Source organism: Mustela nivalis (genome assembly GCF_964662115.1).
Source record: "Mustela nivalis genome assembly, chromosome: 12".
In the NCBI taxonomy this organism is placed as follows: Eukaryota; Metazoa; Chordata; class Mammalia; order Carnivora; family Mustelidae; genus Mustela; species Mustela nivalis.
Window position 1 is genome coordinate 58,321,213 of NC_139031.1, and position 576,716 is coordinate 58,897,928.

The window sequence follows — 576,716 nt, forward strand, 5'->3', positions numbered from 1 at the left end:
GTAGCACAAGCCACCGGGATCCACAACGTTGACAACTGTTTGTGGATAACTGTGTAATTTTTGTTTTATATTTTTGGGGGGATGGAGGCTGGGGTCTCCTAATCAGCCATCTTGATATTATCACTCTCCACTGGCTATTCAATCATCCATTCTGTAGTGACACTTTCATTGGCTGAAACAAATTATATGATGGCACTAAACTTTAAAGGAGACAAGGAATTACAATCTTATTGTGTGTTTAAAAAGAAGAAAGTCAGAATATATTTGGATACATCTTAATGTTCACCATATCTTTATTATCCTGAAAATACTGGTAGTCTGAGAGATTAGAAAACTCACCAAAAACATATTCCCTGATATTTTTCTGCTGATCCTACCACTACATGGACTTTTATCCCCTAATTATAGATTAGAAGTATGGCTTGATTCATTTTGGGGTTTAAAAAACAATACAACTAATTACCACCTAGGGTTTTTGTTTGTTTAATAAATGACTTGTAATCAAAAGCTTGAAATTAACAAAGAAAAAATCCAGTATACAGGAAGTTTTATTATATTATCCCTTTTGATCTTTATTCTGACTGTGATTATTTCAAGATTCCCCTCTAATTTCTCTGTAAATTCTTACAAGCATGAATCTGAGACTTACCAATTTTAACTCTTAAAAATTTTATATCTTGATCACCCTTAGTTGCAAAGAATAATATAAGTAAACTAAAAGGCCATTGAGGCTCCTGGGTGGCTTAGTCAGTTGAGCATATAACTGTTTCAGCTTGATGTGATTTCAGAGTTGTGAGATCAAGCTCCATATCAGACTCTGTGCTCAATGGGGAATCTACTCGAGATTTTCTTTCTTTCTCCCTCTGCTCCTCCTAAAATAAATAGGTTTTTAAAAGAATATAGTTATTGATAAGCTTAAATAAGTAACACCTAAAAGAATTTGTAAAGCCAGTTAGAGTTAAGAAGTTAAATTATTGTGACAAAAGTCCCAAAACTGACAAGCAAAGCATGTTGTTGTTTTGCATTTAAGCAAAAATCATGACCTTCTCATCTGGATCTGGGCTGCTGAAGGTTTCTAACCTCCAGGAAAAACGTCTTCCTCACATAACTTATACAACTCATGTTTTGGCAAGACAAACAAAGGTCAAGGGAAATTTTACCAGATAACAGAATTTTGAGAAACCCAATTAACTAACTTACTCATTGTCAGGGTAGAGAGTCATTGTTCTCCCCCTTCCTAAAATATAGCGCAAGATTTGGACTTTTAATTATACTTTCCTGTGTCCCTTTCCTAGATGAGTGTTATCAAAGATACTGTTTACCCTCCATCATGGTGTATGGATTATACTGAGGGTAGTTAAATTAATTATTTCCCGTGGGTTGTTTATTAGATATCAGGATGTAATAACTGGACAATTTTCTGGTTATAGATGTAGGCAGTTGTATCATATACAGCCAGAGATTTTAAGTGTTTTTTTTTTAGAAGAGTAATATGCATAGCTTCTGATGACCATGGAGCAGAACATAAAAACAACAACAACAACAAGAACAACAAGAACAACATATTTTTAATTTGGTCTGTGGCCCAGAATACCTGTGGGGAAAACCCCTTCCTTCTTCTTACTCCACATGATTTAGGTAGACTGGCAATCCCCTTCCTTCCCCTCCAGTTCCAAGTATGAGCAAAAGACCTTGGCTTGTCCAGCGAGCGTGCCATATTCTGACATTGCAGCTGTTTCAAGGATAGGTATTAATACCCAAACAAAATGGCTAGACTCATCTCTGGAAAATCAGAGGGAACTCTGGGGAAAGCACCCTCATTTCTATGAAATTGCCAGCAGTAAGGACAATATATGGCTAGAGATTTGGTGGCCTTTACACTTTCATCCTATTTATTAACCTCTCTGGAAAAAAAATGTTGTTCTTACCCTGTGAGTGTTATGAAGAGTAAAAGAAATGATGTAACATAGACATCAACCCATGGCTTTGTCTAATTTAGGAAAGATATATATTAAATGTTAAATAAAGCTAAAGTATAAAGGGGGAAGAAACAGAAGGATTTCAGATATAGGAAGAATTATAACTCTACAAATATATTGTCTATATTGGAGTAATAGACTGATCTATTTTTTCCAATTGTGGCTATATTACAATGATTCAGCACTGACCTAATCAAAGAATCACAGAAAAAATATCCTTTTTATGACAAATAAAGGATATGACAAATGCAGTAAATTTTGTCCATCACTAGAGTGGTGTATGTATGCTCATGATGAATTTGTGATGAGCAAGTTTTAGAAGATGTTCAATATAGCTTTAATGCTAATACATTTTATTTCATCCAGATACTTTGATGTCAATTCATCATTAATGGAATACTTGCCCTGGTAAATTTGATATTTGCATAATGAACAAACCCTATCCCCTTGTTTGGTGTCAGTATTTTAATACATTTTAAAATTTGACTAATGGGAGTCATCAGAACAGTGTTAACATGCTCTGTCCAGAGGCCCATTTTAAAAGAATAATTAATCTCTATACTGTCTCTCTTAATCACCTTGGGCTGTTATAAGAAAATATCATTGGTTGGGTGGCCGAATGAACAGTTATTTATCCCTCAGTTATTTTCCACAGTTCTAAAGGCTGGGAAGTCCATTAGCAGGATACCAGCATTGTTAGGTTCTGGTGAGAGCCCTCTTCCCGGCTTTTGCTAGTTGCCCTCTTGTGTCATCAACATGACTGAGTGAGAAGATTGTGGTTCTTGCCTGTTTGCGTAAGGGATCCACCCTCAGGACTTTACCAAAACTTAATTACTTCCCAATGATCCCATCTCTGAATACCATCACACTGGGCATTACGGCTTCAATATATAAGTTTGAGGGACAGTGACATAACCCTTCCATCCATAAGGAAGGACCCTTATTCCCATATATTAAAAAGGCTAGGCTGCAGGTTAGAGGCTAATAATAATGATCAAATGCAAAATACCTGTGGTTAAACCAAATTGCTATCTCAAGTACATGGGCAATATTTCTGGTAGATAGCTGCTATTCTTTGTCATCCTCCAAGATGTCAAGAGAGAAAAGTCTCAAGTCAAGGAGTGACCATTTTACATGAGAGTCATTATTTAAACTGTGATCTTAAGGTACAATGGCTACCAGTACTAGGGGCACAATATTAGATATTACTTAATTTTTTTCAGGAAACATAGGTGAATGGTGTTGGAAAACAGAAATTTTGTCAAGTGTATCATCATTGATATTTTTTTCTGTAATCTACACACCATGACTAAGAGAAAAAGAGAAAACACGCTGTTTTTGAGAGTCTCTTCTTTTTTGTTTTCTTTTACGAACCCCACAAATTCCATACAAACATTCAAATCAAGAATCTTTCATGTCTAATTGGGGAGGGTATGTGTTGTAGTGAGTGCTGTGAAGTGTGTAAACCTGGAGATTCACAGACCTGTACCCCTGGTGATAAAAATACATTATATGTTTATAAAAAATAAAAATTAAAAAAAAAAAAGAATCTTTCATGTCTATACTGACTGTTCTCTATCTAATTCAGTGCCATTGTGACTAAGGACAGGGTTCAAGTTTCCTTTGGTCTCTGCATTTTGCCAAGTTAAAAAAGAAAACAGAAAAGAGCAATGGACATCCTCAATCCCAGGCACCTAGTTCTCAAATATCTCAAGCAGAAAACTTTATTTTCCAAATGTGAAAAAAGTAGGTTTCTATAAAAAAGTGTGGTTGAGGGGAATGCTTTCATGAGGCCTGATTTTGTATCAGGCTGTGTAAAACTGGATGACTCAGCTCAGAAAGAGGGCACAGGGAGAGGAGAGAGAGAGAGAGAGAGAGAGAGAGAGAAGAAAATAAAAGACAGATATTTGTAATGGATAATTCTTTTAAGATAATGTTTTTTTCTTTCCTTTCAGTTTTGTCATTAATGGACCCAAATAATGACAGTAGAATTCCCTTGAGAATGGTCCACTTTGAATTACCAGAGCTATTGGATTCATGAAATCTTAACTAGAAAGGCCTGAGTTTTGCCAAAGTAAGCATTTCCCAAACCCTTTGACTTGAAAAAAATCCCACAATGGGATGTGTAATTCCATAAAGTCTGTATGGCTTTAATTTGTAGAATAATTTTTGAATGCCATAAAATGAATACACACAGACACACACACCCAAAAATATAGAATATCTTAATGAAGAAGTAATTCACAAGAATATAAATTCTAACTTTTTCCATTAAAGTTATTTCATTTCATTTTATGTTTTGTTTTTATTACGGTTTTAATTTTAATTCCAGTGTAGTTAACATACAGTGTTATATTAGTTTCAAGTGTACAATCCCCTGCCCCTGTTTCACTCATGTGCCCACTCACCTCCCCTCTGATACGCTTTGTTTAAAATGAGTATCCTCAGTAAAAATTTTTTATTTTTTTCAACAAGAGCATTTTTTAAAGCATACTTCAGAATACATGGGTCTAAAAGATATATATAAAACATCCAAGAAAAATAGGATACACATTTTCTTCAGGTACACATGGAAGAATCCCCTGGTTATATCACATAAAAAGAGATGTAACAAACATTACAAATTTAAGAAGACTAAAATCATACCAAGTATATCTTCTAACCACAGTGGCATAAAATAAAGATCAACAATAAAACAAAGGTGGAAAAATGTAAAATGTAAATATTAAATATTTAATATGTAAGTATTAAGTAACACACTACTACACAAAGCAGTGGGCCAAATAAGAAAGCAAATGGCAAATTAAAGTATGTCTGAAACAAACCAAAAAAGGAAACACAATATTTCAAAACAAACCTATGGGATGTTAAGAGTCTGAAATTTATGCTGTAAATGTTTGTATTAAGAAAAAAGTTCACCTGGTGATTCACAGACCTGTACCCCTGGGGCTAATAATACATTATATGTTTATTAAAAATTAAAAAAGAAAAAAGTTCAAATAAACAATATCACACCACAAGGAACCAGAAAAAGAAATTGACTTGCAATTTAGTAGAGGAAGGAAATAAAGAAAAATCATAAATAAATAAAATAGAGACCAGAATAAACAATAACATAATTTGAAAGTAATGACCAGTTTTTTAAAAAAATAAACAAAATTGACAATGTTTTAAGTATATTAACTAAGAAATAAAACACTCAAAATTGAAAATGAGAAATGGAAAACAATACAACAGAAAAGCACAGAAATAGTGTGATAACAGATTTCTACAAACAATTATCTATTAACAAACCCGATAATTTAGAAGAAAAATCCAGATAATTCCTAAAAATGCACAAATTACTAAGATTGAATCATGAATCTTGAATCCAAGAAAAAGAAAATCTTCTTAAGCCAATAAGTAGAAAGAAAGTGAGTTAGAGATAAAAAATCTTCAGGCACAGAAAAGCCCAAGAACACATGGCCTCTCTGAATTCCACCAAACTTAAAAAAAAAAAAATAATGACAATCTTTATAAAAATCTTAGATATAATATAACAGAGGAAACATTCAATAATTATTCGATAAGGCCAGCACTACTCTGATTCCAAAGTAGGAACAATACAAGAACAAAAAAGTTTAGTCTGTTTCAGAGAATTAGTATTACTGTGACTTTCTTTTTACATCCGTTTGCACTTATAACTGTTTCTCCATCCCCTCCCTTTCAATCTGCAAGTGTCTTTAGGTCTGAAATGAGTCTCTTGTGGGCTTAATTTCATTTTAAAGGCAATAATTTGTTGAAAAATAAATTTAATAATCTAAAAGTTATCATATTTGGATTTATGAGTAAGTATCAAAATAAAGATTTAAAATGCATGTTATAATATGAGAAAAAGTGTCATTGTGACCAAGTTTGTAGAATTCTTGCCCTTTACTTTAAAAATAAATTGATGTTTTAAAATAATTGTTTTTTTTTCATTTTTGTTTCTAACTGAATAGATAAGGGAGGGTCTTCAAGATGTTATCTGAAAAGTCTGCAAATAACCTTGTGGGCAATGTAATTTTAAAAATTTCCCATAATCCTTAGCATATTTAATAATCATTACATTCATTTATGCTTTTCAAATTGATTTTTGAAGTACTAAACATACACACGAATTTTGATTTGATGAAGGGAAAATTGAACAAAATTTGCAGAATTATATCATTATGCTCCTAGTTTCCTTATTGCATTTCAACATCAGTGTTCTTTGTGCTTCCTGCCTTTAACAAATGGTCAATTATGGATATAAATTAAACAATATTTGACTGAGAATACTAAAAAAAAAAAAAAAAGCAGTGGGCTGTTTAAAACTAGCGCACTAACTAGGATTATCAGCTCAGTCAGAAATGAGGTGACTCATGAACCAGCTCATCTAACATCCTCAAGCACCAATATGTTCACTTGAGGATACATGGAGAGTCTTAAAGTATTCCTTTCTCAAGGAAGCATTTCTTAAATTATTTTATTTTTGATCCAAGTGATAGAAATTACAATAGAGATCAGTATTATGTTTACTCATGGGAATTATAAGACCCGTGAGCCAATGGTGGGGAAAAGCAATTCTATGCCATATACTACAGTTTCCTCATGAGAAAACCGAGGTCCTAAAAGTTGATGCCTTTGCCAAAGGTTTAAAGGTAGTTAGATGTTTAGCACAAAAAGCTACTCACAGATATTTGTTGTATGTCATTGTTACATTTGGCACTGGTGGTTTTTTTTTTTTTTTAAAGATTTTATGTATTTATTTGACAGACAGAGAGGAGAGGGGGAAGAGCAGAGCAGCAGGCAGAGAGAGAGGAGGAAGCAGGCTCCCCGCTGAGCAGAAAGCCTGATGCTGGGGCCCCATCCCAGGACCCTGAGACCATGACCGGAACTGAAGGCAGAGGCTCAACCCACTGAACCACCCGGCACCTGGCATTGGTGGTTTTAAATCATTATCTATCATTATTGGTACTAATACTACATTTTTGTTTTATATTATCTCCATTATTGTTGTTAAATTCAGATAATAAAAAATGCAGTTCCTTTTCTTAGGGTAATTAGTTATTATTAATATCAAAAGTATAGCAAATTATGAAATTAGAAGGGAAATTACTAGCATTTTCCATGTATTAGGATTAGAATATTGTTTATTTCCTGCTGTGGTACTGTGCTAGGTTTTGTGAATAGCCTTTGACTCATTGATTAACCTGTGCCATCTCATATTTTTAAAAATTTCAGAATTTCTGGCATTGATTTTTCAAAAAATATTTTAGTAATTTGGACTCAAGGGCTGATCTTAAAGTATAACAGAATGAAATAAATGAGATAGTAGTAACCTTCCTGAGTACTCAATTCTTCACCCAGAGACAATCCCAGATTTGGAGAGAAAAGTTCACATTTTCCATTTTTAGTTTGGTTTGTTTTGCATTATGTGTTACCAGTCAAAATCCAAAAGGAAATTAGAAATCACAAAGCATTTAAAACAGAGGGAATTAAATGCATGGAATGGGTTTTACAGTTGTTGGAAGGGCTAAGAAGCCAAACAGAAGAGGTAAGGCAACCCCCAGAAATTAGTACAAGCAGGAAGCTACTACCATCTGTGGCATGGATGTCAGGATGTCAGAGGACATGGAATTCAGAAAACATGGCAGGACTGCTTGGCCTGTGCTGAGCTATGGAGGAGACATAGCCACTATTGAAGAGCTCATCCAAGGCAGTGAGAGAAGGCCTTCTATCTTCCTTCTGCTGTGCAGTCTCCCATTCATACCTCACCTTATCCCAGCTCAGATGGAAGCACCAGCCATTTCCTCTCTCTCTTCCTCTCTCTTCTGCTCTGGAAAATGTTGCTAGTGATACAATACAGAAATGAGGAAAGTTCATGAAACTCGAGTTTATTTTCTTCTTTAATGATCAAGGGAGACAGGATTAGTTATTTCTTGTACTGAGATTGCAGTGTCCATTCTGCCAAACTTTCAAAAAAACATTTTGTCATAGGTGCTTACTTGAAGATGTGCTTCCCTCAATAGGTTCTAAACTTCTTGAGGAAAGAAGCCATCTTTTAATGTCCAATTCCTACAAGATCAACTCATATATATCATGTGCCATGCAAACACACAGAGGTATGGAAAATTAACCTGTCAGTTCCTATACTTACATGACATCTGAATGACAAAGTCTAGGAATAGAAGAGTGAAGTGACCATGGCAGCAATGCCTTTGTGGCATAGCTGTATACCTCCAGAGTCTCCATTTCCTTAGAGAGTTTTTTTTTTTAAATTAACATATAATGTATTATTAGCCCCAGAGGTACAGGTCTGTGAATCGCCAGGTTTACACACTTCACAGCACTCACCATAGCACATACCCTCCCCAGTGTTCATAACCCCGCCACCCTCTCCCTACCCCCTCACCCTGGCAACCCTCAGTTTGTTTTGTGAGATTAAGAGTCTCTTATGGTTTGTCTCCCTCCTGATCCCATCTTGTTTCATTTATTCTTTTCTTACCCCTCAAACCCCCCATGTTGCTTCTCAACTTCCTCACATCAGGGAGATCATATGATAGTTGACTTTCTCTGCTTGACTTATTTCGCTAAGCATAATACCCTCTAGTTCCAGCCATGTCATCGCAAATGGCAAGATTTCATTTCTTTTGATGGCTGCATAGTATTCCATTGTATATATGTACCATATCTTCTTTATCCATTCATCTGTTGATGGACATCTAGGTTCTTTCCACAGTTTGGCTATTGTGTACATTGCTGCTATAAACTCTCAGTTGCACATGCCCCTTCGGATCACTACATTCATATCTTTAGGGTAAATACCCAGTAGTGCAATTACTGGGTCATAGGGTAGCTCTATTTTCAACTTTTTGAGGAACCTCCATGCTCTTTTCCAGAGTGGTTGGACCAGCTTGCGTTCCTACCAACAGGAGGTTCCCCTTTCCCTTGGAGATTTTTTTGCTAATGTCACTGATGCTTTCCTGTAAGGAAGACTCCTGCATCCCTTAGTAAACTCAAGCCTCTACATCTGAAGATTGGGACTACACAGAAAAATCTCCATAGGGAACATAGTATAACTACTTCTTTACACACACACACACACACACACACACACACGTGTGCACACGTACACACACTTCTCCATTTGCTAATTTCAGTAGATTTAGTTTGATCTTACTACCTGAGCCAAGAGTCACTAACTGCCTGCTCAACTAATATGGCCTAAGAAAGAAAGAACAAATATTGCCCCACATCGCCGAATGATTTGTTAGACTCAAGGCCTTTACCAAGCATAACTAGATTATAAGCCAAAATATATTGAGCTTTCTTCTCTGCCTTGGTGTCAGGAAATATTTGTAAAGTGTTAGGAACAAAGGGAGCTGTCCTTGCTGGCTTGCCTAGATTTAACAGGTAGAATGATGACATTAAGGTCATTATTGAAATATGTGTTCTGTTGACTCTGGCTCCTGATTTGGAAGAGCTACAATCACTTTCAAGTCCTCTTTTCAACAGAAGTTTCCCGAGTAAGCTCTGTAAATGTACCCTGGAACATACAGTTTTCCTCCCTTGTGTGTGTTATTCCACAAAAGTTTATTCAGTGCCTGCCCTTTCCCTGTATTACCTGCTGAGAATGTGAAGCAGAAATAAATGCCTTATATCTGGTCCTCAAGAAGCAGAGGGAATTCAGAGTCTAGTGGAGAGTGACACCCAAGTGTGAACATAGATCATATACCAGCTGCTCTAATATACATGGACATGAAAGGTATATTAGTGGGTTGCTGTACAGAAGGTTGAATTCGAGTCTATAAGATGAGAAATGCATTCTAGGCAAGTAAAAGATTTACTAAGACATGGATTTACAAAGCATGAGACAGCATGGGGTTTTCAAGGATCTCCAATGATTACTTTTATTGGACAAGGGTTAGGAGAGGAAGTTGAGGAGATGAGACTGAAGGGGTACGCTGAAGCCAGAATGGGGTTCCTTGTCTGCCCCTAAGGAATTGAGATTTTTATCCTGTAAGTCATGAGAAGCCACTGAGAATTTTTGAGTGTGGTGAAGATATTTCAAAGATCTCTCGGTTAGGACTGCAGGGAATGGCTTGAAGTGGAGATAAGCTTAAAAATAAGAAACCTAGAAATAAATTTTAATAATTAGGAGGACTCTTCCACTCGAAGCTCACTAAATAGATATTCTATTAAAAGCAAACTAGAACACGACGGGTCCCTGGGCGTACATGGCAGAAAAAAAAAAATTGGTCATGGGCCTCACTTGTGGAATCCCAGTTCAGTGGTGATGAAACAGGACCCTGGAAAGGCAGTACAGGAGCTGGAGAGAGAGGCGTAAACACAGAAGAAAACCGAAGGTCGGTGAAACTGGACTTTTGAGACAACTGTATATTGAAAGAGACATATAGGGTGTTGTTTGGTTCGAATTATACCCACCCATTAATAGGTTGCAATTCTAACTCACAGTTAGCTCAGAATGTTTAGGGTGGGGTCATACTGGTGAAAGGAGACACCTATTTCAAGATAATTGGTGTCCTTACAAAAAGGAGAAATTTAGACACATGCACATAGGAAGAATGATGCTCTGTGTACACGAAGGCAGGGATCTAGGTGACAGGTCTCTAAGTCATGGACACCAAAGACTGGCAGCAAAATGCTGCAAGCTGCCAGGGAGGCCTGTGCTAGCTCCTCCCTAACAGCGCTCAGAAGGAACCGACCTTGCCCACACTTTGATCTTGGACCTCTAGCCTTCAGAAATGAGAGAATAAATTTCTGGGTAGCTTAAACAACCTAGTTTGTGGTACTTTGTGACAGCAGTCCTGGGAAACTCATGCAGATGGCTCTCGGGTTCCCAGCTTGAGCTGTTTCATTTTGTAGTAAGAAACATATGAACTTGATTTCTTCCTATTTTGTGTTCTATTTTTTTTTTCTTGCCTTCCTCATAAGTTTTCAGACTGTTGATTTTATTAGTGTACTTTTATTATGCTTACCAATTGTATTTTTGAAGTTGAAAAAGGGTAAAATCATGATTTCTGGTGCCAGCATCGAATCCTGTTTTAGACATTATTGGTTTGCTGCAGTGCAGTGTTAAATCCCTTGCAGAACTCTGCTAAAAATTTGGAAAAAATGTAATATGACATTGCATGTCAACTAGACTTCAATAATAAATATATGAAAAAACAAAGCAGTAAAATTTTTTTGAAAAAAAACTAAGAAAATCCTTTCAGATTGTTCTTTTGGCTGGGCCACATGGCTCTGGAATTAATAAAAATAAAGTATATTTCCTGCTAATATAGTTATATGCATACAATTTGTCAAGCAATTTGATGGTTTATTGCTTTATAGGGCTTTAAACTCCACCTTTAAAACAAAACAAAACAAAACTACCAGAGCCTGTTAGCACTTTTGTTTGATCTTTGCAGAATGGTATGAAAATAATAATAAACCTCTAGGTAGAATAAACAATCTGCCTGTGACAATTGCCCAAGTGCCTGCTGGCAAGTCTAGTCCTTTCTGCTCTCTTTAAAGTTGCAAAGTGCAAATTGCTTTGCAGCAGTAATATATTCTGGTTAAAGTGAAGCAAAAAGTATGAGTTTCACTTAAAGCTGAGGTTGGAAGACCGAATCATCGGAAACTTCATCAGTGGCCTTGTGAAATTGGGTCTTTTCTAAGGAAGCAGTTTTGCCTATGAATCAGAGTTTAAACGCTCACTGTCTTCTATTCCTCCTAAATAAAAAGTAGAGAATGAGGAAAATATGGTGATTCATGATGTGTGGTCACATTTTAGAGGACACACATTTGCTCAGAATATAATGTGACTTGCTAACTTTTGCCCTTTCCCTTCAGAATGGTATATATCCCCAAAGGAAGCAGTGTGCTGTCCTTCATCTAGTATATAAACATGAAGCACTTCCTACTAGAGTGAAAGGTGGACAGAAATTGGCCCTCTGTGAGAATGTCCTCATGAAGGAGTGCTCTCAAAGGACTCAACAATTACAGTATTCCACTATGTTTATTTTTCCTTTTCATTTCTATTCTTCTTAGGTGCCATGTATATTACACAGCAATGTCATCCGCCTCATAATGTGATCTCTCGCTTTCAAAATTCATTTTCTTGCCATTGAATTTGCATAAAGGACAGAGAGACTTGGAAAAATAATATTATAATACCTAGTCTTTAGGTAGAAATGGTATTGTTTTTACCCTCTTTTTTCTTTCTTTCTCTCTCTCTCTCTTTTTTTAAACTAAAGATCTGCTTATTTTGCCTGACCATAAATAATATGCCCCATTCACCTTCTGTTTAGTCCTTGATCCATTATGGTATAGCTTCCAATTGTTCCTAATTGCTAACTGTGATCTTTCCTACTAATTATTTTTCGGCCCTATCTGCTGAATTTGCCATTGTCGATCCCTCTACTGCCCATTCTTGAAGCTTTTGTGATCAGGTGTTCTGACTGCTTCTACTCCGCCTTCTACTTTGTCCCTTTGTCCTCTCCTCTTCTATCTCAGTTTTTCATGCTCCTTGGAGTATCTCATCTAGCCACATAGTTTCATCTTCCAAACTGAAATCTAGAGTTCAAATCTCTCTCTAGACCAATATATCTCACAGAGTACTGCGCATGGCCAAATGACCCATCCCATAGGAGCCTGACCTGTAAAATGTCAAAAAGTGAATCTCTCTTCCCTACCAGATTTCTTTCAGCATCTTGAATATTGTAGGTCCATTGATGGAATCAGGTTTAGAAAACTTGGATAGAAATTTGTAAGTAATTCACTTGTCCCTCTTACCTACGATTCATATGTAGTTAATTAGAGAATACCGCTGATTTTTAAATCCCAGTCCACCCTTTCTAATCCATCCCGGTGGCGATCACCTTGGTTCACGACCTCATTATTTTTCATCCGGCTGTTTTCTCTTTATTAGTTTTTTAATTGATCTCCTCTCTCCATTCTTGTACTGGTCAAATCTGTTTTCAACCCAGTTGTTAGAATGATCCTTCAGAAATACACAGTTAAATATTAAACTCTCTATTTAAGACCTTTCACCATCTTCTTATACCTTAGGAGATACAGCTCACGCTTCTTAACTCAGTGCAAAAGCTCTCTCAGCTAGTCCTTTCCTTCATCTCCAGTTATACCTGCAGCCGCCCATTGTCTTGCACTTTTTCCTTCCGCAAAGCCAGACCGCATGCACTTTTGTCAGACAACATTGAGTTGTTTTGCTCTGTGTCTTTGCTCTCATTGTTAAGAAGATTTTCTCCTTCTCCACCCTTGACCTAGCTAATTCTCAAGAACTCACTTACGTGTCACTTTCTTCCAGAATCTTTTCATTGCAAACTATCTCCTATTCTCCTCAGGGTATAACAAGTATTCAGTAAATGTTTGTTGAATGAATTACTCCACTTCGTTTTGTTGATCTAAGTATTGGGCAATCTGAAAACATATCAACATAATGTTAGAACTACTATGTGGGTCAGTGTAAAATGCATGTTCCAGTGCTGATTTATTCCATGGGGGCCTATAAAAGTGAGACTGAGCTCTTTTCTCCCTTTGGAATAATTGTTTTCCCAACTTCTGTGTAATCTGTCCCTCTTTATAGTGTCAGAAGTTAGCCTCTTGGGCTATTACTTGAGTAAATGGAAAATGTTTATATAAAATTTCTAGAAGAGGTATAAGTTAAATACATACATCTGTTTAATTTGGACAAAGATTAAATTCCTGCTGAAAGCTATAATCTAAAGTGTGTTTTTAGTCTTGCTAGGCCAGTTAATAGCATTTTTAGTAGGCTCCGTCTTGGAATGAAATTATGTATTACTGAGGTCGTGCTGTAAAGTCACGGAGACACCAGTAACTCTTCTCATTTATTCCCAATTACATTGATTGGTTCAGCTATTTATTTTCTTACTATATAAGGCAATATTGATGAGGCATTTGAGTTATGATTTACCTTATTTTGAAGTTTGCTGTTTAGATTATACCTTTGAAAGTCGAGTCTCACAGACTAAAGGGTTTGTAGGCTGTGATTGTCCTAAGAAGAAAACCCTCCCTCTTTATAGATACTATGTCCCCTGCAGCAAGGACAGTGATGCTGAAGACATTCTCTCAGATTTGTTTCTGTCATTTTAATTAAGTCAGTGCGTTAAAAGAGTCCAGTCATTGCCTTTCAAAGTATATATTTTAACACTTGTTTTTTCTTGCTTTTATTGTAAAATATTTGATACTCAAAAGAAGATATGTCATATATGGAAGCGGGTCACAGGCCATATTACTAAAGTGTTTATGCATGACAGCGTGATTCACGATGGCAGCAAAACGTCCTCGGTACCAGTCCTAATTCCACAGAGACAGGGAGTGAGCCACTTAGATTTTTACTGGACCTGCTGAAAAAGCGAAAAAGCTCAAAGAGACAAGGAGGTTTCTATTTCTTCACTGATCTTCGATATTCTTGTTATTTAACATGAGTTAATGCGGAACTGACAGAGGGAAATGACGCAGTTATTATTTTGAAATTTTTTCTCTGTCCTACTATGTCAAAAGGTTTTCTGTAGTATGAAATTGTTTTCAGTATTTCCAACTAGTCACCCGTCTGCCTATCATGATCTTTTTCTTCGGGAGGAGAGTGTCTTTGGCATTGTGGGGAAGATTGGTTGTTGGCCCGAAGATCGAAGATCGTTTTCCCATTATCAGTGTGATACTGCAAACGCACAGTAAGAAAAGGCATCCCTGTGTCTCACGGTCATCCCTTTAGCTGATACTGATTTAAAACATAAAAAGGTAAAGTGCTGACCTGCTTCAGAATGATGCACGAAGTGGCAGATGGTGGGATTGTATCGGAACCAGATTGTTCATACCCAATCTCATGCCCTTGTGCATTTCAGCTGCTATTTTTCATTTGTTATAAAAATGCCATTATCTTGACCAGTAATGCAGTTTCTCAGATATTTTGAAATCCTTAAAGGCTTATTTTTCGGAGAGCCTGGGCTGGAACACCACCGACTATGCCTCGTGTGCCTCGTATTAGGCTAATGTAGGGTGGAAATAGCAAATTGACTTTGATAACGGATTTTCAAGTGTGCTCTTTGTGGATGAAATGCTGTTTCACTTATTATGATTTTTTCAGGCAGTAATTTATTTGTAAATGTCTTGACTGCACTTTAATGCCACTCTGTCTCTGGGGGTGAGTCTGTGTTACAACCAGTTACAGAGATAACAAGGTTAGGAGGACATCCTCAACGTGGTATTTGTCTCGGGCCTCAAACTTTTTTTTGCTGTTGTGACAGCCTTGCAGGAACAAATGATTCAACAAGATTTAGCAGCATAAGGGTAGAGAGGCTACAAATTAGCATATAGTTGCCCAAAGGCATTACATATAGAAGTTCTTTTTATAAGGAAGTTGGAAGGTGACATTGGACAATTCAAGCTTAGAGAGGCCAACTTAGTATCTGTTCTGCAAATGCTGATTACAACTCCTAGTGGGGGGTGGGTGGGTGCTGGGTGGGGGAGTCAGAGATACAGTATGGCTTCCAAATGACAGGGATTTACATCTATGGGAACTGATTTCTTTTTTCAAGGTGAAGAAAGTGAGTTAAGTATGTAGGATACACTTATTGTAGAGGTTTTCATGGGTTTCTTGGTTTGGGTGGAAGTTTATGTTCATATGTAAATCGTAAGAGGGAATTACGTTTTACACTAGGGCTCAGCAAACTTCTCTGCAGAGGGTCAGTTAGTAAATATTTCAGGCTTTGTGGGTCATGCATGTTGTAACTATTCCTTTCTGCCGATGTTGTGCAAAAGCAGTCATAGACAATGAACAAATAAATGAGCAGAGCTATGTTCCAATAAAACTTTAATTAAAAAAAAAAAAAGCCAAAAACCAAAACCAAAAAAACAATAGGCCGTGGGCCAAATTTGGTGCACAGATCCTAACTTGCAAATTCTCTTCTGGGTTAAGCAGAGACGGGTCGGCAGATGCTGGCCCCACTGTGCTTGCTATCTTTTTAAAAGAGCAGTGAGGATAACTTAACCCACAAAATTCAAATTATTCTGTCTTAGGCCCGTTCTCCATAGTTTTGAGAAAGTTACAAATTTAACATACTTGTCAGTATCCTCCTCTACCATTGTCCCTTAACGGTGATTAGAACTTAAGGCATTTCTTTTTTCTTTTTTTAAAGATTTTTATTTATTTATTTGACAGAGAGAGAGAGAGAGAGAGAGAGAGAGATCACAAGTATGCAAGAGGCAGGCAGAGAGAGAAGGGGAAGCAGGCTCCCTGCTGAGGTTGGGGTGGAGGTTGGTAGTGTTTTCAAATACTAGCCTTCAAGGGTTGAAGGTTTTATTTTCCTAGTAGGATGACTTATTTTGCTCTCTTTCTTTGTCTCCCCCCGCCCTTTAATTTCTAGCTCTCCTCCTTCTCCTTTCCCCCCTCGACTGTATCATACTGGGTTACTGGTTGCTGAGGTGCTGCGTCACCTTCTGTAATGCTGCTTGATCTTTGATTTCCTGTGAAGCACAATGAATCTTACATTAGACTATTCTGAGTCAGGTGGTGAACCATCTGCTCCAGGCCTGAAAAACAGGGGCAACAGAAAGCAACAGCTACCCTAGTTTTCAGCAGAATATTCATATTCACCCAGTGAGAGAGAGAGGCTGACAATTCTGATTTTAGACCGGGTAAAATTTTATATTCCTCCCAATCACCTAATCAATTTGATATAAAAGCTTTATTAAAATCATTTGACACATTAGTGCACTCCTGGAATGGGATAGATTTGAACCTATTTGCCTTTGTTGTTCTGGGATAATGTTAGGTTTAAGTGGTTGGGAATGGTTGTATAATTGTACATAATAGCTGCGTTGCCTGATGCTCTACAGAATATGTGAGAGCAGCTGGCAAACCTGGATATCGAAGCTGATAGCAGGTAGCATATAACAAATTGAAAGAATAGAGGCCAACCAGAGATCTCCTGGCTGCCAACTTTTGATAGCATTTAAAAGCCTGATCTAACCTTCTGTTAAGAAGATGAGAAACCCATTTACCACACAGCTTTAAATCCCTCAGCTAAATAATTAACTATAGATAAAACTCTTCTAACTGTACGTTGCTCTTGTAGTAATGTATTCAAATTAAAAGCAAATTGCTTTTATAATACACCCATCAGTTTAAAGGCACAGTGTGTAGGAAAGTTGCTAAGCCCTATGTCTGTAACGCATTAAAGGTCCACTGCCATTAAAATACAGATACCTTCAAAATGCTAGAACAACTTTCCTAAATACCACATAGATTACAGAAGAAGAAGAAAAAAAGAATTGGACATTTTTTGAAACTACTTCATTGATCTTCCTGTACTTTTTTCATTTTTACCAGGTATTTTTGAGAATTGGCATTCACTAAAAATCTAAAACACTGCCAAAAAACCCAAAAAAATAAACCCTCCAAAAACAAACAAAAAACAACCAAAAAGCCCTGCTGAAAGTGAAGAACTTATAAAAATAAATGAGACAGAGAGCTACTTGGGCTAACTCTATAAACTGCTAGCGATCTCCCTCAAATTCTTGGTGAACACATTAGAAAGTTCTGGTATATTCAGTTGCTGGAGGATCTTCCTTTCTCTATTGACCCCGGCACGTCTGATGTCCTAGTTTAATACCAGATTCAACAGTTTCAGTTCCTATTTGAGAGGGGGTTGGGCAATGATGGCTCATCCAATTGCAGGAGATTATGATAAGGTGGACTCTGTTTTAAATATAGATAAATAGGCATCTGGTCATCAGAAACAGTCTTGCAAAAATTTTCTTGGCCATGAGAAGAGATATTTTGAGGCAAAAATTGGACCGTTCAAGGCCGTGTGGGGAGAAGGTGTGATGTCACATTAGGGAAAAGGAGCATGGAGTAGGTAATGCAGGGTTGCTACCTTAAAAAAATATTTTAGTAGCACAGATCAAAGCTTACCATATTTTTCTACTTTATCTTTTCATAACCGGAATTGAAGCAGAGGCGGTCCCACCCCAGGAAAAAAAAAAAAAATGTCTGATAATGAGATCAGTTCTGTTTCTGGAGCCCCAAATGTAATCTTGACACATTTATAATCACCTTCAGAAAATACAGAACAACAACTCACTGTTACTATAAACAGCATGTTGTTTATTTTCAGAAGCAAAAATTTGTGTGGAATCTATTCTGCTTGCATTAATGGTATTTTTAGATTTCCAAAATTCATGTTATAATTTTATGTGATTTTTTTTTTTTTTTAAATCTGAGAACTTTCATTTCCATCTATTCACTAGTATGTGATCCTTGCGAGGAACTTCTGAACTGAAAGCCTTTCACTTCTCTCTATGCAGCCTTTATGTCAAAATCTATGTGGTTCTTGGACCAGGAAATTTTTCACAACATTAAAATAAAAATAGGCATTCCAACCTTTGATCTACACCCTGGTCTACCCAGCTGCGTTTTACACAGATCCAAGATCCACACGACCAATTGGGGCAGCCTGTCAGGCAATTCCAAACCATTCCAGAGAACACACCACAGTTTTCTCTTCCTGATTTCATTCCTGTTTCCATTTACTTGTCAGTAGTGGAATTCAAGGGCTCTAAAATGTATATAAAACTCACAAAGATTATGTGTATATATTCAAAAATGAAGAACTAAAGCAATTATACAAGCAGGTCTAACAGTGAGATCACTGTGGTCTCAAAATTTTTTCTCTGGCACAACCCACAATTATTTTTATGTTCCTTCTTATAGGTCTCCACTGGTTTCTGAATTTCTTTTAATCTGCGTTAGGGCTGAGATGAACACACCACTATTTATTCCTAATAAGTACCAAAACATACTGTACAACTAGTAATACCTAACAGTCTGCATCCCAGTCCATTTTCTCAGGATTCACTTTAAGCACCACTGCATTGCATTCTGGGACCATGCATATATATATCTACATGGGATAACCCCAATTTTTTCTCCTGTGCAAAATGATCTTTAATGTCCTTTATGCATTCTCCTAGGGATTTATTTCTATGACATTTAATTTATTCAACTTGGATAACTTCCCAATTAGAATAATTGGACTACTCGAATAGTAGATAGGAAATCTCTAAAGCTACCTGGTCAGTGGCTCCAACCTAGTGACGCTTCTGTCCCTCCATACTTGTAACCCCACCCTTTCTTCATTAACTCTTGGTTGGCTTTGGATACTATACTATGGTTTACTATTTCAATAACTCTCTCACTAGTGACCTGAATTCTCTTGCACCTTTGCCATTTCATTAAATCCAGCCAAATCATCAACTCTGTTTGAGCTTAACTGACCTCTTTTTTTTTTTTTTTTGTGCTAGTACCTGTGTAATATAGGATAGATAAATACAGTAATACAATACAGCAGATGGGTATGGTGTTGTTAAACCTCATTATATTCTTCATGACATCCATCCATGCACATGTCCCATCAGTTTAACATGGCAATTATCTCTTCGATCTATTTATATTCACTTGTGTATACTCCCATTATTCTAGTTCAAACTACCAAAATTTCCTTCTAGATTCCTATAATTATCACTTGAATGGCATTCCAGTAGCTACTCTTGACCATCTCTGGTTCTTTTTCTCCAAGGATCTTTTAGAAATGTATTTCTAATTAAGTCCCTCCCGTGCACAAAAACTTTGAAAGCTGCTGATTGCTCTAAGGACAAAAACCAACATGTCCTATATGATTCTGTATAATTGATGGCCTGCCTGTTTCTCTGCATCATACTGTCATAATCTTCTTATGATACCTGCTAATCACTGATCTCTTTCACTACTGTGAACATCCTTGGTCCTTTTATTTTCCAAGGTAAATAGCATACAACCTTCAGATCTCAACTTGGATTATCATTCCAAAAGAATGATAATCACCCCCACTGTATCTGGCAGCCCTTACCTAGTGCCAGACCAGTGTTACAAAGAACATGCTTCATTGCCTTAATGTAAGATCAACTCTGGAAAAATTCATGCATCAGAGATCCCTGTGCGGTAAGTTCAAGCTAGTCTTCAGCTTAGCTCACATTCTTGCTTCATGTTCTTCACTGCTTTTCCTGCTACCCTTAATCCAGTTTTCCAGAGAACCCTCTCTCAGTACTCACTTGAACAAGACTCCTGATCACGGGCTCGTCTCTAGGGAACTCATCACATGACAACACTTTATGTTTTTCTTTTATTACACTATTCAAGCCTTTCTTTGAGTACTTGGGTCTTTGATTATTGTTTGCCTTTGTCACTAGATCATAAGCTCTTATGGGCAGGGATCATGTGTTTTTGCCTTCCATTTTTATTTACTTCCCTGAAAAGTAGTAGGCACATCATGGACGTTTAATAAATAATTGTTGAGTTAAAGTTAAATGAATCTAAGTATCATTATTCCATCTCAGTGAACCGTAGGCTTCTGACCAGTTCCTGGTCTTGATCAATACTTTCCGCCACAAGGATGCTCACTCCAAGAAGGAAATAAGATCAGAGGTCACATGTTCATTCTTTGATCTTTTGACCACTGAAACCTATCTGTCAGCATGAACGGACTGAATCATATGATTATCTCCTATTTTGGCTGACTAATTCTTGTCTAACTGTATTATTATATATGCCCAGTTCCTCTGTCTTTGTCACATCAAGGCACTTGCCCATTCTCATTTCTCAATCCATAACCCAAATGTATTTCTAGATGTGGAAGTGAAGGCAAAGTTTTATATCGCTAAAATTTGGGAAGTGGAGGTAATATAGATTACTAGAAACATACTTATTTCTATGAAAAGTTCATCTTGCCTGTACCTTTTTTCCCCAATTTTTCCAATTCTGTTAATGTTACTATTTCAAATTTAAAAAGAAAATGCATGCAAGCATGTTTTTTCCTTTTCTTTTTTTTGTAGTAAGTGAAAATGATTTTTTAAAAAGATTTTTATTTATTTATTTGACAGAGATCATAAATAGGCAGAGAGACAGGCAGAGAGAGTAGGAAGCAGGCTCCCTGCTGAGCAGAGAGCCTGATGCGGGGCTCGATCCCAGGACCCTGAGATCATGACCTAAGCCTAAGGCAGAGGCTTTAACCCACGGAGCCACCCAGGCGCCCCGAAAATGATGTTTTTCAAGAATTTTTTCCCCGTTTTCTTTTATTTCTTTTCAGTGTTCCAAGATTCATTGTTTATGCACCATACCCAGTCCTCCATGCAAAACATGCCATATTGCATGGAGCAAGCATGTTTTTCTATTAAATTTTTATAAAACAATACTAAATAATTGTGACCCAAGATTACTCTCTGTGTAGTCCTAATTAGTTTCTTAAATTTGACAATCAGCATTTGAAAATGAAGTTTTGTGGTTTTCTAAAGTCGTATTCCTTCAATATCATCATATTTGACTTGCTATTTATCATTTCACATGTAAAGGTAAGCACACCAAAGTTAGCCCTTCATTAATATAAAATTCTCTCAATAAGACCTACTTCCTTCCTCCTTCCCTTCTTTTTTTCTTTCGGAGAGATAGTGCCGGGAGGAAGGGACAGCGGGAGAGGGAGAGAGAGGATCTTTTTTTTTTTTTTTTTAAGATTTTATTTATTTATTTGACAGAGAGAGATCACAAGTAGATGGAGAGGCAGGCAGAGAGAGAGAGAGAAAGGGAAGCAGGCTCCCTGCCAAACAGAGAGCCCGATGCGGGACTCAACCCCAGGACCCTGAGATCATGACCTGAGTCGAAGGCAGCGGTGTAACCCACTGAGCCACCCAGGCGCCCGGAGAGAGAGGACCTAAAGTGAGCTTCACACTGGCCGTGTTTCATGCTCTGCAACCCTGAGATCATGACCCGAGCTGAAATCACGAGTCCCACCCAGGCCCCACCAAGGACTTTTTTTTCTGAAGCACTAAATAAAGAGCTGTGAGTGGAGTGTTATGTATTTTTTCTTTTGGTAAATTAGAGTTCCTGGGCTACCATTTATACTTCCCCTGGTTAAGTTTCTTTTAGCTGTAATTTCTCATTAGATTGATTATTAGGCTTTGATGGAAGGATTTGTCAGAAATCACAATCACGTAGGTATGAGAAAAATTTACATGACCAAATGTTTATAACAATTATATGAGAAATGTCTTCTCTTAAATGTGTTTTCAAGCTTTGTTATGGGCTTGATTATGCCCGTGTAAAGAAAACTGAAGTTTCCGAAGGACGGGAGAATTTAGTAAATAAAATCGAGTAAGTTTTAGATTCTGAAGCATATGCATTACATTCAACCCATGCCTCACCTCACTTAAGTCACTTTTAAAGGCTAATTATGCATGGTTTTGGAAGGAGAAATGCACTCTGACTGAATCTGTTTTTTAGAGGCTCTTAATTGCAGTTATCCTTATAGGATGGGTGCCACAGTGTGATAATTGATCTTTACTCTGCCCTCACTCATGTCGCGATCAATTAGCAGTCAAAGGTGGAAGCTGCTGCTTAATCTCAGGGAAAAAAGAAGGTCTTATGAATTTCTGGATTTTAATTATTAGGAGGTGGTGAGGACTGGTATAAATTTCCACTATCCCAGTATTATTTGGAACAGCATTTACAAAATTAAATATATATTGTTAAAAGGGAAAAGTAAATAGAATACAGGTATTAAAAATTAGTGATATTTATAAAAAGTATCTGAAAGCTCCATTTGATTCAGCTTCAACTTTGAATAATTCCTAACTGTGTTTGAGTAATCATTAAGTGAGCTGAATCTTAAAAATATTCTCAGTAAATAAGTTGGTGGCTATCACAGCCATTGTCTCATACAAAATGAAGAATAAAAAAAACTGATTTTAGTTATTAGGAGGAAAATGTATTTTTAACATTTTATAGCTAAAAATGAGCCACAAAAAAGTTTCAAACAGAAGTTTTAATTAACATAATGCTAGGGAAGGAAGAAGAGCTCTATTGTGGAAAAAGGACAAAACTGACTTAACTTACATCATGTTATTTGCATTTTTACATCTAGTATTTTATTAGGAAAAGCCTTATATAAATAAAATGCTCACTTTTCTTGGTTAAATACACAACTCATGTCTAGGAGCTGGTAGAACCATGGACTTGTCCTATCTATACTTTGTAATTTAATGTGTTTTTTTTCCACCAACTGGTAGTAAAATTTCATTGCATTTGTTTCCTTTCCTACATTCCTTTCCTATTCTTTGTATTGGTGTCTGTTATAAAATATTTTGATTTCATTCTTTTTATAAATTACTAGATATAGCATTCATAACTTTCAAACCATTAAACCTGAGGTTTTGAGGCACAGTCATGAAACATATTTCTAAAAATAAGCATGACTAAAGGAGAAGAGTTACAGGAAATGGCTGAAAATAATTGAAAACAATTCCTTAAATAAGAACCTGAATTAATTTTAGATTAGTGCTGTTTTTACAAATCATTTTCACTACTTGACTTTTTTTTCACTAAGAATTCAAAGCAGAACTGTTTGTCCCTAAAGATGTATTACGTGTCTTTTCATACTGACCATCCCATTTTATAGTCCAAAAAGATACTTTCTATTGCCATAAGAAATAAAGATAACTTTTACTTCAAATAAGATATTTTAGAAAGTGAATCAACTTTATTTAATTATTTATTTATTTAAAAAAAAGATTTTATTTATTTATTTGACAGACAGAGATCACAAGTAGGCAGAGAGGCAGGCAGAGAGAGAGGGAAGCAGGCTCCCTGCTGAGCAGACCCTGATATCATGACCTGCACCGAAGGCAACAGCTTAACCCACTGAGCCACCCAGGCACCCGAAAGTGAATTAACTTTAAAATACAAATCAAAACCATAGTGAGATATCACTGAAATTAACAAGTGGGAATGCAAGCTGGTACAGCCACTCTGGAAACTAGCATAGAGCTTCCTCAAAAATTTGAAAATAGAGCTACCCAATGACCCAGTAATCGCTCTAATGGATATTTACCCTAAAGATACAAACATAGTGATCTGAAGGGGCACGTGCACCTGAATGTTTATAGTGGCAATGTCCACAATAACCAGACTACGGAAAGAACCTAGATGTTCATCAATAGATGAATGGATAAAGAAGATGTGATACACACACACACACACACACACAATGGAATACTATGCATCCATCAAAACCCCTGAAATCTTGCCATTTGAAATAATGTGGATGGGACTAGAGGGTATTATGCTTAGAGAAAGACAATTATCATATGATCTCTCTGATACAAGGAATTTGAGAGGCAAGGTGGGAGGACGCGGGGGATAGGGAGGGGAAAAAAATGAAACAAGGTCGGACTGGGGAGGGAGACAACCATAGGATACTCTTAATCTCAGGAAGCAAACTGAGGGCTGCTCTGGGGGATGACGGAGAGAGGGATAAGGTGGCTGGGTTATGGACATTGGGGATGGTATGTGCTATGGTGAGTGCTGTGAAGTGTGTAAGAGCGATGATTCACAGACCTGTACTCCTGAAACAAGTAATACATGTTAATAAAAAAAAAAAATCATGCCATGTATAGACAGTACTGAAATAGTCACTATTGATTACATTTTTGGTGAGGTATTTTCTTCAGTACACTGAGATTTTACTTTGCCACTGGGGTCTTCAAGGCACACATTTTCTTAAATGATTATACTTGGGACATAAGAGTCAACATGGTTCTGTTTCAGAAAAGTAACTAGAATTGTCTAACCTATGTCTTAAATAGTAGCAAAAGTCATATCATGTGATCATTTTATTTTTATTTTTATTTTTTTTAAAGATTTTATTTATTTATCAGAGAGAGAGAGGGGGAGAGAGCAAGCACAGGCAGACAGAATGGTAGGCAGAGGCAGAGGGAGAAGCAGGCTCCCTGCTGAGCAAGGAGCCTGATGTGGGACTCGATCCCAGGACGCTGGGATCATGACCTGAGCCGAAGGCAGCTGCTTAACCAACTGAGCCACCCAGGCGTCCCCACGTGATCATTTTAAAGAGAACAACCACTTTTTATAATTTTAATCTATAATGAGGGATAAGGCTTTGGTATTTAACTGGGAAACAAGCGTAACATTTGTAGCAAATTCAGTTGGTGAATCACCAACAAAAAAATTAAAACTATAAACCTTTAAAAACTATTTGGGGTAGAGGTTCCTGGGTGGTTCAGTTGTCTTAGCATGTGACTCTTGATTTTGGCTCAGGTCATGATCTCAGGATCCTGAGAACAAACCTCATATCAGGTTGCCTGCTGGCATGGAGTTTGCTTGGGATTCTCTTCCTCTCCCTCTGCCCTTCCCTTTCCCCAGCTCATCCATGCATGCATGTGTGCTATCTCTAAAAAACAAACAAACAACCCCCCCCCAAAACAAAACAACAACAACAAGAAACTATATGGGATTATTTGACATATTTTTTATTTTCTATTTTTAGGTCTTTCTTTCCAATGATGAAAGCAGTCTCTGCTCTCTACCATTAGTCAAATGGTGAGATTCAGGAAATAGTTCCCCAAAATATGGTACTTTCACGTATTGGATATGAAAGAGTTTGAGAAAATGGCAGAAGCAGGACGGTCACTGTATTCTGAACTGTCCCTGTCCTTTTACCCTCAACAAGTCATAAAATCCTCCTGTAAGAGGTGCCCTTCCTATACCCAGAGGACAGGGGCATCCTTATTTCCAAAGGCAGGAAATGCCAAAAAGAATGCTAAGAGGCCTTAGTGTTTCCCCCGAATTTATGATCTTACCTCATACTCCTTAACCTATCTTATTTCTGCACAGCTGCCCACTCACCATCACACCTAGCATAAATAGACACAGGTCTAACTGCTGCTTTGGGTCCTCATTGCCTTAAAAAGGCTCCTATCTCACATAAAAATAATATAAAGTAATAAATTTACATGCCTTCTTTTGTCAATCTTTTTGTCCCAGTGAGGGAAACTGAGAGTGTCAAGAGAAATTTTTTCTTCCTGTTCCCAAACAAAGGATGTATTAGAATCAAAGACCAAGAAACTCCTCTTAACTCAATTCTATTTGCCCTGCCCTGCCATACCCCAGGAGCTAATGAGACTTTTTTTTTTTTTAAAGATTTTATTTATTTATTTGACAGAGAGAGATCACAAGTAGGCAGAGAGGCAGGCAGAGAGAGAGAGGGGGAAGCAGGCTCCCTGCTGAGCAGAGAGCCCGATGCGGGACTTGATCCCAAGACCCTGAGATCATGACCTGAGCCGAAGGCAGCGGCTTAACCCACTGAGCCACCCAGGTGCCCTGAGACTTTTCTAAGTTAGTCTTCCCACATTTTGATTGAGGCTCATATGCACTTTCATGAGCAAATATCTAAATATATCTGTTCCCTTCTTTTATTTTTTAATGCAATTATACTGCATTGTCTTCCCACTTAACCCCAAATATATTTATTTATCACTATATGTAAATCTAAGTAATTCTTTAGATAGCAAAGGAAACCAAAATATGTCACCCACAAGTCACTTTGTCATATTTATCAATTTTGAAAAAAAGGCATTTAGAAAATAGCAAGTACACGCAGGACACTTTGACTCTCTTTCCTTCCTGAAAGCAGAAGCTCATGCTCCCATGTGAATAAATGGGAAAGGAGCTCTATGAAAGGAGCCATGTGAAAGGCACTCTGCCTGCCAGGAGTAAGGCATTCTCATCACCGGAGGCAGGGAATGTGGGACTGGGGAATCCGTGCAAACAAACGTTGCTAAACTAACCCTTCTCTTCTTAGTTACTTCTTCACCATTTACTACCACTAGCCCCAAACCTCTTTGTCTTGATTATTCCACATTCTTTCTTTCTTTCTTTTTATTTTTTTTAAGATTTTATTTATGTATTTGAGAAAGAAGGGTGGGGAACCCAAGCAGGGGAAGAGGCAGAAGGAGAGGGAGAAGCAGGCTCTTCTCTGAGCAGAGAACCCGATACAGGGCTCTATCCCAGGACCCTGAGATCATGACCTGAGCCAAAAGCAGACACTCAACGGACTGAACCACCCAGGTGCCCCATTTATTGTTTCTTTGTCTTATAGGAATTAAAAGTCCCTACTCTGTTCACTTCTTTGGATCTTAATTTTGTTGTGAAAGCTCCCATGTACATATAAAAAATTGGTAAAAATTTGTGTGCTTTCCTTCTCTTTATATGTCTTATGTTGGTTTAATACTTTGGCCCAGAGACCCAAAGATGGTAGAGGAGAATCTTTCTTCTCCTGCAACAGTTCTCTGATATTCTATAGAATAAACGTACCAGAATGTGGTCTGCTGTTCACTGTCTGATGACTGCCCTGTTTATGTTTCTGTTATTTTAAAATGGTAAGGAAAATGAAATAAATAATATACCACAAATATATGATATTACTAAAAACAAAAGTAAAAATCATTTATTAACTGGCACATTTACATCTGTGTGATAAATCCTTCAAAGGAGATGTGTTTGTTAAACGTGTCTATCTTTATAACTTAGCAGACTTTCAAAAAGTTGTGGAAATTTATAATTTTACCCCTAATCTACAAGTGCCTAGTTCTACAGGTAGCCCGTGGTGTTTGTTTCTGTTACTGTAAATTTTATGTGTGCCAAGTGGTAGGTCATTGCTTTGACAACTAGCTACAGTAAGCATCTTTTCATATTCATTGGTCATTTGCCATTCCTCCTTTGTGAAACAAGTGCTCATATCCTGTGTTTATTTTTCTCTTGGGTAATTTGTCTTTTCCTCATCTTATTATGAAAATTATTTTTTTTGTTTTCATATGCTTTACAGAGCAATTTTCTTCCTGTCTTTCTCTTGTCTTTTGATTTTAGTAGTTGTCTTTTTTAATATAATTTTTTAAAAGTTGTCAAATATATATTTTGTATAAATATATATATATTTATATATATTTGGTTTTGAGTTTGAGGTCTGGTTTGCCAACACCTGAAGTTTACAGAAATATTTCCCAAAAGTGTCTTTATTTTTCAATTAAATTTTTTTTCAATGCTTATGACTTTGTTTTGTCTACACTGTATTAGCATACATTGTGAGGAAGTGATCCGTATGGTTTATTTTGGGGTGGATAGCTAGGGTGCATAAACCATTTAGCACATTAAAGATCTTTTCCTTATTCAAATAAAATACCACATTTATAATATATTAATCTCCCCAGTATACTTAAATCTAGACTGACTTCTAGACTCTTGAGTTTATTTACTAGCTTAGCTATTTTTTCTTGGGTCAGTTTCATACAGATTTGAATAAAGAATTATAATAAACTTTATCTTACTTTAGAGTTAATCTGTCATTGTTTTTTTTCCGAAACTTTGAAAGCAAGTTTATAGATATACTTACTTATAAGAATCTTAAAATCAGTTTTAACAATCCTCCCTCCCCACAAAATCCCATAAATTTTGATGGTAAGTACATTAGGTTTATGTAATAATTAGGAAAGAACATTTTAATTACTGTACGTGGTCACACCTAAGTCTCTTTGATATCCTATTTTATAAGTTTCTCTCTGGAAAAAAAAAAAGTTTCTCCATGTATTGTAACCAGATTATTAAATTTAGTCTTCAAACCTTCCAGTTTTGGTCTTGAGACACAAAACCATTAATAGCCACAGATTAACAGGGTTAGGAATAACATGCTACATCAAGGTGACTTTACTGTTTGGTTATCTGCATTAACAGAACATTAATATTCTAGGAAATTTTTGTCCAGGATAATAACATTGGACATAATTGCAATGTTTGTTTCAGTAAGTTTTTAAAAATTTCATGTACTTAAAGGAAGACTACTCAACTTGCTTTTATTAGGATAAAGAGCCCCTTCTTAGAAAAATTAGTTTGGTTATTTGAGATTTCCTCTTTAAGACATGCTTTAAAATACTTAACAGTCTTAAACTATTATATTATCATTTTTTTCCATTTCAGTCAGAACTTCCTTCTACCTGCATAGGAAGGTCCACCTTAAATCAAAATCCTCAAACTTTATAAATACCCCTCCTTTGAGTTTCCTCCTGCCAAGATTCTACGAGGAGTCTATGGAGGTGGTGTTTTCCCTTTATGCAAAACAATTAATTTGGCTTTACTTAATAAACAGATTATTTTGATTGCCCCTTTAGGGAGTTGGTAGTCAGCAGTTATTGTGATTTTCCTTTCTTTTTCTATTTTTGACTGCCCAGTGAAATTATAAAGAAAAACTATAGAGTCTTGCAAATTTATTCAGCTACAGTATAAATTTCTTTTACTCAGTTTAAAATTTTTCAGAAGAAACTTTGGGATTTTCTTTTCCAAAAGTAGTCATGTAACCAAAAAGTAAAAATATTCATTTCTCTCAATTTCATATATTTGTGCTACTTTAAAAAAAAAATCCATTTCCCCTTATTTTATTAAAAGCAAGTCAAGGGGCGCCTGGGTGGCTCAGTGGGTTAAAGCCTCTGCCTTCGGCTCACGTCATGATCTCAGGGTCCTGGGATAGAGCCTCACATCAGGGTCTCTGCTCAGTGGGGAGCCTGCTTCCCTCCTCTCTCTGCCTGCCTCTCTGCCTACTTGTGATTTCTCTGTGTCAAATAAATAAATAAATTCTTACAAAAAAAAAAAAAAAAAAAAGCAAGTCGAATAGGGGCTCCTGGGAGCCTGGGTGTTTCAGCTGGTTAAGTGTCTGCCTCTGGTTCAGGTCCTGATTTCAGGGTCCTGAGATCAAGCCACATGTCCATCTCCCTGCTCAGTGGGGAGCCTGTTTCTCCCACTGCCCATCTCCCCCCTTCATGCTTGCACACACATACTCTCTCTCTCAAATAAATAAGATCTAAAAAAAAAAAAGCAAATTAAATGAATGTTGTGATAGTTGTCATCTTTATATATTTCTGATTTTCTTTGGACTGTGTTTAAATAGTTTAATAAATATTTGTTATCAAAATTTATAAGTATTTTTTAATCTGAGTGTTTTTCCCTGGTCCTTTTTTTCTTAGAAGTTTTTTTAGAAATGGTTGATGAATTTTCACAAATGTATTTTGACATTATTAATATAATTTTATGGGTTTCTCTAATGATATTGAATATTTTCCAATATTGAATAATTTTTGCTTTACTAGAACTCTAATGCAGTGATGTGTGTGTGTGTTTGTGTAACTTCCTTTTTCAAGATTCTTGATAGTTACATCGACATTTTTGAAATTGCCAATAATGAACTACCTTGGACCTAAAAATGATAATTTTATTGGTTTAATCTAAATAGCATGTACAGTAACTATTAGGTATGATTAATCTCTTCTCCTGCTTTTGTCCTTGAATTGCTCTCTATCTCATATTAATATAGCCACTCTTTCTTTTTGTTTGTAATTCCATGTTTTGCTCATTTCTGTATTTGTAACCTGTCTTAGATACTTTGTTTAATAATATGCATTATTTGGAAATGGCATGTCTCTGGATTTCCTTATTTTATTCGATCTGATAGTATTTGCCTTTGAATAAATAAACTCAACCCTTCATATTTATTGTGATTAATGATATTTTAGAATATTTTACCACTTTTTATGTTAACATTGAGTACATTTTTTTCCTTTCCTCCCAGTTCCACCTTGTTTCTCTTTTGATGTAAGTTTCTTTCTGATTCTCTTCTGCTCTCTAGCTTAAATAGGAAATACTATTGTATTTCTTGTTCTATTACTGCTTATATTCCCATTGTAACCATCTTTGTAGACATATAGCTACCATCAGAGCAATGTTAAATCATGACTAAAACTGTATAAGACATTTCACGTGAATAATTTCTCCAAATCTCTACTGAGGAAGATGTTAAGATTGCATTTACTTTTCTTACTCCTGGGTTTAAGTAGTTCGGAATTTTTATTTTTGAACTATTGTAATATCTGTGTTTTGAGAATCGTTACTCAATTCTTTTATTACAGTTCCTAGTCACAGAAGTTCAAGTAAATGCATCTATACATATGTTAAAAAAAATGATTGTTTACCTCTCATTGAATTTTGTTTCTCCTTATTTTGTGAGTGTGTTGTCATTAAATTGTCTTTTGGTAGGACCATGCTTGGTATTTTCCTCAAAGAGGATATAGATTATTACAGGAGGTGTAAACATTATTTGATGCATGTCATAAAAAGTCTTTCTTTGGCTTTCATGAGGTACTGGGTAAAAGGAACTGCTATAAATAGGCTTTCAGTGTTGTGATGGTGAGGTGTAGGGGAAGGGGAAGTGTTCTATAGTTTTATGATTGGGTATCATTCTGTGAGCCCATGTTCTTTAGCTGTGAACTTCAGTGCTTTTCTGTTTTATTTTCATTTTTGTTTTTCTCTCATTTGGTGGGATAGAGTGTCAAGAGTGGGTTGGATTTGGGTATTTCCCTTCTGCCATCTGGAAGTCCAAAGGAGTCTGGCATTGGATATTACCTTCTCCTGGGTCATTTAGGGTCCTTACACCCCAGCAGGTCAGGCTCTGGTTAACTAGTTTCACCTGAGGGCTGACTTTGTTAAGAACAGCATGCTCTGGCCTATTTAAAAGTGGTTTCTTGCCACCCCACCCCCTCACTCTCAGGAAGCTGTAGGAAGGTTTTCTCCACTATTTAGTGTAGGGACATGTTCAAGTTTCTGGAGGTAAGTTTCACAATATTGGGGGCCCACCTGGAGTTTTTAACTCTCTGATCTGTCCACACTGAGCCTCCAGCATTTCCTCACAGTTTAGGATTTTCTTCCCTGGCACTGGTTCACAGGGCAATGTTTACTCATGAGTTTCAGGCCCCTAAGCAAGGGACTCCCAGTGTTTCCCTGTCTTTACAAACTGGGGGCGGGAGGTAAGGAGGTAGATCACTTTGTCTTGTGATCTCACCTCTATAACAAATTTAGTAAGAGCTCTTGATTCTTCTAGTTTGTTCTGGCTTTTACTTGTTAGAACGGAGTGGCATCTTCCATGCTCCTTATTTGTGGAGCAGAAAACCAAAAGTCCTTTTGCTTTCATTTAAGAATTATATCTTTGCTAAGAGTAGTATTTTGAAATCACAGTTTTTTCCTCACAATAGAGTATGAAGTTGAAGTTTAGAAATCTGTTTCTAGTCTGTCTCTTTTGTTTGTTTGTTTTACTCTACTTTTTGGAAAGCTTTAAAATTTTGTATTTACCTTTAGGATTCAGTTATTTCTTCATTTATATCTAGATAATCTTTTTATACTTTAAGTGGGGTTTTGTGATTTTCTTCCAAAATACCATTTGAGTTCTTATTCAGCTAACCTATTGTCTTGCATGTCCTTCTTGCATTAAATAAGATTTTAAGCATATAGAAATACAGAAAAAAAAATCAAACATCTATGAATTCACAAATGAAATAATAATTCTGCCTTATTTTCTTTTCCTTTTTATGGTTTGTTTTATAAATAAACATTAGATTCAGTAGTGAAATCTCTGAATTCACTAAGTTTTCTCATGTTTTCTTCTCTCCTTTTTCAGAAGTAATCAACCCTTAATTTGTTGTTATTCCTATGCAGATTCTAAAATCTCTGTATCTGCATAAATTTAGTATTTTATGGTTTATAAAACTTATGTATATAGTATCATAATGTATAAACCATGTACTTGTACTTTTTCTCATGTAATATTAGGTGTTTGGATTGAGTCATGTGTTTCTATTTAAATCACTATAATTCAGTATTTACATGAAAAAAGCTATTTCAAAAAAGGGTTCTCCTTTTTCCTTTAATTCTGAAATGCATATTTCTGTATACATTTACAAGAGTTTTCCCTGGATGCTTCTGTATTGCTTTTTCATATTCCTTGACACAGTTTTCTTTTGGGTAATTTAACTTTTTTTTTTTGGCTTTGCAAATGTTCTTTATGTATTTTAGATACTAGACTTATGTTACTCACATGGGATGTAAATATAGTCTTTCACTGAATATCTTTATGGTGTCTGTATTGATGGTTTGTAGTTTTCTTTGCTCATAGATATCAGTAATTTGAGTACATCACAGAGAGATCTTGGAACCTGTCATTCTGTGACCATACTGGAGAACCATCTACAGGTGGGTCAAGCAGAAACAACTGTTGAGTATTCTACTGGGAAACAGGGAGAAAGTCGTGTTAACTCGGGCCTCGTTAGGACCAAGCAGGAGTAAAATGACCCCTTTTGACTAATGGACCATAAATGAGTCCATGTAAGAGTATATCTTCTACATTTCTTTTATTGGCTAAAAAGGCCACTTCCAGAAGAACGCTAAAAGCAGACACCCCCGTTCTTATCCCCAAAACAGAGTCTACCAGTATACTACCAAACTTCTCTGTAGCCTTAACCCTAAACTATGTTGGTCCATTGATCCTCTCCTGGGCATTAGCAACAATGATATATTTAACTTGATTTTCCTCAGAAGTTTTTACCATGAAGGTTAATTATTTAAGCCTCTTCAATAAGTAACTGAGAGGAGTTCAAGGGACGAGGAATGTTAGCTCAGGCAGCCATTTTCCCAGAATCTTCTTTCCATTGCAGATACTGATTATAACTTCTTAAGAAATAGGTATTAAAGATGCTTACAAATATATTATATAATTATCTTCAAGCTCATTATCTGCTTTTCTCTGACTTCCTAGCTTTTCCAATTTGCAGTAATGAGATGGAAATCAATCCCAAACTAGCCATTTTTGTTTTTTCTTCTCCCCAACCCCAACCATTAAAAAGTTAGAACTTTAATAAGACAGTCACACTTGACATATTAATGCTTATGATTCACCTGTAGATTCCTGTTACTTATAGTGATACTTAATCCCTTTGCTATGCAGATTAAAAATGATGAACTCTATAGAGATGTTTCTTAGAGAATGAGAGTAGATCTTAGATTATTTCCATGCCTCTCCAGTTTTGATGTACATAGGAGTCCTTAGAATTAAAAAAAAAAAAAGGCAGAATTTTGAATATAGTACCAGAGACTGATTTTTTTTTTATAAGGATAAGAAAACTACAGTTCTTTAAAGGAATATCCCAAGAGTTTTAATACAAGTGTCCTGAATAGTAAAGTTTGAGAATCACTGGTATAGGGAGTAACATTGAGCTTTACCTGAGGAGTTGAAAAGGATTTCCTAAAGGTAAAATAAACATCTGAGTGGTGGAAAAAGCAAGTCATGTAATTGCTATTCATTTTGTACATAAGCACACTTAAATTTACTAATCAAAGTATATCTGTATAGAATACATTCTGGAGAATAAAAGTATAAAAACTTGGGTTGGTATAAAAAATAGATATTTATTTCTCCTATAGTATCTTTGTGTCCCCCTGGTTCCCTTGTGCATATGGTCTGCATTGTTTGATCTTGTACTTGCTTATTAGTTGTCTCTGAATTGCTTTTGAATTAGTCAGGGATGCTGGCAGAATGGGAGATCATGCAATGATGTATTTCTCAGGTCTTTTATTCCTCACCCAGACTGAGAACATTGATTCTTTCTGCAAAACTTTACTTTCTTAAGTTTAAGAAGTGTCTGGTCACTGACGGTGTAAACAGCTAACCTCTTTAAGGAGGAAAGGGGGGGGGGGAATCATTGGAAGACAATGTAGATGTTCCATATTCCTGCAAACTCACAATGACTGTTATAGCATATTCAAGGCACTGATATCTTGAAGTAGAATATATGATCCTGGGTGTTGATATTATAATGAATAGCATACTTTATTTCTAAGCTATTGATTTAATTTAAAAATGAAGTTTTAGGAAATGTTTTTATTTAATGTTCTTAAAATTTACTAAAGTGAGTTTTGGTGATAGTAAGAAGAATGCAGACTGTCTAGGGTCAGATTTTGCCATACTTTTCTTTGTCTCCTCAGTTTTCAGTTCAGTATTTAATACAAAGTAATCAGATAAAAACTTTTCCCCTCCAACAACCATTTGTTCAAATAATGGATTCATTTGTGTGGTGGATGTACCATTATACTGTAAAGGTGTAGAATACTTTGGTGACAGGAACAAAGCATCATTTAACTCTGACATGGAATTGTCCAGCATTTTCTTGAACACTTTAGTGAACAGGCATTCTGTTAATATGTAAATGTCTTTTTTTGACTAAGCTTAATCATCATATTACAACAGAGTGAAAATTCATGCAAAAAATGAATTATTATTTACCAGTGGGATTGTTTTTCACTGGGTAACCATTGACAACCTAGTGTCCAAGTCTGAAACCTTGAAAATACCAAAAAGCAGGATAATTCTGAACTATAGAATTGATGTATGAGGATGACATCATCCTTGGTCAAGTTCTCAAATGGGTTAATAAACAATCACTTCGTGAATCCTTACAAAAGAATGCAGTGATCATATAATAAGTTTTTTAAGAACAAATACCAGACCAGAGTCCTTTCCTTTTTAGGTAATGTTTGTTGGATTAGAAAATCTCAGGAATGCTCTATTACAGACATACTATAGTCGGATTGTGGAGTGAAAAGGCATATGACAGTTTCTTATCTTTATGTTTAAAGACAAGATGAAAGTAGGATTATGAGAGGATGGTGACTTGTTAGCACTTTGGTAGAGATCTGTGAATTGAGAGGGCACTGGAATACAAAGTTTTTAAATCTTTTCCATTTCTGATGGTCTCATGGCACTTTACTATTTCTACAGTTATAACTTAAACAAGCTCTTCCATCTCTGCCTCCTTCTCTTTTCATCTCTCCTTTCATTCCCTTGTTCCTCTTCAAATTATTCTACTCAAAGTCCCATGCAACCTGTATGGAATTATTTCTCTTCAGATCTTCTCCATTGGCTCACTTTGGTTAAATATGGACTAGGAAGACTAGGATTCCTTCTTTTGTACATTGGAAATTAGAGCCTGTCAAAGGCATTCTAAAAAAGAAGTTCTGTTGTTTTTTTTTTTAAAAAAAAAAAGTTTAACTGTTGCATTCAATCGCTGTTAAATTAGCACACACACACAAACCTTTTGGGGGTTTTTCATGATAGTTAACCATTAAACTAATTCAACTAAAGTAAGTACATAAAAATATATCAGGATATTAATTTCCATGAAATATATTTGCACACAGAATTCTTGTTTTCTATAAGCAGAGTTAATTACACATATGTGATTTATAGTTCAAGAAAGCCTAATTTACCAGAAAGCTGGAGATTGCTGATGTGGGAGTTCTATTCTTATACTACTAATGCATCTGAATTTCCATTTTTAATTTTTCTCTTTTGTGTATAAACTTTCAAAAATATTTTAACTTTCTGTTGTAAGAAAGATACTTCATATCATTATCTTTTTATTGAAGTATAATTGATATATAAGTGTATATTAGTGTCATATTAGTTTCAGGTGTACAGTATAATGGTTTTAAAGTCTATACATTTGTCAGTGCTCATCAAAGTAATTGTACTCTTAATCCCTTTTATTTTCCATTCCCCAACTCACTTCCCTTCTGGCAACCACCAGTTCTCTAAATTTAAGAGTCTCTTTGTCTCTTTCTTGTTTGTTCATTTGTTTTGTTTCTTAAATTCGACATATGAGTGAAATCATACAGTATTTGTCTTTCTCTGACAGGTTTATTTCACAGTATTATATCTACTGGGTCTATGCATGTTACTGAAAATGCTGAGATTTCATTCTTTTTTATGACTCAGTAATATTCCATTATGTGTATATGTGTGTGCAGATCACATCTTTATTCATTCATCTATCAATGGATACTTGAGTTTCTCCCATTTCTTCGCTATTGTAAATAATGCTGCAATAAACATATGGCTTCATGTAATTCTTTGAATTAGTCTTTTTGTTTTCCTTGGGTAAATACTCAGTAGTGGAATTATTCCATTGTATGGTACTTGCTTTTTTCCTTTGTTTTTGTTTTTGTTTTTGTTTTGAGGAACCTCTATACTCCACGGTGGCTATACCACTGTACATTCCCTCCAATAGTCCAAAGAGCTCCTTCCTTGTGTTCTTGCTTTTAGCCATTAGCCATTCTGACAGGAATGAAGTACTATCCCATTGTGGTTTTGTGTTTTCCTGGTGCTTAGTGATGCGGAGCAGCTTATCATGTATCTGTTGGCCACTTGTATGTCTTCTTGGAAAAAAATGACTATTGAGTGAGGTCCTGCCCACTTTTTAATTGGATTGTTTGTGGGGTTGTTTTGTTTTGGTTTTAAGTTATGTAAGTCCTTTATATATCCTGGGTATTAATCCCTTATTGTATATATCCTTTGCAAATAATCTTTTCCCATTCAGCAGGCTGTCTTTTTATTTAATTGATGGTTTCCTTTGTTATGCAACACTTTTCATTTTAATGTAGTCTTTCTTTTAAGAAAGATACTTGATATCATTTAGAAAAGATAGTTAACAATCACTAGAACTAAAATTAAAATGGTTGTTGAATTCATTCTTTCCTATCTTGTCACTTCTCAGTGATTATATGACCTTAACCGATGAGACTGTGGACAGAGTTAGGTAGCTTCCGTTGTAGTTATATAGATGTGTTTGTTCCCATCACAGTCCTGCTAACCTTTCCTCTGGTCCCCAGTAATTCTACCCCATCCCGAGGTAGCATAACACACTGGTTAGCACTCACACTAGAAACCAACAGCTCTGGAGTCATGCCTCATCTATGTCACTTGATATTTATTTGATTTGATGAAGATAATTCTTCAGTTTTATCATCTGTAAATACCTCGGACATCACCCAGAATCTGACTAGCACTCTGCTGACGCTTTAGGACTAAATTTTTCTCATGCCCCAGCTGCCAGGTATGTTGGAGCTGATGACTCAGAGCTAAAAACACCTCTGGAGTTTGCCCTCTGCCATCACCCAAGGCTTTATCACTCCCAGGAACAGCCCACATCCAGTGTCTGGTCACTGACGGTGTAAACACCTAACCTCTTTGCCTCAGTTCATGGAACTCTACAGGGCTGTCTGTGTTCCAGAAGCCCTGGGGGGGAACGGTGAGACTTAAGTTGTGGCTGCATCACAGCCTAGCTCCTCCTGTGCCTAATCTCCCTTCCTTTCCTTTGCTTCGGATGTCAGTCCTGGGGTACATTACCCAATAAACTTCCGGCTTTATAATCTCTATCTCAGTCTCTTTCCCAGCGAAACTGAAGCAGTGATAGCACCTCCCTTAGAGGCATAGTTGGGAGGTTTAAATGAAGTAATTTCTTAATAAATGTTAGCTATTACTATCCCTTTGAATAAGGACGTACTGAACCATACTTGACAGCCTAAATGATTTTATAGTTACAGTCAGATATCAGATCCTGGCAAGAGAATGGTGGGATTTGAAATCTTCCTCCACCTTACTATTTCTACAGTTTATTGACCATGTGACAAATCACATAGCTCCCCTGTGTCTCAGTTTCCTTTTTTGGAAATGAGTAAAAATGGTCCCACATAAGGTTATTTTGTAGATTAAAATGAGATAAAAATGAATCATAATAAGCTCAATACATGTTAATATTTTTTAAAATTATAACTGATCATTATTCTCCACTTAACGTCAATGATGTGAGATCTATTTCACAGTGCTTGTTTCAGGACACCTAGAATTTGAGACAACCAGAAACTACTCTTGATAAGTGATTCCTGATTGAAGATACAATTCAATCTATGAGGACAGATGTGACTAGGCAAGAAAAGTGAGAATTTGAGAAAAATAGAATTATATAGATATTCCTTAATCCACAAATTTTTAAAAAAATTAGCCATTCATTTGCTAATTTTAAGCAAGTAATTTAACCTTTATTCTACATAAATTTGACTTTAATTGAATGAATAATATGAGTAGGACAGGCAAGTTCAGTCTGAATGGATTATGAAACAAGACAAAACTGTGTCCTGGGGTTGGGGGGTAAATAAGGAGATAGAACTAGAAGATGTGGTTCTAAAGGGAACTCTGTCAGGCCCCCTATGTGCCTTGTGGGGTGTGTGTGCATATGCATAAACATACATATATCTAGGATCGTATATAAATACATATAAGTTATATGTTTAATTTCCCTAAACCTATTCCATGTGAGAGTTCACTACTTGCTGCATACTAGAAGAAAGAGAAAAATAGAAGGCACTCGTTAGTTGTGACCTTATAAGCAAACACTATTGACTTGCTCTTGGTTTGCAAATGAGTGGAGCTCATTTGTAATACGCAAACTGTACTTCAGTATGTAGCATCTAATATAATGATGCTTTACATTGGGGCTAGCATTCATATTCTTTCTGCTGGAGTAGATAAAAGCAAACACTCAATATTAAAAAGCTATGTATGTGGTATGTAAGACTTAAAAGACTTTTTTTTTTTTTTTTTAACAGGAAGGGGAAGGGATTTTTTTTTTTCTTATATTAATAAACACAGTGTTTTGTGAGACATAGTGCTTTGTAAAAATGCGACCTTGGTCCTGCTATTGTGTAACCCTAGGTTGGTTCCTCTTTCAAAAGGAAATGTGCTTACAGTAGGACCTACAAGTAGGTGACAGTGATTGTTGAATAAATACTGACTGAATCAAAAAAGGTAAAGAACAGATATTAAAACCTTTCTCAGCCTACGGAGCTAAGATACCATTGTTTTCCAAGTTCTCAGGGCATGTTGAGAAGAAAAAACCCCAGCTCAGGTGGATAGAGAAAGGAATTTGGATTCATTCTCTGTCATTGCCACTCACAGGAACTTGAAGAAATGACCTTCTCTGGGTCTTGGCTTAATGATTTTAATGCAGTTGAACAAGATCAGTGATTTTCACATTTTCATTGAAAATTTTCAGGTGGGCCCTTTTTATAAAATAAAAATTTATCTGAAATGAGTTTAACACATATGTGGTCCATTAGAAGCAGAGCAAACTGTTGGCCTTTATTAAAGACAGGCTTCAAAGCTTTTCCTGAAACCAGGACACCCCCAAACGAGTTTTTAAATCACTGAAATTAAAATTTACGTACAGGACATTCAGTTACAGAATTGGATCATCTGTCAACCAGGCCAGCAGTTCTCCACCAGGGGGTTATGATTCTCTGTTGTGCTGGGTCATTTGGGTTACTGCCTATATTCATCAGCAAAAAACTTAGCTGTTGAATCGGCTTCACAATCTCAGTTGGATAACTGCAATGTATCTGTTCTTACTTGGGGCTCATTCAGCTATCCTAAAACTCTCTGGCTTACATACACACTTGTTATTTCTCATAGTTCTTTGGGTCAGATATGCAGTTAATCTGGTCTGGAAAAACAGGGCTGATTTCTGCAGTGAGTTGCGTACAAAGGTCAAAAACAGGGTCATCTATAAAGAGGACAAGACAAGAGAATAGCTATTAACTTCAGCATTCCTTGCAAGTTATTGGCGGACAATTGTTTGCCCTTTGTCCTAATGTCAGATTTAGGCATTCAGGCCTTCCCTAGCATTCCATCTCCTGTTTGTATTATTATTATTATTATTATTATTATTTTAACTTCTGCTCTTCTCCATACCCTCTTTGCTTCTCTTTTCATTATATTTGAAGGCTTTTGGCTAGAGAAATGAACTAGCACTCCCCTAGGAAATTTTGAACTGCGTTGTTGAGTTTAATCTTTGGGCTTTGTTTTAAGAGGTATGAAATTAACTCTGAAAAACTGATACCATTTTTAAGTTAAACAAAGTACAAATCAAATTGGATCTCCTTGACTGTGAGATCTAATTCTGGAAGTAGATAGGATTATCCAGAAGATACTGCAATATAGTTATAATTGAGATAGTTGTCCTATGACATTGTATCAGTTTAAGGCTGATTGGTTTAGTATATTTACTGAGATCTGATCACCACTGTGGCATTAGCTAACCCCTCTATTATGTCACATATTCTCCCCCCCGCCCCGTTTTTTTTTGTAGTGACAAAAATAATTAAGACCTAGTCTCTTAGCACCTTGGAAGTTTATAAAAAGTATTGTTGACTATAATCACCTGTGCTATACATTACATCTCCTGAATGTATTTATCTGTTGCAAATTTGTATGCTTAAACAACATCTTCCAAACTCCTGCATCCTCCAGCATCTGATAGCCACTATTCTACACTGTTTCTAGGAGTCTGACCTTTTTAGAGTCCACATAAAAGTGTTAACTTCACAGTACTTGTCTTTCTCTCTCTAATTTATCTCACTTAGTGTAATGCCCTCAAGGCCCATCCCTGCTGTTGTAAATGGCATTTGTGTGTCTTCTTTGGAAAAAATGTCAGGTCCAATACACTTAATTTTAAATTGGATTGTTAGTTTTTGTTTTTGTTTTTAGTGTTAGAGTTGTATGAATTTTTTATTTCTAATATTAATTGTTTATCTGGTGTATGGTTTTCAAATATTTCACCCTGATCTGGGTTACATTTTCATTTTATTGATAGTTCCGTTTATTGAGTAGAAGCTTTTCAGTCTTATGTAATCCTACTTACTGATTTTGCTTTTGGTTATATATACAAAGCATTGCCAAGACTATTGTCAAGGAATTTTTACCCTATCCTATTTTTTTTTCCCCTAGGAGTTTCATGGTTGCAGGTTTTATGTTTAAGTCTACTCCATCTCAAGTTAATTTTTGTGAGTGGTAGAAGATAGGGTTGCAGTTCCAGTTTTCTGCATGTGGTTATCCAGTTTTCCCAGCATGATTTATTAAAGAGACTCTCCTTTCCCTATTGTATTGTCTTGGCTACCGAGTCAGATAATAGTCGACCATAGGGCAGGGGTTTATTTCTGGACTCTGTATTCTGTTTTTTAGTTTATGTGTCTATTTTAATGCTAAAATTATGCTGTATTAATTGATATCTCTTTGTAGTATAGTTTGAAATCAGGAAGGCTGACACCTTTCGCTTGCTCTGTCTTTCCCAGTGTTGTTTTAACTCTTTGGGGTAAGTTGTGGTTCCCTACAAACTTAAAGAAAATTTTCTTTCTTTCTGTGAATCTCATGAATCTTCATAAGGATTACATTGGATCTACAGAATCTGGCTTTGAGTACTATGCAAATTACAATAATACTAATTCTTCTAATTTATGAATGTGGGATATCTTTCCATTTGTATCTTCTTAACCTCTTAGATAGGAGTTGTAGTATGCACTGTACAGATGTTTCCTTGGTTAAACTTATTCCTAAGTATCTTCCTGATCCTGATGTTACCTGTTTTGATCTTCCTGATATTGATGCTTTTTTTTTTGTTTGTTTTTCAGATATTTTATTGTTGATGGATACAAACACAACTGATTTTTGTATGTTGAATTGATAACCTGCAACTTCACTGAATTTGTTGATTAGTTCCAACAATTTTTTTGTTTGACTTTATGGTTTTCTTTACATAAGATTATATAATCTATAAATAGTTAAAGCTTTATGTCTTTTATAGTCTGGATGCATTTATTTCTTTTGCTTGCCTAATTGATCCAGCTAGGACTTGTAGATCTAAGTTGAAAGAAGAGTGTTGAAGAGTGGGCAACCTTGTCTTAGTCTTTAGTCAGAGGAAAATATTTCAATCTTTTTTTTTTCTTTAAAGATTTTATTTATTTATCAGAGAGAAAGCATGCATGCACAAGTAGACAGAGTGGCAGGCAGAGGTGGAGAGAGAAGCAGGCTTCCTCCTGAGTAAGGAGCCCAATGCAGGACTTGATCCCAGGACCTTGGAATCATGACCTGAGCTGAAGGTAGTGGTTTAACCGACTGGCCTCCCAGGTGTCCCAAAAATGTTTAAATCTTACACTATTGATATCTTATTATCTGTGGGTCTGGTGTATATGGTCTTTATTATACTGATGTGTGTTCATTTTATACCCAGTTTGTTGAGGGTTGTTATGAAAAGGTATTTTATTTTGCCAAATGCTTTTTCTACATCTACTGAGAGATTGACATGACTTTAATTTTTCATCCTTTGAATGTGGTGTATCACATGTATTAATTTGCATATGTTGAACTATCTTTGTATTCCAGAAATAAATCATAGTTGATCAAGTGATCCTTTTAATGTGGTGTTGAATTAGGTTTGCTAGTATTTTGTTGAAAATTTTTTCTTCTATCCTGACCAGGGATTTTGGTCTGGAATTTTTCTTTGGTATCAGGATAATGCTGGCCTTGAAAAATACTTTGGGAGTCTTCTATCCTCTGAATTTTTTTTTTTTTTTTTTTTTTTTTGGAAGAGTTTGAGAAAGATTGGTGTGAATTCTTCATTTCAAGTTTAGTGAAATTTGCTGTTGGAAAGCTCATCTGATTCTGACTTTCTCTGTGTTGACATGTTTTTATTACTGATTTAATCTCCTTACTCATTGGCTTGTTCAGAATTTCTATTGCTTCAGGTTCAGTCTTGGTAGTTTGTATGTTTCGAGGCATTTACCCATTTCTTCTACATTGTCCAGTTTGTCAACATATTCATAGAAGTGTCTCCGGATCATTAATATTTCTGTGGTAACAGTTAAAATGTTTTCTTTAATTTCTGATTTTCAGTTTTCTTAGTTTAGCTAAAATTTTATCAGTTTTATCTTTTAAAACACTAGTTACTAACTGATCTTTTCTGTTAGAATACCATTTCTGATCTCTGGTTTACTTACATTTCATTTATTCTTTACTACCTTCTTTTTGCTCACTTTTGGCTATGTTCTTTTTCTAGTCCTCAGAGGCATAATGTTAGGTTGCTTATTTTAGAACTAGTTTCTTGAAAGAGATGGTTAAAGCTATGAACTTCACTCTCACTGCTTTTTGTTTTGAGATACTTTGATTTTTTTTTCCTTTTGATTTCTTTGAGAATAAAAGAAAAGGACATTTCATAATGTGTTTAATTTCTACAGGCTTGTACCTTTCCAACTTTTCCCTTGTTGAATTCTAGTTTCATACTATTGGGGTAAAGAAGATACTTGTTATGATTTCAGTCTTCTTAAATTTGCAAGGATTGTTTTTTGGCCAGTCATATGATACTTCCTGGATTATGTTCTATGGGCATGTGAGAAGAATGTGTGCTCTGCCATTGGATGGAATGTTCAGTAAATTTCTGTTAAGTCCATTTGGGTTAATGTGCAGTTTAAGTCCAGTATTTTCTTAATGATTTTGGTTTGGATCTATCCATTGTTAAAAGTAGGGTATTGAAGTCTGCTGCTATTCTTGTATTGTTTTCTATTTCTTTCTTCAGCCCTGTTAGTATTTTCTTACTATATTCATATAGTCGAATAGTGGGTGCCTATATATTTATGATTTATCTTCTTGATAAAGTGACCCCTTTATTATGGGGTTCTTCTCTTTATGATGACCTTCTTTGTCTCTTTACCATTTTTGTCTTAGTATATTTTGCCTGATGTAAATATAACGAACCCTGCCTTTTAGCTTTCCTGTTGCATGGAGACTTCTTTCATCCTTTTCCTTTTGAGCTGTGAGTGTTAATAAAGCTGAAATGAGTCTCTAGTAGACAGTGTATAGTTGAGAATCTTTTTTTTTTTAAATCCATCCAGTCATTCTGTGACTTTGGTGGGTGAATTCAATCCATTTACATTTTGGGTGATTACTAATACATAGGGACTTACTAATGCCATTTTATTCTTGTTTTCTGCTTTTGTTTTCAGTGTTTGTCTTTTCTTACTCTCTTCCTACTCTTGTGAACTGATGATTTTCTATGAGTGTCTGTGCTAATTCCTTTGTTTTATTTTTTTGTGAATCTAATCTAGGTTTTGCCTTGTGGTTACTATGAGGTTTAAAGAAAACATCTTGTAGATAAAACTGTACATTTTAAGCTGATAGTAACTTTAATTGTTTGCAGAATCTTTCTTCTTTTATTTCCCCCTTCAATGTATTTGTTGTCACAACTTATTTTTATTTTATGTCCTCATTAACAAATGATAGTGGGTCTGGTTTAAATCTTTTTCATGAATTATTATACAAGAGTTAATGTTTAACATACCTTCTTATTACAGAATGAGAATTTTCTAAACCTGTAGGTTGACTTTTAACAGTTTGTTATATTTTCATTATTTATGGTAATAAATAGCCTCTTTACATTTCTACTTGAACTCCTTTAGCTTTTCTAAAAAGGCAGGGTTAGTGGTAATGACTCTACTCAGCTTTTGTTTGCCTAGGATATTCATTATTTCTTCATCATATCTGAAGGATGACTTTGCTAGGTAGAATATTCTTGGCTGATAATGATTTTTTTCTTCTTCTACCATGAGAAATTACTCATAAACTAATGGGTGTTTCTATGTAGGTTACATTTCTTTTTTTGTTTTTTCTTTGAATATTTTTTTCTTTTTGTCATTGATTTCTTATAGTCCATTTATAATATGTCTTAGAGAAGGTGTTTGTCTTGAGATGAGAGGATAATCTATTAGCTTTGTAAACTTAGATCTTCAAGTCTCTCCTCAGGTGAAGGATGTTCTCAGTTGTTACTTCTTTTTTTTTTTTTTTTTTTTTTAAAGATTTTATTTATTTATCTGAGAGAGATCACAAGCAGGCAGAGAGGCAGGCAGAGAGAGAGGAGGAAGCAGGCTCCCTGCTGAGCAGAGAGCCCGATGTGGGGCTCGATCCCAGGACTCCGAGTTCATGACCTGAGCTGAAGGCAGCGGCTTAACCCGCTGAGCCACCCAGGCGCCCCAGTTGTTATTCTTTAAACAAACTTTGTGTCTTCTTCTCCTTTTCTCCTTCTGGAACTCCAGTTAATATAATATCTGTACATTTGATGGTGTCCCATAGATTACACAGGCTGTCTGCTCCTGTTCATTCTTTGAGTTCTTCTGAGTCCTGTCCTCTGATCATTCATTTTGTCTTCTGTGTGATCTCTTGTGCTACAAATGCTCTCTTCTGCATTTTTCATTTTATTGATTGAATTCTCTAGGAATTTCTGTTGGTTCTTTTTATGATTTCTATCTGTTAAATTTTTCATTTTGTTGATAAGTTATTTTCATGACTTGCCTGAGTTGTCTTTCTGTGTTTTCTTGTAGATGGGTTTCTTCAAGATAGATGCTTGGATTCTTTATTACCGAAATCCTAAAATTGCCTGCTTTTCAATTTAATTATTGGATGATTATTGTTAACTTTTGATGATGATGTGTTTCCTTGACTCTTCATGTTCTATGGAACTTTGCTTTGATGTTTACACATATGAAACTGCAGGTACCATCTCCAATCTTGTCTCCCGGTGGGTGATACTTTTTTTTTTAAGTCCTATATCTATGTAGTACTTTTTCTAAATCTGTATGTCCCTGCTTCTTGCTCCTTGTTATGTCAGATTTCTTATTTTAACCTTTGTAGGTTTTCTCTGGTTCTTACAACTTAACAATTTGGGCTAATATAAACTCTCTTTGCTTTCCAGAAGGTAGCACTATAAATAAAGGTGGTTGTTTCTCCCTTGCCCACAGTCTCCAGACTTTTTTTTTTTAATGGGAACACTGTTACCTGGAGCTTGACCTTGTGGCTCACTCAAGATTACACATAAGGAGTCAGCTGCTGAGTGAGAAGAAGTATGAGTCTAGTACTTGGTGCCTTGGGGGTACCCAAGGGGTAGCCATGGTGATCTTTGGTGAGGTTTCTTAGTGGCTCAGTGAATAAGATTCCTTCTGGAGTCCTCAATACAGTCAGCAGGAACTATATCTTCTTAATATTCTTTGATATTACTTGCCTCCTTCCCAGCTCTTCCATCTGGCCATTAAAGGACGTCCTGCCTCTATACAATGGGTACTGCGGTTAGAAAAGGGCTTGTGCAGCAGTGTCTTGTGCAGTTTAGGTAACTGGGCACTCACAGTTCTCTTTGCACTGCAGAAATGGTCTCCAAGAGCCTGTTCAACCCTCTGCTTGCCATCTCAAGTTGGGTGCTGCTGGAAAATTTCCTCTTACCTTCTCCAATACATCTAGACTTTTTTTTTTCCCCCTGAAAAAGTGTGTTAGGATCTCTCCTTGGGAAGGGTGAATTCTTTGTACATGAGTGTCAATGTCTTTATTCTTGTAGTTTTCCCTGACTGATGATAAGAGAGGCTGTGATAGGTATGTAAGCTTCTGCCAGTTCCACTGCCTATATTATGCTCTGTCAATTACTCAATGCTCCTCCTGTTGGGTTCCTCCTGATTCTGTTGGTATATGACGCTAGATCCAATGACTCCTGACAGATACTTTGTAAATAAATAGATGCCAACTTAGTTATAACAAGGAACGACAATAAGGGGGAATGTCTTATGTCATCATGATGTGACTTCAGTCCCTAAATCCATTAAATATGTACTATATGTGCATGTATATGCATGTACCTGTGTATATCTAGTGTAAAGTAGTGTTAACTTTAATTTTTATAAGGTAATATTACAAGGTTTTCTTAATATTATAAGGATTTCTGTCTTTTCAGTGAAATCTTAGACATACACACATGAATGCACTAAATATATACTATACCATGCATATCTGTAACTTTTTAGTACATGTGTTAAGTAATACAGGAATAATACAATGAATATATATGTATATATCTCTCTATGCACACACATTTCTAGTAATTTCATTGAAAAGATGAAGGCATTCATTGGTTATATTGTGGAATAAAAGTTGACTCCTTCCCATATGGAGAAACTTGAACCATTATATTTACCTTCTTTCTAAAAAGTAGCTATGTAAGTTATACTTTTAACTAGCTAAATTCTTTACCAATAGAGACCATAAATGAATAGTATATATTTTTAAGGCTCTTTTTTTCCATAACATGTCCAGCATTTCACATGAAATCAGACCATTGGGATTTCACTATCACTGAATAGGTTTTAAGAGGGGAACCACATACCTGACTATGGCTCTTCATGAATTCTGAAATAGGAAAAATAAAACCAAAGTACTTTTTAAAAATTTTTTTTTGGCTATTTTGTTCTGTTAGAATTGGGCAAGACAAAATTATCAAATTTTATGACTTCTCAAATGATAAATTCTCGTTTCAGAAGGGTAAAGGAAACTACTCTGAAAGGGTTCTTTCCCCATTCACTGAAAGAAAATTCAAAAGCTGAGATCCAAAATCCTAGTGATAAGCAAAATGCACAGGCTCATTTGATAGCCTTAATTAGTGATCTTGTAATTGGGTATCTTGTCAGTTGTCATGTAGCTGGCTGCATTCACTGAGAACACATCTAAATCCCTATTCTTTAACTCCCTCTCAAACGTTGTCATTCATTTGGGTGACAATTCATGCATAATATAATAGCCCTGGGGTGCAATTAATTTTAGCAGTTGCACAACTTAGTAAGGGGAAAAAAAAGCATCACTGGTATCATGTGTGCCATGAAGGTCAGCTGATGCTGCAATTTGCACCTTTGTTGCAAGACATGAAAATTAGCAATTAACATAAATATATTGATTAACATATGGATAGTTTAGCCTGATGTACTAATGAAGCTAATCATATTTTAGCAGCTGTAAGCATTCTATCTTCTACAATGATATATAGCATAAGGATTTAAAAATAAGGGTTGAGATAAACTTCGGGTTAAAGATATTTGTTGCTCAAGTGTATATAAGAGAAAAATTACATGGGTCCCTGCTCCAGAAAGTTTAAAAAAATTGATACAGTTTATTTGGTACTGCTCATTTCATCAGTGCTTGTGTATAATCTCTTTCATATACCTCCTGTCTCTCCTCTGTTTTATATAATAACTATCATTCCCTGCATTTAGGTCCTGAAATTTTTTTCTTTTGACTATAGACATGATTTTCTGTCTGGACCTATTTCAGTTCTTCCTTCTGATACTGCCAGAGTGATGAGACACCCATTAGAGTTCTGAACCTCTATTGCAACTTAAGGACACAGGCTAAAACATGGTGCTTAGTTAAGGTGGTTCTAATGACTAAGTTGTTGCTAAACACCAGTGATTTAATAAGTTACTCTTCTCTTACCCATGGGATAGATTGGCTAGGGATATCTCTAGGCAATTGCAGTACATGAAGTTTTTAAAGTAGTATTATTGAAGTTATTAACCAACATGCATTGAGCACTTACTATATCCCAATCACTGTTTAAAGGGCATTACATATTATTATTTGGTTCTCTCTATGTATTAATGGTTCTCTCAAGAAATTACCATAGTTGTTGTTCCCTTTTTATAGATAAAGAATCTGACGGGAAAAAACTATTTTGCCAAAGACTAAGAAATTATTAAGTAATGGAGCTAAGTAATTTATACTTATATATACCAGTTAAAAAGATTTATTACTTTTCCCGCTAAGTAGGAAAGAAGGAAAACAAGTAATAGAAAAATCTCAAAGCCACCATTTGGTGCCTCGTTCTGTGTAAACATACATAATGCTGGACATTTGTGGACTAACTCTTGCTTTGGTGTTTGGCTAATCTGGAAAATTTGGATTTTCCTTGTTGAATCAGGGTATGTTTATTTTTCAGTGTTAGTTGAAAACTGAAGGGTGTTATCTGATATAAACCAACTTAAGTAAGTACAGGTCACTTTGCAGTCAAAGTGAATGACAAAGGTAATTTATGGGCTAACGTCAGTCACTGTTGTGTACTGTGTAACAGAGATGTTTATATGCACCATTTAACTTCTCTAAGCAAATAGATACTGTAGCTTTTTTTCTTTTTCAAGGTTATTTGTAAGAATATTGTCTCTGACAGTGAAATATGAAGCTTAAGTGAATAGATAGGGAAAGATTCCTTTTAAAAACAGGATTGTCGAGTAGTATTCAGTAGTTACATGCTTTTTTTTTTTTTTTTTTTTTAAGATTTTATTTATTTATTTGAGAGCATGAGAGAGCACAAGCCAAGGCAGGGGCAGAGTGAGAGGGAGAAGAAGACTCCTCATGGAGCAGGATTCCCAATGTGAGACTCGATTCCAGGACCCCAGGAACATGACCTGAGCTGAAGGTAGACACTTGACTGAGTGAGCCATCCCGGTGCCCCTAGTTATGTTTTTTTAAAATTAGTGTTAGGGTGCACCTGGGGGCTGAGTGGGTTAAGCCTCTGCCTTCAGGTCATGATCTCAGGGTCCTGGAATCAAGTCCCACATCGGGCTCCGTGCTGGGCAGGGAGCCTGCTTCCCCCTCTCCCTCTGCTGCTCCCCCCTGCATGTGCTCTCTCTTCTTCTCTCTCTGTCAAATAAATAAATTCTTTAAAAAATAAATAAATAAAATTAGTGTTAGTTTCCAGTTGTTAACCTTGCTAATTGAAAGTTGCTTGAAGTTCTCTAGGCCATGAGTTTGGGTCATATTTGTTGTTTTCATTTGATCTGTCCAGTGGTAATGTCAAATAAAGCATCTGACTATTTAGATAACTAATTGGAAGAGATAAAAATTGCATAACTTCTGTTAATAAGGCAAAACTGCCAGCCAGGGTTGGACTGTGCCAGAAGGAATAAGACAGCAACCCATGTATTAGTCTGTGTATTTTTGTTACTCTTCTGGAGGTAGAGGGGGAAGGGAAAAGTTGGGGAGAAGAGTGGGAAACGAGAATAATAAAGGTGGAATAGACATGTTGATAATGAGTAGAACGTGGGAAGTCATGTGTTGTTGGTTGTCCATCTTACTGAGCACTGTTATAAGTGCCGTTACTCCTTAGGTCACATGCCTAATAAAGAATGGAGCAAGAATCTGGGCCACACAATGAAAACCAAGGCTTGAGGTGTTCTCTGTATTCCCTCCTTTGTAGTTTCCAAGATAGATGCTAGGTGCTTAACATGTATGGTGTCATTTAAGTCTTGTAACTGCATTTCAATTTTATTATCATAATATAGATGACAGAATGAAAATGATAAAAACCCTGAGGACTTAATAAATTTGGTAACTTGCCCAATTTGTTGCAACCATGAATTTTCAAAGCCAAAAATATCATTTCAAAACTTTATCAAGGCTTTGTCCTTACACTACCACTAGCAGGAGTGTTTGAAAGACTTCTATTTTAGGTGATCGATGTGGTGCAAGTTCTGACTCCAGAGACCTCTATGGAAATCAGCCCAACTCCTGTGTTTTAATTAGTTCAACTCTGGCCATTCTTTTTGACTGTTAAAATCTTTTACCATTGTGTACTCCCTCTGTCTAGATTATTATAAAATGGAGAAGCAAAACAAAACTTAAGACCAAGAGCAAATAGCTTTTAGGTAAGCCTGAATTATTTAAATTATTTGGTTAGTCATTGAGTAGCCAACACAAATTTTGATGATGTAAGAAATTTTTTTTTCTTTTTTACTTTTTTATTAACTGTCTGCAAGCATTTGGAACATTATTGTCATTCTTCTACTTGTAACTGCTTGGTTGATTCTATTAGAAAATACAACAGATCATACTTATTCACTTCTTTAACTGTGTTATAAATAGTAAACTGCTTTTACTATATTTTAGCTTGACCTTATCTATCAACAATAAAAAGACCCCATATAGGATGGCAGTTACCCGAACAGAATGAATGTCCATAAAGCCCAGGTGTTTCCCATCAGCATATATGGCCTTAGATCCTTCTGAAGCAATATGCATGTTGGAAGCCACTTTAATTTACATGCACTATATATTTTTTCTAACTAGTTCCAGAAGTGCTTAGGCCATAAATGTGCCCCTATAAAGAACACTAAGGTGAAATATTAACAGGGAGGATGGTAATTATGGCATGAAATACTTAAGTAAATATTGAAAACATTATGTACCCATTCAAGCATTTGGATAACCCCTTTGACAGTGTACCTATGGTGGCAGCTTTACAGGGAGGTTAGATTAGCATAAACAGTTGGGTAATTGGGAAAATAGATCTTTGGCTTTGAATCAAACCTAGTTGAAATATTCCGTTAGTTTTTAAAATGTTTGTTATTTTTTTTTTTACTCTGCATATATGTGTAATGTTTTCATCATGCTTTGTATGATACTTTAATGATCAATGTATTAATGGAAGAACTTCTTTGTATTATACATTGAGTAAATGGATGATGATGTGTTTAACAACATGAGTTCTGGAGTCAAAATGTCCATAATGAATCCTGGCACCACACGTTAAGAGATGTATAATCTTAGGTGATTTATTTTACCTAAGTGCCCTAGCTTATTGGCCAGTCTGTAGAATGGGATAATAATAGTTACATAAAGAATTGCTGTGAGGATTATATTATTATCTGTAAAACGTATATTATCTACTTAATAAATATTAACTTTAATAATAAAAATGAATTCTACTATTTTGAGCAGTGAGAAACAAAGAGAATAAGTGGGCTGAGTTTGAACATTAGATACTAAAAATATCTTCAGCTTTAGATACACCTCTAAGAAATATATTAAACATGACTTAAAATCACATGAAATTAATATGTTAAGGGGGAGGGAGCAAAGGCATGGTAGGAACAGAAAGAGAGTACCTTGATATTGGGTAAGGTAGTAAAGTTTTGCTCATATTTTGGATCATGTTAACATGTGAATTGCCCTGGGTTAGGAAGGCTATGCTCACCCTTGCAGATGATAGAATCATGCTTGTAACAACCTCCTTCATGGGTCCAGAGCAGTGTCTAGCACTGTATTAAGCACTGAAAGAGTAAAGAGTGAAACTGTCCTCAAGATTGGGCATGACTAATTGGATTATGACCAAATGGGCCAATTTCAAAACATGGATATCTTGAGGATTTTCACAATAATGTAGAAGACACATTAGAAACAAAAGGAAAGATCACTGGAAATGAGAAGATGTAAGGTCAGCCAAAGTAATGTCTGCAGTTGCTGTTACATTGTTTGGGTACCAGTGAAAACAGTGTTTTTCTTTTATTAAGGAAAACAGGTGAAATCAAGGGAAAATTTAGATGAAACGGAAGGAGAATCCATGTAACTTTAAGCCTAATGCCATGTGTTATCAGTGTAGCCTGTTTTCCTGTTAGCTTTGACATTATAATAGAAATTGGGATATATATTGGTATACAATTGACTCTCACTTCTAAAATTTGCAACTTACTGCTAACGTCTGTTTCATGTCAGTCAATAAATCTAATCTTTTAAACTTAATCAATAAATCTTAATTTTCAGTTTCTCCTTCCTTCTTTCCCCATTAGAACCCCCCTCTCTCTCTCTCCAATAAATACACCTCCAGATTATCTTCCCCAGTAGGTAGTGGGCAGTCATGGGCTTGGCTTTAGGCAACCGGGGTTTGAATATAGACTCTTACTTCCTACTTGAACAACCTTGGATATATTATGTGACTTTTGGGGACTGATCCTTCAACTTTAAATAGATCTTCATAGGATTATTAGGATTAAATAACTAAATTCATGTGCAGGGTATCTAAATGTGTCTATAACAGAGTGAAGTCCTTCATAGGTGTTAGTTATTGTGAAACCTATCTTTCTGAGGCCCATGAAAAAACAATGTTTTCATTCTGATTCTGAGGTATGTATTGAGACCTACAGTTGATTGGGGAGTCTGAATTAGCTGTTTTGGGGGGAGCTATATGTTTTCCGCTTGGTTGAGGATTGAAAGACTTGCCCAGCAGTCCTTGACACAGAGTAAGCACTCAATAGCACTGGCAATTAACTATGGTCCTAAGCCCAAAAGGTGCTGGAAATTTATGTAAAAAATTTTTCCCTGCAAGATATGTTGCCTACATCTCTGTTAGTTTGTATTTTTTCTTTTCAGTACCTTGTTTATGTGTCAGGAAGATTTCTGTGATCATTTCTATGCTCTCCATTGCCAATATGATTACACACTCATTCTATGAATTTGGTATCTTTTTGACTTTCGGATTTGTAAACTTCTGAAGGGAGGGTCAACTATTCTGGGTACATTTCATTTTCCCTTTGTAGCACTTGAATGGGAGAGTTGAGGAAATAATTAGAGTTCAATAAAGATGGACTATCTGCATAAACCTAGACCAAAATACATATACTTTGTTAAAATAAATTCTCCCTGGTCACATTTTAAATGTTTTAATTTACACAGGAAGACACCTGTTTATATTTATAATATTTAATTAGTACTATCAATTTCTTTTCACTATTATGCAGAAGAAATAGTTGGCCTTGAAAATTAAAGGTGATGGGTTGCCTGGGTGCCTCAGTGGTTAAGCAACAGCCTTCCACTCAGGTCATGATCCTGGAGTCCTGGGATGGAGTCCTGCACTAGGCTCCCTGCTCAGCAGGGAGTCTGCTTCGCCCTCTGACCCTCCCCCATCTCATGCTTCTCTCTCATTCTCTCTCTTTCAAATAAATAAAATCTGTAAAAAAAAAAAATTAAAGGTGATAATAGATTTCGTGGTATATAACATAAAACCAATACCATAACACAACAGGCCATTTTTTGGTCTTTCAGTATCCTTATACTTAATTTTTTCTTACATATCCATGCCCAGTATCGTTAAAGCAATTAATGGAAGAAACTAGGAAAAAAATTACAATAAAGTCTGGAATTATGAACAATGTCCCAGGGACACTTGTGGCTCTGTTGGTTGAGTGTCAAACTATTGATTGCAGTTCAGGTTGTGATCTCACGGTCCTGGGATAGAGCCCCAAATGGGGCTTTGCACTGGGCATGGAGACTTCTTCAGATTCTCTCTCTCCCTGTGCCTTCCCCACTCCTTTCTCTCTCTTAAAAAAGGGAGAGTGGTGTAATATACCAGTGTTGTTTCTTAGTTTTGATGAATGAAACATGGCAGTGTAATATAATAATATTAGAAGAAACTAAAGTTTGTGATGAGGGATAAATGGGAGCTTTCTGTACTATTTCTGTAATTTTTTTTTAAATCTAAAATTATAGCCAATGTTTATTTTAAAAAAATGAGCAAGGAACAAACCAGTTATTTACAAATATGTCATTGAAAGTGAACAACTAGAAACAAGCTAAATGTTTAAAAGGAAGAAAAAATTATTTGTTAATATCCCATAGCATATTCATTTAATGGCCTACAATGAAGTCATTAAAATCTTGTGCTGCAAAAAGAGCTAAATGCAAAATGTTTTTGATATTATATTAAGTAGAAAAAGAGGTATAAACAGTATGTATGTAGTGTGCTTAACAATAATAAATAATATGTTCATGAAAGCAAGTATGTAGAAGTAGCCACGCTGAGACAATAACCCTGGAAGGTGAAAGAGAACCTTTAAATAATGGACTTTCTTTACTAGGGATGTGAATTAAGCCATGTTGAAGGAAATAACATATTTGACCATAATTTCCTGAATTTTAATGAAAGTTTTTGTGAAACAGTTTTGATTAATAATTTGGGGGGAAATGTACAAAATGGGTGAAGGTAGTCTGAAGATACAAACTTCCAGCTATAAAATAAATGAGACTTGGGATGTAATGTATAGTATGATGACAATAGGTAATAAAATTATACTGTGTATTTGAAGGTTGTGTATTTTTGATTGGCAAGAGAGTAATTCTTAAAGGATCTCATCACAAGAAAAGATTTTTAATTGTGATTGATGTTGACTGGATATGTCATAGGGATAATTCCACAATATATACAAATATCAAATTTCTATGTTCTATACATGAAATATATGTAATAATGATATTTTTATATGAAATATTTGTAACAAGTGTTTTATCTTAATAGGTTATTCATGCAATACCTTATTCTTTAGGATGCTGGATTTGTGTGATTTTTTTTTTCTTTGCAATTGCAAATATGGCCAGCTTCCAAATAGCCCTCATACAGAACTGCCTAATTTTTTAATTAACTCTGAAAGCCTGTAGAAAACTTACGACCTGAACATATTCACATAGGAAGAAGTAGGGCCAGAAGGAACTTGGGCAAATTTAAAGTATCACTGTGTCAGAAGAAGGCAGAGGCCAAATTGTTGCCAACAAAGGGCAATCAAATAAATAAAATGGTGTGGTTCTGGAAATGACCTTGAAAGAACACGATGGCTTTACTTTGTCCTTGAGCTTATGTATCCGGACCTCATTTTAACAGCAATTTTGGGCCCAACTGAAGCCTGATTTCTATCTTGACAATTCAAGACCCACAATAGGAGGTACCATCTCAAAATACTACCCTAAGTTTAACTTCTTACTCTGGTGTTGCCTTCTTTGATAAATTTCATTTAGAATAGGAAGAAGTAACTAAAAACTTTAAAAAAAGGTATAAAGATGATAACAGGTTATTGATAATGACTTATATATGAATAAACACTATATAATTTTCTTTATCATGCATTTAAAAATGCTTTAGCCTACTTGAAACTTAAACCTACTTCAAAATAAAAACAATGTATTTGGGGGTTACTTTTCAATGGCAAAACTTGTTCACACCTTTAAAGATCCTGGTTGAAATTAATTCCATAGTAAAAAGATGATACATTTATAATATATGCATAAGTATGAGGATGTTTTTGACTCAAACAGACCTTGGAATACTTTAATTCCTTAGGGCTGAAGGAACATACATATTTAGAAGGAAATAGAGAATCCACTGGACAATTTCAGTACTACCAAACCATAGGCAAGACATGTCCTTGGAATCATGGTGATGATTCTTCCTTGGAAGTATTCCATCCTTAAAAATCGGATGAGATATATTGAACTTTCTATCAGTGCTTGGATAGGAGTTGGATGAGATTCAGAAAATGGAAATCATTCCAGAAGCTCCTCTCAACCCTTTCAGTGGAGACAATCTTTGATCGAAACTCACCACTTAAAAAGGGTGTGTGTGAAGAGATCCTTGGAAGATTTTCAACTTTTGATGAGATAGCTCCTTGGATGATTTTCAAGAGCTGGAGGGGTCCATAATGAAGAATCATGCTGCTTCCATTAGTGTATTTTTCCTCTGCATGTTTGCAGACATAGCTGAGAATCTGTCCAATTTCTTCTTTGGCTAAGGTAGTCTTTATTTTAATAGAAAGGCTAGTCAAGTTGGCACATTTGCAAATGAGAAGAGCAAATGAAGGCAAGTAGCATTTAGATAATTCTCATAGCCAATGGGAGGTAACTTTGTGTTTGCAACAGCTGCACTTTTTTCCCCCCATATTAATTTACCAAATGGAGTAATGTATTTGGAAAAAGATGAAAAAATTACATCTAGCTGTTAACCACCATGTGATCTTATGGTTCATGTTGTGAAAGAAATTTAGTTGGGTATTTGTGCATCAAAAAGAATTATGCCTTTGTATGCTTCATATGACTTAAGTAATATGTTGCCTGTCTAAGTCCTGTAGTATATTTAATAACTGATGGGTTGATGGGAGAGGTATTGGTTTTAGGAGTTTTACCAACAATCATTGTGTTGGCTCTGAGTTTAAAAACCAGAGTTTTCCATGAATTTTAATATTGACTTCATTTTCCCTTTAACTTATACAAGTAGTATTAAAACAGGTACCAAGTATATTTAGTTAAAATTATTTCAACAGGTAAGGTACTATTTTACTTACTGTAAAACTCTTTATTCTCAATGTGATAAACTTGTTTTACCTACACTTTGTTGCTATGTTTATAATAAAGATCATTTTTCCTCATTAGTAACAGTAACAATAAAAAAAAGTGTAAATAAAAATACAAATGAAGGTCACATGTAAGACTATATATGAGGGGTGGTGATATAAAATTATAGTACTGATTGGTACTCTGTGACCCCACAGGTCTAAAAGGCTTTAATTTACTTTCTACTTTAAATGTTTAAATAAAAATTTTTAAAGGGGTCTCATCATTAACAATGATGAGAGAATATGCTAATGATCTCTTATAATAATTTAGACGAAATAGTTCTTTTTCACACCCAGTGAAATTGGATATAATTTTAAATGGCATAATTTGACTCATACTTGAGGCAAATATGAATTTGAACAGCACAAATTTTAAGATAAAATTGTTTTTGGGTCTAATTAAAACAATTATTTCTGAAATTGATATTCTCCTCCAACCGTCCATTATCACCCAAGATCAAAACATTGAGCTTCACCAGCATGATCAGAATTAAAACTCATCACACATGAATGATTTACTGTGATATCAATGAAAGATTGCTTTGGTAGGTGTTAAGAAGTTCTAAATTGAAGGGAGACCGGAACCTAAAATACAGAAGTTCCTAATTTCCATTCCTTTAGGGAATACCCGTCTTATGTTCTAGTCAAAGCCAGAGAGTATGTGAATAACCTCTTTAATACTACGGTTGGTGAACATCTTTGAATGCGTGGGTAAGTTCTATGCAGGATCTTCAATTATCACTGTTGATAAAATTCTGCTTAGTAGGGAGGACAGTTCTAGTGAAACTCTTTATTCTCAATGTGAAATGAGTTTCTATAGTTTCCAAGAAGGGGAAAAAATACCTTCAAAATCATTAAGGCAGAAAGAATCTCTCAAGTTCTATTTAACAAAAATTATATGCTGGCTTCCACAACATGGTTTTCTTATTTAGATAAGCCATGCAGTCAAAAAATAAAATGGGCCACAATAGCATTTTTGATGTTTGAATTTCATTTTAATGGCTCCTGTCCTAGTTCCCAGGGGAATATGAATTCTTAAATCCAAAAGCCAAGAGCCAAGAACAAAACAAAAAACAAAACAAAACAAAAAAAAAAAAACAAAAAACACACAAAACCCCCCAAACAAAACAAAAACATCACCAAAAACCCAACAAAATTATTATAAAGCTTTAGAACTTGCTGTTTTAAGTGATCTGGCTTGGAGGCAGAGTTGAAATAGAATATTCCTTTAGCCAGTGGCACAGACGGACATTTCTGGATGAGATTCTGCCCCCTTGTAGTGAAACGTGATGTACATTTTGATTCCCTGGCATGCCTACACTAACACCCATCTGTTAAGATGGCATCATTCCTATTTAAAAAAAAAAAAAAAGTGTTTTGTCAGGTTCCAGAAGTCCTAGGTGTCTGGCATATGTATACATTTCTAAAGGTATTTTCCAGAATTAAAAAAAAAAAAGGGGAGTTTAGCTTAGGGTGTGTTTCTCTAGAGTATAGCTTCACTGGTGGACCATTACAGGCAATTCTACCACTAGTATGTAATTTTAAGTCTAAAAATCTTTGACATTAAGCAATTTGCATGTGGAAAAAATTCATTGGAAATGAACAAACATTAACTTGTATATAAACAATCCTCATTCATTGAAGTTGCTCACTTTCATAGATACCTGGTATTTATGCTATTTTTTTTATCACTTTTACCAAGTTTTCCAAAAGATGGCATGTGAGAAAGTAGTACGTCTAAGAGGACTGTTGTGACCAATTTTGAGATGGAAATCCCTACCCGCAAACTTGACCAAGATAGTGTTGATTGCCTGAGGTGAAAAAGCTCAGAAAGGGCTTAAGTTAAAGTCAAATGATGGAAATGCCTAGAGCTCTGGAGCCCACAGGGGATGTCTGGGTAATTTGGTTACTAAAGAAAAGACATCCCATGGTTGCTTAGTGACGGGATTCTGGGTGGCAGCTCCTTTCCCTCACATTTCCTGGTGTTTTGTTTTTGTAAATGTAGTTTCTTGCAAATGAGAGTGTCTGCATGCAGATGTCCACATTGCAATTGTTTTGATTTGTAAAATGAAGGCCTATTAGATGAGGAAAAAGAGCTGGGAGATGGAAAATTTGGAGAGTAATTTCCTTCTTGAGCTTCATTGCTTAAGTAGATTAAATCAAATAATAAAACATAGTAGACACCTATGGTTTCGGTATGTTTTGCAAGATGCAGCAATTTGATTAATAGCACCAGAATTTATGTCGTGGCTTTAAGATGAATGGGTACATACTGAAAACCCAAACACCTGTTACATAAAAATGTATTGAAAACCATTGATATCCAATTTAGTTGAAGGAGGGTATTAAAAAAACAAATAAACAAAACTTCACATGTTCTATATGCTCACTTACATATTTGTGTATTTCATCTTTGACCACATTTAAGTTAAATTCTTGATCACTTTAGAACTAAGGTATACTAGAAGTTGCAAATAATATCCTGTAATTATGAAACCATAGTGTACAAAGATCATCATCCTAATTACATTAATCATTTTTTTTGATAATGTAAAAAGGTGGATAAGTTATTCAGCTTAAAATGACAAGAGATTTTAATATAGTTCCTTGGAAAAGATAGTTAATTAGGCTTAGAAATTCATTGCTAAGAAAGTTGTGAAAGTAATTGAAAAATTGGTAAAAAAACAAAACAAAAAAAGCCTTCAAATTCCATAGCCTCTGAAGGGAAGTGTCAAAAGAATAATTAGGCTGCTGTACCATTCAAATTTTCCTTATTTTGGGACAGACTAAAAACTCAATGTCTTTGGAAATGTTCTTTTCCTACTGTTAATTACATAAGGCCCTGGATAAAGAACATTTAAACAACAGTGAAAGAAACTACTGTGGGTCTAAGAAAGCCAGGCAGACTTTGCATGATAGATCTAAACTTGGAAATAAAGATGTAGTTACTTCCCTGTAAAACCAGGGAAGATGAACTTCACAATTGCTTTGGCCATGGAAAAAAAGAAGAAGAAAAACAACTTCACAAACTCAATTTTGCGAGTAGTAATTAGTCATTCTCAGGGCAAATAGACCTTGGTTGTGAGATAAGAAAGGATGAAATGAATTGGGGACTTAGAGAAGAACCTGGAAATTGGCATGCTGACATCACCAGTGTGCTTACCTGGTGATGGAAGATGCTAGCTGGCTAGAAAGGTATCATAGGTAGCTAGGAAATACTAAAAGAAAGGTTTAATTGAAGGTGTTAAATCTTGTCAGCACTAGAATTAAGGCTTAGACAGAATGCTAAGATTTGTGAAGGTGGACTCTTCTTAAGAAAAATAGTAGAAATAACAAGAATAAGCACTGAGTGTAATATTCAACTAATGAAAACATTACATCAGAAACTAATGATGTACCATATGTTGGCTAATTGAATTAAAAAAAAGAATTACTGAATAAATGCTCTGCGGTTTAAATTTTCTTTTGAATCATTAAAATATGCAACAGTTTCATTAGGGGATAAAGTTATTGAACACAGTAAATGTAAGCCACTAAGAAACTAATAGGTTTTGTTTTGTTTTTCTTTGTTTTGGATTCATGGAGACAAGTAGATAGTATGAAAATAAATGTAATTGTGATTTATGTTTTATCAAGAATGATCTTATGAAGGATTTTTTTTCTATAAATTCTTTAAAATAAAGAGTAAAGCATGTCTTCTGACAATTTTTTGACTTGATTTTTTTTTTTGGGGGGGGGGTGTTGAGTTTGTATGCAGCATATAGATGGGTTTTGTTTTTTTATCCATTTTGATATCCTGTGTCTTTTGATTGGGGCATTTAGCCCATTTACATTCAGGGTAACTATTGGGAGATATGAATTTAGTACCATTGTATTGCCTGTAAGGTGACTGTTACTGTATATTGTACCTGTTCCTTTCTGATCTACTACTTTTAGGGTCTCTCTTTGCTTAGAGGACCCCTTTCAATATTTCCTATAGAACTGGTTTGGTGTTTGCAAATTCTTTCAGTTTTTTGTTTGTCCTGGAAGCTTTTTATCTCTCCTTCTATTTTCAGTGATAGCCTAGCTGGATATAGTATTCTTGGCTGCATGTTTTTCTCGTTTAGCGTTCTGAATATATCATGCCAGTTCTTTCTGGCCTACCAGGTCTCTGTGGATAATTCTGCTGCCAATCTAATATTTTTACCATTGTATATTACAGACTTCTTTTCCCAGGCTGCTTTCAGGATTTTCTCTTTGTCACTGAGACTTGTAAATTTTACTATTAGGTGATGGGGTGTAGACCTATTCTTATTGATTTTGAGGGGGATTCTCTGCATCTCCTGGATTTTGATGCTTGTTCCTTTTGCCATATTAGGAAAATTCTCTACAATAATTCTCTCCAATATACCTTCTGCTCCCCTCTCTTTCTTCTTCTTTCAGAATCCTAATTATTCTAATGTTGTTTTGTCTTATGGTCTCACTTATCTCTCAAATTCTCCCCTTGTGGTCCAGTATGTGTTTGTCTCTCTTTTGCTTAGCTTCTTTATTATCTGTCATTTGGTTTTCTATATCACTAATTCTTTCTTCTGCCTCCTTTATCCTAGCAGTAAGAGCCTCCATTTTTTATTGCACCACATTAATAGCTTTTTTGATTTCAACTTGGTTAGATTTTAGTTCTTTTATTTCTCCAGAAAGGGCTTTTATCTCTCTGGAGAAGGTTTCTCTAATATCTTCCATTCCTTTTTTGAGCCTGGCTAGCACCTTGAGAATTGTCATTCTGAACCCTAGATCTGACATATTACCAATGTCCATATTGATTGGGTCCCTAGCCTTCGGTACTGCCTCTTGTTCTTTTTTTGTGGTGAGTTTTTCCCACCTTGTCATTTTGTAACAGATAAGAATATATGAAGAAGCAGATAAAATAACTAAAAGGGTGGCAAAGACCCCAGGAAAATGTGCTTTAACCAAATCAGAAGAGACCCCAAATCATGGGGGCGGGGTAGAAAGGGGATAAAAAGAAGTTCAGAGAAAAAAAAATTAAAAAAGAAAACAAAAAATATAAAAAGGAATATATATATATATATATATATATATATATATATATATATATATATATATATATGTATTAGACTGGTAACTAGAACAGGGTCACCCACTTAATTTGGGGAGTATTTTGGTCTCTTAGAAGAAACTACCTCCCAAAATTTTAAAGAATAAAAAACATATATAAGGGTAAACACAATGAAGGGATGGAATATGTCTATAAAGATGAAAAAAAAATTTAAATTTTAAAAAAGGAGTTGATAAAGTAAGTTGGTTGGGAGAATAAAGAAAAAGAAAGTGGAGAGAATTTGCTCAGGCTAGAGACTAGAACAAGCCCAGAGCTAGATATAGGGTATATTTTGATCTATTAGAAGAAGTTGTACCTCAAAGTTTTTAGAAGAAAAAACCCTATGTGTGTACAAAAAATAAAGTTAGATACAATGAAGGATAAAATATGACTATAATAATGAAGGTTCAAAAAGATTATTTTTTTAATGAAAGGTATTATTAAGATAAACTAGTTAATGTTAAAAGAAAAAAGGGTAAAAGTTAAAAAAAATTAAGCAAAAGAAAAAAAGTAAAATAAAAAAAATTAATTAACTGCAAGACTAAAGAATCATTGGGAGAAAGCCATGAATTCCATGCTTTGCTTTCTCCTTCTCTGGAATTCCACTGTTCTCCTTGGTAAGTGAACTTGGTCTTGACTGGATTTCTTGTTGATCTTCTGGGGGAGGGGCCTGTTGTAGTGATTTTCAAGTGTCTTTACCTGAGGCAGAATTGCACTGCCCTTACCAAAGGCAAAGCTAAGTAACACGCTGGGGTTCGCTTTCTGGAGCTTTTGCTCCCTGTATGCTTTCCATAGAGTTCTGGAGGACGGGAATGAAAATGGCAGCCTCACAGTCTCTGGCCTGGAGGAGCTGAGAGCTCAGGGCCCCACTCTTCAGTGAGCCCTCAGAGTAAAGCATTCAATCACTCCCGTCTCCCTGGCATCCAGCCACGCTCTGAGCTCACCCAGCCTGTGACCAAGCATCTCTCTCTCTGGCACACAGCTCCACCTGGAGTCTCTGAACCTCACAGACCCCTGAGCTCTTCTAGGGGGTGTCTCCCCAGATCTTGTGGGGACCCCACTCACAGAGCTGTGGCCTGTGCCACGGATTATGGCTCAAGGTAACCCCGAGTTGAAAGCTCACTCCTCTGCTCTGTCTCTGTAGCTGGCTTCCCCACTCTAATGCCTGCGAGCTCTGTGACACTCAGATACCCCCGATTCTTCTGTGACCTGGCGGGACCTGGGGTCATGCTGATCCCGCATGGACTTCACCCTGGCTTAGCCTCTGGAACAATGTCCCTCAGTGGAGCAGACTTTTAAAACTCCTGATTCTGTGCTCCGTTGTTCCGCCACTTGCCGGAAGCTGGCCACCCCTCCCCCGCGGTCTATTTTCCCATCACTTTGGATTCACTTCTCCACTGGTCCTACCTTTCAGAAAGTGGTTGATTTCTCATTTCTAGAATGTTGCTCTTCTTCTCTTTGCTCTGCTGTTGGATTTGTAGGTGTTCACAATGGTTTTATAAGCTATCTAGGTGATCTCCTGCCACCTGATGTCGTCTCAGCCTGCTACTTCTCTGCCATCTTGACTCCTCCCCCCTGGGTGTTGAGTTTGAAAAGTTCTTTAGAGATCTTGGACACCAGCCCTTTATCTGTAGTGTCATGTGCAAATGTCTTCTCCCAGTTTGTGGGGTGCCTCTGTGTTTTGTTGACTGTTTCCTTTATTGTGCAGAAGATTTTTATCTTGATGAAGTCCCAGAAGTTCATTTTTGCTTTTGTTTCCCTTGCCTTTGGAGACCTGTCTTGAAAGAAGTTGCGTGGCCAATGTCCAAGAAGTTACTGCCTATGATTTCCTTTAGGATTTTGATGGATTCTTGTCTCACATTGACTTCTTTCATCCATTTAGAGTTTATCTTTGTGTATGATGTAAAAGAATGGTTGAGTTTCATTTTTTTCTGTATATAGCTCTCCAAGTTCTCCAATACCATTTATTGAAGAGAATGCCTTTTTTCCCATTGGATATTCTTTCCTGCTTTGTCAAAGATTAGTTGACTGTAGAGTTGAGGGTCCATATCTGGACTCCCTATTCTGTTCCATTGATCTATGTGTCTATTTTTGTGCCAGTACCATACTATCTTGGTGTTCATAGCTTTGTAATATAGCTTGAAATCAGCCAACGTGATGCCCCCCATTTTGTTTTTCTTTTTCAACATTTCTTCAGCAATTCAGGGTCTTTTCTGATTCCATGCAAATTTTAGGATTCTTTGTTCTAGCACTTATAAAAATGTCACTGGTATTTTGATTGGGATGGTGTTGAAAGTATAGATTGCTCTGCACAACTTAGACATTTTAACAATGTATAGTCTTCCAATTCATGAGCATGGAATATTTTTCCATCTTTTTGTGTCTTCAGTTTCTTTCAAAAGTGTTCTGTAGTTTCTAGAGCATAGGTCCTTTACCTCCTTGGTTAGGTTTATTCCAAGATATCTTGTGTTTTTTTGTGTTATTATAAATGGAACTTCTTCAAAGAAGACCTACAAATGGCTAACAGACACAAGAGAAAATGTTCAACATCATTATCAATCAGGGAAATTCAAATCAAAACCACATTGAGATACCACCTTATACCAGTTAGAATACCAAAAATTGACAAGGCAAGGAACAACAAATGTTAGAGAGGTTGTAGAGAAAGAGTAACCCTCTTACTTGGTGAGAATGGAGGTTGGTATAGCCACTTTGGTAAACAGTGTGGAGGTTCCTCAAAAAGTTAAAAATAGAGCTATCATATGACCCAACAATTGCACTACTGGGTATTTACTGCAAAGATACAGTTGTGAAAAGAAGAGCCACATGCACCCCAATATTTATAGCAGCAATGTCTTCTATAGCCAAACTTTGAAAGGAGCCAAGATGCTCTTCAACAGATTAATGGATAAAGAAGATGTGGTCCATATATACAATGGAATATTACTCATCCATCAGAAAGGGTGAGTACCCAATGTATGTGTCAACACAGATGGAACTGGAGGAGATAATGCTAAGTGAAATAAGTAGAAAAAGAAAATTATCGTATGGTTTCACTTATTTGTGGAACATAAGGAATAACATGGAGGACATTAGGAGAAGGAAGGGGAAAATGGGGGGGTAATTGGAGGGGGAGATGAATCATGAGAGACCATGGACTCCAAGAAACAAACTGAGAGTTTTAGAGGGAGGGGATGGGTTGGCTTGGTGATAGGTATTAAGGAGGGCACATATTGCATAGAGCACTGGGTGTTATACACAAACAATGAATCATGGAACACTAAAGCAAAAACTAATGATATACTTATGGTTACTAACATAAAAAAAATAAAAACTAAAACAATACATGCTAAAATCTTAGTAACTTATTTATGGATGGAGAGTCTATGGAACATTCTTTTTCTCTATGGGACATACTTATAGTGCACTATTGGGAAAAACCCCAAACATGTAATGATAAATACTCCCACCTTTTAAATTTGAAAAGTAGTTTTTCTTTATATAAAAGTAGTATTTGCATATTTTGGGGCACTTAGAAAATATAGTTAACCACAAGAATAGTTTTATTTCAAAATAAAAGAAGTAAATCACTCAGAGAAAGGGAAATTTTAAAAAAAGTCATTTTTATCACAGTGAAATTTATAGTAAGACTTATAAACTGAGCTCACTAATGGGGGACTTGTTTCTGTATGTCATGCTTATCTTGGTAGAAACTGAAGAGTCAGTGTTACAGAAGCTGAGAGAAAGTAAGAAACTAATTTGCCAAGGAAGTAATTTCCCCTGAAATTAACTGTGAAGGAAAAGGACAATAATTTGGAGAAAATAATTTGACATTGCTTGGCTTTAGCAGTATGTATAGTATGACAAAGGCCCTCTTTTTAAGTGAAAATATTTTGATTACGTAAGTTACATATTTATGTATATGTTTATATATTTATATATATATATGTGTGTGTATATATAAATATGGATGCAGGTGTACTAGGGATTTGGAAAAAATAATAAAAACACACAAAAATTTTCCATTGATTCGCCATCCATACTTAACTGCTATTAAGATTTTAGTTTAGATTCTTCTAGTCTTTGCTTTTTTAGTGTGCATTCTTTTAAAAATAAGTAAAAATCACTGTGTTTTCACTTAATATACTTTATGTATTTCCCTTGTCAGTTAATACTCTAATAATGGTCCAAATCTTCTTAAGAAGGCCAATTATTTCTACCTAACTGAGTCCAGTGGCAGTAGAAATCTAAATATCCTCAGTGTCTTGTACTTTTTTTACTTTTGCCTTTAATGTCATTATGTTTGTTTAGGCTCATGAAGGCAGTGTCAGCAGGATCTGTATTTTGTTAGAAAATAGCTGCCTTTCAATTTCCTTGTGATTAAGAAATATAGAGGTCTAAAAATTTTCTTAAAGCTATGGGTCATATTAAAAACATATTTAACGAAAGCTTTTTCTTATTCATTTAATTGGTTAAATTTGCATAACTAATGAGAGACCTACTGTTTGCAACACAACTCCCTATACTCTAGCTATTTCTACAAATATCTTTGGGGCTGTTTATGTTGAATATTGTTTTTGAATTATGAATGTGTTTTCCCTCCCTTTCTTCCTCTCTCTACCCATCACTTACACTGCAGGCACTGTTCAAATAGTCTGCATACCCAATAAATGGCATTGTGCAACAACTTAGTAGAAAAGAACCAAGCCTGGTGGGGGAGATGACAGATGTTTTATTCCAGTTGCTTCCTCTAAACAGGAATAGTAGGTACAAGGTTCCTTCCAGGGTGTCTCTGTGGAGAGCCCAGCTTTTTATGTTAACTTACGAGTTACTTTGATAGTACCAAAAAGATACTGCAGAAACAGAAACATTTTCTACATTATAAGTTGGATATCTTTTTCATCAATAAGCTAAAAAATAATTCTACTTTATAAGTTTTGAAATTTATCAAGTGTTTGAAAATTGCATGTGTGATGAAAAATCTAGAAAAGTTTAATGTTGGATGGTAACTGCTTTCGTTTTATAATCACAAAAGATTTTATTTAGGAATCATTCATTACTGTAACATTTAAAAAATCAAGTTTATGGCATTACACATAAAAATGAGAATCTCTTAAACTAATTCTTCTATATATAGGCTATAATTAATATGAACCAAAACACAGTGAATCTATATTTTTTTAAAAAAAGCAATAAGATTTAAAGAGTAAGGGCAAAGTAGCCTTTGTATTGAGAGGAAAAGGCTTTTTATATTTCCTGGTTCCCGACATAAAGAACCTTTAGCAGATGGAGGGATAATGAATAAACGCTCTCTTTTTTTTTTTTTTTTATTTCATTTTTGTTGTTGTTGTTGGAAGGTATACATATTGTAGTCCCTGGAACTTTTCCATTCTTTAAAAATAACAAATATATATTTTCACTAACATGTTGCATCTTTTAAAAGTAAAAATGTTCATTGTAAAAAAGCTTTTTCTAAAAAAACTTTATTTTAAAGATGAAGACCCAGTGAAGAGGCTATAGCTTTTCAGGCTGGACCAGCCAGATGGAGCAGACACCACTTTGGTGGTGACTCAGTTGAGCCCCACTCTTTGACTGGAGCACAATACCAATTAAGAGGTTTTAATCAACATGGAGAAGCACCCTCCCCCCAAATCCAAACAGCTGGTCTGAATAATTTATTCACTCTTTATTTAAACAATCTGCTTTCATTTTTTCTCCTCATGTATTGTTTCTATTCTAGAAAGTACAATGCCCTACCTCCAGGTTGGGAAACAAGAATCTTAACTCCCTAGTAGATCCAAGTGTGACATGAGATGAATATCATTTATACGTAACAAATAAGAGGGACTTCAAGTTTAAGGTTAAAATTTAATGTCCACTGAGAATATCAGCACTACTGTACTATTCAGATCACACACACACACAGTAAAAGGACTAAAAGCTTGTTTTGTTCATGTATCAAGATGAGGTGAGGTATTTGGTAGGTAAGGTGAGGAACAAAAAGAGAAAGACCCAGTGACATGAAGATCAATGCTTTACTCTGAGTTTGCCCAGGGGGGGAAAAAAATTCTATAGCTATTTCCATGACAGGTTGGGAAGGAGCACAGACACCATGTTGAATACAGCTTCCTCATACATCTGTTGATTTTTAAGTACCTGTTAGAATGGAGTAACAGTCTACTGTTATGACAGACTATCTACTCAAGTGAATCGTTCTGCCTCCCACACTATTATTTCAAGTGGGTAATTCATTTGTCACTTCCCATCTGAAAATATTGATTAAGTGTTGGACAGGCAGAGAATAGCAATGAGGCTGCTTTTTAATGAATTCAGGGCTCTTCCAATAAGGACAATGTGGGGCAAAATGCAATGAGATTTCTTCTTCTAAGACTGATAAACTGGTGTGGGGTCACTTGCCTCTCCAAAGCATAATTATCCTTGCAGAAATAAGTATGGAGACTGCCATGACAATGATTTTTGTAGGCTGTCATTAGTTGGATGAAGATATTCTGGTATCTACTTTTTCCTACTCTCCCTCTTCCCCTCTCCAAGTTTATAATGTCATAATCGAATGTGTCATGCAGCCTAACTTAGAGGTAAGGTAGGATGGTCATGGAGAAGAGCACAGAGTTTGAATCAGACCACTTTGGTTTGAATCTGGGATCCAGAACTTCTTAGCTGTGGGATCTTGGGCAAGTTAGTTACTTTCCTTAAGCCTCAATCTCCTCTTTAACAAAATAGTTTAGTAATAGTGCCCAGAACAGAGTTCAATGAAATAAGTATGTATTGCTTGATCTTGTACCTGCTGCAGAACAAGCACTTAATTTTATTTTACCAAGATTTTTTTTGACAAATCAACTTCAGAACCTACAAGGACTCTCCTGTAGAATGCCATGAGTAGTTTTTCTCCAGTTTAAGATCCAAATTTAGCCTGTTCTAGACTAGTATACTTACGTGTATATATATATATACAAATCATAATTATACAGATACACACAGTTTCTGTCTCTTGCTATGTATTTGCATACATACCTACACATAGGTAAGTGTAGTCTATGAGAGTTTGCGTGTCCATTAGTAGTTTTTGACTGCTAAAGGAAATTGTGTAACTTCACCAAACTTGGATTTATGAGACTGTTAAAGGAACCACAGGAATAATATTGAGCTGGGAGTGAAATGGAGACTGGGGGAAAGTCGACATACCATATAATCACAACAGTGGCAATGCAATGATGAAATACGTTTATGCAACTTGTTCTGTCTTCTTGGAAAATGGTACTTTTCCTATACAAACTTAAATATCACCTAGGAAAATATTCTTCCTCAGTCTCCCTTGTTAAATACTCCCTCGTTGCACACATAGAGGTACAATAGTTGAATAAAACAAAGAGTGACTTCATGTCCAGCACTCTCTTGTTTGTGTTCACCTGTGACATTTACAAGTGAAGACAAACAGAGCCTTCTTTTGTTTCCTGGATAATCACTCAGGTGTTAAAGAAGTTGATTCAGTTTTAAATGGCATGGCTTTCCCAAGCCTCAGGAAAATAACTGATGGCTTTCTTTTTCTTTTTCCATAGTTCAAATATACACACTGCAAAGTCATGTCTAACTGTTTAATTTTACAAGACTGAAAATATTGGATTTAAGGCTTAGGTTTTAGTTTAGGTTTATTCTTGGTGTCCAACCCTGTCTAAACTTTCACAGGCAAATCGGAAATGAAACACAATTGAAACTAAACCGAGCTTTTTCTGCCTGCAAAAGGGCCTTAATATTTCACTTTGTATTTTCAGACGGAATCTAATGAAAACGTGATTTTATACAGATTCCTTGTGTCAATTATTCCCTGTATCCCTTCTAAACTGATCTGTGCATTCAACGTGAAGCTTCATTAAGGATCAAGCCAAGTAGTCTTTAAAAAGTACAGGGTTTTGGTGATAGACAGATGGTGGCTTTCATGATGTCAGGAAGTGTCAGATATTATGGTTGGCTGCGGAATGGTGGCTACTATCCAAACAGATTGGGAAACAGACAGAAAGAGCAAGAACACCATTTGTTTTATTTAGATACATTGTGAACAGAAGGAAGCAAGACAGAGCATACTTTTACACATCTTTTTTCCACTCCTTGTGAAAACAGTTTAGGATTTGTTATGTTATATTAGCCCTTTCATTATGCAAAAACATGTGAAAGCCAGAGATGCTGGTGAAAGAATTTGTCTCATTGTGATTTTCTATGAAGTTTGTTTATTCTTATTCGTACCGAATGTGATTTCTAAAAAACATTTCTTCTCATTGGAAGTATCGAATGCTTACAAGTGAGATGAGGCCCTTCAGCAGTGCTGTACGGTTAGGAGATTAGGAAGACAGTATTGTCTTCCAGACCCAGATGAGCAACTCTCCGAGAATATGATAAAAAATTTCGGTTCCTAAGCTGGTGGTGGTTCTTTGTGAAGAGCTGTAGGTCTGTGTAGATCCTGAAGGGATTTAACTCAAACTGGCAGCCAGAGGGCAGTGTAAGTTCCAGACAGAAACCTGGGGTCCAGTTACAGGATTAAAGTTTTCATCGTGTCCTTGACCTAGGTATCATGTGTGCCATCATATATTGATGGAGGTCTTCTTAATCCTTATAGAACAGAAAATATAAATTTGCTGGTATATTGAACAGAAAAAATACTTTTAAACTTCTTTGTTCTGCTCTTTACTTATATCCATCTATTATCTTTTTTTTTTTTTTAAGATTTTATTTATTTATTTGACAGACAGAGATCACAAGCAGGCAGAGAGAGAGGAAGGGAAGCAGGCTCCCTGCTGAGCAGAGCACCCGATGTGGGGCTCGATTCCAGGACCCTGGGATCATGACCCGAGCCGAAGGCAGAGGCTTTAACCCACTGAGCCACCCAGGCGCCCCTATCCATCTATTATCTTAATCTATCATGATCTTTTACGCCATCCCTTGAAAGTTCTGGCATTTTGGATGGATTAGAGATCCAGTGCCACAGTCTACTTTACAGTTGTCCCCAAATCATGGAGAATGTTTTGGAAATATGGTTCCTAATGTGACCCCTCACATATTTGAATATCATGGATGATAATAAATGACTAAATGACTAACTCCTAAATGACTAAGAAGGCATATAACATTACCTAAAGAATTTGATAGTCTTAGGTTATACAGAATCCAAGGATTTGGGATGCAGAACGTCCCTGATAGACCACTGAAGATCAGGGGTTTTCACACTGTGCTTTATACAGCCCAGAAATTTCAAGAGGTTCTTTAGGGGATAGAGTGCAGGGTAAGTGAGAGGTCAGGACTCTGGTCTGCTCTCTCCACTTTATCTAAACAGTAGGGTAAATGAAAAGCCTTTCCAGCCTAGAAACAAACAGAAGCTGGAATTTTGGCTTAAGAAATAAACATTTCTTTAATGGAAAAGTGAAAGGCATTTTAACCAGAGCTGAGAGTTGGGCACGATTGCTTTTTCATTGCTCCCTAAATTCAAACAGGAGTCTAATTCCAGAGAAAGGTAGGGAATAACTATGGTAAGGTAGAAGGGCCCACTCCCTCTCCGCTTCACTCCCTCTGCCCACCCTCACTACCATGATTTGAGGCTTGATGTGACCAAAATAAACAGAGGCTTTAAAAATGTAGGAGATCCTGAAAATAAGATATTTTGGCTAACTTCCCAACGTCCCTCTTTTGACTTCCCCTCCCCCGCCCCAAACAAAACCAAAAACAAAAAATCATAAAAGCTGTGAGACAACAAAACAATATCTAAAGCAGTAGAGGGACCTCTTTTGGATATCAACTAATCCACAGTCGAATGAGACCTACTGTGAATTCTTTACTCTTCATTGGGGACTTTTGAACTCATAATATACATGCTGAAAACAGTCAATCTTTGTTAGTCACCTATTCACTTATAAGCAAAACAAAGCTCTCATATGTTTTATTTTGTTTGTTAAGACAAGCACAGCCATCAGCAAGAGAAAATACTGAGATACCTACCTGGTGGAAAGCATAACTGTGTATTGTTGGTAGGGACTGGAATAGACAGAAAGGAAGGTAATGCAGACTTTTTATGCTAAGGGTTTATGCTAAGGACTGACTCAAGAGTTAAAGAGTGAATCTCATAATTTCTACAAAATTTTGGTTTATGCAGTAAATTTTATTGCCTTAAATAAAATTAATTCTTATTCTATCATGGAAAGGATCTGAACCACTTGACAGGTTAAAATTATGTTTCTCTAGAGCATGATTTTAATATCAGCACTGGTTAGGACTCATCAACTGTTGAAAGAATTGTTGTAAGGAGAAAGGTAACATTAGAATATTTGCTGAAGCCCTTAATTTATATCATGGAATTAAAATACGTGGGTGTCATCTTAAATCTCACTTGGACTTTCAAAGGAATGGTACACATGGAATCTATATTAAGATGTGGGTTATCAGAGGAGAAAGCATTTGATATTTATTGCTCAAATGTCATTTCATTAAGTTCCACACAACTACATAGAGAGTTGTATGTAAAATACGATGCCAGAACTTGGCAATTTAACTTCTTATTTGGAAAAGAAGATGAGGCTTTGTTTCAATGTAATTTGCTATGAATTTTTTTAATAGAATATAATTTGTAAAAAAAAAAAAAACCCTCTCATTAGAACATTAGAAATATACACATTTTTAAAGATTTTTACTTACTTCAGAGAGAGCAAGTGAGAGACAAAGCACACAAGCAAGAGCCAGGGGTAGGGTAGAGATACACAGAGATTCTCTGCTGAGCAGAGAGCCCAATGCAGGGCTTGATTCCGGGACCCTGGGATCATGACCTATGCTGAAGGCAGCAGCTTAACTGACTGAGCCACCCAGGTGCCCCATCATTAGAAATACTAAATGCTTGAAACAGAGTGAACTCATTCTGCAAAAATCAGTTCTTTTTTTTTTTTTTTTTCCCCTCTGATGTTGACAACAAGAAAAACAAACCCAAAACCTCCTTACTTTATAATTAGTGGACAAAATTTTTTTGCCCAAGTTGGTTGGTGTTAGATTGACTGGTTAAACCCAGAGCTATAAACTTGTGATTGAGTATAATTTTAAGATGATATGGCTATATATGTATACTACCATGCAAACTTTGATTAATTTAGACATAGTAACTGGTTTAAATCAATTACACAATCTAGAATTATCCTTAACTGTTTTTGGATATTTCCAAATCCCACATGCCTAACTGGTAATGGCATAAAACTAATCAGTTTTATGCCTTATACATATAAAGTATATTTGTTTTATTTTTATGACACAAACCTCTTCTTAAAGGTCTTATGATTTCACTCATAGAATTTGTGCCTCTTTGGGGAGAAAGGAGAATGACAGATGCTGATTGTCTCATTTCTGGATCCTTTTAATCTCTGATAAGGAAAGCTTAGCCATAGTAAATTGGGAAGGAAGAAAATCTGAAATTCCTTAATAATGAGGTAATACACAGAGATGAAGAGTTCACTCTCATAGGGAAATGAAGAAAATTCATTAACAGTCTTGCCATTCAGAATAGCCTAAATTGACATTTTAACACCTTTCCTTATGGTCTATTTCTGTTTTGGGCTGAACTTTAGTTAAATACATTTTTAAAATCCTATTTCATATCAGAATTTTAACAGTTAATACCTTTGAATAGTAGGATTAGTGCTTAATTCAATGCTCTTTTTTGTAATTTCTCCAATATTCAATTTCCCCATGATTTTATATTTCTTTTACAGTCAAAAGAATATATTTAAAATAATGAAAACAAGTTAGTCTGCAGCATTTGTCCTGGTAGATTTATGAGTCAGAAGTTGGGGAAACATGGGACTATTTCAGACAGAGACTTTTGGTAGGAAAATGGGGAGACTAAAGTTCAAAGTGTAACTGGCTTCTGAGTTTAGTGGATGTTAGTAGGATCCCCATACCTTGACTGCCTTTTGATTGGTTCCCTTCCCAGACTCTGTGGATTAAGGTTACATGGTTTAGCCTCACACAATCACTAAACCCATTCAACAGAAGAATCTATTTCTCCAAATCTTATGGTTCAGTTATATTGATACTGACTTGATTTGCGGTGTGTGGCCATCCTTGGATCATTTTTGGCAGAAAGAGGATAGTCTGATAAGTTCTGCTTTTTTCATTCATTCACCCTCTGGATCCTAGGAATGAAATCTGAAGAACATGACTGAGAATGGAATGAAGAGTTTACCCAAATCAGAGCTAAGGTAGCTTTACAGTAAGAGGATAGTATAGATGTTGGGAATAAAATAAACAAATTTCACTGGAGATTTTTTGACAGCACATACTGCTTAATGTTTTCGTGCCTCATGGACTTACTTCTTTGCCTGTTTCTTCATGTATTTTTCTATCACTTGCCATCACCCAAGTGATTTCAAATACTTTGGCTCCTCTGGTCATCTCTCTTCTTGTCTATTCTTACTATACCCCTTAGGCAATTTGATCCACTTTGAATGTTTTCATCAGCATAACCATATGCTGGTACTTACTAAGTCTTTACTTCTGTCCCAGCTTTCTCTCCTCTGGACAAAGTCTTCCTGTCTGCCTATCTAAAAGACTTCTCTCCATGGATGTTCTACCCTCAACCTTCACTAATCTCATAGTGAAAATCTCACATACCCTTGTGAATCTGGTTTTCCATTTCACCTTAGAGAATGCCACCTGCTCTCCTATTAAATATTAAGCCAGTTTTCAGTCCTATTTTGTCCTTATTCTTTGAAAATATCACTGTGCCTCTATTTTTCTTGCCGCTGTCATTCCTTGCCTGCGTTGCAGGAGTGGTTTTCCATTCAATTCTGCTGACGCTGAGCTCACCCCTGATCCTCCATTCCCGCCTGCTAAAGTTACTTTCTGAAATAGGACCACGCCACTCCTTCACTCAAAACCCACACATGAATTTTCCATTGCATTTGGGGTAAGATCTTAATGTTGTTTATGAGGGACCTTTATGTTCTAGTCTCCCCTTAATTGTCTAGCCTCATCTTTCATCACCCAGGCCCTGAATTAGTGGGTCACACAGGACAGCTTGTACTGGCTTGAATCCTCTTGAATCATGTCAAATGATCTCCAGGTATGTGGAGATACTATCACCCCTATTTGAGAGATCAACATTTTAGCTAATTATTTTCGGTGTGATGGTTCTTTGCAATGGACCAGTCACCTTTGATGCCTATTCTAAACTGAGATATATGCCTCTCCTACCCATTACAGAGTTTAAAACTCTGGATTAAAGTTCCTTTTTTCCTTGACTTTCTTGCTCAGTGGACTGAATAACCCTTGAAGACAAGGACTTTGTCTTGATCACAATTTATTTCTAGCCTCTAAGACAGTGCTGTGTGCTTAATTGTCTCCCAAAATAATGTTTATTGAGTGTGTGAAAGCAATTGTTACCTCACAGTTACAAAGAATCCTCACAGCCATAAAGAAGTTGTGGCTTCTTAAGGTTATACAATGACTGACTTAATGTGAATGTGGCTATGGGCAAGTATTTTAGCTTTACAGTCACATTGTTAAATTTCTCTGCAGGTTTTTGGGGCAAAGTCAATCAGAGTGGTCTTGCTGAAGAGGATCATGTTCCTTTATCTTCAGGAGTTTATTGGCATCAAATGAGATAGTTCTTTTTTTTTTTTTTTTTTCTTGAAGTACCTATATAACATCTCAATAATGACAGATTGATTAGGTTTCATCTCTGAAGAGAGTTGATAGCCTAACATGAGGGTAGGAATCATTACCTTCAGCTGGTCATTAATCCCCAAGAAATATCCTTCCCCCTCAGCAGTAATTGCTCTTATAAATTGAAAAGTAGAAATATATTTATGCAAGCCTGAAAATTTCTGTTTTCTCCCATTTCAGTTGTATGTACAAGGCATTTCTAGAGGCTTAATGTTCTGTACTTAGGCTTCTCAGATTGCTTAATACAGTTTTCCACACTCAGATTATATAGTGGATAAGATTTCCTCCATCACTTCTAACCCAATGATCAAAGCAACAATCAAAACCCATTTCATGTGAATACTATTCTGAAGAACATTTGTGCATTTTCCAACAGCCAATCTGCCTTATTATAGCATAACTCAGTTGATACTTCTGCTTGCCTGTTATATATCATAAGGTTTTCTTAAAAGAGGATTCTTTATTCTTATGGAGGTAAAGCTATATAGTGAGAAAGAAAAAAAAAACTGATTTAAAACTAAGCGTCTATCTACTTGTTTGAAGGGTGTGTATGTGTGCTTTAAAACTGTTGTTTTTATTTTTTATGAAAGCTGAAGGTGATTTATTTCTATGATCATATATAATGAAATTGATAGATGTTTAAGAGACTGTCCTGTAATCAATAAAGGTTTCTATAGATGTATTACTAGGTTTTCTTCTGTGTAATGGCACAAAACTGGAGGCTGTAATATTTTAACTTATGTTTGTGGCCGATTGGACTCTCATATCTGATCTCACTTGTGGTCAGTAGCAAACGCTGGTGCTCTTTCTGTCTGTGTTTTATGCTGTGCAAGACAAAGCAGTCCCTGGCTGAATGATTGTATAATTAGTCACATATGCAGTAAGCTTTGAGCAACTAAACCAGCATTCTTAGATTATATAACTTGAATCATGTTATATAACTATGATGATGATTTGTGGACAAGACCTAGTCTTTCTTTGGAAGTGGCCTCCATTTAACAGGGAAGCACATTTCCTACAGGTTCCTTTTTCTTCCTTCATACTTGAGTAGAAGAGTGAATGGATTGATGAATCTGGTACAAAGACAAATATGGTCACTTAGGAAAACAAGGTAACTGGAGTTAGTCCGTTTCTGTTTCATGGTTGATAGGTTATCGTACTTGGGAACAATATACAGATTGTGAGGTTTCTTTCTTTTTTTTTTTCTGCTTTGAAAATTATTTAAAATACATTTAAATTCAAATTGTACAGAAATACTTTTGCCCATTTCCATGGCCATTAAGACAATTCCCCTGTTTTAGGAGCAAGATGAACTATTGCTCCCTTGCTCTTAAGCCAGCTATGATTCATGACTCAGTCACTCATTTGTTCTTATTTTGCACTAAAAATCACTCTATGCACTAACGTTTTTCCTTGTTTTGCTTTAATGTGGTTTCTGATTGGTTTCATGAGTGTACAAAATGTCGAAGATTGCAGCCTTTGAAGGCAATTGTTTTAGATTTTTATAATTTTGAAAGAGTTGCTTGGAGAAATGATACACATTTTTACAAAATGTTTGTGATGATGATACGAGCACTTAAAATGGTACTAGGTGTGGAGTCTGTCATGTTGGGTTTTAATTTTGGTTTTCCCTGAGTTGAGGTACTTAAGTTAATACAGATCACTTAATTATTTGAAGGAATAACCTCAGAAGTCTACAGTAAGTAATAAGTCTATGCTAAAGTCCTTATCCTTCTTTCTGGCTATTGGTGGGTAGGCAAGAAATCAATGTTTGTTTGTTTGTTTTTTTAAAGATTTATTTGTTTATTTTAGAAAGAGAGCAGAAGCATGGGAATAGGGGGAGGGTCAGAAGGAGAAAGTCAAGCCAATTCCTCTCTGAGCCAGAGCTGGACAGAGAGCTCCATCCTACAACCCGTGAGATCATGACTTGAGCTGAAACCAAGATTTGGACGCTTGGTTTCCAACCAAGTCAGACACCTGACTAAGACACCCAAGTCCCGCAGAAATCAATGGCTTTAAATTAATAATACCTAATTTAGGTGTTAACAGACCAAACAAAACATGTATTCAGGATTGAACTACAGTTGAAGTTAGTGTAAATTAATCTGAAATAGTGAAGTTATAGAGAGTCTAGATTCAAAATAAGTACAAATTAGATTAAACTCAAAAGTTTTTATCCACCTCCTTCTCCTAGATTAATGTTTGCCTGCATAAGTTTTTGAATCACATCAAGGAAACGATCAGACTTTTAAATCCTCTTGAGAAGTTGGACATATAAACTGCAAGAAATAATAAGCTGAATTTTCAACAGCTAACTTTTTTTGTAAATCACATTTGCCATAGAGAGATCTAAGTAATAATAATACAAAAAAGGCTGGAGATTATAGTATTTTTTCTGTAAATTAGCAATGTAATTATAATGGCTTCAAAATGCTATGGGGGTATTGCAGAAAATAGAAAATATAAAGCTATGAAGATATGAAGTAAAAGATGAATTTATGAGGGCTTATATTATAAATCACCAGTTAATGCATCATGTTTATGCATTAATTCATTTCACAAACACTGAGAACTCACAGTGTGTCAGACACTAAGCTAGGTTCTGTGAAAACAAAAACCTAGAAAGCAGTTCCTGCCCTTACAGGGCTATGATCCACTGAAAGATAAGGCTATTAAAAACATTTTATATATGGAGAAAATTGTATAAAAAGCAGATAGAAAGAATTAACAGCATGGGTCAAGGGCTCCTGAGAAGTTTCCTTGTAGTTTGACCCCTAATGAAAGAGTAGGAGTTCCAATATTAGTGGGTGTGCATGTGTATTTGTATATGTGTATGAGGATGGAGGGAGGAAGAGTAGGTTGCATGCAGAGAGGAAACTTACACTCCGAGGCCTGGAAATGAGAGCAGATACATGTGGTCTGTAGTGAAGAGGAAAACAGTGAGGGTTGGAGAGGAGATCAAGCTGAAAGAGTGGCTGGAGGCAGATCTTAGAGTCTCTTTTAAGCCTTCAAAAGCATTAAAGATTTTGTTAAGAAGAAGCCACTAAAGCATTTTAAGCAGGAAATGATGTGGTCAGATTCTGTTGTAGTTGTTGGTAAACTCAGTTTTGATAACTTTTCGGTTTATTGAAGTAATACTTAATTTGTGACCACACAAATAACAAATGGAATGAAGCATCAAGAGAAGATACAGAGTATTGCTAACTATTTAACAAGTTAAAAAAGGTTCTTCTCTTTCTCTTTCTTCTTTTCCTCCACCTCCCTCTCCCTTTCCCCCTCCTTGTCCTTGTCCTTCTCCTTGTCCTCCTCCTCCTCTTCCTTCTTCTTCCTCTTCCCCTGCTTCTTCTTCTTCCCCTTTTTCTTCTTCTCCTTCTTCCTCCTCTTCCTCCTCCTCCTTCTTCAAGAAAATGTGTAATAGGGGACAGTGCTTCTCGAACTATCTGTGGTGGAATACTAGTTTTCTTTTCGTTACCTGTCACAGACCGATAGTTTTATTGTATTTATTTATTTATTTAAAAAAGATTTTATTTATTTATTTGACAGAGAGAGATCACAAGTAGATGGAGAGGCAGGCAGAGAGAGAGAGAGAGAGAGAGAGGAGGAAGCAGGTTCCCTGCTGAGCAGAGAGCCTGATGCGGGACTCGATCCCAGGACCCTGAGATCATGACCTGAGCCGAAGGCAGCAGCTTAACCCACTGAGCCACCCAGGCACCCGACTGATAGCTTTATTAAATGCAATAAGAATGAATTATTTGGAAAACAAACTTTATAAAAACATACATATAAAATGTAAGCTTCCATTTATTATTATTTTTATTATTAGATTCAGTAGGCATAATATTGCATTTCCATGAATATAATGAGAATAAACATAGGGAAAGAGGAAGGAATCTTTGAGACTATTCACCTTGCTCATTGCAAGTGTGTGGGTGATTAACATTTCTGTCCTTATCTCATGGCAGACCGTTAAAAATATAGTTCACAAATCACATTTTGAGAGCGTTCTACATTAGCAATTACTCTATATACTGATGATATAAAAAATTGTACTTTGGAGTTGTTTTGTTTTGTTTTTTGTACTTTGGAGTTTTTTAAGGGTGAGAAAAATGAAACAAAATTGAGTTCAGCAAGAGGCAGTTGGATATCATGTAGAGAGACATGAAACTTAAAGATTGTAAAGTCTTTCTAAATAGCTTCAGAATAATCAAGGAATATTACAGTCTTCTTTCTCTGGATTAAAAAAAGTGGCTTTGGGTGTCATTTTGCCTGTCGTACTACCTACATCCAACCTGAAGAGCATTACATTAACCTTGCAGGCAGTGAGAACCAAGGACTTTGACTTTAGTTATTTTCTAGAACATTGTTACAGTGGTCGTGTTGAAAGTCTAAGATCTCTCTGTGGACAGCTACTTTCTAAGAAACATGGTATGGAGAGAGTGGGATTGAACTGTTGAGGTAATACTTGAGTTTCATATGTTAGATACTAGAAAGCAGGAGTGAAGTCTACCAAGGAGCAGCTACATGGATATATGGATGCCGATGGAAATGGAGAAAATTAACTTCGTATTCCTATGTCTATTTAAAACATTAATGTCAACAAATTTCATTAATTTGAAAAATTTGTTTTTTCTTAGGCATTTATTAATTCACTTGTTAACTTAACCTATCCTTGCTGAGCATCGATTATAAGCCTATAACTATGTTGGGAGCTAGAATTATAGAAAATATGATTATACGTGTAAAAATTGCTCATCTAGGAAAAGGTGGACAGAAATATAAAGAACCACAATTTGATGGTTTAGCTGTTAAAGTAGTATCCATGGCAGAAGTTTAGTTTTGGGAAAGACTTAAAGCCTTCCACATCTCCCAGGAGTGGAGATATATCATTGTGTAAGTCTGTAATACAAAATGATCAAAACATGTACTTTAGGATATAATACAGCTCATATCATTTTCCCTGGCCAGTGTTCATATATTTTTTGTTTCTGGCCTCTCAATTTTGACTTACTCATTTTTTTTTTTCCTATTGGGACTATATCCTATCATTAGAATATAGTAATAATCAACTAGTTACAATCAACTAGTAATAATTACAATGAAATTAATAAATAGAAAGTAGCTCATTTATTAGCTCTTACAAGCCAGTCACTTTACGATTTTTATTTAATCCTACCAACAGCTGAGAGATATGCCCATTTTATGGATGAGGAAATTAAGGTAATTTGCCCAAGATGATACAGCAATTATGTAACTACTTGAGAATTCAAGCCCAGACAATACTGCTATACTGTTTTCTAGCATTAGCCATTATTATGATTTTTCCAGACTTTTTCCCTGATGCCCAGATCCTTTGTATCAGTGCCTATCTGCATTCCAACCCTATGCCTCTGAAGAACAATCTAAGTCCACGACTTTTTCAGATTTTTATTTCTCTGGGTTGTCCACTTCTCTTAAAGAATTGGTCTATTCACTTTGGTTATAGAGCAGATGAGCTAAACTTCTTGGTCTGAAAGTATATTTTTTAAGATTGCAACCCATCTCAAATCTATTTTTGAAAGAAGTTAACATCTAAATCTTGAGTGTATCAGTTTTATTTAATCGTTGAAAGAGCATCATAAATAAAATGGATCTGGTTCTATAGCTAAGTATTAAAGAAAAAGACCTAAAAACTGTTAGTTAAGCCCTATTTTGCTTACTATCATAAATTAGCATGAATACTTGCATTCTCTACCTTATGTCTGGCAAGCATTGGGCATTTTAAATTAATGAATTTCTCAACCACTTAGGGAGGAGATTTAAAACAAAGTTTACTCTCAAGATGTAACTTGAGACTGAGTTATACCACTGTTTTATTATTCCTAATGGCACCGAGTCAATCCACAGATATTTCATCCTGCAATTTTCTGCTGTTATGAAAATGCATAATGTTAATCATTGTAATACTTCATAATCTGACCATAAACCAATGTTTATAGTCAGTTAATCATTGTATTACTTTGCTTTAGGTAATTTAGTACATTACCATAATGTAGCAATCTACTTAATATAAATTTTAAAGTGAACACAATAAAAGTTGTATAGCATTAATATATTATGCATGCTAACCTGAAATTTTAAAATACAACTGAAGTTTGGACAGAGTTCAGATGTTCTATGACTTTGGTTTCTTCTGTCTTTCCTGGGAAAAGAGGGAAGACTTAAAAGCAGAGAAGTACACTCTTACTCTGCTTCCAATTATTTATGCATCTGTCACAACCTGCTTCAGGTAAGTATAGCTTTGACTATCTGCAGGCTGCCACTTAGGAATCTACAACTACTCATTTTTTTTATTTTTTTTTACAACTACTCATTTTTTGAAAGACTGAACTTTAAGGACAACATATCTCAAATTAAAAAAAAAAATCAGTAAGCTTGGGAATAGTTGGCAGTAATTTAAATAACGTGAAATAGCGCTTTGCTTACAATGGACCTCAAGGAATTTTTTTATGAACACTTCGAATAAACACTAAGATTTCAAGACAATGAAATTGGGTATAATCTTGGTTCTGAAAATGCATTTACTGAGTGGCTGCTAGTTTCCAGGCACAGGGTTAAGTGCTTTCTTTGTGCATTATCACCTTTAGCCCTCATCCTAAACCTGAGGTAGAGATTGCAATCTTGGCATGTACAACTTGAAAATCTGGTAATGCCACACTGTGATGTTGGTTGAGATTTTTAAAACAGCAAAGGACTCTGTACTCATAAGGGCCTTCCCTCCATTCTTTGTATGAGGATGAAGAATATGGGTACTGGGGACATGTTTTTGGCTCCCAGCCACCAAAGTCTCCGCATCAGCATCTGGCACACCCACACTGATGGGACTAGGTGGTAGATTCAAGGAAGAGACAGACTATTGTTATAAGTCAGAAAAAGGCTGTATATACGTAGCTCCCATGTGAATGAAAATCAGTTGCGTATAGTCTAGCTATCAGCCTCCATGTTAACAAAACTTCAGTAACGTTTGCCAAAGGAAAATTTGGTGCATATTTAAAAAGTCACCTGGGAATTCTTCTAGTAAGTTTTGTGGTTCCCTTGGATTTTAAAAATATTTACACTGTCTTCAAATGATGAAGTCCTTTCAGGACTATTATTCCTGACAAGACATTCAGAATGACAATATCTTTATGTGGATTTGTTCTATCAGGTGAACTATACTTAAAAAACTTGAAAAGCTAAGCTATGTTCCGTACTTGTTCTTCTTCTTTCAACCCTACCAGAGTGTGGTGAATAATGAGACACATTAATTTGATTGAATGATTGAAAAATGCTTTTTAGTTTGTTTGTTTTGTTTTACAAAATAAAGTTTTCTCTGCTAGATGCTTTGGACTTAAAGAAAGATCAATGAAACAGCTAGAAACTGCTTTAGCAGTGATTAGAAGCATGATAAGACTAGCGCAGAGGTGCCTAAACTTGCTGCCCACTAGAATCACCAGGTGGTCTTCAAAAAACTTCAAAGCCAAGGCCACACCCCAGGCAACTGAATGATAATCTAACAGGTGGATGGGTAGTGAGATACAGGTACCAGTACTTTTGCAAGTTTCCCAGTGATAGTAATAAGCTAAAAAAGTTAAGGAACCATTGACCTATTTTATCTTGCATAATGGGCATTGCTTTCAAACTTGGCTTTATTCTGTTTGAGATAAGTCTATCTCAGATTAAAATTTTCATTATACTTTTGTCTGAACATAAACATAACAATGCGTAGAGATTATGTAATATATTGTGTGCTTCATGAATGAATATCACTAGTGTAGACTGAGATGGTGAAATTCTTTTCACCATATTTTTTAAGAAAATTTTTTATTTTTCAGTGTTCCAAGATTCATTATTTACACACACCCAGTGCTCCATGCAATACTTGCCCTCCTTAATACCCACCACCAGGCTCACCCAATCCTCTACCCCCCTCCCCTCCAAAACCCTCAGTTTGTTTCTCATTGTTCATAGTCTCTCGTGGTTTGTCTCTCCCTCTGATTTCCCCCAACTCACTTCTTCTCTCCGTATTTTAGAAAATAAGACAAATGGACTGTTTAGAGAAATACCTTGGTTTAAATAAAATTCACTGGGAAAAATAAAATCACAACAGAATATTTATGTGTTTATAGTAATGGCAATACTGTTAAACTTCACTATATTTTCCAGCTATTAGATCTGATTGTTAGTATCTGTACAAGAAGCTTATAATGAATACTTAGAAAAATTTGTTAATAAGAAATCAAACTTTTTTCTTTCTCATATGTTTTCATTGCTTTTGTGAATGAAACTATATGCACACTTAATTCTGACCTTAAAAATGTCTATAGGCACAGCAACATCTGACATTTACTGACCATGTCTTTTAGGTTCTTTTCTTTTTTCTTTTTAAGTTATTTTCATATATTATCTCCATTCTTGAAATTAACTTTTGTATTCCCCCACTTGTATTGAAAAGGAAATGGAGTTCAATAAGGTCTTTATAGATCTTGGATACTAGCCCTTTATCTGATAAGACATATGCAAGTATCTTCTCCCATTCTGTCCATTTTCATTTGGTTCTGTCCACCATTTCCTATGCTGTGCAAAAGCTTTTTATCTTGATAAAGTGCCAGTAGTTCATTTTTGCTTTTGTATCCCTTGCCTTTAGTGATGTGTCTAGCAAGAAGTTGTACCAAGATTATAGAGGTTTCTGCCTGTGTTCTCCTCTAGGATTTTAATAGATTCCTGTCTCACATTTAGATCTTTAATCCATTTTGAGTTTATCTTTCTGTATGATATAAAAGAATGGTCCAGTTTAATTCTTTTGCCTTTGGCTGTCCAATTTTCCCAGTACCATTTATTGAAGAAAGTGTCCCTCCTCCCCCCGACTGGATATTCTTTCCTGCTTTGTCAAAGATTAGTTGACCATAGAGTTGAGAGTCTATTTCAGGGTTCTCCATTCTGTTGCATTGATCTATGTGTTTGTTTTTGTGCCAATACCATATTGTCTTAATGATTACAGCTTTGTAATATACTTTGAAGACAAGCATTGTATGCCACCAGCTTTGTTTTTCTTTTTCAAGATTCTAAGATCTATAAAGAACTTATGAAATGAAACATCCAAAACAAACAAACAAAAAACAAACAAACAAAAAAACCCAAATAAACCAGTCAAGAAATGGGCAGAAGACATGAACAGACATTTTTCCAAAGAAGACATACAAATAGCCAACAAATACATGAAAAAATGCAAAAAATGCTTCAGATCACTTGGTATCAGTGAAGTAAAAATTAAAACCACAATGAGATACCACCTCATACCAATCAGAATGGCTAAAATGAACAAATCAAAAAATTACAAATGTTGGTGAGGATGTAGAGAAAGGGGAACCCTCTTGCCCTGTTGGTGGGAATGCAAGCTGGTGCATCCACTCTCGGAAACAGTGTGGAAGTTCCCCATTAAGTTAAAAAGAGCTACTTTTCCAGTCCCATCCATATTGCTACAAAAATTGGGTATTCATCCTTTCTTATGGAGGCATAATACTCCATATTGTATATGGACCACATCTTCCTTATCCATTCATCCATTGAAGGGCATCTTGGTTCTTTCCACAGTTAGGCAACCGTGGCCACTGCTGCTATAAACATTGGGGTACAGATGGCCCTTCTTTTCACTGTATCTTTGAGGTAAATACCCAGGAGTGCAATTGCAGGGTCATAGGGAAGTTCTATTTTTAATTTCTTGAGGAATCTCTACACTGTTCTCCAAAGAGGCTGCACCAACTTGCATTCCCACCAACAGTGTAAGAGGGTACCCCTTTCTCCACATCCCCTCCAACACACGTTGTTTCCTGTCTTGCTAATTTTGGCCATTCTCACTGGTGTAAGGTGATATCTCAATGTGGTTTTAATTTGAATCTCCCTGAGGGCTAGTGATGATGAACATTTTTTCATGTGTCTGATAGCCATTTGTATGTCTTCATTGGAGAAATGCCTGTTCATATCTTCTGCCTATTTTTTGATATGATTATCTGTTTTGTGTGTGTTGAGTTTGAGGAGTTCTTTATAGATCCTGGATATCAACCTTTTGTCTGTACTGGGACTGGAAGGGGTTATGCTGAGTGAAATAAGTCAATTATCATATGGTTTCACTTATTTGTGGAGCATAACAAATAGCATGGAGGACATGGGGAATTAGAGAGGAGAAGGGAGTTGGGGGAAATTGGAAGGGGAGGTGAACCATGAGAGACTATGGACTCTGAAAAACAATCTGAGGGGTTTGAAGTGGCGGAGGGGTGGGAGGTTGGGGGAACCAGGTAGTGGGTATTAGAGGGCACAGATTACATGGAGCACTGGGTGTGGTGCAAAAATAATGAATACTGTTATGCTGAAAATAAATAATAAATTTTTAAAAAAAGAGCTACTTTATGACCTGGCAATTGCACTACTAGATATTTACCCAAAGGATAGAAATGTTGTGATCCAAAGGAGCACCTATACCCCAATGTTTATAGAAGCAGTGTCCACAATAGCCAAACTATAGAAAGAGCCCAGATGTCCATCAACAGATGCATGGATAAAGAAGATGTGGTATTCATATGCAGTGAAGTATTACTCAGCCATCAAAATGATGAATTCTTACCATGTTCAATGACATGGTTGAAACTGGAGGGTATTGTGTTAAATGAAATAAGCCAATCAGAGAAAGCTAATCATCATATGGTTTCACTCATATGTGGAATTTAAGAAAAAAGAATCATAGGGGAAGGGAAGGAAAAATAAAAAAGACAAAATCAGAGAGACAAACCATAAGAGACACCTAAGTCGAGGAAACAAACTGAGGGTTTTTGGAGGTGGGTAGGGGATGGGGTAATTGGGTGATGGGCATTAAGGAGGACACCTTAATGATGCCCATTACTTAATGATGTAATGAGCACTAGGTGTTCTATGCAATGGATGAATAACTGAGCTCTACATTTGAAACTTATGATATGCTATGTGTTAACTAATTGAATTTCAATCAAATAATTTATAAAAATAAAAAGAATGGACATTGAGAGACTCACCTACTTTCATAACCAATAAAGCGGCAAAGCTGGGATGTTAAGTTAGCATGGTCCAGTTTGAAAGCATAAGTTTTTTTTTTGGTTTATTTCATCTTATTTCTCTAGTCCCAAGAATTAAATTTGTCCTGATTTCATTGAAATGTACAATCTTCCTTCCACTATGTCTGCCATTTAACAATCGATTATGAGGAGAGAGTTCAAAGAATTACTTCCTGGCCTGAACACAGTCAAAATCAGGAAGGGGTGTGTGTATATTTCCTTAAGTGTGTAAATTTTGAATCTGGCTTTACACATATAAGGGTGAGATAAAAACAAAAATTACATGCTGGTGGGGATTAAAACTGTTGAGCTTTTGGAAATTGGCTCCTTCCTGTGTTTGCCGCAACCAGTCTGGTGCTTTGTGTCACACTTCCCTGCCATATGCAGGCACATTGGCTCTTTTCCTAGGGAAATTGTTTATTTTAAAACACGCTCAGAAGACACTATTGGCTAAACAGTGGTTATCCCTGTTTTCTGCCATACGGAACCTAATATTTTGTGATTATAGCTCTAATGGCTTCTTGTGTTCAAGTGATAAAAATCCAACTCACACTAGCTCAAGCCAAAACAAACAACAAAACAAAAACAATGAAAACAAAACTCAACAAACAGTGACCACACACTTATTGGAAGGATTCTGGGGGTAGCACCGCTTCTGAAGGAACTTATGTAAGAATGAACTGCTTTAGTGCTTTTAGGCACAGATAGGCAGGATGTGTCTTTGCTAGGCTTTCTGCTTTTCCTTATTTCATGTATTTCTTTGTGCATTCACCTTATTCTGTTCTACTCTTTCACGTACTTGAGAGTATGTAGGAGAGATGACAAGGGGCTTGGGGCTGAAGTACAGCTTCATGCTTTTATCTTCTGAATTTAGGCATCTGATAGGTAGGAGTTCTTATCCTTATTCCCAGACCAAAGGTAAGAACCACCCAAGGGAATGGCTCTGCCTGTTCTGGTTTAGTTGTCCTGCTCTTTCCTGGATGTGTCACCGTGGTGACACCTGGATTCCATGTCTAATCCTCAGCGTACCAGGGTTAGCACCCTCCCCCACACTCCAGAGTTGGGGGAGAGAGACAAGTGAGCCTAAATGGAAAGGAAAGAGTTTGTTCCAGAAGAGGATGAAGAAAGAAGACCTGATGGCTAAAATGGTAGGAGACAATCGCCCAGACATTCCTTTGAGTTCTTTGTATGAATTCATTTCCCACATCACTTGGTGGATAAGTAAAAGATGAGGTTTATAAGTTGGTGTCTTACCTATTACCAAAGCTAACTTAGGACAGAGTTATGTTTTTGAAAACATAGTGAAACTACTAGAAATTAGGGTGTCTAGCTGTCATTGTGGTTTTGAATAATAGATAAAAAATGTAGAATTGAGGTGAAACCAAGGCCATTCACTCTTAGTACAATTTTGTTATTTCTCTGAGCCTCATATGCCTCCTTACTTCAGTGGGAGGGGAAGAGTACTTGTGAGGTAGTATTGTGCATGTGTTCAAGGAGATCACTTAAAAAAGCTTTCAGTCAAGAACTTGTTATATAGTAAATACTCAATGTATATTAACTAATAGTAAAAACAACAAAGTCTACTAAGAACAACAGAAACAACTCTATAGTTTAATAATGAGATAGAGATCAGAATGAAAATGTCAGGTAATCACAATAGACTTCATTTTAAAAAAATATGTATATATATATATATATATAATATGTACATGTGTATATATGCTCAGTATACTAGTTTGTAAGGTGAACAGCTTATTTAAAATATGTATGAGCCAGGCATGGAGAATTTCAACCTCTTCCATTAATGTCAGCTTTGTTCTGATGTTTTCCTTAGCACTGGTCAAACCTTGAACCTCTGTCATTTTTACATTTGAATCTTTCCTTTTTAAATTCTATTCTACATCTGTATATCTTCATGGAATCCGAGACCTAGTTCCCAAAGCTTCATCTTTATGAGGAATATTCTATAAAAATCACTTTTGCTTTAAGAAGTATTGAAACTTGCATATAATAAAGCTTTTAACAATATCTTTGTATTTTTTACAACTCCTTGCATAATTTTTGGCACTTCTCTGTAAATATGTGAAATGTGTAGAAAAAATAGTCTATCTGATCTTTATAACAAAATAGTGACAGGTCCAATGAAAAGAGTACTTGAAAAGTTAGTTTCATAATGAGAATCCATATGGAGATGGAGAATTAGTACCTGCATTAAAGTGCTTCTATTGGAAAAAAAAATTACCAAATTTAAAAATAGAACAACACTTTATTTTGCAAGACACACAAAAATTGTTTTTATGAAAAATGTAATTGTTGACCACCAGATGGCTCTCATATTTTTAAAAATTCAGCAGAAAGAGTAGAAATTATATTCAAAACAAACAGATTTAAAAAGGATTGATTTAAAGAAAGTGACATAAACTTAAGCACATGAAAATATTGAAGTCCTATAATATCTGGAATTTTCTTTTTAAAAATGTATGAAGTATACATGAACAGCATGATACAATGTACCTTTTAAGTTTTTACTCCAGTCTTTGAAAATATCATGCTGTTGGCACTTCAAGATGGAAGACTAAATATTAGAAAAAAAATATGTCAGAGGATAGAGTGGTTTTAGTATTTTAATAGGATGTTTTAAAAAAACAAACATCATGTCTTGTAATTAATGTAAGGAGGAATCCATATTTTGTGCTTCTAGATTTTTCCCTGGTACGATGTATTATTGATTATACATCTTCCTCAATGACATGGCTTCTTTATTATAAGTATCATTCCACAGGGATTCTAACAATAATGCCACATTAGAAATCAAGGTTCTCCATAAAAATGGAACTAATTTTGATCTGTGTTAACCGTGGAGCCAGTTTATAATATGGGATGCATTCTGCATCGCAGCTCGAGCCTGGACATTGCTGGTATCACAATGTTTCGAAGGATGTCTTCTACCAGTTTTAATATGTAAGCTATTAAGATAAAAGACCCTACACTTGTTGCTCTGACAGCTTTTTTAAAGGCTGAGCTGCCCAATTTGTCTTTCATTAAAAGCTCTAGTGCAGTTTTATGATTTGTAGTCACTGAGCCGTTGAGCTTTCAGAGTGTACAATTCTATTTTGAGAACTTTTTCTTGTCAATAAAAAAGGCATATGCCTCCATGAGTCATCTAAAGCGAGCAAACTCCCAAGGAGGAGTTGACCTGCACTTCCGCCCTGCTACTGCATTTCCCCTACCTTTTCTTGTCAGCACAGAGCTTGCCCCTCTGCCTCCTACTACAGAGAAACCAGTAATGTGGAGACAAGGTCTCCTTAGCCCATATGGTTTTATTTGTGTTCCGCTGGCACAGTTATAGTCATACAGTAACCAACATAAATTTTTAGTTTTATTATCACCTCTAAAAAGAGACAGAAATGTGAAAATTGAAGCCAGAAGGTTTGTATCACAGGATTAATTAGGCAGGGCCAACTGGAGTCTCACTCCTCCTGGCAGCCAGTGCCTCAAGAAGGTGCCTGCCTTCAATTACGGAGCGCACAAAGCAATTAAAAACCCTGTTTCTTTTTCCTGAGGTGTTACTTGTTACTTGATAAATCTCTTTTTTAAAATTCTCTGGGGATCTGAACTGGCTTGAGGTGCAATCTACTGGGGTAGATATTCATGAAAAATTGATTTAGCTCTAGCCTAAGTGCAATAGGTTTAAAATAAACCTGAAAGGAATGAACAGTGTGTTTCTTGGCTGACATTTTATTGGCCATTTTTTTAATGCACAAAAGACTAGATAATTAAGAATTGAGACGTTATGGATCTCCACCAGCAGATATGAATCGAATCGGTCAGCCATCCAAGGCATTTTATCCTAAGTCACGCTACACATTTGATTAACCTTTTCCACAGGGTGATTTGTACAGTTCTATGGACAACAATGTGGTGTGCATAAGTCAGAATTAAGTGCATGCCTCCCAGAACCCACATCCCCTTTCTAATCGAGAACTGGCTCTCTCTGAAATTATATCTTTCTACCTGATTTATGTTCTAGTCCACCGGGATTCGAAACAGGTCTGTTGTTCTGTTTCTCCAAAAGGAACTTCTGTTACTTTTCACTATTTTTGAGAAGTAGATTATTATCCTAATTCTGGAGCTATCTAAATATTTAGAAGTGATTTTCAGTTGTGTTCTGTGCAGTTAGTTTTGTGGACTGGGGTTTTACCACTACTACGTAAATCACCTAGCTAACCCTTTCCTCTGAAATATAAATAATTTAAAATATGCAATAAGTACTGAGTATAACTGGTACAAAGAATAGTGCTCTATCAAGACATATGGGCTTAAGCTTTATCCGTGATCTCATACTTCCTGTTGAAAAGAGAAGCAAAATATCTTTTAAATCAATAGGCTAAAAACCATCATTGTAAATACAAGAATGAGGCTATACTTTCACTTAAAAAGCATGTTATGTGCAATTTAATGAAACAAAGGCAATAATGGACTCCATCCATGTTATTACCTAAGGTTCATGTTTCTGAATTAAAAACATTTACTTAAAGTTAATTATAAAATATTTTATCTCATCCCCACTTCTTCTATTTTTTAAGTTTGAATATAATATAAAGGTTAAGCATATTATTATAGAATAATTATTTAACAAATGCTGATGGTAAAAATGTTCTATATTGTGACTGTGATCAGAAAAACTAACCTTTAGTGAAGATAAATTTTGACGAAACAACTCTTGATATCTAGATTTTTAGTCACTAAAAATTCTCCCATTCCATTGAGCATTTTGCTTATTATGGATTATTTATTTAGTATGTATAGTTTCATCCTTACAAAAGCTGATAATTGCTTTGGTTATCGGCCACTCTTGACAATATGTTTTTCCTCCTTTGTGTTGTGACTTAATGGGTCTAAATGTTTAGGAGAAGAAAATACCAGAATGACACTATCTTAGAAATTCAGAAAGGTGCCAGGGGGTTTTATAGGTACAATTAAAGTTTCTAATCTGTTGATTTAAATTAATCAAAAGGGAAATGATTCTGGGTGGGCTCAAACTGATCTTTAAAGGAGGGATTAGAAGTCAGAGATTGAAAGGATAGCAGATTCCCTCTCTCCTACTAGCTGTGAAGACGTAAGCCACTGACACGAAAGTGAATCATGTCAACAACCACCTACACTTGAAAGAAGATCCTGAGCTTCAGATATGCCCCAAGTCTGAGTCTTGGGGCGTATCTTAATCGCAGCCTTAGGGGACCCTGAACAGTAAACCCAGCTAAGCTGTTCCTTGACCCTTGAGCCATGGAAACTAGGATATAATTGTTTGTTACATAGCAATGCATAACATATCCTCAGACAGTCTTACTCACATTCTAGACTTCTATTTCCCAAATTTCACTTAGGACGTGAACGGCAAAGTGTATTAGTTGGTGTTACCACACTGGGTAACTGAACAAAAAATCTATAACCTGCTAGAGACTGGTAACTAGGTTTATCAAAAGATTTGTTCCCCTAATACACAGTGTGAATCCCTAAGAAGAATTAACATAAGCAGTATATCCCACATTTCTTAAGAATCAGTTTCTTTTTTTCAGGTGGCAACATAGAAAGTAGTGTTCAAAGGAATCCCCTTTAGGAAAATAACTTTTGGGTCAATTAATCATCTTAGTTTTAAAATCAGGACCTTTCCCCCTTTAAGTTAGGAACCTCCTGCTAGATAAATAAACTAACTCACATTAACTTTTCAGTAGTTGTTAGAACGAGTGCTAAACATTCTGGAGTACTTTTACTTTAATGTTGAAAATAATAGAGCTTTGAACAAAAGTAATGTATTTCTATTCATGGAGATAATAGTGAATTCCAAAACAATGGCTCCATCTTCTATAGAGCTGTTAAAATCCAAAATTATAAAGACAATTGGCATTTTATAATCTCATTACATTCTTGCTAAAGACCTATATGGATTAACCTATCATTTGTATTCCTAAAGTAGATGTCCGCATATGATAAAACACATAGGTCATAGACTATGTTTCCAAGATTTTAAGCATGGCATTTCCTTTAAACTAAATTGTTGGAAAGTGAAGAATGCTGCCAGGGAAGATTTTCCTTCTCTTCAGTGACAGAGCCATTTTTCAAGTCTCTATGTTTTACCTGATAAATTTCCTGGAGAGTCAATTTACTTTCTTTACCTCCTTAAATTTGCTTGTTCCCACTGGGCCTTTTGATATCATTGGCACAGAATCAATGCGAAGAATTTCTACAACCTTTTTTCTAGTTAGCTGTCTCTGAAAACTAGTATGCAACTCCCAATGACTGGAAAAATGTATTCAATGTGATGGGTACCAATTAATAACATTTCATTGAATTAATTTAAGTAGTACATCTTTTATTTTAATCTCCCTTATTTTCATGAGAGCATTAAGTAATTGTTGTAGTATTAGACTCATTTATAGAAATCTGAAGTCACTTTGCCTTGAAGTACCTTAGGGTCTTGCTTGGCATTTCCATGACAAAAGTAAAAGCTTAAAATATTTTAGAAAGTTTATTGTGAACTCAGAATATTGGAGTGTTTATCCATATTTAAAAGCACTGTTGAACTTCCAATTACCTAAAAGTCCAACTTACACAAAGATTCCACAGTTTGGACACTCTCTTCTGTTAAAATCTTAATGACCTGGTCTTGTTTTCATATGTAGCAATAGTAATTTTCTTCTTCATTTCCTGAAAAACAATGGATTGGAAGATCTATTTCTTCCTACATTCCTGTGCTATGACTTTTTAAAAATTTTTATTAATATATAATGTATTATTTGTTTCAAGGGCATGGGTCTGTGAATCATTAGTCTTACACATTTCACAGCACTCACCATAGCACATATCCCCCACAATGTCCATAAAAAGCCACCCTATCCCTACCCCCCACCCCCAGCAACACTGAGTTTGTTTTGTGAGAATAAGAGTCTTATGGTTTATCTCCCTCCTGATCCCATCTTGTTTCATTTTTTCTTTCCCTTCCCCCCACAATCTCCCCACCCTGCCTCTCAAATTCCTCATATCAGAGACATCATATGATAATTGTCTTTCTCTGACTGACTTATTTCACTCAGCATTATACCTTCTAGTTCCATTCATGTCATTGCAAATAGCAAGATTTCAGGGTTTTTTGATGGCTGCATAGTATAGATAGATAAATAGGTTGGCTACTGTGGACATGGCTATAAGCATTTGGGTACATGTGCCCCTTTGGATCCCTACATTTGTATCTTTAGGGTAAATACCCAATAGTGCAATTGCTGGGTCATAGGGTAGCTCTATTTTCAACTTTTTGAGAAACCTCCATGCTGTTTTCCAGAGTGGTTGCACCAGCTTGCATTCCCACCAACAGTGTAGGAGGGCTCCCCTTTTTCTGCATCCTCACCAGCATCTGTTGTTTCCTGACTTGTTAATTTTAGTCATTCTGACTGGTCTAAGGTGGTATCTCATTGTGGTTTTGATTTGTATTTCCCTGATGCTAAGTGATGTGAAGTGTGCAATGATTTTATTGTTACAAACCGGAGGGGGCTTCCTAAATAAAGGAAAAGAAATCTGACTTCGTAAATCTAACTCAGGGATTTCTCAAATCAGGCACCATTGATGTTTGGGGCCAATAATATTTTCTTGAAGGGATTGGCCTGTGTATTAGAGAGTGTTTAGCAGCATCCCCAGTCTCTATCCATTAGAGACATTCCGGTTGTGATCGACAAAAATGTCTTCATACATCATCTAGTATCACATGGGAGGCAAAACCCTCCCATTGGAGAACCACTAATTAGACACTTTTATTATTTGGAAATTGATTAGATTCATTTTAACTTGGGGGTACTGGTTAATATTTAGAAACATTCTCTCATTATTGGTTATTTGATGCTAAGTAAGCTGGGCAGCATTTTGGTATTACAACTGTGTTTTTATTTGTTGTGTTTGATCCATGTTACCAATTTGGACACAAAGCTAAAATCCTTCAGCACTTAGTGAAAGTGTTCATGTATAGCTATCTGGTACATATTTTTGATGCACATATTTTAACTTTGAAAGCACAGTTATTGTCAAAATATTGAGGATGCTTAGTGAGTACGGTAATTGGCAGGAGTTGAGCCAACACAAAGGCGTATTTTGGAGACTCTTGGAGTTTATGGAAAACTTCCTGATTTGCTGTCCTTGGGCTACAAAACAATGAACGGAGGCTTGGTTGAAAGAACTGTCTTGTCCATGTTCCCTTTGTTTACTTTCTTCAAGTGCAGCAGGTGGAGCTGAGCAGATATTGCTTATGAACTACCAAAAATTCTGCTGTGGTTTGTGTTTATGTCTCAGAAGATTATCTTGGGAACAAATTATCTTATATGTTCTTATTAACTAATCTGTAAATTTCCCTCATTTTTATGGTTTTCTGAAAATTGAAAGTTTCAAGTTCAGGGAGAGGGAGGACACTGGGATAGAAAGCCTGTGTTTTGCTACTTTACTATAACACTAACTTAAATAAGACAACGAGGGCACCTGGGTGGTGCAGTCAGTTAAGCATGGACTCTTGATTTTTGCTCAGTGAGATCAAACCCCATGTCAGGCTGTATGCTGAGCATGGAACCTGTTTAAGATTCTTGCTCTTCCTCTCCCTCTGCCCACCCTCCATATCCCTTGCCTGCATGAATGCTCAACCTCTCATTTTCTCTTTCTTTATCTCTCTCTCTCTCTCAGATGACAAAGACAATGATGATGAAGAAAGAAGATTAGCAAAGTAAATTCTGGCCAAGGGAAGTGAAAATCAGGTAGTCAGAACAGGAGAGGGATATAGGGGAAAAAGCAGTTGGGCCAATAGACTGACTCACCCGAGTTCAAGCAGAGTGATTTTCTCAGACTGTAAGGACTTTCCAGGAGCAGGGGAGGACGAATCTCTTTTATGAGGATTTCTCTAGGAAAATTGCCTTCATCCTGAAGAATGATTTACTGGTCTTTACTTTAAATATTTTTCTCTTGATCCTCTTGCAGCACTTTCCCCAGGGTGCCTCCCTACAATACCTGCATGTCTGGATTAAGAGGGGTTTTTGTTTGTTTGTTTTTTGTTTTGTTTTGTTTTTGCTACTCCTTGATTTTAGCTGAGTACAGCAACTCAGTCTATTAGACATGCTCTCCCATCCTAGAAACACCCACAGAAAGATCCAAGGTACACGCATTCTGCTACCAGGGGCTCATCTGCCTGTATGTCAATTCATGGATGAATAGACACACACTGGGAAGGGCAACATCTCACTTTACCCAAAATCTTACATTCCCATAATCTTCCTCAGAAGCTTATATAGCAAAAATTTTGTATACATTCTTTCATACCAGTAAGTAGTTATTTTTCATGCTTCTGAATGTTATTCTAGCAATTCTTCCTGGAATAGGTGCGGTCTACTCAAAAGATAAATTTCATTGTTCACCTTAGAAAGGAAGAGTTCGCCCCAAATTGAAAAAGATAGTCTTTTGAGCTAGAAAGTCTTGAGATTAAAATCCTAGACTCTATTACATGCATTTTTTTTAAGATTTTATTTATTTATTTGACAGAGAGAAATCACAAGTAGATGGAGAGGCAGGCAGAGAGAGAGAGAGAGGGAAGCAGGCTCCCTGCTGAGCAGAGAGCCCGATGTGGGCCTCGATCCCAGGACCCTGAGATCATGACCCGAGCCGAAGGCAGCGGCTTAACCCACCGAGCCACCCAGGCGCCCTCTATTACATGCATTTTAACAAGGTCATTTTGATGTATCAGTAAATAATTTCTTTTGGATCCATGATTGAGCTAGGTTATTACAAAGTCTGCTTTGTAGCCAATGTTCTCTTGAGGTTATTGTGTGTTTGGACAGTGGACAATGATAGTACCTAAATGGATGTTCTGTGGTTTGAGGATCTCTTCTGGAAATAGTAAAATATTACTCATAGTTTTCCTCTTACCCCAATTTCTATATTTTTTTCCTACTCACCATCTTCTAAAGGTGATTTAAGTCTTTCCAGATTTATCTCTATCTCCTCCGTCCCTCTGCCTAGTTGTCCTTGTCTCTGTCTCTTTCTCTCCCTTTCTCTCTCTCTCTCTGTCACACACACACACACACACACACACACACACACACACACCTTCTTCTTGTCATCCTCCAGGCTCTTGAACAATCTTTACTTTGTCTCTCTCTACTCATTTGTTGTTCATTCTTCAACTATGTCTGACAAACAACAACCTCTGACAATCTGACTTCTAACATGTCAGTGTGTAAATCTATTTTTAAGGCCACCTTTCACATCCATGTCATTAAATGTAACAGGAAATTATTAGCTATGTCTTATTTAATCTCATTAGCAATCACCTCTGCAGCCCCTCCCTCTTCCATTGGCTTACAGGTCACTGAAAATCTCCTAGATTTCCTTCTTCCTATATATTTCACAGACTTTGTTGTTGGCATCTGGTCTTTTATATTGTGTTTCTGGAGTTCCCAGGAAGTTCTAAGCCTTTTCTTCATTCATGTCACATACTTGCCTACCAAGTTTCATCTATTCTCATGGCTTCATTACATCCTGTACATAGAACATTCCTATTTCAGCAACTATTGTTGCATAACAAACCACTCCAAACTTTAGTGGCTTAAAACAGTAATGACTTTATTTCTCAGTAGTCTCATTGACTTGGTGAAGCAGCATTGTTTTCATACTTCATGTAGCTTCAGCTACATCATCTGTGGGCTAAGTTGTCCTGAACAGCCAAGATGGCCTATTTACATGGCTGGCTTTGATGCAGGCTTGCGTCCAGGAGTTCACCTAAGACTGTTAAATGGAACATTAGTACATGTCCCATACATGTGACTTGTACTTTCTACGATATGATGGCTGAGTTCCAAAGGAAGTGTTTCAAAAGAAGTCCTAGAAGGAGGAAATAGATGCTGTTATTTCTCTTAAAAAAAAAAGTACCTTTGTGATTTGGACATGGTCACTTCCACTACAGCCTATTTCTTAAACTATCAGAGGAGCAACCCAGTTTGGGGGAAGGGGGGATAAATGCCATCAGTTATGGGAAGAGTAATAAAAAGTGCTTGGCTATCCACAAAGTACATAAATTTATCCTACATGCAAAAATACCCTCACTTTCCCCAGGACCCCCAACATCTCATCTTATTACTGCATTAGGCTTGAAGTCCAACATCTCTTTTGTCTAGATCAGGTCCAGATATGGATAGGTTCCTCTTGATATAAAGAGTTATATATGAACTAGAAGACAACCTATCTGACTCCTACAAAGTCATTATGCAACACTGGAATGAGGATAGTAGAACATAATGATAGATATCCTCATTCAAAAATCAGAGAGGCAAATAGCAGTGACTCATTCACAGAAATATTGAAATTTAACTGAGCCCATGTCAGCTCCTTGATGAAGGCTTCTAACTCTCTTGGATTGATCCGATGCTTCTTAGTTATACCCTTTGGGCTCCTGGTTCTCCTAAATAGGTAATCCTTATCCCTATAAGATATCCCATGTGGCGGCTGGGTAGTTTTCTCAGGCTGTGTTTGCTTCTTAGAAGTTGGGGAGTCTCAAAGATCTTTTTTTTTTTTTTTTTAAGATTTTATTTATTTATTTGACAGACAGCAAGTACAAGTAGGCAGAGAGGCAGGCAGACAGAGAGGAAGGGAAGCAGTCTTCCCGCTGAGCAGAGAGCCCGATGTGGGACTCGATCCTAGAACCCTGAGATCATGACTTGAGCCGAAGGCAGCAGCTTCACCCACTGAACTGCCCAGGCGCCCCTCAAAGATCTCTTTTACTGTTGAATTATTACTGTTCCTTCTAGTACAAGTGATATAATCCCTTAGAGACTTTATGATTATCAGAATATAGTCCATCCTATTAAGCCAAAGGGACACAGATTTTTTTTTTTTTAAGAAGTCCCCTCTCTATGTTGAACTGAGTATTAGAAACCTTGTTGTTCAAAAGAAAAGCTGAAAGAGGTATATTCTTAAGTCTTTCTCAGTTGTTAATAAAGTTTTTATAACCACACACTTGAAGTCTTGATTCCAAGACAGCGTTTTTTCTCCCCATGACAGTGTCTTGGAGTGTTGTGTGGAATAAACCAATTTGGAAGATCATGTTAATAATAACTAGTCTGTTTTTTTTTTTTTTTCTTTTGGCAAACAGGGAAAGCTTTGACATGGGCAACCCAATTTAATCTGCAGTAACCTAGTAACAACAGATTTCTTAGAAAAAAAAGCAGAAGTACAGAATTAGACTAATATATTTCTGTGGGTGGATTTTTGAGAGAATACACAGTATAGCATTCTATTTAGGGGTTTCACATTAAAGGTACCCTGCCCCAGTCTCACAGCACGTAGTAACAAATTGATGGGTGAAGTTAGAAATATCATGACTTCCTGAAGTATGAAGAGCTTTTAAAAATTTCTTCACATAAGCTCTTTTGAAAGGATAGAGATAAATAAAATGATTTTCTATTTCACCAATTGCTAGATAAAGTATTAAACTAAAGGTATATTTTAAGACAGTTATCATAGACAAACTTATGTACAAGATATTACCTATTTCATCAAAATTCAATGCACAAAGTATTGACAAAATAATGTTAAGAAAGGTGACATTGCTAATCATGTTTCATAGCACTGAGATTCTAAATGCTTTGTTCAACTGAGTAACGTCAATGAAAAATTAAGTAGGTTAAATGGAAATTAGAGTGTATTTTATGTAAAGAACTTTTGTGGTTACAAATAAGATAGACCTATGGTAAAGGGAAGATAAAAGTATATTCAAAACTATTATGATACATGGCTTTAGAGAATATAACTTACCTTCTGGAGTAAAAAATCTTCATTACATTAAGACTCAAATTCTATGAAAAGTATTAAATAATTGATCTGAGGTCTAATATTATTTTTATATGTAACAGCTTCAACCTTTTCTTTTAAGGTTTTAAAGTTTGGTTTTATGATAGGCCAGTAGTTTGGTGAGTAGCAATAAGGTGCTAGAGTTGGCTCCTTGGATCAAACACAAGCATATCTTTGCAACATTTTGTACAATACACAGGCCATGATTAAAGTATTTACAACATGGAAATCAGCAAATGCTACATATAAGGGTTTCTTGTCTCCCCAGAGAGCTGATTGTAGTACTTTTACAGCATTTTGGTTAGTAGGTACAGTGAATGCATAGTCCATCATTGAAAGTAAACAAAATATTTGTTATACTTACTATCTTTCAGTCAACGTAAACTCAACTTGAATTTATTCAGTAGTATGACTATGAAAAGGGTGAACGTAGTAGATTAAAACTCTTAAAAAAGCTTTAAACCAAACTATGGACTTGTATCATGATTTAACCTCAAAATCTTTGATAGCTCTCTAGTTCTTCCCCTGCAAATGAAAATAATTCCATATTTCAAAGTTTATAGATGAGAAATTATATGTTTGTTAACTGTTCACACTGTAAAATGGAGATCAGGTTAGCTTAAAATCTTAAGACACCTTAGTATGGAAGTAGTTTCCAATAAAAACTTGGCATATATAGTAGAAATAAAGGTTTAACACAGGAGATCTATTAGTAACTATCCAGTACTGAAACTATGCTTTCTTTGTTCAAAAAGCGCTTGAAATTTTCCTTAAATTAGTTTTTAAAATATTAATAGCAATTATATTTACTTAGTTTTATGACCACATGTACACTTCAGTCTTTGTATGTTATGTTTAGATGCTTATGTGAACTCACTTTTTTATGTGTGAATGTGTTTGCATTTGTGTCTGTTTCAGATCAAAGATTTTTCTCTAGGAGTAGCCTTGTATAGTGCATTGATGACATAGGCAAATATTTTGTCTTCATGCTTACCTGAAAAACATATTAATGCCTCCATGCCAAATGGCTAGAGATAAATTGCTCACAGAAAATGGTGTAGTCTTGTGTGATGATTAATCTTTCTTTTGATTTATGATTATAAAACTATGATTTAAAAAGTATACTACAAAATTTTTATTAAGTTTTATCTGTTAAAACTATTATAAATTTTAAAAATGAGATATAATTAACATGAGTTTAAAGTCCTATCTTGTCATAGGACTACCAGCACAGTCTTAGCTACCACCTTTATCATATCACATAATTAGGATTTCTTTTTTGTTGTGGGAACATTTAAGATCAACTCTCATCAACTTTGAAGTTTCAGCACATTATTGTTTTCTATAATCATTATGCCGTGCATTAGATCTTATTTATGCACTGGTTGCAAGTTTGTACTCTTAAACATTTCCCCAATTCCCCCACCCCTCAGCTGCTAGTAACCATCATTCTACTGTCCATGGTGTTTTGGATTTTCTAGATTCCACATGTAAGTGATATTGTACAGTATTTATCTTCCTTTTTCTAACTTACCTCACTTAGCATAATACATTTGAGGTCCATCCAGAGTGCTGAAAACACTGGATTGTCTTCTTTTCTCATGGCCAAGAAATATTCCATCATACATGTATGCATAACATCTTTTTTTTAAACTTTCACCTGAAGTATGGTTGACATATTAGTTTCAGATGTACAACATAGTGATTCGATAATTATATATTTTATGATTTGCCCACCATAAGTATACTTATCATCTGTCATTGCATAAAATTATCACAATACTATTGATTATATTTCCATACTATGCTTTTCATCCCCATGACATTTATTCTACAACTAGAAGATAGTACCTTTTAATCCTCTTACCTTCTTTGCTCATCGCTCTATCCCCCTCTGTGCCGACAACCAACATTTTTGTTCTCTGTATTCATGATACTGTATTTTTTTTTAGATTCCTTATATAAGTGAGATCATAAGATATCTGTCTTTATTGGTCTCATGTATTTCACTTAGCATAGACTCTCTAGGTCCATCCATGTTGTCTTGAATAGCAGGATTTCATGCTTTTTAATGACTAAGTAATATTTCATTGTGTACATATACATCTTTATCCATTCATTTATTTGATGGACACATAGCTTGTTTCCAAATCTTACTTGTAAAAAATGCTGTAGTAAATATAAGGGTGCATATCTTTTTTTTTTTTTTTAAATAAGTGTTTCTGTTTTCTTGGGTCAGTAGTGGGATGACTGAATTATATGTTAATAACCATTCTTAACCTTTGAAGAACCTCCGCATCGTTGCCCAGAGTGCCTGCACTGATTTACATTCCTTTCAATAGTGCACTAGAACTCCCTTTATTGTACATTCTCAGCAATACTTTGTTGTTTCTTGTCTTTTTGATACTAAGCAGACTGACTGTGTGAGGTGTTATCTCCTTGTATTTTTGATTTGCATTTTTCTGATTAGTGATGTTGAGCATCTTTTTATGTGTCTATTGACCATCTTAAGTCTTCTTTGGAAAAATACACAGTCAGGTCCTCTGCTCCTTTTTAATTGGATTATTAGGTTTTTTGACATTGAATTATATGAGTACTTTGTGTATTTTGATATTAACCCCTTATCAAATATATCATTTGTAAATATCTTCTCTCATTCAGTAGGTTGCCTTTTAACTTTGTTGATTGTTTCTTTTGTTGTCAGAAACTCTTTATTTTGGTATACTCCCAACAGTTTATTTTTGCTTTTGTTTCCCTTGCCTAAAGAAGCATATCTAGAAAAAATGTTACTAAGGCCAATGTCAAAAACAAAAACAAAAACCTGTCTATATTCTCTTCTAGGATTTTTACGGTTTTATGTTTCACATTTAGGGCTTTAATCTATTTTGAGTTTATCATTGTATATGGTGTAAGAAAGACGTCCATTTTTGGTTTTTTGCATGTAGCTGCCCACTGTTCCCAACATGATTTATTGAAGAGAACATTTTCCCCCCCATAGTATGTTCTTATTTCCCTTGTTGTAGATTAATTTACCATGCAAGCATGGATTTTTTTCTTGGTTTTCTATTCTGCTCTATTGATCTAGATCTCTATTTTTGTGCCAGTATTATATTGTTTTGGTTATTATAGCTGTGTAATATAGTTTGAAATATGGAGATGTGTTGACCTTTCTCAAGATTGGTTTGGCTATTTGGGGTCTTTAGTCATTCAATATAAATTTTAGGATTATCTTTTCTATTTCTGTGAAAAATACTATGGGTATTGTGATAGAGATTGCAGTGAAATATGCACATTGCTTTCAATAGTAGGGACTTTAAAAAATATATTTTATTTATTTATTTAATATATAGAGAGAGATCACAAGTAGGAGAGGCAGGCAGAGATGGGGGGGGAAGCAGGCTCCCTGCTTAGCAGAGAGCCCAATGTGGGGCTTCATCCCAAGACCCTGAGATCATGACCTGAGCCAAAGGCAGAGGCTTTAATCCACTGAGCCACTCAGGTGCCCTGATAGTATGGACATTTTAACAGTACTTTTTAGAAATATTTTATTTATTTATTTGAGAGGGAGAGAGTGTGAGTGAGTTGGGGATGGGGAGAAAGGAGAGGGAGAAGCAGACTCTGCTGAGCGAGGAGTCTGATGCATGGCTTGATATCAGAACCCTGGGATCATGACTTGAGTTGAGGCAGACACTCAACTGACTGAGCCACCTTGGCACCCCATCTGTCTTAGAACAGCTTTAGCTGCATCCTAAAGATTTTTTTTTTTTAAGATTTTATTTATTTGAGAGAGAGTGTGTGTGAGAGAGAGCAAGTGAGCATGAACAGGGGAGAGGAGCAGAGGGAGAGGGACAGGCAGACTTCCCATGGAGCAGGGATCCTGACACAGGGCTCAGTCCCAGGACATCGAGATCATGGCCTGCACTGAAGGCAGACACCTAACTGACTGAGCCACCCAGGAACCCCAACATCCCAAAGACTTTTGATCAATCTACTTCCATTTTCATTTGTCTTCATTTGATTTTCTTTGATTTCTTCATTGACTCATTGATTGCTTAGTAGAATGTTGTTTACTCTGCATGTGTTGATGGTTTTTTCCCCAGTTTTTTCCCTGTGATTTCTTACTTCTTTTACACTGTATCAGAAAAGATGCTTGATATGACTTCAATATTGATTTTTTTTTAAAAAGGTTTTAATTACTTGAGAGAGTGAGTGAGTGAGTGAACGAATTGGGGGAGGGAGAGGGACAAGCAGACTCTGCACCGGGTACAGAGCCGATGCAGGGCTCGATCTCAGGACCCTGAGATCACAACTGGAGTTGAGTCAGACACTTAACAAACTGTGCCACCCTGGTGCCCCTCAATCTTCTTAATTTTACTGAGATTTATTCTGTGACCTAACATGTAATCTATTCTGGCCAATGTTCCATGTGAACTTGAAAGAATGTGTATTTTGCTGTATTTTCATGGTATGTTCTGTATTTATCTGTTAAGTCCATCTGGGCTAATGTGTTGTTTGAAGATTTTATATGTTTTATTTGACAGAGAGATAGATCATAAGTAGGCAGAGAGAGAGGGAGAAGCAGGCTCCCCATTGAGCAGAGAGCCCACTGAGCTCAGGACTCTGAGATCATGACCTGAGCTGAAGGCAGAGCTTTAACCCACTGAGCCACCCAGGCATCCCCAAACACATTCTAAAGGGATTGCCTTTTTACACCTCCACTGCATGTTTTATGTATATAATGCCACATTTTTCAACTTTCTGTTTTTGTGTCTCAGCTAGTTTTTGTAGATATAATTCGTTTAAACATTTTTAAAATAGCTTCAAACTAGCTTAGTAAGTGATTGTTCTACTACCTTTATTTTACATTTGTTTTTTCCAGTGAAACCTTTTACATTCATAATTTCCTTCGTTTCACTCAGGGCTTTTCTTTTCTGTTTAAAAAACTCCTTTTAACATTTCTCTTAAGGCCAGTTTAGGGGTGATAGACTCCTTAAATTTTGTTTGGGAAGTTCTTCATCTCCTCTTCAGTTGTGAATCATAACCTTGCTGTGTAGAGTGTTCTTAATTGGGAGTTTGCTCCTTTCATCACGTTCAATATATCATGCCAGTCTTCCAGCCTCCAGAGTTTTTCCTGAAATATCAGCTGGTAGCCTTATGGGGGTTTCCCTTGCACATAACTATTTCCTGTTCTCTTGCTCCTTTCTAAGATTCTCTATCTTTAATTCTTGACATTTTAATTATTCTGTATCTTGATGTGGAACTCCTTGGGTTCATATTTTTGGGAGATGTCTGTGATTCCCAAACCTTGATGTCTGTTTCCTTTTACATACTAGGGAATTTATCTGCTATTATTTTGTCCACTAAGTTTTCTGCCCTCTTCTTTCTTTCTCTTCTCCTTTTGGCCCATACAAAGTGAGTGTTAGTACACTTGATATCCCATTAGTCCTTTAACATATCCTCATTTTTTAAAATTCTTTTTTTTTCTAAAAAAAAACCAAAAACAAAAAAATGAACTTTTTTTCTTTTTTATATTCAGCTTGGATACTTTTCATTACCTACCTTGTCTTCCAGATTACTTACCCATTTTTCATCTTCTAATCTGCTGTCTTTTTCATATTAGTTATTGTAGAACCAGCTCTGATTGGTTCTTTTAAAAACTTTGTTTCTCTTTGTTGAAATTCAGATTTCATCCAGTCTTTTCTCAAATCTGTTGTACATCTTTATGACCATTACTTTGAATTCTTTACCAGGTAGTCTCCATTTTGTTCAACTCTTTTTTCTGAAATTTTATCTTCTTATTTCACCGGAATATATTCCTTGTCTCTTCATTTTGTGTGGCTCTTGTTTCTATGTATTAGGTCAGGTAGGTCTCCTTGTCTTGAAAGTACAGGCCTTATGTAGAAAGCATCCTGTGGAGCCCAGTAGTTCAAGGCCTCCACTCACCACAATCAGGCTCTCTAGATGTTTGAACTGTGTGATTTACTTTACCCTTCTTTTGTGACTGGATTGCAACTGTTGTAGGCATGCTGGTCGGTAGTTGTCACTTTTGGAGGATGCCAGTTCCCACCAAGTCTGCCTGGTAGGTGTGCTTGTGCTGGAGGTGCTTAGGAGGGGTGTCTGTTAGAGCAGGACGGTTGGTTTTAGTGGGTCTTCAGGGGAAAGCTGGGGCAACGAAGTGGTGCTAACAAGGTAGATGGAGAGTGTCAGAACTGGCTCCTGCAAACATCAGGTCAGCTAGGCTGAAGGAAGCAAAAATATAAGGTGCCTGCCAGTACATATCTTTCCAGAGAAAGCTCCTACATGTCTCTTCCCATACGGCATTTACCCTAAAATTAATCAAATCTCCTTCACATATAACACAGGTGCTTTTCAAATGGCTCTGTGTGGCTTGGTCTTCTATAGCTCTCCAGCTTTTCTGGAGTTAAGCTCTACTGATTTTCAAAACCTGACATAGACTTGTCTTTCTGTGCACGTTGCCAGAACCAGGGGACCCCCATATGAGGCTTGATCTCTTCAACTCCTTGGGGAAGATCTTTATGCCTATGATATCCCTCCTGCTTGTGTGCTGTTGTGCCAGGAATTTGATTCCAGACCACATCTCTGCCCCTCTTACCCTTCTTTATATGTCTTCACCTTTATGTCATTAATGGTGTAAGATCCATTCTGCATATCTTCAGGTCATTTTCAGAATGAGTTCTTGTTGTGCATGTGGGAGGTGAGCTCAGGATCCTCCTACTTTGCCTTCTTCATAGAACTCTTAGGATGTCTTCCTTATCCATTTATGTGTTGATGAACACACATTGTTTTCATATATTGGCTTTTGTGAATAATGTTGCAATGAACATGTAAGTGCATATATCTCTTAGATATTCTGTTTTCATATCATTGGGATATTTATACATGTGTGGGATCACTGGAATATGTGGTAGTTGTATTTTTAATTTCTGAGAATCTTTTGTACTCTTTTCCACAATGGCTGAACCAATTTACAATCTCACTAACAGAGCACAGGGGTTCCTTTTCTTCATATCCCCACCTACTGTTGGTCTCCTACTTAATTGATGACAGCCATTCTAGCAGTCATTAGGTGATGTCTCATGGCTTTGACATGTATTTCCCCAATGATTAGTAATGTTGAGCACCTTTTCATGTACCTTTTGGCCTTTTGGATGACTTCTTTGGCAAAATAACTAGTTCCTTTGCCCATGTTTTTATTGGACTTTTTTGTTACTGAGTTGTATGAATTCATTATGTATTTGGATATTAGTCCCTATCTGATAGATGGCTTGAAAATATTTTATCCCATCCTATAGATTGCCGTTTTATTTTCTTGATACTTTCTTTTGTTGTGCAGAAGCTTTTCAGTTTGTTTTAATGCCATTTGTTGATTTTTGCTTTTGTATCACATGCTTTTGGTGTCATATCTGAAAAATCATTTCCAAAACCATTGTCAAAGAGCTTCTTTCCTATGTTTTCTTTGTTTTCTATGATTTCCTATGTTTTCTATGTTTCTTTTTCCTATGTTTTCCTATGTTTTCTTTTGTTATAATAGGAGCTCTTATGTTGAAGTATTTAATCCACGGGCTTAATTTTTGTGAATGGTGTGTGAAAGGGATCCAGTTTCATTTTTCTGCATGTGGTTAACCAGATTGCCCAACACCATTTGCTGAAGAGTTCTTCCCATCCCTGTTCAGTATTCTTGGTTCCCTTGTCAAATATTAGTTGACTATAAATATGGGAGTTTATTTCTGTGACCATTGTGGAGAGTTTATTTTTTATGCCAGTACCATACTATTTCAATTACTATAGCTTTGCAGTGCAATTGGAAATCAACAATGTGCTGATTTTACCTAATGTTCTTTCTCAGGATTACTTTGACTGTTTGTTTTTATTTGTCTGTCTTGTGGTTTCATAAAAATATTAAGTTTGTTTTTCTTTGTGAAAAACATGAATAGAATTTAGATAGGGATGTGTTGAATCTATAGATAACATTGGGTAGTATAGCCATTTTCACAAAATTGTGATCCATAAACATGGTATATTTTTCTGTGAGTCTGTCTTCTTAAATTCCTTTAATGTTTTTGTAGTTTTCATTATATAGATCTTTCACTTTCTTGCTTAAATATATTCCATGTGTATTATTGAATTTTGTTATTCTGAATGAGATATTTTCTTTACACATTTTGAGTTAGTGCATAGAAATGCAGTTGATTTTTCTGCATGTTGATTTTATATCCTGCAACTTCACTGAATTTGTTGGTTAGTTTGAACAGTTTTTTGGTTGAGTCAATAAAGTTTTCTATATATAAAAAGCATATCACATGCAAATAACTATTTTACTTCTTTCTTTCCAATTTGGATGCCTTTTATTTCTTTGGTTTGCCTAATTGCTCTAGCTAATACTTGCAGTATTATGTTGAATAAAAGCAGTGGGAGTGGGCTTCCTTATCTTTCCTCTCAGAGCAAGAACAAGGCATCAGTTTTTACTATTAAGTATAATGCTGTTAGTCTGTGCTTTATTATGTTGAGGAATGTTCTTTCTACACCTATGTTTTTCAGGCTATCATAAAAGTTGCTTTAATGAAGAGTTAATGGCAGCCCCATATTTTGTAGTTAACAAAGATTCTAAAAAAATTTTTAAAAAAGCTGCATTTTGTCAAATGCTTTTTCTGTATCTCCTGAAAGAATCATAAGATTTTTCTCCACTTTTATTGAGATATAATTGCTATATACAACTGTACAAGCTTAGGGTATACATCATAATGATGAATTTAAATACATAATGAAATGATTAACACAACTAGTTAAGTTAACATCCATGATATATACACAGTACTATTTTCCATCATGATAAGAACATTTAGGATTTACACTATTCATGGTAAACATATATGATGTCTATGCCATATATACGTGTATATTATGCCATATATGTGCATATATATGCTATATATGTATATATATGCCATATATATCATATATATGTATGATTATATGTATATGTATATCCACATATACACACGTGTATATATATACATATATATACATCATATAGATACAGACATATATACACAAATATATATCACACAGCAGTGTTAAGTATAGTCATCAAGTTTTATATTGCATCCCTAGTGCATATTTATCTTAATACTGGAAGTTTGTACCATTTGAACACAATTATCCAATTATTCCGACTCCTGATCCCCACAACTGGCAAACACAAATCTAATCTCTCTTTTTGTTTTGTGTTTTTAGATTACACATGTAACTGAGATTATACAGTATTTGCTTTTCTCTTATTTCACTTATGGCGCTCAAGATTCATTCATGTTTTTGCAAGTGGCACAGGTTACTTGTTTTTATATTGTTTTGTTATGCTTTGTTTTATGCCTAGAAGATATTCCAGTGTGTGTGTGTATTTATGGTTTACAAATATTTTTTCCCATTCTTCAGGTTGTATTTTCATTTTGTTGATTGATTCTTTGGCTATGCACAAGCTTTTTAGTTTGATGTCAGTTCACTTATTTATTTATGTAGTTGCTTGTGCTTTTGGTTCACATTCAAAAAGATCATGCCAAGACTCATGTTGAAGAAATTTTTCCTAGGTTTTCTTTAAGTTGTTTTCTATTTTATACCTTATATTAAGGTTTTTAATTCATTTTGTGAGGTATATAATCGAGGTCTAGTTTCATTCTTTAACATGTAAATATCCAGTTTTCCCAGCACCATTTACTGATGAGACTGCCTTTTCTCCATAGAGTATTCTTGATTCTTTTGTCATATACTAGTTGACCATATATGCTTGGGTTTATTTCTGGGCTCTTGATTATGTTATATCGGTTTATATGTCTGTTTTTATGCTCATAATATATTATTTTGATTATGTATCTTGATAATAGAGCTTGAAGTCAAGAAGTGTTCTTTCTCAGGATTCCTTGGCTATTTAGAGTTGTGTTTCCATATACATTTTTAGGATATTTCTATTTCTGTAAAACAATGGTTTTTGAATCTGGATAGGATCAAATTGAATGGATAGATGTTTTTGGATAGTATAGACACTTTAATAATATTAATTCTTAAAATCCATGCAGGTGGGATCTCTTTACATTTATTTGGGTCTCCACATTTTCTTTCAAAAATGTCTAACAGTTTTCAAAGTAAAGATCTTCTTTCTAGGTTAAGTTTATTCCCAAGAATTTTATTTTTGATACTATCATAAATGGGATCATTTTTTTCATTTGAAAATATATAAAGAACTTATGTATCTAAATACAACCACATCTTTGTTCCTTCACCTATGGGTGGACACTTGAGTGGCTTCTGTAACCTGGCTATTATAAATAATGCTGCAGTTAATATTGGGGTATTTATCTTTTTTATTAGTGTTTTCCTTTTTCTTGGGTAAATACTCAGTATTGCAATTACTGAATTATTGAATCATATGGTATTTCTATTTTTAAAAAATATTTTATTTATTTATTTGACAGAGATCACAAGTAGGCAGAGGGGCAGGCAGAGGGAGAGAGGGGGAAGCAGGCTCCCTGCTGAGCAGAGAGCCAGATGCAGGGCTGGATCCCAGGATCCTGAGATCATGACCTGAGCCGAAGGCAGAGGCTTAACCCACTGAGCCACCCAGGTGCCCAGTATTTCTATTTTTAATTTTTTGAGGGACCGCCCTATTATTTTCCACAGTTGGTGCACCAGTTTACATTTCCACCAATTTACATTTGCAAAGGTTTGATATCCTCCACATCTTTGCCAACACTTGCTCTTTTTGGAGCTAGCCATTCTTACAAATGTTAAGTGATACCTCATTGTGGTTTTGATTTGCATTTCCCTAAGGATTAGTGATGTTCAGCATCTTTACATGTGTCTGTAGACCATCTGTATGACTTCTTTGAAAAACATAACTATTCTGATTCTCTGGCCATTTGTAAGTCAGATTTTTTTTTTTTTTTTGGTGTTGGTTTATGTAAGTTCTTTATATATTTTGAATTATTAACTCTTTATCAAATATGTCATTTTTTCAATGTATTTTCCCATTCACTAGGTTGCTTTTTCATTTTCTTGATGGTATTTCTGTGCAAAAGCTTTTCATTTTGGTGTAATTTTGGTTTATTTTTGCTACTGTTGCCCTTTACTGAGAAGACATATCTAGAAAAATGTTGCTAAGATCAATGTCAAAAACACCGCCTCTTTTCTTCTAGGAATTTTATGGTTTCAAGTCATATGTTTAGGGTTTTAATTCCTTTTGAGTTTATTTGGTGTATTGTGTATGACAGCAGTTCAATTTTATACTTGTGCATGCAGCTGTTCAGTGAAAAGACTGTATATCCCCCCATTGCATATTCTTACCATCTCTGTCAAAGATTAGTTGACCATATAAGTGTGACTTTATTTCTGGTCTCTTTATTCTGATCCAGTGATCTTTCTATTTTTTTTTTTCGCCAGTAGCATACTGTTATGATTACTAAAGCTTTATAATATAATTTAAAATCTGAGATTGTGGTACCTCCAACTTTGTTGTTCTTAAGATTTCTTTGGCTATTCTAGGTCTTTTATGGTTCCCTACAAATTTTAGGCTTGTTTGTTTTAGTTGTATGAAAAATGTTATTGGTGTTTTCTTAAGGATTACATTGGCTGATATGAACCTATGAATATGAATACTATTCATGAATACTAATTTTTCCAATCCATGTACATGAAGTATCTTTCTTTTTATTTTTTTAATTTTTTTTAAGTTCTTTTCAGCGTAACAGAATTCATGCACCACACCCAGTGCTCCATGCCATATGTGCCTTCCATAATACCCACCACTTGGCTCCCTCAACCTCCCAACCCCCCACCCCTTCAAAACCCTCAGATTGTTTTTCAGAGTCCATAGTCTCTCATGGTTCATCTCCCCTTCCAATTTCCCTCAACTCCCTTCTCCTCTCCATCTCCTTATGTCCTCCATGTTATTTGTTATGCTCCACAGATAAGTGAAACCGTATGGTAATTGACTCTCTCTGCTTGACTTATTTCACTCAGCATAATCTCTTCCAGTCCCCTCCATGTTGCTACAAAAGTTGGGTATTCATCCTTTCTGATGGAGGCATAATACTCCATAGTGTATATGGACCACATCTTCCTTATCCATTCCTCTGTTGAAGGGCATCTTGGTTCTTTCCATAGTTTGGCGACTGTGGCCATTGCTGCTATAAACATTGGGGTACAGATGGCCCTTCTTTTCACTACATCTGTATCTTTGGGGTAAATCCCCAGTAGTGCAATTGCAGGGTCATAGGGAAGCTCAATTTTTAATTTCTTGAGGAATTGCCACACTGTTCTCTAAAGTGGCTGCACCAACTTGCATTCCCACCAACAGTGTAAGAGGGTTCCCTTTTCTCCACATCCTCTCCAACACACGTTGTTTCCTGTCTTGCTAAATTTGTTGTTGTTGTTCATTTGTTTTCTGTTGCCTTGTTGGCTTTGGATGGATTTTGGAGGTTTAGAGGAAAGAAAACTGCACCCAGACCTTTCTCTCAGAGAGAAGCCTCTGTCTGTTCCCTCTGGGTGCTCCAGAGCACATAAATTCCCCCTTGGCCATGGGTAGAGCATATTCCCAGTCGCGGTCCCTGGGGACACAGGAATTCCTTCTTGTATGTACCCACAACCACAACAGCAACGGCTATCTGGGCAGCTCCAGACTGCCAGAGAGGTCCTAAGCAGCGATAGTGCACTGAGATTTTCCCATTGGCCTGGGCTGGGAGTGCTCAGACTCTCTGGATCCAAGAGAGCCAGGCTGGTGCCTGCATGCACCTCTCTCAGGGGAGGGTGTGGAGCACGACTCAGACTCTGGTTGCACAGCCTGCCCGAGTGGATAGTGCTAAGGGCTGTGGTTCTGCCAGCTGGCGAGGCTCCTGGCTCTGCATGGGAGCCGCCTCCCAGGTGCACCCAGGTGCTCCCAGGCACTCTTAGGTGGCGCGCTTGGGGCTCAGGGACCAAGACCTGGTTTCTCCACTGCACTCTCTCTGGCTCAGCACCAGGGGTGGCTGTCCTGGGTCCAGGGACTTAAGCCCCTGTCCCTAACTGCCCCGATTCCCACAATTTCCCCCCACAATCCTTTGCTCTTTTTGAGTTCTTTCAACCAGACTCCAAGTTAATGTTGGTCCCCAGTCTCAGGTTACTCTCGTATTGGGGTCTTAGTTTCCAATGGGTCGCTTCTGGTGGCTCCCTCCCCCTTTTGTTTATCTTCCTATATCAGTCTGATGTTCCCACTCTGCTTTCCCTTCCCATTGGGTTCTTCTGCCCCCTTAGAGATCCAGAAGTGTATAATGCTAATCTCCGGCTGATTTCATGGGTGATCAGAGTTCCTTGGTAGGTAATAATCTCACTTTAGGGTACAGGTTGAAACGGTGCCTCCTCCTAGTTCCCTGCCATCTTGTCTTCCCCAACATACATAGAAAGATACATGGAGTATCTTTCTATTTGTGTCATCTTCATTTGCTCTTATCAATGCTTCACAGTTTTCACAAAACAGTCTTTTATCTCTTTAAGATTATTCCTATGTATTTTCTTCTTTTTGGTGACATTGTAAATATAAATTTTTTCTTAATTTCTCTTTCTGTTATTTTGTTTTTACTGAAACACAACTGGTTTCTTTGTATTAATTTTTATCCTGCAATTTTATTGAATTCATATATTCTAATATCTTTTTGGTAGAGTATTTACAGTTTTCTATATATAGTATCATGTCATCTGCAAACAACCACAGTTTCTCTTTCTTCTTACCAGTTCAGATGCTTTTTATTTCTTGTCTGATTTCTGGCTAGGACATCCAGTATAATGCTGAGTAATATTGATGAGAATATACCTCTTTGCCTTATTTCTAAACTTAGAGGAAAAGCTCTTAGGTTTTCACCATTGAGTAGGATGTCAGCTATAGATTTTTCATAGATGACCTTTGTTATGTACTTTGTTGAGAGTATTTATTATGAAAAGATACTGAATTTTGTTCAATGATTTTTCTTTATCTTTTGAGGTAAACATATGATTTGATTCCTCATTTTGTTGATGAGGTATGTCACATTGATTAGTGAATATTAAACCATCCTTGCATCCCTGGAGTAAATCCTACTTGATCATTGTGAATGATCCTTTCAATGTGTTGTTGAATGTGGTTTGCTAATATCTTGTTAGAAATTTTGAATCTAGGGCACCTAGGTAGCTCAGTTGGTTAAGCATCTGCCTTCAGCTCAAGTCATGATCCTGGAGTCCCAGGATGGAGCCCTGCCTCAGGCTCCCTGGTCAGCAACGAGTCTTTTTCTCCCTCTGCCCCTCACCCCAATCATGCTCTCTCTCTTTCTCTCTCTCTTGCTCACTCTCAAATAAATAAATAATCTAAAAAAAAAAAGAAAAGAAAAAGGCATCTATATTCATCAGGCATGTTGGCCTGCAGTTTTCTTCTTGGTAATGTCTTTATCTGTTTTTTTTTTCACATCAGGTAATGGTAGTCTTGTCGAATATATTTGGAAGCTTTCTTTCCTCTTCTAGTTTTTGGAACAGTTTGAGAATAGATATTAACTCTTCTATAAATGTTCGGTAGATTGACCTGTGAATCCATATAGTACTGGGCTTTGGTTTCTTGAGAGCTTTTTGGTTACCATTTGAATTTTGTTACTAGTAGTTGGTCTCTTCAGATTTTCTATTCCTTCTTAAGTCAGGTTTGAAAGATTGTATGTTTCTCAGAATTTATCCATTTTTCTACTTTGTTCAATTTGTTAACATACAGGTTTTTGTAGTCATCTTTTATAATCCTTTGTAGTTCTCTGGTTTTCAGTTTCTTGTTTTTCTTTTCTGACTTTGTGTCTTCTTTTTTTTCTCAAATAGTCTGGGCTTTGTGTTTTCATCATCAGGAAATACCCTCCCCTATCTTTGTTACAATTTTTTCTCTTTCTTCCATTTGTGTTGAATATTATTTTCATCCTTTCACTTTGAATCTGTATGTGTCAGATATCCGAAGTGAGTCTCTTTTGGGCAGTAAATATATAGGTTGTGTTGTATCTGTTCTGTCACCTTATATCTTCTGATTGGAGCCTTTAGACCATTTGCATTTAAAGTAATAATTGAGGGACACCTGGTTGGTTCAGTCAGTTAGGCACCCAACTCTTGGTTGTGGTTCAGGTCATGATCTCATGGGTCATGCAGTTGAGCACTGCTTGGCATTCTTTGCTCTGTGGGGAGTCTGCTTGAAGATTCTCTCTGCCCCTTCCTCACTCTCTCAACTCTTAAAAAATATAAATAAATAATTGATAGGTATTTATTGCCAATTGTTACATATTTTCCAGTTGTTTGATAGTTCTGTTTCTTTCATGACCTCTTCATGACTGATGACTTTCTTTAGTACTATATGTGGCTTTCTTTTTATTTTTTGTGTTAGGTTTTTAGTTGGTGTTACAGTAAGAGTCACATAGTGTATTGTAAGTCTATTACAATCTACATTAATTGATGGTCACATAAAAGACTCTAAAATAACTTTTTTCCTCCCTAGTCTTCCCCATTTTATGCATATGTTGTAATAGTTTCACTTTTTATTCATAATTTTCTTATGTTTGATTGTGCTTTGTTCACTTTAAAAAGTCCCTTTAACATGTCCTATAAAACTAGTTAACAGGTGATAAACTTCCTTAAATCTTTTTTTTTTTTTTAAGATTTTATTTTTCTATTTGACACAGAGAGAGAGGGATCACAAGTAGGTAAAGTGGCAGGCCGAAGGGGAGGGAGAAGCAGGCTCCCTGGTGAGCAGAGAGCCCAATGCAGGGCTGATCCCAGGACCTCAGGGACACTGAGCGAAAGGCAGACACCCAACTGACTAAGACATCCAGGCACCCTGTACTTTTTTAACTTTTGCCAGAGGAAATTCATCATTTCTCCTCCAATTCTGAATGATGAACTTCTCCAATTCGAGTATGCTTGGTATAGGCATTTCCTATTCAGCTTTTTGCATATATCAAGCCACTCCTTTCTTTCCTGCAAAGTTACTACTGAAAAAATCAGCTAATAGCCCTTTGGTGCTAGCTTTCTAAATAACTTTTTGCTTCTCTTTATCTTTAACCTTTGACATTTTAACCTTAAGTTTATCTGTGTGGAGCTCTTTGTGATTCTTGAGCTTAGATGTCTGTTTTCCTGCCCAGGTTAGGGAACTTTTCTGCCCCTTTCTGTTTTTCTAAAACTGCAAATATCTGTTAACTTAATGTTGTTCAGGAGATCCTCAAGCTATCCTTATTTTTTCAAATCTTTTTTTCTTTCTGATGTTCAGTGTGGATGATGTTTATGCCCAGACTTGCAGACTGTTCTCTTCTTCAGCATCCACCCATATCCCATATGTTGATTCCCTTATTCAGTTGCTTTATCTTCATTTTTGATTGGTTACTTTTTATATTTTGTATTTCTTGATTTTAGTTCTCAGTGAGTTCTCCTACTCTTTTCTCCATCCTGGTTTACATGTTTATGATCATTAATTTATACTTTCTCTGACACCTATTTCTTATCTTACTTTCATTTAGTTCTTTTTTTTTTTTTTTTTTTTTTGAGGTTTATCTTGTTCTTTCATTTGGAACATACTCTTCTTTCTTCCCAATTCCTTGTCTTCCTGTGTTTGTTACTATGAATTAGGGAAAGCACCTACCTTTCCTAATATTAAAGGAATGGTTTTGTGTCTGGTCATTTCCTGTGTTGACTGTATGTGCCTGGGGACTTGGCTAACTGGCTGGAACTGTGTCTCATAAGGGCGGGAGGTCCCACTTCTTTCCATACTTGAACTGCTCCAGTGAATGGCTGGAGCTGAAGTGGGTGTGGGCCTGAGGAGTCCCAGGGCTCTTCACACAGAGGGAACTGTGGCAGGAAAGCTGAAGCTGAAGTAGGTGCAGGCCAGTATGTCCCATTCTTTTCAGCACAAGGGGAATGTAAGTGTGGTGACTAGAGACAAGGTATGGTGAATGGTAGGGTGTCTCAAGGTGCTCCACACAGAGGGTCTTCAGCAGAATGGCAGGACTATAGCCAAAATATACTCAAATCAGGCATAGGTCAAGAGGTCCTGGAGTGTTCTGTGCTAGGAGTGCCCTAGCAAACTGTCTTCAGCTGAAATGGTATGGATCTGGAAAAGTTCTATGTCTCCAGGTACAATAACTGAAGCCATAGTGAGCACTGACCAGGAGTGTCCTTGTGTTTACTGCCCTGGGGCCATTTTGGTTGGACAGCTGGGGCTTGTAGTGGTCTAGGGCAGTAGGGGTCACTGAGGTGGTAGGTCAACTAAAGTGCATGCTTGCATTTCACCCCCCTTCTATGATATCAAGGTGAAGGGTAAATGTAAATTATGCTGCTCAACAACTCCTCCATTCCAGAGAGTGCCAGCAGCTTTCTTGTCATTTGGCAAGGTTCTAGGGCTAGATCTTATATTCTCATTGTTCTTTTTTTTTTTTTTAAATTGTGTTAGTCACGGTAAAATTGATTGCTCTTTTAAACTGTGGATTTTTCGCTGTGCCCTGGGACATCCAGGCTGGTGTAGTATAGAGGTTTGGTTTTGGCTGAGGCAACAGACAATGTTATCTAAAACTCCACTGTGGTCTGCACTGTCAAGGTTTGGAGGTTAGGGAGTATAAAACATTGCACTTACCAGCCGCTCTGACCTGGAGAGACTTCCAGCAGCTCCCCTGCCATTTTGTGGAGTTTTAGGGCTGGATCATCTATACACAGGTTGCTCTTCTAAAATGTTTTTGTTTTTGCTTTTTTTTTTTCCCTGTCCTTCAGAGCAGATTAATCTGCTCACTTTTCTTTTGTACTCTTCTTCCCACTGTAGTTCACAGTGTTGGGTGTTGGTGGTTTCTCTTTATTACTATGGGTTTGTCTCTCTTGCTGTTCTCTATTGGTCTTTTATTCTGAAGAAGCTGTTCAGTAAACGTTCAATTCTTCAGGAGCAATTTCTCTGTAAATAGGTATAGATTTGATGTGTTCATGGAGGCCATGTGTTGTTGGTCTTTCTATGCCATTGTGTCAGACCGTAGCTATCAGATGCATTTCTTCTGTGCCTACTTTGTTAAGAGTTTAATTTTGAACAGATGTTTGTTAAGGAGTTTTTTTCCTTTCATTCTATTACTGTGTGTATATTTTGCATATCTAGCATATGTTGCATCTGTTGAAACATCCTTATAGTCAGGATTATTTTCACTTGCTCATGGAGTATGATAATTTTTTTAAAAAGATGATTTATTTATTTATTTATTTGAGAGAGAGCACATGAGAAAGAGAGCAGAAGCAGGGGGAGCAGCAGAGGGAGAGGGAGAAGCAGACCCCCAGTTGAGCAGGGAGCCTGATGTGGGGCTTGAACCCAGGATCCTGGAATCATGACCCAAGCTAAAGGCAGCCATTTAACTGACTGAGTCACCCACACATCCCAATGTATGATCTTTTTAATGTGCTGTTGAATTTGGTTTGCTAGTACTCTATTGAGAGGATCTACATCTCTATTTATTAGGGATTTTAGCCTGAAGTTTGTGTTTGGTGGTGTGATAGTTTTTTTTTTCTGGCTTTCTGGTATCCGTGTAATTCTGGCCTTGTGGAATAAGCTGGAAAGTCTTGCCTTTTTTCTTTTTGGGAAGAGTTTGAGACAAATTGGTGTTAATTACTCTTTAAATGTTTGATAAAATTCACCAGTAAAACTATCCGGTCCTGGGTTTCTCTTAGTTGGGAGATTTCTGATTATTGATTCAATCTTAGCACTAATGGTTCTCTTCAGGTTTTTTATTTCTTCCCAATTCAGATTTATTAAGTTGTATTGTTTCTAAGATTTCTCCATTTCCTCATGGTTGTTGAATATGTTGGTATATAGCTGTTCATAATAGCTTCTTACTGATATTTTGTAAATCCAGTAACAGTTATAATGTCCCATTTTTCATTTATGATTTGTTTATTTGAATCTTTTCTCTTTTACTTAGTATACCTAAGGTTTTGTCAATTTTGATAGTTTTGCAAAGAAGCATCACTCAGTTTTTTAAAAATCTTTTGTTTTTCTGTTCTGTCATTTAATTTTGCTCTAATCTTTGTTTCCCTTCATCTGAAACTCTGGGCTTAGTTTCTTTTACTAGTTCTTTTATGTGGAAATGTAGGATTTTTATTTGAGATTTTTTTTTTCTTAATGTTGGCATCTGTTTCTGTGAATTTCCCTTTTAAATCTTCATTTGCTGTATCCTATAATTTTGGTTTGTTGTGTTTCCATTTTTGTTTGTCTATAGATACTTGTATTTATTTAATTTCTTCTTTGATACATTGTTCTGAGAGTGTTGTTCAATTCCCATATATTCATGAATTTAAACACTTCCTTGTTATTGATATCTAGTTCATATTGTTGTGATCAGAGAATATACTTTAATCTTCTTGAATTTGACATGATTTGTTTTGTTGCCTAACATACAGTGTATTCTACAAAATGCTCCATATGCACTTGAAAAGAATGTGTATTCTGTTGCTGTCTGATAGAACATTCTTTTTATATCTGTTAGATCTCTTTGATTTACAGTGCTGTTCAAATGCATTTTTTCCTTATCGATTTTTCAGTGTTTTCAGTGTTGGATGATCCCAACATTGTTGAGAATAGGGTATTGAAATCTCCAACTATTACTGTATTGTTTTTATAATTTTTCTTTTTGGCTTTCTTTTTGCTTTATGTATGCAGGTGCTTCAATATTAAGCACATTAATACTTACAATTATTTTATCTTTTTTATTATTTAATGACCATTATCCCTTTTTCCCTTTCTAAAGTTTATTTTTCAGACTTAAGTATATCTAGCCAGTGTTTTGTTTTGTACTTTTTTTTTAAATTTATTTATTTGACAGACAGAAATCACAAGTAGGCAGAGAGGCAGGCAGAGAGAGAGGGGGAGGCAGGCTCCCCGCTGAGCAGAGAGCCCGATGCGGGGCTCGATCCCAGGACCCTGAGATCATGACCTGAGCTGAAGGCAGAGGCTTTAACCCACTGAGCCACCCAGGTGCCCCTGTTTTGTACTTTTCTTACTAATTGTTTGAAATCTTTGCTCTCAGTCTATGTATCTCTTGTAGGTGAGTCTCTTTTAGACAGTGTGTTAAAGAAATATGGTTTTTATCCATTCAGCCATTGATTACATGCCTTTTGATTAGAGAATTAAAAGTAATTATTAAGAAGGACTATTGCCATTTTGTATGTTGTTTTCTATTGTTCCACTGTTGTTTCTTTTCTTGCTCTTGTTTTTTGTGCTTTGATTTCTGTTGGTATAAGTATACTTTGATTCTTTTTATTACCTTTTGTGTAATTATTATGCATTTTTTTCTTATAGGCACCATAAGGATTACACAAAATATAAGATTATAACACCCTGTATTAAACTGGTATCTCCAATTAAATCCCTAAATTTTTTTTCCTTAAAAATTTATTTATTTATTTATTTGACAGGCAGAGATCCCAAGTAGGCAGAGAGGCAGGCAGAGAGAGAGAGGTGGAAGCAGGCTCCCTGCTGAGCAGAAAGCCTGACTCGGGGCTCGATCCAAGGACCCTGGGATCATGACCTGAGCTGAAGGCAGAAGCTTTAACCCACTGAGCCACCCAGGCGTCCCACCACTATCAGTAAGTTTTAATCTACCCTATGTTTTTAAGATGTTGTTGTGTTGATTAGCATCCTATTACTGCTATACTAAGAACTCCCTTTAGCATTTTGTAAGATAGGACTGGTAGTGATGAACACCCTCAGCTTTTGTTTCTGAGGCAAGTCTTCATCTTTCCTTCATTTTGGAAGGGCAACTTTGCCATGTGTAATATTCTTGGTTGATAGTTTTATTTTTTGAATACTCTGGGTATATTATCCCATTCTCTCCAGACCTGAAGAGTTTCTGTAGTCTTATGCAAATTCTCTTCCATGCAACTTCTGTTTTTTCTTTTGCTGCTTTCAACTTTGTTTTGTATTTGACTTTTGACATAATTATACCGTCTCAGTTTAGTCCCATTTGAATTTGACTATCTGAGGTCTTTTAAGCTACATATACCTGATTTCCATTTATTTCCCCCAAAACTTGGGGGAAGTTTTTAGGTAGTGTTGTTTTTAATATATTTTCTATCCCTTTGTCTTTCTCTTCTCCTCAGATTCTCATAATGCAGATAGTGTTTTTGTCCCATCTATTCCACAGGCTTTCTTACTCTTTTTCATTCTTTTTCTGGATATCTGATTTCATATATTTTGTCTTTTAGGTCCTTAAGTCTTTCTTATATATGATCATGTCCACTTTTGAAGCTTGCTATTGAATTCTTCAGTTCAGTCTTTGTGTGTGTTTTGTGTTTGAAGGTTTCTATTTCTTACTGAACTGATTTTTATTTTTGTTCATGCATTTTGTTTAGTTGTCTGTATGTGTGCTCTTGTACTTTACCAAACTTCTCAGAGTATTTTTCTGAATTCCTAGTCTAACTGTTCATAGATATCTATTTCCTGAGGGTCATTTATTAGAGTTTTACTAGTTTCCTTTGGTGGTATAACCTTATTTTCATCATCCTTTCTCCCTACACTGCTATCTATACAACTTGAGTAAGTGTTCTCCTCTTGAAGACTTTTCAAGCTTGCTTTGGCAGAGACTGTTCTTTACCAGTGATCTCAGTTTGGATTAATGGATGTGTCTGCTGGTAATGTCCTTGGGGAGGTGGGGTTTGTATAGGTTGTATTTTGAGGTGAGGCCACTGCCTCATGTCTGAAGTACTGGCTGGGAGGGGTGGAGTTGGGGAGCTGCTGGTTGAGAATAGATGGATAGAGTTGCTAACCTGGTTTCTTGCTCAACCGAAGCTGTAGGTTGCTTTCTATGGTTTCCTGAGTTCTCTGACCAGTTTTCCTAGAGGTCCAGGACTGGGTACTTGACTCAGCAGTGGGTGGGCCTATGAATTATCTTCCCTGTCCTGGTGAGGCAGTAAGAAGGGGCCTAAGGCCTGAACATCTTGTTTAGGGACGTAAATAGGACAGGAGAATGCACTGAATTCTCTGGCCACCTGAGGCCTCAGATTTTGCTCTGCAAATGGGGAAAACTATGGATTGTGCTCTCTGTTCAAGTAGCACTGTGACAGTGCTATTGAATGGGTTATGCAGTTTCCTGTGTGCCTTCTTTAGGCACACACTTGTTGGACTGGCTGAAGCCTATCAATGTGTTGAGCTAAAAACTAGTTTCCCAAGTGAAAAACAAGTGAATCAGCACCAAGGTCACTAAGGCTCTTTGTTTGCAGTCTTCATTCAAGCTAACTTTGCCCCAAGTTCCTTGGCTGAAAATTGCCACTGGCTTTGCTGTGCAGACTATTAGCTCTGCTTACCAGAGTCTTTTCCAAAAAGTTTTTAGTTGCAGAACTTTCCAGATGTTCTCACCTTCTGACTGGGCAAGGCTGAGAGACTCACTTTGCAGTGTTAGTGACAGGTAGTGTTATGGCTCAGCTTCCCTGCCTGGGCAGGATGGGAGAGCCAGAGCCACACATCTCTAAACTTGCTAACTCACGCTTTTTAGTTGGGAGGGGCAGGAAGCTACACTCAGCAATAAGTGGACTATGATTTAGGCACAGGTTTTTGTATTTGTATTCTATATTTTAAAATATATTCATTGTAGGGGCGCCTGGGTGGCTCAGTGGGTTAAAACCTCTGCCTTCAGCTCAGGTCATGATCCCAGGGTCCTGGGATGGAGCCTCACATCAGGCTCTCTGCTCGGCGGGGAGCCTGCTTCCCCCTCTCTCTCTGCCTGCCTCTCTGCCTACTTGTATCTCTGTCTGTTGGATAAATAAATAAAATCTTTAAAAAATATATATTCATTGTAATTTATGCATTTATCATGATAAATTTAATAACAATAATCTTCTAATTTTTACTTTTGCAACATCACATAAGTTTTGGTATGCTGTGCTTTTACTTTTGTCTTGGTTCCAGTATTTTTTGATAAGTCTCTTTTTGACCCTGCGGTTGTTTTGGACTTTGCTGGAAAATCTACAAATACATGAAAATTGAACCAGATTTTATGTTGTTGTTTCTATCTAGTTTCACATCATCGTGGTTGAAAAAGGATTCTGGATAAGATTTTAATGTTCTTAAACTTATGAAAACCTGTTTTTTGTCCTATCATAGGGTCTATCCAAAAGTTACTTAGGGTACTTCAGAAGGAATGCATATTCTTCTATTGGGTAGAATGTTCTAAAATGATTTTAGGTCGATTTATCTAACCTATGGTACCCGTCCAACGTTTCCTTATTGATTTTCTGTCTGGGTAATATATCCATTAATGAAAGTATTGAACCTTCTTCCTATCATTTTATTGGTTTCTATTTCTCTTTTAGATATGTTCTATTTACTATGTTTAGGTACTTTGGCAGATATGATTGTTACATCTCAATAAACTGACTTCTTATTTTATAATCTTGTTCCCTATTACTATATTTGGGTTAAAGTCTATTTTGCTTTTTGTAAGTATAGGTATCCTACTAGGATGGAATATCCTTTTCCTTTCCTTCTTTATGAGTCTATGTGTCCTAAAGTTGAATGAGTCTCTTATAGGCAGAATATAGTTGTATCATGTTTATTTTTTAAAACCCATGTCTTTTGATGGGTGAATTTATCCATTTACATTTAGAATTATTGTTGCTAGGTAAATACTTGCTAATGCCATCTAACAGTTTTCTGTTTGTATTTCTATTCTTTTACTCTCTGTTTCTGTCTACTACTGTAAAGTGTTCATTTCCTCCAGTAGTATGGTCTGTTTACCATTTTTTTGCCCCTACTGTAGATTTCTGCTCTTTGGTTTCCATGAGGTTTGCATAAGATATCTCATAGGTAGAACAATACATTTAAAGCTGGTAACACCTTAACTGTACGTGTTCACAGAAGTTTCATCTTTTACTCTCTACCTTGTATATATTTGATGTCATTATCTACTTTTTAAAATATGACTTACTAGTTAAAAAAAAAACTACTTTAACTTTTTCATTAACTTTTATATTATAGTTAGGTGGTTAACATATCATCACATTATAGATTTAGTTTTCTAAATCTTACTACATATTTACGCTTAGCAGCATGTTGTATACTCTTCCATGTTTTCGTGTCCCTGATTCGTTTTTTTGCTTTCAGCTACAAGAGCTCCTTTGAGCCCTTCTTGTACATCTAGTGATGAACTCTTCAGCTTTTGTTTGTCTTTGTGACTTTTATGTATAGAGTGTACTTGGCTGATATTTTTCCCCCCTAGAATGTGTCGTTTATTTTTCTCCTGCCCTATGGAGTTTCTGTTGAGATACACACTGGTAAGCCAATGGGGGCTCCTATGTATGCTGTGATCTTTTCTGTAGCTGCTCTTAGAAATCTCCCTCTGTCCTTCATAATCTCTAACTCATTACAATGTGTCCTTAAGAAAGACTTTTTGTATTGAGGTAACAAGGTGCTCTATTAGCTTTGTGAACCTTGATGTCCAAGCCTTTCTTCAGGTTTGGGATATTCTCAGCTACTATTTCTTTAAACTTTATGTCCCTTTCTCCCCTCTCCTCCTTCTGGAACTTCAGTTATTCTAATATCTGTACCTTTGATGGTGTCTTATAGATCCCATAGGAATTTACTTTTTCATTATTTTTCTTTGTTCTTCTCTGACTGGGTTATTTCAAAGTTCCTATTCTAATTACTAAATCTGTCTTTTGTTCTACTGTGCTGTACATGGTTTCTATTATAGTTTTCATCTTCTTTATTAAATTCTTTAGCTCCAGAATTCATTTGATTTTTTTGATTGCTAGGTCATTGTTAAATTTCTCATTTTGTTTGTGAATTATGTATCTGGTTTTGTTGATTTGTCTTTCTGTATTTTCTTATAGCTCACTGAGTTTCCTCAAAACAAGTATTTTACATTCTTTATTAGCTAAAACACAAAATAGCATGCTTTTGAAATGAGTTATTTAAGTAGTAGTATTAACTTTTGATGAGGACATGTTTCCTTGATTTATCATGTTCCTTGGAGTTTTGCATCGGTATTTTTGCATTTGAAAGCAGTATACTCCTCAAATCTTTACTTACTGTAAAATCTTTTGTATTGTCCTGTTTATGTCTGGTATTTTTCCAAACTTGTGTGGATACATACATATTCTCCATACTTCTTATGGCAGGGTGCTTAAAGTTTTATGTCTTCCCTGGTTCTTAAAACTCACGTCCTTTTTTTCCAGAAGGTGGCATTATAGTAGTTCAAGTCTGTGGTTTCTCACTTGCCAACTGACCCTTGCCCCTTTTGTGAGCTACCTTGCTGTCTACCAGAGTTTGCCCTCACAGCAGTACGTGCAAGTACACACAAGGAGCTTACCGCAGAGTTAGGACAGATATAGGGTTAGCATTAGGATTGAAGGGAGATTCCTAGATGTGCTACTATTAGATGCTGATGTGTGGACTTCCTGCTTAGTGGAATCAGCAGGAGTTGTGTTCCTCTAATACCCTTTAATACACTTATCTGTTCCTTTCCAGATCTCCTTCCTCTTCCCAGTCATGGAGGTCCTGCATGAGTACTCCTAGTGCTCCTAGAGAGAAATGAGTTTCTGGTACCATGGAGGTAGCTGGGTACTTAATCACTGTTCTTTTTTTTCTGTGGGAAAGGTTGTGGCCTCATACGGTGCTATCCTGCAGCAATGGCTCTAGCCATGTTCTTTTGTGTCCAAATTTGTGTACATGAATGTATTTTTCTGCAGTGGTTTGCTTGAATTCCCGTTTGGGAAAGCTGGACTTTCATTACTCCTCTGTGTATGGTTTTCTTCCGTGATCAGCCTCTACATTTTTTTCCTCAACTCTGGCAAGAAGAATTTGGGCAATTTTGCACCTCTGCTTGTTCCACAGCCCAGCCAAGGTCTGTCTGCCTTTACAAGATGCATGAAAAGGCAAGATTGTTTCTGCTTTCCTTGATGTGTGGTGCTAGATCCCGCAAGTCTCACATAGATTATTATTTTTTGTGGATAGATATCTAATTCTTTGTTGAAAAGGGAGAATAAAAAACACCAACATCTTAGGCCACATGATACTGATTCTCTGTTCAAAATATTGCTAATCTGAATAAACAGGCACAAGTTTTCAGGAGTCTGTATCATGCAGAAATTTTTTATTATGTTCAATTAGCCAATATATAATACATTATTAGTCTTAGATGTAGTGTTCATCAAATCATTAGTTGTGTATAACACCCAGTGCTCATCACAACACGTGCCCTTCCTAATACCCATCATCCAATTTCTCACCCCCCTCCCTTCTGTAACCCTCAGTTTGGTTCCTGGAGTCTACTCTTTGATTTATTCCCCTTCAGTTTTCCCTCCTTTCCCCTATGGTCCTCCCCACTATTTCTTGTGTCCACATATGAGTGAAACCATATGATACTTGTCTTTCTCTGATTGACTTATTTCACTTAGCATAATCCCCTCCAGTTTCATCCACGTCAATGCAGATGGTAGCTATTCATCCTTTCTGATGACTAAGTAATATTCTGTTGTATAATTGAAGTATATCTTCTTTATCCATTCATCTGTTGAAGGGCATCTCAGCTCCTTCTGCAGTTTAGCTACTGTGGAGATTGGGGTGCAGGTGTCCCCTTCAAATCACTACTTTTGTATCTACAGGGTAAATATCTAGTAATGAAATTGCTGGGTCATAGAATAGGTCTATTTTTAACATCTTGGGGAACCTCCATACTGTTTTCCAGAGTGGTTGTAACAGCTTCATGCAGAATTTTAAATATAAACCCTGTTATGGAAGTACAAATTGTTGATTATATATTAACTCAAAATAAATGGACACTGTAGAAATTCATTCTCAATAACTCTTCAAATAATTTATGCATAAAATGTTTACAAATATATTTCAATTATCCCCTAATGATTTTATAGGAGAGCTACATCTCCAAAGTCAAAACTTACCAAATATAATAGATCTATGATGTGGGAAATTGTGGAGAAATTTTTTTTTGAAGTGAAGGAAATAGCTTAAGAATTTGAAGACAAATCTAGGTTTGAATTCCAATGCTATTATCTGATGCTTTGATTTTCAGTAAGTCAACTGAACACTCAAAGCATTAGATCCCTTACTACACAGATTATTCATATACAGAAATCATAAAAAATACATCAAGCTTTTCATGTGGCTCCTCTCACTTGAGCACTCAGTGAACAAATGTTATAATACTAAGATACATAATTAATTTAATTGTAAATATAAAGAATGATATAAAATTAGTTTATTAGGAATTAACTTCTATATCCAATTTTAATTGTGTGCCTATGATTTATTTCTGATATATAGTATTGTTTCTATAACATATTTGCAAGAATTTAATAGGATGATTAAAATTTTTCTATATGCAATTTTGTTGAAAAAGTAAATGTTTTCTATAATGAGAAAACAGAAATTTAGAAAAAAACTTCTTGGTAGATTTTCAGGAGGAGAATACGATTTGGATATATAAGCAAAAAGCTTAGTACAAGCAACTTGAAAATATACGAAACATTTGTCAAATTCTTAAAATGGGAATTTTAAGGGCCTCTAAATCATAGAAACTTTATGAAAAAACTGATATATTTAAACAGGTATTAGCTTGACTAAAATTGCAAATCCTATTTGTCTCATGTTTTATACAGTTTTCCTTTTTATAAAGATTTTTCATTTTGTTTTATGAGTTCTTGTTACATTCACTCTTCCCAATCTAAACTGCAATGTTGGAGAAAGGAATTGCATAAGACAAGAGAGAAAGCGTAATTGTGTGTCCACTAATGGTTTACAGGTTTGAGCAATTTGTTTACTGCAGTCAGATTTGCCTTCATCAAGTGAAGGTTTAACATTAGATGAAAATGATTTCATAAATCTTGAAGGACAATTTCCTTCTTATTTCAGTTACCATGAAACCTGGAAAACACCATTTACTCTGCACATTTTAAATGTGAAATATTAGAAAAGGATTTCTGAAGAGTGGTTTTCAGAATAGTGTACATGTTTTTATTTTAATGGTAGAGGAACATTTTTCATAGTGACAACTCCGTTACAATCCTCTGAGTCACAGAATTTTATAACTGGAACCATATTAGCAATTAAATCCAAATGTTTCAATTTACAGATGAATAAGTGGGACCAACAGTGATGAAGTAACTTGTCCAGAGATACACAGCTCATGGTAGAGTCCTGGCAAAGACCTGGGGCTACTTAGAAGCTTAGGCCTGCTTTGTCTCCGCCACCCAAGAATGTCACACACTGCCCTAAATAAATGTTCATAAAGTCCAGGTGTCTTCTAAAAAATTACATGGATCTCAAGGACATTTAAACTAGAGACTTCAGAATTTTGGCACATATAATCTTAAATACCAGTGCAAAACAGAGATGTATTTATACTTGCACTGACTTCATTTGGCTTAACTCCTGTGAGTTAATTTTGCACATGTAGATCCTTGGTTCTCATGCAAACACCAGACTCCTCAAATGTTAGCTATCTGTTTTTTTTTTTTTTTTTTTTTAACTAAAGATCATATTTAACACTTATTAGCATTTATAACTGCCTAATAATAGTTTTGGATCCTGGCTACCACTAGATGTCCTGTTATCTAACTTGAATCAATTTATTTTTGATGCAAACATTTATCAATAATTACATATTCTTTGGACATTTCATTCCATTAAGCCCAAGTTATAAATGAGTGACATTTTGGGTAGGTGGGTGACTCAGTCAGTTGAGCATCTGACTCAAGTGATCCCTGGCTCATGAGACTGAGCCCTGCATTGGGCTCTACGCTCACTGGGGAATCTCATTGGGGAATCTCCTTGGGATTTTCTCCCTCCCCAGCTCTCTCTCCCACTCTCTCTCTAAAATAAATAGTGTTAAAAGTAATAAATTGGGACACTTCATAACATTAATGACAAACTTCACGAAGAGTCAAGTCTTACATCTGCCACTTGCGGTTTTGATATGTTAACTAATATTTTTTTTAAAGTCCTTGGTGAACATTGAAAAAACTTACATGAATTTAAATATAACCCATTTTGTTATGTTTATGTCCTGCATAGGACATTTAGAAAAGATATTCCTGTTTAACAGTCTTGAAATAATTGCAGTGATAAGTATCTTAAAACCTATATATTTTCTATGTATGTATAGATTTGCATACTGTATTTATATAATACATGTAAATCATACTTCTGTACATTTAGTAGATAAATTATGAGTATTATTTTATAGTATTGTATTTTCTTCACTTAAGTCTTTAGAAATTTTTGCTGTTGGTTTAAAATGTCCCACTTTTTTCTAAATAGTCCAATTTATTTCTACAATTTAACTTTTAGACCTCTTTTGTTAATTTTTACAGTCTTTAAATTTTTGTGTGTTTCTGACAATGAAGACTACTCTTTCCAGTACTGTATTTTCTAACCACCTTGTACAAGTTTTATAGGGTAGCTCTGAACTATGTGAGGGCCAACTCTGTAAACATGATAACTGAATAAGAGAGCCATGCTCTGTCAATGTGTTTGTTCATATATCCTTTATCTATGGTAAGCCTTTTTCCTTAGTTTTTATTTTATGTATTTAAAAATAAGTATATTTATCACATTTGTGCTAAATATTAAAAGCCAGCTTTTTAAAATTGATAAAAACTGAGAACTCATGAATGGATCACTTGTAAAATGGAATGGTCTCAATACCTGTGTTATAAATAATGGTATTATAATGTTATAAATAAGGGTAATAAACATAGCTCAAAGTCTCTATAGAAGAAGGCCAAAAAATACTATAAAAAATAATGTTTTATTAACTTCAGGTGTATAACTTTAATTCAGTGACTCTAAACATTACTCAATGCTCACCCTCATAAATAGTCACCATCTGTCACCGCACAATATTAATACCCTATTACTAACTATACTTCTTATGCTGTATGTTTCACCTTGAAAATTTGTACCTGTTAATACTCTTTATTTTGCCCATTTGCCTACCTTTCCTCTGGCTACCATCCCATTAATATGTGTTTGAGTCTGTGTTTAAGTTCAACATATAAGTGAAATCATACGTATTTGTTTTTCTCTGACTTACTTCACTTTGCATAGCACATTCTGGGTCCATCCATGATGTCACAAATGGCATTATCTCATTTTTTGTGGCTATGTAATATTCCATTGTATGTATATGTAAACACACATACTCCACATCTTCTATTTTTACATAGCAATGACCATTTAGGTTGTTTCTATATCTTGACTACTCCAAATAATTTTGCAGTGAACATAGGGGTGCATGTATCTTTTTGAATTAGTGTTTTTGATTTTGGGGGGGTAACTGTTTAATAGCAGACTTGCTAGATCACATGGTATTTCTATAATTTTTGAGAAACCCCCATACCATTTTTCATAGTGGTTACACCAATTTACATTTCCACCAACAGTGTATGAGGATTTCCTTTTCTCCACCTCCTTGCCATCACTTGTAGTTTGTTTTTTTGATACAAGCCAGTCTTATTGGTGTAAAGTTATAGCTCATTGTGGTTTTGATTTGCATTTTTCTGATGATTAGTGATGTCAATCAGTTTTACATGTGCTCTTAGGTCATCTGCAGGTCTTCTTTGGAAAAAAGGTGTGTTCAGGTCCTCTGCCTTTTTAATTATTATTATTATTATTATTTTTGGTGTTGAGCTATGCACATTCATTATATATTTTGTATATTAATTTGCAAATATTTAATCACATTTCCTAGGTGACCTTTTTGTTTGCTGTGCAAAAGATTTTGTTTTGTTGTTGTCCTGATAGTTTACTTTTGGTTTTGTTTCCCTTGCTTAAGAAGACCTATCAATGACTATGATGCGAAGGGTGATGTCTAAGAGATTACTGCCTATGCTTTCTTTTAGGTCTTACATTTAAGAGATTACTGCCTATGCTTTCTTTTAGGTCTCACATTTAAGTCTTTATTCCATTTTGAGTTTGGTTTTGTTAATGGGATTCAGTTTCATTCTTTTGCATGTAGTTGTTCAGTTTTTGCAGTCCTTTTTTTCCCCATTGTAGATTCTTGCCTCCTTTGTCATAGATTAATTGACCATATAGATGTGGGTTTATTTCTGGGCTTCCTATCTAATTCCATTGATCTATATATCTCTCTTCATGCCAGTATAATACTGTTTTCATTACTATAGGTTTGTCATGTATCTTGAAATCTTGAAATGTTTTATCATCAGCTTTGTTCTTTCTCAGGATTTCTTTGGCTATTCATGGTCTTTTGTGGTTCCATACCAATTTTAGTATTGTTTGTTCTAGTTCTGTGAAGAAAGCGCCTTTTATTTTGATAGGAATTAACACTGAATCTGTAGATTGCTTTGGATAGTATGAAAAAAAATCTTTAATGGAAGTATCTATCATATTCGTTAGAGCCCACTCTTGTAAACAAAAGGGCTAAATCACTTTTGGAGATGTAGGAAAGGTGCATTTGTTTTGAAAAAAGAACTGCAATTTTAATGAAACATACTCAGGCTCTTTTGAAAAAGTAATTCCTGTTTTAAACCTTTACTTATAACTTAGGTGGTAATCTCTACTAAAAAAAAACCTCCCTGATATTTTTGTGTTTAGTTAGCAAACAATGTGTTTCTTCAAATAGTCTCATTTAATTCTTGCTACAAGGAAAAGAGTAAATTGCTAGTTAATGTAATAAAAGATTAGATCATGTTAAAGATGAGTTCAAAGAACAGAAAGACTGTAATATACTTAATTTATTTAAGATATTCCCATCCTATTGAAAAGGTTGTTCAAGTTGTACAACTTAGTTATTTTGGGGGAGAACACATTAACTCCTATATACAGTTTGTGTTCTATTAAAAAAAAAATGACCTATTACTTTTCACATACTCCAATGCCATGACTGATATTTTTCTTTTTCTTACTAAGAAATTCTACTTCTGTAAGTAGCTTAGAATACATTTATACACAGCTGCTTTTCTTTCAATATTATACTTTGCTATTTTCTTATTCTTTCATTATTCATCAAAAGTGCATCAATAAAATTTTGTCAGGAGATTGCTATATGTAAGAAGGCATGAATAGCAAGATAAACATTTAAGACCCCTTCTCCCAATAAGTATGCATTTCAGTAGTGAAGATGGGATATGTAGTCAACACACATTTTTTTGATAAGTGTAAAAAAAAAAATCAAGAGAATTTTCAAAAAATTTTTACCCTAAAATGACTAACCCAGGTCACTCCTATTAACTTATTCTACCAGTAGAAACACTTAGTTTAATGATTACCTTTTTGAAGCCTTCTACGTTTTGTTCTTTCCTAATAGTAGCATGGGTTTTTTCATTTTCCTTACCTTTATAAAGAACTTGACAAAACAAACAAAAAAACCCCACCACACTTACAGAGAAAGGAATGAAACTCAGTGAATAGAAAAGGGCCAGGGGACGCCTGAGTAGCACAGAGGGTTAAGCCTCTGCCTTCAGATCAGGTCATGATCTCAGGGTCCTGGGATCGAGTCCCACATCAGGCTCTCTGCTCGGAAGCAGGGAGCCTGCTTTCCCCTCTGTCTCTCTGCCTGCCTCTCTGCCTACTTGTCATCCCTCTCTCTCTCTGTCAAAAAAAAAAAAAAAAAAAAATCTTGAAAAGGGCCAGATCCACACCACCATCATAACTCACAAGAATTACATTAATGTATTGTTTCACAAAGAATAGTGAGCCTATTGGTGGTGATGTGAGATAGATGTAGATCTAGCATCCAAGAAAAAAAGAAAGTTTTACTGGAACACAAGGATGTCTATTTGCATGATGTCTATGGCTGCAATTGCACTGAAATAGAAACATTTGCGTATTTTCAATGAGAACTGTAAGTCCTGAAAAACTTTGTTACCTGGATCTTTACAGAAAAGGTTTGTTGATTCTTTGCCTAAATGTCACCTATGTATGGTTATGTATTAATTTTGATACAATGTTGATAGAATGTGTATAGCTTTACAAATCTATATTAATCGGGTTTTAATTTATTGTTTGGTATGAGGCTAAATTAAGTAATGAGTTGAAAACACTGATAGAGGTGATACATAGATAGGACAATTATGAATAAAATTAAATTCAGTAATCTAAAAAATAAACAGTGCAGTGAAAATTCTATTTTATATTTGTTTAAAAGCTTGGTAGTAGGCAACAGTAAAAACAGAATGAATACAAAACAGATGTGTTTGTGGCTACAGGAAATCTGGTGGTCAAATACACACATACAAATATGAGTGAATAGGCCCCAAAATACATGCCTATAAAGACTGAAGGACACAGAGTCATAGAATTAAACAGTATACTTGTCACACATATAGGAAAATTATTCTGTGTAAGAAAATGCTTCTCCTTAATACATAAAATTTTAACATTGATATTTTAATATGCTTTATTCTCAACCCCATTCTTTATGCAATGTAACTTTTTAAAGATATTGCTTAATGAAGAAGAGCTTTCAAGGTAAAAGTAAAATATATCCAAAGTTTTGGTTAAACTGTCTATATTTAACTATATAGACTATGTACGTGTCAGACTTAGTCTTACTTTTACCCCATGAAAACACTCAGAAAGGCATCAGAAGAAGTTTGGGAATATTTTGAGTTCAATAAGCTTGGTCTCTGAACACTGTCATTGTCCTTTGAATAAGCAGACCTGAGGAAAGGGACTGTATCTTATTCAGTTCTCCCAGCACATAATACAGTGCCTGGCATACAGTAGCATTTAGAACACTTACTGAATGGATGCATTAGGAAGCATACATTTTTCTTGCCTTAATTTCCCTCCCTCCCCCTTCCCCCAAACTCAGTTTATTATGAGCAAATTAGTTAATGGCAATTCAAAGATTCTTTGGAAACATAGGGTGATATTTCATGGAATATTAATGTTTAAGCTCTTTGGAAATAAAAACTATAGATATAAATAGTTAAAAAAAGAAAAAGAAGTGTTTGACCTACAAAACTGTATAATTTGAGGGTTGGCTGATTGGGTAACATCATTGTATAGCTTCCCAACTGGTTCAGCCCTCTCTGGTCTTCCAGGTTGTTAGAGCCAAAGCATCCTTGACCCAAAATGAAATGTTTCATCTACTAGTTTAAAGGCTATTTAAAAAATAACGACTTTGCTTTTAGCAGTCAATGCTCTCCTCTGAAATACTCTGCTGATTCACAAAGCTGTCTGAGAAATTCATGATGTCGCTGCAATATCAGCCTGAATGAGAATAAAGTATCCATTTGGAGATCAGAAAATTTACTTTATTGGCTAAAGGGCTAGTCCCCTTTGATATAAAGAAAGGCATTAGAAAATCTATTAAGACTGAGTTATACTCTGCAGCCACCATCTTTTCTTGATACAATTAGTATTTCATTTTAATTGTGCTGCTATATAATTTCTGATGAAAAGATACTCAGTGTGAACTCTGAATAAGAATATTTTTTACTACAATAGACCATTTGTTCACGGAATATTTCCCTAATCTTCTCTGGGTTATTAAAGGAGGTACAGAAATTTTTACATGGTCCATATGTTCAGTGTTTTCCTCTTACATCTACCTTGTTTGTTGTCCTTATTGGTATAAAGACAAGCTGCACTCATTAAAATATGAATAAAACATTATCTGACCTAACAAGCTCAGAGTCTTTTGGGAAGGACAGAGAAGTAAGTAATTAATGTATGTCCAAAGAATTTTGGGTGTGATCGCTTTTTGAGAAGACTGGCTTTACTGAAGCTCTGAGATTTAGAAGTGAGCCTGGATGATGAGAATATTTGAGGCTGAGGAAACAATGCCAGTAGAGGCATAGTATCATTAAAAGAGGAAAAAAGGGGGGACGCAAAAAGGTAGCCATGAGTAGCCCTCTTTGTCTGAAGGATAAAGTGATTGATGAGAGAGAGAATACATGATGGAGCCAGGTTTTTGAGAGCTGAATGAATAGTTAAAATGTTAGATTTTTTTTTATTCTTTAGGCAATGGGAAGTCATTGAGGATTTTTAAAGAGTAATAAAGATCTGACTTTAGGAAGGTAACTCTTGGCTATATTGAAGACAGGTTGGCAAGTCAGCAACAAAAAATATGTGAGAAATGCTAATTCACTCTTTCAGTAATTGGAAAATAGACATTCGTTTTAAAGTGTTTCTTTAACAGAGAAATATTTTTATTAATTCAAAATTATCTTTTAACCGATGCCCTGGGTGTTAGGTAAGAGCAACTGTCATCACTCTTTAGTCATTGCATGCCTTTAGTGATGTCTGGTTGTGTTGTATCCCCACAAAATTTATGTTGAAGCCTGGAGATAGTTTTTTTTTTTTTAAGGAGGTAATTAACATTAAATGAGGTCATAAGGGTGGAACCATAATCCAGTAGGGCTGTTGTTCCTGTAAGAAGGGTTAGACACACCATAGATCTTTATCTATCTTACCTCACAGAGGAAAGTCCATGCGATGCCACAGCAAAAAGCAGTGGTCTACAATCAAGGAAGAGAGGTCTCTCTAGAAACCAACCCTAATGGTAGTGTGATCTTGGAGACTCCAGCACTGGGAGAAAATAAATTTCTGCTATTTTAAGATAGTCTGAAGTGTTTTATTATGACAGCTAGAGATGACTAATATAGGCCTGGAGTAAAACCTTCAAGTTCCATCTTGCTTCTTTCTCTGTCTGTAGGAAGATGGGTCTCTAGGCTGAGACATCAGAAACCAGGAAACATTGATTATAGCATCACCTACCTCATGGTCCCAAGGTAATTGAGGGGAAAGAGGGAGTAGATCAAAATGATATTGGTTTAGCAAGTTGATTGGATTTGGAGAGGAAGGAGAGAGACAAGAAGTTAAGACAACATCCTTTATGACACCTGAAGTTCTTAACCTTTCTTGATAATTATTCTGCCAAAAACAAACTCTTGGCTACAAAGAAACACATCTTTATCTTTCAGTGAGTCAAAAAAAAAAGTTATGTGAGTTATGTGGTTTTTCAGTCATGGACCTGACTGAAAAGGTCCATGACTGCCCTGTCCTATTTCTTTTCCTTTATATCATGGATGCTGCCTTACTTTTCAACTGATTTCTTTTTCTTTCTTGTGATTTTTCCCATGATTCTAATATGCTGTCTTTGGCTTCTTTTCTTTTCCCCTCCATTTTGGCTAGGAAAAGTACACTGTTGGTGAGATTTCCAGTTAAATTCTTAAGCTTTGTAACTGAAATTTGGAAACACAGAGTTTTGTACCCTTGAGCTCCATGTACATGAATATTCATGAATGCCCTCTGGATATTTCCAGTTAAATATCTTAACAGCAATATAATTCATATGTGTAACTTTGGATAGTTGACAAGGCACTTTCACATATACTTAGGTATGTACTGGTTTTTCCTCTTATAAATACTGTAAGGCACATATTACTAAGTCTATTTTATATTTCAGAGGCTGACTCTCAAAGAATTTAATTTTCCAAGTCACAAAATAAGTTAGAACAGCTAAGAATATTCAGATGTCAAACACAGAGATGCTGAAGCAATTACAAACCTGGTCAAAGCACTTCTAAAATGGAGCTTCCAATGTTACCATTACTTCCAAAGGGCCTTCCTTTCTCAAATGCCTTAGTTAACAGCACTGTTATTTCTTTAACCTTTAATCATTTCTTTAATCAGGCTGTCAACAAGTCCAGTACCTGGAACTCAATCAGTGCTTGTAGAAGGTTCAGGGAAGGGACGCCTGCATGGGTCTGCCTTTGACTCAGGTCATGATGCTAGAGTTCTGAGATAGAGTTCCCTATGGGGATCTTTGCTCAGCAGGGAGCCTGCTTTTCTCTCTGCCCCTCCCCCTTCTTTTCCTCCCTCTCTATATCTAATTAATTAAATCTCAAAAAGAAGAAAGGACAGAGAAATGATGAAATAAATGGTTTTTAAGTTTATTCTCACTGTAATGTCTAAAGGAAGTCACTTAAAGTTGTTAATTACTCTATATTCTCTATTCCCCCTGCATTTACTCAGAATATTGGAAAAAAACAAACAAGACAATGAGTATGGGGAAACGTGGAATTTTGTAACCATGTTTAGTAAGAAATACCTTATTTTTCTTAAAGATAGTGGGAAATTGTCATAACTATGGAAAGATAAATTTATCTTCATAGATGGTAAAAATATATCTTTGATTTTTAGTTTTATAGCTTCCTATTTACAAACTACATAATTACTACAAAGAATAGGAATATTATTGGTAATGTCGTCTCTCAGATTATTATTGGTCTTTCTACCAATTAAACTTTGATTTAACAAACAGTGGCATAAACTATTATAATATATTGCTTCATGGAGTCTTAAAAATTTAGGAAGTAATATTGGTGACTAGTGATAATAATAGGAAGACTAAACATTTCTTAATCAAAATAAATGTTTATTCTGGTCTGGAGACTATTTCTTATTTGATCATCCTTGGAGAATATAAAATGTCAGAGCCATTATTTTTTATTAACTGGATCTGGCATGGGCAGAAATAGCAAATTGATCTTTTTTTTTTTTTTTTTTTTTGGTGGCAGTGGGCATTAAGGAAAATTGGTTGAAAAAACATTCAGACTTAAAAAATACATTACTGATAGGTTGTTATAGCTAGGTGATATTAAGTGTTAGTGTAACTTTTATATATAAATACCTCTAATAATTTTGGTAAAATAAAAATAACCTAGCTTGTCATACAAGGAATAGTTTGTATGTCTGGCTCATCACAATTTTAATTGTAAATCTCAGGAAATGCAGAATATGACAATTAAGTTAGGAAGTGCTCAATGGATTGCAGAGTAGTAAATTTTATTAAATTTCTTCATAAAATAACATTGACAAATAATCTAATACAGAGCTGCTTGTGTATTACTAGGTATTGCTGAAGGAACAAATAGGCAGCTCCAAATTCAGAGTTTACAGTTCACTAATTTACAGTTGTTTTGTGATAAAATTTTATGTTATTTGGTTCTAGCTACAAGGAAGCAGGACTTTAAAAGAAACAACAGATCTATTTTATGGAGTACACTGTAGAAAATAAAATAAATCCATGTACAAAGACTATTAGCTTAAATTTGAATGGAGGATTATCAATAGGAAACATGGTAATAATTTGATAGAAGCTGGAAGATCTGGGGAAAATGTAAGTGAATTTTTGGGGATTCTCTCCTTTTTCTTTGGGTGACTTGATATTTGAGGCTCAAATACCAACTATTCTGAATGATACACTATGGCACATATACTTGTCCATTCACATGAGTCATCAATGACCAACCTCACCTGCACTAAAAACAGGTGTAGTATCATATGTTATAGTCAATAATTCCATTGCAATAACATAAGTATTATGCTAAAAGTTTATTTTAAAAAATAAATTCACAATAGAAATTAGCATTTCTAAAAGTTGAACCAAAAATGAGTATGAGCGCTCTTTAAAATCACCTCTCATCAAATATCCATGAAGTAGGAAAAACCACTTTGATATGGTGATTCTAGTACTACGACAGCAATAATGCACTGGGTTTTCTTAGACTCACTGGGTTTTCTTTTTTTTTTTTAAAGGTTTTATTTATTTGACAGACAGAGATCACAAGTAGGCAGAGAGAGAGGCTGAGAGAGAAGAGGCAGCAGGTTCCCTGCTGAGCAGAGAGCCCAATGTGGGGCTTGATCCCAGGACCCTGGGATCATGAACTGAGCCAAAGGAAGAGGCTTTAACCCACTGAACCACCCAGGCGCCCCATCTCACTGCGTTTTCTTAGACTCAACTATCTACGATAGCTTTGAGAATGTTGTGGTACCGACTTGCTCCATGAGCCTAAAGGCTGGAAAGAATAAATGTAAATCTAAAATACAGCTGCATATCTGCCATTTGCCTCAGACTCATTTTTCTTAATATTTAAATGGGCATAGATAGGATTGTGTATTTTCTCACAGAAAGCATATAGGCTGTGGTTCTGAGTTTTGGATCACTACCCCCAATTAGCCAAAACTAAAACCATATTTGAGTCATATTTTTTCCTTGAAATCACCTTAAAAGTGTAAACATTTAAGTGTCATCAGAATGCCTCTTGAGGATTTCTATAGTACTATAGTATGGTAAAATATTATAATGTACTAAATGTTTATATTCCTCAAATTCACATATTGAATTTCTAACCCCCCAATATGAGGATGTGTGGAAATGGGGCTTAAGGGTAGAAGAATGTGACACCCTGGCATATTAATTATTTTGAACTAGAGGCACTTGGAAAAAAGCGGATGTAGGGAAACACTTTCTCTGAACTCTCCACCCGAGGACAGATCCTCCAAAAGGAATCCATTTGTTTTAAATGTAGCAGGGAGCTTAATCAACTAGGGAAGATTGATACTTATCCCAGGAGAGGAAATTAGAAGTCCAGACCACACCCTGACAAATTATGATCACAATCATATCTCCAATCATCATTCTAAAAACCCTCTACTCTGCCCTAGAAGGCTATCTCTTCCCTCCTCTGTACAGATTACTGATGTTTTTGAGTCTGAATTTTAAGTCACCTTGGGGAGTTACTCATTTTTCTTCTGGGTATCTTCCATATATACATGAGGTGAACATGTTAATGGTATTTTTTTTTTTAATTTTTCCTCTTATAGATAGGCCTTACTGAAGAACTCAAAGTTAGAAGGGAGAGTACATTTTTCTTCCTTTACAGGGTCTTTGGGGGTAATTAGGTTAACAGGAGGTCATGAAGTTGGGAATGGTGTTTATAAGTTCCCTTACAAGAAGAGACATCAGAAAGTTTGCTTCTTCCCTCTCTTTCCAATATCTGAAGATAAAGCCAGAAGGCAGCTGCCTGCAAGCCAGAATGAGAGCCCTCGTTTGGGAACTGAATTGGCCAGCACCTTAATCTTGAACTTCTCAAACTCCTGAAATATGAGACATAAATTCCCTTTATTTAAGCCTCCTAATGTATGTTATTTTGTTATGGCAGCTTGTGCTAAGACAACCACAAAATTTACCAATCATCTTAATCACAGCTTTGGGTTATTTATAATCCTTCTTTGTTCTTGACACAGGGCCATGCATATAGTAGTTTTCAGTAAATAGTTACTTTCTCTAAATATTTTATTTAAAAAAGTTATAAACTGCCTTATCAGTTTTCCCTTCTTCCTTGCCTAAAAGGCACAAAATAAAAGTAATAATAGTACCCCCAAGGGGAAGAGAGAGAGTAAAATTAGGAATAAGAGAAGCAAAATCAGGTAGTTAGAAAAGAGCAGAGAAGACTTAAAGCGGATAATGTCTTCTTTAGAAGTACTTACAGTATCAGCTATATTTTTGACTTTGCATAGACATAGTTAAAATAGACTTCATATGTTTTTCTTCCTATTCATCAATCACAGCAAAAATATTTTTGTGGTCTTTATGAAACATTTTAGTTATGTATGCACAGCAATTTATGAAGAATACTTTACAGTTTTGGTCTTGCCAATTAATTTCCCCTTGGCTGAATAGCTCTAAAGAATATTTAGTTACTTCCTTGTGTCTACAAGCTTTCCTCACCTCTTGATATTACTCCCATTACCTCACATTCTTTGATCTTTTATCTTGTAGGACCATTTAGTTCCTACATAATTGAAATCCAGAAGGACCAGCCATCTTCAGGTATCAGAAAGCACCCCAGGTACAAGCAGCTTCTTCAGATTTATTAATCTTTCTCTGTTAACTCGTTTTTACCCCAGTCAACTGTCCACCCTACATACAGGACAGCAGTTGTTTTTAGTATGTGGTCTCCTCCTGACTAACCCTCATAGGAGCAGTGGGGCCTTTCCCAAGTGCATCTCACATTATTTAACATTTCCAGAGGGATGCTAAGTGGGATCATTTTAGATAAATCTCAATCATCCAGACCAAAAGTAGATTTGAACTAATACCTCTGAGTATGTAAAATGCCATTTCTTTTTCCATCATTCATGAAAAGCTGGGAATATGAAACGAGAAGGTAGAGAGCACCCTTAGAGCTTCCAGAGTGGTTTTCAGTAATGTGTTCAGGGTACCAGTGGATTAGAAGGAGAAAAATTGTTGAGACAAGTACGCTATTGGTTAACTCTGATTAGTTTCCATTTACCTGCTAAGTAGCATTTTTGTAGCATAAAATCTAAGGTCTTTACAGTCCATTAGGTCGGACTTTTACTTCTAGATTATCTCATCAGCAAGTCATTTAAACTCTATAAGATTTTGGTTGGCATATCAATAAATTTGGGTAAATTCTAAAATTGTCAAAGGATCAGGATTTGGTTAATAATTATTTAGCACCTGACATTTGTCTGGTAGCTGTTAGGTAAACTTAATGGACTTTAAGCAAAATTTAGTTTTCTACTTCCTATACGTGGTGATTTTTTTTTTTTTTTTAAATCATTGGGTTATGGGTGTAGAGGGATGATCATCTAGATCAGAATACTCTGGTGCTAAATTTATTAATTTAGTTCCAAGGGGAAAAAGCCCTAAAGTCTTCAACTTAAATCCTGGAACTTATCAGATCATTTTCTTGATGGCCAACACTTAACTACTCCCAACTCAGTTTTTCTAACTCTAAAAGGGTATTTACCATCCTTTTAGGCAGGATATAAAGATTAATTTGTTAAGATTGCAAAGTGCTTTGAGCATGAAATGCTGTATGAGATAATAGGATAAATATTAATAATATCCTGTTAGAAGTACACAGACAGCCGTAGTAAGGTAACTAAGAAAAATAAATTGCAGTGCTTGGTATGAAATTGAAAATCACTAATGGAATGAAAGTTTGTTCATACTGGGAGCAGTGTTGGATCATGTATAATGTAATACCAGGTCATTTTCAATCGTTTTAATTGCCATGAGCGACAACTGATCTTTAGAGCTGTTCCTGACGTGCTCTTGCATAGCCCTAATGATCGTAAAATGGTGCCAAAGACCAGCATTATCCCCTATTGAACATTAAATGGTATCGACCCCTTCACTAGGTCCATCACTCAACAGACTCCTTAAAGTAATTCATGACACAATTAACATTAATTAACTTTATAAAAACCCCTCAAAACTCTGCTGTTTTAGGACTTCAGACTGTGAAGAAAGTAAAGAGCAACTAACAAAAAGTTATGAATCCTCCTGTGAAAGCCATCAATTAAGGTAAGTAAAAGATTCCTAAATTTTTATAACCCTCATTTATCACTTGCCACTCCTGATAATTTTATCCTGTGTAAAGATATCTAAAGCCATTCAGTACTAAAAGTACCATTCATCTGTGTACTTCACATCCACTTTACAACTGAGAGTGGCAGCTTCCAAATTCATGTCATAGTAAACCTGAATCACAAGTCATTACTGGGTCCTCCAGTAATATGACCAAAATATCTTTCAGGTATGCAAGAGAAGAACTTGCTCTTTTCATCTCCATTTCTAGGGAACTCTTCTATAGGAATTGTATCTTCCATAGGAATTGTATCTGTGCTCTAAGGTCCAAGTGTTTGACACAAGCCTTCTCTAGAGTATCAAAAATAGTAAGTATTTATTTATAATGTGCGTGATTTTTTACATATATTAACCACTTAACCACCTTTGTAAGTTTAAAATTATTGGATGTTTAGTCAGTAGACTTACAAACAATGTATTTGCTTTTATTCCAACCACCTGAAAATAATTGCTCAATAGTGATACAACTGGTGCTCAAATCCTTCTAAACCTGAACTTACGCTGTTTTCATTAAACAGGTTACAAAAATTAATGTCCATGGTATGCAAAGCATCGTAGTAACATCTGGTGGGAGGTTAGCTGAAGTTTATCACAGAGCACTAACCCTCAAAGAGAAAACCTTTTGCTCTGTTGTAAGAGCCTGAGGGGATAGGGGTCAGAGAGAATGGATACATCTATCTAATGAGTACAGGTTTACTGCCAGGCAGCAGGTAACCTAAAAGTGTCCCTCTAAGGAAGACAAGAAAGGATCAGAGAAAAATCTTCAGATACAACCACAAAACAATAAAATGGCAAAAATATGTACATACCAAAAATTACTTTGAAGGTCAATAGACTACATGCTCCACTCAAAGACACAAGGTAACAAAATGGTTAAAAAAAAACAAGACCTGGGACACCTGGGTGGCTCAGTGGGTTAAAGCCTCTGCCTTTGGCTTGGGTCATGATCTCAGGGTCCTGGGCTCGAGCCCCGCATTGTGCTCTCTGCTCAGTGGGAAGCCTGCTTCCCCTGTCTCTCTCTGCCTGCCTCTCTGTCTACTTGTGATCTCTGTCTGTCAAATAAAAAATAAAATCTTAAAAAAAAAAAAAGATCCATCTATATGTTTCCTATAAAACACCCCTTTTCATCCTAAAAACACCTGCAGATTAAAATATGATGGCAAGACACCTATCATGCAGATATATGTCAAAAGAAAGCTGCAGTAGCAATATTTATATAAGAGAAAATAGATTTTAAAACACAGACTGTAGCAAGAGAAATAGAAGGGCCCCATAAGTTAATAAGGGGGACAAGCTAATAAGAATATAAATTTTAAATATTTATTCACCCAACATAAGAACACCCACATACTCAAACATAAAGGAACTAATTGATACTAACCAAGTAATAGTAGAGACCTTTAACACCCCACCTACATCCATGGAGGGATTATATAAGTAGAACATCACAAGGACACAATGACTTTGAAAGACATACTAGCAGATGGATAGAACAGATATATTCAGAATATCACATCCTAGAACAGAATACACATTCTTTTCAAGTGCACAGGGAACACTCTTCAGAATAGATCACATATTGGCCAACAAAATATCTCAACAAATTTAAGACTGAAAACAGACAATGCATATTTTCTTTTTTTAAAAAAATTTTATTTATTTATTTGACAGAGATCCCAAGTAGGCAGAGAGGCAGGCAGAGAGAGAGAGGAAGGGAAGCAGACTCCTTGCCAAGCAGAGAGCCTGATATGGGGCTCGATCCCAGGACCCTGGGATCATGACCTGAGCTGAAAGCAGAGGCTTTAACTCACTGAGCCATCCAGCCACCCCCAATGCATATTTTCTGATCACAACACTATGAAACTAAATGTCAACCACAAAAAAAAAAAAAAAAAATCTGCAAAGCCAACAAATGCATGGAGGTTAAATAACATGTTACTAAACAATGAAAGATCAAGAAATCAAAGTAAAGTATTTACAAAGTACATGAAAACCATGAAAAACGAACACACAATGGTCTAAAATCTCTGGGATACAGCAAGAGTGGTTTTAAAGTGTAAGTTCATAGAAATACAGGCCCACTTCAGGAGCAAGAAAAGTCTCAAACAACCTAACCTTCCATTTAGAAGACCTAGAAAAAGAATAGCAAAACTTAAAACCTGGAGGGAAGGAAAAAAATAAAGATTAGAGCAGAAAACAAATGATACAGAAACTAAAGAAATTATAGGAAAAAAATCTTCGAAAGAAGAACCAATAAAATTGATAAACCTATAGTCAGACTTATGAAGAAACAAAGAGAAATGATGCAAATCGAATTACAAATGAGAGAAATAACAACCAACACCACAGAAATATACCCATTATTAGAGAGTATTATGAAAATAATCTATATTAATATATTGGACACTCTAAAAGAAATGGATAGATTCCTAGAAACTACCACAATTGAAACAGGAAGAAACAGTTTTAACAGACCTATAACCAGCAAAGAAATTGAATCAGTAAACCAAAAATCTTCCAAAAAACAGAAGTCCAGGATCAGATAGGTTCACTGGGAAATTCTATCAAACATTTAAAGAAGAGTTACCTATTAGTCTCAGACTGTTCCAGATAATGCAAAAGGAAGTCTTCCAAAGTCATTATATGAAATGAGCATTAACCTGATACTAAAGTTAGAGGCACTAAAAAAGAGAACTACAGGCCAATATCCTTGACGTGGATGCAAAAATTCTCAATAAAATACTAGCAAATAAAAAAATAATAATATATTAAAACAGTCATTCATAAATTCATAATCAAATGGGATTTATTCCTGAGTTGTAAGCATTGTTCAACATTCACAAATCAATGTGAAACATCACAAGAAAAGAAGATAATATGATCATTCCAATAGACATAGAAAAAGAGTCTGACAAAATTTAACATCCATTCATGATACAGAGAGAAAGTACCTCAATATAATAAAGGCCATCTATGGAAAAACCCACAGCAACCACCTCAATGGTAAAACAACAACAACAGAGCTTTTCCTTTCAGATCAGGAACTAGATAGAGAAGATTGTTCATTCTCACCACTTTTATTTAACATAGTAATGGAAGTCCAAGGCACAACAATCAGACAATAAAAATAATCCAAATTGGTAAGGAAAAAGTAAAATTTCACTATTTGCAGATGACAGGATACTGTATATAGAAAACGAGCAAGACTCCACTGAAAAACTGTTAGAACTAATCAATGAATTCTGTAAAGTTGCAGTATACAAAATCAATGTACAAAAATCTGTTATATTTCTATACACTAATAATAAAGAAAATAGTCCCATTATAATTGCACCCAAAATATCTAGGAATAAATATAACCAAAGAGGTAAAAGACCTATATTCTGAAAACTAAAACAGTGATGTAAGAAATTAAAGAAAATGCCAAGAAATGGAAAGAGATTCATGCTCATACATTTGAAAAACAAATATTGTTAAAATATCTGTACTACCCAAAGCAATCTATGGATTTAATGCAATCCCTAACAGAATAACAACAGCCTTTGCCCACAGAATTAACCACCACAACAAAAAATCTACAATATGGAACCACAAAAGACCCCTGAAGAGCAAAGCAACCTTGAGAAAGGAAAGCAAAGGTGGGGTCATCACAATTCCAGATTTGAAGTCATATTACAAAAGAGTATGCTGCTGTCACAAAATAAATACATAGGTCAATAAAGAACAAAATTCAGAAATGGACCTACAATTATGCAGTCAATTACAACAAATCAGGAAAGACTATCCAGAGGGAAAAAGACCATTTCTTCAACAAATGGTGTTGGGAAAACCAGATAGCAACATGCAAAAGGATGAAACTGACCACTGGACCACTTTCTTACACCATACTCAAATTCAAAATCATTTAAAGACCTCAGTGTGGGACCTGAAACCATAAACAACCTAGAAGAGAATACAGGCAGTAACTTCTTTGACATTGGCCATATCAGCTTCTTTCTGGATAAGTTTCCTGAGGTCAAGTAAACTAAAAATTAACTACTTGGACTACATCAAAATAAAAAGCTTCTGCACAGGGAAGGAGAGAATCAACAAAACTAAAAGGCACCAGGGGCACCAGGTTGGGCATTTGCCTTTGACTCAAGTCATGATCCTGGAGTCCTGGGATTGAGCCCCATGTTGGGCTCTCTGCTCAGTGGGGAGTCTCCTTCTCCCTCTCCTATATGTGCTCTCTCTCTCTCTCAAATAAAAAATCTTCTAAAAAATACATTTAAAACCCATAAAAGGCAACATATGAAATGGGAGAAGATATTTATAAATGACATATCTGATAAAGGGCTAGTATCCAAAATATATGAAGACCTTCTATAAGTCAACACCCCTAAAATGAATAATCCAGTTAAAAATGGGCAGAAGATATGAACAGACATTCTCCAAAGAAAACATCCAGATGGCCAAAGGACACATGAAAAGATGCTCAACATCACTCATCATCAGGGAAATGTAAATCAAAACTACAATAAGCTATCACCTCACACCTGTAAGAATGACTCAACTCAACTACACAAGAAACAACAGGTGTTGGTGAGGATGTGGTGGGATACACTGTTGGTGGGAAGGCAAACCGATGCAGCCACTGTGGAAGGCAGTATGGAAGTTTCTCAGAAAGGTAAAAACAAAACTACCTTATGATCCATCAATCACACTAATATGTGTTTACCAAAATTATAGTACACTAATATAGTACTGTATTATACTTTATTAAATAGTATATTGTATATAGTATATAATATATATAGTAAAGTATATTATATACTTTATTATATAGTACTATATTATACTATATTATAGTACACTAATTCAAAAGGATATATGCACCCTGATGTTTATAGCAACATTACTTACAATAGCAAAGATATTAAAGCAGCCCAAGTGTCCATCAATTGATGAATGGATCAAAAAAGAAGTGGTATATGTATATAATGGAATATTATTCAGCCATAAAAAAGAATGAAATCTTGCCCCTTGCAACAGTATGGATGAAGCTAGAGAGTATAATACTAAGCAGAGAAAGATAAACAGCATATGATTTCACTTATATGTGGAATTTAAGAAAACAATGGGTGTAGGGAAAAAATAATAAGACAAAGCAAGAAACGGACTCTTAATTATAGAGAACCACCTGGTGGTTGCCAGAGGGGAGGTAGGGGTTAAATAGGTGATGGGAATTAAGAATGGCATTTCTCATGATGAGCAGGGTCATGCATGTAACTTTTGAGTCACTGTCGTATACACTTGAAACTAACATACGGTATGTTAACTATGCTGGAATTAAAATGAAAACTTGAAAAAAAAAAAAAAAGGAATCCCTTTCAATCCCAGATTTGAAAGTTTTAAAGAAGGCAGCTCTTCATCCTGTATATCCCAGTAATAAGCTACCAAGAACTTTACAAGAATGCGATTTAGTTTTTGTATTTCTCACAATATTTCTATGGTGTTATGCTAACAGCTTGGGATTCTAGATTCTTACTTACTTAGCATCTTTCAACAGGATTATGCCAAAAGAAAATTCCTTCATTAATGTTTTGAGTCTATGTAAAAGAATTCTATTAAATCCATGGTTATTTTGTTCTTTAAGGATACTTAAGATTAAAAAATGTATTTCTAAGTGTCATTCATAGAAACTGCTTATCTATTTTAAGATTGTTTTTCTCAAAGTAATTTTAGCCTCTCTGTTGTAGCAAAATTTCTCTATACACTCCAAATGTAGTATATGAACAGCTCCCAAAGATTATTCTAGTTGTCACAGAAAAGTGTAAGGAAAAAGAACCCTTAAAAATAAAAATAGAAAGTAAAATAGGCATCAAATATTCAAATAAAGATGTAACAAGCTTTAAAAATATTTCTGCATTGGATACTTTGTGTCAGGTTTGGAAGAGAGTGTGTTTTATGCAGTGTTGTTTTTTTGTTTTGTTTTGTTTTGTTTGTTTCTTTCCATGCATTGTTATTTTGAATATTTTCTTTACTAATCACAGCATATTTTAACTTTCTTTAATCACTCTAACCAATGCATGCAGGCAATAAATAACTGGCTTATATAGGGTTGAAAGTAGATATTTTAACTATCCCCTTTAGGAATTCTTATTTTTAAATGCTCCCCCCCCCCTAGATTTCCTAGATTTCCATGAAGATTTCATCAACTAGGTAGATTTTATAATCCTTGGTCTGTGAACTTAAATTGTATAGTACTAAGTAATGCTTTAATCTAACACATATTAATGAATCCTAATATTGCCTGGAGCTATGTTATGAAGTAGGAATAAATGATGACTAAGCCCCATCTTCTTTGGAGAAATTCACAACACTGAAGTACAATAATTTCAATGTGGACAGAATATGATTATGTAGTGATACAAGATCACTTAACTCAGCCCAGAGTGTGCAAACAAAGCTCTCCCTTGGGTTTCTATCACAATTTGGTTAAGGACAAACAGCCCATTATAATTTCTCCTGCTCCAAGAATAAGGGGATTATGGGAATACTTGAGAACAGATTCTTCTACATATCTTGTTCAGACAGTATTCATAATCTTGCCTAGCTTTAATAATTCACTAGAAAAGCCTACTTCCAAAGAATTGCTTCCCTCCAAACTGAAAAATATCTGGATGTTTAGGAAGTCATGGTCTGATGTCAACCATTTTCCATCTTTCTATTATAACTTCTATGTTCCTGAGTTGACAAGTACTCTGTGTTACATAAAGCTTCTCCCAGGTGGGTAGTGGGCCTCAGGTCATTTCTGTTCTTTTACCTCATGGAGTTATAATGAAGTGAGAAGCTAGGCCATACTTTCTTTCTTTCTTTCTTTCTTTTTTTTTTTAAGATTTTATTTATTTGACAGACAGATCACAAGTAGGCAGAGAGAGAGAGGGAAGCAGGCAACCTGCTGAGCAGAGTCTGATGTGGGGCTCGATTCTAGGACCCTGGGATCATGACCTGAGCCGAAAGCAGAGGCCTTAAGCTACTGAGCCACCCAGGCGCCCCGACCCATAGTTTCTTCTTATACTTCAAAGTCATCTATTAAGCATGCTTGAGTGATTACACAAAAGATAATGAATCACACTTTAAGACATCAGAGCCTAGTGGAACAGACAGAAACAGAAACAGATAATGCATTACAAATTATTGCTTGGTGCAGACATTTACAAAAGTCTATGGTTGATAGACTTTTTAAGAGATTGTGGAGGACTGCTTTGAGGACAGAATATTCTAAATGGGCATTTAAGGAAGGTAAAATATTGAAAATGAAGGATGGGTAGAGAATTTTAACTACATGAAACAGCCAGTGAAAAAGCCAAAACTTGGATTATAATGTACATAGGAGGTTTGGAGTGGGAGATAAGCTGTTAAGATTTTCTGTGGTTAAGTTTTAAATGCTCTTTTATGCCTTCACAAAAGTATCAGACATTATCTCAAGGGGATGAAGAGATTTTAAAGAAGTGATATTATCAGTTTTTTTTTTTTTTTTAATTCTGTGGAAAGAGTATACAGGTCGGGGGGCAGGCCACTATAAATTCTATTGCACTGGAGTTTTACATATTGTAAAATTCTAATTAAGCACTAGGACTTCCCACCTGTAAGGAGCTTAGAAGTTGATACTCCGTCTTAAAAGACAAAAAGAAAAAAAAAAAAAAAGAAGAACAAAATGAAAATTAACAACTCTTCTATATACCCTTCTTGGGTCCATAAGAAAGGGGAGGGGGAAATAGGGCAAACCACTGCCATAATTCACAAGAATCACCAAGAGAGACAGACAAGTGAATATCAGCAGTGGTGGCTTAGAGAACAGAAACTGATATTGAAAACCTCCCTGGGAACCAGTACCAGTGTAGGAAAACCTGAATGGTAATTGAACTGTTGGATGCTCAGTGCAGATAAGTCTGAGAGTTAAAAACTCTAGGGGACATACCTATAGGAGCTCAACCTGATTCTTATAGAAAATTCTCATGAAAACAATCTCTTCCTGCTTTTAGCAGTGGGAAAGGAAAAGGAACCACTTTGAAATATATCAGAGAAGTCTCTTCTTTTATTAAGGCCTGACCCCAGAGGAAACTTGTTAACTAAAGCCTAACCTGATGGGGTATTTCAGACTCTAACTGGCTGGGAAAAGAAAATAATCCAACTCTAGTAAGCTCTAGCCTTCCATATGGGAGAAGGGAGATGCCCAAGTCCAGCCCACTATAGCTATCATATCCCATCAAAGGGGGGTAAACAACTGAGAAATTCTTGTACAGTTCACAGTCCAGAGACATAGGTTCAATGAAAAAAACTAATCATAGGAATGTAAATAGTTTTTCTTCCCTCAACAGTCTATCACTTTAAGGCCTACTTATAGCAGTTCCTTTTACCAAGTACATCATATTTGGCTACTGAGAAACAATTATGAGGCATACCAAAAGGAAAAACCACAATAAAATTTTGAAAGAAGTGCCAGTATCAGAATCAGACATGGCCAGATGTTAGAAATATGGATTAAAAAGAATAACAATGTGCTAAGGTCTGTAATGGGTAAAGTAGGCAGCATGCAAGGATATATGGGTGGGCAACATAAGTAGAGAGATTGAAATTCTAAAACAGTATGCAAAATAAAATGCTACATATTTAAAACACCATAACCAAAATTTAGAATGCCTTTGGTAGACATATTAGCAGCCTGGACAAAACTAAGCCAAGATTCTCTGAGACTGAAGATATATCAATAAAAATTTCCAAAACTGAAAAACAAAGATAACTGACAATGAAGGGAAAAAAATAAACATATCGGAATATCCAGGAATTGTGAGATAACTATAAAACACACATGTAGAGAGAGTGAAGACAGAGAAGGAAAAGGAAACAAATTTGATAGAATAACAAGGAATTTCTCTAAATTAATGTCAGGCATTTAACTACAGCACAGAGAACACTAAGACAGCTAAGTCATACATGAGAAAAAAAAAAAAAAAAAAAAAGCCCTAACTTACATATCCAGCCATATCAATTTAACATTGGAGAAAACCAAAGGTCAAAAGTGCTGAAAAAGCTAGTGTTGAAAGGGGGAAGCACCTTTGCTACAGAGAACAAAAATAAGAATTATATCAGACTTCTCAGAAACCATGAAAGCAAAAAGAAAGTAGACCGAAATATTTAACTAGTTCAGGGGGAAAAAAAAAATCAACCTGGAATTCTGTACCCTGTGAAATTATCCTTCAAAAGTGGAGGAGAATACACTTTCTCAAACCAAAATTGAGGGAATTTGTTGACAGTAGATCTGCCTTGTAAAAAATGTTAAAACTGAGGGTTGCTGGAGGGAAGAGGGTGGGAGGGCATGGGGTAACTGGGTGATGGATATTAAGGAGGGTGTGTGGTATAATGAAAACTGGGTATTATGTGCAATTGATGAATCAATGACCTCCATCTCTGAAACTAATAATATACTATATGTTAATTGAATTTAATAAATAAAAAAAGAAAAAAGAAAAAAAACCCAAATGACTGGAAGAAAATATTTGCAAGTGACACATCTGCTAAATAAATGTAATTCAAAATACAAACTAAGGTTTTTATAGGGGAGAGGGTGGAGGAATGGATGAGCATGGTAGTGGGTATTAAGGAGGATATATATTGCATGGAGCACTGGGTGTTGTACATAAAAATCAATCTTGGAACACTGTCTCAAAAACTAATGATGTATTTTATGGTGACTGACATAACACAATAAAAAAAAGAAATAAAGAAAAACAAAATACCTAGATGACCCTTAAAACTCAGTAAGAAAATAACTCAATTTAAAAATAAGCAAAAACCTCACCAATGACATACAGATGACGAGCATATGAAGAGCTACTCCATATCCTATGTCATCAAAGAAATGTAAATTCAAACAATGAAATATGTCCAAACACATATTATAATGGGCCAAAATCCAGAATACTGACACCACTAAGTGCTGACAAGAATATGGTGCAACAGGAAATCTCATTCATTGCTAGTGGGACAACGAAATTATATAGCCACTTTGAAAAACAGTTTTCTGTTACTGTTCTTACAAAACTAAACATACTATTACAATATCACCTAGAAATTTTCCTTTTTAGTATAGACAGTAAAGAATTTAAAGTATGTCCACACAAATACTGCTTATGAGCAGCAGCTTTAGTTTTAATTGCCGTAAACTGGGAGCAACCAAGTTGTCCTAGGTAAGTGAATGGACATATAAACTGTAGTACATTCAGATAATTTAATATTACTCATTGCTAAACAGTTTATCTAAAAGGCCTGAAAAGACATGAATAAACTTTAAGTGCATATTACTAGGTGAAAATATTCAGTATGGAGAGTGTACATACTTATATGCTGAAAAAGCTTAACTTTGGACTGAAAAGACATGAATAAACTTTAAGTGCATATAACTAGGTGAAAATATTCAGTATGGAGAGTGTACATACTTATATGCTGGAAAAGCTTAACTTTGGACTGAACAGGATGATCAATGGTTGGTTGAGACTAAATAAGTAGAGCACAGAGAAATTTTTAGGCACTGAAAACCTCTGTATGATACTATAATGGTGAAAACACATCATTATTCATTTATCTAAAACCACAGAATGCATAACACCAAGAGGGAACCCTAATTTAAACTATGGACTTAAGTGCTTATGCTATACAATATGCAAGTGGGAGTTTTACCTTTACTGAAAAGAAACCAATTAAAAATGTAATTAAATTTGTAGAGTAAAGGAAGCCAACAACAAAATGTAAAAGCATCCTACTGAATGGGAGAAGGTATTTGCAAGTGATATATCCAGTAAAAGGTTAATATCAGAATATATAAAGAATCTCTATAACTCAACACTGAAAAACCCAATAATCTGATAAAAAATGGCCAGAGGACCTGAAGACATACAGATAGTTAAGAGACACATGAAATGTGTTTAATATCATTGATTGTCAGGTAAATCAGTCATGATGAGATATCATCTTACACAAGTCGAAATGGCTAGTATCAAAAAGACAAGAAACAAAAAGTATTGATGAGTATATGGAGAAAAAGAACCTCTCTTGCACTGTGGGTGGGAGTGTAAATTGTTATAGTCACTGTGGAAAACAATAAAGAGGTTCCTTAAAAAATTAAAATAGAAATACCATATGGTCCAATAATTCTAATATGTCAATGTAACACATATTAACAAGAGAAAGATAAAGTTCATATAATCATTTTAATAGATGCAGAAAAAGCATTGAAAAAATACAAGATCCATTGATGATAAAAACCCTCAACGAAGTAGGTTTAGAGGGAACTTACCTCAACACAATAAAGGCCTTATATGAAAAACTCACAGCTAACATCATACCAATGTGGAAAAACTGAGAGCTTTTAGTCTAAGGTCAGGACACTACAAAGATGTCTACTTCCCCACTTTTATTCAACATAATACTACTGGAAGTCCTAGCCACAGCAAACAGAAAAGAAAAAGAAAGAAAAGTGTTCCAAACTGGTAAGGAAGACGTAAAATTTGTACTATTTCCAGATGACAGGACACTTCATATAGAAAATCCTAAGCACCCCACCAAAATGCTACTAGAATTAATAAATGAATTCAGTAAGATCACAAGATACAAAATCAATGTACATAAATTCAATATATTTCTATACACTAATAATGAAGAGAAAGACAAATTAAGAAAACAGTAACATTTACAATTGTACCAAAAATACTAAAATACCCAGTAATAGGGACGCCTGGGTGGCTCAGTTGGTTGGACGATGGCCTTGGGCTCAGGTCATGATCCTGGAGTCCTGGGATAGAGTCCCACATCGGCTCCCAGCTCCACCAGGAGTCTGCTTCTCTCTCAGACCTTCTCTTCGCTCATGCTCTCTCTCACTGTTGCTCTCTCAAATAAATAAATAAAATCTTTAAAAAAAATAAAATACCCAGGAATATACTTTACCACAGAGGTGAAGGACCTGTACTTAGAAAACTATAAAATACTGATAAAAGTTATTAAGGGTGGCACAAGAAAGTGGAGAGATATTCTATGTTCCTGGATTAGAATAACAAATATTAAAATGTCCCTACAACCCAAGCAACCTACAATTTGATACAACCTATCAAATACCAACAGCGTTTTTTGGAGAAGTAGAACAAATAATCCTAAAATTTGTATGGAACTGCAAAAGATCTTCTATAACCAAAGCACTCTTGAGAAAGAGGAACAAAACTGGAGGTATCATAATTGCAGCTAAAAAGATATACTACCAAGCTGCAGTAACCAGAACAGTATGATAAACAAAAATGGGCACACAGTTCAATGAAAAATATAGTGTGCAGAAATGAAACCATAATTATATGGCACATTGATCTTCAACAAAGAGGCAAGATTATGCAATGGGAAAAAGCGAGTCTCTTCCCCAAATGATGTTGGGAAACCTGGACAACAAGAATGGAAAGGAATGAAGCCAGACCACTTTCTATCACCACCACAAAAAAAAACTCAAAATGAATTAAAGACTTAAATATGAGACCTGACACCATAAAAATCCTAAAAGAGAACACAGGTAATCATTTTGCTGACCCACACATACCATTTTTCTAGATATATATATGTAGGCAAGGGAGACAAAAGCAAAAATAAATGATTGGGACTACAGCAAAATAAACAGCTTCTGCATAACAAAGGAAAGAATGAACAAAACAAAACCAGAATCTACTGAATGGGAAAAGATATTTGGCAATCATATATACAATAAAGCGGCAGTTCAAAATATATAATGGGCAGAAGACATGAACAGACATTCTCCAAAAAAGACATAGAGATGTTTGGCACATGAAAAGATGATTAACATCATTCATCATTGTGGAAATGAAAATCAAAACCACAATGAGATATACTCTCACATTTGTTAGAATGGCTAATCTCCTAAACACAAACAAGTGTTGGCAAGGAAAGTAGAGTAAAAGGAATCTTCATGCACTGTTGGTGGGAATGCAAACTGGTGTGACCACTATGGAAAACATTGTGGAGATTCCTCAAAAAGTTAAAAGTAGAATTACCATATTATCCAGTAATTCCAGTACTAAGTATTTACCTACCAAATTGGAAAAGATTTACCCACCCCTATGTTTACTGCAGCACTATTTACCATCACCAAATTATGGAATCATCTCACATGTCCATTGATAGATGAATGGATAAAGAAGATGTGGTGTGTGTGTTTGTGTGTGTATGTATGTATATTTTATTTGTATATGTATAACTATGTATACATATATGTATATAATATATGTGTGTAATAATATATGTATATATGTATAAAATATACATGCATACAGACACAATGGAGTTTTACTCAGCCATAAAAAGGAATAAAATCCTGCTATTTGGGGGCTTCTAGGTGGCTCAGTGGGTTAAGCCTCTGCCTTTGGCTCAGGTCATGATCTCAGAGTTCTGGGATTGAGTCCCGCATCAGGCTCTCTTCTTCCTCCCCTCTCTCTCTCTCTCTGTGCCTACTTGTGATCTCTAATAAATAAAATCTTAAAAAAAAAATCTTGCCATTTGCAATAACATGTCTGGACCTTGAGGGTATAATGCTAAGTAAAATAATCCAGGGAAAGACAAAAACCATAACATGTTACTCATGTTAAACTGAAGAAACAAAACAAATGGATAAACTGATGCTTACCAGAGGGGAGTTGGGGAGGGAGGTTTGGCAGTTAAAATATGTGAAGTGGATTAAAAGTACACTTATCATGATAAGCAATGAGAAATGTATAGAATTTTCAATCAGTATATGGTACACTTGAAACTAATATGACACTGTATGCTAACCAAAAAAAAAAAGTAAAAAAAAAGAAAGAAGGAAGGAAGGAGGAAGGAGGAAGAAAAATTCTATAATTTATTTGGACCCACAAAAGACCTGGAATAATTAAAGCAATCCTGAGGAAAGATGAACAAACCAGAAAGAATCATACTTCCTGATTTGAAGCTATGTTATAAAGCTATAGCAATCAAATAGTATGGAATGAATATAGAAATGGAAATATAGTCCAGTGGAACAGAACCGAGAGCCCAGAAATAAAACCATGAATCTAAATCAACAAATATTTGAAAAAGAGTCATAAAAGAGGGTCTTTTTAATACATCACGCTAGGAAAATAGGATATTCACACATGGAAGAAGGAAATTAGATGTATATCTCACACCAGTCACATTAACACTAAATGGATTGAAGATTTAATGCAATACTGGAAACCATACAACTCTTAGAAGAAAACATAGGAAGAAAGCCCTCTGACATAGTTCTTGGCTATTTTACTTTTGGATATAACACCTGCTCAAGCAACAGAACGAAATATAAATAAGTGGAACTCTATCCAACTTACTAGCTTCTGCACAGAAAGAGAAACAGAAAGAGAAACAAAATCAAAAGGCAACCTAGAGAATGGGAAAAATATTGGCAAAGCATGTTTCTGGTAAGGGGCTAATATCCAAAATACATAGAAAACTGTTGCAACTCAATAGCAAAAACAAATGAAAACCAAAAATACAAATAAAAAATAATTAAAAAGCACACCAAATCACCAGAACAAAACAAAAACAAAAAACAAAACAATCCAATTAAAAAATTGGCAAAAGACCTTAATAGACATTTTTTCCAGAGAACATATCCTAAAGGTTAACAGATGTATGAAAATGTGCTTAATCTCACTAATTATTAGGGAAATGTAAATCAAACAGCAACAAGATATCACCTTCTGCCTCATAGAATGGCTGCCATCAGAAAGCAGAGAGACAATAAAGAGACAATAAATGCTATGGAGGATGTTGAGAAAAGGAAATCCTCTTGCCCTGTTGGTAGGATTGTAAATTGGTACAACTGCTATAAAGAAAACTGCAGTTTCTTTAGTTTTGTGGTTCCCCACCAAACTAAAATATAAAACTGCCATCTGATCCAGTAATTTCACTTCTAGGTATGTATTAAAAAATACTATGTCAGAAAGATATGGGTACCCCCATGTTCACTGCAGCATTATTTACAATAGCCAAGAGGTGGAAAAATTTTAAGTTCATCAATAGAGAAAGGGTTAAAAAAAAAAGTTGTGGAACAGGTATACAATGGAGTATTACTCAGCCATAAAAAGAAAACCTGATAATGTGCAACACATTAAATCTTGAGGGCATTATGCTAAGTGAAATAAGTTGAACAGAGAAAGGCAAATGATTGTGTGATCTCCTTCCATCTGGACTCTAAAAAATTTTTAAGAATAAATTAAACCGGGGCACCTGGGTGCCTCAGTGGGTTAAGCCGCTGCCTTCAGCTCAGATCATGATCTCAGGGTCCTGGGATCGAGTTCCGTGTCTGGCTCTCTGCTCAGCAGGGCGCCTGCTTCCCTTCCTTTCTCTCTGCCTGCCTCTCTGCCTACTTGTGATCTCTCTCTGTCAAATAAATAAATAAAATCTTAAAAAAAAAAAGAAGAAATTAAACCAAACTCACAGAGCTCAGATTTATGATTAGCAAGAAATTGCAGGCAGTGTTAAAAATGTATAAACTTTCAGTAATAAATAAAAATTAGAGATGTAATGTAATTTACAATGTGACTACTAGAGTTCACAGTGCTATATGGTATACTTGAAAGTTACTTAGGGAAGATCTTAAAAGTTCTTGTTCACAAGAAATAAGCCCATTATTTTTTTAAAGTATGTAAGGTGGCAGATGTTATAACTTATTGTGGTATTCATTTCAACCTATATTTAAGTCATTGTGCTGTTTATCTTTAATTTATATAATGATGTGTCAGTTACATCTAAATAAAACTAAGAGAAAAAACAGTCATAAAGAATATCTCCAACTTTATGACTAACTTTAGAACATGTAAATATTTCATGCAAATTTTTAGAGAAGAAAAGAGCAGTAACAGTATAAAAATGGACAAAGTCTAGTTGCTGCTTTTTTTTGTTTGTAGCAGATCCGTTCTCTGCCTTTCTCCTGCAAAGTATGCTTCCCATGCTCCCTCATATCAGGCCTATGGGTACATTGGCTAGTCAGAGGCACTGAAGAAGTGCAGAAGGGAGGACCCAAGGTGTTTTTCCTTTTGACCTGTTACCATGAGTGGGTGTGTTTCCTCTCCTCACTTCAGGCAGTCTCTACCATGCATCAAGCTCCTGCTGTGTAGCTATGGTTTCTTTGTACTACTAATGCACATACTCAACGTGGACCATCACAAGCAGATATATTCAACCTCAGTAACAATCAGGGAAATGCAAATAAAACTTTCAAATCAGTTGTTACACATGTATATTATTAAATGTTATTTGGCATAGGATTAAATACGGTTTGCTTCATTTTCTGGGTAGGGTACTCTGTTCCTCTAAAATCTCTAAGAAACAGATGTCATAATGAAATAAGCACATAAGGATGGTACGAGGGGAAATGAACTGTGTGAGATAAATGAAGCAGGGCCTGAGTAAGACTGAGAAAGTTGTCTAACGACTATAGATATTTGACTGTGAATCATGTAGAGAAGAAAGGAAGCTTAGGTACTAAACTAGTTTCCTAGAGATACCATAACTCATTATCACAAACCACACACTTAAACAGAAATTTATTCTCTCACAAGTCTGGAGGCTTTAAGTCTGAAATGAAGTTTTGGCAGAGTCATGGTTTCTCTGAAGGCTGTAAGGGAGAATCCTTCCTTCCTCTTCCTAGCTTCTGGCAGTTGCTGGTGATCTTTGGCATTCTTTGGTTGGTAGCTATACTACTCTAATTTCTGATTCTGTCTTCACATGTTCATCTTTCCTTTGTGTCTTAAAAACCCCACACTTCTTAAAGGATACTGCTCATTACATTAGGGCTTATTCTAAATATGACCTCATTTTAAATCAGGTACAATTCAAAGACCCTGTTTCTAAAGAAAATCATATTCACAGGTATTAGAAATTAGGACTTTAACATGTGTTTTGGAGGACATGATTCTACCAACGTAGGTGTTAGGGCTTCTGTATATTCTATGAGCCAAAGCCAGCAATTGAAGTATTGGGTCTCCCAAGCACAGATCTGCCTTAGTATCCCTCTTCCTTTTAGTCATTGACAGTGAGCAATCTGTGGAAACTGCCAAGCTATTGATGAATTTCAAACCATGGCAGCCAAGCCCTTCATCAGTTGTACTCCCTGTGGTTGGCCACATTCTCATGGACATATATATCTCTCTGTATAATTGTGAACTTTCAAATATCTACAACAGATTATTTTCAAGAACTTTCTTTTATGGTATCTGCAAACTTAATTGTTGCCTCAATTGGCAGGTGCAAGTTAATTATATGGGTACTTAATTGCTAATTTCCCATGCAAATCAATATTTGAACTTTTAATTCTCAATTGAGCATGCATCAAAATGGGATTTAATGGCTCAAAGAAACTGCAAAAATTTTAAGTGTATTTTTGCACCTTCTATATAAGGTTGCTCTGATACTGTCAATATGGTCTCTGGTTTGAAAGTTTAACACTAGTAACACCATTTAACAGATACATCTGTTAAAAAGAGATTCTTCTATGAAAACATGAACCTCTAGAGAGGGTTCATAAATATGTTTACTTCTTAATAATTATAATAATGTCCATTATGTAAAAATTCCCAAACTTATAACTATGTGAACATTAGAAACACAATTAAAAATCTTTTATATGTATAAGTTGCTGACAGTGTTGTATCTCTCTTTATAGAAAGCATACATATATGTAATAATTTATAATCATTCCTTCACTTACAGATAAATGAGGGTAATAATACATTCCATTTTGGATTTGTGGTAGGCTGATTTCTTGGACAGCCTTCAAGAGTTCTGTCACTGATACTCATACCTCTCAGTTACTCAATCAAATGCTAATCTATCTATTGCTATGAAGGAATCTTACTTAAGTAATTAGGATCCTAAATCAATTGATTGAGCACTTTATTTTTTTATTTAATTTTTTAGAAAAGATTTTATTTATTTGAATGAGAGAGAGAGAGAGAGAGCTTGAGCAGAGGGGAGGGGCAGAGGGAGATGCAGACTCCCCACTGGGCAGGGAGATTGATGCAGGACTCAATCCCAAGATCCTGGGATCATGACCTGAGCCAAAAGCAGATACATAACCAAATGAGCTACCCAGGCACTCGAACCCTTTAGATCTAAATCTTGAAGTGAGAAATCAGAAGTGAGAAATCAGAAATCCAAAGCTAAGAAGGATTTGATATGTCATTGCTGGCTAGATGGTGGAGGGGATGCCTTCTGAGAACTGAGAACATACACCACTCCTTAACTGACAGACAGTAGGAAAGAGGAGACTTTAAGTACTACTGCCACAGAGAACTGAATTCTGCTTAAAAAAAAAAAAAAAAAAAAAAAAGAGCTTGGAAGTAGCTATTTCCCTAGAGCCTCCAGCAAATGCTTTGATAGCCAACTTGTGATAACCTTGAACAGAGAATCAAGTCCTGCCACACCAGACTTTTGATGTACAGATATATGAGCTAATAAATGGATGTTTTTAAGGTGCTAAATTTTTGGTATTTCTTACATAGGAATAGAAAACTAAAATAGTATCTTATTTTTTTAACAGTATTTTGTATTTTTTTACTTAATATCTTTTTGGTATTTGGCATGGCTACTCATTTTTAAGTATAGTTAAAAAACAATCTTACATTAGTTTCAGGTATACAAACAATACAGTGATTCCACAACTCAATTCCTTATGCTATGTTCACCTCAACTATAGCTACCATCTATTACCATACAATGCTATTATGATACCATTGACTATATTCCTTATGCTGTACCTTTTATTCCCATTACTTATTACATGATTGGGACCTGGGAGCCTCTATCTCACACACCTCTTACCCATTTTACCCAGTCCCACACTTGTGTGCACTCTGGCAACCCTCAGTTAGTTTTTTCTCTGTATTTAGTGGCCCAATTCTGTTTTTTGTTGTTGCTGTTGTTGTTGTTGTTGTTAATTTAATCATTTATTTACGTTGCACACATAGGTGGAATTATATATTCCTGCTAGGTTATTGTTAATGGTTTCATATCACCTTTTATATGTTCCAATGAGGATTTTTTGTTTTGATCATTTTAAGTAAAATTATTTGCATAAACATTTTAAGGCTTTACATTCAAATGTCCACAACTGGCCAAAAATTTTTAAGTTTATATCTCTCTCAAGAGAATTTGAAGAATTTGAAATTTGAACATGTTTCTTTCTATTTTCTACCGGTCAGTAGTAATATGAAACATAATTTTGTCAAACTGATAGCTGAAAAATGGTGTTTCTTTTCTTTGGCTTGTATTTCTTATATTTCATAAATTTATTAGCTCGTATTTTGTGTCTTACTGATTTCAGCTGCTCATTTTTCCACTCATGTGATTAATTTATAAAATGTATTTGTAAAACTGTTTATCCCTTAGGAGTAATATTTACCCTTGCTCTGTCACAAATCCTGGAAATATTCCAGTGTGTAATTTGCCTTTGACATTTGTTCCTTTTTTTTTTTTTAATCACATGAATGTTTTAAACTATTTCTAGTGAAAAATTGTATATAAGCCTTTCCTACAAGGTTTCTGTTTGTTAGTTTGTTTTTGGAGCTCTTCCTATTATAATTTAGCTTTAAAAATTTGTATACTGGGGCGCCTGGGTGGCTCAGTGGGTTAAACCCTCTGCCTTCGGCTCAGGTCATGGTCTCATGGTCCTGGGATTGAGCCCCACGTGGGGCTCTCTGCTCCGTGGGGAGCCTGATTCCTCCTCTCTCTCTGCCTGCCTCTCTGCCTACTTGTGATCTTTATCTGTCAAATAAGTAAATAAAATCTTTAAAAAAAATTGTATACCTAATTTCTTGAAAAAAAATCTTACAAAAATCTTACCCTGTATTAAGTTTCAGTATTTTAATGTACTTAGTTTCATGAACTACAGATGACAGTAAATGAGTCCAAGAATTAAAACAACATTTATAATCTTAGTAAGACATCTATCTCACCAACTTAACTATCTACCTATCAAGAGAGATAGGTATAGAACTATATCTGTGTCTATGTTTAATTCATAGGATTTTTCTTTTTTCTTTTTTATTGTTTTTAAAAACAAATTATTTATTTGAGACAAAGATGGAGAGAGCACAAACAGGGGGAGAGGCAGAGGGAGAGGGAGATACAATTTCCTGTGAGCTGGGAGCCTGACACAGGGCTGGATCCCAAGACCCGGAGATCATGACCTGAGCCAAAGGAAGATGCTTACTGGATTGAGCCACCCAGGTGCCCCAGAGTTATCCTTTTTATAACCTTGCTATGTATGCAGGAATAACTTTGGTGTTCTTTTCTTTATGTTCTTTTAAGACAGCATCTTACCATGGAAGCAAACCAATTGACTGATAATGCTGTTTACGGGATCAAGAAAAGTTATAAAGATATATATTCAGTGTTAAACTTGTTTGCTATTAAAAAAAAAAAGTGCAGTGTTTGACAATTTCTCTCATGATGCCCTCTTGTGAAATAATTATTTGAATCCAGGAATACATGAAAGGGTTAATACATAACAGATTAGGACTATTAGAGGAATATAAGGTTGGTTTAACATATGAAAATAAATCAAGGTAACTCAAAACATTTACAGAACAAAGGAGAAAAATCATATGGTAAGTATGAAGAGAAAATTGGTAAAATTCAGCTCCTATTCATGGTAAGAATTCTTAGCAAGCTAGAGGTAAAAGGAAATACTTTTAGTCTGAAAAAACAATTCTGCAAAAATCCTATAGAAAATATCATACCTAACAGTGAACTTTCAAAAGTATCTCCCTCCCCCAAATGAGGATGCCTTTTTTCTGCCAGTACTATTCAGCAATGTACTGGTGGCCATGGTTAGTTCTAGGAAAGAAAAATATGATGGAGGGGAAAAATAAATACAGTCATCATTATTCACAGGAGAATGTGACTGGAAGTTGAAAGTCTTAAAAAAAAAACTATGCAAAATCTATTAAAACTAAATTTAACAGATTAATACAAATCAATTTTATATTTATATTCACCTACAGGTAGAAAGTAAAATTTAAAAATAACATTTATAATAAAAAATAGTAAATACCCCCAATAAAATTTAAAAGGTTCACAAGAACTTTATAAAATACATTGAAAGAAATGAAAGATTATACAAATAAATATTAGAATATCTCCTTTTCATGAGATGCTAGCTCAATATTGAAAGGATGTCAGTAATTTCTAAGTTGATCCATCACTTCAACACAATCCCAATACAAATATTAGAAGGTTTTCTTCTTGAAGTTAAAAAGAAATAAAATGTAAAGACAAAATTAAGAAGAAAGAAAAGCAAGGGGAGTTTTGGTCCAAGATGGGTACATAGGAGGACTTTGATTTCACCTCCACAGACTCACCAAATCTATACCTACTTATAGAAAATCTGTCTTTAACAACAGCTGAGGGCTGAGCAAAGAGCTTCTGCACAAAAAAAAGACACAGATACCACATGGAGAATGGCAAAAGAGATGGAGACACTAAAAAAGGGAATTCCCATCCCTGATGCTGCAAAGTGCAGTGGGAAGGATTAGTATTGAGGGACCATCAGCAGATTCATCTGCCCCAGGGCAGAGAAAAAAGTCACAGTTTGAAAGAGCCACTGATATATAAAATATAAAGACCCAAACTCCACCAACCCTCAAGGGAGCTGCTGGAACTCACTCTAGGTTAGAGACTGGCAATCATCCCTTTATATCCCTCTCTATCTTGATTGAATGGATGGAACAAGGACCAGGTGCCTAGTTGGCCAACCACCTCATGGAATTCTGGACCCTAGCTTACACCAGCCCCAGCCATTCCACCAAGAGAGCCCCAGTGTGGTACATACTGGGACACCCCTGTTCAGTGCTTACTATAGCTCCCAGCTGTCCAACCAAGGTGACACAGATGCAAAGCATTCTGGAACATACCAGGTCCATACCACTTCAGCTTTAGATGGCTTAGTGGGGTTTGGGGGAGGAACAGACCCAAACCCAGACACCCCAGGCACAGGGAACCTACATAGGAAGATGACTCCCCCATAATATTTGGCTTTGAAAGTAAGTGGGGCTGAATTTCACAAGTTCTTACAATTAGTAGAGCTTAATACCTGGAACTTTAAAAATTGGCAGCTTAGGCTCCTGAAAGAAATAGCTTAATAAACAGCCCTGTAGAGATACAGCACAGAAGGAGTAGTTTGAAAAACATTGGGGGCAGAAAGGAGGGGGATTTTTTTTTTTTTATTAATCTCAGAGCAGGTACAGGAGGAGCAGTAATTATTAGGACATTTCTCCAGGAATGGAGGACCTGGCAGCACCATTTCTCTCTCCCATCCCCCAATCTAGACACAGAGACACCTGTGGAACCAGCAATCTACCAACACTGGATACCAAACCTGTTAATAGCACATCTAGCTCCTGTGTTCTCAGGACATACACATGGGAGCCTTAGTTTCAGGTCCCCTCCCACAACAGACCTGAGAAATCCTTGATAATACCAGGTACAAACACCTGCATGCTTATGCAGACCTGTCCCCTCAAATCCAGCCTGCCTCAGTTCCAGGTGGCTGCAGGTCCCCTCCAGTGAAGGCCAGATCCAATTTTACTGACACTATGTCCCCAGTCTCTGCATTGTCCTGCAGACTTGCCCCTCCAATATTCCTTTGGCCAGATTTGCCCCCTCCAATATTCCCTTGGCCAGATTTGATCCTGGCACTGTGCAAGCAGCCACAAAGGGGGCCAGCACATTCTGAGGTAAATCCTGCATCTGGGAGAGTGAAGATAACCACACATACCAGTCTGATTATGGCCCCACTAGTGGGATGGGGGAAGACATCTTGTCTGAATGCAGGCCCACCAATGAGATCTCAAAGGACAACACAGGGGACGTGTCCTGAAGTTTAGTGTTACTGTAAATCTGGTGAGCACCTGGTCTGACTCAAGTCAAATCCAAAGTGGCCCCAAAATGACCCACTAACAGCACAGGGACCAAATTCTGCCCCCAACAGATAGGGGGCCATTGCAGACAACTGGACTGAGGCAAAAGTGGGTTGGCCACAAAAGCAGGGTGTGTGCAACACAAACATGAGACCTCTTTGAGTGCCAGGTTCTGGTGAATGGGGTACACTGGGAACTATGGGACCTATTCTTCCTAAGACCACTACTTTCAAAAGCAGGAGATGTAGCTGACTTTCCTAACATATAGAAACAGAGAGAATTAGACAAAATGAGGAAATGAAGGAATATGTCCCAAATAAAAGAATAAGACAAAAACACAGCAGCAGCAGAGCTAAATAAAATGGAGATAATCAATATGTATGATAGAGAACTTAAAGCAATGACCATAAAGATACATACTGAACTTGAGAAGAGAGTGGAATACCACAGCAAGACCCTCAACAAAGGATAGAAAGAATAAAAAAGGAACCAATCAGTGGTGAAGAACTCAATAATTGAAATTAAAAATACACTAGATAGAACAAATAATAAACTAGAGGAAGCAGAAGAACCTGTGGACACAGTAAAAGACCTGGAGGACACAGTAATAGAAAGCCATCAAGCTGAAGAAAGAGAAAGAGAAAGTAGATTTAGGACACTCAGCCAGCATAGTGATATGTGCAACATGAGGATCTCAGAAGAAAAAGAGAGAGAAAAATGAGGCAGAAAATGCATTGAAGAAGTAATAGCTGAAAAATTCCAGAATATGTCAGAGGAAACAAACATTTAGATTCAGGAGGCATAGAAAGCCACCACCAAAATCAACCTGGAGAGGTCCATGCCAAGATACATAGAAATTAAGATGGCAAAAAGTAGTGATAAAGACTTTAAAAGCAGCAAGAGAGAAGTAAACAATTACATGCAAGGGACACAGCACAAGGTGATCAGCTGATTTTTCAGGACAACATTTGCAGGCCAGAAAGGAGTGGTATGATATATTACAAGTGCTGAAAGAAAAGAACCTCCAGCCAAGAATATTCTACCCAGCAGATAATCACTAAGAATACAACAACAGATAAAGAATTTTCCAGAAAGATATAAGTTAAAGGAATTCATGACCACTAAACCAGTCTTGTAAGAAATGTTAAAGGGGATTCCTTGAGCAGAAAGTAAAGACCATAGGTAGGAGTAAGAAAAGTAGGAAGTGTAAAAGCAGTCAAGTAGTTTACCTTAAAAAACCAGCCAACCTGTACCCTTTAAACAAATAATACATTATATGTTAAATTTTAAAAAAGGATCTATGCGACTGTTTAAAAAAAATCCGTCAGGGGATTCATAAAATAAAAGGATGTAAAGTATGACACTATATACATAAATCATAAAGGTGGGAGAAGAGTCAAGAATGGATTCAAACTTAAGCAACCATCAACTTAACTAAGATTGTGATATGCCTAAGATATTATAGACAAATCTAATGTAGGTGAAAATTAAAAACCAGCATTAGATATGCAAAAAAAAAAAAAAAAAAAGAGAAGGGAATCAAAGTGTATCACTAAAGAAAGCCAATAAATCTTGTAAGAGAATAAGAGAAGAAAGGAAAAGAAAAGAACTACCAAAACAAAACAAACAAAAAAAACCCAAAAAACAAAAAACAAAAAAACCCACCACAACAAAAGCAAAACAAACAAATATATAAATAAATAAAACAAATAAAATAGCAGTAAGTACATACCTATCAGTAATTACTTTAAATGTATGTGGACTCTATGCTCCAATCAAAAGACATAAGGTGATGGAATAGATAAAAGAGCTAGGCCCTTCTATATGCTGCCTACAGAAGACTCATTTCAGACCTAAAGAGACATGCAATTTTAAAGTGAAGTTACAGAAAACCATTTATCATGTAAATGGAAACAGAAAGAAAGGTGAAGTAGCAATACTTACATCTGAAAAAAATAGAGTTTTAAAAAGGACTATAACAAGAGACAAAGAAGGACAGTACATAATCATAAAGGGAACAATCCAACAAAGAGATATAAAATTGTAAATATATATGCGCCCAATGTAGGAGCATCTAAATATATAAAACAGTTAAACAGAAAAGAAGTAATTAGTAGTAAAACAACAACAGACAGGAATTTAACACCCCACTTACATCAATAGATATATAATCCAAACAGAAAATCAATAAGAAAAGTGTGGCTTTAAGTGACCCTTTGGATCAGATGTGATTTCACAAATATGTGGAATTTAAGAAACAAAACAAACAAGATTGAAAAGAGACAAACCAAAAAACAAACTTTTACTATAGAGAACAAACTGATGGTTACCAGAGGGGATGTGGGTAGGGGGATGGGTGAAATAGTTGATGGGGATTACGAGTACACTTATCATGATGAGCACTGAGAAATGTATAGAACTACTGAATCATTATACTATACCCCTGAAACTAATATAACACTGGAATTACACACACACACACACTGATATATTATGCCATTCTTGTCAGTGCACAGTTAGAATGTAATTTGGTGCAGCCACTATGGAAAACAGCATGAAGTTTCCTTAAAAAAGTTAAAAATAGAAGCACCACATAATCCAGTAATTTCAGGACTGGGTGTTTTCCTAAAGAAAATGAAAACACTAATTTGAAAAGGTATATGCAATTTTATGTTTATTTTCAATATGATTTACAATAGCTCAGATGTAGAAGCAACTCAGATGTCCATCTTGGATGAATAGACAAGGACGTGGTATACATGTACAATGGAGTGTTACTCAGCTATAAAAAATGAGATACTACCAGTTGTGACAAAACAGATTGATCTAGAGGGTATTATGCTAAGTGAAATAAGTCATATAGAGGAAGATCAAAGCTACATATTTTCACTTATATATGGAAACAAAGCAAATGAATAAACAAATAAAAAAGTAGAAACAGAGCCATAGATACATAGAACAAACTTATGGTTGCCAGAGGGGAAGGTGGTATAGGGGTGGCCAAAGGGTAAAGGAGAGAAAGTCTTCCAGTCATGGAATGAATAAGTCCTGGGGATAAAAGTTGCAGCATAGGAAATAATGTCAGTGATATTGTAATAGCATTATATGGTCATAAATGATAGTTACCCTTGTAAAGAGCATAGAAGACCTAATAGATTTGCTGAATTACTCCCTTGTATACCTGAAAGTAATGTAACATCAAATAAATGTCAATTATACTTAAATTAAAAATATTATTGATATACAAGACATTCATATATTGCTAAATTAAGTTTAAAATGGGAGGACATGGAGAAAGGAGAACCCTCCTACATTGCAGGTGGGAATGCAAGCTGGTGCAGCAACTCTGGAAAACAGTGTATGGAGGGTCCTCAAAAAGTGTAAAACAGAGCTACCCTATGACCCAGCAATTGCACTAGTGGGTATTAATCCCTAAGATACACATGTAGTGATCTTAAGGGGCATGTGCACCCAAATGTTTAGAGCAGGAATGTCCACAATAGCAAACTATGGAAAGAGCCTAGACGTCCATCAACAGATGAATGGATAAAGAAGAGGTGGTATATATACACAATAGAATACTATGTAGCCATTAAAAAGGTGAAATCTTGCCATTTGCAATGATGTGGATGGAACTAGAGGGTATTATACTAAGTGAGACATTTATCATAAGATCTTGCTGATAAGGAATTTGAAAAACAAGACAGAGGATCATAGGAGAAGGGAGGGAAAAATGAATCAAGGTGAAACCATAGAGGGAGACAAATTATAAGAGACTCTTAATCTCAGGAAACAAACTGAGGGTTGCTGGAGGAGAGGGGATTAGGAAGGATAGGTGATTGGGTGATGGACATTGGGGAGGGTATATGTTATGGTGAGTTCTATGAATTGTGTAAGACTGATGAATCACAGACCTGTACCCCTGAAACAGATAATACATGTTAATAAAAAAAAAATTAAAAAAAAGTTTAACTTGGTGCATACACTTGGAAAACTAATACTGTTTATAAAACCAAGCACACACAAGCCCCATGGCCCAGTAATTCTGATCCTAGCCATATAACCAACAGAAGAGCATTATTTACTATAGTCAAAGCTGGAAAAAATTCACATGTTTATCAACAGTCAAATGAATACACTGTGGCATATGTTTATGATGAAATACTATATAGCAAATAAGTTTCACAAAGATAACATTTTGTGGAAAAAGCCACCAACAAAAGAGTGCCCAGGATATAAATCTATTTATGTAAAGTAACAAGAAAAGGCAAGTTAATAAGTGGTGTTAAAATTCAAGATATTGATAACAATATCTCCCAATTGGTAACAATTGGGAGAGGGTAGGAGGAATCTTTTTAGACTGCTGATAATATTCTATTTCTTAAGGTAGGTTTGGGTTTTCAGATGCGTTCACTTGGTGAAAATTTGCTGAAATAAACACTTCTAATATATGTACCTTTCTTTATGTCTGTTATTTTTCAGCACAAAAAGGACTTAAAAATTCAGTTCTCAAGGACATTTGTCCAAGAAATAAAGTAGCACCATAATATGCTGCATGCTTCAACTTTAAGCAATACTGATATAGACACAATAAAAAGAATTTTCCATTTTTATTCAAGCAAAAATTCCAAGTCTTCTAAGAGTGTGGCAGGGTGGGAAAGAATGCTGTGTGTGTGTGCGTGTGTGTGTGTGTGTGTGTGTCTGTGCGTGCACGTTGGAGTTGTAGTAATATAACTCAATGATCTTCACAGTGGGATACTCACACCTTGTGGATATGTGAACACTCAATGACCTTTATGTGATACCCCAGGGACTCCTAGAAATAATTGAGATTTTAGAGTAAGTGAAATTCTGATGTTATAGATACCTCCTCTGGAAAGGCCTAAACATATTCTGAGCTATATATGATTACCTATCAATCAAGTAGATAATTTTGTTTTTAAACTGCAAACCAAATTAAGAAGATGAAATACTCCATAGAGATGGAATATAAGAAGAGAAAGAAGTATGGTTTATTGGAAATAGCATTGGATTTTGAGATTTGGCTTCTAGCTAAAGTTAGAGGGGAGCAGAGCTTATCTACATGTCAAATGAGTAATTTCTAATTAAATTATCTGTGGGTCCATTCCAGTACTAATGTGCTGTGACTGAGATATACAGGGAAACCACTCTTTAACAAGGGTGATATATTTTAATAGAGACTTACATTTAACTATTCACGTGGGAGATAATGCCAAAATAATTAATACTCATTTAACTGATTATAATATGATAATTATATAGGAAAAACTCTTTAGTTGACATATATTACTTTAAATAAATAAATCAATTCATAATTTTCATTTGATTGATAGTTTTAAAGCTAAACTAAAGATAATATAATAGAGCCCTCTCTATATTTAGATGCAATCTGTTCCTGGTTATGTAGCCTTAAAATAGAATACCATAAGGTGAAATTCCAAATGTGCAGACACACACACTTACGAATGTTCAGAAGGGGAAAAACCTCAAAAGAAATGGGGAATCATGTCAGGAAATTAAGTTCTATTCATATTAGTTTATTTCTGCTTTGTTCCAAATGGTTTAAAGTCTTTATTAGGAAAAGGTAAATTTTAAATGGACTAAATGTAAACCTGCAGAAAGTTTATCTCCTGTATTATTTATACATTTTTATTGACCTTAACATCCATTTTTTAAATTAAGATTTCTTTTTATAAATAGCAGATGAACAAATTATCTGAATGCTTTAGAGCCTGATGGCAATAGATATAAGTCAGCATATTTGGGAGTATATATTTATACTTTGGAATGCAAACAACTCTACAAAATTTCTTATTTTTATACTCAAGCAGAATGTTGGGCTAAACAGCATTTTATTTTTATATTATTATTTGTTCTTAAAATTGCTAGATTTATGTTTTTCTACAATTCCTTCTGCATTTTGATCATACATGCCTAATGCTTTTATAGACACGTATGTGATCAAAGATCAAATGTGAGATTTCTAGGTTAAGGGTGGTTGGGCTCATTGAGGCTTCCCTTCTCCATAGTATTTCCACTCAATCTCTGAAATAATTTGCAGGGTTTTTTTTTTTAAATGAGGGAAGCCTTTCCTATACTGTTATGTTTTTAATCATGATTTTCTTTAAAATATTTGACCTACACAAGTCTCTAATGCCCCACACCCCATGCATTTCTGATGATGCTTCTCTCTCTCTCCCCCTGGCTTGTAGGGCATGTGTGGCCAAAGACTCTGCCAGATGAAACATTACACTGTCCTGGCCTCAAGAAACTAGATCAATCCCCAATCATAGCAAATCCTGGGTCTTTTGAGCATCATGAAGGAAATGTTTTCTTTTTCACAGTGGAATGGTATCTGGGAAGTTGTGAAGGCCACTGCAGTTCCAAACAATGAAAAACAGAGAAGGAGAATCAAGACACTGACGCAATAAGAGACTGGTGATAGGTTTTCAAGTCCTCCCTAAGCTAACATGAAGAGAGGCCTACTTTGGATTTTTCAGCCATATGAGCAAATGTATCCCCACTTTCTTTCAACATTCTATATAGGATTTTCTTCTGTTTTTATCAGAAAATGTCTGATTTTAATACACATTTTGCTTCTTTTTTCACCTTAACTTACTAATATATATTTATTGAATTTTGCTATGTTAAAGGGACTTTGTAGTTTCTTGGATTATTCAGTGAATACACAGATGAAATTCCTTGTCCTGGTAGTGTTTATAGTATAGTGAGGTAAGCAGGCAATAAACCATAAACATGATACTAAGTAAATCTTCTAACACAATAGAAAGTAGTCATACTATGGCAAAAAGAGAAGCTGGGAGAGGATTCGGAATACTGGATCAGATGGGAGGGCAGTGTGTGAGCAAGTTGTAATTATGTATGATGATCAGTGGAATTACTTTTTCCTACTTAGAGGTTTTTCTCCCCCAATAATGTCTATACATATCTCTCCTTGTATTTTATTCCTTCCCTCAATATACTGTTAATTTTTCATTTTATATTTTCATGAAAATTCTACATATGGCCTTGTAGCAATGTTACCTAGGATAAGCTACCTTCTTGCAGTCAACAGAGAGGAGGTATTGATCGTTGTTAGAGAAATTCCTTGAGAGACATCACTGTCTTCATGAAGGAGATCATACACTACAAGATTCTGCCTGCTGCAGCAGTTGCTGATAGCTAGGTCATGAACTTATTGGGTCTTGTCTCTAGCCTTAATACTTTCCTGTTGTATCAAATTGCAGCCTTTGGTAGGCTAGCCGTGTTACTGTCTTACTGCCACCTGCACTTTTATGATACACAGCAGAGAAGATGGCACTGCTTCTCTCAGGAGATGTTACATCCATATGCCAAAGGGGCCAAGTAACAGTGGAAAAGTGTAGGGGAGTTAATAGTCCTGTTATGACTTCAACCAATGAAAGAACAGTAATGAGAATGTGCCTGAAACAAATATTCCCATCTTCCTTCTGTAACAGAATGTTCTGAGACACAGCTCTTACATACCACCTCACCACAGACATCAATAAGATGGAGCAACCAACAATGTTTTCTATAGGAACTATGCTGAGTTTCATAAAGGTTCACTCTGCTTTTGCTTTAGCTCAATTGCCCTTTTCCTCTTTGTGTTCCTGAGATTACACCCTCCCAATAAAATGTTAGCATGTGCCTATTGTCTCAAACTCAGTTTTTTGGAGAATGTGGGCTAATACACTATTATATATATTTTGGAGACAAGAACGGTCACATCCAAAGTGTGTCTTAAATTTCTTTAGCTCATATTTTGCAGTTTCAAGCATGTTCAAATACATAAATAATAACTCTGGGAGTTAAAATTACCTTAGGTACAAAATATTTCTCTGGTAGAGGAGCTAAGATGGCAGTGGTAGGAGGACTCTTGGCTTGTTTTGTCCCTTTAATACAACTAGATAACTATCAAATCATTCTGAATACCCAATTAGTCACTCTAATGGTTGACAGGAATAACCCCACAACTAGAGTGAGAGAAGAGGCCACAATGAGGAAGGTAGGAAGTGGGGAGACATGGTTTGGGAGAGAAATGGACTATGGGTACCTTGGAGGGGAGGGAGCCCTGGTTGTGGAGAAAAGTGACAGAGAGAGGAACACATAGGGGAATGCACACAGGAAGCAGTTCCCAAAGTCATTGTCTGGAAAAATGAGAGGGGCTGAAATTTTGAGTTTTGGCAACCAGCAGGGCTCAAAGACTGGAGTTTTAGAGGTTGGTGGGCTTGGCTGGGATAGAGCCCTGAGTGTGCTTCCCTACTCCTGGAGGGAAGATACAAGCAATCCCAGGGCAGATGGCATGATCTGAGAATTGCTTAAAGCACAAGGGGGAAGCCTGTTCTCTCTTCCTGGAGCATATCTGTGGGAGTTGGCATTCACAGTGATGCCTTTCCAGGAATGAAAGAGCTGGTGGGTACCATTTCCCTCCCCAGCCTCTCAGTATAGGCACAGAGACACCTGCTGAGGGCAGATAACCTGGACACTGGCTGCCTAGTCTTCTTAGATCCAAATCCCACACACTTATGCTCTGGCATGAGTGCTCTTCTTGGTCAAATCAAACCTGTACCATCCCAACATGATGAGACCCTCTCCTAGAAGACCAGCACAGGCCACCCATGACAGCATGTCCCTAAAGTTTGGAGTTTTAAAAGTTAACAGGCCTGGATAGGGTAGAGCCCAAAGTACATTGCATTGCTAAAGAAGGACAAGCAACCCAGAGACACAGAACATGAAAACAGCAATCTGAAAAATACCTTGACACAGAGTGGGGTGATTATTCACTCTTCTGGGAGTACTTCTCTGAGAACAGCAAGCACAGAGCCCCCTTACCAGGGACAAAGTACCTGAATGGAGCCATTCCCTCACCCACCCTTCAGCATAAACCAAATTTAGTAAATAGCAAAGCACCAACACTGGATGCCTAATTCATCCCAAATGAAACAAGATAATGTCACAAATGGAGATCTAATAAAAATAGATAATAAGTAATATGCATGATGGAGAATTTAAAGCAATAATCAAAAGGGTATTTTCTGGGCTTGAGAAAAGAATGGAAAAATTCAGTGAGAGCCTTACTCCAGAGATAAATCAGTTAGAAATAAAAAAAATACAATCACTGAGATTCAAAATAGACTACAATGAACACAAGGATGGAAGAAGCAGAGGAGGGAGTAAGTGATATAAAAGAGAAAATAATGAACCTCACAAAAGAGAAAGAAGAACTAGCAAAAACAAGAATAGACTTAGGGAATTCAGTGACTCCATCAAACATGGTAACATTCATAGAAAGGATCCCCAGAGGAAGAAGAGAGAGAGAAAAGAGGGTAGAGGATTTATTTGAGGAAAAAATAGCTGAAAACTTCTTTAATCTGGGAAAGGAAACAGATACCCAAACCCAGGAGGCACAGAGAACTCCCACTAAAAATCAACAAAATAAAGCTAACAACAAGATATATTGTATTTAATTTGGCAAAACATAATGATAAAACAAATTTTATAAGCATCAAGACAAAAGTCAATAACTTACAAGGGAAAAGCCATAAGGCTCGCAGAATATTTTTCAGCAGAAACTTTGGAAGCCAGAGTGGTCTGATATATTTAGCATGCTGAATGGGAAAAATCTGCACCCAAGAATACTTTATCCAGGAAGGCTATCATTCAGAAAAGGAGAGATAAAGAGTTTCCCAGACAAGCAAAAACTAAATGAGCTCATGACCACTAAACCAGTCCTCGAAGTGTTAAAGAGGACTCTATGAGAGGAAAGACCAAAAATGACACAGACAACAAAGGAACAGAGAAAATCTCCAGCATGACAAAACAACAAAATGACACTAAATACATAATCTATCAATAATTACTTTGAATGTAAACGAACTAAATGCCCTAATCAAAACACACAGAGTGTGAGAATGGACTAAAAAACAAGACCCATCCATAATGCTGCCTACCAGAGACTCATTTTAGACCTAAGGACACCAGCAGATTAAAAATAAGAGGATAGAGAAATATTTATCATACAAATGAATGTCAAAACAAAGTTGAAGTAGCAGTACTTATTTCAGACAAACTAGATTCTAAATGAAGGACTTTAACAGGAGAAGAAGAGAAGAAGGGCACTATATCAATATAGGGGTCTACCCAACAAGAAGATCTAACAATTTAAAATGATTATGCCTCAGCACGGGAGCACCCAACTTCCCAAAATAATTAATAACAAGCATAAAGAAACTCATTGAGAATAATCCAGTAATAATAGAGTACTTTAATACCCCACTTACAACAATGGACAGATCATTTAAGCAGAAAGTCAATAAGGAAACAATGGCTTTGAATGACACACTGGCCAGATGGACTTAACAGATGTATTCAGAGCATGTCAACCTAAAGTAGCAGAATATACATTCTTTTCAAGTGCACTTTCTCCATTCAAGGGACATTCTCTAGTACAGATCACATACTAGATCACAAAGCAGGCCTCAACAAGTACAAAAAGATTGAGGTCATACTGTGCATATTTTCTGACCACAACACTATATGAAACTTGAAATCAACCACAAGAAAAAATTCAGAAAGACCACAAATGGTCTTTCTGCAGATTAAACAGATTAAATTTCTGCAGATTAAATCTTTCATGCAGATTAAACAATATACTACTAAAGAATGAATGGGTCCAACAGGAAATCAAATAATAATGATAATAAAAAAAAACCCCATGAAAATGAAGACATGATGGCCCAAAACCTTGGGGATGAGGCAAAAGTGGTGCTAAGTGAGAAATATATCACAGTATGGGCCTCCCTCAAGAAGCAAGAAGAATTTCAAACAACTTAAACTTACACTTAAAAGGAGTTGGAAAAAGAACAAAAAACGAAGCCAAAAATCAGAAGAAGGGAAATAACAAAGATTAGAGCACAAAAAATGATGTAGTAAAAACAACGACCAACCAACAAACCAAACAAAAAAAAACAATGGTACAGAACAATGAAACAAGGAGTTGGTTCTTTGAAAAAATTAAAACTGATACACCGCCCAGCCAGATGTATCAATAAGAAAAAAATAAGGATGCAAATAAATCACAAAAGAGAGAGGAGAAATGACAACCAGCTCCACAGAAATACAATTAAAGAGAATATTATCAAAACAAACAAACAACTATATGCCAACAAATTGGACATCCCAGAAGAAATGGAAAATTCCTAGATACATATAAGTTACTAAAGCTGAAATAGGAAGAAACAGAAAACTTGAACACACCAATAACCAGCAGAGATATTGAATCAGTAATCAAAAATGTCCCAACAAACCTAAGTCCAAGGCCATATAGGCTTCACAGAGGAATTCTATCAAACATTAAAAAAAAAAAAAGGTAATTATCTGTTCTTCTCAAACAATTCCAGAAAATAGAAGTGAAAGGAAAACTTCTAAGTTCATTCCATGAAACCAACATTATCCTGATAACAAAACCAAACAAAGACTCCACCATAGGTCAATAACGCTGATGAACACAGATGTAAAAATTTTCCATAAAAGATTCACAAATTGAATCCAACAGTATGTTAAAAGAGTCATTCACTATGATAAAGTCATATTTATTCTTTGGTGCAGGGGTGGTTCAGTATTTGCAAATCAATCAACATGATATAGTACATCAATAAGAGGATAAGAACCATATGATTCTATTAATAGATGGAGAAAAATCTCTTGACAAAATACAGCATCCATTCTTGATGAAAACCCTCAATAAAATAGGGTTAGAGGGAACATACCTCAACATAATAAAGGCCATATCTTTATAGCCTACAGCTAAGATTGTCCCACAGCTAAGTTCATCCTCAATGCAGAAAACTGAGAGCTTTTTTCCTATGGTTAGGAACATAACAGGCATGTCCACTCTCAGCACTGTTATTTAACATAATACTAGAACTCCTAGTCTCACCAATCAGATAACAAAAAGAAATAAAAGACATCTAAAACATCAAGGAAGGAATCAATTTTTTACCATTTGCAGATGACATGATACTCTATATAGAAAAACCCAAAAGACTCCACCCAAAAACTGCTGGACATGATACACAAATTCAGTAAAGTTGCAGCATACAAAATCAATGTATAGAAATCTGTTGCATTTCTATACAGCAATTATGAAGCAGCAGAAAAAGAAATTTAAAAATTGATCCTATTTAAAACTGCACCTAAAACCATAAGATACCTAGGAACACACCTATCCAAAGAGGCAAATTATCTGTACTCTGAAGAATGCTGATGAAAGAAATTGAAGATGACACAAAGAAATGGAAAAACATTCCATGCTCATGGATTAGAAGAACAAGTATTGCTAAAATGTCTATATTACCCAAAGCAATATATACATTTAAAGTAATCCCTATCAAAATACATGAGCATTTTTCACAGACCTACTACAAACAATCCTAAAATTTGTATGAAACCACAAAGACCCCAAATATCCACAGTAACCTTGGAAAAGAAAAGCAAAGCTGGAGGTATCACAATTCCAGACTTCAAGTTACATTACAAAGCTATAGTGATTAAGACACTATAGCACTGGCACAAAAATAGATATCTATTCACTATACAATCAATTAATCTTTGACAAAGCAGGTAAAAATAGTCAAAGGAAAAAAGTCTCTTCAATAGTTAGGGTTGGGAAAACTGGATAGCAGCATGCAAAAGAATGAACTGGACCACTTTCTTACACCATACACAAAATAAATTAAAAATGGACGAAAGACCTAGATGTGAGACAGGGAAACCATCAAAATCCTAGAGAACACAGGAACTAACCTCTTTGAGATTAGCCACAGCAACTTACTAGATATGTCTCCAGAGGCAAGGGAAGCAAAGGAAAAATAAACTGCTGGAACTTCATGAAGATTAAAAAGTTCTGCACAGTGAAGGAAACAATCAACAAACTAAAAGGTAACCTTTAGAATGGGAGAAGATATTTACAAATGACCTGATAAAGGGTTGGTATCCAAAACATTTTAAACACAACACCCCAAAACCAAATAATCCAATTCAGGAATGACATGAACAGACATTTTTCCAAAGAAGACATCCAGATGGCTTCAGACACATGAAAAGATGCTCAACATCACTCCTCATAGGGAAATGCAAATCAAAAGTACAATGAGGTATCATCTCACACCTGTTTGAATGACTAAAATTAGCAACACGGGAAACAACAGATGTTGGCGAGGATGCAGAGAAAGGGGAACACTTTACACTACTGGTGGAATGGATATTGGTACAGCCACTCTGGAAACAGTTTAGAAGTTTCTCAGAAAGTTAAAAATGGAACTACCCTATGATCCAGTAATTGCAGTACTAGGTATTTACCCAAACGATAAAAAAAAAAAATACTGATCCAAAGGGATACATGCATCTCGAACATTATCACAATAGCAAAATTATGAATAAAGCCCAAATGCCGATGAATGGTTAAAAAAAGACGTGGTATGTGTGTGTTTGGATCTTCATGTAAACAAAGACAAATACCAAATACCATACGGTTTCACCCATACGTGGGATTTAAGAAACAAAACAATGAGAGACACCTGGGTTTCTCAGTTTGTTAAGCCTCTGCTTAACATCATGCTCAGCATGATCCCAGGGGCCTTGGATCAAGCCATATAGGGCTCCCTGCTCAGTAGGGAATCTGCTTTTCCCTCTGTCCCTCCACCTACTTGTGTACTCTCTTTCTCTCAAATAAATAAATAATCTGTAAAAAGAAACAAAACAAATGAATGGAGGGGAGGGAGGAAGAGAGGCAAACCAAGAAATAGAATCTTAACCATAGAAAATGAACTGATGGTTACCAGAGGGGTGGTGCATGGGGGCATGGGTTACATAGATGATGGGTATTAAGGAGGGAGATTGTGATGAGTACTGTGTGTTGTATGGAAATAACTAATCACCAAATTCTTCAACTGAAATCATTACTGTATGTTAAGTAACTAGAGTTTAAGCAAAAACGTGGGGAAAAAAGTATTTTTCTGAGGTGTCACTCTTCACAAAGATATAAGGAAACAAATAAAATTTCAATAGCATTATTCTTTCCCCAGGATTTTGGACAGGCACTTTAAAATTCCAGAAGTGGAAGCCGAAGGTAGCTACTGGAATAAAGTTAAACCTGGAGATATCGATAACCATATTCCTTTTCACACATACAGTGGGGTGGCCGAGGGGGCATTGACAGTGTGGTCCCATGGAGTACAGAAATGCAGAGGAACTAAGGAACACTGAGATGACAGTTCCAGTTAGCTTAAGTTAGCACTCCTAATTGTAGAAGAGGAGTTGTAAAAACAACAAGGGCCCAAAAGCAAAGAAAAACAAAATACTTCAGTGTCATGGGATTTAAGATGCTTAAATTTGTATGTGAAATTATCATTTGAGCAAGAAAGTAGGAGTATGATATGAGCAAATATAGAAAACTGGGTTTGCTGCTTTTATGAGCTAGATTAGAGCCTTTTACATCTATAAACCAGGAAACATCCTTCCTTACTATTTATGGGTAAGTTATTATAAATTCTCCTATTTTCTCATGTGTACATGAGAAAACTTGCAGTGCTGGATTATTTTTATACATATCTTTTTTTAATTTCAAACTTATCTTTAACTCTTTCCCTTCTCTCCCCTGATTTTCTCTTGCCTACTGTGTCTTCATTAAAAATTGCTATTCTTGTATAGTGTTACTTCATGAAGAACAGAAGGATGATGGTGATGGGGTTTCAAATGAACAGTTGCCTCTAGTTGCTGGAGAAGGGGCAGGGAGAGGTGGCTGGGTGTTGGACACTGGGGAGAGTATGTGCTATGGCAAGTGCTGTGAATTGTGTGCAACTGATGATTCACAGACCTGCACCCCTGAAACAATTAATACATTATATGTTAATTTTTTAAAAAAAAAGTTGCTTCTAGTATTCAACCTAATTTTATGAATGAATGATCTCGTAATTTTTGGATGCACTTTTTAGGGTTACCTTTGCCATTTTGTTATTAGAATCTACAAAAATGAAATGTTAAGGGTTCCATGGAATTTTAAGAAAAATATTTTTGGCCTATGTAGATGCCTAATCAAGCTGACACCATCAGTTGGTTATTATCCAGGGATTAAAATCATTCTGTAGTCACCACAAAACACTTTTTTTCTTGTCATGCAGAATTTAGCAGTTAACATGCAATTAGGGATGTTCCAAAGAGGCAGACTATTGGAATCTAAGCTCAAATTAGCTGTAGTAAATGTAGGAATTATTGAGCATTTTGCGTTTAATATTTCAAGTTGAGCTTGAATCTTTTGTTACTTTGGGCTCAGAATAATGACCTTCTCTTTTTCAAGAACAATATCTTAATAGCTTATTAAAAGACAATTTCCAAAGTCTATTTGAAGGCTTTTTGACTGAGAACCTCAAGTAGCTCTTTTAAAACATAATTTGATGAATAAAGTCTGATGGACAATTAGTCACACATGGACTAAGTTCTCCTCAAAATACACAAAGGATTAAAGTCTCAAAGGAAAAAAAGAAAAGAAAAGCAAACTATGTCATTTCCATTGTCTTTAAAATTCATGTTGAGATTTAGACTATATCCAAAGCATACTAGGTTTAGGTCTTTAAAATTTGTACAGTGAAAAATTGCTTTGTGGAATGGGTCATTGAAGTGAGAAATCTGCAAGCAATTGATACTTGGTTAGTAGGATTTTACCAATTGCTCAACAATGTTCAATGACTTTTTTTTTTTTTTTCAAATGACAAATCAGATTTCCAACTGAGCTTAATTTTCTAAGAAAAAATATTTTCACCTTGAAAACAAATATCCTCAAACCCAAGGGAGAGTTCCACATTTGGAAGGTATGTACATAAGTGGGAAGGCTTGGATGATATCGAAGTTTTAATGATTAAAATATAAATAAAATTAATTCAGTTTCTTTCTTTATATTTCTTCTCTCAGTATCCATTATACCACATTGCTATTTTGGGTGACATTAGAATCAGGGATGCAATATTTATAGAAAGATGTTACTCTAGTGATAACATATTACAAAAAGCCTTGGCAACAATCTAAGACACAGCAGGAGAACTGTACAAGAGCTATTTTTGTAATGTTTAAAATTATACTAAATTAAAAAAAATCCCTTTTGGGGTTTTAAGCTTTAAATAGCATAGTGTAGTGTAACTGATCAGAGCATTAGATTCTGATAATTTATTACATAAAATGAAGCACATCTTGACAATATTTATGTATGAAAAGCATTTAGGTCATTTTGACAAAATTCAACATCTAAAGTCATTTCTCAATGGATTCTCTTCTAAAAATAGAGGACTAAAAATGGAAAGTATATTAAAACAATTCAAAGTATTAGATTTCTAGAAAGCATTAACAACTACTAAAGTAAACACACACACACATACAATGTCTAGGGACATTCCTATAAATGAGACTTGGATTAACCTGTTACAAGGTAAATTTCTCTTTTTCTATTTCTATTTTTATTGTGTAGTAGCTTTAGTGAGGCGAAACTCACACAATATGCAATTCACCTTTTTAAAATGTTTAAATGATTTTTACCCTAATTAAAGATATGTACAGTTGTACTATAGCCAATTACAGAATATGTTTATCTTAAAAAGAAATCTCATTTACTGTAGTTCTCATTCCTTACTCTCTAGCACCTAGCACTAAGTAACCACTAATCTACTTTGTTTGTATAGATTTCCCTTTTCTCAGCTTTCATATTAATCGAATACGTGTCTTTTGTGGCTCGCTTCTTTCACACAGCACAATGTATTCAAGGTTCATCTGTGTATGTATCAGCACTTCAATTCTTTTTATGGCCAAATAATGTGCCACTTTATGGGTATACCATACTGTGGATTATCTATTCACCATTTGATGGATACTTGTTTTTTTTCCCTTACTTTGGACTGTTAATGAATATTACTGCTATGAGCATTAGGGTACAACTTTTTGTGTGCATGTATGTTTGTTACCTCTCTTAGGTCTCATTTTCTTTTTAGAGTTATGTTTTGTGAGAATAAATAGCCTCACATTCTGTCTGAAACTTTTTAAAGTGAAAATCAAGGATGTGTCTTGTTACATAATAGCCTACTCGAAGACTATTACCAATGGGAAGATATTTAAACCTTATTTGGTAGAGTTTTAAGGTATTTGTTGTTACCATTGTCCTTGACACTCAAGATGGTTTGCTAAGATTCCCAACAAGGGGGTCATCTTCGTTTGCTGAACCCTTTCTATCCTTCTGTTTGTGGGAATCATCTCTTATTCTTTTTAAAGGACTCTTAAGACATGAAGAAAAGGTATAAGCGTTCTCAAATCAGAAGTTTCTACACTTATGATATTTAGTTTTTTTTTTTTTATAAGTACATCTCCCATTCGTCTTTCATTTTTAGTATTGAGAGTTCAATGTAAAATAGAAAGGTTGTCGTGGAAGACTTTTGGTGACACCTAATGCCCAGTTCAAATCATACTTAACTAAATATTTTTAGTCCCTAGACAGCTATATCATTATGTGTGTGTGTATATATACCTCAGTATCAAAGGCTTTTTGTAATAAATGTCTTAGATGTTCAGGCTTAATTGAAGTGTAAATTCTTTGTTTAAATTCAAGACCAGCATTTGGCCCTTAATATGTAATTGGTATTTATTTAACATACTCAAAGATGTAATTAAAACCCTTACTGGAGTGGGATAATCTTAAATTTAACTAGTGACTTTGACCACAGCAGCAGAACAAATTTACAACAGAGCAAAACAAAACTCAATGCTTTAAATAGGCAATAAAATCAAATTTTAATAGGGTCTAGTGGAGCAGAGGAGTGATATATTTGATTCTCTACTTGTTTTATATTTCATACCTTTCAGGACTTCTATTTTGTTATTTAATGGAAACAAAGCACTGAACAGTATTTTTTCCATGTCCTTGTACCAATAAAGTGATAATAAAGTCATTAAAAAGCAACCATATGTCAAAGTAGTGAGATTTATAACCTTTGAAATCTGAGTAGATATAATTTCAGGAGGTTCTTTAAGTTAGTTTGTTTTACATTTGAGTTCATAATATATAACTTTTTAAGCCTCCTTTGCTTAATTTATAAGATAATGACTATATATAAAGTGATATATATATATATATATATATACGTGTGTATATATATATTAATACAAATACTTGTATATAGTAATGACTGCACTTACCATGGATATGTATGTTAAACATAACATTTAAATTTCTTTTTTCCTATGCATACTTTTCAGAATTATTGATATTTTTGACTACTAATACAAAGTGCAGAGTAGGATGAAGTAAACATTTTCAGGACCTTCCACAATAGAAACAACACAAAATCTGGCTCCTCTTGTAAGAAATTATACTGATTCACTTTGGAAAGTAATCTTCTTGACACACACACATGCACACACACACACACACAACTTGGAATATTTCTTAGTGAAAACCGTGTTTCTAAGTTCATGGAATAGAAAAAGGAATTCTTATTGAAGAAATTGTAATTATTTCACAAATTCAATTCAAATATGGTAGAGAAAGATTAAATTTTACCTTATTCTTTCTAAGTTGTAGGTAGCAGTTATATATATTTTCTATCTACTGAGCTAACAGTATCCATACATATGTATACACATCTCTTTACCAAATATCATTTAATATTGACAACCATCTTATTTTTCCTTTTTGCAGATGTTTTGTGAATCAAAACTTTCAAACAAAGGGCGCCTGGGTGGCTCAGTGGGTTGAGCCTCTGCCTTCTGCTCAAGTCATGATCCCAGGGTCCTGGGATCAAGTCCCACATCAGGCTCTCTGCTCAGCAGGGAGTCTGCTTTCCTTCCTCTCTCTCTGCCTGCCTCTCTGCCTACTTGTGATCTCTCTCTGTTGAATCAATAAATAAAACCTTTAAAAAAAAAACTTTCAAACAAGAATGATAAAATTGAATGGATTATGCTAATGGCTGCACCCACTCGGCACAGTTACTAAAATCATTGACTCATATACTTGAAATGGGTGAATTTTATATGCATAAAATAAACCTTGTTTGAGATGCGTTAAAAAAAATCATATTGGAGGCAATTGTAATACCTCCTAATTCTATTCTGTTTACCATTTTCTAGTGACTGTGGTGAACACTTCATGGATTTTTTTTTTTTAAAGATTTTATCTATTTGACAGACAGAGATCACAAGCAGGCAGAGAGGCAGGCAGAGAGAGGAGGAAGCAGGCTCCCTGCCGAGCAGAGAGCCCGATGTGGGGCTCCATCCCAGGACCCCGAGATCACGACCTGAGCCGAAGGCAGAGGCTTAACCCACTGAGCCACCCAGGTGCCCCATGGATTTTTTTTTTTATTAATTACTCACAATAATCCATAAAGTATGTACCACTCATGTTTATAAATGAGAAACTAAGGGCATAAAGTTTATTCTAATTGTCCAATTAAAATAGTCATATAGATAAGAATGTATATCCTTCCTGTATACCTGTATGAATAGTGAATACACATTATTCAAATTATTCTTCCAATCTATCAGCATGGAATGCTTGTCCATCTTTTTGTGTCTTCTTCAAATTAAATTATAACATTTCTGTTCAGGTCAAGCAAAAATAATTTGCTGCTTTTTTTTTTTTTTAAGATTTTATTTATTTATTTGATAGAGATCACAAGTAGGCAGAGAGGCAGCCAGAGAGAGAGGAGGAAGCAGACTCCCTGCTGAGCAGAGAGCCCCATGCGGGGTTCGATCCCAGGACCCTGAGATCATGACCTGAGCTGAAAGCAGAGGCTTTAACCCACTGACCCACCCAGATGCCCTGCTGCTTATTTTTAATAACATTTTAGAGTAGCTGATTATATGAGTAATGACTTCATCACCACACTAACCTCTGGCCATTCTGGTATGTGATAGAAAATTTCTCTACATTTAAAAAGGTAATCTGTAGGGTATTACGCTAAACAAAATAAGTCAGAGAAAGATAATTGTCACATAGTTTCACTCTTATGTAGAGTATAAGAAACAGCACAGAGGATCATAGAAGAGAAGGACAACTAAAAGGGAAGTCATCAGAGAGGGAGAAAAAACATGAAAGACTCTCAACTATAGGAAAGAACCTGAGGGTTGCTGGAGGGACAGTGGGAGGGATGGGGTAACTGGGTGACAGACATTAAGGAGGACACATGATGTGATGAGCACTGGGAGTTATATGCAACTGATAAGATGTTGAACACCACATCTGAAACTAAATATGCACTATATGTTGGCTAATTGAATTTAAGTAATTATAAAAAAGTAATCTGCATTGGTAAGGCTGTGAATTGCTACTGAAAGTATGCTAAACTGTACTACACAATTTATAATAATGGTAGAAATGCCTACTTGAGTTTAATGCAAAAAATGTTATGGTATTTTTGTTTAATTTATGTTTAGCTTTTAGTTGACCTGATAAAAATTTAGTTAGCAGTATTTACAGCAAGCATTAATTAAATGATTTTATTATCTAAAGATCAATTACCCCATACACATTTCTTTGGACAACAGACTTTGTCACTTCTTTTTCAGGAAAAGAAGAAGGAAAACAAACAAACATACTCCTGAGAGCAAAGCTTTGATCTCTCTCCTCTAATGGAGCTAGTAGACATCAGTATTCTGATTTTACCTTTTGCTTTAAATTATCTTGCCTCACTAGTTTTCATATAAGATGAAATCACAAATTCTTGAGGTTGGTGTGATGAACTTATGAAAAATACAAATCTGGGTTGGAATTGTTGACATTAGCCCTTGGGACCCATGGTCCTCACCTACAAAGTAGAACTGCAAATAACTACATGGCATATTTTTTTTTGCAAGGCTAAGTATACAATAACAATTACCAAAAACAGTGCTAGGACCATAGTAGGTGCTCATAGGTGCTTATTAACGATGTGGTAAGTTGGAATATATTTGAACTCCCCTTTTAGGAATGTGTGCATGTGTGTGTGTGTGTGTGTGTGTGTGTATGTTTAAGTGAGATTATCTGCCTTTCAAACTTCAGATAATCCTTAAAAAATGGGGGTTTTCATTTCTAAAATACTTTTGCAATTGTATTAATTTCATTTCAGTATGAGAATTTCAGGTTTTTATTGATGATGCATCTCTAAGGAAAGACTAATATAAAACCTTTGTTTTCATATATTTGAAATTCTTTACACATTGGGGAAGCATATGCTTGGAAATCAAAATAGAGATATTACATAAATGAGTGAATCTCTATGGATAAGGAGAAAGAATCAGAAAGATATTCTTCCCAAAACAGGAACACCAACTGATGCTAATCATTGGAAATTAAGCCCCAAAAAATGTGCTTATTGTCTTTTTCCTCAGTGTAGGGTGAGTTCATCTGCCAGTTTCCATTTGCTCACTTATTAAATAATATACACTGTCTGTAAAAAAGCAATAAACAGAAAGGGAGAGCAAGGTGAAAGTCACTGGCATTCTTCTGGAGTTGTCTGATATAATATAACCTGAAGTTACATGAAATGGTGAAGTGATGCAGGAAGAAGATTCCAAAACAATGTCAACCTTCAGAAGGTCATTTGGTCTATTTCCATTTATAAAGAATAGGAAATTACAGAAAAAACATGTTGCTGGATTAAGCTGGGTTCTGCTCTTGAATAGGTCTAACCTTTGGCAAGTTATTTAGCCTATTTAAGTCTCACTCATTTTTTTTCATCTTTGCAACAGGCAAACCTCTCTTTTATAGGGTGGTTGTAGGTCTCATTCACTCACTCAGCAGATATTTATTGGTCATCTCTCAAGTATGAGTCTCTGTGTTAAATTCTAAGAATAATTTAGTGAATAGGAAATAAAGAGGCTCTGTGCTTTTATGAGCTTTTATTATGTATGTAAGCATACAATATTCAAGTAAATAAATCAACATTGAAAATAATCATAAATGTGCTAAATTCCAAGAAGAAAATATGAGAAGGAAAGATCAGCTGCAGACAGCATTCTCAGGATCAACCACTAAGTGAAATTCAATTCTGATCCAAAGCTAGGAGGATAGGAACAATTCACATCAAAATCTTAAGATAGGGGTGCCTGGGTGGCTCAGTGGGTTAAAGCCTCTGCCTTTGGTTCAGGTCATGATCCCAGGTCCTGGGATCGAGCCCTGCATCGGGCTCTCTGCTCAGCAGGGAGCCTGCTTCCCTTCCTCTCTCTGCCTGCCTCTGCCTACTTGTGATCTGTCAAATAAATAAAAAAATCTTAAAAAAAAAAAATCTTAAGATAGAGTTCTACAGGCTCAGGGACTTAGACATGGAGTATCCTAGTGGCTGGAAAAGGCTTCTTGGGTAAGAGGAAAAGAAAATCTGGGCTTTGAAATATAGAAAACATGTGGTTATATAGATGTAAGAATTGCTACGGCTCTTTGGTTGCCATGTGCTCCTTACTTTTTCCTCTTTACAACACTGTGTTACAGAGGTTATCTTCTCTTTGTCTCTCATAAAACGTTGGGTGTGTGAGGGGCAGAAAACTTTCTTTCAACTTCACAAGTCTCCAGATCAGGAGGACTCATACTGAGGAAATGTACTTAAGGATCCTTACCCATATTCAGGCCTGGGTCAAAACATGTGACCCAGGCCTGAATATGGGGAGTCTAATGTCATAATTGGATAAAAAGTGATTAGAGACAGTGTACTAGAAGGAGAGAGTATATTTTGCAAGTGTGAAGGTGCAAGCTGGTGTGCTCAAAAGGCAGACCTTGGTAGGTTTTCACTTGATCTTAGCCAAAAAGTCAAGAAGTGATAACGACCTTGGTAGATTTTCAGAGATGGCTGTAATAATTCCTACCATGCTGCTTTGCAAAATTACTATTCTTACCAAGAGTTAGAGCCTATTTTTCCTCCTTTCAAATTGGGGCTGGACTTGAGATTACTCTAATGAAATGAATGTTGCAGAAGTGATAGGGACTGCTTTGAGATGTCAGTCTCTTTGATGAGAAGATGACACATGGCAAAAAAGACCGGGAGGATGAGAGTGAAGAAAAGAGAGAGGATACAGAAAATGTGTCTACCTCCTGCCAGTTCAGAAATCCTCCTCACAGCACCAGATACGTAAGTGAGGTCCTATGGAATCCACCTAGTATGGTTAGGCTGTCACATGACCACAATTTCATGATGATTCCAGATATAATTGCCCAGATGGTAAGCACATTGAAACATGAGAAATAACATTTTTTTGGTTTGTTTTAAGCCCTTCAGTTTTGAAGTTTGTTACTAAGCAATAGATAACAGAAACAGTAAGTAAAGAATTGCCCAAATAAATTGTGAGAAATACTGTATTTGCATTTAGGTGATGACAGGATTCAGTAGAGGACCAAGAAATTATACTTCTGTATGGGTTAGAACCAACATTATAATTTCAAAGAAAAATTTTCTTCGGTATACAGAAATGTCTAGAAACACAGATAAAATGCTGATTATATAAACTCCAAATTATAAAACTAAAGCTGTTTTAATTTAGGATCATGACAAATGAGTTTTACAGCTATTTCATAGAAATTGCATTGAGAAGAAGTATTAATTTTCGGAAGAAATAATATCTTATTGAACATTTAGCATTATTGTAGCATTACTATATGGCTAGTATAGTTTTAAGTGCATTATGTGGATTAATTTATTTAATCCAATAAAACTCTGTAATTATGTACTACATAATAAAATGCCTATAAAGAAACTAAGTTAACTGGGAGGCTAAGAAACATGTCCAAGTTTACACAACTAGTAAGTGAAGGAGCCGAGCTTCTAACCCAGAGAGCCTAATACCAGAATCTTCTTATCCCCTACACTATGCTAATGTTACCAGATTTTATTACCTGTACTATTAAGGGCAGCAAAAGCTCGGGATAAAAGCCAGGTCAGTTGGTATCACTACTTTCACTCAATTCCATGAACCTGAACTTGGTCTTTACAAAAATCAGAGTATCTAGTAGGACATATACTCTCATCATGCATTATTTGAGGCTTTTGACAATGACAGTACAAATTGCTTTGACAGACTCACAGCAAAGGTTCACTTTGCTGATAGTCTACTTAAATATTTAAACTATAAGATTATCATGGCCTGGATTAAAATATGAACTAAGAATTTTGAAGAAGGGATTTTGGTGTTTATAAAAGAGAAATAGAGGATTTAGCAACAGTTGAAGTTACAAGAAAGACTGTGTACATGGCTCTCCTTTGTTACAAGCTGGGAATTTCAATTGAAACTTGACCAATCTCCTCAACCACTTAACCACTAGAATCATATTAGATTATCACTAGAATCATTACTAGAATCCCTGGTCTTAAAAATTAATTTGCCTATTTTCTCAACTCTGCTAATCTTAAGTGATTCCTACCTTGTTGGGAATAGAAAGATTTGTATGATTCAGTCCAGTGGTTAATTTTTTGATACTTCAGTAAAGTGACAGTGTCCTTATATGGAAGCAGAGTTTATATTCTGCTATGCTGTGCAAAACTTTGGTTTATTACAATTGAGCCCACAATAATTTTTTTAATTTACTTGGTTCAAAAAGTCAACAGTAGTTCATAGATAGAGTTCATCGATACTGGGGGAAAAAGTTGCAACTCAACTGAATATGAATCAATTTGAAATTGAGAAATTCAAACTTAGTAACCTGGAGATGGTTCTTATTTACTATGCCTGGGAAATTTTTACTTTTTTTTTTTTTTTAAAAAGAGTTATTTATTTATTTGACAGGGGTGGGGGACACAACGAAGGGGAATAAGAATGGGAGAAACAGGCTCCCTGGTGAGGAGGGAGCCTGATGTGGGATTCGATTCCAGGACCCTGGGATCATGACCTGAGCTGAAGGCTGATGCTTAATGACTGAGCTACCCAGGCACCTGGGAATTTTTACTCTTAGGGATACTGTATCAATTTTGTGAAAATGGTAGTAAATACAAAGTAATATATATGGCACCATAGGTAACAAATAAAGTAGCCCATTTATTTCTAAAATATCTCACCTAAAAATTTTCTTTTGAAAAATTAAGGACCTCACCAGTTTTGAATGTACCAAGACAGTTAGTGTTATTTATTTGGGAGATAAATGAATACTTCTGGGGTTTTTATAAAGTAAAATATATATCATATTTTTATGTAATTTTATAGTCCAATTCAGCAGCATGTACATTGTTTCTCCTTGCATTCAAGATCTTTAAACACCCTTAATCAATGCCCTTTCAGTTTCTTTAAAATTTTTCTATTTCCCCAGCATCAATTCCGATCTGCAGAACTATAATTTTACTAAGGGAAGATAACAAATATGATAATGAATATATGTATATAGTTTAATATCTGTTATCACTTCCCTCGATGTTTTTACCTTAATGAAGGAAATAAATCAACATGGAACCAATGGATAACTTAAGGTGATATTCCACAACTATCCAATAGAAATTGTTGATGCTCATTGAGTGTATGCTTGCCATTATATGTGAAACTTAGCAATCATTTATTGAATCTGTATTGAACAGCTATTATGCCAGACGCTAAGATTAACAGAAAAAAAAAAAAAGGCACAACTGTAAAGATATTCCCAGTCCTCTGTCTTGTGCCTCTTCATCTCTTCCTTTTGACCCCCGGCAACCATTGATCTTTTTGTCTTCATACCTTAGCCTTTTCTAGCACGTCATATAGATTGGTTTATTTCATTTAGAGATATGTTTTTCATTTTCTTCCTTGTCTTTTCATGGCTTGATAGCACTGAATAGTGCTGTATTTCTTGAATGTATTCCAGTTTATTTATCCATTCACCTAGTGAACAGGATCTTTGTCGTATACAAGTTTTGGCAATTATGAATAAAGATGCTATAAACATCAGTGTGCAGGTTTTTGTGTGGACATAAGTTTTCAACTCCTTTGGGTGGAGATTTTCTTTTAAAACAAGCAATTATTAAATTCATATATTTATTTCTTTTACATCAATTTTCTACTCCTGATTTTAAGTATAAAAGCTTGAACTATTCAGAGAATATCATTTGTTCTCTAATATCTATGTCAGAATCAAAGCAAGGATATAGGAGATGTTCTGAAATTAGCCTTATGTGGGTTTATTTTTATAAAAATGTATATTTACCACAGCAAATTACTTTAAGCATTTGTATCTCTTCATCTTCAATTTATTTTAAACCCTTTTTAAACTTGGTATCTAGGCATCCGTCTGGTTTTCTTCAACTTTGAGACCAAATTCTAACTTAAAAAAATTGATTTCCATTTGTTTTATTGAGAGACCATATAGAGATCAGTAAGGGATTGTCAAAGCCTTTTGACTTACAATAAATGGAATCTTTCAGATTATTGTTTTTATTTACTAAACTGTTCTAGGCATTTTAGGAACAGGATGCTCTGATGATACTTGTCTGGAGGGATTTCCTGTTTATTCTGGCACACTGATATCTGAGCAAGTCAGACTGTGGTGGGGAAACATCACAGGCTGTGTGCTCTAACAGCTTCTTCCACATTCTCATACTCTTGCCAATAGTGAAACCGATGCCATGTTTACCACTCAGAATTTGAGTTGTGACACAATGCACAAACTGTGGCATCAGATTGGCCATCTGAGTTTCTTCATGTGAATTGCAATGATCTTTTTTAGTGCCATTTAATCATATTGAATATGCTAGCAACTCTGGTTTCTGTTTATGAAAATGAGTTGCTTTTCTTGTCCCAGCACTTTTATTGTTCTTTTCAAAAATATTTTATGGTAGAGAATTGATCATATATCATGAAATAACTAAGTTTACCAAGGGAAAATTGCAACCATTCAGAACAAAATTACCATGTTGGTTAAGAAAGTATGGCCTTAGGGGCAAAAGAAAAAAAAAATATTTTATAAAGTTTTGTGCTTATGAGTTTTTCTTTCCTTTTTTTTTTTTTTTAAAGATTTTATTTATTTATTTGATAGGTGGATATCACAAGTAGGCAGAGAAGCAGGCAGAGAGAGAGAGAGGAGGAAGCAGGCTCCTTGCTGAGCAGAAAGCCCGATGCGGGGCTTGATCCCAGCACCCTGGGACCATGACTGGAGCCGAAGGCAGAGGCTTTAACCCATTGAGCCACCTAGGCACCCATTGACTTTTTCTTGAATGTAAAAAATAAAACTATCGGTATGTGCATATTGATAAAATTATCTGAATATATGTTATTTTAAATTACAGAGTTTTGCCAAGAGGCACGCCAAAGTATTTATTAGCCATGATTTTAGACAAGCTCCTACTCTTATCACTAATCTTTAAATAGCTTTTATTCCCAATAGAAAAAAGCAAAAGAAAACAAAAGTCCTAAAATTCTGCAATCAAAGTTTTAGAACACTGGGTACTGTCTGGCCCCTGTGCTAATGAGCAATTGCCACAAAGACACCTAAGGCCCTGAATCTTATTGGTAATTTACTCTCCAGGGTAAATTGGGTTAAAATATATTTTATGAGGGCAGATTTTAGTAGAAAGGGAAATTGGAGAGACCATGGGAAACCTGAGTGCCTATCAAAAGGGAAAGGATGCCAAAAGGAGGAGGGCATAGGAAGAAATCCTAGAAAGGGAGAGAAATGAAGAAAAGGGAATTTTTTAAAAAGTATTTTATTTGAGTTTCCCTAGAAACAGAGACTGATACAAAGATTTGTAAGAAAATAGATGATTTGATAGACAATAATTTGGGAGACACTGGAAAGAAAGCAAAGAGTGAGAGGGAAGAAAAGTTACCTAAGACATGGAGCCTGAGACTAGGGTTTCCTTGAAGTTGCTTTGAGAAGTAATCACAAGCAACAAGAAAGAAGGACAGTGGGGTGAAACTGGAAGGAGGAAATAACAGGAGAAGATAGATGGTTGACTGGGACTCAGTATCTTAGGAACTTTAGAGAAGACTTCTCAGATCCTTTTCAGAATTGTTCCTCTGTCTATGTGAAAAAACAAAGGGAAAACATTGATACATTTACCTAACATACAACATAGTATGGTGGCAAAATAAATCTCAGTTTTGAAGTCATGGTTCCTGAGTTTACATCACAGTACTCCCTGTTTGCTAGCTATGTGGAATAGTTGTAAAACCTTCCTAAGAATTTTAATTGTGTAAAATAGGGGATAATATTATCTATATTTTGCAGGTAAAATCCCAGATAACTACTTCAGAGTTTTTTGAAAATAAAAGACTCTTCCAAAATGTCTATCTCAAATTACTTTTACCTAAAAATAACAATGACAATTTTTTTCACTTTGAAATTCAAATTTTGGGGGCATCTGGGTGGCTCAGTGGGTTAAAGCCTCTGCCTTCAGCTCAGGTCATAATTCCAGGGTCCTGGGATTGAGCCCCACATCTGGCTCTCTGCTCAGCAGGGAGCCTGCTTCCTCCTCTCTCTCTGCCTGCTTGTGATCTATATCTGTCAAATAAATAAATGAAAATCTTAAAAAATAACCCTGAAATTCAAATTTTTCTCTTGTAACACAAAACTTAAACTACTCAGCAAAGCCACTCATCTTGCATCTTTTTGATGGACGTGGGAATGTAAAAGACAGAATTGAAAAAAATAACCTTAAATAATTATGCTTAATTAATTGCAACAGTGGGAAATGGATTTAGGAAAATTTTAACATTTTCTCCACATACACAGATTGGGAAATATAAACTTAAATAGAATCTTATTAACTCTCTCTGTATATTTGAATGACTTAATTTCAGGAAAAGTCAAACCCAATACTAAGTACAGATAATACATTTACACATTTTATAAAGGAAATATAGTAAAAAGATCAAAGTACTTTAAAAGCTTTACAATATGCTCTTCATCTATTCTTGATGCTTTCATTCAAGATAAATAAAACCATCTACTTTTTTCAGCAGGCTGAAGCATGAGGAATCACTTTGGGGTTGTAAAATATTTTCCCTTGGTTCTACCACTTTCTGGAATGATAGACTCTAAATCTGGCCCAAACTATAATATATTCACAGTCTGGATATAAGCTTAAGAAATCAGAAATCAACTTTGATATTTAAACATTGCTATTTAATCACTAAATTATAATGAAAGAGACTTTCACCAACAGAATTTTTAAAACTTCATAGTCTCTCTCTTTTAAATAAGAAAGATTTTAGTTATATGTAAATGGATGTTAATCCATTTTGTAAGAACTTAGTGGCAAAGGTGACAAAAAGAGTATGAACAAAATTCTGTGAATATAAAGTCTTAGATGGTAATTATTACTTTTCCTCATGCCATACCAGGGAGGAAAAGTCCACTCCCAAAGGACACATCACCTTCACTCCACTGTCTCACTCACTGGGGAGATTTTGTACTATCACAAAGACCTTAGCTTCAGGGTAAAGCAGCTGTTCTGGGTCCTTGCCAACTGAAGTGATGGTCTAACAAAATCTGTCAACAGAGGAAACACACCACAACCTCATATTCATGTTGTGGTTGCTTTCTCTTTTCCCTTTCAACATACCCCTTGGGACACTGCCTTATACAGAAGGCCAAGAAGGTTGACATACGTGTGAACATATGGCCCTGTCCTCCTGGGGTAATGTACATGAAAGCATATGGAGCTGCCCTCTTACTTGTCAGCAAACACAGGAAAGCCTTTGCCATACCTTGTTACCTTGTTGATTTTCCATATGGTTCTGAATTGTTTCTGAAAGTAAATAATTTGTATTACTTTTCTTCCAAAATTCCTTCTTGATAGGAAGAAGTGTCTTGGATCTCTAAAATTCAATAGATAGTCATCTAAATATATGTATTTCTAAAGAAGATGACTACTCTAATTACATATATGTATATTTCTGTGTATATGTGTGTATATATGATTATATGTCTATTTGTAGATATATATGATACATATATTGCACATACTCATATCCCTAAGTGAATAATTACTGTTTAAATATCTTTTAAGTACTTTTTGAAACTCTTTTATTCTGACATACATTCTTAAAGAATTTAGGTTTTTTGTGTGTTTTTTTTGCTTGTTTGTTTTACATTTTACATTTTCATTGCCTCTGCCTAATTTATTCTTACCCTATCCTTTGATATTAGTTTAAAACCAGATCTTCCAAGAAGCTGTATATCTTAAGCTTAGAATAGATGACTTTTCTAGGGACTTTGATATACCTCTCTTCTTCCTCATAATTGTACTTATCAGTTAAAAACTTGACATTATTAACCCCAACACATGAACATCATGAGGAATAGATATATCAACGTTTTTCAACAAGGTACCTCTCCCATGATTAGCATGAGACCAAGAAAGAAGTAGGTGATTAATAAATATTGGGTTAGTGAATGAAGAAATACGCTTATATAGGTAAGAAATTCAAAAGACCTGGACAAGGACAAAGGTAAGGTTAATAAATGTAGAGAGGAAATTCTGCAGTAGCAAATTCAGTATCTATTAACTAAATGGGTTTGGGAATAAAGAACAAAGCAGAAACAAGAAGTAATCTGTTGCCTAGTTTATTATGATGAAGAAAGAGAACACAGGGGAACTGAGAAAGGAGTTTTGTAGGGCTGGAGAGAACCTTCATTGGCCAAATCGGGTCAGTCCCCCCCCCCCAACAATTTGGTATAAGTGACATAATACCCCTATAGGAAGAAGCAATTATTTTGTGTTCTATCCTCCCATTCCCCATAGATCTAATGATGTATGGTTCCTTGTTTGACCTGACCTAATCTTAAGGATAATCTGATATTGACAAACCAAGCGTTCATCATCAACACTCTAAAGACCACATATTTGAGACTCTCCACAGAGGCATATAAACTTTTCTGCCTCTAAAATATGACATTGTTCTTTCAACATCATGGTTGTGCTCTAGAAAGTTACTCAGTATAATGTTTTGATCAATAAGAAGCTCTCTTCTTTGGTCCCTGCTTTGATTCTGCTTTTCTCACAGATCACTTATTTTTTGTTGATTTCTCAACAGAAAGTCTTCTGACCAGGAGACAAAGGGATGATATATATTCACAATATTGGCAGGGTTGGGGAAAAAACCTGTCAACCAAGAATATTATACCTGGCAAAGATATCCTTCATAAATAGAAACATAAAGCCTTCTACAAACAAAAGCTGAGGGAGTCATCATCATTATATCTGCTTTGCAAGAAATGCTACAGAGAGTTCATCAAATGGAAATAAGTGGGTGCTAATTAACATTGTAAAAACACATGAATTTAGGTATAAAACTCCCTGGCAATGGTACATTGATAGTCAGATTCACTAATATTGTAATGGTGGTCCATAACTAACTTATAGTTCTAGTTTAAAAATTAAAACAATGTATTAACAATAACCATAATAATTTGTAATTAAATATACCATATAGAAATATATAAGTTATAATATCAATAACCTGAAATATAAAAAGGGGGGAATAAGTATAAAGTTAAAGAATGCTATAGAGGTTAATATTATTAAAGCAAAATAGGGTGTTAAAATATAATACATTTTTTGTAAGCCTTTGGTAACCTCAAAGACAAAAGATGTAGTGGTTAAAAATTTATGATTAAGAATGGAGCAAACTACTATAAAAATCATCAAATTTACAAAAGAAGACAGCAAGATAATAAGGAAACGTGTCTCTACAAAACAAAACAATTAGGAAAATGGCAAGAGTAAATCCTTACCTATCAATAATTACTTTAAATCTAAATGGATTACAGGGGTCCCTGGGTGGCTCAGTTATTGAATCATCAACTCTTGATTTTGGCTCAGGTCATGATATCAGGGTCATGAGATTGAGTCTGACATAAGGCTCATGGTGGATGTAGAGCCTGCTTGGCATTCTCTTTCTCACTCTTCCTCTATCCTTCTCCCCTCTCTTAAAAAAATAATGTAAGTGGATTACATTTTCCAAGGGCACAGATGGTTGAATAGATAGAGTAACAATATGTATTGATATGCTGACTACATGGGACTCAATGTAGCTTGACAAAGTGAAGGGATAGAAACAGATATTCCAAGGAAATGGTCACCAAATGAAAGCAGGGGTAGCTACACTTATGTCAGACAAAATAGAAGTTATAAAAAGAAGGTCATTATGTAACTATATAATGATAGAGGGATGAATTTATCCAAAATATATAACATTTATAAATATTTATGCACCATAAATATTGGAGCCCCTAAATATAGTAAGTAAATACAAACAAATATTAAAAGAGAAAATATGCAGCAATACAGTCAGAGTTGGGAACTTTAGTACCACAATCAACAATGTGTAGATTATCCAGACAGAGAACCAGTAAGTGAATAGAACATTTGAAAATCACTATAGAATGAATGGATGTAATAGATCTATAAAGAACGTTCCATCCAACAACAAAAGAATACACATTTTTCCCAAGCACACATGAAACATTTTCTAGTATACATCCTATGTTAGACACCAAAACAAGTCTTAACAAATTTAAAAAATTCAAATCACACCAAGGATCTTTTCTGACCGCAATGGTCTAAAACCAGAAATCAGTAACAGGAGGAAAACTGGAAATTTCATGAGTATCTGGAAATTAAACACCACATTCCTAAATAGCCAACAGAGTGAAGAAATTAAGAGAGAAATAAAAGAGAATCTTGAGATAAACCAAGATGGAAATACAACATATCAAACTTATGGGATGCAGGAAAAGCAATTCTGAGGAGTTTATAGTTATGAATGCACACATTAAAAAAATAAAAATCCTTCAAACTAACCTTACATCTAAACTAACTAGGAAAACCAGGACAAACTAAGCCCAAAGTTAGCAAATGGAAGGAAATAACAAACATTAGAGAAGAAATAAATAAAATATAAAACTGGAAACAATAGAAACAATAGAAAAAATGAACAAATCTGAGTGTTGGTTCTTTGAAAAGGTAAACAAAATTGGCAAAGCTTTAGCTAGACTAACCAAGAAAAAAAAAGACAATAGATCCAAATCAGGGGGAAAAAAAAAGTAAATTGAAGACAAACAGTACTGCTAATATCATGAAAATATGAAGGACCATAAGAAGCTACTATGAACAATTATATGCCCATGAACTGACAAATTAAGAAAAAAAATGGATACATTCCTAGAACAGACCAATAAAAAGTAAACTGACTCAGTAATCAAAATTCTTCCAACAAAAAAGACCAGAATAAATATATTGAATTCTACCAAACACATAAAAAATTAATGCCAAATCATTTCAAACTCTTCCAAAAACTTGAGAGGAAACACTCCCCAACTTATTTTATGAGGCTAGCAGTACAGATATGTGTATCACATAAGGACACAAGAAAACTATAGGCCAGTATCCCTGATGAACATAGAAGCAAAAATTCTAATAAAATACTAGCTAAGTAAGTTGAACAGCACACTGAAAGTATCATGCAACATGACAGTGGGATTCATCCCTGGGATGTAAGGATGGTTCAACATAGGCAAATCAATAAATGACACATTGTAGTAATATAAAGATGAAAATCATATTAGCATATCAACAGATGTATATGACCATGTTAACGGATGACAATATTTAACATCATTTATGATATGAACTCTCAGCAAATTATGTTTAGAAGAAATGTACCTCAATTTAATAAAGTCCATCTATAACAAGCCCACAGCAAACATCATACTCAAAAATGAAATGTTGAAAGTTTTTTATCAAAGATCAGGAATTGGATAAAGGTGTCCACATTTGCCACTTCTATCCAATATAGTGCTGGATATGCTAGCAATGAGGCAAGTAAGTGGAATAAAAGTAATCAAAATTGGAAAAGAAATGATTTTTTTTAAATTCAGATGACAAGTGTTTATATATAGAAAATTCCAAAGATTTCACCAAAATTTCTTAGAACATCAACAAATTTAGCAAATTTGCAGGATAAATTATCAACTTATAAAAGGACAAACTAAGTACCATTTGTAATACACTAACAATGAATTATCTGAAAATGCAAAATTATTCAGTTTATAATATTATCAAGAACAATAAAATACTTAAAAATTAATTTAGCCGGGACACCTGGATGGCTCAATTGGTTAAGTATCTGCCTTCTGCTCAGGTCATGATCCCAGGGTCCTGGGATAGAATCCCACATCAGGTTCCAAGTGTAGTGGGGAGCCTGCTTCTCCCTCTGCTCTTCCTGCTTGTCTGTGCATGCACTTTCTCTCTCTCTGATAAATAAATGCATAAAACCTTAAAAATCAAAATCTTAAAAGAATTAACTAATCATAGGAGGTGAAATATTTTGATGTTAAAAATACTGGCAATGATGAGAGAAATTAAAGACACAAGTAAATGAAAAGATATCTTATGTTTATGGCTTGAGAGAATTATGTTGTTAAAATATTTTTACTACAGAAAACTGTCTATAGAGTCAATGAAATTTATATGGAAACTCCAATGGCATTTTTCACAGAAATATTAAAAAAATCTTAATATTTGTATAGAAGCATGAGACCACAAATAAAGCTATTCTAAGGGAGAACGACAAAAGTTGGAGGCATTATTCTTCATGATTTCAAATATTACAAAGTGATAGCAGTCAAAACAGTATGGTACTGACACAAAGAAAAAAAAAATCAGAAAAAAAAAAAAAAAGACAAAGATACAATGACCAGTGGAACAAAATTCAAAGCCCAGAAATAAAGCCACAAATATATGGCAACTAACATTTGATAAGGGAGTCAAGCTTACTCAATTGAGAAAAGACAGTCTTCTCAATAGTGTAAATAGTGCTGGCATAAATTGGATATTTACATTGCAAAATAATAAAAGTAGAGCCCTATCTTACACTACTCATGAAATAAAACTTGAAATGGATTAAAAACTTACATTTAAGGCCAAAAATCATAAAACTTCTAAAGGAAACCTAAGGAAAAATCTTCTTGATGTGTTTTTGCAATTATTTTTTGGATAGGACATGAAAACACAAGCAATAAAATCAAATGTAAAAATGTGCATTACATCCAACTAAAAAGCTTCTGTACAGCAAAAGAAACAATCAACAAAATGAAAAGGCAACCTATGAAATGGGATAAATAATGTACAAACTCTACATTCTGATAAGGGGTTAATATGCAAAGTGTCAAAGGATCTCATACAAATCAATAGCAAAAACAAAACATCCCAAACAATGAAAAAAATAATAGAGAAACTGAGTAGATATCTTACAAAAAGGATATCCAACTGCCCACAGGTATACAAAAAAAACCACTCGACATCTCTAATCACTAGGGAAATGCAAATTAAAACCAGTGAGATATCACCTCAGACCCTAGAATCACTATCGTCAACAAGGGAAGAAAGAACAAATACTGATGAGGATGTGGGCAAAAACAAACCCTTGTGCACTGTTGATGAGAATGTAAATTAGTAAAGCCTCTGTGGAAAATGGTAGGAAGGTTTCCTATTAAAAACAGTACTACCACCTGATCCAATAATTCCACTTCTAGCCATGTCTCTGAAGAAAATGAAATCAGTATCTCAGAGATGTCTGCACCCACCATTTTTATTGCAGCACTATTTCCAATAGCCAAGGCATGAAAACAACGTAAGCATCCATCATTAGATGAATGGATAAAAAAAAAAAAATGTAACACACACACCCACACACACACACCCCCCCCCCACACACACAATTTAGCATAAAAAAATAAGGAAATCTAGCCACTTGCAACAGAATCATACAAGTTGATGACATTATGTTAGAAGTAAGTCAGAGAAAGACAAATATTGTATTATCACATTTATATATGGAATCTTAAAAAAAACCCAAAAAACCCTAATAGATACAGTGATCAGATTTGTGGCTGCTAGAGTGGTAGTGAGGGATAGGAAGAATTGTGTGGAGGTGGTCAGAAGATACAAACTTCCTGAAATAAGATAACTAAGTTCAAAGTTGTAATGTACATTATAGTAACTATAGGTAACAATCTTTTTTTTTTTTTTTTTAATGTTGGTATGACAGTAAATTGGAAAGTTTCTATCACAAGGAAAAGATTTTTTAACTCTGAACAGTGATGAACTTTAACTAAATTTATTGTGGTAGTCAATTCACAATATATACATATATCAAATCATCATGGTGTACACCTTAAACTCATAGATTATTCTACATGAATTATATTTCAAGGAAATTTGAAAAAAATTAACAAGTTTTTATGTCTTACTGGATTGTTTAGATCATTTCAACTTAGTGTAATTGTTGGTATGATTGGGTTAAATCTAACATCTTGTTATTTTCCTTTGGAACCATAAGATCTTTTTGATTTTTCATTTTTTAAAAAGATTTTATTTATTTATTTGACAGAGAGACAGAGATCACAAGTAGGCAAAGAGGCAAGCAGAGAGAGTAAGGGGGAAGCAGGCTCCTGCTGAACAGAGAGCTGGATGCAGGGCTTGATCCTAGGACCCTGAGATGGTGACCTGAGCTGACCGCAGAGGCTAAACCCACTGAGCCACCCAGGTGCCCCTTGATTTTTCATTTTTTAATGTGTGTTTTTATTAGAGTTTTAGTGATATAAAACTTCACTTATAATGTGAGAATATTAACATAGCATACTTTGCTTTTCCCTCCTCATATACATGGTGCTATTTCTGTCATACATTTTGTTTCCACACTTTTATAAACCCCAAAATACACTGTAATAAAATCTAAAAAAAACTTCTAGTTTTAGGGCAATTTTAGAATTTTGGAGGTAGAACTTGTTCCTGTATAACTTGAATTCAGTCACCCTATTGACATGTTGTGTTAGTAGGATATATTTGTTATGATGCGCCTTAATTGGGAGGTTTCTAATGTTTTTTTTTTATCATGATTAGAATTAATGTGCTATTGAAACAAAGTCCCTAGAGATAAAGTGAAATTCTCATCACATAGTGTTAAGAGTACATAGTATCAATTTTACCTCTGTTGATATTAACTTTGATCACCCCACTTGAGAAGTGTTTGTCAGTTTTCTCTACTGTAAAGTTACTCTTCCTCCTTTTCTGTACTGTGCTCTTAGCAGCAAGTCACTACATGCAGCCCACGCTGTCAAAGTGGGGTTATGTTTCATCTCCTTGAAGGTGACTACATGAAATTATTCTCATGGAATATTTGTCTAATCTCTCATGTATATTTATTCAACATTATTTATACAATATTTTTATCAGTATAGACTCATGGATATTTATTTCACACTTTGGGTTATAATATTAAATTCTGTTGATAAATTGTTCCACCCTGGATCACTTATAGCTCTTTTAGTGGGGTTCTGTATCCCTTTGACATATCTACCAAATCCTGACTCTAGGTTTTTGCGGGGATTTTTTTTTTTTATCTTTTTCTTACTTTCTGCCCTTTCAGGCTCACTTTGTATATTTCCTACCCCAACTGTAGAATCAGCTATTTCTCCGGTAAGTCCGGGTTCTTTTTAACATAGAATAGTACTAGAAATTATAATTTTGGCACCAGGTGTGCTTCTTGCTACCAGGCTGTCATTGCTTTCAAGTCCTTTTAGCTGACAGATGAAGGAGTTATGTATATGTATACTAATCTACATATAAGCACATATTGACTGTCCCTTATATTCAACTAAGTCTCTGGATTCTGGAGGATAAAAACTTAAGTGATACATAAGTAAACTCTGGAAAATGGTCACCTTAAAGCTTCTATTTGTTCTTTTCATAGAAGTTAATTGTTTGCACAGCATCATAGATTTTCATCCTATGAATGCCCATTTTGTTATTTGCCTAAACATCTAAGGAGACTCTAAAAGGTTTTCTATAGCTTTTCTATGTAGTTGTGCCCTCTGTGGTATTCTGTCTTTAAAATTCTAGTACATCTTGCCCAAACTGTCTCCTGAACTACTCAACAGTGCTGTGCTCTGTTTGGGTTGTCCTATTTATGCAGGAGTTTAGAAATTGCCATCAATCATAAAACTGAAATTTCTTCCTCAAAAGAACAGGTCAAAATATCATTTTATATACTTTCCTAATCTAGTGTTATTTAAATATCTAATGATTCTAGAGATTTTAGTAGATGTTTCACAGCTGGGTTGTGACCAAATACATTTGGGAAACATTGGCTTAAACCAGATTTTTCTTTAATTAATTTTTAATTTTTTATAAACATATATTTTTATCCTCAGGGGTACAGGTCTGTGAATCACCAGGTTTACACACTTCACAGAACTCACCAAAGCACATACCCTCCCCAATGTCCATAACCCCACCCCCCTTCTCCCAACCCCCCTCCTCCTTAAGCCAGATTTTTAAAAATTATTTTTTAATGTCAGTCTCCAAAATGAGATTGCAGAGGGCATTATTTTCACATCTAACATCATCTATGTAAATGGAAAATTTCACAGCATTATTTACTAGATATGAGCAATAGTTGTCACCATGGCCCATCACATGGTCAATCACAGTGGAGAGGTCCTCAGATTTCAAACATGTGACTTCAAGAATTGGAAATTAATTTTGGACTATATTTACTAAAACCTCTTTTAAAATTCCCTTGCTTTTCTTGCAAGAAACTTTTTTTTTTTTTTTTTTTTGTTTAAAAAACCTTGGGGAAAAACAAAAAGTCTTGCAAGAAACTTTTAATCAGTTGTGCTTTTGTTTCCTTTTTTTCCATTGTATATACCATTTTTTTCATATATGAAAGTTACAGATTTCTATATCCTTTTTTCTCCCTTTTCTACCTCCTTCTGCTATTTTTCTAGTTTGAATGGACAAACTCATTTATTCTCTGAACTCTCTGTCTATCTGCAAGGTTGAAGTCTAGTTTGATTAAACTTGCTGTTTTGATTGTTTTCTTTCTCTATTCATTTTCTTTTGTGTTGAGCAATTAGATTCTATATGCTTTTCTTTGACCCTAAGATGTTATCTTTCACTTGATGTGTTCAAGTATCAGGCAACTTAAATAATACTTTGACAGACATTTATGATAGGTATTTGACAGTTAACTATCTCCTCAGTGGCCCTTCCATACTCTCTGATACCAAGATTCTTTGAAACTACCACATCTACCAGAATATGGCCTTATATCTCTATTCATTTATTCTTGCCCCTAGAACTAACTTAGTTGACTTAAAATGCTTTAGTGTCTAACATACAACTATATCCATTTTCGTAGCTACTTCATTTCTAAATACTTGAGTGGTCTTTATCCTTAGTTTGCTGACTGCAAAAGCCAACCAGAGAATATCACAATGTTCTCTGGAAACTCTTTTGAAATGAATCACAAGTTCATTTCTAAAGTTCACACAGTATTCTTTTGTTGCTTATGTCTGAATAACCATTGAATGCACCTATTCCCAAGGTCTTTATAATTGTGGTTCCAAAAAATACCCATGTAGTTCTACAGACTTAAGCCTTTAAATTTGGTTGTCATGGTGGAATGGCTCTATACTGGATTGTCTCTCATCTCAACTGCAAACCATACTGAGTTTATCTTAGGCACACCTGGCTTCTCGTATTTGCAGCTGAGTTTTGCTGTTGTTTGTCAGCACCCCCTTGCTCCTCATTAACCACCGTATCTCCTCTCTAGAAAACAGTCCTCCTGCCATTCATTAAAAAAAGGGGGTATTTAATTCAATGCATTACAGGTACCTTGCATTTAAAGGAATGTTTCTAGTTGTAGAATGAATGGTTTTGTTCCAGTGCCATAAGAGTTGTAGGACAAGTGAAGTCAGTGGTAGAAAAGGTAGGGTGAAAGTGGGGCATCTGGGGACGCCTGGGTGGCTCAGTTGGTTAAGCGGCTGCCTTCAGATCAGGTCATGATCCCATCGTCCTGGGATCGAGTCCCACATTGGGCTCCTTGCTCAGCAGGAAGCCTGCTTCTCCCTCTGCCTCTGCCTGCCACTCTGTCTGCCTGTGCTCGCTCTCTCTGACCAAAAAAAAAAAAAAAAAAAAAAAAAAGTGGGGCATCTGAATACCTTGATAAAAACATCATCACTTGAGCAAAATTTTGGGCTGATTCCAACTAGCTTACTGATCTATTTGCCTCAAATACTGAGAATATACCCTCTTTCCATTCCACAGCTCTCCTATCCACTGTAACAATCCCCAAATTTTAGTGTGAATGTTTATTTAGGAAGGAAACAAGTTATTAAGAACACCAATTCTGAAATCAGCTGACCTTTCTGCTGACTCTATTCTTTACCAGATGGGTCTGTTTTGATAAGTTATTTAATTCCTCGAAGCTGCAGTTTTCTTATCCAAAAATGGACAAATTATTTGAGATCCCGCATAGAGTTCTTTCAGAATTGAATGAAATAGTTCACATAGAGCGGACAGCACGATACCTCGCAGTAAACGCTTACCAACTCATAGTCATTATTTTTCCATGCCATATATTAATGGTTAGGATTTTTTCTATTTTCTTCTTCTGTTTTGAAAAATAAATTTTTAAATAAATTTTAAATAAATAAATAAATAAATTTTAAATGAATTTTAAAATTCAACTAACACTGGGTATGCTCCAATTTTCATCACTGGGAGAAATCAGAATAAATTTTTGCCTTCTGTATTTTCTTGTTAATCCCATGATGCTATTGGTTCTGTTTACTGGTTAACACCTAAGTTTACCCTAACGTTACTGGGAAATGGACTAGTCATGTAAAGATGTGATTTTAAGGTTACTAAGGAATCTCCTACCATATTGTTATTTCCCAACTGGAAAATTGATGCCTAAAACATCACAGTAATTTATACATAAAATTAATAGAAGTCTCAGGTTGTAAGAAATATCCAAATTCGTCTGGAGAGAGGTCAACCTTTGAAGAATTGACTTAATTTGAATGATATAACTAGTGTCTGATGTGTAACTAGAAAACAGATGTCATGAATCCAGTTACTATCTCTGGCATGATTTTTTTTTTTTTTTTTGAAAGAGGGTGCATTCATTGTTACTAATCTTTCCCTGTTGGAGGCCAAGTCAGGAACCAGTGAAAGATGCCAAATTCTACATCTCAGAATACTAATAACAAAAAGGGCCAATTTTGCAATTTTCCTAAACCTTCTAATATTTATCATCTTTTTGCTTACTTCTTTTATTTCTTCCTACCATTTTGCTCCTTCAGTGATATCTGCATTGCTCCCCAAGCACATATTCCATACCATGACATAGGAAGATTATTTCTTGCTCTATGACCTTCGGCTTTGGTCTAGATGTATTTTTCCTTAATCACCTTCCCACCTTCAGTTCCTTTCATGAAAATAGTCAGACATTTTGTTTCTTTGACCAAGGTTGTTGGGGTGGGATGGAGCTTGGTGTATATGTTTGTTTGTATGTATGCATGTGAGCAGCTGTATGGGGACAGGAGAAGAGTGCTTTTATGAGATTTACAGGAAAAATTGTCTACAGGGAGCTACTACTCATATTTATTTTCCAGGATTAAGTTCAACAAAGTAACTATTCTATAGAAGAAATGAAAAAGTTAATGAAGTCCACACTATTTTATCTTAACAGCTGAAAATGGGTAATCTCTACTGTTCTTTCTGCAAGTTCACTGATTGTTTCCTCTGTTTTCTTCACTCTGCTATTCACTTCAATTTTGGGGAGGGGGGTTTTCAATTTAACTCTTCTACCTCCATGTTCTTTGTTAAAACTTTTTTTTTTTTTGTTAAAACTTTTTTTTTTCAATAATGTTTACTTTCCCATTAAAGCATTTTTATGATGGCTGTTTTAAAATCTTAGGGAACTCCAAAACCAATATAATCTTGGTGTTGGTATATATTATCTTTTCTCATTCATGTTGTCATTTTCCTGGTGCTTGGCATAATGATTTACTTTTTATTATACCATGGGGATGTTTTTATTACTCCGTCGTGTGATTCTGGATCTTCTCTTTCAGCATCATGCCTCTGACACTACAACAGTGAAAAAAGAAAGCACTAAACACATTAGTGCTAGATTAGAGTGAAAATTCAGGTTCCTCACTAGTCCTCTATTGATATCTTATATCTTATATCTTATATGTAAGGAGGCATCTCATTACTACTTCTCACATGGCCTTCACTGGTAAGGGTGTGGGTCTCATTACTGCTAGACAGAGATTAAAGTCTTGCCTCTCCACTTGACCTTCTCAGACACCAAAGGGCAGAATCCCTTACTACCTTTGAGGAATGGAAGTCGAGGCTTTCCATTTATCTTTGGGGCAGAAATGGGTAAAAGTGCTATGGTTTTCTTTCCATGGTCTTTTCTGAGTATGGCAATATTAAAAAATATATTTATCTTGCTAAGCTGCTTCACTCCTGGTCCTTTGGTTAGAAATATTATGCTTTACTGGGGCTTCTGTTTTTGTTTTTCCTTGTCAATGTTTCTGAATTGCCAGACTCTTAAATACCCAGTTCCAAATATATATGGTCAAAAAGAAAACCTAGAGAACCACCATGTCATTCCTTGGGTCCTAAATTCCCTAGCCAGTCTTCAGCCTTCTAACTTTGAGTCTTAGGGTTTTTGCTGTCCTCAACTAAAGGAGAAATAGAAAGTGTGTTTACTCTATCTTGTTTGAAATGGAATTTCCCAGTCCCTACAGTTCTCCCTATAGTTCCACAACCTGTAACTTTAGATTTTTTTTTCTTTTTGAAATTTTAAAAACTTCAAAATATTATTTTATGATACAAAAATTATATGAAATTCAAATTTCAATAATTTAATCCATAATTAAATATGTACTTGAACACACCCCTGCTCATTCACTGTATATTGTCTGTAGCTTCTTTCAAAGTCCAACAGCAGAGTATGTGTGATATCATAGGCCAAATGGCCAACAAGGCCTGAAGTCCTTAGTATTTGGATATTTATGGTAAAATTTTATTCATTCCTCATCTTTATGTTCCTCCAGCCTCACCAAGCTGTACTTCAATGCACTTCAATATCTTTTTTTTCTCTCCCGCATGCCCCAATATTATTATTGCATATGTGAGGGAATCACTACAGAAGGTTTCCCTCCAATCAATCCCTGCTTTAGTGTTCCTAGCCATGCACTCTCATCTAAATTTTCTGCCCAGGCACTCCACTCCTATACTCAAGCAGGACCCAATCATCTCTTTCTCTCCAAAAATGCCTTCTTAGGTTTTTAACCAAAAGAAAAAATCAAAACAAAAACCCCCTAAAACTAAAAGCTGAAGTAAATATATGAAAGAGTGGTTCATAAAGTCATTAGACTTATCACAATAAAAAACACTTTTTCCTACAGGATGTGAACAGAAGTGGTGATCCCTGCTCAGAATATTGTATTTTAGGTCACAGAACCAGCCGGGAGAACCAGGAAGGAGCATGAGTTTTCCTGAGTCATAGAGATAGAGCTCAGAGCTGGATGGACCAGAATGACTGAGTTTATAAAACTCAGAATATCAAAGACAAGAGTTGTACACAGCTAAAGCTCAGGAGATCTGCAGAGGGTCCTCTCAAGTATTTAACTGGAAACTTATCAGTGCATGCCTCACAGGCAACTACTCTAGGCTGGAAGACAGACCAACCAAAAAGAATTAGAGAAGGCAGTAACCTGTTGCTCACATAGGACAAACAAGCCACCATTTTTTTTTTTTTTTTAAACTGGGCGTGGGTAGGTTAGTACTCAGCAAGATCTTCTCTCAGCAGTAAGGAAAAATTAACATTAGGCTAAATCCTGTTCTTGTCCCTCTAAAACAAAAAACAGACAAAATGTATCTGAGTAACAATCCATTGGAGAAAAACTCTAGGTATTTAGAAGAATACAGTATTGTACAGAATATGAGCACCCAACAAAGTAAAATTCAGAGTATCTATGACCATTTTTTTTTAAAGAAAGGAAAATAAAGCCTATTGTGAGGAAAAAGTATGAAAAAAAGTTGATCAATAAAAACAAAATTAAAATCATGAAAAGAACAAGACAAAAAAGGTACGAGAAGAATAAATGAAACAAGATGGGATTGGGAGGGAAACAAACCATAAGTGACTCTTAATCTCACAAAACAAACTGAGGGTTGCTGGGGGGAGGGGGTTTGGGAGAAGGGGGGTGGGATTATGGACATTGGGGAGGGTATGTGCTTGGGTGAGTGCTGTGAAGTGTGTAAACCTGGTGATTCACAGACCTGTACCCCTGGGGATAAAAATATATGTTTATAAAAAATAAAAAATTAAAAAAAAAAAAAGGTACATACTGTTGGGTCCCATTAACATACAGTTTTAGAAAATATAAACTAATCAATAGGGATGGAAAGTGGGTCGTTCATACCCTGTGTACCAGAGATGTGGCTGGGGGGACAGTAGGGACACATTACTTCACTAGAATGAGAAAACAACTTTTGTGAGTGGTGTTCACTGACTGGATTCTGTTGATGTTTACATGGGCATATACATATGTCAAAACAGATCAAATTGTACAATGTAAATATGTGAAATTCACTGTTTACAATACCACAAACTTTTTTAAAAGAACAGGAAAGGAAACAATTCAGAATGGCAACCAATTCAGAACATGACACAGTACAAAAATAACAATGCATTTTTTCCTGAAAACTGTAGGGATTCCATCTATACACACAAAGAGACACTGTAATCTTATTTAAGTTTGCTGGATTGAACTATAGGAACATTTTTTTGTTCACAAAGTCTGGAAATCCTAGTTGTGTGACAGCCTCACTCAGAAGCAGACTTCTCAGTTAACTCCAGTAGAGCACTAATGTCCATGTATGAATATATAGCATATTAATAAGTCTTCCTATTAACTCATTTTGGCATTTTAGAAAATAGCCCTTCTGAGTAAGTGGATAGTGAAGGACTATGGAATTATTATTACTCGTTAAGCTGCAAGAAGCAAATAAAGCACTGGCACAACAAGGTTTGCAGGACATGAAAAGTTCTCTAATAGACCTCATACCATCCTTATACAGTCTCCTCTCTATAGGGAATTGGTAAGAGCACAGGTCTGGAATTAAAGCGTTCAAATCACAGTTCCTATAACTACTAGGTGTGTGATGGGGGAAAGTTATGTAACCTCTGGCTCTCAATGTCCCCACATGTAGACCGAGCACCATAATAGTATGCATTTGTTGGGGTTAACACTGATAAACTAGGAGAGCTTAGTCAGTGTCTGACGCTTAGTGAGTACAGAATCCATATCAGTAATTTTATTATTCCAACACAAATAATATGCTAAAGTAATATTTATAATGCTTCAGTAATCACATACACAGCAGAATCTTTGACAAGCATTGTTCTTATTTACTATTTCCTTACTTGTTGATTTTCATTGCATATTAATGGATTTATTGTATAGCAACACATCCAAGTTGTCTTGAATACTAGGGCACAAAAAGAATGATTATTCACCACAAAGAAATAGAAATTTGCTCCACATAGTGCCAATTAGGTAACTTATCTCAGATGTTTTAATCAATTAGTTTGTCACTTAATTCTACTTAGTAAAGCTTTATTCAGTATTTTGAGGAGAAGAAACAACTATATATAAATATGTTTTTGGCATTAGATTATTTTTTGTAGATATTTTTGGTGATTACACAGTGAGCTCGGTGGAAGATGAAAAATTAATTCCTTAATTGTGCCTTTTTTTCTAAGGTTTACTTTCTAGTCTGTTATTAACACAATAAACAAACAAAAATGTCCAACTGAAATAAGTGAAATAAGTTTATAAATGTTAAGTCTGCAAAATATATCTCCTTAATGTTTCAAATATTTTGGGATTTCAGCCATGATTTTGAATTTCCACTGAAGTGCAACAAATGTCTTCATGTAGTAACTTTTACAAATAGGATCACCATCTCAAGGATTAGGTTTAGATATAAAAAGTAAGAAAACACAAAACACTCTTTAGTTTCATGAAGAAATAATCATCCTCACCTCATTGTGTGGGCAGACTAGGGTTTTTTGTTTTTGTTTTGTTTTGTTTTTCTCTAGTAACAATGTCAAGTATGCACAGAGCTATTTATAATTTGAAAAAGCATGATCACCATGAACTCAATGGCCTTTAGTTGTTAAGAATTTGACATGGGCTCCAACCCCCTATTAACAAGGATAATTGTTATTAAACCCAAATGTTAGTGGGTTGCAATATGACCATTCTTATGTAATCTCCAAACGTTATACAATTTGGGTAAACGTCATTCAGTCCAAAACATGAAACTCAGTAACACCACATTAGATGATAAACAACCTCAGTAAAGGATCAGTGTCATAGATAGTAGACCATTCCGTCATATAAAGCATTTCTCTCTCTTTAGTGGAGAAAACTAAGGCATTGGCAATGATTTTTTTTTTTTTCCTAAAATCAAGGAGTGTAAAATTTTAGTGTCTTGACATTTGATTATGGATAAATGTGCAGACATCGTGCACATGATTGTCCTGAAAATCTAATTATAGTTTCTAAAATGTTTAATAGTTTCTAAAATACATTTCTAAAATACATAGCATAATTATATGTAAGAATAAGCAAACTAACCTCAAAACACCTAAATCTTTCTTATTTACTCACCTTGCTGCTTTTAAATGTTTCATATCATAGTGGAATATAATATGGTGTGGCCCTGCGTAGCTTTATGCCTAGGTATCTATTGCAACTAAGTTTCCCTAAGAAATAGATTGCGAATAGAAATGGGTATCAGTTTAAGGCTTTTTATTTTCAGTTATTCTTTTAAGGAGTTTAAATATATGTATACACACATAAAATATATAAATATATAGTATCTGAATAGGACAGTTATATCCTTTATATAATATATTAATTTATAATACACAGTAAAAGGTATTTAAAAATTATGCAAGAATATCAAATAAATATAATTTGATGTTGCTTCAGACCCAACAAATGGATTTTGAGATAACATGTAATTGAAGACATCTGTGCAAGGGACAAAGTAATGAGACCAACTGTACTAACAACAGTATCGTTAGCTAAATTCTGATTGAAGAAACCTTTCGAACTTAAATAAACTTAACTGCACATAATAAATATATATTTTTCATATCCTTGACAACACCCGAGGTAAATTATGTATTGAAACCCTCAAGGGAGGAAGCAGAATGCATTAAGAATAAAGAAGTATGTCTATTAAAAAAAAAAAAGTTTGGGCTTCTACTGGATAGAAGTCAATATATAAGAGGAAGAATTCATGTGCATAATAAAATCTTTCTAAGTCCTAAAACTACCATGCGTCGTTAAGTTTTCTTTTGAGCAAAAATGGAAATGAATTGAATGAATCTATGAAAAATGCAGTTGACTTGTAGTCTGGTTGGAAAATATTTCCTAATGTACAATGATTACAAATGGACAAGGTCCCAGTGGCTTTAGCACATGCAATGTCCGATAGTATATCATCTGACAAAATGATGTCTTACTTAGGAATATTATGATGGAGTAATAATATTTTATGCTTAGTTATCATTACAGGCTAATTACATTTTTAGCAGGAGATCTTAAGCATTAAAAAAATCACTAAGAGTATATGGAAACAAACATCTTTTATTTTCAGGTAGATAGAATTTTATAACAGGAAACAATGATAGGATATTGTAAATATCTTTTGCCTACCTTTATATTTCAGTAGCTCAATATAACCACATTTCTCCAAAGACTCATTCTGTTATTGAAAGGTAATGGTGGGAACCAACTTAAGAACATGTAAAATGCAAGATTTTTTAATCAATGAGAAGCTATTAATTTAACCAACCCTTCCTGTAATAATATTGAGACAGACTGTCTGCCTGTTTCTACATTATAGCTAGCTTTGCAATCTGTGTAGAATTTAATGAGGTGTGTAATTTTTGTGAACTTATTGATTCTGAGAGATTCAAAGACTTTAATCTACTGAACTTTAGTATTTTTACCTTTCCTTTATCTTGTATACTGACAATAATATTTTAGTGCCAGCTGTTGATCTTTGTACCACCTCTTACACATTAACTACTTTTCTCTAAATCTACATGGAAAATGTCCTTAGGAGAATACACAATTTATTCTGCTCCTGTCCCTATTCTTTCATATACTCTATATTCAGTTACTTTGTAGTGTTAATTTCTTCAAGTTGCATCATCTACAACTCATAGATTTGTATACAGACAAGTATGTTTAACCTATAAAATAATCACATGTCCTGTATTTTCATGCTCGGGTAAGTTAAGACAGCTTCAGAGTAATTTGAGGAAGCAGGTAATTCATTAAAGCAAACTTCTACTTCCTATTAATTCTGGTAGTCTAAGAGGTCGGATATGGTTGAATATTTCAGTAAGTTACATGAAAGAGCGTCACATATAAAATGAAAACTGGCTTCATAGCCCTACATTTTGTGATTCAGCACACAGCACAGCATTCATAGCTATTTATCCAACACAGACCAGAAAACGTTGGGAATGTTTGTTTTATGTCATAACTGATTATTTGATTATGCAAGGATGATTTCTATGATGTTTGCATGTTAGTAATATCCAAGTTTAAATAGGTTTATAAAATTTTTCAAAGAAAAATTTCTTGTGAGCATCATGAGGGCTCACTTGAGGCCCCAACGGGTCTGACTGTGAGGAGGCTGCAGCTGCATCAGGTCACCTAGCCCAGGACCTGGAAGACAGTGGGGTGGATGTGGAGTCACCAGGGAGGAAAGGGAGGAACCCTGTTGCCCACTGACACTCATCCGCTGTTCACACCACTTTGGCTAGGCTATTTCTCCCCCTTGTCAATGACTGTTCACAATCCACCCACTTGACCATTATGAAATAGGAGAAAATCTGCCTAATTTGGGTATCCTGACACTGATCTGCACCTTGAGGAGGTCCAAGGACACAGAGTGACTATTCTGAGATAAATCAGGCGAGAAGAAAGCCCACTGGATCTGCCCCACTTCGAGCATACAACCAGGAAAGTTCTCTGTGATGGGCCCCTCCTACCACACTGCCCACCAGGTGCCCAGGGAGCAGCTGTTCTGCCTGATTGCGCCAATTTCAGTTTTCAACAGGAGCTTGGGGGTCAGAGCCATGAAGTAGAAATGCCTGTCAGGGAACACACTGAATCTCCAAACAGGGTGTAATGCAGATTAATTAAAAAAAATGCAAAGAAAAAAATTATGTGCTTAAATGCCTGCTCTCAGGCTGCCCAGAATTAAACTTAGTGTGTGCATAGCATGTTTTCTCATCATACAAATCTTAAAAATCACTACTGAGAAGAGAGCTTGTTGGTCATTAATGGCAGACCAGAACAATTCTACACCTAACTTAGTTTTTATATAGAACAATTCTGGGTAAATTTTCATTTTGAGAAAAATTCAGGTAGATGGAAGTTTGTTCCCCTTGCTTAAAAGGTTTAAAAACCTTTGGTTTAGTGACTATTGATACCTGTTTTAATTCTTTGGGGATCCATCAATTAAAACTGGAATAAGGAGTCCAGAATGGATGCTTTAATATAGATGACCAGCAAACTAGAAAACCCACATGTACCTAATGGAGAGTTGATGGTTTTAATGTTTGTTTCCTACCTATAACCAAACATCCCCCTCAATCCTTTATTGACTCAATTTGATCAATAGCCTTTAGTGTAGAATCTTGTCTAAGGCATTTTAAAAGTAAGAGTAAATTGCAACTACTCCCCACTTTTCATCAATTGAACAATTTTCCGATATTACATGGGCATATTTGTCCTTACAGAAACTAGATTGTCACTTTCTAAAAAAGCTTTCCGTGATTTTTACTCATTATTGTTTACTCTGCCAGGTGACCATTGCAAGGGATGTCTTCACTGCTCTGGTTCCTTTTGGGAACTGAGAGGTTAAAGTTCACAATAGCTAGTCAAACACAAGGCTATCTTATCAATTTTTTTGCAGCAAGTTGTCCTTTTTTCCAAGATGTCAGGAAAATATATATATATATATATATATATATATATATTTGATATATATTGATTTTGATTAAAATATATATATTTTGATTATACATATTATATATGTTTGTTTTATGTATATTATTTATATATATATTTTATATATCTATATCTATATATCTATATATATATGACCATGCTTATTTACAGCAATGGTTCTCAATCTGAGCATCCATCAGAATCCTGAAAGGGTTTGCTAAAATACAGATTTCTGAGCTACACCCTCAGAATTTGTTATTCATTACATCTGGAGTGGGATCTAGGAATTTGCCTTTCTGTCAGATTCCCAAGTGATGCTGATGGTGCTCATTTCACTACCACACTTTGAGAAGCATGGAGAAAGTTAGACAATAACGTCACTCAGTTTAAGCTAACTATCTAACTATCTTTAATTCTGGAGGAACATTTAGGCTGGCCATTTCCACATTCTCTAATTCATTTTCCTCTGTCTCTTTAATTGTATTTAAACTACTGAATATTTACTCTGAATTCCCTTGAAATGGGACTCGAATTCTCTTTTGGCTACATAGTTTTTCTATTTTTATTATTTTTTTGCTAAATGTAGTATCTATTGTCTGTTTCATGGCCATCTATTCATCAATTTCTGTTTTGAGCTACAGGATTCCAGATGCTAGGTTAAGAACAAGAAAAAAATATTTTCATGTCATGGTATTAAATCACATGGAATTCCTGCACTTATAATGGATGTTTCTGATTCCAACAGTGCTGTTTGTCTTAGTATGATTTGCCCAGAAAACAGAGCCAAAAGTGAAGGATGAAGTGCTAACTGTGCACCAGAAAATTCAGCCCCAGGAGCAGGAATACAGGGGGGAAAGACAGTGTGGTGGTAAAGGAGAAAGATTTAGCTCTTTCTAAAGAGGATGCGGGGTTTTTTGTTGTTGTTGTTCCATTTTGGTTTTTACCCTGTCCAGGGCTTGGATATGAAGTACAAATTGCTCATTCTCCTGGGACTGCCTCATGAGAGGCTCTTAAATGACTGGTTTTTAGGGCAGTTCATTAAAAAAAGAAGAACGTAATATAGTCTTCCATTGGTCAAAGGTGAGCACCACAGGGCTTTAAATTCCCTTGTAGTTCCCAATACTGCACATGTGAGCCCCAGAGGTTTTGGCATTCCATGCCTCATTATCAAGAGGGAAACCCTTGGATTTATAACCACAAAGGTGTCATCATGGTCAGACAGAAATAGGTTACTCCCAGTGGCCAGGACAGGTACAATGGCCGAATGCTCAAGAAACAGGAGAAAACAAAAGAATCTAAAACGGTCATAACCGAAGGTATAATACTCATTGTAGACAATCATCTTCCTTGTTTCTTCTGCCATTTTAGGACACTGTTGAGCACTTTCTGTTTTTCCAGTTCCTTGTTACCCTGACTTCTTGGAAATTAATGTGTCCTGACTCTCTTCTTATCTCTTGGTAACTCCTTATTAATCTTTTGTATGGGTACATTTTCCTTTACATAGCACTTAAATACTGTGCAGAGTTCTACTGATGGCCATCTTCTCACTTCTACTTTCCCTTGATAATCCATACCTTGAGCTGACATCTATATGTTCCAGGCCTCGAAATGCCTCTCCTGCCTCAGTTTCTCACTGAGCAGCAGACCCAGATAACTGGCAGCATGCTTCCCCTCCCTACCTGGATGTTTCATAAGAATTTCAGTATGGGCAAGGTGAAACAAGTTAACTCCATTCCCAGAATTGGTTTCTCCTGCAATTCTTAACATACCTTCAGCCTTAACTTTCCCCATCTAATCTTCACATGGTAGGAATGATTTTTTTTTTTTTTAAGGTCTTGAATTTGTCTACTCCTCTCCATCCTTACTACTGTTACCATCATCTTTAGCTGGGAAGGCTGCTCCAGGATTTTACTGGGATAGTTCCCTTTTAGGGTTCCTTCTTACTCTAGTGCTTAACTTTCCTGGGGTTGTTCCTTATAGTTTTCAGGATGAAGACAAACATGTTGGCATGTCTTTACATGATGTGCTTTTTGCTTACCTTCTTCAGTTTAAGCATTCACTATTTCCAGAGTTGTCCGAAGTGGCCATCAAACAGAGTCATGTTCCCTGAATTTACCACACTGACTTATATTCTGGTTCATGGGCCAGCATTACATTGACTCTTCATCTGACTCATGTTTACAGATTAAGATTTAGCTTTCCTAGGAGGCCTTACCTTAACAGTCCTACTTGTCATGCTTCTTATAGTTTTATTTTGTTTGCTCAGGATGCACCCTGCCTTTTCTTATCAAACACTGCAGGCAGGCAATCTGTATTCTAATACATTATGTACTTAAGCATTGCCGTCCTTTAAGTTGTGAATTTAAGGGCTGGACTTATGTTGCATATATCCTGATCCATATTAAATGGCTAATCTAGGTTTGAATTAATAAATAATAGTATTTACTAATGAAGTAATTTCATCAGTGTAACTTATGCTGTATGAGTCATCTCACTTATTGCCCCTCCCCCTTTTTTGGCTGAAGAAACTGAGGTTTATAGAAAATAAGCTCTCTTAAGTCAAACAGCTAGTAAGTGACAAAGCCAGAGTCATCCTCAGGCATATCTGATTCTGAAACATTTGTCTTTACTACAGAGCTACTTTGAAAGCTCAAGGATTCAAATTCTCTCTGTTCCTTACCTGTTTAAGCCTTGACTTGACAGCTGTTAAAAGCCACATTACAATGTGCCAAAATTGGATAACAATACTTGTGATGGGTTTTTTAGACAAGATAAGCAAATATACTATATCAGCACAGAGTTTATAACAATCATTTGTTATTATTTTTATTATTTCAGTTATTTACTTAAATATTAGGAGAGTAAGCAGGAGTAGAAAAATAGGTTACTTGGTATGTCATGAACATACATAAAAATTTTTAGTTCTTCAAAATTTAATAGAACAATAATTCTTTACTTTTCTAACAATAAGGGAAATAAAAACAATCATATCATGAAGCACTCTAGATGGGAGACATTTTATTTGAAATTCATGGGAAATTACTGGGAGAAATAATACTAAAGAGGAAAATCCTCAAAGATGAGATCATTTTATTCTCACTTTAGACCTATAGGTGAACTGGTAAAAACAGCTGTGTTACATTTACCTAGATTGAACACCAAGGGGAGCCAGTAGAGTAACATTTAACATTGAAGACCTGAGGAAAACCTCCTAAGGCAGCCTTGTACTTCTTGGCTTCCCTGTTAGTCTTTATTCTTGAGGTATTTTTCTTAAGAGGACTCAAGAGTAATATATTTTTAAGGCTAGTGACTTTTACCGATAACTTTTTTTAAAGGGTTAAGGGGAAATATGTATAATATGTATATATCCTTACCCATATATGCACCAACCAACCATCTATACTAAGTCAAACGTATTTAACAAGGCTAATTTTCCTACTGATTTAATAGGTCTCAATAAATGGAAACTGTGCAGTCAGAATAATGAAAAGAGGACATAATTTATCTCATTCTGTTTGTGTCCTTTCTATGTTCTTTTGTCCTTTGATTGCACTGGTGGATAATATTATTTTGTTCCCAAGGAAATATGTCCCTTTGATTAGGTTGTAGATATTCTCTCATTTGTCACTGTTCTATCAAGCTATGCCATGTAACAGCAGGAACTCTTGATTATTTAATTGCTTGTAAGAACTCATTAAATCTGACTATCAATCATGGGACATATGGTAAACATCACCCAATGGCGTGAGAGGTTGTCGCAATGATCTGTCACTAGGGCAAACCCTTTTTTCAGCAATACAGACTTTGGTTTAGTTGTCTGATCATGATTATTTTTAATTGATATTGATTTACAAGTCAGGGCCATCTAGTATCCTTAATCTACACTTTGAAGTTAATAATGTAAGCATTTATAATTTTATTAGAAACATACTCAAATGAATCTTTTCTGCTTTGTACCTAATTTTCTTCTGTAATAATTGAATTTATTCTTTTACAAACAGTCCATAATAAATTTTGAAATCTATTATTTTTCTTTGGATAGAATTCATATAGTGCTCCTTAATAAATAGAGTTTGCAAAGTCAACATCAATACGTTATTATAATCAGTTTTGGGGAAAGAGTATCTTAGAAATTATTTTTGAAATGGTCCTTTTCAAATTAGAGAAAATAAAAACAGCTATCTTCCTAGGAGTAAAATCATAAAGTTTAAAACTAGAGTATTGGGGTGCCTACATGGCCGAGTCTTTAAGTGTCTGCCTTCGGCTCAGGTCATGATCCCAGGGTCCTGGAATCAAACCCCGCATCAGGCTCCCCGCTCCTCGGGAAGCCTGATTCTTCCTCTCCCACTTCTCCTGCTTGTGTTCCCTCTTTCACTGTCCCTCTTTCTGACAAAGAAATAAAATATTTAAAAAATCTAGAGTATTTTCCATTAAATGAATATTTAAAAAATATTTACAGCAAAGATTTAAAAGAATCTAACCCTCCATTATTTTCAAGATCAGGGCATATGCTGCCTTTAGGAATTCGACATAAAGTTAAATTTAAACTACAGTTCTAACTCATCAAATGTATTTCATAGAAAATCATGCATCTAGAGTTTATCCAAGTCAGGTGCATTAAAAGTGAGAAAAGAGTAGTCCTAATCTCCCTCTTCAGATGGATTGATAAGCACTGAAGTCATCTGAAAATCTTAATTCTATCAACTTCAGGATTATATACCTGGGGCTTGTGCATGTGGAGGAACAAGTTTGGATTCTACTGATGAACATTATCAACATCTCATTCAACAAATGTCTGTGTTTGCTGCTTACATTTCAGAAAGAGTCCAGTGTGGCTCCCAGGTCCGCTGGAGGACTGGAGTGATTAGAAGCTTTATTTTTCCTCCTGGCAAAAAATCAGCTAGTTGGATACTGTGGGGGTGAATTTCAGAATTTAAGACGCTTCTTTCTGTTTTGAAAATATCTTTAATAAGTCAGGGTTGATAAGCCCATGATGTCAGAGACAGTACGAGGGTAATAGAATAGCTACTTACCCTTTTGTACATAGGAGTAGCATTGATTGTAGGTGCATTGGTTTTAAATGTGGGACTATCATGTCTGAAGAAAAGAAGTGTCACAAAGGCAAAAATTTTATCACACTATTTCACCCATAGTGTTTAGAATGAAAATGTAATAGGTGCTCCATCCCTGTTGTTGCAAATCACAAGGCTTCATTAGTTTTCAAGGCTTCATCATATTCTGTGTGTGTGTGTGTGTGTGTGTGTGTTTGTGTGTGTGTATGTATGTGTGTATCTATCTCACATTTTCTTTATTTATTTATCTTTCAGTGGACATTTTGGTTGTTTCCATGTCTTGGTTATTGTAAATAATGCTGCAATGAACATGGTAGTGTACTTATGTTCTTGAATTAGTGTTTTTGTTTCCTTCAAATACCAAGAGGCAGAATTGCTAGATCATATGATAGTTCTATTTTTAATTTTTAAAGGCATCGCCATACTGTTTTCCATAATGGCTGTACCAATTTTCATACACAGTGGAAAAACATACCCTTTTCTCCTTATCTTTGCCAACATTAGCTATTTCTTGTCTTTTAGGTAATAGTCATTCAGGCCTAAAATGAATGGAATCCTGCCTTTTGTGACAACATGGACGGGCCCTGCAGGTATAATGCTAAGTGAAATAGGGAAAGAAAGACAAAAACCACATGATTGCACGTGTATGTGCAATCTACACAGAATGAAACAGAAACAACAAAAACCCAAAACTCACAGCTGAAGAGAACAGACTGGTGCTTGGCAAAGGTGGTGGATGAGGGTGTGCCAAGTGGGCAGAGTCAAAAGGTACCTATCTTTAGCTATGAAATCAACAAGTCAGGAGAAAGGGATGTACAGCATAAGGACTATAGTTCATATGACATTCAATATTTTAAAGTTGTTAAGAAAGTAGATCTTAAAAGTTCTCATCAGAAGAAAAAAATTCTAAAACTATTTACGGTGACAGAGGTAAAGGAGACTTGGTGTGTCATTCATTTCCCAATATACACAAATATTGAATCATTACATTGTACTCCTGAAACTAATAGGACAATTACACCTCAGTAAAAAATAAAATAAAAGTAGTTGTTCGTTAATATTTGTACCATAAATGAATTAATGAATGAGTGAGTCAATTACGAGGAAGCCAGTACACTTGAACCTCAAAGTGTGTCTGTGAGAGGAGAATATCTGTTTCTTAAAACTCCTGCAGTTAATATTAAGGTTATTATTCATTTTAGTCTACAATATGATAACACTTTATAAATAGTATCTCACTTAACCACATAGCAAGTTAATCCTTAGAGTGGTTTTATGGGTAAAGTGCTGTGGTAAACACTTTACCTGTGTTATCACATGTAAGTATTATTGTAAGTGCATCTGTAGTAGACACCATTATCAGTCCCAATTTACAGGAAAGGAAGCAGTGGTTTCATGAGGCTCAGCCACCTGTGTGAAGAGATACAACTGGTAGGTGACAGAGTCCAGATTGGAATCCAAGTCTGCTGACCTAAGTCCTCACTCATAACTCTAGAGCTGGTAAATATGGGGCCCTTGTACTCCTACTGTCTTCTTCCACTCTGGGCTAATCGCCAATGCACATATTCTCAGAACTCTTCTTGATATCGGGCCCCATGTAGGCCCTGTCTCTTGGTGCATGAGCAAAGTCATTTTGCCCTTTGCGTGTTATTCTAAACTGCTTTTACCCACTAATAATATAGGTACAACTACATTTATTTATCGTGTATACATAGAAACAAAGCAATTCTAAGTGGAATATGAGGAGAAAACATAGTAAATCAAGATTCTGTGCACCAAGTAAGAATGGTTGCACTGCCATTTTCCTCATAATGGTAGAGATCCTGAACCCACACAGCTGATGATCACTTTTCAGCTCACATCATGAAAGGTTAGACCTAGAGGAGAGTTTCCAACCCTGAAGGCCACTCAGTCTTGTTTTTCTTACTAAGATGTGACTGAACACATCCAAAAAGCTTATTTGCTTGCCTTTCCCTGATTGCTAGGAGGGCAATTCCTCTTCCTGGAAGATAATTACTGAATAAGGATCCCCCTCCACCCTGCTTTTATTAAGCCACGTATAACGTTATCAATTCTACTGTAAGACTAAATGCCCCCTGTCTGTGAGGCTTGGCTTCGCCCCTGGTAAGCGTTCCTCACTTTGTGTGCCTACAGCACTTTCCTTTCATCACAACACTGTCGTTCATGCTTGTATTACAATTTATACCTTTGAGTTTCTGTCATCGCTCATAGAGCCTGAACTCTGAGGGTAAACTCTCTTTTAAGTCTGTATTTTACCCCTATTTTACAAGTGATGCTGTGTAGACTTCATCTTGTAAATTCTGATGTATCTTAATTGAATGGCTATATTAATGACACAAACTGGCATATGCCCAATTTTCACATTCCACTTTCTATTTTATCTCTAATTGTCAGTTTATATGATTGATCTTCCTCATCTTTAGATTTCCCACAGCACAGAGATTAAAGAGGTAATTGAAAATATTTACTATATTTAATAAAACCCATTTTCTTATCAAATTCAATTATATATATATATTCCAATTTTAATATATTCAAGTATTATTATATTATTCAAATATTCAATCTGTTAACCTTTTGGGTATGTTACCAAAGCTGATTATGCCCATTGCCCACAAGTCCTAGATATGCAAATTCTTGTGGACTGTTTAAAAACCTCCATCCTTTAATGGATGAAATTAAAAGTGCTTGAGTTGTTGGGGTAAATAATAGGATTTCTAGAAGGAAATAGGACACCCTAATAAATCTATATAGGTCTTCTCTATAAGAAATAAATTTACCCTTTGCAGTATCAGGAAACCAATGCTGCCATATGGAACCAGTGAAAACCATGGTCCTGTATTCATAGCACAGGCACTCTGGGATGCACTTGTCTTTTTATGATTAATTTAGACATTTTCACTAATAGATTCAAAGATAATTGCCAGATAAACAGCTGTGCTATCCCTACAACAGGAGAGGAAATGAGTAAGGGATATTAAATAAGGAAAAATGTTGCTCAGGTGCATTAATCTGGAAAATGGAGCTCATTGTAAGATGTTCTGTCTTCCTTGGTATTTGGATTTGAAAATTGAAATATTAAGGCATAAGGACATGATAGGGCACCATGAGAAGGAATAATATCCTTATAAAGCCAAGGGATTATAATAATGTGATTATTTATGAGTGAATGCGTCTTGTTTTTTTCAGTTTTCAGCCTATTATTAAAACTTATGGTATACCTAAGAGGAAATGTTCAAAATAATTTTTCCAAATGTATACAAACCCTGAGTCAAAACATGTGTCAGAAGGGTATGTGCTGTGGTGAGTGCTATGAATTATGTAAGACAGACGATTCACAGACCTGTACCCCTGAAGCAAATAATACATTATATGTTAATTAAAAAAACAAAAACAAAAACACGTGTCAGAGAATATTTAGGGTATTTAAAAAAAACGTATAGTAGGTGTTCTCTAATTTATCTTAACACATTATTTTTGCAAAAAAAAATATTTGTGATTGTTCAAGTGTAACACACTGAAACCACCGAGGACTTCAAAATTGTTTTATGAAGTAACTGTTCCGGTTTCTAAATCAAACTCCTAGAAAACACATAGCCTATTTGTAAATATGGAAAAGGCAACTGGGCAGTATCATCAAATTTACTAAATTTGATTTGATGCCAAATGTAAATAGACAATTGAATTCAGAAGTTGCCTTAATACGTTAAGTAATATCTCAGATGCTTCGGTAATATTTATCTAAAACTGTTTTTCCTGTTCTATTTGCTTGCTCCACTTTTAATGAGTATAGTGAGCCACTATACTTCTAAAAATCTTTGCACATGTAAACTATCAACTCGGGCCTTTATAGACTTAGTATATTGATGGGAACTGCATTATACTAATTTTATGACTTTCAGATAGGTTAGTGCCAGTGAGGTCAGCTCAAGAGTAATGAATGTCATTTTAAAATACCAAGAAGCATGATTATTTTCATACTGATATTGCTGTGGAAAAATACTAAAGAGGCTGTGAGATTATGCCACAAAGTGTAGAAACTGTTCCAGGAAGTAAGTGCATAAACTCGGCTGTGCAAGTGTACAGAAAAACCCATTAAAACCCATTAAAAGGACCCAAACTGTAGACAGAAAATAAAAAAGGATTGATCAGCTGCATCCATGAAGGCAATAGATTGTCCATTTATTAATTAAAAGTACATTTTATATATTGTGATGTGATAAATAGTTGGGCTGTATAGGTTAATTCCCTCAGATCTGCACCAAGGGCTATTAGCATTGATAAATTATGCACTATGACATTTAACATTTCTGATCGACGGTCTAAAGGAGTGCTGTACCTGCAGCTTTGCTTCTGCTATTTACACAGCAGTTTCATCTGGCTAGCATTCACTGTGAAGTATTCCTCATACAAGTGGGACTATCCCTCAAATAAGCATGTGCTCTTGTGGTTGTATGATTATACTAACAGAACCAGAATTGAGTCTCTTGGAGTATAACTGTCTCCATCAGATGACTTCTGATATATATATATAAACATTATTGGGTATCATTGTCATAATGAACTTAAATACCCCAATATGTGGTATCTATTATATATATATGATAAGGAAACCTATTTCCATAATTTTTATATTAATAGTACGTAATGTCATCAATTTATTTTTATACATTATTGTAAGAACATTATCAAAATACAGACTTTTCTTTCATTTCCCCTCAACACTTTATTCTGTTTTTAAAAAAATCAGCTTCTCTATTAACATTTTAAAAATATGTTTGAAAAATTTTCTCCACTACGCAAGGTTTGTTTTGAAGTCCTATTTACTTAAGAAAGAGACAGAGAGAGGGAAAGTATGTGCATGAGGGGGAGGGATAGAGGAAGAGAGAAAGAGAGAGAGAGAAAGAGAGAGAATCTCTGGCAGACCCTTCCCACTAAGAGCAGAGCCCGAGGGTGGGCCAGATCCCAGGATCCTGAGATTCTGACCAAGCCAAAATCAAGAGCCAGCACTTAACTGAATGAGCCACCCAAGTGTCCCCAAACTATGTAAAGCTTTAAAAATCCATCCAAATAGTTATTTTTAAGGGCCATGCTTCCAGGACTCTGTATGCACAAATGGTTCATTTGGGAAAAGTGGAACACATAGTGAAGTAGAACTTAATAAAATATGTACTAGGCAAGACTCGCATATGTTATCACATATAAGTAAGACATTTTTCATTTTATCAAAGTATGTTCATCTTTATTGTCTTAATCTTGCCAACTATTCCCTAAGACACCAAGGAAAAAATTTCTACCTTCAGCGAATTTATAAGGAAAGGTACCCTAAAAATGGTGGAAAGTAACTAGTAGCTATTAAGTGTCAAGTATATGTCAACTACATATCCTCATTTATTTCACCTGATAAAAACCCAGGCTAATTTCATTAACTATATGAATTATCCTACCGTGATGCAAATCCAATAACAGACATCTAATACAGTAGCTCTCAAGTATAACTACACAATCAGCTGCCCATGGAATCAGTACACTGTAAAGATGTGGAGATAACATACTTCTGGTCAAGACAGAGTAACAGGAACTAGATGCAGCCCATCTTATACTATTAGAAGACAAAGTACACACATACAGATAAAACATAGTCAAAAAATTATTTTCAAGACATTAGACATCAGGCAATGAAGGAAAGTGATCCCTGAAAGAAAGGAAGCAAGTGAGTTGAGCCCTACAATAATTTCAATTTAATGTTTTGAGAGCATTTACTGGCAAAGGGAGGGAATCTAGGCAGAGTCTGAGGGACTTCAAGAGGGGATGATGTTAAGAGCCCCAGCAAAGGCAGCTAAAGCTCATAGAACAGAGTGCCAGAAAGGACAGAAGTGTACAAGAAGAGAATCCCAGAGGTTTATAGAAGGTCTCCTTGATTATTCAGCATATTATTGAAGTGAGAAAAGTAGCTAAGGCTAGGTAAAGAATTACCCAAAGGATTGGAGGGAGTACCAGGATTTTACATAGAACTGAGAAGAGTGTCTGTTCCCATTAGCCCAAACAAAAATCATTAAGTCATTGGAGATTACAAAAAGTATCTTCAGTATTGGGGAACTTATACCCTCAGTATAGGCTAATGTTCTGGTCCTACTTTAAGAAGCTTGGGGTACCTGGGTAGCTCAGTCAGTTTAGTGTCTTGATTTTGGTTCAGGTCACAATCTCAGGGTTATGAGATTGAGCCCCACATCAGGCTCTGTTTTGCTGATTGGGGAGACTGCTTAACATTCTTTCTCCCTCTCCCTCACTCACTTTTTTTCCTCCTCATTCTCGGCCCCAGTTCCCCACCCCGTCACCTGTCTCCCTCTCTCAAAAAAAAAAAAAAAAAAATCTTAAAACCAAAACATTAAGAGATCAAACTATTTCCAGGTAACTCAACTATGTCTAAGAAACTAGCAGAAAAATGTTTATAGAAATTTAAAACTGTTCAAGGTCAGCAAGGTAAAATTCAGATGGCTAGTACTCAATTAAAAAAAAAAATAGAATTTTTTAAAGAAGAAAAATACAACCCACTCCTAATGAGAAGAAATTATGATGGACACTATCTGAAATTAAACAGAAGAAGCACATTAAGCTCATGAGGGAGCTATGCACAAGTGTTGAGTAGCTTAATATCCACGTAATTTGTGTCCCTGAAAGGTAAAAAAGGGAGCTGACAAATACTTGAAGTGATAATGGCCAAAAGTTTTCCAATTTTGATAAAATACAGATTCAAAAATCTTAATGAATCCCAACCATAAGAAACATAAAGAGAAGTACACAAAAACAAATCATAGTCAAGTTTTATAAAAACAACCATTAAAGAGAAAAATCATAAGAGCATCCAAGGAAACAAGTAGCATTACAGAGAAAACAAAACAAGAAACTCTCATTGAAACAATGCAAGTAAGAAGACAGTGGCATAACATTTTTAAAACACAGAAACTAAGAAGAAACCAATCCCCAAACTTGTGAACCTACAATTTGTTTTCGGGAAAGTATTATTTTTAAAAACAAAAGTCAAATATTTTTTTTCAGACATATAGAAGCTGAAAGAGTTCATAATCAAGAGAAATGTATTAGGGGAAATGTTAAAGGAAGTCATTCAAGAAGAAAATGGACATGTAGATTAATAAAAAGAATGAAGACCAAAGAAGTAGTAATTACACTAGAAAATGCACAATGTTTATAAATACTTCATCTCATTAGATAATTAACCTCTTAAACAAAAACAATAGCAATGTGGAATAGTTTATAAATTATTTAGGTATATGAGAATTTAGTACAAAGACTAAGAAGGGGAAGAAAGAAAGGATGTTATTCTAAGGCATTATAGAACACATAAGATGGTATAACCTCTGAAAGCAGGTTATTAAGTTCAACCTGAAAGCAGACTCCAAAGTTCAAAATATGTACTCTAAACCCTAAAATAATGGCTAAAAATAGGAGGTATTGCTGATGTAGAAGCAAAAAAATAATAAAAAATATAACAAATCTCGAACCAGAAAAATAAACACCAAGCTAACACTAACATTAAGAAAGCTACAGTAACTCTAAGAATATCAGATAAAGTCTACTTCAGAGCAAAGATCACCAGTAAGAAAGGGTCATTTCGTAATGATGAAGGGGTCAATTAACCAAAGAAGCAAACAAAATCCTAAACATACATACATCTAACAAAGGCACTTCAACATACACCAAGCACAAAGTGACAGAAGTTTAAGAATAGACAAATTCAGTTGTAATCGGAGAATCAATATCACCCTCTCATTTCAGAGAAACAGTAGACACCTCCCCAAATAATCCACAGGGATATAAAAGACTTGAACAACACTATCAACCAATTTGACCTAAATATTCTACCCGACAGCAGTAGAACACCTATTTCTGTCAAGAGCACATGGACCATTTACCAAGATAAATGGTATTCTGAGTAGTGAAAGTTGTCTCATATTTCAAAACATCAAGCTATGCCAATCATGTTCTCTAGTCACAACGGAATTCTATTAGAAATCAAAACCAAAATGTTTTCTGGAAAGTCCCAAATATTGAAAACTAAATACACTTCAAACAACCTTAAAGAGGAAAGTATAAAGTAGTATTAGATAACACTTGGAAACAAATGAAAATAAAAAAACAACACATCTATTCTTCTCCTACCCACTTAAGCCTCCATGTTGCATCACCACTTCCTCATATCAGGGAGATCATATGATAGTTGTCTTTCTCTGCTTGACTTATTTCGCTAAGCATGATTGGGAGGGAGACAAACCATAAGTGACTCTTAATCTCACAAAACAAACTGAGGGTTGCTGGGGGGAGGGGGTTTGGGAGAAGGGGGGTGGGATTATGGACATTGGGGAGGATATGTGCTTTGGTGAGTGCTGTGAAGTGTGTAAACCTGGCAATTCACAGACCTGTACCCCTGGGGATAAAAATATAGGTTTATAAAAAATAAAAAGTTAAAAAAAAAAAAAACAACACATCAAAATTTGTGAAATGTAGCTAAAGCGGTACTTACAGGAGAATGTAAAACAATTAATGCCAATATTAGAAAAGAAGGGAGTTCATAAATTAGTAATCTGATTCAAGCTTTTACCTTGAATAAGTAGATAAAGAACATATCAAACCCAAAATAAAACAAGAAAATAAATATAAGGGCAAACATTAATGTAATAGAAAGCAGAAAAGCAATAAGAAAAAAAATCAATCAAATCCAATACTAGTTGTTTGAAGTGATCAAAAAAATTTAGATACGTCTAGCTAAACTGCTAAGAAAAAGCCGGAAAGCTGTAACCTAACCAATATCAGAAATGAGATGGGTTGTAATATCACTATCAAATCCACAAATATTCAAAAGATAGGGAAATATTAACAAATTTATACAAATAAATTCTAGATCTTAAATGAAATGGACAAATTCCCCAAAAGACACAAATATCTCTAGCTTATTCAAGATAAAATAGATAACCTGATTAGCCTGAAAACTAATCAGGTTAAAGTTATGGTTAAAAACCTTCCCACAAAGACAATTTGAGGCCCAAATGGCTTAAGTGAAAAATTCTACCTAACATATAAAGAATATTAAATCTGTGCAAAATCTTCCAGAAAACTACAGAGATGTACTGTCCTGATATCAAAGCTAGGCAAGAGACATTATAGGAAAACCACAGACCAATAACCCTCCGAGCATAGATATGATATTTCTACACAAGATTTTGACAAATTATATGCAACATTCCATAAAATGGATAATATTTCATGACCAAGTGAGTTTTATGCCAAGAACGCAAATTTGGCTTAACATTCAAAAGTCATTAGGATTCCCAATATCGATAAAAAACAAAAATAATCTCAATAAATGTCAATGTCCATCAATAGATTAATAGCTAAACACAATGCTTTATAACCATAATATTCCAATAACCAATAATATTCCATTGTAGAATATTATTCATATGTAAAAAGAAATGAACTCTTGAATCCTATAGAAGTATTAAAATGGAGAGCAAAAAAATAAAAGCCTGTCAAAAGAGTATGTAATTATTGAATCACCATTGTATACCTGACATTAATGTCTACTATACTTCAATTAAAAGTTAAAAAAAAAAAAAAAAGAATGTGTGGCTTATGTAAACGTATGGAAAGGGCAAACTTCTGTAGTGATAGAATGCACATTAGTGAATCTCTGGGGAAGGTTAAGGAGTGGATAAAGTAGGGAAAGCTGGGAAGAACTCAATGAAATGGATTATAGATGGGCACAAGGATACTTTCAGGAGTGACGGATATATTATCTTGATTGTACCGATAGTTTCATGGGGGTTTACACATGTTAAATCTTATCAAATTATACGCCTTAAGTATGTGCAGTTTATTTTTTGTTGGTTACATCTCAATGAGGTGGTGTTTAAAACAAATTAGAATTTTAGGGTCCTTTTAATATAGATTATCAGAGTCTCCAGAATCATGGCCTGTGCCTCAAAGTTGGTCGCACTTGGCTGGTAGAAGGGGATAGGCTTAGGCTTTCACACTTGCTCTTGCCATCTCTTCCATCCCAGATTTCCAACAATTTTACTTGATTCTGGTAGAGGAACAATTTTCCTTTTCTTTTTTTAATTATTTTGCCACCTGTGACTTATGTCTAAGAATCACTTAGAGAAATTTAGGAGTCACCAACTGACCAGCAAATAGGTACTTAAATACTTTAGAGAAACTTCTCTTTTGGTGACAAGATTGATTCAGTGCCGAAGCAATTTCACCCAGTGTAAATATTTGGGCTTGGCTCTGAAAGCAATGTGTGAGAATATGCATAGGGACACTATCACAGTAGCCCCAAAGTATAAATAACACGTGTCCAATTTATAGAATAGGTAAGAAAATGGTGATGTGTTTGTATGGGGGAATACTATAGAGTAATGAAATACCATACAGCTATATGCAACAAAATGGATGAATTAAACAACAGTGCTGGAGGAAATGAGCTATACACAAAATTATAAAATATAATTTTATATAATGCCCAAAAACTAGTAAGTTAAGCAATAAAATTAAAAATTGATTTGTTTATTTTGGGTAGGGATGTGGAAGAGTAATTGGGATGGACAGTAAGGTAACCTTGTGATGTGTTCAGTAATGCACTGTATTTTTATTGGTTAGTGGCTATATGGATGTGCTCACTTGATAATTCATTGAACCCTATAATACACAGCAGTAATTCACTAAAAACAAAAAATTTTGAAAAGTCACAAAAAATAGCCCAGGAATTAGGAGTTACTTAGCAAGAGATATACCTACCTGTGTCAGGTTCTTCATATTTCTAAGACCAAATTTTAATTCGGGTCAAGATATGGCAATTAAAAACCAGTTCAGCTATTTTGTTATAATTCATATTATTTCCAGGTGTCACGCAGACTTAGAGTTCTATTTGTGGTAGAAATTACCATTTGATAGAAAAATATCAATTGCTATGAGCCACTTAGCCATGCCTAGGAATTGACTACTGTCCACTGGGGAATAACTTATTTGACTTACAGGACAACGAAGTTGTGAAAGTCAAACCTACCATAAAGTATAGATTATGGACCTTGTTCCTCTCATGGTCACTAAGATATCTAAATAATAGTTTTGTCATTGACATGTATTATTTTTATCCTAACAACTATGTACCACCTTTCCTGCCTTCACATTTGAGTTTCAGTCCCTACTAACCTCTAGGAAGTCTAAACAATCAAACATTTATACTTGAAAAATTTGACACATTTATCAACACACACTTCATTTTTCAATTCCTTTGGTGATAGACTTTCTGTGCTAGCTAAGTAATGGATGTTCATTTCAAGGCTGGGTGGGAAATGCTTCTCACCTCTATCCCTGTTCTTTTTGTTGCTTGTTCTTCATGTTTCAGATCCATCTCTGAAATGTTGGGACAACATTTCTGAGTGACCTATCTGTCACCTCAACCATGAGCACATTCAACACCAGCACACACTATATAGGGGTCGTCTGTAAAAGAAATATGTTCTTTGACTTTGTCTATGATAGCCTGTGATAGTGATGGTATCGTTCTTGTTGGTTTTAATTTCTTTTGGATTCTATTTTGGACCCCATTTCCATTTTATTGGTTATTCTATGTGGTGGAGTGAAGAGTCATCTCTTTTTTAGTAACTCAACCTCTTAGAGCTTCAAATTTCTCAACTTTGAAATGAAGTTTGTAACATCAATTTCCTAAGAGGATTTTAAAGATATATGTGGTAACATATATAAACTGCCGAATCAAGCTATTGCCAAGTAATTTGTATATAATATTTAGAACTTCTGAAGGTGGGGAACGGCATAGGAGAAAGGAAGAAAAGAAGAAGGAAATAAGGAATAGTACAAAAAAAGTTATAAAATTCATATTATAATATAAAACAATGATTAATATAAAAATATAAAAGTAAAAAATATAAAGGATTATTTCAAGAGTTCAATAGTTTGTCTTTTTAACCAGGTTGATTATGAAGGGAGATTTTTTTGTGCTTCCCATGTTACAATATCCAGAACACAATATTTAAAATAGATATACACTGCTTCTTGTCACATGTCATAAAATTAGCCCTTGGAGGCTTAAAAATGTTTCCCCAAAATTTTCAGGATCTTTGGCTATCTCTTAAAATGTCCAAAAGGAAAAGGATATCATCAAGTTGTTATGTTGGGTGAGGCAAAATAGGTAAGTGATAAGTAAAACTTAAAGCAGTTATTTATTCTGTATATTATTGGAAAACAGTTTTGCAGAAAGCTACAGGTCTTAGAAAGGAGAGGGATGTGGAGGAGGAGGATGGGGGAAGGAGAATTAACCTAAGTCAGCAGGGGGGAGATGGTATTCTAGGGAATGTCACAGGGGAGTTCTGAAAATCTTGATTTTTGTTGTTGTTGTTGTTTATTGTTCCCCCCCCCAGACTATATCATCTGTTGATATACTGGTGCATTAATTCTATTTGATTTCCATTTGAAAAAATCTATGAAAAACCTCTTTATTGATAGCTGGGAAAATTTGTCAGACTATTTCCTGGTTCTCGAAGACATTTCCCATGTATTATTACTTGTTATGTCTGAATGTCTGCGAAATTGTCCTTCTGTTTTGGTTTTATAATGAAGTTACCATGAAAATACATCACATCTTTGTCCATCCCTCCAGTTTCAGTCATTATTACCAGCCAGAGAAATTCACTGAATTTTATGGATTCTATTTTATTTTTAGATCTGAAGTTTGGTGAGAAACCATGAACTTCACAACCCCTATGCAGTAAATAGACTTGAATCTCCAGTTTCTTTTTACTTGACTTTGCTGTGTTGGTTTAGAAAAGGCAAAATATAGTTGCTTTAGAAGCATATAGTCTCAAGTAGAGCAATCCCAAGAAGGCTCATTCTGTTTGATACAACTAAATCTTTAAGTCTTTTCCATTTTTGAAACAGAAAGACTATTTTTAAAATAAAGAGCAAAAGGAGAACGGAGTTCTTTAGCTACTAAAACGAGCTTGGATTCATATCTTTCATATATTCTTCCAGAAAGGCAACATAAAGCTACATACACAGATCAGATCCTTAAATAGCAAGATGGTAATGAAAATACAGGATTTTTCCTTACCATATTATAAAAAATATACAGTGAATTTTAAAGCTACATCTAGAATTTTAGTGATGGTACAAATTAAATAATAATAGTAAGGTGAAGCAAAAATGGCTGTTACTATCCATAAAATAGAAAGGCAAGTAAAAAAAAAAAGTAGGTACTTTCACTTGCTGATTAATTTCTCTTAGGTTGCACCTTGCCGTAAATGTTGTTCTCTAATGTAGAATGATTCACCATGTCTAAGAAGTATCTTAAAATTGATATGTTAAAATGTATTACTGTATTTATCCTGGATCTCTTATCACATTACAATGAACTTCTAGAAAGTAAAGCTTTGAGGCTATTCAACACTGTATGTACTCTTTCACCAAATACAGACCACTATCTATCATAGGGTTTTGCAAAAATTAAGTATGATTCTCTTACAGTTTATCTGTTCATAAGAACAAATACTCAAAATCAAGATCAGGATTTTAATAACCCTTTTAAAAATCCTGTTAAAAAAGGGGGGGGGAAAGGTCTGGAGAAAGCACAGGGCGTTGGTCAAGTCCCACTATCACTTGTCAATTGTGGAGTGGAGTCTAAGGTCTAAAATGGGATTATAATGTTAAATTTGCAGGAATGTTCCACAGAATAAGTGAGACAGCATGAAAATGTCTACATAATTGTCAAATGATGGAATGGCAGATCTCTGAATGACTTCCTTTGGCCTTAATTTCCTCAAAATTAGTTTAGGGCATATGTTGTAGTTTATCCCTAAAATCCTGCTACCACAATTTTCACCGCAGTAGATCCCAGCTTGTGTATGGATTGTGGTGGCCCTTGATATGATCAGGCTATCTGCCATTAAGACTCACGGGAACGTGATTCAAATAGAACTGGACAGAGTTTAAAAAGAGAGTGAATTAGCCTTTGAGTGAATATTAGGACAAAGACCTTGATAAAAGGACACTAAGAGCTAGCATTTTTCATATGCATTATGAGCTGAACTGAAATAAATATTACAGTTTCATTTGGCACATTTTTGGCATCATTTCTCTATATGCTATCTCTAATGGGTACAGGGCATGGCCCTATTAGAATACCACAAGATGTTTTCATAGCAGTGGGATGAAACTCAAGTAGGTTTTGAGTGTGGGTGAGAAGGATACTGTCAGCCAAGAAACAAAGGAAGAATTTACTTTCTGTGAACTCATCAAGGAGTTAAAAATAGACAGACATTTATCTGTAATTCACACTTGATTATTTTTGTTCATTTCATGTTTCTTATTTGGTGTAATGTCACTTAAGCTGACATTATTACTTCTTATCATAATAGAGGATACGAAGCCAACTAGATAAAATTCTAATATTCTTTAACTAATATGTTTTAAATTGTATTATTGTAATATAATTAGTTATATTTACATCTGGTAATAGGAGATAAATGAAGGTTTTTCACAGTATCATTAACTAATATTACTTGATTAACAACAATTTTTGTTAGTCTATATTGAGCAGCACTTAGGACTTAATATGTGCACAATTTTTTATCACTTATTAAGTATCTATTTTATAGTTTTATCAAGATGTTGTCATTTAATACTCTATTAAAGAAATACTAGGTAAATGTCTTTAGTGACATTCTTAGTATTGTACTACCAAATGAAAATTTCACAAAAAATTATTTATTTACTCTAGGGTATATTGTGATTAATAATAATAAACCCCAAACCTTAAATCTGTTTCATACTCAAATGTTGAGAGCGAGAACCTGAAAGAAAGAAGGAAGTGGTAGGCTTTAGCACACCACATCACTCTGCAGTCAGACGAAGTCTGGCAGTGGCATGGAAGCAAGTCAATTTTCTGGCAGTGATTTGATCTCATCTTTCTACTGCAGTTGAGTATACACACACACACACACACACACATATTTTAGTCAAGAAAGTTTGACCCAGACTTTATTATGACTGGAAAATATCTATTATAACTGAATATTGCCAGCAAATAATTAGTATTACAAATATGTCTCTGGACTTTATAGATAAAACATATATATTCACATATAAATGTATGCATGCATAATCTTCACATATATTAACAGAGTAAGTGCATAGAATTTTGACTGTCAAAGAATTCCAAATTGATTTAAAACCATGTCAGTAGTTAAATATTCTCAGCATTGGTGCTGGAAGTTTATAGATTTTAAATTTTGTGAAACACAACATGGCAATGCAAGGCAGGTAAAAAGAAAATCCCATGGAATTCAGTATATAAATGGTCAGTGAATGCTTCAAAGTGAAAAATTTGCTGGTATAGTATTAGAATTTGAAGTTTCCACAGCAACAGTGTTTTGCACTCATAAAATTATTATATATTATTCCTGTAGTTTTGATTAATGAAAATAAATTTCCATTTATTGCCAAATTATAAAGAAGACTTTCACATATGTTTGTTTCTTTTTTTTTTTTTTAAGATTTTATTTATTTATTTGACAGACAGAGATCACAAGTAGGCAGAGGCAGGCAGAGAGAGAGAGAGGAGGAAGCAGGCTCCCTGCAGAGCAGAGAGCCTGATGTGGGGCTTGATCTGAGGACCCTGGGATCATGATCTGAGATGAAGGTAGAGGCTTTAACCCACTGAGCCACCCAGGAGCCCCCATATGTTTGTTTCTATCAGTTTCAACATATAGGATATCCATCAAAGTTTTACTTTAACCCTAACTTATAAAACAGTATGTTGGCTTTTCAGTTTCACATATGGTGGCAGAAGATAGGAGACATCTAAGAAATGAAGTATTTTATACTCCTGGAACAGAAGTTAGCCTGAATAGCAGCATATTTTCATTTATTTCATATGTCCTCAAGTCCCTCATAGATCACATAATATGGCCCACATGAATGCTGTATGTACAGAAGATTTTTTTTTAAGATTTTATTTATTTATTTGACAGAGGGAGATCACAAGCAGGCAGAGAGGCAGGCAGAGAAAGAGGAAGGGAAGCAGGCCCCCTGCTGAGCAGAGAGCCCCATGCGGGACTTGATCCCAGGACCCCGAGAAGAAGATTTCTGTCACAGCTCAGCAACAAGGAGTTTGGGGAATATATCCCTTTTTAAGACATGCAGTAAGTAAGGCTGCTCCTGGTTGAGGGACAGGGTGAAGAGAGATGTTACTGTATTTTTGAAGGTTACCAGCTGCATGAACAACCTTTGCAAGAGGCTCAGGTAAAAGTACAGTCACTCAACTTCTACCAGTACATATGAGCCAATTATATATATCTTGTCCCAAGGCCACACTCGGTGAGGTCACCTCAGGAGCTGGAAATCAGACATGGCAAAAAATATTTATACCAGGAAAACAAGCCAACCCTAAATATCAGGACTTTTATTTTTTTCCTTCCAGAGAAAGTTGTTAAACATTCACTAGCATACCTCTACCCTGTCTCTGTTGATTTTTGAGGACAATAGTTTAAGGCCTGCAGATACCACTGCAGATACCTATTCTAACCAATTTTCGAAAGGTGTGCATATGTGTGCACGTGTGTTTTAGACACAGAGAGGGGGGAGGGAGAAGCATAATATGAACGAAAAAGAGAAAATGCAGTTGAAGAACAGCTTAAGAGTTGACACAGAAACTTAAATCTCAGAGGGACTCTGGGGATATCCTATGCACTCCACCAGAACAACAAGGGCTCTGGAATTGGATGGAACATTTAAAAAGCAACAAACTGTCATGAAAGTTGAGCGAAAGAAAAAAAAAATATTTTTGAAACATGTTTTATAGAAGTGAAACTTAGACTGAACAAAAAAAAGGGAAGAAATTTCTAACTCTGTAGATTTCATGAAGTCACTAAAATTCAGGGATGGACTCAGCATTAACCCTTGAGGACATATTTCTGAGTCCTGAGCCATGGAAAGTGGCTTTAAAAAAATCATGTTTATTCTTTATGCTAAAGGATATAGTTTCCTTAAAAATGTCAGCAATGGCCACGGTCGCCAAACTATGGAAAGAACCAAGATGCCCTTCAATGGACGAATGGATAAGGAAGATGTGGTCTATATACACTGTGGAGTATTATGCCTCCTTCAGAAAGGATGAATATCCAACTTTTGTAGCAACATGGACAGGACTGGAAGAGATTATGCTGAGTGAAATAAGTCAAGCAGAGAGAGTCAATTATCATATGGTTTCACTTATTTGTGAAGCATAACAAATATCATGGAGGACAAGGGGTGTTAGAGAGGAGAAGGGAGTTGGGGTAAATTGGAAGAGGAGGTGAATCACGAGAGACTATGGACTCTGAAAAACAATCTGAGGGGTTTGAAGTGGCGGTTGGGTAGGAGGTTGGGGTACCAGGTGGTGGGTATCATAGAGGGCACGGATTGCATGGAGCACTGGGTGTGGTAAAAAAAAAAATACTGTTTTTCTGAAAATAAATCAATTGAAAAAATTTTTTAAAAATGTTAAGCAAAAAGTCAGCATTATCTCCCCAATTATGTTAATAAGTAATTAATCAACAAAATTGTCCAAAGAGCTAAGAAGATAATTTAGACTCTTTCTTAACATCGGCCTTAACAATCTATCACTCAGGTAACCCTATTTCATCTCCCTCCCAAATCTTTAGCATCTATACTTCACTGACTGTACTCTGTCATCACCATTTATATTTCTCCATGGATCTCCACTCTATATCCTAACAAAACTACTCCACTGTCTTCAGACTATGCATCAGAATCAAAGTGAATTTTATTTGATTTCTCAGTTGATCACATTTCTAGTTTGGAAGTTAAGGAAGACTTAAAAATTTTTTTTCCAATCTCTAACTTTACAAAGAAAAAATGCGGTTTATCAGTGCACAGTGTAAGAAACAGAGTTGTATCAGGAACTTCGTTCTCAGCACAAAATCCTGTCCTGTTTCTTTACAATGTGCTTCTTTGAAGACCAGCTTGAATTTCTGAGGTCCTGGGGCTGTGAGCATGTGGACAGCAGCTTGCTGGTTTCCAATTTTAAAATCAATATTATCCCAATTTATGAATAGTTTAAAAAAATAAATTTCCAAGTGTGACCTGAGTCACTTCCTTGGAAGAATCTGCATTCTTGTAAAATCCTACAGTGAGTGACCAAGGGTAAGAAAACTGACACCTATTGGTCTTAAGTTTGAAACAAGGGAGGACTCTTAAGCAAACCTCTGTTCTTGACATTGCATTAATAAATGTAAACAGGATGTTTCAGCACAGAAAGCATAAAACTGCCTGATATATGCATGGCCTATCTTTAAAAAGGAGTTAAACATCTCCCTGGGAATTCTTAAAACATTTATCTTTTAGGCAGTTATTTAGCTTCACATGTCTTTGTTGTTTCACAAGCTGGAGAAAATAGGTCAGCCAAAGTTATATTAACTAGCAAATTAATATTTTAATTTGATTTTCTTTCTAGTGAAAATTCTTGTAACCCCACTACCCCTCCTTTTTCCCCCTACTTCGGCACTGATGTTAAGTGGTATCATTATCATATTGTACCTTGGGGTTCTGTGATAACCGAGTCCAGTGAGAGCTCTATTCTTAGAAAAGTGGGAGGTTTATCATGCCACTTACACATTTAAAATGACACTCATGGCTCCTGTGCAACCAAGTGTCTTAGAGCTGAGTCACACAATTCTCTAAATTGTGCTTTTCAATTCATATTCTAAAATAGTACCTTTCAAATCAGAATAGAAAAACGTTTTTGCTAGTAGAAATCCTGTCTTTGAGGACAAAAAATCGTTCTCAAATCGTCTGAGCCATGTAAATGTGGGTTTCAGATAACATTTTCTATTTTCTTGTATTAGCTTACAAGTCAACAGATTCAAAGGACCAGGTGGCATACGTTTCTTGAAAGTAAGTAAAGATCTACCAAGTTTTACAGTAGAAATTTAACATAGGCTAGATACTCTTATTTTCAATTTCTCAAAAAAAAAAATCCTCCTTGCTTTTGTTTGGTGCCATTAAAAATTAAAACATGTTCCATTGTGTATATATACCACATCTTCTTGATCCATTCATCTGTTGATGGACATCTAGGTTCTTTCCATAGTTTGGCTATTGTGGACATTGCTGCTATAAACATTCGGGTGCATGTGCCCCTTTGGATCACTACATTTGTATCTTTAGGGTAAATACCCAATAGTGCAATTGCTGGGTCATAGGGCAGTTCTATTTTCAACATTCTGAGGAACCTCCATGCTGTTTTCCAGAGTGCAGCCATCAAAAGAAATGAAATCTTGCCATTTGCGACAACATGGATGGAACTAGAGTGAATCATGCTTAGCGAAATAAGTCAAGCAGAGAAAGACAACTATCATATGATCTCCCTGATATGAGGAAGTGGTGATGCAACATGGAGGCTTAAGTGGGTAGGAGAAGAATAAATGAAACAAGATGGGATTGGGAGGGAGACAAACCATAAGTGACTCTTAATCTCACAAAACAAACTGAGGGTTGCTGGGGGGAGGGGGTTTGGGAGAAGAGGGTGGGATTATGGACATTGGGGAGGGTATGTGCTTTGGTGAGTGCTGTGAAGTGTGTAAACCTGGTGATTCACAGACCTGTACCCCTGGGGATAAAAATATATGTTTATAAAAAATAAAAATTAAAAAAAAAAAATTAAAACATGTTAAAAGCTGGAAAATTTATGACATTATTTATGTAGTGGTTTTTTTTTAACAACCCTCACTGTGAAATTTTACGTTCCTATGAACCCAAATTTGCCATTATTAATGGAGTGAACGGTCACGTTGCCTCCGAAGAGGTTAGGAGAAACTAAAGATGACAGACTGTGCCTGAGGTGTATACTTTTAGTTTGCTGTGCTCTCGAATTCTTCTTAATGAAAGGTGCAATACCCAATATTTCGATTTCTCTGCCTTATTGACTCAGTTTCAGTTTGGCAGAAAATGATGCTAAGCTAATTTGCAAGTGTTGAAAATACATATGCATGAAAAACAAAAGCAGTAAAATAAAATTTCAAATTACCGCTGGGAAGTATAGCAAAATATATCAACTGGAAACTTCTGTAGGATCTTCCGATTTCCATTATACAGTACACATTCATTGACCTATAAAATTTTGAGTCCTAAATGTGTGGATCCACAAAACTGTTTACATAAACCACAGCATAATAAGCTAATTGTAGGAAATACTAGTCCAGTTAGAAAACGGTATGCTTGATTAGTTTAAGTTAGTGCCAATTGCATTAGTTCTACTCTATCCATTTCTATTCCATGGTTCTCTGTATCAGGAAAGTTCCAGTTACTTTGCCTATGTGGACAAAGTCACGTGATTCTCAGAGAAATATTTAATTTTATAATCTAAAGTATTCTCATTTTTCCTACATGAACATGTTACACGGAGCTGTATCCAACATTATTGTATTAAAGCAAAAGTTAGAAATTACATGAACAGAATGTGGATTATGGAGAACTGATGTGAAACCAGTATGTCCAGATCATTGGTTAAGTTTTCCACTACATCTTGCTTTTGATAGGGAAGTTTCAGATGAAAAGAGAACAGTGGGTATAAGAAATCAAAGATTGTTACTTTAAAAAAGCATAGAGGTATAGATTCATATATATTCACCAAAAGTGTTAAGTAGTTCTGGGAGAGAATACATTAATTTACATTTATGAACTATCAGCTATGGGTCTTGATTTCTGCTAGATACTTGAAATGTAGAATAATAACAAAATACTTTATGTTTATTGAATGTGAAATGAGTATCTCTAAAGAGAGCCAGAGTGTTCCCATCTTGGCAGTATCCTTTGAGTTTGTGACAAAAGTAAATATAAATCCTCTCAGCGGGGAAGTACTGCCAATTTTAGGTCTTGAGAATTCACAAGCACTGAATTAAGTAAGAGCCCACCTTGAAACATCAGCAAGCACACAAACAGACGAGTGGTTTTCAGAAGTTCAAGGTAGGGAGCTTTGAATAAGAGGAATATAGGATATTTAGAACTGTGAAACTACTCTGTAGAGTACACATTACACATGTGTCCAAACCCACAGAGCGTACAACAAAGAGTGAACCCTGATGTAAACTATTGACTTTGTGTAATAGGAAGTGTCCATATAGATTTATCAATTTTAACAAACCTACTATTCTGTTTGGGGATTTAGAATGGGGAGAAACATGTCCATTGGGGCTGAGGGGTGTGTGGAATCTCAGAACCTCCTCTTGATTTTGCTGTGAGCCTAAAACTGTTCTAAAAATAGTCTATTTTTTAATAAATCACCAAAACAATGAAGGAATAGTGACAGTCTCAAAGATTTCATAGGTTTAAATTAATTATTACAGAAAATAAAATAGTTAGATAATATACCTAAAGATATGGAAGATGGAGTCACAAAAGTGAATCAGCAAAATGGCACTGTGGAAGCTGACCAGAATGGACTTTTAGATGAATTCAAATTTTTAGAGAGAAAATAAATTTTTTATAATAATTAGTACCTGAAAGAATGAGTTAAAATTCAGATTTAATAAAAATGAAATGAAAATCTTTTCCCTTAGGTTGTTTCTGTATCTTGGCTCTTGTGAATGATGCCACAATGACAGGGAAGTACAGATATCTCTTGTAGATCATGGTTCTATTTCCTTCATGTATAGACCCAGAAGTAAAGACTGCTGTATCATGGTAGCTCTAATTTTTAGAGGAAACTTCATATTGTTTTCCATAGTGACTGAACCAATTACATTCCCACAAGCAGTGCCCAAGGATTCCCTTTTCTCCACACCCTTATCAGCATTTGTTAGTTGGTTTTTTGCCTTTTTTTTTTTTTAAATAATGGCCATTCTGACAGGTGTAAGGTAATATTTCATTGTGGTTTTGATTTGCATTTCCCTGATGATTAATGATGCTGAACATCCTTACTTGTACCTGTTGGGCACTTGTACAGCTTTGGAACAAATTCTATTCAGGTCCTTTGCCTATTTTTTAATTGAGTTATTTGTTTTTATACTCTATTGGGTTATAGGACTTCCTTGTATATTTGGGATATGAGCATTTTAATCAGATACATGGTTTGAAAATATTTTCTTCCATTCCAGAGCTTGCCTTTACATTTTGCTGATGGCTTCCTTTGCTGAACCACAGCTTGTGAGTTCAATATAGTCCCACCTTACTTCTGTTGCTTTCAAAATGTCTCAGTGTTGACTTAGAATTTTAACCTTAAGGCTGAATATGGAGGAGAATACTTCCTTACACCCAAATTAAGGGTAAGTTCCTTAGCTAACCATCCTGTAGCTCCAACCATCCCTAGCTTAGGGCCTAGCGTAAATTAGATGTTCTGTATTTATTGAGTTTACTCCCATATTCTCCTTTTGCCCAGTCCTGTCTATCCCTATATTGCTCTTTGGGTAACCCATCTTTCTTCCCAGTGAGAACCACTTCTTGATTTGCAGTGGTTATCTTCTTTATATATGTTAAAAACACCACTTTGCCTTCAGACACTCTATCACTCTCACTTGTGTAGATGGTGATCCCAAACACATGTTAATGAATTCTCTTTTAGAATTCTGTGATTTAGTTCTTCTCACTGACCAAATGGTCATTGTTTCAAAAACAGCCTATCCTCATATCAGGGAGATCATAGACTCTTAATCTCACAAAACAAACTGAGGGTTGCTGGGGGGAGGGAGGTTGGGAGAAGGGGGTGGGATTATGGACATTGGGGAGGGTATGTGCTTTGGTGAGCGCTGTGAAGTGTGTAAACCTGGTGATTCACAGACCTGTACCCCTGGGGATAAAAATATATGTTTATAAAAAATAAAAAGTTAAAAAAATAAATAAATAAATAAAAATAAAAAATAAAAAATTAAAAAACAACAACAACAACAGCCTATCCATTTGGCAGCCAGAGTCTTACTGCTCCTTAGAGAATTAAATAGGAGATAGAAATGAGCTTCATGGTCCAAGAGAGAAGTTTTAGACGGTGGCTATGGGGAGTGGAGAATATGAGAGCGGGTCGATGTGAGGATTGGCTATAGGCAATGAAGCAGAATTTTGCATTCAAAACACAAATAGGATGGACCAGAGAAAAAAACATTTCCTTAAGATTGAGGGCCTTGTTCTGAGGCTGGAAAGGACTTTAAAAGCACAGCTAATACAACACTTTCTACCCAGTTGATAGCCATAAGTATTTGTCTATGTATTAGTCATTTGATAAAATAGGAGCAAAGATGGAACCAGGCAGAAACATAAAGGCATAGAGAAATGGAAAAAAAATGACAAAGCCTTTGACCAGGAGAGAATGCCCAAACCAACAAGTCCTTAAAATTATCACATTATCTCAACAAAATACAGTTCTTACTGGGTACTGACCAATTTCCATTACTGTTGGTGATGTGAGGTTACTTGACATGATAGGTAACTGGACTGAAACATAAATCTAACTGATTTTCTAAGGTCAACTACATGTCAAGTGTTGAATTTTATCTCTTGGATTCCCAAACTTGGTTCTTATGCCAAAGGTACATTTCTTTTTAAATTCTATACTGACTCTTTGATTTGAGGCAAGCTATGTTCAGCAGGTCCTTGCACGCACCCCCCATGATGAGAAAAATGTATCCTTTACTGTGTTTGAATTCAAAGCAGAGTAAAATTGGAGTGGTTCAAAAATAAAAGACCCTTCCAGCTGCACAGTGATGGAAGATTCCCAAAGTCCAGAAACTGTATACCATAGCTTAGTCAATACACAAGACATACGGATGGAGTCTTTTAAAATATCTGTGATCCAAAGGTATTCACAAAGCAAAACATGTATCGATGAGTATGAATGCTGAGAAATCTAAAAAAAAACAAAACAAAACAAAAAAAAAAACAACTTTCTAAACTACATTTTGATATAATTTCTATTCTTAAACAAAAGAGATACTGTTGTGACTGCCATTTAAAAAATAGTTTTTATTAAAGTTGATACTAAAATCTGCTATTTCCTGAATTCTGGATTACTCTTTGAATATAAAAAATAATATCCTTGTAGCTTCATTTGTGGTATAAAAAAGTGTTTGACTCATTAAGGTTGAATGTCAGGAAATTTCATTTAATGTTCCGTTTTAAAAGAGAAAAGAAGGAGAAAGATTTAGATGAAAAGTAGAGTGTATGACCTTAGAAATGTATTTATAAGGTCTGGCTGCAGCAGCCAAAAATAATAACCATTGAACCTAGTGAATAATTTAAGGCCAATGAGCTAACAGTGATCTTTGCAATGGGATATTAATACGTAAATATTTTAGTCAGCTTTTTCACACTCGGCATAAAAATGCCTTGTATTTCATCTACATTCTCACTTTAGGTGAAATTTCTGAGTGATTCTGTGTTCTCACTGAAGTTTTAATATATATATTCACACATTATAATTAAATGATTTTACTACCCAAATACATTCAAGAAAAGATTATATTTTCTAAAATGTGCAGTGATGATTCCTAAGGCCATGTTTCATGTTGCACATTGGGATAGTGCTGTAAAAGAAATTGGTTCTTTTATCTGGATCTATTTGCTATGACACTAATTTATCGAAGATTAGAGCCATTTTTTAACCAATACTTAGCTTTCAAGAGCTATTAACAAAATTGATAAACAGATATAAATATTTGTGAGTTTGCAAAAAGCATTCTCTATTCACATCTCTCTAGGATGAAAATCCATATAATTGTATCAATATATAAACTAATATAAGTTATTAAACCCTTTGTGTTTCTTTGATGTTAGTAAACCAAAGCAATGACTCTAGTTCAGACCAGTGATTTACTTTTGCCATGTTCTTACTTACCTGTTGTTTTAAGATGTGGTTATTTGCTAGAAATTTAAGGTGTTTTTTATACAACCTGATTGAGTAGGAGAAAACTTGAAAGGTCATTACTAAGTCTTAACCTAGAAGTCTAAGTTCACCTCCTCTTAGAGGTGAACTTATTTCCCTCACCTTTGATGCAAAGATGTGTCTAATTCATTGATAAGGTCCCCAACTGTCATCATGAATGAACTAACTGTGGTAATAACTGAGACCCCCAACATTTTGTAGGTAAACAGGAGCTTGAAAAATGCAAGCTGTTTAAAATTTTAATGGCTCTTCCAACTTTGGTATCAACATGGACGGGACTGGAAGAGATTATGTTGAGTGAAATAAGTCAAGCAGAGAGAGTCAATTATCATATGGTTTCACTTACTCGTGGAGCATAAGGAATAACATGGAGGACATTGGGAGATGGAGATGAGAAGTGATTTGGGGGAAATTGGAGGGGGAGACAAACCATGAGATACTGTGGACTCAGAAACAAACTGAGGGTTTTGGAGGGGAGAAGGGTGGGGGATTGGGTGAGCCTGGTGATGGGTATTAAGAAAGGCATGTATTGTATGGAGCACAAACAATGAATTTTGGAACATACACACATAAAATTAAATTAAATTAAAGAAAAATAAAGGTAGTGAAACTAAAAAGGTGTTATGCAATAATTCCCTGCTGATGGTCAATATTTTTATACATTTATTAAACACCTAATTTAAATAAACTACTTTACAATATAAAAAAAGGGGCAAATCGAAGATTAAAACTCATGAGGTTTCTCTTTGGTAATGTTCCTCCCCCCACACCCACTAGTAAAGTATGGATATTCACAAGACAAAAACTTAGGTGTGTAAAAATGAAACTGTTTTTGTTTAAATCCCTAATAACTAAATCTAGGGCTAGTCAGAGCTGAAGAAGAGGAAAAAATTTATAACGGTGTAGAGCTTTCATGATCAAGTGAGTTTCTCTGTGTCCATCTAAATTCTTCTTGGATAAAATAGAATCTAGTCACTAGCTCGGGGAGGCATCTGCTGTTTTATACCCAGGATCTAACCCAACTAGAATTGCTCAAGGTATGTACGTCAGCTGTCTGGTGTCCATTCCCTAGACTTCAGAGGTTACTACTTCTCACACTCTCTTACCTCTCACACTCTCTTATCTCCACCAGCTCTTGCTTTGTGCCCTCTTGATTCCTCTCCCAGGGCCACGGAAAACATTATAGGCATTCTGAAAAGCTGTTTGGTAGCTGCAGGAAAGCAGAAGGGCTTTTGCAATCCACCTCTAATGAGATACACTGTCACCATGTCAATTCTATAGTTGCTATACTGCATCTGTGTGTCCTGAGAACTTCGCAAGGCTTGTCCTAACTCCAGACTTACTCTGGAAAGCAAGGTAGAAGTTTCATTCTTCTTAGGACTGCAGATATCTGAGGATTCCATTTTCCATCCTGTCTGAAAACTAGACCCTGGAGAAGGGAGCCAGTTACAGGTCCCTTATCAAGGTCCTAACAGCATCTAAGTTTTATTCTTCCCTTCAAATAGTCTTTTCTCTTTCAACATGGGAACATTTACCTCTTTGGGGGGTTAGTTCAGCTTTCCATCTACTCTATTTTCAATCTTTTTTTCTATCTTTCAGGTATTAGCCTTTTGAAACTCAAAAACAAAACAAAAAAGCCTAGATTCTTATAATCAAAGCTTTTCCTCTCAAAGCTGTATTACCATGCTCATGGATCTGAATTTCAAAGATTATTTCTGAATCCAAAATCAAATAACTTGACTTCTTACTTTTCTCTGCCTTTCTGTGTGGCTTCTTTCTTTCCCCTTGGCTATGCACACTCCTGAGTCACTGGAGTAGTCTGTGATAACCATGATCACTGTGTCATACTTGTGTGATTCAGAAAAAGGCCCCATTTCTGGGTGGAAGCAATAGAAACCACACATTATCTGGGTGGATTTGTCCTCTGAATACAATGGTTGGCAATGACATCGTGCCTTTTAGCAGGGGAAAAAAAAAAAAATTCCTCCCCTCCTCCGAGTCAGTGCAGCCCTATGACAGGATTCATGGGTTGGTAAGTAGGGTATAGACCAGATTTCAGCCAACCAGAGCTCCCGGTTGGATGCCCTTGTGTAGGGCCCTCAGACAGACATAAACTGCAATTTGAGGGATAAAGTACAAGGAGGAAGTAACTTTGAAAAATACTTCAGAAATTTGTCTGTTATTTTTCAGAGCAAGATCAACTAGTTTGTTACTGAAGTACCAGCAGTAGCATAATGCTGTGATTTGGACCATGTAGGAAAAGTAATTCATGTTATACTATTAAAAAAAAAAAAAAAAAACAAAAAAAAAACAAAAAACATTTGTTTTAAAGAATGGTCCCAGAAAGAGGACTTCGATAAATCCTATCTTGTCAATTACTGCAATCCATTGAACAAGTGCGGTCAAATTTTGAAATGGTGGGAAGACTACTATCTCCCTTTGCCATCTGCCACTGTGTAAGAACTCTCCTGGTTTGATTTAGTCACATTTGCCATAAACCCTTTCACCAATGCTCACTAGATAAAGAAACTGCTTTTTCATTACCTATTTTTACATGCCTTGTTAATACCTGGGATATGTACCTCATCAAGAGAGCATCCAATATGATTAAGTAAGGAATTCTGAAGCGAGACGCAAGCTTATTTAAAGCTCATTGTAAAGTTATGAACTCCCTCACTACATCACAAACTCCATCTTATATTCTTAATGTACAGTTTTAAAAAATGAAATGTGGGCTTCAGATATGCTCTCTGAAAATGTGCTGTTAGGACAAATACTCAAACCAATATATAGATCAAAGTAATTCTTATAGGATTTTCTTTTATTGATTATCAGTCCACTTTATTTGAACATTCCTGACTAAGATCAAAATCACTTTGCAAAAATGACTATAAACCAGATAAAGTAGTATCATCAAAGCACTGGCCTACTTTGAAAGTATATTTGAAAAGTGAAAGCCAATCAATAATAATTACACAAACCAAAATGTATTATCTTGTCTTATTAACTCTGTAATTATAGAAAACATAGCATAGGTAGGAAGATTATATTTAAAGAACTCCAAAGTCTATTAGCTAAATTTGTTCAAAGTATATTATTTTACTTATTTGCAGAAGCCAAATTCAATTTTTAGTGAGATGAATGTTGTAGCAATAAAGTACCAGGCACAAAAAATAGACAAAAATAAGTTTGAAAATTACTTAGCAATCATTTTACTAACTTTTTTCCATATTAGAGAGGGAATAGAATACATTTTTTAAAGAAGACAGTTATAGGATATAAACAAAGGTCCATCAGCATGGGAATCTATTGAAGATGTATTAAATAACTCAAGACAGTGGATTAATATCGTTTAACCTTCTTAAAAATCTCTAAACCATCTATTTCTACATCCTTACTAGCATTGATTGCAATCAGTTGAATCAGGAGTTTATGTTCATTTCCTTTCATTTGCTCTTATTTTACACAGGGGAATATTTGCATTTGCATTGTATTCCTGACATAAGTAAAACCCATTTCAAATTTCATACCTGCTATAATGTACTAGTAAATTTCAGCACTTCCTTCAGGAAGTCATCCTTTTCATAGGAATGTTGACTGTAAGAATCTTGTTTTAACAGTAATCCGAAGATAATAGAGTCAAAAGATTAATAGTTAACGAAGGGAATTAAAAATAAAACCTGGCAGTTAGGAGAATTATCCTGTTTCTTGCTTAAATATTAATCTCTAAGTGGGGAAAGAAGAGAAACAGAGAAACTATAGATTAAGAAGTGCATTAAGGTATTCATTAAAAAGCATTTAGTGAAACAACCAGAATTCCAAACACAAAACCACTCAATAATTCTAGTCTTATTGCCTGGTCTAATGTAATGCTGTGGATGGGACTGAGGTGGTGAGAAGGAAACGTCTACACCACATGCTGAGCAAAAGGAAAGCACCTCGCCTTCACTTGCACTCATTCATATCACCCGCAACATAGACGTTTGCTGTTTGAATCAACTGTTCTATTATTTTCTTAATTTTAGCTATTATACCTGACAGAGTTGTGTTTTGTTTTGTTTTGTTTTGTTCTACTTCTGGTTTTTTTTTTTTTTTTTCCTACATGAACTCTTAACAGGTAAATGCTCTGTGGCTGAATAAACCACATTGCTTTAGGTTTCCGGGGCCAGATTGTTTTTCATGTCCAAGCGTCCATCAGAAAGAGACATACAAGGTATTACGTTCTACTGAGGGAAAACAGTTATTCTTTGCGTGTCTATCATCTGTTGATGAAATGAATTCTCACACTTTATAACACTGGAGTATTCAATTTCTACTTTTAAATTAAATGGATAGATATCACTCTGTAGTCTTTCCCGGTTCTTATTTGTACACCTTAGTATACAAAGCTGGTGGTGTATTATGGCGGTGAATTATGACCTTTACATCTGAGCACTTTGCCTGGTTCATTTTGAATATACTTGTCTGCTCTAGCTTATTGAGGCATAACTTGTAAGACTAACTAGCAAGTCCAAATCATCTTCAAATCCATCAAGTTTAGCCATCCCTTCTAGGTTTTCTAAATAACCAGAACCTTACCTGGCTTCTCCTCAGCCTCCACTGGAATAGCCTCAGTCAGAGGATTCTCACAAAAGAAGGTTCTGAAGCAGTGAGCCCAGCCTTTGCACATCTATGATGATGAGTAAATGTGTCTTATTCTTAGGAATGAATCATCTTCTTGCTTGAGACTTTATGCAGGGACTCTTTGCTCTTTCACTTAGAGTCCTCAGGAGCAAGTTTAATCTTTTTTTTCAGATGGCACAACTTTATGTGTGTAGAAAAAACCTTTTCATCTTCTCTGAATCTTTTTTTTTTTTTCTGACCAAAAATATTTTCTCAAACTTTCTTCCTATAAAGTAGTTTTGTAATTGTCCTTTGTCATCCACATATCTGTCACACGGTTACTCCTTACATTTGCTCTATTTGACTTGTGTTAGCTTGTTAGTGTGCTAGGATATAGCTTTTAATTTTCCTTTTGATAAATTCTCCAACTTGTTGTGAACAGTAAATGACTCAGCTATTTCAGTATGTGCCTACACAAGCAGAATTTACATTTTTGATATTGTGCCCATAGTACTTTAATAACCATTTCTAATGAAGTCTAATTAGATAACCATTATGTATAAAATAGAGCAATTAGATGGAATCAAAACTCTATTTCAGGAGTTAGAAAACTATCGTAAAAAGCCAGAGTGTAAATATTTTCAGCTTTGTGGGCTATATAATCTTTGTTGCAACTAGGCAACTCTGCCTTTGTAGCCACAAAGCAGCCATACATAACGTCCCAAGGAATGGGTGTGGCTGTGTTCCAATAAAGCTTTATTTACAAAAACAGGCATGGATTGGATATGTTCTGCATGGCATAGTTTGCCAACCTTGATATACCTGATTCTGTCATCAGAAAAATGTTTCAGTACTTTTCAGTACAGCTTCCTGAGTACGGGATTTTATGGCACCTGAATATAGTTTGGGCTCCATAAAGGCAAGAAAAACATCTGAGTCATTAATTATGAGCCATGCTTTTCTAGAATGGGATGAAGCTTTTGTTGAGTAATCTTTTGAAACAGGAGTCAAATTCTGCCCTATTCTTTTTGTAAAGAAAAGTTTTTCTTCATATTTATTCTACTACCTCTTTTCTATTGTCAGGGGAACTACTCATTTTCTCTTATATAATAAGACTGGATAAATAGTAATATTTAAATTATTCTTTAACACATTTTTCAAATAACATAATTGATTAAACTTTTATCCTTGGAGAAACAAGGTGCTACTATATGGGAGTATTTTAAGATCTTGTAGGAATAGTAATCCTAAGTTTGAAGGCCATATTTCATCCTGGAAGCTTGTATTATTATATTAAGAGTATTTGTTTAATTTGTTTTCTTTTCCCCAAACAGGAGTATTGTGCTATTTGAATAATTAGAGCAGTCAATATTTATTCTAACATACACAAAAAGAGAACATGGTGCAGGCAATTCTTTCTCAGCCCTACAATGTATCCAATATTCTAAAATGTGATTTTATGGCAAAACAAAAACATTAACTGAAATATCTAAAAACAAGTACCTATAGGATATCACCAGTGGTGAGACTCAATTTTAATCCAGGGGTTATCCTGGAGAAGAGCACTGAAAGCCATTTTCTTAATGAGTTATGCTCAAAGAAATTCTTCTTTTTTAAATTATCATAACTGCCTTTAAATTGGTTAATTATTCATCTCTTGCATTTTTTCTTATCCTTTAAGACAATAAATTTACCCTAATAATTTTGTGAGTGTCTTGAGGGATAATATTCAAAGTTCTGCAGATAATCTAGAACTCCTTAGTTTGGAAATTTTACATTAAGAGTTTTTTTTTCTAGTATGCAATCCAGATTTCTCCAAGTTTTTGAGCATTAAATATTGAAGAATTGAGACCATACCTTCAATTGTGTTCTCGTTCATATCTGTGCATTATCCCACAGCCTCACTCAGGAGAGACTACCAATTTTGAAAACTTTGCTTCTTTTATCCACCTGAGAACATATGGTCTGAATTGGAATACGAAGGCCCAAGTGGAGCTAGATATGGTTTTAAGATAATGGAAGTGTCTCCAGTCTTTATTATGCTTGCAAATATGTGTTTCGTACCAAGTGTTAGTAGGATACAGAATGAATTAGTTCTGAATAATTTTGTATTATACTATATATTTTTTAAAAGATCAATGATTCAATTAAAAATTATGACTGTTCCCTTTTAAAATGTCTTCAGTTGGAGTACAGTAATAAGGACCATTTTTAAACTGGGCTCAGACTCTGATGACATATGATCGCCGCCAGCTGCATCAAGAGGTAGAGTCTGGGTAAAAATAAGTTATTTGACCAGAACAGCAGAACAAAGCTGAAAATCTTCTGACACCTGATCCCTTCAGCAGCTGTGGAAATCTATTGAAAGGGTTCTCCTTCTAATGCATTTGTCAGAATGCTAATTGGAAAAATGACTTCATGTCATGAGTCATACGGTCACCTCTGTGGACCTCATTAGACTTAAATGAGCACACTCAAGTCTACTGCAATCATTCAGATACAGCCATATGTTGGTAAAGAAGATCTCTCAGTAGTCCGGCTCCTGGTCAATTGTGAACATTGTCAAGTGAAGAAATGGAGGGCAAGGGGGATCAAATAGAGATGTGTAGTGGCAGATGTAGACGTAGGGGACAATAGCTTCCTGAGTCACCAAGAATATCCAAAAGTTTGGGACTGCAATAAATTCAATGAAGTTAAGCCAAGTAAGTTAACCCAATTAGATGAAGCACCTTGGGAGCACACTGCTGTAGTGGGAACAGGAAAGGTAAGGAAGATGAGGACTTAGAAGCTCACATTTAGAAAGGCAAACCACAACCTATGTAAGTCACTTTCATAAAAAGGGAAGCTATGAAAACCATTCAAAATTTTTCCATTTAAGTTCCTCATGTGTGGATGTGAAGTATCAATTATGATAGTGTCAGTTGAGGAGTAGGAAAGCATGGAGACATGAGGGAGCTTTCTGGAGCAGCCAAAATGTGACCTAAGCCTGCAAGGATGGGGATAGATTCTGGAGGCACAAATGGACATAGGCAGTTAAAAGAGAAAAGTGGGAAGGCTTCCCAAGTAGCCGATACTGTTGGGGGCAAGGTAGCACACAGCATTTCTGGGCAACAGATCACAGCCAGTTTTGACTATTACAGTAAGCATGGGTTTGAAGTAGGAGAATTCTGGTGCCAGTAAGACCAGAATGACAAAGCCTTTGAATGTCAGCCAGGAGACCACTAGAATAAAGCCACATAATAACAAGTATTATAACAAGTACCTAACAAGTATTTTTGAATGAAAAGAAATAGTCTCTAAGCATATAGAAAATAACATTCTTGGTTTTTAAAAATGAATTTAATAATTATTTTGTTAAATAATACTCATAATATCTTCATAGGTCCATACATTCACAATATAAATACTGCATTATCAAATCATTTAACTATTTTGTTACACTATTTATTACTCAGAATAGCAAATTGACTCCTCATCTGAACTTTCTTTACTTCATCTTCCTATGAAATACATCAACCACCAAGGGTCAAACCAGTCTACCAAGAGTGTTGCAGGTAAGTATATAACTTAAATGAGAAAACATTGATTGAAAGATTAGTTATGGGGCATCACTGGCCCACTCTATGGTCCAAGTGTCTCACTTGGTCACTGCTTTTAGGACAGCTCCTGCCTGGTATTTTGGAGAATGGAAAGGCCATCCTTTAAAAAAAAAAAAAAAACCAACAAAAAACAAAACAAAAAAAACTCAGGGCTCTCACCTCAATTCTCACTCAAAATCAAGAAGTCCCAGACTATGCCAATTCTTTACCTTCATCTCCTGGCTTGTCTGGAGTACCGGTCACCTCAGGACTCAAATGTTGTTCAGTAACTAACCAATTGCCCAGATATGACAAGTGAAGGGCTGGCTGAAGTGAGGAGGGCTTCGTGGCATGGTTTAATCTCATTTTGTATTAAGATGTATATACCCACTCTAGTTCTCTAGATGTCACCCCAGTCGCCCCAACTCAATTTTCTTTAAAAAGTAAAATAAGGTATAACCGATATAGATGTGTAAACAGCAGGCACATAGACTAAGGTGCATGAAGTAAACAAGGCTCTGGAACAATCACCAAAGCTGACAAGAGAACTCATCCTGTACTCCAGAAATATTCTCTCCCTCCATGCTGTCTCCACACCACTTAGCCCACCAGTTCCTCCACCTCGCGGACAAGGTAATCCTTATCTCCACTTCCATTATTTCTGTCAAGTTTTTACAGTTCCTGAAGTTCCCATAAGTGGAATCGTGCCTGACATGTTTTGCTTAGCCTTTTGTTAGATGTGTCCATGCTGTGTGATCACAGTAGTTTGCTCAGTTTCCTTGTATTATGTCTATTATGTGATCCTATGAACATGCGTGAATTTTGTATTACATAAATTGTTTGGATATTGTAGGTGGTGTCTGTTAACTAAAATGTACAACACCCTTCCGTGTTCTTACTGGCAATGCACAGGCCATTTAAAAAAAAAAATTGTGTGGCTTGTCTTTGTATTATTGACTTCTAACAGTACATTTTATATCCTTTTTACCAGTTACTAGTCATGTTCAGGTTATTACCTAGAAGATACTACAATTATTTACAGAAGTAACAGCTATGATGATATCTTGTTACAATTTCTATCTGCCTTTACATATGTAGCAATATGAATTGAACTTAATTCAGTTTTATAGATGGAGACCCAGTCCCTATAATAAATGATCTTTCTGTTGTTTCTACTTGTGTACCTTAGGCAAAGACCCAAAGTGAAGGGATTATCCCATTGAAGTCCTATTAATATTGTACCTGGACCCTTAGATTTATCTTCTCCACCCTGATTTCCTTCCTGTTTTTCTCTGGGTTTTATTCCACTTACTAAGTTATTGTCTCTCATCTCTCAACTTCCCTTTCTGGAACATTTTGTGATACTTAAACTGGCCATCTGGGAAACACACTGCAGCTCTGTCAGTGAGTTGAATGATTGGTTCCTTCAGGAAGGTGTTCTAGAGAAAGATTAGCAGCCTGGAAAAGGGACGCTCTGGTTTCTGTTTTTGCTGCATCCTGTGGGTTTACTATAGGCGTGTGTTTCCTGGGTCACCCAGCAATGTGTCTTTACTCCAGCAGAAACAGCTATGTCTATGCCGGCAGCTCTATCTGGTTTGAAGTTTTTCCAGCCCTTCCTTAATCAACTTCATGGGGATTCATTTGCACAGACTGAAACACTGATTAACTTGGCATCCTATCTTTGGAGGTCAGGATTCCAGGTTTAAGAGATACTCAAGCTCTGAGATTCCAACACTAGCTGTGCACAAACTCTTCTTAGAAGTTGGAGTATCAGCTTCTTAGAGCCCTCTCTTCAGAGTTTGAATAGTTACACTGTGTTCGTTTTATTTTAACTTTTAAGGTACTTGCTGCTCCTTGTCTACATTTATACTTTAGGTATTATTACTTAGGTATTACTTTTGAACATTTTAATTAACTAATTAATAACTACCTTACATTCATTTTTCTCTGTCCAGGTAACTGGTATGGTTCCAGTCCCCCAACTAATCTGTATAATCCAGAAATTGGTGTCTAGAATGGTCCCTAGAAACACACACTCAACAATAGGAATTGAGCTAGGTTTTGTCATGTATTTAGGTTTTTGTTATGAGCTCTTATCAATGGCATACAGGTTGCTAGGAATCCATAACATAACTCATCAAGGCAGTACTTATGACCCATTTTGCTGAAAGTGCCAACTGATGCAGGATCTTCGAGAGGATGGAGTGGTTTTAGTGCTTGAATATTTGACCATATTGATGAATCTAAGGACCATATGTCAATCATCTCCTCTCTGTTCTTTGACCATTGAAAAAATAAAATAACAAGCTTCAGTCTTCCATGTATATGTTTTTAGATAGTAACTTTTCCCTCTTATTTTATGCAAGTTAAAGTCAGCATTACACTGTGGTTTTTAAATTTTTTTTTTCTTATACAATTTATACAATTTTTTCTTATACAATTTAGTCTTAATCTAATAGTATTGCGATGGGGCTTTGACTGAATTTAAACAGTAATTAACACAATTCATTATCTTTTTATTTTTCTACCTCCTATACACTAATGTCCCTGTAACCTTTGTATATTGCTATGTGACAAAACACTCAAAGACAAAATGATTTCAAGTAATTTAATAGGTCATGATTCTATGTTTTGGCAATTGTCTGGAGGTTAATGTTGGCGGTCAGCTGGTTCCCTCTCTATGTATGATCTCTAACCCTCTAGATGGCCACCACTGACTTTTCTACATTAGCAGCAGTGTTTTGAGAATGCAAATGCAGAAGCTGCCAGATAACTTGAGGCCTAGGCACAAGTCACACAATGTCCCTTCTACTGCATTATATTAGTCAAGACTCATCACAAGGACTGCCCAAATTTAAGAGGTTTAAGAAAAAAAAAAAAAGATTCCATTGTTTAAGGGTTACAGAGCAAAGTACTAATTTAAATGGTTTTGCATACCTGGTTGGAATTAATTTGTTACAAAGTAGCTACACCAATCCGTTTCTAAGGACTGACAACATAGGAAACCATAATTTATCCACATCCCCCACCCCCACTATTTATTATTTCTTCATTTCCTTTCTTTCTTGGGCTTAGATTCTATGTCCATTACTAAATAAAATCATGCACTTTAATTCACTTACAAAAGTTTCGGCAATTTCTACCTCAATCATACCTTTCTAGTAAGATCCAAACGAAGGTATAACCATTTAACTGTAATTTGCCTACATCCAGAAGTAGTAGTCAAAATATTTAACAAATCATTTAACATACCATGATTAAAAAGGACCCCTCCTTATAGGGTTTAAATATCATCCTTTATTTCATTTGAACACTTAAAGTGCCATAGACAGACAGACAGACAGACACACACACACACACACACACACACTTAAGCTGTCCCTAAGAGGGACCAACCCTGGTTATCATTTACTCTTAAATCCTTGAGTTGACCATTTTACACTTCCTTCTTCCAGCCCTCCATATCAATTCTTTCCATTGTCAAATGATAGCTATCACTGGTTCTTCCAATGATAAAATAGTAGCAAGCAGAAAAGACTAAGTTCATCTTTCCCCCTCTATTTCCAATTTCTTTTTGTTTCAAGGAATGAAGTCTTACTGCTTCTACATCTGGCCACTTATGTACAAAGTTAAAATTTCCCCTTGCCTACTTATTGATTTCCATTTATACATTTTCTTTACTTCTGTCCTAATGGTATCATTCCCATCAAGTTTTTGATATACTTCAATATATCTCATTACTGAAACAATAGCCACAAAAATAACTTCCCTAAATCTTCTCTAGCTCCAGTCCACCTGTCTATAGCCCTGGATAGCAAAATTCCTTAGAGGACTTTTACATGCTGCTTTTAGTCTCTTATTTTCCTTCACTTTCTCTGTAGTTCAATCCCTATTAGGTTTTCTTCTCTACTACTCAAATGAAATACTCCAATGCAATTGTAGAGTCCATCTGTGTTTCTTCTCTTACTTAACAGATGCAGTTGCTTATTTACTCCAAGCTTTTTCCATGCTTGGTTTTTAGTAAATTATACTCTTGGTTCCTTCTGCCTCCTTGACTTTGACTTCTCCTTTGTTAGGTCTTCCTAATAGTTGGGTCACTAAGGGGAGAGTCATTGCATGCTTAGTTCTGGGGATTCTTATCTCGTCTAGTTACATTCCCTCACTATTGATCTCATGTAGCCTCAAGGAGAGAAATACTTTCCATATCGGAGTCAGTAGACTCCATCTTTAGCCCTGAGTTCCTCGTTCATCTTGGATTCACTAATACCTATCCAACACAATCTACTTCATCTCCAATCTCCCCAATTCCATAAACAGCACTCCTGTCCTTTTAGCTGCTCAGACCAAACTTGGGATTTTTTTCTTGACTTCTCTTTTCTTCATGTCTCTTTGTGAAGATCTCTCTCGACAGCTTTATCCTCTTCCATCTGCTTTAGTTTCCTAATATACCAAGTTTCACATGTTTCTCCACAATCTATTTTCTGCATCATACAGATCTTAAACCATTCTAGTTCAGATTTGATAAAAATCATTTGTTTGATAAATATGATGATATTTTGATAAAAACATTCTTCTCTTTTTAAGTCTCCAAAGTTTACCTCTAATGTAAAATTAAAGTTCCTTCACATGGCCTATGGGAGACTAAGTTATAACACCTGGTATACTCTCTCATTTTAATTCCCATCACTCATACCTTGCTTACAGTGTTCTGGGTAGTTGCTGGGAATCTTACTGCTCCCTGAACTATCCCAATTCTCTCCAAACTAAAGATCTTCATACCTGTTGCTCTCCTTGCCTTCCCACATCCCTTCATGTTTTGGACAAATTTCCTGGGATGTCACCCTTTAGAAAAACTGCTCTGATCATCCAGTCTAAAATACACAGGATAGATTTTATAGCCTGTTTATTTTTTTCAGGGCTTGTGTTACTTATTTTTTTAATTTACATTCTCTTCCATTAAAATATATTTACTTTAATATTAGTCTGCTCTGTTTTTCACTGTGGAATCCACACCTCAAATAGTTACAGATGCCTGGTAAAAACTAGGTATTTTAAACAAATGATAGAACTAAATAAAGTTTCATATTGTATTTGAATGCTAAGAAACTTCCTATGTTCAAATTCTATGTTAAAGTGTCAGTAAAAATGATTTCACACCTTTTTTCCCTTCTGTTCCTTTATCTCAAAGTTATCAAGTACTTTTGATTTCTGCATTTTACCATCAAAATATTATTAGGTATCAGACTGTTTACAAATTGGCTTGTGGCTTAAAGTTTCTTTTTTTTCCCTTTCAACAGAAACTTATTTTCTGTTCATTCTGACACATCCTGACACATTCAGTTGTATGTCTTTTGATAGGAGCATTTATTCCCTTTATATTCAAAGTAATTATTGATATACATTTGTTGCTATTTTATTATCTGTTTTGTCATTGTTTCTGGAGATTTTTTTTCTGATTCTTCCCTGGCTTTGTCACTTTTGGTCTTTACTTTCCACTCAGAGTCCCCTTTAATATTTCTTGCAGGGCTGTTTTAGTGGTCACGAACTCTTTCGGTTTTTGTTTTTCTGGGAAACGCCTTATCTTTCTATTCCAAAGGATAGCTGTTCTGGATAGAATATTCTTGGCTGCAGATTTTTCCCAGTCAGCACATTGAGTATGTCATGCCCCTCCCCTGCTAGTTTCATTTGAGAGATCTGCAGCTAACCTTGTGGGTTTTCCCTTGTAAGTTAAAGATTTCTTTTGTTTTGTTGCTTTTGAGGTTTTCTTCTTTATCACTATATTTTGCCAATTTCAGTATAATAGGTCTTGGTGTTTGCCTGCTTTTGTTGATTTTGATGGGAGTTCGCTGTGCCTCCTCAATCTGGATGCCTGTTTCCTTCCCCAGATTAGAAAAATTTTCAGCTATTATTTCCCCAAATAAACTTTCTGCCCAGTTTGCACTCTTCTTCCTCTTCTGGGACTCCCAGAATACAAATACTATTACATTTGTTGGAGTCATGGCGTTCTCTAAGTCTATTCGAGAGTGGCATAATTCTTCTCTCTTTCGTTCTACTTCATTATTCTCCATTATTTTGTCTTTTAGGTCATTAATTCATTCCTTTTCTTTTTCCAATCTGTTGTTCATTGCATCAAGTCTGTTTCCAATCTTGTTTATTGTATTCTTCATCCTGATTTTTTACCTCTTACCTCCGTGGCTAAAGGTCTCTGATGTCCTCTATTCTTTTCTCAAGCCCAGTGAGTATCCTTATGATTGATGCTTTAAATTTTCCAGTAGTCATATTACTTATGTCTGTTTCACCTAGATCACTGGCTGTGGCTCACTCTTGTTCTTTCACTTGGGAGGAATTTCTTAGTCTTGGTCTTTTGGTTAAGTCTCTGCCTTCTTCTAAGTGTTAGATAAGTCTGCTATGTCTCCTGCTCCTGAAAGTAATGGCTTTATAAATAGATCAGGTGGTACCTATAGCATGGCACTTTAGGGACTGTCTCTGGTATGTGTGGTGTGTACTTTGCTATTGTGTTGTAGGTGCTCTATCCTTTGGGCCAGTTGTCTTCAGGGGCTCTCCTTGGCTACTTTGGGCAATGTTTGGTCCCTGGCCTGAATGTGACCTATTTTAACTAGATGTGTTCTGTTGTGCTTGTGAAAGGAGACATAATACCACCTCTACCAGAACCAAGGACCTGCAGAACTCTCTGGTTGGAAGTTGTGGTGTGGGCAAGTGTTTGTGTTGGTTTTCTGGGGAAGGGGCCCACTAGACTGGGGCTGAGACAAGCTTGACTGACAAGGGCAATGCTGCCAGAGCACAGAGGGGTGAGGCTTGGTGTAAGCAAGTTAGGCAGCTGGTGTCTGCATGGAGTTGTGTTTATATTGTTTAGTAACAAATTATTTATGTACCCAGATCTTTATCACCAAGATTTTTCTAAATCAAATTTTTAGTTGTTTATAAATGAACACTTATTAATTTAACTTACAACCAAATAGGTAACATTATAACTTCAAAATGTTGACATTCATTTACAGCATTAAAGGAGGGCCCACTATGTGCTAGCTGTTTTTGTAGTTACTGGGGACACCATGTCTACCTGACATACAAAGTCCTTTTCTTGGAGTTCTTCAGTTTACTGTGGCTGGCAGATGATTATTATTAAAATTCCTACTTTTAGATATTAAAAGGAGCTATAAAAATAGAAGGGCATCAAGTACTAATTTTGATTATAAAACTGAGGATTCTTTAACTTGTTTTCTAAATGTTTTTGGACTCTTAAATTCAATTTTTTTAAAGTGCTGACATTCCTATAATATGGAAAGAACAATTACTCAGATCCAATGGTGTTACGGAAATAGCTAGAACTAACTTCTGAGAGCAAGCTGTGTACAGCTTTTCCCAACTTTTCACAACAGTAGCCTAAAATTATCTGTGGTACAAGTATTTACACTATAGAAAATGGTAAAATACAATCAGTGTTTTTCTTATTGTATTGGTAGATACACACACACACACTCCCCAATGATTCTATCTTCCTGAAGAAATACATCCACTAATATTGAAAATCAACAATTTAAAATAATGGAAAGGAAGTATCTCTTCATAAAGCAAAGTTAACCCCAAGAATTTTCCTGCTGAAGAATATTACTGGAACTAACAGTTTAGCAAGATCCCCAAATGCATTATGTAGGTAATAAAGCTATAGTTCCTGGTCTGTGATACCAAATACTTAACCTGAGTTAATGAAGAATATTTACATCATCTAAGTAAAATTTGTCCCTTTATACAGTTTATTAGATATGCTAATTTTATATATCATCTGAAGAAATTATACCAGATGGCTAAATCATTATTCTTCAACTTGCAAGAACTTTCAGTTTTTTTCACGTTTCTTCTGCTTAGCTCTTAACTATTGGAAGCTACTAGCCTCATTAGATATAGGTACATTGTAAATTATTTTTGCATTTAAATTTCTGATTGCTTTGCATTTTAGCTTATATTTTATAATTCTATATTTATTTATAAATATAAAATATAATTCCATATTTATTTATGAATATAAAATATAATTCCATACTTATAAATATAATATTTATAAATATAAAATATAATTCTATATTTATTTATAAATATAAAATATAATTCTATATTTATTTATAAATATAAAATATAATTCTATATTTTAAAAATAAAAATATTTTGTTTTTATTAAGTTTTATTTAAAAATAAAAATAAATATAAATATAATTTTATATTTTAAAGAGATTAAGTCTTAAAAGTGTCTTATGGACCACAGCAGAATAGTAGCCACTAACTGAATTGTTTCATTGACATCTTTTCTCATTTTTTGAGGACACCATAATTATTGTTAAGTAAATGGTTGCCTTGTTTTCAATAGGTCTCACCGACACCAACCCCTTTGGAAATCAGGATTGTCTGTATTGGTTTGTTCAACTTCAACTTGTATAAAAATCCTGAAAAAACTAAACTTTCACAGAACAGTTCTGTGAGGCTGGCATATCCACAAGGCAAAATCCTCATGCTTTTAGAGAAAGATGATATACAGTATAAGTCAGTGTACAGTAGAAGTAGTTACAAACCCAAAAGGGCTTTTTTGAGTTGATAAACAAAAGACAGGAGAATACTCTGTTGTAGAGACTTTTCTTATTGTATTGGTTGTAGAGACTGCTCCTAAATGGAAAAAACACTGTGACATAGTCATTAGCCTTATTTGGTAATACAAATTTATCTCAAATTGTAGTGAAGCCATTAAGCAACTAACCCACTGATTTAGTTGAATCCCTCAACTAAGAGGCAGTTGCTGGATATTGCAAGCTTTAGGAAGAGGTAAGACTTTGAATCTTTGGGTATTAGATAAAGTACCTCTTACAGTGGAGACATTGATGGCTATAGAACAAATTCACGCATCACCAGCACATTAAATAAAAAAGGATTCAAATGGGTTCATGCAGAAACCAATACTCCACTGTGAGAATAACTTTCATAGATCATACAGATACAGAAAGAAAGCTGCCAAGTTGAGAAGTATTTTTAAGACATGTTTTTTTTTGTTTGTTTTTTTACAGTTTTTATTTGAGAAAAAGAGAAAATGAGTGGGGTGGGTGCAGAGGGACAAGCAGACTTCCTGCTGAGTCAGGAGCCTGATGTGGGGCTAAATCCCAAGAACTTGTGATCATGATCTGAGGCACCCGGGCACCCCATTACTTTAAATGTTTTTCTAGATGGAAATGTGCTCTTAATGCTAAACATTATGTTACTCATAGTATTCTTTCAAACAGCCAGTGTATGTAACTGTCCCAGACAGGATACCGGTGTGCTTGACATCTAAAACTGTATGAACCGTAGCTGTAGAATCCTCATACTAAGCAGTATTTCTCCTCCTTTCCTAAGGAGGCCAGCACCCAGGATAACAAGTGAGAGATTCTATGAGATGATTTTACACACATATGTATGTATATGTATATACATACATATTTTACACACATATGTATATGTATGTGTATATGTATGTATATGTATGTATATGTGTGTGTATATATGTATATACACACACCCACACAGATAGATACATATATGCATACATGGGTGTGTCTATGTATACATTTATGACTATAATCTATATTATATGTATTTATAGTTTAATATTTCTGAAATCCAGATCCACCAATTTATGTTCATCTCTTACACTTTCTCCATAAAACTGTTACTAAATTGTTACATCTTCTAATGAATCATGTTTTAAAAATAAAGGAAAAAGGGTGCATCAGTGGGTCAGGCAGTTGAGTGCCCAACTCTTTTGGCTCAGTTCATGATCTCAGGGTGGTGAGACTGAGCCCCACATGGGGCTCTGCACTCAGCACAGTCGACTTGAGGTTTTTTCCTTCCTCTCCCTCTGCCCCTCCGCCTGCTCATTCATGTGTGCTTTCTATAATAAAAATCTTTACAAACAAAAATAAAGGAAATGTATTTGATCCTCTCTTTAATGGGAGTCAACCATTCAGCTCTTTTTTTAGTGACATAGCACAATTGTGATTTCTTTGTATTTAACTTTCAAGCATAGTAAGATTGTCTTATATTCTAATACACCCAGGTATTTAAGAACATTAAAGAAATAGAAGAGTACATGGCTTTCTTTTTAAATTTGAAACTTAAACTTGGAATAAGTCAAACCTTTAAGAAATGCTTCTTTTAAAAAAATGCTTCTTAAAATTATTTTTGTTTCTAGGCATTCCTTCTGTGGAGTGATTTCTCTAATTATATTGAAAACCTGTGCTTTTGTATCTTCACCTATTAAATCATTCACTCAGATTTCCCTGATGCTAATAATGAAGAGAATAGTTACATAACTGACAAGAACTAAAACAGAACCAGGGGAGTAAAAAATAACTTTTTCCTATTTTGGGGACCAAAAGGAAAGCTGTTCATCTTATAATATAATCTCTCTAAAGTCCTTTTAAATCATAAACAGTCACCCTTAAAGCACTGAAAATGCTTACAACTGAGTTTATAAGTACTTTTAAAATAATTGATCAAATTAGAACATCTTTTAAAATACTTACATTCCACGCACAGCCTGAAAAAGTAATTCTATGAAACTGGGACATAAAGTTTTTCTAATCCTTTGTGAAGTGACAAGAGAGAAGATGCTCAAGTTTTTTTTTTTTTTGTCTGTTTGTTTTTTGTTTTTATAAACATGAGTGGTACTTTGCACAGTCCATAAGAGTGAATCTGCCCCCCCACACACACACACGTTATACAATAGTCTGTCCTTAAGATTGAATTACCTGGACTATATTTACCCACTACTCTGGCTTTATGACTTTCAAGGAACAGAGACATGAAAAGAATTTGTCTTCTAAAATAGGTAACAATGTTGCATTTCGCCTACACTACAATGCCTGTTGGCTCTTCACAATATTTTTGATGCTTGATTTTTTTTCTCATATATTCCTAAAATGAAGAGAATATCCTCACTACATTAAGATGGGAAATTTCTTTTCATCATTCTGTTTTTATTTTATGTGTCAATATTTATCAAGGATCATAAAGCTGACTTAGTATGTTGCCCTTTGTTTCTCTATTTCCATCAGAAAACTCACACCCTGTAAGGACTGCCTCTTTATTTTGTCCATTTTGTAATTGCAGAACTTTGAGAAACCCTACTGTCCTACACTAAATGTGGGAGATTTACTTAGGTATTAAACCAAAATTTCAGCTCTATGCATTGAATTAAGTGGTAATACTGATAAATCAGTTACCACAAATGAGCTTTTGGTAGATCACTTGGCTATGGCATTTTGAATGAGAAGACACTTCACTGACTTATCAAGTACTGCGGAAACTCTAAGGTATCTGCAGGGGAAAAAAAGGCAAGAAGGACAAAAAAGGTAAAAATGGGTGGTATATGTGAGCTATTGGAAGATGAAAATCTGAAAATGCAAGATAACAACAGTGAGTTGAAAATATCTGCAGTTTTACAGACCTAGGCTTCGATGTGATAATTATGTAAAATGCACAGTACTGTGCTTACAACACAGTAGGCATCACAGTCTCCGTGAATGTGAACTTTTGTGGTTAAACCTAAAGGAAAGCATGTAAAAATTGGATTTGACGTGATACAAAAAGTTTAACTTCCCCTCATGAGCCCACTTCACCTACTAAAATAGTAATCATTAGATTCCTTCATTGTCTTTGGCAGGAAGAAAGTCAGAATCCCAGTGTGCCAATGGGGAGAAACCACAATGCAAGGATTATTCATGATGGCACATTTCACCAGTAAGGACATCTGCAGAGTTGAAGCCTGAGGAAATGGGAGAAAAAGCCTAATCTAGAGATTTATTACAAGAGCAGTCTGCATGGTTCACTCCTGCAGAAAGGCCTCTGTAAACCCAGTACCTTTAAAAAAATCCAATGGCCCTGTGTGCTCTGGTACACTCCAGCTTCTCCTTTTCATTTCCTTGTCCTCCAACTATACTTCTCTTTGGCTGTGAAAGTCCTCAGATGGTGGAGAGACATTAACTTACATGGAAATGATGTGAAATTCAAGTGTGAAAAAAAAGACAAAGTACAAAGATTAGCAGAGACAAGTATAAGAAGGACTGAAAGTGAACAACTGAGAAAGTGTATATACAGGACTAAACTTGGCTCACAAAATATACTGGGTATGGGAATAGATAAAGAGAAAAACTGAAGTATTTGTAGCTTTTTCTCTCCTTCTTTCCCTTCCTTCTCCCTTGTTTCTTCCCGAACTTTCCTTCATGTTAAAAAATATAATTTTTTTTTACTTCTGAATTTTCAATAGATTTTCCTAATGTTTTATTTTTAATCATGGGAGTTGCAATGTGATTTGTGATTCTTTTTGAATGGGTACCTGGTGGAGATGAACCTTAGGAGCAGGACAGCAGTTTAATCTGAGGTGCTCATGCAACAACTAGACCAAACGAGCTGAAGTAATAAGAAGAGATAAGCTGTTCTTCTAATGCCATAGTGGATGAAAGGGGGTTTCTTTCTTTATGAAGCCACATTCAAAAAGAGTGAATGAATGAAGCCGACAGTATATTCTTTCATAAAAGCACCTGAATCTTAAGAAATTGTCAAGAGTGTTAGGAGGAAGCCCAGTCTCCACAGGTGCTGAAACAACAAAGTTCTGTTTGAATTGTGATGGATGCTTTAGTGGCAAATGTTAAACATCTCTCCTCTAAAACTTATGCCTTCACATTTTGCCATTGTAAGTGCAATTACCTTCAAATAAATAATAATACAACTAACAGTTAACCAAGATTTTCAGCCTTTCTTGTTCCCCACTTTGGTGGGATTCCCAGGTTTGTACTATTAGCATAATGCTTTTGAAGCTGTAATTGTTTGGAGGTGAGAAACATTTTGTGATTTTATGTCTGCTATACAAAATCAAAATTATACCAATCTAGCAACTCTATAGAAGTTGGATAAAATGGATTGCAAAACAATCTGGCTATGCCTTTTATTTCCCCACTATAAAACTAGATTCTAACTCAGTGTTATTATTCCTAATTTCAGGAGTTATAATTAGCAAACTTTCTAGCATTTACTCTCATTTATTTGTTTTGGCATAATGTGTGCATTCTTATGTAATGTTTTATACATATTTCTTTTGGTCATGCACCTTGTAACTTCCCTTTTAAATTTAATCCAAGAAGGCTATGTTGAGTATTTCTTTAAATCCTCAAGATAAGTAATTCAGTCGTCTTTTACACACACACGGAATTCAAATGTTGGTTCAAGTGGTACTGGCAAATTTTACTTCCAATACTCTATATCAAAAGGAACTTCTTATCCGATACAAGAATCACAGAGTCGATTTTTAGGAAAACAAGTTCTGTTTCTACTGTTAAATCCACAGTCAAGTTCAGAAACTCGAAGTATTCATTTTGAAATTTAACTATCAGTTAAAATTTGTTTGGAACATCAACATTACTTTTTAATATATTGCTAACAGTGCTTGTAAGGCTTTGTACAGAACATTATAGATGTGTCTTTCATACTGCATCATCTACCGCACAAAATTGATCGATGAAAGTGGTTTCACTGCTTTAAATATCAATAAAAGTTGACTTTGGTTTAGACATTGTAGAACTGTGAACTTTGATGCAATTTTATTTTTTTTGGTTCAATTAAACCATTTGCTTATATTCCCTCATGTGATATTAACCACTGTTGTGCATCATTCCAAGTGCATTTTCTTATGGCTATCATTCTAGTTAATTTATCTTATCCCCTAGACAAGAATTAAATATTTATCCACTTAATATTTCTGTTAACTTCCATTCTCAGAAAGGATATGTAAGGTTATAGCAATGCCTACCTGTTTCTCAGAAATCTCTCAAACTCTTCCCAGTATCATGCAACAAGTCGTAATACATGACCATGTTCTTTTGCCCATCTAATGTGGATAAAATCCTGTCATCTGACCAATTTCTCATAAGGTTTCTGAATAATATTGTAGTTTCTTAAAATGATTATGGTTTATTAATTTAGGTTATTACTCTTTGTACTACATAGTACATTTGTTTGAATGCATACTCACTCTGTTACTAGTTACCTAAATACTAAAATACTTTATGTGATTAAATCTACTTTTTATAAATGTATTTTTTAAAGTGGAATTAGTCATGTATGCATTGAAGCAGCATTTTGGCCAATCTTAATAAATGTCAGTTATCACAGGTCTTATTAAAAACTCAGGTTTAACAAGTTTGCTTTGATGTTCACTGCTTTATGATCAGGTAGCCAACTTAAGTTCGTCAAGTGTAATGACTGATCAAGTTCACAACGTCCTACATTCATAGTCAAGGTCTACAGGCATCCAAAGCTGGGAAGTCATAGCCTTAAGATGGGACCTCGGTATTCTGGGAATTCCTCTTTAAGAGTCTAAGTCAACGTTACTTTGAAATTCAGACAAATCTGAGTATATATTGAGGGCCTATATTAAAGCCAGTCTGAAAGTCTCTCCCTGAAGAAATAGCTTCTTAATTATTGAGAATTGCTATTTCTGAAGATAAACAATCATTGGTGGGAACCAATTCTGAATGTCGCTAAGTATTTACTATTTAGATTTTCCCACACCTAAGTTTTCATTGATATATAGTTAACTTCTAATATAGCAGTTTCCAAAAAAAGAGGAGAAAAAAAAATAAGCTCTTCCACTACAATTTAAGTAAGGCTAAGTTTCTTTAACTGTCCATGAGTACTCACAAGATTAGATAAGTGTGCTTGGTGGTATTAAAAAGAGTAAAGAAGGTATATAGTACATATTTCTGGAGTAAAAGTTTTCACCTGAAGTAATACAAACATGTTAAAACACTGTTCCATTATGCAATAGAATACACATATGCATAGATTTAAAGATGAAACAGAAATGTAAAGAACTCTTAAGCATTTTTTTTTTATGCCTCTGCTTGCAGGGATAGGTTTATAGAAAAATCTGAGGGAAAACCATCAAGATTAAGAATATCCAGGAGCCCCCCCTGAAACAAATAATACATTATAGGTTAATAAGAAAGAAAAGAATATCAAAACGCCAACTCTACTGCTCATGGGGAGCAAAGGTTAGATTGCTTATTGGAGTCTGAAGTATATTCATTAGCAGAATGAACAGATTGAGATGGTGCTGCTATCAGCTGGACATGAAGAAAAAGCAAACAATATTCTTTCATGGCTGCAGTGAGCTGAATCTGTGGCTTTTTCAGGTATATTATGAACATGCAAGATTCTTTATGCTGAAAATGAGAGCAAAAGAAAAGCCAAGTGAAATCATGTGATATCCTGGAAGGCTAGTTTATGGACACACAGAAAAGATACCTGAGATTGTGGCTGGAAATTGAAGTGTTGGACTTTAACAAGAGCTCAACAACAGTAGCTGTTAATAAAGGGCATCATGGCCTTTTATTTCCTATAAAGCTTAGGTGGCCCAGAACAATTATGGTCTCCCTGGTAATTGCAGTGAGTGCTTCTAAACTAAACTGAAGGCGCAGTTAACAAGCATGGAGCTAATATGGTTACAAAGAAATTAGAACAATATGTACAGATTATATTTTTATTACATTATCACAAAGTATGTGCAAATCTTATATGAAAAGCATTACTTTTCATTACAAAGTTAATTTGCAAAAGTGAGTATTACTGAGTTCCCCCACTTAATCATTTTGTTTCTGACACCAGTGTTGTCTACCTTTCACATGCCAGGTGCTGGGGTTGGCTCCAGAGATGGTGGGAAAATGCAGAAACGGATACATGCACACACAGGTGCACGCACACCAAATCAGAAAGGCTAACCCTTAAATTCAAGAAGTTCACAGCAGGAATGCAAACAAGTCAGCCAAAGAAAAATACCTTTGTTTCAGAAGGGTATATTAATAACTAAGAAAAGTCTAGAAGCGTGCTTCAATTTCACAGTCTCCTCCCTGCAATAACAAAAACATCTCCTGGCAGGGCCCAATGATAGCTCTTAGAAAAGCTGACTAACCACACAATCAAGGGAGATGTGTTGTTGGTGGGTAAGTATACTGGGTGTCCCAGGATTGGAAGTTGCTCAGGAGGCTGTGTCACTGCCCCAACTGTTGAGTTGTTTAAACATGTCACGAGGTATTGACAGCTATTCCATCACTGACAGAAAATTAAAGACAATAGCCTACAAACTAACCTGACAAAACTTTTTTTTTTTTTTAAAGATTTTATTTTCAAAGTCTTTACTTACTTATTTGAGAGAGAGAGAGAAAATGAGAGAGAAAGAACATGAGTGGAGAAAGGTCAGCGGGAGAAGCAGACTCCCTGCCAAGCAGGGAGCCTGACATGGAACTTGATTCTGCGACTCCAGGATTGCGACCTGAGCTGAAGGCAATCGCCCAACCAACTGAGCCACCCAGAAGCCCTAACGTGACAAAACTTTAATGTAGATGTTAAGAGATTTAGATTTCACATTAAGTTTGATGTCAAATTGCTTTTTGATATTTGTTAATTATTTTTAACCATTTTGGTTCCCAGTTTTCCAAGTTTTTGCAGAATTACACAATTTCAGCAACTAGTAAAGCTGAAATTGCACTGGTAATTTGAAATAGTATCTGTAAAAACATATGCCTGGTTTTTAAAAAGGTCCAGTTAATAGTAGTTAAGAAGCAATTTACCTGATAAGATCATCTTTACTCTACCCGAACTACATATATTTCAATGTAGAACTTGCTTGAAAAGAAGTCTAGGAGATAAAAGAGGTTCACATTGTCCAAACTAGAATACTCGTGAAAATAACTTGTATTCATCAAGAGAAGTGGTTCTCAAAATTTAACTTGCAACAGAATCACCTAGAATGTTTGTTTAAGCCCACATTGCTGAAGCCCAACCCTGGAATGCATGGTTCACTCCGTCTTGGGTGGGGCCAGACTGGGAACAAACAAGTTCTCCGAGAATAGGGTAATAATGTTGAAGGAAACACACCTGGAAAATCATGGGCTAAGAGCAATATTGTTAGATATTCAAATTCATCTATACAATTAAAAATACCTAAGTATTGTTCTTCAAACATATATATATCATCTAAACCTAGATATACTATAGATGAGTATATAATTATATTTGTGTTTTTAATGTCATATTTTAGTTTTAATTTTAACCGCACTGGGTCTAATTCTTTAAATGGCATACCCTCAGTTAACAGTCGTTGTTAATCCCAATAGCTTCTAAATCTAAGAGTCATAAGTTGTACGTGCCTACCATGCTAGGATACTGTTCCATAATAGGCTACATAATGAAAACACTGATTATTTTTCATACTCTCATTATACGCTAAATTTAAATGACCACCTGAAAATATCAACTGGAGGAGAAGATTTAAATATTATTTTGTATTTTTCACTTTTAATAAACCACAACTTTTTAGACAGTATATAAAGAAGCCACTTGTCAAAGTGAATTATGGGCTCATTTGATGACCTCTTGGTTACTTTCTGATTTTTTTTATTAGCATTTTATTGAAGGCACTCTTATATTGGATTATAGACATGTTTAAAGGTTTAAGAAACTTCTAGATACATCTATCTAGATGTTAAATGCCCAAAGCTAATTGTTTTGTAATTTTTTCTAAGCACTGGTTACAAAACTCCTGTACTTTAGACTCATGTTCATCTTGTATCTCATACATGCAGTAGATATACTCATGCATTTACATAATTACACAAATAAATGAAAATAGAAAAACCTACTTGAAAATCTTTCCAAGAAGTCTGTTTATACTATAATATCAAACAATACATCAGAAGTACCTCCTACCTTCGTAATTTCTTATGTTTGTGTGTTTGTCTTATTTTTCGTATCAGCAGCTCTGATTTATCCATTTAAAATTTTTATGTTATTTCGTTTTTTGTTGCTTGTTTATTATCATCATGTATTTTTGGAAATTTTCTTGGGATTTTTTTTTAATTGATGAGATTTCATCCCGGTTTGTTAAAGAGAACCAGCTGTTTTCTTGAAAGATAATTTTCGGAAGCTGTTGTGTGCCATAATTACACAGCAATTACACAGCGATATCCATAAAAGCAGATGAGGATTCTATGTGTCCTTTTACCTCATTAGAAGTTGCAAAAATGATAGATGCAGTCTATGTCAGTTTGACTATTGCCCTCTATTGGCAAATTCAAGTTCTGGAATAATCTAAAAGATAGCAGCAATAAAAACAGGGATAGATTTTGTTTTTGTTTTAAAAAAAAAAAAAAACAGCAACATCTTGGGTCACAAGGTAACACCATCAAAAGTTTAAGAAACTCTTTACAATTAGAATTTTAAAAGGTATCTTTAAAACCTAGCTATAAAAAAAAAGAAAGAAAAGAAAAGAAAAGAAAAGGAAAGAAAAGAAAAAGAATCACGCTAGTGAAGTGAGAATTGGGGCTTTTTTCTAGCACCAAACTGCAGAGCTTTCATCTTTTCTTTCTCACTCAAGATCTATTTGAATCCTTCCCCTCTTTGCAGTGGAAAAATCAGTTGGATCTTTTCCTTGTTCCCCGAATGTATCCTCTTTTTTGAGGCAATCATCTCTAACAGAATTCAGATTTTTACATTTCTTACCACTTCCAAAATAAGCCATTTATCTTACCTTCAATATCACAGTGACTAAAAACAAAACGAAACACCTCAAATCTTTGATCATAGGCAGAAGAAAAATTCATTTCTAATAAATTGCTGAGAAGGATTTTCATTTTGTGAGAGTCATCATACTTTATGGATTATAAGGAGGATGGAAGATGTGCGGCAATCGGATTTGAAAAAAACTTTGCTGAAACTATCTCAAGGGTCGTGACCTTTAACTTGAGTGCTCTGGTGGGAGAGGTACACATGTCCAAATAAACACTGTCTTTCATGTATCCTTGGTTCTGACTGGCAGCTGGGGAATACAGTATTTTAATAATTTTTATTTTGGCAGAACTAGCAGGAAGCAATCTCGTTTTGTAGCCAGCTAGGCAACTGGAGAATACAAATCTAGCAGTCCTTTAGGACTTTCCAGGACTCAGATTTTTAAAAAGATTTTAACCTTTTTAAAAAGTTAAACTAAATTTTTCTCTTCTCAATTTCACTTTTACCATTGACGCCAGGTAGACTGCTACCTTCTCATGTCGTATTCGTAATGCAATTGTTGGCTGTGCAGCAAACTTAGTTCAGTTTAGCTGCAAAGTTCCTGGATTGATGTCAGATTTAGGAGTTGAGAATTAAAATTAGTTCATTTCTTTGCCAACACTAACACAAATCTTGGAGCACGTTTCCTTCGATGCACTAAAATGGTGACAGCTTAGAGAACCACTGGGGAAGCTTTCCGTATGAGAACTCAGATTTAACAACTCTGGTTTAGCATGATCCCACCTCGGTTGCCTCTTCCTTTTTTAATTAGTAGCACCACTGTCTTTTTGAGAAGAAGATTGATCTCCCAAAACAAACAAATTTCCAGCATAACCCATAGTTCCACAGAGAAGGAGAAAAACAAAACAAAACAAAACTATATGCCTGTAATGGCCTGTCTTGTTTCTTGTTGAACTATTTTGCCAAATGTTTGCTTGTACCTATATAGCATTTCATAACTACATAATTGACAGGCTCTTTTTCTTTCTAGTAATTTCAGTCACTGCCTAAAAACCGGTGTTAATTAGTCCTTAGCCATTGACAAAACTACACAGGTTATATTCAGAGGACGTGCCCAGTTGTGATGACAAGCACCTGATAATGTACAGAATTGGACTGTAACTTATTTAACCTGTTCATATAAAAAAAAAAAAAACCCTCATCCTCTGCCTTTTACTTCTTGAGGGTCTTACTCTGTTAATGCTACTATTTCTAAGCTGGACATCAAACAATTTCCTCTGCACAGATTGCTGCTCTTCTTCATAATTGATATTCTGGTTAACCAAAAAATCCCTGGCAAAATAGGTCATTATTATTTATTCATTTATTCAGGCAAAATTATGCATGCTATAGATGTGGCCTGGAGTAAAACAAACCAAACGCCTACCCCCATTGAGCTTATCTTCTACTCTGTGGAGTCGGCAAATAAACCAGGAAGCATTTACCGTGTCAAGTGGGGCTAGTTCTTACAGGGAAAAATAGAGCAGAGTATAATTTTCAGGGTTCAAGCAGGGAGGTAGGACCACTACAAATGATGCAGAATCAAGAGACTTATTATAAAAATATACAATAATTGATCTCACACAACTGTGGATGCTGTTAAGGGATCGATGATGCAAGACCATTACCCTTGTATCTGCTGGTGAGCTTCAGTGTCTGTCTGTCTCAGGGGTAGCCATTGGCCGGAACATCTGGACATAAAGCATGGAAGGGCAAGGATAAACTGGCATCTATGAAGATCCACACACTGGATCCCCTCAGAACATATTGGGACCCAAGTTTGCTTCTGGTACGTTAAACCTTGATCACATGGGGAAGGAGAGGGAGCTCTTCCCCACAGAACTGAAGACCTGCCTGACTCAAGACTCAATGAAGTTGAAGGTAGTTATGATTGGGTAGAGAAAGGGGAGCTCAATTCTATGGGCTGCTATAGGCACACGAAATCAGCCAGGGATGTGGGCATAAGATGCAGTGTCACTGTCACCACACACACACTGTCCAAATTGAAAGGCTACTGATTGATTCCAACTTTCAAACACCACCACAACTGCTCTTAGAGCCAGCCCTAACCTAGATTCTGTGCAGCTGAAGGGACACCACACAAAACCATAAGCAAGCTGTGACTTCAAGTGGGCAGTTGGATTTAGGAGTACGAATTTTAGCAGAATCATTTGCCTACACATACAGGTCTTGGAGCCCTTAGCAGAGAGGGGTATGTAAAGCTTGGACACTGGTTGAAATCATCTGAAGTAAAACTGAGGGGAAAAAAGAATTCTGGGAGATATTTCAATGTTTACAGGTCACAGAGCTCTTACAACTGCTAAAAAAAAAAAAAAAAAAAAAAAAAAAAAAAAAAGAAAACAAGAAACAAAAAACAACAACACCCCAAAATGCTCATTACTGGGTAAGAGAGTAACCAAACAGTTTCCAGGAACAAGAAAAGAGTGTATCTCAAGAAGAAGAAGAAGGGTCAGCTCTTTCAATCGCTGATGACAGACAGGCTCAGGATGAGGCAGCTGCCTTCTGTGTCAAGAATGGCTGATGTGGAGGGCACTGGTGGCCTTGCAGGAGTGCCTTCCTCAGGAGGGTTATGGACTGGATTCGGGACAAAACAGAACGGGAAGAAATGTAATGAAAATAGTATGCACAGTCAACTATTTTGAGGAATTTTATTCTAGAACAGAATGGAGAAATTGAAGAATATAGAGAACTGGGACCAAATTTTTCTCTCTGGGGCTCTTCTGGGGCTAGGTAAGTTGCACTGTATTCCAGTATGTTCCTATACTGATGAAACGTACCAGTAGAGGGGAAAACATCTGAATTGGGAGAAATAAAGGCAATTTTGTTAGTAGAGTGGTCTATTTAAAGTCTTTATCTTGGCACATCTGTAGTACTAAAGAAAACTTTATGTAAAACAAAGTGAATTTAGTCTAAGTCAGTATTATCTACTGCCTGGGTCTGCCAAAGAGATTAAGAGGGACAGACAGTGAGAGGCATGAGACAGACAGACAGACAAAAGTATAAATGGTGAGGTTAGCCAAATTCTGCCACAGAAGGAGATTAGGGGAACAAGACAGTCTTAGCGAAGAACCATCATCTGGGCAAAGAAAAGCCTGATTGAGAACTCGAACATGAGGCCTGTTAGCACATGCATACACAAAGCATGAGTCTGTCAGGAGGAATCTGGAAGGTGACAGTCCAAGAAATTAGTTAGAGAGCTAGTTAGAGAGCTTCTCCAAGTACCTCAACTTCGTGAGCTACTGTTAGCAATAAGCATGTCAAGGAAGAAGCTGAGGGATAGACGGCCTCCCAGCCCCACAATTCGATCAAGTTGTTCTCGTTTTTCTTTTATTTTTCCAGACAAAGCTCAGGTTTTCCCTTAGGATTCTCCTGGACTCTGACTGTGCTCACACCCTTGCTCCTTTTCCTTGTCTCCTTCCCCTGCTCACTTGATTCCCCAGCTCTGCTTCTGGAAGCACGGTTCTTATTTTACCGTCCCCGTTTGTCAAGCAAACACAGCAAACTTTTCAGAAATTCTTCTTTATCTACAACAAAGTAGACCAACTAGTTGAAAATCCAGAGAGTACAGAGTTCAGGGTTGGGAGACATACAGTCTCCGTCCCTGATAGTCAACTGTCATGCTGTACCACAATAGCAGCTGAGACAATACAGCAAAGAATGGGGTGTCTATGTCTTAATAATAAACGTCATTATCAAAACAGGATGTCAACCCACAGATAGTTTGAAAACTTTCACCTACCAAAAACAAACAAAAAACAGACAAAAAAAAACCTCACATGTCATCGTTTCTTATAATAGTATCCAATTTAGTATCCAATTTACCTTTCTACCCTTACCATGAAACTCCACTATGAAACCATACTCACCAGATGGTAACTATGTCATGTCAACTACTTGATGCCCTCTATTGCAAACCCCTAACCAGATCAGGAAATGTGTTTACCGATGCATAAAAAAATACTAGCATCAATTTCCCCCCATTCTAAGAATATATAATGATAAAATGATAGCAATAGTCAATAGAAAAATAGGAAAAGCAATCAGATATTCTAAGGTTAATAACCCAACAGAAACAAACTATTTCAATATGCAAACATAATACTGCTCCTGAGAAATAACATGGACATATAAATACTCGATACATTGAGTGCATCGTCAAGAGTAGTAATGTCCCTTTTAGGTTTATGTGTGCATATGCATATTTGCATACATGAAAAAAATCATCTTCATTAGCCATCAGGGAGATTCAAATCAGAACCTCATTGAAATACCACCTTACACGAGTTAGAATGGCCAAAATTAACAAGACAGTAAACAACAAGTATTGGAGAGGATGTGGAGAAAGGGGAACCCTCTTACACTGTTGGTGGGAATGAGAGTTGGTGCAATCACTTTGGAAAACAGTGTGGAGATTCCTTAAAAAATTAAAACTAGAGTTACCCTATTACCTTGCAATTACACTACTGGGTATTTAACCCAAAGATACAGATCTAGTGAAAAGAAGAGCCATCTGTATCCCAATGTTCATAGCAGCAATGGCCACAGTCACCAAACCGTGGAAAGAACCAAGATGCCCTTCAACAGACGAATGGATAAGGAAGATGTAGTCCATATACACTATAGAGTATTATACCTCCATCAGAAAGGATGAATACCCAACTTTTATGTCAACATGGATGGGACTGGAGGAGATTATGCTGAGTGAAATAAGTCAAGCAGAGAAAGTCAGTTATTAAATGGTTTCATTTACTTGTGGAGCATAAGGAGTAACACAGAGTATACTGGGAGATGGAGAAGTGAGTTGGGGGAAATCGAAGGGGTAGACAAACAATGAGAGACTATGGACTCTGAGAAACAAACTGAGGGTTTTGGAGGGTAGGGGGTTGGATGAGCTTCGTGGTTCGTATTATGGAGGGCACGTATTGCCAAGCTACCAATTACCATTTAACTTTAGTATTTTTTCTCTATGAAAGGGTATGGCTGTAAGGACTATATAAGGTAACTAGTGTCTATTTACATATATATTTAATTACATGATGCATATTATGTATTAATGTGCAAATAACAGTTCATAGGTCATATTGCAGAGATGAATATAGGCATGCAATTAATGTTTATTCTCAATAAAAGCCCAATTTGTAAATACTCTGATGCCCTTAATGATGCCATAATTTTTTTGATGCCATGATCATAAGAAATATGATGAATAATGTTGCAATCCTTCAACTATCTATTTGGATTCTCAATGACTAATCTCCTCTCTGAACCCTTCAAATCAACTAGTCCCTTTGCTATGTTTTTTTCTGTTAATCAGTGTAATAACCACAAACTTCCCAAACATACAAATGTCATGTCAATGACATTAAACAACCAGTGAGATGCTTACAAAAATTTCCAGCTTTCTTTCCAGTGTCCACGAATCAAGGATACCCCATTTGCAACCTTGCCAGCTCAAGACCCCTCCCTTTAAAGATTTATTTATTTGAGAGACAGAAAGCAGGGGAAGGAGTAGAGGGAGAAAGAAAGGGAAGCTCATTCCCTGTTGAGCTCAGAGCCCATGTAGGGTTCAATCTCACAACCCTGAGTTCATGACCTGAGCTGAAACCAGGAGTTAGATACTGAACTGACTGAGCTACCCAGACACCCAAGATCTCTCATTTGAAATCGCATGCACAGGACAAAGCACATTGGTAATCACTGTTTGGCTCGGATGTGACCCACCATTTCCCCCTCTCATTTCTCCAGTTCCACCAGAGAGGCTGGGGAATACAGCCTTCCTGTGTGCCCAGCAAGAGAAAAGAAAGTCAAGCACATTTAGGATTTTCTTTTCAAAGTTTACTGAAGTTGAGAACAAGAGTTCTAAAAGCAAGGAAAAATCCCTTACAACACTTGGAAATGTACAATATAGTCATTATGTGAAATTTTGGAACATCTTGTAATCTTGAAAGGAGTTAATTTCTAAGGATGAAATGTTTACCAACTACTTCAGACAGAAAAACAAAAAAACAAACAAATGTAAAAAACAGGTAAAGCCTTCTCACCTCAAACTTACAACATGGAACTAGCACAAATACTTAGAAATGATTATCCTTTATTAGGTAAATTGGGAAGAATTCTTATGAATGGCAGGATAGGTCACTTTTAGATCTTTCTGGATATCCTTTCTTTTAAATAGCCTTTAAAAGTTATTGGTCTTAACCATGCTTGATTTATTTATACTAATTATGAACTGCCAATATACAACACCATAGCATTTGAGGTCATCAGCCCCTTAGTCCATGAGACAGAGTCCATGTTCAAAGCTGGTTGTGTGATCTCTATTCTAGACTCAGAGTATCTGACTTTTGGTTTAACCCCCTTGCAACAATGACTCAAGGAATCTCTAGTAATATACAGAATTCAGGTTAAATGCTACATACCAACACAAAATTTGTTCCTGTCTCTAAACATCAGGGTTTTGGTTTTTTTTTTTAAGATTTTATTTATTTATTTGACAGACAGAGATTACAAGCAGACAGAGAGGCAGGCAGAGACAGAGAGAGGGGGAAGCAGGCTCCCCACTGAGCAGAGACCTTGGGATCATGACCTGAGCTGAAGGCAGAGGCTTTAAACCACTAAGCCACCCAGGCACCCCCCATCAGGTTTAATAAACTGATGCATACAGCTTCCCAGAAAATGGGGATCAATCCTGTACCCTTAAAAGGATAGGATTAGCAAGGGGTAAAGGCTGAAAAGGGCTCTGAGCCATAGTGTCCCTGAGCTAACGTGGGCCACACCCATTGCAGACCATCTCTCCTGATCCCTCACATCCTGGTAGAGAATGAAAAGTCATTTGGAAACTGAGTCTCATCAACAAGAGACTTCATCAGTGCCATTACTTTGATTTGCCTCTCCTTCCTGTCCCTGCTCCCCCAACCCACAAATTTAAATAAACCTGGTGCTTGGTAAAGTCTACAGTGTATTGTGACTTTGAAGGCAACATCACTACATCTGGTGATCACAGCAAATAATAAACATGTCCAGTGGACAGGAAACACAAACAAGAAGCCAGTGGTACACTAGACAGTACTATGTGCTACACAGAACAAACACATGTGGGAACGGGGATATGGAAAGTCACAGCAGAGCACTGAATTTTGAGAGGGAGTTAATGGGAAAGCCTTGCTAATAAATGGAAATCTGAAAACAATTAAGACTCAAGTCATGTCAGTGTAGGAAGAACTGTACTCTACAAAAACACCGAAAGTGTAAAGGCCTTCAGAAGGGAGCGTGCCTCTGCTATTTTGCTCTTGCTGCTGCTTTTCTCTGTTTCAGCTAAATCAGCAGATAATTCCTAGTTAAAGGTTTTCTTTTCCAGCTGAGGAAACTTCAACAGAGTTCAGGAAAAAACCTTTAACTCTTTGTAATTTTTTTTTTTTTTAGGATTTTATTTATTTGAGAGAACGTGAGAGAGAGAGCACAGCAGGGGGTATAGCAGTGGGAGAGAAAAACAGGTTCCCTGCTGAGCAGGGAGCTCAACAAGGGGCTTGATCCCAGGACCCCGAGATCATGACCAGAGTTACAGACAGATTCTTAACCCACTGAGACACCCAGGCACCCCATTTCTCTTCCCCCTTTTTTGAGAGAGATAGAGAGCAGGGCAGGAAGGAGCAGAGTGAGAGGAAGAGAGAATCTTAAGCAGACTCTGAGCTGAAAGCAGAGCCCAACAAGCAGCTCATTCTCACAAGATCATGAGATCATGACCTCAGGTGAAATCAAGAATCAGACACTTACCTTGACTGCACCACCCAGCTGTCCCACTCTTCATAGCTTTCTAATTTGGGCCCTTTCCCCCTCATATGTCTTAGGTAACTCATTTCTCAACGTGAAAGACATGCTTATTTTTTTTTTTTTTAAGACTATTTATTTGACAGACAGAGATCACAGGTAGGCAGAGAGAGAGGAGGAAGCAGACTCCCTGCTGAGCAGAGCCCGATGCAGGACTCCATCCCAGGACCCTGAGATCATGACCTGAGCTGAAGGCAGAGGTTTTAACCCACTGAGCCCCCCAGGTGCCCCAGGACACGGTTATGCTTAAACATTGAAAGTTTTTACTTTCATCATACTCCTCCATGTTAACGAGTAACATTTTTAAGCTTCTTAACCAACCTTTTACTTACTCATGTCAGGAGAACGTGATAACCACTACACCACAGAAACTTTTTACTCATGGATAAAATAAAAAGATGTGATGGTAGGAGGAAAAGTATGGACTCTAAAAACCTTTTATCCCGGAGATAAGGACAATTGAAAATAATTTTCATGATTTACATTATCCAGACATTTGAATCACATAAGCAAGGCCTTAGAGCACCCTTACCCCTTTACTCCCCATCTTGTCCATGATTTATCTAATTAAACTAAGGGAAAACAGAGGAACAATTCATTAAATAATAGCACATTTCACTGAAGATAACAATTCCATTTACCCTTGACTGGCTTACTTTAGGTCTTTTCTGATACCATTTTGCTATTAGACAGGATATTAACTTCCTATTGCTCTCTAGCAAATTGCACAAATGTAGCATTTTAGAAAAACACAAAATTATTGTCTTACTGTTCTGAAGCTCAGATGTCTAAAACGGGCTTCACTGGGCTAAAATCCAGGTGTTTCCAGATCTGCTCCACTTTCTGGAGGCTCTCAAGGAGACACTTTTTTGTTGCCTCTTTTCCTCTTTTTTAGAGGGTACCTGCAGGCTTTGGCTCACTATCCTGTTTCTCTAGCCTCAGATCTAGCAAGATGGAGCCGAGTCCTTCTCAAACCACCAGTCCTCCAAATCTCTGCATTCTGCTGTCCTCTTGCATTTATAAAGACCCTTCTGATTCCATCGAGCGCACCTGTGCAATGCACGACCCTCTCCCTCTCCAGATCAGTTAATTAACAACCTAATTCCAGCTGGAATCTTAATTCCCCATTTGCCATTTATGTAAGTTACAAGCTTCCAGGTCTCACAATGTGAACATCTTTTGGGCACCATTTTTCTGCCTACCATAGACACCTTGATTCAAGTAGTATTTAACAAAATAAAACAAAGCGTTTGCATTTTTAATCCGATAGGCATGTCATACTCCGCTGAGAAAGACTGAGGGTCCTTTTATTACGGGTTTTTCTTAGGCAATTCTCTTGGTGTTGTTGGATGTTTTCCTTTCTCTTAAGGCAGTGTTAGGACCTTCATGTAGGCATTCTGCAAAGCATATTTAATTATTTCAGTACATTTCTTGCTTTCAAAGAGACTGCATACTTTTCAAAAGCAAAAGAGCTGGGCGCCTGGGTGGCTCAGTGGGTTAAGCCGCTGCCTTCGGCTCAGGTCATGATCTCAGGGTCCTAGGATCGATTCCCGCATCAGGCTCTCTGCTCAGCAGGGAGCCTGCTTCCCTCTCTCTCTCTGCCTGCCTCTCCATCTACTTGTGATTTCTCTCTGTCAAATAAATAAATAAAATCTTTAAAGAAAAAAAAAGAAAAAGAGCTTCTAGGTTGTTGGCACTAATTGTTTACTTATGACACCTGACATGGTGTCATGACTTATGACATGGTCCTGAGTCCATGGCTTTGGCTTCCATGTAATCTACACACCAAATATTGACATGTATATTGTGAGATTGTCACATTAAAAATTTCATAAAGAAATTTTAGCAACTACTTTCTCCTTATTCCCCACATCCTGTATTGTTTTTTCCTAAAATGCTAGGAAATTATGACTTTTTCATTGGCCCTCAGACTATTCCCAACAAAACTGACACTTAAGAACAAAAATTTTAGTGGACCCGAAGAAAGCATAAAATATTGAATTATATATATATATAGGCTTCTTAGAAATATAAACACAACTAAGCTATACATGAATCTGGAGTTTGCAGTTCCATTATTTGTACAAGCAAAAGTCATGCTACAGGAAACTGTGGGTACTTGGGAGATGCTCTTGTTTTACTTTATTAAACATAGTTGTCATTTTATTTGTCCCATCCTTGTGCTGACCTAATCCCTATCACACTTGACTGAAAATAGAGTAGCATTTATAGGGCAAAGTCAGAGGATAGAAATCAATATCTGTCTTAAATGTAAATCATCAAAGAGCCTCCATACAAATGATAAGAAAAAAGAAGGTGAAGGACTTGGTTATTTTTAATCCTATTTTAAATAAGTAGTGATTGGTGTTACAATATGAAAACCTGATTTTCAGTATTTTGAGATCAGATGACATCTGGGCAAATTGTAATTATTCTTATAAAGTATTTTCCAGATTCACTTCAAATTACTCAACAGATATTACCCTGCATGAATTTCTTTAAAAAAAAAAAAAATTCCACAAGTGGCTTCTGGGAAGCAAACATAATGAAATAAAATGTATTATTTTCATAATGTTCTTGTTTGCCAAACATAGTATTTAGATTAATACCTTCTTATTAATTTCACTTCAGAGGTCTCATGAAAGTTATTAAATATTTTATAGATGAGAAACTTAAATACTTTAAAAGGGATTTAAAGGTACAGAAGGAGATAGGTGAGTTGACAATAGGGATGTTTTCTCTGGATTATTATTTTTTTTTTAAGATTTATTTATTTGACAGACAGAGATCACAAGTAGGTAGAGAAGCAGACGGTGGGGGGCTGGGGGAGTGGGGCTCAATCCCAAGACCCTGAGATCATGACCTGAGCCGAAGGCAGAAGCTTTAACCCACAGAGCCACCCAGGCGCCCCTGTTTTCTCTGGATTCTTAAAAAGTATCTAGAATTCTGCTCTCAGAGATGAGACTCCTTTTGAATGGCCGTGCCATCTGTGATCCATTCAACATCCACTTTTGCCATTCTCTGTGGAGGTACTAAGAAAAATAAGAGAGTTCCTATTTTTTTTTTAAGATTTTTATTTATTTATTTGACAGAGATCACAGGTAGACAGAGAGGCAGGCAGAGAGAAAGGAGGAAGCAGGCTCCCCGCTGGGCAGAGAGCCCGATGTGGGACTCGATCCCAAGACCCTGAGATCATGACCCTAGCCGAAGGCAAAGGTTTTAACCCACTGAGCCACCCAGGTGCCCCGAGAGTTCCTATTTTTAAAAGTGCGGAGTTAAAGGACGAAAGACAGAGATGTAAACAATTAAATGAGAACCTTGCAAATAATATAATGGAAGGGAAAGCAAGCACATTTATGAGGAACTCAGAGGAACCAATGGTAACATTTTAGGTCTACACAGCTGCAGATAAAACAAGTTACTGTGGAACTTTTTCCCTCCTACTGCTCACAAAACAGCTGAAGATTCTGGCAGAAAGCAATTATTTGCATCCATAATTTAAACCACACCAGCAACACATACTCTAAAGGTACTGATGGTGAACACTTTCTAAATCTGTGTTAATTTAATCACATAAATTCCAGCTGATCCCATTGAGTGCTCTATTTGCATGAAACACAAAATAATTCTAAATTAATTTTTATACAGTGATAATGTCAAAAATTTCAACCATTACATTGACTATCTTTTTGAAAAGTGTTATAAAGTATAATTTTGCATAGGTAAGTTGTCCATGGGAATTGAATTAGCATGAGCCTCAGCCTCCCCCCCCAAAAAAAAGAGGTCATCAAAGAAAGCAATTAATAACATGTTAGCCTCCTTTTATTAGATTCTAGGGAATGGGCATTTGGGAAAAAAAAAATCATGTAGTACTAACCAAAAGATAAAAGTCTTGTAGAGTTAGTGGATCAGTAACATGGGCCTCAAAGGAGGAGGGACTGGTTGCTAAGGATAATCATAAAAACTGAAAATGACCATTTTTGAAGAGTAGTTTTTCTTCATACTTTAGACTCCAGTATCTAAGGAGACTATAGGCTTAGCATGGCCTTGGGAGAATAGTGTGCACTCTTTAAAATGCTTTTACTTTGACTCCGGAGTGATTATGTACAAGTGTGCAAGTAGTGTTCTGCACAACCCTAGGGGCCTCGTTCACATTGCATGGATCACATCATAGAATAATTTTCTAGAAGATAGCAACACCATTTCACATTCCATTATACCCCTATATTGCAGCAGATGGAGATAGTGTCTTGAGGAAGAGATGTCTTTTTCTGTGTTGCACATAAGCCCTCAGGCTATTCTTCAAAGAAATCTCATAGCATTCAATTAAATGCTAGGGGAAATTTTTTTCCTTTTATTATTTTTGCTTTGATGTCATGTAGATGAAAACTCAAAAGAGTAGACTGGGAAATAAAGTGGACAGTCCAGGCTTGACAAGCACATATCAGAAAAGAGTTTGCCTCACCAAAGGAAAGATAGATACTGAAATTCATCCTTTTTAATGTGGCATTCACATAAAAATAATCTGGGGAGGGGCGCCTGGGTGGCTCAGTGGGTAAGCATCTGCCTTCAGCTCAGATTATGATCTTGGAGTCCTGGGATGGAGCCCTGAGTCAGGCTCCTTGCTCAGCTGGGAGTCTGCTTGTCCCTTCCCTCGGCCCCTTACCCCACCCATGCTCACTCTTGCTCTCTCTCTTTCAAATAAATAAATAAAATCTTTAAAAAATATAATTTGGGGAATTTTTTTTAAATGACAGAGAGAGTTATATGTAATGGACAAAAGTGTTGCCTAACCCTTCTATAAAAGATTAGTCCAGGCTTTCCTTTAGTTCCATAAAATGCTATTTGCTAAAAATGCTCAAAAATCAAAAATATATATTAGAAAGAGATTATATTTAAATAAATACTACCATGGCTACATGCATATACATTTATGTGTGTGTGTATATATATATACACACATATACACACATACATATATGTATATACATATATTATGTGTGCATATATGCATGCATGCAGATGTACACATGCATATACATACATATGTGCATACACAGATGTATACATATACATATGTACATATGTATATGTATATACATCTATGTGTACACACACATATATAATCAAATAATTTATCTATCTCCGTGATTTATTTATTTACTTATTTATTTATTTTCCTATCTCAGTGATTTAAAATAACATACATTACATGGTATATTTTAGGCTTAGTAAAGTTCTGGAAACAAAGAAGTCTTTAATAAATCCAGTATTTCTGATGTTATCTTGCTTTATTGCATGCTTTTCCTTCACAGATCCATCTATTCTCATCTTGTATAAAAGATGTCTGCGGAATTTGTGTTCAAAAGCACTGTTTTCATGGTATTCTACACATAAGAAGATTAAGAGGTATCTTATCTTTTTTCCCATTATATTGGCCACATTAAATTTTTTAAGTTATGACTAAAAGAGTATAAGAGATATAATTGGGAAGAAGAAATCTGACTTGAGAGATGAGATGAAGTCAATGTTTCACTTTAACTTTCTGGACTCTTAGCCATCTTTGCCTTTAGAGGCTGCATTAAAGAACTTCCACTTAATTAACTGACACTGCTGATCTGAATTAATGACAAGATCCCTAGCACTTGTTTCCAGCTTTCTCTAGGGAGCCAGTTGAATGAAAAAGGCAGATTGAGAGAGTCTCCGTGGGACAACTGAATCCAGGAGATAGCATACGGGCTAATTTCTATTGTAAGACCTTCATTAGTCATTGTTGGGCATAGTTACAGAGTAGGGAATATTGCTTTAGCAAAAGGTGAAAATACCCTCTTTTAAATAAATCTACTCAAGATTTGAGACTCCCTTTGACAAGAACACTTAACATTACAGATACTTTAGTCATGTCATGTAGCAATGTAATAAATGTGAAGGCCAGAGGATTTTGCCCTCAAGGATTCCATCGTGCAAAAATTAAATAAGAGGAAATCAGTATTGCTTAACACTTATTTCCAGACTATTAATATGACAGAACCCAAACCCTGATGTTGCTTTTCTTTTTATCCATTGCAATTAATCCCATGGATGTTACAGACATATGCCCTCCTTACACAGGTGTTTAATTTTTCCATAGCAAAAGATGTTTTACTTGGCTGAACTGAAAATAACTAAAGATGAAAAAAATGCCAAATCCTTTTTGTAATTAAAAAAAGTCTTGACTACATCTCAGTTTGGAGGGTGAAAAAATGAGTGAGACAGAAATGGTTTATGGTTTTGGGAGCTTCCATAGTTAAGAATTAACCACATTCTTTCCATACACATCCTCGTTGTTTTTCTGGAAAACAATGCTTATTGGCATACCTAGAGCCCCTAGGCAAAAGGGCTTATTAGGAGTGAACTTTTAGGAGTAAATATGGGTTCTCCTGTTTAAAGATCACATGCCTCGATTATGCATGGTTTTTTAAATTTTCACAACTGTTAAATTGTCCATGAACAATGCTTCCCATTTATAATTCTTTTTAAAGTTTCTTTTCTTTTTTTTTATTTTTTTTAAAAGATTTTATTTATTTATTTGACAGAGAGAAATCACAAGTAGGCAGAGAGGCAGGCAGAGAGAGAGAGAGGAGGAAGCAGGCTCCCTGCCGAGCAGAGAGCCCGATGCGGGACTCGATCCCAGGACCCTGAGATCATGACCTGAGCCGAAGGCAGCAGCTCAACCACTGAGCCACCCAGGCGCCCCCCATTTATAATTCTGTATGAGAGAAAAAGAAAGGGTTAAAAAGTTAATAATATATCATAAAACATATGAATTTTAAAAGGATAAGATAATTTGTAGCAACTTCACATATTAAAGGAAATGATTATTTATACTAAAGTTCTTATTTCAAGAGTGTAATATACAAATAATTTTTTACCAAAATGTTAATGTACTCTTGGCGACTGGCAGTATGGTAGATGAGATATATTATAACACACTGTTTCACGCCAAAATAACCAGTATCTTCATAGAACTGAGTTTGCATTGTGTTACTGGGTTGCTTATAAATGAAAAGAGTAATTTAAAAGAGCCTTTTCTCTCTCCCCAAGAGGCAGTCAGGAAGGGCTAATAGAACAATAAAGGCAGGAGCTTTTGTGATGTCCATTTCTCCTGGGGGCCTGTACAATACTAATTTGCAGATGGATTATTTAGGTGAAATTAGAAATTCCAAAGTTAAGTTGTAGACCTGAGAGTGACCAAGAAAATCTCACTTTAGTGGTACTTCATGGTTCCTAGCATATAAATTCGCTAAAGAATTATACTTAAAGGTAATTAAATAACCTAGCTAGAGAGAGGAAGTTCTAGTTCACGGAAAAATGTTAAGCTAATAAATATGCTTAAAGTGCTAGAAGGATGAAAGAGAATAGGAGGGGAGACAAGATGGCGGGGAAGTAGGAGGAGGAGTCTTTTCAACCTGTACCCTAAAGTGAGCTGATTACCTACCAAAGAACTCCTATCATCCATGAAATCAGCCTGAGATCAGAACTGTACATGTCTGTATCTCTACAGCGGCAGAAGATGCCAGTGGGCAGGTAAAGCAGAGTGGGAACATCAGACTGATATCGGAAGATAAACAAAAGGGGGAGGGAACCACCAGAGGCAACCGATTGGAAAGTAATACCCCTAATATGAGAGTGCCCTGCATCTGGGGACCAGCATTAACTTGGAGACTGGTTGAAAGCACTCAGAAAGAGCAAAGGATCACGGGGGGGGGGGGGAGGGAATTGTGGGAATCGGGGTGGCTAAGGACAGGGGCTTAAGTCCCCGGACAGCCTCTCCTGGCGCTGAACCAGAGAGAGTGCGGCAGAGAAACCAGGTCTTGGTCCCTGAGCTGCCAGCAGGCCGGAGATTGCGTGGGGTCTGGCTCCTGTGAGGGGCTGGGAGCCATGCCAGATGGCAGAATGCCGAATCCTGCTACAGAGCCTGAGACACACGCGCACCTCACCCTCCCCTGAGAGAGGTGTGCAAAAGCCCAGCCTGGAGCTTTCGAACCTGCGCCCTGCTCTCAGATCCTGAGAGGTGCACGCATCCCACAGCCTCCCCTGAGAGAGGTGCGCACAAGCCAGGCGCTCTTAGAACCAGAGGGACCAGGCAGACTGCTTGTACCCAAGCAGAAGATCCTGTGTCCCCAGGGACCACGTCTCAGAACCTGCTCTGCCAGCGGCCAAGGGGGAATTTATATGAGCTCTGCAACATCCAGAGAAGAGCAGACTGAGGCTTCTCTCTGAGAGGGAGGTCAGAGTGCAGTTTGCTTTCCTCTAAACCTACAAAAACCATCAAAAGCGGTCAGGGCGAGAGAGAGAGAGAGAGAGAGAGAAAGAAAAAGTGAACAAACATAAAAACCTCCAGAGAACAAAAGCCTGAAAAAAACGGTTTCCAGAGCCCACCCCCTTGAGGGGGGTGGGAGGACTTAACTCAGGGAACATCATTGACTGAAAACCCTAGGGGCAGCCCCTCCCCCAGAAAACCAACCAGGAAAGAAGAAAACAAACCAAAAAGACTACAAGAGAACAACCACCACTACTTCATAGGACAACTTTTATTTTTAATTTGTTCCCACTATTCTGGCTCATGTTTTTTTATATAGATGATTTTTTAACCTATTTACCATCACAGTGAGCTGTCCAGTACATCAAATTCCATAATAACCTTCTAACCTGAACTTTTTGATACATACACCTGTGTTTTTCTTTTGCATTTCTATTTTCTAAATTTCTTTTTTTAAATTTTAGTTTAGTCTAGTCTATTCCTTTTTTATTTTTATTTTCTAATATTCATACAGAGTTAAACTTCAAAGTAATCCCCTTTCCCCAATCAATGCTACCCCTATAGGTAAACCAATTTTTAATCCCCCTTTATCTTAGGAAAGTTGAGTCCTTTAACAAAGATATCAAGATACATCTAGGAAGAATCAAAACAACCTTCCTCACCCATACTGAGAATTTATAACTACTCTCTCATCTATTTCTTCCACCAGTGTTTCTGTGTTTTTGTGTTTGTCCTGATAGTATATAAATCTTACACTTGGGGTTCTTTTTGATGAGGTTCTTCCTTTATTTGCATATATATATATATATATTTTTTTCTTTCTCTTGTCATATACTTTTATCAGTCTTTTTCTTTGTCTGTTTTTGTTTGTATACTTCATAAATCTTACCTTGGGGCCCATTTGGGCTGAACCTTCTCTTTTATCTTCCCTTTCTTTCCTGTCTCTCTCTCTCTTTTTTTTCTTTTTCTTTTCTTTTTTCTCTCATTTGGGTGGGGAATCCTGATTGCTCAGAAGTGTTCCAGGGTGAACCTTGACTGCACCATAGTCGATACATCCAGCTACATCTGTTCAGTCATCTCTCACCAAAATGACTAGGAGGAAGAATGCCCAACAAAAGAAAAACACAGAGGATGGACCTTCTGAAACAGAGGTAACAGCTATCAACATAGACAATATGGAAAGAGAATTCAGGCTAACAATTATCCAGGCAATAGCTAGGTTGGAGAAAGCCATGGATGACCAAACGGAATTGATTAGGGCTAAACTGAAAGTGACAAGAGATGATGTTCACAATGTTAGGGCAGAGCTAAAAGCTACCATAGATGAGGTTCATAATGCTCTCAATGAGTTCCAAGCTAATCTAAATTCTCTCAAAGCTAGGGTGACTGATACAGAAGATAGAATTAGTGATCTGGAGGACAAACAGATAAAGAGAAAGGATCAGGAGGAAGCCTGGAACAAACAGCTTAGAAGACATGAAAACAGAATTAGGGAAATAAATGATGCCATGAAACGTTCCAATATCAGAATTATTGGAATCCCAGAAGGGGAGGAGAAAGAAAGAAGTCTAGAAGATATAGTGGAACAAGTTCTTCTTGAAAAATTTCCCAATCTCGCGAATGGAACCAGTGTTCATGTACTAGAGGCTGAACTGTCTCTACCCAAGATTATAGATTCCAAAAAAACATCAAGGCACCTGATAGTCAAATTGAGGAATCATAATTGTAGATATAATCTCTTGAAAACCACTAAGACAAAGAGGCTCCTTACTTAAAGAGGAAGCCCATCAGAATAATGTCAGACCTGTCCACAGAGACCTGGCAAGCCATAAATGGCTGGCAAGATATATTCAGGGCACTAAATGAGAAGAACATGCAGCCAAGAATACTTTATCCAGCAGGACTGACATTCAAAATGGATGGAGAGATAAAGAGTTTCCAAGACCGACAAGGCTTAGAAGACTGTGCAACCACCAAGCCAATACTGCAGGAAATATTAAGGTGTCCTATAAAAGAGGAAAAATCCTAAGAATAGCATTGAACAGAAATATAGAGACAATCTACAGAAAGAAAGACTTCAAAGGTAACACAATGTCAATAAAAACGTATCTATCAATAATCACTCTCAATGTGAATGGCCTAAATGCGCCCATAAAATGGCAGATGGTTGCAGATTGGATAAAATGACAGGACCCATCCATATGCTGTCTACAAGAGACCCATTTTGAACCTAAAAATACACCCAGACTGAAAGTGAAGAGATGGAGAAGCATCTTTCATGCCAATGGACCTCAAAAGAAGGCCGGGGTAGCGATTCTCATATCAGATAAATTAGATTTTAAACTAAAGACTGTAGTCATAGATACAGAAGGACACTACATAATTCTTAAAGGGACTATCCACCAAGATGATCTAACAATTGTAAATATCTATGCCCCCAAAATGGGAGCAGCAAATTACATAAGAAAACTATTAATCAAGATAAAGAGTCATATTGATATGAATACATTAATAGTAGGAGATCTTAACATGCTTCTCTCAGAAATAGACAGATCATCGAAGCAGAAAATCAATAAAGAAACAAGAGCATTGAATGACACATTGGACCAGATGGACCTCATAGATACATACAGAACATTCCACCCTAAAACAACAGAATACTCATTTCTCTCAAGTGCACATGGAACCTTCTCAAGAATAGACCACAAACTGCGTCACAAATCAGGACTCAACTGATACCAAAAGATTGAGATTATAACATGCATATTCTTAGATCACAATGCTTTGAAACTGGAGCTCAATCACAAGAAAAATTTCAGAAGGAACTCAAACACCTGGAAGCTAAAGACCACCTTGCTTAAGAATGCTTGGATCAACCAGGAGATCAAAGAAGAACTGAAACAATTCATGGAAACCAATGAGAATGAAGACACTTCGGTCCAAAACCTATGGGATACAGCAAAGGCAGACCTACATAGCCATCCAAGCCTCCCTCAAAAAAATTGAAAAATCCAGAATACACCAGCTGTCTCTACACCTTAAAGAACTGGAGAATTAACAACAAACCAAACCAACTCCACACATAAGAAGGGAAATAATCAAGATTAGAGCTGAGATCAATGAGATCGAAACCATAGATACAGTAGAACGTATCAATGAAACTAGAAGCTGTTTTTTTTGAAAGAATCAATAAGATCAATAAGCCATTGGCCACACTAATCCAAAAGAAAAGAGAGAAAGCCCAAATTCATAAAATTATGAATGAAAAGGGAGAGATCACAACGAACACCAAGGAAGTAGAAACAATCATCAGAAGTTATTATCAACAGTTATATGCCAATAAGCTAAGCAACCTAGATGAAATGGATGCATTCCTGGAAAACTATGAACTCCCAAAATTGAACCAGGAAGAAATCGACAACCTGAATAGACTGATATCTAGTAACGAGATTGAAGCAGTGATCAAAAACCTCCCAAAAAACAAGAGCCCAGGACCTGATGGATTCCTTGGGGAATTCTACCAAACTTTCAAAGAAGAAATAACACCTATTCTCCTGAAGCTGTTTCAAAAAATTGAAGCAGAAGGAAAACTTCCAGACTCTTTCCATGAAGCCAACATTACCCTGATCCCCAAACCAGGCAAAGACCCTACCAAAAAGGAGGATTTCAGACCAATATCACTGATTAATATGGATGCTAATATTCTCAAAAGATCCTATCAAACAGGATCCAACAGCCCATTAAAAAGATTATCCACCATGACCAGGTGGGATTGATTCCTGGGCTACAAGGATGGTTCAACATTCGCAAATCAATCAATGTGATAGAACAAATTAATATGAGAAGAGAGAAGAACCACATGGTCCTCTCAATTGATGCAGAAAAAGCACTTGACAAAATCCACCATCCATTCCTGACTAAAATGCTTCAAAGTATAAGGATAGAGGGAACATTCCCGAACTTCATAAAATCTATCCATGAAAGACCCACAGCAAATATCATCCTCAATGGGAAAAAGCTTGCAGCCTTCCCATTGAGATCAGGGATATGACAAGGATGCCCACTCTCACTACTCTTGTTCAACACAGTATCAGAAGTCCTAGCAACAGCAATCAGACAACAAAAAGAAATAAAAGGTATCCAAATTGGCAATGAAGAAGTCAAACTCTCTCTCTTCACAGATGACATGATTCTTTATATGGAAAACCCAAAAGACTCCACCCCCAAAACTACTAGAACTCATACAACAATTCAGTAATGTGACAGGATACAAAGTCAATGTACAGAAATCAGTGGTTTTCTTATACACTAACAATGAAAATACAGAAAGGGAAATTAGAAAATCGATTCCATTTACTACAGCATCAAGAACCATAAGATACCTGGGAATAAACCTAACCAAAGAGGTAAAGGATCTGTACTCAAGGAACTACAGAACACTCGTGAAAGAAATTGAAGAAGACACAAAAAGATGGAAGACCATTCCATGCTCTTGGATCGGAAGAATAAACCTTGTTAAAACGTCTATACTGCCTAGAGCAATCTATACTTTTAATGCCATTCCGATGAAAATTGCACCGGTATTTTTCAAAGAGCCGGAGCAAATAATCCAAAAATTTGTATGGAATCAGAAAAGACTCCGAATCCCTAAGGAAATGTTGAAAAACAAAAATAAAACTGGGGGCATCACATTACCTGATTTCAGTCTTTACTACAAAGCTGTGATCACCAAGACAGCATGGTACCAGCATAAAAACAGACACATAGACCAGTGGAACAGAGTAGAGAGCCCAGATAGGGACACTCAACTCTATGGTCAAATAATCTTCAACAAAACAGGAAAAAAATATACAGTGGAAAAAAGTCTCTTCAATAAATGGTGCTGGGAAAATTGGACAGCTCTATGGAGAAGAATGAAACTCGACTATTCTCTTACACTGTACACAAAGATAAACTCAAAATGGATAAAAGACGTCAACGTAAGACAGGAATCCATCAGAATCCTAGAGGAGAACATAGGCAGTAATCTCTTCGATATCAACCACAGCAATTTCTTTCAAGATATGTCTCCAAAGGCAAAGGAAACAAAAGTGAAAATAAACTTTTGGGACTTGATAAAAATCAAAAGCTTCTGCACAGCAAAGGAAATAGTCAACCAAACAAAGAGGATGGGAGAAGATATTTGCAAATGACAGTACAGACAAAAGGTTCTATAAAGAACTCCTCAAACTCAACACTCAGAAAACAGATAATCATATAAAAAAATGGGCAGAAGATATGAACAGACACTTCTCCAATGAAGACATACAAATGGCTATCAGACATATGAAAAAATGTTCATCATCACTAGCCCTCAGGGAGATTCAAATTAAAACCACATTGAGATATCACCTTACACCAGTTAGAATGGCCAAAATTAGCAAGACAGGAAACAACATGTGTTGGAGGGGATGTGGAGAAAGGGGAACCCTCTTACACTGTTGGTGGGAATGCAAGTTGGTGCAGCCAGTTTGGAAAACAGTGTGGAGATTCCTCAAGAAATTAAAAATAGAGCTTCCCTATGACCCTGCAATTGCACTACTGGGTATTTACCCCAAAGATACAGATGTAGTGAAAAGAAGGGCCATCTGTACCCCAATGTTTATAGCAGCAATGGCCATGGTCGCCAAACTGTGGAAAGAACCAGGATGCCCTTCAACAGATGAATAGATAAGGAAATTGTGGTCCATATACAGTATGGAATATTATGCCTCCATCAGAAAGGATGAATACCCAACTTTTGAAGCAACATGGACGGGACTAGAAGAGATTATGCTGAGTGAAATAAGTCAAGCAGAGAGAGTCAATTATTATATGGTTTTACTTATTTGTGGAGCATAACAAATAGCATGGAGGACATGGGGATTTAGAGAGGAGAAGGGAGTTGGGGGAAATTGGAAGGGGAGGTGAACCATGAGAGACTATGGACTCTGAAAAACAATCTGAGGGTTTTGAAGGGGTGGGGGGTGGGAGGTTGGGGGAACCAGGTGGTGGGTATTAGAGGGGGGCACGGATTGCATAGAGCACTGGGTGTGGTGCAAAAACAATGAATACTGTCATGCTGAAAATAAATAAATAAATAAATAAATAAATAAATAAATAAAAAAGAAAGAGAATAGGACATTCCTATAGTTCCAGAGTCACACCATAATATCACATGGATTATTTTCTGATTGCAAGAGAGAGAGGGAAAAAAAAAAGGAACTTTGCACAAGGCTATAGGTCTGTCACTACCCCAAGCAGTGGGTACTTAATGTTTGGATATAAACATTAAACGTCTTCTGATATGATGTCATTCAAAGTTTGAAACATTAGCTCTGATAAATTTCTTCCAAAACTGTTTAACTTAGATCTAATCCAGACATAAATTCTAACATCTAGAACATAGGGAAGCATGCTGGAAATTCTGCTGGAATTGACATTACAATCTTGAATCTGAAATTTGCAGGGCTTTCCAGCAGGCTGGAATTCAGGTAAGATTGCTAAATTAATGATCTGAGAAAGAATTCCTTCTTACTCTGGAAACCTCAGACTTTGCTCTGAAATCAATCAGCTGACTGATCCAGGCCCACCCTCCTATGGCAGGATAATCTGCTTAACTTAAAGTCAACTAACTGTCAATGTCAATTATATTTTAAAAATTCCTTCACAACATCTAGGCTTGTGTTTATAAAACAACTGGGCACCATGACCTATCTAATTTAAAATATTAATCATCATAGGTATGATAATGTGGTAGTTTTTTTTTTTTTCTATGTAAGAAAATAGTTTTTAGAAACCTAAATTCTATAATTTAGGGATAGAGTATGCTGTTTGCAACTTTCTTTGAGGCACCTTGGAAAAAATGAGGGATTTTAAATAAACTAGATTTTCATACTGGATTCATATCCATCTAATTATATGCTATTGTAAAAGATACACCTAAAGCACAGGACATGTAAAGGTTTAAAGTAAAGGATTTACAAGATGTACCAGGGAAACACTAACATAAAGCAAGCTGTGTTGACAATATTAATGTGAGATAAAGTAGATTTTAACTTAAAAAGCATTATTTCATACAGAAAGGGTCACTACATGTAAAGGGTTATACTCAGGCGCTATTAATTCTAAACTTGAAACTATGTAATAAAAATAGCTTCAAAATATATGAACCAAAATGGAAAGATTTTAAAATGAAATTGACAAATTTACTATAAGGAAGAAGATTTCAATACATTTCTTAAAATAATTCATAGATGAACCAGAGCAAAAATTGATAAAGAGGGATGAGACAAGCAACCAAATTATAGACTTGATTTATTAGATATAAAATTCTAACTATAACAAATGTTCTTCTCACTATTCAGCTTAATTTGAGGTTTCTATTAGATGACTACATTTGTTAATTGGAGATATTTTTGACCATGACTCTATTGTTTAGATATAAAATGATTAGAAATAACTAGGCTCTTAGGATAAAGTTCTAGTAATTGCTTCATGATAGAATTGCTATTTCTGGTTATCTCCTAAGAGGTAAGTTCAAAATGATGTTTAGTATATGAAATGGTCTCATATAACTACCAGAACTTTACTGTTGTAGACTTAAAAATATTTTTTTCTAATGCTACATTTTAAAAAAACTTCCCAAGATAGGTGAACATTTGAACTTCCGTTTGAATCTTCAAATATCTTTTTTGAGGCATAATATACCACTAGGTAAGAATCTCTACAGAACATACTTCAGAGCTCAGCATCTTTGTAAGGATCTGAAGAAATCAACAAAACACAAGGCTAAAAACACAATCCTAAGGAACTTTAAAAATTACTAGATACTTTGGGTTTTATATGACTACTGTATATATGGTTTATATCTAATTTTTGACAATATTTTATTAATTTATCTAGTAAGGATCAAATTAGGTCTCACTGTGAATTCTAATTATATCTAACTTCTTCACAGGCTTTAATATACCATTTTTCAATGAAATAAAATGTCCTAATATGCTTGGTGTATTTCCCTAAGGGACAAACATTACTTACAGATTGCCCTCTTATTCATCCTGATACTGGGAGTCACTCTATCCTTTGGAAGTGCAGTGGCAATAAATAAATAAATGCATACATACCTACATACATACATTAATTACTTTGCCTGAAGATGCTATGCATTATGTGTATGTTTAATTAACGTATTTCTATGTATAAAAAGTCACTTTATGTTTTCTTTAATTTATTAAAAGATGTAGATGTCTTGCATTGTAATTCTAATAAAGATGTGATGTCTTCCCTCTCTAGGAATGTAGATTCCTGGGAGAGTACTGGATTTTCAAAATATGTTGATTATTTTTAGTATATCATTTTTGTCAAAAGCTTTGCGTTTTCTCTTGCTTTGAAATACATATAATTCCAAGGAGGTAAAAATCAAATAATATTCACTGACTTCTACTTTAAGTCTGACTATTGTACAAGAACTTAGAAAAAGGCTTGGTATGTTTTTGCAGTTTCTCAAAGACTATGAGGTTGCATTTTAAAATCACATTAGATTGATGTTTAATTCAATTAAGAGCTCTTGCTGTGTTCATACAAATGGAAGACACTACAAAAGAGGGAAAGGTAAGAAAAGCATAGTCACTGTTTTTAAGGATGTCTAAAGAAGACAGACATACACAAATCCATGAAGAGTATAATAACAGAGTAATAAGTAAGTTACTCAATAAGTACATAAAAACTAAAAATTAATTTGAGGTAGAGAGTCAGAACATATTTTTTTTTTTCTTTCTAGGTTTATTTAGTCAGAGCATATTTTTAAGAAAGTGGCTTCCACTAAAATTTTGGACACAGAACATAACTACCTTCAGTTTTACATATGCACATGAGAAATACAAGGGATGAATAATTTGGGATTTTTCTAGTAAATAGAACTACAAATTATTTAAGTTGAATATGCTTACTTCTGCCCTTTAAACAGCATCTGATTTTTCTGTTTTAGTCATGAATCATTCTAAAATGAATGCTTTATGTAGTCAAATCTCAAATAGAGGAGTAGTTTCTCCTGACATTCTGCTCTTTTCCTTAGACTCAGCTAATGAAAAGATGCTACAGTGAGAGATATTTCTTAAAATTTGTTAGCATAGTTGTGAATGGTAATCTTTCAATATTCTACAGCTGTAGGAGTCATTAGATTTTAACAGCTTGAAGATGGGATATAGACATTTTCTCTTTCTAAATAAGAGTGATAGCCTAGTTTATTATAGTTCATATGGCTCTTATGTTTCAAATCTTGTGGAAATAGAATATAACTCTCTTCTATTTGGAACAGCTATCTATTTATCTTTGTAAAAATTGAATATCACAATAAAATAAAAGTGGGGCCAAATGAATCATTGAAATAGAAACCATAGATCTCTGTCTTCCAGACTAAATGGAGGGGAGGTTTGTAGTTATTTTTAATTCATGCAAGCTACTTTATAATTAACACTTAAAAATTAAAAAAAAAAACAATACAATTGTATTTTTCAGAAAGTAGTTAATAATCTTTAAGCTTGTGAGTTTATCTTGCAATAGTCCAAGTTTGTAACTACATCTCTGGGGATGATACTGGCTGTTCTTTTTAACCCACTGAGCCACCCAGGCGCCCCTGGATGTTCTTTTTAAAAAATAAACCTTAAACTTTTGGCAACACAGTGGACTGAGGTAAGTGACATGGGCATCTTTTCACCTCTCTCTCATAGAAACATCATGGAATATATAGTAATTCTTAAAAGGCTATGTGAGTTAGCAAAAAAACTCTGAGATGGAAGAATTGAGGAGAATGATGAAAGCAAAATGGCAACTTTGAGTTGATATTTTGGAAGCCTTTGAGAATCTTAGACTTAGGTATATAGGCTTGCTACTGGCTGGAAGCTAAAAATATGTAGATATGCTCCTGAATGGAATGTAATGTACCAGGAGACTCTAATAGACTCTAATAGCTGGCTCTTCAGGAGACTTAAGGTGCTGTTCTTAGAACTACTCTTCCTACTGACCAAGAAAAACAAATATCTGCCTGGGGCTTTGGATGAAGGATAATGTGTGGTAAAAGCTGAGGTATTAACCTTTCAAGATTATTCAAGATTATTGAAACCCAAATGTTTCCTTTAACAATTATATGATTTTCTTTATAGAGACATATGCATATATCTTTGCTGGAATTCGGAAATTAAAAATCTCTACTGCAGAGGAGTTCATAATAATAAATTACTGTGTCATAAAATCTATTACTATGAGGGAAACTAAGGAAATCCAACAAAAGGTAAACTATTCTTAAAAGTATCAAAGTTATATTGAAAAGAATAGAAATTATGATAAATGGAGGTATAAAAAAAGAACAGGTAATTTTGAAAAAGAGCAAAGTAAATGCTAAAAATCCAAAGTACAGTCATCATTATTTTCAAAAATTGATTAGATAAATAACCTATTATATAGAGTTGAAGAAAGTACATGCCAACTGGAATATAAATGTAAGGAAATATAGAACAGAAAGGAGATGAACTTTCATGAGATGAAATATATGAGACCTTGTCATGGGAGATAAAATAGGAAATTTTGATGCATTTTAATAGGAGTGTCAGAAGGAAACAGGACAGAGATACAATTCTACAACAGAAAGGTGATTGAAAATCTTCAAGAATTAAGAAAAGATATGATCTAACTAAAATGTCTGACTTACACATATTTTGAATGAATTCCACAGAAAACAAATATTTCATGTGTGTTTTATTCACTTCCATAAAAGAAGTTCACTAAGAATATATACAGATATATACAGACAAGAAGCTTTAATGCACCTAATAACATTTTGAAACATATAAGTCAAAATTGATATGTTAACAAAAAAAAAATGACAAAAATTCAAGGAGACACTTTCATCATACATCTTCCAACAATGGACAGATAAAAATTGCCAAAAAAAGAAAAAAATGATATTGATAATTTGAATAGTGCAATTAGTAGCTTTGATATATGTATTCCAGAATGTGTGGTGATTTCTATATTGGGGACATATGTGTATGTTTACAGAGATAGAATTACAAGAAGGGGAGAGAAAGAGAGAGAAGGAAAAAGAAAATTTGTTAACTATAAATGGAACAGTCACAAAAGCTGACTGTGTATTATGAAACAAAGAAAATTGCAACAATTCAAAAAATCAGAAAATAATAAGTAAAAATCATTTTTTAAGATCAAAAAAGCAAAATAGTTAAAACTGTCCACTTGAAAAATTTGAAAAATATTTATAAAACTCAGATTTAAGATAATATTAAAATTGAAATTATAAGTATTTTAGAAAAGTATAAGAGCACAGTATATTTGAAAATCTTAAGAGGTAAACAGATCTGTATTCAGAGTAAAATTTATATTTCACAATACCTTTTGTATCAAAGAATGAGGTAGAAAAACAAATAACCTAAGCATACAATGTAAGATAAAAAAATGATAAAATGAACTTATGGAAAGTTAAAAAATTAAATATAAGCTAAAGTGAAGACTTATAAGATGACTAATTTATCTCTTAAAATTTAACCAAGTGGGGTGGCTGGGTGGCTCAATCAGTTAAGTATCTGACTCTTGATTTTTGGCTCAGGTTATTATCGAAGGGTTATGAGATTGAACCCCACATTGGGCTCTGCACTGGGCATGGAATCTGCTTAAGATTCTTTCTCCCTCTCCATCTGCTCCCCCACCTCTCTCTCAAAAACAAACAAACAAACAAACAAACAAATAACACAGAGCAGAGGTAAATGAGTAAAAATACATAATTATAGATGAAGAAGATTTTAAATTATTGTCAGAAACTTCTACATAAAGGCCAGGAATATGACAGGGATCTCCACTCTCCCCACTATTGTTTGACATAGTATTGGAAGCCTAGACCCAGCAATCAGACAAGAAGAAGAAATAAAAAGTATCCAGATCAGAAAAGAAGTCAAACTTTCACTCTTTGCAGACAACATGATCCTCTATGTAGAAAACCTGAAAGACTCCAGCAAAAATTGCTAGAACTGACACATGATTTTAGCAATGTCACAGGATATAAAATCAGTATACAGAAGTCTGTTGCATTTCTATGCACCAAGAATGAATCAGCAGAAAGAGAAATCAAGGAATCAATCCCATTTACAATTACACCAAAACCATAAAACACCTAGGAATAAACCTAAACAAAGATGTAAAGATATGTACTTTGGAAACTATAGAATACTTACAAAAGAAATTAAAGAGGACAGAACAAAATAGAAAAACATTCTAAGCTCATGGACTGAAAGAACAAATATTGTTAAAATGTCTATACTACTCAAAGCAATCTATACATTCAATGCAATCTCTATCAAAATAACACCAGTATTTTTCACAGAGCAAGAACGAATACTTCTAAAATTTGTATAGAACCAGAAAAGACCTAGAATAGTCAAAGTAATATTTAAAAAGAAAACCAAAGCTAAAGGCATCACAATTCTGCACTTCAAGCTGTATTTCAAAGCTGTAATCATCAAGACAGGATGGTACAGGCACAAAAACAGACACATAGATCAATGGAACAGAATAGAGAACCCAGAAAGTGACCCTCAACTCTATGGTCAACTAATGTTCAACTAAGCAGGAAAGAATATCCTATGAAAAAAAGACTGTCACTTCAACAAATGGTGTTGGGAAAATTGGACAGCCACATTCAGAAGAATGACTGGATCATTTCCTTACACCATACACAAAAATAAATTCAAAATAGATGAAAGACCTAAATGTGAGACAGGAATACATCAAAATTCTAGAAGAGAAAACAAACAACAAACTCTTTGTCCTTGGCAGCAGCAACTTTTCTGAGTCTCCAGAGGCAAGGGAAACAGAAGCAAAAGTGAACTATTGGAACTTCACTAGGATAAAAAGTTTTTGCTCAGCAAAGGAAATAGTCAATAAAACCAATAGGCAGCCTATGGAATGGGAGAAGTATTTGCAAATGACATAGCAGATAAAGGGTTAGTATCCAAAATCCATAAAGAACTTAAAACTCAATATCTAAAAAATAAAAGTTTAGAAATGATATGAGCACACATTTCTCCAAAGGAAACATTTAGGGCTTCCTGGGTGGCTCAGATAGTTAAGGGTCTGACTCCTGGTTTTAGCTCAGGTCAAGATCTCGGGGTCTGAAATCAAGCCCCATGTCAGGCTCTGCACTGGGCGTAGAGCCTGCTTAGGATTCTCTCTCTCCCTCTCCCTCTGCTCCACCCCCTGCTCATGTACATGCTCTCTCGCTCTCAGATCAATTAAAAAAAAAAAAAAAAACCACAAATGGCTAACAGACACATGAATAAATGATCACCATCACTCAGCATCAGGAAATAAAAATAAAAAACACTATGCGATACTATCTCACCCTGGTCAGAATGGTTAAAATTAACAACTCAGGAAGCAATAGATGTCATTGAGAACACAGAGAAAGGGGAACCCTCTTACAGTGTTGGTGAGAAAGAAAATTGGTGCAGCTGTAGCCGCTCTGGAAAAGTATGGTGGTTTCTCAAAAACGTAAAAATATAACTACCCTACTACCCAGGAACTACACTATTAGGTATTTTTCCAAAGCATACAGAAATACGGACTGGAAGGGGTACATGCACCTCAATGTTTATAGCAGAAGCCCATTTGCAATGACATGGATAGATAGATCTTAGAGAATATTATTAGGCTTAGTGAAATAAGTGAGTCAGAAAAAGACAACTACCAAATGATTTTACTCATGTAGAATTTAAGAAACAAAACTGATGAACATAAGGGAAGTAAAGGAAAAATAAAATAACATAAAAACAAACAGAAAACCAAGAGCAAAACAAAAAAATAAAGTCCTAATTATAATTTTACATATATTTAAGAATCTAAATAATATAAATAATTATGTTGCAAATACTAGCTATCAAAATTATCTTTAAAAAACAAAGTTGTCTTAGAGAGAGAAAAAGTAACAACCACAATATAAAAAATTTTCAGTGGGTTAGTTGAAAAAGTAAAAAAATAAATAAAAGAAAATAAAGAAAAAATCTCACAGATTATTATAGCAACATTTTAAAGTATTTTTAAAAAACCTTTATGTATCACCACTTCCTCATATCAGGGAGATCATATGATAGTTGTCTTTCTCCGCTTGACTTATTTCACTAAGCATGATACGCTCTAGTTCCATCCATGTTGTCGCAAATGGCATGTGTAAACCTGGTGATTCACAGACCTGTACCCCTGGGGATAAAAATATATGTTTATAAAAAATAAAAAATTATATTAAAAAAAAACAAAAAAAAACAAAACAAAAAAACCACTTAATTACATGTTAAAAGAGTATATCATAAAAATTAAATACATTTTTGTTTTTAAAAGGAGAAAAAAAAAACCTTTATGTATAAATACCTAGAACATAGAAAAAGATGATATTTGTCCTCTTAACAGAACACTTATTTAAAAAATCAGTATATATTAGTTTTGGTCTAATCTTGCATCTAAAAATAAAAGTAAACATCTAATTAAAATATTAGCAACTTGAAATCAGTGGTATACAAAAATAGTAGTATGACTTCCATTATTAGAATAGCACCAGCATCATTTATTTAATGTAACAGTAACTCAAAATCAAGATACATAATTAAATTTTAAAAATTTGAGGAGAAACGCCTGGGTGGCTCAGTTGGTTGAACAACTGCCTTCAGCTCAGGTCATGATCCTGGATTTCCAGGATCGAGTCCCACATTGGGCTCGCAGCTCCTTGAGGAGTCTGCTTCTCCCTCTGACCTTCTCCTCTCTCATGCTCTCTCTCACTCAATCTCTCTCAAATAAATAAATAAAATCTTTTAAAAAAATGCTGTTCGTATAAAAAAAAAAGCAAGAAAAAATTTGAGGAGAAATATAATATGTTTTTAATAAATAAATAATTGTTAATTTAGCATTACTGATAAAATGAAATGTAAGGCCTTAAGAAGTGAGAAATAGAAAATCCTACCTGGATAAAGAATATTTCTCAGCCCATAGATTAGATATCGCACTAAATGATAAAACATGAAAACCATTCCTATTTCATAGAATACATTTAAAACAGATATTAGTTAAAGTTTCACATAAGAGAGAATTTTTTCAAGGCTTATAAAACATGAAAAATACTAGAGCACAAATATTATCACTTTATAGGCAATCTAATTCTCTCTTGGGGCAATCAACTCTAAGTATGTTTATACACAGTATATATATATATACACCTACACACACACACACTGGAGTATTATGCAGCCATCAAAAAACTAAATCTTTCCATTTGCAATGACATGGATAGAACTAGAAGGTATTATTCTAAGCAAAATAAGTCTATCAGAGAAAGACAATTATCACATGATTTCACTGATATGAGGAATTTGAGAAACAAGACAGAGGATCATAGGTGAAGGGAGAGAGAAATGAGACAAGACTAAATCAGAAAGGGAGACAAACCAGACTCTTAATCTCAAGAAACAAACTGAGGGTTGCTGGAGGGGAGGGGTAATAGGAAGGATGGGGTAGCTGGGTGATTGGCATTGGGGAGGGTATGTGCTATTGTGAGTGTTGTGAATTGTGTAAGACTGATGAATCACAGACTTGTACCCCTGAAACAAATAATACATTATATGTTAATTTAAAAAAGAAAACAACTAAATATGTTTAAACTATTTATTAAAATATTTTATTAATTTTTTTGACAGAGATATAGCAAGTGAGCAAGCAGGGTGGCAAGAGAGGTAGAGGGAGAAGCAGACCTGACAAGAGGCACCATCCCAGGACTCAGTTACCATGATCTGACCCAAAGGCTGATGCTTAACCCACTGAGCCATCCAGGTGCCCCCAATTTTTTAAACTATTAAGACAATTCAATAACTTGTCTACATACAAAATAAAATCTTAAAACCAATAGCTTTTGAATATACTAGTGACAACTAGTCAGAAAATTATCATGGGAAAACTATGTTACTTGTAATAGCAATAAAAACCATGCCATATCTAGAGATAAACCTAGTAAGAAACATACAAGATCCATTAAAACAAATAGGGAAGATTTTATTAGATATTTTAAAACTTATTCTAAATTTGGTAGGTGGAGAAAGTACACAGTAGTATAAAAATATAGGTCTATAAATGAACAAAAATTATCCTACCAGATATCAAACATATTACATAAAATTAGCAATTAAAATATGTTCTTTACATATAGGTAAAACTATTTGGTCAATATGACCCAGCAGTTGCACTACTGGGTATTTACCCTAAGATACAAATGTAGTGATCCAAAGAGGCACATGTACCTGAATGTTTATAGCAGCAATGTCCACAATAGCCAAACTATGGAAAGAGCCTAGATGTCCATCAACAGATGAATGGATAAAGATGTGGCATGTACACACACACACACACACACACACACACACACAATGGAATACTATGCAGCCATCAAAAGAAATGAAATCTTGCCATTTGCGACAACGTGGATGGAACTAAAGGGTATTATGCTTAGCAAAATAAGCCAATCGGAGAAAGACAACTATCATATGATCTCCCTGATATGAGGAAGTCGAGAAGCAACATTGGGGACTTGGGGGGTGGGAAAAGAATAAATGAAACAAGATGGGATCAGTAGGGAAACAAACTGTAAGAGACTTTTAATCTCACAAAACAAACTGCGGGTTGCGGGGTGGTGGGGGGAGGGAGTGGGTGGTGGGGTTATGGACACTGGGGAGGGTATGTGCTATGGTGAGTGCTGTGAAGTATGTAAACCTGGCAATTCACAGACCTGTATCCCTGGAGCTAATAATACATTTTATGTTAATTTTTTTAAAAAAGTATTAGGTCAAGGATCAATAAAGTATATATGAACTAAATTATTTGTGTAGGGTAATTTTCATTTTAATGACTTTGCAATTCAGAGTGGACAAACAGATTACCCAATAAATGGCCTAGGGCAATTTGATAGCTACGGGAATAGACAACCTCATATCATATGCTAAGATTTACTACATGTTTTTTAAATAGGCTAAAGCATTTAAAAATAACCTTTAAAATATCAGCAGAAAATGTAGAATTTTTTTTTTTGCAGTGAGAAAGATATTTCCAATTAGAAAAAATTGACAAATGTATCCTTATAAAGACAGAAAAACAAAATCCTTATATCCTTATAAAAAAGAAAAACAAAAAGTTCCCAAAAAAATCTATATTAAAAATAAATGTCAATTGAAATGTTGGGATAAAAGAACACGGAATTAATAAACAAAATTCAAACTTGATTTTTAAAAATATTTTGTTTAGTTTTTTAAGAGAGAGAAAATGAGCAGGGGGAGGAGAAGAGGGGAGAGGGAGAGGCAGGCCCCCTGCTAAGGAGGAAGCCCAACACTGGGCTGAATCCCAAATGACCTGAGGGGAAGGCAGACGCTTAACTGAGCCACCCAGGCACCCCTTTAAATAGCTTTTTTAAAGGCAACGAACCATATCAGAAAACAGGCAAAAATATGTTAATATAAAAAATATTAGGAAAAAATTCTAGAAAACATGTAAAATTACGGTCAACACAAAGTTATGCTCAACATTAGCAATAAAGAAATGCAAATTAAAAACAAACAGTTATTTTTCACATAGGAGATTGTTTAAAACTTTTAGAATATTTTACTATCAGTGTTATCAGGAATTCAGGGAAATGATAGTTCTTCATATACCATGGAATGAGAAAGTGGTGAAATGTTTTTAGAAAAGTTTCTGGTAAAATTTTCTAATTTTTAAGTATTAATTCTTTTGATTAATAAATCCTGCTTTTAGAGATGTTTCCTGAAGTAACACTCCAAAACAAACATACTCAACATAACTAATCATCAGGGAAATTCAAATAAAAACACAGTTATCATCTCACAGCCGGCAGAAATGCCACCCTCAAGAAGACGAGATTAAAAGTGTTGAAGGGAGGGGCGCCTGGGTGGCTCAGTGGGTTAAGCCGCTGCCTTCCCCTCAGGTCATGATCTCAGGGTCCTGGGATCGAGTCCCGAATCGGGCTCTCTGCTCAAGCGGGGGGCCTGCTTCCCTCTCTCTCTCTCTGCCTGCCTCTCCATCTACTTGTGATTTCTCTCTGTCAAATAAATAAATAAAATCTTTAAAAAAAATAAAAGTGTTGAAGGGACTGGAGATGAGGGAACCCTTGTGTACGTTGATGTCAATGTGTATTGGCACAGTCACTAAGGAAGATAGTATGGAGTTCCTCAAAAAATTAAAAATATAATTATCATATGATCCAGCAAACCCAGTTCTGTGTATGCATCCCAAAATAACCAGATCAGGACAAGGAGCATATACGTACACCCTCATGTTCATTGTAGCATTAATAAAAAGAGAAAAGATATAGAAACAACCTAAGTATTTAATGTTCATTGACATTGAATGCATAAAGAGAATGCAATGTTCCTATATATAATAGTATTCATAACATATAATAATATATTCATATGGTATGAGCAAATATTTGTGTAATATGTATTCATAATTTATATTATAATATACACATATTTGTTACTGAGCTGTAAATTAGTGACAATATGGATGAACATTGCAGGCACTATATTACATTCAATAAGTCAGACAGAAAAATAAATGTGATTTCACTTATGAGTGCAATCCAAAAAAAAAGGAGAACTGAAGTCTTAGAAACAGCAGTTTAGTGGTTGCTGGAGATGAAGAAAGGGGTTAGATAAATGGCTGAAAATGGTCAAAGGGTACAAATTTCCAGTTACAAGTTGAATATGTTCTGTGTATCTCATATACAGAATTGTGATTGCAGTCAGCAATACTACATTTATGCATGAGAGGTCCTAGAAAAGTAAACCTTAAAAGTTCTTGGGGCACCTGGGTGGCTCAGTCAGGTAAGAGTCTGCCTTTAGCTTGGGTGGTAATCCCTGGGTCCTGGGATTAGAGCTCCTCATTGGGCCTCCTGCTTGGTGGGGAGTCTACTTCTCCTTCTGCCCTCTCCCCTTGCTTGTGCACTCTCTTTCTCTCTGTCAATAGAAAAAAAAAATTAACCCCCCAAAAAGAATAATTATGTCAGGTGATGGTTTTCTATGTATTTTTTAGAACATTTTATTTATTTATTTGACAGAGAGAGGTATGAGAGAGGGAGAGCAAACAGGACCGCGGTGGGGCAGCAGCAGACAGAAGGAGAAGAAGAGGCAGCTCTCCACCAAGCAAGGAACCTGACAGGAGCCTAGATCCCAGAACCCTGGAATCATGACCTAAGCTCAAGGCAAACCCTCAACGGAATGAGCCACCCAGGTGCCCCAATGGATTTCTTAACTAACCACACTATAGTAATCTTTGTTCAACATATGCATATATCAAATCATCACATTGTATACTTTAAACATTGCACCTCAATAAAGCTGGAAAAAAAAAAACTAGTTCATTGGTGCAAAATTATTTTTAATTAGAGAAGTTGAAATCAATCTAAGTGGTCATCAATATGAGAGTAATATAATACATATAATGCTATGACTTATTTCTTATATTATTTCTTATATGTAATTCTTATATATATGAATCATTTCTTATATTATTTCTTATATATATAAAATGAAAATAAAAAATTTTCAAAGTTGATAACATGTAATATAATTGATGCTCTCGTATAAGATATTGTTTACTAGGTTTTTTCTAACTCAATGCCTTTATTTTCTCTTTCTAAAGGACCTACATATTTGTCTACACTGATTACTAGTGAAACTAGATTTATTGATCAAATGCTTTTTAATTTTCTGTTGTTAATTTTGATTCTGTTTTTTTTTTTAAGATTTTATTTATTTATTTGACAGATGGGAGATCACAAGTAGGCAGAAAGGCAGGCAGAGAGAGAGGAAGGGAAGCAGGCTCCGTGCTGAGCAGAGAGCCCAATGCGGGGCTTGATCTCAGGACCCTGAGATCATGACTTGAGCCAAGGCAGAGGCTTTAATCCACTGAGCCACCAGGCACGCCTTGATTCCATATTTCTTTGGTATTTAAAGAAATCTTGTTTCTACTTTCAAAATCTGGATGTGAGAAAATGAAGATTCTTTTTGATGACATCTTATGGAACTTTATGTCGTGCAATAACAAGACACTTAGGAACACTTACCATGTCAAAGCAAAGTACTCGAACCTGCTTTCCCCATCCCCGTACCTTTTCCTCCTTTCAACTCTCTCATCATTATTACCAATCCCATTTCACAGGCCCGAAACTTAAGTATACACCTTTACTCCTTTTCAACCCTTCTTCCACCCAACCCATCAGGAAGTCATGTGGTCTCGATCTTCAACATATATAATTGGAATCATTAATTCTGACTATCCAGGTCACTGTCACTGAGGATTCTCATCACTACCCAACTACTGGAATTGCAACTTCTTTCCACTGCCTATAACCTCCTACATGATCTCTGTTCCTCCCTCAGATCTCATTTCTTGTCAGCCCCGTCACACCCACGCTGTAATCACGCTGGCCTCCTTGCCGCTCTTCAGACAAATCAAACCTATTCCTCCCTTAGGAGCTTTCCATTTGCTATTTTTCTCTGTCTGGATTTGTTTTTTTCCCAGATATTCTAATTGTTAGCTGATATTCATTATTCATTCAAGTCTCTGCTTCAAAGCCCTCTGCTCAAATGTTGAAAGGGAGCTATTTTGACCACCCTCTACCTTAGTTACACTTCATGCACATAAACAGACTGTTCCCTTCATAGTGAGTGTCATTCTCTGAAACATTTTTTAAAAAACTTTTTTTAATGCATACACTTGCACATAATCTCTTTCCCACACTAGAATGTATGTTCTGTGAAGGCAGGCATTTATTCCCAGATGTGTCCTCAGTGTCTGAGAAATTCGTAACTTAGAGCAAGTACTCAAAAAAGTAGTTCTTTTTTTTTTTTAAAGGAATAACTAATGATAGCTAGTGATTTCTGAAGTTATATACTGGATCAAATTATAATTTAAATATATCTTTGGAAATCTTAACATGACATTGGATGGACTATTATATAAATTAATTTTCATCTGGTCTGTGCTTCCTACAAAAACCTTTCACCGAAGTTATTTTGGTTAATCAACAACAGAGGAAAGAATAGTTAGCCTTCCACTTGGGTATAAAATGTCATAAAGTTCTCAATAAATTTAGTCTCTGCCTAAGGCAAGAGAGAGACTCATTGGTAAGTATAATCCTGCATTTCTAAAATGTCATTTAGATTTGCCAAATATTTGAAATTAAAGCTTCATATCCCTGTGGAAACAAAGGTATTGAGACAGAGGCCCACTGTTTCTCTCAAACTTATGTCCTTGAAAATCAGAAAAACAGTTGGCAACCCTACTACCATCAAGTTGCCCTAGAACATCCTGACAATTAAGCCACTCACTGCTGAGAATACAATGAAAGCTGACTGATGCAGCATGACACTACTCTTCCTGGAAAGAACAGGTGAGACCACAGTAAGAATCACTGAAAATTTGCTGAAGAGAACACATTTTCAGTCTTTAATGGCTCCATCATCTATTAGCTCAGAGAGGGAAGGCAGAAGGACAAAAAATTACATATCTAGATAAGGTTTAATGGTTTAGTTACATTTGGAAAGCCTATAGTGATGCTAGGAAGTAAGTTCCTATTTTTAGATTACAGACAGTAAACACATTATCTGATCAGGGTAATCAAGTTCTGGCACACCAAACACGCTTGGTAAAGAATAAACTCTCCATGTTGTAATCCCAGAAATGTGCAATATGACCTCATTTATTATGTGGCCAAAACTCAGTGAGGCTGGCCTTAGTTATCTATGTTGATTTCAGTTTTCAATATATCTATTGGCTATCATTCTAGGTCTTTGACTGTACAGGGATAAATAAAGCCATGTCTTTGCCCTAGAAGGCTCTTTTTTTTTTTTTAAAGATTTTATTTATTTATTTGATAGACAGAGATCATGAGTAGGCAGAGAGGCAGTCAGAGAGAGGGGGGAAGCAGGCTCCTTGCTGAGCAGAGAGCCTGATGCGGGGCTCAATCCCAGGATCCTATGATCATGATCTGAGCTGAAGGCAGAGGCTCAACCCACTGAATCACCCACACACCCCAAGGAAGGCTGTTTCAAAAGTGATTATTCAGTGCCTGGGTGGCATCTGACTCTTGATTTTGGCTCCAGCTTCAATTCCAGCTCCATGCTCCGTACAGAGCTACTTATGATTCTTCCTCACTCTCTCTGCCTCTCACATCTGCTTGCATTCTCTCTCTCTTTCTCTCTCAAAAAAAAGGGGGAGTGATTATTTAGCTCAGGTCATAATCCTGGAGTCCTGGAATTGAGTCCCACGTTGGGCTGTCTGCTCAGCGGGCAATTTGCTTCTCCCTCTGACCTCTCTCCTCTCATACTCTCTCTCTCTCTCTCTCATTCTCTCTCTCTCTCATTCTCTCTCTCTCTCTTTCTCAAATAAATAATAAAATCTTTAAAAAAAGATTTGGGTCCTCCAAGGGACAAGTGATCTGTAATGGAGGGCTCATGAAAGCCAGCCTAGAAGAGTGGACACAAAAGAAAATATACAAGTTAACTTAATATCCCTGAATTTGACATTAGTCTTGAGGCATAAATCAACAAAGAGGGAAGGGACATTCCAGAAAGTGGAGTTTGCATAATCAGATGCCCTGATGTGTTACATGTGTGATACTAGAGAATTAAAAGCCTCCATGTTGTTGAAATATAAAGTTCTAGTCCGAGTTTAGTGGAAGATAAGCCCTAGACTGTTAACCTCAGGTCAAAGAGACCATTTCATATTAACTGTGATTAATGGGAGACTCAGAGATATTGAAAAGTTTCCACCTTGGAAATCTGGCTTCCATCTATCTATACCACTGTATCCTAACCAGCTCTTGTCACAGAGATAGTTGCACACAAGTAGAGGTTCTCAATCTTAGAGTGAAGGCAACAGGAAGAAAACCCAGTCGTGACTGGTAAAACAGGAGACAGATGGGAGGGATCAAGATTCAAAGACATAATTGCCTACCACTATTCTTTTGGTTACTAGCAAGTTGAATTCCCAACCAAGGAAGTCGACGGACAGTCAGGTTTTATGAGACAGTATGTCCTGAAAACTTAATATTGCAAATAGGGACACAGAGCAGATAATAAAACTCGGCGAAAGTAGAGGCCACGGATACTTTGACCACCAATGCATAACCGAAAACTGCAAAAATTCCTAGCATGCTATAGATGAATGAGTAAATTAAAGCTTTTTAAAATTAGCTTGATATAGAAGAATAAATAGGAGATAGTGCGCTCTATGGTAAGAAATAAGCCATGGATAAGTTCCTGGAGGTGAAAGAGACAAAAACTTGTTGAAGAAACTATGAGATCAGTATAGTTCTAGCGGCCTTGAACATTTTAGGACAAGGAAATATGTTTGAAAGAAGAAAGAATAAAAGTATAGGAGGGAACAGAGAAGGACTGGTGTTGCTGTGCTAGTGTAGAGGGCTCTGATGAGAATGAGTTTGGAGATGGACTAATTTCCATAGATGTAGGACTTTTTCTCTACAACACTAAGAATCCTAGATGTGGAAGTGAGAGGCATTACTATAAATAGTTTTAGCTTATTCTACTAATGTTTACATCTTTAAATTCTAAAAAGTGATTATCAGAAGCATCATTTACATTTGAAAATATAATTTAATATTATGTATTTTAGATTCATTAAATTATAAAAGAACTGTGGGGAAAGTAAAATACTTCTTTATATATGCTTATCTTTTAGAAATAAGAGGTTTTTACTAAAAACTTAGAGATTTTCTTACACCTTTTTTTTAAATATAATTTTTTATTTTTTATAAACATATATTTTTATCCCCAGGGGTACAGGTCTGTGAATCACCAGGTTTACACACTTCACAGCACTCACCAAAGCACATACCCTCCACCATGTCCATAATCCCACCCCCTTCTCCCAAACCCCCTCCCCCCAGCAACCCTCAGTTTGTTTTGTGAGATTAAGAGTCACTTATGGTTTGTCTCCCTCCCAATCCCAGATTCTTTCATTTATTCTTCTCGTGATGCAACATGGGGGCTTAAGTGGGTACGAGAAGATTTTCTTACACTTTTATTTATTTATTTTTAATCTATAGCTTTATCCTTAAAAGAAAAAAATAGATATTTCCTTGAAAAAAAATTCAAAGTACTATTATATATGGTATATATAATAAATGTCATTTTGGATATAATTATTCAGGTGTAACATTTTGTATTTTTGAAAATACACTTATTTGATATGCTATGAAAATGGACAAAATAATGGAAAGATGTGTACGATACTATTATATCTTTTTTTATGCAATTGCACTTTCGTAGTTTTTAAAAAGTTCTCCTGTGGCTTACACATATCATAAGATTTAATAGTATATTAATCATTTGTACACCAGGGTAAGACGGAATCAATATTAGAAATAAAGTCTCTACCAGGGCAATGTTTTGATAAGTACACTTTGAATAAACCTCTTTTATGAACTGAGTCATATTTCTTAAAACATTAAACCAATAAACATTAGATTTGGTTTGGAATAAGAGTGATCTCAGAAGCACATCTGACCAGCCTAACCCAAAGTGTGCCCATCTATACATCCATATCTATGCAATAAGCTCATCTAATACATTATTAACACAGGCTGAAAATAATAATGGACCAAGAATTAATTTTTTATGTGCAATATGAATCCTGGATCTTGTATCTCCCAAGAAGCAAATGAATTTATCTAAGCCAGTTGAGTTTGGAGGCAAAACTAATGATTAAAAAATCTAATTTCAAATAATGTGTTCATAAAGTCAAATTATAGAAATGGTTCAGAACAGTAACTTCTAAAAATTTATAATAAATGGCACAATAAGCACAAAAGAATCATCCCATGAACACAGGTTTTCTTTTTGAGTAGTTTACTACATTGTGCTTTACTGAAACACATCTTTCCAGTATAATGTCTGTTTCCTAAATTTCTTCAAGGAGGCAATAAAGATGTTGGAAGGAAGCTCAAATATTATAACTAAGTAGTTGTTTGCTATTTAAAAATGACATTCTGACAAATGCTAATGGTTAGTGCATTATAGTATTTTGCAAACTCTTTTCTCTACTTTTTAGCCATAGGGATCACTTATGGCATACCCCAAAACACCACTGTAGGAGGATTCTTAAAACATTCCCTGTTTTGTATATGGAACAGAGAACTCTCTCCATTTTCCAAAAAAGAAAAATACACACATATACATGGAAAATAAAATCCTTAGATACATAAATGTGTGTGCTACCTATGTAAACTTAAGCAGGCAATCACTTAATCTTTTAGAGCTTCAGTTTACTCATTTGTAAAAGGTAGAAACTAATTATTAGTATCTCATTTTCTTTAATTATTATGAGGAGGAGGTAATATAAACCATGGACTTTGTACCATTTCCAATAAAAAATAGCTATTGTTTTCCAGTTTTACTACAGATTTGCCTTTAATTTTTTTGTTGTGGTGGTAGTTTTTTCCAGTGATTTAGGAGAAGAATTTTCATAAAACCACACAATGAGCTTTATAGTAATTAAAATATGACACCTATTCTTTGTTCTAATAGGATTTCTATGATTATGAGTGAAGATATTTCACATACTTCTTTTTATGTGTTTCAATGTGTATACATTGTCAGTTTTTTCCTTTCCATTAGCTTATTTATTCAATAATAAATGTATATGATTTATAATATTTCTACATTAATGATATTAGAAAGTTGCCTGCTATATGTTTTTAATTATAGTTTTCCAATCTCTGGGATTTTAAACATATTCTAAAAATGATTTTTTTATTTTACTTTTACTTTAATTTTGGGGGAGAGAGAGTGCACAAGCATGCAAGTGGGAAGTGGGGCAAAGGGCGAAGGAGAGAGAATCACAAACAGATATCATGCTCAGCATGGAACTTCATATAGGGGATCTCATGATGACAGGAGTTAGTTGTACAGTTACGTAGTCAGGGTCAGTGGCCCCAACAAGAAAATATGGAGTTGGGACAGCTAAGACAAAACAGCACTAACATCTTGTTTTTCAGCTTAGACCACCACACTAGCATTCTGTTTTGCAGCCTTTGCAGAAATAACTTCTGCAAAATGCCCTAAAGTAAAACAATTCACCATAAAGCACTTGTCACTATCACGAGCAAGGGGCAGTTAAGACATAAACCTCCAGATGTCAGCCCAGAAAGACCATCAGGGCATCAACCTTATAGATAAACAGATATATTATCACAGCCCTGATTGGCAAAACTCGGCACACCCTGGTTGCTGAAGATAGTTCCCCAAGACAATTCATAAAAATCCCTAAACCCAGAGACTCCCATGGCAACCCTCTCAGGTCCCCTCTCTCTTTGGGAGCTTTGTACTATTGCTCAATAAACTTTGCTTTGCTGCCCATTGCTCTTCATCTAGGTCTACCTCCTCATTCTTTGAAGTAGCACAATCAAGAACCTCAGGCTCTAAGGGAATAGAACTCCTGTAACAATGACCCTGAGATTATGGCCTGAGCTGAAATGAAGAGTTGGGTGCTTAACTGAAGAGTCGGGTGCTTAATGAGCCACCCAGGTACCCTTCTAAAAAATTCCATGGGTAGGGGCACCTGGGTGGCTCAGTGGGTTGAGGCCTTTGCTTTCGGCTCAGGTCATGATCCCAGGGTCCTGGGATCGAGCCCCGCATTGGGCTCTCTGCTGGGCAGGGAGCCTGCTTCCTCCTCTCTCTCTGCCTGCCTCTCTGCATACTTGTGATCTCTGTCTGTCAAATGAATAAATAAAATCTTTTAAAAAAAAAATTCCATGGGTATATTTTATATCACCAAATCTGATTCTGTTTTCCTACAGCATGTCATTCTTGGAAAAGTGCTATTTAATTCAACTTGAGAGATGTATGTCCTCTGTATTTTCTTCTGGTGAATTTATTATTTCTTTTTTTAAATATTTAACTTACTATCCTCCTGAAATTTTTGGTACATAAATATGATGAATAAATCATATTGATATACATATGAGTCTTTATTTTTTAAACTGTTAATCATTGTTATAAGACCATACTAAAAAGCATATTTCCCATGAATTTGAAAGACCACATTTTCTTGTAATAAAATCCCTAAGCTGAATTTGATCTGACTTTATATACCTAAAATTCATTCTTTTGCCCTATTTATGTCTATGCCAGGTATATACTATTTTCATTCTTGTAAGTTCTTAGGATATTATCTTCCTAATTCTGTTTTTCAAGATTTATTTAATGTGCTTTGCACATTTTACATAAATTTTAAAGTTATTCTATATGTCAGTAAAACACTGATTATTTTAACTAGCACTACAATATAATCATAGATTAAATTGAGATAAATTGGTATTTTTATAATATTGTGTCTCCTTAGAGGAGAGAACTGATTATGCTTCTCTATAAATATATTTTATAAATATTGATTCTTGATTATTAAAAACATTCCTTGAAGAAAGATGAATTTTTGGCCCATGTTTACTATTGAATATGTTCACTATAAATGCTATAAGATTTAGTAAATTTTGTTGCCCATACTAATCTGTTACAAAGTAAGTTTTTACTAATTCTTAAGGAATATAAATGTTTCTGAATCTTTAAGAAAAGTAAATTATTAAAAGTTTTTAAAAGTTACTCTTAAGAAAAGAATGAATCAATTCACATATATTGTTTAAAATGTCTCTCACGAGTTTTTTTTTCTATATATATTTGAATTCTTAGACTAGGAAAACATACTAAGAGATATAAATATGTGCCCTTCGAGATGTTTGCTATGATTACTTTCTGACTATTGACTTAATGATTCTGGGTCTAGTTTGTTTTTTTTTTCCGTCTTCCTTGTCAAAAATACTTGTATTAATAAAAACTTCTTCATTATTTGATAATCATGAGACTGTCCAAGCAGACAAAGGATGAGCACTCATTCAAGGGAAAGCCAAAATACAAATCAATCACCAGTGACTTTACCGTAGACCATTTAAAGTCTTTTTTCTATGGATTCCCATCTCTACCATACAGAAACATAAAAATGGGTGTGGCTTGTCCTGTACGTAGAGTTTGCAACTTCTGAACTATGTATATTTTTCTAATTATGAGAATAAATGATGAATTTGTATTTCCCAAAGGAATAAATTGTTCGACCCATGAAAACTACCTGCTCTTCATAAATTGTTTTGAAATGTTTGGTTCTTAAATGTCTCAGACACAATTTTGTCTTCTCCTTTACTCTCATTGAAGCTAATTCAAAAAAAAAAAAAAGATACCAAATAAAAATCAAGCTTGGGGATCCATCTATCATTCTGCTACAAAATGCTTTTTAAAAACCTGTCCTTGGAGATGAATTCCCAAGTAGCTGCAATGACTTCATCTGGAGCGTTTTAACTAATTCCAAGTTTCTTGTTTTATAGCTGTTTTAAAAGGTTACATAAAGCCGTTTTGTTGCTATAGATTTTGAATTCACAAACCACTAAGTTCCACGGTAGTGAATGTGTATTATCACTCCATAAAATTCATTCAGCTTCATCATTCCAGTAAAGATATGACAAGGCTGTTTATCAGTAGGTAATAAGACAGATAATTTAACTGTACAAGCTCTAATTGGTCTAATTCACTAACTGACCTCTCACCACTTGATTCACTAGTACAATTGAGCTCTGATAAAGCCTTTAATTGTAAATTGCACACAGCTGTGAGCTGCTTCTCACGCTGGCACAAAAACACTATCATCGACTGTTTCATCTCTGCGACCTGCTAATTTGGAGCATATGTAACTGTTTTTAATGCTGAAGGCTTGACATACCACAAACAGCAGATGTTGCAGCTGCCCCTGAGACGCTTTATTTAATTCAATTACGTCTTTTGGAGATATGTAAAAAAGCTAGGCAAGATGAGAGAGGGCAGGAGAATGTTAAAAATGGAGCCCCTGGTTGAGGCCCAGGTGGCTCGATAGGCAAATGATTGGGTGAATGTCTAAATGATCTTTTTAATTGAGTAGACTGACGGCTAATCAGGGTCATGAAGTGTTATCACACTGATGAGCTGAGTGGAGCCCTGGGCTGCTCTGCAATTAATGCTGCTTTTGTGAAAGGAGAAAAAAGAAAGATAATGTATACCATCTGGCAATTGTTTATGATAAAAGCAGCAGTTTGCTGCAAATTCAAGTTAAATGCTATTCATAACATTATTTTTGCTGCTGCTGAGGGCAAGGACACGAAGCCCAAGCCTTTGTCTGACTTCTCATTCTCCTTCTCAACCAAAACATTCATTTTCTTCCACGTGTGTTATTATTAATTACTTGGCTGCTTGCTAATGTATGGCCTGAATGATTCCCTGTTTGATATGCCAATGAAAAGCCCAGCATATACTTCTTGGAATCTACTTCGACTTTCGTGCCAATGTATCCGATTACAATCAAACAAAGCAATGGCTAAAGTCACAGCCAAAAACCAGAGAAAACAAGTCACTTTTTCTTTTGTGCTAAAACCCTGGTCTCTGGCATCTCTGGGATCAAAACGAAGGGGGGTGGAGTTCTTAACAACAGTGACAAAATGTCCGCGTGAAGTGACTTTTTTTTTTCCTGCCTCGAGGAGATCTGAATTTGCAAACTTGAAAGTGGGTACAGATGATTCAAAAATGCCCCAAATTTTCACTCTTTATCACTTAAGATATGTGAGAATATCATCAACATTGCTACAAGGGTGAACTTAAAACGTCGATTCAATTGGTCACATGAAGGGTCTTGCGGTTTTCTCAGACACGACGACACGAAAGGTAGGTGTGCATTTCATCTTGAGTCATTGACAAGAACAGAAAATAAATAAGTGAAAAGGGGGATTTCTAGTGAAAGCTTTAAAAACCTCCATTGTGATTTCGGAAAGGAAGAAAGTTACCATTGCTCTGGAATACAGAGAGATAGGAGTTCTGTGTCGCTCTCACTTTGTTATCAAAGCATTCCAGGACATATATATTGAGGAATACGAAGTGAGAATATAAAACACAGCCTCAAATCAAGGAATGACCTTTGGAGTTGTGAAGTGGACTTCAAATTCAAAGATGTAAATACAGTTGAAGCAGCCAGATTCCATCATGTGGGACGTGGTGGCTTAAACGCAGTAGAGATGAATGCTGGCCTTAACTGTTAAAAGTGCCAAACCCAGAATCTACTTTCAGAAAGACAAAGGTATCACCTAGTGTAATTTATCAGGCTGATCATAAGCACGTAGAAACGCCTCTTAACTTGAAAGTCTGGGGAGGAAGACTAATACATAAACCAAATTTACCCTGGAGTGTCGGGAGGCTGATAAGGTGCCTAAGCTTCTAGGTGGAAAATGCAGCCCAGACCTTGAAAAAGGTGCAGATGCCTGATAAAAGAGCCTTTCTAGAGGTGATAACATCAGGTTGAATGATAGCATATTGTTAGATTCTGTAGGCTTCACTATTCTTCAGAAGAAGTGAGAAGTAGGAAAAGAGTTGTCATTAAAAAAGTTGTTATAAAATAATGTGTTTATTAGGCCTCAAATGGTGTCACTTAGGTTAAGGCCCCAAGTCAATAAACCAAGATTTAATAACCAACCTAGCTGTAGTTTCAACCCCCCCCCCCCCACATGTAACCTTTAACCAGCCAACATGGAATTTCCTGGTCAGCTCTAGGACATTTGTTGATAAATGCCTTCCATTCCCCTTAGAAGGGTAACCCTGCCTCAAACCATGAATTCTTGGTTAATAATTTTCTTTTTCACCTTCCTCTCTACCTTTAAAAACCTTTTCTTTTCTGTAGCTCTTTGGATCTCTCCCTTACTTTCTAGACAGGGCACTGCCTGGTTCATAAATCAATTAATAAAGCCAACCGGATCTTTACAATTCACCTAGTTGAATTTTTGTTATTGAACACTGATGTGGCATAAAGTTCCTCCTGAGACAAGCCCTAGAAAGGCTTGATAAATATTTGCTGAAAAAACACAAGAATACATTTATATAAATGTAACAGGCATGTGACTTATCAGAGAAGTATTTCTACCCACAGTCCTAATTTGGGGGGTATGGAGACTCATCTCCCAAAATAATGACAAAGAAGAGTATTAGTGAACATAATTACAACACAGAATTATTACAGACATGAAGTGAGTTAATTGTCTTGTCTATGTCAATGTTCTTACCTCAAGTAGATTATGACTTTCTTGAGTGTGAATATTTCCATTTCTTCCATTTTTTCAACTGCTCCTGAGATGATTTCCATAATATTAAGTTTGTAGACACATGATGAATACTTACACATTATTCACAGGGAACTCAGGTGGTGGGGGAACAGACCACTGTGTGGTTGTGTAAAAGCACCTCTTTGCTTCAAAGGAAGGGCACTTATTTTAGAATGTTCATGGAGAGAGAAAGAAAAGGATCCAAAGAAAGAAATCATGTAATGGTCCAAAAGTTACTGAAGACAAAATCAGATCTACCACTCTAATAGAATATTTTTTAGAAGAAGTTCTATCCAGCTGAAATTAAAGAACAGCGAGAAAACACACATCCACAAACATACCTCCAGAACACTCAAGAAATGAACGTCATTCTGGTCTCAAGGATGCAGTCAAGCTGCCATTTTGTAGAGACAAATTAAAGTTAAATACAGAAAAGCAGGCTGAACAGGCCTTGACTATTAATAAAAAAGTTTGCTACCAGACCTCAAACACATCTTATGCAATAGGCATAGAAAAAAAAAAAAAAAAAAGAACTAAACTTAAAAATGTCAGGATCAGTAGTCAACCTCGTGTCTGAACTGTATTTTCTGAGAGAAGATTGACTATTCTAATACTGTCAATTAATAGGTCCTTATTAGTTGCCAGGGATCATTACACACTTTACATACATTATCTGATTTGGGCTTTACAGAAGCCTGTCAATGGATGTTATTATTCCTGTATTTCTCATGCTGAAACAGGGACACAAAGAAGTCATATAACTTAGACAAATTAACAGTTAATAAGGAAAGGAGGCAAGATTTAAGCCAATTTCTGACTCCAAAAACTCATGTTCTTCAGTGATATTCTTTACCTCTTGCCTTGGAAAGAGTTGAAGAATATGAAAATTATTCTTGAGCTAAAAGATAAACAGCTTTTGTTCCCTTTATATTAGTGTAAATGAGTATTTTGTAGATTCTTTTTTTTTAAAGATTTTATTTATTTATTTGACAGACAGAGATCACAAGCAAGCAGAGAGGCACGCAGGGAGAAGAGAAAGCAGGCTCCCCTCGGAGTAGAGAGCCCGATGAGGGGCTCGATCCCAGGACCCTGGGATCACAACCTGAGCCGAAAGCAGAGGCTTTAACCCACTGAGCCACCCAGGTGCCCCTGTAGATTCTTTTAATGGTATATTTTGTAATGTCTTTTTTTTTTTTTTAAGATTTTATTTATTTGACAGAGAGAGATCACAAGTAGAGAGAGAGAGGAAGGAGCAGGCTCCCTGCCTAGCAGAGAGCCTGATGTGGGACTCAATCCCAGAACCCTGAGACCATGACCTGAGCTGAAGGCAGAGGCTTAACCCAGTGAGCCACCCAGGCAGCCCCTGTAATGTCTTTTAATGATAACTTCAGGTAATTGTTCTAGGCTAATTGTAAAATATTTATTTATTTAAAGTAGAAAATAGGCTTTCTCTGGCTCTAAAACTTCCAACACATAAAATTCAAATATTGCCTGATCTAAGAATCTCACCCCACCAAGGGTTTAGGAAAGGTAAGATTTTTTTTGTTTGTTTGGTTAGTTTTTTGGTTCTTATTTTTATTTTATTTTATTTTTTGGTATATCTTCCATCTAGCTAATGGAGTAATTATTCTTATACTGAGAAAATGAATTAATTTTTAGTCTACATTTTTTTCATAGCATTACACATTGATTAAATATCTATTATGTAGTCAGTATGGAGAATCCAGATAAATAAATGAAGCATTTTTCTCCTTATTCTCAAAGAGCTTCTAGAATAGCTTAGGAAATATATATCTAAAGTAACAACAATAGCAATAAACCTAACTAATATGGTCTACCTAAGCACACTTGAAAATCTATGGGAGGTATGATTCTCACAAGAACTGATCTTACCCCTCCAACAAAGTTTCTGAGCACTGCTTGTGGAAATGTCAAATCCATGCTCAAAGTGAGCATCTAGCAAGGAAAGGCACCTGCAGAAAGAGGGGGAAGCTAGGGGAGAGTCATAAAATGGCATCCAAAAATAATTAGAAGGCCAGCCCAAGGAAGACTGTATGAGAAAAGTACATGAAAATAGATTTCATAAATTTCAAGGTCAGTCAACGAGGTGATAAAAAAAGAGAGGACAAGGAAAGAGAATTTACACAACATTTTAATGTCATAGTTCACTGAAGAGCATTGACAGGGGAGCACAATACTGAATGTTACAATGGTGTGTCACAGTAACAATGGAGACTCTATGAGAAAATCATCTAAATTGGGACCTAATGACAGGAGGAGGACTCTTGCTACCCTTTTTATTAACTTTTTGGCATTACAAATCTTGACCAATAGTACTGAAGTACTGAGAGTCAATAGGTACATTATGTTCAAATATTTCAGGGTTTTTCTTTTCTCTCTCTCTCTCTGTCTGTCTCCTTGCTAACCTTTACAGAAGTTTGAGGTAATTCCTAAAGACTTATATTTTTGCTCATAATAAGGACTGTGGGATTACAGAGCCCCCTGACGCTGGGACAGATGAAGAAAAAGACTAAAGTTCAAAGAGAAGGTGGGGTTGATCTTTGGAGATCGGTAGCATAGCACAGAAGAGTAAAGGATTTCAAAATACTCTTTGCCTAAGAACTTAGGCTCTAGTACATACATGCTGGATAGCCTTGGACTAGCTACCCACCTCTTTTGTTGCAATTTTGTAGTCAATAAAGCAGAAAAAAAAAATACCTACCTCATAAAGTTATTTCAAGGATTAAAGCTGCTGAGGCCTTAAGGATCTTAGCATAATACTGGTAAATGGTAAACATTCATTAGGATTAGCAACTGTTTTTATCCTTTTAAGGATCAACACGAGAAAGAGGCCTGTACAGGTAGCACAAACTATATGTATAAAATTGTTAGTGTCAAATGAGAATATGATTTATATAGTGCAGAAAGGTGACCACACAGAGAAAGTAGAGGGATTACACTGAGATTGATAAGAAGGGTAACAAACTGAGACTATAACCTACAGTAATATTAAGGTCATAAAAGTGTGAGTAAACATTAGGGAGTCACTGTCTGCTCTTGAGTGTGATAGTACCATGGAGAGAAATAGCGCTCATTCATTCTTACAATGTGACTGAGTCCTTTTTTGTATTAAGAATTTGGAGCCCAGGGACGCCTGGGTGGCTCAGTTGGTTAAGCAGCTGCCTTCGGCTCAGGTCATGATCCCAGCGTCCTGGGATCGAGTCCCACATCGGGCTCCTTGCTCAGCAGGGAGCCTGCTTCTCCCTCTGCCTCTGCTGCCACTCTGTCTGCCTGTGCTCGCTCTCTCTCTCCCCCCCACCTCTGATAAATAAATAAAATCTTAAAAAAAAAAAAAAAAAGAATTTGGAGCCCAGTAGAAGTTACCTGTGCAGGTAGGCAAATTAAGAATTTGGAGAGCTTATGGCTACCAGAACAGTTAGCTAAGTGAGAATTGGTTTTAAACCTTTAAACCTCTTAAATATCTCCCATGTTTCTTTGTAAATGTGTTTCTTCCAAAGAAGCAGCTATTCAAAGAATTTCCAGAGGAGTCCACAAATTCAGAGTGTGACAGTACTTGCTCCGAGTTAAATCACAGGAACAGTGATTATGCATTTTAGGATGTCAACAATAGCATTAAGCCAGAGTATATATCAAGAAAATAAGAGTAAAGGTAAAGGAGAAAAGAAGAAGAATTAACCTAAGGTACACTCAGCTGGAAGATGCAGAGAGCAGAATTCTAAAGAGTATTGGTCACAAAGGAAGAAAAAAATGGAGTACACACTTTCACAGAAAAAAAGGAGTAAGACATTACTTTTAAGATGGCAGAAAAGATTAACAGTCAAATGCAACAAACAAGTAAGAGGATAGAAGTCAAGAGATCATTGCATTTGGAAAAAATGGAGGGATCTATTAAGTTTTCCAAGAACAGTTTCAGTAAGCAGAGGAAAAAAACCTGCTAACAAAGAGTAATCATACTAATTTGTAATACTGTTTGAAGACTATCTCTTTCAATAACTCCCTTTCTTAGCATTGTTCTTAGCAATACCTGAGTATTTACCTTTCTTATTTTTGTCCCAATATGTTCATTCATTCTCTCATTTATGGCCAAGAAGCTAGACAGTAAGATCCTGAGATGAGAGGTTGTTTTTATTCATTACATTTAATTCATATGCTATACACTTAACCTGTTGAATGAATTGACAAAAAGGAAATCTTAACTTGAAAAAAAAATGCCTTCATGATCTTTGATTCCATTTATCAGTATATAGATGACTATTCATTTCAACATGGAAAACCGGCCAAACTACAATATGAGTTTCCATCCGCCATGTATAGTCAATATACCTAGATAATTGTATGGAAAGGAAAGGTAGGTAACAGGTTTTCTAGGTGTTGAAAAACTAGAGGCAGAGTTCTTGTCTAAGGGCAATAGACCACTGAATCTGCTCTTCTTCCTACTCATTTATTGAGACCCCATGTGGTTACAGCTTCACTAGTGGTTGTTTTTTGTTTTTGTTTTGTTGTTGTTGTTGTTTTTGTTTTTCATGAAACTGGGAGAAACTTACATTTTTTATCATTTTTCACCATTGCCCTAATGGAAGCACATATAGCATAATATATATATATATATATATATATTTTTTTTTTTTTTTTTTTTTTTTTTTTGGAATGGTGACGGAACCCTAAGACTAAAAACTCAATGGCTTAGAAAGAATTTAGTCTCCCAGATCAAAGGAGGTGCTATCTGGCAATGACATCTACATTCCATGTTAGAGGATTTGAGGACAGGGCATCTGGTTAACTCAATTGGTTAAATGTCCACCTTTGGCTCAGGTCATGATCCTGGGGTCCTGGGACTGAGCCCTGTGGCTCTTTCGGCTTCGTGATCAGCTGGGAATCTACTTATCCCTCTTCCTCTGCCCCTCCCCACAACTAGTGGTCTCTTTTACTCTCTCTCTCAAACAATCTTAAAAAAAAAAAAAAAAATCTGAGGTCAAGAGAAATTGAGAAATTGAAGTAAAATAGGCTGCATTTTCTCCTGCTATGTGTAGTCACTCTTCCTGACATCCATGTCTTTGTGGATAATGTGGCTGTCCAGTCATGGGATTTGCTCAGCCTATGAAATATCTGCAAATATGATGTAAGTAGAGGCTGACATGGTTAGGCCTGTTCAGTCAGAATGCTGTCAGTTACCATATGAAGAAATCTGGGTAACCTTCCTGAAGATGGGCTCTTTCTTTGTATCCATATGTAATGTGAATCATGAGATTATGCATTGGTGCCCAGCCAACCCACAGAATTCTGAGAAATAATAATTTTTGCTGTTTAAATTTGTGGAAGGCTTGCTACCCAGTAATAGACGATTAATAGAAAAGTGGCTACTTTATTTCTGATATTTCTGTATCTCTAGATATTTAACATGAGAACTTTCAGTGTCTCATTTCTTCCATAAACTCAAAAACCTCCATAAATTCTCCAACAATTGCACAAACTGGTTTTTCCTTTAAGAAGGGCTGTGAGGAAATTCCATAAGATTTCGAGTCTGCCTCAAACCTCCATTCATGTGAGATATTTTTAACACTCATCTGTTTTCTGCTACATATTCTTCTAGACATTATGAATATAAAAATAAATGAGCAAATGTTGAAAAAGAAAAGCAAAACTAGGGGTACCTGGGTGGTTCAGTGGGTTAGATCACTGCCTTCGGCTGATCTCAAGGTCCTGGGATCAAGTCCCACATCGGGATCTCTGCTCAGCAGGGATCCTGCTTCCCTCTCTCTCTCTGCCTGCCTCTGCCTACTTGTGATCTCTCTCTGTCAAATAAATAAATAAAATCTTTAAAAAAAGAAAAAAAAAAAGCAAAACTGAGGGCATCACATTTCCTGATTTCAAGCTTTACTACAAAGCTGTGATCACCAAGACAGCATGGTACTGGCACAAAAACAGACACATAGACCAGTGGAAAGAGTAGAGAGGCCAGATAGGGACCCTCAACTCTATGGTCAAATAATCTTTGACAAAGCAGGAAAAAAACATACAGTGGCAAAAAAAGTCTCTTCAATAAATGGTGCTGGGAAAATTGGACAGCCATGTGGAAAAGAATGAAACTTGACCATTCTCTTACACCATATACAAAGAGAAATTCAAAATGGATAAAAGACCTCAATGTGAAGCAGGAATCCATCAGAATCCTAGAGGAGAACATAGGCAGTAGCATCTTTGACATCGGCCACAGCAACTTCTTTTAAGATATGTCTCCTAAGGCAAAGGAAACAAAAGCAAAAATAAACTTTCGGGACTTCATCAAGATCAAAAGCTTCTGCACAGCAAACAGTCACAAAACAAAAAGGCCACCCATGGAATGGGAGAAGATATTTGCCAATGACACTACAAAGGGCTGATATCCAAGATCTATAAAGAACTTCTCAAATTCAACACATGCAAAAGAGATAATCACGTCAAAAAATGGGCAGAAGACATGAACAGACACTTCTTCAAAGAAGACATACAAATGGCTAGCAGACACATGAAAAAGTGTTCATCATCATTAGCCATCAGGGAGATTCAAATAAAAACCACATTGAGAAACCACCTTACACCAGTTAGAATGGCCAAAAGGAACAAGACAGTAAACAACAAGTGTTGGAAAGTGTTGGAGAGGATGTAGAGAAAGGGCAATCCTCTCACACTGTTGGTGGGAATGCAAGTTGGTGCAGCCGCTCTGGAAAACAGTGTGGAGATTCTTTAAGAAATTAAAAATAGAGCTATCCTATGACCCTCAAATTGCACTACTGGGTATTTACCCAAAGATATAGATGTAGTGAAAAGAAGGGCCATCCCCAATGTTCATAGCAGCAATGGCCACAGTTGCCAAACTGTGGAAAGAACCAAGATGCCCTTCAGTGGGTAAATGGATAAAGAAGATGTGGTTCAAATATACAATGGAGCATTATGCCTCCATAAGAATGGATGAATACCCAACTTTTATACCAACATGGAGGGGACTGGAAGAGATTATGCAGAGTGAAATAAGTCAAGCAGAGAAAGTCAATTATCATATGGTTTCACTAACTTGTGGAGCATAATGAATAACATGGAGGACATTAGGAGAAGGAGAGGAGAGGTGATCAGGGGGAAATCAGAGAGGGAGACAAACCATGAGAGACTATGGACTCTGAGAAACAAGCTGAGGGTTTTGGAGGAAAGGGGTAAATGGGAGGTTGGGTGAGCCTGGTGGAAGGGTATTATGGAGGGCATGTATTGCATGGAGCACTGGGTGTGGTGCATGAACAATGAATTTTGGAACACTGAAAAAAATAAAAAATAAAAGGTGAAAGTGTGGAAAAGTGAAAAAAAATAAATGAGACTTTTTATTTGAGTGAGGCAGGAAAGACATTTTAAAAATGAACAAATATGTGAATGAAAAAATTTCAAACAGTAGTCCCTGAAATCAGAGTGACTGAGTATAGGCTGACTGACCAATAAGGGGGAGCTAGGTAAGGTGGCATGGCTGGGGGGAGATGTTTTTGAAGAGTTTATCTTTGAATTCAGATCTAAATAATGAGAAAGAGGCTAGCTAAGGGATTGTCTGATGGGTGAACATTTCAGGAAGATGGAACAAGAGCAAAGGCCTGGAAGAGAGAATGAACTTACTGTATGAGGAACTTACTGTATGAGGAAACAGGAAATTGGTATATTAGCTGGAGAAAATGAGTGACGAGTAGTGAATAAAGTGAGGTACAGAGAAGGAGGCAGGGATCAGTTTATATAAGAGTATTTAATAATAATAATATATATATTATATCTAATACATGTATATATTCAATATATGACTATATTATATCTATAAATGATCTGTCATATATAGGTTATATATGTATAGATTTTACATATATATAGAGTGACAGAGAGGCAAAGAGATAGATGGACATACATATACATATGTATACATGCATACAACAGAAATAGAGAATTTAAAGCATTTAAAAATTAAGATGAAAAAGAATACATATAAATTCCATTTACTGAACTGTCCTCATCAGAAGTCTACAAATCTACAAATACCTCATGTAAATTACTTCCTCTACATTTCATAAGGATACCATGAGGTAGGATTATTATTCTCTTTTTAAAGACGAGAAATCTCAGTGTAAGCAAATTTTCTTAAGTCATGTGTTCAGCTCCAAATCCATTTCTCCGAATCAGGTTTATCTGACTCAACCCATATGCAAATAGTAGCACATCCCTTCCCATTAGTTGCAAACATTTTAATTTGCTTCCTTCTGGAAGAGTTCCCAAGTAACACAAATCACCAAATGTTGATGTCATTGTGCTATGACTTTAGGGAACAAAGTGGTATCACAGACATGTTTTATGTCAATTACAACAGAGGTGTAAAGAACAACATATCAATCTCAGAACTGAAGTCACTGAACACGTGTTGATATGCTGAATGTTGCCAGTTACCTAACAGATTTGGCTAACCTGATGGAGTCATGATCCCTTAATATCTCTGACTTCTTTCATCAACAAGGAAACAATAGAAGTTTAAATTAAACCAACCTAGATTAATTTCTTTTGGGCCCAAAGGCAGAAATTACACAATAAATACATTTTCTGAATAATAAATAGAAATAGATTTAGAAAGGCCTTGAGAAACTAACCAGAATACCAGGTCTGTCTTCTTAGACTGGTGAACACAACATGAATGTCATCCTAAGCCACTTAGGAAAGGGAATATTATGTGCTCGAGATTAGGTAGACATTTTGTACACATTATTCTATTTCAATCTCCTCACATACTATGGAGAGATTGTTATCCATTACATACATGCTTTATGCCTCAACAAGTTCAATTTATTAAAGTCAGAGATTCTGTAGATGGCAGCCAAGAAGGAACCTTACTTTCCTTGCATCCAAATCACATCAATTTGCCTTGTTCTCATTTTTATTGAGTAAAGTGAAGCAGGACTAACTTGATAGAATGGAAATACTTCTCCTCAATTTTTTTTTTCTCAAATTTTAAACAAGAAGAACATAAAACCACAATCAAATGTGGTTGTAATTTAAAATGATGTCAAGAAGACTGTACTGATTATCAACTGCTTGCCTCTAGGCTCCAAATTCACCATTTGTCTGCTCTCTGAATTTGGGCCCTCTGTCTTTTCCATTGCTAGCTTGCATAATGTTAAGCTTTGTCCATAGAGCTGACAGAGAAACAGTGAAGAAAGGCCCTGCCTTTTCCATCTTTCCCAGCACCAGAGCCATACACACAGTGTGAAGGGTTCTCCAGCTGCGGGCTCCTGCAGCTTCCTCCGTGCCAGCTCCAGGAGGGTGTAGCAACCAGCAACACTCAGATCTGAGACGTTTCCATGTCACCTCCTTTCGAAGATCTTACTGTGGAGTGCCTCTTGTGACGCGTCTCTCTTCTTTGCCCAGTACCTTAAAGGGCTGACTTCCTACATTTTCCAGAGGGTTCACTTCCAGTAAGTCTTATGGGAGTGCCATCACGGAAATCTCTGTCACTAGTGAGTCACAACAGTGTCCACTACAGCAAGGTCTCAAGCTCAGCCCGGGGGCTGGGTGTGGAGGGACCTTTTTCTTGGGATAATGTCTGCTCCTTATAATCTGCACTTCCTATATTCTTTTTTGTTTTTCTTAAGATTTTATTTATTCATTTGAGAGAGAGAGAGAGAGACAAGCATACAAGCAGAGGGAGCTGCAAGCAGAGGGAGAAGTGGGCTCCCCACCGAGTGGGGAGTCCAGTGTGGTACTTGATCTCTGGACCCTGGGATCATGACCTGAGCTGAAGGCAAACACTTAACAGACTGAGCCACCCAGGCATCCTTGCACTTCCTATATTCTTTTTATTTTTCTGCACTTCTTAGTAATGAATGTCTCTTTACTCCAATCCTCTGTTATAGCCAGTAATTCCTTATAGTAAACTTTCTCTTTTCAAATCACTATGTGTTTTCTGTGTGCTGATTCAACTATTCTAACATAGAGATCAATGTATCTTTAAAAACAATTGCATTGTCAAAGTGGCTTTAAATTTCCTTCCTAAAATGTGTAGATTGTTATTAAGTATTGTTCTATGTGTCATAGTCATCCTTCCATTCATTCATCAAATATTTACTGTGAACATTCTAAGTGCTACAAATAATAGATAACTTTGTTATACTTTGAAACTCAAAGAGGGACATAGGTTTCTCCCCAAATAACATTTACATATTGTCATAAGCATTATAGAGAAGCCATGTGAATCATTATGCAATTCAGTGGTATACGTTTTACAGCTGGCTTAAGCAATCATCTATAGGATGCAGGAATAGCAGAAAAAGCACTGAAATTGTAACAGATTCTCTGTGTTCTAGCTCCTTACTGCCCAGACTTAGATAAGCCTTATTATTCTCTTGACTCCTTCCTAGTTAAGTGGGAGATAATATGTTAAGAAGACGAAATTCAATGTGATATCATACTACATAGAAATGACCCACCAGAGCATCTGACTGCCTATTCCATAAACGTTAGAAAACTTACCACCCCCTGCCCCCGTTAAAATTACAAATCTGTAAGTATCAAACTAAAAAAACAAAGACAATAATTTATCTGAAAACATGTTGTGCAATATAAAGTACCATAGGAAGCACGGGTTTTCCATATTTTATATTAAATAAAATGGAGTCGGCCCATGGATGCAGGGAGGACGATTGCAAGGGACAGATGTCAGCAAGATAACCTGGTAACTGCTGCATGATGAGTTGAAGTGTCATGACGGAAAAGAGGTTAGAGAGAGAATTTGTGCAAAGGCACACTGAAGTACGACTTCAAAGACTGGGCAGAAATGTGAATGGCTAGGAAAAACAGCAGCAGCAGACAGCTCAACCTGGCACTTGGCAGTCCGTGATGAGGGAATGTTTGAGAACAAGGGCTCTGAAGAGAACAGGAGGCAGAGGCAGAAATAGTGCCAGGCTCTGCACATAACAGCTGCAGCTGCGAGCCCATGTGTGTCGCACGGAAAAGGCTAGACGTCACCCGTCAGTCTCTGAAATGCATGTGCACTGGTTATCACTATCACGAGTTCTACCGTTAACCTACACTAAGGGGACATTTGCATGCTTATTATGCAACAGTGACATTATTTTCAATATTTGTAAAAAATGATTTAATTTGATATTGGACATTTTGAATAAAACTGGAAGAGCGATTGAACTTCTATTAGTATTTTTGGGGACTCAAGAAATGTGTTGTTTAACTAAATTTGTGATTTAACCCTGTTTCACTAGTTTTGGAGAGAGCATGATTGTTAATTTGTATATGAGCTCATTATTCACATATATACATTTGGTTTGTGTATTTATTCTATATATATTGGTTCAGTATAATCAACAAATGCTCTTCATTTGTGTGTATGGGGGTGTGTTTATATAAAATAAAAGATACCTTGAAGATAAAACATAAATACAAAGATAGTAAATGATTTTCAAATTTGGCAAGTGTCACTTCCACAAATATAAATATAAATAAATAGATATAAATAGATATATACACACATTTTTACTATTTAAAAAAAGAAATAGACTAAATATTATTTTCTTGAATAATACAAGGTAGGATATTTTTTAAAAACACAAGCAATAATACATCCTTCAATATTGGGTCCCTTCCTCCTTTCATTTCTAGTTCACTACTACAGCATTCTGAAATGTCACTGAAGAATTCCAAATCATCAAATGTCCTGTTGTCACTCATCCCTAGAAGACTTTCTACTGCATTTAACATTCTTGATGTCCACTGTCCACTCTCCACCCTTCCTCCAACTCTTATTGTCTTACAGTATATGACATTTGATATTAAGGCTTCCTGATTTCCTTAGACACAATGCCTGAAACAAAGCTATAATCTTAATTACTGGTGGGTACCATTCTAGAGCAAAAAGGTAAGCAGGGAAAATTAAGTCAGGGATAGGAAGAATTAAATAAAGAAAGCAAAGTGAGAATGCGTCTTCCTAAGTGGGCCACAGCTTCACAGGTTAACATAGTTGATTATTTAGCCATATTTGAGATCTCACAGACCTCATAGGACCTCTTCATCTTGGAGCTATACCTCTGTGAGGAGAAACAGACATATGGGTCATCTCTCCTATTTTCTACCCCTTTTTGTTAAAAATTTGGCCCATGTGGACATTACATTGCCCACATTTCTAGCTTGCACTACTGTGCTCTCCCTTGGAGATATTGGGAAAGCCAGGTCCTACACCAATGGTGCTGATTCACTTGAGTCTGAAAGTGGTGGAGGAAACTTCAACAAGTCCAGTCAAGTTGAACTTTCACACTGGACATGCTCTAGTTCCCCCATGATGACTGAGATGAGGCTGCACCAGAGGCCAGAACTCACTTTGAAAAAAGACTATAAATATTAATGGAGATATTTTGGACAGAATAACAAACAGTACAGGTTAAGTACTTAGTAAAGTACAGCTTAAGTACTTAGTAAATGGGCATTTCCTCCACTCCCATTTTCTCTCCTTTGGAATATATTTTTAAAAAATACGAAAGTTTTCCTAGCTCAGAGATATTTTTAAAATTTTCTATTTTAATCATATTCCTAAATGAATTATGAAGATGATAAATAGTCTCTGGCATTCTTGACTTAGAATCTTAACCCATTTGACAAATGTCCCTGTTATCACAGAACCACAGGTAGGAGACAAGATGCACTTTGGCTTTCAAAATGACCCAATTTTTAGAAAATGTTTTTATTTGTAGATTTATCAGCAATCTCTATGTAGGTGTTCAAAGTGTCATTAGGTAAGGACCAAGGAAGATACTGAAGAGTGGAAACCAAAAAGTTCCTGTGATTTGTGCTCTTTTATTCAAACCTCAGAGGTAGAGCTTGTGAAAATAGTCTTTTTTCAAAAACACTGAGAGTGGATGATTTGAGCCAGATGTTGTTATAAGTGTTATTTTCATTATGAAGAATTAAATATGATTAAAAATTGAGAAATAGATCTCTGAAACATTTAATTCAACTTTAATTATTTCCAGTTTTAAAAGGATATTGCTATTTCCTTAACTATCTTATTTTATTTTATTTTATTGGCTGTCTCTGTAGCCTAGAAAAAATATTGTTTGAATAAATGAATTAATTATCTAATTTTTAAATACATTTCAAACAAAGAATGCTGAAATTATCAATTTGATATCAAACTGTCCAGGGACATTTAAAAAAATTAAACTTCCAAATAATGAGAACAATGACAAATTAAATTTAAAAACAGGACAGCCATGCAGCATGTTAGACATAGCTAAAGACTTAAATAGTAATCTGGAAAGACAGATGTAAAAGAAATACTCGGAATGTGGCAAGAGAGGTAAAGAAGTGGTGAATATGACAGGGAAGATTATTTAAATAGAGGACAGATTTTTAAAGGTGATCTAACATATTTCTAATCATAGTTCTGAAGGAGATTAAAGAGAAATAGAGGTAAAAAATATCTGAAGTGTTATGGCTGAAGTTTTCTAGAATTGGCAAATAAGCCATATCATAAATTGAGGAAAACCTATAAAACCCAAATATTGTTTAAAAAGAAAGCCCATACTTAGACAAATTATAATGAAACTTCCAGAATCAAAGACAAAGAGAAGATCTCAAAAGCAATCTGAGAACAAAGGTAGATTTCCAGCAGAAGAATGGAAAACAGAGAAGCCTTTTTAACAACAGCTACGCATGTTAAAAGATTGAGAATCAAGAGAAAAATAGTCATTGAAAAACTGTAGAGACTGTGAAGTAATTTTTCATGAATGATATTAAAAAACCAAGATTCTTCAGAACAACAAAATTGAAAGACTGTATTACCCATAGATCAAATATAGAGACTTCTAAAGTTATATTTCAGGAAGATGACAAATGAATCCAAAGATTCAAGAGCTGATGAACTCAGCTGTTCCGAGATGCAAAAAAAGGATATTAACAGAAATAATCATCAACTTGATAATAAATGTAAATGAACATTGTTTAAAACCAAAGCAGTATTATTTCTTTTTGTATGGTGAAAAAAATTAAAATCTCATACAAAAAGAATTAAATTTGGGAAGGAGATAAGCAAAATTCAATCATTCTACAGCTTTTGGATTATATCACAAATGCTATTGATTAGTATTAAATTTAGATTAAATATTCATGTTAACATTCTCAGCAAAGCTGAGAATGCAGAATGAAAATACATGACTAGAAAAAAATAAGTAATGAAGGAAAGGAATTAGGAAAGCGGTAAACTTAAAAGTATTCACAAAAAAAGGAAACGTACATTGAAAATAATATTAGGACAAATAGCAGATATTAGAATGGTCAAATTTTAATTCAAATATATAAGCATGATAATCAATGTAAATGAACTAACCTCTACTTAAAATACAAAGAATACCAGTGAATATAAAGTCATACAAAAGTCATGTGTATATTTCTTATCCTTCTGACATCATGCTAACTCACTTACCTTATTTGGCCTGAGTGAGTGTAACTGGAGGTGACAATATATGGTATCTGAGCCAGAATTTAAGAGTGATCATACCACCATTGCATTTTCCCTCTGCCATAAGAACTACTATATTAGGCTGGATCTCAATATAAAAAAGAGACACAGATCAGAGAGCCTGATATAGCAGGACCACAGTTGTGTGACAATCAACATGAATGAAGAAATATTTATTGCAGTAAGTAAATGAGATTTGGGGGTTGTTACTGTAATATAAACTGTAGATACCACTATATAACAACTGATATTTAGAAGTGGGATGTTCTTGGGGCACCTGGGTGGTACAGTCCCTTAGCCATCAAACTTTTGGTTTCAATTTAGGTCAGGGCTATGACATGCATTGTTCTCTGTGCTGAGCACAGTGTCTGCTTCAGGCTTTCTCTCCTTCTCCCTCTACCCCTTCCACAGCATGCACGTGTACACATGCACATGCATGCACTCTCTCTAAAATCAATAAATAAATCTTTTTATAAAAAAGTGGGATGCTGTTACAGACTGAGAAGTCTATAGCAAAAGTCATATGTTGAAGCCCTAACCTCCAATATGATGCTATTTGGAAATGAAGATTTTGGGAGATAATTAGAGTTAAATGATGTTGTAAGCATGAGACCCTAATCCAATGGGGCCCTAGTTTTTATAAATGGACTAGGAAACAGACATAAGAGCTCTCTCATTTTCCTTCTGTGTGTGGAAGGAATGTCATGCAAGGACACAGTGAGAAGACAACCATATTAACCAGGAAGAGGTATTATTATTATTTTTTAACCAGAAAGTAAATTTTCCAGGACCTAAATCATGGACTTCTAGACTCCAGAATTGTGAAAAAAGTAAATTTCTGCTGTTTAAGCCACACAGTTTGTGATATTGTATTATGGTAGCTAAAGCTAATACAGATACTATTACAACAAAAGTTAAATGATCATCCATTGATTTCAGGGTAGGTGGTAAGAAGTGAGGAAACAATTATTGGGACTGTGGAAAAACATTTGTTTAAAGTGTATTGTGCAATAACAGAAATAGAAAGCGGGTTATTTCAACTTTGACTTTAAGGGAAGAATTGAGAAACAGAGTACTATAAGCATGCTTTGGTTGCTAGTGACCAGATACTAAAAGAGAGATTAAAACAGAAAGAGTTGGCTGACTTAAAAATATATATGAAAGAAAAAGAGAATCCAGAAGTTCGGGGGCGGGGGAGGGGGAATGTAACTATTTTTCATTCCCAACCTGAAAAATGCTTTAACCATATAGGCTGATTAAAACTTGGGGCTCCTGGGTGGCTCAGTTGCTTAAGTGTCTGACTCGTAATTTTAGCTCAGGTCATGATCTCAGGGTTCTGAGATCAAGCCCGGCATGGAGCCCCAGATGGAACCCTGCTTGGAGCCCCTTACTGGGTTCTCTGTTAGTGTGGAGCCTGCTTGAGATTCTGTCTCCCTTTCCCTCTGCCCTTCCCCCTTCCCACCTAACGAGTTCACACATTCTCGTTCATGTGCTCTCTCTCATTCTCCCTCTTAAATAAGTAAGCACATCAATCAATCAATCTACCTATCTTTTAAAAAATGAAGTTAAAATTATTGGGTTGAATTTAATTGAGAAACCAGAATTTTACATCAAAATTTAATAATGTAATTCCTCTAACTAAAGGAGGAAAGCTATATTATTTTGTCAGTAAGTCTGAAAGTTATTCAGTATAATTTGACAATTACTCATTAACCAAAAATTTTTTAAACTATGAGTAAAAGGAACTTTTTAATTTTAAAAAAGTAATTACTAAAAAATCATATGGTTATTGGTAAAATATTTAGAGCATTCCCTTTAAAATCATGAATTTTTAAAGAATGTTCATTAATAGTTCTTCTATTCAGCATTATACAGATTCTCCCAGCTAGTTAAATAAAATAAGCAAGTAAAATTTAGAAAAAAATTAAGTATTAGAAAGGAGAATACAAAACTATCAGTATTTATAGGAGAAATAGTTATCTAAATAGATAACCCAACGGAAACTACAGAAAATTATTAGGAAAGTATATCTGAAATATAAAGTCCAGATGCAAAATCAATATAAAAATTAATTGCCTTCTTATATATCTATATCTAGATGTCTACATATCTATAGATATATATCTCTCTACAGATATATCTCTGTCAAATAAATAAATAAAATCTTAAAAAAAATAAAATAAATACATAAATCTTTTTTTTTAAAGATTTTATTTATTTATTTGACAGAGATCACAAGTAGGCAGAGGCAGGCAGAGAGAGAGGAGGAAGCAGGCTCCCCACTGAGCAGAGAGCCTGATGCAGGGCTTGATCCCAGGACCCTTGGATCATGACCTGAGCTGAAGGCAGAGGCTTTAACCCACTAAGCCACCCAGGTGCCCCATACATAAATCTTAAAGAAAAAAAAGGAAAAATAAACCTATTTCTCACAATTGTGGTGGCTGGACATCCAAGATCAAAGTGTCAGAAGGTGGAACTCTGTCTGGTGAGCCCTCTTCTGGGTTGTGGTCTGCCTGCTTTTTGCTTTATTCTCACAGGACCAAAGGAAAGCCAGCCAGCCTTCTGGCCTCTTCTTATAAAGCCTTCTGGCGTCTTCTTATAAAAGCATTAATCCCATCCTGTTCAGGAGAGTTCCACCTTCATACCTAATTACCTTCTATAAGTCCTCCGTCCAAACACCCATCACATTGACCTAATTACCTTCCAAAACCCATTTCTCCAAATACCATCACATTAGAATTAGGGTTTCAATATATGAATTGGTGGTGAGGTGGGGGGAGGATACAGTCCATCGCAGTCATGTTCATCAGACAGGAAATCTCAACATCCCAAAGATGCCAATTCTCAATTTTTAGATTTATGGCAGATTAAAAATGGCCACACAGTCTTTGACAATCCTTTCATGGAGAGGGGAGGTCTATGTTCCTTCACTTTAAATGCAGGTGGGTCTTACAACTGTTTTGAGGTGGAAGAGAAACGGGGTCAGCTCCTGGTTTTAAGAAACTCTTAGTTTCTACTAATATTCTCTTGGAATACTCTGCCTAGATGACCCTGATTTTCCACATAAGAAGTTCAGCTACTCTGGAAATTCTCTCCTGGCAAAGACCCACAGAGGTGCTTTTGTCAGTGGTAATAGCTAAACACAGCCTTCTAGTCATCCCCATGATGATGCTAGACATATGAGGGAAGCCATCTTGGACCTCCTGACAGCCCATCTGCAAGATGAATACCACCAGTGCCATGTAATCACTGAAGTAAATCCTGCTTAAATCTCTGACCCACAAAATTCTGAGCTATAATAAATGGCTCTTTTAAGTACTTAAGCTTTAGAGTAAACCACACACAATTGAATCAATATTCAATAGATAATTGAACCAAGATTCACTGCAATTGCATTCAAATTTTCAATAAAGATTTTTATGAAATTTGATATGTTGATTACAAGATTTATATTCAGAAGCAGAGGGCCAAGAATAAAAAGCTACATATCTGAAGAACAAAGTGGATCTTACTTGCTTTATGCCTCATCAAGATTCAATAAAGTCTTCAGACAGTATGATATTGACTCAGAGATAGATAAATAGATCATTGAAAGAATAAGGAGTGCAGGACACACACACACACACACACACACTGACTGAAAACAGAGCTATAATTGTTTCAATATAGGGTGTGGGACAATTGGTTCTCTGAAAGAAAAGGAAGAAGAAAAATATTCCCAATTCTTATCATGCCATAAAATTAATTCAATATTGATTAGAGACCTAAACATGAAGTCTAGACCTTTCAATTATTAGAAAAACCTAACCTTAATAACCTAATTGATGACAAGGAATTTTTTTAGGAAGGAAAACTGAAAATGAAAATATTTTATTATAAGACATCATAAGAAAGTGTGAAAAAAAATGATAAGGTTGGAAAAGATATTTGCAACACATGTAGCCAAAGGATTAATAAATAGAATTATGAATAACTTGTATATAAGAATAAAAAAAGACAAATTGAAAAATGGGAAACAGACATAAATAGGCATTAAATTAAAAGAGTAAATATTATTAACCCATAAACCTATAAATAATATTTAACTTTATTAGCCATTAGAAATGTCATTAAAAGTACAATCTGATAACATTTTACATGAAATTGCTAAAACACAGAATAACGATAATATTAATAAATTCAAGATATATACAAATACCAAGGGTTGAGGAAAATAAGAAGGCTTCAAGTAGCAGTATTAAGTGAATAATTACTATGGAGAATTTTGTGGATTACCCAGAAATGTGGATATGGGTGTCACTTTGGCCAGCATTCCCCTCTTGGAGCAATCCTTGTACAAGCATACCAGGAATCATATAAAAGAATATCTACAGTGGCTTTAGCAGAGATTTTTTAGCTGTTCCCAATATCCATTTTTACACTTTTCCAGTACTAAATACTCCTCAATATTAGCTGTATCTATAGTCAACCAGAACTAAGACTATGGCTAGGAATGCAGAGATTTGGTTCCATCCAATGGGTTTTGAGCAGAGGTGGGGAATGTACCTTCTAGCCAGTATTCTTTAAAAAGATGATGTGTGCCAACCCTTTCTCTTTCCTTTCTCCTTCCGTCTAGACTGCCACCATGATGATTGAAACTGCACTAGCAAATGTGAATAAGGAGGTGACGTAGGGACTCAAAGCCAAACGTAATGAATTGTGAAGGCAAAGGGAGTTTAGTTGCTTGATAATCTGGAGTGTAATATGAACCCTGCATGACCTACTGGAACCTATGGGGAAGTGACAAAAATTCTGTTTTTCGTAGATACATTTACATCACATTTTCTGTTACTTTCAGAAGAACTTAATCCTCATTATTCTAACAATCCTATTCAAATAATAAAAATTAAAGTAGCCCTTCTGTTTATGAAGAAAAAAATAGAAATATAACTTACTTTTTTGTCAAACAAGGAAATGATTTACAATAGTAAACTATAACAAGCTACCAATACCAGCACTGGCACGCATGAAGTTTAAGGATATAATATTAGATTAAAAACCCAAGTTGTAGAAACATATCTCTAGAATTTTATTTATATAAAATAAAAATAAGAATTACCAATTTATTGCATCAGCATGCATGGACACTAAAGTTAAAATCAGCAGAATGTTTAAAAATGTATTTGAGAAACAGAGGAGGATGGCTTTATATATAGGGGTTTTCAAAGATATCAATAATATCCACTTCTTAGGCAAAGCATTAGGTGAGTTCATTTTATTATCTTATATAAACCATGTGTATATTTATATATCCTCATTTGCACACATGCTTTATAATATATTTTTAAATAAGAATAGAGACCTAGAAATTAATGTTGAGACCACATTCATGAAATTTAACTCTAAGGATGAATAGAGAATCGTGGGTTTTAACTACAGGGAGTTAAAGAGGGTCAAGAGATAATATTTTTAGCAGGATGAAATATATCACCTAGTACAGAGAGGAAAACTGATAAGCCTGCGTAGTTTGCAACGTGATGCAAATAGTATTTGCAAGTTATTTGTTTATGCTGCGTGAGACTCAGAGAATCTAGGCTGAAAGAAGTGAAGGTGCCTTGATCCTAAAGAAGGAGCAAGGAGGTGCTTATGTACCCCCTGAGTCTAGGAAGCACTGGAAACTGACTAAAGGAAATTGGAAAACAATAAACTTCACGAATATAGATCAAGTCAGGGACTGAATGTGACCTGGCTGTCTGTAGACAAATATCAGTCTGCTAATCCATTTTGTTTGGGTTGGCTAAAATTTACCAGCAGAGAAAAAAGAAAAATTTACATTTTTAGTCCTAACCAGTAAATTCCAATAATCCAATCTAATAATTTCAATGGTTTCTATGTAACTTTATTATACCTTTGAGCTTTTTAAATGTGAAATTATCATTCCTTTGATTTTTCACCTCTTTCCCAATATCTCTCAGATACTCAAATGGGAAGAGAGTTAGGGGACTGGCAGGGATGGAGGTAGAGTGTGTATAATCTTCTGGCATAGTGGAGAGAGGTTCTCGCACCCCTATAATGCAGTGTGGCCCTCTCACTTTCATGACTATAGACAATAGCAGCCCAGTCCCTATCTGTTCTGCTAGTATTTGAAGATGAAGGAAGCCAAAAAGTATCCATGGTGATCCAGTTTTTCTGAGGATAACGACCTGCCAGGGGCATTTGCCTGCCTAGTGTGTCTACCACTGCAGCCAGGGTCACCCTGGCCCTCTTAGTGCAGCCCTCTGGAATACAGTGTTCTCGTTTGTGTATTTTTAATGTAGCCTTGACCAATTTTGAGGACCTGGCAAGAGGCTGATCGGTTTCCTTTCTTGAGAAATTAAATCTACATTTCAGCAACTTCCCTTATCCCTAATTGCCCCAGAGCTAGGAATCCAGACTAGTAAGGACAGTCCCGGTGCTCTAGAGCTTGCAATGTTATGCAAATTGGCCAATCCACAGGGAGCCGTGATGCTAACCTCACTTTACTTGCCGTACAAAAACTGCCTCCTTCAGCTCCAGCTTGCTGCTACCCTGCCTCTGGGTACAACCTCCTATGTGGCCCCTAAGGGGCATCTTCTAGACAAGGAGCTACAACAAAGTGTTCTGCCTCTCATCGATCTCAGTGCTGCATTGTATCCCATAAAACTATCTGTAAATCTTATAAAACAACTGACACTATGAGCTGGATGGCATGACCGTAACCATTGAGTCTTGGGGGGTCTCCCGGGGACAACTCTTGGCTTACTAATTGGTTCCAAACCACCAAGAGTAGCTTGAGACAGAAGTGCCCTCTGTTGGTGAGCCTGCATTTTAGCTGGTGTCTGCCTATGGTTGCCTTGGCTCTCCTTAGGGGAACTTCCTCAGCAGAATACTTGAAGGGATCAGGATCAAGTGGCTACCCTCTGGAAATAAGATGCTAGGCCAGGTGGAAGCCTGATTTATGGTACTAGGAGTGATGGGCAACTTGAGTCACACCTTCTGGGCTCTGGTCTTGTGGCATGCTTCCAATGACCGTCTATATTTGCCAGAGGCCTCTTCCCAGGGGCCATTGCTTCATCAGCATCCTGTCTCCTTATTATCCTTTGGCACAGAAGCCTGATTTGTTGAAGTGCTTAGAGGAATCCTATGGAGGAACATGTTTGGGTCTTCCACACTTAGAGAACGTACTTTGGTCTTTGCTCAGATGAGGATAGCAACTTACCTGTTTTCACCCGTGCTGCATTCCTTACTGCTATCATTAGCAACCTTCATGCTCCCCGGACCCTGAGGGTACCATGGAGCACACTCTTGGAGACTGAGACTGGTAGGTTGGTATTTAATCCAAAGGGGGCCTGTGGGGCAGGAGACTATTTCATCCCTTCATTATCGACCACCCGTAAACATACTGAAGTTACCCAATTGCGTAAGTAATACAAGATCCCCAGCCTGGCTGTTCGGGCCTTATTAATTGCTGTCACGTTTTAACATGTGAAGAGACTCTTACTTTGCACTAGGGACTAACTGGGTTCCAAAGACTGGCTGCTATAGCTCTGTAAGTGCCAGCTCCAATCACTCAGAGGCACACTGGGGAGCCTTGGAATGAGAGATGGTTGCCCATGGGGCAGGCCACTGGGGCTTCTCCCCTCTTTCTCCATAATGCTTAGAAGGTCCATAGTATGAGTCACTGGAAAGACAGAAATTGAAAACCAAGCTTTAGGAGGTAGGAAACGAGAAATAGAGAAAAAGGCAGGGAGATGGGCGTAAGAAGAAAGGCAGAATCATAGCAGAGCATAGTTCTAATTCCACAACTCCTGAAATGTGGGCTCAACAATTTCCAGTGTTACTCTGCTATTTATGGCCCCATTCCAACAAAAGCCTAATCTGAGGGAACGTAGGGGAAGGGTCTGCAGTACTCTGGTGGCACAGTGAAGGGCTAATGCGAGCCTTTCTGGGCATCCTGAAACCATATGACGATAGCCATGGAAAACATCCTTAACCATAACGATATAAATTTAAAGGTCTCTAGAGGAAGGAGTTTATCAATAAGATCAGGGTGGAGAGAAGGGGAGTGGGAAGGGGAATGGAAGAGAAATCTGGACTGGAGGGAGAAAATTAAGTACTACTACTACTAATAATAACACACACAAGTTAAATTGAGTTGAAACAAAGTTTCATAATTTACTAAAATAATTTATATAACAAAAAAATATAAAAGGCACTGATTGCTTTTTTGCCTTTGCAATACAGATTCTAAATTAACATGTGCTAAAATGCACTAATTGGCCAAAGCATCCTGAATGTAACCAATACATGGTCTTACATTACACTTAGACCCAGAGCTCACTAAATTTAAACAAAGCACCACCTATAATCTTAGGAAAATACCTAAATATAGAATAAAAGTAGATGTGCCTCACTTTGTAGCCTTGCTTAAATTTCCCATAGCATTGCCCTAAAATACGCCAGAGTGGGACTGATGCTCTGACATATAAATAATAAGTTAAAGTTAATTTAAGAGTTTGCCATTTACAAATAGGCTTGACAAAATGTGAAACCACAGACCTCAAGTTAAAATAGTTGATATGGTCCCATGCGGGTTAAAGGGATTTTTAAGGATTGAAACTTACTATATAAATCCAGATTAATGAGTAGGTGATTACCCCCACTGCTTCTCCAATTGACAGCCCAAATTTGCTTCTTTGCAAACCTGAAAAGAATAAATCGTGCCTCATGGCCCATTATTGCAATCTTACCAATGTGACCCAACCATTAAGCTCTCTATACCTAATACTCAATATTATTAAAATTACCAGCTCCATCCAGTCAGAAACTAGAAAATGTTTTGCTATTATGTATTTGCTATATATTTTGCTATTAAGTATTTGACTCAGGTGATTCATTTGTTCCCTATTCAACTTCTCTGCTGTGCTTGCTTTCAAGTCCAAAGTGACACAGTCCACCATTCCCAGGACGCCCAAGGGAATACCTTTACCTCTTTGTCATTGCATAGTCTTTGCACACAAGGTAGTAATGGTACTACATCCATCTTTCTCCAGGAGCACAGGCATGACATTACATTGATGACATTCTTCTCTGAGGAGATTAATTTGATATACTCATTAAGGACATGCAAGTCTGACATCTTTTACTGCTTTTTGGATTCTGAAGGCAACATGTTTTTTACTCACAATTTTTAAACAATCTCACTGATCCTATTACTTAGAAATAGCAAGCCTTAATTGGGGGACCTGCAACAAAAGGCTCTAAAATCTGTACAAACTAAAATCAATCACCCTCAGAGACTTCTTCCCAGCTGAAGTTTTAGCAACCTCCTCAGATGCTTCCCAGAGTCTCTGGACCACTTATAAAGACCATACATTGCCCATGGGTTTTGATGCAAGTAACAGTCCTACTCAGCCCTATACTATACACTTTAGAAAAGCAATTGCTGGCCACATGCTGGGGTCTCTTAGAAACAGAGGTTCTCATAGACAATGAACCTCTGATCATCCATAACAACTTGCCCATTATGATTTGAGTCATGAAAGCAACATTCCCACAAGCTCAGCACAGCTATGGAAGACTCACTGATTGAAGATGGAGCCAAAATAGCCCCCCTGGTATTTTCCACCTAGAGGGGAGGGAATGACTTCCCCTGTCTTCATTCTCTTGTCATATGCCAGCATGCTGGAGGAGGCCAGTTTTCTCCTAGACAACTTCGCTACCTTGGGGAACCCCTTACAATCAACTGAGTAAATAGCAATGGATTTCACAGATTGTGTGGATATGTAGACAGTGTTGCTGCATTCACAATGATAGAGATCATTGGAATCATCTTAGCATTGGATGCCCTTGCCAACAAATGGTTCCATCTACACATTTATGAAAACTCTTGTGCCAATGCCTAACAGCTGTCCCCTTCATGGGAATCTCTTGTCCCATGGATACCCAAATCTCAAATCAAGATCACATATGGTATACAAAGGCAAGAATGTAAGGTCATATCAGAACACTTCTTATTTCTTTTGGAGTTTGAGACACTGCTGATACTAACCAAAGCATACATTTTACTTCTCAGAAAACATAATCCTGATACTCCTGGAAAATTCATTCAATGGAATTTTCAGGCCTCTGATAGATCCCAGGTAGCCAGTTTTGGAGTCTAATGAGTTCCTCAACAAACCCCTGTTTAAGTTACAAAATGATGACTGGATCCCAAACTTGGTGTTTATCTTGCCTGAGATCTCAATCTCCCCTAATATAAGGCTCCTTAGCTGACTAAGTCCATGTTCTAATTTAAAAACAAAACAAAACATTTCTATATTTAAAGGAGGATCTATCTTACCTCCATGAGTATAAAGATGCATTATATATAGGGCCATTTAATAACGTCTTCCTCTGAGATATTTGCAAATGTCTTATCAGATAAAGGGCTAGTATCCAAAATCTATAAAGAACTTATCAAACTCAACACCTCCCAAAAAAATAATCCAGTCAAGAAATGGGTATAACACATGAACAGACATTTCTCCAAAGAACAAACACAAATGGCCATCAGACACATGAAAAAGTGTTCAACATCACTCAACATCTTGGAAATACAAATCAAAACCACAATGAAATATCACTTAACATGGGATAGAACGGTAAAACTAACAACTCAGGAAACAACAAAAGTTGGCAAGGACGTGGAGAAAGGGGAACCCTCTTGCACTGTTGGTGGGAATGCAAACTGGGGTATCCACTCTGGAAAATAGTATGGAGGTTCCTTGAAAAGTTAAAAATAGAGCTACCCTATCACCCAGGAATTGCTCTACTAGGTATTTATCTAAAGGATACAAACATAGTGATTTGAAAGGGCATGTGCACCCCAATGTTTATAGCATCCATGTCCACAATAGTCAAACGATGGAAAGAGACCAGATGTCCATCAACAGATGAATGGATAAAGAAGATGTGGTGAATACACACACACACACGCACGAATATTACTCAACCATCAAAAAGAAGGAAATCATGCTATTTGCAATGACATGGATGGAACTAGAGGGTATTATACTAAGTGAAATAAATCAATCAGAGAAAGATAAATACCATATGATTTCATTCATATGTGGTATTTAAGAAAAAAGATAAACATGGGGAAGGGAAGAAAAAAATAAAAGACAAACACAGAGAGGGAGAGAAAAACAGAGAGGGAGACAAACTATGGGATTCTTAACTATAGGAAACAAACAAAGGGTTGCTGGAGGGGAGGTTGGTGGGGGGTATGGGATAACTGGGTAATGTGCATTAAGGAAGGCACTTGAAATAATGTGCACTGGGTGTTATATGCAACTGATGAATCACTATATTCTACCTCCAAAACTAAAGATACAGCATATGTTAATTAAATTAAATTTAAATTTAAAATTTTTTAAAAGTAATGTCTCCCTCTGTTTTTATAAACTCTTGATCCTGCCACCATTCATAAGATCTAGAAGCCAGTTGAGGATATATACTATCTTCAGCCCTTAACTATAGATTTTCCATGGGCAGGCACCTGTCCACCCGTTATAGGACTCATTTAAGCCTGGACTTCTACCACCCCAGAGACCTTCCGCAATATTCAAGTTATAAGGAATAGGTAAAGGACCCTAGTTGTTCTTCTGATCTCCTCCAAGAAATTGAAATCAATGTCCAGGGCCATGTTCCCAGTGTGGACTACAAAAAGGGGAGATGTAAAGCATTATAGTAAATAAAAATCACCTTTAGAGACAATAATGAGTTAAACACTATATCCTTTAATGATAAAAAACAGAATTCCTCATTGGTAACAAGCCAGAAGAAAATCAACATCACACAGCAAAGGTCTGTCCAGTGCAACTACACACCTTCCTACTGACTGTTGCTCTTACTGCTGGCCTGGGTGCTTTTACTGGTTTGCAGTCCAGAAGCCCAAACCCACAAAGTAAGCCACTGTTCCAATCAAACTTTGCAAATGCTGAGGCCTACATGCCATTGAATTTGACTAATGCAAGTTCAAAGATCTCACTGGGTTACCTGCCAGCAACTGAACCAATAACTGAGGCAAAGGGTCCATAATAATTGGTTAAATTGGGGCACCTGCCTACAAACTAATTCTGGAGCTCTAAGCTCAGCTAGGGACATTCTCATGGCCAAATAATCAGACACCCATTAACAACATGGATCTAACCTGGGCCATACGATTTAAACTTGTTTTCAGCAGAAACCCTCTCATCATCAATCTAGGAAAAACCTTGATCTATTAAGAGCTTTCAGAATTGGTCCCCTTTCTTTAGGGCTTTAACTGTACCAGCTGGGTTCTGGTGATTTGATCCAGTTATGGCAGTATCGCTGCTGTACATCACCTCTGTCAGCTTTGCATATCCCAAGCCCCTTGACTTAAAAGATAATTTTAAACAAGCTCCCATAAAAATGTTACCTTTAAATTGCACAGGGGCTCTGCATCCTTATAATACCATAGAGCCACCAAAACATGATCTACATCAACCCAGGTGGATACCCACTTGTGAAGAGTAAATAATTTAGTCCAATTATTATTTAGCCCAGACAACATCATCTCAGTCCAAGACCTTGCCATGGAGATGACTTCACCATCTGAATCAGAGATAACTTTACCCTAACAATGAGACTAACATCCCAGTAAGGTGAATGGGCTCTCTTCTAAGGCACTGATGAATTGGACATGGGACATTTATTGCTTTTGCTTTTCTGCCTTTGATATTAGGAATTCTATCATACTTCCTGGGCTTGCTCCTTGCTTAATCTATGCTCCTGCTCTTTGCCAATATATACATCTCTACACAGTCATGCCTAAAGGGAAATCTTGCAGAGGTTACTACTGTCTGTGCCATACTAAAAATTAATGGAGATTATTGCTTCCCCCAGAAGGCAACTTCCTCATATTGATACTGCCCTCAGCCCCCTAGAGACCATATCTCCCACTTCCTAGTGCTTTTTCCTTCTCTCCTCATTTAACTTGTTGCCAGACCCTCTGCCTTGTGTCTCTGACCATGACCACCATAAGCATTCCTTCCCCTTAGTTAGAAACAAAAACTGCTAATCTTTACATATATTTCACTGAACTTTTAGTTCATCCCCTCCAACAGTGTAACTGCTAGATTTGCCACCTTGAGTCAAGGAGTACACCAGGTTATTGTCATAAAAAAGATAACTCACACCTTTAACACACAGTTCTACCATGATACTGTTAGAGACTCTAAGTACTTTCAAATTTGTTTTCCTAGCTAATGTCATATAAATAAGAAGTGTGGTTATGAGGTCAGCCTACGAGGACTCCTTATAATTGTTTTCCTCCTTTTAACTTTCATAATAAAATGTTTTTCTCTGCCTTTTAGGACAATTTATACCCTCTTCCCTAAAATTAATCTTCTCTACTATTTGAGCCATGCAAATACTCCAAACAATTAAACCCCAAACTGATACCAAGACATCCAATGGTCAATTATAATATAGCCTGTTTGTTTGTTTGCTTGTTTTGAAATGCTATTGTGACCAGTTTTAAGGGTTCAGTTAGAGATCAGTTAGTTCCCCTTCTTGAGCAGCTGATTAAGTCCTTACCCCAACCACTTCTTTTACCTGACTCTCAAGCTCTGCGCCACTGTGTACTCTCAAACTGACCTAGGGCCAGACATCAAACAATTAAAAATAGTCCCTAAATCTCAAAGACCCCAAATTTATTTAAATTATCCAATCCACAGAAATCCCATGAAACCTAGCTAACCTTACCCCTTTGCCCTGTATAAGTTGCCCTATTTGGCTCTAGCTTGCTGTTATCCTGTACTCAGATAGAATTCCCTAGATGGTCCTGGCTTCTCTCATTTGTGATTATAAGTAACAAAGAATTATAACTTTCATCTATCTCAATGTCAGTATGTTGTGCTTTGCTATCACGAAGAATCCTTATATCTCATAAAATGCTTCCTGGGCCATCTCCAAACTCAATTCAGCTTCATCTAGGTCATTCCATACCCACAACTAAGGGTATCTCAGTAAAACGACACAAAAAGTCCTCCCTCTGTCACCCAGGCTACTTACCAGGTTTTCTTAGAGGAGGTTTTTCCTGGGACTGAAAAGATAATCTCCCACGCCCTCTAATGTATGAGAACAAGTTTCCTGGCTTAGATATATCTTGGTGGTTCTAAACCCCAACTAGTATGTAATCCAGTCTTGGCTTCTGGTCTGTGCAGTGGAAAAGCAAACACCTGGTATCTGTCATTTTCTTTCCATGGTGTCTCTATATCTCCATCTTTCTGTCTCTGTTTCTGTCTCTATCTTACCTGCCTTGCTATTACTACCAACCTCCTACCCCCAGAAGTGGGAGGCTTTTCTCTTTTCACGTAACTTTGGTATTGATCACAAAAATGTATCTTTAGGAGTCACATGGCTACGATATTATAGCTATTTGAAAGAGAAATGTTTAAAGCTCAAACTGGTCAAAGAGAACCAACTTGAAGTAAGCATTGTATTAATGGCAACTTTCAGTGTATCCTCTTTTGAGCAATTCCATCATCTTATAAGGACATCTCTTGTCCTAAGTGAAACCTGAAGGTATTGGAAGAGTGGTCCATATTCATACCAATATTTTTTCTCTGATAAAGACAAGAAGCTAACTAATTCTAAAACTTTGATTGAAAAAAACATTTTTTTATCCTAAAGGTTATTTCCTTTGGCTGAGCAGGTAGATTTTGAAGGAACTCACAAAGAATATTGAGGAAGTCAGGCAAATCAGCCAAAGTAACTGGAATACCATTGGACAAGAAATACTTCAGGCAGATAATTTTCATATCAAATTTGAATGACTGGAAGTTCTCTTTTCTTTCCCCTAGAGGACATGTTAATAAGAAGTGAAAAATTTCAAACTATCTAGTAAATCTTCAATACAGATAAAATAAATTTTTAAAGAGCTGAAAGTTGATTGTTTTTTTTATTTAAAAAAATTTTAAAAACAGGTTTGTTAAAGTATTAGCAAACCATAACAAATGCTAAGACCAAGTTCCTAAAGATCTCCATTCAAGAATTTGGAGTTTGGTGCTATAATTAATCTCCTGTATCCGGCATTCCAAATATTAAACACATCATGAACTTAGTTTAAAACTTTAAAACATATCACAGGATAATTCTTAATAGATTCCTGGAAACAAGTTGGATTTGTCCACTTATGTATATAAAATATGTCATAGTGAAAATAACCACCTAGGAAATCATGCTTCTCTCTGAAATCTGTGGCTACATCACAGGTTTATGTGACTATCTAAATCTCTTGTAACCCATGTAGGATTATGTTGAAATGCATTTCCAGAGAAGATGTTTACATAACCACATGTTCCCTATAAATTGGCACAGAAAAAAATTCATATGGCATCCAATAGAGATTTACTTTAAAAGTTTAACTTTGAAATATTTCTGAACTCTAAGTGAAAATGAAAAAGACTAGAGAACAGACCAATTTACCTGCAGCATCTCAGTGGAAGAGTTTTTGCTTATAACTTGAATTCATTGGTCTTTTGCAAATTGGATAGTGATTATAAGCTTCTCCATGAACACAGAATTATTTCTAATCAAAGAATTTGCAAATATTTATAACCAGTAGCTCTGATTGGAAGATAAGGTAGTGGGTTTCAGAGTGCAATCTGTAAAATTCTGATTAAATTGAGAAAAAAAATCTCATATTAGTCCTGTTTGTGGAGCCTCTAGTTACTTATTCTCTCTTGGATTCTTTCTAGCTAACTGAATGTGGTTATAATTTCAAGAATGCAAGACTTAAATCCAATATTACATAATGTTTACTGTGAGTACTATTTTTTTATAGAAATCTATAAGAAGGGAAGAATCTTCCCTTACCATCAAACTATTCCTTGTAAGGTTTATTTTTTGCCCTTGAATATAGAATGACATAAAAAAAAATTGCCAGAGGTACTTCATACCTGAGCTATATTGCATTCCATTATTAAAAACAATTACACTAATTTATTTCCTTCAATTTATAAATTAACAAATGTTGCTTCAATTACTTTGAATGCAGACAATGAGATAGTCTAGGCAGTCCTGACTATTGTCATTTTTATAGAAAAGTAAACAGATTAACATGAAATTAACAGGTTCCAAAGATCACAGACCTGATCTCTGATGGAACCAAAAAATATAATTTAAATTTTATAGACTCCCATTTCACCCTTCTTGCCTACTCTGCTATCTTTTCTTAAGACCCCTACTGTAGCATCATGAATATATCACTTCAAGCTTGTCTGTCTCTCTTCTGTCTCATATATATTGACATATATATGTCAATATTGCTCCAGATACAGACAAACATATATATTTTATATATGCGAAGCAAAATGTGAGAAAATAGTTAATCCTTCATTTGTAGTTCTCTAAGAATGAACTATAAAAGGTGGTAGAATTCACAGAGGTCTACAGAGGTAGTCATTCAAGGTTCAACTGCTGTAGCAACATCATCACAGAAAGCATGAGTTCTTCATCTCCATCTGGTGCTTTTACACTATTCTGTTCACTTCTTGTTTTCCAGTATTATTGCAAGCCATTATTAGGTTCACTCTTTTTCTCTAAATCCCTTATTGTTTATGACCTTTCAAACTCTATGGCCAGAATTAGTGTATTTGTTTTATATATTATGTTGGAAAAGATAGACCACATGAAACACCTCCATTTCACCGTAAAATATGGTGGCCCAGTACAAAAGCGTAAGCTGCACAATGAACTGTAACCCTCTTGGGAAAGAACTGAAGGCTACTCAGGTATTAAACAGTGATCTCTAAAGTATATTTTGTTAGTAAATTATTATTATAATTATGCTGTGTGTATAATGATCAACCCCCAAATCTATAGAGCTTATTAATTGTCATTAATATTTGTGTCAGCTGGGGCTAACTGATGTGGGCTGAGCTCAGCTGGCAAGCTGTTCTTTTCACTGCTGATTAATGGGCTTGAGGAAGTGGCTCTGTTCCAGGTGCTTCTCATTGCCTTTGTACCAGTTGTCTACCTGAGGGGGAGTCCCTTAATGACAGTGGCAGAGGTGAGAAAGAACAACCCTAATGCACAAGCTTGTTTCAAGCCTCTACTTGCTTCATATCTCTTAAATCCATTGGATAAAGAAGTCACATGGCTGCGCCCAAAGTCAAGGGACTGCGATGGCTATACTGCCAGCAATGCCAGTGAGTTCCTTCACAGCAGAATGAATGGATGTATAATTCTATTACTGGGAGGGAGTAAAGAGTTAGACAAATAATCCATTCTATCATATACACAGAGGAGATTTAAGTTCAGATATAAATCACTGAGTTTTGATCACTGAACTGATCCTCCATATTCTGGGAGTTATTTTTCCACTAAGCAAAAGAAAAATCAATTTTCTTACGATATCTTTTAATGGTTACAAAATGAACTCAATAATGTCTAGATTCTTTTTTTTTTTTAAGATTTTATTTATTTGACAGAGAGAAATCACAAGTAGGCTGAGAGGCAGGCGGAGAGAGAGGTAGAGAAGCAGGCTACCCGCTGAGAAGAGAGCCCGAAGTGGGGCTTGATCCCAGGACCCTGAGATCATGACCTGAGCCGAAGGCAGAGGCTTAACCCACTGAGCCACCCAGGCACCTCCAACTTCTAGATTCTTGATGTCAACAGAGTTCCTGGATTTGCCTAGTTTTGTCAGAATGTATTAGTCTCATACTGGAATGGTGGTAATCTCACGATATCTTATTTCTGACAAAATTTGATTTTAGCTATATCAATTTTGTAGGCTGCATTTGCAAACTGAATGAAATTTACTTATAAATGACCACTTCAATTCTCCATGTTAGTCTCTTTAGACAGGAAAATACTCCCTGTGGCACTTGTAAAAGAAAAATTGCACAGGATCAGTTAAGCAGGCAAGATTCAAGATTGTTGTATGAGAGGAAAGAGAATGAACTTAACACCTTTAATAATTACATTTCAAGAGGATGGATTCCAGGTCCTTGAGAAAGACATTTCTAGGTTGTAAAACAGGTAAGAGCCTGTGGGAAGATTTACATCTCAAAGAAGCAGAGGAAGATTGGGCAAGTTTTTTACAAGTTTTCCAAAATAACTGCTCTAAGAAGAAGGAAGTTAGAAGCCTATGGTTGGAAGAAACCTGTCTAAAATTTAGTCACACTCGGAGGACATTAAGTCTGTCCTGCTTACCCCAGGGTTTGGCTAAGAAGAGAAAGACCAAAGAATGGAAGCAGAATATAACAAATCAGAGGCTCAAGATCCCAGTACTTTTGTTTCCTGTACCTGTTACATTTATAGGAAATACATAACAATTCTGTAATTTAGAGTAGCTGTCTAAAAAATATATATATATATATACACAGTTTTGAGTTAAATCAGTCTTTTCATTCAATGATTTTTTTTAATTCATGCCTTAGTGCAAAAAAAGCTGCCTAAAAAAGTAAATCTGAAAATTCAAAAATTCTTTCCCTGCATCTTTACATCAGAATTTTGAACTACCTGGAAAAAAATGAAGACAATTTATATAAGGCAGATAAGATGAAGTATTAAGACTCTGGGAGAGGTATGTTATATCTACAAGCAACTGAGCTTTCTAATTCTAAACCCCAGAACTTAGAAAGACTCTCCACCAAGGAACAGAGATGGCCTCCATGATTTATGACACAGAAGAGTCAAGTAGAATGTGCATCCACCTTGTAAAGACCAAAGAAGGGGTGAGACTAATCATGTTTGTCACTGTTCCAAATTAGTCAATCATATGAAGTCAATCATCCTCCCCTGCAGAAATGGAAACAAGGAGATTGAGCAGCACCTGGGAAATTTAACAAGGAGAATTCACTCCACATGAAGGGAACCATCAAGGGAGGAACTGAAATGCTCACTACCATCACTTGACTCACTACCAAATGCTACTGGATCTTAACTTGTAGAATATATATATATATACATATACATATATAATTGAAATGGGTTTGATTTATATGCTTACTTGCTCCTAGTCCTAATGTGTTACCCCGTGTGTACATGCCCATATCTTTTGGGAAAAATAAGATTTTTGAAAATACATGTGGAGTATATTTCATTAGTTGTCTTTTATCATGTCATTTTCCTTTCCAAGGGAGTAATTAGGCTTAATTTTAACCTAATCAAATCCTAACTTGGAAGATGAATCTGCTGAAAAAAGTTTAAAGTTAAATACATAACTCTATCCATTTACTGTTTTGCATTTGTTGTACCATAACTATTCTGCTTTTTATTACATTGAAATATTTAGAATAGATGGTGCTGTTGGTAAAATATTTGATTATTAAATAAAAATAATCATGGATATGTCCTTAGTTATATTAAATATAACTAATCTAGAGTTTTCACCGATCATCACTGAAATACTGGGACATGATGAAAAATAACTTGAAGCATCTTATAGTTATAATTTAGAACTTGTAACACTTCAGTGAAATAGAAATTTTAAAAAATGATTTTCTCTCAGATATGATATTTCTTATGTAGTGAGTAAAACAGCCAGGCAACAGCAACTTTTAGGAGTTAAGTCCAGGCATTTAGAAAATCTACATCATCCATAAAAGTTTTCAAGGAGAAAAAAATAAAGGTTGAGTGGGCTTTCAGACAGTCAAGAGCAGACATTGCTCTTGGTTTTAAGCCATCATTAGTTTAACAATACTAGAGAAAACAAATATCCAAACGTATCATAAAGAGTGTTGTCTATATGGGAATAGATGAGTGCCACTGAAGTGAAAACAGAGGGTCGAGGGTGAATAAGGAGGCCCTGTTGGAAAGTCACATGCTGTTAGTGAATCCATAAAGTGTTAGAAGAGATGGAGCATGGAGTTTGATACTATTTCTGAAGCTGTGTACTGGATATCAGTAATAGACATCTAGATGTATATCTATGTCCACATGTATTTCTATAGCTATATTTATGTCTATACCCATATTTATCTGCAAATCTATACTTTTGTATTTATACAGGCATATTTTGTAACAGGCAAGTGGTTTTTTTTTTTACTTTGATTTTGCACAGCATTATGAAAATGGTTTTTCTCATAAAGTGAGCACATCCATAAATCTTTTCTAAAATTCACATAATATCCAGCATTTGAGTGAAGAAAAGTGTTACCTCTGGTGGTATATATTTGTTTTCTCAATGAGAAAATATGGATTTATGCCTGCTCCCTATTTGCTCCTATTTAGATTATTAATATTACCTTGAAAATGGTGCTCAGTAAATATCATCTGTGCCACAATCACCTGGTTCATTTCATCATATCTATATTCACTGTTTCAATTTTAACTTGATATGAAAAAGTGGGAAGCTCACATTGGCAGGATTTTAGTAGTGCTATTTTAACCACAAACACATTGCATGATTAGTCATCACAGTGAGTCTTGCACCCTAAGGTGAGATATCTTTTGGCTGGACCTTCCTAGGCATTGGCATCCTAATCATTTGTGTTGCTTGCTGTTAACAAGGAGTTGTATATCCTCCACTGACCACTGTGAGACAACTGAACAAATCATGTTCCAGTTTTTCATTCTTCAGCTTTTTATAACAATAAGGAGAAATATCATTTTCTCATAGAAAATATATTTTGTAGTTAAATATGTAAAATTAAGTTAAAAAAAGAAAACTGAAAAGTCACTGGCATATGGCTCATTAGTGATGTAAAATCAGGTGTTTCAAAAGCTCAGTCTCATATTGTGAAGAAGGTGGTATCTTAATAAAGAAAAGAACAATGTTAACTGACCCAGCTGGAAAGTACATGCTAGAGGACATCTTGATATTTAGAAAACTATTTTGACTTTTCAGTTACTATTTAAATCCTCTGTTAGCTAGAGCTTTGAATCTGACTTTCCCATCAAAATGTTTAAAAAGCATTTTTTTTAAATTTTTAATTAATTTTTTATTTTTTATAAACATATATTTTTATCCCCCGGGGTTAAAAATATATGTTTATAAAAGCATTTTTGATGATTAAGAAAAAAATCTATAACTGATAGATCAAGAGCAACTTTATATTAGACTGTGGTGTCTGACCAGATGTAATAATGATCCCTTACAATTAAATGTCTGTTTGCAGTTTTAAAGTAGTTTACATATGTACGTGTGTGTATGTGTATATATATGTGTATGTATATATATACACATACATACACACACATATATATATTTATACATATAATTTATTAATAACATATCTACTTGGGTAATTTAACTTCAATATTATAATCATGAAACTAATGCAATAAGATAGTCAATGTTTGGATTATTTGTGATACTTGACAGGAGGGCTCAGAAAGTTGAAGTGACATATGTAAGTATACAAAATAAATAATAGAACTGATAACTGATAACATTATCTCAAAGTTCCCAGTCTTTTTTTACATTAATATGTTCTTGCCCTATTAACTACCTACGTGTCTTTCATCTACCAGGAATTTATTGAGTATTCGTAATGTGTAACCCATCGTTTGCGGAAAAACAAAGACAAAACATGATGCTTATCTTCAAAGAAACTTATTAAAGTAATTTATTTGGGGCCATTGTTATTAGAAGAATATGAACATCTGGAATGACTGGTGTGAAAATAGAGAAATGCACCAGTGAAAGTGATGGTTTATGGGAGGAAATAGTAATCTCTGGACGGCTGGAATAAGATTTTTCAGAGGCAAGGCAATTGAATGAGGTGTTGAAGGATGCGAAGATGTTTCCTTTATGAAGGAAAGCAGAAGACTTTTCCATTTACACAAGAATCAGCATGGTTTTATGAAGCAGCCTGGGGTCTACAGAACTGTCAGTAATTCTCTGGCTGGCTGGACAAATAGGAAGAGGCTGGTAATGAAGGCCCTTCTCTTTTAGAAATTATTTAGAAAGCAATATGCTCGGAGGATTTCAGAACTAGAGGAGATCATTGAGATCACAGAGTCCAATTTCTTTATTTTACCCGTGAGGAAATCTAAGCTCCTGGAAAAGAAAAAAATTAACCTGCCAAAGATTAAACTAGTTGGAAGACTGACAAAACTGAATCACTGAGCAGGGATCGGTTTACTCCAGTCTAAGAATCAGGCCTTTTCGTGCCTGCATATTTCTAAGGAGATGAGGAAAAACTGGATGAAGAAGACAATGTGTGTGAAGTAGAAGTTTTTAAAAATCCTACTGATTTTTAATTCTTGAGTCTTAGGGAAATAACCAGTTATTCTGCTTCAGGCTAAGTGGATTCTACTACACAGAGGACCAGCATATTAATATTTTTTGTATTTACACTAAAGAGATGGGGTCGCAACTATTTAAAAGAGTACACTTCACCCCCACATTGGAAAAGAAAATCAAAAATTAACTCATGACTTAAAACTATTCCATTTCTAACCATCTCCTAATACCTTCAAGGGCAATTCAGTTGCTAGGAATTCTCAAGATGCCATTATTATCATTATGCTGAATTATTTACAAACTTGTATCAAAGCATCTGATTAAATTGCTTTGGTCTTATGTAAAATTCCTCTGATCTTTGGCAATCATTACTTATTTACAGCTTCCATAATTTCCCCCCTTTGCAAAAAAAAAGTTTCTTAACTATAGCTAAAAGGCACTATTTTGCTCTGACAGTGAAAGCTATCTCTAAAATGAAAAAAGTTAAAACGAAAAACTATAGTCTCCAAGATTTAGAAGCAAGACTTTCTGTGAAAAGCAGATTATCTAAACAGTTTCTTTCCCTGAGAGAGATATTCATAATATTTACTGTAAAGTATAAATATTAGGTTTCTTGCTTCGTGTGAACTATTTGTAGGTATAGTAAATATAATTCTTTAAAAATAAAACTAGGATAATAGCAACAGTTAATGTTTACATTTACCAAAATCCATGTGAAGATTACTTTGACAAAATGTTAGAAAATTAAATAAAAATTTCCCATATGACTGGAAAAACTATTCAATGTGATTTTGAACTGAAATTGGCTGTAGTTTCATACTGTGGCTTTAAACAGAACAGGTCTATGTTTAACATAGATGTTTTTTTAAAACTTGGGGTTGAGTAAGTTTGTACAAGAAAAACTGATACTGAATGTCCTGGTTTACATATTGATCTGTAGCAACTAATTTGTCTTTAGCTTAGAATTATCTACTAGTCCCCTAGCAGCCTCAGGCAACACCATAGATAAATATCAATGAACTGTTTGCTTGTTTATTTGTATGTGTAGTTCACTGGTGTTGCTGAAGACTCAGTCTTTGTAAGATTAAATTTCTTAAAAAGAATTAAATGAAAATATAAATGACAACTACAGTTTGGAATCTTTTACTCAAAGGGAAAACTATGTTTTTCAGGAAATTATTAGTCTCAGAAATTAAGATGTTTTTGCTGATTACTTTATATGTGTGACTTTTAGACCAGTAGGATACTACGTACAATAACATATTTTATTAACAATTGGCTAAACTGACGTTTGAATATTGGGAGATATGCTGAGGTTTTTGATAGGGATAATTAACAAAAGTAAGCAATAAACTATGAATCAAAGTCTACAAATACTGAGAACAGTGCCAAATGAGAGTTACACTCGAGCACTTTCTATTCCATTCCTCCTCTTTGCCTGGGAAGGAGACACATACCATGGGAGAACCAGCACACTGTTGGAAGCCACTGAATATAGATCCAGGTTTGCATTTAATTGGTAACCTCAATTGCAAATAATTGGATTGAACTCTCTGAGTATATCTCTTTCTCCATAATTTGGAGAATTCTACTTCTAATAATAGCTACTATCCTATGAAGTTGATAATCTTATTAGCTCCATTATAAAGATGAATAAACTGAGGCACAGAATAAATGTTGACACTGGTTTTCATACTAAGGCTGAGCATGTGCTCTTAGACTCTCTGACATCCTGACATCCTGGAAGTGCTATTGACTTTCACTTGTTTGCTAATTATATATTATAAGAGCTTAGTGAATTACAAAAACACATTCCAAAGTATCACAGATTATTTTCTTATTTTTCTGGCAAGAAATGGCAAGATCATTTTGCTCATAAAAATCTGTATTTGGAGGGGTGATATCTGAGTGAAATCTATAGTCTAGTTAATTGTAGTGTGTCAGTGTCACTTCTTCATTTTTCTATGAAACATATTACTGCTGAAGAAGAAGGAAGAGTACATGGACTTTCTCTACTATTGTTTTTGCAACTTCTTGTGAGTTTCTAATTATTTCAAAATAAAAGGTTTAAAAAGTAATCTGTTCCGGGCGCCTGGGTGGCTCAGTGGGTTAAGCTGCTGCCTTTGGCTCAGGTCATGATCTCAGGGTCCTGGGATTGAGTCCCACATCGGGCTCTCTGCTCGGCAGGGAGTCTGCTTCCTCCTCTCTCTCTCTCTGCCTGCCTCTCTGCCTACTTGTGATCTCTCTCTGTCAAATAAATAAATAAAATCTTTAAAAAAAAAAAAAAGTAATCCGTTCCCACAGTGTCTTTTTAGAGAAATGCACAAGATATTCTATTGACGTATAGAAAAGAAAATGTTAGAACCTCTACTTCTATATTTATGTTCCTTACCTATTCAAGAATTTTTTGTGTGTTTATCTTATAATGTGCATAGTGCACTGGAGAAAATATATGCAAATGTAGAACTTCATATATATTGTATATTATTGATTATTTATTTTAAATAGTATGGATGTGTTATGAAAAAATTTATAGACTTCTGGTTTAAGATGGAAGAAAGAACAGATATTTGGAAGCCAGATTGGGATTAAAATTGAAGCTCTAGGGGGCGCCTGGGTGGCTCAGTGGGTTAAAGCCTCTGCTTTCAGCCCAGGTCATGATCCCAGCAGGGAGCCTGCTTCCCTTCCTCTCTCCCCTCCTCTCTCTCTGCCTGCCTCTCTGCCTGCTTGTGATCTCTGTCTGTCAAATAAATAAATAAATAAATAAATAAATAATATTTTTAAAAAATCTATATATCTGTATATTATATATATATATATATACAGTACTTTTTGTGAAGTTTATGTGAGAAGATTTATGTTTTGTGCCCAGCATATAAGACTTCAATGGATGTTAGTTATCTTCTCCCTCCCTTTGAGAAAACTAAATTTCCTACATATTTATTTGCCTCATCTCTCCTGTATAAAAAGGAGTTGGAGAACCTGGAGGTAATTAAGGAGGATTGTGTCTCTACAATATCTTTAAAATTAACTAAAATTTTCAAATAGCATGGAATTCCCACTTTGGGTAAATCATTATTCTTGGCCCGAGTTACAATGCCTTTGCATAGTCCTAATATCTTTCTCCCCAAAAAACAAAATTATTTTAAGGGGGGTAAAAAGAAAAATAAATAATTTTTTTGAAAGCTTTTCTTTTAGTTTTCCAATCTTACCATCTTATTTCAGAATGGCTGGAATTGATTGGGTACCATGTCACGTTTTTAAAAGAGCTAAGCTTTATAATGTAATTGTATTTATATAATAACTCCTGTGCTAACTTTGAGCACTGACAAGTTGCTCTTCTAGGCTGATGAAGACAAAACTTCAAATTTGAATTCAGTATTTTCATCTCTTTCTTGTTTGTTCTAATAATTGAAAATTATTTAGTTTCATTTATCAAGTTAAGTACCAAATCATTTTTTGATGAAAATTTTCCAATCAATTGTACTGCTTTGGTGGAGAAAGGGACAGATTTTCTTAATATTGATATCCTCATAAAAATTATATGTGCCTTTTATTTTCTTTTTGTATTTTCCCACAATGTTAGAGTTAGTTTGGAGGAGTATGAGTATATTCTCTGACCAATGAAGAGTGAGCAGAAGGAATGTGTGTCATTTCTGGGCTAAAGTCAATTGAAAGCTGTTGTGCTTTATTCTCCAGGCTCCTCTATAGCTGAAGAGGCCATGGTTTTCAGATGGCATGGTTACAAGAAGCAAGAGGACCTGCCGCCCATATCAAACATCATCTCAGGTAAGCTACTAAAATTTTAGAGTTTGATTTATGTGGCAGCTAGCTACCTTGATTTACACAGTGTCTTGGCTGTTGTAAAACTTCTATTTTTTGAGAAGCAAATTTTACAAACATTTGAGGACTGATTTTAGTTCCTTTCAGAGATTATAGTTAATTGTATGTTTTGCATTTTTTATACTTAATTATATGTTAAGTGACACTTTTGTTTAAAAAAATAATGTTTTGAGTTAAGAATGTAATGAAAGCTAGGCTGGAGGGAGGAGGGATAATGGTGGAAGAGTAGGGGACCCATGTGCCAATTGGCTCCTGAATTCAGCTAGATATCTATCAAATCATTCTGAACATCTATGAATTCAACCTGAGATCTAAGAAAATAATTGCTGTAATTCTACAAATAGAAAATCAACGACTTTTTGCAAGCAGCTCGAAAAGTGTTCAGGGAACAAAAAGCCACACAGAGCAACCTGAAGCAGTTAACACTGAGTCTGGTCCCCTGGCAAGGGAACTCTACCCAGGCAGACACCTGAGATTCAGTGCAACAGTCCCCTCCCCCAGAAGACCAGCAGGAACACTAGTTGAATACCAAGTTTATGAATCACTCAGAACTGAAAAATTCCTGTGCTGGGGGAAAATAGTATATAAAATTAGAAGGTGTTTTGTTTTGTTTTTCTCATGAGTCTTTAGTCTTTCAGTTTAAAATGTTTTTTCTTTTCCCTTTTTTTTCCTTCTTGATTAATTTCTTATTTGATCAACTTTGTTTTTAAGTCTTTTTTTAAAATTTTCATTTTTATGCTTATATTGTATGTGTGTATATATATATATATACACAATATATACAATATATATATTCTTAATTTATATGTATATATGTTTTTTTCTTTCTTTACCATAATATACCCAGGATAAGGTGGATCATCCTGTTTTCTCCACCTGTGAGAGCATATTCTCTCTTTTTTCCCTTTTTTTTTTTCCTTCTCTTTTTTGATTTCTGACCTCTTCAGATTTTTATAGTGTATATTCTACCAAAGTTGTGGTTGATATTTTTTATTCTGTTCTCTCCTTCATCTATTCTCTGAAAAAAAAATCACTAGAAGGAAAAATTCACAGCAAAAGAAAGAACCAGAGATAATTCTTTTTGCCATAGATCTAATTGTTATGGATATAAGGAAAATGTCAGAAATTGAATTCAGAATAAAGATTATAAAGTTACTAGCTGGGCTTGAAAGAAACATCAAAGAAACTAGAGAATCTCTTAGTGCAAAACCAAAATCTAATTAGGACAAAATTAAAATGTTTTAACTGAGATGCTGTCTAAAATGGATGCTCTAAGAGCTAGAGTAAATGAGGCAGAAGAGTCAGTGAAACAGAAGACAAAATGATGGAAAGGAAGGAAGCTGAGGAAAAGAGAGAAAAACAACTAATAGACCATGAGGGGAGTCTTTGGGAAATCAATACGATAAAGCAAATCAGTATTAGAATTATTGGGGTCCCAGTGGAAGAAAAAAGTGATGAACGTAAGGTACATTTGAGCTAATAATAGCTGAGAATTTCCCTAATCTGGGAAAGGAGGCAGGCATTCAAGTCCCAGAAGTCCAGAAAGTCCCCCTCAAAATCGATAAAAGTAGATCAATACCCCGACATAGAATAGTGAAACTTGCAAATTTTAGATAAAGAGAAAATCCTGAAAGCAGCTCAAGACAAGAGGTCTTTAGCATACAACAGTAAGAACATTAGACTGACAGCAGACCTAACCACAGAGACCTGGCAGTCCAGAAAGGACTGGCATGATATATTCATGATACAAAATGAGAAAAACATGCAGCCAAGAGCATGTTATCCCGCAAGACTGTCATTCAGAATGGAAGGGGTTTCAGGACAAACAGAAACTGGAGGGTTTATGTTCACTAAACCAGTGCTGCAAGAAATATGAAAGGGGATTATATATGCAAAGAGAGAACCCAAAACAACAGAGACAAGAAGAAAACAGAGAAAATCCACAGAAACAAGGACTTTACATGTAATACAATGGCACTAAATTCATATCTTTCAATAGTTACTCAGAATTTAAATGAGCTAAATTCTCCAATCAAATGATACAGGGTATTAGATGGATAAAAAAGCAGGATCCATCCATATGCTACCTATAAGAGACTCATTTTAGACCCAAAGACACTTCCACTTGAAACTTAGCGGGTGGAAAACCATTTCTCATGTTAATGGACATCAACAGAAAGCTTGGGTAGCCATCCTTACATAAGACAAATAAGATTTTAAACCAAAGACTTTAGTAAGGGATGAAAAGAGATACTATGTCATACTTAAAGGGTCTATTCATCAAAAGACCTAAAATTATAAATATTTATGCTCCCAATTTGGGAACAGTCAATTATATAAACCAATTAATAACAAAATTAAAGAAATACATTGATAATAATACAATAATAGTAGCAGACTTAAACCCCCACTCACAACAATGGACAGTTCATCTAAGCAGAAGATCAATAAGGAAACATGGCTTAAATGACACACTAGACCAGATGGACTTCACAGATAACTACAGAACATTCCATCCTAAAGCAACAGAATACACATTCTTCTCAAAGACACAAGGAACATTCTCTAGAATAGATCATATACTGGGTCTCAAGTCAGGTCTCAACTGGTACCAAAAGACTGGGATAATTCCCTCCATATTTTCAGACTACAATGCTTTGAAATGTGAACTTAATCAAAAGAAGAAATTTGGAAGGAATTCAAATACTTGGAAGTTAAAGGGCATCCTACTAAAGAATGAATGGGTCAACCAGGAGATTAAAGAAGAATTTTTAAGAATTCTTAGAAACAAATGAAAATGAAAACACAACTGTTGAAAACTTTTTGGGATGCTGCAAAGGTGGTCCTAAAAGGTGGGATGTTCATAGCAATACAAATCTTTCTCAAAAAATTATAAAAACCTGAAATACACAAGCTAACCTTACACCTAAAGGAGCTAGAGAAAGAACAATAAATAAAGCCTAAATCAGGCAGGAGAAGAGAAATAATAAAAATTTGAGCATAAATCAATGAAGCAGTAACCAAAAGAACAATAAAACAGATCGATGAAACTAGAAGCTTGTCCTTTGAAAGAATTAAGAAAATTGATAAACCCTTAGCCAGCTTATCAAAAAGAAAAGAGGACACAAATTAATAAAATCATGAATGAAAGAGGAGAAACCATGACCAATACCAAGAAAATACAATTTTAAGAACATATTATGAGTAAAAAATATGCCAACAAATTAGGTAACCTGGAATAAATAGATGCATTCCTAGAAATGTATAAACTACCAAAACTGAAATAGGAATAAATAGAAAGAAACAGACCCATAACCTCAAGGAAAATGAAACATTAATCAAAAATCTTCCAACAAACAAGAGTCTAGGGCCAGATGGCTTCCCAGGGGAATTCTACCAAACCTTTAAAGAATTAATAGCTATTCTTCTGAAGCTGTTTTAAAAAATAGAAAGGGAAGGAAAACTTTGAAATTCGTTCTATGAGGCCAGGATTACCTTGATCCGAAAACCAGACAATGACCCCACCAAAAAGGAGAATTACAGACCAATATCCCTGGTGAACATGGATGCCAAAATTCTCACTAAGATGCTAGTCAATAGGATCCAAGAGTACATTAAAAGGATTATTCACCACTATCAAGTGGGATTTATCCCTGGGCTGCAAGGATGGTTCAACATTTGCAAATCAGTCAATGTGAGATGTCACATTAATTAAAAAATAAAAAAAGGACAAGAACCATATGATCCTCTCAGTTGACACACATCTCTAAAGACAAGGGAAACAAAGGCAAAAATAAAATATTGCGAGTTCATCAAGATAAAAAGCTTCTCCACAGCAAAGGAAACAGTCAACAAAATTAAAAGGCAACCTTCAGAATGGGAGAAGATATTTGCAAATGACATATCAGACAAAGGACTAGGACCCAAGATCTATAAAGAACTTATCAAAAACAAATAATCCAGTCAAGAAATGGGGAGAGAACATTAACGGACATTTCTCCAAAGAAGACATACAAATGGCCAACAGACACATGAAAAAATGCTCCATATCCCTTGGCATCAAGGAAATAGAAGTCAGAACAACAATGAGATACCACCTCACCCCAGTCAGAATGGCTAAAATTAACAAGTCAGGAAGCCGCAGTCATTGGTGAGGATACTGAGAAAGGGGAACCCCCTTACACTGTTGGGAAAGGCAAGGTGGTGCAGCCACTCTGGAAAATAATATGGAGGTTCCTAAAGATGTTGAAAAGAGAGTTACCCCATGACTCAGCAACTGCACTGCTGGATATTGACCTAAAAAATACAGAAGTAGTGAAATGAAGAGGCTTATAGCAGCAATCTCCAAAATAGTCAAACTGCAGAAAATGCTGAGATGTCCATCAACAGATGAATGGATAAAGAAAATGTGGTATATATGTATACAATGGACTACTACTCAGCCATCAGAAATGATGAATATTTACCATTTACATCAACATGGATGGAATTGAAGGGTATTACACAGAGCAAAATAAGTCAATCAGAGAAAGACAATTATCATATGGTTTCACTCATATGTGGAATATAAGAAACAATGCAGAGGGTCACAAGGGCAGGAAGGGAAACAGAATGGGAAGTCATCAGAGAGGGAGACAAACCATGAGAGACTCTCAACGTTAGGAAACAAACTGAGGGTTGCTGGAGGGGAGGTGGGTGGGGAGATGGGGTAATTGGGTGGTGGGCATTAAGGAGGGCATGTGATGTGATGAACACTAGATGTTACATGCAACTGATGAATTATTGAGCTCTATATCTGAAACAAATAATGTACTATATATATATACTATATATATATATAGTATATATATATATATATGTTGCCTAATTGAATTTAAATTAAAGAAAAGAATATAATGAAAACTGGACTATTTTTAAAATTTATTTTTAATCATCGGTTAAAAATGGTGTCACTCAAAACTCAACTCTATGTATAGCCCTTCTTGCTCTCAGAGACTTGCTAAAATTCTCCAGATCACCCAAACTGAGAACAGAGCATCACAACAAAGATTTTGTATATATTGGTTATTTTCCACTTAAGATGAATTACTTTCTTCAAATAAATACAAATCTATGGATGCTTTATAGCAAGCTTGATTTTATTTATTTGATAGAGAGGGCACAAGCAAGGGGAGAGGGCAAAACAGACTCCCACTGAGCAGGGAGCCCAATGTGGGGTTCAATCCCAGTACCCTAAGATCATGACCTGAGCTGAAAGAGACACTTAACTGAGTCACCCAGTGCCCCAACAAGCTTTATTTTTTAATAATGAGTAAATGAAAAGTCATCTTCACTTGTATATATGATATTAGCAGCTTTCTTTTCTCAAGATTTTATTTATTTAATTTAGAAGAGAGAGAAACTGCAAGAGAGAGCTTGTCAGAGGGGAGGGGCAGAGGGAGAGGGAGAACAGACTCCCCACTGATCAGGGAGCCTGATGCAGTGCTCCATTCCAGGAGCCTAAAATCATGACCCGAGCTGAAGGCAGACGCTTAACTGACTGAACCACCTAGGTGCCCTTACCAGTTTGCTGATGTGACCACCAAAGCTGTGGAATAAGTCTACTAAAAAATGTTCTTCAGGGGCACCTGCGTGGCTCAGTGGTTTAAAGCCTCTGCCTTCAGCTCAGGTCATGATCCCAGGGTCCTGGGATCAAGCCCCACATTGGGCTCTCTGCTCCGTGGGAAGCCTGCTTCCTCCCCTCTCTCTCTCTCTCTCTCTCTCTCTCTACCTGCCTCTCTGCCTACTTGTGATCTCTGTTTGTCAAGTAAATAAATAAAATCTTAAAAAAAAAAAAGTTCTCCAATAAGTTTAGTCGTATATTGTACTTGAAGACAAAATGTAATCTTTTTACACTATTATGAAAAAAAATGCTACTTCTAAGTGAAAACAGCAAAATCTGTTCCCATCCCCAAAATCCACCCCAGGAAGTAAGTTTTCCACTTTTGAAATGTTGAAAAAGTTTTCAACATTTTTTTCAACAATGACAGGTAGAAATTGCTTTCTTAGGCAACTAAACAAAAAATATATATTTTTTTCTCTGAAGATATAGAAACACTTTTGGAGTTTATAAATCTGAGACCCATCAGGAAACTAGATGGATAACTGGTCTTCACAAAGAATTCTTAATATTTAAAGTCAGTTGTTATTAATGATAGCTAATGAAATGCCAATTAAATTTTTTATAGTTCAAAAAACAGGTGAAAAATGGTCCTTGTCCAAAGGGAAAGTTCAGGAAGGTCTCTAGAAAATAATTTAAATTGAGATACTTTCTCTTTACCAAATCTGCTCAGCTCTCCAAGGTAAACATTCTGAGACTTTTGTAAATAGTCAAGGAACCTCTGATGCTCCTAAGCAATCAGAACCTCAGCTATGCACCTGATTCCAAATAAAGCTGATCTTCATAGAGAACAGCAAAATAACAGTAAATATCAGGATACAAGTTTTGAAAGCATGACTTATTTAGAACTGAATGGTAGTGGCTGGCCCATTTTCTTCATTACTTACTACCTATTTAGTTTCAGAAATAGCAAATACAAACAAACTATATTCAGATTGAAGAAAGTAAGGATACTTCTTTTTCTCCCTTTAAGCAAATTTAGCAGAAGGAAATGTTGTGGACCTTAATCTTTAAGAATGCACCTCTTTTAATATTTGTTTTAATATTTAATTTTAATTTAATTTAATATTTAATTATTATTTAATTTACTATTTGATTAACTTAATTATTTAATTTATTTGATTATTTAATATTATTTTAATATTTATTTTAACACTAAATTAGGCATAATTTTAATTTATAATAGAACATCAAATAGCTTGAATGTTTAGCTGCATATTTCACCAGTGAGGCTCAATTTCAGTGAAGTATCAGAAAGTAACACTAACCAAGGAAAAGGAATCTATTAGGGGGATATTGGTAGCTCACAAGCCAACTGAACTCCAAGCTAAAGAAAAATGGTCAAAGCACAAGGGACATCTGGAAGTTTAGTCAGCAGAAACTACAACAATGAGCTAATAGAACAAATAACTTGGTGAGAACACTGCATGTGTGAAGACTGACCTCAGCCTGAAGGGCACCTATTTATTTTTCTTTGCATCATTGCTTTATTATGGTAAAAGCTGTCTCGCTGGCTTAACTCATAGCATGTCCTGCTCTCTGAATGAAACAATATTCTAATTGGTTTGGAGTGTTTCTGTCTAAGCGTGTGGGATGTGTGTGGATGTGAGTGTGGGTGTGTGTATCAGTGAGTGAGAGAAAGAGCGAGAGAGAGACTGGTCCAACATACTCCACCCTTAGACTACCCAACATTCTTAGAAACTCATCTACACATTTCCATTTCTAAAAGTGACCCTGTTCAATAAAAAGCAAAAAATTACTTTAAGAGCTAAAATTACATACACTTCCTTTGTTTCTGTATTATTCAAGTCCAAAGAGCTATTCTTAGTGTAGTGATATCCTGTGTATGTAGTATTATTATGCAGTAAATGGGATATCCATCCTCCTATCTCAACCAACAAGAAAATACACATCTAATTTTAAATGCATGGATTAAGCTTATCAATGACAAAGAAGAGTCTTGAGAAATAGGTGAATATAATTCATAGTTCTTACAGAGATAAATTTCCTATTAATATTACACAAAAATATTTCTTATTAAGAGACATTCTCAAATTGTTTAACATTGTCTTGAATAAGACCCACCCATTCCTTTATAGGATGGTTCACTATTCACCTAAATTTTGTATTACACTAATACTCTGTTTTTTCCTCAATCAAGCACTAGTACATTAACGCCTTTCCCCTGATCATTTATTCCTAAATTAGCTAGAATATTCAATTATCAATCATGTAACTTCCCTAGTGCCTAGAAGAACTGAAACTCTTTTCTTAAAATAATGTTAGTTTAATCAATAAGTAGTGCTCAAGTTGACATGGGATAGCCTGTCTTAGCAAAGATTTATCAGTGGGGCAATCCCTGACACTATTTTATTCTCACTGTATGTGTACTAGACAAATTACTAGGCAAATAATATACAAACTAACAAACAAACAAACTGGGTCCAGCCACCACTTTCATGCTGATCTCTTTTAATTCCATAACCAAAACCACATCTTCTTTCCTGAACTTTAAACTTACACCCCCAACAACCTCCTATCCATTCTCCAAGCTCTTTCAAAGTCAATCAATCAAAAAGAGAATTTATCTATTCCTTTCTAAATTTTTGGATTTCTAGAATGTATTTTTATATGTCAGTTGAATTGTTATTGAACAAGACACATTTATTAGAAATTTGAAAGTTATCTAAGACTCTTCATCTTTCTTCTTCAATTTATATGCAATTTATCAAATCAAATTTCTCTTAACTTTTAAATATTTTTCAAATCTTTCTTCTACTTTTCAAACATATTGTCATTAATTTAATTCAGCACTAAATATAATAGTTAACTTTCAGATTGCATTTTTCACATTTCAAATTTCCATTTTTTTTGTTAGAGTGAATTTTTAATAACTCATTGAAGAGGGTATGCTCCTCTTACTTAAAATTTTTCAGTGGTACCCCCTTGCATTAAAAGACAAACCATAAGTGACTCTTAAGCTCACAAAACAAACTGAGGGTTGCTGGGGGGAGGGGGTTTGGGAGAAGGGGGTGGGATTATGGACATTGGGGAGGGTATGTGCTTTGGTGAGTGCTGTGAAGTGTGTAAACCTGGTGATTCACAGACCTGTACCCCTGGGGATAAAAATATATGTTTATAAAAAATAAAAAAATTAATAATTCAAAAAAAAAAATAAAAGACAAATTTAGAACTTTTTTTGGAATGGCATATAAAAAATCTTTATAAAACAGCCCATGTCTAACATTCTAGCATTCTCTCCCATCATCACTATATACTTCCTTTTATTTTAGTTGTAACAACCAGTTTAGATCTTACGATATGCCCTATAGACCGTACAATATGCCCTATTCTCTTACTTTTGATGCCTTTGTTCATTATTTGTCCTTTCTCTAAAATCACATAGGTAACTTCTTTCATTTGAAGATGACAGGGCGAGACTGGCATTCTCCCTCATTCTCTTTCTTCTATATTACACTGGTTTTTCAGTGCCATGGATCTTTTTCAACTGAATGTCATTAAGATCAATCACAACATATGAATGAACTTTCACAAAAGAATAACACTAGCCTCAAAGTAGTAATATTAATAAGCATTCATTGAATTCTTACTAAGTAAATATTGGGCTTATCATGTCATTTATCTCCATGAGAATAATCTGACCATTGTTACTACTGACAACCTCTCTGTTTGCCTTTATTTGAATTATTCAGCAGCATTTAGCATAGTTGATCACATTCCTTTCTTGAAACATTTTTTTTCATACTGGTCTCTAGACAGGACATTCTGTTGTTGCCATTCCTTCTTTACTGGAATGTTCTCTCTCTCTCTCTCTACTTTCTTTTTACTTTAAGCATATTTTAAATGTAGGTGATTCCCATACATTTGTTACAACTTAGACATTTTGAGTTAACTTCAGACTTGAAGTTGTAAATCCAGCAATCTACACAATTTGCACAGCCTTTCTTACATCTCCAACAAGCATTTCGAATAGCACGTCTTACAAGAAACTTTTCATTTCTAAACATCTTAATCTAATTTTCTGTAGTCTTCTATCTCTCAATAACAACTTCTTTTTTCTAGCTTTCTCAGCACAAAACTTAGAATTATTTTTCATTAACTCTTGTTACTTAACTATCCTGATATATCTAGAAATTTTATGTTTAATAGCTTCTAAATATTCAGAATTAATTTACTGCCCTCCACTCACTTCCACCTTACATTTTTACAATAGTCATTATCATTTCTTACTTGAATTATTAGAATACTTTTTATTCTATCTTATATTCTTACTGCCTTAATCTATACTCCACACAGCAAGAGTAGTCCTTTTAAATTTTAAGCCAAATAATGCCATTTTTCTGTCCAAATTCTCAATTATACTGAAAGAAAAAGAAATATGCTTGCCAAGGACTATAAGTCTGGACAAAAGCTCACCTCCCTTTGCTATTCTGATCTCTTTATTGTTTATTCTTTCACTCCCTCATTTTAAGCCACATTAGCTTTTTAGTTGTTCATTGAAATGCTAAGCTACACCCTTACTGACTCATGGGCTTTACATCTGACATTCCCTCTTCCAAATATTTACAGTTTTCTGCCTTTAGGTCCCTACTCAAATATTACCTTATAAGTACAATTTCCCATGCCTTCCAACCACATGAAAACAATTTGTAAGCAACTATTGCTGTATTTTACTTTTCATTTGCTCTCCCACTTAGGCTACTGTCTTTTTTCCTATAACATTTAATATTTTGTGGTGTAATATATATTTTTTATCTATTTGTTATCTGTATAGCCCCATCCCATCGTCATTATTATAATTTAAGTTTCATGAGATCCAGTTATGTGGACTTTCCTGTGAGCTGTTCTATCTGCTGAGTTAAGCACAGCATATGACAGCTGGACCGTGATTGTGGTAAGCACTTTCGCTGCCTATGAAAGCCAATGTATTTTTCTGTCACATGGGGGAATTGTTCTTTCTTAATACACTGAAGTTAAGCGTGGACATATGTCAAGGAAATGTGAGTGAAAATGTTAAATACTATTTCTAGGTGTCTGCATTTAATTGTTGATTCTTGACTCTTCAACCTCTTTTTTCCTCCTTGTGTGAAGGTCTTGGAAGTTCATTTTCATAAGGAGTTGCCAAAAGATTGCAGCAGCCTAGAATGCTGAGTGTACACACTGAGGATCCAGAATGGATCTACAGGACAGGAAAGTACTTCCAGTGTGTAGCCACTGAGAGTTAGGGAGTATATTACCACAGTATCACTGATCCTATCTACAGGTGTCACATTCAGTAAGCATGTATTGAGTGAATGAATAAATGATCCCTATTTTGAAGAGGTGGAAGCGAAGTCACAGTGAAGGTATGTTATTAGCTAAGGATTGTCAACCTGGAGTCAAAGCTAGGCCACACGTAATATTTAAAACATGCAGCAATCATTTTAAGCAAGAGATATAAACTGTTTATTTTATAGTTATAGTTACTTGTAATATAAATCAGTGACAAACAGATTATAATCCAATAACTGACTTAAAACAATGTTGACAAAGACACACTATAGGAAAAATATCTGGTCTTCCCAAGCTTTTTTCTTCATAGCCTGAAATCATTTGAAAGTAAATGTCTAGGATTTTGTTATCTTAGTGACCTAATGAATCCTTCAGTGGCATGAGGTTTAGTTCAATACTAATCATTCTGGCTTTAAAGGTCAATGCAACATGCAGTGGGCAGTACTTCTGTGTTTCCTGTATATAAGTTTTTTTGATGGAATGGATTATACATGATTATATCTCATACAAGCATTTAATAATAATTATTTGACATTAAGTTCAGGATATTGACAAAAGTGTTTGCTTTTTTTTTCTTAGGAGAAAGCAAAAATTAAGTAAGACAGTATATCTCTAATTACCTTAGCTTTCAGCTTTTTTTTTTTTAAAGATTTTATTTATTTATTTGACAGAGAGAGATCACAAGTAAGCAGAGAGGCAGGCAGAGAGAGAGAGGAGGAAGCAGGCTCCCTGCTGAGCAGAGAGCCCAATGCGGGACTCGATCCCAGGACCCTGAGATCATGACCTGAGCCAAAGGCAGCGGCTTAACCCACCGAGCCACCCAGGTGCCCTAGCTTTCAGCTCTTGAAGCCAAATATAGTATATAATTACAGAAGGGAAGGCTCTTGGTGATATTTATACCTTTGTTTATTTTAGACTCCAGGAGTCTCTTCTTCTCTTTCTCTCTCTTTCCTTCCTTTTCTTAAAAATCTCTAATTGACTTTCTTTGGACTACATCCTATGTTGTAAGACTTTGAAACCTATTTCAAAGTTATTGCACTGTTCCTTTGAAAAGAATTGAAAGTTCAAGATAAATAAATCGAAAAATATCATTAAACTCTTTTTTTTAAAGGGGGGACAGAGGGAGAGGGAGAGAGAGAATCTTAAGCAGAACTTTATCTCACAACTCTGAAATCATGACCTGAGCTGAAATCAAGAGTCAAACACAACCAACTGAACCACCCAGGAGTCTGCAAAGTAAACTTTTATTAAACCCCAAAATAAAAACCATTATGACTTGGTATGTTTCATTTTTTCTGCTATAATTACAATCTTAATGTTTTATTTATAATATGTTCGTATTTATTTTCTTTTATATGTCAGTAGAGAACTATTGGAAAACACAAAAAGGGAAAAAGGAGCAATTCTTAAATATTATAGGCTGTTTCATATTGTTTTACTATAAAGCATTTATAAGACTTTTAAACTATCTTTTCCGTCCCTCTCATTTTAACAGTTTTTTACTTTGAGAAAGTATGGGGAAGAGGATTTTATTGCAGGCCTATAAGACTTAATGGCAGTTGATCATTCATGATGTTGATTTTTAGCAACTTATGAATCTATTGATTAGCCTATTTGACATTTAAACTCAACACTGTAATATTTCTATTACCTAATATTTTCATACATCTCTGACCATTTTGTAATTACAAATATTCTATCTAAATGGATAATCTTATAATACTAATCCAATAATTATAAAAAACACCCAAAGTCCTATGAACTTGTTCTGTCTATTCATATATGTCTAGAAAAACTTTATTTTCATCCTGCAGAAGATATACAGACATTTTGTAAAGGTTTTACTCAACAATTTCACTTTAGGGAGTCATCAACAACATAAAACTTTTCATTTTTATCCCACTTTGGTTTCTTTATCCACATGGTTTGAAATTCATCCAATAATCACAAGTCCTTTGCTAAAATTGTCAGATCATCTTCACATTGATGTTGGTAGTTTCCTCAAAACTACTCATGTGTACAATATACCTTGAGATTTACATGCTCATCAGTTATGTGTGTGCATATTTGATCATTTAGTGACAGATTGTCTGGGTATAAAATCCTGAGTTTACAGCTGAGTATCTTATAAATAATGCTTCATTCTTCTTTTGAATCTAATGTTGTTGTAGAAATGTTTGGTGTCAAATTGACTTTCTATCCCTTTTAAGTGATTTAGTCTTTGTGCTTAGAGGTGCTGGGGATTTTTATTTTTTTTTCCTTTGAAGCCCAATTTTACTGGGATAGTTCTCAAGTGGATTCGATTTGTTTTTTTCAGGTATAAAGTATACACTTTCTATATCCAGATTTTCTTATTCAGAGACATAAATTCCTATTCTGGAAACAATAAGCTTTACATTTATTGGATCATTTTATGTATTTTTTTCTTCTCACATCCCAATTTTGATTCAGGTTTCTTTGTACTTTTCAACATGAACCCCTATATTTCTTACTATCCCTTATTCTATTTTTATTACATTTAATATTCCACAGTTTATTTAGTCTTCAGTTTCTTTCCAAAGTTTTATAGTATCACATTTTCTGATTACTTAGACTTCTCTTCTGTGCTTTTTATTTACATTTATATTTATTATTATAATAGTTATGATATATAATATCTAGGTTATAATTATATATTCCACTTATATATCATATTAATAATATAATTATAATAACATAATATATAATTATAACAATATACCAAATTGTTTATTTCTCAGGTTTCTTTCACTATGTAATCATCAATTCATTTTTATTCATGTTGAAATAAGAAAAGGTAAATAACTTGCTCAGACTATATCAAGTAAGTACTAGAGCTAAAATTCAAACTTAGGTAATATGGTTTCAGAACCTGCCATCTCATGGCATCTCTCTCTTTCTTATGGTTTCACCTTCCTCAGATGTTTTCTCAATCACATAAAAGAAACCTGCTATAATAACTGGAAGATAAGAAATCATATGGAGGAGGATTAAAAAAACGGCGAGCTTTTCCCTTAAGGTGAGGAACAAGACAAGGATACCTGTTCGCATCACTTCTATTCAACATAGCACTAGAAGTCCTAGCCACAGCAATCAGAAAAGAAATAAGAGGAATCCAAACCGGCAGGGAAGAAGTAAAACTTCCAGTATTTGCAGATGACATGATACTATATATAGAAATCCTGAAAGATTCCACATGCAAGAGTTTGAGCCTTCTAGAAATGATAAATTCAGTAAAGTTGTAAAATACAAAATCAAACAGAAATTTGTTGCATTTCTATACCCCAATAATGAAGCATCAGAAAGAGAAATTAAGAGAACACTCCCATTTATAAGAGCACCAAAAATACTAAGATATTTAGGAATAGACCTAAACAAAGAGGTGAGAAACTTGTACTCTGAAAACTATATAGACTGCTGATGAAAGAAATTCAAGACAAAATGGAAAGATATTCCATGCTCATGGATTGAAAGAACAATGTTAAAATGTCTATACTACTAAAGTAATCTATACATTTAATGCAACCCCTATCAAAGTACCAATGGCATTTTCCACAGAACTAGAACAAATAATTCTAAATTTATAAAGAACCTCAACAGACCCCAAATAACCAAACAATCTTGAAAAAGAAAAGAAAAGCCAAGGACATTACAATTCTGGACTTCAAGTTATATTACAAAGCTGTAGTGATCAAAAGAGTGTGGTACCTGCACAAAAATAGACACATAGATCAATGGAACAAAATTGAAAACCCAGAAAGGGACCCACAGCTAGACGGTCAACTAATCTCTGATGAAGCAGGAAAGAACATTCAGTAGCAAATTGTGTTGGGAAAACTGGATAGCAACACGCAAAAGAAAGAAACTGGACTACTTTCTTACACCATATACAAAAATAAATTCAAAATGGATGAAAGACCCAAATGTGAGAACTGAAAACATAAAAATCCTAGAACAGAACATACAAGCAGTAACCTCTTTGACACTGGCTGTAGCAACTTTTTTCTAGATACGTTTCCTGAAGCAAGAGAAGCAAAAGCTAAAATGAGCCTTGGATCTACATCAAAATAAGGACAGTGAAGGAAACAATCAACAAAACTAAAGGCAATCTATGGAATGGGAGAAGATATTTGCCAATGCCATATCTGATAAAGAGCTAGTATCTACAATATATAAAGAACTTACAAAGCTCCACACATACAAAATGAAAAATACAATTAAAAAATGGGCAGAAAATATGAATGGATATTTCTCCAAAGAAGATATCCAGATAGACATATAAAAACATTTTCATTTTTGGGGTGCCAGCATGGCTCAGTGGGTTGGGCCTCTGCCTTCAGCTCAAGTCATGATTCCAGGGTCCTGGGCTCGAGTCCCGCATCGGACTCTCTGTTCAGCAGCGAGCCTGCTTCCCCCCTCTCTCTGCCTGACTCTCTGCCTACTTGTGATCTTTCTCTCCGTCAAATAAATAAATAAAAATAAAATCTTCAGGAAAAAACAACAACAACAACATTTTCATCCTCACTCACTATCAGGAAAATCCAAATCCAACTACAATAAGGTATCACCTCATACCTGTCAGAATGGCTAAAATAAACAACACAAGAAACAACAGGTATTGGTGAGAATGTAGAGAAAGGGTAACTTTCTTGCACTGCTGCTGAGAATGCAAATTGGTGTGACCACTCTGGAAAAAAACATGGAAGTGCCTCAGAAAGTTAAAAATACGCTGAGTGAAATAAGTCAAGCAGAGAGAGTCAATTATCATATGGTTTCACTTATTTGTGGAGCATAACAAATAGCATGGAGGACATGGGGAGTTAGAGAGGAGAAGGGAGTTGGGGGAAATTGGAAGGGGAAGTGAACCATGAGAGACTATGGACTCTGAAAAACAATCTGAGGGTTTTGAAGGGGCGGGGGGTGGGAGGTTGGGGTACCAGGTGGTGGGTATTATAGAGGGCATGGATTGCATGGAGCACTGGGTGTGGTGCAAAAATAATGAATACTGTTATGCTGAAAATAAAAAATAAATTAAAAAAAAAAGAAAGTTAAAAATAGAACTACCCTATGATCCAGCAATTGCATTACTTGGTTTTACCCAAAGAATACAAGAACACTGATCCAAAGGGATACATGCACCCTTATGTTTATAGCAACATTACCAAATTATGGAAGCAGTCCAAGTGTCAATCAGTTGGTATATGGATAATGAAGTTGTGGTATATATATACCATGGAACATTATTCACCTAATAAAATGAATGAAATCTTGCCACTTGCATTGACATGGTTAGAGCTGGAGAGTATTATGCAAGTGGAAGAAGTCAGAGAAAGAAATACCATATGATCTCATTCACATGTGTAATTTAAGATACAAAACAAAGGAGCAAAAGGAAAAAGGAGAGTGAGAGACAAACCAAGAAACAGACTCTTAACTAATGGTTATCAGAGGGGAGGTGGGTGGAGGGATGGATGAAAAAGGTAATGGGGTTTAAGGGGCACACTGGTGACGACATACAACAGGTCTTGTATGGAAGTGTTGAACCACTGTATTGTGCATCTGACACTAATATAACACTCTATGTTAACTATCTGGAATTAAAATAGAAACTGAAAAAAAAAAACAAAAAAAGACCACAGATTTGCATATGCAGTAAAAGGGCAGAATTGTTCTTTGAATTGAAAACAAAACAAAACAAAAACAAAGTACTCATAGAAACAGTAGGTTAGTGGTTGCCTGGGGCTTCAGGGGTAGGGAAAATAGTGTGATGTTGGTAAAAGAGTGTGTAAACTTTTAAAGATAAAGATGAAAAAGGTCTGAAGATATAATGTACAACATGTTGACTATTCTTGTTTGTAGTGTGTTGTATAATTGAAGTTTGCTAAGAGAGTAGAACTTAAGTGTTCTCACACAAACACAAAACTAAATATGGAAGGAGATGAAGGTGTGGATTAATTTGCTGGTAGGAATCCTTTCACAATGTATATGTATAGGAAAACTTAATGTTATACACTTTAAAAATAAATAATAACTATTATCATTACTATAATGTGCAGTAAAAAGAAATAGATATTATTTTATTATAATACACCTTAAAGTAATATAATAACTGAAAGCCAACTAGTCTGCAAATATCATCTAAGATAGGTTAATGCCCTTTTATGAAAATTAGTAGTGTCTTGCTAGGCATATGGCATATTTTGTTAAGTTGATTTTTTAAATCTATCTAGGCAGGTCTTCATTAATTTTATTTCTGAAATTTTTGTTGGGCCAAACAAGTATCTAAGAAGGTGATCCATTTACTCACATTCTTTATACATCTGAAGAATTTAATATTTAGAAAGAAACAGAAGATAAAATAAGTGTTTATGCAATTCAATTGTATTTTGGACTACCCTGGAAACCACAAAGAATAGCAATCCATAGTGACTTAAGTGTAATTGATCTTTTAGATTGGTCACATAACCCTGTGACTTTGGTTACTATATAAAGCTGCAGACTTTCCCAAAATATTTTTGTATCATCATATTTCATTTATTTTAGAAAAGGATGCTATTTCAAGCCAAACTAAATGGAAATACTTGAGTTTACAGAAGCATTCTATACTGTGACCTTTCAGTCACCCGGAAGAGGGCTCAAAGCACCTTTTACTGCTTAATCAAATTATAAAACTCCGAATTACACTTCTTTCAAAGAAGGAAAATATACAGCAACACTCTTATGAAATAGCTAATTTCTCCATAGACTTAGATATAATATAGAACAAATTCTGTCCCCCAAAATATATATATATATATATATATATATATGACATTCTATTTAATTCTTTTATGTATTCTATAAAAGCTGACATAGCAGCTCAGCCAAGTCTTAGACTTAGATATAATATAGAACAAATTCTGTCCTCCAAAATATATATATATATGACATTCTATATAATTCTTTTATGTATTCTATAAAAGCTGACATAGCAGCTCAGCCAAGTCTTCTCTGTTGACACTGAATGACTCAGTGTAACCACAAGAGCAGTGACTGAATTTGGAAAAACTTCTTATGTCTTTGAATAGAGTTACCCAATTTAGAAAATAATTTAATCATCTACTGTAATCAAGCCAGGTAGCTATTTAGCCCATCTTTAAATAATCACTTCTAGAAAAATAAATGCTTCAGCATCAGGTCGGTTTTAGTGAACACCAATTATTGGACCTTGCAATGACCAGCTCCAAAGTACCAGACTTTAAGTGACTGAGTAACTTAAAATAGAACAAAAGAGCAGCCATCTGGAAACCAGAGCAGCACAGTGTATAGATTGAATCTACCCAGGCAGCAGGAGATACACCTGCAGGCTGAAAGATCGCTAGGATAGTGTACTGCAACACCTTGCAAAGTCTAGCACAAGCTCCCTTGCACTACACATGTTCACAATGAAATTTGTTTTAAGGAAAGTAATAAGGCAAGCACATTGTTGGTATGTCATTCCCTTGGCGGCAAATATTCACTTAGAGCAATTAGCTTGAATAGTGAGATTTTAATCATTTCTTTCTCAACATAAATATTTAGCTAATCGATATGAAAGGTATTTATTTTCTCTATAGTTGGCTTTGCTTCCCAGCATTAGTACTGCGTGACAGATGGCTGATGTCATCTCTGCTTGGAAGAACTCAGTTGGCAATATTAGCATGGCATATTTCTGGGGACTTGTGATATGCTATGAGATGATGAAAAATAAAAGGGTCCAAAAGGGAATTCCCCAAAGCAAATATATTTCTATGATTTAATACTGTACCTTACTGATTCATCATAAAGAGATATATACACCCATTTAATTAATGTTTTATTTAAACATATTCTGGAAAATATTTAGAGTGCCATTGGACATATTGTTTGAACACTGGAAATTAACAATATCATAAGCCTGTGGATTGTTCATATTTTTTCTTCTTCACCTTTGTTCAGCACATGCAGATAGAACAATCTCCATGCTAGCAATGTGCACTCCCACATAAGACACCAACAATTATGGCAACAAAAGAGAACTCAAAGTTGACTTTTATGAAGTTCTCTCATCTGATTAGTCAAAAAGATGACTCTACCTGGTCCTATGTTCTGGAATGTGTTCAATGTTCTGGATCTATATTTATTTATTTTTATTTTTTCTTGAGAGAGAGAGAAAGGAGGCATGGAGGGAGAGGGAGAGAAAATCAAGCAAGCTCTACTCCTACCTAGCATGGAGCCCAACACTGGGCTCCAACCCGTTACCCTGAGATCATGACCTGAGCTGAAATCAAGAGTCAGATATTCAACCGACTAAGCCACCCAGATGCCCCTTTTCTGAATCCATTATTATGCTTTTCAGTCTATATCGCCTCTCCTTCCTGCTGCTTGCAGCCTCTAAGTGGCTTCTGTCAAAACCCTTGGATTTAGAAAGAAGGATGAAGATGGGATCAAAACAGGGTGCACAGTGGGGAAGCTACAGGAAAGAAGGATATAGGAAGATTTTTGTTGTTGTTGTCATTAGTGGGAGAATGAGCCACTAAATAATAAAAAACTAAGCCCTATGTTTCAAGTAATCTTCTGGATACTCTATGTAAGTTAACTCATTTGATGCTCTGAATAAAGCAGTGAAGTAGGAGCTAAGAACGGTTCTGTGAGGTGTGGAACCCCTGAATAACTTGCTCAAGGTCTCAGACCTGGTTTGTGGTGGAGCTGGGTTTCAACTTGGGGTAGTTTGGCTTCAGAATCTGTGCTTTGACTTTGAACCATAGCAGTAAAGATAAGAATGTAAAGAATCCATCCCTGAAAGGAAGGCCTTGCATATTCAGGTTCATGTTTATACGAGAGTATCATCTCCTTGAAGAAAGGGATTATATTTTTGTTCTTCTCTACAGTATAATATGCAATCTTTAAAAAAATCACCATAACAATTATAGGGAGATCTTACAGATCTGAACTTTTCCTTTCTAAACTTTTCGAAGGAAAAGTTTAGAAACTATTTTTGCTAATATATGGATAAGTGTAGGAGAAAGCAAAAGGCAAAAATAGCAAGACAATAATTCCTTTTATAATGGGACAATTTCTTGTAAGGAATAGCTATCCCACTGAAGGTCCACACATATCTTACATTTAATTGGAACTGGTTAATGACATTAACAGTATTTTTGATGGCACTATTAATTTAAATAACCTTGGGAAGTTTCCTGAATTTAAGATTAGATTGTGACTGATAGTTCCTTTCTTAAAGACCTTTATAATAACAGGATCAATGTTTCTTTTTTTTTCTTTCTTTTCCGTTGCTCCAAGCATTGAGATATGTCTGAATTTTTTCATTTGTTGTCATTATTTCAATTTCCCCAAGAGTCTCCCAAGTAGAAGAGCCATAGTCATTCATTAAAGGAGAAATAGAATAATTTTTAAGATATCATGTTCTCAACTATTGAAAATTAGTGATAGTTGCTTAATAATATAAACATATGACTTATATTTATGTTTAAGATATATCTTTTTCATATGTCAGGAGTTACTATTAAATATTTAATCACAAATTAAAAGCCAATAAGCCTGTTATATATGTGTGTGTATAAACATTATATAATCAGAGATATTATTGGTACTAATGCTATAACAAAGTGAACTATTTAGCAGATACAACATAAAGGTGGCTGATACCTTCAGACAGATGCTTTTGTCTCACAGACATAGTATTTTATGTACTAGATGAATGTACAAATAAAACAGGGCCATGAAATTCATAAGACAAGATTTTTATTAATTTGTTAGTTTTTTTTTAAAGGGAATAAAGTGAATCTGTCATATGCAACATCATTAAAGAAGGTTTTATCTTGATGTATCATCTGAAAACATTATATCCAATAAATTATAATTAACCCATGATACCAGTAAGTACCTATGGCAGCTTGGACCATTACACCAGCAAATTTGAAATATGTCAGCCTTACAATGGCAGCAAAAATGTGCTGCATTTTACCTTACTTTATTCGCTGTTCATCACTATAACCTCAACCGCTGCAACTGAGAAATGGAGCCTGACAGGAAAATGTTGAAACTGGTTTAAGGGTGCTGTGTGTTTCTTCTCTAAGTATGATTAAATAATCATAAGAACTTCTCTAAGGGCTAATCTGCTATATTTTCCAGATTTTCACCTTGGGGACATATTGTCCCTTGTCACTGAAACCTCGGGGACAGAAGGGGACGCCACAGGGTGGCACAGCAGGAAGCTGAGACACTGATGAAACAGTGTTCAGTTAATGAAGGCATGGCCCATAGCCTCCGCTGCTCTGCCATATGTTTGAAGAAATGCTAATGACTACAATTCAAATACCTTTTTCATCTTAACTATATGTAAATGTGTTTATAAATGCTCTCTTATAAATATACGATCACATTTTTAAAAGCCAAGTGCTAATGTTGCTTTCAACATCTATAATACACAATAATTAAAACTTAAGCAATTCTGCTTAATTATACCTTATGGGAAACTGTACAGTAATTTATAGAAATTAAGCAGAAAAACAAAGATCAACAGAAATAAAGCAGCAGTTGAACAACTGAATAATAAATCACTTTGATCATTAATTTACAGCAGCAAAATCATTGTAAGTAAAAGACTTCGATCCTAATTCTTAAACAGCTGACTTGTGAAAAAGAAGGTGTTAGAAATTTGGGTATTCCTTGTAAGAGCACAGCTTGAACTGATGGTGTCATTGTCTACTATATTTGTTCTTACACTGTCCCTCTAAAATCATGCAGTAATTTTTGGTGGAAAACTTTCATTACTCTAGCTCTGATCTGAGATGGCCTTCCTATTTTCTCGTACTCAGCCCTAACTTTGCAGATGATTATTTGCTCAAAAATGGTCCCCTTTATGATAGACCCATTCTTCGGTGACCCGTCCTCCATAATGACTGTCATTTAAAAGAACTGGTCAGTGTCCATTCTGGGATGTTTTGTACATCATGCTTTTTTAAACTGCTCTAAGAGCTCACTTGATTAAAATATGACAGTTCAGCTAACTGCATTCTAATCAGTAAAATCAACACATTCTCACACTCAGAAATGCTCTCTCAGTATTAAAAATGCTTAAATTTATGGATTAAAATTATTTTTAATTAATGAGATCAATATACATATGATTGACTTAATCGAAATACAAGTTCTCAGTCTAAAGAGCCATTATTTTAAAATGTTTTAATAAGAAGATTTACCATTATTTGTTTTAATGCCTAAAACAAAATTGTTTAAATCCTAGTGCATGTCTTTTCTTTTAGTAGAAGTATTTTTAAAAATGTTTGTGTAATGAAGACTTTTATTTTCTTTAATAACTAGTGAATTTCTAGCTTTCTTAGAACTTCCCACATGGAGGTTATGAAAATATTACTTTATTTTATTCTAGTGCTTTATAGTTTCCATTTTAATATTTATAGGTTTAATTTGGAATTTTTCAGAAACTATTATGGGAGACTATGTTATCATTTTATACTTTTTAAGTATATGGACAATTTTGTAACTCATTTATCCCATGTGTAAATTACTAGAATTTTGTGTAAACTTTGTCATATACTAAATTCCCATATGTACATCTATCTATTTCTAAACAGTTTATCCCATTTCTCACTTCCATTTGGTGTTTCTTTATGCATAATTTTTAACTTTTTATTTCAGAGAGATTATGACAGATTTTAATATACAGCAGGATAAGTCCTTCATTCTTAACCTTTTTGTTTCTCCCCAAAATTTCTTGACATTTTCCCTATATAAATTGTAGAATTTGTGCATCCTGGTCCACACCTACTTCACCACCAGCATTATATTTGATAAAAAGAATAGATGTAATATTATAAATTGAAACATATAATAATTACCCTGGATTTAAGATTTGTCCTAAGAGCTGTAGAGTTTTAAATAGGAATGAATCTCTTCATGTTCTTTTGTCATAACCCATTACCCTGGTTCCAGCTAAGAGGCAACTGTTATTTATGATTCCATTTATTTAGTATATAGTTTTTAGTTGATACATAACTATTTGGGAGATATTTAAAATGGTATCATAATTCATTAGCTTTCCTGGACTTAATTTCCATCAACATCATGTACATAAAGTTCATCCTTATAATTGCGTGCAGATACAGTTCATTCATTTCTACCACTTTATAGCAGTTCACTGTGGGAATGTGCTTCTGTTAATGATTTCATTCTTTTTGAGATACTTTATGATTTATTATGACAAATACTGCAATGAATATTTTATACATGTCTTCCTGCACAGATGCAAGAATTTCTCTAAAGTACACTTATTAGTGGATTTGCTAAATCATAGTGTAGGTGAACAATCAACTTTAAAAAATAATGCTATGTTTCCTAAAGTGTTTGTACCAAACATCCATGCATTTCTATTGTGCATGAATGTCTACTTGTGGTTGCATAGTTTGTTTTTTACTCCATAATATTTTGATATGTAAATGTATTCAATTATTTCTAGTTTATTCTACAAAACCTATTGTTCAGAAATTTTGTTACAGCTCATTTTCTTGAAAATCTTCAAACCACTACCAGTATGATCTCATTCTACCAGTATGATCTCAAACAAATTATTTTATAGCTATAAACCATTTTCTCTTTGGAGAAGTGGGAAAAGAATAGAAACTAATTCATTTAGCCACTGCTAAAATGAAATGAAAGGGTTAGCTTAGGAAAGCACAGTCTAGAACATAGATAAACGCTCTGAAAAGGCCAGGTGTTTGTTATTGTTACATGCTGAATAAGATCTCTGGGGCTGTTTTGTTCAATGATTTGAGGGAAGTAAAAATTTTTTGTATAAATTTAGTTGATTATGTGGACATTGGGGAAGGCAAAAAATTAACCTATCTAATTTTTTTTTATTAATCTAGATAACTGATTTTAAATTCTCCAAATTTAAAAGTTAATTACCCAGATATTTTAGCTATATGTAGTCAACCACAAGATATGACTGTAATATTTATTTGAATGTTCTAGAATTATGTTGACAGATTTAAGTGTCCCATTCCTTCCAAAAGACTTTTAAAAAAATAAACTAAAAACAAACAAAGAAAAATGTACCTGATCAGGAAGATAAGAATATTATTTAAAAGTGGTAAGGGTAAAAGGTGGGAGATGTCTATCTAATACATGCTGAAAAACAAAAGACAAAATTCAAGCAACTTCCTCAATGCAGGCTAATGATTGAGTGATGAAAAGCCATTAGACTGATTTTATAGATCTAGAAAATAAAGGTCAGTGGTGCTTCTCCAAATGGGCTTGACCACAAATATATCAGGATGTAATTGAAAACAAGCTGATGCATTTTCATCCTTCCCTAAGAATATCATATATGGAGATTTCCTACATATCAGCTCTACTTTCCTTTAGGCATGTACTAAAGGACTCTGATTACAAAGGGCCACCCAGTCTTTTCTCCTGCAAAAGCCTCTTAGTAAGAAATGTCACATGGTCAAGACAAAAACTGACAAAAGGGCAAATTCTCCTTCTCCTTTCTTCATTGAAGATGATTACAAGGTAGAATAATACATTCAAAGGCATAATGTCTTGAAATTCATTTCCCAAACAAGAATCACAGGAAAGAAATATGAAACAATGAGTGATAGAAGTGGACAATGTTTACTGGTAAATCATTTGCATAATGTTTGCATATGAATAAATTACTTATGAGTATATACTTTTCTCATATTATTTTTCTTAATAAATTTGATTTGTTTTTTTAACAAGAAGGGGCAGTGTCTCTCTTTCTACTTCTGTCTGGTGCTGTTCCGGGTTATAATAGACTTTGTCAATCTATTTTTCTTCTTATGGCCACTTAGAGATGGAAAAATGATACATTTGTCCTGGGGGTTGTGAAAATGGCTTAAAGATACAAAGCAAATGGAAATGCTTTCAAATAATATATGATAGCTGGTTTAGGAAGTGAACACTATTTTGAAGCTTGATAACTTACTTGGGAGAAACTGATGAGTGGAAAAGTTGGAGGTTTAAGAAGAGAGAACTGAGTAATTTACATATATGCCATGGAAACTTGACAGATTCCTTGGATCTCAGGGAAGATCTGTGATTCCTCTTTTGAGAAGAGTAGGCTTCCTTAGGCTTCATGCTCTGATGGGTTACCCACACTAGTAATCCCTTCACTATGAAGTGAAAGATGAAAATATTTCAGCATACACTTCTGTATGAAGCAGAAATACCAAGAATGGAGTGCTTTCCGTGCCCTGTGCAGTAGAACTTCTGTAAAAACTTGCAACTCCAGTGAAAGATATACTTGAAATTCTCAATATAAAATACAAATCATAGGGGTGCCTGGGTGGCTGAGTTAGTTAAAAGTGGGACCTTTAATTTTGGTTCAGGTCATGAACTCATTGTCATGAGATCAAGCCCTGCATGGGGAGCCTGCTTAAGATTCTCTCTCCCTCTCCTTCTGCCCCTTTCACACCCCCAGCTCTCTCTCTCTCTTTCTAAAAAAAAAAAAAGGACAAATTACACCATCTGACACAAGCAGTATAAGAGGAATAAAGAGTGTCATGTGTCTTTGTGTCTTGTTAGTCTTTGAAAATTCAAATACAAGGAATTGATTTCCTCAGTCAACCCTGGAGATGGGAAGAATGCCACCATCTTGCCAGGACTCTCCCTCTCCTCCCCAGGGCCTTGTCCTGCTAACCCCTACTCCTTCCTTTCCAGATATGGTCCTTACTCCTACAGTTAGCAAAACCACTGCCTCTTTTATCAGGGAATCTTTCGCATGTCATAATTGAAAGCTCTTCTGAGTTTTGGGGTAGGAGGAACTTGAAGTCAAGAGTAGAATAAACAGGGAAGCTCTCTTGGGTTTTTTTCCCTCATATTAAATATTAGTTATGAGGCACCTGGTGGCTCAGTCAGTTAAATGACTGTCTTCAGCCTAGGTTGTGATCCCAGGGTCTAGGGATCAAGTCCCTCATCATGCTCCCTGCTCAGTGCAGAGCCTGCTTCTACCTCTGCCTCTGCTGCTTCCCCTGCTTCTGTTTTTTCTTTCAAAAAAATAAATAAAATCTTTTTAAAAAAATGTTAGTTATAATTCATTTATTAAAAAATAAACAAAAAACTCCCCAAACACAAAGGAGAAATCCTTTGCTGAGAGGTAGACTCTGTCAAAAGCCTTTCTTAAGTCTACAGAGAAAATGAAAACTACTCTATGCACTGAACCACTGTTAACTATCGGAGTGCCTTAGACTGAAGGATTGAAATCCATATTCATTATGCAAAGGAGGGTGAGAAAGAAAAAAAGACTCCTCATTTTTACTCAAATGAGTTAAAATTGTGCCTTCATCTTAAATGACTGACTTGAGTCTTTATTCTAATTATTTGTGAACTCAAGTTTCTTTGATGGAAGGACAAAATTAAAACAGGAATATTTCTTTACAGATGTTTGGTCAATTTGTGTGGCTAAGCTAAGTATAGAGAATTTTTACTATTTTCCAAGGATACTTATCTATATTTGGAGTTCACTGGTATTTTATAGTTTTCTATGGATGGAATTCAAGAAAATAAATAATATAAAAACATAAATATTGATCATAAGTATCATTTTAAAATTATGTTAAAAATAAGATTAAGACCAATATCCTCTAAAGTATGAGTTCTGAAAAGAGAATGAATTTCCAAGTGCTTGAACTTTTGTATCTTGTTTTAAAAAAATCTCATTAGCCATAACATGGAGAAACTCAGCAAGTATTCATTTTTAACAAAGTCATAGGTCAAATGCATGAATTATATTGCCAAAAATTGCTTTTATAAGAGTATGCATTTTGATGCATAATTTTTATTTATATAAAATCATTTATGAGGTAACAATATAGCAAGGCACTTTAAACCACATGAGCCAAATATTTTAATAAGGTTGTATACTAGACTTGAACATAAAAATTCCCAAAGCTAGAGAAGAAGCTATTAAGATTGATTCACTTTTTTTCTTCTATGTATTACTGTATCTATTTTTAGAGTGTTCCATACGTATTTCAACATATTTATATCTTAACATAGAATGGCAGTACATAGATTTCATATATTAAACCATAGATCATGTTTGGGGAAGGGTAATGTTCAATCAGCTTAACTGATCAATAAAAATTGTAGAGAATCAAGTAAGTTTTAAGGAACTATTCTATGGTTCTATATTAGACATATGGAATGTCCATACATGTATAATAAAACATTTAATTAGGGAATTATTTTACTATTTTTCTCAGAATAAAAGTAATCAGATATGCACAAACTATTCTTGAGCTCCACCATTTTAACAATGAGAGTTAAGATTCTAAGGCAGGCACACAGACAGTAAATGGCAGGAACCAACTAAATCCAAGCCTTCTGTCACCTATTATGAGTGTAATTAGTGGTATTTCTTACTTATTAAAGACTCACTAGAAACTGTCTTTTCATTTCAAACAATAGGTATACAATGGGTACAAATGTTGCTGAATTTAGCTCCATTAGTGAATGATATTGTTAGAAGCTGCAGAAAACAAGCTAGAAAGTGAGTTGGTCACTTGGTGTAACAAACACTAGGAAAGTTCATTTTAATGCAAGTCATGGTCTTTCTTATTTCTCAGCTTCACTTTCCTTACCTGTAAATTTGAGATTTTGAATACTTGATTTTTAGTCTTTTTCAGTATTAATATTTTACGGTTGAAAAATAAAAATACCAAATGTATAATCTTTGCATACTCAGTTGACGTTTGCCCTCTTGTTTATATGAGATTTGGGTTTTTGTACCAGGAGGTTGTTTTCTTCTGTCCAATTTGATTGTAAAATATGGCTCTTATTTGAGCAGCATGCCACCATCATTCTCTGTACATGCACTTTTTTATTTTTCATTTCATAGGTAGTAGAGACGAACTTTATATAATCAAAATATGACAATGTTTACTGACACTAATTTTCATTAAAACTTCTCATTTTCCTATTAGCCAAAATTCAACTTCAATAAACTTAGAAGCCTTCCATATCTCTTCAATAGGTAGAAATCAATGGAAAATACCTTAATGCCAAACCACTGGGGTAGAATATCTCTGGCTTGGGTCTATAATCTATGACGGCTAGCCCTGATCAAAGTCTTTGTTCTAGGTGGGGCTTTACACAACGGTTCTGATAACATCAGCCTGTATACTATTTTAGATTGAACTCTCAGTTTGCACCTATACTTATGCTCTGAGTAAAACAAGTTCCTTTGTGATGCCACATCATTGGGCCCTTGATCCTGAATCATAAAGGCCCACATGATATTCTCCAAGGCATCGATATTACTTCACTTGTCTGGTACCAGTATGGGCAAAGTACATGAGGCTGTTTAGGCCCATCTGCCTTTACACACCAGACAACTTTGATGCTCTGGTGTCTTGGTAATTTTCTTAGAATATTAGAGTGCATATCATCTCTATTCCCATTTGGGTTTTTATATCTTATACTCCTAGTTCATCATGAATGAGATTCAAGTCCACATTCCCTCACGGAATTTTCTTTCTTTCTTTCTTTCTTTCTTTCTTTCTTTCTTTCTTTCTTCTCTCTCTCTCTCTCTTCCTTCCTTCCTCCCTCCCTCCTGCTCTCCCTTTTTCTCTTTCTCTTTCTTTCTCTCTTCCTTTCCTTTTCTTTCTCTTTCTCCTTCCTTTTCTTTTCTCTTCTTTTCTTTCCTCCCTTCCCCCTCCCTCCCTCCCTCCCTCCCTCCCTTCCTTTCCTTCTACCCATATGTCTTTTTTCTTCTTTCTCTGCATGATTTTATCTTTTCCATCCATTTTTGACTAGTTTTTACCTAAGCTTGTATCTGAGTCACCACTCATTGTTTTGAATACCTTCTAGAGGTTTAGGCTATTAAACTCAGAAGAACTTTGACACAGTGCATGTCTCCTCATCTAGCTTCGTAAATGAGAAATGCATTAAGGATCAATAAATGGCAAAAAAAAAAGAAAGAAAGAAAGAAAGAAAGAAAGAAAGAAAGAAAGAAAGAAAGAGAAAGAAAGAGAAAGAAAGAAAAAGAAAGAAGAAGAAGAAAAAAGCTAACATTTTGAAATTCTATGCCACCTTGTCCATGTTTATTACCAATTTCAAAATGAGGAAAAAGAGCTGGGCAAGTTGGACATCCCTATTCTATTGGCCATTTGAGGTTTCATACCAAAAAGAATGGTTGTTACTGGTTTTCTCAATTTGTAAGCTATTATATACTATCCAGCACACCTTCTGAATGACATGTATAGTTCAGGTGTCATAAATGCTATAGGCATGATCGTGTCAAAACACTATGTAAGATTTTCTTTGGGGGAAAGTTTATTAAGGAAGCATACTTCTATAATAATTACCTTAAAATAAACATATTCATAGAAAAATCATCCATTTCATTTAATGTTAATTTACTGACAATGGATTTTTCTAAATAATTATTAAAAGATAATTTAATAGTTTACAATTAGCCATGCTGTGCTTAACTACATTTCACAAATCTAAAAATAAGTGCAAGTACAGTGGCTTATCTTTTTGATTACCTGGGAAAGTCTTGGTTTTTGCTTGTTATCCTGTGAAATTATTTACTGTGACTCCTTTTATATAGAAAATAAAGTTTGTTTTGAACTACAAATTATTTAGTGTCCTAGTTTTAAGAGAGTGTGTCTGCCTTATTTCTTCCTGTAGAGATCATGATTAGATTAAGGAGTTTAAAAGTTTCTCTTGGACAGAATATACTATTTGTAACTGATAATGGTTCTGGGGTATTTAGCATTTTCCATCTTCCTGAATTCTAGGAAACAGTTTTTTCTACTGTTCAAAAACAAGTCCAATTATCACAGAAAATGAAGGTATTTTGATGAAAAAGAAACTTTGATATCAGTTATTACGTCACGATTTACTAAGCTTAAATACAACATTTTCAAAATCAATTTATTACTTGCACATTCCTTAGAGGTGCCCAACATGGAAACCAAAGGCTTAGCCCATCTGTCAAAACAGTAGCTCTTACTGATTTGTTCTATCACATTGATTGATTTGCAAATGTTGAACCACCCTTGCATTTCATGGATAAATGCCACCTGGTCATGGTGGATAATCTTTTTAATGTACTGTTGAATCCTATTAGCTAGGATCTTGTTGAGAATCTTAGCATCCATATTTATCAGAAATATTCCTTTTTGGTGGGGTCTTTGCTTGGTTTAGGGATCAGGGTAATGCTGGCTTCATAAAAAAGACTGGAAGTTTTCCTTCTGTTTCAATTTTTTGAAACAGCTTCAGGAGAACAGGTATTGTTTCTTCTTTGAATGTTTGGTAGAAATCTCCAGGGAATCCATGAGGTCCTGGGTCCCTGTTTTTTGGGAGGTTTTTGATCACTGCCTCAATCTTGTTACTAGATATATGTCTATTCAGGTTGTCAATTTCTTCCTGATTCAGTTTTGGAAGTTTTTAGTTTCTAGGAATGCATCTACATGGTCCTCTCAATTGATGCAGAAAAAGCAATTGACAAGATACAGCATCCATTCCTGATTAAAATTCTTCAAAGTATAGGGATAGAGGGAACATTCCTCAACTTCTTAAAATCTATTGATGAAAAACCCACAGTGAATATCATCCTTAAAGGGGAGAAGCTGAAATCCTTCCCTTAGAGATCAGGAACATGACAAGGATGCCCACCCTCACCACTCCTGTCCGACATAGTACTAGAAGTCCTAGCAACAATCAGACAACAAAAAGAAATAAAAGTTATTCAAATTGGCAGTGAAGAAGTCAAACTCTCTCTCTTTGCAGATGACATGTTACTTTATATGAAAACCCAAAAGACTCCACCCCCAAATTACTAGAACTCAACAGAAATTCAGTACTGTGGTAGAATACAAAATCAATATACAGAAATCAGTTGCTTTCTTATATACTAACAATGAAGGTATAGAAAGGGCAATTAGAGAATTGATTCCATTTACTATAGCACCAAGAGCCATAAGATACCTGGGAATAAACCCAACCAAAGAGGTAAAGGATCTGTACTTGAGGAACTACAGAACACTCACGAAAGAAATTGAAGAAGACACAAAAAGATGGAAGACCATTCCATGCTCACAGATAGGAAGAATAAACCATTGTTAAAATGTCTCTACTATCTAGAGCAATCTATACTTTCAATGTCATCCCAATCAAAATTCTACCAGCGTTTTTCAAAGAGGTGGAACAAACAATCCTAAAATTTATATGGAGCCAGAAGAGACCCTGAATTGCTAAGGAAATGTTGAAAAAGAAAAACAAAACTGGGGGCATCACCTTGCCTGATTTCAAGCTTTACTACAAAGCTGTGATCACCAAGACAGGATGGTACTGGCACAAAAACAGACACATAGACCAGTGGAACAGAGTAGAGAGTCCAACTCTATGGTCAAATAATCTTCAACAAAGCAGTAAAAAACATACAGTGGAAAAAAGGCAGTGTCTTCAATAAATGGTGTCGGGAAAAATGAACAGCTATCTGGAGAAGAATGAAACTTGACCGCTCTCTTACACCATACACAAAGATAAACTCAAAACGTATAAAAGACCTTAATGTGAGGCAGGAATCTACCAAAATCCTAGAGGAGAACATAGGCAGTAACCTCTTCGACATTGGCCACAGCAACATCTTTCAAGATATGTCTCCAAAGGCAAAGGAAACAAAAGCAAAAATGAACTTTTGGGACTTCATCAAGATCAAAAACTTCTGCAGAGCAAAGGGAATAGTTGACAAAACAAAAAGGCCACCCATGGAATGGGAGAAGGTATTAACAAATGACACTACAGACAAAGAGCTGATATCCAAGATCTATAAAGAACTCTCCAAACTCAACACACAAAAAACAGATAATCACATCAAAAAAATGGGCAGAAGACATGACCAGACACTTCTTCAAAGAAGACATGCAAATGGCTAACAGACATATGAAAAAATGTTCATCATCATTAGCCATCAGGGAGATTCAAATCAAAACCACATTGAGATACCACGTTATGCCAGTTAGAATGGCCAAAATCAACAAGATGGTAAACAACAAGTGTTGGAGAGGATGTGGAGAAAGAGGAACCCTCTTACACATTGGTGGGAATACAAGTTGGTGCAGCCATTTTGGAAAACAGTGTGGTGATTCCTTAAGAAATTAAAAATAGAGCTACCCTATTACCTTGCAATTGCACCAGTGGGTATTTATCCCAAAGATACAGATGTAGTGAAAAGAAGAGCCATACACCCCAGTGTTCATAGCAGTAATGGCCACAGTTGCCAAACTATGGAAAGAACTAACATGGCCTTCAACAGACAAATGGATAAAGAAAATATGGTCTATATATACAACGGAGCATTATGCCTCCATCAGAAAGGATGAATACCTAACTTTTATACCATCATGGATGGAACTGGAAGAGATTATGCTGAGTGAAATAAGTCAAGCAGAGAGAGTCAGTTATCATATGGTTTCAGTTACCTGTGGAGTATAAGGAATAACATGGAGGATATTGAGAGATGGAGAGAAGAAATGAGATGGGGGAAATCAGACAGGGAGACAAACCATGAGAGACTGTGGACTCTGAGAAACAAACTGATGGTTTTGGAGGGGAGGGTGTGGAGAGTTGGGTGAGCCTGGTTGTGGGTATTATGAAGGGCACATATTGCCTGGAGCACTGGGTGTGATGCATAAACAATGCATTTTGGAACACTGAAAAGAAATAAAATAAAATAAAATGGAAAATAAAAACAGTAGCTCTTAGTAACTTTAAGATACAAACACAAAAATTTTTCCTCTGACCTTTCAAAATTCACCACCAACTTCATCTCAATTAAATTCCACACAATTTCAATCAAGTTTATATATGAAGAATAAGATTTTAGTTTCAACCCTCATTCTCCATTGCTGTTGTCTGTGTCACATAATAAATGAATGTTCAAGAATTTGACAATATGCCATATTTTCTTAATTGTTCTTGACTTGTAAGTAGGAAATATACATAAGCCCAGTTGTGGAACCTCAATACAGATCTGCATCTTTGTACATTCATTTAGAATTGTTATGAAATTATTGCCCTGAGAATTATGAGGGTCAGGAATTATCTTCTGATAGAGTAAGTACCCTAGTCCCTTCTCTATACTGTTTAAATAATAGTTATTCAGGGGTGCCTGGGTGGCTCAGTGGGTTAAAGCCTCTGCCTTCAGCTCAGGTCATGATCCCAGGATCCTGGGATCAAGCCCCGCATTAGGCTCTCTGTTCCGTGGAGAGCCTGCTTCCTCCTCTCTCTCTCTGCCTGCCTCTCTGCCTACTTGAGATCTCTGTCAAATAAATAAATAAAATCTTTTTAAAAAATTGAATAAATTAAATCTTTTTAAAAAATAAAATAAATAATACTTATCCAGCTTTATGAAATCATTTACATGTATATTCATAGAAGCTAGGATGCAAATATCTTTGCTTATGGCCTTAATCATATTCTAGAATGAGCCTTAAGAAATAAATGAATATATTGGGCAACTATTATTCAAAGAAAAAATAAAGAATACTTTTATTAAAGATACAAACATCACTTTTAGGAAAAAAATTCTAGTGTACAGATTAAATATACTTAACAAACTTATTCAACAAATTTTTATATTTAGTTATATAAGACTCGAATTCATGTCTAACTATTATTATTTAATTATGTCCCAAACTGAACTTTATACCAATCATGTTAATATCCATTTTCATTCTTTTTTAAGTTAATTATTTTTTAAATATTTTATTTATTTTATTTTTTTAATAATTTATTTATTTATTTGACAGAAAGGGATCATAAGTAGGCAGAGAAGCAGGCAGAAAGAGATGGGGAATCAGGCTCCCTGCCAAACAGAGAGCCAACGCAGGGCTCAATCTCAGGACCCTGAGACCATGACCTGAGCTTAAAGCAAAGGCTTAACCCACTAAGCCACCCAGGCGCCCCTCAGTCAGGTAATTAAGAGTAATTAAGCTCTTACAATTACGAGGATAAAGATTTTTTTATAACATATAAAACGAAATTCAAGAATTTTAGCAAAGAACTGATCACAACACTTCAACAGAACTAAAGTGACTTTTTGAGAAAAAAAATAAGTCACACAAGATTCTTCTTTTTTTGTAAAAGTGGTAGCCTGCTAGTTTAAAAAAAAATACAAATCAAACTACTTGGTTAAAAAAATTATTTCTGTCTAAAATTCTCAAGTACAGAGTATAACTATTGTCTTCCAATAAATAAAAGAAAATTTACTTATTTGGGTAAGTATTATTTATTTCAAACCTGGTTGATACATTTAGGATCAAGAGGAACATGCTAAAGCAGTTCTTCCTAGAAAATGGGATTTCTACAATGATGACAATTGAAAAATAATTGGGGCACCCAACATAAGGTCAAGTGTTCTTTCAAACTTTTCCAAAAGAGCACATTTAGAAGCAAATAAAACAAATCCAAATCAAAGTAGGGTATACTATGATTATTACTCAACAACAAAAAAGACAATTCAATGTGCATAATTTAAGTAATAGTCTCAAAGTAAAATATCACCTTATATTAAACAAACCATATCTATGACAATTACCAAACTATCATTTTTCTCATATGATGTAGATGATTAAAAATATAGTCCCAAGGAGCATCTGGGTGATTCAGTCAGTTAAGTGTCTGCCCTTAGCTCAGTTTGCGATCTAACATCAGGCTCCCTGCTCAATAGTGAAGCTGCCCCTCCCCACTTCTTGGTGCTCTCCGTCCATCTCTCTCTTATTCTCAAATAAATGAAATTTTTTAAATAAATAAACTGTCACAGAAAGAATTTTTCACAAATTTTGGAGAACATTAGCCCAAGAGATATGAGAGTCACTGCTCAAAATTCCCAAAGACTATCCTTTCTAATAAACCTCATCACCAGAAAGTTAGGCATAGAACACACTACCCTAACTAGCTATAGAATTATCTTTAGCTATTTATTTTTGTCTTTTATTAATTAATAGAGTACCTTGCATATTATTATAAGGTTACTACCAAGTGCCTTTCCACCTATGACATTTAGTATTTTTTAAATTCTGCCATAACTTATTTCTCTCAGGACTAGGCAATAATGAAATGGTGTATATTTTTTCTAAGATGGGAAATATCAGTTTGCCTTCATTTTTACAAAGCTTAAAATTACTTTGTACAGCAAGTTGACAACTTTTCTTGGTCTGAGTTTGGGGACACTGTTCTATTTTCTTTTTCCTCAAGTTGTTTTCTACTAATAGCTGTTTCCTTTTCTTAATGATTAGATACATATTTAATAATATAGTAGATTGAAATGCATTTTGAAAGCATGAGGAAGGTCAATAAGTAAATAACTTTCTTTTGATCAGAAATTAAGTGGCTTGTATCCTGAGAATTTTGTCCTCTGAATGAGAATTTTGCAGCTAGACTGTGTGGAAACTTGATTTCGGATGTAACTTGAGCCCTTAGGTTAAGGTTAACTACTGGCTTGTTTGTTGTGGATAAATCTCACACCATTAAGTGTGTTATGCCATTAAGTGTAAATTTTATTCAGTCTTCTAATGCTTAAAGATGTTACGATGAATTCTTGTTAGTCACTTAGAAATGAGAAAACAAACTAGAAAGTATGGCACTAAGCCTTTAATCCATAAATTTTATGCCAAAGTTTCTCTTTCTTTAGAGGATTTACCCTGAGATTAGGGAAAAGTCATAAATTCTTGATTTGCAAGACTCAAGCAGAGTTGCACAAATATTTTATCTCAGCTTCATATGCTTCTAATCTACCTGCATAATATATAATATAAAGATCTCCATCTTTGCTTTTGTTTTGTTTGGGTCATTATTGTTGTTGTGCATGTCTTCTGGGTCATGAGATTTTCATTTTTATTTTTAACAACATAAAATGTTAAGAATAGCAGGTGAATAGTCAATGATCTTCTTTACCCTTTCAAGTGTTGTTTCCATTCCTACAACAACATCATCTCTGTCTTGCTCTCAAGCTATAGCAATGGAGTGGAACCTGAAGCACCCTTTCTCTGGAAATCCTCCTTCATTCTGATTTGAAACAGACCCTTTTGTAAACTCGAACGTCAATTCAGCTTTAAGGTCTCTATCCCATATAGAAGTCTAACAGTTGCTGAGCTCTACAGAAAGAACTTAAGCTCTCATGTATATCTTGGCTTTCTCATCCAGGAGCAAAAACTACTGTAGTGCACTCAAGTGTAGATTGGTGACATTGAGTGGCCTCATATCCAGCAACTCACCTTTCTGCTCCCTTAGAGCCCAGGTGTGCTGGGAAATAAAATAATTCTATTAAATTAAGTTTTTCTTCCATTTTTATCTTTTGCAATTCTTGAATTTATCTGATTTAGAGGCATTTTCCTGCTACTATTCCTGAGAGGCGTTGCTAAAACATAGTTCATTTTATTATGGAAACAGAGTAAGCTAATTATCTCCTGAGAACTTGCTATAATTTTAAGGGTTATGCACAAGATGTTAACTAATCACACAGCTCCCAGATATTTGTAACATGCAGTGTGACTCTGAGGTCGTATTTAAATGAGTGTTAGGCATGACTTGTGATGTGTTGTTTCTGGTGCTGCATGGAAGAAAAAATGGTACATTATGCAAGGTTAAATTTACAATATTTAACATGTCTTGTTTCAGATATAATAGAAGTATAATACATGTCATCATCATCTAACAATCTGCAGAGTTTTCCAAGAAATGCTATCTTTAGTTTAAAAATATTTATGAAATGAAAGAGTCAATATTAATTGCCAGTTGCAAATATGATGCAAATTAATGCAAAGTAGAATGAGTTAATATACATGTGTTAAAATAAAAATCTTTTTAAAATCATATCTCACAATGATTCCAGCAATTTGAATGTGGTAACTTGTGGTCTTTTTGATTTTTAACTCATGTCGAAGTCAATGTCATTGCTACTGGTAATAGGAAATTCATTAGAACTGTTCAGTGTTGTTGAATTAACACTGAAAAATCTGCAGAACTGACATATTTGATTTGCAAATCTATTAACTGGGTATTTTTATGTGCAAGACTAATTTTTATTTTTTAATTTACAGATTTCTCTAAAAAGATGTCTACAATCCCAGGTTTATTTAGTTGATATCTATTTAGTGACTATCTATTCTAGAGATGCTTTGCACTTCCACATCCTAACCAACTAGTAAATGTACTCTCGTTAGAGTCCTACTACTCTTAAATTCCCAACCACAACAGCAGATGAAACTAGAGCCATTATCCTTTCAAGTCCCTCGAGACCTATTGAAAACTCCTCTCAAAATAATGTTATATTATTTCATTTCTTCACTTACATCTCAGACTATTTTTCTCTTTCACATGCTTTGTATTTCTTTCTAGTTTGTAAGAGATGTTCCCAAATGTTCTGTTTTTACAACTTTCTTTCACATCACCAGATTTTCCTTTGCTTTTTCTCTTCTTCAATTTCCTCTAATATTTTGTAACTCTAGCAACATGCTTTACATAGTAGTTTGCAATGGGTTTATTTGTACATGATTATTTTCTCTGTGAGATCTTACATACACAGCAAATCGGTGTATTTATTATTAAAAAGAACAGTTCATGTGTGTATAGGAACTTCCAATTTCTCAAAATGATTTTATATTCCGTTTCTCTTTAGAAAGCAAGTACCCGGGGCGCCTGGGTGGCTCAGTGGGTTAAAGCCTCTGCCTTCAGCTCAGGTCATGATCCCAGGGTCCTGGAATCGAGCCCCACATCGGGCTCTCTGCTCAACGGAGAGCCTGCTTCCTCCTCTCTCTCTCTCTGCCTGCCTCTCTGCCTACTTGTGATCTCTGTCTGTCAATAAATAAATAAAAAAAATCTTAAAAAAAAAAAAAAAGAAAGCAAGTACCCTTTTCCTCTCCTTTCCTTTTTTTTTTCCTCCCTTCCTCCCTCCCTCCCTTCCTCCCTCCCTCTCTTCCTTTCTTCCTTCCTTCAAATCACTAGCTGGCAGGTAACGTTGCTCAGAAACTACTCATGGGTAGAATAAGGAAGACAAAGGTCTTTTTGCTTTGAACAAATTTGGTGCTGAAACCTCATGGGGTTTAAATTTCCTAAGCCTAGGTTACAAGTTGTGTCCTCAAAGAAATAAAGGTTTTTCTTACATGTCAAATGTATTATTCAAGAATCATAGACTCCAAGGAAAATGAAACTCTTCACTTATCCAGCTATGTTTTCCCTTTTCCCTAAAACATAGTATGACATTTTTAGTTCTTCACAATTACTCATAACTTAAAAATAAATTAAAATTAATTTTTATTATTTAATAAAATAAATAATAAATTGTTAACCATTCAGGAGTGAAATTCTTCCATAATTCAATAACAAACTTTTTCCTACCTACTTTTACATAGAGCATTTCTTTCAAATGTATATTCTGGAGTGTTTTAGGTAACATAATATAGAACTTTAAAAATACTATTTACAAGTACAGGATTTAATTATGCCTCAAGTGAATACGCTAATAATTTGTAATACTGAGGTAAAATATGTTTATATTTCTTTCTTTTTTAAAATCTTAATTAGAACAACCCGAAATGCATGTATTAAGAAAAAGTTTCAGAATATATGTGAATCTAAGATAAATCTCTTTATTTCATGTTCCTTTCAGGTTCTCTGTATTTCGCCAACTATATCTGCAGAAATTTATTGTCTGGATTCTAAGGCCTTTAATATTTTAATATGTGTTTCTTGGTTAAGATTTTCCTGTCATGCTCACTTCTAATTAATGAGAAAAATGTATAAACTCCTTTTTTGTTTTTAACGTCTGTGACGTCGAGAATATGTAAAGTCTTGCTAGGCATGACCAGCATCAGGAATCCTATTTCTTATAACAAGCAAGGATTCTTCTGAGAGGATCAGTTATGAAAACAATACAACATAACACACAACAGAAAAGCCCTCAACTAAATGTGCCCAGAACTCCTTTTTCTTCCTACCACACCCAATTAAAACTTTCCCATGTTCTAGGCTTTAAAATCTCAGAAAACTATTTTGCAAATCTGACTTAAATGTTGTTGAAGGCTTGATGTAACTACCTCATTTTTTCTGTGTTAATTCTGTCCACATTTACTCACTCCTTTTATACTTACTTCTCTTCCTGATTCTTATCCAGCCAAACTATATTATGCCAGGAGAAAACACAAAAATTGGCTCTCTTTTATAATTTCTTTATATTTCAGAGAATTGGCTGACAACCAATTCTCAATCAACTCTCTATTGGTCTTGTCAATTTCCTGAACCAATGCCCAAGTGTTCTTTCACCTAAGCTTGCACAGGTATGGCAGAAGGCTTAGTTGAAGAGAAAAGAAAAGCAATCATCATGCTATGAGTCCCTCAACTTTTACAAGCAGACACTAAGAATCAAGGGTCAAACCATATGGGAAATGTCCTTCAATTTGACCAAGAAAACAGGCCAGATATTTCACAAACTGGTTCAACTGTTTAAAAAGCATAAGGTGACCAGATGTGCATTTGTTTACCTTCATTTCCTAGTTATTTTCATATCCTGGGGGAAAAAAGTTTCATGTTAATGTCTTGGCTTCCACAAAAGTAGCAGCAATGCTTCCGGAGAGAAACCTTTTTTCCTCCCAGGAGAAAACTAAGTAAAATGCATTTTGATTGAGAGAAAAAAACCTGACCTGAGAACCAGGATTAAAATATAACTGCAGTCATATACTTAAATGTTTGGACTTTTAAAAATAAGTATTGTCAACCTGGAATACACGTATCCCCAGGGATATTCAATATGGCACTGAAGCACATAGAGATTCAAAGTGCAAGTATTGGATGTGACATTAGAGCATCAGAAAACTAAATTTATAGGTAAGCTAATCATTAATTGATTTGAAATACCATTTCAAATTAAAATTAGCACAGATATGATGCCTGCAGTGGATTAGTGAATTACCACCATTAAAGGTCAGATTCTTATCCCTCTGACTGGGCCCTTGGCAAATAAATCCACACACTGGTTTCATTTGTGCATAATGTGTAAGTGATAAAACCAGAGTTTTTTCTATGATGGAGACAGTCCTGGGCCAATTCATAATAAAATAGTTCTTTGGGTTCTATGCAATGTTTCTGTTTTTCATTTCTCTCTTTAAAAATGTGGTGAGCAATCTCAAACTATAAGCATTTCTATGAAAGGAGAAATTGGACATGACCAGGCCTCTAAGAATGTAGTGTGACCTCCACTGATACAATTAGGAAGATCTATCTTGACATCTCTGCCTTTCCCTTTAGAGTGTCCAGACACTGGTATTTAGATGACTATGATAAAACAAGAGAATTCTTGTCACTACAGTTCTAAAGCTTTACCCTAACTCTTCTTCCTCAGTGGGCTCTAAGCAGGGAGACCATTCATACTGTGGCAGACTGGAGAGTTAAAACCATATTATTAACAACTGTGTTGGTACAACAAGAATGTCCTAAGAAAACTAGGCCCAATTTTCACCACTGCTCACAGGGAAGTTTGAGAAGATGGGATGACAATCTGAGTTAATTGGACATATCAATTCTAGGAGCATTTTTTGAGATGATCTTTCTCACAGTGTCATTCCCCAAAGTATGTCACAGAAAATGCCAGAATCACATCAGGTTTAACATAGAGCACACAATCTCAAACACATTCAGAGTATGTCTCTGTGACACATTAGTTTAATTCCCCAAGACTTTAGGATTGCTCTCTTGACCACAAGAATTTCTCCATGAAAAATTTAGAACAAGTTTAAAAACTATAGGCAACAAGGGGTGTCACTTCTATACTGCTCTGCAGTCCCCAGATTAGAAAGGTCACTAATGTTTTTGCATAATTGTAAAGGGAAGGCACAATTAGTCATTTGAACTAACTTCCCTGTTATTTGGTTAAAACACAATAAATAAATTAAATAGTGGAGGTACCCTTCAGGTACCATAAGACGACAAGAACATTTTTACAAAAATCAGTTTTTATATATTGGTGTTAAACATATGACAATGACAAGTTACAAAAACAAAGGCTAGATTTTTTTTTCCTTAAAACAGAATTAACACATAAAAGTCACAATTTTCTTTCTCCTATACACACACACACACTATATATATTATTTTCATAATTTTTAATATTTCATATTTAAGATATGAAATATTTTATATTTAAAATATTTTCAATATTTAATTTTTATATATAGTTACAAACTTACAGGGAAATTTTCGGCTATCCATGTATGTGTGTGTATGTCTTTGTGTATGCTTATACATACATATTAAAATATCTGAAGCTAATATGTGCATTTGGCTCAGCACAGCTACATTAACATGATAATGTATTTTTGTATAACAGTATCATATGTAGTACGTTGACAATTTATTTTTCCAGATTTGTTGTTTTATACATACATTTATTTCGAAATTCTCATTTCTTTCTCACCATTTTATGCTGTCCTTGGCTATAATCTTTAAATTTAAGAATTTTTTAACTAAAGTGTTCTTTCTTCATGTGACTCTAAAGGCATCAAATTGGGTATAAGAGATATTCTTTGCAAATGATTATAAATAATTTTTAAATTAAACTTTGAAAATGAGTATCAGTAACTAGTACCAATACTTGAAGAATATACCATGAAGGTCTCAAGATAATTTCAACAGAGAGCTTTTATAAAATAGGTACCTTGTGACTTATCTGTTCTAATTTTAGTCATCTGTGACTTTCAGTTAAAAATTTTGACCTCATTGGATTTGAATGAGGGAATGGTTAAGAGATATAGGTCTTATTTTTATGTCTAACTTAATAGTCTTCAGTGGCCCTGAAGAAATGGAATTTGGTACACATGCAAGTTGGCTATTTGAAGAAGATTAAGAATTTGGAGTTCTGGGGAGTAAAGCAGGGGTCCTGGGTGCCTGTGTGGCTTGGTACTTAAGTATCTGCCTCATGCTCAGGTTATGATCCCAGGGTCCTGGAATTGAACCCTGTGTGGCTAGGGTCCCTGTTCAGCAGGTAATCTGCTTCTCCCTCTCTCTCTGTCCCTCTACCCCACTTGTGCTCTCTCTCCCACTCCATTCTCACTTTCTCTCTCAAATAAATAAATAAAACCTTTAATGAAAAAATAAAAGCAGAGGTCCTTTCTACATGCTATTTCCTTGGCTTGATCTTTCTACTCCCCTTCCTTCCCAGACTAACTCTGGTTTATGATTCAGATTTGGTTTGAATAGAACCTCTTCTGGGAAGCAAGCTCTCATGATATGAAGGTATTCAGTTAGCTTTATTTCTATAGTATTATATATATACCTTTATCACAGCATGACTGATATTTATCTTTCCATAGTATTAACTATAAAATGACATGCTTACCAGGCTTCTCAGTTAACAATTTCAGCTCCATTTTCACAATGCATGACTCTCAATTCTATTGCTGAAGTGATGTGCTCTACTTCTAACCCCCTTCCATCAACCTAAATATTCACCGAGCTCCTATTATGAAAGGCACTATGCTGGTCTCCTGTATGTGCCAAATCCCAAGCACATGTTAAATATTTGCTCCTGGTTTAAGAGTAAAATGTAACTACTCAGAAAAATAAAAATAAAATTACAATACCACTTAACCTAGTAGTAAGTGCCAGCCCCGTGGTTGTGACATTGCTTCTGATGGACTCTGGGAATTTTCCAGCAATCAGAACAAGAATATGCTCCAAACAAGCTGCAGGTATTTGGGCTTTGGTTTGGTTTGGTTTTGTAACTGTAAACAGTCTTGCTTTTTCTCTCTCTCCTTCCCTCCCTCTTTCTCTTCCCCTCTCTCCTTCTCTCTCTAGAAAAATAGTTTTCATTTTTCCCTTGCAGCAGAACTATGCCTTCCAGAGAGACTTAAACAGGAGAGAATTAAATGTAGGATAAATATAGGTTTTGAAGTGAAACTATACTCCAAAATGCCATGATGTGAAATTTCTGCCAAAAGCAAGTGCACACACACACACACACACACACACAAACAACAGCAACAAACCCTCTAGATATCCCAGTAAAGTGGCTAAAAATTTGAAATATATTTTGTAAATTTAACAAATGCATTTAAATAATATATGCAGATTAAGATTTGTGACATGACTCCGTAGCTTTTATTACTTGTCAAACTTTCTACAGTGATTCCGATTATAGGGAATGTTATACATGGCTATAATTTTTTAAAAATCGGAAAATATAATTCCTCAAGTCCACAAACCATTTAATAATAATGTGATATGGTTGGGTGGTGCAATCAGTTAAGTGTCTGACTCATGGTTTCAGCCCAGGAGGTGATTTCAAGGTCATGAGATCAAGCCCTGCATCCTGAGGGTAAAGCCTGCTTCGTATTCCTCTCTCTCCCTCTCCCTCTGCCCTTCCCACTTACATTTTCTCTAAAAAGAAAAAAAGAAAGAAAGAAAACCCTAAAGTATCAGGAACTCACAGGACTTGATAGGATCTGAGAGCTCCTAGGACAAAAGATGAGGGTTGATACCAATTGAAAATGAGTCACCCAAAACTCTCCTTCCCTTTGTTATTTGGGTGAAGGTGTCTGACATAATATTAAAATGGAATATCTTGGAAGGTGCTTGAGAAAGTGTTTCAGTATGGGTATTTATGCCATCTTTGTGAAAACTTCCATCTCTGAGGAGGTCTTAGTCTGGAATAATTTCAGAATTCTATGGCCCAGTAAATAAACTGACCTGAGATTTCTGTTGAACAAAGGTCTCAACTTTCATCTAGGTTACCCCTAAAGCTATGGGCCACACAGTGAAGGAGACATGGACAGTCATAACAAATATTGTGCGTCCAATATATACCTTGTTCTTTTACTTAACATGATGAGATCTATACAGACAGGTTACATGAACAGACATACACCGAACAAGTTTCTTGTTCAGCTCTCTCTGGAGGGGGGAAAGGTAAAATGAATACAAGTCTTTCTGTCCCAGTGCATCCTAATTACTGCCTTATTATGCCACCCGAGTGTTTACTTTTTGGGAAAATTTCTCTCTTGGCTTTATCAGGAGACAGAGATCTAACCTTCCAGACAGAGCAATGTCCTATGGAAGAAGTTTGACCCCCAGTCTTTTCTGTTACCTCACCATTCTCGGTTGTGGAAATACCAAAGGGCTCATCCAAGTCTTGAAGTTATAATTTTTAAGACATGGCAGATTTGCAGGTTGCTCTCACCTCAGTATTCTACCAGAATCAAATGCCTTAAACACTAGGCCAAAGCTGGTTATTTTGGAGTTCTACAGGAAACCAGATTATTGGGGTTCAGTCAAATTTATTGTTACCTATAGATGATGATATTGTTCTTAAGGGATAATTACTGTGTTAGAATATGAAGCCATACCATAAGGATTGTGAGACTAATTCTTAACAATGAATTCGAATACAATAGAAAGTACTGGGAAGTGGTTAGGTGAACCCACACTCCAGGATGTGTTCCTGGTTATTTATCTGAGGCAGACAGGGGAAGATTGTTTGCCCTTGTAGGAAAAGTAGCCTGGGAGGATGTTATGCCTGGTGGCTGTTCTCCTCACTGGTGAGCACAAGATTGTATGGAGTTGATCACAGTCGGTAGTACAACTCTAGGGCAGGGATCAAGACAGTGCTAACCGGGATTTACAGCATTATTCTCAAATCTCTTCCAATGGCAAGAGGCTCTGGAGGCTTGGAGAGTCTAAGGAAAGAAGAAGAGAAGCCCTGTGTGGCTTATTTAACACAGGTCCTAGAGTCTGATATCACCAGCTATTTTCATTAACAGATACTTGAGTAGGGTTATTCAATAGAGTACATCTGTGGGCCCAGTGGCCCCATGAGCAGGGTAGACCCATGAGCAGTACACATGGATTAGTTAACAATTTTCTCTCTGTCATAGCCAGTATTGAATGGAGGCACTGGTAGCCTGAATATTTACCCAAAGAGCCCCAAATCTGTGAAAAATCCACTAAAGAATTCACAGTATCCCAGGTGATAATCCTGCTGGAGGGATCTAAGGTCAATGCAGTGATGTGCACCAACCCCACCTCAAGTAGTTTTTGACCTACAGAGGAAGAGGCTACCCTCTTTTTTTTTTCCTTTTCAGAAACAGCCATAACATCTGGCCTAGAACTTGAACTATCACCTTGGCAAACATCCTAGAGCTGTTCCATCCCTTGATAGACTCTTTACTATGCCCATCCCAGTCCACCCCACCCCAGGGTTTGAATTTAGAGTGGAAAACACTATTCCAACTGTCAGTTCATTTAAATACAGAAATGCACTGTCACTCTTATTGGATAAAGTAGCGTTAGTGGTTGGATTGGCCTATAATAGCCAGTCAGAGTCAGCAGTGACTCAGGCTTGTCTCCCCACTTTTAGCAGAATGTATTCTGGACATTCAGACTTCCAATGAGTGTTGGGTTAGAGGAAAGGAAAAAGAGGCACAAATTAGAAGAGGCTGTGTCTCAGCACTGCAACTGTCCCATGCACAGCTATTAAGAAATGGCTGTGAGCAAATGGAACTTTAATGATACTATTGTGTTTGGGCTTTCACAGCATTAGGCAAAAAGTTCTGTCAGCTTTTTGACTGCTTTCAAAGTTTTTTCTCTTTTCTTTCAACAGTTTGAATATGATATGTTTAGGTGGGGTTTTTTTATGTGTGTCCTACTTAAAATTTATTATGCTTCTTGAATGTTCAGATCATGTTTTTGATACAATTTGGCAAACGTTCACTCATTATAAATCTTCAAAAATTTTCTATGCCCTTTTCTTCCTTTCTTTTCTTTCTGGAACTCTCATTTTTAATATATTATAATGCTAATGAGGCCTCACAGGCCTCTGTCGGTCTAGTCATTTAATTATTCTTTTTCTTTTCTTTTTTTCCCCCTTCAGATTATATAACCTCTATTGGAATATCATCAAAACTGCTGACTCCTTCTGCTATTTTAAATATATTTAAACCCCATTAGTGAATTTTATTTCACTTATACTTTTCAACTCCAGATTTTCCATTTAACTCCATTTTATAATTTTTATTTCTTTAGTGATATTTCCTAACTGATGATTTATTCCTGTCATGTTTTAATTTGACTCTTTAAAAATTACTTCCTTTAGTGGTTGAACTATTTATAAAAATGATGGTAGAAGTCCTTATCTGCCAAGTCCAACATCTGGGCCCACTCAGAGATAGTATCTATGCTTGCTTTTTTCCCCTTAGTATGAGTAACAGGTTTCGTAATATTTTATTGAAAATTGGACATTTTATATAACATATTACAGCAACTATGAATTCTGAAACTCACGGGATTTTCTGTTGTTGTTTTTTGTTTGTTTTGTTGCAAATTGAACTAATTCTATAGAGTCAGTATCTCTTGTGGAGTCTAGCATCTAAAGTCATGATAAGCAGAATTTAGTCTCTGATATATTTTGTTATTTTCACTTCTAATTTGAGGCTGACTCAAAAGAATTTTCCCCTTCTGTTTTTACAGCTTGGTGATATAATTGAGCAGGCATTATATTCAAATACCTGAAGCTATTCAGGCATCCACTCTCTCCTCATGGGTCTGTATGTGAGTTGAGGAACACAGTCATAATTCAAGCAATTTACAAATTGTCTCCAACTTTCACTTTCTCTTGGGCCCTCCCATTTCACATAAAGAGGACCTCATAGTTAGCTAGGGATCTATGAATAGCTAGAGCCTTCTCCTTTCTGCACCGGGTATACCATAGAGCCTTTTATACCACTAGAGATATTCTGGAAGTTATCAAGTTCCCGTTTTTTTTTTTTTTTTTTTTTTTTTTTTTTTTTTTTTTTTTTTTTGTCTCATTTCCCTGATAATCTTGCTGAATTTCTAGTTCATCTACACTTTAATGTTTGCTCTATTCATATTTTCAGTGTCAGCTAGCTGTGGTACTGCACTTCTCTGTTTGCTGCTGAGATGACTACTATTTCTGGCAAAATCTGGGGCTACAGTGTTTCTCCATGTTAAGCTCAAATTCTTTTCAGCTCCCTCTAGCACGGATGCTCTGATTTTCATGGTTTTCCCTGCTCTGGTAAGAAGCACCTTGGTGTACCTGACAGCTAACTGGAGTGAATGGGGAGGGGAATGGGAAAAGCCCCATGCTAACGTGCCACAGAATCCTACTGTTATTACAAGTTTAGTGACGTTCTTATTTAAGTGTTTCTCAATTTGTTCTATACTTTAGATAAATATCCACAGTCTTGAGACAGTTTGTGATACATTACTTTATTGTTACCTTTTGGAGAGAGGATTTGCTGAGTTCCTTTTTCCACCATTTAGGAAATCTGTCTTTTTATTTTCATAAGACCCTGGTAGGTGATCACCTAGACGCTCTGCTTGCTGCATCAACTGTCAAGATTCAAATGATTTCAGAAAACATTAATGATGCTGAAATTGCATTTCCTACAGGGAATTCATGGGAAAAAGAACATTAGCAGGTATAGGTCCCTGCTAAGGACTCATTGCATTGTGGGCCATGGATGTGATGGCTAAATGGCAAATTCCTGGAAAAGAAATGCATATATTTTGCAGAACATTTTGCTATTTGTTTTTGTAGCTGTTTGTTTGTTCAGGATAGTTCTTTTTGAGTATGTAATGGAAAAACAATTACTGGATGAATAGTAATAAATATTTTTTTGGCTTCTTGATAAAATAATATTACATTGGCTTGAAAGAAGAGTTTATACTTCTCATTAACAAATTATGGTAATGTTTTTCTCCAACGGACACAAATCTGTTGTGACTGATACAAAGGGGAAGAGATATGACATATAGGATAGGCATAAATGTGTCCCTTTTCCATTTACATTTGATTTGTACTAACATTGAAGGCTTTTCTGTATATTTTTTCACTAGTTATATTTTTTCCTTTCAATATTGTTCTGTTCATGTCTTTTTGTAATTTTAATAGTATTTCTTATTAATTTGGATACGTACAGATACATCCTCAACACATCTGTGCTTTATAAACTTTTCTACTGAGAATATTTAAGAGTTATTAATCTGACCTATTATACATTAATCATTTTATTATTAAAATATATTCTAGCATGTAGAAAAAAAGAAAATTTAAGTACCAAGTTTAAGTATTTTTACTTAAAATTAAGTATTTTTAAAAGATTTTATTTATTTATTTATTTGACAGAGAGAGAGAGAGAGAGAGAGAGATAGCAAAACCAGAGGGAGCAGAAAGGGTGAGGAAGAAGCAAGCTCCTGAATGAGCCTGACATGGGGTTTGATCCTAGGACCTGGGATCATGCCTGGAGTTGAAGGCGGTCAGGTAACTGACGGAGCCACCCAGGTGTCCCTGAATTATTTTTACTTAAATTTTACTTAAATTAAAAGTGAATTAGTACACAGTAATCAGGTTTCTCTGTGACTATGACAGAATAAGGAGAAGTGGGCAGATGAAGTATATGTTTCTTTATACGGTCATTAGATTTCGGAAAAAAATGAATTTATGAAAATGATTATGATATGTCTTTCAAATATCTCAACTTTTTTCTGCTCCAACCACTAAACTAGCATTTCTACTCTAGTAATAACTGTGGTATAGCATAATGCATGTTTAGAAATACTATTTTAAAAATAAATCAATACAATTTTTAATTGTAGCTAAATTTTTAATTGTACAAAAATATTTTATGTTACTATTTTAATATTAACTGATTTCATTTTCTTGGCTTCCAATAAGGCTTGTACACATATGCCACTAACTTGTGACTCAGATTTCTGTTTTGTTTTGTTTTCTGCTATTATTTATCTCTTTTTCGGTAAATAGATATAATTTGCTTCCATAGTAGATATACTATACATAATTTATATGCCTACTTTTCCCCCCCAGTATGTTTAGCCATATAATTTATTAAGTTTTGCAATAATTTCTATAAATGTAATCATTTTTCTTGAAGACTAACAGGGACATCTGCTTCCCTCTAGAATCAGGAGGCCAAGTAAGTCTTTGGCTGGGCATTCATCACCCCTACTGACTTTAGAGGGAATATCTAAAACTCATCCAAGAACAGAATTGAGCTCGTAAAAAATAAAATGAGGAAAGCTTAGATTTTTCATATTTGTGGGTAGGTTTATTTTTATTATTTTTAGCCATTAAAAAGTATAAACACTGAAAAGGAACAGACTGTAAAAAATGCAAATGATTATTGTTTTAATTTATGATTAGTTCCTTTCTGTTTTAGTGACATTTCTGCTCAATGGTCTTCCTATCCTGAAATCACATAGAACATCTATTTTATTACAATATCTAATCTGTTTTAAATCGAGTGGAAAGATGATACAATAATTCATTCTGATGTTTTGCTTCCTTGATTTTCTGCTGTTTTGGAAACACAAGTCATTTTCTTAGGTTTATTGGCCTCATTTTAAAATTTTTACTTTTTTTCAAAATTATGTAAAAACATCCCTCATATTTATAGAAACAGTTGAATAAGTCCATTAGTATAGTTATTTGTGTTTTAGATATTTTCTTACTTTCTCCCTCTTTCTTTTTTCTCACTCCCTCCCTCTTTCCTTGCTCTGAGTTTTTGAGTTACTTCTTCATAACCTAATACTTAACTTGCTATCACTCTCCATAGGCATTATAATTTTTTGAATAATACATTTCTTAGCTAAAACAGCTTTACAAGTAGGAAAAGTAAATAAAAGACCATGTGTGTTTTTGTGTCTGTGTCATTCACTTGCTCATATGTAGAATGGCGGTTCCTATGTCACAAACTAGATGCATTCTGATCATCTGCTTCTAAGGCAGTTTTGTGAACCTCTAAACCTCATTTTTTTTTTCCTCTCATTTTCTACATTCCCAGGGCAAGTTATAAAACCAGTATGTTTGGGGAACAAAATTGAGTATAGCTATGCACAACTTTATACCTTCATTACATACCACATTTCTCTATTGCTATATTCTCATTAGTGAAGAAAGGTCAGTTGCTTCTTGATAGGGTGAAGCTCTCAATTCAGACTTTCTTGCCTCCATGAATGGTATCTCACTGAAATTTTTGATGGGTTCTCCTTGGATAGCTCTGCATTTCTTTATATAGCTTTGTATTTCTTTGCCTTGTAAATTTTTTGCAGGGCCTGTATCACAAGGGGAAACATTTTAATTCTGAAGAAGCTTAAACTCCCTGAAAAGATCCTGCCTAGGGTGGGTATGGGGATGCAGATTGTGTCTAATGAGAAAATACAGTTGGGAGAAGGAGGCTAGAGAAACTGGGATCCGTGACTGGAAGAGACCACTTGTCCCTTTGACTTACGTGCTGGGTAGTTGGCAAGACCTCAAATGGAGAGACAGACCAAGGAGGGCAACCCCTAGGTTAAGAGTCCACAAAGCAGGCAGGTCACACTGCTGCCAAAATACTAGATTGTGACAATATATATTTTAGCCCCAAATGGAGACAACCGACCACCAGAAGGCCTGCCTGATTTTTAAGCACTGCAGAATATCCCAAAACTTTATTTAGGATAATTCTACAAAAAAAGCCTCAGGGAGAATTAGATGAGGATGCTTCAAGTCCAATTTCAGTAGTTTACCGAAAAAATCCTTGTCATGGAAAGAGCAGAATTCTGACATTACTCCCTGAGCACATTACTAAACTGTTTTATTTCTGATGTAGCTGAGTGTGTAGACCAATATTTATCCTTGCTACATATGCATGACTTAATTATAAGTGAAATGCTCATAAATGAGAGTCTGCCAAGGGGCTATATGAGTAAGTACATTTACCATTGGCTACAGGACCTATTAAAATCCTTACATAGGAGGATAATATTTAAGGCACTGGTCAACAGAAGACTATCAACTGAAGTCTGAGACTTTTACCTAGGCTTTAAAGCAGAGGTTGGCAGAGAATGGTTTTTAATCTCCTTAAAGTAAAAAGAAAAAAATTTGTAAAAAGAACCATGGTGAAGAGAGAAAAGGGAGAAATGGGGGGAAGAAGAAGAGGAAAAGGGATAGAGACCAAATCACCAAATGTGGTACATGAAAGTGAAAATGTTTACCATGTGCCTCTTTACAGAAGTTTATAAGTTTATAAGCCGTTGCTTCAAAATAGGAAGTACTTCCTCTCTCTCTCTCTTTTTCATAACGATTTAATATTTTTGTAGGAACATAAATGTGCTTTTATAGGAAGAATTGCTAATTTAAAAAATTGCTGTAAAAAAACAAAAATACCTGTGGCAACCTCTCACAAGCATGAGAAACTGTTGAGCAAAATGGAGCAGGGTAGGCAGAAGAGGTAGCCAACAATGACATCAAGAGCTAATTTAAATTTTGTTAGCAAACATTGAACCCCCAGATTTCACACACCTCCTGATGCTCATCAGGGCTCAACAAGGTGTTTTTCGGGTTTTTTTTTTTTTAAGGTTTTGTTTATTTATTTGAGACAGAAAGACACCAAGAGATCACTTGCGGGGCGGGGGGGGGGGGGGGGCAAAGAGAGAAGGAGAGGCAAACTCTCTGCTGAGCAAGGACCCGGATACTGAGCTCCATCCCAGAACCCTGGGATCATGACCTAAGCTGAAGGCTCACTTTTGTTTCCCTTACCTCCAGAGTACGGACAAAAGGTCCTTAAACTACAAGGGTAGTCCCTGGTGGCTTTCAGAATTCTCTCTGTATTTTGCAAGTTGTAGCAGTACTGGTGGGTTTCGGGGGGTGTGGGGGTTGGAAATGACATCACCCACTCTGTCATCCCTGGAGAAGGTAGCTCACACCTGCCACTGCTCAGGAAGCCTTCACAGAAAAAAACAAAAATCTCCCCACATGTGTCCTAGGTTTTCATCAGATCCTTGCCCTCTTCCTGTCTCTGCCTGGGCCTTTCTGGACTTTCCTGAATTTTATCTCTGATGCACAGCTGGGATTCAAAACTCTGAATCTTTAAAGGACATGGCATAGTGCAGACCTGCTCTCTTCCTCCTTTGGAGAGCCTCAAAATGCTGTGTCTGCTGCTATTTAATCCCTTAAAAGCAGTTGCATGGCCGAAGTTGTGCTTCAACTTTATGGTGAAGCGCAGCGAAAACAGTGACCAGGTTATCTGTCCTCCGCATGTTTCTCTGTCCCCTAACAATGAATGGCTGTTCAATGGTGCCCATAGTGTCTTTTGTCCTTGGAAAAGCAATATCACCTCTTACAAATGGACACAAGGAAGAACCATTCTTTCCCAGTGCAACCCAGGAGATCACCACACCATTCCATTCCAGGACCTCTGCCCTCCTTTTCCCCAGGAGCATTGCCATGTACACCTGGCTCAACTCCAGTGGGTGTGGACCTCCAAAACTTCAGAATTTGAGTTCCTCTGCTTACAGAAACTTGTGATAGTCATTTCCACTCAATTCCCCAGTCAATAGTTTTGGGGAAGTATTTTTCTTGCACAAAACTGATGCGTTATTTTCTCCCCTCTTCTCTCTTCCTCTCTCCTTTCTCCATGGAAAGGGCTCCCTTACCCCTGCTGTACCATAGCTTTTTTTTCCTCCCAGTTCACATCTCTATACCTCATACCTGCCAAGTTCTCTCCCTTTAATTGTCCAAACTCTTCTCTTAATCCTAAGATTGATTTCCTTTGTATTCAAAATGATCTGATGTCTACCTAGCTGTGTTCGAAGGATATGGCAAGCCTAGGGTCTCCTTACTACTACTCAGCCCTCTTAACTCCCTCTACATGTATTTTTGAAAAACAGAAAATGAAATACAGTGAATGAGAATGACTTAGCAAGGGCCACTTAGAACATCAAGAACTTGGAAAAATTAATATTTGATTCATATTTATTCCCAGAAAAAAGCCATCTTTTAATTAGGATTTTGCAGGTATTTTGGCTTTACTAATATATACACTTTAGTCAATAATTCAGTAGGATTGCCATTTTTTTCTGTAAACCTCTCAATTAAAAACAAAATCAAGTATAGCTAATGACAGTAAACTTGTGTCTGTTCTCTCTAGGTTGAAACTATAAATCCAATTTACTTGGTAAAAAAGGATATATAGGTTTAAGATATCAGTGCCATATCAGAGTTCCTAAAAGATTTAAAGACTTGATGAACATCAAATCACATTCAATTGGTTTTTTCCTTAATTTGAGGGTGAAGATCATACATTTTATATTTTTGTAATTCCCTTAATATTGTGCTTAAACCAACATAAGAGGAGCTGCTGACTTTACCACAATATTTCCTCAGGATTTATATCTTTTATCTGTATAATCTTCACTATTATTCTTTTAGAATTATTCCATTTGATTCTTACAAAACCCTTGTAAGGTAGTAAGGACATACGTCTATTATTTTCACTTTGCAGACAATTTAAGGCTACACAATATTGAAACTTTATATACTTAACACATATATATATATATAATGTATACATTTATATATAACATACATTATATTAAACTGTAATTAAATTTGCTAGTGAAGATGCTTTTCAATGTACCTTACTGCTACAAGAAGATTGACACTGCATACTGTACAACATCTTTAATCCTATAAAGGAGAACAAGAATAGGCATTGAGACAGAAGACATTCTAATAATTTACACCAGTTGTGCCCACCATGTTACAATACTGTGAGAATAAATAAGATTACTCATTCTGGATTAAATAAATTTCCTCACAACTTCAACAAAACAAGGTATAATATCATCAATTAAATGAAAAAAGGATATGAGAGATTAGAAGGAAGGTGAATTTTCTTAATTCAGAATGACCTCAAAAGGCTTCAAAAAAATAAAGTTTGTATTTCAAATATTTTGAAATTGAGAAATGAACACAACAAAGAGGAAATTTTGGAATTAAATTCATATTGGCCAAGCCAAAAGACAAAAATTCAAGCAAAAAAAGGCACATCTCAGTAAAACAAGTGTCAATATTTTAACATTAAAACATACAAATCCTCAACTGACTTATTAAAAGGACAAGAATGAAATAGAAAACTGGGTTTTCATGTTCTCTATTATTGAAAATGAACACGAACTACTAAAATACTTAGGAGAGGGTGCTTGGGTGGCTCAGTTGGTTAAGCATCTGCCTTCAGCTCAGGTCATGTTCTCAGGTTCCTGAGGTCAAGCCCAGTGTTGGGTTCCCTGCTCAGTGGGGAGTCTGCTTCTTCTCCCTCTCTACCCCTTTCCCTGACTGCTCTCTGTCTCTCTCAAATAAATAAAATCTTTTAAAAATAATAAAATAAATTAAAATAAAATACTTAGGGGAAGCCATATGTGTCACAAAATCTACCAGAACAGTATGGCTAATAGAAGAAGGCTTTTCAAATAATTGCTTTTTTCCTGTCCCTCATAGTGAAGAAAAAGAATCAGAAAGTCCTTGGGAACCTTGTACAATAACAAATACATTTTCTTTCCTTAAGTTTGCTGACTGAATTACATTGTTTTACCATTTCACCTCTAATATGGTATCCTTTAGCCACATGTAGCTATTGAGTACTTAAAATATGGTTAGTATGTTTAAGAAATGAAACTGTTAATATTTTAAATTTTTAATTATTTAAAAATTAATAAGCCACCTGTGGCTAGTTGTTAACATGTGAGCAGCACAATAAATTTTCTATTCTTCAAGTAGTTGGCTAAAAAGTGGCAAGAATCTTTAAAACATTATTCCATTAGTAAACAGTTCTTCTAAATGCCAATTCAAGTTTGAGTCCCACCTTTCCCAAATTAGAAATAGTATAACTAATATTGTGTAATTTTTGACTTACTTTCTTCTTTTGGAGGAGAGTAAAAATACAAGGAGCAGACGGAAGTAAATCAGCCAAGGACAATGGGAAGACTGTTGTGATGGAGCAACATTTGGAGAAGATCCTCCTGTTCCTCCTCCCCTGGCACCTGTATCTGCCCTCTTTCTTTCTCCAGTGCATGTCATGCACATTGGTGAGGAAGTAAGCCACTAATATTTTGCTGCCATTTTCACCTCCTATAGGGCCTTGGACAGTTCGCTGAAACTTTCTGCCTTTAGTTTCCTTAATTTCAAAATAAAGCGATGCCATTAGATCACTAAAGTTATTTAGATAAATAATAGTGAAGTCTATTATATGTGAATATCTGTGGACATTCAAAAGCACAATAAAACAATTGTGGAAAACAATTGTTATTGTAAACAAACATATAAATGGAAAAAATTTGCAGACCAAAAATTTTCTTTAAAAACATTCTGTCAATAGGCATGAAGTTAACTACCTAAAGCTAGAGAAAATGAGGTGAGGGTTAGGAACAGAAAAGAAGGGACAGAGAGAAAGAGGAAGAGAGAAGAAAGTAAAGAAAGATAAATAAGGAGGGAGAGAAGGAGACCAAATATATTTGTCTTTCATACCAAGATTCCAGTGATACACAAGTCTTCTCATGTAATGTAAAGAATGTGCTATTTATGCTTTAAACCCTAGGATCACTGTGCTCCTTTTTTGGATATTCTCCAAAAATTTATCAACTCAATGATTACCTTTATCATTTCAAGTTAGGTCGGTTTTAGTGATGATATTTTAAAGCAAGTTTCAACAGTTTTCACAATAATGAGCAGCATTCTACGTTCCTTGATAAAGAAAGTGCAAAACACAATACCACTAAATCAGGCAAATTAAGTGAATTTTGATTTGTCAGATATGGTTAATTTTTTAGATTGTAGCAATTATTTATGAGGGCTGTTCTAGCTAGGACTGTGAAACTTTAAATTCACTTATACTGAATAAATTATCTTGAGCAGTCAGTAGAAAGCAATCAACAAGGTGTAGATGGAAACTGTCTATTTTTACTGAGTGTTGGGAAGGGCCAAGGGACGTGACATTTGTCCAGCCTGCTAAATGAGGACTCTAATAAGGGAAAACAAACAAACAAACAGAGAAATTACACACACTATTGAGTTATCATCTTGCTGAGAATACAAAATAAAGGAAAATTAGGGAGTACCTAATGTATCCTTAAAGTTAACATTTTCTGCAATGACACATGATAACAAATGAAGACAAGTCCTTAAGAATCATCCTTTAAGGCAAATTTTTTTTTTGGTCTTCTTTCTAAAATGATTTCAATTTTATTTTTCTGTTAGGGACTCACCAAATTACACTTCTATGAGTAATTAGCACACAGTGGGCCAAGAAAAAATATTCAAAAAAATGTAAAAGAGTATATTTTTTTAAAAAGGCAGATAGAGATTTAACTCTGTATTTAATTAAAGTGAAAATATTAAAATTAGATTATGAAGCTGATCTGACACCAAAGGCAACTGCCCTTTTCCTGAGCATTTAAGAATCACACTGTAGGTACTTTTTTTATTTTTTAAGATTTATTTATTTATTAATTTGAGAGAGAGAAAAAAAACATGGGGTTAAGGGACAGAGGGAAAGGGAGAGTGTTAAGCAGTCTCCATGCTGAGCTCAGAGCCCAACACTGGGTTCAATCTCAGGACCCTGAGACCAGGACCCTGAGAGATGACAAGCTGAGCCAAAGCTAGGAGCTGACAGTTTTAACTGACTGTGCCACCCAGGTGCCCCACAAGGTAGGGACTTCTTAGCCTGCTATACTGAACAACAGCTGACAGAACCTTGAAAACATTCATATTTCCACATAGTCATTCCATCGTGATAAAAAGTCCACAAAATCTTTTACCCCAAAAATACAATCAGAAGAGTTGATTCATTAGTGTTAGAAATGGCTTATAATTTTTATAGAACTTTTCTATATAATGTGTAGAATCATTACTGCCATTAAAGTGAGAAGAAATCATCAATATTTGTTTTTACTCTGGGTGATAACATATTGTCAGTTCACCCAAGAAGATGCAAGTTTCTTTAAAATGCCAATGCCAGGCCTAACCTTTAAGTCATTTTATTATGATGAAAATCATGGTATCAACTAGAATAGGACCTGAAACTTTGTTCTTCAAAAGCATCTTGGGGCTCTTGGTGACTTTATTTTCACATATATTTTAATTCATTCAAGTTAAAAAAAAAAGTTTGAAAATACTATTGCATTTTTGAATTTATAAATATAGCATATTATGTTAACTATGTGGATCTTAATTTACTCAGTTTCATATGCTTATCTACATAGGTTTATGTATAATTTATTATTTTCTATGTGTATTAAATACTCAAATATTACTTCAAATATTATTTTTTAATGCAATTTTCTGTGGCTAAGAGATTGACCTTTTTATACTAAATTTGTAACCAGCAATTAAAATAAACACCCTTGATACAAATACTTTCCCTGTTAATATTTTTGGATTTTAAAAATGTAAATACAGGGCGCCTGGGTGGCTCAGTGGGTTAAGCCGCTGCCTTCGGCTCAGGTCATGATCTCAGGGTCTTGGGATCGAGTCCTGCATCAGGCTCTCTGCTCAGCGGGGAGCCTGCTTCCCTCTCTCTCTCTCTCTCTGCCTGCCTCTCTGTCTACTGTGATCTCTCTCTGTCAAATAAATAAATAAAATCTTTTAAAAAAATGTAAATACAATACATAATATGCAAAGATGCAAATTACATTTATTTTTTGCAACTATTTTACCATTTATTTCTGTTTTCCTGCATTATTGCACTGGGTAGCATACCTAATACAATTCTGCCTGTAAGTGATGATAGCACACATTTTTGCCTTTTGCTTAGTCTCAAAAGAAAGATTTTAATTATATACCATCAGTTATATTAATAATATGGCCTTTTAAAAAATCCTCTTTTTTAAAGATTTTATTTATTTATTTGACAGATAGAGACCACAAATAGGCAGAGAAGCAGGCAGAGGGAGCGGGGAAGCAGGCTCCCCGCCAAGCAGAGACCCCGATGTGGGGCTTGATTCCAGAACCCTGAGATCATGACCTGAGCCGAAGGCAGAGGCTTTAACCCACTGAGCCACACAGGCACCCCCAAAATCCTCTTTTTAAATCAAAATTTCCATATAGTCCTACTTTAATAAAAAGCTTTGCATGTAGAAAATTGGTTTTAATAAAATGCGTTTTGTACCTACTAAAATGTTATATATTATTTTCTTCTTTAATTAGTGTAGATAATTATATTTCTTAATTTTGATGTTAAACAAACCAATTATGCCTTTCTAGAATAATATCTCATTAGGTCATGAAGTAGTGTTAGTCTCATTTCACATAAAAAAAATATTGAAAATAAAAGATGTGAAATGACTTATGAGTAAGTGGCTAAAGAATGGCACAAAAAACACATTTGTTTTTTAATTCTATGGCTCATTTTATTATTAGCTATTACAGTGCAATAATCAAGATCTTTAAATCAGAATTGCATGAAAATACCAGATCTATATTTCATAACTATAATTTGAGTACATTGTTTAATCATTATCAGCCTAAATTTTCTCTTTAAAATGAAACTTTGCGCTGATATTTAAGGCGACTACTTGAAAAGAACAAAATACGACAATGCATAAGAACAACAGAGTTTTAAAATGTCTTTGTTATTATAAATTTTGACTATTTTCACTTTAAATTTATTTGGTTTTTAATAACCTGGGAATTATTTACTAAAAAACAAATGAAATTTACTTCTTACAAGTGTAAATACTTTTCCTATGATTTTAGAATTATGCCATTCTCCTGTTCTCCTGTATTATGCACAGATTTTTCTTGTGTTATGTTCTTGTTCTCCCAATAGAGAAAATATATACTGTTCTATACGGCACCTTGTCCGAAAGGCATTTCACACCTTTTACAAGGAGCCTATAATATTTACATTATGAATTATATGTCACTTAGAAAACCAGATATTCTTGGGTGAGATGGAAAGACAGAAATATCATAGTCAAAAGAGTTAAACAAAATGAAATGGGGGCTGAAGAGTAAGTCAGATTCACTGATTGGATCACTGAATATTTCCACAGTGGCAATACCACCCAAACTAACGTATACATACAATGTAAGTCTTATCAAAATTCAAGATGCCCATTTCATAGAAACTAACAAGCTGATTACAAAATTCATATAAAAATTTAGGGCACCTGGGATAACCAAACAATATTGAACAAGACAAGCAAAATCAGATAAACTATACTTCCTTGGTTCAAAACCAACTATACAGTATAGTAATCAGGGCAGTGGTACAAGAATAAGAATAGACATATAGGTCAGAGGAATGGAGTTGGAAGTCGAGAAATAAATACATTAATGGTTAAATGATTTTTGACAGTGATGTCAAGATAATTCAATGGAGGAAAAAACAGTCTTTTGGACAGACAATACTGAGACAACTGAATAATCTCATACAATAATCTCATACATTAGAATGAAGTCAGATGCCACCTCCCACCATAAACAAAAACTAACTAAAAAAAAAACAGGGATGTAACTTTAGAGTTAAAACTACAAAACTCTTAGAAGAAAATATTGGAGTAATTCATTATCAGCTTAGATTACACAATGGTTTCTTAGAAAGGACAACAAAAGCACAGTGACAAAAGAATAAATTTTTTTGTTTACTTTTGATAGAATGCATTTGTCAGTCGTATATCTCATATCTGATGAGATATATACATATATAGCATATGTATATGTAGAAGATATACGTATGTATGTGTATATATGTATATGTATGTATATATGAGAGATATATACATATATGTGATATATCTGATGAGCTCTATACAGAATATATAAAGAACACTTATAGCTTAATGATAAAAATATAAACAACCCAATTTAAAAATAGGCAAAGGAAAAAAATGGGCAAAGGATTTAAATCTCTAAAATGGATATACAAATAGCCAGTAAGCAGAGGTAATGCTAAGCACAATATTCATTAAGAAATTGCAAATCTAAAAATATGTGGCAGATCTCATATTAAGTATTTTCATCCTTCCCCCCAACCCCATAGCAAATGGTGGTAATTGTTGCACAGCTCTGTGAGTATAAAAAAGCCAACTGCAGTATTTAAAAGCATAGCTTTTATGGTATGTAAGTTATATATCTATAAAACATTTTTCTTAAAGCAAAAGCAGTGAGGGTAGGAAAATGTGGGCTTTTCAATTACACAGATTTATTTCACATCCCAGATTCCACCTCTTGTAAACAACTATAACAAGCTAACCATTACTAAATTACAGATTTCTAGGTATCTACTCCTAGAGTCTGATTCAGTAGGGTTTAGGTAAGGACCACAATTTGGTATTTAAACCCATGCCTTAGGTAATTCTTACAGTTACAGAGAGCTTAGAGAAATGGTAGCTTAGAGTCTTGCTAAATGTCTGCTCAATGAATAATAGTTTTTGTTATGCTCTCCTATGCCAGTAAGCCTTTGCGAGAGTGTGTGTTTGTATGTTTGTGATGTTTATGACTATATACACATTCATTTATATCAGAGTTTTCGTTTTAAAATGTCTAAATATATATATAAATACCCTAGTTGCTTAAGAAATTTCAAGATTTAAAATGGATATATACAAGTCTAGCTCATTTCTTTTAGGTTCCAGGAAACGAAATCTGATGCAAACAGACATTAGAATGTAACCTGGCTTGCCAATGACACATCTTACCTTTGAAAGAAAGAAAACAACTCTGTAATAGGTTATAAGCACAGTGATCTCAAGCTATTCCTTGATAGAAATTTGTCTTCTTTCCCAAAATACTATGTAATTTAGTAAGGTTGGCAGTCTTTGTACAATAGATGCCAAGTAATTGAATAGCAGGGGTGTTATAGATTCGATATGGAGTGCGTCTGGGTAGAGACGTGTGAACAAACCTGGAGAAGAGCCATATGCAATTTCCCTAAGTGGAGTCAGGATTATCAGCATCACACACTCTCATTAGCACCAAATTTTTATGAAATTTATTTATATGTTATAAAAAATGTAGAGTCAAATATAAATAGACTAGAATAAACATCTGTGATTACTGAAATCAACACATTTCCTCTATTAAATGTGCTTTCCCTAAGGAATATCTTCCTACAGAGCAAGAAAATTATTACAAACTCCCATTAGGCTTGCATATGAAGAAACAGTCTCTGTATTTCCTGAAAGATGCTTGAATGTCTATCAAAAATAGTATTTCGTTCAAAAATAAATAAATAAAAGTAGTGTTTCCAAGTTAGTAGATTTTTGGTAAAGTTTCAGAGGGAAATATGTGCAGTGTTCTTTTGAAATTCATAATCATATTATATCTACTTTTAATTAACTTTATTAATTAATATAAACAGAAGAGCCTGGACACATATATCAGCCATTCTTTAACATTTAGCATTCATCTACTCTACCAGTTGCTTTTTTAGACATTTAGTTTACTGCCATACTTCACTTGGCTTTTGTTCCCATCTTGCAAAAAACACTCATAGTTTTCATACGGGTTGCATAAAAACATTGAACCTAGAGCCCCTTGGAAATTTTACAAAGAGTGCAGAATGCAGATGAGTGAATTGCATGAAAAGCTGCATGGTTTTTCTTTCTTTCTTTTTTCCTTCTGCAAATCTTCTAATAATGCCAGTATTTTACCAGATTTCAATTATTCACATCATTTTCCTCCCTGAATTGGTAGAATAAAGTGTCTATAATGCTGAAATACAGAATACAGGAGGTGTCTTATAATGTGACTGAAAAATATTAAATCAAGTTTTATATTACTTGTGCATTATAGATGGATAGAGGCAAAAGAAGTCACACTGAGTTTAGAGCCACAGTCAATAAATTATTTTTGATGCGATACTGGTTTAAAGCTTAATAGAGTCATTTAGGTAGAAATTTGTCATCCTACACAACCCTTTTAAAAACAAGCATTATGTTCGGGAATGAAGAACATTAGATTCTTCAGGATAGAAAGGAAAACTAAGAAGTAGGTATTTGAACCAAATTTCTTGACAATGGGTAAAAATGAATTGCCCAACATTCCACAGCAAATTAGCGACAGAAAAATTCAGTTCATTGTTACTGCTTTAATATTAGACTTGCTTACCAATTAAACATATTTCTTAGGAGTCTAAATCAACACATAACTACAGCATTTCATGATTCTTTCCCCTCTCTGGTCAAAGGACACAATTACCAACCTCTAAAATGTTTAATGGATGACCAATAAAGAAAAAAAATATGTAAAAGATATTTTAATAATGCTGACATCTGTAGACTTACTTTTTTTTCATTTTACTGCTATACTATAACTTATTTATCCATGCCCCTATTGATACACTTTTATTTAGGTTGTTTCCAGTGTTTTGTTAAGAAACAATATGGTAAGTGGTGTTTTCTACATGTTACCTGGTTTATTCAGTTTATATACCTAAAAATGGAAATCCTGGATGTGCAGTATGTGTCTCTTTAATTTCATTTGATACTTTCAAAGATTGATGTAGCAATTTACCATCTCACAATATTGTATTTTTTAAAAAGATTTCCGTATTTATTTTGGGGAAGAGGGACAGAGGGAGAGGGAGAGAGAAACTCAAGCAGACGCCTCACCCAGTACAATTCAGTGCTCCATCCATGAGCAGGAAATCACAATCTGAGCTGAAAACAAGAGTCAGATGTTCAACAAACTGCTCCACCCAAGTGCCCCAATATTGCAGTTTTTTAAAAGAAAAGTATAGTTCATGAGCATGGAATTATTCAATAATTTTTCACATGTCTATTGACCATTTGTATTTCCTACTCTGAACTTCGTGTTAGTATATTCAATCTATCTATTGGATTATTACTTTTTTCATTTGTGATTTTTTTTAGTAAATACTTTTTTTAAACCTTATTTTATTTTTTCAATGTTCCAAGATTCATTGTTTATGCACCACACCCAGTGCTCCATGCAATACGTGCCCTCCTTAATACCCACCACCAGGATCACCCATCCCACCTTCTCTTCCAAAACCTTCAGTTTCTCAGAGTTCAGTCTCTCATGGTTCATCTCCCCCTCGGATTTCCCCCATTTCACTTTTTTTAATTCGAGATCATTTGACCATTACGTGTTTTTGTGAATATTTTCTAAAATTCTTTGGACTTTTCTTTCAACCTTTTAAATAGTAATTTATGGTAATAAATTGTTATCTTAGTATAATCAAATGTATCAGTGTGTTTTTATTTGATCTGATGTCACTGAAAATATTATTAACTTCTACTTCTAAAAGTTTAAAAATTTTTATTTCTTCCTAAAATTAGTCATTGTGTATGCTCTAAGATAGTGATCCAATTTCTATTTTCTACATATGAATAACCAGTTACCCTAACAGTATTTAAAATAAATTTCTTCCCTTCTCATTTGTAATATTGACTGTAATGTATATCAAGTTTCCAAACATTCATGTATCTGATTTTAGATTTTTCATTCTAATTGTTATTTGTCTGCACATATGTCAACATAGTCAACATAATATCTTAATCACTCTGCCTTAAAACACATTTTGATATATGGTAATGCAAGTTTTCCCATCTTGTATTCATTCTTTAAAATTGTTAATTTTTTTCTTTACTCTGTAAATTTTTTCAACTGCTTTTTAAAGGTTCTTGAAAAAAAAATCTATTGAGAATTTGATTGTAATAGGATTCTTTTTAGATCAATTTACAAAAAATAAGAGTTTTATAAGTTTGAGCCTTCTTATCCCTACTGTTGCTCTTTATTAGACCTCCTTTATATCTGTTAGTAACATTTTATAATTAATTATATTTATTTCCTAACATTAGAACATTTAATAGAAGCAAAGATAGATCTCTATCAATGTATACATTGTTATTATTCAACATCATTGTTATATATTATATATAATTATTATATATCACATATATTACTGCCATGATTAGGTTCATAGTCATTTATTAAATATATAGTCATTTATTAAATAATCTGATTCATTCTGTCTTTTAGATGTTCTCAGTAGCTATCTCTTACCATAGAGTGCTTCTGATTTTTGTACATTATGCTGATATCATTCTGATTACAGTAGTTTAAAAAATTGTGTTAATATTTTTGACTTTGTATGTAGACAGTTATATATTTAGTAAATATTCCATTTATAATACTATTGCATGCCAGCTTCCAATCTACCCATCTCCAATCTGTTGTGATGCTGAGACTTTTGGCACCTGACTTCCTATTTGGCCCTGCCTAGACAGTACTAGAAAGAGCCTGGAAACCAGTATAGGAAGAAGATATATGCTCCTTTGTGTTTCTTTGCCATTCTTATTTTGTTTTTTATTTTGATTTTTGTTTCTGTGTCAGAGCTTTTTCACCCAAGCTGGAGTTATCCTTCCCAATTTTGTTTTCCAACAATTCCAAATGACTTTTGAAAAGACTTTGTCTAGGGGTGCCTGGATAGCTTAGTTGTTAAGAATCTGACTTTGGTTCAGGTCATGATCCCAGGGTCTTGGGATTGAGCTCCACATTGGGGGTTCCTGCTCAGTTGGGGAGCCTCTTTTCCCTCTTTCTCCTTCTGCTGCTCCCCCTGCTTGTGCTTCTCTCTGTCTCTCTCCGTCAAATAAAAAATAAAGTCTTAAAAAAATTCTTTGTCTAATTCACACAGAGTTACTCCTCTGACTTCCACAAAAACAAAAGCAAAACAAAACAAGACAAAAAACAGTAGGAACTGAGCAGCACCCTTTCCTAAGAAATTTGAAACCCAGTCCTGCTGTGCCTTTCTTCAAATTTCCACATTAAAATAAAAATTAATTTCATTTCTTCTTTTCTATGATTCTGACGGAGACAGCTACTTTCTCTTGCTACTTCAACAATTTAATTGTGATCTCTTACCTTATGACATAACAGTGATCCCTTACCTTGTGCATTTCTGTATGGGACTTTTTTTTTTTTTTTTTTTACGATTTTATTTGCTTGAGAGAGAGTGAGAGAGAGCATGAGAAGGGAGAAGATCAGAGGAAGAAGCAAACTCCCCATGGAGCTGTGAGCCTGATGCAGGACTCAATCCCAGGACTCCAAATCATGACCTGAACCAAAGGCAGTTGCTTAAACAACTGAGCCACCCAGACGCCCTCTGTATGGGACTTCTCTTAAATAGATCCAGGCCAACATGGCACATAATGACAGTATAATTTACTTTCCAATTCCTACAGATTTTACTTTTAAATAGTGAGAATAATCATCACTATCATCATTCTTTGCTATAGACATTGTAGCTAATGCATATAAATTTTCATCACTATTTAGTTTATACATATTTTGATTATCAGGTGAAAAAATTCCCTTCTATTTCCAGTTTCCATAGTTTTTCTTCTCTTTCTTTTCCCACTTTGTTTGTTTACCAATGACTATGGTTTGTTGAATGGATGATCGATTTTTGCATTTATTTGGATGATATTTCTTCACTCATTCATTTTCTTAGTATATTTAGCATATATTGTATAACAACTTGTTTCTGCTCTCATTCTATGTCAACATCATAATGTCTTAGTCACTCTGCCTTAAAATGTATGTTAATATGGTAAAGTAAGTTTTTCCATCTTATTTTCCTTCTTTAAAATTGTCAGTTATTCTTTATCTTGTAAACATCCAACTCCCTTATTCTTTGAGTTGAAAAGCGTTATCTGGTTTTCTCTCTCTCTCTTTTTTTAATGCATCTAAATAATGTATTTACCTGTGAAGATGAAATTAGTACAAGTCTGTAAGACTTGATATGTGGTACTTCTTTGTATTTCTAAAATCTATAATGATCCTTGTGATGAACTTTTGAACAAATGAATAACTTGCAACTTCATTTTCAAGCTTTCAAAGAAATTTACTTTTATTGTTTCATTGCATTTTATTAGCTTTTAAGTGTTATTTTTGAACCTGTATTGAATTTCTTATTAATATTAATTTTGTTTTATGTAAAATACTTGGATTATTTTGATACTTCTTTTGTAACTTATCAGGTGGTTGATTTTTTAAATTGCCCATGTATTAATGAAAATAAGTGTATATTTATCTCTAGGAATATGTTTTGGTATGCATCTATTAGATAATGTTTTTTAATTATATTGTTCAGATTTTTACTTACAAATTGTCTACCTGACATACTGACTTTGAGTTATATTTGGTTATCTATTAAAGTTATAACTTATTTTCTCTTAAGTGTCTCATAAGTAAATGTAGATATATAATTTTAGACTTGGTAATTTCATGAATGATTGTGATTTTTAAACAGCATAGGTAGAAAATCATTCTACTATTATTTGCAGTCTGTTATTATCCCAATATTTTTATTCATAAACTATACTTTATATGAAATTATAACAGATACTACAGTTCTATTTTCGGTGCACATTATTATACTACATAGTATAGAAATGATGATACTACACGCATGAACATTATTGTACATGTCTCCTGATGGAAAAACACTTGACAATAGTATTATTTTCTTTACTAGTCAATATTTACATTTAAAAATATATAATTATGGATTTTTAGGGGATTGATGCATTACTTTGCTTTCATCTAGACACATGTTTTTTCTATCTATAAACCTTCCTCTAGAACTTTTTAGGTGAGTCCTCTGGTAACAAGTGTTCTCATTTATGTTTGCCTAAAACATCTTTATTTTATTTTCATGTTTGAAGGATACTTTCACTGGGTCCTGAAAAGTAGTTTGGGGTTCTTATTTTCTTTAAGCATTTTAATTATATTGCTCTATTGTCTACAGACTTTCATCATTTGTTTTGGTAATTCTTCCATCAGTATTATGACTGTTCATTAGAAGATGATGTGCTGGTTTTGTTTTTAATCTGGTTACTGTTAAAGTTTTCTCTGTCTAAAATTTTCTCAGTTTATCTATGATGTGCTTATATAGGGTTTTCTTTGATTGTTTTGTGTACATGCTTGAAATTTATGGAGATTTTTAATATTTACTCAACGTCCTTTCTGAGTAAAAAAGTTCTAAGATACCTCTTCAAATACTACTTCTGCCTCTCTTTCTTCCACTTCTCTCTCTCTTCTCTCTCTCTTTCCCCTCTTTCTCTCTCCCCTTTAAATTGCTACTCCAATTGTGTATATGTGTGCTACTGGTTTCATTCCACACCTATGTGTTACTTACATTTCTCTTATGTTCTCATATCTTTTCCATCTTTTTTTCTGTATCTCAATAATTATTTTATACTCTTGTATCTTCCAGATCACTAATTCTTTTTTCTGTATTGCCTGTTATTCTACTTGACAGTTGTAATTTTTCAAAACTTCTATTTAAACAGTTTAACATGTTTTTTGATGAGACTCTCAAGACTTGTATTACATTTACTGTATTTTCTCATAATATCACAATATGTTCTTGAATATTGATATTATAGTTCATTTGAAATTGGTGACTGATGCTCTAACATATAAAATGTTTTTGGATCCGTTTCTATTATCTTTTTTTCTCTTGATTTTTTGTTGTTTTAGCCTGGCTCCTGGCTTGCCTAATAATTTATTTAAAGCCAGATACTGTTTATGTATAAATATATATACATATGCATTGAATGATGCTATATTACTCTACAGAGGATTTAATCTTCCTTTGTCAGGAAGATAATAGTGAGCAAATCTCCTGCTCCAGTCAAACATGGTGCCTTTTAAGCTTTTCCCTATTCCTAGGAATAGAATCTTCCATAACGTGAGACTTCCATGCTCTAGAGTAAAGCCTTCTATGTAACAGAAAGGTTCCATCCTTATACTATTCTGGGCTATAACTTTAACAGAACATTAGTCTAATCTTTCTTAGCCCTATCTTCACAAAGAAGTTATACACTACTTCTGCTGTGGTTCAGAAAGTAAGGCTGGCTCTGACCTCTCTTCTCCAGGATAGTTCTTTAAGTCACATTTCCCCACACATGGAAATTGATGGCTGCTCACAACCCAGGATATGTGCTCATCAACATCCTTGGTTTTACTCATGACTTCTGCTGTTTCTGGAACATAAGAATTATTACCTGATGATCCTAACAATATTGTTTTGATTTTTCTCTGTCTGTTCTACCTGTCATTGCTGCATGTTTTAGGTGAATTCGTAATCAATGATTTTTCCTATGCTTGTTTTTTTTATTCTCTCACTGTTCTTGTCTTGTAAATTTTGGGGAATTCAGGTATATTTTCTATGAAACTTACATGAAGTTGTGTTTATTATATATATTACATTATTAAACAATATATGTTAATGATATACTTATATAAACAAAATGTTAGCAAACCTAACTCAACAGCAAATTAAAAGGATCATACATCATGACCCAGTGAGATCTATCATTGGGTTTCAAGGATGGTTCAACTTATGAAAATCAATGTTATGTGCCACACTAACAAAATTAAGGATAAAATCATATGATTTTTCTCAATAACTACAGAAAAATCATTTAACAAAATATAATACCTTTCATAACAAAACTTCCCAACAAATTAGGTATAGAAGGAAAATACCTCAACACAAGAAAGGTCATATATGACAAGTTCATAGCTAATGTCACATTCAACAGTAAAAAATTGGAAAGTTTTCTAACATTTGGAATAGACAAGGATTTCTAACATTTGGAAAAAGGCAAGCATACCACTCTTACTACTGCCACTTAACACAGTATTATAAATCTTAGCCAGAGCAATTAGGCAATAAAAATAAATAAAATGTATTACAAGGGTAATGTAAATTATCTCTGTACCAAAGCAATCTACAGATTCAATGTAATCTTTATTAAACTTCAAATGGCATTCTCACAAAATAGAAAAAGATGGTGCTAATTTATAAAGAGCCACAAAATACCCCAAATAGCCAAATCAATCTTGAGAGGAGAATAAAGTTGCAGGCATCATACTTCCTGATTTCAAACAATATTATGAAGCTATATGAAACAAAACAGTATGGTATTGGCATAAAAATAGACAAAAAGCATAGAGCAATTAAACAGAAAACAAAGACCAGAAGCAAACCCACACATACATGGTCAACTAACCATTGACAAGGGTATGGTACAAAGAATACACAATGGAAAAAGAATAGTCTCTTTTTAGTAAATGGTGCTATGGGAGAACCTCTTATCCACATGTAAGAGAATGAAATTGAACACTTATTTTTCACCATGTGTAAAATTCACTCAAAATGTATTGAAGATCTAAATTTAAAATCAGAAACCATAAAATTCATAGAAGAAAACAGGGGAAAATTCCTTGAAAAAAGGTCTTGGCAATGATTTCTTGAATATTACAGCAAAAGCATAGGCAACAAAAACAAAAACAAACAAGAGAGTGCATCAAACTAGTAAGCTTCTGCATAGCAAAATAACAATCAGAACAATGAAAGAAAAATTGATGGGAGGAAGAAAATATTTATAAACTATATATCTGGGAAGGGGTTATTATCCAAAACATATAAGGAACTCCAACAACTTAACAGAAAAAAAAAAAATGACCTGATTTAGAAATGGACAGAGGAAATGAATAGGCATTTTTTTCCAAAGAAAACATACAGATGGCCAACGTATGAAAAGGTGTTCAACATCATTAGCCATCAGTGAAATGGAAATTAAAACCATAACACAGGGGCACCCGGCTGGCTCAGTCATTAAGCATCTGCCTTTGGCTCAGGTCATGATCCTGGGGTCTCGGAATCAAACCCCGCATTGATCAATTTTCAAACTTATTAAGATAAATAAAAGTATAGAAAGACATAAAAATAATTTGTAGTAACATTAATCAATTAATAATTTTAATATCTAATGCTTCCAATTATTCCTAGTTCTTTTTTCTGTACACCCGTGCAATTTGACACTTGACACTTCAAACTAGGTTCATCCTTAGAGTCTCTGAAAACTTTGAACAGTATTTATAAGAGAATGATACAAACACAACTGTCAAAACCATAGAAAGCTGCCCTCTCTCTTTTCTTACAAGTTCTTAAGTTATGAAGGTAAAAGAAAATGCAATTAGAATAATCTACTAAGAGCTTTATTTGCCACCTGCCATTCTCTGAATGCCTGCTGATAAAAGTGAGTTTTTAACTTGCAGATTTTCCTTGATAGACTGGAATTAGGAAAGTTTCCCTCTAAAGTGAGTGCTCCAGCTGCCGCATGGGGATAAATATAGAACCAATCAAATCAAAGTTTGGCAATATGGAAGTAAAAAATGCATTTGATCTATCCCAAAGATTTGTTATTTGCATAGAAATAAAATCATTAACTCATTTGTTTTTTAAATTTTCCAAAGCTTAATTATAGTTTATTTGATATCTGACCTGATTGTGTCTCACCTTCGGTAGGAGGGCGGATTTAACTGAGTTGTTCCTATGATTCTGACGACTTACGGGTAGAATCGCTTTTGAAGCCATAAACCCAGGCTGCTATGGGACAGTGATGAATCACATTGTTTCCTGGTCTATATGGCCAGACAGTGTATGAGAGTCACGTGATTTTAGCAGCCCTCGACAGGGTAATGAAACCTCAGGATAGAATAAGCAAAACTCTAAATCTTTCAGCAACTACAGGGTGTAAACAATAGTTTGTTAATTCTCTTAGTTTTTCTAATGGGACAAAATTATCTCTACAGGAACGCTGACCCTATTCCATCATTCTTTGAAAAGATGATGGCATACAGAAACATTCTGTCTGTATCAGAATGCTCTATGCTTTGGAGCTCTTTATGAAACTATCTCTAAAAGGCAAGTTTCATGAAAGTATATATGGCAATTATTTGTCATTACTCTTGACATTTCTACATATCATGACTAATGTCAAGGCTTCAATGGGGAAGGTTCTCTGGGTTGATTAGAGCCAAAGAAATTAAGTTCAGATGTTAAATTGGATACAGATTAGGTTAGTTTTCAATGGGACTAGCCCTAGTGACACAGGGTGACGTGGGCACTCAGCTACCTTTCTGCTATTTCTCAGAAGTAGCTGCTGCTTCCTACCAAGCTGAGTATTTCAGGAAATAACTGTCCTCATACCTCCACTGTATGCATTGTGTGTGTGTGTGTGTGTGTGTGTGTGTGTGTGTGTATGTGTTCATATGCCATCTTCCCCACTCCTCTCTCCTAGATGAAGACAAGTGAACATCAAGGAAATCTTTACTTTTATTTTTGACATTGTTTCAAAACTTCTCAGTAAAAAATTGTCTGAATGAATGCGTGATACCACGTTTCAGTTATTTTTTAAACAGGCCCCCAGGTGCCCCAAGAGAGGAGGTACTGAGCTGTCCTTGCTATTGCTGTCATTTTCTTCTGGGCAAACAGAGATCATTTGCTTCCTCCACTTCAGTTATATGAGTAAACACTCCACGTTCATGCTTTTAAAGAAAGTAGAGACAGAAAAGTAAAGAAATAGAACCTGGGTTATGAAATGGGAGAGCAGAAAGTAAATGGAAAAGAAAAAATATATATCTATTTAGAGGTGTCCTCAGATCATCAGTAATTTCCCCAGGAGTCAATCCTGCTAAGAATATAATGCACCCTTTCACCAGGAAAGAAAACAACAAGGTATTTTTGGTTCAGCAAGAGATGGCATGGGACCTTGAAAAGCACTCATTTCCAGTAACATCTATCCTGAGATTTGAAACTTGCTTCATAAAGTTCAAGACCTAAAATTTTGTGTAGTTGGTCAATAATTCACTTCACTTCACAGAACCACTCTGCAATAATGACCCAGGGATTCAGGCTTCTCTTCATGAAGAGATTTTTAATACATGGATCACATTTTATGAGCAATAACTCATTAATCTTTGCAATAACCATATTCAGTTAAACATTATTATCCCACATTATAGGTAAAGTGATGGAGGGGAGTTTTTGACTTGCTGAAGGTCAAACTGAAATCAGAAGCAGAAGTAGGATGAGGTATGAATGTGATTCCATGACTCCAAGTCCTAACTCACAGTAATACATAGAAAAGGCCAACTTTTTTTACTTTCATTTTTTTTTTGCCTTCTTCAAAACTTGCCCTTATTATGTAATTATAGCTAAAATGTCATCATGCCTTTTTAATAAACTGTTAATAAGAAAATCTCAACTAGAGGCTTCCGCTTCAACATTAAATATCACTGCAAAAAAATTATATTTTTCTTTATGAGTTTTAAGTTTTAAAATATCAGCTACAATAAATATGAGGTTTTGTATTTAAGACATATGGAAATCAGCCTAACTCTTCTTAAAACTGTTGACTAGGTGTTTGGAAATTTTCTGTATAAAGATATACCACAAGACATGTGAAGTATGACAGAGAAACAGTGGCAAAGAGTCAGGTAAAGAAAAGAAAAACAAGATATCCACTAGTTTCTCTCAATCCTTAGGGGGGAAAAAAAAGCAGTGCAAAAGTTTCTCTCACTGATGAAATGAGCTCTTTACATATAAATTATATTGTAATAACAGAGCTCCTGGGTGGAGAAGAGTTCCTTCTCCTGCTGACAAAAATTAAAATAATCACAGATGGCTAATGATCAAAAATACTGACTGACAGCTCTGAAGTATAAGACACAGAGAATATTCTCCACGGAGTGAGAATACTTTCAGTGTTTCTCAAGCCAACACTTAAAGTTGGTGTGGGAGCATCACAAAGCTTTTTCCAACCACACATTCATATACAGGGAACTTCTATTTTATTTTGGAAACTACCATATAGACTCAGCTCCTTTAAAAATTAATGTAATTCTTTGTCTCTGTGCTTACTTTCATAATTTGGGATAAAATGCAAAAATTCACTAGGGAAAGGGAGTCCATAATGTTGTCTTATGTGATATGAAAAACCTTTATAATTCAAGCATTGGGAATCCAGTCTCCTATTTTAAGCTATGGGTGGGGAGGGGGGATAGGGAATCTGCCCAGAATAATTCAGTAAGTCTTTATAGATATGTCAAACAATACCAATAAATAGTAAAAACTAATAGTTATTGAGGATCTACTTTGTGTTTAACATTCTTCTAAGCACGTTATTTATTCACTCTGTTTGATTTAAACAAATAGCTCAATGAAATACATCACATTATTATTCACTCACTTTTCTTAGACAAGCAAACCAGAATCAGAAATGTTTCAAAAAGTCACCAGAGTCACATTATAGCTGAGGAGTAGTTGAACAGAAGCTCAATCTAGTCTCTAAGCCTGGTGCTTAACTGCCATATAGTCAATGCACTAATTATACAATAGGATATAAACTTAAGAGGAACAAGCACTGAGACCAACAACAAAGTGTCCCATTCTCTATCACTTTAAAAGGACTTGCAAAATCACTTGATTTTACAATCACCCAACAAAAAAAGTACAGTGCTCCTGAATCTAATAATGATTAAACTGTGACTTAGAATTTAATATTATCCATGTATTTATTTGTGAAATCAAAAGATGATTAATATGTTTAGTGCCTGTAAAGTTTTTATTTTGAGAGAATCAAAATGTAACATTTTTTCTTTCTTATTAATGTTTATATTCTATATGGAAATATGCATGGTATATATGTACCATACATTTATGCACATGGATGATTCAGGAAAGATGTGTATGCTGGAGCTAAGGTATTGGGTGGAGAGAGTAATCCGTGCTACCCGGTCTGTGTTAATCAAAGGAGGCATTACATATAGGTAAGAATCAAGTAAGGGCGTCACGTACAGGAAAGGTTTTGAGAAATGGATGGAACTTTGCTAGAAGAGAAAGTTGAAAAAGGATTGTCTTAGTGACTGAAGTAGTTCTGCACATGCTAAATATGCCTATTGAATTAATAATCATACATTTTCCATATCCATCTTGGTAAATTATAGTCATAGATGTATAAATCCCTTTAAAAATATAGTCACATTGTTAACAAAACAAATGTTGTGGGATATCATAAGCAAGAACCCTTTTTAAAGTAATTTTTTCAAAGAACTTTGGCAAATCAAATCATAAGGGTGGCAAGAGCAGAATTTTTGGAACAAAACTTGCTGTTCTTAGCACTGGATGAAAGAAATGCAAGTTACTAACCATTTAAATGGCTGCTTTTTTATATCCTTGCCAGAATTGCTTATAATGTGCGATTTCTTCATTTGGATGTTACTTGTTTCAACGAAAACATTTCCAAGTCAACTCACTGTACTTCACAATACACTGAAATGAGTAAAAGTATTAAAAGCATGCCTGAGGCGACAGAAACTTTGAGGTTAATTTCCATTTCTTCAAGTATATTTGATGAATGATGTGACAAAGGAATCCTAATTAAGGTTGAAATCCTGAATACTAAATAAATTAGAAGTGCCACTACATTCATCTTTCACAGTGATAATACTGCCACTTCTGCTTCTCTTTAGCCTAGCCCTTGACTTTTTGGGAAACCTTTTCTTGTGTATTTTCTTCCTCTATCACTTTTGCTGAGAGTAGATTATGAGTATCCTACCTAGTTTTATTCAAGCCAAAAATCTACAAAGTCTGTCTTTGTTCTTTTTCTTCTCACTTACTCATCTTTATCAAAAGCAAACATTTCATTTTATATCCAAGCTCAAAAATGGCTTCACCTCTCTTAGGGCTCTTCCTGTTTTCACATTGTAATATCTACAGGCAAAATTATATGATCTGTAAGGATCTTTCAACTTTTTCTAAGAAATAAAACATAAAGTAGTTATAACAGTTTCAATAAACCTTTTCTATTTAATGATACCATTTTCACAGTTACTATTAGTATTCATTATTCATGTGAGTCAAGAAGTAAGGGTGCAAATTGTTTCATCTCTCACTAGCTGGGGATCCTTGGGCAAGTTACTTAATATTTATGTAACTCGAGTATCTTGGTTTTGTATATTCCCTGTCAATCATGGAAGAAAACCTATTGGCTCATTATTTTAAATACTCTCCTCTGAGATAATTTAGTCTAGAACAACAAAAACTTATATTCACAAAAATCACTAGTGAATATGTTTATAGCACTCACATTCATAAACACAATCTTCAAAAGCTGGATTGGACACCAACGTCCTTCAAAGGGTGATGGATTTACAAATGGTAAACCATCTGTATAATGGGGTACTATTCAACATTAAACAGAATGGGCTTTTCTTTTTAAATTTGATTCATTTCAAACTAGTATAAACTAATTCTAAAATCTGATCTTTGATTTGGTTATTGGAGTATTTTAAGGTGTGTTTTGACAATTTGGGCATGCAAATCTTAACAAAGTCAATTTTACGATATCTTGATAAAAATCAAGTGTAAAGTGGGTACGAGAAGAATCAATGAAACAAGATGGGATTGGGAGGGAGACAAACCATAAGTGACTCTTAATCTCACAAAACAAACTGAGGGTTGCTGGGGGGAGGGGGTTTGGGAGAAGGGGGTGGGATTATGGACATTGGGGAGGGTATGTGCTTGGGTGAGTGCTGTGAAGTGTGTAAACCTGGTGATTCACAGACCTGTACCCCTGGGGATAAAAATATATGTTTATAAAAAATAAAAAATTAATAAAAAAAAATCAAGTGTATCTGACCAATTTTAAGTTACAAATTGAGATATTCTGCAACTGCAGAAGACAATATATTTCAAGACTCAAAGAGAATAAAGGACTATATATAACACATCTTAGTCACTCTTCTGAAGTGGATTACATTTTGAAATAAAATTTTGATTTGGGGGCATTCAATATAAATGTTCTAAAAACCAAAACTGAAAAGGTGAAATTGTCTTTATTTTTTAATCAATTTTTATCAATATATATCAATCTTTATTAATCAGGCCTTGATTATGAAGTTATATGGCCTTTATAAAATAAATTGGAAGGTTTTCCAGTTTTGCGCTTAAATAATTGCAGTTATTTTGAAATTATTTGATCCCGTTGCTCTACACCAATTTGTACTGTGCTAATAGGTCCATTCAGACTTTTAACTTCTTGTTATGTCAATATTGACATTTTACATTTAAATGGAAAATCATACATTTATCATGATTTTCAAATCACTACAGGTTAGCACACAATGTTCAAGCATAATTATTTCAAACTCCTCTGTATTAGAGGTGTTTGCTTTCACATTCCAAAATTTTTGTTTTCCCTCTCTCTCCTTTTTTAAAGTCATCCTCAAGAAGTGTTTTTCTATTTTATTCATCCTTTCAAATAACCAGTGTTTGGATTTACTCATTATTTCTGTTTTATTTATTTACTTGGCAAACATATATATAGCATTTACCTCATGCTAAGAACTGTTCTAAGTACTTTACAAATACTGGCTTTTTAAATTCTTTATAATAATCCTATGAAATACTATTACAATCCTCATTTTATTGGTAGAGAAAGAGAGGAACTAGTTATTTTGGATTTCTCTTTTAGAATAATACTTTCTTATTAATTATTTCTATCAAGACCAATATCTAAATGCTTTATAGGTTTTGAGATATTTCTTCTATTTGTACCTCTCCACACCACAAATTTCATTTCACTCTCTTCAGTGTCCATTTTTGTTGCACTTGTTTACTATTTATTTTAATTCAACAATTATAGTATTTAGACCCAGCATGATGGTTTTCTATTTTCCTGAGTGCTTAAGATTACGTATTGTCTGTCCAAGTTTTCCTCTGTCTCCTCCAAAAGGCTCTCTGTGTTGGCTGTCTTCCTCTCAGGCTACTGAGCTCCTTAGTTATATTGTTAAATGCTGCTGTTTTTAATGTCACTGCTAGCTTCTGGAGTCCTGTTCTACTAACTGGAAATATCTTTCATGCAATTATCTCTCAAATGATAGAAAGAGATGGACTCCTATCCCTTTAGCAGCTGCCCATCTTTATTGATCCCTAGCCCATCCTAGATGGAGAAAACATACCAGGTCTGAACGTTCCTTCCACTCTTCTAGTCTCAGAATAGGGAGTTTCTGCACACAAATACAGCTAGCTCCTACTCAGTCTCTTGAGTTACTGGAAGCCTATACATTTTCATGCAGGGCCAATATACATCCAAAGTATGAATCATGTCTGTGAGAGAGATGGAGGGCTGTTTGGATTTGGTGGTCCTCCAGTATGTGAGCACCTAGCTCCTCTAGTACTATATTTAGACCCTAACATTGGAGACCACTGTATCTTTAGACTTTCCTATAAAAGGCAAAAAGCTCAGCAACCTCCATCCCCACTCCCCAGTTTCTACCATGATCATACATGTCAGGCTGACCAGATCCTTCTAGTTTAAGAATGATGAACAATCAAATACAAATGTATGGGAGATACATTTAGAAAAGGCTGCCTTGTTTCCAGAACCCTCTTTTTAATAAATCTTAGAAGATACATACTTTAAAAATTATAATAATAAATTAATAATAAATAAATGAAATCTTTAAAAAATTATAATGATATGAATCCAGAATACAATAATATCAACAAAAACTGGAGCATGGCAAGAGAGATGAGAGGAAGTAAGAGGACTAGTCTCTGTCTCTTACATAAGAGAGAATCAATATATTTGCAATCATCCATGATACTGATAATTAAAGAAATGTAACATAGAGCATGTTTTCTCAAATATAAACCCCACTAGAACTAGAAATAATATGTAGCTATGCAAATTTCTATATAAAGTTTCAAGAAACCCATATCTTTCAGAAAACTTTAATCAGTCATTAGCCCTTGGTACAGTAGAACTACTTAACAGAAGTATAACAGTCATATTGACTCTACCAATAATGGGCAATTACTATGGATTTGACTTCTGCTTCTTTTTTTAATCATGCCCCTGCCAATACCATCATCCCTGGACTTAACTCAATATCATATTCCTAGCACAGAATATTCACTTAACATCGGCTATGATGAAGGGACATATGTCACAGTAAGAGAAGAGAGAAAATGAAGTAGGAGGACACAGAGACAGAGTAGCCAATTAGGTTTTACACAAGAATATAAACTTCCATCTCTTTAAAGCTAACAAAAGTCTGAGTTACAGCATTGTACCTATAACTTAAACAATTCAGAGTATAAACCTCTGTGGGTTTTCATTTGTTAATTAGATGATTTCATATGACAATTGTGTACATGAATATAAAGGTTTAAATGCTAAAAGTCAAAGACTGCTATAGATGTCAATCATACCGAAGTTAAGTCCAAGAAAAACAGGAAAAACAGCCCTTTTTACAATCTTCTCTGAGAGAACAACATAAGAGAGTCATGTGACCTTAACCTTCCTATGCACTTTGAATGAAGAATGAGGACTTGGCAGAAAAGAAGTCAATCCACAGGCAGGCCAGTTATCCGTGACTATGAAAAGAGCAAAAATTTTGAGGACAGTAATTAGCTACGTTGATCAGAATGCCCATTTCAGGAGTAAAGAAAGCATTAGCCCCACATAAAATGTGAAGAGTAGCAAAAATGGGAAAACTGACACATGAGATTATTATGGAGGCATAACAGGTTAAGGGGAATTTTTTTTTTAATTTTTATTTAATTAATTTTTATTTAATTCTATATATATTTAATTTTTTAAAATTTAATTCTGTAGGTGTCAGAACCCTAAAGTGAAGAGTCATAAAATTCTGAACTCTAAGAATTGCTTTTAATGCAGATGTCCATCCTCCGGATCCTTCTCTCTTACAGTTCTCATGCTTTGATACATGGCTAGCCTTATCTAGTGTTAATAAATTTTCTCCATTACTTGAAGAAAATAAGTCTCCATTTCTTCCAATTTAAATTAAAACTGAGAAAAAGAAGAAGCAGCAAGGAAACATAAAATTCAAAATTAAAATATGTAACAGAGTAAGGGTATAACCTATGAAATATACCAATCTAAATTGGTTAATCACTTGAATCAAATGTAAAAGCAACATTTTAACAAAAATTAAAATTAAAAATCTGAGCTGATATTTTATTTTATTATTTAGATATTTTATTTTATGTTTATTTTATTTTTTAATTTTATTTATTTTATTTATTTATTTATTTTTATTTATTTTTTATTTTTTTTTAAGATTTTTTTTTTAATTTATTTTTTATTTTCAGCATAACAGTATTCATTATTTTTCACCACACCGTAAACCTGGTGATTCACAGACCTGTACCCCTGGGGATAAAAATATATGTTTATAAAAAAAAAAAAGAAAGGACAAATACCCAACTTTTGTAGCAACATGGACGGGACTGGAAGAGATTATTATGCTGAGTGAAATAAGTCAAGCAGAGAGAGTCAATTATCATATTTATTTTTATTTTTATTTTATTTTATTATTCACATAATAGTAATGACAGTTATTGGCTAAGGTCAAGTGTAGACCAAGAGGATATTTTGGGTTTTTTATTTAACTTTTTTTAAAAGATTTTATTTATTTATTTGAAGAGAAAGACAGAACAAGCAAGGGGAACAGCAGGTAGAGGGAGAGGGAGAAGGAGGCTCCCCATGGAGCAGGGAGCCTGATGCCAGGCTAGATCATGATCTGAGCCGAAGGCAGACACTTAACTGACTGAGCCACCCAGGTGCCATCCCAAGAGGATATTTTAAAATTCATCTTCCAATAATGCAGGGTAGCTGTATCTGCATTGAGAGACAGTAGTAGCCAGGGAATCTGGCATGAAGGTGTAAGGAATTGGCAACACCTTTGTTTCTTTCCTTTCTTTCTTTCTTTCTTTCTTTCAGCAAACTGTGGACTTTCTAAATGCCTAAGAAGCAGAACTGCACAGAAGATTATAGAAAACTGTAACTACTGCCTCACATCACAAAGCAGACCACAGTGTTGTTAGATACACGGAACAGTGATTAGTTCCTTTTGAGCACTGCTCACACATACAGATAGTCATCATCATGGGAGTATTCTTAAAACACACAAAGAAGTAATGGTGAGTTTTAATTTAAAAAAAAAAAAAAGAGAGAGAGAGAGAGAGAGAAAAACTTTTTCAATTACTGCTGATCAGATTCCAAAACTCACTACACATTTTCCTTTCCTTTCTGCCCCCTCTCTCTCTTTGCGTGGAGTCAGTAAACAAAGGATTAGCATGAGAAAACCTTTCAAATAACCCATTATTTAGTTTTGACTCTTGCTAGGAGGGAGCAAGGAAGAAAGAGGGAAAGTGGTGAAGTGGAAGAGGGAGAATGCCTGAATACTTCCATAGAATGGATGAAATATTCAAGAGAATTCAGGGCCTTTTGTATCCTGAAAGAAACAAGGAAGGGCCTAGTAGTCTCTCAAGTTTAGGACTGTCACACCTTTGATCAGTTTCAGGGGTTTTGGGGTTTTTTCCTGAAATGCTACTTTCACATTTGATTTGGAAGAGAATATTGAACTGCGTATAAATATGAAGCCTTTGAGACAATACCATCTGGAGCTAATATTTGAAGTGATTTATACAAGAAACAGAAAAAGAGAACCCACACAAAATTAAGTTTTAAAATTTTTTAACAGATCAACAGAATGTGTGTACTGAACCTAAATTGTACCTAGGTTGTTAATTAAAATATATTCCTTTAGAGGTGTTTGGGTGACTGAGTTGGCTAAGCATCCAACTCAACTCTTGATTTTCACTCAGGTCATGATCTCAGGGTCATGAGATTGAGCCCTGCATTGGCTTCATGCTCAGCTCAGAATTGGCTTGGGATTCTTTCTCTCCCTCTTTGCCCCTCCCCTGGCAGGCTCACTCTCTGTCTCTCTCCCATAAACAAAAATATCTTTAAAAATAAATGAATAAAAATAATATATTCCCTTATATTCCTAGTTGTTGCAATGATTATTAAATGTAATTAACTCAAAATTTCAAGTATGGAGATATCCCTTGACTTTTGCATTAATGGTCATTTGACTATCTTCTACTCTAAGTTTTCCCTCTCCCCATTCTATATGTGTCCCCTACTAAACGACATACACATGCTAGGATTTGGGGAGTCAATAGTGAGTATTCCTAGACAATGGTCTGTACCTTTTGGGAATAAGAAATTAGCTAATAAAATAGGCATTAACCAATTATTCCCACAATTATATAGAACATATGCCCAGAAACAGTGGTACATATTGCTATAATAACAAATGTTAGAGGAAATTGACCTACTGAGAAGTCACCAGAGGCTTTCAAAAATTGGTGATTATTAAATGCTAAAATTACTGTCTAGTTCTTATTATTGCTATATCTTTCCAAAGAAAGTGTATTAGAGCCAGGTCAAGTCTTAAACCAGATGTTGCCACTGTTGTTATAAAACACTAAAACCATATGAATGAAGACATGTCAGCTGTATCTGGAGCCACGAGTCAGTTTCAAAGTGTGGGCCTTTCTCACTGCTTATTTTTATAAGAAGAATTTCAATAAAGACTATAATTGCTGATGTCATATATGTTCATCAGAATTATATGATGATTGAGTGTATAGTACCATTTTAGTTATTTGGAAAATTCTATATGCTATTCTGATGGTTCATTCTTATTCTTCATGTGGAAACTTGAAGAAGTTTCAAGTTTCCACAAGAAGTTTCAAGGAGAAACATGCTATGTGATTTCCCAATCCAGGAAATATTTAAGTTGCTGATGATTCACTTTAATTTTTCCAATTGATTCCTACTAAATCATGGGAATATAGACATAGAAGATCCTGTTTCATATATAAACTTCACAGCTGTCCCCTTCCCTAACATCCTTTACACACATACATAAGCATATATACACATAAGATTTTATCTTTTGCCCCATAAATGTGCCCATATACATCAAGGTAATTTAAAGCGTTTCCAGCTAGAATTCCAGAACTCTAGTATACTTCAAGGTAGGTTGGTCCAGAGGCTCGAAAAAGCAAAAGGAACTCAGTTTCTGTTTAATATCTTTTCTGCCTTCCCCCATTTTGTTTATTCATATGATTGGCTCCCTATGTTGCTTTGAGTGCTCTTCCAAGAGTGACTGGAACTTTATAGTTTTTCCTTCTTTTGCTGATAGAAAGGTGGTTTTTCTGCCTCACAAAAACAATCAAGAGTTCCTAGGATCCCCCTAATTGGATCAGGTCGTATGCCAATGACTCTCCTGGGGAATGTGGACATGTTGATTGCTTTCAGGCATCAAGCCCACCTCCAGAATTGTAAAGGATGCTTGATTAAGAAGAATACTTGAAGGTAAATGTGTGTGCTGTTGGAAAAAATAAAAAGGTAGAATGGATTGCATCAGGAGGCAACCATAATACCCATTTTACCACAGTAAAGGGCTTCCCTCGGGATCAAAGAAAGGGAAATACTCAAAGTTTGTCATGAAATTTTCTTCTAGCAACTTCCTAGTATACTTAATTTTCCCACACAATGGGAAACCCAAATTGACAGTTACTCTACTCCTGAGTCATATATATATATCTACATAGATATATATATGAACACTTGTCTGCCAATGCCTTGTAGTACTCAATGCCAGATATGTTCACTTTTAACGTTTTATATTCATTGATTTTAAATTCTTTGCTTATTAATTGTTAGATCAACAATGACATCCTATATTCAAAACATCTAGTTAGAGAGTCACCGGCAATTTTGAATGGGGAAATGTCCAGCCAGTTTTTCAGTAGCTATAAAATGGGATTTATAAAATATCTCAAGTTATTATTTGGGGAGGAACTGAAGAATGCATTCTTCACTTGGCAGACAGGTATCTGTCCATTACAGTGTTGCATTTGCAAAGAACAGATCTGTGAATGACTGTGTAATATAAATTCTAGGGAACTACGGGACAGCTTACAAGTCATGCCTTGACTATACCTAATAAAAAGAATTCTTAGGGCAAAAGTATCATTTTGGTTAAGTCTAGTAAACCTTGTCTCTAGGGAAAAGGAGTTAAATTTATCTTTTATAAATGGCACATGAGGATATAGGAAAATTATCACCCAGGATCCCAGATCGAGAAGAAATCATTTTTTTTTTAAAGATTTTATTTATTTGTCAGAGAGAGAGAGGGAGAGCGAGTGAGCACAGGCAGACAGAATGTCAGGCAGAGGCAGAGGGAGAAGCAGGCTTCCTGCCGAGCAAGGAGCCCGATCTGGGATCATGACCTGAGCCGAAGACAGCTACTTAACCAACTGAGCCACCCAGGCGTCCCAGAGAAGAAATCTTTTAAACAGCAATCTCTCCTATAAGCAATGAACAGATGAACACTATGAAACTGTGAAACTAAGTTGACTGATGCTCAAAGAGGTAAAGCAACTTGCTGGATATCTTATGGATTATAACTGACAGACAGTGTACAACAAAACAAGGACCAGAACTCGGGATGAATCTGACTTTGGGAGGGAGCAGAGAGAAGAGTGAGAAAGAAACTGAACTAGTTCAACCTGACTCAAAACTCCATGCTCATATTAACACACCGTGTGCATAAATATTTTGCTCATTTATCAGTTAGCTCAAGAAATAGGGCTTTTAAATAATGTGTCTACAATTGTATACTCTAAAGGTAATCAGCAGCATATTAACCTTAACCATAATAACACATTATCACTATTTTGTTTCAGTTGGCTAATTTGCAAAACAATAGTGAAGATCCTACCCGACATGTAAGAATTTATTCCTCAGTTATTGGCACTGAATAAATACAGTGACCCTCAGTGGAAATATCAGGGACTTGGGAAGGAACCGCAGTTTGCCGAGAAGGAAGGAGGAGTTAGGGAATTGTAGATCTCGTGAAGAAGTCAGGGTTAAAAACAAACATGGGTCAACACTTAGACATAAACTGATGGCAGTCAGAACCAGACTTGGAGCTTAGGTTGAGGTCAGTTTGATTTCCTCCAATGTGTTTCCTACTTTGGTAAATATAAAAGGGAATGAGTTATGTACTGAGAGGTTTGGCTCATGAACATAGTTCTAGTAGGCCTTTTGGTAGCTATAAGGAAACTGATGCTCTATTAGATAGGAAATAATTCCTCCAATGATTACTTTATTCTTTCAAATAATCAGTTGAAAAATTTCTTTCAAGTTCAACCAAAAAAAAATTATTTAGGTTTTCAGATCATATCTTTTAAATTTTTTGGTGTTGTTGTTGGCCCAGACTAAAAGCAAGGCTCTAAAGCCACTGGCTTCAGAAAGTAAAGATCTGTCTTGTCCTGTAACTAATTGAAAGACATCAGTCTTTACGGCATGCTTTTCTCCAGACCCAAGGAACTTTAAAAAAAAAAAAAAAATCAACAAAAATCGCAGGCTCAGACTAAGGCCCAACACCTATTTTTGTCTTTAGAGTGCCACTAAAAATGGATCAGGTGGATTTAATTTCCTTCCCAGTAATTTTCTCTGATTTACCCCAGAAGGTATGCACTATTAGAATGGTGACTCTATGTCCTTGTGTTCCATGACATACCAGAGAAATGTGTGGAAATTCATTCAAGCATGATACTTTCAAAGAGGACAGTTATGCACACTGTATTGAGGATAAAGAAGAAAAACTGAAGACACACACAGGCATGGAACCTTTGCTCACCACAGCACGAAACACGGAGATCACAGATATTAAGACATCTTGAAAGATTCTAGTGAGACAATAGATATAGATTGGATGATAACCTTTTTTTACTTTGCTGGCAGGATCTTTTTCAACTATTCTCTTGCATACTCTCCTCTAGGCAAATGGATTTCCTTGGTGTGACTGTAACATGCACATATTTCTGTAGTAAGGACTTTGCACTAGCTATTCCTCTGCCTGGAATGCTCTTCCTTCATATATTCACTTTCCAACTTTCTAATGTCTTTCAAGTATTTGTCCAAATATTATTCCAGTTAGGCTGACTCCAATCATCCTATTTAATACTGTATCCACTTCCCAGGTAAGTTCAAATCCTCTCAAACTTTTATCTTTTCTTGATTCCATAGCACTTATCATCATCTAATTTATTATAATTTATATATCTATTATGTTTACTATTATTTACTATCTCTTCCTGCTAGAGTGCAATCTCCATCAAGGCAAATATCTTTAAATGTCCTCTTTGGTGATGGGTGCAAAGTACCTACAACAACGTGGTACATATAAGGCACTCATTAAATGCTTGTGAAAACAGTGAAAGATTTCTGTAATGTGATAGAGTGTAAGCTGTCTGGAAGCAGGAGCATTATTTTACTCAGCATTACATACGTGGTGACTATTTTAGTACCTGAAAAATAGTAGATGTTCAAGCAGTTTGTTGAATTAACAAATAAAGTAATGGGTGAGTATGTTTTTCAGCAGAAACACAAATGAATTATGTGTGATTGAAGAGAAAATAAGAAACAATTCAATATGTAGACTTGGGAAATACATTATAAAACAGTAACTGTTCTGAGTTTTAAAGTAGTGATATAAGAAACTACATAGAAAACTAATCATGAATCCTAAGAGATTCATAAATTCTGAAAATATGTAGAAAAGGCAATATTGAAGTCAAAGAAAAATGAAAACACCCTATTTAAATCTTCAAAATTGTAAAGTATTGTGGGAACCCTCTATGGAAAAATCTTATGGAACATAAAACTAGTAAACTTAAACCTACGTTTAAAGCTATATTCCTGAAATACTAAGACCACATTAAAAAGTTTCTTATAAATAAAAACAATATTAATTTGCTTCTCCTCAAAGGTGATATTTCCAATGATTCATCATTTTCCCCCTAAAATTTATATATGGTCCACCAAGATTTTGAGCTTAGTATTAAATAAAAATGTGAAAATGAAATATTGTATACAAAAATCTTAAGTTAAAATGCTTACCTTTCAATGCTTCGATTACTCCTACACAAAGTTCCTAATCCTTCAGTTTTGATATGTAAATGTCCATTAACACTGAAATATAAAAATAAATAAATAAATTAATAATAAGAAGGCAAAATCAATGAGAGTTCTCGATACTTTCAGAGAAACTGAGTCTATGCAGTAAAACACTTGGTCATCCCCAACCCCAAGAAACCCTGATAATAATATCTGCATCTTCTCTTTCAAATGAAGTGTTTACGACATACACAAGTCACATCAAAAATATTTATCAAATCTCCCCTTTCTTCTCCCTATGCTACTTACTATCATAGTTACAAGCCACTGTTATCTGTGCCTAGAGGACTGCGGGGCCCACACTGTCAGCTTGTGGTTGTGATTCAGTGAATTCCTTTGCATTTCCACATGTTGACAGCAGAAATCTTTCCAAACACACACCTAATCATTTTAGTCTCCAGAATTCAATGCTTTACCAAAAGCCTCAGAATACATTTCATAGTAACCAACAAGGCTTCCTAGCTGACACTCGAATATCTCGTATCATCTTTAAACCTTTCACTCACCATATCCTTTTTTATTTACTATAATGACATCACTTACTCCATTGTAATTTTCTAGTTGCTCCTTTGCCTCACTAACTATATAACCCTGTTGAGGAAAATACAAATATCTTATTCTGGCTTATGATTAAATACTTAATGCCTATTGTGGTATAGGTAGATGAAAGAATTAGGTGATTTGAAAGAAAAAATTATTTTTTTCTCAGTGTTTTTATTTTAGATAATGAAAGGGAGCAAAATATTCCACCACAAAATGTACCACTTTGATATATGGATGATTTTGAGTTGAAGACCATCAAGACTCAGCAGACTCAAAAAGTTTTTTACTTCTCCTTTAACTGCCTAGAGGAACCTAGAATGGGGGCCTATACCAGGAAGAGAGTTATTACTAGAGGTAACTTTATCATCTGAGACTTATCTGCAGGACAGAACAAACATTTGTTTACCAATCATTTGTTATTCTCATCTTCCCTAGAATTGTCTTCTTCTTTAAAGCCTCAGACCCCTACCATTTTCATTAGCTTAGCAGGGTGTATGTTTCAATTGCCTGTCTGCCTTTGGGTCTCCTATTTTCACGAGGCTCCTGTATGTAAGAAATTAAATTTGTTTTCTCCCGTTAATCTCCTGACATCTATTTAATTAGTAGATCAGACAAGGAAACTAGAAGGAAAGACAGGCAATTTTTTCCTCCCCTACAATAACTTCTACAGAATAAGACGATGCAAAAAATAAAAGTAGAAGGTGGAAGGTAAAAACTATCCACGTCTATACAAATCATAACACATTTGTAAAATTCTGAGTAAAACTGGAATACACTTTCTACTGTCCAGAACGTTATTTGTTTTTATATTCAAATATCAATAAATGAGATACAGAAGTTGTAGTTTGGGAGGTGTTCATTGCCTATTGTAAAAACCAAATAAACACAAAAAGAAAAAAACATTATCCAAAAGTATACCCTGGGTCTATCTTTTTATTACATTGTATTTGTTTTTTTAAAATTGAGGTTTGATTTACATACAATAAAATGTTGAGATTTTAAGTGTACAGATCAAGGAGTTTAGACAAATGACTATATCCTTATGATTAAAATACAGAACATTTCCACCATCCTGGGAAATTTTCTTGTGTTCCTTTTTCATCAGTAGCCCCATTCTCATTCCAGCCTCAGGCAAAGAAAGTTCTGGCTTCTACAATATAGCTTAAATTATCTGTTTTAGAAGTTCTCTCAAATAATAGAATAAGTATGTTTCTGGACTATTCTTTGCATGTGTTCTTTCATGAAACACAATTCTGACATTCTTTCATGCTGTTGCATATGTCAGTAGTTCATTTCTTTTTAATTGCTGGTTATCACTCCATTGTCTATCCATACATCTACTCATGGAGATATAGGTTGTTTCCAGCTTTATTGGAAATAAAACTGCTGTGAAAAATTGTGTACACATGTTTGTGTGAACCTCTGTTTGTTCTTCTTCTTGGGTAAAAACCAAAGAGTTGAATAATTGAGTCATAAGGTAGGTATATATATTTCACTATATAAAAATGTCAATTCTTTCTTCCAACCCTTTCTGTTGCTCTCTCAGCAAAAATATATATGAGAGTTCTAGTTTCTCTACATCCTCATCAACACTTTATAATGTCATTTTTTTGTTTGTTTCTTAACTTTTCCCATGAACAAAGTGTTCTCCGATTGTGCTTTTAATTCACATTTCTGTGGTATGGTTGACTGATGTTGTTGAGGATTATTGGCTATTTTTATACCATTTCCTCAAGTCCTCTGCCCATCTTTTATTGAGTGCTTTATTATTGTTGTTATTATCAGTAGTACAGTAGCTATTTATATGTTCTAGATAAGTTTTTGTCAAATATATGTAGCACCTAATTTTCTTAAATACAACATATCCTTTTAATTTTCTTAAATATGAGCCTTGAAGAGTAGATTTTTTTTTTCATATAAAGTACCCGACTCTTATATGTGGAATTCTCAAAACTTCTGAGCAAATAGTGGGATTGTTTATAAGATACACTTTATTTTGTTTCTTCGACCAAAATAGGACATAGATCATCAATTTTCTATGCCATGCATTATTACCATTATACACTCAATTTTACCTAGACTTATTATAATTACATATCTCCTTAGGTTTTGTAAGAAAAAATAACTAAATTTTACAAAAAGCTAAAAACAACTTCAAGGAATCCATTATGATTTGGGGTTTTCAAGGTTAGATGACCTATAAAAGTCAACAAACACTATTAAAATTATAATATACCTAACTGCTTCACTGTATTTATATAATTTCTTGATAAATACCTGAAACTAATGTAATATTTTGTGTCAACTGAACTCAAATTAAAAAAAGTCAAAAGGAAGAGAAAATACATTTATAGCACTGCACTGTAAAAAGTTCACATGTAAGTGGAACCAGGCAATTCAAACCTGTGTTATTCAAGGGTCAACTGTAATGAAATACATACACTAACAAATGTAATTTCAATTAAATAAGAGGATAAAGAATGATAGTAGGAATTTAAAAAATTGTAATTTTAGTAAAGATTATAAGTATAGATTATCCTCAACCTAGTTTTTCCACTTTGTTTACAATGTTAATGGCTATCAAAAAGCTAATGTCATGTAAAAATGGTAAATGACCTGACTATATTTATTTACCAACTAAATTTTTTTTTTTTTACCAACTAAATTTTGAAGTGAGTAAATTTAGATAGATTCCATCATTTTTCAGGTAAGTAACTAGAGAAAGAATACAATTAAGCCATGTTTTATTCATACCACTGCTTTAACTATCCATATGGCCATGGGAGTCCTATTGCCTTCCTTGGTTCTTAATGTTGTCAACTATAAAATGAAGGCAGAGATCCCCCTAGGATGTTAAGTGGATACTAGAATACTAGGATAATCTTGATAGTCACACTCTGTAGAATAGTAGCTATTTTCTATGTTCTATATCTAGGTGTATTTCTGATATGTATTTCTGATAAGTAAAGGGCATGTTTAGGTCAGTCTTAATACTTAATATCTTTCACAGAGAATTATTAGATGTGTTTTCTAAATGGACTATTCTTTCGAGTAATAAGATTTAGAAAATGAATGCTATAAATGGAACTGACCCTTGGGTTATAATTATGCTCTAAAACAAAAATCTAAAACAAAAATTCTTATGAAATTAAAATATAGTTTTTGATGAAAAGGTTAAAAAAAGTGTATCCATAAAGCAATGCTTTAGAAAAATAGACATATGCACAACTTGTAGTGATTATACACATGCTCCCTTGCCACAGATAGCTGCCTAAGATACACTTCAATATACACTATACCAAATATTCATGCAAGAATACTTTGACTAGGGAAAGAGACTATTTATGCCAATTCTTGAGTTTTCAGTCATTTGTTAATAATTACGGGAAATATATGAGAGTTACTGTATTCTCTTTTTCAGACTTAAGTAGATATCCTCTAGGATTACCGTGAAGGACTCTTCTCTTCTTTGAAATTTGTTCACTTAGGCAGCTCAAGAAAGGAAGAACTCAAAGGCGGAGTGCACATACTTGAAATCAAAGGTGAGAGGAATCAAGAGAAATGTTTGCGGGAGGGCTTATCAGGTCAAACCTATTTTATTTAATAGAGAAACAAGAAAATTCTGTAACATAAAAAAATATTAATATTGCCTGCATATCCCTTATAATTTTAATGTCTTACCAGGCCTTGAAGTGTTTTTATTTGGGCGCTTTCTTAGTATTACCCCTTTCTTCTCTGACAATACAAACTTGCTGTACAACTTCAATATAGAACAAGTTAGGGTAGAGGAAACTTTATTTAAAAAGAATTAAAGTAAAAGTGAAAGATAGTTTAGTAGTAGAAGCTAGAATTTTCTGAAAATAGGAACTCTACATATAAAAATGAAAGTTATTAAAGAGGTAAACTATACAACCACTGGATGAAGGACAAGGACTTTGAGAACTATTAAATGGAAAGTTCTTTGAGATATTCCAACATTGTTGACAAGTCACAATAGTAATTGTTAATTTTATGGTTATTTATATAATCCATCTGAAAAGGAATTAGTTCATTTTATATTTTTAAAATTAAATCACCCTTGGTTTCCATGTTGATATATCCTAAAGACATTCATTATATATTACTGACTAAAGGCTTTCCGTGAAGTAAAGGTATGGAGTGAGTTTCAATATTCATATTCAGTTTTTCTATACTAAGAAGTAAGTGGCAATTTGTAAAGTCATCTTTTGTAGCTTGTCCTTGGCCCAACTGCTGACTTCATGGTGCAGAGTCTCTGTAGACATTTTCAAGTATAGCAGGTGACTCAGTCTTTACCAAGTTCTCTGCATACATGGCTTTGTTTTATTCAGGTATATAACTCAAAATGTTGGCTCTGGCTCTCTATTTCATCAGTTTTCTTCCCACTCTAAAGCTAACTGTTATCTGTGTGTATTCTCTCTGCCAAAATAAGCATTGTTATACAGATTGGCCATAGGAGAAGAATGGTTAAATGCCTTTTGGTCAAACAAAGCCTTTACCTCTTGCTGCCTCTCTAGCCGCTCTAGCACTTTATTCATACCATATATTATACTTAATTTCAATATATTATAGTCTAATGCTTATGGATATATCTTCCTTTTTCTTTAGAATGTGGAGTTCTCTGGACAAAGACTATGTCCTGTTAATATTGGTATGATGCTGCTTGGAATGTAGGAACACCTGAATAATTACATGTTATATTAAATGAATACAAGAATAAATATAGAGTTCTCTAGCCCAAGGAAAACAGAATGAATATGTACTGTTTCCCAATCTTATAAAATGAGGAAAACATTTCTCTTGACACCATTGCTGATAGCTACAAAGGATAACAGATGAAGGTAAAATGTTTAAGTCCCTAGATCTTTTCTATCTTTTACTTAGACTCCCTATGGAAAAGTATGATGCCCTTGTGGGTCATGATTAGTCTTTGAAAACGAAAAAATTAGAAATAAGAAACACTTTCTCTTCTGAAGCCTACACAGATACACTGAATCTCCTACACATGTGCTGGTAGGAGATGGACCACTCTCCTTTATGGAGCTGGGAGGAAGAAGAGTTCAGAAAGAAATAGAATTAAATAGATCAGAGAAACCAATGAATAAGAAGCTGTAGTCTGTGTTGGGAAAGGGTGGACACAGGTGTCGTCATGTCCCTTATCAACTCGTTTCTGGTCTCCACCAGTCACAGCTTGTGGGTGGGAGTTAGGGAAGGGGAGGTATACTTCCACTGCATAAACATGTTTCAGGAAGAAAAGTCAGGAAGAAAAGGAAAGAATATAAAATTTTAAATGAGGTGGGTTAAGAAGGAAGATTTCTTTCTTTCTTTCTTTCTTTCTTTCTTTCTTTCTTTCTTTCTTTCTTTCTTTCTTTCTTTCTTTCTTTCTTTTTCCTCTTGTTTTCTCCCTTCTACCCATCTGTTAATGTACCTTTTTCTCTGTCATACAGAATATTCCATATTTTAAAATTCAACATAATTTATTCATATTATATAATTATAAAGAAGGGTGCAGGAGAACATCAAATGCTAAATCTCTCCATATACTTTAAAATAAACTTCAAACCATCAACACTTAAGATTAGGTTAGGTATTGTTATATAGAAGAAAATGTTGCTCACTGTGTTAACTGATTATTTGAAACACTTCCCTAAATGACAAGTGGTGGGAACATGGCATGGAATCAAATTTCTAAGGACAGCTTTTCAGCTAATGATTTGTTTGAAAAACGTAAATTGATGGTCAACTCAAAATAAAAAAAATAGACCCCAATTTATACCACCACTGGCTTGTTCTTTCTTCATTCAGTAAATGATGGCCTGGTTTGCATAACTGATCTACATTGATTTACAATAAAATAGCAACATGTCCCAACTTCATAAAAGATTTATATTTTTATTCAGTGTTTATGTTGATATCTTAAGTAGCAAGCACATCGCACTTCCCTATGTAGTGACAAGACCAAATGCGCTTTGGCAGAGCTTCAGTATAAAAATTAGAAGGTGTTGATTTCATTACCACTCTGGCAATACATTTGAAAGAGTGTTAATGACTATTAATGGCCTAGTCCTCAGCCAGAAGAATGCCTGAAGTCAGTGAAAGTGGCGTTTTATCTGCTCTTAAATATTAAAAACAGAGAGCCTCCTACAGTTGCATTTCTAAGTGCCTTTCCTGCTCTACAAATAATCACATCCCCCACTTAACTGAGCTTTTAAAATATGTTTAAATTCAAGGCAAACCCAATTTCTCCACTCTGGAGGTTTTGCCCCCTTCCTTTTCTTCATAACAACTAGCACATTTAGCTCTTGTCAAAAAAGTAGTCGAAGGTGAAAGAGAACAAACTTATTTTTAAAAGGACCTATAGTATCTTTCCAACTTTGGACTATAGAAGAAACTCCATTGTTTTAAATTTAACAAAGAAAGAGTTACTTATTTCCTGTTCTCGTTTATTTTTGGAGACAGAGATGAGTCCAAACAACCTTAGGAAGGAATGCACTATGAATCAATCCATGTTTACGAAGCCCACATGTTTTCAGGGTTTTGTTTTGTTTTTTTTTTTTTTCCCTCAAGTTTGAACTTTTTGTTTGTTTTGGGAGGGTGGCTTGTTCTGGCTTTTTTGTTGTTGTTTTTGTTTTTTGTTTTGTTTTAGTTTTTTGGTCCCTAGAGGGTCCTAAATCAACAAGTTATTAAATGAGGAATGGAAACTTCTGTTGCAGAAAACGCAACTGCAGCTAGACAACAGAAAACAGATGCCAATTATTTGCCAATGCTGCTGGAAAACAAAACATTTTATGACATTTACTTTGTCTTAGCAGCACTGCTGTTGATGCCAAAGAAATATAAAGTGGTCAAATTACCAACAGCCGGTTTTGAAATGTGGAGTATTATGATTTGGAATCTTGTTCTGCATTTGACCATTCCGTGACCTACATACTTCTTTTAACATTGGTTCTATAGGCAACTTGATATTTTAACAGATATATAAGAAAATATGTGTAACTGACATGTATAATTAAATATTTGATACATTTCAATATTTCATCCCATTGCCTCCTAATTCTGCTAGTCCTTTATATAGGAATATAAATAATTTTTGATGTTTGCTACTTGAAAGTGATTTCCTTGACACATATTTTTATTTCACGTGACAAAAGCTTCAAATTAAACATCTTTCTTCCATTGAATCCAGCTGAATTATTCATTGTGAATGTGATGTCACAAGCAATGTTTGAGTATTTTTTTTCCAGTAGTTAACAGAGACTTAATTTAGTCACAAGCAATATCCATCTAATGACACAAGAATATAAATTTTGCATGAATATTTTTAAATGAAATGTCTTTCATTTGAGACACATTTCTGAAGAAATATCTTGGAACAACTTCACTGAAAGGAGCAGTTACATCAAATAAATTTCTACTTTTATCAGCATGAGATTGCACTGTGCTAAAGATTTGGATTTGCAAATAAAGCATTTTGGAAAATCTTATATAAGGAAAAAAAATACCTAGTTCTCCCTCTTCTTCTTTGAGGGTGTGAAGAAAAGCAGTTAATGCATTTTTCTTGAAATGTATAGAGTTGCCACAAGCAATTGTGTTATAAAATCTTTCATAAGTGTCTACATTCCCTTAGTCCTGAGTGACTAAGAGGTAAAGTAAATTAGGGATAGCACTTTTATCCCTGTGTATATGTTGAAAATGGAAGCTGAAAAATTAGGATGAAAGTAATTTAAGTAGTGTCATGCTTCTTAGTTTTTAATATGCACATAAATCATCAGGGATCTTGTTGAATGCAGATTTTGATTCAATAGTTTTGCCAAGGGGTCTGCAATTCTGGATTTCTACAAGTTCCCATGATACTTTCAAAGCAGCTGTCCAGTGGACTGCTCTTGTGGAAGAGTGAAGATGACTTGAGATGGGGCCATTCTTCTTTGAACACAGTTTTCTGAAGTATCCACAGTCAATCTCAATTTCAAGGTGATTGACTAACTTCTAGTCAGGACTTCGAAAACCCAGATCAGCCCATCTCGTGATTAATGATTGTTCTCAACTTCTTGGTTCCAGGGTAATGGGTGGAGGCTGAATGGGACTGTCTAGCACATGCACCTTCTCCTTGTCAGATTCAACAATACTAAGAGCTTCTATGGAGTATGAGTGTGAGCACGTGCATGCACGTTTGGAAAGAGTGAGAGAGAGAGAAAATTCAAAGCTAGAGACAGATGAATATGATAATATTATGTCATGATTAGAGAAAAGGGGAAAATATAATTGCATTCTGAGTTATGACCCAAAGAAGCTATACATGCAGTTCCCATTAGTATGTCTTTCTAACTTAGACAGCAATCACACTGAACATCTGTATACCCATCACAGCAAAGGAAAAGGAAATTTAGTCTCACTTATTTTTATTCCTATCCTCCTCAGCAACAGAATCTATAAATGGCTATGGAATCTAGATAGTATTTTAACAACCCTGATGCACAATCCTTCGACCTACATATAGCTAATGTAATGGCGAGCCCAGCTCCCCTTATTTCACTCTATCCTCAGTCAGAGGAAAACTTCCTATTACATCAAAACTACACGACACCATCCCACAAACTATGAGTATTCTAGATTACATTCTCTGAACCCCTACGCGCACTCTATCATATTCTCCAAACACTGGAGAAAAATCATTGGCTGCTTCCTCAGTAGACTGGTATTTGTACAGATTGTTTAGCTAACTAGAGAGTAGCTGGCAGGATACTAAAACCATGTAAGGGGGGCAAAAATATTTAGTATCTTTTTGAAAGATTTTGGGACTGGTGGCCATATTGAATGAATGGATTCTGAACCATATCACACCCCTCCCACCCCACCTCCAGTCCCCAAGTACCACCAATATTTCCACAGATATATTTCTCTCCCTTTTATTTATTTGTGCTCAGCCTGACCTCATGAACACATACCTAGAGTATTCCAGTTGTCTTATAACTGGTCCACTTGCCTCATGTTTTTATAAAGTTAATAGCATCTCATTCATTCCTTCAAACTCTGTTTTCTGTTTAATACTTTCTTTAATTGGCTCTGTTTAGCTATAAGAATAAGTCTGACTTCCACACCCTATTGTGCAAAGTTGTCCACAAAATGTATTTTGAACTTCCAAATAGTTGACCTCTACCATGCCCCAAACAATCCATGTTTATTATTATGTCTGCTTAAATTTTACTGACCATTAAATTTTTTCCAACCATTTATCTATAACCTAACCATTGGTCCATTAATTCTTCCTTGAAGCCTCCTATGACCAGTCCAATCCTTGCTAATTCCTTCCACAGCTGTTGTCACTACTAATTTTGTTACTTGTTCATATACTACCTGTTTTTTTTCCCCTATTGCTATTACTTGCTTTTAAATGCTACATTTGTTATATATAGGTCTTTTGTGTTCTTATCTCTATACGGATAAGGAATTGGAGTCAATCTGGATTTGAGTCTTAGTGAGTAAATGCTAATTGTCATCTGTAAATCTGGGATGAAAACATCCAGTTTTTCAGTATTATTATGGTGTTTCAAAGCGAATAAATTTAAAGTACCTAGAACAATTCCTGACATATAGTTTTATTCTCAGAAAATGTTAGCTTTTATTAAATGCTGATATTAACAGACACTAAATGCTTTGCAAGCTATGACACATATCCATCATAATACATAGAAGAATGTGCTGTATGGAGGGGACATATAAAATGTTTTGTTTGATTCTATTGAACTTTTCTGGATTAAATGTTAATTTGTGGCTAAGGAAATTACATGATAGAAATCCTGGCCAACTTATTATGCATCTATTGCTTCTCGAAAACAATTCCGTTATAGCAATATGAAACCTGTACATGGCATCTGTGCCTTTGAGATACTATCATTTATTTGACATGATTATACCTTTCATGATCACTTATCATTAATACCCACAATACAGGACAACTTTAGCAAAATTATTAACTGGAATCAGAAGAAATTTTAAAAATTGATCTTATAAATCACTTTGTCTTCATGAAATTAAAAAAAAAAAAGATTTGACCTGAACTGTGATCATGAATAAATTAACCAAACACCCTGAGGAGGTAAATATAACTTATTTCCATACAAATACTACAAAATTTGGCCCATGACAGATATTAAATAAATTGTTATTAAATGAATGAATGAATGAATAACTAAACGAATAACATACTACAGATTAAATTCCTATGAATCTCTGGTAATAGCTTTGCCTTCTTATCAATATTAAAGAATTTCTAATTTATAATTGACCAAAACAACTTAAAGTTCTTAATCAATATACTTATTTATAAATTATCTAAATATTTATCAATCCCATTATATGTTAGGGTATGTGTTCATATAGTTATAAGGAAATTGCTAAGTATGGATATCGGCCAGAAATTGTTTAACAGTGATACTAGTATGCTCCTATCACTAAGCTAAGTGTATTTTTTAAGGAGAAGATCCATAAAGTGATTTGATTTTAATTAATACTAGATCTCATGACTTATGTATTGTTGATAACAAGTAATTTGGCCTCATCAAACTCTTATACATCTTGGGCATTAATTATGGGCAGAATTTTCATGATGAGGCTATTAATTTGATTGAAGACGTGATTTCTACAACATGTAGTTTTCAATGCCATTGACTGTAGAACACTTACAAAGTACTAGAGCTTTTATGGCAAATTGTGGATCTGAAAATACCTTCTAAATACCTTCTTTGACATTCTCTTGAATATGTGTTGTGAAAGACCTGGGAACAAGAACATGTTTTTGATATCTATAAACATCTAAACAAATTAAACTGCCCAGTTAAACTGATGGGCATTTGTGCTCATAGCATCCACTTGCCACCACTTGTGAATATTTTCAATCCCTATCTGAACAATTTTTCTATGGAATGTTTGGAGCTATCCTTTATTCCTGTTTAGTCAACTAGAATGTCATTTAGCTCAAATTGTATACCTGAAGCTCTCTTCCTCTGTTTATTTCATTAAGATATAACTTGATTTATGATCAGCACTATTTTCTTAAGACAGACATTAATCACAAGCTTGATGAATTTATTCCACCAAGGGTGAGTCCAATTTCATCATCCTGAAAATCTACAGTTGACTATATAATAATCATTAACAACAGTAAGACTTTTAATTTTAAAAAATTAATGAATATACACCTTAAAGAAAAATGTGCTATTCCTGCCACACCTAAATTATTAACATTGTTACTAATTACATATGTATTAATATTAATAAAACTACAATTTATTACAAAAACAGGAAATTGTGCTATGAGGGATATTTTATAGAAAGCTGGGATAGGTAATACTTCAATATTTTGTTACTCTATTTTTGAAACATTAATGTTTTATAATGTTATGTTGATTGAAAGTACAAATCAACCTTAAATAATCATGGTCATGGAATTATTATTTTAGTTTTTGAAAGCTTGGGAAGATGTCAAATGGGACATAATGATTTCATAAAACTTGATTTAAAGTTAAAGGCTATGTTTGATAGTGGCTCCATTGAAAAAGTGAATTTCTAATTCTTTAGCCAAAATCTTCCTTTAGAGAGAATTTCTATTCTTTGAAAAAAATTATATAGGACAGTGTGTTATTTAAATTAGGAAAGAATGGGAAGGCTTACTATCTCTGTTCTGTGGTACAAAAATTAAAAAAAAAAACAACCCTCATTTTTCAAATAACCAAATGTCAAATTACATTTCAGGCTAACAGAAAATCAAGAAGCTTCTGATAAATTAAATTTAAGAATCTGGTTATTTTAAATGATTATAAATAAGTACCTCTACTGTGTATAAAAAATTATTTCTCTCTTATTTTCAACAGATCCTGGAAACATTAATTCTCTTGTTATGTCCTACTGTGTCTGTAGGTTTTGAACCTGAAAGCTCTTTTTATATAAAATTTTAATATAGATAGATAATGAGGATACAAGTCAATATTTAGGTTAGGATATATTCTAATTTACAACAGGAAAGGATGGTTGGAAATTCTTCAAGTACTGTTTGGATTATAATCTATTGTCAGAGGTTTTTTTCTAGGGGGGACTGACAGGAAACTGGAGAGAGAATCCCAGGCAGACTCCCTGTTGCCCATGAATCCTACACAGCACTCAATCTCATGACCCTCAGGTTACAACCTGAGCTAAATTAAAGGTTGGACGCTTAATTAACTGAGCCACCCAAGCACCCCCAGGGTTAATAATACAAATAAAACATTCTATACCTATTAAGCTTATTATGAACCTGAATAAATATATATTTAATAAGTTTGAAAATCACAAAATGTCATCGAGTGGACATTTTTAATGTAAGCATTCTAATGGCATTCTTACTAAAAGTCTGCCTCATTGAAGATTTCTCCTATGATCTCATGTACTTTTATCCAATGTGTTCTTTTTCTTGGATTTTTATTGGAAATATTAATATTATTTATTTGTCCTTCTAAATAATCAGATATCTTTTTAAAAATTTTTAAACTTTTTTATTATTAGATTTTTCTTTTAATAGAAAGTTTAACACTTTTCATGAATAGTTGTCTTCAAGCATTCGGCATATTCTAGTTTGGCCAAATACATAATATAGTCTCCATCTAAATAAAACCTGCTTTGATTGTCCTTGATGAAATTAGTTGTTTAGTGTTCTATGCTCTCACACAGATGCAGAGAAAGAAAGAATCAAAACAGTTTTTGAAGAAACAATAGCTAAAAACATGTCAAATATGAGGAGAAACACTCATCTATATACCCACTAAGATCATCAAACTCCACAAAAGATATCTACAAAGAGATTTACGTGTAGACACATCACAGGGGTTAAACTGTTGGGGGGAAAAAAAAAAACAAAACAAAAGGGGAATCTTCAAAATAATGAGATTAAAAGTTATCCAATACATGAAAGAGAATTATAATAAAATTAACAGTTGACTTTAATCAGAATTGATGGAGACCAGAAAGCAGTGAGATGACATATTCAAATATCTGAAGGAAATAAAGATATCAACCAGTAATTCCATAACTAACAAAAACTGTTTTTTTTTTTTAAAGATTTTTATTTATGTATTTGAGAGAGAGTGAGAGACAGACATAGCAACAGAGATAAGAGAGAGATCACCAGTGGGGAGGAGAGGGAAAAGCAGCCTCCTCATTGAGCAAGGATCCCCACATGGGGCTCAATCTCAGGACCGTGGGATCAGGACCTGGTTAAAGGCAGATGCTCAATGGATGAGCCACTCAGTCATTCCAATTAGCAAAATTGTTTTAAAAGTGAGAAAAAGTAAAAATCACCACCAGTTCCTCTCTCCAAAAAAAGATCAATATCTAACTGAAATTCATGGGAAAATGCATCTAACAACAATAGAATATACCTTTCTTTCAAGAGCAGATGGAAAATTCTTTATAATAAATCATATGCTGGGTCATAACATAAAAATCAATAATTTTAAAAGGAATGAAAATAAATATGAACACAATTAAATTAGAAATCAATGAGAAAATATTAGAGAAATTCCAAACTTAGGAAAATAAATCACATATTACTGAGTAACCTGTGTCTCAAAGAAGAATTCACAAGAAAAATTAAAAAATATTTTGAACTGAGTGAAAACAAAATATGACATATATATAAAAAGTTCTAAATGTAGCTAACCATATAGTTAGAGGGAAATTTAACTTTAAATGCCTATATTAGAAAAGATAACTTCAAATCACTAACTTCCTATTTAAGAAGACAATAGAAGAAAAAAATTAAATGTAAAGAAAACAGAATGAAAGAAATAATAAATATTAGCATAGAAATTAGTGAAATGGAGAAAAGAAAAACCAATAGAGAAAATCAATGACAATGAAAGCTGGTTCTTTGGAAAAATCAAAAAAGTTGATAATATTTTATTGAGATGGACCAAGAGTAAAAGAAAGACAAAATTTATTAAAATCAAAAATGAAAAGTGTCATATCCCACTATGAATCTTACAGAAAATAAGGATTTGATTTATTTTAAAAAGATTATAAAGAAATATGAACAGTTTAATGCTGGAAAAGTACACAAGTTAAATTACATAGACAAAGTCCAAGAAGTAAATTACCTAAGCTGATAAAAGAAGAAATGAAAATGTGAATAAATGTACAGCAAGTAAAGAGTTAAATTGATAATTAAATTATATCCAAAAGAGAAAAACTCAGGCACAGATCATTTTACAGATAAAGTCTATCAAATATCTAAAAAAGATACATAAATTACCCACCTCCTACACAGCTTACACTCCAGAATGCTTCTCAACTCTTCCATTAGGCCAACTTTGGCCCGGTGCTAAAGCCAGATAAAGACATGACAACAGAAGAAAACTAATACTGATGTTTTTTATGAGTATTGACAAAAATTCAACAAAATATTAGCAATCCAAAATTCAGTAGCATATAAAAATATACATCATGACCAAGTAAAACTCTTCCCAGGAATACAAGACTAATGCAATGTTCAAAAATCAATTAATAGAACACAATATTTGTATATTAAAAGATAAACCCCTCAGGGTTATCTCAATCAAAAAAAAAATTTAATGACTCTAGCACCTACATATGATATTTTAAAATTTCTCAAAAAATTAAGACTAGAAGGTAACTTCACCAATCTGATAAAGAATAGCTATGAGAAAACTGAAACTAGCATATTTAATGCCGAATAAGTAAATCTCTTTCATTCAGGTGCCTGCATGGTGCAGGTGGTTAAATGTCCAACTCTTGGTTTCCACTTGGATGATGATTTCTGGTCATGATCTTTGGGTCCTGGGATTGAACCCTGCGGCATTCCATGCTCTGTGTAGAGTCTTCTTGAGACTTTTTCCCTCTTTCCCTACCCCTCCCCCTGTGCTCTCTCTCTCTCTCTCAAATAAATAAATAAATCTTTTTTAAAAAATTCTCCCTCATTAAGCTTAGGAATAAGACAGCAATACCTGCTCTTGTCACTTGTACTTAACAACAGGCAAGGAGTTCCAATGAGTGCAAAAAAAGCAAAAATCAGATATGAAAGTCCTCTAGTATAGAATGGAAAAATAAAACTGTCTTGATTTGTAAACAATATGATCCTATATGTAGAACACTCTAAAGAAATTTTTTTACAAATGAATGGAATCAATAACTGTGTACAGCAAGCTCACAGAATGTAAATCCAATATCTAAAAATCAACTGTAGTGTTATAAACTAGTAATGAATAATCCAAAAGAGAAGTTCAGAAGAGTGCCATTCACAAAACATCAAAAAATTAAATCCTTGGAAATAAATACAAATTAAATACTGCCAATTTCAAAACTATGCTGAGAAAAGTTAAAGATGATCTAAAGAAAGAAATATTCCATGTTCATGGATTAGAAGATTCGGTATGTCAAGATGATAATTATCCCAATTTAAATAAGTCCTAGAATGAACTAAATTATCTAATTTGATAAAAGAAGAAATGGAAAATCTCAACAAATCTATAGCAAGTAAAGGAGTTCAATACACATTTAAAATATTCTTGACAAAAACTCAGGCACAGATCATATTTAGAGATAAGTTCTATCAATTAACTATATGAGAAATACAAACTATTCCCAACTCTTAATAAATGTGAAGTCTAGAGCTCTTCCTGACTCATTTATTTCTTTGTCTATTTCTCTAGAACACAAGAAAGTTTCACTCTGAGGTTAGTTCCATTGGTCCTTTAATTCAGGGTTTATAAGCATAGTATGTAATAGCTGTAATTCAGGCCATGAATATTTTAATATTAGTATCCATGGAATTTTGAACTTGAACTTACACAAGAGTGCAGGAAAACAAGAATCGCTAGCTTACTGCCTAGTAAACAAGTAGCACAATACCTAGTACAATGTTTAACACAGAGTTGGTTATTAATATATGATTATCCTAAATTAATAAGCTGATTAATAAATAAATATTTGTGTACAGATTGATGCCAGGTAACAAAAAACAATAACTGTAAAAGCTAATATTTGTTGATAATTTTCTCTGTGTTAAATACTAAACTAAGCCTTTAATTCTTAGCAATAACTTGATGATACCATGTGGGTGGATTAATAAACTGCTCAAGGTCACGTAGGTAGTAAGTTGAAGAATAGATATGTGATCATAAGCCCATCTGAGCACAGAGCTGGCCCCTTCAATCATTCAGCCTTACTGCCTCAGTTCGTCCTAGTTACAGATAAATGCCCTAAATCAGAGTATGCAGAGGGTGTCCTCTGTATCTTCTGTGCCATCTCTATGCCACCAAAGGATTCAGAATCTAGGTTAATCAAAAGGAGACTAATAATGATGCTAAGTGAAATTTGAAACAAATCCTTGACCAGAATCCTTAACAAATTCTGTTCTTGAATACAAGCCAGTCACCATAAACTATATTTTTATCTAAAGTATTATTCTTTTGTAGTCATCACAACTGACCACTTCTCCCACATATCATGCCACATTTTTGCAAATGAAAGTGACACAAGTAAGGTACTTGTACTTACTCCCAACACCCCAGATAAATTAGTCCTTGGTCATGTCATCACACCTCAAAACTATTGGGTTTTGTTGTTGTTGTTGTTGTTTTTGTAAGTACTATATTTCTTATTCCAAAACTCTGTATTTCTCTATATCCTACTTTCAGGTCTACTTTTTTATTATTATTATGTTCAGTTAGCCAACATATAGGGCATCATTAGTTTTTGATGTAGTGTTCATGACTCATTAGTGTGTATAACACCCAGTGCTCATCACATCACCCTTCTTAATACCCATCACCCAGTTACTCCATCCCCCCCTCACTCTCCCTTCTATAACCTCAGTTTGTTTCTTGGAGTCCAGAGTCTCATGATTTATGTCCCTCTCTAATTTTTTACCATTCAGTTTTTCCGCCCTTCCCTTAAAGTCCTCTGCATTATTCCTTATATTCCACATATGAGTGAAACCATATGATTTAATTGTCTATCTCTGCCTGACTTATTTCACTTAGCATAATTCCCTCCAGTTTCATCCATGTCAGTGCAAATAGTAGGTATGCATCCTTTCTGATGGCTGAGTAATATTCCATTGTATATATGAACCACATCTTCTTTATCCATTCATCTGTTGAAGGACATCTTGGCTCCTTCCACCATTTGGCTTTTGTGAATGTTGCTGCTATGAACGTTGGGGTGTATGTGCCCCTTCTGTTCACTATGTCTGTAACTTTGAAGTAAATACCTAGTAGTGCAATTGCTAGGTTGTAGGGTAGCTCTATTTTTAATGTCTTGAGGAAACATACTGTTTTCCAGAGTGGCTATACCAGTTTGCATTCCTACCAGCAGTGTAAGAGGGTACCTCTTCTTCCACATCCTCATCAACATTTATTGTTTCCTGCCTTGTTAATTTTGGCTATTCTAACTGCTGTAAGGTGGTATCTTATTGTGGTTTTGATTTGTATTTCCCTGATGGTTACTGGATGTGGAACGTTTTTTCATGTGCCTGTTAGCCATTTGTATGTCCACACTGCTATAAAGCAATTTAACCTTCAAATAGAAGATAAATTCACATGAATCTTTGATGTGAAAAATGAGACATACACTTTATTTGTTTTAGTTATTTCAAACCCCTCAGTTTAATCAGCTGAAAATATACAGGGGTATTCAATGTGTACTTCTAGCTCCTTGTTATATAATCCCAATGACATATAATTTATCTCAACTTAGTTTTACTTTTATCATATTAATCCCAACATACTGGTAATATTTTATTAAATATTTTAAGACATTAATCTTACATTTTCTTGATAAAACAGTCAACTCCTCCTAGTGGATACTAAGGTTTACCTAATAGTGCTAATATTTCTAAATTTTAATAATGTATCATTATTGTTAGTTTTAAAAATATGCTTACAACCCATAAAACATGGACAGTATCTATAAAGTTGAAACCAAGTTATGAAAAACATAAAGAATTACATTTTAAATATAATCAGTTTACTTTAAGTGGCACTTAATTATCTCTATGTGACTAAATATCTAAAAGAGCCATAATGGAGATTTTAACCAATGAGGTATTGCATCTCTTTCTTACTAATTCTGTCCCATTTTACAACTTCCTATCAAGGAAAACTGAAAAGGAATAGCTAGGGGAAAATGGGAAGTAAATAATATCAAATTCTAGATTTTAAAAAGGTGGGGTAGAGAGGATGAATTTTCTAATTATCATATTAATGAACAAAAATGACATACAGAGTATGATGTGAAAGGAATACACAAGATAAACAGCAATATTAAGCTCTTTCCCAGGGGGGAAAAATGCTTGTAAAGGGAAGTGTGACGCCTGATAAACCACACCCATGTGTGTGGAGTGCGCATCTGCTCAACAGAGGCCCAGCCAAAATCTGCAGGTGTCAAAATGCCAGCAGTACACACAAAATGATGGAAATGGAGACAAATTATCTTTTTGAGAAGTGCCCATATTCCCAAATTTTGTTAATTCTGCATGCATGCAATAGCATTTGCCTTTTTTTCCCTTTATCATGTTGTATATGGAGTTTTATGAAAGTTTAAAAATGAGCAATGGAAACTGCTCTCTCTGCAATCAACAGAGCAACCAGATGACCAGGCTGTCATCTTATCAGTTCCCCTAGGGAATACCTTTATGGCACCATCACTGTCTTCATTCCTCTTAAAAAAAAAAAAAAAAAGATCAGAAAGATGAGCTATCTTTCAAAAGCATTTTGAGAGATACTTCTATGAAGCGTGCTGAATTTCGTGAATCATTGGTTCCGTGTTTGTGGACTGTAAAGCCAATCAGTTACAAATTACAGGCCATATGCTACTCACCTTCTCAATTCTTGGTCTGCAAAAAGTCTCCAGGTGACTTTGTGAAAATGACACCCTGAATTATTAATACAGATTTTGTCCCTAATATGCTCCTCTTTAAGCCACCAAGATGGGCACTAATTGAACAGTGATTTGCTATTATTCTGGAAAATGCTGTTCACCAGTATGATTTATGCACTTTTTATTTGGGTACCTTCATGAATAGTTTTTTAATAAATATGATAAAGTTTATTTTATTGTACCACTTTAATAAAGCAGTTCATTTGTTCATCAGAGAATCCTATGTGATAGAAAGCTTCACATTTTTATTATCTGATTACAGATGTGGAAAAAATGTAGTAGTTTGCCTAGCATCACACACATAGAAATGGTGTGCAACCCAAGTCTTTTGACTCTTACTCTAGTGCTCTATTTTTATTACTTATATATTAAATCTTTGTTTTCATAATGCCCATTTGTACAGAGTCACTATCCGATATTATATAAAACCACCTGTTTAGATATATTAAGCAAATTTGCACAATGCCTTTCAAACATTTTACAGGCAATGCACATAGATAGTAGTAGTAGTCCATTTACTGTATAAATCAATCAGTGAATGGACCTAACCATCATTAGAACTTAGAATTTACAGGGGTGCCTGGGCAACTCAATTGATTAAGCAACTACCTTCAGCTTCAGCTCATGATCCCAGGGTCCTGGAATCCAGCCCCTCATTGGGCTCCATGCTCAGTGGGAAGCCAGCTTCTCCTTCTGCTTCCCTTGCTTGTGCTCTCTCTCTCTCCCCACCTCTCTCTCTGTCAAATAAATAAATTAAAACTAAAAAACAAAACAAAACAAAAACAAACCAACAAAAAACTTAGATGTTACAGACAACCAGATAAGTAGATTATGGGGAAAAATAGTATTAACCACTGATTACACAAACCATGAACCAGAAATAACACCTGTATTACTTTCCTAGGGCTGCCATAACAAAGTTCCATAAACTGGTTGCTTGAAAACAATAGATATTTGTTCTCTTCCTGTTCTACAGGTTAGAAGTCCAAAATCGAGATGTCGGCCAGGACATGCTTTGAAGGTTCTAGGGAATAGTCCTTTCTTGCTGGATACTAACTTCGGGTAACCAGGAGTTTTTTGACTTCAGGCAACATAACTCCAGTATTTGCCTCCATCATTATATGGCCTTCTCTGTGTTCCTCTGTGTGCCTGGATCTTCTCTTCTTATAAGACCAATCATATTGGAATTAAGGCCTACTCTAATCTAGTCTGACCATAACCCATCTTAACTATGTAATCATCTACAAAGACCTTTTTTCCAAATAAGCTCACATTCTGAAATGCTGGATAGGGATGAATTTAGGGGGCTATTCTTCATCCCAATATACAAGCCTTGCCAGAAACCCAGCTATAAATACTCCTTTCCCTCCACAATACCATAATATATAGTATCTCTTTCTTCTTCTTAGAATCCTCTCACATTACAGAGTTCTTTTTAATCTTACTCCACCTGGTGTGCTATGTAGAGGTGCTAAGCAGTCACATCTCAGCAAAGGGGAACAGAGAAGGAATGGAAGAGATAAACTGTTTCTAGTACCACAATTTTATTGTTGTCCCAACGCACTCCATTTAAATCTTCACTTCTTTACTTTCGACAAATGTAAATTTCCCCACATCCCAATGACTTTGGAGACCTCTTTCAACCCCCTCAACATAAGTGAATTTGAAAAACTGTTAAGAATACAAGGGGTGTTAGAGAGGAGAAGGGAGTTGGGGTAAACTGGAAGGGGAGGTGAATCATGAGAGACTATGGACTCTGAAAAACAATCTGAGGGGTTTGAAGTGGCGGGGGTTGGGAGGTTGGGGTACCAGGTGGTGGGTATTATAGAGGGCACGGATTGCATGGAGCACTGGGTGTGGTGAAAAAATAATGAATACTGTTTTTCTGAAAATAAATTAATTAAAAAAATACAGGATAGATCTTAAAAGAGTGGATCAATGTACGTGTTTAAAATCTAACCAAATCATTCTTCAGTAACTATTTTATGCATTCAAAGATCCATTTCCTGTAGTGATTATGGGTAAAGAGGAATCCTGATCGGAATTCCAGGTAGTGGCAGGTAAAAGAAAAGGAGATAGATACTAGAATAAAAGTAACATTTATTTACTTAAAAGCTAGCCAACAAATATACAAACATATATGCCAAGGCATATAAATAACTAACATGGGTTAAACAATTGTAGTAGTTTATGATGTGATCTCAGGTTGATCTCTGAAAATATTGGGTTTTCACTGGCCCCTAGGCCAGATATTAACATCCCTTGTAATGACTGGAAAGGGTTAGTAAATTTGATTCCTTTCTGGAACCCTATTTTTGACTTTCTTCCTTTCATATCCACCCTTTAAAAGTCCCTAATTACTGATATGGAGTTGTGTGAAATTTTCTTCTGTGTCCTCTAAAATCCGGAACAATGGGGGATATACATTTTGAGTACAAGCTAGGGCAGTGAATGACATTGTCCATGAAATCATTATTTTTTAAAAATTTTAAATATAAGGTTTTTAAAATTAAGATCTGCAAATTTAAGATCATTTGACTTTTGGCAGTACTTTTGAAGTGGTTTAGGTATAAAGAATCCAGTATTCTGAATATTTTCAGTTTTCATAATAGAAGACACATATTGCTTTTTAATTACATGCTATGTGTATCTTCGTATTTATTTAAGGTGTTTGAAGGCAATATCTGGAACAACATAGATGCCCACCACTTTTTTGGCTGAAGAATGACAAGTGAGTTTAATGTTTTAATTGTGTCTTTTCCCAAATAGAAGTTAGTATGTACTACTTGATTTAATCTTTAGGTACTCTGGTAGTTACTAAAGTTCTTCAGCAACTATTAATTGTTCTATTTCTGGCACCATAGGAGGAATGAAATTGCCAGTCTCTGTGATTGGATAAGGTTATATTAGTGAGTTGTTGGCAGAAGAGCTATGTCACTTTTGGACTAGAACATTTAGTTGTTAATGTAATACCCTTTAAAGCTCTCTTTCACTTTTTCAGGCTCTGGCTTAATCATAGTGAGCAGTCTCCTGCCAAACTACATTAAATATGTTGTGTATGTGAGCAATAAACTTTGTCATTTAATATCATGGAAATTGGAGTGATATTTGTTACCAAAGAATAACCTACACTTTTCTGACTGATACAAATGCTAACTTTTCATTATTTGACTGTATCTAGTGTCATATAAAGGCTACTATATTATGTATTTATGGGAGTCAATGACAAAAGCTCACACTTTGCTTTTGTTCTCCCAACTGTGACAACTCTATGTTCACCATACTTTGAGATCGTTGGTCAAACATTTTAATAAAATGAGAATATTTCCATTTTATAATAATTTCCATTTGATCTTGGCAAGACTAGCTTTCTCTGCACTCTTTTCTAAGTGTTTTCTTTAAGTTCTGATTTTAAATCAGTAACTTCAATCTGCCTAGACAGTCAATTTGCTTAAACTTTATTTCACAATTTCAAGAAAGCCAAAGGTGCTTGACTTGTACTCTGTTTCAATCTTAATAACACTCAATCATAATTAATTTTGATGATCTTGGGCTAAATTAGAAGCAATGGGTAGCTCTGCAGGAAAGGAAAAGGATAAGGGCACCTTACAAAGTGCCCAGTAGGTAACTCCAACCTAATTTAAGGTATGCTTGATATGTAGCAATAGACCCTGGTAAAATAGCAGGTGATTCTCTAAACAGAATAAAAGTAGCAGTTGTATCCCTGCCCAGACACAGTAAGTTTGTATGAACACGGCACTTTTCATTAGGCAATCAATAATATAGTTTATTGGTTCCAGAACACTGCACAAAACCCACTAGAAGTCATCTCACTCTACTGTTTTGTGTGAACAGTACAATTAACCAAAGAAAAAAATAAATTAGTTTTTCTGAAATCTGGAGGTTTTCTAGTTGTAAAAGCCCAATTACAAATTAGCAAGCTGTGAATAATCAGATTACAAAATAATCAGTCTCGAAGCAGCAAGTGCTTCACCTATGAAAACCTGCAAAGATTCACAAAGTTAAAGTAATATGGTAATTGATGGTAAATGGAAATAACAATATTGAATAGAATCATTTTTACCTCAAATGTTAGTAGATTTACTCTATAACTTTTTAACATTTCTTCTCTAAAAGAAGTAAAGGTTTTGAAGGAAAGAATATGTTAAGCCAAAATAGTTTTTACACATTCAAACTTCAGATTATTTGCTAATAAATTACTGTCTTCTAATTTATGATGCTACTGCCTCATTATTTATCATGTAGTATCATTAACACAGTCAACTTCATTCCACATCAAAAAACATCATTTAACATTTTATAATGTTGGGACATATCTGTTCATCTGTCTGTTCATAATACCACTGACAGAATGACATGATTTGATGTCCACCATTTAGTTAATTATTATTTCCAGGAAAGAATAGGAAAGCAAAACCAGAATTCTTTCAAAAGGAATAAATGTCAAATAGAACTCTTTTTTTTGTTTGTTTGTTTTTTGTTTTTTGTTTTTTGTTTTTTGTTTTTTAAGTAAAATCAGCAAACATATGTTTATAAAAAATAAAAAGTCAAATAGAACTCTTTTACTTCCATCTCTATATTTTCTTCCAGGGCCTTTTCTCCCAAAACTGGGTTCCCACACAAAATGGAGTATTTTTCTCCTTGACTTCCATATTTTTGCCTCTGCAGATGTTGTCCTCACCTGAAGTGGCCTTTCAGATTGTGTCTGCTTATCCTTACCCCACTTTTCTTCAAAGTATAGAATATCCTTCTTATTTTTCAGAATGCGTGTGTGTGCATCTACATATTGCTATTGTTGCTAAACTCTATAATAAACTCTGCACTCTTGTTAAGTTTCACTTCAGGGCCTGATAAAACTTACAAAACAAATTTTAAAAATTTGGAGGAAGTAGTGAAAGATGGCAATAGTAACAACATACAATTCAGTCTCCTCAAGTACCACAGTAAAAACATGGAGATTAAGATAGTTGATTAAGGGGCACCTGGGAGGCTCAGTGGGTTAAAGCTTCTGCCTTTGGCTCAGGTCGTGATCTCAGGGTCCTGGGATCGAGCTCCGCATCGGGCTCTCTGCTCGGCGGGGAGCCTGCTTCCTCCTCTCTCTGCCTTCCTCTCTGCCTACTTCTGATCTGTCTCTGTCAAAGGAATAAAAAAAAAAAAAAAAAAAAGATAGTTGATTAAAAAAAAAATGGAAAACTTCTACAAAAAAAGTTTACCTTGTCATAATCAAGGTAATTTGTGGCATTAGCCACAAATTAGCATTTTTTGTCAGAGGAACAAAGGGATACAACAAGAGATTTGATGGGTGTGATAATAATAATATCTCAAAAAGTACAATAGGTTATCATTAGAACTTTGCAGGGGTCAACTTGAGATGAGCAGCTTGGACAGGGAAAGTTTCACGAAGGAGGGCATGCAGTCTGTACAAAGTAGGAAACAACTGCATTAGACAATTTAGTGATTGATAGGTCTTCACAGAGATCATATAAATAAATTTCAGCCCAACAGCCAGAATTCTACTCAATATAGAAATAAGAAATATTCTACTAAAATCAGAAACAATACAAATATGTTACTTTACTACCATGAAAATTTGTTTTTGCAAATATTTGTCATTAAAATTAAGTAAGAAAAAAATTAAAGGCATACAATGAAAAACAAGAGATAGAGAAGTGTTTCTTTTGCCCTATTTCAAGTTCTCCATTTGGTAATTTGGAATAGTTAACACCCATACCTATTAGATTTCTTCCCATTTCTCTTCCCCGGAATTTTTGGTTGGGGAAGAAAAAGCTAGACTATTTTTTTTTCATATTTCCCTTTATGAAGTGATCAGTGTTATACCAATTTGGATACATAGTTATTGCTTACAAATGATAAAAGACTGAATAATTACTTTATTACCTTAAATAGTGTTTAATGACAAATAATATAGAGAGTATAATCAAGTAAATTAAGGAATTTTGTGAGAAAGTAATTTGACCAAATCAATATTAGAAAGAGAAGAGTACACGTTAAATATTATTATCCTATTATTTTTGAAAGATTTAACATATGGGTATACAAATATTTATGTGGTATCTGGATATATGGGCATATATGTATACCCAGTTGTATTTAGCAAGGGAAGTACATTGGTAGTTTCTATCACCATCACTATAAACACACTCATCTTCATTTTACAAATAAAGAAACTGGGATTTAATGAAATTTTATTTTTCCAAGTTCATCAATATAATGAAAGTAGAATTAAAACTACAGCAGTGGCTCTTAATTTTGTTGTAATGAGAATTCCCTGAAAATGTCTTAAGAAAGAAAACAAACTGATATTTGATTTCCACTCTTTAGAGCTTCTAATTTAATTGTTAGGTATGACTTGCACTTTCAGATCTCTAACAGCTCACCAGATAGTTCTAACATGCAATAAAACTTGGAACTTGTATTCTTTATATTTTCTATCACTTTCTTCCTGAGGCACAAGGCTCCCAGATCTGAAAACACACAGTGGTTAGATTATAGAGTTCAGGTGTCTCTTCCAAGGATAGTGACTGATATATTAGGGGAAAAAAATGTTTTGTGAATAGTAGAAAGTTTATTAGAAAAATATTTAATTTAATGTGAGTAGGAAATTTTGGTATACCTCTAATGATATTTATATGAGGAGAACTTCCAAGTAAGAGTAATATGCCAAAAGCCTGGCAAAAACAAAAATAGATTTTTAAACAAGTTTTCTAATATTTATTCCTATCATTTCATTTCTTCTGTTCAACTATTTCCAGACATTTACTGAAAGCTGCGACAATATTGCTAAAAGCTTGCATAGAAATTGCTACAGCCAATGTCAAAGAGGTTGCTGCCTGTATTCTCCTTTAGGATTTTGATGATTTCCTGTATCTCATTCAGGTCTTTCATCAGTTTTTAATTTATTTTTTTTGTATGGTGTAAGTGTGGTCCACTTTCATTCTTTTGCATTTTGTTATCCAGTTTTCCCAACACCATTGTTTTGAAGAGACTGTCTTTTATCCATTGGATATTCCTTCCCACTTTCTCAAAGACAAGTTGACCGTATAGTTGTGGGTTCACTTTTTGGTTTTCTATTCTGTTCCATCAATCTATGTTTCTATTTTTGTGCCAGTACCATACTGTCTTGATCACTACAGCTTTGTAAAATAACTTGACGTCTGGAATTGTGATGCCTCCACCCTTGCTTTTCTTTTTGAAGACTGCCAACAAGGGAAAACAGTCAACAAAACAAAGAGGTAAACCCGGAATTGGAGAAGATAGTCACAACACTACAGACAAAGGGCTGATATCCAAGATCTATAAAAAAGTTCTCAAACTCAACACACAAAAAACAAATAATGAAGTCAAAAAATGGGCAGAATACATGAGCAGACACTTCCCCAAAGAAGACATACAAATGGCTAACAGACATATGAAAAAATGTTCATCGTCATGAGCCATCAGGGAAATTCAAATCAAAACCACATTGAGATACCACCTTACACCAGTTAGAAGGGCAAAACAACAAGGCAAGAAACAACAAAAGTTGGAGAGGATATAGAGAAAGGGGAACCCTCTTACATTGTTGGTGAGAATGCAAGTTGGTGCAGCCACTTTGGAAAATAGTATGGAGTTTCCTCAGAAAATTAAAAATAGCATGGAGGACTTTAGAAGAAGGAAGGGAAAAATGAAGTAGGGGGGGGGGAATTGGACAGGAAGATAAACCAAGAGAGACTGTGGACTTCAAGAAACAAACTGAGGGTTTTAGAGGGGAGGGAGGTGAGGGATGGGTTCATCCAGTGATGGTATTAAGGAGGCATATATTGTATGGAGCACTGGGTGTTACACGTAAACAATGAATTTTGAAACACTACATCAAAAACTAATAATGTATAACATAATGTAATAAAAAATAAATAAAAAATTAAAAGGTTGTTTTAGCTATTTGGGGTCTTTTGTGGTTCCATACAAATTTTAGTGTTGTTTGTTCTAGCTCTGTGAAAAATGCTTGGTATTTTTCACAGGGATTGCACTGAATGTGTAGATTGGTAGTATAGACATTTTAACAATGTTTGTTTTTCCAATCTATGATCATGGAATGTGTTTCCATTTCTTTGTGTCATCTTCAATGTCTTTAATCAGTTTTCTATAGTTTTCAGAGTACAGGTCTTTTACTTCTTTGGTTATGTGTATTCCTAGGTATACTATAGTTTTGGTGTAATTGTAAATGGGATCAGTGCCTTGATTTCTCTTTTTGCTGCTTCATTATTGGTGTATAGAAATTCAACAGATTTCTGTATGTTGATTTTGCATACTGTGGCTTTACTGAACTGATGTAATAGTTCTAGCAATTTTTTTTTAAAAGATTTTATTTATTTATTTGACAGAGAGAAATTACAAGTACACTGAGAGGCAGGCAGAGAGAGAGAAAAGGAAGCAGGCTCCCTGCTGAGCAGAGAGCCCGATGCGGGACTCGATCCCAGGAACCTGAGATCATGACCTGAGCCGAAGGCAGCAGCTTAACTCACTGAGCCACCCAGGCACCCCTAGTTCTAGCAATTTTTGATGGTCTTTTGTTTTGTTTTGTTTTTTACATAGAATATCATGTCATTTGCAAATAGTGAAAGTTTGTCTTCTTCCTTGCCAATTTGGATGTTTCTTATTTCTTTTTGTTGTCTGATTGTTGAGGCTATGACTTGCAGTACTATGTGAAATTACAGTGGTGAGAGTAGACATCCCTGTTTTGTTCTTAGTTTTACCCCATTGAGGATCACATTAGCTGTGGGTCTTTTGTATATGGCCTTTACAATGTTGAGGTATGTTCCCTCTACTTTTATACATCTCTGGAGGCAAGGGAAATGAAAGCAAAAATAATCTATTTGGGATTTCATCAAGATAAAAACCTTCTGCACAGTGAAGGAAACAATTAGCAAAACTAAGGCAACATATGGAATGGGAGAAAATATTTACAAATGACGTATCTGATAAAGTGTTAGTACCCAAAATCTATAAAGAACTTACCAAATGCAACACCCCCAAGAACAAATAATCTGGTTAAAAATGGACAAGAAGACATGAACAGACATTCCTCCAAAGGCATCCAGATGGCTTATAGTCACATGGAAAGACCACTCAATATCACTCCTTGTCAGGGAAATGCAAAACAAAACTACCATGAGATATCACCCTACACCTGTCAGGATGGCTAACATTCACAACACAGGAAACAACAGATGTTGGCAGGGATGTAGAAAAAGGGGAACCTCTTACGCTGCTGGTGAGAATGAAAACTGATCCAGCCACTGTGGAAAACAGCATGGAGGTTCCTCAAAAAGTTAAAAATTGCATTACCTATGACCCAGCAGTTGTAGTAATAGTTATTTACCAAAAGGATACAAAAATACTCTTTCAAAGGGATATATGCACCCCCATGTTTACAGCAGCATTATTAACAATATCCAGATTATGGAAAGAGCCCAAATGCCCATCAGTTCATGAAGGGATAAAGAAGATGTGGTATATGTATACAATGGAATATTACTCAGTCATCAAAAAGAATGAAATCTTGCCACTTGCAATGATGTGGATGGAACTAAGGAGTATTATGCTCAGCAAAATAAGTCAAAGAAAGAAAAATACTGTGTTATTTTACTTGTATGTCAAACTTAAGAAATGTAACGAAAATAGGAGGAGAGAAAGAAAGAGGCAAATTGTAAAGCGGACTCTTATCTATAGATAACTGAGGGCTGTTGCAGGGGGGTTGTGGGGAATGAATAGGTGGGTGATAGGCATTAAGAAGGGCACTTGTGATGAGCTCTGGGTGTTGTATATTGGTGATGAATTGATAAATTCTATACTTGAAACTAATACTACACCATATATTAACTAACTGGAACTTAAATAAAAACTTGGAAGAAAAAAAAAAACAGAAGGACCAATAAAATATTTATTTAAAGAGTATTTGGAGTTCCAAATCCCCTCCTTGCCTCAGCTTGGTGGATCACTGCTATGTCTATTCTCATCCCAGTAGAAAGCTGGGGATTTATTCTCAGGCAAGGTCTCTAAACTGAATGATAGCAGGCCTATACCCTCACCCTAACACTAACCCTAATGCTAACACAAACCCTATGGAGATGTCTCTCAACTGCAGAATACCAAACACATATCCTCATTCTAATAATCAACTTAAACACACCATTTCAACTAACCTTAATCTGAGAAAGTAGGTTTCTAAACTCATTAAAAGAAAAGCTTAGAAATAGCCTACTTATTATGGGAAAAGCCCAATATTTAAGAATTGATAATATTTCTGAAAATGGGCGATGAGCACATGGTGTTGTATGGAAGAGCTGAATCACTATATTGTAACCTGAAACTAATTTTATACTGTATGTCAACTAACTAGAATTTTAATAAAAATGTACCAATAAAGTTAGCATGGAAATCCAACTATGTGTCTGTATGTATGTGTGTATTTTACTCAAAACTCTTAAAATGCCCAAGGCAAAAATTTTTGGTTTTCCATCTTATAATATTTGGATATATAGCAAACATTTGAACTCGACTTTTTAAACAATTTTTTTCTGATACAATTCTCACCAGATAGTCTTCTTGTTTGAATTCTTAGTTTAGCTAGCCACATCAAATTTCATTTGATTAGGCAGATAATGCTACATATCACCACTGAGAGCTGATTTCTATTTAATGGAGAGAGCAGCTCAGATGCCATGTGAAATTCACCAAGAGATATCTTTTCTTTACTTCATTATAAAGAGGCAAATTACATGTATCAAATTAAGAGTATAAAACAAATAATTTTCTTCCTTCTTACTCTGTGTAATGAATATTTTGCGATGCAAAAGTCTCATATTCTGAGATGGTAGCATTTTAAATCAGAACAAAAAGCATAAGTTATCTAGTAATTCCATTAGGATTTTGACACAAAGCATCATCAGACACTTAGAAACACGAGGTTTTTTTTCTTCTTTTTCTATTATCTCGGCAACATAAATCAATAAATACATAGATCAATATGAGAGGTACTAGTGATATCTGTTGCTTGATAATATTCTTTCCAAATTTTTTTTTCTGAAAAGCCATGCAAGACATATATTAATCTGCTCAGGAGAGAAAAGTTTAGGAAGCAAAAATGAGATGTTGTGGGTATAAATGAGTTGTTTGGTTTTGGTTTGATGCCCAGACGTAGGCTAATTCACTTTGGTCTTATCAGATCAAGAGGTCTTCAAGAGAGTTACCAGTGGTAAACCGTACTCATAAGGCAGTCATCAATGAGGTGCCATCCAGAGCCATCCTTTTAATATTCAAAGGGTAGAGTCTAGTGATAAAGAGGAAAATGCAGTTTGCCTCCAGAAACCCAGTATTTTTAAAGAAGAGAAATGAAGACAAATACAGTAATGAGAAATCTAATAATGCATGCTCCTGTCACCAACAATCTAAGTTATATTCAGGTGAAAGTTGAAAAAAATAGTAAAATAGGACAATTTTGTCTGCAATATGTTTACTAAAAAATTCAAGAGAATTTCCATAATAGTCACAAAACCTTCTGACATATATTTCTACATATGAGTGTGTGATAGTCACTGGTAAACATGCATACATGTGCATATGCATTCCCTGATAGAAAATGTCATTGGTTTCAACCATTTACTCCTAAGTAAAAACTCCCATATGTGACCAATGCGATCTACTTTCCTTAATATAAAAATCCGTTGTTTTTATTAGTGGAAAATTAAGTTAAAAAGTCAACTTGTAAACTCACTATTAGGGGTTCATAATTAAATTCTTCAAGTAAATGAGAACTTAGTACTTTAATTTTTTATACTTAAAGATTATTGAAGCAACCAAGAACGGATAGCAGCTGCACAGTAAGCTCTCCTCTGTGGTTTTGTGACTACATGAGTGAATAACAACATAATGACTTCCAGGAAGAACACACAGGCCAATTTTTCAAAAAACAAAGAAAGTTTATCTTCCTTTTCTTGATAAATATGAGACAAAATGCTCTTCTGCTAGAGTTCACCAGGTAGACATCTACAAGACACTGGTGGCATGAATAAAATGTAATTTTTGGGTTTTTTTGAGAGGGAAAGAGAATGGAGGGGGAAAAGGAGAGAGAGAAAGAGAGACTTAAGCAAACTCCACATCCAGCATAGAGCTAGATCCTACAACATGAGATCATGATTTGAGCCAGATTAAGAGTTGCATGCTTAAGCAACTGAGCCACCCAAGTGCCCCAAGAATAAAATGTATTATGTCTCTGAGCCCAGGCAATGCCCAAACTCCAAACTTCTCCAAATGATAGTGTATTTCCATCATTAGTCAGTTCATCTGTCTATCTATCTATGTATCTATCTACCTACTTATCTACTCTCTATTCATCTATATGTATAAAACACCCCATTCCCCTATCTATACATTCTACCATATTTCTATTTACCCTCCCATAGGTACTAATGAATTCTATAAGAGAAAGAATGAAGTATGGGTGGGGATAAAAATCCCCATGTGGGGGGCTTAAGTGGGTAGGAGAAGAATAAATGAAACAAGATGGGATTGGGAGGGAGACAAACCATAAGTGACTCTTAATCTCACAAAACAAACTGAGGGTTGCTGGGGGGAGGGGGTTTGGGAGAAGGGGGTGGGATTATGGACATTGGGGAGGGTATGTGCTTTGGTGAGTGCTGTGAAGTGTGTAAACCTGGTGATTCACAGACCTGTACCCCTGGGGATAAAAATATATGTTTATAAAAAATAAAAAATTAATAAAAATTCCCCATGTGTAGCTTCTTATTTTTCTTATGTCTTATTTCTTATTTCTTCCTTGTGTGAAAAAAATGGAATCATTGTTGAGGAGTCTATAAGATAATCACGGATATAAAATAACTTAGGTCTTCCATATACTAAGAGCAGAAGCTAAGTTTTTTCTTGGCTAGCTAATAAACAGTTATTATCATTATAAAAAAAAGTCTGTAAAACTGAAAAGGAACCTACGTTTATCACTAGAAAAGGTCAAATAACAGTGACATAAGAGATTTTCTTTAATTGATTTTTAAAGCAGACAAATGTTGACTGTATCACTTTCTGAACTCCTGAAGCTTTAATTTTTAACCTTCATTTTGAAATTATTATGCTGTTGTATCTAATCTGACACACATAAATATAGTCATGTGCTCATAATGGATACTGTTTCTACAAATTGACTATAAGCCCCTTGAAGACTTGATAAACTGCCTCATTCTTTTACTTCAAAACAAACCTATAGACATGGCAACCTTCCAAGGAGCTTATTGAACAAATATTGAGGAAAAATTAAATAAGGTTGCTTATTGGCACTTATAACATTCCAAATATAGGAGAAACTAAAAAGAAAAAAAAAAAAAAAACAGAAACAGTTGATCTGTATGGTAAAACCTCAATTAGCTTTACTGATATTCATGATGATTTTTATTTCTGAAACTTTGAGAAATCATCAAATTATTAAGCATTTTAATAAATATATTAACATGTAAAGATAAATGGAAAAAAGAGTATCCCTTTGAAAAGAACACCTTTTATTAATGAATAAGAAACTATAATCTCTTATGAAAGTACCTCAGAAGTATAATTTTTGCCTTAGTAGATCACAAACATAAACTGTGCATTGAATCGATAAAAATGCATTAGGGACAAAAAGGATATTTACAAATTTCAAGTCATTGCTGCCTAACTTCTAGCAGTTTGGGGGGAGGGTATCAGGATGGTTAAGTTCAGTATCCAGGTTACTGGTGGGCTGATTTCACCAGGCTGTGATTTCAAACACAAAGTATCCTAACAGCTCAGAGAAGCAGAAAAGGCTAACAACTTCCACATTCTGTTTTCTGGGATGGAATCGTCTCTGAATATCCCCAGGCCACTGTTCTTACTTATTTCTACAAAACAAGATTATTTTAGGTTGTGAGGGAAGGAAAGCTTCACTTAATGAACATCATTTGGAGAATAGTGTTGTGAAGTGTTGGATTTCAATGGATTGCAAATGTTACAGCCAGTCACCAGAGGCTACAGACTCACACACAGCCCCACACATGCACATCTGAACTTCCTAACGAGAACAAATAAAACAAGCCTATTGTGTTAACCAATTTTTGTGAAGAAAGCCAATTACAACTCATTCTGAGTTGCTCATTGTACAATTTGTGGACTATTCAGGCAATTGTTTAAACATTCATAAATGTGAGGAGCAAGAACCCTGGGTTTTAATTCCAGCTCTGTCACTTAGTGAGAGACATCATGGAAAGTTAACTTGTGAAAAAAGAAGATAAAGAATGGATAGCCTCAGGTTTGTGTGCAGATTAAATAAGGTGTTAGATACACAACTATTTAAATCTTGAAGTTTAATTATTGTTATTAAAACTCTTAAGGCAGCTTTGTTGAAAGCATGCGGATATATAAGCAAGAATCTATGGAGGGAGGGAGAATGTATTATTGACTAGAACTGCCATCACAAAGTACCACAGATGAGGTGACTTAAACCACAAAAATGTGTTTCCTCACAGTTCTGATATCTAGAAGTCTAAGATCAAGGTATGGACAGGATTGGTTTCTTCACAGGCCTTTATGGCTTGTCCATGTGTGTCTTCTCCTGTGTCTTTCCTGTTTGTTTCCTCCTGTGTCCTAAACTCTTCAAGGAAGAGATACCAGTCATATTGAATTCGGGTCTACCCTCATGACCTCATTTCAACCTAATTACCCTTTTAAATGCTTTAGCTCCAAATACACTCACATTCTAAGATACTGGGGATAGGACTTTGACTCATGAATTTGGTGGCGGGGAGGGGGGGCACATTCAGACCATAACCAAAAATGTCCAAATTATCAGAGATAAAGGAACATGGCAAATGAACTGGCTGCAGATTCCCTGTAATCCATAGCATATACAACTTAGGGTCTTGAGGGCAGAAACTTCCCATTGACAGTTGGTTATCTCAAGTATCTTAGCACCTTACACAGAGTAGGCCCTCATTCACCATTGGATATACAGAATTCAAGTGAACTAAGGATTTACTTGGATAGGTATCTCAATATTAATATATTTATTATTAACTACCAATTATGCACATTAATAAATATATTGATTTATGTTTATATGAATACTAATTAGCTTATATTGGTTTATTTATTAAAATTATTTATTTGTATTGAATAAAATTAATTTATGTATATATTATTTTATAATCAATTTATATTGATTTATATTGACATGAACATTAATAAAAATATTAATATATAACAAAAGTATACATGTCTATCTGGTATATTGATATATACAGTTATATATAACTCTAACAGATCATAAATTATACTGATATATATAACATAACATGTACTAATATATTTGTACTCTAATATGTAGAAGTGGAAAGACAAGAGGAACTTGTCTTTTGAATGGGGAATGAGAGGTGAAATAATATAGTCACATTTCAGAAAAAATAAAAGCAGCATTCAATTAATATTTAGGAGATAAACTCTGCAAGACTGAAGGATATTTGAGAGGTTATAGGTCTTCAATGTAGGAAAATTGTTTTTGTGAAGAGAGTATTCTAAAGAAACTCAAAGTTTGGAATGTGTCTCTCCACACAATGTTCTTTAATGTTCAAAAGGCCACTTTACTTTTCAACACGAGTTTCACAAATAAATGTAACAACAGTTCTTCACCTTGAAAATAAGATATGTTAGGAACATAACCACTTACTGTTTATTTTAAAGACACTAAAGTTTAGAGATGAAGATTTAATAGTTCTCTTTTATCTGCTTGTTTGCGTTTCTCAAAGTGTACCGAACAGGACCTGAATTTTAAAATAACAACATTTTGGTTTCCAGACCAATTACACCAGGAAATCCACTTGAGCTACCTATTGGACTACATCAAATGAGACACCAAGGTGTGATCACTCTTCTTAATACTTCTCTACCCACACTAGTATATAACATGGATCATATACTGACAATATATTGGTGTCCCTCTTACAGGCACAGGATTATAAAGTGTTCTGGATAAATTAATTTTCTAGATAACTAAAATGGTCTTTTTCCAGTTCTAAAAGCATTTTAAATTAAATTTGGGGCACAACTGGGTGGGTCAGTCAATTAAGCAACTGACCTTGGCTCAGGTTCTGATCTCGTCCTAAAATGCAGCCCTGCATTAGGGTCCACTCTCAGCAGGAAGTCTATTTCTCTCTCTGCCCCTTCTCCTGCTGGTGCTCTCTCTTGCTCTCTCTCCCTCTCATTCTCTCTCAAATAAATAAGTGCAATCTTTAAAAAATCATTTGAAATTAAAAAAACAAATTTTGATATTTATTTTGATATTTATCTTTTAATAATATCGGGGTATTTTCCCACCTCATCATATTTAAGACAATGAAAATTATTTTAGTTATTCTTAAAAACTGAAGGTTATTTTTGTGAAAATATTACTTTGTACCATTAGGTGGTAACATATTCTCTATTTTCAGTTTCTGTTTTTTCTTCATCATTTATTTGACAGTTTGTTTGCATTGGGCCAATCATCAGATAGGTTTGACTCCTCTCGCATTGTATCTATTGCAAAGTGGGAGAACAGGAACTAAGTTATTTTAAGTAACATTCACCTAGTCTCTGAAAACCTAAATTGCAAGAAGCTGTGCTCTAGATCAGGATTCTAACTTGGCCTGGTGTAACGAAGATTTAAAATACTGAAAAGCTGACTTTACTAGAAGCTGGGTATCTTCTGGGGTAAAATGGTCAAACCACATACAACTGTTCTTAAGGAGTTAGGACTAAATGGTCAGAGTTCAATAAAAATTCTTGCCAAAAAGTTCTCTTTCTTTCTGGGACACTTTTATGACTTGAGGCAAATTTCTGCTTTTAATTTCAGAAATATGAATATGCATTCTATTATAATTTTTCCGGTATATCCTTTTTCTCCCACTTGACATCATTAGTACCCTAAAGACAAAGGTTAACTTCTTCATCTTCATATCTCCCATGGCTCTCCCATGATTCTTCAGCAAAAGTTCCTACGAATATGTGTTGAACTGCCAAGGCTTAATCCTACCTTAAAATGGTGTCAGGAAAGGGAGGGAGGGAGCAGTCGAGAGGCACAGTCTCTTGCTATCCTGCAGCGTCTGTTCTGACCTATAGCCAGGTGAGTTTTGCATTAGCCCTCCAGTGGCTAAAAGAAATGCTGTTATCCCAAATGTCTACTTAACCAAAGTACTGCAACATGAAGATTTTATCTTCTATTTAGAAAGCTTACACTTTTCTAGAATTCATCTTCCTTTGTTGTCCCACAGGACAGGGAAGATTCAATTTATGTTTCCTTTTAACAACACAGGCGATGTTGGTGAGGATGCGGAGAAAGGGGGACCTTCTCGAGCTGTTGGCGGAAATGCAAACTGATGCAGCCGCTCTGGAAAACAGTATGGAGCTTCCTCAAAAAGCTAAAAATAGCACTACCTATGACCCAGCAATTGCGCTACTAGTTATGTACCCAAAGGATACAAAAATACGGATTTGAAGTGATACATGCACCCCAATGTTTATAGCAACATTATCAACAACAGTCAAATTATCGAAAGAGTCCAAATGTCCATCCATTGATAAATGGATAAAGAAGATGTAGAGTATAACTAGATGATACAGATGTAGATAAGAGAGTATTACTCAGCCATAAAAAAGAATAAAATCTTAATATCTGCAACAATAGGGGTGAAGCTACAATGTTTTTATGTTCAGTGAAATAAGTCAGTCACATATGATTCCACTCACATGTGGCATTTAAAAAACGAAAGAGATGAACAGAGGCAAAAGAAAAAAAAGAGATGGAGGCAAACCATGAAAGAGACTCTTAACTATAGAGAATAAACTGAGAGTTACTGTAGGGAGGAGGTGGTCGGGAGGATACGGTAACTGGGCCACGTATATTAAGGAGAACACTTGATGTAATGAGCACAGGGTGTTAGAGGTAAGTGACGAATCACTAAATTCTACTCCTGAAATTAGTATTGCACTATATATTAACTAGAATTTAAATAAAAACTTGAAACATTTTTTTTTAAGTTTTCTTTTGGAACATACCTCTTGAATTCCTGTAGTTCTCTCTCAAGTAGATGCTAAATTAATTGTAATATTGGGAAACACACATTTATGTGCCAGAGCGAGCACAGACACATCTAGGATATGTTGCTGTGGTTCGATATATGTGTATGTATGCGATTCCAAACATTTCTTCTAGCTGTTTTGCCGTTTTCTACTTTCATTTTTGAAAGAATTTTTAAATTGTATTCTCATCCTACAGCATCCAGATGGCAGATAAGATGAAAAAAAAGTATCTCTGACGATGAAAAACTGAAAATAAGTCTCTTAATAAGAGAAAGATTTAATAGATATGATGTCATCCCTCTATAGCATACATGCCAACAGAATAGAAATACAATAAAACTCAGGCAGTGCTGGAAAGCCATTTGCCAGCTATTTTCAGCTTCAGAGAATGGAGCCAAACCTATGAGGTTGGAGTGCATTAAGTAAAATCCTGAAAGCTTTATCAAGAGTTTTATTTTGACATGAATTTTTTGCTTCCCCAATATTCAAATGAAAGATGAGAGATAGCAATCCAATTAGAGAATCATAATATAGCTTCCTATAGCCCATATTTATAATTTACTTTTTAAAATATCTTGCCATTTGAAGGAAGAAAAGCAACTTAAACGAACTTGAGACTCAGTAATGTCTATCAACCAATTTCTTACTGAGGCCGGCTCACTTCCTGTCTCTAAAAGGAAAACAGACAAATAATGCAAATAGACAAATTCTGTCTCTACGAATTTTGCATTCATTATCCCTCTCAATAAGCAACGAAGTTTTTGGCAACAGAAACAGTTTAAATTCTAATCCATGGTCCTTGAATTTTTACATAGTTTATAGATGGGAACAAGCAAAGCTAGATATTGATGGTAAATCTATGAAAATTTCAGTGTGTTTGCATACATGCATTTATCTGAAGAGAAATTCCAGATTTTCAAAAATATCTGAGGTGGAGGAAAGTTGAGAACCACTGGTTCAGAGCACACTTATTAATTCCTTATCCTTTTAATAATATGACTTGCAAGACTTTCAAAATAAGGAGCGGTGAACCAAAAAACTATAAACTGAAAGATAAAAGTGTCTCTAGTAGTCATCATGCTCAACTCAATAAAGGTAAAGGGTTGCTGAATCTGAATTCTCAAATGTAATGTAACAATGGAATACCTGAGGAAAGTGTCACAAACTTCCCCTTAAAGGACCACAGAGCTAGTATTTTAGGTTTTGAGATATGAGGGACAACATCGAGGATATTTTATAGATAAATATACAATTGTTTTAAGTGCAACCATTTTTTAAAATGTACAAATAGGGGCACCTGGGTGGCTCAGTGGGTTAAAGCCTCTGCCTTCCGCTCAGGTCATGATCCCAGGGTCCTGGAATTGAGCCCTGCATCGGGCTCTCTGCTCAGTGTGGAGCCTGCTTCCCTTCCTTTCTCTCTGCCTGCCTCTCTGCCTGCTTGTGATCTCTGTCTGTCAAATAAATAAATAAAATTTTTTAAAATAAAATAAAATAAAATGTACCAATAAATGTAGGCAGTGTGTTCGATTTGGCCTGCATCTCTGCCTAGAATATGTAGAACCCTGCCCTCTAGGAATAATTATACCTTTATAATTAGATGGGTTTTAGCTCCATGATAGGAATTGACAGTATTATTTCAATTTTAAAGGAAGGAAGAAAGGAAATCGTTATATACCTTCTAGCTGAATGAAGCACTGCATTAAATACTTTCAGATACTGTCTTTTTGAAAGCACAAATAACCTTGTTGTTCCAGTAATGTTGTACATAAAGAAACTCTGGAATGTTTAGTAATTTTTCGATGGTTATTTACTCAGAGTTTTTGAGTCCAAGAACTGTGCTGAGTTCTGGGGATATAACCATGGAGAAGTGAGGCTGGACCTTAATATTTAGGAAGGGAAGGCAGAGTAATTAAGCAATAGAGGAATACTTAAGCCAGAGAGAGAGGGACAGGGAGGCTTCTGGGAGGAAGTGACGTCAAAGATCGACAAAGAGGAAATTTAGAAGCTTGAGGAAAAGCAAAATTGCTTCTGACAAATATAAACACGTTTGAAAGGTTCTGCATATAACAGACACATTTGCAGGACAGCATATAGCTTATTACGAATGGAACAGGAGAGAAATGAAGCTGAGTGGAAGACATGGGCTGGACAAGTAAACAAGCGCAGTTATCATGAAGAATTCTGTAAGTCTTTTTAGTGGGCATCTGGCAATTTTGACTTGCACCTGTGCATTAGAAACAGTGCATTAGAAACAGTGTCTTTATTTTTAATGGAGAATCTTTTCCTAATCTCAACCCACGGGTTTTAAGTGAGTTCATTCTCATTCCCAAATCTCTGGTGTTCATGAATTAAGCTAGACTTTTATTGGAGCAATTTGGAAAGAGAGTAAAGATTTATGTTACGCATTTTAAACTGGTTGACTAAAAGCTTTGCAGCTTTTCAAGTTCATCTTTAACCTCTTTGGGGGAAGGACCTACTCGAGAATAAAACCTATACAGAGCTATTAGCAAATTAATTAATTCACTACTTGATTAATTAATTGATTTTCTAAGTTTAGGGATGGCTAAAAATCATCCTGGAACTTTTCAGTTGTGATAGCAACAAACCCCCTTCCTGCTGAAACTAGTTTGATTTGGTTTCTGTACTTATAACTGAAATATTTCTATAATATAGCTATGATAGTTTTTTAAGATTTTATTTATTTATTTGAGCCCAATGTGGGGCTCGATCTCAGGACCCTGGGAACTGAACTAAAGGCAGATGCTTAATAACTGAGCCATCCACGCACCCCTAGCTATGGCAGTTTTTAAAATGTGTTCCTCCATAAAAAGCATCTGAAGGGTTATGGGCAAATTGCAACATTAAAAGATTTGTGCTTTTAAGAGAATGCTCTGGATTCTTTGAAAAGTAATGATTAGGTGATAAAAGACTCAAATCCACAGAGAACGGCTTGATACTACGTGGTAGTCAGGACAAGAGATGATAGGTCATAGAAGGTGAGAATCAAAAGAGTAATATTCATATAAAAAGCTAATATTTGGGGCACCTGGGTGGCTCAGTGGGTTAAAGTCTCTGCCTTCGGCTCAGGTCATGATCTCAGGGTCCTGGGATTGAGCCCTGCATTGGGCTCTCTGTTCAGCAGGGAGCCTGCTTCCCCCCGTCTCTCTCTGCCTGTGTTTTTGCCTACCTGTGATCTCTGTCTGTCAACTAAATAAAGAAAATCCTAAAAAAAAAAAAAAAAAAAAGGCTAATATTTCAGACTTGGTGATTGACTGGGGATGGGTGAGGGGGAGAGAGAAACCAAAGTCAAGGGTGATGCTCAGATGTCTAGTGTAAGCCATTGAGTAGCAACACACCTTAAGAGAGAGAATGTGAACTAGATGTGGGTATCACTGAATGTGGGTGTCATTGGTGGTAACCGGAACCATAGAAATGGATGAGCTTACTGAGGGAAACAGAATGAGAGGGGATAACGGCCTAAGGGCTAATTATAAGCAATACCAATATTTAAAGTGTGGCTGTAGGGAAAACTACAGAGGAGAGTGAGAAGGAAAACCCAGAGTAGATGATGAGGATGTGGTCAAGCACGGTCAACACTGAAGAAGTCCGACAAACTGAGGGCTGAAGTGTCCTTGGACAGCTGGGAGGTTTCTGGTGACTCCTCCTTTTGTTCATGTAATTTACCAAAAGCCCTGGCTAACTCCATCCTGATTTTGAAATGTAATCTTCCTGGAGAGGTCTCTCCCGCAGACCCTCATTTAAATGTGCTCCAGTGTTACACCCCTTCAAAGACCTTGTCCTGTGAAACACCTCAAGGAATCTCTGCTTGCCCTGCTTTCCCCAGGAGAGCCTCTAAAACGTGGGCAGCCTTCCTCTCACCAGTGTCTCCAGCACCTGTTAAACTGCCTCCCACTCAGCAAATTTTTTTAAGTTAATGAATGATATAACAAAATTAAAATACTGATTTTTTAAATCGTTGCTGCTAATTGTCACAAATTTAGCGTAGGGACTTTCAAAGAAAGGAAAGAGACTATCCTATGTATGCATACTTGAGAGGTTTTATAGTTAACTCTGATGTTTCCACACAAACAGAAGAATAGAATGATCTCCCCAATTGGTAACAAGAGACTATGCTTTGAGGACAGAGCTCAGATTCTGGACCTATGTGGCCTGGATTCAAATCCCATCTTTACCTGTTAGCAGGATAACCTGGGCAAATTACTTACCTCCTCTGAACCTCAGTTTGCATATCTGTAAAGTATGTGGACAAAATAGTACCTATTTTATAAGGTGCAGAGAGAATTGATAAAAAATATAACGGTGCCCATTACAGAGTAATATGTATTCAAGTGTTTTATATTATTAATATTACTGATATGATCATACTATGTCACATAATTTCAAGATTTGTCACTATGAGTATTTTTTCTACTTAAGTTTACACTTTGAATTATACCTAAACAAGGTGCAAGAGAGATATGCAAGAAAGAAATGTAGAACTGATTGGGTAAAACAAACACAGAATTCAAATTTTACCATAAGTGATTCAATAAATATTTTATACATGCACATGAGAAGAAGCCTTCGTATGAATATTGTTTCTTTTTCTATCTTTATAAAATAAAGACAACTATATGTTTAATAGAATTCCAAATTCCTATTCCAAATTTCCTATTTCCTATTAATCTTAAATCCTCTGTTCTTCCTTCCCCAATCATAAATGGGACAATTGAGGCATTCTGGCTTTCAGAGAGACATGTGAATAGTAAGTATAGCTTAAAGCTTAGATAGTGCAGACAGATATTTCCAAAGAGTTCTTTTGCTCCTTCATGCTAGGGCAGGAAGCTTTTTGGTATCTATATATATATATATATCTACATCTATATATCCATATCTATATTTATATCTATATCATGTATTAGGCTTTTTCCCACAAGAGTGGGTAATCATTTTGACACCCCTACAGCCATTTATTTATTCTTTTATTTGTTCTTCTATAAAGAGATTTGCTGAGTGTTCCTCTCACCTTTTAAGTTCCTCTATGCCCTGTGGTCCAGAGGTAAATCCAAGCTCAACCACTGTAATCCAGCAAATACCCAACTGACAGCATACCAGGCTGAGGATGTTGCCAAATGATCTATGCATGTTGAAAGGTACACTAGTTTAAATCTTGATAGATTATTATCAAGCCCCTCAGGGAGTACCAAGTTTTCAGTGCACACCTGACAGCCATTAAGCAAGTCTGGCTGCCTAGAAATACTCACTCAGTTCCTAAGGTTGATGGAATGTCTGTACTTAGTGGAGTTGATGACATTTTGTGTCTAGCCCATTTTTCATCACCAGTAGAGTGACACATGATTTCATAATTGGTTCAGTATCATTCACTTTCCCTTACAATAGAACAGCTGGAAACTGATTTGAAATATAAATTTTGTGTTCTAAGAAACAATCTTAGTGTACATGTCACCCCAAGCATCTCTAAAGTAGTTAACTAGGAAAAGCATCCTGGTGGTGATTGCTTTATAAATACACATATAGAATAAAGTAGGTTTGATGAACCAGATTTAAAAGATTGGTCAAGTATTATGGGCTGATATTCTAAGAAGAGTAAATATACAACTCAGAACCAAAGGAAAACATTCATGCAGGCAAAGCTTTAATTATAAAATTCAGTTGGAAATTGAAATAAATTCTACCATCTATATAATACTATGCTACGTAAGGGTGCACAAAGAAATGTGGGAAATTGACCTAAAGTGTTGGACACATATGTCAGTGGAAACCAGTGCAATCCTTCACTGTAAACATTTTAAGTCTTTTTTGACATTCAATCCAGTCAATCTGATTCTATTCAATTCAACAAACATACAACAAAGAATTTCTGTGTACCAAGTACTATAAAAGATGATGAGTCCCCCCAAAATAGGACTAGGATAAAATTCCTGTTCCCAGATATCTAATAACTTAGCAGTAGGCAGAAGCTATATAAATGCACACACATAACTGAAATGAAGTGGCTAAAAATCAAGGACTATGCAAAAAAATTTTATGTTTTTAATAGCTCTAGTGCCAAACACCATGATAAGTTCAAAGCAGCTACTCAATTAATATCTGTATGATGAAAGAAGGAGAATTATAAATCTTGTTAGGACAGAGAGTGCTGAGGAGGAATTAAAATATTTCTAAATATCAGAGACTTCTGATAATAAGAATGCCATTGAGTCAATGGAAAACTATATTTTCAGTGATTGTGCATAGATCCATTCTTCTTGCCTATTATCAAAGCCAGACTAATTAAATTCCACTACTTGTTATTTACCCAAAGAAAACAAAAACACTAATTTGAAAAAATACATGCACCCTTACATTTATTACAGTATTATTTATACTAGCCAAGGAATGGAAACCACCCAAGGGTCTGTCAATAAATGAATGGAAAAAGATTACAAACGTATATGTATATATGTTTGTAATATAATATATATGTATTATAATATATGTATTATAATATATAATATATTATAAACATATGTGTATATATGTTTATAATCTTTTTCCATATACATATATGTGTATACACACACATATATTATACACACAGATGGTGTAATATGGTATAAATGGTACAATAGTATTCGGCCATAATGAGATCTTTTCATTTACAATAGGTACAGACAGAGAAGACATTATGCTAAGTGTAATAAGCCAGACAATGAAAAACAAATAGTATATTATTTCACTTATAGTGGAATCTAAAAAAACTAGTGAAAACAAATGCAAAAACAAACAAACAAAAAGCAGAAACCCATAAATACAGAGAACAAACTGGTGGCTGCCAGAGGGAAGGTGGCAGGAATTGGGCAAAATGGGTGAAGGGGAACCAAAAAATACAGGCTTCCAGGTATGGGATGAATAAGTCATGGACATAAAAAGCACAGAATCAGGAATATAGTCAATGACATTGAAATATCATTGTATGGTGACAGAGAGTAGCTACACTTCTGGTGAGCACAGAATGACACACAGAGCAATTGAACAGCTATATTGTACACCTGAAACTAATGTAATGTTGTGTGTCAATGATACCTAAATAAAAGAAGAAGGGGGTGGGGGTGGGTGGTGAGGAGGAAGAGGAAGAAGAAGAAATAAGAGCCACTTTATTTGTAGACGAGCAAATGGATAAAATTCTGAAAGACAAAAATAGGTATAGGGAAAGAACTTCTGACCCACAGAACCATAAGAACAAAGGCACAGTGTCATTAAGAAAGCAAGTTACGTTCTCTGAATACAGAGTCTTCTACCTGGTGTTTAAAATATTTGTACTGGAAAAATGGAGAAGTAAGGCAGTCAAATAGGTGAATATAAAGTGAAGAAGAACCCAGAGTTTTGGGTTATGGAATATGAATATTCATTAGAAAATAAGTGAGAAGTCCTTGAAGATAGTTGAACAAAATGATGACAGCATCATATGGGTGAGTGAATCAGAGTAGCAATCAGGATATGTGGAAATATTTTCATTTATGGAGAGAAAAACATTTAAATGTTAAAGCACTAGCAGGGGTGAGTTTGATTTTAAATTATTATTAAGTCTGCCTGCTTGATATTTTTCACATCTAGCCTAGCCCTTAAAGCATATTATATATTCATAAATCATATACATATGTGTGTATATATATATGTGTGTATATATATATACACACACTTCATCCCAACTGAACATAATTCAATATGTTACAACATACTAAACATATTTAAATATTTACTATAATATCAAATAAACCTACCTATGGAACTTAGCTCTAGTTACTTAGAACATTCCTCTTTGAGAAAGGATAAATGGTGGATAAAGAGAGGAAAAAAATCATTCTGCTCTTATTCGCATTTTCCTGGTATATTATAGTGTTCTTCTGATATCCCAGTCTCTACTTCTCTAAGCCATTTAGAAAAAGCTGTGAGAAGTATTTTCTTTACATGTAGTTTGAAAGCCTTACTTAGTGCATAAGTAATAAATTGAAGGAAGTGACATCATCTGAGCCAAGGTATTTAGACCCAACAACCCAGGAGAGTCCACTTTGGACTTGAATTTTTTTTTTTTAAAGATTTTATTCATTTATTTGACAGAGAGAGATGACAAGCAGGCAGAGAGGCAGGCAGAGAGAGAGGAGGACCAGGATCCCCAACCAGCAGAGAGCCGGACGCGGGGCTCGATCCCAGGACCCTGAGATCATGACCTGAGCCGAAGGCAGCAGCTTAACCCACTGAGCCACCCAGGTGCCCTTGGACTTGAATTTTTTAAAGCATATTCCTATTCTCATATGTCATGCTTATCTCCAATGGCCTCCCCTTTCCCAGGAACCCCCAAAAGTGACAACTCTAGTTGATCTGGACTTTCATCAAACTGAGGACAAAAATGCATGGCACACACTATCTACAACTACAATTCTGATGTTTCCTGAACTTACCACCTTCAGTGCTATTGTTCCTTACTTTCTTTCCCCTGGGAAAATGTTGCCACCGTCTTTGAAAGTTTCCTTTACATTTCACGTCCTTCCCTTCTCCCTTTAATCAAACGGTAACTGAGTTTGTTACCTCTCCCACCCCTTTTTTTCCCCCTGTTTTTCCGACTTGCTTTCTCAGTTTCAAGCTTTTGGTCTTTCTTGCTTTCTTCCTTCTTCTTGTCCAAAGCAATGACATTCGTAAGTGTTATAAATGTGCCTCACTTTCAATACATTTTTTTAAATTTTTTATTTTTTATAAACATGTATTTTTATCCCCAGGGGTACAGGTCTGTGAATCACCAGGTTTACACACTTCACAGCACTCACCAAAGCACATACCCTCCCCAATGTCCATAATCCCACCCCCTTCTCCCAAACCCCCTCCCCCCAGCAACCCTCAGTTTGTTTTGTGAGATTAAGAGTCACTTATGGTTTGTCTCCCTCCCAATCCCATCTTGTTTCATTGATTCTTCTCCTACCCACTTAAGCCCCCATGTTGCATCACCACTTCCTCATATCAGGGAGATCATATGATAGTTGTCTTTCTCTGCTTGACTTTCAATACATTTTATATCCATCTATGGCATTAAGTTCCAAGGCCCAAGAAGGAACACTAACTATAGTGTCTTGAAGGTTATTCATGCTCATGAATAGCCTGTTTGATTGTACTAATGGTCAGCACTGAAAAACACCAGCAAAGATAACTAGGACTTACAGGAACCACCCTACAAATAATGAAAGTGGGATTAAATACCTTTATTATACTATGCACAGGTAGTCCTTACCCGGTATAACCAAATTGACATTATTCCTTCCAAGCCATTCACATAACTACAAATAAGAGGATGATTATTTATCTGCTTGATTTATTGGTGCAAATGTTCCTTAGCCCACGCAGAGGCCAGACTCAGCTGTGTGGTTTCAGAGACTGGGTTGAAAATATAACACAATACATGCATTGGAAAAAGGAAATCAGAACATTAAACTACTTGTTTTACCATCTCTGATCCCCCTGAGGCTCAGTGACATTTGGTGAATTTATCTTTCTTGTTAAAAGCAGATTCTCTAACTCCTTGTAGCAGGTGGAGGAAAGATGTAGCAGAATGTTTACAATAAGGCATATAAATCTGTTACATGTGTGTATGTCGGAGGAAAGGGAAGGTCATCGCTTCAATTTCAGTTTACTTCCTCAATTTTCAGTTAAATGTTTTCTCCAGTGCTCTGCAAAGTAAATATCTTCCAAGACTCTTAAGGATGGATGGATGGAAGGAAGGAAGCAAGGAAGGGAGGGAGGGAGGAAGAAAGAAAGAAGTGGGGAGCAGAAACAGAATACAGGGCAAACAAAAAAATAAATAAAAATAAAAATAAAATGAGGCAATGGAGAAAAAGTCCCTTATGAAAAGGACATACTGAATTGTTTTTAGGGGTTCTATCCTTTAAGTTTTCAGTTCACGCTTCTTTGCATTTCAGCCTTATTAGTATCCTTAGACTTCTTTTTTTTTTTTTTAAGAGAGATTTTATTTATTTATTTGACAGACAGAGATCACAAGTAGGCAGAGAGAGAGGAGGAAGCAGGCTCCCTGGGGAGCAGAGAGCCCGATGCAGGGCTTGATCCTAAGGCCCTGGGATCACGACCTGAGCTGAAGGCAGAGGCTTTAACCCACTGAGCCACCCAGGTGCCCCTCTCCTTAGACATTCTTATCCTTTGCTGGGTGTGCATGTTCTGGATAAAGCCAATGGTGGCAATGCTTCCACTCATAAAAGACACTGCTCTGCACTGGGTCAGTGTAGTGACCGCTAACTTGGTCTTTGGAATTTATGGGCCATGTTCAGCTTCCTGAATGAGTTCAAATGCTTCTGAGTCCAGATTCCCCCTTCTTCCTACTTGCTAAAACAACTATACTGTTCCAGGAGGCTTTCCATTCCCACTGCTTTCTCGCTCTTGTGCTTTCTCCTAAATACACAAACCCATGTTATAATGCAGGAGAAAATCTGTCTCTACCAAGTAGCCTCACCTACTATTCTGCTCTTTCTATTCAAACTCAACCTCCTAGAGAAATCCTCATGTCCTCCTCAAATCAGGTTCTTTCTAGCTCTCCTCAACTAAGGAGGCTTACGTAATCAACTGTTTTTGAGCATATAAAAGCTATCTGGCCATAATTCTGTGCTAAACTCTGAGGAAATTTTTTTTTAATAGCATAATTCTTGACTACAAAAAAATTCCAGACATACAAACAGAATGTTTCAATATAATAACATAAAGCCATAGAATAGTGCTTTTCAACCTTGGCTCTATATTAGCATCCCTTTGGAAGCTTTTAAACATCCCAATGCCCAGGCAGCAACTCAGCCTAATTAATACAGAATCCTTGGGCGTGGGCCCAGGCTCCTTACATGAGTTCAAATTTGGGATAAGTTTGAGAACGATTATTGTATAAGTATACTTAGGAGGCTAATGAAACACAGGGGAGAATATTGCAACTCAACCAGGATTTGGGGGAAGCCCAAGAAGAGGTGGTATTTCCACAAAGCTTTGAAAAATGAGTTGGTTATTAAAGATTTGGGCAAAGGACCTTTGGGATGAAAGGTATGGTTTGACCAGGATCGGGGGAGGGGTAGAAAGAGATGGGGAGGTCCAGGCTTGCAGTTATAGGATGAATAAGTCACAGGAATAAAAGGTACAGCATAGCAAATCTGGTCAATGGTATTGTAACACTGTTTTGGGGTCAGATGGGAGCTACAGTTGTGGTGAACCCAGCAAAACATATAGACTTGTCCAATCACTGTGCCACATGCCTGAAACTCATGTAACATTGTGTGTCAACTACACATCAAGAGAACAAAGACAAAAATAAATAAAATGATGCCAAGGATGTACAAAGTAAACCACAAAATGTATGGCTTGATCATCTACACATTGGTATGTAACACCTTTGTGCTTTTAGGGTACTTAAAGTCGGTCAGTCATACGGGACAATAATATAAGGCGCAGAATACTGAGGAATATGATTCCTGAAAAAATAACAGACTTCTGTAGAAAGGACCCGAGGGATTGAGAACCTCTGAATTAGAATCCTACCTCCCTTGCTCCTCTAGAGCGCTTTTCCTCTCTTTCTGCCCCTTCCTTTCTCCCTCCCCACCGCCCCAGCTCAAGCTCTCTCTCAAATAAAGAAATAAAATCCTCAAATATATTGATGGGTCATCTCCAGCATCAATTCCTTTCCAATATTCCCTTCCTCAGTAAGCATCCCTTCCCTGAAAAGCCATATTATAGATACGAATGGGATTTTTCTTATTGTTAACTTCCTGTATTTCAAAAACTTTTATATTCAGTCTTTAAGAATTGGTATATAGGTTTCCAAAGTGGGACTTTGGAACTTAATTGTTTTCAGAGAGAACCAAACTACATTTAGATAGCACTGTATAGATAAACAAAGAAGCAAACATTCATGCATGCTGTCAGTTGATATCAATTCCAATAGTACAAAGAGTAATTTATCAATTATGGAGGTAATCCTGACTTTAATTTTTTAAAGATTTTATTTATTTATTTGACAGAGAGAGAGCACTAATAGGCAGAGAAGCAGGCAGAGAGAGAAGCAGGCTCTTCGCTGAGCAGGGAGCCCAATGTGGGGCTCCATCCCAGGACCCTGGGATCATGACCTGAGCCAAAGGCAGATGTTTAACTGACTCAGCCACCCAGGTGTCCCATCCTGAGTTTAGTTTTGAATAACAAGGTATAATATTACATAATGTGTCAAATAAAGACATTTGGAATCATAAGGTGTTTGGCTCACACAGTCCCAAAAATGATCCATATTTGCATCCCAGCTTTTCTGAATCTGCCTGACCAAATTGCAGATAACACTGTATGTGTGAAAAAATTCAACATCTTATCCTTTTCTGCTACAGGCTCATGGCCTAAGGTACTGTATTGTTTTGTATTAGTACACCATAACGTGAAATACAATGGTAGATAAATGAAAACTGAATGACTCAAATCCAATTTTAAAACTATGTTTCTCTAACTACTAACAGTATTGGGATGTAGGTTACTAGATTCCAGAATCTGTCCAGTTCCTGCATTAAGGAAAATTACACTTAATATGGAAAATGGGGGGGAGAGGGATGCCTGGGTGGCTTAGTCAGTTAGGTGTTGGACTCCTGATGTGGGCTCAGGTTGTGATCTCGGGGTCATGAAATCAAGGCCTGACTCTGGTTCCACAGTCACCAGGGAGTCTGCTTGGGATTCTCTCCCTCTCCCACTGCCCCTTTCTCCACTCACCCTCGTGCTCGCACTCTCTCTCTCAAATATCTAAAACTTTAAAAGAGAGAGAGAGAGGGTGAGGCTAAATCTCTTAAGAGAAAGGGCTCAAGATGCTGAAAACCATCCCTATGAATGGATAAACATGATACCTTGAATACAGAAAGCTTGATTAGAGATTTTACAGGGTCTGTGAAAGTCGTCTTCTCAGACAGAAGCATTCGCATTTTAAGGTATTCTATTCCTTAAATGAATAATCATTAGCATTTTCTGCATTGTAGTCCATGTACACAACACTGGGGATAGAGTTAGTAAGAAAGTGCCAATAGGGATTCACACAATTAGTGCAATGTCACCTGCTATTACAGTGGAGACTACCCCCCTTCATTCACCTCTTAGTGAGTCCCTCCCTTAGCTCGTGTCCTGAATTAGCACAGGGCCTACCGTAACAGCCCAGGTCCAAGTCCAGATCTGAAGATGCATGTGGTCTAATGAAGTTTTCCAAGCTTGGATGCCCTGAAAAACCTTGGAGATAGTGAGTCACAATCTTTAGGGTCTATCCAAGGTATTAAAAGAAGAGAAAAGAAAGGAAAGGAAGGGGGGGGGAAATTGTTCACAAAGTCTTTCTCCTTTCCAACAGCAAAAGGAAATATTAAATGTTATCTTCCTATTGAACTTGTTGGCATTTGGGAAATATTTACCTTGATTCACTCAGGTTTTTGTCTCCTTCACTTCATCACATCTGGTAGGGGCTACAGAGTGGTCAATTTCCTGAGGGATAGTATAAAATCTCTATCTATCTATCTATCTATCTATCTAATTTCACTTTCAAGTAATTTTAAAATTTTAAGACTCCTTTTTTTCAAGTATGTTTGACATCTCAATTGCTTTTTGATGTAGTGGTTATTGATGCCATATTCTAAATAGAAAATCATAGCAATCAACATGAAATTATGTGATATATTTGAGATGCTTAACCTACTTTAACTCTGACATATACATATATATACATACGGTGTTATGCTTGTAGAGCATTGAATTATGTTGGCAAGAGGTACTTGTCCATTCTTGGATAAAATACTGGAAAAATTGCCCCAAACATGTAGCATCTTCTCTGGCATAAAAACTCAATCACTCTGCCCATCTCTTCATAGAGAATTTTTTTTTTTATGTTTAATTTTTTTCTGTGTGAATTGGATTGCCAGTTGGGACTCTCAAGATAAACACTTGAAGAAGAGAGCCAATATTAGATCTTGAAAAAGTTCTCTCTATTTTTATGTACCAAGTTATTGGCATTTGTTGACATTATTTCATGTAATTTCTACAGTGCTGCTTGATTTTGACCAGCCGAAAGGTGAGTAAACATAGGTAAAATTCAACTATTCATATAGATCATTAATTTTTAGGTTCAGAAGAATTTGTTTGAGAACAGAAAATTAAGAAATTTAATACCATGCTTTCAAGTTTGGTGGGGGAAAAAAAAAATCCACGATAATGTTAACCCTGGTGCCATTTGAAACAGGTTAAATTATGCTCTTCTTAAGAGTGAAAATTAAAACAAAGTGACCTCACCGAAGTGTATTCCTATACTTTGATTCCTATATTAATTTTTTTTTTTCTTACCAGTTCAGCTATTCCAGTCTAACAAATTGGCTTCATCTCCATTGGTCAGCTTCTCCCTCTAATGCAGACAATTTAATGGATTTCAGTGCTAAATAGAGTATGGTTTGTTTCTGAGTATTAATTCCAACTTTAGTTATTCTGCAAATTATACCAGGGCTTGAAATTGAACCACATTGACCACTAAAACTGAAAAGTCTAATATATGATCCAAATTAGCAAATTTTGCGCAGACAGCAAAGTTAAGTTGGCTTGATTTCCCCATCCTTATATACTAATTGCAAAACAAGTTCGCCATCTAGTGGTTAGAAAGCTCACAGTACGATACTATACTGATTCACTATATATTCATCTATCTTTTTAAAAATAGAAGATTCACAGACCTGTACCCCTGGGGATAAAAATATATGTTTATAAAAAAAATTAAAAATAGAAGAATCATATATACGTATATGTACATATGCATATGTGTGTGTGTGTGTGTGTGTGTGTATAACAGATGTGTTTGTAGTTTTTTTCCCTACCTTCTACATTATTTTGGTGGAGGGGACCAGGCTTCTGTCCTATTAATTCTATCTAAATTTGGGACCCTCAACTTGTCAATAAGAGCTGTTTTAATCGGTTGATAAAATAAGAATGAATGAGAATAATACATAAAGGGGTTTCTGCAAAGTATAAAGCAGCACACCAAAGAAACATAATATCTATCTGTTAGTAAATATTTCTCTTTACTGTGAAACCGGAAGGGGTAGCAGGATTTATCTCCTGAATGATAATAGGTATCTCTTGGGACCTGGGTTCTTGGTTAAGGTTCTGTTTAATTATTTATCTGATTACTGGGTGTGACACTTTCTACCTGGGTCTACATTATGACCAAGAGCACCTCGTTTTTCTTTTCTCTGAATCATCACCAATAAAATGTTTCTTTTCATTTCATTCTATAAATTCAGCTCTCTGTTTCTACCCATTGACACATTCTTAAAGCAGTTCTCATCCTAAAAGAATTTTTTTTAGAAAAATTGTATTTATCCATAGGCATATTAAACAATACCACAAATCATAAGCAAGTGTTGCTATTTTTACACAAACACGAATGCTTATTATTTTCACCTGTAAATTTCTGAATGGTTTTCTCTGGTTGCTTTGGTAAAGTATGAATGCCTCTGTGAACCAAGGCAAATCCTGCAGGAGCCAAAAATCTCCCTTTGTCAACACCAGAAAGGGAAGTTATAGAACCAGAGGAATGTTAGCATTCATATGCTTTTCTCTTTTTTTCCAGTTTTAAAATGTTTTATTTCACAGTGTATTTTTAAAAAAAATGTATGTATCCAAGACTCTAAGTAAATAGAAAAACAGCTTTCAATCACAAATGGATGAGACAGTAGCTATTCAAACTCTACTGAGGAAGCATATTTAAAGCACACACCTCAATGTTAGGCATAAATAATTTTAACTATGCAGTCCAGGTTCTGGGTTTTATATCAGATCTGCAAGGTAGGATCCTGCAGTTGAATTTTAAGATTGGTAAAGTCAATTTGAAGCTGCTTCCATATTGAGCACGAGTTTCACTACTACAAATAGAAGATGTCAACTAAAAACATTGTGGTCCTCAAAGATCTCTCTGTCCCATGCTCACCTGTAATCTGCTAATTTCCCTTCTTGGAGTTACTCTTCAAATTATAATCATGTTCTTGAATCTGCCCATTTCAGGAGAGAAATACAGAGCTAGCTCAGAGCAGTTAAAGGATAGATTGGAGGAAAAGTGAGCTTCACAGAAACACTTAGAGTCAAATACTCTCTTCCACTACTTAAAACCTTTGTTATCCCAGGCAGGTGACTTAACTCTATTAAGTGCTTGTAACAGTGTCTGAGACATACAAGGATGCCGAAACAAACAAACCAATTGGTCCATGACATAGTAAGTTAAAACGAAGGACCTACGTCTTTAACCTAAACTAAGTCTTAAACCTAAGTCCCAGATTTTCCATTGTACCACATGACTATAAGTTTGATCCTCTAAAAACTTCATGATAAAATAGTAGAATCATAAAGTTGAGAAAAGAAAGAGCATATAGCAATTGCTGACTTAATAACTTGATGACTCCAAAAGTTAAATAATGAAGAAAAACATTAAAGCTTTAGTGATTGGGTATTTATTTTTCCTCCATTGGACTAAAATCTGAATTTTAAAAAAAGGTGTAATCTCAATTTCATTTCAATTTAGAAGCTATAATTATTATATGTACACCTATAAAACTGGGGCACCTGAGTTGCTTAGTTGGTGAAGCATGGCTAACACATGGTTTCAGCTCAGGTTGGGATTTCAGGGACATGGACTGGAGGCCCCTCCGCAATCAGGTTTTTTGCTCAGCACGGCCATGCTTGGGATTCTCTCCTTCCCTCTCCTTCTGCTCCTCCCCCTACCCTGCTCACGCACACTTGCACTTGTGCCTGCTCTCTCTCTCTCAAAAACAAAAAACTACAAAACCAATTACATATATATATGTATTTATGTTGTGTATCTCACATTTCTCTGGAGCATGTGAAAATGTGTGAAGACAATTCCTCTTTCTTAATAGCACTCCAAATAAGCACCCATGTTAAATAAACAGTTTCTTTATGAGAAAAAGTCGAAATAGTAGTTAATTAGCAAATGTATAAAACGGCACAATGAGCTATTAAAAAACTTACTTTTTTTTTTTTTTTTTTTTCACTAAGTGAAACAGATTTTACTCTAAATGGAATGTAAGGTCAGGTAATTACCAGTCTCACCGTTCTTTTTGGAGGTGACAACTGGAAGAATATCTTCTAACACATACCTTCATTTTGTTGGAATAATTATAGCTAACAATTTTTGACAATAGTGAATGAATTAAAACATTTTATTAAAAAGTTGTAGATATACAACAGAGCTATTTCAAAATACAAATGCTTCTTGATAGATTTCTTTGCACTGTATTTACTCAAGAAAATGTTGTCATTCATTTCTTTGTATTCAAAGACAATAAACTCTTCTCTAATTGAAAGGGATGTTCTCTGGAAATCAGGGCTATGATATGTAAATGTGCATACGTAATTGTAAAAACCAGTTTACAGTTTATTCTAGAAAAAAGTCCATAAAGCCATTCCTTTTTTTTTCCCAGTGAATTTAAAAGAATGAAATTTTTTGGAAATTGACTTATCAGGAGCCTCTGTACTCTACCTTAATGTTTAACATTTGTGTTGGTTTGATCTCATTTTCTAGGTTCACCACTAAAACCGGATGGGATTTCTAATATTCCAAAATACATTGATATCATGTTTCCCCCAGATAAGCATTTAGAATTCTTTTTGTAATTTTTTAATAAGTTTTAAAAATACATATAATAAACTAGAGGCTCCAAGTAAAAAGTAAATTTCAATAAATGGACAATTTCAGGGAAACTGTTGTTAACATGTTTATAAAGGCCAATATTGCCATCTAGTGGTTTTAGATGAGAAATATGATTTATAAGCTTAAAAGCACAGCTCTTAATCTTAAAACAACTCAAATAATCTAAACATATGTGATTGTACAGATTTTTTTTTTTTTTAAAGAGCTTTTTTTTTTTTTTTTTTTTAAAGATTTTATTGTACAGATTTTTAAGGAAGTTGCAAAAACCATTCAGTGAAGGAAAGATAATCTTATTAAGAAATGGGATTGGGCAATTGCACATCCAGAGACAAGAAAAAAAAAGAAAAAAACATTGGCCTAAACTTTATGTTTTATTTAAAACAAATAAAAACCAAAACAAAAATCAAAAATGATCACAGACTTAAATGTTAAACATAAAATATGAAAACTTTATAAAAAATATGAGATAATATTTAGGGCTTGGCAAAGAGTTCTTAGACTTGATTCCAAAAGCATAAAAGAAAAAAAATGAAAAAATGGATCTCATTATAATTAAAAATCTTTGCTTTGTGAAGGAGGGTATTTTATCCTGTTAAGAGGATGAAAAGACAGGGGCGCCTGGGTGGTTCAGTGGGTTCAAGCCTCTGCCTTCGGCTTAGGTCATGATCCCAGGGTTCTGGGGTCGAGCCCCGCATTGGGCTCTCTGCTTAGCGGGGAGCATGCTTCCCCCCTCTCTCTGTCTCTACCTGCCTCTCTGCCCACTTGTGATCTGTCTGTCAAATAAATAAATTAAAAAAAAAAAGAGGATAAAAGACAAGCTCACTAATTGAAAGAAAATAGTTTCAAACCACATATCTGAGAAATGACTACAATTTATAATATACAGAGAATTCTTAAAAACCCAATAGTAAAAAGCAAATAATTCAATAAAAAATGAGCAAAAGTCATGAACAGGCATTTTGTTGATGAGATATAAAGATGACAAAAAAGCACATAGAAAGAGGTACAACATACTTAGGGAAATGCAAGTGAAAATCACAATGAGATATCAAATCCATTTATCAGAATGGTTAACATTAAAAAAAATGTAGTGACAACACAAATATTGGAAAGAATGTGGAAAGACTGGATTAATCATGTTTTCCTTGTACAGACGTAAAATGATGAAGCCATTATGGCAATTTCCTATAAACATAAACAAGTGACTAACAAAGATATTTTAGAAAAATCCAAATAATTTAAACATATTTATTTGTGCATGCATTTACTAATATAAATTGATTCAGTTACAAAGTTGAAAATATTCTTTATGATTAAATGTTATTTATGAGTAAGAGATTGAATATGTACTCTTCATGTCAGTTTTTTTTTCCTTTGCACATGTGAAAATTGAGTTGAAAAAGAAGGAAAGTGTATTTGACAAATTAGGAAGCATGTACTGCCAAAAGAGCCTAGAAGAAATTTCATGTTTATGTTTATGTAAATCATTTCACAAATAAACCAGTTACAGAATTTCATTGGCATAAAATAATTCTCTCTTCCTTTCATATGTGATTAATAGCCAGCAAATACAGAAACTGGCTGTATATTACCTTTTTTAAAAAAGTCAAAATGACAACTCTTCTTCTTGATATGAGAAATAAAATGGATTTTTCTTTGCTTTGAATTATCCCACAGTAGAAATATTGTACTCATGTTTTCTTACTCAAGATTAAGTACTAGAATGAGATTACACTGGTGGCAGTGCAGGGGAAGCAAGAAGAATGAATGTCAATAAATAATATTTTAAATACAATTATATATAATAAATATTCTCATTGAATAATTAACTTTTTTGGAGGATGGTGAGATTTTAGCAGTACCTGGTATGGCTTCTTCATCTATTTATGGGTAAAAAAGTAGAGAGAAATATGTGCAGAACACTTGACTAAAAGTTAAGACAGGGAGGTCTAATTAAGCTTTAAAAAAATGTAGAGTATTGGACAAATCACGTAACCACACTGGGCATCACTTTTCACATCTGTTCAAGGACAGAAAGGACTATATATTTCCTAATGCACTTTCCCACTTGACTATGACATGAAACCAAGCCAGGTAATATACAATTTGGAAAGCTTTATGTTCTGGATGTTTGAGTGAAGGTGTTTAGTGTTCCTGTTGTTTCCTTGTGCCCAATGAACATAAATGTATTTTCAAGAGAATGAGAAGAAATTTAGGCACAGAACATTGAGTATTTTTTCAAGTTTCATCCAAAGATTCCTTGGAACCACATTTTAAATAGAACAAGCCTTCATTGTTTGGGATGTTAGTAGCTAAACTATTATAAACTACTGGGATATTTAAAAGATATTTACATATTAGCACACTGATTACTAACAAAAACATGAAGGTCTTTTCATTTAAAGGGGGGTCTTCTGAAGGGTGGCAGACGGCTCAGGTCTCTTTGTAACGGGATGGATAGTCACACTATTTACTCATTTAGAGAAGCCATTGGAATGAGTTGTGAAACTCGATGAGATGAGATTTAGGGTCTGTGGGAATTATCCCCACTCTAATGAATTGGGGCTCCAGGACAGAACCACCAAGTGGAGGAATCAGCAAGAAGTGAACAGGAAGTTCAGCAGCAGTAACAGTTTAGAGCGAGGCAACTTTCAAAGACAATCAGAAATGTATGGAAATACTCAAGCACACCTTGAGAATCCCCAGACATCACAGCGAGCATTCTGCAGAGATTTTAGCCTCCCATGAATGGCACACCAACACCAAGAAAAGGGCGCAAATGCATTTGGTTCTAACCTCTGACTCTGAGACAAGTTATATTTTGGTATTTAGAGTCTGTCTGTGATTGTTGTGAATAATTTTGGTTGATTATAAATTTATGGATACTTTAAATTGCTTGATGGAATGGGAACTCTTTACTATTTGAAATCTTGGCTATTTTTCTTCTAAAGCCAAATCTGTGGCCCACTTCTCTTAGGTATGATACTAAAGGACCACTTTTTGTATTAGCTTAATTCCTCATTCTGTTTTATGCCCAAGCATTTATAGTTCTTGTTTTTGTTATTTTGTCAACTATTTATAAGTTACATTCTCCCTATACATGTATATATTGTAAGCCATACTAAATTCATTTTAAACAAAGGGTGCTATAATTCCACCAATATCCACACTTTGGGGGGAATTCAATGCCCTAGACAGCCAATGTAGTGCCTATATATGGCCAACCCACATTTATCAGGTAAAAGGTTTTCCATTCCCCCAAAAAATACCTTAATAGGGCAAAATTTGGTGAAAAATATTAACTAACTGAAATCTATTTGGGGCTCTGCCATAATGGAAGCAAATCAGATAGTCATATGCTGCATTATTCAAACACAGTCTCCTCAAAATGCTAGATTTGGGGTACCTGGGTGGCTCAGTCATTAAGCAGCTGCCTTCAGCTCAGGTCATGACCCTAGAGTCCTGGGAGTGAGCCCCACGTCGGGCTCGCTGCTCCACTGGAAGCCTGTTTCTCCCTCTCCCACTTACCCTATTTGTGTTCCCTCTCTCACTGTCTCTCTCTGTCAAATAAATAAATTCTTTTAAAAAAATGTTAGATTTATCTGGTTCGGAGGCTTCCCAAAGAATGTATAATTCCATATATCAAGTAATCAAGGATGAAAAGCAAAATCTGAAAGGCTGTGCCAAGTATATGCTTACGTTGATAAGAGTAATATAATAAATGCTATTAACTGTATGTAGTATGATTCTTATAACTATTATAATTACTATAAAGCATAAGTAGACAAAGTGACTACAATTGTCATAACTTATTAGGATATCTGAATGCAATTACATTCTATAAACACTTTTAAAACCTTAAGATTTATATTATTAACAATGATAACATTTTGATGATTTATATATATTAATACATTTATATTATTGACAATAGCTAATACATTATTACAGTATTGCTATGTCCAATTCAGGTATTATATTAGAAAAAGGTTCATAGCCTTTACAGTCATGAGCAGGTATATTCAGTCTTATGGAGGTTTTATTGTTTAGGAGGACAGACAGTGAGTAATTATAATACAGAGAAACAGGATTAAGAATGCACCCAATTGGTATTTTTTTCATTTACCAGGTGGTAAAATTCCATTCTCCACAAACAGGTAAAATTATGGAAGAGCAGAAAATTTACCATCAGCACCCCAAAAATTTTGAAGGGTTTCTAAAATCAGAAACAAATGAGAAAGAATAACGAAAAGCCACCGTCCAAAATGCATGGAGGAAGACAGCTACAAAGATGAGTATGCTCCTGTAAAATTTCCACACGCATATATGGGAATTTTACTCAGCTATAAAAAAGAATGGTATCTTGCCATTTGTGACAACATGAATAGACCTAAAGGGTATTATGTTAAGTGAAACAAGTCAGATTGAGAAGGACAAATGCCATAGAATCCCACTGACATGCGACAGCGAAACCAACCAATCAACCAACCAACCAACAAAAATCAGTCTGTCAAACACAGAGAACAAACTGGTGGTTGGCAGAGGGGAAAAGGTAGGGGGATGGCCAAAATAGGTGAAGGGGATTAAGAAGTACAAACTTCTGGTTCTAAAATACATAAACTGTGGAGAGGAAAATACAGTATTGGTAATATAGTCATTAATATTGTAATAACATTATATGGTGTAGTGACAGATAGTGACTATACTTACAGTGGCTAAAGCAAAATAATTAGGAAGCCTGGGAGGCTCAGCTGGTTAAAAGTCAGACTCTTATTTTTGGTTCAGGTCATGATCTCAGGGCCCTGATCTCAGGGTTGTGAGATCAAGCCCCAGGTCAGGCTCTCCTCTCAGTGGGGAATCAGCTTGAGGTTCTCTGTCTCCCTCTCTCTCTCTTTCTGTCCTTCCCCCCACCAATATAAATAAATACATACATTTTTTAAAAGATACTAAGCTAAATTCAGTAGTGTATTGAAAGTCTGAGTCAAGGAATTCTCCCTAAAATACTAAGCAAAAGGGGAAAATGATAGAAATGCCTTAGAGCATTTGGAGGGTAGACTGTTTCTAAACCCACCTAGTCAGGGGCCATGAAGGAGCAAAGAAAGGAGAAAGTTACAAAAAAAATTTTTTTTAATTCCCTAAAATGAAAAAAAAAATTCCCTAAAATGAAGACAGATATATATCTTCAATCAAACTGACTGCCTAATAAGATTAATTTTAGCAATTCATCTGTAACTAGACATCACTGTGAAAGCATTGAGAAAATGTTAAAAGCTGCAGAGGAGGGAAGTGGTGATGGAAAACTTACTTATAAAAGAATGAAAATCAGATTTACACATTATTTCTCACTTTCAGAAAGCTAGAAAATGGAGCAATTGTATTTAAAGATGTATGAGAAAATAATTTGACTTAATTCTATACCCAATCAAACTGAAATTTAACTGTGGGGTGGGAAATAGCATCTGATAATAATTGTAACTTTTTAATGGTCCTGAAATAATGCAAGGAGCATTTTTCCTGGTGTTTTTTATTTCCCGCCTCACAAAATGACAGCTTCACACATCTTTTCATCTCAAACTTGTACCCATTCCCCTACCCATCTCACCTTCTCACTGTCTATGCTGATGTTTTGCTTCCTAGATTTACAAAAATGGAAGCAGTCAAATGAATATTCTTATTCTCCTATCCTCAATCTACTATGTTTCCATATTTCAAAGGATGCATTTTCCTTATGCCTCACATCCCTCTCTCTCTTGTCATCCCAAGAATTAATTCTGCCAATATTCTTTTTCTCTTCTGCAATGTTAATTTTTGACTTCCTTCTGGATCATTCCACTTGACCATGTTCTCAGTCTCCCAATGCCCTATCACTAGTGCCTTTCCTCTTGTTTCCCCTGTAGTATTTGTTGTCTGTGGTCACTAAGTCTCTTTCTCCCCTCCCCTTCTATCTGCTTCCCCCTGCAATGAAGGCTCTATTCCAGCTCACTACAGAAATGACCTTTCTTCAGTTCTCAAAAGAATAAAGGTTTCTTTTCTCCTCGCTGTGCTTCTGTGACACTTTACTTGTTTCTCAAGTACTCCTGACTATTCTCTGCCTCTTTTCTGAGTTTCCTCTTGTGCTCCACCTCCATAGCTCAATTTTAACCATTTTATTCTCTATGTACTGTTCCCTCTCTTAGAAAGCGTTTCTCTCAGATTTTACCTGGCTGGTGACTTCTTTTAATTTAATCCCCAGCTAAAATATCTCTATTTCAAAAATGCCTTCCCTAAGCACTCAATCTCTCTCAGATATACTGTTTTGAATTTCTCATAGCAGTCATCACTATTGAGTCGTTCTCAAATTATTCTTTCTCCTCTCTAGAATGTAATCTTGGTAACTACACATGGAAGGAAGGGCTCATTTGCATGAGTCACTACTGAATCTCAAGTGCCCATATGGTGTCTGGTCAATAGGTTTCCAGCTAGGGAATAAACAGCCAACTCCATCAATAATTATCAATAATCAATAAATATATACAGATCACTTATAACTTTAAAAAGAGAAAGGAGAAACAGTTCAGCAGGGAAATGAAAAGCTATCATGTTTTAAAACACAAATATTGTTTCAACATATAAAAATACTCCCAGCCTCATAAGTATTTAGGAAATATGAACTAGGTTTATGATATTTTATTCATTACTTAGGATATTATAAAATAATAAGAATATTGGCAATAATTAAAAATACAGGCTTTGGGGAAGGTATTTTGGGAGTATCAATCCATGTTCAAAATTTAGGTACTCTTGGGGCACCTGGCTGGTTCAGTCCATAGAGCATGCAACTCTTGATCTCAGGGTTGTGAGTTCAAGTCCCACACTGGGCTTGGAGCTTATTTAAAAAAAAAAAAAATCACGTACTCTCGACGCAACGTCTAGGAGAGTACTCATGAGGATTCCAACATATGCACAGAGAGTTTTGTATAAGGACACCAGTTGCAGAGAAAAGCAAGGATAGGATCTAAATATATATCCATAGAAGTAGATAATGTTCTCTTCCCCACAGCCCACTCTCTTTCTCTGTTTGGAAAATTACCTATCATTTTTTTTTTAATTATCAAAGAAAGTCACAAATACTCATAGTCGAAACAAATTATGTTAAAATATAACTATGTATTATGGAAATACGTGGAAAGGGAACATCAGAAAACAGTGAACTGCAAACTCTATGTCTGAGAAGGAGAGGGGTTTGTGTGTGTGTGTGTGTGTGTGTGTGTGTAATTGGAAGACAGAAAAAATTTTACATCCTCCTCTGCAAGTATGACTCGGCAATGTTTGAATCATATACAAGAGATTGTAATAGTGTTCAATAGATGTTTTTTTATTTTCTTTTTTAAATTAATTTTTATTTTTTTAGTGTTCCAAGATTCATTGGATAATTTTTACAATAAATATTTTTTTAAATTAAAGAAATAGAGTTGGTTTTTTTTTTTAATTTTTTACAAACATATAATGTATTTTTATCCCCAGGGGTACAGGTCTGTGAATCGCCAGGTTTACACACTTCACAGCACTCACCATAGTGCAAGAGATAGTTTTTAAAGGAAAAAATATATCAAAAAGAGCAAAAGGTGGTTTCAGATGTCACTATGATACTGGATTTAAAATGGTGCTAGAGGAGAGCAAACGAGAAGCCTTAAACCAGCTTTTAGAAGTTTAAAAAGAGACTAAAGTCCAGAAAAAGGCTATTTATTTTAAAAAAAAAAGTGATATTGTCATTGAATAACTGGATTAATGAAAAAATGAAACAGGGTATAAAAATAGAAATCTAGATAGAAAATGGAAATTTCATGTCATAAGCATATGTTGACACTAACCGGAGTCTTTGGGTGTGATGACTCAATGAGGGAAGGTAGACAGAATGAGAACCCTGAGGGGGACACACACACACACACACACACACACATGCACTTAGGAGTTGGGCTGAGCAATATAAGAGAGGAAGACAGAATGTGAAGGTAAGCAGGAATAAAAATAAAAAAGTATGGCTTCTAGGAATTTTAAGAAATTGATTCTGGGGAACTAGAGAATGACTAAGAATTTCAAATAATACCCAGGGGTTAAGCAAGATCAGTATTAAGGTGTGTCCATCATCATCTGATGTGGAAGCCAGTGGTGACCTTTAAGGGTAAAAAACAGCTTCCATTCAGGCTGCGTAGAACTAGTTTGAAGTGGGTTAGTAAGCCCATGTGAATAGAAAAAATGGAGAAGGAAATTGTAGATCCTCCTTTTTTTTTTTTCTTTTTCATTAGAAAGAGGGAGTGAAGGGCAGGGGGAGTATCTCAAACAGGTGCCACGGCCAGCACAGAGCCTTGTATGAAACCCCAGGTGAAACCCCACAGGGAGCTCCACAAGGATCCCCAAACCTTAAGATCATGACCTGAACTGAAATCAAGAGTGGGGGGTTTAACTGATCCACACAGGTGGCCCGTGTATGTCTTCCTTTTAAGAATCTTAGCTATAGGGGCACCTGTGTGGCTCAGTGGGTTAAAGCCTCTGCCTTCAGCTTAGGACATGGTCTCAGGTCCTGGGATCCAGCCCTGCATCGGGCTCTCTGCTCAGCAGGGAACCTGCTTCCTCCTCTCTCTCTGCCTGCCTCTCGGCCTACTTGTGATCTGTCAAATAAATAAATAAAATCTTAAAAAAAAAAAAATCTTAGCTATACAAGACACAGTAACAGGAAGGGAGAAGTGAAGCAGTGTGAACCGGCAGTTAAAGAAGATGGTACGATGGTGGGTTCTCTCCTGCTTTTGTTGGTCTGATAGAAGTTGTTCAGAGCAGCAGCGTTGGATATGTGTAAATCGTGATATAGGGAGAAGCCAGGAAGCAGGAGAAGGAAATGATTCGTGGGAGGGAGGAGAAGAATTGGACCAAGGACGATGCCAAGAGCAGCAAGTACGCTCTGATGGGGTCTCCCGTACGACTGACAGGAAAGGACAAAGAATCAAGGATATTTCAAGTCGGTTGACAGACGGTGGAGGTGGTTTTTTTGGCTGAAACCTTACACATGGCATATATTGCCACCCATATTCACACTACCATATTGAGTTTGAGACACACTCCTTTCACCATCAGCAAAGACAGCCTGCGATTGAAAACTTTAAGGTAGAGGGGCACCTGGCTGGCTCAGTGGGTTAAGCCTCGGCCTTTGGCTCAGGTCATGATCTCAGGGTCCTGGGATTGAGCCCCACATGAGACTCTCTGTTCAGCAGGGAGCCTGCTTCCCCCTCTTGCTCTGCCTACTTGTGAGCTCTCTCTCTCTCTGTCTCTCTCATTCTGTCAAGTAAATACATAAAACCTTAAAAAAAAAAAAAAACTTTAAGGTAGAGACAGAAAATAATTGTAAGAAAGTGAGTTTACTGTGTATCTACAGGTTTGTATTTACTTGGCTGCTTTTTTATGAAGACAAAACTGCTTTGTTTCAAAGCCTTAAATACACCCAATAAGCTAAATTTTAGTAGGCACGCTTCCTTAAAAGCCATTTTAAGTTTGTGTTTTCATCCTTCCACCAGGTGTCAGTATAGCTCTACAGGACCCATGCCTCCTGGGGCTGCTTGTTTGAACTCTGTGCACCTGTTACTGGAAGCCAGGGGTAACTGACGGAATAAATAAATAAAACAACCATCTTCTATTTTTCTCTTTAGCACTGTTCTGTTGAAGCCACTGATAGGGTTGATGTCCAGGAATCCTCATTCATAGGAACATAGACATTGTCAAAGGAATCGTCATCTTTTAAAAACTGTGGGAGCTTACTCGACCACAGTCCTGTTCAAGGCGGAATGAACTGGTGAAGGGAGCTGACTGACAAGCTCATAACCACCCTGTGCTGGTCGTTCCTCGAAGCGAAAAGGTTCAGGCACACCCCAGTGGTCATTCAGTTATTGGCTACTATCACGTATCTCAAAATCTTACCTTGTTGTAAAAGGTAGAATTTAGAGAATTTATAACCCCTTCTCCCACTGGCTCTCTCATTACACAAAGAAAAAAAGGCCAAACACACTCTCAGTAATTTACTACCTTTCTGCAATGAAACAACTGTCACAAGGTACACATGATTAGAATTCTTTTTTTATTTTTTAAGATTTTATTTATTTATTTGACAGAGAGAAAGAGAGAACACAAGCAGGCAGAGTGGCAGGCAGTGGGAGAGGGAGAAGCAGGCTCCCTGCTAAGCAAGGAGCCCAATGTGGGGCTCGATCCCAGAACCCTGGGATCATGACCCCAGCAAAAGTCAGCCGTCTGACTGAGTCATCCGGGCGTCCGAACATGATTAGGATTCTGAAGAGAACTGCTACCTGCCATTCACAGGCTCTAGTGTCCAGAGTTACCTTTTGGTTTCTCTGAGTCTCCTCTCTGAAAGATGGAACATATTCCTTCCTCGCTGTCTGGAGCTATTTCCGTGTGGCCCTACAATTAAGGGAACTAATTCGGTGTCTGTCATTTCTCAGCCCTTCCAAACGCTGCAGGGTCCAGAATATCTCCATGGATAATTAAATCTAAATCGGGATTCTCTCCTTAAGAAGCTTCCCTCCAGTGTCTGTGGTCTCAGGATGAATATTGCCTGAGGGAAGTTGCAGGGCAGGCCTTCTGAGGAGAAGACCAAGCCGACCCTCAGTCTGACTTCAATAAGAGATTCTGCATCATGAACAGGGATCTAGTAAGCCTTTGGTCCTGTTAAAAATTCATGCAAAGAGGAGACCCAAAGAAAAGGCCTTTCATGTTCTACCTACACTTCCTGCCACACTGTAGTTGATAGCTCAGAAAGACTGAGAGTCTAGAAGGCCATGGCCGGAAGTCAGGCAGCGTGTATAGAAACTGGGAGGGCAACCATGTCTTCTCTCTAGAGGCTGAGGGATATGGACACACTCTAGCTCCAAGGATTTGATTTCCTTCCAAGGAAACAACTCACACACCAGCCGCACACTTTTAACCTCAATTCTTAAGACAACAAATAAAACGAGGTGGATATCACCCAGACTTGGGTGATAGAAAAGGGGAGAAGCCCAGCCTTGACAAGTTCCCCAACCATAGGCCGCCAGTTTGCTTTCCATTACTTTTTTGTCCCAAGTACTGAATTCCTCCAGAGAACTTAGATGTTTTTTTTTATTATGTTATGTTAGTCACCACACAGTGCATCATTAGTTTTTGATGTAGTGTTCCATGATTTATTGTTTGTGTGTAACGCCCAGTGCTCCATGTGATATGTATCCTCCTTAATACCCACCACCAGGCTCACCCATCCCCCCAAGAACTTAGACTTTTTAAAGTTATATCAATTTACTTGAATGTGTGCCTTCAAGCACAGATTGAATAAATCCAACTACCTTATGTTTTCACAAACACTGATACAGAACAGTTTCTCCTCTTATCAATAGCCTAAATTCCTAAATGCTCATTTCCCTGTATTACACTGTAGAACATGTTCTCAGGACACTTTCTGCCTCTTTCCCAGCCTCCCTCACCAGTGTGTACATGTATATGTGTGTGTGTTGTTGTCATTGCTATTTAGAATTAGGTGGCACCTTAATCTGGGGTGGAAAAACTCAATTTGGGGCAATTTAATATTATTTAACACATTAAATATTATTTATAAAAGTTAAGCTTATTAATGAATTAAATATTATTTATAATACTCTTTAATATATTAAATTCTTCATACTGCAGATACAGATTTGACTTGCACACATCCTTTCCCATTCCATGTTAAATAATTTATTTTCTGTAATAACATTATTAAAAACCTTGAGGGGTAGGGGACAGGAAATATCTCAGGATGACAATAAGTGCATAATACAAAGTCCCAAATTATTCTCTAGACCAGTCCTCTCAAGCATCTCTGTATAATTTTGTGTGGGGGACAAAAGGAACAAGGTTAAGCCTTACGTGCACTTGCCACATGCAGTGACACAGATGTCCTCAATTTGTTAACAAGTTTTCCTGAGGGAAGTATGGGAGGTCCACTATACAGAGCACTTGGCACTGTCACCTTGGTCCCTCACTTCCTCTCAGCATGTTATGAGATGGAGGCATTTATGGGCCCATTAAACTGAGTTCCAGGTTATCCAACCTGGCTTTCCTTAAACTTGCCATCACGAAATGGACTAACACCCATTCTCCTACTCCTGCTCGCACTGTAACTCAGCTCTATGATGATCTAAAGAAATTTTAACTGAGCTTCAATTTGGGGTGTATTATGGGGACTGTGACCAGGATCTTTAAATGAGTGCAGGTACATAAAGAATATCTTCCTTGAAGGGCTTTTTTTAAATTATTATTATTTCTCAGTTTTGTTTAGTTTTGTTTCTGTCATCCCTAGCCTCTAACATGGTCCCGAAACACCTCCATAACATGAAGCTCTGTACAATACGTGATCCACTATTTGAATTTGAGAACACTCGGACTGGTCTATGCCCTGCTCACTGAGATGAGTTCACAGATCGTGTTCTGGAAGGCCAGGGCAACATCAGATTGTTCTCACTGCTGACCTGAAGTGTCTGCCCTTCCTGTATGCTGTTGACTGGATATCTGTGTCCCCCTCCAAAAGTCAACATTGGAACCAAGTCCCCAATGTGATGGTTTTCAGAGATGAAGCTCTTCAGAGTGATTAGGTCATGAGGATAGAGCCCTCACGCTTTTATAGAGAAGACATCCCACAGAGCTCTCTCAACCATTCTACCATTTGGGGACAGACAGAGTCCAGTCATCTAAGAACCAGGAAGAGGGTTCTCACCAGACGCTGAGTCTGCCAATGCCTCCATCTGGGACTTCAAATGCTCAGCCTCTGGAGCTGCGAGAAATAAGTATTTGCTGTTTTAGCCACCCAATCTATGGTATTCTGCATCAGCGGACCCAACAGATTTAGACACTGAAGTAGTAACAGTTACAGTAGTAACAGTTTCCAGAACAGCAGCCATTGTAGATCATGTAACAAATAGCACAGTTCTGGGATATGCCATGATATGCCATAACTGTATCACTGTTAGACTAAGGCTCCAGCTAAGAATCTTCATAGATAACATAGCATTTGAGTCATATGTATCTTCTGTGGAATGTGAAATGCATTGGATTCAAGCTGCAACACTTACAAGCTATGTGACTTTGAACAAGTTGCTTAATACTTTTATACTTTCGATTTCACTTGTACTATTACCCAAATCTATAAAATTGTGGTAATAATTCTATAAACCTAAAAAAAGTTGCCATGAATGCTAAATAAATGAATACCTATAAAGAGTCCAGAACAATGCTTAGAAGAGAATAAATACTGGAGAAATACTTGCTATTATTGCTGAGATGGAATTAAAAAAATAAGCTAACATTCTGCCTTAGGTCTTTTATTATAACAGAATAAATATTAGCATTGAAGAATCTCCCAGCATTTTGTCAGAAAAGGAGAGACTGGCTAATGTAGGGTATTTTTTGAGAGTAAGTCCACTTCACCATTGATAACCAAGCCTAATGGTAACTGTCAGGATTTTACCCCCCTAAAAGAAAGCTTTAGGACCAATAGGGTAAAGAGTTCAAATGCTATATTCTAAAGGCCAGTGCTTCTCAACATTACCCCAGAATCTGATATTTAAAAACCGAATGTCATGGAAAACTAATTACAGTCATACTATTCTGAAAAATTCTGCTCAAGCAACAGCCACGAGAAGAATATAATTGTTAGCACTAGGCACAAAACAGTTCTATTTTGAAAACTTTCTTCCCTAGTGAGCAGTACCCATTTATGCAACACTTGTGGAAAAGTTCCCAATGAAACAAAAGCTGTAGCTTAGAAATGAAAATGACAGTATGAATGCTGAATAGGCAAACTTTCAGCACCAAACAGTACAGACATTTTTGTTGTTGTTGTTTTAGAGACTTTTGCCTTAAGCACATTTGGAATTTGTGTGAATTCCTCATTTAGACTTTTGGTTAATATCTGCCTGCCACTGTGAAGAAAAGTTTGGTCCCAGAGAATATCAGACGTGTCACTGTAGGCCCGTGTCTTAAGACAAGTTGTCTGGAAGCAAAGCCTGAGATAAGAATATTTGTGCACAGAATTTTTGATGGAAGGAGTGCTCTTGGGATTAACCTGTAAGAAAGTGAGCAAAGTAGAATGGAGTAGGAGAAGAAAACCAACAGAGTCTAATTTCAGCCAAATCCCACAGGGAACTGTGAAGGGAAAATGCACCAAAAGTTTGTTTCCCCCAATAAGTTGACTCTTGACTGTGGGTTACCCTCAGGGGATGTACATAATGCCAAAGAAATTTCTTAGTAAGCTGAGGGAATTCACCAGAAGAGGGAAGTTCTGAGGTAGTAGACAATGCTCACAGCTGTTAGGAGAATGGAAGCCAACACCAGCCTGGAAAAGCGGATCTGGGCCAGGCACCAACAACATCCACTCCAGCCACCACATTTCACAGACATTACCGAGGGACGATGGACAAAATTAGCCAGTAACGAACAACATCTCATTACTATCGCTCATCATCCTGACATCTATTATCATCTTTATGCTGTGTGAACTTTTTTTTTAAGATTTTATTTATTTATTTGACAGAGATAGAGATAGAGAGAGAGAGAGAGAGAGAAAGCACAAGTAGGCAGAGTGGAAGGCAGAGGGATAGGGAGAAGCAGGGAACCCGACGCAGGGCTTGATCCCAGGACCCTGGGATCATGACCCAAGCTGAAGGTGGCTGTTTAACTGACTGAGCCACCCAGGCGCCTCGGACTTTTATCTGTATTATCATATTGACTATAATCTTACCTTCTTATAATTGATTTGCTGCTTAAAGATCTACCCAGTCATGACAGCCAACTCTAAACAACTTGTAAGGCAATGGTACCATCACCCTTTTTAACTTCCCCAAGTCTGTCTTTCACTCTTTTTCTTTCAACCACGCAAAATGGCATAGCATTCATTATATGAACATGGTACAAGATATGATGATGTAGATGAATATTTCTGTATGGGGCCGAAATACCCTCACCTTATCTTTTCTCTCTCTCTCTTTTTTTTTTTCTTGTTGGAAAATTACTTTGACATTTACATTTTTAAAGACTGCGCTTTTTCAAGAATACATTTCATGATTTGATAATGAGTGCCTTAATATGTACATAGATGGTGATTTAGAGCAGAAGTCAATATAAATGCTACAAGAAATCTTGGCACCACATGGCAGAAGAATGTAAAGGTTCGGGACGGCTGGGTGGCTCAGTTGGTTGGACGACTGCCTTCGGCCCAGGTCATGATCCCGGAGTCCCACATCGGGCTCCCGGCTCCATGGGGAGTCTGCTTCTCCCTCTGACCTTCTCCTCGCTCATGCTCTCTCTCACTGTCTCTCTCTCAAATAAATAAATAAAAATCTTAAAAAAAAAAAAAAGAATGTAAAGATTCCCCATGGGCAAATTCAAAGTCCTGTTTAAGGATATTAAATAATCTTAATATTTACATATCAAGTCATATTTTCTCATTCCTACATGTTGAATTTTTAGAATATAAAGAATTCAGGAATAAGCAAACATTTCGATTAATATACTACGGAAAGCAAATAATAAATACTAGGGGCTTACACATTAAAGTGGCTATTTCCACTTGCCATTTTCTTACTTGTTCTTTTTCCTTTCTCCTGCTAACAAATTATTGTACAATATCTTATGCTCATTGAAGCTGAAGGCATTGATAGGTTTCTGACAATATGACAGACTAACATGAAGAAAATAAGATTAAATGACACGGTGTAAGCTATGAGTTTGTGATGATTCGTGGTCTTTCATCTTCAAATATTTCATACAAATTATATACTGAGTTTTGTGTTTTTAGGTGTATAAAACTACAACATAAAAGATAGGTGTGAGAGATAATAAGTCTATTAAGATATTAAGGTTTCTACATTTTGCTTGACATAGTAACATTATTATCACTAAGAAACAAACTATTCTTAGGTTACTGATGCATACTGCAAACTACAGGAAAACTACTATTAAACATGCAAAAAAAAAAGAAAATCTAGTAACAGAACAGTTGAAATAAAATTTTGTCATTTCAATAATTTAAAAAAAGGGCAGGAAAAGAGAGAAAAAAGACAGAAGCAAAAAACAAACAAAAAAATACATCGGTAAATTCATTTTTTTTTCCAAAAGTGTCAACTTTGTCATGGGGTTCTCATAATTTACCTTAATGACAGATACTAAATTGGGCACAGAACAGCCATCATTTGTCCTGCTTTATAGACAGCAGCTAAAACAAAAAGAAGGTAAATGACTTCTCACTTTAACTTTGTGCGTTAGATAAATATTTGTTGTCAACAGAAGATAAATGAGCTTCACCTTTATAAATCCATTCTACCTGTTGATAGGTGACGTGTTCTACTGAGCAATGGCTTAGGCACATAGAATAAATGTGTTCCGAAGAATGACTCCAGCTACTAAGGAAACGCTAATTCTATACTGGTGGGATTTTCTAATTTGTTTTTTGAGGTTTCGTTTGGTTTTTTGATTGACGTTTTTTCCACAAGTAAATATATCCAGCATTTTTTAAATTTTTATTTTTTTTTCAGTGTTCCAAAATTCATTGTTTACACACCATACCCAGTGCTCCATGTAATACCTGCCCTCCTTCATACCCTCCAACAGTGGGGTGGGGGATTGGGTGAGCCCGGTTGTGGGTATATTCAGCATTTTAACAAAAGTAGTCTCATTAACATCAGTGAGAACATATCCAAAATTAAAATTAATTTCATGTGTTTATTTTTTAAGCTGAGAGTGCTTTTTAAGGCTTCCATTCAAATGATGGACTTCCAGTTGGTGCTGAGTATATTTTATAGCAGTCCTACCTCAGCCATTTTCTTCTAATGGTACATGTAATTGCAAGGAAATGCTCAGTACTTAGGTGAGGAAACTGAGGCACAGGTATGTTAAGCAACTCGGCAAGTTCATAATGGGTGAAAGCTGGTTTTCGGTTTGAAGGTGCAGTTGTGTTTCATCTTTGTATACTTGTTGCAGGATGAGTCTAAGGACCCTCGGGGCCTACAGCTATTATACAAAGATGAGACGGCAGGCTGGAAAGAAGGCAGGTGCAAGAGGACACATCCAGCCAGAGGTCCCTTTTCTCTTCCCGATTCTGCTATGGGTACACAGGGTCTATGAGTTCCCTTCCCAAGTGTCCTTAGCCTATCGCAAGTGTTGTACAAACTTCTTTCTCTGGTATGATGTTGAGAAGGCACACTTTGCTGCCAGTGTGTATACTTTCAGATCAAAGGGGTAGCCAAGAGATTTGCAACGGATTGAGAGGGGTTCTGGACAGAGTTTAGATGTGAAGGTTGGATGGCCCAAACATATGCAAAGAACCTCTTCCTGGGAGCCCTGAGGTCAGTGTTAGGATGAGAAAGAAAGTAGGTTTCAATTTGCAAATGTGGATTTTATACCGGCCTGGGCCCTGCAAATGTGAGTACTCACAAATACAGTCTATTTTCTTTGTGGTTTCCAGAGAGAGATTGTGGGTCCACAAGAGTGCAAATTGTAACATTTAAGTGATGAACACATCTTCTGACAATACTAACTAGCAATAGTGAATATGTCAGAGGAATATGTCAGAAGAACATAAAAGGTATGGTCCTAATAGGAGCTCTCATAATCCCATAGAGGTACCATATTTTATTATATTTATCTCTCTTTAGTGACCAAGTATGCACTTTTGTTCATAAAGCTGGGTTTTTTTTTTCTTCTTTGTCAAGTTTCTTTTGGGGGGGGGGGCAATGAAATATTCCAAGAGTCTCTTGATATTTACTGGACAAAAGAATATTCTTCCCAGTATATCCACTTCTCAAATCTTCTAAAAAAGATTCCCATCATACTGTTCATTTTCTTCCCATGCTATCTTTTGAGAAAGTTTGTATTATAACCAGATAGATTCTTTGTGCTTCCTGATTCTTCAGGAAGAAAACAAAAGTCATTTGTGGGCTAAGACCTGAAGGAGAATTTTCAAGAAGCTTGGAAGACAGAGAGACTATGTAGGTTGTGGAGTGCAATAAAAGTAAAGGAGAGAGGAAAAAGATTTTCATTTTGTCCTGTTTCATTTTGTAGATATATTTCTGTTGATCACAACTGCCTTCCTGATGAGAAAACATGTAAAAAATATTGAAAACTGGCATTTTCTGTAATAACTATTGCATAGTTCTCTTCAATAACAATCCTAGGAAAGTCATTCTTGAAGCCTTGTCTTCAATCAGGTTACAATTCTTTGTTCAAATACTAAGTTCAGACCATGGTCATCAGTTTGAAAACAGCTGCACAAGCTATTCAGGCTGTAGTCCCAAGAAAATGCAAGAGGTAAAAAGATGAGCTTAAACCTTAATGTGAGAGGAAAGAAAATATAAAAATAGCTAAGCTAATTTTTGACCAAGAAATATCATATAAAAAGAAATATAAAGTTTCAGGAAGGAAGAAGTCAATCCCATTTGGAAAGATAACAAGAGGTTTCATAACCTTTTAGAAGGTTCCATAACTTATTTTAGAAATAGGTTATCATTGAAGGAAAAATGGAGGATGGCTATTTCATCCAGTTGAGTTACAGAGGCCATCTGAGAAAGAGAAAGTAGTCTGTTCTGGCTGGGAGATAAGGTACATACTGGGAGAACAGTAGGTGAAGAACATAGGTTGAAATCAAACTCAAATAACTTTAGATACAAGGTTTAGGGAGACTGAACCTCATTCAACAGATCATGGAACCTCTGAACATGAGGAGAAAGTGATTAAAGTGATACTTAAGATGTATTTGGTACTGATGGACAGGGTGGTTGCCAAGTCACATTTATCATGCTCTGTCTGTTCACCATACCTGTTCCTTATGCTGAGTACCCATTGCAATGTCTGACTTTTGCCAATGTACAACCATGACTTTCCAATAATGTCCTAAAATTGTCAGGTTAATTTCATTGATTAACCTAAAGAAAGCAGTATAACATATTGCTTCAAAAAAAGTTTTAAAACATTGGTCAATTCCCTTAACTTCAACTTTCTTACCTCCAAATGACCATGATACTGCATACCACACAAATTTTTTAAGAATTAAATGTTAGACCTGGAAAACTTAGAACAATGCCTGATAGAAGGTAAGGAAGTAATAAATATTAACTATTATTATGGCATTATAAATAGGGAACCAACAAATTTAGTAGGACATAATCCACTGTAAACTTTCTATGTCAAAAGTAGCAAACAAAATGCAGAAGAAAAAATATTTGTAACGTATCATAAGATCTGTTTTAAGGAGACCAGTCTTATCAGTAAGAATTGTCCCCCTACAGTGACAAATGAATGCTTTGACAATTTGAAGATGTTAATCAGTCAAGGGAACTTCTCTTATCTTCTAAAGGACTGCTATAAATCAGTAACACTTCTCTGGCAAGGCAGGCTTTCTCACAAGATGAAAATGAAACTCTCAGAAAATCTTTCCCTTTGTAGAGCTCGGTCTCAGAAGCCCTAAAGTAGGTTTATATACAGGTAAGTCCTATTAATTTATTTACCAGGAGAGGAGAATATTTAGAGATCAATGTCATCTCATTAAAACGAATGAATCTGTGAGAAATAACTTCTCTGAATCAGGGGGAAAATTTGGTTGTTGGGACTGTGGTCAAACATATATATGTTTGACAGGAACATATATATGAGACAGGAAAAAAAATGGAATAAATTATTTGAGTTCCTATTTCAGGTGTAGAAGAAACATTAAACACTCCAGAATAGTTTTTTTAATAGAGCATATAGTGATCTATGATCAGTAGAAGCAATTCTGTTATATCAGCATATTGTTGGTTCAAGAGATTTGACTCTACTAATACAGCAGAAACTCTTGGTGAATGGAAATGTAAAAGCATGTGAGAACTCCCATCTCCAGTCTGTCTCACACACACGTGAATAGAATGCCTGTCAAGGCTTCAACATGACTTCTGTTATTCAAACTACTAATCCTTAGCCATTTAAGTTATGACCTCCAACTATCATTTTAATTAATCTTTTTAGTATAATACCCTATTTTCGCTACCCTACTTATCAGAGTTCTCTTTAGGCAATTAACCTTGTATTAGATGAAAGAGCTCATCAGAGACACACACCTCAATCATCCTTTATATTTGCAGTGATGTATCATTTTAATTTTAGGTTAAAAATTCCGTTTCAGTGAGGGTTATTAGCAGCTTCAACAGAATTGATCAGGCTAATTAAAACTGAAAGGGAAATTATTGGAAGTCGAGGAGGAGGCTTCTATAACAGCTTGGAAGTATCTGGGAGAAACAGGTTTGGTTTTCTGGTCTGTGACCTGAGGAGCTGGGCTGTAGGAGCTAGCTATAATCCCATCACAGTCCTGGTGTGGCGAGGTCCTGTACTCCAGCATGGGAAGATCATTAACCAAACTGCATTACTTATAAAAATACAATTTATAACATTATCACATCTTACATGGTTTAAAACCTGTAAGTCTTAGTAGATGAAATATTTTCCATATATTGTTATAAAACAATAACTGTGGGCCAAAATATCTTAGTACCCAAGGCCTTACATCAAACGATTCTTTTTTAAAGATTTATTTGTTTATTTGAGAGAGAGAGAGAGAGGGAGAGAGCATAAGCATGAGTTGGGGGGGGGGTGGGCAGAGGGAGAAGGCGAAAACATCTATCAGACCTTCCACTGAGTGTGGAGCTGGAGCCCACAACCCATGAGATCATGACCTGAGCCAAAACCAAGAGTCAGACGCTTAACCAACTGAGGCACCAAGGTGCCCCTTAACTTCTCTTTTTTAAATGATACTAACATCTGGGCATATAAAGTAATGGTGTATTAACTCTATCCCCTAAAATAGTAAATCTATAATTTTCCTTTTGGAAAGAGATAGTAATCGTAATAAAGGAAATGATAATAATTGTGTCTTTTGATGCTACCTCTTAACTCGTAAAATATTCTTTAATAGTTACAGATTTATTTATTTTTTTCCTCTCTGGCACTGATGGCCAGTTCTACATGATCCAGACCTTATGTTTATTATAGTCAGGCCTGTTAAAAGGACCTCAAAATTTGGAACCTGTAGGTAAGGTAATAATATGAACTTTCTGCTCTCTCCAGCAATCCCTATTGGCGTAGACATTAACATTGAGGTACATGCTCAAACATCAGTAATGTATATATTTTTTTATTTATCAAATTATAAAACAATCTTTTTTTTAAAAGATTTTATTTATTTGACAGAGAGAGATCACAAGTAGGCAGAGAGGCAGGCAGAGAGAGAGAGAGAGAGAGAGAGAAGCAGGCTTCCTGCTGAGCAGAGAGCCCGATGCGGGACTCGATCCTAGAACCCTGAGATCATGACCTGAGCCGAAGGCAGCGGCTTAACCCACTGAGCCACCTAGGTGCCCCTATAAAACAATCTTAATACAAAGGTTTAGTGAGGATGTTCCAAAACACAAGCAGTCATATGTCTCTGAGGGCTGTTTGAACTAGGCAAGCCTTTCTCAATGCAAAAGGCCAAATGTTGAAAGAGTTTGTACATTTTGAACAGCAATGCCACTTCAATTTGTTTTTGGGAAATCATAAAGGAGAAACATGAAACTGAATGATGTCTTAGCTGGTTTGGGCTGCTACAACAAAATACCATGGATTGGGTACTTCTGAACGACAGAATTTTACTTCTCACAAGTGTAGAGGCTGGAACTCCAAGACCAGGGTCCTTTTCCAAATCACAGACTTCTCCCCTGGATTGCTGTACAGAGGGAAAAGGGGAAGCCTCCTTTGCAAGCCTCCTTTACAAGGGCACTAACCCCATTCATAAAGGCTCTATGCTCATTCATCACTTAAGCATCTCCCAAAGACTCCAGCTCCTTAAAATATCACTTTGGGCACTAGGACTTCAACATACGAATTTTGGGGGACACCATCAGACCACAGCAAACAAGAATTTCACTGTCACAAAATTTTTATTTTAGGGGAAAACTCAAAATTAAATGTCCAAAAATGTGCGATTATGTTAAAAAGAGATATGTTTTCAGATATTTAAAATTATATTTTATATAGGGCACCTGGGTGGCACAGCCGTTTGAGCATCATTGGACTCTTGGCTTCAGCTCAGACTGTGATCTCAGGGTTGTGGGATCCAGCCCAGCATCGGGCTCCCTGCTCAGTGGGGAATCTGTTCAAGATTTTCTCTCCCTCTCCTTCTGCCCCTCGTGCTCATGCTCTCTCTCTCCCTCAGATAAACAAATAAATCCTCTTAAAAATTACATTTTCTATGGAGACTTAAGGATATGGAGAAATTTTCAGATTATAGCACTAAATTTAAAAAAATTAAGTTATGAAGGTACTTAATGAGAACAGGTATTTATTGAGAACTGAGGATGTAGAAGTACTCTTCGAAACGGTAGGATATAACAATAAACGGTGCAATCACTCCTGTATTTGTGGGGCTTACGTTCTATTCAGTGGAGACCAGGATCACACATGTACACGTATACACACACGTGTGCACACACACAGACCACAGACAGACCTAGAATGTCAAGTAGTAACAACAGATAAAAATAAGCTTGCAGCTATACCAAGTGGCCAGCTGGAGGGAGGGCATGGTGTCAATTTTCAGTGGATGGTCAGGGAAAGTCTTCCTGAAAAGTTAGCATCTGGACAGACTTGAAGAAGAAGAGGACAAAAGTGAAGCATGACGCCATCAAAGGTAAAAGAGTTTTCCAGCAGAGAAGAGCAATGGCAACAGAATCCAGTGAAGAGAGAAAAACAAATGCTGACACGAGGGTTAATGGATTCTGAAATATCGTGAAGGTCATCTGTGTATTCATGAATGATAGTCTCTTTATATTCTCCATTGTAAATCTGAATGAAACAACATTTTTTAAAAATTGCATTTGTTTATTTGACAGAGAGGCACAGCCGGAAAGGGAACACCAGCGGGGAGGAGTGGGAGAGGGAGAAACAGGCTTCCCTCTGAGCAGGGAGCCCCATGCGGGACTCAATCCCAGGACCCTGGGATCATGATCCAAGCCGAAAGCAGATGCTTAACTGACTGAACCACCCAGGCGCCCCTATAACAACATATTTTTTATTTTTATTTATTTATTTATTTTTAAAGATTTTATTTATTTATTTGACAGAGAGAAATTACAAGTACACTGAGAGGCAGGCAGAGAGAGAAGGAAGCAGGCTCCCTGCTGAGCAGAGAGCCCGATGCGGGACTCGATCCCAGGACCCTGAGATCATGACCTGAGCCGAAGACAGCGGCCTAACCCACTGAGCCACCCAGGCGCCCCTACAACATATTTTTTAAAGACTTAAGGGTTGGAATGGTTGAGGTAATTGGCTTTTGTCCATTTTATTCTCATAACCTGCAAGAAAGAACTGTGTGCAAAAGCCAAAAAAAAAGCTTATTTTTCCACAGAGTTGTACTAATTGTGGATATTTTGAGACAGCAGATGAAAGAAATGTCTATCTAATAAAATTAAAAGACCTTTTATTAAGGATGTTGAGCAATAAAAAGCTCTCACAGATAAATTTTTAAATACCTTTTAAAATATAAGATTAATTTTGTCTTGATTTTATTCGCTTTGTATTAATCTAGTAATAAAAACATTTTCCACTCCACACAATTTTGTAGATGTGGATAATATAAAGCACTACAGGTTCACTAAAAAGATTCTTAAAATATTTATTAGAACTAAGATTTCTTCAGGCAGAAGACATAAACAGACATTTCTCCAAAGAAGATATACATATAGTCAATATATATGTGAAAAGATGTTCAACATCACTTGAAATCCGGGAAATACAAATCAAAACCACAATGAGATCCCATCTGACACCTGTCAAAATGGCTAAAATTAACAACTCAAGAAACGACAAGTATTGGCAAGGATTGGCAAGTGCTAGTGGGAATAAAAACTGATGCAGCCGCTCGAAAACAGTATGAAGGTTCCTCAAGAAGTTAAAAGTAGAACTACTCTCTGACCCAACAATGGCATCACTAGGTATTTACCCAAAGGTTACAAACACAGTGATTCCAAAGGGCACATGCACCCAATGTTTATAGCTGTAATGTCCGCAATAGCCAAAATATGGAAAGGGGCCTGATGTCCACCAACAGATTCAAGGATAAAGAAGAGGGGCACACATACACACACAATGGAATATCACTCGGCCATCGAAAGGAATGATATTTTGCCATTTGCAATGACATGGGTGGAACTAGAGGGTATTAGGCTAAGTGAAATAAATCAGTCAGAGAAAGACAAATACCATATGATTTCACTCCTATGTGGAATTTAAGGAACAAAACAGGTGAATAAGATGAATATAGGAGAAGAGAAGGAAAAATAAAAGAAGACAACAGAGAAGGAGACAAACCACAGGAAACTCTGAACTATAGAAAACAAGCAGGGTTGCTGAAGGGGAGGTGGGTGATGAGCATTAAGGAGGGCCCGTGATGTGATGAGCACTGGGTGCTATGGGCAACTGATAAATCACTAAACTCTACCTCTGAAACTAATAATACACTCTATGTTAAATAACGGATTTTACATTTAAAAAACAAAACATGAAAAAAAGGAACTAAGATTCTCTTACTAATCCTAGATAATCACTTAAATTACACCAAGGCATAGCATTTTACTACATGGGTGGATATTTTACTCAAAGCTTCTATGAGCCCAATTTTGTAGAGATCTGTGGAAGCAGGGGCATCCCAAGTTGCTCTAAGAGGGGCTGCAACATGTCACTCAGCACACTGATGTTGGCTAATAATATGACCTCTTTGTAGCGAGCACCAAACAAGCACCTGGCCTTGCACCTGGCCATGAAAACCTGAAAGTCATTATCCAGGGGAATGGTTCTGTGTGCACTTTCTATTTTTAAATGATTAGAGAGAATCATTTAAAAAGATGATTCTATTTTCGTTCCCCTTGTCGGTATCTGTCTGTTTCATGCTTTGAGGTCATAATCATTGAAAGATTACCCACTATCCCACAGACCACAAAAATTCCCTTGTTCTCCTAAGAATTAACCAGAAGGCAGCTACAAAAAGAGTCATTGAATTAATTGCTTTTTATTTTAGTACAGTTAGGGTTGAGAATTTTTTTTTATGATTTTTAAAGGCTTCATACCAATGGGTATAATTTAACTCACATATTTGTATAGTAACAAATACAGAGATATATTTTAATTTTCTACTAGAAAAAAAATTGTGCCACCTCAGAGGACAAAGAGCAGAGTGGTTAGTGAATGTCATGTCCAGCTGTGCAGGTTGCGTTCTGCTCAGCTTCTGAGAATTCTAACCACTGTGTGGTCCTGAGACTTTTGACTCTAGAGAAGAGCCAATGGTTCCAAATTTCTGTTAGGATACTTTCTATATTTTTGAAATTGGACAAGGAAATAAATACCTTAGTGCTTTTTTTAAAATATGAATAATATTAACTCCCTCATAGGAATGTTGGGAGAATTGATTAAATTAGTAAATTAAAACTATTTAAAAACATTGTTGGGATATGGTATGAACAAGAAACCTGAGCAATTTTTATCCTGCAAGTAATCTTTTCAAAAATATAAGAGACAGTTGATGTGATCATTATAGTTCTCAAATGAATAATTTTCTTAGGCTTTATTCCATCACTACACCTGATTTACTATAGAATTTGGTTACATAATTTACCTCTTGCATATAAAACCTTGTATGTGGAGAATATAATAAAGCCAAAAATGTTTAGTCTATGAAATAATGTGTCCAAGTAGTGATTTAATGCAAACCAGCATTTTATATTTGATGTGACGAGAAGCACAAAATGCATTATTTGGACAACATTTTATTTGGGTGGAACTAAGAATTGAGTATCTATTAGAATATGAGAAGAACACTCTTTTCAGCCAGTATTAAAACAGGACTCACTGACCCCAGCATAGGAGCAATATGGATAATCTTCTGGAACATTCTGAAATTGTGAGAGAAACATATTTTTGGCCAAAGTTACCAAAAAATTTGTAGACTAAGGAGTAAACTTTAAGTGATACATTAAGTAATTTATAAGGGTCAATATTGGTGGAAAAAAAATAAAACTGTGTAGGTAATCGAGGGTCAGAATAGAGGATACTTTGAAGAGTTCATTTCACAAACCATTACTAGATGTTTTCTAAGCATGATCTCAAGTAGCCAGTCACTGATTCTTGGAACCAAAGCAAATAGGAAGGCACTAAAAGTTGTGACTATATTAATAATACATAATCATTACATATATTACATACATTATATTACATCAATCAAGCTGTTTTATGGTGTCTATTCTATTAATAATCTTAATTACTTTTTAAAAATTTACTGTCATACCTTAGATTTCTAAGGTAAAATAGTATATGACTGTATGATCATAACACATAATACCACACTAGTTTAATTTTCCCAGACACTAGTTCAGTCACCGTCAAAAGATCTTTAACTCTAGACACACAGATTCTCCGGATAATGAACACATGTTTTCCATGAAAGAAATGGATTTAATTTGGAAGAAGATATTAAGGTAGCATTTACTCCTTTATTTGCCAAATATTTACTGAGTGCCCACTATGTTCTATACCTGGCATCGACAAAAACTAAAACGTACTGCACTTTCTTTTTCCCAAGTAGATTATATTCTGAAGGGGAGAGAAATGTGGAAATTTTTATAGAATGAAATCAGTGTTTTCAAATGTTGACAGAACAACACAGAATAAGGAAAAACTTTGGCCTCAAGGAATCAGAGAGGGCTAGGGAGTGGAGACTTCTGAGTTAGTCTTTATTTTAGGCCACACCTAAAATGCATTTAGTGTGCGCTTCTGAGCCCTCCTCAGAGCAAGAGAACTCACCGGCAGAACAGCAGCTTCTAGGAACTATTTGAGGATCAAGAGAATTATTCCTCTACTCAGAAGGTTAACTCCTTTTGCCCTCCACAGAGCACAGTTCTCCAAAAGGTCTGTGCATACAGTCATTAATTCATTCTATTTGTATAGAGTAAGACTGTGTTAGGTGTAAGCTTGCTGTAGACAAGAATTCCCAGACTGGTAGAGCACTATAAACTTCCATTTATGCTAAGGATACCCGGGGCCAGTAAACAAGGAGAGAACCAAGTGTATATTTTTCAGCACTGTGTGCCAAACAAAACAAACCTTATTTTAATTAGCTCTACATATTATGCTTTAGTACACTGGGTGGAGGGCAAGGGGTGGGGGACGGAAAGTCACAGGCATTGATTTTTGCTTTTGATAGTAGGTGCATACCTTCAACTTATTTTGCTTTGAATTAGTCACCTCTGATGAATTACTAAAGATATCAGCAGAGAAAAGGAGAATTAGGAGACAGGGAATCAATGTATGGTCCTCTATGGCATTTGGTGCTTGAATAAAAAGAAATACCTTGAAAAAAATTTCTGGAGGAAAATGATCTATTTGCTTGACAAGATAACTGCTAGGATGCTACTGAATTGTGCAGAGAGAATAAATAACTTCCAACATCATCAAATCTTCCCTTTTCCATACAACAGTCTTATATCATATAATAATAATTCCCTCGCTGTCTGTAGTGTGGTTTGATGTTCTGAACCAGCTCATAGTGCTTCCTCTTCACGTACACAAGCATTTACATATTGACCTAAATCCTGTCGCATGCTGTTTAGAAAGTAAAAAAGGAAAAGCTTTCCTCTTTTTTTTTTTTCTTTTTGTCCCTGATTTCATTTTCCCAGATGGTATTAATATTGAGTTCAAGCCAGCCTTGCACCTGTGTGGATAGTGGGGTTTTGCATGATTTATTTTGGAATCTTCTCGTAAAAGATGTGTTAATTATAGAAGGAGTATTTGTACATATACAGAAATAAAATATGGAAATTCAAATGATGATATAACTTTGAAAAATTATCCACATTTTAGTTTTTCTCTCTGACTGACTTTGTTTTGTTTTGCTTTGGGTTTTTGTTTTTGTTTTTGTTTTGTTTTGGCTTGGCTTGGAAGGGCATGGGAAATAAACAATTATTAAATTGTTCCCCCGGAGGAGCATTTCCCTGTAATATCTTCCTGCTGCACATGTGATGTGACTGTATCGCAAGTCAGTCAGTAAGGATGAATTATAGAATTTAAAATAATGGCAATGATTTTTCGTTTTGACTTGTTTTTACTTCTGACATACTGCCTGCCCCTTGTCAGCACAGAGAACTTTACATCTATTTAGCAAAAAGTCAACACTCAGAAAGGTACTTTGAATGAATTACAAAGAATAAATGAGTTCATGAAGTCAGTAATACAGAAGCCATGAGCCTTATCAGGAGCCTTCTCTTCCTACGTGCTGGATGTTGAAATTGGTATTCAGTGAGTATCCACGGAAGAGGGGTTGAAGTGGCAATTCTGCTATGGTGTTTTGGAGGAAAGCAACAGGAAAAAATTAGGAACCCCTTTTTTCATGATGAAGTATGCTTTAGAAAGGTGGCTCTTAGTTGTCTACCAGGAAATTAAAAATATTAAGAAACAGAAAAATAAAGAAAGGGAAGGGAGGAGGGAGGGAGGCGGGAATAGCAGTGTACGATTTCCATGAATAAAAATTTCTGTAATGAGAAAGTTTTTTTTTAATTAATTTTTTATTTTTTATAAACATATATTTTTATCCCCAGGGGTACAGGTCTGTGAATCACCAGGTTTACACACTTCACAGCACTCACCAAAGCACATACCCTTCCCAATGTCCATAATCCCACTCCCTTCTCCCAAACCCCCTCCCCCCAGCAACCCTCAGTTTGTTTCGTGAGATCAAGAGTCACTTATGGTTTGTCTCCCTCCCAATCCCATCTTGTTTTATTTATTCTTCTCCTACCCACTTAAGCCCCCATGTTGCATCACCACTTCCTCATATCAGAGAGATCATATGATAGTTGTCTTTCTCCGCTTGACTTATTTCGCTAAGCATGATACGCTCTAGTTCCATCCATGTTGTCGCAAATGGCAAGATTTCATTTCTTTTGATGGCTGCATAGTATTCCATTGTGTATATATACCACATCTTCTTGATCCATTCATCTGTTGATGGACATCTAGGTTCTTTCCATAGTTTGGCTATTGTGGACATTGCTGCTATAAACATTCGAGTACACGTGCCCCTTTGGATCACTACGTTTGTATCTTTAGGGTAAATACCCAATAGTGCAATTGCTGGGTCATAGGGCAGTTCTATTTTCAACATTTTGAGGAACCTCCATGCTGTTTTCCAGAGTGGCTGCACCAGCTTGCATTCCCACCATTAATGTATTTTTAATTAATTATTTTTAATCTACAGTTTGGAAATTGCTGACCTAAGGACTACTCAAAACAAGAGGAAATGTGCATCCTTGTTTTTAATAAGGTAGTTCATTTGCTACTTAATTTAGTAGTATGAAAACATTGTGCACTCCCTGGTATTATATGGTAACTTAAAATCAGGCCTGGGAAAAAAGCAATTTAAGCTTCTGCAGATACTTCTAATTAGAATATTAATCCAAGTTTCAGAGACAGCCAGTGAATACCTACACTTACATTAATTGATTATGTATATAAAGTACACTTTGGTTGCTCAATTCCTTTTTACAAAGTAATTGGGCACCATTATTAAAACCAAATAATTGTACTGGTTGGATATTTCTTTAGTACACAATAAGTGCCTAAGAATGAATAAGTTCTGTTTAGTAAGTATTGAGAAAGACTTATTGGTCTCCACTGCATATATGCGATGTACATATCAATTTTATTTTCCTAAATGGATTAATAGCACAAATAACTAACTCTGTTTACTAAATACTAACTTAATATTTATCACATTCACCATACAGAATCATGAGCTATTTCTACCCCGAGTGGTTTCACATCTACAGAAACATTATATACTACATATAACAAAATCTGTATTTCAGTTTTTAATAAGGTATTATTTGAACTAAATCAAGCCCTTAAAGGGAAGTAAAAGAAAGGCCAAAATAGAATTAGTTGACTTGGGAATGCCTGTATACTGAGATAGACACTTTCTGTGTGGCATCTCAGTTAATTTCAGTAACCGAGATTTAGCAAATTTAGCATTATCTTACTCGTTTTATATGACAGGGCAATCACTCAAGTGGGTTAAATAATTTTCCCCGAATCATACATTTCATTAGGATTTAACAATCTCTTCTAAGCTTCCCTGTACTTTGCCTACCAGTTTCAAAAAGAAAACAAGGTCATTAAGATAACCTAGATGGCTTTTCCTTTTTATTTTCACCATCCCCAGCTCGTCCTTAGTATGGCTGGTTTCCCAGAATACATGAAAACCTTTCTCAGGAAGGAATAATGGCAGATGAATTTTGTCCATCCTAATAATAAGCCCTCTGGTCTCAAGCAAACTGGGAGTGATTGTCATGGAACTCTGAATAGGAAAACAGAGAAAAGCCGCAATGACCAGCATGAAATAAGGTCTGCATTAGTGTAGTAAATTAAAGTCCATGGAAGGATGAATGAAAACATGACAGTAGAAAGAAGTAGTAAGAAATGGAAATAGGAGAAAAAGGGTGACTTAATCATGACTTCATTCTAAGGTCAACCATCCATATTTACCTTGACCACAGGCCCGTTTTTCTTTCATGAATAGAAACAACAGCACAAAAACAAAACCCTATATTCACATGTTTCAATGGCATTAGTTGACACAAGAAAAAATCTGGCTCACTCTTCACAGACAACATGAGGGAGGGTTCCTTGGTGAATGGATACTCCTTTAAGCGCAAATCTAAAGGATTAATCGTTATGAGTGATTTTCTTTTGCTCTCCATTCGGATCGGCAATGACCGCACATGCTAATGAGTAGCTGATAATAGCCATCTGGGCAATAAACATTCATTTGTGACCTTTAATTGTGTCACAGAAGCCAAAAAGAATGCAATGTAAATTTTTCTCAGCCAATTACTGTTATTACTCATTTCATGCATTTAATTATTCATAAATGTATAAAAAGATATAAATTTCAAAATGGAATGGACCCCAGAGATCATTTGCTTAAGCCTGTCTTAAATGTATAGAGCACTTTCAATTGCAAGTTGATGTCCAGTGGAGGCACAGAAAAATCGGGGCGACATTGTTTGGAAGACTGCTCTAATTAAATACTGAGCTCTTTGACGTGATACCATCTGCACACTTTGCCTTAGCTTCTGCTAGTCTACAAAGGAGGCTGACCTGTTTGACACTGAAAGTGTTTCCATCTGTAGGGAGAATGGAGCTGTTTATGAGCAGACCTGGCAACTGTACCCCAGAGACAAATTTAAAGATGACTACTTGCCTTTTGTCCAGAGATTTAATTCAAAGTATCAAAATCTGAGGACCAAAAAGGAAAAATAATTGGAAAGTGCTCGCAATGAGGTTACACATAAATATATATATTTGTCTTGTGAGCAAATATGTATATAATTTTTATGTGTGAGTGTGTGAGAATGTGTGTGTGTGTGTATGCATGTGTATGTATGTGAGCCAATATATTCTTTGTTAATTATAAAGTAATAGGAAATCAAACTTCTCAGCCATAGGAAGTCCTAAATTTTGTCTTTTACTTATAGAAGGTAGAAATACTTTGTTGAAAGATTCTGTGCTTGAATTACGCAATTCAAATTCTTACCCACATTTGCTGGATCATATAGTAAGTAAGCTAGGACCCTTCAGTAAGTAATCAATTCAATCTGTATAGGTGATTGGCTAAGATAATAGGACCTGTGCAAAAATGGTCTTTCTTTCATACAGACTGTGATAATAACCATAATAGAGTGATGATGATGATACACCTGAACCCTAGTTTCTTCTTTTTTTTTTTTTCTGGAACAAAACAGAATACATAAATACAAAAAAAAAAAAGGCATTGAGAATCTAGACAATAGTTTATATGGCCATCTGGACACATTTATACAAATCCATCCCCACTACATAATAAATGGCATTATTAAGGGACCATAGTTTTTTGGTGGTTTTATTTTTATTTTTTTTTTTATTTTCATGGCATTTTGAGCAACATTTTTTTAAAGGATTTTACTTTATTTATTTGAGAGAGAAAGAGAGCACACATGCCCAAGCAGGGGAGGGGCAGAGGCAGAGGGAGAGAATCTCAAGCAGACTCTGTGCCAAGCACAGAGCTCAACATGAGGCTCAATCTCATAACCCTGAGACCATGACCCAAGTGGAAATCAAGAGTCAGATGGCCAACTCACTGGGCACCTTGAGCAGCATTTTAAAGAAAATATTAAATATTCCATCCAAGCAGAATTAAACTCATTACTAATAAATATGGGTCTGTGTATTTTTAAGGATATGCAGTTTTTTTATACAGATATTTTTATAAATGAAGTATATTCTTTGAAATATACTTATAATATTCAGGCCCATTTAGCATATTCTCTAATCTTAAAATTAATTTAATTTTTTACTAAGTATCCTGAATTACTTCTACCTTTTAAAAGTAGACTATACAAAAGGTCAATTCTATAGTATTTAGAAAAAAAGGGAAGGTGAGGTAGAAGAGGGTGCTTAGAAATCAGTGGAGAACCCATGAGGAAGATGACAAATAAAGAGAAGGGAAAGAGGGGTACCTGCCTTTGGCTCAGGTCATGATCTTGGGGTCCTGGAATCAAGCCCCATGCCAGGCTTCCTGTTAGTGGGGAGCCTGCTTCTCCCTCTCCCTCTGTCCCTCCCCTCTGCTCATGCCCTCTCTTAAATAAATAAATAAAATCTTAAAAAAAAAATGAAGGGAAAGAGTGACATGAAGAGGAGGAGTGAAAGATAGCGGGGAGGGGGAGAGGAACTAAGATGAAGATGAGTGAAGAGGAAAGAGCAGAGAAGACAAAAACAAGTAATTAGCCAAAAAGGGAGGAGGGGGAGGAAGAAGAAGATGAGAAAGATGAAGACTACAGAGAACAATGCCATACAAGGACATAATCCCCAAATGGAAGACCTAGGAAACAGTCCGCATGGGCAGATAACCTGGATTCATTACATCAGGAAATAGAACCATTCTGAAATGTTCTTTGAGAAATTTAGACTTAAAGTTAAAAGTGAATCAGTGTTAAATTACCTAATGTTGTTCTTATAAAACATACAATTTTTGAAAAGGATGGCAAATTCTTTTTAGTTTGATTTTTATGCTAAGATAATTTCTTCCTCACTGTGTAATAGGGGGTCACTAATGAAAGCTACATGTTCAATCTTAAACCAGAAAAACTACTATTATTAAAAGCTATAAAGCTATAAATTTTTCTTGCAGCATGAAACATAGAATTTAAAGTCGATTACAGTTAGTTCTAGCTAAAACAAATTGGATGGGTCTGTTTAATTTTCCAAATATAAAGGGGTGTGGAAGAACACATCCGGATTGTCAGGGACTTTACAGAAAAGTGGAATAGCTTGCTGGGCAGGGAGAGACCGAGAATGGATCTCTCAAGTTCAAAGCTTTGAATATATGGCAGCAAACAGGAATGACCATAGTCAGGAACAGATTATAGTGAAGATCAATGGGAGGACCCTCAAAAGATTCGGGAGGAGACCTAAAACTAATATAACATTGCATGTCCACTATACTGAAGTGCAAATTTAAATAAAATACAAAGGTAAAAGAGGAGAATGTTTGAACTAGGTGGCGGGACCCAGTTCAGGGTCTAGGCCTTCAAAGAGGAGAATCATTTTGTCCAGAGCTATGGGTAAGGACAGGATCCCTCCCATGGAACATTCTGGCCTGAAGGAAAATGTCTACCTTCAGGTGAGCTGACGTAGCTGACCCCTAAGAAACAGCAGAGGTGACTGCACGACTGGGGGGGGGTGTACCTCCAGATGATCGCGAGCAGAGCAGCGATGCCAGCCCTACTGATGAAACAGCAGTCAGAGCCACAGAAAGCAGGCCGATGCAGCACAGAGGACCAGAAGGCCTTCCTGAGACCTTCCACTGCCTCAGCCCCTCCTTCCAGTAAAGGACCGGGTAGCAGATAGTCACTCACCGAAAGCTGCCAACCCAAGCCACTTTCACAGATGTTGCCAAAACCGGAGAACCTTAAGCTCATGTGGCACTGGACCCGTCAAGTTAAGCTGAGAGAGGTAGCACAGATGCAGATGAGAAGGCAGAGCAATATTTTAGGAAGAAAACTGGTTTGGAGACCACAAAGCAGATTACAGAGGGTGTGGAGGCTGGGAATGCGAGGGGGACTCCAGTGTTGGGGAGAGGTGAGAACTAGAGAGCAATATAGGACTGAGAATTTGGAAGACGGTTAGGTGATTGGACGCACTGATACATAGGACTTTGTGATTGTCTCAGCGCTGGCAACCAACCAAACAGAATGTTTTGAAAGGCTATCTTGGATTAAACATGGACTCCCTGAAAATCTGGCAGTTCATTACAGGGCTTAACGTTATGAACACAGAAATCATTATTTTAATCCTATGTCAATGAAACTGGACAGGTGTGTTATATCATCATGAAAATGTATGAATAAGAAGGCATCTGCGGTATTAAATAATGAGGGGTTATGCCTTGATGGGAAGATTTTACATTCTTATTTAATCTAATTCATCTGTTATTTCTATACCCACAACGACCACCAAAAGACAAAATGAAATATTCCTTCCACCAGACCAACTCAAAGGATAAAGTAACTTCAAATACACTTAGCAAAAAGTATGCCTATATGAAGAAACATGAAAATGCTATTACAGGACAGAAAAAGGACCTGATACCAACAAGATTTTTGTATATAAAACATGAATTATCGCAGTTACACTTCTAATTTATATAATTACAATGAATATATCAAAAATATATCTGAGGATACCCTAAACTAAGTAGTTTTAAATTCCATGAGTAAAATATTAAAATGCAAGAAAATGTAATTCTTTAAAAAAGAAAGATTCTTATACATTCTTTGTTAAAAATGTACAGAATATAGCTGCAATGAGATGCTGGTACAGACAGAATCCAGAAGCAGAACCAAATAGAGGGATTTAATAGTATTTGATAAATTTTATATATCAAATCAGTGTGCAAAAGAATGATTACTTAGTAATTGATACTAGAACAGTTAGGTAGCCATGTTGGTGAAGAATTTAATTTAGATCTGTACCTCACACCATACTACCTAGGAGTCCTTTACTTCAAAAATGTGTCAAAAAGCTCTGTGTCTAAATCTGATGTGCTACTTGAAGCTTCAGAGATAACACAGTAGAAATGAAGGAAGTCCAGTGACAAATATATATCTGATCTCTCCAACTCACCTCCTCCAATACTCACAGCTGTTTATCATTACTTTTATCATCCAGAATTTATTTTCTTCTGGACTCCTGGCATCTTCTGTTATATCCCTGCCACTGGCTTCCAAAAAATCCCCTATGGATCAAGGGCCCTTGTGCATATTTCATACTCAGTGATATTATTTCCCTAATTACCCAGCAAACTTCTAGATCCCATCAGTTCAATAATGCCCCAATTATATGACAGTCATTTAAATGAGAACACACTAAAATTAGAAGGAGTATGTGACTGAGAGGCAAATTAATCTTTTTAAAGACAATACTTAAGGGAAAACATAAAAGAGAATAATGCAGTAAATTTCAGCTATCTACTCGTCTTCTTTGCCCCTGCATGTGAATGCTGTTGCTCACCAAATTCTGTCTTAGCGTTGTATATCTCGTGCTACAGAAAGAATTACAGATGGATTCAGAGTTGATAGAAGCATGGTTTAACTTTCGTCAGAGAAATAAAGGAAAGGAAATGACTATGTAGTTCAACATATCTAATTAGATCAAGGCATGCTAAATGGTAGAACTTCAGTTTATCTCTACATCAATTTCCATTCCACTGCATATCTGGGAAGAGGGTTCTATTAGTATGCTAGTAACCAAGGAGAGGGATCAACAGCAATCAACTCGTTGTACTTATTGTCAATATTCCTACTGGTTCAAAGATGAGATATAGAAAAATCACAATTGTTTCCATTAAATATACCTCAATAAGAGGGAAAATACTGAGTAGAATGAAGAAAATGTCAACTTTAGAAAATAGCTTTTAAAAGATTCTTAATATAGGAGGCGTAAATACCCCACTGGGGGAGATGAAGGGGAACAACAAAAAGCCACTGGCCATAATAAACAAAGGACAGAAATTTGGAAGGACAAATCGGGTATTAAAGTTTTAATGTACAAATATTTCAGAGCAGTTAAACTATATTAGTAATAAGTCTGGATGAAGGACAAACTATTGATGAAATATGTGAATTGCAAAAGAGGACTCAACATTTCATACTTACCAAGAATCTAACTTTGCAACTTATACACTTTCTCTGTGAGAGAAATCACCAAAATATTAAAAGTCGTTACATATGAATAATTACACTAAGATTAGTAACATGTTTTTCTAAGTATCTTCCCATATTTTCAAAGTGAAAACACATGGTACTTTTTTTTACTGGGGTATGAGAGGGTATTTAGTTACTATTTTTTCTTTAACAACAGGCTTTATTCAGTTTAAGATTTTTCCAATAATGCTTTTTCGATTTTTCCTCCTGTTTTGGGATCCAATCCAGTATACAACGTTACATTTGGTCACCATGTCTCAATCTCTCCAAGCTGTGACAGTTCCTCACATTCTCCTTCTTTCTAATGGCCTTAACATTTATGAAGAGTACTAGTCAAGAATTTGCTAGAATATCTGTCATCTGTCAGATGTTTACTCCCAAGTAGACTGGGCTTAGGTATTTTTGGAAAGAACACCATAGAGTCCAAGTGCTCTCATTGCATCAGATGGGTGATTACATAGCATGACTTACTACTGCTGATGTTAATTTTGATTGCTTGGATAAGGGATGTTTGCCAGACTCCTCCACAGGCAAGTTACCATTTCCCTCTTTTTAACTTTTATTTTTTAGAAAGAATGACAAAGTTCCACCCACACTCAAGGGAAGGTGAGTTAGGCTCCACCTCCTTAGGGAGGAGTATTAAAAAAAATATGTGGACATTTATTTAAACCAGTATAGTGATAAATAAATATTTTGGAAGAGATCATTCAAAACTAGGCAAACATTCTGCTCCTTCTTAAAAGTGGGTGTTTCTTTTGTAGTTGGAAAAGAAAAAGTATCCTTTATATATAAATCTGTAAAAAATAAATCACTGAATACTGTACCACAAACAGTTCCAGAAAATGCCCACCCCTTTCTCTGTGTCTTCTTTCTTTCTGTCCCCCTAGAAAAGCGAGGTATGCTGTTTTTATTACTTAAGTATTTAAGCTCTTCATATTTTATAGGATGCCAGCAGTATTCCTACCCAAAAGGGAAAAAAAAAATTGAGAGACTACATTCTGTTTTCTTCTTTGACCTTCTCCTTCAGGCAAAATATCCTGTTAACATTTTATAGTCAGATTTCCACATGTACAATGCCAAAGAAATAACTTAGACTTCTATTTCCTTGAATCACCTGGAGAGTGATTTAAAACATATGTGCAGGCTTGTGTGCAGCACACACACCCACACACACACACACACTCCTTATATTGTACCCCCAGCCCTGTCCTACTCAACCCTTTCCCCAGTCCCTATTTCTACATTCCACAAATATATTGTTCAGTCAGTTCTGGTTGCTATAACAAAAATACCATAAACTGGGTGGCTTAAATAGCAAACATTTATTTCTCACCATCCTAGAGGCTGGGGAGTTCAAAATCCAGTCACCAGCAGATTCTGTGTCTGGTAAGGAAACTGTTTCCTGCTGTCTCCTCCTTGAGTCCTCCCACTGGAGAAGAGGAGAGGGAGCTCTCTGGGTCTCTTTATAAAAGCTCTACTCTCTAGACCTATTCACTCCCCAAAAGCCCCACCTGTAAATACCATCACAGCCAGGATTAGGTTTTAACAAATAAATTTGGAAGTGGGGTTCATCCCAAATATTCAATCTACTGCACTCATTGAATCAGAATCTCCTTAGAGGGATTCGGAAGTCTCTGTTTTTTGAAAAGTCTGCAATATATTTCTGACTATATGCAAGAGTGTGGGAATACCTACCCTAGATAATGTTGCAATTTACCTTATACATGAATGTTTGAGAGTTAAGTGACAATCCCAGGAGGTTTCTTAAGATATGTCATGACCAAAATAGAACTTGGAAAATTTCGGCTTGAATCAGTAGAAGATTCAAGAGAATAAATCCTTTCAAGCATGTGTAATAATTTCTGTCATAGATGTGAGAAGGACTCTAGTTGTATTATTCTTGGCTTTTGGAAGGTATGGCCAATAAGGAACAGACTTCTGTAAACCTAGGAGAAGATGTAGTTTTATGTTATGTTACTCTCGGATTTCTGGCACACCAAAGAAAAGTCCTCTAGGAATTCATATCCTAGTTGAAATATCAACCCAGGGATATTTAAATGGGATTCCCAGGGACTGGCAGATCTTCATAATTTTTTTTTTTCTGGCAGTTGCAAATACAGCCTTCCTCGCCACCATGCTGCTGCCATTTTGCCACCTAAAGCCTCTCAGCATGGTAGAGACGATGTATGAGGAGTCCACAGGGGATGGAACATAACCCTACTTCACAAATTACTTTTGCTTTTGGCAAGATATCGTTTCCCCAACCAGAAATGAAAAATGCAGTTCCAACACAATGGCACAGTAGTTACTCAAAAGAGTATTTGCATAATTTTGTTTTTGAATTTGCATAAAAAATTACATGCAGACCAGCATGCAACTCTCCAAAGACCTCTAATCATTTCCTTGTTCAGTAATTCTATTGCCAAGAACATCCTATGTGTCCATAACAAACTTAATTGTTTACTGGAACAGTATTATTTATGAGTTCCACACCATGAGGAAATTATGCAGACGCCTTGATATTCATCATACGGTGACGGGATGTGAAAGACAATGCCCAGTGTGGTAATCCAGTATTAATATTGGGCTGAACAATTTAAAATATCAGAATCCATGAAAAGAAAGCCAAATTGTTATTTTGCTTTTGATATGAGTTATTAAAGATGTGCTTAGCAATCACTAACTCTATGTAATTTTACTTTAATGAAATGATTATGAAAACTCACCCAGTATTCATGGAATAATTCAGTTTGTGATTTTTAAAAGCTAACAAAAGTCAAAGTAGTATAACAACAACCGTATTAGAAATGGTTCCTTGCCAGGCTAACTGGTAAAATTTTACTAAGAAGGACAAGAAAGAAAATGTTCATAAATTCATCAAACAGTGTCATACTCTGGACTTAAGGGTAAATGGAAGAGTGACATTTATGTGAAATTAAGTATGTGAAAGATAAATATAAACTTGAATTATTTTATTTATTTATTTTTAAAGATTTTATTCATTTGACAGAGAGAGATCACAAGTAGAGAGAGAAGAAGGAGCAGGCTCCCCACCCAGCAGAGAGACCGATGTGGGATTTGATCCCAGGACCCCAAGATCATGACCCAAGCCGAAGGCAGAGGCTTAACCCACTGAGCCCCCCAGACAGCCCATTTATTTATTTTTTTTAATATTTTATTTATTTCTATGACAGAGAGAGAAAGAGATCACAAATAGGGAGGCAGGCAGAGAGAGGTGGTAGCAGGCTCCCTGCTGAGCAAAGAGCCTGATGTGGGGCTCGATCCCAGGACCCCGAGAACGTGACCTGAGCTGAAGGCAGAGGCTTAACCCACTGAGCCACCCAGGTGCCCCAAACTTGAAATATTTTAAGGATAAAACTTAATGAAATCATTTTTTTTAATGGAAGAAATTGGGGAAAACTAGCGGTTTCCCTTGACATTGTGTTAGTAAGGGAAGAAGGTACCTAAAAGAAACCAAAATGGATCTGTCTAGTTAGAGAACAGCAGAGAAACTTTCTATGATAAAGTATTATCTAACCACCATATCGCTAGGTAAACAGCGCACCTATGCAGTGCTGCGCAGGTTAAGGCCAACCCTCCAGAGGAACGAAAGAAAAATAATCTGTTGCATTTGCTGATTTTATGCTACCACAGTGATGTCAATAGAGTTGAGACCCAGTTTTTCTGAGCTGGTATGAGTCGACTGCAAACCAGCTTTACAAAAGCTACATTTCGATCCCACCTTATCCCAAAGACTGAGCAGTTTCTTAAACTCTTAGACCTGATCTGAGAAAAAAAAAAAAAAAAACTTATCCTAGAAAGGATTTTAATGCTGCTTATAATCCAGCTATTTTGTTCATTATTCTAATATAAATGTCAACAACAAGCTCTCATCATTCACAAAGTTTTACTGTAAAGATTTTGTGTAGCATATGATTTTATATACATCTGGAAAAACCTAGAATTTAGGAAGAAATGTTTTCAAAGGGCTTCAAATCTTAGTGTAGGAACTATAATGAAGATGGACCAAGGGTATATAGTCAAACAACCGATCATGTCATTCATTGGAGAAAACTGTCTTCTGGCCTCTGTTGCCTCTAGAAGTCATATGATTTGTGACACCTACTCACCGGCATTACACCTAGTTTTAGGCGAGCTTTTATCATACACCACTGCAGCTGTCTATGTATTTATGTTTCTCACCCATGTTAGGGGGTTATGTTATCTACCACTCTGTACCTAGTGCCTAGCCCAGTGCCTGGCACACAATGGATGTTTAATACAAATTTTAATATTTATTGATTGTTAATGATCTGATTGAAAAGATAGAAAAGTTCTCAAAATACCTGTGCTCTGTATTCTTCTGAACTGAACTCTAAAGCACAACTTAAAATCAAAGCAAGATAAGTTGCAGTGATTTAACACCATGTGTTGAGGAGGTGAGGAATATGAGTTAGGTATCATATATTTATAATTTTTAAAGATTTTTAATTTTTGTGTGAGAGAGCATGTACAAGAATAAATGGGGGAAAGGAGAGGAGTAGAGGGAGAAGCCAACTCCCCACTGAGCTGGGAGCCTCGTATGGGACTCAATCCCAGGACCCTGGGATCATGACCTGAGCCAAAGGCAGATATTTAACTGAATGAGCCACCCAGGCATCCTATAATTTAAGGGGTACATTGGTACTAGCCTACCAGAGTGCCTTGGAATTTTATACTAAAATATATTTTAAAAGAGTATTTATACTGTTCTCTCACTCTGATACTGTTGTCACTATTGGTGTTGGTTATTAATGTTTGGAGACATTCTTAAAGAGTTTCACTTGTCATCATCATTGTCATCATTACCTATACTCTGTTAAGACAACAGTTTGGACAGTAAACCATCACTTTTTTCCTTGGGCCCAATTATTACTATTTCTGGGGAAAATTCTGGTCCATTCAGACTAACTTTAAATAATTTTAACCTAAAATGTGTTGAAGTGATAGTATAAAGAAGATTGTATGAGACAGTATATTTATAAATTTAAAAACCCATTCTGGGTGTACCTGGGTGGCTCAGTCATTAAGTGTCTGCCTTTGTCTCAGGTGATCCCGGGGTCCTGGGATTGAGCCCTGAATGGGGGTGGGGGGTGTCCCTGCTCAGCAGGGAGCCAGCTTCTCCCTCTCCCACTCCACCTGCTTGTGTTCCCTCTCTCGCTGTGTCTCTCTCTGTCAAATAAGTGAATAAAATCTTAAAAAAAAAAAAAAGCCGTTTTGAGCACATTAAGACTTTAATAGTCAAAGCATACAAGGCCAACAGTTGGCTCATAGATGTGACACGAATGAGGCAATAGGACAAGAATAGTCAGATTTTGGAACCTAGCAACATTGCCTTCAAAATTCTTGAAGAAAGTTATTTTTGAAACACAAAGTACATTTCACTGAAGGGAATCCAAAAATAAATGTAACTTGATTTTAATTTATAATACTAAAGGTCAAGAATTGGAATCATAACTATTTATTTTCCTATGGTAAATTTTACATTTTGTTTTAAAGAAAACAGAATTTATTTACTCATGCTCAATTAAAGAAGAGCTATTTATTGTCTATGATGTGCAAGGCATTGTATAATAAACGGAAATCTTAAAACTACTAATAATTTAGACTTTACCAGTCACTTCTCTCAAGAAACTCTTAGTCAAATGAGAACTAAATACATAACAAGACATGGGGGTAGATAGTATAAGAGTTTGGATACTCAGTTCGAGGTTAACACAAATCAGGACATGATTACTTTAACTGACTATTACAGTATCCATACTTGAACTTGAGCAACATGCAAACATTTGCCAGATACACAAAATTGGGAGGAGACAATCCAAGAGCAAATGCCTGAAGAGAAGTGACAATGCAGAAAAGCTAAAGAACAGCTAGAACACAGGATAAAATAGCTGTCTATTTTATAGAAGACCCACTTCCAGAGCTCTGTTTGGTTACTAAGGAAATGTCATGAGTGTCTTATAGTTTTTTTCAGTTTGTCTTTTTATAGTCTTGAAGCAATAAGACCATGATAAAGCCAAAACTAAAAAACTGGTTTCTTAAAGTATTTTACAGGTTTTGTTGCTATTGCACTCCTGTTGTCACATCAGGATGTACAAAAAGAGAGGAAAGTATTCCATATCCAATCCCTCAGTGAGTACAAATGGGAACCTCTTGAGTGATAAATAATTTCAAGGCAAATATCTGAACTTTTTTTGCCCTTCATGCCTTGGCTGTGGTTTGTGTCTGATGGGGAAAATAAAAAGGAAAAAGGAGAATTCTTCTTTCCAGATATCAGTGCAGTCTCTGATTCCTGCTTCCTAGTTGAAGTATTTGTCATAGAATCCTTGGGATTTGGTACTGTCTAACTTCTGGCACACTGTAAGTCATCAATAATTTTTATGAATAGATGCATGAATGAACAAAAACATTATGAAAATCCAGACATTTGCACATGTGGATTTTAACTGAAATTCTTCCTGGAGAACCAACAGCCCTACTCTATTCTTCTTAGTCTTTGTTTCCACTAAGGAAAGTAATTTGAAAAAATAAAATAAACTTCCTAACATAAAATCTATACAATTAAAATATCTTTAGATGGGAATATTTATTAAACTGTAAAAAAACTCATTTCATATGATAGCATTTATGTTTTTCTGGATTTATTGGGATATAATTGACATGGAACACAGGTACGTTCAAGGGTGTATGCCATGTTATTTGATACAAGTATGTATTGTGAAATGATTACCACAATAAGATTAGTCAACATATTCATCACCTCAAAGAATTACCCATTTTTTGTTTTTGTGATGATAACATTTAAAATCTACTCTCAGCAACTTCCAAATATCTCAGTATTGTTAACGATGGTCACCATGCTGTAGATTTTATCTTTAGAATTTAACTCTGCCTTTTCCAGAATATCATATAGTTGGAATCAAACAGGATGCAACCTTTTCAGATTGACTGCTTTCACATTTAAGATTGTCTCTGTCTTTTCATGGTTTGATAGTTCATTTCTTTTCGGTACTGAGTAATATTCCACTGTCTGGATGTGCCACAGTTTACTAACTTGTCATGTGCCAAAGGGCATCTTGGTTACTTCTAGATTTTGGTAATTATGAATAAAGTGGCTACCAACATTCATCTGCAGGTTTATGTGTAGACAGAGTCCTCAATGCATGACATTTTTACAATAATTTTATTTAATAATGTCATTAACATTATTTTTAACAATTTAAGGCACTTTTAACTTAAGAATTAGTCTATTTGAATCTATGTTAAGGATTGAATCTTTCACTAATATTTACCAAATTAAAAGTTTGACTTCATTAATTTCACATCTAAATACATAAAAGTGAACTTTAATGAGTGACAACTTGCTGATCTAATCCAAATTGTCTATATTAAACATTTCTTCTTTTGAAAGCTGATCTAATTAGGAATCAACCCCTCATTCTAGGCTTTCGTGTGCTTATAATAAGACTTTTTTTTTTTAAAGATTTTATTTATTTATTTGACAGAGAGATCACAAGTAGGCAGAGAGGCAGGCAGAGAGAGAAGGGGAAGCAGGCTCCCTGCTGAGCAGAGAGCCCAATGCAGGGCTCGATCCCGGGACCCTGAGATCATGACCTAAGCCGAAGGCAGAGGCTTTAACCCACTGAGCCACCCAGGCACCCCTATAATAAGACTTTTTAAGAATCCATTACTCATTGCCAGGTCAAAAGGACTGACTATCTAAGCTTTCATTTGCTTCCCTCCCTAAAACCCACTTGAAAAGACAGGGGAAAAAAATCCTAGAAAAACAAGAAGAATGCCTTCAGAAGGCAAGGATTATTGAATAATTTTTTTAAAGATATAAAGCAGATGGGATTTAATTGAAAAAGAAACCCCACAGAGGTGAGCAACTGACAACTCAGTAGGGATTTCTGGAAAAAAGAAAGTTTTCCAAAGAGAACACCAGAAAACTCCCCAGGATCAGAAAAAGCCTAACTTGGGAGCCATAGCAGTCCCTGGGGCAATTGGCAAGGTAATTAATTAAAGTGCTGGGGAACTGCTGGGTCAGGATACAGCTCTCAGGCACAAGCTAGTGAGCTCTAAATTTAATGGGGGTTCTGCCTTAAGGAACTCCCAGGGTGGGCTCCATGCCAGGAACACAAGTAGGGCAATGTCCTAGTCAACCTCCAGTTACAAAGGAACTGAGTTACGGAGTAACACTGAGCCCCTGCAAATGGATCAGGGAAACAAAATGAAAAAATCCATACACAAAACACAAAACTCTCAGTAGAAATGTGATAAATACATTTAAAATTTTGCATGAGAAAAACCCACCATAAGTCTATGACAAGTCCCCAAAGTTATAATGCATAAAACAGCATATTTGACCAGGTAATGAGTTTTGCCTTCATCCTGACCAACTGTATCATTAAAAAAAGTAAAAAATAAATATAAGAATAAAGAACATACATACATACAGTACAAGTAACAAACAAAAATATGATCTTCCTTATATGCAAGATACTTTAAATCAACCTCATAGAAAACAACCTCATAGAAAAAAATGTCATATGAGCAGATAAATCACTACAAAATTTAGATTAACTAGCATGTGTATTTTAAAGATTAGCCATGTTCAGGGAAATTCAAATAAAAAATAATACTGCACTTGATTAGCAAACTTAAAAATATATACAGTGTTGGAAAAATTGGGAGGAAAATCATATTGTCATTTACTCTTTCTTGAGTGCAAATTCATATGAACTTTTTAGAGCACAATTTGAGAGAATTTGCCAAAATTTAGCATTGTGGGTAGAAGGTTGATAACATCCATTTCCTTCTTCCCCCATGTTAGAAAGAAATGTTTGATTTTTTTCAAGTTTTTATTTAAATTCCAGTTAGTTAACATATGGGCAGAAGACATGAATAGACATTTTTCCAAAGAAGACATACAGATGGCTGACAGGCACATGAAAAGATGCTCAGCATCACTCATCATCAGGGAGATGCAAATCAAAACTACAACAAAACACCCATTTCTTCCTGCATGAAGAGCTGACCTTAGTTTCTGGAAGCAAAACACCTGACTCTGCTTCTGGTAAATTGTATTTTCTATTCTCTTTTCCTCTAAAGACATATGATACTAGATGTACCTTATGGCAATCTTAAAAATCTGGAAGTTTAGAAAGACATTTAAAGATCTCTGGTAAGTGTTGACAACTTGTATAAGCCACTTAAATTCATTTAATGTAAATAAAAATACTTAGATACAGTAAAATATTTGTCTAAGGTATGAAGATATTATAAATAACCAACAATAACAGAAGGGCTGAATATATTTTCCTTATCTACATTATGTAATATTGCATTAATAGAATAAGCTAGATTTGTATCACTAAAATGCAAAAAAAAGCATCCTCAATATACTGTTGAATGAAATGGACACACTGCATAGGCACCTGGTTGGTTCAGTTGGGTAAGTGTGTGTCTGCCTTTGGTTCAGGTCATGATCCCACGTTCCTGGGATCAAGCCCTACATAGGGCTCTCTGCTCAGCAGGGAACCTGCTTCTCCCCCTGCTTGTCATCACTCTCACACTCTCTCTTTTTCTCTTCCTCTCTCTTACTCCTTCTCTCTCTCAAATAAATAAATAAAATCTTAAAAACAAAGAAAAAAGAAAAGACACACTGCAAACTAGTATGTATTATTTCTTTATTTTTATTTTTTTTTAAGATTTTTTTTTTAAGATTTTATTTATTTATTTGACAGAGAGAGAGAGAGAGATCACAAATAGGCAGAAAGGCAGGCAGAGAGAGAGGTGGAAGCAGGCTCTCTGCCGAGCAGAGAGCCTGATGTGGGGCTCGATCCCAGGACCCTGAGATCATGACCTGAGCTGAAGGCAGAGGCTTAACCACTGAGCCACTCAGGAGCCCCTGTATTATTTCTTATATATGTATGTGTCTATCAGTCTCTTCTAGGACCTGGCTATGTCAGGGCACTAACCGGCTTGACTGGCCTCCTGCACAACTTGCCAATTCCAAAATTTCAAGGACCTAGATCTTGTTCTTCTACCCAAACCTTACACTGAGGTGTTCTTTTGTTTTTTGTTTCATTTTGGTTGTTTGGTTGGCTTTTTAGAGAGTGAGAAAGTGAGCATGTAAGAGAAAGAAAGAAAGGGTGAGTGGGATTTGTTTTGTCTGTTTTTTGTTGTTATTGTTTTGTTTTTTTGAAGGCAAGAGAGAAAAGGTGGGGACAGAGAGAGAGAGACAGAATCTTATGCAGTCTTCATACACAGCATGGGCTAAAATGGGGTTTGATCTCAGAACCCTAAGATTTTGACCTAAGCCTAAATCAAGAGTTGGATGCTTAACTGACTGAGCCACCCAGGTGCCCCTAGGCTTAGGTCTTCATGTAAATGGCTTAACATAATTTTGGAGAGATTCTATTGATCTGTCACATCATTCACCAAAAGGAACCACTAGTTCAGCCTTGGCTACACATTAAAACAATAAGTTGGTAATTTGACATTTTTCTAAAATACCAGTACTTCTCAGATATTTCAATGGAGAATTCTATGAAAATTTAAAAGAATAACTAATGCCAAGATTCATAGTATCTTCCAGAAGACAAAAAAAAGAGAAAATACTTCCTAATTCATTTGTGAGCCCATTATTACCATATACCAAAACCACATAAAGGTAATACAAAACAGAGAGAGAAAGAGAGAGACAGAGACAGAGAGAGATGGAGAGAGAGAAAGAGGGAAACTATAGACCAGTATCTCTCATTACACACAAAAATATTCAATAACATATTAGCAAATCGAACCCAGCAATATAGGAAGAGAATTATAAACCGTGACCAAGTGACATTTATTCTAGGCTTGCAAAGCTGGATCAACAGGCAAAAATTAACCAATATAATCTATTATATGACACTATGGTCTACACGTTTGTGTCCCCCCAAAATGTATTTTTTGAAAACCTAATGTCCATGGTGTTGGTATTAGGAGGGACCTTTAGGAAGTGATTAGGTCACAAAGGCTGAGCCCTCATGAATGGGGTTGCTGCCTTTATAAAAAAGCTCTTTTGCCTTTTTCTGCCTTGTGAAGATACATCAGAAGTCTGCAGTCTGAAAGAGGGTCCTCACCTGACCACACTGGCTCTGATCTCAGTCTTCTAGCTTCCAGAACAGTGAGAAGTGAATTTCTACTTATAAGCTTCAGTCTGTGGTATTTTGTTATAATAGCTCAAGCAAACTAAGACATAACAATAGGTCAAAGAAGACAATTCATATGGTCATATGTCAAGTGATGCAGAAAAGACATTTGATAAAATCCAGTGGCTGCATGATAAAAGCTTTCGGTAAGTAGCATTAAAGGAGTACTTCAACTTGATAAAGATCATCTACAAAAACTTTAAATTTACATAATATTTGATGATGAAAACTGTCTGTCCTGAGGTAGTTAAGAAAGCAAGTATTTCCACTCTTAGTCACTTATTCATGGGAAGTTCTAGGCAGTACAATCCAAAAAAGAAAAACATACAGATCAAAAGCAATGAAATAAAACTGCCCATATTTTCAGATGCATGAATGTATATCTGGAAAATTCCAAGGAATCTTCATAAAATTGTTCAAAAACAAATGAGTTCAGCAAGGTCACAGGATACAATTTCAATACACAACAATAAAGCTCAACGTACAATGAAAATTACACTTCTATATACTAACAGGAAACGTGAGAACAGAAACAATATCATTTACAATGAGCTACGAACATGAAATAATTATAAAGCTAACAGAACAAATCCAAATCTGTGTACTGAAAATTACAAAATACTCATGGAAGAAATAAAAGACCTAAATAGACATATTATAATATGTTAATAGCATGGTAGAATCAGCAGAGTGAATACATCAACTCTCTAACTCATCTATAGGCTTAATGCCATTCCCCTGAAAATTCTATCAAAGTTTTTATAAACATAGATAAGTTTATTCTAAAATTTATATTAAAAGGCACAGTACCTAGAATATCTAAAAGAAGATAAAAGAAAAACATACAGATCAAAAGCAATGAAATAAAACTGCCCATATTTTCAGATGCATGAATGTATATCTGGAAAATTCCAAGGAATCTTCATAAAATTGTTCAAAAACAGAGTTCAGCAAGGTCACAGGATACAATTTCAATACACAACAATAAAGCTCAACGTACAATGAAAATTACACTTCTAGGGACGCCTGGGTGGCTCAGTTGTTTAAGCGGCTGCCTTCAGCTTGGGTCATGATCCCAGCATCCTGGGATCGAGTCCCACATCGGGCTCCTTGCTTGGCAGAGAGCCTGCTTCTCCCTCTGCCTCTGCCTGCCACTCTGTCTGCCTGTGCTTGCTCTCGCTTCTCTTTCTATGACAAATAAATAAAATAAAATCTTAAAAAAAAAAAAAAAGAAAAAAAAGAAAATTACACTTCTATATACTAACAGGAAAATAAAGTGGGAGAAGCCATTCTACGAAATGTCAAGTCTTACTATACAGACAGAGTAATCAAGACTATAGTATTGGCAGAAGGATAGACGCATAGATCAATTAAACAGAATTAAGAATTCAGAAATAGAGGAGCACAAATAGGTCTAACATGTTTTGGGACTTTTTTTTTTTTTTTTTTTTTGCAAAGTTGCAAAAACAATTCAATGGAGGAAACATGAAATTTTGAACAAATGGTGCCAGAGCAATTGAACATCCATGGACATAAAAATGAACCCCTACCTAAACCTCACACCTCACCTCATAGTGAACTTATGTTAAAATGAGTCATGAAAACTATAAAACCATTAGAAGGGAAAAGACCATAGTCCGGGAGCTAGAAATAAACACTCAATACCGAAAAACATGATCCATGAAAAGAAAATCTGATAAAACTTTATCAAAACTAAAAGCTTTCATTGTTCATATGACCCTGAGTTTGAAAAGGAGATATCAGCCAGGAGAAATATTTGAAAATGACAAATAAAACAAGGAATTGTATCTAGGACAAGTAAAGAACTCCCAAAACTCAATAATAAAAAGACAAACAATCCAATTAGAAAATGTGAACAGATAGCCCATGAAAGAGATGGTAAATAATCACATGAAAATACATTCAACATCATTAGCCACTAGGAAAATTCAAAGAAAAACCACAATGAAATATCACTATATGTCTATCAGAATGGCTAAACTAACAATTTGATAGTTTCTTATAAACCTAAATATCTAACTACTATAAACCTAAATATCCAACTACCATATAATCTTAGCAGTTATACATTTGGGGTTTTATATCTTAGATATGAAAACATATTCCCACAAATATCTGTGCCCAAATGATGACAGTAGTTTTACTTGTAACAGCCTCAAACTGGAAGCAACCAGATGTCCTTCAATGGTTGGATGATTAAATATACTGCGGTACCAAGGTCCACATGTAGCATAACATCCTGCCATGGAATACTACTTAGCAATCAAAAGGAACAATCTATTAATATATACAGCAACCTGGATGAGTTTCTGAATAATTATGCTTAGTGAAAAAAAAAATTCAGTCTAGAAAGATCATACTCCATGATTCCATTTATATTATATTAACAGTCTTGAAATGACAAAATTATAGAACAGAAGAACAGATTGGTAGTTGCTGGGGCTTTCCAGGGGAGAAAAGGGAGTAGCTGTAATCTTAACAGGGTAACATGAGGGATCTTTGTGATAACACTGTTCTGTATCTTGACAGACAGGGGAAGCTACACAAATCTACATATGCAGTAATTGGCATGGAAGAGAATACATACAAACCAACACACACACACAAGTTAGTGTATGTAAAACTGGTGAAATTTAAATACAGTAGATAAATTGTATGGAAATCCATTTCCAGCTTGAGGTACTGTGCTATAGTTATGCAAGATGTTACCGCTGGTGGAAGTTGAGGTCTGTTCATTCAAGAGTGCAGATCTTTCTGTACCATATGACAACTGCCTCTACTTTAAAATAAAAAGTTTAAAAACAAACACACTAGAGTCCATCCCAGAGATTCTGGTTTGTCTATGGTGGGTCCAAAGGGATGGACGTAGAAGCCATTCACCTCTCTTCCCTCTAGACTGAAGCTAGAGCTTCAGGTCCAGCCTACAGGGCTCTAGTCCAGATATTGTTATGGCATACATTGTTATGTTTATCTCAGTATTATCAGCAATATAACTGTTTTTAGTATTCTAATAAATTAGGTAAAGGAGACCACTAAATATGATTTAATAAAAGATGATCTTTAAAGTTTTTTAATGTCAGAATTTTAGAGATATTCGCAATAACTGATTGTGCTTTGTTTTCACTATTTTTATGTACTAGATGCAACATTAGTTTAGTTTTACCTCATTAGAAAGCATTTTAATTTGGAATCTGAATATAGTTTTATGTGATTTTCAATTGTTTTTTTCTAAAATAAATTAGTTTATTACTATATACGCTAGCAAAAACTGTTGGCAAATAAAAATGGCAAATAAAAATGACAAAATACAAGTCAAGTCTCATTTGGAAGACTATAATTATAATGAAAATCTATACATATAGAGATAGAGAGGGGAAGAGAGAGAGAAAGCTTTAGCTCACTTGTTTCAAACAACTCTTGATTAAATAAAATTCCATGACAACTGGCAAGGTTGAATAGTCCTACAGAGCCTATTGTAATCAAATCAGGCTTGAGTCATAAGTGAAAATGAATTCACATTTCACCTCCTCCTAAATGTTTTTCTAAGCAACAGACACTCTGAAATAAAGACCCTGTCAGAGGGAGCTGGCAAAAAATTACAGATTATAATGCTAAAACCCACACAGCTTCTTTGTCACAGTTACTTTTAACCACAGTATTTGGCTCGAGGCCTAACATGGAATGCCAGAAAGGATTCCCAGGGTCATTTTTTGATGATGTGGCATTAAAATTGTTCTCTTAACTGCGATAATCATTACCGTTCATGAGCACCAGTATTTTTCTTAGATCGCCCCCTTGCAAACAGGCTTGTGGTGCATTTCCTGCAGGCCAAGTTTAGCTAAAGCCCTTGGTCATAAAGGATGTCTTGGGTCACTGCTTTCTAACGCACTGTGGACCACTTCCCCCTGGTGGCTAGGGAGGCCAAGTGGCATTGCTATAATTATGATTGCTGCAATCCAGAAATGAAATCAAAGCACAGAAATGAAAGCCAGTCATGCTAACCCACACAGTGAGTGCTCTTTTTTTCCCCATGAGTATACGATTTAAGGTTCTGCATTCAAGGTTGAGCCTTATAGATTTGTCATTTAATGACAATGAATGAAATAATCATTGGAGTTATTAAAAGGGAAGAATATTTAAATGGCTGAATGTTACAAGGATAAAAAACAACTGACAAATATGTTGCCAATACTGGACTTTGCTAGGAATGTAGTCATTCCTTTTCAAAAACCAACATTATCTCATAGTAGGCTGGGGAGAGTGTCTTTCTCATTTCTCATTCAAGTGGTCGAACCCTTGTCAGAGGTTCTGATTCTGCCTCAGTTTACAGATGTCTTGTTAATTTCCTGCAGGCTAGAACAATCCTAGGCAATGGGACCCAATCCATGTTCAGACGGAAGGTAGTTAAATACCTTCACTCAACATTATCTGAAGAGTCTAGCTGAATCCAGTTCTTTCCTTCTAGACTTGGCCTCAGGATTCTGCTTTTCTCTTACCTCAATAACCCCTCTAAACCCTACGTTCTTTATCCTGCACCTTTTCAGGGAGGAAAATGAATCTAACAGCCAATAGAAGAAGAGAGGTTATAAGAGTTCCTTTCTCCTTGAGTCTAGCTTCAGATCTATATGCTTTTAAAGAATCCTCTGAGGCCAAGAAGTGAACAGATTTTTTTTTTAGGATTTTACTTATTTATTTGACAGAGAGAGAGAGAGAGAGAGTGCACGAGAGCACAAGGAGGGGGTGCGGCAGGCAAAGGGAGAGGGAGAAGCAGGCTCCCCACTGAGCAGGGAGCCTGATGTGGGCTTCCATCTCAAGACGCTGGGATCATGACCTGGGCTGAACGCAGAGGCTTAAATGACTGAGCCACCCAGGGATCCCAAGTGAACAGATTTTTAATGTTTTCTGGCACTCTTTCGTGGTCACTTTTCTTCTTGCGAGATAGCATGTCAAGTAGTAAATCTTAGGATGAACAATTTGGGTCTATTTCAGTGGAAATAGAAAAATAGAATAGCCCAAATAGAAAAACTCACCATGAGAGCAGCCAAAAGAAAGCAATCCAGAAATTAAAAGGGAACCAAGAAAGTTAGTCCCTGGTTCTGTGGCATTTCTCCAGATTATCCTATGACTGAGTTTGCTTCATTTTTTTCGCTATCTTTCCATTCTTTCTCATATCATTTAACTATATTTTGAAACTTTAGTGTCCCTAATGTCCCCCAAGACACCTGTTTACCCTGTCAATACCTGGGATCCAACCCCAAGAAGTTCTGGTTCCGATGGGGTAGTGCATAGGATCTTAACCTAGGACTAAGCAAAGATATCTGAGATTTCATGCCAAAAGAAAGATCCATAAAAGGAATGAACATGATGAACAGGTGAATGAGATGAATATTTTAAATCATACTTTTAAATAAGAACTCCACAGTTTATGGGCAGGCTGATGAAAAAGATCATGAAACATACTACCGAATCCATCTTCACTAGCATAGATGAGAAGGTAGAAGACCAGGATAGCAACACTGCTCAGAATTAAGGAATATAAATTTAAGACTTGTGCATTCTTTGACCTTCCTGGAGACCTAAGGAAAACCAAGATGGATTCAGGTAGAGTTGTTGAGAAGACAACCCTTTGCTTCCCCCAGCTGTGGTCACAGATTCAAGTTTATTCCCAAAAGGCAGGCCTTCTGCCCCACATCTCACCTGTTCCCCACCCCTGCCATGTATACTGGAAGTCTAACTAACAGGTGAGCTTCTGCCTTGGTTTTTATGCTGGAGTTCTTTTTGAAGTATCTACTTTAGCACCAACATTTTTCTAGTACTGGTTCCTTCTGTGATTTTTACTGGTCCCTCCCCATTCTTTGTGAAGTCACCTGAGAGTAATCCTGTGGGTTTCATTCCCTCTAGAGTGAAGGATCTGTTCTACCCTGCCTAGTCTACATTTTGTTCAGTCTTCCTGGATTTATGTGGTGTCATCACTCTTTTGAATCCCATATTTAGATCCCCATACTTCCCCTCAGGATTAGTGTCTGATGCTTTAACACCTTAGTCCCAGGCCTTGCCCCAGATGCTGGTCTGGTTCTTTCAACACAGTCAACCTGAATCTCACTACATCTTGAAATAATATACTTTGTGAAAGAAAGCCACTAAATTTGCCAACACAATTGAAGCAGATTATCTTAATCTTCCCTAATCCACTCATCTGGCCAAATGATGGTAAACCTCAATACCAGATATTTAAAAGAGGAAAAATACCTTGCTATTGGGTAGAAAGGATAAACTAAATTGAAACTGACTGGCTGGCATCTGTCACTTGCATTTTTCTAGTAGTGGATCCAGAGAAGAACCCCATCAAAATAAGGGCATTTTATCCTCTAGACTGATGTAGCTAGAAAAAAACCCATCTGGGTTCCTCTTTAATGTTCTGGAAACAATAGACAGATTAGTTTAAGACTATGTCAGTAGCTTAGTAGATACCCCTGAAAGTATCTTACATCTTATGGAATTGTATATTCTCTTGACAAGTAGAGCAAGATCTGATTCTGTGGCCCATCTATGCCAAGGCGAAGACATCATTTTTTAACACTATGATTATTTGGTATGAAGTTGGGACTTAGATTCATTTTACTTCTTGTAAAGGTACAGTACAGTACAACTTCTTGAAAAGGTATTTCTTTCCTCAAAGGAATGATTCAGTTCCTTTGATGAAATCCAATTGACTGTATAAGTGAAACTGTTTCTTAACTGTCTGTTCCATTGACCTGTCATGTCTTATGCCAGTACAATGTTATACTGATTACTTTAGCTTAATAATAATTTCTGAAGACAGCTTGTGTAAGTCTTCCAATTTGTTTGTTTGTTTGTTTCACATTCAGGATTCTAGGTCCTTTGTATTTCCATATACATTTAGAATCAGCTTGTCAAATTCTGAAAGCAAGAAGGAGAGGGAGAGAGGGAGATAAGGAGAGAGGGAGAGAGAGAAAGAGAAGTGAGAGAGGGAAAGAGAGAAAGAGGAGAAACAAGAAATAGTCTCCTGCTGGAATAAGAACTGGAAATACAGGGGCACCTGGGTGGCTCAGTGGGTTAAAGCCTCTGCCTTTGGCTCAGGTCATGATCCCAGGGTCCTGGGATCAAGCCCCACATTGGGATTTCTGCTCAGTGGGGAGCCTGCTTCCTCCTCTCTCTCTGCCTGCCTCTCTGCCTATTTGTGATCTCTGTCAAATAAATAAATAGAATCTAAAAAAAAAAAAAAATGGAAATACACTAAGTTTATGAATCAATTAGGTGATAAATGACATCTTTAAAACATGTGCCTTCCAATACATACATTTGTTTTGTGTTATTTATATATAATATTTTTTATAAACATTTTTTTAATTTTTTATTTTTTATAAACATATATTTTTATCCCCAGGGGTACAGGTCTGTGAATCACCAGGTTTACACACTTCACAGCACTCACCAAAGCACATACCCTCCCCAATGTCCATAATCCCACCCCCTTCTCCCAACCCCCCTCCCCCCAGCAACCCTCAGTTTGTTTTGTGAGATTAAGAGTCACTTATGGTTTGTCTCCCTCCCAATCCCATCTTGTTTCATTTATTCTTCTCGTACCCACTTAAGCCCCCATGTTGCATCACCACTTCCTCATATCAGGGAGCTCACAGCTCGGTGTTTTGTGTTATTTAATTTTCATTTTTGGATGCTAGTTTCTCTGAGCAATGGTTTCAGTGTTGAGAGCTTATATGACTTCTATCAAATTTATTTCTAAATATTTTTTATATTTATTGCCTCCTCAATAATTAGAACTATTGCAAAACTTCATTTGCAGTTATATAAAAACTGATTTTTAAAAAATGAGCTATTCTCTGAGAACTTACTCAATTCACTGTTAGTTCTAATACTTATTTGTAATATTACTTGTAAGACTTTTTGCATATAAAATCATGCCACACACCAACAGAGAAACTTCCAATCTTTATACTTTTGATTTTCATTCTCTAGATATAATTCTATGACCAGGCTTAGCAGTAAGTCACTTAATAGAAGAGTGAGAGTGAACATACCTTGTTTTAAACTCAGGAGGAAAATAATCAACATTTCACAATTTGGTGAATTGTTAGTTATATATTACACATAAATGCCCTTTGACAGATTGAAGAGTCCTTATATTACTAGTTTTCTGAAATTATTTTATCATGAATAGGTATTGATGTTTGTTGAATATTTTTACTATATATACTGAAGTTATCTTTGGTCATTTCTCCTTGACCCTTAAGACAATGCATTACAATGATTTTTAATATTTAGCTAAACTTCCATTCCTGGGATAAACTATGTAAATACATTTTGTTAAAGGGTTTTGGATTTACATACATGAAAAATACTGGTTAGGAATTTATTATGTAATTTTTTTTTTCAGGTTTTGCTGTTAGGGTTATGCTGGCCTCAGAAAGTGAGTTGGGAAGTATTCATCCTTCCATCATTGCTGACAGACTACTGGAAATCCTACTTCCTTAAATATTTAATAGAATTCAACACAATACCATCTGGGTCTGGACTTTTCTTTCTGGAAAATTTTTGGTAATGAACATGATTTCTTTAATATAGTGCCTTCACTTATAAAATAGGGATAATAAAAGTATCTCTTTGTAGGATTTTAATCAAAATTATTTGGTTTGATATTTGTAAAGCTCCTAGACTAGTATCAGGCACAGAGAAAGTGATCAAGAAATATCTGTTAAATAAATACAATATCTATCAACATTTTAATGCTTTCTACTCCAGATCTTGTGCGTATAAATAATACTTAAGAAAATTAAGGTTATAATATATGGGATTAAAAAACTTTTTAAGAATATGTGTTTCTCATGTTTTTAAGACTTTATAATTATATTGTAATAATTTATCATAGGGATGTCCCCCATAATACATTTAAACAGTCTCTGTTGAAGAGTTATATCCAAAGCTTATTTTTCAAAAATATTTACTGGTCGATTTAGCAGAGAGAGAGTACGTAGAAGCTGGGGGAGGGCAGAGAGAGAGGAAGAGAGAGAATCTCAACAGACTCCATGTTGAATGCACAGCCCAACATAAGCCCCAATGTCACAACTCTAAGATCATGACTTGAGCTGAAATCAAGAGTTAGACACTTAATCAACTGAGCCACCCAGGTACCCTCTGATGCTTATTTCTTTTAAAAGGAAGTATTGTTATGAAATTCCTGGGGTAGACACTTTGAACATATTTATATCCCTTGTATGAGCTACCAAATTCTTCCCAAAAGCTTGCCCCCTTTACCAAAAGTTTTTAATAGTAACATCTTTCCAACACCAGATTCTAATATAATATCCGTTGCTGCTTCTTTCACTGGTAAACTAGAACATATTTTGCTTTAATTTTAAAATCTCTTAAGTGAGTAATATTGAGTATTTTTCTTCCTTATTACTTAAGTTGTGAATTATTCCCTAATTTAATGTATCAATTTTTATACTTATTAGATTTTGTCTGAGTCCTTTGTTCTTTATTCATGGTATGTTAAAATTTTACATATTGATTTTCAAGATCTCAATTTATCATTCACTTCTGGTTTTATTTAACAGTGTTTTGACACAGCAAATTGTGCCCCTCCCAGGTTTATGTGTTAAAGCATTGAATATGTAGTTTGTGATTTCTTTAGTTTTCTTTTCTTTTTAGACAATTATTGAACATCTTTTTTCAAATTCAATATTCAATTCTCAATTTTTTTTAAAGATTTTATTTGACAGACAGAGATCATAAGTAGGCAGAGAGGCAGGTAGTGGGGGTAGGCAGGCTCCCCGCTGAGCAGAGTGCCTGATGTGGGGCTCGATCCCAGAACCCTGGGATCATGACCTGAGCCGAAGGACACTGAGCCACCCAGGCGCCCCCCCAATTCTCTATTTTTATTGCACATGAATTGTTTTATCTTAAGAAAAGAATTAAACATTTTATTACCTTCACATAATATGTGAGGATACTGATTCCCAGAGGATCACTTGACTTAGCCAGTTAAGTAGTGACACTGAAAGTTCAACTCCAATCCTATTTCAAAACCCATGCCCAAAGTAACGACAAGCATACCACCAAATCTCATGTTCTAAAACCAGTAACCATACATTTGTGAAGCAGATTATACTATAGGATTCACGAGGTAGGAAATGGAGGTCAGATGACTTCAGGACAAGTTAGAAACTCTTGATGTGGGGCGCCTGGGTGGCTCAGTGGTTTGGGCTGCTGCCTTCGGCTCGGGTCATGATCTCAGGGTCCTGGGATCGAGCCCTGCATCGGGCTCTATGCTCCGCAGGAAGCCTGCTTCCCTCTCTCTCTCTTTCTCTGCCTGCCTCTCTGCCTACTTGTGATCTCTGTCAAATAAATAAATAAAATCTTAAAAAAAAAAAAAGAAACTCTTGATGTGAAGTTCAGTGATTTAAAAATTATTAGAACTATGATATAATAGTCCTATTTCCTTTTCCCAAGGGTATAAAAAGTCACGTTTTTTAAACACCTGGTATTCACAGAAACAGTGTCTGCACAATTAGACTCAAGGGCACCATTGGAGCCTTACCTTAGTGTGTTTACCAATCAAACCATTACATCTTGACTTAGTCCCAAGCAGTACCCTAATTCGAAAGATTCAACTTAAACCTCTTGAACACAAGCCCCCAAATTCTATAAATATTCTCTAACTCACCCCTCCTAAGGCACTGCCAAGACAATCATAGTGGTGTTTTCTCTTTCTGCAGTGAATTCTAATCAGCCTGGCTTTGCTTTATGAACAGGTTGTCCAGTGGTGTTTGAAGAATTTAATTCTTGCAGGAAACCAGTATTAGGGTCAAAGGAATAAGCCTTGGTATGTCTGAGAAGAAACTCTTTTGCTCAACTCCAAGTTTATTCTCTCTGGCTTCGTTCACAAATGGATTACATATGGCTTAGAGTGAGGAGCAATTACCAAGACCTTGAAAACTCACAATGAAGATGTGAAGAGGGAAGAGGAATAACATCTCTTCTATGGTCTCTCTGCTATTTGTGCAGGGCTTGCAGTCAGTAGCTGATTTTTCTCAGGTAGATTATCTGTGCCCTTCAATAACTATATAAAATGTTTAACCTCGTTATGATCCAAGACATGTAAACTAAGTGGTATGTAATTTTTCACTCATTTAATTTGTAAAGATAATGCATGAAAATAAGGAAAAGAAGGGGTTATCTTTAGTATGATTTAATGTTAACACTATTTTTAGATCAAAGTAGACGGAAGATGGATGGGCTGACCCTTAATGATGGAATCACATAAATACTTGAAATAATAAAATATTTCCAAACACATACTGACAGTGGTATACTGTCATGGTGAAGGATATAAAGAAAGAATATGTCCCAAAGGAAAGGACTATTTTATTTTATCACTAACATATTTTAGAATTGTTATCACGTGGTGATAATACAAGACAGGTCAACTTTTGGCTGGTTCCACATTTTATATTATTTTTACAAGCTATATGGAAAATAAATGTCTTTGCTATCTGCACTGTGACAGAATTCTCTCTACTCTGACCCCAACCATGACACCTCAGTAGGCTGTTACTTATTGGTACTTTACAGGTGTCAGCTTCCACAGGAAACACTGAGGTCCCATTAGTGACTGAATTTGATTTTTCTTAATGTACTGAAGAAAGGAATCATCTCCTATGTCAAAAGTCAATATGCCTTCCAAATAATAGAAACTCCATGTGTCTCAATCAGTTATGGTTACAGATAAGGACTAAATGTCATGCATGTGAAAATAATTAATAAAAAGTCTTCCTTGAAAAAGATTTGTAAATGTCTAGTGTGTCCCTAAATACCTCTGTGGTGTGATTTTTAAAATCTATTTCTCTTTCACTTTTGAGTAAGAAAAATATATGACAGAATTGTGTAAGAAATAGCTAATGTTTGGCCTTCCCAGGATTGCCTTTAGTAAATATTATTAATTATTAAGTTTCTAAGTAGGAAGTGAAAAGAGATTCACAGAAATTCACTAGAAAAATGTATTCAGAGGAATAGATTATTGCATTTTGGGATTGAGTTTTTTGAAACACAACCTGAGAATTTGAGCATAGTCTTGATTAGGTAAAAGTGTTTTTCCTTAGTTCTTTGAGGACAAAATTTTGTAGTGTACAATTGCTGAGCACCGTTACTGCCTATGTTTAATGACAAGATGGAGAAATTCACCCCAAAACAAAGAACAGTAGGTAGTACTCACTGCCAGGGATTTAATCAATAAGGGTATAAGTAAGAAGTAAGAACTAGATTTAATAAAACGACAATTATAAAGATCCTAGCTGGGCTTGAAAAAAGAGAAAGAGAGAGGAGAGAGACACTAGAGAATCCCTTACTGTAGAAATAAAAACCCTAAAATCTAGTCAGGCCAAAATTAAAAATGCTTTACCAGGATGAAGTCCTAAATAGAGGCTATAAAAACAAGAATGAATGAGGCAGAAGAGTGAGTGAGTGATACAGAAGATAAAATGATGGAAAATAAAAAAGCTGAAGGGAAGAGAGAAAAAAACAATTAGATCATGATAACTTAGAGAATTCAGTGATTGCATAGAGTGAAATAATATCCAGATAATAGGGGTCCCAAAAGATGAGAAGCAGATGAGAGGGGCAGAAAGTTTTTATGAACAAATTATAGCTGAAAACTTCCATAATCTGGAGAAGGAAATAGGCATTCAAATCTAGGAGGCACAGAGAAACCCCCTCAAAAATCAATAAAAATAGGTCAACACCTTGACATGGAATAGTGAAGTTCACAAATTTCAGAGAAAAGAGAAAACCCTAAAAGCAGCTTGGGACAAGAGGTCCTTAGCCTACAAGGGTAGGCACAAAAAGTAAGCCGCAGACCTGTCCATGGAGAATTGGCTCACCAGAAAGGACTGTCATATTATATTCAACATGTAAAAAGATACATGCACCCCTGTATTTATTTCAGTATTATTTACAATAGCCAAGATATAGACGTTATCTACATGTCCTTCCATAGACAAAGGGATAAGATGTGATATGATCCCACATATGCGTGCGCACACACACACACATACACACACACCCCTCACAATGGAATAGTATGCATCCATAAGAAAGGATGAAATTGTCCCATTTGAGAAAATATGGATGGGCTTACAGACTATTATGGTAATTGAAATATATCAGATTGAGAAAGATAAATACCATATGATTTCACTCATATGTGGAATCTAAGAACAAAACAAATGAGTAAACAAACAAAAAGCAGAATCAGAACTGTAAATAAAGAGGAAGAACTGATGGATGCCAGAGGGGAGAGTGAGAAGGATAGGCAAAATGGGTGAAGGGAGTGAGAGATATAAGGTTCCACTTACATAGTAAGTCATGGGGATAAAAGGCACAGCATAGTTAATACAGTCAAAGGTATTGTAATAGCACTGTCTGGTGACAGATGGTAGCTACAATTTGTGTTGAGCATAGCATAATGTATAGACTTGCCCAGTCAATATGTTGTACACTTGAATGTAACATAACATTGTGTCAAAAATATCCAAAAAATCTGAGGTACTCATTTATTATCAAAATGACATATAGCATTTATTGAGTATTATTTTTAATATTTTAGATATTATACTAAGACTCATGGGTTAATTTACCCAAATGTCTTAATACACCTAGGAAATAATATAATTATCTTAATTTCCTGGGAAGGATAGTGTGTAAGTAACATGTGAATATATTACATAAATCAGGGAAGGTTGGGCTGGAAAAGGGAGAAGTCTAACCAATTGTTACATTTCTGGTTGACCACCTGAAAGGTACTCAAATCCCTAAATCAAGCTTTGGGGCCCCTGCATATTTAGGGGCCATATTTAGGGTCCCTGCATAGGGCTTTGACAAATACAGCCACAAATAGTGGCTCACATGATATTTTTTATTCTCTGAGCTTCTATTCTATGTCTGATTCTCTTTAACAAGATTTGGGTAGATAGCATAAGGTAGGAAAGTAATGACTCTTTTCTCTTTAATGACAATGGAAGGACATTTCTAGAGCCTTTTTTTAACTTCAAAGAAGAAATTCAAATGAATCTTTATGAACCCTGGTCTCTGTCAAAGAGATCCTAGATTTGATTAGCTCAAGTAGTGGAATTAAATTATGATGAAGTTAACATGTCAGCTAGGAACATTCTCCAGGAAACTGACTGGCAGAGGAAAACTTCCTCTACTATACTAATTACAAATAGAAATTCTCCTCTTCACCCTTTCTTTTAGGTGCTGGTATAAATTGATTTGTTAAATACTGAGGCCCACACAGAGATGTTTATGTTGCTCATCATGTCACAAAAAGTTACTGATGAAGTTTAAGTCTGTTAAATATTTATTCTAGTGAAAATTTTCACTATACAGTACTCATCATAAGCTCTTCAAAGCTTTCATGTCCTCATAAAGATAGATAGATGATAGATAGATAAATGTTGACTAAGACTTAAAGTTTGCCAGAAAAATATACTTTTGTAACAAAAAAGAGAAGGTATTTCACTCAATGCTTTTTTAAAATGATTTATTTATTTACTTTAGAGAGAAAGAGAGAAAAGGGAAAAAGGCAGAGGGAGAGGGAGAGAAAAACTCAAGCAGATGCCTCACTCAGCATGAAGCCCATCTTAGAGCTTGACCTCAAGTCCCCAAGATCAGACCTAAGCCATACCCAAGAGTCAGATGCCCTATCGACTATGCCCCCCAGGTGCCCCACACCATGTTTTTGATGAGGGAGAAGAAAGACTTTGCTAAAGTCTTGTAAAGAAAGTTTGGAATAATTACACAAACAAGTTAATGTCAGTAAAGATCTTTCTCTCTCTTTTATAAGCAAAAACCTGTTAAAAAAGAGCATTGCTCATTGGTTTACAAAATAGATTTTAAATCCAAACTATCTGAATTTTTATCCCAGTTTTGATGTTTACCAGTTAGTTCATTCTGGGAAAATTTACTGACCCCTCTACCTAATCTTTCTCATTTTGAAAAACAGAGATAATAATAGCATCAAAATGACAGGATTGTTATAAGGATTGAATAAGATAATACATGTGAAGTTACAAAATGCTACATAAATATTAGCTATGACAATATCAATCATAAATATAATAATTCTAATTTTGTTATTACTCTCAAAGTTCAGAAGATTACCATTATCAAAGTAACAGCATAATTATGTAAACCATAATTTAAAATAAATTCCATATAAGATGACAAAAGGAAAAATTAATCATAACATTTTTCAGTTAGAAATGACAGAAATCCAACTCAACTAGACTAAGAAAAATTCTGGGTATACTAACCTAAATAGCCAAGAAGCCTTAGTGAGTTACTGAGTTTAAAGATGCATAGATCCAAGAATCCAGTTATTAGTCTTATCTGAGTCTTTCTCTTTCTCTTCCTTGCTTTCTCCTTCTCCCCAAACTCTGCCCTTAACCCTTCCTTCCTCTGGACTTTGCTTCTGATATTTTTCCTTTATTTCCTTGACAGGTCATCTATAGGCTTATTGCAGGCTTTATGGAATGTTAAGTTCCATCCAAGAGAAAGAGGTGCCTTTTCCTGTGCTGCTTGTTCACATGCCCACCTATGGATTAACAGCTCTGTCTAGGAAGAGAAGAAGACAGTGAACTATCATTAGACCAGACAAGGGCTATCACCCCCTCAAAAAAAAAAAAAAAAGAATGTAGCAAACGTATGTCTTTGTCATAAAGGAGTGTGGTGATGTCTACCAACATTTAAAGAAGAGTTAATATTTTTGTATCCTTTGGGTAAATACCTAGTAGAGCAACTGTTGGATTGTAGGGTAATTCTACTTTTAACTTTTGGGGAAACCTCCCTACTTTCTTTCCAATGGCTACACCAGTTTGCATTCCCACCAACAGTGTAAGAAGGTTCCCTTTTCTCCACACCCTCACCAACATCTGTGGTTTCCTGTGTTGTGAATTTTAACCATTCTGACAGGTGGGAGATAGTATCTCACTGTGGTTTTGATTTGTGTTTCTCTAATGCATCTTTTCATGCATCTGTTAGCCATCTGTCTATTCATGTCTTCTGGCCATTTCTTAACTGGATTATTTGTTTGGGGGATGGTAAGTTTGAGATGTTCTTTATAGATTTGGATATTAACACTTTAGCAGATGATTTCACTCACAGGTGGAATTTATGAAATAAAACAGAAGATCATAGGGGGGAGAAAAGAGAGAGAGAGAGAGAAAGAGAGAGAAGAAAACCATAAAACAGACTCTTCACTAAAGAGGACAAACTGAGGGTTGCTGGAGGGGTGGTGGGCAGAGAGATCGACTAACTGGGTGATAAGTATCCTGGAGGGCACTTGTAATGAGCACGGCATGCTGCATGTGAGAGACGATTCACTAAATTCTACTCCTGAAACTAATGTTCCAGTATATATTAACTAACTAAAATTTAAATGAAAACATGAAAAAAATCAATCCATCAATAGAATTTCCTAAAGAAAAAAAATAAAGAAAGAAGAGTCAACAAACTATTCTTCTCAAACTATTCCGAGAAATAGAAATGGAAAGAAAACTTCCAAATTCATTGCATGAGGCCAGCATTACCCTGATTCCAAAACCAGACAAAGACTCCACTAAAAAAGAGAATGAAAGGCCAATATCCCTGATGAACATAGATGCAAAAATACACACTGGGTGAGGTGGAGGGGAAGAAAGGCAAACCAAGAAACTGGTATTTAATTATAGGGAACAAACTGCCAGAGGGGAGGAGAGTGGGGTTATGGGTTGAATAGGTGATAGTTATTAGGAGGCCACTTGGGATGAGCATTGAGTGTTGTATGTAAGTGATGAGCCGGTAAATTCTACACTAAAACTAATTACCCTGTATGTTAACTAACTAGAATTTAAATAAAAATTTGGAGAAAAAAAGAAATCTTGTCACTGGCAGTTGGTAAATTAATTCAATACATATTATAAACAGTGAACATAAAATTACTAGTAAGTTGTCCAAAGAATTCTTTTCTCATTCTTTTCCCCAGGCTTATTAATCTCAGGTTAAAATGGGTCACTTGATCAAATGAGAAAATTATCTCCATTGATTAGGTCAGGGTCAACTCTGAAGTATTATATAACATGGATATTAGTATTAGGTGCACATTTATTAAAATACTGATGATTTCATTTATGATCTGTGTGCCTTTAAATGAAATGTTAACTTTCTGAACACTGTTTTGTCCTTTCACACAATGAGAATAATAATACACCCACATATGTTATTCTAAAGATGAAGTGTGATTGCAGCTTAGCAAAAAGACCTACTTCTTTGATCCCCTCAATTTCCTTAGCATAGACTGCACAGATGTGATCTGTAAGGTGTAGCGTATTTTGAAACATTAAGAGCTGATAAGACTTTAAAAACCCAATTGCTATTGGAAAATCAATTTATGTTTTAATACCTTGTTATTTAAGTTACATTTTCAGTAATCTCTTTATATTACCTAACCAATACAAACTAATGCAAAAAGTTTTTTTATTGTAACTATGATTATGACACGTGGTCTGAATTTTGCCTCCTACAGAGTTCTAAATTTAACCAATATTTCTCTAAAACCAACAGTAAAATCTCATTATTTTTATTATATAAGCATTGCAAGATTTTAAAACTGCAACAACCCATTTCGTCTATTCACAGGAAAATAAACTCTAAATATATTCCTCTTGCTGAATTTCCCTGGAAACAACTACGTATAAAGGCATTGATTTTCTCATGTTCTAATTTTATCCTCCCAAGATGGATCCACTTACAAGTTTGCAAATACATCATTGAAGATACTGCAAAATAGTTCTGGAATGATAAAATAGATATTCTGGGTCTATTTTTTTCTTTGCCCTAAGAATCATGTGTATTAGCTAGCAATTATCATTTCCATGACACAATTATTTTAAAATCAATTATAAATTCCATCGGCTAAAACTAATTTCACCAATATAGGTAAGAGTGGACTAATGAGCACATTATCTGTATTAAATATTGTGAATTAAAAAAACTTCTCTTTACCTTGCAACATGAGAAGTTAGTTAGTTTGTTTCTATAATGGAAAATGAGGCAAACCCTGGGGAGAAACAGTGACTATGAGGATGTGGAATGCAAGTATCTTGAGCCTTTGGTAAATTTCCTACTGTGGCTAAAGTTTCTCTGTCCATTCCCCTCCCCGCATCCATGAAATCCCCCAGAGAGATACATATACAGGGAACACGTTTAGTCAAATGTATATATAGATTTGTCTATGTATCTATTGATTGATTAATCATAACTGAGTCTTTGACTCCAAAACTCAACATAATCTCTAGGAAAGCTGAACTAGACTCAGGCAAAGATAAGCTGGGCCACCTACTCTAAAAGAAGTTGGCCCCAGGTCAACTTGTCATGACAGTAATATGAAATTCTGAGAGGGAAATATTTAAAAGAGAGTGAAGTCCAAGAAGTAAAATACTCAAAAAAAAAAAAAAAAGAGAGAGGGGGAGGGCAAATAGACCATTGCAAAAGAAAGACAAATCTTGACTCCTCTGTTATTACATTAACATTTTATTGCCTAGTATGTTGGACCAATGTATTGCTTATACTGAATCACCTCTAGTAACAACTCTCATTCTTTAGGTTAAGTACAGCCACTGTAGAAGACAGTAAGAATGTTCCTCAAAAAAATTAAAAACAGGGGCATCTGGGTGGCTCAGTGGGTTAAGCCTCTGCCTTCGGCTCAGATCATGATCTCAGGATCCTTGAATCAAGCCCCGCATCGGGCTCTCTGCTCGGCAGGGAGCCTTCTTCCTCCTCTCTCTCTCTGCCTGCCTCTCTGCCTACTTGTGATCTATCTCTCTCTCTGGCAAATAAATAAATAAAATATTTTAAAAAATTAAAAACAGAAAGGTCAAATTCACTATTGAGTATTAAACAAAGAAAACAAAAATACTTACTTGAAAATATATATGCACCCCGATGTTCACTGAAGCATTATCTACAATAGCCAAGATATGGAAACAACCTAAGTGTTCACTGATTGAAAAATGGACAAGAAAAAGGTAGTATACACACACACACACACACACACGCACAGAAGAATATTCTGCAGCCTTAAAAACGATGAAATTGTACCATTTGAGACCACATGGATGGACCTAGATGATATTATGATATATTGGTATATCGCATGGTATATGGTATATACGGTATACCATATATGGTATATATTATGAAATGTGACATAAGTCAGAGTCAGAAAGACAAATACCTACCATGTGATTCCACTCACATAGAATCTAAAAGACAAACAAATGAATAAAAAAAAATCAAAACGAGACCTATAAATACAGAGAGCAATGTGATAGTTGCTGGAGTGGGAGTGGGCTGGTGAAAAATGGGTGGAGGGGACAAGGAGATAGAGACTTCCAGTTATGGAATGAATGAGTCATGGGAATAAAAGGCACAGCATAGGAAGTACAGCCACTGATATTGTAATAGCAATGAAACAAAACAGATGGCAGCTGCACTTGTAGTGAATGTAGCATAATGTATAAACTTGTCAAATCACTAAGCTGTATACCTGAAACTAATGTAACATTGCGTGCCTATTACATTCAAATTTAAAAATAAAAGAATGAAGAAATAGCTCTGATCATCTGGTAGTGGAAAATTCTGCTTCAATTTTCATAGGCCTAAATAGTTGGCCAGGGAAAGAATATGAAATTCCTGCTCTTAAAATTTTCAAATGTTCCTCAGATGTTTTAATGAATGTTTCTTTGTTGTTCCCTCTAAAACTTACGGAAATAGGTCAAGAAAAGTTTTCTTCAATTTGTTTTAGCGCATTGGAAGACCACACTCTATACCAAGCTAAGACACAATCATCTCTATTGTGTCTTGTGCATCAGATTGTGTTCATATACAATAGGGATTACAATTACACTTGGACCCCCATTAGATGTAGAGCATAAAGGAGAAATAAACATGTATTGTTTTAATCCCCTGAGAGCTCAAAATTTTTGTTACTTGGCATAACAGCACCCTACTCTTAATGAGATATAGAGTGATACAAAGACTATAAGGAATGTGACGACCAGATGCCTATAAACTACCTGTTCCTCATTTCTCACTCCACATAAAATTTAACCATATTAACTCCTCTTAAAAAAGTCCTTGATTCTAGAGAGAAAATAAGTTCTCAAAGTACAAAAAGCTCCTCTTAAGGGATTTCTTCCTTTTCTATGCAGATATAAGCAGAAAGATCTCATTAAAATACTCGGTTGGATTATAAATTTCTTTGTTAGGGTTTGAAGCCAGGGCTTTCTTCATCTAGGACTTATGTATCTTTATAAGCATATCCAAAGTTATACTATTCAAACTGCAAATCTCTAATGTTCCAATTTTCCAAGTTCCCTATCGACAAAAAAGAAATGCAAGAAAATCACAGCACCAGTTCAATACCATCAATTTTAGAAAACATAAGCACATCCCAGAATCAATTTTGATTACTGTGGTGTCTTCACTGAAGATTTGACTATTACAGAGTATTTTCCAGGCTAAAATAGTGTGTCCCAAAACCACTCACAATTACCATAATCCTGGTCTGCCTCTCAACCTATGTTAAGAATGCATTGTCTTCACAAGTAATACACTTGAGACATCTTTTTTCTAAAATGGTATGATATGTGCTCACACATTAATATTTTATTGTTCTCTGGTCTTATAACTCCATATATAGTGTAGATTCTAGTGTCAAGTCACACTGCTATTCTTTTTCACAGATTATAAGGGAGGCAGTGTTTCATTTTTGTGAGAAATAGGGAGACAGAAAAAATAATGAAATGTCTTCCCAATTTCCAGCCCTTACTGTATGTTAATCAAATCAGGCTATCTGTCCAAAGTTCATCCCTGTTCACAGGGATAGAAATTCTAACTGTGATTCTACAATTTTCATATCAAGAAGGATAAACAAGGACCTTATTATTAAAAACTCTACCTTATAGGGAAGTACTGAAGTCTTTCAGTCATTTTGTTTTTCTCTTTGACTTTATACACACATACATGATTATGGGCATAAATACACAGATATATACATGCACATATACATAGGGAACATACACATAGCACACCTGTATGGTCTTACCTAAGAGTCCAGAATTCACTGTTTTCATAAAAAAACACATCAATATCCAAGAAGCATGTGGTTGGAGTACCTCAGCAAGATTGCAGGTAAATCACAGGAATCCCCAAATGTAGTCCTACTAAGTATTTCTACTCAACACGGAATGAGATCTCAAGAAACAATCAGGGAAAGGCAGAAGAACACAATCAGTTCATCTAGTGTAGAAGTTCTAGGGCACCCACAAATGTTAGCATCGCCCATTTAAAAACTCAGTGACTTTTGGGATGCCTTGGGTGGCTCAGTCTGCCTTTGGCTCAGGTCATAATCCCAGGGTCCTGGGATGAAATCCCCCATCCGGCTCCTTGCTCAGTGGGGAATCTGCTTCTCCCTCTTCCTCTCCTCTCACTCGTGCTCGCTCACTCTCTCTCTCTCTGACAAGTAAATAAATAAAATATTTTTTTAAAAAAAGAAAAAGAAAACGTCAGTGATTTTCTTATTGGAGGGATTCATGTTTTCTGCTAAGGCTAACCCAGAACTAAGTATTTCGGGAACTAGATCCATATCAGCCAGAAGCAATTCTGAAGGTAAAAGAAATTTCTCACATGGGGTTTTGACGACTACATTGCAACTGCGTGTAACTTCTGAAGGTCCTTTATGCATATTCTACATAGAATACTAGCCAATAAGCTTCTCACTGGCAAAAGAGCCCTTACAATAAGAAAGCATATTTCTTTTCATCCCAGATTTCACTACCTAAACATGCCCACCTGCATTCACATTCATTTCAATATGCAAGTTGGTGGCAGACTTGAGTCCTGTTTTCAAGTTGAAGAAAGACTGAGTTGCCCAGTATGGTTATTATTTTTTTAATTAACATATAATGTATTATTTGTTTGTGGGGGACAGGTCTGTGATTCATCAGTTTTCTACAACACCCTCATACTCACCACAACACATACCTTCCCCATGGTCCATCGCCCAAACACCACATCCCTTCCAACCCCTGCCCCTCCAGCAAACCTCAGTTTGTTTCTTAAGATTAAGAGTCTCTTATGGTTAGTCTCCCTCTCTAGTTTCATCTTGTTTCATTTTTTCCCTCCCTTCCCCTATGATCCTCTGCTTTGTTTCTTAAATTCTGCATATTGGTATGATCATATGATAATTATCTTTCTCTGATTGACTTATTTCACTCAGCATAATACCCTCTAGTTCCAATTTGGCACAATGGCCAAGGACTGTCTCATCATTGCTATTTCCTTGTGGCCCACAGGAAGTTATAAACACAGAATAAACAAATACTAGTTCTTCACCATTAGTTGACACTTCGGCACCAAACCTCTACAAGAAACATTATCTCTGGTGGACTGGGCTGGACCCAATTGTGGTTAAAAATAGTGCTTGGGGCGCCTGGGTGGCTCAGTGGGTTAGGCCGCTGCCTTCGGCTCAGGTCATGATCTTGGGGTCATGGGATCGAGCCCCACATCGGGCTCTCTGCTCAATGGGGAGCCTGCTTCCCTCTCTCTCTCTCTCTTCCTGCCTCTCTGCCTACTTGTGATCTCTACCTGTCAAATAAATAAATAAATAAAATCTTTAAAAAAAAATAGTGCTCAAAAATTTTTAGTACTAACAGATAACACTATTAACTGATGACTTATTTGCTAAGACATCCTAAACTTGTTTTAATCTTGCACATGCCACTACATTTCCCTCAAATAAAATGGTAAGATAGAAAACAAAATATGTTTTATCAATTCTGATCTAATTTCCTATGTAGATAGTCATAATGTAGCTTAATCATGATAACAGATGGTCAGATGAGAGAATCTAATTTAGCTCAATTATTTGTGGACAAAATTCTTGAATTTGAAGACATGTAGTTAAACTTGACAGTTCTCCCAAAGACATTGCAGAGACAGAACCACTGTTAATAGTAAAATTCAGGGACAGAGGTTGCACTTGATTGAAAACATTTCCCCTCTTGAAAAAAAGCGAGGGGTGGGGTGGGTAGTTTGTTCATTGTGTCTCCTATTAGTACACTTGGTTCTAGTTTTAAACTGTTTAACTTTTAAAAAGTATTAAACATGAAACATATTTCTAATACATTTGAGTAAGTTCTCACATGTATGGTATAAGGTGCCACAAGAGCCAGATCAATGTACTGTAATATTCAGATAGTGCTTCGAATTAAACTCATACACATATATTTTGTTTTTAGTCACATGAAAACGGACTCACGCCTTACAGTAATGGATAAATATTTCATGAGGAAGTCCACTGGATGGAGATTTCTAACAAAACTTCTGGAATGGAATTCTTTATTGCATCTCACTGTATTAAATCCAAATGAAATTTTGTATTTATGAGAAGTATATAATTTTTTTAAAAGTACACTATTTTGTATACCAAAGCATTAACCAACTATAGTAGCTATACTATACAATTATAACTAAACAGAGAATATATATATTAATTAAAACATAAATGAAATAAACATACTGTGTACAATTTCTTTAAAACTTAAAAATCATGATAGCTTTCAAATGTGCTTTTTGTTTTATTCACTACCAACATGAATCTTGAGATATGTTCTGCTGTGTCTACTTTTAAAAACAGTAAATTTGAAATAGAGACAGTTGAGGGGCGTCTGGGTAGGCACAGTCTGTTAAGAGTCTGACTCTTGGTTTCAGTTTTGGTTAGGATCTCCAGGTCCTGGGATTGACCCCCACATTGCGCTCCATGCTCAGCATGGAGTCTGCTTGTCCTTCTTCTGCTTCTTCCCACACTTTCTCTCTCTCTCATAAATAAATAAATCTTTAAAAAAAATAGATACTCTTAACACTGTAGAATACATAGGTATGTTCCTGTATGTGTGTACTCATGTACAAGTAGGTTATTGTAAAAAGTAGGTATTGTAAAAAAAATATGCACATAATTATGTCTTGACCTATTTACCTCTAGGATTAAGAAAAAAAATGGACCAGAGTACCTGATTTATTTATTCTCTCCTTTATATTGATTTGGTTTGGACAGTTTTTAAATAAACCAGGGTGTATGGTCAATTAACGAGACTGACATTAGCACAGATGATTCAGCATATTAGTTAACATGCTACATGTAGCAAGTGTTTCTCTCTCCCCTTCGACATCATTTACCATTTTCACTGTCATGTTCATTGAAATAAAATGGAGCTCTAGTAGTGATGACTGAGTATGCAAAGGAGTGGGGTTGCACTATTGGAGACAGAGATGGAATTATTTATTTATTTATTTATTTTATTTTATTTTTTTTAAGATTTTATTTATTTATTTGACAGACAGAGATCACAAGTAGACAGAGAGGCAGGCAGAGAGAGAGAGAGAGAGAGAAGCAGGCTTCCTGCGGAGCAGAGAGCCCGATGCGGGGCTCGATCCCAGGACCCTGAGATCATGACCCGAGCCAAAGGCAGCAGCCCAAACCACTGAGCCACCCAGGCGCCCCTAGAGATGGAATTATTTAAAAGCTAAGAAGAAACATTTTTAAAATGCTGTACAATTAAGTGATTTTTTTTAGCATCCAACTACAAATAAAGAATCACAAAAATGATGATTCTTAAAGTTTTAAAGTTATTTGGTAATATTTAACATTAATAATATATTAAGAAACTTAAGAAGTACCTAAGTAAAGACCTTATAAAACTACCTCAACTGGGGTAGTGTATTAATCATGTTTTGCTGTTTTCTGTATTTGGTGGTGCTTTGACAACTGGGGTTGTTCCTAGAGATTATAAACAACTCCCCTATAAGCATGACTTTCACATACAAACTAACAAAGCTAAAGCCCATATCCCAACCAACTTTATCTAATTCTTGCACACCAAGCCAATGTTTCCCAGCCTAAGTCATCTCAGAACAAAGTATTTGACCACTTATAACCCAGAGCCCACTGGTAGTATTCAAACTATTTAATCCAAAGCTTGCTCAAATTTGTCTACCCTGCCTTGGCCATTCCTTTCCATAGAAACCACCATAGAGGCTCTGAGCCATACTTTTCCCTCACTTCTCTGTTCCTTGATCAACACGGAGCTTCCCCATGTAGCTCTGCATGGCCTGGCAGGCACCCTTCCCTTATTAGTACCTGCAAGTAATAAAACTTTCAATGGCATTGACCTCATTGTGTCATCGTTCAGCCATCTCTGTAAATTAAAATCAAGCCCAGTCAAAACAGGCAGTAATGCAATGACAAATTATAGAAGAAATGTAATTTATTGTGGAGTTCTCTTCACTTTGGTAATAACTCTGGTAATACATTTCTGATAGAAAATATGTAATTTACTAAAGCACATCTATTCCTTGGTCTCTGAGCTGTTCTTTTGTCTTTCCACCAAGCTGTTATTTGTTGCTCCTATGCTTCCTCTCCCACTTACCTATCAATCTTCACTTACTCCATATGCTTGTCATTCTTTGTATGCCATTTTTCTTACATAACTCCTTCATACTTTATAATTTACTCAAAATCCATATAATTATTCACCTACATGAAATCACCTATGAGAAGTCTTTAAACGTATGAAAACAAAATCAAACTCTAATTATACTGAGCTTATTGTATGTACTATGAGAAAAATCAATGTCTAGAGTGTAGGTCAATTCTCCAGTTAATTAGATGAAATTATATTGCAAGAACATAGTAATTTCATTCAACTGGACAACTGCCTACCCTATTCTTATTGAACGAGTCACTGATAAGACGGTCATGTAAAATGAAGAACTCTCACACTTAGGACATAATTTATGAATCAGACTTTAACCCTGTAGATATTGTAAACCATGTATCTTATGTGTCTTCTTCCCACTGAACAGAACTTGGAAAGAAGAAATGACAGTCCCAAATACCATTTTAAAAATGTAAATATGTGATTTAAAAAAAATTACTCAGTATACATAAATAAAATTAGAGTACTTTAAAGAAAGAAAATGGAGCTAGCTTGGAAAAGTGGCTATCAACAAAATGCCTCGAAATTAATTTATTTGATTCTCAACATTCTATTAATTGAGAGTATATCAAAAGAGCTTTAGAATTAATAATGATAACAAGTATAAAGAATTCCAGAAGTTTTTCTGAGCTAAGTGGTTTTATTATTTTTTTGAAAAAATAATAAACACTGGGGAATATTTACAATTAAGTGAGTGTTCTAACTTAAGCATTTTATTAATTATTCATGTATATTATCCCAACTATATTTATATCCCTCTTGCCATCCTCTGGGTATCATATTGAAAAATAAACATGTCTTCTCTTGATAATATATTATCAGCATTAATAAGGATCAATTCAGTTCTTCTACAAATATAGAAAAAGACATTCATATGATAGGAAAAATGGTGTGATTGCTACTCTTATCACGGGTTCTCTTTCATCCCTGGAAAATCATTTTCTGCTTTATTATAAATATCCATTTGTTAAGCTTTTTATCATGTATTTTTAGGAATCTAAAGTCTGAAAGAGAATTCACTGGTTTATGGAATTCAAAGAAGGTTTTAAGGACTAATCCATAAGAAGAGAATAATGTAGTCAAGCCTCATGAATAACTTGAGTTAGTAATTCACACCTGGAAGCTATATCTTGTCTCCCTTACTCTTGTGTATTGACTTTATTCTTTCTTATACAGGACCCATGAACACTGACAACTCTACAATTTTCTGTCTTCTGATTTTAGTTAAGAAAGTCAAGACTAGCATTCTTTCATCCCTAGTCTCACAATTCTACAAACAGAAACATATTAACATTCCCTAAGTTACTTGCTAGGAAATATTCAGCACTGGCAGCTTCTATTGAGGAGAAGGACAAACTTGAGGGGAGGTGAGAAAGAGTTTCTTTAGGGGACAAAAATGATGCTGAGGATATAATGGATTGATCTCTACCCTCTAGGTGGAAAAGCTAATTTTTAATCTATTAGCAAAAGAACTATAACTCTTTACCAGCTTGCAAACACCTCTTATATTATATATCACTCTGGGAATTTAGATGAGCTTTTATGGCATCCAAATAATGCCCAAATCTTCTCTGTCAAACTCATCATTCATTTGATCTTCAAAATTAACAAGTCAAAAAAAAAATTACAAGATGAAGCATGCATTCGTTTTATATGCACTTTATTTAACCATTCAAAGAATTTAAAAGAAGGATCACCCCTTTAATTTACTTGTTCTCATTTCTGATTCAAATTAGACCATGGCTCAAGAAATGGAGGGCATCAATAAAAAGCAAAGAGAAAGTGTTTGGCTTTTGTATTCCTAGAAGTGAAGATTCTGGTGATTTAAGAGGTTTTCATGCATATTTTGACTCTAAAGGAGTTGATCCTTACAAACCTGCTTTAGCATCGCTCCCCACCCAGTGCAATACAACGTCTTTCTAACCTTTTATCCTAAGTGGCATCAGCGGTCAGTACTGCTAAGCAAAACTCTGGAGGAAGTTGGGTTAGAGCTCCTGTCTCTTGGTTTTCTTTGGTGGCTTGCATGCCATAGCAACTTGAAGCAGTCACCAAGATATCCAAGCGTATGTGCCAAGAAAGTCTAGTAGGCTGTACCCTAAGAGGAGGCCCTAGCTTTAGGCTACCAATTTGACTGCTGGAAACAGAACAGAGGAGGTCTGCTGAGGCCTGCATCCAATTACTGCATGAAGGCAGAAAATGAGGGGAAGAGAAAAAAATACTTGCGAATGAGATTCTGTTTCAATCTTGGATTCTTACCAATAGGATTAAGAGGCGAGAGCTAGGAAGAGGATGGAAGAAAGAGGCAGAGCCCCAACGGACCAAATCAAACCTTCACTCCACCATGAGATTGCCCTCTCCCTCGTCCATCTTCAGCTGCCCTTAATTGCGGTCCTGTGCCTCACTATTACAGCACGTTCCCACTGTCTGTTTTCATCAGTGCCCTTGA